Below are 484,366 nucleotides of genomic sequence, written 5' to 3'. Positions count from 1 at the left end.
TGGCGATGCCTGTCAAGAATTGGGTCTCTGAATTGCAGTTGCTGGAGAAGAGTTGGGGTACTTATGAGTATCGGCTTCGTGAAAAAGACTGATGAGGCAATGACATTGTGGGCGGAGCCAAGGCTGCAAGAAAAATTACAGGCACTCAGTTCATCCAATCAACGTACAAAGATCCCATGAGTAGGACTGCCGGTGCATCAAGCATAAAAGGGACGTTCAGGTAGGCCAACGTCCATTTGTCTTACTTCTCATAGAGGTAAAATGCTGAATGTAACGTATGCTTTCATTTGTTTGTATCTGATATCACAGGACCCAGTTTTTACTTATGTATTTGATACAACAATGAAACTTTGCTAATCTTGCTCCCCTTTAAAAATGAAAGAATTTGACCTCTTTGGCTCTTCTGTTTTTCATGAATCTATCAAATTGGAGAAGGGGGGATTCCTTCTATTTCTCGTTTTTGAAAAGTCTACTTAATGAGTCTGCTTAGTGAGATTGTTTAAATGTTGCATTATCAGTTGTGTATAGTTTGAAGCACAGTTCTCAAAAAATGAATTTTGGGTAAAGTTTGTCTAATGTATATGATTTTTGCAAATATTTCTCTTATATAGTGCTTTTTTTATAATCTTTTGAGCAGGATAATAACTTTGCAAACTGAGATTATTTTTTAATATATCTGATTGTATATAGAAAAACATACTTTTATATTAGGCAAATATGAAAACATGAATGTATATTTTCCATCTTATCCTAATTAACAATTATAATTGTCTCTATAAATCGGAATGAAAGCATAGTACATGTTACATACAATTCGAGTATATTTTATAGAAGTATGGATGTTTGTGTCTTGGCAGGTTGGGAGAATTTATGGAATCTTGTTTTAGCTCTTAAATTAGACAGGGTCAGGACTTGCTTAGAACTTGGTGGAAATCTCCAGAGAATGTCAATCCTGTAGGATAAACTGTGATTTAAAAAGAAGAAGAAGAAGAAGAAGCAATGGCAACCATTTCTATACTTTTGCCAAGAAAGCTACATCAGTCTCTCCGTGAAATTTTCACAAGTTGAGTTTAAATAGAAATAAATTCTAGTTTATGAGTATTTGTAAATATAATAAAGTATAAGTGGTATAAGTAGCTTTCCTGAAAAAACAAATCCAGTTTTCATCTGCCACTGTGAATGGAAAACTATATAGACTTCAGTGGAAATTTTTGTAAAAGATGGAAATTCTGATGGAAATCTCAATGTTCCCATGATTAAAAGTAGCTTGGTGACTGACATTATGAACTGTATTCTATTTAGAGATTATATGAGCAATATAATGCTGTAAAATGTTTTGGTATAAGATTATTTAAGGACATTCCCATGCTGTTTTCTGAATCTCATTCATGCCATATATTGTGCAAAACTGAGCAACTGACCTGAGCTAAGATGAGAATTTGACAGGTGGTAAATTCCTCTTAATAAAAAGCTTGCAAACCATTCCATGTATTTTAGTGATCCCATTTCCCCCATTCTAAGTCATTGCTGGTGGTTGGTATGAATATTATGCATAACTAACAATATGTTTCCTCTTATTAATAGTATGGCATTAAATTGTTCCATGCAGCTGTTATTAGATAAAATTAAAATCTCTTTCGAAACAACAAATGATGCATTACAAGAAACATTGTAATGCTATGCAGTAGCATTATGCATTTTTTCACATTTTCTGTTCTATAGCTTAGTTAAAATGATACAATTATAAGAATAAAAATGCCTCAGGAAACACACATGAAAGACAGCACATGCTAAAACAGGGAGCTATGAAGAGATCTTAGATGTCACATGAGAGCCATGTAAACAGAATATATTATGAGAAAAAATATGTGAAACCAAAATGTTATAAAAGCAGTTACTTGAAAGCCTAAAGGAAATGTTCTCCATATTTACCCTTTGGCATCCTGGGTATTAGCCTACTCACTTCTATTAATACAATTCCAGATGGTCATAACATATATTGGCCAAGCATCTGCTCTTGACTATCCTGTGGCAAACAAGATACACAAACAAGGCAGTTAATGTAATGGTTTTATTCAGAAATCACAGATGCCACTTATGAGAATGGCTCTGTGTAAGTTGCACTCTTCTGTATGTTCCCCATTCCTCTTCTTTGTCTTCAGATGTGTGATTGATATTTCTGCAGGGGTGAAATGCTCCCGGTTCGGACCAGTTCGGCTGAACCAGTAGTGATGGCGGCTGGTGGTTCAGAGAACCAGTAGTGATGGCGGCACAAGGCTCCGCCCACCCGTTCAGTCATCATTATTTCCTGGTTTTAACCAGGAAGTAACCTGGTTTTTACCCTTGTGCATGCGCAGAGGGTCAGCGCGCACACTTGATGTGCGTGGCATGTGCACATGTGATGTGCATGGCGTGTGCACACGTGATGTGCATGGCGTGTGCACTTCCAAACCAGTTGGGAAGGTAAGTAGATTTCACCTCTGTATTTCTGGTTTTATTTTTTAATAAAACACAGCTCCGCTTTATGTCCAATCCCTGTGAAACTGGTTTGTGGTCATAATGGGAATCAAGAACAAAGAAGTTAACCTTAACAGAGTGAGTGAGATGTGGCTTGTTCTGTCTTCTTTCACCTGAGAGGAAAATGAAAAGAGAATCGAAATGGCAGATATGGACAGGCATTTTTGTATATGGGGAAAATGCGCCACTGTTTACTGTGCTCTCTTGGCTGGAGTTTAACTAAGCTTCTTACCACTAAACTAAACTTCAATAAGTGTTAAGATTACCATTTTTAGTCACTTAAATTTTCCATGCTTTTATTATAAATGAAACGTTAGACTGAATATACAAGTAACTTTTCAAGCCAAATAGAACTTAGAATTAGTGAGATGAAGTTTTAAAGAAAAAAATTGAAATCCAGTGTTGTAATGAAAGATTTGTCAAAAACCTACAGGATAGTAATTGACAGTGAACAAACAATCAACTTATTTAATTCTACTCTTTTGAAACCATTTTAAAAGTGCATTTAATTCACTGCACTCATTACAAATAAAAGACAGCACTCTTTCAAGCTTAAAATATTACTTGCACAATCATGATGCATTACTGGAAGAGGTGAAAAAAATGGAAGAAGAAAAAGAGCCTTCACAATAATTTCTCTTTAAGATCTGAAATCTCACATGCTACATTAGAGAGATGACGTAGAGTTGGAAGGTCCTGCATTTTGATCCATAGCAGTGGTCCATATACTTAAGCCTTGATATAATGGATATTTTTTCCATTAAAAAGGATGAAGAAATGTTTGGAGATGCTTAAGGGTTTTTAAAAATTAACATATTGTTTATGTCTGTAAATGTATTAAACCAATTTCTCCAAACATTTCCATGTATATTTCCGACTTAATTTTACAAAAGAATTGCTCATATGTCATTATTTGATCTGTATGCTCCTTCTTTTCTAGTCAATCTCTCTCTTCTTTTTTTTACAGCTGTCTAGAAAGAAATGTATTTTTATGCTTTTAGATGAATTGATTTTTCTATATTAAAAGATTCAGGAAGGATAAATAATTCTCAGAGACATAATGGTGCCTTTTTATGAAACTGTTTTTATATCACAATGTTCATTCACATGTTAAAAATGTTGGATATAAGGATGGATTCTGTCAAGGATTCTGCACGTACCTTCCTCCCTCTCTACCAGTTAAACTATAAAGAGACAGAATTGCTCTAATTATTTTTTTTTTTTACATCCCTGGGTATGCTACCTATTCTATTAACTCCAGATTTATAGTATTAAAACTAAAAACATTCATAAAATATTCATTAAAATAATAAGGAATTAGTAAAAAAAATCTATTATAGTTAGAAGACTATTTTAGTGTTTTCACCATTTTTCTAAAAGACATTAAGGGCCTCAATCATCTTGAATGGGACTTGCAAAAAGGACATGGAAACCTACTGGCAACCAATGCATCTCTTGTAGAATAGTGTTACTCTGTTGAAGTACCTCATGTTGGTCAGCAAGCAGGCTCCCATATTCTGTGTCAGCTTCCAAGTCAACTCGAAGAGCAGCACCATGTGACTCAATTACAGTGTCATAGCTGACAAATTGCAAGATCCACCATTTATGCCACCGGTTATGTCGTGCACCAAGAAAGGCAGAATGAAGCTCTTCTGGCTGTGCTCCTACCTGCTATTCCAGCAGCAGATGAAAGTCCAGGAGAGCCCTCTGATTGAACAACAGTGCCTTCAGAAGAAATGCTACCTCATCAAGAGCTACATATATAATTCCAGTTTGCTGGGATTCAGCAATATAGGCAGTTTTCAACTTATGATCACAACCGAGCCCAAAATTTCTGTTGCTAAGTGAGACAGCCGTTAAGTGAGTTTTGCCCCATTTTACAACCTTCCTTGCCATAGTTGTTAAGTGAATTACTGTGGTTTTTAAATTAATAACATGGTTGTTAAGTGAATCTGGCTTCTCCACTGACTTTGCTTGTCAGAAGGTTGCAGACGCTGTTCACATGACCCCAGGACACTGCAACTGTCATAAATAGGATTTAGTTGCCAAGTGTCTGAATTCTGATCATGCAACCATGGGGATGCTGCAATGGTTGTAAATGTGAAAATCAGTCGTAAGTTATTTTTTTAAGAGCTGTTGTTACTTCAAACAGTCACTAAATGAACTATTGTAATTTGAGGACTACTTGTATTCTGTTTCACTCTATCCTAGTCCCTCACAGTCTCCAGTCTGTGTGACTAGCCTGGAGTTATTTATTTTTATTACTTTATTTACAAGGGTTATAAGCCATTCCAGTTCAAACTGACTCTAAGTCAGTGTTTCTCAACCTTGGTAGCTTGAAGTTCACCCATCTTCAAGCTACCAAGGTTGAGAAACACTGCTCTAAGTGGATTGTGATTTAAAGTTGGATACCATTAGCATATTGAATTAGTTGGGACTGTACATATAGAAAGGAATGAAACCATTGTAGGAACCTATATCATCCAATCCCCTCTCAAAAGGATACCATAATCAATGAATGCAGCTAAAAGTTCTATTGAGATAAGAAGTGTGCTAGCTCTAGCATGTCCCATCATGTCATCCACCTGAGTGACCAGCATATTTCCCATCCCACGCCCAGGCTGAAAAGGAACCAGATAATCTGCCACATGCAGTATCCTTTCTAGTTGAAGTTTACACGTTGTAACTTGAGGTACCTATACTACTGCCTCCAACAGCTCTTTGTACTTAATGGGGGCCTGCAGGTCTTGGAATCTTAAGGTAATTCAGTCTAAAACGAACATGGGAGCCCAAAGAATAAGAAAACTTTACATTTTATTTTTCTCTACAAAAGTAGAAGTTACAATGTATTATGATGTGATATTTCTATTAATGTACTTTTCCTGAGAAATTACTTTCTGTATATTATAAAAATGCATTATGACTCACAGGTAGAATCTGGCCAGAATAGAATCTTTTAAAATATTCTAGAAATCAAAATCGCAAACATGTTTGCAAAATTATTTGGCAACAAAATTGTTTTCAGAGTTATTTCTTAAAGCCAAAATAAATAATATATTTTGGTTTTGAATATTTCCTACATTTATTTATTAAAATTCTGCTTCCAACTTAATGTTCTTGAACTGAACCTTCTACTGGTTAGCAATCAAAGTGATGCAAGGTATTAAAATAATGAACAAATAACATGTCAGTTGTTTTATTTTAATAGTGCGAATTTCCTAAGAATTCTAGTTTTAAAAATCAAGAGGAGCTTTGTAATATCTAACTGGGAACAGAGGAGCAGTGGAAATGGAATTTCCTGAACTAATATTCACCCTTGGGAAGGAGTGAGTCAATGGACAATTGCTAGGAAGAGCCTTTTCTTCCATTATCCGGTATGGAATTATTTAGAATGAGAAATGTTATCAGTGACATAAAATACAGCAATAACAGCACCTGATAATAAAATCAGGCCAAATAAGACAATGGCTATTAAAATATTTATTATGTTCTGCAATGTGTGGGCAATTTTTTAATAAAAAATTCTCATACTAAAAAGACTTGGTGTGCATGTCTGACATGCTAAAGTATGAAATCTAAAACCAAAGACATAAAACTTCTTTTTGTGTCTCCTGCCCACTAGCAAATCTTTTAGCAGTAAAACTTTTAGTAGTAAAACTGTGTCCATATGAAATAAAGCTAGTCCTTGAATAAAGACAAGTACGATCAAACAGTAAGTGAGCAGAGCACCAGGGCCACGGATGGCGTTGGTTCGTGTGCCCAGCCAATTCTGATTCCACGGCCGGCCTTACTGTTTGAAGGCTGAATGAAGCCTTCAACTGAGCGAAGAAGCACAGTGGGGCCAGTCCCTTCACAGCCATGTCCAGCCCACCAGAGTTCGCCATGCCGGGGCAAGAATGAAACCCTGTCCCGCAGAGCCCATTGCTGCTTGAGCGGGGACGACGATGACAAGGAGAACAGTGATGTTTTGCGCCAGCCAGCTGGCCAGGCAGGGAGCAGGTCAGGTGGGGCTGTCTGGTTGGGGAGGGGGGAATCATGGTGGCTCCTGCCACCCCCACTGCTGCCAGCAGCTTGGATGCCTCGACTGAAGCATGGATTACTCACTCTCTCTCTCTCTTTCTCTCTGTCTCTCTCTCTCTCTCTCTCTCACACACACACACATACACACAGTTTGGAGGTTGGAGAGCTCTTTTGCTCTTGCTCTCTCTCTTTCTCTCGCCGCATGGCAGTTGCAGCGCTTCAGTGCCTGGCTGGTGGGGCACTCAGGTAAGCCAGTGTAGGGTGTGGGGGGGCAGCTCTGCGCCCCCCACCTTACTTTATCGGCCATCCCCCATCACCTTGCTTTGTGGCCGCCGCACCAGTGCATTGCTCAGCCTCCTCCTAGGTCCGTGATGGCGAACCTATGGCACGTGTGCCCAAAGTGATATGTGGAGCCATGTTGCCTGGCATGTGCGGCGTCACCCGTTCCTCTTCCGGGTTTCTGGCGTGCATGTGCGTGTGATGATCAGCTGGCCTTTGTGTGTGTGGCAGTGCCAGAAACCGGAAGAGCTGGTCTGTGAACCAGAAATGGGGCTTCCTCGAACTTTAGAATTGGGAGTGTCCAGAAAGAAGAAGGACCAAAGGGAATTCTCCCTTCTGCAGCATCATCGGTCTCCGGGCAGAGCCTCCCTTGACTTCACCCAGTGGAGGAGAGAGTTTCACGCAGAGAAGAAGCCCAAGTTGGTTATTCAAGCCCCCTCCCACTTTCTCCACTTCTCTCTCTCTGCAGAACTGTCTCTCCTCCTTCAAGTGAAGTCCCAAAGCACTCTGCCCAGAGATTGATGATGCTGAAGCAGGGAGAATTCGCATTGGTGCTGACCCTCGTTCTGGCCATTTCCATCTCAAAAGTCCGAGATAAATACTTCGTCCCCCTAATGCAGAACTACAGATTCCTTCTCTGGGTCTGGAAGCATCTAGTCAGACACATATGCGCATGAGCTGATTGGCGCATTTGCATGCGTGGCAGTAACCAGAAGACTGGTTGGTAACCAGATGGCCAGTGCACATGCATACACAGGAAACCAAAAGTACCATATCTAGTGCACGCATGCCCCCTGGGCAGCTCCTCTTGCTGGTCGTGGCACTGACGAGTGCACACAAAGTGCTCCCTTTTTGGCACTTGGTGCTGTTTGCACACATGCTCCCTTTTCGGCACTCAGTGCCAAAAAGGTTCACCATTATTGTGCTAGGTTATAGTAGCGAGCAAGGAGAAGTGGCAAAGAATGAAGAACAAAGCGAGGCAGTAGGGGCAATGGAGGACGAAGCAAGGCAGGGGGTGTGGAGCTGCCCCACCCACCCCACCCCGGCTTACCTGAGGGCCCTTCGGTCAGGCCACCCATGCCAAACCCACCCCCCCACCCCCACTCCCAGGGCAACCACATCCCTTCACTAACCTGCTTTCCAGCTCCATTCTCCATCGCCATGTGCAGGGCAACTAAAGTAGTCTGTGAGACTATAGTAAAAAATTAGTTCAGTCTTTCCAACTTCTCACAAAAAAAAAAAAAATATCTTGTGGGGTTGAAAGGTCTGAACTATTCTTTTTACCGTAGTCCCATAAACTACTTTAGTTGCCCTGCATATGGTGACAGAGAACTAGGCCTGTGAACGTGGACGCATGACAGGATGGCATGGCCCGGGCTGAAGTGACACAGGCTGGACCATTACAGTTTCCAGGTTGGCCATGCGGGCCAGATCTGGCCTCAGCGCGGGCTGGATGCGGCCTGTGGGCCTTGAGTTTGACACCATTGTTCTAGTGGCTTGCCTGTCAGTGTTGGTGTGGATGGTCTTAGAGTTTCTTTGATTGGGCTGTTTACTGTTGGCTTCTTTGGCAGAACGCATCCACGAACACCAACTAGCAATCAGAAGACATGATGAAAATTCTTTAATTTCACAAGATATAGACAGATTTAACCATAGTTTCAATTGGGAGAATGTGACCATCCTAGACCAAGCCAAATCCAAAAAATGCCAGTGAATTTTTAGAAGCCTGGCACTCTGACAAATCAGCCACCAATAGACTCATAAACATTAACAACATGTATAAATTATGCAAAAGATGCTATCACCCAACCCAGAAAGGAAGAAAAATTTCCAAGCACCTCTCCAGCAGCAATCAGCACCCAGATCAGCATAGATTAACTCCAAGGTCAACATCAATCCAACAATCAAGTAAACAATACCTCAATCAAGAAACTGCCAAAGAAGCAGTTGGAAATATATTGTATCTTGAATCTCACCATCTGTCCAGTGTGGAAGAGAAATGCAGCCTGGTCCCAAGAGTCCTTTGTCCCTTTGGAGCATATTAGCTGGAAAAAAGCAGATCGCCATCTCTTGACTGCAGTTGTTACCGTGTTTCAGATGTATTTAAACGACATTGTTTTTTTAGATATTTAAAAAGAACTCTGCCATAATTGTACAATAGATCTTCCATGAACAAAAACATGCGCCCTAAATAGTGCAGTTAGTACTATAAAACTGATATGTAGGTAGTCCTTGACTTATGACACAGCTGAGCCCAATATTTCTGTTGCTAAGCAAAACAGTTGTTAAATGAATTTTGCCCCATTTTATGACCTTTATTACCACAGTACGTAAGTGAATCACTGCAGTTGTTAAGTTACTGACACGGTTGTTAAGGGAACCTCACTTCCCCATTGACTTTGCTTGTCAAAAGGTCGCAAAAGGTGATCCCATGACCCAATGACACTGCAGCTGTCATAAATACATGCACACTTCACATGACCACAGGAACGCTGCAACACTTGTAAAGTGTGAAAATGGTCATAAGTCATTTTACACATGACCATTGTAATTTCGAATAGTCACTAAACAAATGGTTGCAGGGCAAGAATGATCTGTATTGATTTGTAACTCAAAGCTAAAAGAATCAAGGACTCTGAGCCAGTCTAAAAACTACTCAGCTCTCTCTTGATTCCGGTAGTATCACTGTGTATTTGCAACCATAATAAAATCAGATTCTTTAAAAATGGTCTGGATTTCCTCTCCCACCACCCCTCCTGATTCCTGAGGCTCAAGTAAAAAGGTAGCTTATTATCTTTTTCCTAGGAGAGTTTTGTTTTTCTTTTTCATGTTGCATACAACCAGACATACCCAACATGAAGCAAAAGGCTAGGTTATACCAGATTTATTTTATTTTTCTTTTGTAGGGAACAGAGGTGAATTGGTTTTTGTTACCATATGACCTGCAGCAGTTTGGGTGGGGTCTTGAGTTTTGTTCCTTGCTTTCAGCACTATAAGGTCAGCAGGTTTGAAAGCAGTCATAAATCAAATCTGAGGGTTTGGGGAGTGGAAGTGGTGGCAGTGTCAGTTTCCTCTACAGAGCAGAAAAACAGTTTGGCCGTAACTGGTACGGTGGGAATATGGTTAGTGTCCACTTAGGACTCTGATTAGAACACATGAACAGGAAATGGCACAAACTGGCTGATTTAAGGATACCTTGGTATAAAGGAATCCTCCTGTTGGTCTGAGCTGAACATAATCAAGCTGTGATGGCTCTGAAATTTTTCACAGCTGATTGGAAAACATGTAGGTGACCTGGCTGTTTCCCAATTTAATGGATCTCAAGAGAAAAGATAATGTTTTCCTATCATCTTACATCCCTTTGAAGCCTTTAAAAAAAATGATTGATATTCTTATCTGATGCAAATTTCCTCACACAGATCTATACATAACAGGTTTGGAATTTCATATTATAAAGTAGAAGACAGCAATATTTTATAAATTTTATAGGTTAGGTATATTTTTTTTTATTATATTCAGTGTCTTCATTAAAATTCTGTTAAATTAGTACCACACAGATCATTTGTATATTTTTTTCTCTTGCATGTAATTTAATCATTATCAATTCCGATTAAGTAATGCTCACCAGTCAGTTATGGTTATCCAACATGCCCATTTGCCATAATATGTAGCCTAACTATTTGCCTTTTTTCATTACTTTTTGACATAATAGTTTGAACTCTGACTAATTCAGCCAACAATTCATTTTTAAAAATTAAACAGAAGACATTGCTGCTTTGCATAGAATTCATGACCTGGTCTTTGGATTACTCCTTAGCAAATTGTTCAGAATTGCATGCTATCAATATAATCCTACTCATTTATTCAGAAAGACTGCTTACCGTTACATAAGGGGACTAAGCAGAGAAGATGGTCAATTGGAATCAATAAGACTGGTATTATATAATATACAGCAACTTAACTCTTCAGTTTAATATTTATTTTCAATAACTTGATTTCATTAATAAATGAATATGACCTATCTAAAAATAATTTCTAGCCTCATTCTTTGAGGGTGTCAATGAATGTGTCCTCTTGGTGTCATTCTATATTAGACTGCTAATATCAAAATTCCGTTATCTTAGAAAAATCATTTTAAAATAATGATGTTAGCAATGGTCCTTAGAACTGTTGCATCCATATGCTTATGAAACTGAAAAGATACATGTAAACATAAGACTTGAGAAAGAAAATAAGTTGCAGGACAGATGGTTTTGAAAATTTTGATGAGTTTAAGGATTAACCAGGCCATAAGAAATTATATCACTGCAATTTGTTAGTGTTAGGTTGTTATTTATTATCACTGAATTGTGTTCTCTTTTAGCTATTAAATGCCAAATGCTTAAATATGTAGAAACCAAGTTGTCCTTCTCCAGCTGGTCCCATTTCAAGTGCCAGATGCATTATTTTCAGACTTGCCAAAGGATATTAATGTGCCACATTATATTTCTCATGTTGTCAGTGAGTTTTGATTAAGTCTTATTATGGGGTTATTAATCTGCTTGTCTGAAACTAATCTCTATGTTCCATATTAGAATTGTGATCTTGGCAGTCTGGCATATGGCGGCAAGAGCATATCACTCCTAAACCTTTCTCTCTGTAAGGCTTTATAGTTGTGGTTTTTCTCCTAACACAATTGCTGAAGATTAGATGCATGCCACTGAATGCGACTTAACATGCTACTGTGCTCAAACAGTAGCATGGACCACGCACCAACGCAACTTGAGACTCTGCCAACCAAGAGTTACTTAGAGTCCTACAATTATCATCCCCGTCTAGTGCATTTGTTTATTGCATAGAACATTTTGCATCAGTGAAAAAGACCTACAGACATTTTTCTTTATTACTAATATTCTTGATGGTGCTTAAAATGAAAACATCCAAAACAAATAAAGAATCAATACTGGCTGCCTAAAAAACTCTTCTTATCTCCAGATGAATTTTGAGCAAGATAGTCTGAATGCATCTCAGAGGCAAATCTCAAAACAATGGGTTTCCACCGGAAGTATCTGATATTGTCCAAATGTCTAAGCAGTGTTGCACTGTCACAAGCTCTGCTCCCTTTGTATCTCCATATGATATCATGACAAACAAAAGACTCGTGTTTGTATTATGATGGTGTACAGGTAGTCCTCGACTTGCAACTATTAGTGACCATTTAAAGTTAGAATCATGGTGAAAAAAGTGACTTATGACCATTTTTCACACTTATGACTGTTACAGCATCCCCATAGTCACGTGATCAAAATTTGGATGCTTGGCAACTGGTTCATATTTGTGATGGTTGCAGTGTCCCCGGTCATATGAGCACCTTTTGCGACCTTCTGACAAGCACAGTCAATGGGGAAGCCAGATTTATTTAACAACTGTGTTACTAACTGCAGTTATTCACATAATAACTGTGGCAAGAAGGGTCGCACAATGGGGCAGAACGTATTTAACAACTGTTTCGCTGGCAACAGAAATTTTGGGCTTAATTGTGGTTGTAAGTCGAGGACTACCTGTAGTCCTTGTTTCATCATCCCTTTCCTTCCACCTCTGGATACCCATACTCATGTTAGTCCTACTAGAAATGATGAGCCTGATATTTGTACTTCTATTGGAATATTGAGACACTGTTCTGCCCCAGCTACAGACCCCAAAGAACACAGCACACACAAAGTCTGTACAAACCTTAGTTTACTAAATTAAATCAGTCTTTTTCAAACAAAGGCTGTTAATTAGCTTTCTTAACAGCCTACAAGAATCTAAAGAATAAATAATCGTAATCTTATTATGGTTGGCAGAAAGCCCAGAAGCAATTTGCAGAGAACTAAGATCAAGACACAAAAGAGAGTGAACAAAGTTGTTCCCTGCAAATTGCTTCAGTCGTCCTTCCTTAAATAGGCTAAGGGAGTGGCCAATTAGCCCCAAGCTTTACTCTCGAGGAGACCTCCTCCTGAGGAGACACTCCTGCCTTTTGGCAGCTCTGCGCGCCTGTGCATCGAGAAGAGGCTCTTCCTCTTCCTCCTCTTCACTTATGGGAGCTTCTGGAGGTTCTGAAGGCCCTGGCTGAGTCCCCGCCTCTGGCACCACATCTTCTCCAGCCTCCTCATTGTCCAACTCAAGTGCCAGCTGCACAGGCTGCTGGCGCAGCACCACACCAGCCTCCTCGCTGTTGGAATCAGCTACTAGCTGCACAGGCCACTAACGGGCCACAACAAACACTGTGGGTATTTCCTCACTGTATGACTCAGGGGTGGGTTCTACTTACCTTTACTACTGGTTTGCAACAGAGCCGCGCACACTTGCTTGCTTCACTCGCGTATGCGCAGAAGCTTATGTGCATGTGCAGATGATGTTGGGGTCAGTGGGCGGAGTCTCCCGCCGGTTTTACTACCGGTTCTATAGAACTGGTGCAAACCGGGGGCAACCCACCACTGGTATGACTGCCATTCTCCAGTTCCTTGAATCCATTTTGAAGCCTCCATGAGACCTTCACTCAAGTCACAAATAACCAGGCTGAAATTATCCTAGTTTGAGCACATTACATGAGGATGTATCTCTCTGGAAAAGACTGTAATGCTGGGAAAGGTGAAAGGAAACAGAAGAAGAGGACAACCAGCAGCAAGGTGGACAGATTCTGTTGCAATGGCAATGAGTGCACTGCTGAGAGGTTAGGGACAGATCTCCATAGAGAAAAATCTATTTGTGTGGTATCTAAGAGTCAGAAGTGTCTTGATGGAACATAATCATTTGACTCTCTTCATTGTTGCAAATTCTTGGAATGCAGAGAATCAGGAGTAGAATTAGTGCCCTCCAGTTGGCCAAAAAGAAAGCACAAAAATTCATTCAGTCAAAGACCAATTTCAAATATTTCATCCCTTCACTCCTTACTCCATAAAATTAAATAAAATAGTATGGAATGACATGATACGGCATGAAATAAAATGAAATGAAAAAAAACTACATGAAATGCTAGGGCTCCTCCCCGTTCACATATCTGGAACAGACTGCGTGCCTTCTGAACCACTGCTATAAAGGAATAGCTGAAAAGCTACCACCAATCTATAATTCCTCCACTGCACTTCAAAGCAGATTGCTAGGATGAATTATGGGCCATCATTTTTGCAAAAAGTGGTTTCTTTTCTATGGTTGTAAGGATGGTTGTCTGTTCTCACAGTGGTTGGAGTAGAAGACATAAGGAGATGCATCTCAAATTATGTTTGAAGAAGGAATAGATTCTATAGATATTAGTGGAAGACATGCAGTTCTATAGCAACAAAAATTCCCTTGTCTTCACTGCATCTCACAAAAATATTAGCATGCACTTGGAACCCAAGAAGTGTGACAGGCTAAAAAGTCCCTATTAGTGTCATTGACCGACAAACCAAAATTTTGAAAAAACATTTTGTTGAAATAATAACGTAACAGAATGAGTGACTGGCCCTGAATAACATAATGAGATTCCATACCTACAGGGGATTTTATTCTTCCCACCATACCTTACCACATTGTTTTAAAAACTTGGTAACTTCAAGATGTATGGAATTCAACTCCCAGAATTTTATGAGTTGAAATCCACACAACTTAAAGTTTTAAAAACATTGCCTTAGTCGGTGACACTACAGATGTCAAGCAAATACCAACTTAAATGAAAGAATAATTTTAGACAGAACTAAAAGGAGAAAAGGATGCCAGGGCACTGCTCTGATTTCAGTAAATATTTCTGTGGCTATTTAACCCATTTTAGGCCTAGGTTTTCCAAACTGGAGTCTGAATTAGTTCTAAAATCTCTTCAAACAGCAAAGGTAGGATTATGGATGTTTTACCTAAGAATCTTGCAGAGAAAAAAGAAGCCTGAATTATCAAACAAATATGTGGGGCCAACGCTCTAATTTATGAGCAAACATCTGCTCTTTCCCAACTGTTGTCAAAAGCACTTTTGATGGTAGACTTCTCTTGTCATTAACACAAAAATAACCGTCCAGCTCATCTTTAAAATCAGAGGCTGGGAATTAAAAATTGGGGTATTTTTAAAAGACTTGTATTGCTCCTCCCTAGCCACAAGTGACTTTGGTTGCATTTTGTTGCAACCATTTTGATCTCTGTCATTTTTCTGTGGTTCCCTTTACTTGTGGGTTGCAGTGATTTTTACATCTCTTAAATAGCGTTGCAATTAAAGAACATACTGACTGCTTCATGTTGTTGTTAGATACACAAGATTTTCTTCTTTAGTGTGGAAGGCAGGAACTTGCTGCTTTTCCACGACTCCAACATTTTGACAGGTTCCATCTCACAGGGTTGTTGCCATGATAAAAATAAGAGAACGTATCCTTGCTGTCCTTGTGGAATCCTGTTCTTCCACAGTTTGGATGATATCTACCCTAATTTTTATTACTGGATTGTAAATCAAAGCACTCCCATTTTTTGAGGTTTTGGGGTTCTTCTTAACTTTCCCCTTGCTTCTTTTATCTCTGCCTCTTTGAATTTGATTTCTACTATTGTAATTTTGTTGCATATGTTTATAATCTGTACTATAGCCCACCCTGGAAGTTCTTAAAAGCTAATGGAGGAACATAAAACTTTTAAATATATAATATTTATACAGTTGTCTGAAAGAAGCAACCATATAAAGGAAGGAATTTAAGAGAGAGAGTGACCACAGTGACATGAAACACATACATTCCACTGAAATGTGGGGGGTTTTTTGCTCATGGAGCTGCAACTGAGAAGAACGGCCGAGAGAGGGAAAAAGAAGTTGGTGAACATAACTGTGCGGTCAGGATTTCTTTTTCTCATTGGTGAGATATGTCTGGACTACCCAGAAGCAACATGTGGCTTTAAAGTTAAAAAAAACCCTTGGTAAAATCTTTCAAAGCTTAATAATATCAGAGTCTGACAGACTGCCAATTTCGCATGTCAGAGAGCAAGCCTGAAGAGTAATTTAAATCTTATTTTCAACGTTAAAACGTTTAATTATAACTTAAAGAACTAGATGCATTTTTAGCCAGAGTTAGAAAGTCTGTTGTATTTTGGTTTTTCTGCCCTATAACCTTAGGGTAATACCTCATAAACCTTCAGTTTATGCATAGCTATTTTGGAAGTAAAACCATCATTTTGTTTTTATAGCTAGGAAATTTCTAGGCATGTTAACAAATGAATTAACGGTGCTTAAGATTTATGGTATTAAAGTTTGAATGGTTTAAATAGCTCTTTTGTCCCAGCATGCTGTTAATCTTTACATATAAGGCATAAACCAAAGTCTCTTGTGGTTGATTAGATCCTATTTGGTGTCCAAATGGTCTTTATAGAGCTTATGGCATCTTTTCAAATGAAGAACCCCTCCTTCTTCAGGCTAGCATTTCTCTCTCTCTCCCACCCCCTGGATTTACAAACAAGTGTAAGAACTGCAGCTGTAAGAACAGTTGCTCAGATTGCCTTCACAAACAGCCCTATGTTTTTCTTACTAAGCTTTACAAAATATCAGAATAACAAAATGACAGAGTTGGAAGGGACTTTGGAGGTCTTCTAGTCCAGGGGTATCAAACTCAGGTTGTCACGGCAGCATCACGTGATATATCGGGACTTCCCCTCTTCACTAAATCGGGTATATTTGTGGCCAGCACATGACGCATCCAGCCCGTGGGCCGGGAGTTTGACAGCCCTGTTCTAGTCCAACCCTCTCCTTAACCCTGACAGGAACACTATACCATTTCAGACAAATGGCTTCCAATCTCTTCTTAAAAACCGCCAGTGATATTTGATTTCATGATTTCAGAATATATACATAAGTATTGAAGAGCAGTAAGTGAGAGTTTTACATTTATAATTACTTCCACCATTTTTACTTACAACTAAATATTTTTAGTGTAACTATTGTATTTTATATTCTAGAAAAATATACATAATTCATTCTTTCAGTTTCATATAGCTATTACCACAGCAGTCCTGGGCTGCTGTAAGTTCAGGTGAAGTGAATACCCCCATTTAACAAATACATTGTGCCGCCGGTACATTTGCTCACTATCTTGATGCTCTGTTACTGTTACATTAATATAACATCTCCAAGTTTAAGAGAGCCATCAATGACCTCTATTCATGCTATTCCAATATTTCAAGCATCTAGCCAATCTTATATTGAAAAGTTAAGCAGGGTCAACCTGGTTAGTATGTGGATTTGAGAACATTCCAAAATTCTCAGGATTTATTTATTTATGTAGAAATTTTATATGGCTGTCCAAACATTCTCAGTGACTCTGAAAAAGTTTACAAAAAATTAGGACTGCTAAAGCAACATTTACATATAAACCATTTCGGTACTATTGTCAAGAAAATAACAATGTCTATAATGTCACTAGATTTTGCATTATCCTATATAATACAGGTAATCATTGACTTACGACCACAATTGAGCCCAAAATTTCTGTTGTTAAGTGAAACATTTGTTAAGTGAGTTTTTCCCCATCTTACAAGCTTTCTTGCCGTAGTTGTTAAGTGAATCACTGCAGTTGATAAGCTAGTAACATGGTTATTAAGTGAATTTGGCTTCCCCAATGAGTTTGCTTGTTAGAAGGTTGCAAAAGATGATCACATGACCTTAGGATACTGCAACGGTCATAAATATGAACCAGTTGCCAAGCATGTGAATTTTGCGCACAATGATCGTGGGGATCCTGGAAAGGTCATAACTGTAAAAAACGGTAAAAAACAGTCACATTTTTCAGTTCTGTTGTAACTTTGAACAGTCACTAAATGAACTGTTGTAAGTCGAGAACTACCTGTATGAATCAGTAAACATGGCACTGCAACCCTGCATGCTCTTACTTGGTAGTAGAGGCAATCCTTAATTTACAATCATTTATTTAGTGACTTTTGAAGTTACAACAGCACTGAAAAAAGTGAATTCCAATTGGTCCTTGCACTTACGAGTGTTGCAGCATCCCCACAGTCACATGATCAGAATTTGGGTACTTGGCAACCCACATCTATTTACAATGATTGTGATGTTTTCAGGTCATATGATCACCATTTTACTTCGCAGTTGGCTCCTGACAAGCAAAATTGGCGGATGTGGGATTTGCTTAAGATTGGATTGATTCACTTAACAACGGTGGCAAAAAAGCTCATAAAAATCAGGTGTGACTCATACAGAAACAGCTTTGCTTAGGAAATTGTTGTCCCAACTGTGATCGTAAGTCAAGGGCTACCTGTAATTTATTTTTACGTGATAATGTGAAGAACTGGGCTGTGTTTTTCTCTCCAGATGAGATCATTTCCTGTGTCTTCATACACCCTCTTGGAATGCAATAAGATGTTCCAATTTAATCGTGAGCATTTTTAGAGCATGGATATGTTTAAAAAGTTATAATTACCTATTTTCATGTGCTCAGCCTACTTCCCCATGATCTGGCCTTCAAGAACTTTAAGCCAAGAGACAGACCTCAGTGAAATTATGAGATAATGCGGGTCTCTCCAATTAGAAGCATATATGTCAAGCAGAAATTTCCAAGACCCTTCCTGCATCTTTTCCCCAAGGCCCTAATCACAGCAATTAGGTATTTTTGTTAGTCTCTTGAGGAAGCTGGAAATGAAACAGTTAGTTTGTCTTTGGTTTAATTGAATTTGTATCTCTTATTTTTTCAAACCTGCCCATTTTCATTTCCTGAACCGTAAGTACATAAAACTCATTTGATTTCTACACGCAGAAAACCACTTAGGGAGCATTAAAACCACTTCAGCCCCTCTTTGGAAAACCAAAGGCCGGATGTAACATCTGAACTGAAGCTGGAGTTGGACACATACAGTATGTTCGGAGTGGCAGAGGAAACTTCAGATTTCTACAAGTTTGGCTTGTTATTGCGCCTAATCTCCAAAATTGTGTTTTTATTCTTTATTATATTGTGAGTCACCCAATGTTTGCATGAAGTCAGACTGCATCTAAAGCGAACTGGATAAAAACAAATAAACCAATAATTTCCACAAGAGAACCATTTACAGGCAGTCTTCAACTTATAAAAGTTCATTTAGTGATTGTTTGAAGTTACAACGGCATTGAAAAAAGTGACTTATGACCATTTTTCACACTTACGACCTTTGGAGCATTCCCCATGGTCACATGATCAAAATTCAGACGCTTGGGAACTGCCTCACATTTATGACCGTTGCAGTGTTCAAGGGTCATGTGATCCTCTTTTGCGACCTTCTGACAAGCAAAGTCAATGGGGAAGCCAGATTCACTTAACAACCGTGTTACTAAATTAACAGCTGTGGTGATTCACTTAACAACTGCGGCAAGAAAGGTTGTAAAATGGGCCAAAATTCACTTAAGAAATGTCTCATTTAGCAAAAAAATTTTGGGCTCAATTGTGATCATAAGCCAAGGACTACCTATACACATTTTCAGTAAGTTCATCTGACCAGTTCTGGGGAACCGGTAGCAGAAATGTTGAGAAGTTCGGAGAACTGATAGTAAAAATTCTGACTGGCCCCATCCCCATCTATTCTCTGCTTCCCAAGTCCCAGCTGATCGGGAAGAAATGGGGATTTTGCAGTATCCTTTCTCTGGAGTGGGGTGGGGATGGAGATTTTACAGTATCCTTCCCCTGCAGTGGGGTGGGAATGGAGATTTTACAGTATCCTTCCCCTGTCACGCCCACCAAGCCACGCCCACCAAGCCACGCCCACAGAACCGGTAGTAAAAAAAATTGAAACCCACCACTGGTTCACAAGTACATTGCACTTGTCTATATAAATAAGATAAAAATAAACAAGTGGTCTTATAGGAGAAGCAGCTAAAATGTGAAAATTCCGTTCCAAAGAGTTTGACTTCTCATGACAAATCTACCAATTTTCTAGGAACAATACAAAAGTGGATTGCCATTGTTCTGTGAGGTTCCCCCCCCCCACTCAGCTGCCTGATCGAAAAGACACAATTTCCTGCCCAAGAAATAACCATGTCCAACTCTGCTTAACTTTAAACTTTTTGACTTTTACTGAAGTCAGCTGGGCGATGCCACCTACATTAAGAAGTAAATTCTGCTTAGCTGACTACAGCTCAATTTTTTTCCTAGGAGAAATAAATGCTTCTCCATTGCTGTAACTTTTTGAAGGCCAATTAATCCATTTTAATTTAGAAACATTTATAACAGTAGCTATGTGGAAAAAGTCTAAAGATTAGTGTGCACATGTCTCTTGCAGTAAAATGTCTTCAGTTAATCTGCTATGGTTTATTTGGCAAACACCAGCCCTTTTGAGGACTGGTAGATTGTGAACATTTCTGCACTGGAAATTTCCAGAATTACCCAGTTACTAATACTGTATTAGAGCACTAATTAATAGTGAGTTTCTATCACCACAGAGATAGTTGGATGAAACTATATCTCATTGAGATGAAACAAAACAAAAAAGGAGTTGGAAGGAAGAATTAGTGCTAACAGGAATAGAACAACAGATTAATATGACTTAAAAAATAATAATTGAAACTTGTTCCAGGGACCATTTAGAAGCAATTAAAGATTCAGCCTGGAAGAACCAGATTTTAGTTAACTATATTCTTAATTATATTTATATAGTTCAGTGTGTCTACCTGCTCTAACATATGCCAGTGAAACATGGACACTAACCTCGCAATTGATACAAAAGCTAGGAGTGGTGCAAAGAGCCATGGAAAGATACATGCTCAACATTATAAGACAAGATAGAAAGACCCGCACATGGATTAGAGAACAAACAAAAGTATACTATATCATTAAGAGAGTGAAATGGAAATGGGCTGGTCACATAGCAAGAAGAACTGATAGCAGGTGGACCAAGGGTGTGATAGAATGGATCCCACTTGATTAAAAGCGTCCATGAAAGAGACCTAAAACAAGATGGATCAACGACATCAGCAGATATTGTGAGCCCAATTCACAAAAGAAAGCTCAGGACCATATTGGTTGAAAACATGTGGAAGAGGCCTTCAACCTGCAGTGGATAGACAATGGGAGGAGGAGGAGGAGAAGGAAGAGGAGGAGGAGCAGGAGAAAGAGGAGGAGAAAGAGGACCAGGAGCAGGAGCAGGAGGAGGAGGAGGAGACGGAGACGGAGATGGAGACGGAGACGGGGAAGGAGAAGGAGGAGAAGAAGAAATTATATTTTGCTGTGAGACATAAAGGAACAACTTAATCAGCAACAAAGTAGAAATAAGAATTACAAACTGTATAAAATTGAATAAGAATTTTCAAAGCAATATTAGATTAGTACTTCATATAAAGGTAATCTTACAGCAATTTAGCACTTTGAAATCATTATAAAAATCAAACTAATAAGCAACCACTAGCAAAAATAGCCAATATAATAAGAATTCTGCTCCCACATAGAGGTGATCCAGAAGAATACAATGACTGATATCAACCTCACTGAAAAAAGAGACGTTGGAGACAGATTTGATATCAACCCTGCCAGGTCCAGTAATAGCTTCTTGAGGACAGAACATACCACCACTTCCTTTAGTGCTGGTGGCACAACGTCCTCATTCAAAGATGAATTAATTACCTTAATGATTGAGCTTAATTGTACAAAACACCCACCAGGTGTTCTTAACTACTCAGGATGATCTTATATATTGCTGGTAGTTTAACATTCCTGAAGATCCTGTCAATTTCCTTGGGATTCATAGGCTAAAATTTCTAGATAATCAAGTAAGTCTCTCCTTTGTTAGAGTGAGTTCCTCCCATAAGATTTGCCTAGCCAGTCCAACTCTGAAAGAATCCAAAGGACGCTTCCATGAAATGCCTGGAATTTAATTTATAACATTTAAGCTATTCCTCCTGTTTCTCAGTCCTCATTTGGATGCCGTAAGGATGGAAAAATAAATACATTTTGCTGCTCTTATCACTACCATGGACATGTATATGGACATGTATACGTGTACAATTTGACTATTTAGGACGCTTTTTCCAATTGTACTGCTGGCAACTCTACTGCCATTTCTCAGGCTCTGAGTTTGTCTTTAGAAACATGCTTCTCCCTTAGGGAAAATATAATATTCTGTCTTTTTAATATTTCCTAGAATATTTCATTTTCCTAGGAGAGGGGTGGCTGTTAACTTCCTACACCAGACCAGAGAGTGAATTCGAGATGACAGGGGCCATGGTGGTGCAGTGGTTAGAATACAGTATTGCAGGCTAATTCTGCCCACTACCAGGAGTTCGATCCTTACTGGCTCAAGGTTGACTCCTGAGTCAACCTTGAGGCCTTTCATCCTTCCAAAGTCGGTAAAATGAGAAACCAGATTGTTTGGGGCAATATGCTGACTCTGTAAACTACTTAGAGAGGGCTGTAAAGCACTAAGGGGCAGTATATAAGTATTGTTGCTATGTTTTGTATGAAATTATATTAACTATCCCTGAACTACAGTCCCCATGGGAATTGGAGGCAATTTATATGGTCTGTAGCTTTATGGTGAGCTATTTTGAGGCAACCAAAATGAAATGGAAAACAAAAGTATATTTCCACAGTTCGTATATCCCAATATGAACTGTGCACCTCCCAACTGCCTTTCAGCTGATGAGGTACAAAGTGTTCTCAATAGGAAGGTATTGCTGTTGGTCCTAGCTTTAAATCTTCCTCTTTGTTCATATTGAGAAAGAGTGAATGTACAGTCCATGAAATACACTTACAAGCAAGCATGCAGAGAAAATTCCAATTCTGCCACTGTGTACTGTTCTGCTATGTTGAGTTCCCCTCCTCTGCTGGTATTTAAAATTGAAATTCTGATTATGGAAATAAAAGCAGGTTTCAGAAAAATTCTCATCAAGACGGAATAACTTATCTTTTGAATATGGTAAATGGGGCAGCAAAATGAGTATGTTGATATTACTATATCAAAATCACAATCAGATTTCTTGCTAATACTTAGCAACAGGCATTCTAGACAGGATTGTCTGCACAGTTTGGTAAAAAAAATTGAGATAGTGTCTGTATGGTATGATTGAAGCTTTCTCTGTTTTTTTTAAGTGCAATGCAAAAGGAGAAGATGATGCATTGTTGGATATAGAATCTCCTGCCTATTTTCAGGGTTTTATTTAATCAATTTCACTGACGGAAGTGTATTAAATCCACATATTGCTTGGCAAGGCAAACTATGTAGATCTTAGCAATATTTTATTCCAATTCTATATTAAGCCATAAACATTTTTGGGCTGTTGGATGTCCTTTCCTCTTTATATGATTTTTTTTCTCAGAACTATTTTTATACAATAAGTGAGTACAAATACATACACAGAGAGGGGGAGGGAGGGAGAGAGAGAGGCATGCCTAGCACAGTCAGAGAAGGAAGTGTTAAAATCCTTCTTATAATTTCATGAGTAGATCTCCAGCAGCTTGGTTTTGTAACTATAGCACGCTCAACCAGAGTGTCACGTCTCCATCATAAGATGCAATCCCCATTGGCTTAATGCCAGCTAAATAAAGAACAAATCCTTTCTGCAAATGGCAGTCTTAGATCAGCACTTAAATGAGAGTGAGCTAAATGCCAGTTTAAAATGTGAGAAAATACGTATGATATCACGTATTTGGTTTGAGGTTCTCCCCACCCCACCTCTGTCTCCCATGGGACCTGTGAGCAGGAGAAAACAGATCATTACAATTCAGCTGTCACGGAAGGATTCCAGAGTGTCTTATCTAGTCTGCTGGACACTTGAGAGGATCAGAATGCTGAAAATAGCAATCCAAAAACAGCATATTTAATGGTCCAAAACGGCTACACAAATGGTTTCCCAACAAATTGAATGCAATCCATTAGCAACAATTCTGGCTAGCTAGATTTGGATAGGTTTCTGTTTTGCAATGGAATAGAAATAAAAAGTGCACTGGGCTGTGGATCCTAAGTGCAGTGGAAACTTAGTTTAAGGACAAGAGCCTTCTGCCAATACAATTTTTAATAGCAGCCATTCTTATTCTTCCACATGTGTCTTCAAATTAAGTTGGTGTTTTCCCTGATGTGCCAAAAGAATGTTAACTCTTAGTTAGCCTGTTTGAAAAACAACCAGGGCTACTGTAGGAGACCTATTTCCTTATTTGAAGAGAGTAATGAACAGTATTACAGCTCACTTTGTCCTCAGCTGATGGAATTGGTGTACTTCAGTATCTGCCTAGGGAAAACTGCATTTCAGACTCGAGTGATATTTTGGAATTTATCCATTATGACTCATTCAGGGCAAGAAGAGGGAAACTGATATTTTCATGAATGGAATAAAGACTGTTCTCAGTCTCACTCCATCTCTTCTCTCCTACTAATTCCATAGATATGCTATGAGTTTGTGTGTGTAATTGAATGTGTCTGACACATACAGTTAGCAAATCTGCAGTGATTTCTTTAGGTTTTTCAATTATTTTCAGCTATAAATTGCCAAGCCAAGGATTTTCAGGGCTATTACATTTTTTTCTCCCAGAATTCAAGGTTTCTAAAATAATAATATTAAAAAAAATGATTTCTATACTAGTGGCATCATGATGGCTAGCAATTTATCTTAGAGTTGGATTAGACTGTGCCATTTACTACTATTCTATGAATTTAGAAAAAGTAAAATAAAAGCAAAACAGTTAAATAGCAGAACATACAAGGAAAAAGCAAAGAAGATCAATCAACAGACACCTCTAAATGGCATGGGAGAACTCTAAAAAGAGCCTCACCTGGTGCTGAAAGATATTGAATTCTATAACAGGTAGGAAGAGAATGTCTAAGTCTGGATGTCACCATCAAGAGGGTCCTTCCCCTGGTCACCACATTACTGGGATTCCAGAGAATATCCCTTGGAGAAGAAGTAAACAAGCAGACAGACAGGATGGTTTTTAAAGTAAGTTAAGGGAGATCAATGACTGATACATGCTTTTAAAGCTGCTCAGCAGTCAACTAGCAGTTACTGTAGTTTAATTAAGGCCGCTGTGATTAGGGTTACTGTTGAGTATTGAATGACAGATTTGAACGGACCAATCAGGGATGAGAGCGGGAAACTCAGAGTAACGTCAGTGGATGAAGCCGCAGACAGCTCCTAGTTATAAAAGGAGCTGCCGTGGCTAGGATTCCCCATTGCAATTATGGAGCTAATAAAGAGTGTTAGGTTCCACTGCGTGTCCTGTCCATTCTTGCACCCACAACTTAACACTGGCAACGAAGGTGGGATTCTAGGACAAAGAACGAAGCACTAAACCTCCACAAGCAATCATGAGCCACCCAGATCAATGGCCACGAGCATCGGTCAGATCATCGGCTACCACTATGCCTTCAATCAGCCCACCCGCACCATTCAACCCGGCTGGAGACGACTGGGAATCCTACATGGAAAGATTCCACATATACATGGAAGGAAATGACCTATTAAGCCTGTCGGAGCAGAGAAAGGGAGCAATATTCCTTACACACTGTGGAGCCACTGTGTTCAAAATGGCAAAAGCACTCGCAGCCCCTACCGAGCTGAGAACGATGTCCTGGACAGATCTACAGAGCATCCTCAAGGCACACTACGCTCCCCAAGCCTCATCCCTGGTAAGGAGACATGAATTCTACCGGAGGGACCAGAGGGAAGGCGAACCCATCAGTGAATTCATCGCGACCCTGAGGAAGATCGCTGCAGCCTGCAACTTCTTAAATCTAGAAGAAGCTATGAGGGACCGGCTAGTGTTGGGACTAAAAGACCTCACGTTGCAAAGCAGGCTACTGCCAAGCCTCAAATAACATTCAAAGAGGCGTTGGAAGAAGCCTCAGCATCAGAAGCATCCCAGAAATCTGCAGCAGCCATGAAAAAGGTGAACAAGGGGCCACAAGGAAAAGAGGAATCCACAATCCACTACGAGGATGTGGAAATGGAATCAGAGGAAGAAGAGGAAGATGATGTCCATCACCTACAAGCAGAGCAGAGGGGCAAGCCATGAGGAAAAGGGAAGCTAGAATTCTGATGCGCAGGCTGCGAGGGAAATCACCCCAGGGCAGAGTGCAGATTCTGCGATGCTATATGCCAAAGATGTGACCGGAGAGGACATATAGCAAGAGCCTGCAGAGTGTCTCAACCAGCAGCCCAAAGAAGCTGCCCGAACTGCCCACCAAGCTCACTGCCACCCAACCGATCATTCAAGCCAAGAGGAAAAAAGCAACCGTTTGGAAGAAGTCGCAGAAGCGAGGACTCTGGATTGGAGCGAGGTGAGACCCACCAAATGTTAATAGTGGGTCATGCGAGCGTGGGAAAATCCAACAAGATGGCGGTAATCGTACTCATAGAGGGGAGTCCCTGCAAAATGGAGGTTGATTCGGGTTCCTGGACAACGATCCAGCAGCTGGTTCCAGGCATCAAACCCAGCACACTCAAGCAACAAAGGCTGACCCTTGTAGACTACCAAGGGAACCGAATCCCAGTAGTTGGCATGGGAAGATTCAACGTTGCCTACAAAACCTTCAAGGCAAAGTTAACCCTCACCATCATGGACCAGGACAGACCTAGTGTATTGGGTCTGGAGTGGTTCGAGCCGTTAGGACTGGTGGTAACAGGCATCGACCACATCAATGACTGCGGCTGGGAAGAAGAACTGATGACAGAATTCGCGGAAGTATTCAACGGCGAATTAGGCAAGTACACGGGGTCCCCAATATCCTTTAATCTAGACCCCCAAGTTGCCCCTGTCTGGATTAAATCCAGGAGGGTCCCTTTTGCTCTAAGGACCAAAATAGATGAGCAATTAGACAAGCTAGTTGCTCAAGGAGTATTGGAGCCTACCGACCATGCGAAGTGGGAGAGACCCATTATCACCCCAGTTAAACCAGATGGGTCGGTGCGCATCTGTGGTGACTACAAAAGTACAGTAAATAAGGCCCTACAACAGAGCACTTACCCAGTGCCAGTGGTGTAACATCTGCTCCACTCGTTAGGCCGCGGGAAGATATTCGCAAAACTAGATCTGGCACAGGCATATCAGCAGCTTCCTGTAGATGATGCCACAGCCGAAGCCCAAACAATCGTAATGCACAGGGGTGCCTTCAAGTGCAAGCAATTACAATTTGGAGTCAGTGTAACCCCAGGATTGTTCCAAAGCCTGATGGAACGATTGTTACAAGGGATTGAGGGAGTTGTCCCATATTTCGACAACGTACTCATCTTGGCAAGGAATTTAGACCAGCTAAAGCAACGCCTAAGAGAAGTGCTATCTAGATTCTGAGAGGTGGGGCTTAAAGTGAAAAAGAATAAATGCAACTTGGCAGAAAAGCAAGTAGAATTCCTGGGGTACTTAATTGATGAATCAGGAATATGACCCACTCCTGGAAAGCTGAGGGCAATCAAAGAGGCACCCACACCAAAAAATAAAACGGAGCTGCAAGCTTTCTTAGGATTACTGAACTTTTATAATATCATAGAAAGCTACAACTGCTGAACTGCTCCACCGGCTACTGGATAAGACAACAGAATGGAAGTGGGGGAAGAAGGAAGGAACGGCATTCAAAGAAATTAAAAAATTACTAACATCAGGCAGAGTATTAGTCCAGTACAGCGGAACGCTGCTTATCCGTTTGACTTGCGACACATCGCCGTTCGGCATCAGAGCTGTACTGAGCCATTGCATGCCAAACGGAAGAGAGGCCCCCATAACATTTTACTCCAGAATGTTGTCCAAGCCGGAGAGGAACTACAGCCAACTAGATAAAGAGGCACTGGCTGCGGTAGCCGGAATAAAAAGATTCCATGAGTATTTGTACAGCCGGAGATTCAAACTCATCACTGACCATAAACCATTACTGAGCATCATCGCCGGAGACAAACCCACACCCCCCCCACCAAGAATGATTCACTGGGTAGAGTTCTTAACAGCCTATGACTACCAGCTGAAATACAAGCCTGGCAAAACAATTGACCATGCTGACGTCCTCAGCAGATGCCCGCTTCTGGAGATAGAAGAAGATCCAGCTCCAGTATCAACCACACTGCTCATTGAGACTATGGAAAGTGCTCAAATCTCTGCTGCAGACATCACAAGAGCCACCGCGAAAGACAAAACCCTGGTGCACGTTTTGAATTGGGTCTGGAAGGGCTGGCCGGAAGTGAATGTGGACAAGGAATTTCAACCATTTAAATCCAGACAAATCGAACTGTCGGGACTCAAGGGGTGCATTTTGTGGGGAGACAGAGTCATAATTCCTGGGGTGTTGAGACAGGACATTCTAAACTTATTACACGAGGGGCACCCAGGAATAGTGAAAATGAAAGCATTGGCAAGAAGCTATGTGTGGTGGCCTGGAATGGATAAGGAGATAGAGACATGGGTGGCAACATGCACACCCTGCCAAGAATCACGACCGGCACCACACACTGCACCCACACACAGTTGGGAGAATCCGGGGACACCCTGGTCAAGGATACATATAGACTTTGCGGGGCCATGCCAGGGCAACATGTTCCTAATAATAGTGGACGCATTCTCCAAATGGTTGGAGGTGTGTCTAATGCCATCAACAACCACGGAGACCGTCATCTGAGTGTTGAGAAGACTGTTTGCAACACATGGACTGCCGGATTTGTTAGTATCTGACAATGGGCCCCAGTTCACAGCTAATACATTCGAAATGTTCCTGGCCAACCAAGGAATCCGGCATGCATTATCCGCGCCGGGAAAGCCATCCACGAACGAACTTGTTAAAAGGATGGTGAGAACGACCAAAGAGACGTTGGCACGACTGGGGCCAGGGGACATGCAGGCCAAAATATACAAACTGCTCACTATCCAACACATCACACCGAGCACATCCACACACAGAAGCCCGGCGGAATTACTAATGGGGAGAAAGTTACGATCCCCATTGGACAAACTGCACCCACAGTACAGCACGGAAAAGCCTACCGATTCCATGAGCAAGGTCCGACAATTCCAAGTGGGCAACAAAATTTACACGAAGAACTTCAACGGTAACCCACTCTGGATACCCGGAGAAATAATCCAGGTCACAGGACTACTATTTTACAGACTACAGACAGAGGATGGCAGGCAGTGGAAGCGACACATCGACCAAATACGAGGTCGGGTGACCAGGAACGAACAAGCCCACCAGAATACACCCAGGAACAAAGGAAGGAAAAATGCACAGAAAGAAACCAGAACCTACCACAGGCACAAACACAAGACAGCACAGGAAAAGACTCAAACCCGAGAAGAGGCAGTGGACACTTACCTGAAGTCCAGGAGGAGGAATCGAACATCAACTACGACCCACCATGTCGTCCAGGGAAGGAAGGAAGTAACACCCAGGAAAATAATTCCACACCAGCGAGCGAGTTCAAGAGAGTTCCAGAGGAAGAGCCAGCAGAGCCACGGAACTTGACCTCTCACTCCGAGAACGCCAGGACAATTGATCTGCGCAGGTCAAGTCATGCATCACAATGACCCACCTACTTATGGGACTATGTAGCCTAGAGATTTCAGGATTGGTTATGCTGAACTAGAGGGGAGGAGTGTTGAGTATTGAATGACAGATTTGAACGGACCAATCAGGGATGAGAGCAGGAAACTCAGAGTAACGTCAGTGGCTGAAGCCGCAGACAGCTCCTAGTTATAAAAGGAGCTGCCGTGGCTAGGATTCCCCATTGCGATTACGGAGCTAATAAAGAGTGTTAGGTTCTACTGCATGTCCTGTCCATTCTTGCGCCCATGACTTAACAGTTACTAGATATCTCAAAAGGAGGACATATCCTTCATCCAAAAGGCATAGTCTTAAAATCAAATATTCCCTAGCTTTTTTAATGTTTTGCTTTTAAAAAAAAACCCTTTGAACTGTGTTCACGATAGTCATTTGTAAACTTGTAAGTTGCTTCTTTCTGTGGACAACCACAGCAGCCTAGATTTACCTTATCTGACTTATTTCCTGATTGCAGCAATTGGCTTCAATCCAGCTCCCTCAAATCTATGATCACTGTAGATCACTTAACTCATTGTAGATTTCTATAGTGCAATGAGAAAAGTGCGTTGTCAATTATATATTATCACTAGAGTATGTTTTTGAAAATAAAGATTGGTTGGCAAAAAAAATTGCAATTGAAAAATAAGCTGTTCTGATGCTGGAAAAAGTTACCTTGTATATATCTAGGCCTAAAGGGTTTTTTCTTTCTTCATTTTTTGCTGTAATTTTTGTGACAGATGCCAAGAAAATTAAGCATTTGTCCTCCTTCCCAATTGCCCATGTCCTCTTTTATTTGTTCAGATATCTAGTAACCCTAACTGTGATACATTCCTTGTACCCTGACTAGCTGCTGAATTTGGCAGACGCTCTTAAACATCTTAAAGCAGTTCCACACAGTCCCGATACTCCAAATATGAAGAGCATATGAAGTATAACTAGATTGTAAAAGCAGTAAAGAGATTCCTAGTGAGGAAGAGAATGTCCCATTAGTTTTCACTGATGAGGCATTAGTTGGTCATCATAAATTATTAACAAGCCATCAAAGTAATATACTTTAATATTAATAAATACAATATACTCAGAGGAGCAATGAAAGCAGATAGGAGGCCATCTTGACCTAAAAAATGATATGCTTGAATGAAGGATAAAATTGCACAACCAAACATTGGAAAAGATTTGTATATAAGTATACAAATATTCCAATATGTATATTTTGGGTCTTTTCTTTTGACTCCATATATAATGTTTTTTTTTTTAATTATGGATGTAGATTTGTTCTCTAAGTGGTAAATAGATTGACAGTATTCACATATTTCGTCTTCAAGGAATTATTCCCTATGTTTCTACTTATATGGGAAAGATTTTCTATGCTGCAGACTCAGACAGTGAAGAACTAGAAACAGTAAGGAGAATGGATGACCTAGAACCGTGATGGTGAACCTATGGCACGCGTGCCACAGGTGGCACACGGAGCCATATCTGTGGGCACCTGAGCATTGCCCTAGCTCAGCTCCAGTGTGCTGATTTTCATGAAATCAGTGCTCCTGGCCAGCTGATTTTCGGGCCTTCTGGGCACACTGGAAGTTGGGAAATGGGCTGTTTCCGGCCTCTGGAGGGCCTCCGGGGGGGAGACGCCATTTTTGCCCTCCCCAGGCTCCTAGAAAGCCTCTGGAGCCTGGGGGGAGTGAAAAACGGGCCTTCCAATCCCACCGAAAGTCAGAAATGGGCTATTTCCGGCCTCTGGAGGGCTTCTGGGGGCGTGGGGAAGTCCATTTTTGCCCTGGCCTCTGGAGTTGGGGGGGGTCGCGGATGCATGCATGGGGGGGCGGAGTGCATTGAATTATGGGTGTGGGCATGCACATGTGCCCCCCCACACTCCTCCTGGTTTTGGCACACCACGGCAAAAAGGTTAGCCATCACTGACCTAGAAGCTGTAGCTTAGAAGAGTTACCAAAATATCAGCTATAAAATATAGTGCAAAGTAGAATTACTAGTTTATAGAAATTGAGGAAGGGAAGGCAAAATGATTTCCTGTCATTCTTAAGCTAAAAGTGGCAATGGAAATGCTGTACTTATTCAATCTCACTTTAGCCTCTGAAGAACTGTTTCATGTACATATGAGGAAGGAAAGATTCTGGCTGGCCACTCTAGAAAAATGATATGCTAGTGCCAAATTTATAGGGGCGGGGTTGGGAACAATTGCTGCAGCCCACCCTCTCCCTTTGATCCTTCGGTGGACTTGTGGGTTCCAAAGAGGTACCAAAACATTGATTTGACTTGACTGTTTACAAACAAGTAAGTCGAGTCCCAAGCAAACATTAGTCTGATGTATTAGCTCAGGATTATCCTTTTTATTTTTATGTTCTTTTCAAAGTTTTTATCTTTCAAGCTTTTCTTGCTCCCTATGGCTGATGAATAAAGTGGAGATTTTTTTTTCCTACTGCTGCTAGCAGTTGTAGTCTTCTTTCAGTTGGAATGGGATATAGAAATGTTAATAGCTCTCATCATATTTTGGTATTGAACAGCCACAGTTACCTTCTTCTACACAGCCATGTTGTGTACAGGAAGTGGGAAGAAGGCCCCATAAAAGACAGAAGGGAAATGCTCAGGGTTGTCCCGCACTCTAAACATTGAACACATGTTCCTGCTGTTGCACTTCTGTTGCCATCCGTAGTTCCTGGCCTGAAGTAAGTTCACAGGAGCAATTTCTTGTAGTAATAGTGAAGGATCCAAATTTTTGGAACCTCTTATTGAGACTGCCCTTTTTGCAGCAGGCATCTTACATCAAATATGTTAAGTTGTTGGAAAAGTATAATTAGGCTCTCAATGAAATGTAACTGAATATACATCAACAATGCCGTCAACTCCCTCTTTTTTTTTTCATAAAAAAGTTTTTTTTATTTTATAAACAAACAAACAAACAATACATAATCAATCATTCAATATATCTTCTGAATACATCTTTTAAGTCTTCTTTTTGCTCCTCCAATATTTATCATATCTTAATATTGTAAACAAACAAACAAATAATGCATAATCAATCATTCAATATATCTTCTGAATACATCTTTTAAATCTTTTTACTCCTCCAATATTTATCATATCTTAATATTGTCATTCCCTTTATTATAACATTTCCCCCATTTTTCTTACTTCTCTATTAATACCTTAATCTATCTTTTAATTATATTAAAAATTAGACAACCATTTTATCCCCACACAATCTTCAACCCCCCCTCCCCAGCCCCACCCCTGACTTCCCAGAGCAAAAACAGGGAATAGCATTAAACTAAACATAAACTAAAATATACTAACTTGCTACAAGATTCAAAACTCCCTCACTCTCTTTAACTCCTCTTTTAAAAATTGTTCATCAGCCTCCCCTTTTAAAATTCTAATTTAAACATTTTAAAACTTTCTTTAAAGCATATCTTTTTAAGAAAAAGAAAAAAAAAGAAAATATTATTTTGCATTCATTCAATTTTAAATAACCATTTTAGTACTTCATTAAGTTCTTTTTTTTCTCAGAAAAAATACTTCAATAAAATATTCTTCAGAATATAACCTTAAAGATACTATTAATCCATTAAGTTTAGTTATTTCTAACTCTTAAATTCATTCTTCAAAATATCAATTTCAAAACTTTCAGAAAACTATCCATTAACTTTAAAGTTAACCATTTTAATACCACAGTCATTTTTTAAAAAAAGCTATCCATTTTTAGTTTAACATTTTTACTTAAACTTAAAAAAAAATACTAATTTCAATAGACTTTTCAAATTTATTATTAAGATCCTCCCCAAAAGAAATTAATCTTCAATTCTTCCTTTCTTTCTATATTTTTTCCAATCCTTCTTCTTCAGTAATACTTTCTCCTTCAGCATTGCTCCTCCCCCTGCTTTTATTTTCGAAAATTTTTGAATGTAGATTTGAAACTGATGCATCTTTGAAAATCGCTCTCTCCTAAAAGTTATCTCCTTCATTTTGAAACCTCCATTTCGACTCTTCCTGCTTATAAAATCAGTCACTTCCTTCCTTAAAGATTGATTCTGTCTATAAAACCAAGAATTGTCACGATAAAGTTTATCAGTCTGCAGGAAATAGTCTATTTGCTGCTTTTCAGTTAACTGCATAGAAGCCTCTGCCAAAACCTCTGTTTTCAATGTGCTAACTTCCATCGTGTTCCTGACAGCCTCTTTTCCCTGCTCCAAAGACAAATTAATTTGATTTTCTTCCTCTTTTCCAGCCAGCAAATCATTGTTGTTCTCCAGATTATAATTTTGAATAGTCCTTTCAATTGATTCCAGTATAGCAGAGGTATAGAAATTTAAAAGTTCTTGTAAAACCTCTACAGTCACAACTTGTGAATTTGCTGGCTCATATAGTAATGATCCTCCATCCTTGATGTCAGCCATATTTCAATTCCCAGTTTAAGTTTATTCAGCTATCAGGTCAATGAATCCAATAATTTTCCACACAATTTAGAAGTATAAAGTAGTTGAGGTCAATACCATAGTCTTTTTCATTTCACTAGCACTTTAAATATTTTTCTTGCCGCGTAATCCGGTAGTTTTTACAATGTTGCAGCTTTAACGATCACTTTCACTTGTAAGTTTCATTTTAACGCCCTTAAGCACCATCTTTTTTCTTTCTTTTAAACGGAGTTAAAGTTTAATACTTGCATTTTCTGTTCTCCTGATTTGCTCTGCCAGCATCCAGATTCAAATTTCCTCATAGTCCTTAAAATTGCACTGCTGGTGTGGTCGCGACCCCTTGTTCTGCATAGAGCAGAATCGTCCTGGATCCGGAGCACTGAAGGGCTTTCAGGGAGCTCTCACCCTGCAAACCCCAGGCTTAAAAAAAAAGCCTGGAGGTCTAGGGGAGCTCTACCCAGACCCTTCTGCTCTTCTCTCCCCCTTTTTCCCTGGGGGAGAGTTTCAAGCTGCTAGAACAGCTGATTTTCACTGTTCTAGCAGCAAATGGAATCACGGGGCTGGAGCTCCTAAAGGAACGTCCATTCGGGGAACGCGGAGCCACCAAAAGTCTCGCCGTCAACTCCCTCTTTTAAACATTTTCAATATTATTTTTTACTATGTTTTTATGGTTTTATTGTAAACTGTCCAGAGTTGCTAAGGTGAGATGAGCAATGTAGAAATTTAATATAAATGAATGAATTAATGAATGAATGAATGAGAAAGAAAGAAAGAAAGAAAGAAAAAAAGAAAGAAAAAAAGAAAGAAAAAAAAGTAAGTCTTAAATTTGCCTTTAGGCAACAGATTTTCTTTGATTACTCTCATGCCTATTTCCTTTACAAGCCCGAAAACTAGCGAGCAGAGCATTTGCTATGATTTTCATCTTGCTGTTAGGTGAATGCCTTCCACTCATAGAAACAAGCAGAATGGATGAGGAAGAACAGTAGGTCAGGGAAAGGGGCAACATAGTGACGGACTCCAAGTTTTCAAAGGCAAGTGCACTAATTTTGGTGAAGATTTAGCAATCCAAATTGAAGAGAAATGTACAGCACAGTCTAAAATACAATAAAACACTTTCCAGCTATTAAACCAGATGCTGCCAACGTAAAAAGGATTAGATTTGCTTCCTCTGTACACCCATTAGCTCAAATTTGTCTCTTTTTGATGAAAAGAATGGCAGCTCCTAGCCTTTTAAAAAACATCGTACTAATGGTTTGTCACTATGTCATTCCACATCTCATTTCATGATGAAAGTCTAACAAAAAAATAATAATCAGTATACCAGTTCACTTTTTGCATTTTTTTTTTAACTTGGTGTATTACTTTTTGGCAAGTAAACATTTCTCAAAGGGCTTGTACTTAATATTAAACATCTCTATCCCTATCTCTATCTAACATTCTATCTCTATCTCTAAGGTCTCAGCTAAGAACTAATTCCTAGTTCTATATCTAGTCTGTGCTTTTGTCAAAAGGTTTGTGGTCTTTTAAACCAGTGTATTCTGGAATATCTCCAGATCCTAAACAGTTTTGTGATGTTAATTACTTTCAAAAGCTATTAGTTTTTCAGACATTTTGGTTCAACTCCAAATGGTGTCTCTAGTTAAGTTATTGTGTGTTCTGTTTTATATCAGTTAATTGGTATTGTCCTTGTCTCATGTCATGGAACTCCAGGTGTGTGTTTGCCTTGACTGCATTCTGTTCAGGGTTACACAAACTTTTGAAAGGCTCAGAATCTTCTGTGCAAGGATCATGGGACGTGCTAGATTCATCTGGTCCATCTTGATCCAGAGGAAGACATGTTAAAGTTTTTAGTAATAGTAAGGCTTGAGGCAATGTGTAGTATATAATAGACTGTTCACTTGTACCTGAAAGAATATATATGACAATCTGGCATTTCATAACATTTCCCTAGATATCAGTGAAGTTCTTATAGGATTAGTAGTTTGCTATAACATTTGCCTGTTTATATTTTAATATTACAATTTTTTGTCAATTTCAGATTGGATCTGCAACATGGAACAAGGTTTTCAACCCCAAAGAGCCCCAAATGCCTCAAACTTGACTATATAAAACTTAGACTTGGTAACAAACACTGGCTCAAAATGTCCACAAATTCTGGCATAGGTTTAGTGGAGATACAACCAGGGGTAGGCTGCTGGGGGTTCGCAGGGGTTCGGGAGAACCTCTAGCTAAGATTCTGTGCCACTTGGAAAACCCCCAAATCCCACTCCTGGCTGGCCCGGCCCACCCCACCCCACCCCTTCCAGGAGTCCCCACTTGGTCCATTTTGGATGCAGGTAAGTGCAGGGCGCACACAGAGACTAAGGGGGACGAAAAATGGGCCTATTGAAAGTTTGGGAAGGCCATTTCTGGGCCCATTTCCAGCCTCCAGAGGGCCTCCAGAGCCTGTGGAGGCTGTTTTTGTCCTCCCAGAGGCTCGAGGAAAGCCTCCGGAGCCCAGGGAGGGCAAAAATGCCACCCCCCCTGCCGTGGTGCAGGAGGTTGAGTAGGCCATGCCCATCATGGCCACGTCCACCCAGCAACCAGGCAGAGAACCCCTTGCTAAAAATTTTGAAGCCCACCCCTGGATACAACGTGTGAGATCTTGTAGTTGGAAATTGAGCTAATCAATGGAACTACTTACTTCCAGAAGTTCTGGGTGCTCCAACACCGGAAGTTTTAAAGAAGGGATTGGACAACCATTTGTCTGAAATGGTAGGGGGATTCCTGTCTGATCAGGGGGTTGGACTAAAAGACCTCCAAGGTCCCTTCCAACTTTGTTATTCTCTGCTCTGCTCTGTCCTATTCCTCTCCTAAACCTACAAACCTCTTTCTAAAGGTTGCCATTTTGTAAAGTATGGGATCACAGTGTGACCGTAATGCATGGAATAAAATTACATTTGGAAGTGGCACCAACCTAGTGGTTTACCCTGGTAAATCCACATTTTTATACATGCCATATTTAAAGAATAAACTTCAGAAATCACCTAAGGAAATCATGGTTTAATTAATTCTATCTTTTACCTGAGAACATCATTATGTATTAGTAATGGGTGGAAACTTAACAAAGAGAGATTCAACCCAGAACTAGGGAGAAATTTCCTATCAGTGAAATTTCTAACCCTGTCAGAATCCTATATATTTATGTATGTATTTGCTTGTTTATTCGATTTGTGTAGCCATCCATCTTACGCAGCATATTCCTGGGTGGCTTATAAGCAATAGTAAAACAATAAAAGCAGTAAAACAACATAAAAGCCAATAAAGAATCTCCCAATGCCCCCAAACACAATACATCTCTGGACATTCAGAAAAAAACAAATAGAGCTTTAGGGTCCCAGCCTCATAGTATCCCAAAGCTTTTAGGGAAAACCAGGTTTTCTCAAATTTTTGGAAGGCTAAGAGAGTAAAGTCCTGCTGAATCTCGAGAAGAAGGATGGTGCAAAGGGAAGGGGCCATTACTGAGAAATTGCTGTCTAATAAGTAATAAGCATGCTTTGCAGCTCTTATTGCCACAAGATTAGTTCTAATAAAGGGTCTTACTTATACTCAGACAATTTTACTCTTTGTTTTTCACCAGTGGTACTCTAGGCATCTCTTATATCATTTCATCTCCTTCAGCATTTTGGTAAACTAAGGAGTTCTGTGGTATCATCATCACCATCACCAATTAATATTTTCTAACATGCATTTTAGCCCTTTTTTGTTCATAGTTAAATTTACACTTCCCAACATGTCTTTATCAATCCCATTCCATAACATTAGGCCACTTGAGCTACTAGTTTTTCTCCCTTTCTCTAACTTCCTAAACACACAACATAACTATTTTTCTTTTTTTCATTAATTTAATGCATGATCTTTATACATATCCCACTTACAGTATAATCCAGTTCTCAGTCTTCCATATATTATGGGAGATACCAAACATGAACATCGAACAAATATTAAAATATTTTGGGATCTTTAAATATGTGTTGCGATATATTACACAGATTACAGCACACTACTTGGTAGGTTTACTCTGAGACAAATTCATTGAGTATTCATCCAAAGAAACTATGCATCAGATTGAAGCCTCGTCAGGACAGAATGAGCCTATCCAGACACTCTTCATCCTACCTTCCATTTCATTTCTGTCTAGGAATTTTTTTCCCAGCCAGATAGTGTGAAGTAGAACCACAAAACAATGGGATGAGGTAACTGTTTCCAGGGAGAAAGATCTGTAATGAGCTAGTGCCACATCTGGCAAAGGAAACCTACTCCAACCTCTTATTTTGACAGCTATGGCAGCAAAATAAATTGCTTTTCCACATGGAGGAATATTATATCTATAGCTGTATAGAACTTCTGATGATGTCTCCATTCATAGGAAATGGAATTAACCCACAGAGGTCCTTTCCTTTATCCCATTCATTTGTGGGTTTTTTTAATCTTTAGAGGGTAGGGAACCTTCACTCCATTCATTTACATGGAGTGAGGAAAAAGAAGTTGCAATATGAAAAGAAAAGCAGAGGTACATTTGGTTTTATGTCTGTGACAGCTACTGTAAAGTGTAAAACCTGAGGCTTCTTCAAGCTTGGATGTGTCTCTCTATCTTCAGCAAAGTCTAAATAGTAATATGATAAAAGAGAGAATGAGTACATATCCTGGAGAATAATATGCTTCAATTTAATCTAGTTTTAATTAAAACCATTCTTTCCTGACCCCACTTCCCTTTTGTTCTTAATCCATCCTTTGGTATGAAAAAAGTTGTGCAGCCTGTTTTAGAGACAGATAGCCAATCTACCCTTTGTGGTCCTTAGTCCTCCTCCCATAAAGCTTAAGGCCTTTTGGATCTTTGGGGGAACTAAAATTCGGAAAATCTTAAAGGAAAAAAAAGGGTGATTTGTTCCCTTTTAGGAGAGATGAGGAGCAAGCTAGATGCTTCTAAAAGTTCTACAATCTTTGGGGCTTTCATTTTGCCTCTTAACTCCTTCAAAAGCAGGGAAAAAAAGGGGGGGGGGAATTGGAAAAGATGAAGCCACTATGGTGATGTTTTAAAGCTTCTTGGACTTGGCTCCTGAGCCGCTCCTAGGAAGGGCAGAAGGAAAAAAAAGAGGAAATGCTGCACCCTGAATAAGAAAATCTGTCCAGCCTTTCCAAATACAGGATTCTTAGTGGCTGATGGAGCCTCCCTATTGTAATAATTGACCCAATTATTTAGCATCTGAGAGACACAAGTGACATGGGAAATATTATTGCTTGTGTGCAGTGTATGTGTCTTTATTAGTCAGCCATGGAAAATAAGATGATCCCTGAAGTCTGTTCCAGAGGCATTCGTAATAATTCTTCCAACTACATGGAATGTATTAGCATTCTCCAAATGGATGTATAGGACCTGCACTTTTCTTTTGGCTGACTGAAATTCTGGAAATTGTAGTTCAACATATCTAGAAGGCTTCAAACAATTAGGAACTGTTGCAAGATTCTTCATTATTAAATGCAAAGTGAGTTACCGGTAACCACATACATTTAAATTAAATCTTTTCAGATCTTAACATTCTGCATATTTCACTTGAAGCAGTGAAATTTACTTAATGACTCTAGCCCTTTTTTCTTAGTTTGGTCTTTTTGTTTCAGAAGATCATTTTTATTTTCATTGGCTTTTTCTGATTCAGTAGACCTAATATTTTTCATTATAGAAAACACTGTATTTTACTTGCTGTGAAACAAGTAAATACTACAAATGGCCTTATTAAACTCAAGACATGAACCTCGACTGAGGTGCCTTTCAAGAATGAACAGCCTAATACAGCCATGGATGGAACTGGTTGTAGGACCCAACCAGATAAATGAGAAAATGTCTGCTAACTTGCCTCCTCACAAGATGGCAAGAGGACTGTGACTTTTCTCTCCCCTTGTTGTCTGACTGTTCACAGTGAAACAAATTATAGTGCTAGTAAACCTCAAGTAAGAGCCAGCAGCATTATGTAATCCATCTGTCAACTGCAATTTGGGTCATCAAATAGAGCAAAGAAATGCATTGAAGGCAACTGTAAAAATGCTTGAAATATTGTTATGTTTTTATACAGAAGACATGCGAGCCACTATTTTGAGATGTATGAGACATGGAATGCTAAATGTGCCATGCTAATGGGAATGATACTGGGAAAGAGAAAAAGATAGGGAAGAAGAGGACATAACTTGTATGCTTCTAAACTGAAAGAGCCTTGAGCTTGCAAACAACTTCAACTTAGCTTAATGTCTGAAGTTATTCATAACTGAAGGATGATTTTGCTGAGAGTATTCCAGCCTGTACCCATAATTCTCAACTCTCGATTTAGTTTTGGAAGGAAAATTCTCTTTATTAGAATTGATGTAATGGCTGTACAGATTCTCAGTCATCCAGGTCATAGTTGTCTCGAAGGTGCTTTTTCAAAAAGGACTGTTTTTTTCCTTGAGGAAGAAAAACAAAACATTTGCTTCTCATTCAAGAAGCTTCATCAGTTCTGATGGTGGGGGGATGGAAGGATAGGTTCTGATAGGATGTGGGGGGGGGGAATGGAAGGATTATATTTCTTTGCAGTCATCTGCATTATTCCCCCCCAAGCTTCTTGAATGAGAAGCAAAATGTTTTCTTCGTCTTCCTCAAGGAAAAAAAAACACTCCAGTTGCCTTTGGAAAAAGCACCTTTGAGAATTGATGCAATGTTGATTGTATAAAACCATAGTTTGGCAAAAAAATATTTGATGAAAAATGAAAACTATCTGTAAAATGCCTTTAATGTCTTATATTCTTTTGAGATGCATTTCCATCTGCATTCAAAAGGCTAGTGTGTGTTGTGACATTTAGAATATCAAGAGATATATATTAAGCAGTATATTTTCTCTTGCCATTAACATATTTCATATCCAGAAATAATTTCTGGGCATTTCTCTTGCACAGGTACAGTATATGTGGCACCTCGTTCAATAGTAGTAACTGTGAGAGGGATCTTGGGAGTCCTAGCGGACAATCATTTAAATATGAGCCAGCAGTGTGCAGCAGCTGCCAAAAAAGCCAACACAGTTCTAGGCTGCATAAACAGAGGGATAGAATCAAGATCACATGAAATGTTAATACCACTTTATAATGCTTGTTAAGGCCACACTTGGAATACTGTATTCAGTTTTGGTCGCCATGATGTAAAAAAGATGTTGAGACTCTGGAAAGAGTGCAGAAAAGAGCAACGAAGATGATTAGGGGATTGGAGGCTAAAACATATAAAGAACAGGAGTTGGGTAAGGATGACATGATAGCACTGTTCCAATATCTATGGGGCTGCCACAAAGAAGAGGGAGTCAAGCTATTCTCCAAAGCACCTGAGGGCAGGACAAGAAGCATTGGATAGAAACTAATCAAGGAGGGAAGCAACCTAGAACGAAGGAGAAATTTCCTGACAGTTAGAACAATTAATCAGTGGAACAACTTGCCTCCAGAAGTTGTAAATGCTCCAACAGTGGATGTTTTTAAGAAGAGATTGGATAACCATAGGGTTTCCTGCCTAAGCAGGGGGTTGGACTAGAAGACTTCCAAGGTCCCTTCCAACTTTGTTATTCTATTCTGTTCTGTTCTGTTCTGTTCTGTTCTGTTCTAGTCTAGTCTAGTCTAGTCTAGTCTAGTCTAGTCTAGTCTAGTCTAGTCTAGTCTAGTCTAGTCTTACTTTTGTAGCTTTAAGAAAGAATCTACCAAGATAACACTCAAACACTTTTAATGTTAAAGTATGCATTTTAGTACTATTGTGATATGGATACATGTTTCCATAATTGAAAGTATGTGAACGCAACATCCTGGCCCTCTGTAGCAAAGAAAATATATTGAAGCACTGTTATATACCAAATTTACACTTACACAAGCCTTATTTAGAAATTAATTTTATTTATTTATTCCCATTCTATTAAGATGGAAAGCTCCATTTCTTAACTGGATCTTATATAATAATACTTTTTTAAAATGTGCAAATTGCAAAGGATGCAGATCAGAAACATTGTTCTCTTCAGAACGAGTTTTCCTCTTTATTTTAATAAAGATATTTTCACAGCTCAAATGTATCTTTTTTTTTTTTTTGTATCTCAAAGCTTGAGTGCATTTTATTGGAAGTAATGGGGAAATTGCCCAGCATGAAAACATTCTATTCTGGATCAGTTAATGTGGTATGAAAAGTCCCAGGAAAATAGAGAAAGTTTGTTAAATTAAAGAGAGAAAATATTTTGTGTATCTGCACTTGTGTGTAAATTTTGCAGCTTTGCGTGAAGTAACCAGTGAAAAGAAAAATTAGCTCTAAAACCCATTTTGAATAGATTTTCTTTTAATGATTTGGGAATGAAAGCAGGAATGGGTTGATGAAATTTGCAGATGATGCAACATTTGGAGACATTGTTAATTCAGAAATGGATTAGAATTCATGCAGGAGGAACCAAATGACTGAATCTTTTGGAGTTATTTTTAAAAAAGATAGTACTAACCATATGCTATACATCTGGAGACAAAGAATAATGTATGTGTATGGGAGAGAGGGTTAACTTAAAAAATGTTATTATTTTTTCCCAATAGCGTTGATCAAATATAGTTAAGAATACCTGCATGTGCTTGGAAGTAAACTAAATAAAATACTGTTTCCAGGTTTTGTAGGACTACTTGTGAGAAAAGATGCTTTCAGTGGGCCTTCCCCCCACCCCAAAGATTCTTTCTTCCTCATCGCTTTCCTTGCTGCTATTCATTTGATTCTCCCTCTGAGCCCAATCAATGGTGCATTCCAAACAGCTGCTGTTTCTCCTTGTTCACCTACTCCAAGGAATTCACTGAACAGACATCATCATTTATAAAGAGAAGAAGAGCAAATCCAGGGGGCTCCAGTTTGGCCACTGAGCTTACAATGGGGATAGGTTTTGACCTCACAGTGCCAACTTCTGATAATTCTGCAGCAGGAAAATCTGTGGGACATAAACAGGAGGAATATACATTATAAAAACTGATGCATAATTATTAAGGCAATGGTCAGGATTGGTTTTATATATTTTTGGAATTGCTAGGGTGAGGGAAAAAAATCTGATCTTTGTGTCAGGACAAAAAAGTTTGCAGACAGCATAAATCATTCAAAAGCCATTAGGTAATTTGAAGGGAAACACTCCTTTTTACATACCACAGATAACTAATCTCTATTTTTTAAGTGATACCTACCCAGGACCTCAGCTTGTTAGAGGTATTTCTTTCATTTCAGCATTTACTTCTTGAAGATGTAAACAAGTAGAAAGATGAGATTTAGGCAGTTTAATCTCAAAATGATAGATGTTGTTGATGCATCACATTGCTACATCATAGGTGATACTTACCTATTGAAATTCCAATTAGATTCCAATAGCAGTTAGCTTTATTTTTGTAAAATAAACGATGACATGGTGTATATCCTGTGTTGTTTTTCATCTGAGGTTGTATTTACCTACTTTTAAGAACTGCTAAGGCCAGATGATTTTTTTTATGTCCTGATATGTAAAACCACAGAACTCAAAGAGGGTGTTCTTTCTTTTTCACATGACTATATATTTTTTAATTTTTGTAACTTTGATTAGTAATTATTTGTCTTCAATGTTATTAATATTTACTATTGACATTTTTACCAATAATGGATGTTTCCTGTTAACTATGTTGTAAATCGCCATAAGTCTATATTGACTTGGCAGTAAATTTGGCAGTATAATAAATATATTTTTTCTCACCCAGAGATACTTTCAAGATTTCCCCAAATATTCATTTTCATATTTCCTATTAGTATATTTCATATACTTCTTGGGCACTTGATAATATATTTCTTTTCTCTCCACTCCAAGCAGTTTCTATATTTACTTTCTTTAAATCCATTTTCCACTCAGTCTATTGGAAATTTCTAATACTTTTTCACTCAGACTTGTATTTTCTCCTGATGCAATCATTCTATTTTCACTTCTTCTACATCATGGGTGTCAAACTTGCGGCATCAGGTTGCCGTCATGTGATGTTTCGCTATATTTTTTTCCCTTCGTGGAGCTGGGGTGGCCGTGGCCTGCGTGTGACACATCTGGCCCACGGGCCACCAGTTTGACACCCCTGTTCTACATTTTTTAAAGAAATCCTTTGTTTTCCCTTCAACATTTCTGACACCATTTAATAATATTCTGTCCTGCATTCAGAATCCCTTATCATCTTCGTATCCTTCACTAATTCTCTCAGTCTTTTATCAATATAAACAATATAATCAAGCATGTTTAGACTTCCTTTCCTTGTGTATCCATGGATAGCCTTACGTTCACACCATCTATTTAAAATTATAGGCCATTTTCCTAAACACATGTTCACCATTCATTCTTTCATCACCTTCATTCAATTTTGTTACAATGTTCCTTTTATCTAGATTCACAGACACATAATGTATCCACTTTTCTTTCTTTCATTTCTCTACCTAATTGATGTTCTTTACATTTACTTTTTTTTTTAATATTTCAAGCTGCTTATGCTATTTATCTTCTATTCTTTTTACATTCAAGTTTCAATCTTACATATGCCATATAGATATTGACTATCACACAAAATTGCTTTGGCCAATAAATACTTTGCATAATATCTTTCAGGATGCAGAAAAATAGTTTTACTCTTAGCTGTACCTGTGCTATGAATATGCAACATTCCTTGCCCAAAGTAAGTACAATACTGCTGACTGGTTTTGTCACCTTTTAATCAATATGTTGCAAGTTGTAAACAATTATCATGCTATTCTAAGACAGAATCTCTGGACACTAATTTGCAAATCACCCTACTGTAGCACATATTCAATCAAAATGGAGATACATGATATTTACTGATATGTAAGATGTTAAATAGTCCTGTTGCTAGGTAATGGATTGTTTTCTCATTACAGCAATGAATATGAATGCTGATTCTGTGTATTAATATAGCAGTTTGTGTCATGCTGAGTGACAGCAACAATAGCATTATCTCTCCCCCCCCTTTTATTTTTCACTAAGATGATTCATGAAAAGCTAATTTAATTTCTGTAGTTTTGTTCAGCAGGAGTCCAACAACATGCAATGCTGTTAATGGTCATGTAATAAGGACTTTAACTCATTTTGAAAATTCTGCAATTCTGTATTAAGATAGGGGTTTTATTAGTCTTCTGACTAAATTCAGGCCCTGGCTTGGTCAGGTGGACTAGGAGGATTGCAATGGCCAATACAACCCTTATTTTGTTGTTGAAGGTGGGATTGTTGAGGCCAAGAAAATTCAGATTACTGGGAGCAGAATTTACCCATATTGGTATTTTTCAGCCCTTCAAGTCAGAAATCATACTTTTTATTATAATAGATATATACCACATATATAATACAATGAAATTAAAGTACATTTTAATGATGTATATATTTAAAATCCCATGTACTATCTTATGTATGCATAAATGTAAAAGTACATAAAATATACATGCATAAAACATTCACTTTTAAAAGACAACGCTTCCCATATTAGTCCACTAAACTGAACTTTTACTGTATTCACATTCAGGCAGTGTCTATCTGACAGGACTGAGTTCATTCAAAACACACAGATTTTCTAGAGGCTTATAATCGGTCAGACCCCTTACTCAGGGAGATCCAGGGAGCCATGCCTGCATATCTCTACTACCCAGAATCCACTGTAGCAGCCTGTCTCTACTAAATGCTTAAGCTGTTGGGTTCAGAGGGCATTGCTCAGATAGATAAAAGGCAGGCAACTGATCTGAAAAGGTAAAAGAATGTTTCCTTTCCCAACTAAATTTAGCCTTACAAGAAGAAGCTGGCTTTGCGATGGGGTGGGTGGGTTAGCTCACCCTTTTGCAGGAGGTGGGGAAAGAAAAGGTCAGTGACAGATTATTTCAGCATTGGAAGAATATCTTAAGTCTTTCTATTAGTGCATTGTTTAATATAATACAGTAATAAAAAAGTATCAGTGGCTAATAGATGTAATTGTGATTATCAAGAATAGTTTTGGTTGCTACATTTTAAAAAATGATATTACACTAAGAAAAAAATACAGGAACGAGCAATAGTCATAAAGAGACCACAGCAATTTTTGAAGTTGAGGTAACAATATTTCGGCTTTTAAGTTTAGAAAAGCCACAATAAAGGTATAGGAAATTATGTAAAATGCCTATCCATTTTTCTTTCAAAATGTTAACATGGAAGATTCAGAATAAATAAGACAGAGTCTTGTGATCTCACCACATAATTTAAGTGAGGTATTTGTTACTAGAAGACATTCCTGGAAAGGATTTGCACAACCCTGAAAAGGGGATTAAAAATTTTCACAAGGAGTAAAGCTAACAACAGTCTTTAGTCAGAAATTCACCACCACCTCTGAATGTCATTGATTAGGGAACATCTGCAAAGATATCTGTACTTCCCTTGTAAGCCTATCTTTGTGGAAAATTAAATGCTGGACCAGAGCCCTTTGTTCTGGTCTAATACAGCTCTGTTCCTGTTCTTTTAACAGTTGCTGTTTCCCTCTCCCTGATGTTGGCTTCCTGAAACCTGGTTGTCCTCAAAAGATATTTTCCCAAATTACAAAGTTCTAGAGCCTAAGCCACAGACAAACTAATTAAAACAGTCTGGAGTCCATCCTAAACCATGAAAATATCAGCAAGTTTCTAAAGAAGCCTCACTTTAATGCCTTTGAAATTACAAATCCCATAAATCCTACCCATAAGGCCTTTGGGAGGAACCATGTTGGAAAAAGCTTTATTAACTAAGAACAACCAGTTAGTTCACAATACAAAAATATCTTGAACATCAGGGCTGGGCACCAGCTTATTCTCTGCATTGATATTTATAACATTTCTCTTTTTTTTCACAGTTTGAGCAATTTTTTTTATTTAACTCAATTTCCTATTTGCCCAGTTAATATGTACATCCTTAATCACAACAGCACTATGGCTGCTACACATAGTAAGCTGATTGTTTAAAGTGGCTAACTTTGTGATAGAGAATCCATTTCAAGAAACTCAATTTATTGAAAGTTTAATAGCATAAATTAAATTGAACTGCAGGAGTCAGAACTGGAACTTTAAAAACAGATGACTTTCCAGGAGAAACTGACTCAAAGTGATCATATTGCCAAAAGATTACAAATGGTTATAAGCCAGATGAATAAATCCCTTCATATTAAGAGCTGAAAGTATACTGCTCAAAAAAATAAAGGGAACACAAGCAGAAGATATCCAAGATCTGAATGAATGAAATAGCCTTATTAAATACTTTGTTCTTTACATACAGTAGTTTATACACTGCTCAAACAACTAAAGGGAACACAAAACTACTGTATGTAAAGAACAAAGTATTTAATAAGGCTATTTCATTCATTCAGATCTCAGATGTCTTCTGCTTGTGTTCCCCTTATTTTTTTGAGCAGTGTACAACTGAAGTTAGTTATGAAATAGTAAACAATAGGAGTTAATGAAAATATTATATATACCTTTTTTGCGATTGTAACCCCCAGAATGAATTCTGATATATAATTTTTAGATTTTGTTATAGAGCTCTGCTGTATCATTAGGTACCCATTATAATAGAATAATTCTAATTACACTAGTAAACAAATCTATTATTACTATACATTTCATTATAACTATACATGGTTTTCACCAACTGCATAACTCAAACTCTTTTAGCATGATGTTATGTGCTTGTGATTGGGATCCCACTGAGAAGACTTTCAGCTAATTATTGCTCACTCCAAGCAAGTGCACACTGTAGGTGAAGAATTCCCACTCACTTTCTGTTTCCAATTTTCCACCTGCTCCATGTCCTTCAGTTACCAGTCCTGTATGAGGTACAGGTCTTACCTCTTTCTTCATGAAAAACAGGTTTAAGGTTTTAGGACTCTCCTCCCCAAGTCCATGCACTTGTCCACAAGGAACTGATTGTCTAGCAGCTTGCACAACATTCCTTACAGTAGAAAATAGTTGAATGGGAAGATTGATTTTTGAAATTAGTAAGAAATGCATGAAAAAGCTTTAAATCCCTTCTGTTCCCCATTGTGCGAGATCAGTTATCAGTGAATTAAAAATCTGAAGGCCGAATTCTAGTGAACTCTATTTTTTTCCAAGTGAGGCATGGAAGCATACACTGTGAAGTTTGAATGCACACACACACACACACACACACACACAAAAGCACTTACAACTTTGCTTCAACCTGGATTGTACAAATGCTAGCTAAGGTCCATACATTTGTCCCTTTAGAATAGATTTCATGTTATATATATGGATAATTTTATAGCTGCTGTAGAATAGTTGAATATGTCATATATCTAAGTGATTTATATAAATTACCTAAATATGTCTATTTAATAACTGTCCTCATATATTAGTGCCATTTTTCAAGAATTAAATTCCACAATTCTGTTATGAATATCAAGATAGTGCTTAATGCATATCTGTATTCTATTAACAAGCATTCTTAGGAAGCAACTGGTAAGCAAAATTATGTATAGAGTTGTATACATGAAATATTCATGCAACAACACTTCAATAATAAAGACCAGCAACACTTGATTCATTCTGATATTAATGTACTTATAATGCATCTTTATCATAATCCCATTGCAGGAGGGTGCTTCTTTGTTTACATTCTTGCTCTGTTGAACTGTAATCTGCTTTACAAATGGGAAACACAGCCTGCTTTGTTCATGGAAAAGGCCTGTAGGGGGAAAAGTATAGTCCTCAGTTAACGGCAATAATTAGGACCACAACTTCCATTATTAGGTGATGTGGTCATAAAGCAGACATCACATTACATCTTAGTGACAACAATCCTAGGAGCCCTATTATTATTCTTAAAAATTATGGATCATTAAGAGAGGACCTCATGACTGTTACTTGCAATTTCCTTGATCAAGAAACTAGCTGGAAGTTTCAAGTCCCCAGTGGCTCTTAGGCAGCTGGGGCATGGGTGAGTACAGTGGGGAAAAGTTAGTGTGATGGGCTAGAAGGGCTCTGTGTGGCACTGCCCAAGTGCCTGTGGGCTAGAGGGATGCTGCTGCGTGTGCGAGTGTGCATACATGCTGGAGAGAGGGTGTTGAGAAAAAGAGAAAGAGTGACTTGCAATCTTCCCTGCCAGCTTCCTTGTTAACTTTGCTTGTGGGAAACTGGCAGGGCTGTAACCATCTTGACCAAGAAAGTTGCCCAGACAAGATCAGCTAGGTGACAAAAGCAAAGAGCCTTGGTATTTCTGATTTTATTACTAGCCCTACTGAACTTTCCTATACATGATGGGGGGGGAGGGGGGGTTGGACATAGGGAAACATTTTTTTCTGAAATATTTACAACCTTGGCCCTGACCAAAAGCAGTGAAGCACAACTTGCTTTCATTCTGTGGTTTCTTGAGAACATGAAGAGCAGATTTGATTGTAATTTTAGTAATTTCACATTTTAGGAGGAGGCAAGAGCATTAGATATGTTAACTGCTTTGAGTTATTTATAAATAATAATAAAGGTTGAATATTAATATAAATAAATAAAACAAAACTGTAGACTGCATGTGTGGACACAAAAGGCAGAATGTAAGTGTATTCATTCGGGGAAAATATTCTAATGCTCAGAAAATTTGCCAATCAGGGACAAGACTAAGCTTAAATTTTTCTCAACTACTAGTACTTTGTTCTTAATAGGGAATTTTCTCCATACAGACAAACATCTAATCATCGAAGTTACCCTTTGTGGCCAGTAGTATACTCCCAAAAGTACAGGCATCATCATTCATTGGCTGTTTAAGAAAGCTGATCCCAGTGACTGGGCTTGCAGCTGGGTACAGTGCTAGCTATGAGAGTAATTATGGAGATCTTCCTGTACTCCTGGATGAAAGTAATACCACCTTTGGAATTTAAAAAATGAGCCAGAGTGCTCATTTCATCTTGACGTGCTCAACTGTATGAGAACAGTTTCATTGACTTAAAAGGAGTACTATGACTTTAAATGCTTGTCCAGTCAGGAAGCTAAATGAGCTGTTTTCTCCATGTTGGCCTTTCTTAACATGTCAGAAAGATCAAGTATCAAAATAAGTACTTAGTTCTGATTTGTCTTCTAAGATATTAACATCCCCATATTGTGCATGCTAAAAAAGAGGGAAAGCACACATTATTAGTGACAATCTACTGTTCTGCCAGGCTAATTTTATTATGATCAACAATTCAGCCAAATATTTGCACAAAAGAAGCCTATTTTTTATGTTGACATTTTTTTTTACTGTGAAATAAAAAGAACTGTAAAATACAGAAGATATTTACTTTTCAAAAATGTTAATCCTTCTGGTTTATGATACTGTTGATTTTTTTTTTAAATATTCAGCTAAATGTCCGATCATTACTTTTGTAAATGGATAGCTGATATGTTCATGGTTCACATCCTCTTAATACAGTGCAAAGTCTTCCAGCAACAATTTCAAGTATATTTAACATTGTTTTACTAAAACGGAGATTATATAGCTTTTCTATGGACAGTTTTACGGAAATAGTACAACTATATAAAAAAGATAAGCCTTTTTAAAAGTATAGTCTCATGGTGAAAATAAAATCTGAAAACAGATTTCCTTATTTTAAGATGATTGTATCTCTGTTTGGTAGCATAGCTTTGCAAGTCAGCCTTTTCTTTAGAAAAAATACAGATTTTAAGTGATGTAATACTTAAGATACAGTAAAATTGGTTTTTTTTTTTATGTTTCATTCTGTCTAGCTTTTTGCTTTTATTCCAAGTTCTTTCTGCTCTATTTCTTATTCCTCCTGGATGTACCTAAGAAGACAAATTTATCTGAGAAATAGGGGGGAAAGGTACACTTTTTTTCTTCCTTTGCATGATGTGTATAACGCTGGTGTCAGAAAAGCACGAATTCAGAATCATAGCTTCAGAAATAAAAGTAGCATTCTAACCAAATTAATATTTCACCATTTAGTCAAGTTGTTAACCTGGAGTGTTCTTGTTTACATATATTTATAGGTAATATAAGAATACAGCCAAACGCTACCTACGTGAGATTATGTAGGTTTTAAAAAACACTTTACATCACTTGACATACTTATCTTTTTGTCAACTGCATGAGCAAATGCCGCAATAGTTGGGCTTTTGATTATCTTATTAGATACAATAACAAACTGTACAGAAAAAAGGGTGAATGTAAATTTCAGTGGGAGGGTCCCCAAAACCAGCACTAAATAATTTGAGGTTTTTAAAATGGCTCAGCACTGGCCATTTATAGGATCTGTGATACTGAATGAAATTTGTGTGGGGCTCATTTGTTGCAACTGAGGCATTCTTGCTTCCAGAGACTTTTCTGTGGGAGATCCCACTGACTGATTCCTTTTCCTCATCATCTGTCCAATGCCCATCATAGGGAATCGGCCTCTACTTTTCACACAATTAGGGCTCCCCAAAGGATTGGAGACATTCAGCTGTGTTGGAGAGACTGATTCCTCTTTGAAAGAGCTGCTCTTCTCATCATAGGTAAATGAAAGTTGAGTGGGATGCCCTGGACTTTTAGTGGGACTGGGAGAAGTGCCCCCAGGCTGGAAGAGGGGAGACAATGTTCTTTCACTGGAACTTCTTCGACCAAAATTTACTGGTGAGCTAAGCATTTGATACTGATGAGATGGAGAGACTTGGTCTATCTGATCCTCTCGATCACCAGTTTCAAAAGAATGCACAATGTTCAGAATCAAAGGAGAATCCAAATTCTGACTGCCAGGACTTGAGGGCTCTTGTTGAGGTGAATCTTGTCGTTTCCCGAGTCTTGGGGTTCTTGGAACTGGTTGCTGAATTTCAAGGTATTCCAGAGAGTAGGAGGTGACACAGCCCACCTTGCCTGTTGCTGCTTCATAGAAAGGATTCAAATTACTAGGAGAATCTATGATATAATGCAGAAAACGTCAAATGAAAAACAACTACAGGAGATCAGTTTTTTTTAAAAAAAAAACCCTCCCCTCACAGGATGCAAGATTTAATTAAGTGAGAACTTGCTTAATAAGGGTGAGAAAAAAAGCTTTATGGAAGGACTTGTCGCTGGGCAAAACCCAATTCCTAATGAAAATATACTATCATAACAAATATGTAATTTATAATGTGGCACTACTCCTTTGTGCATACTTCTGACTCCCCAGTGACAAGTGTGTAACTATTCTGGGACTGAGGACACATGAACTTGAATGAAGTACAGGTAAGTTACCCTTCAAATAGTAAAGCCCTATTAATCTAGGAAATGCTACAACCAACAAAGGTAACTTTCGCATACCTTTTTCAGGCAGTCCTCCATGACTTGCTCTTCGATCACTTAACAGAGACTTTTTGTTTTGCATCTGCGTTGTAAGGCAGGAGGAAGGCTCTTTGTATGTTGGTGGACTTTTCTCAAATTTCTTCAGAAATGGATGAGAAAGCTCATCCTTTGCTTCTTGTTCCTTGTTTTTTTTGTCCTTCAAATTTAAAGCACACATAAAATTGGCTTGCTAGAGGCACTTCAGAAGGTTTAAAAACTTTTTAAAAGCTTTATCTAGAATTTGAAAAGTCGCAGATCAATGGAAATAAATATATCATGTCTGCAATTTTCTTGATCACATCAAAATGATTTTATGAACCTTTCAAAGCCTCAATTAGAAAGAACATTTTTCATATGCAGGCATTGACTATATTTATTTTAAAACATTTCAAAATTATTTAAACATTTCTAAGTGGCCCACAACAAACAAGAGTGGCAAAATTTACAAAAACAATAATAAAACAGTGAAATTGTAACTAATTAGAACAGCAAGTAAATATACTGTATATTCAGTAAGTATATTCAGTACTTACTGAAGATTCTCTTAAAATTGTCTTTTAGATATATTTTTTAATTTTTTTGTCCATTATTTTGGGCATTTAACTTTTACTGTTCTAATGGTATTAGATGCACAGTCTTTCATATTCATGTGAAAATTATAGAAATTGAATAGTTTTTTTAAAATAAATATATATACACTGTGATTTTAGAAATTTTTATTTGAATATGCATTTTGGGAAAAAATTTTCTTGGTTTTGCTCGTGAATTGTCCTTAGTAAATCAAAATTATAAACAGAAACAATTTTTATGAACCTCTTTCAGATTTTCTCCTTTTTTCAAGTTTGCCAAGAAAATATGTTCACCACATTTCTAAGTGATCTCAGCCAGTTTCCAGCTCATTCAGAAATCTACTAAACCAGATTAGAGAGGTGGCTTTGCAATCTGTTGGGAAAACTCAAGTCCACTCCAGATCTAAGTAGATTGTTCTACTATTTAATAGCTTTAATCATTAGGAAATTCTGCCTATATTTAGCCTTTTCATATCAATAATTTGGTCCCTACCTTATCTTTAGTTTCAACATAGAGTCATCACCTCTTGCATGTGATACTCTTTTAAGTATTTGTAGATTGCTATTATGTCTTATCTTGGGGTTTTTTTTAAACATCTGAAATGCACATGCACAAGCAAAATATTTTGAATGGAAATGGCTGTCTAAATAGTTTGGTGCCAAATCCAGACTGTTAAAAAGCAGACAATACTGCTCTGAATTGGTTGAACCAGTGCAGCTGCTACTGCAATGGAATCACATGTTCACATTATTAAGGAGTTGCTACTTTCTAGAAAAACTTATTTTCAAATAATTTTGGAAAGCTGCCATGCAGAGAACAGGTTTCAAAAATAATATTGAAAGTAGTAAATAGATCATCAACAGTATTATTAACAGTATTTTACAATGCACTTTTCAGTAGCATTGCTTAGAGAGGGCTGTAAAGCAGTATGAAACGGTATTGCTATTGTGTATTTATAATCTTTATCTAATTCATCCTCATGATCACTTTGTGATGGGGTCGATTCCTTTCGCATGTGGGAAAAGAAAGATGATGGCTCACTCAGGAAGTCCTTTAAGTTCTCCAGTGAGAACTACTAAAAAGGATTTTCCTCTGCATTTTTTGATTTCATGGCAAGGTACTGCAGAACACTACATGGTGTCTGCCTCCATCTCCATGGTAATACACAGATGCACTTTCAAGCGTCTCTTATGTTCAGAATAGCTGTTCACAAATCACAACAGGATGTCCATAAATGCAAGTTAAAAGGACGTTTTGTGTGTAATGGTTGAAGAATGCTGAAATGTGTTTCTTTTCAGAATAAATGGAAGAACCTTAGGACCCTAAAAGCCACTTGTTAGTGTGCACTAATAACAAAATTGGCACTGAAGCAGGATATGACATATAATGAAAACTTTATTTCAGGTACAAGGATTCAATCCTTTTATGAGCAAAATACTTTTTTACTTTGTTATGTTGTTCTATTAATTGCGATTTTTTTAAAAATACCTAGGCTGTGCTGTTATTTTAGTTTTGTTTTATGGCAAGGACAATTATGTGCAGAAAAAGGTAAAGCAACAATGTCTAATTGCCTGGGTATTTAAAAGAATTTTGGCAACTTCACAATATTATTAGGTCTATTGCAGCAATCTGAAATTATTCTATCTGCAAGTGGTGTGAGCTGCATTTTAATGGTAATAGCCAGATTAAGGTAGGGGAGAGAGCTAGGAAAAATGGGGCAGATTCTACTAACTTCTCCTCAGGAAGAATGAAGCAGAAAGAGAACTGCGCTTCTGGATTGTTGCCAGAGAGAAACTATGTTAGTTCCTAATCTATACAGAAGCTTAGACTAACTTTTAAGTAGTATATCATAATTTTAAACATATATTTTATCAATGAGTGGATACTTACACATTATTTCCCATTGTTTTTTCCATCAATTGTCACTTTATTGTCCTCTCAACATTGTGTGTCACTGAATTGCTATTGGGACTATTTTGGAATAAATGTCCTCCCTCCCATCAATTATCCCCTTTTAAAACATTTTATGCCCTGTAAATCTTGATAATATCCACTATTTTACATACACTAGAAGAAAAAAGTGTCTAGAGATATAGTGGATATAGATGATTCGTAGTACATGACAGGATATTTTTGGGAGCAAAACATTTTATAAATCTGATGCATTCAGCTTCTAAGGCTATCAATTCAAATCAACTCTTAGAAAATCACTAAACATTTGGGAATGGATTTAATTTTGTATTCTTTGTTATATCAAAAGTCTATTGGTTTATAGTAATAACCAGTGGGAAGTCCAAATACTGTCTGCCTCCAAATGACTAAAATAAAAGGTTTACCTCATAGGAATCCTTATTTGATTTGTATTTTTCCAACCGACACAATTGGTTAGTGCACATATTATCAGAAGCTTCAGTTTTCTAGAAAGATGGAAAAAGAAGACAAATTTGAATTGTAAATTAGGATATAACTTTAGGAAAAATATACTTAAACATTTAATCTGTATTACTTTTATTCTACGCAACACTTTGTTAAATTAGCCCAACAAATATTGGCTTTTTTAAATTTAGAAATTGCTACAAATCAATAACTAAATATATTAATTACTAAATATATTAATTACTAATTACTGACTATATATTTACTGTGTTTTCCGGAAAATAAGACCGGGTCTTATTTTCTTTTGACCCCGAAAAACTGGCTAGCTCTTCTTTTCGGGGTGTATGTGTGTCTTATTTTTTCCCCCATGTACCGGTATGAGGTGAGGAGGCGGGGCGAGTGGCCCCTCGTGCCGGCTTCCTGAAGGGTCGCAGCAGGCCATCCCACCATTTGCGAAACAGCTAATTCGCTAGTGCCACTCAGGCCGCCACCTCCAGAAAGCGTGGCCACTTTTACAACCGATTGCGGCTGCAAAAGAAGCTGGAGGCCAAGCGATGCACCCCACACACCTCGCGCCCTCCTTACCTAACAGTGACAGTCACAGCAGACAATTCTGTCCACAGAACAGCTGCCTCGTGGGTGCCGTCCTGGCTGCTGCCTCCAGTAAGCATGGCCACGTTTGCCATCGATTGCAGCTGCGAAAGCAGCAGGAGGCCAAGCAATGTGCCCCATGCACTTCGCGGTGGCTTTCCGGAGAGTACTGTAGCAGCAGTTATCCAAAATTGTTTAATCGTTATTTTGTCCCGACCCATGTGGCCCAGTACAGTGTTAAAAGTTAACGTTCAGAAATGTTACCGTAGCTGCGGAGGTCTCCTTGTGCAACGTTCTGCCGCCACAGCTTTGGAGCAAATCTCTGCCTTCTCTGCACAGGATTTCAAGACTGAAGGCTCCAAATCCATGGACGGAGCATTTTTGGATGTGCATCTATGCAGGGCTCCTCTTTGAAAGAATGATCTGTAGGTGTGTGTGTGTGGGGGGGAGATTTTCCTGCACATTGTCCTTTCCTCCATAGCTACGGTAATATTTCAGAAATGTTAACTTTTAACACCATACCGGGCCATGTGGGTCTTGATGAAATAATGATAAAAAAATTGCGGATAGCTGCTGCTACAGTACCCTTTGGAAGGCCAGTGCGAGGTGCATGGGGCGCATCTCTTGCTGCAGAAGTGGCTGCTTTTGGGAGAAAAGACAAGGATCAGCTTTGCCTCGCCCCTTGCCCTCAGCCTCCCTTTGGCTCTCCAAGGGTCTCTCCCAGAACCAAGCTCCGATGGAGCTCAACCAGAAAGTGGCCCGCAGACATTCAAGAGCAAAGTTGAGGCTGAGAGGAGCCAGGGCAGGGGAAAAGTCCAGTGGGAGGGGAGTAACAAAAACTGCAGGCAATGCTATTTGAAAGGGTTTCCTCTCTGGTGTCTCTCTCTCTCTCTCTCTCTCTCTCTGTCTCTCACACACAAACATTTGTTGAGAAACAGTGGAGGGCAGGCAACTGGGTAAGGGAACTGACCCTCCCCCACCTCTAGCTTGGTGCCTGCTCAGGGTGGTGCCCTGAGGCCTGGCATCTGTGTGGGCAGCCCCCACCTGGCCAATGTGACAAATGTGCTCCCTTGTAGTACCTCCTCTTCCACGTGAAGCAGTTGGCTACAAAAGTGGCCACACTTGCTGGAGGCGGCTGCCTGAGCGGCACCCAAAAATCAGCTGTTTCGTGGACAGAATTGCCAGCTGTGACTGTCACCGTTAGGTAAGGAGGGCGTGTGGGGTGCGTCGCTTGGCCTCCTGCTTCTTTTGCGGCCACGATTGGATGCAAAAGCAGCCAGACTTACTGGAGGCAGTGGTCGGAGTGGCTCAGCTAATCCGCAGGCCCCAATTAAGGGGCCGAGCAGCCTTGAGATGACCGGGTAAGGGAAGGGCTGCCTCCTGTGCTGGCCACGCCCACCCACTTCAATGGGGCTTAATTTTGGGTAGGGCTTATATTAAGCCTACCCCCCCAATTGGTCTAGGCCTTACTTTTTGAATAGATCCTATTTTCAGGGAAACAGGGTACTATATAGTAACTATAATATTAAATATATTACTATATAATAATATATATTCCTATATAGTAAATATATTATAATATGAGTTAACACATAACATTTATTCCTTTCCCATTCCTATAAACTAGACAATGCAATTAAACTGGAAAGCAAGTACAGTATAGCACTTCAAAAACTTAGTTCAGACAATTTCTTTGATATTTAAATAAAAAAGCCTCAAAATCATTTCAATATGATTAACGGGAACTATCCAAAGGGCAGAGAGGTTATAATAAATTTCCTTATTAATGGTCACATTTTTCACATTTCACAAAAAGAATCATCATGTGAACCCAAAGGACAGGTTAATGATGAAATGCACAAATTAATATTTATTTAACTTCAAAGAAACAATGGTGGAAATTTATACTTTGAAGTGAAAGGAAAAAATAAGTCAATTCAAAGGCCAAGAAATTGGCAGTATTTCTCCAACTAAATAACTAGATGAATTTTTTAGTCATTTTTGGTAGACTATAAAGGTGTCCCCCATTATTACAAAAAAAAATCCCTACAAAATCTGAATGACTTGTATTTTGCTTTTAAAAAGAACTTGGCTCATGTACTTAATAGAATGTAATATATATTATTATATAGGAGAAAATCTTTGTCATTGCTAAGCAATGACATCTACTTAAGAGCACATAATCACATACTACTAAGATATCTGCTGTAACACAGAGACATGTCATTTAGGAATAAAATATTGATACTGCTATTGATTCATTGCAATGGAAATGTATTCAAATGTAAGATATACAATGGGTTGATTTTTTTGTAGCACAATAGCCCTGAAAGATAAGTACTATTCATTCTAACCAGGGTGGATAAAAATCAATGATTTTTTTAAAAAAATCGGATTTTTTTTATTTAAATCGGATTTTTTTATTTAAATCAGATTTTTTTGATTTTTATTGAATTTATTTTAATAAAAAACTTTTGGGGTAAAAATCTATCGTAAGATAGTTTTCTATTTAAGATACATAAATAATTTAGTTTATTCAGCATGAAGTGGAGCTTAGTTATGTAGCACAAGGCTGTATATTGGGCAACACTGGGACTATCGGTGAGTCAACAGTGGGTCAAAGGAGTAGCAGAGATGACAGTTGCTCTTTAAAAATTATGATTTAAAGTCTTTTACTAGTGATTTAAATCATGATTTAAATCAACTCAATTTAAATCAAATCCACCCTGATTCTAACACTAAAATAAAATGAAGAGTTATAACAGAAATAAAAGCAAATGACAGTGGGAATTTGTACCCATGGCAGGTTTTATTTAACTATTTGTTTTTTATCAATGATAATAGTAATAATAAACCCAAGGATTAAAATGGCACATTGACTGACAAATAAACATGAAAAGAGAAGCAGAAAAAGGAGAAGAATTGGGCTGAAATATCCTGGAATAGATCAAGCCAGAAAACATTTGTGATAGATGTGATATAGTAATATGCTGCAAAATGCTGCAAGGAAAATTCCAGCTACTGCAATTGCAACACAGTAAATCAAATATTTGTCATACTATGGAATTTCCCCAATAATCACGCAGAAAGGGAATGTAAAGAATGGAACAGATACCTGTATTGGTGATACTGGAGGACAAATAAAAAAGTTTTGTTGCATGAGGTCAGAGGTGAGAATTGTTTTGTTTAAATGGATTAGACTATGGACAGTAAGGGCAAGCATCAGTCATGAACTGATCTATGATTATTATTTTACTTTCTTTTATTGGTTCTATTTTTATTTTATTAAAAAAAATTAAAATGCAAAACTCCAAAAATTAAAAAACAAATGAAGAAAAGACCCAAAACAAACAAACAAACAAGACATTTAAAAAGTGCATTAAAAATACATATATTATCCCCCTAGATGAATACTGTCTAATATATTACTACAATATTAGTTTCCTGTCCCTTTGTGAAATTGGGTCATAACATTTTTAAACTACCAAATCTATTTGCAAATTATTAACAGAAATTATGGACATGACGTTGAGGACTAACTGTAAAAATCTATACAATACATACCTATGTGGGTATAAAAAGCACTAAACTCAGATTTGACTCCAAATAAATCACACCCCAGGACTGGATTTTCAAAAAGAAGTTTATTCTGATTTACTTTTAATTCAGATATTTGCATAATGTTTGAAAAATATGAATATTCTTTTCTAATATAGATTTACTCACATCTTCCAAAGCCACCTAAGTCATTTCTAGATAAATCAATAATTACATTAAAATAAACATAATTTCAAAAGAAACACATTTAGGATTGTGCAAAATTTGTTTTTAAGAAAATTTATTAAAATTATGGACAGCAATACCTAACTTTTACATAATTAAATTATTTTCAGTTTCAAAGTCACAAAAAGCATTGTATACTGAGAAAAAGTATCTATGTTTCTCACAATCTAATAAATTATTGATTAATTCATTGTGCTGCTCACTCATTATTGCCTGGCTGGGTTAAATAGTTTGAAAATGTACATGGGATAAGCAGATAGAATCAAAGTGGGTCTATTTCAATTAAAGTTTACCAGTTTACCCTGGTAGACTACAGCGTCACTATTCCCTGTAACTTGAAAAAAACAAACTAGCCCTTGCTAAGGTAAATTTATTTGTTATAATAAAGAACAATGAAATGTTGGCAGAGTGGGACAGACCAATGGAAAAAGGCTTTTACAGTATGTACAGAGAAAGCGGCTTTGAAAGTAGTTTTTGCCCAAGGATATTCTTAATTATTCAAAGCAGCTCTGCTTCTTTCCCCCCTCCCCCCAGATATTCCATTCCCTAATTTTCCTTCCAAGAGATGTTCAGCAATCTATGATCAATGAATGACTGTTCCCTTAAAGTTCTACATATTTTCATTTCATTTCATTTCATTTATTAGATTTCTATACCGCCCTACTCCCGAAGGACTCAGGGCGGTGCACAGCCAAACAATAAAAACACATACAATACAAAATTTAAAAAATAGAATAAAATCAAATTAAATAATTTTGGCCCCGACAAATTTAAAACCCCAAACTTTTAAAACCAATTTAAAATTGAATATATAAATACTAAAAGATGTTTAAAATTTTAAAAATCTTTTATAAAAGAGGGGGAAAATTAGGCCAGGCCGGCCTGGTGAAATAGTAAGGTCTTTAAGGCGCGGCGGAAGGTGCGCAGATCCGGGATCCTCCGTATCTCTGGGGGGAGCTCGTTCCAGATAGTAGGTGCCCCCACAGAGAAGGCTCTCCCCCTGGGGGCCGCCAGTCGGCATTGTTTGGCTGACGGCACCCGGAGGAGCCCCTCTCTATGGGAGCGTACCGGCCTGTGGGAGGCTATTGGTGGTAGTAGGCGGTCCCGCAAGTACCCGGGTCCTAAGCCATGGAGCGCTTTAAAGGTGGTAACCAAAACCTTGAAGCGCACTCGGAAGACCACCGGGAGCCAGTGCAGCTCGCACAGGAGAGGTGTTACATGGGAACGCCATGTCGCTCCCATTACCACCCGCGCGGGTGGTTCGTGTTTTTTTCCCCTATTTTTGCAAAGTTGACGGATTTCCCCATGCACACTGTACTTATTTCTTAGTATCTCCATTTTTGGTTACTGTTATTCTATTCAACTTTGTTAGGGTCAACAATTATCTAAAATTATACTTACTTTTACGCCTGCTGAATAGCGTTCTAGCTTCTTATTAAGAAGGATGTAGATGGCAAGCATGTGGCAAGCTCTGTTTGAAAGGATAGTGTTGATCACATCACTATTCTTATAGCCAAGCTTTTCTGTCATGTACAGCAGCACGCTCTGACTTATGTCTTGTAGATGAATTCTGCAAAAAAGATTAATTATAACTTATAATCAGTCATTTAATGGCTATTTGAAATTATGGTGGATCTACCAAAAGCTACTTATGACCTCGTCCTGGCCTGGTATGGCCACTGCAGTCCCCATGTTCATTCATCCACAGGGACATTGCAGTGCTCCCACCTATCTTTCTCTCTCCCTCTTCCATTGCTTTCTGCTGGCCTTATCCCCCTGAACATGGCCCTGAGATAAAGCAATCTGTTCCAGCACTCTGGAAGGCCTTAGAGTTTTTCAAAAGAGGAGGAGGGTATTTGGCCTGGTGGGATGGGAATCAGATCTAAGGTTTGGGGAAACCTATTGGCAGTAGGGAAAGGCTTGTGAAGATCCAAGGGGCAGGAAGGAGAAGGTAGGCCTGTGCCTGTGCTAGGTCTCCACGGGCCTCCCCCACTCCTAAGGTACCCCATACTCCATTTAACAACCTGAACATTTGTTTAACAATTCACTGGGAAGAACAAGGATGATGGGATTGTTAAGTGGAATGTTTCTCTTAACAGCAGTTGTGAAATGCAACTGTAATGGGCAGGGCTCATTATGGTTGTATCTCAAGGACTACCTGTTGGTTATCTACAGGGTTCTCAGGAGAAAGATGGCAATCCTAAAGGCATCCTTGAAAATCACCATGTTATTTTAATATGATAAAAAGATTTAATCGAGCTGATAATTGTGTTCAGGCTATGTTGAAAAGAGCAAGCTACAAATTGTTAATATGTTTTTAAAGAAAAATGTTGTATACTTGAAATGTATCTGTATGGTAGACATTCACAACCCAGTTTGGGTAGGGTAATCCACATTTTAAAAGAATCATTATTTACTTAGTGGGGAAATGGACCATTAATCATGTAGTTCTCCTCATTTTCAAAGAAACATTGATTAACTGACTGACTGATGTTGGAACTATTAATCGTGTATATAATTTCCACTTCTATTGTAGAATTTTGAGTGTACGTGTTTCTGTGCTTTCTAAAGCCAATGGGCACAACCTTGGTCTCTACCTCAAGAAACACTTAAATAATAAAGAATAGTTCCCTGCATGACAGGGAATGGAACAATTGATTAAACGGTCTTCTAAAATCTGGTATCTTCTAGGTATTGACTGACATTCCCTGAACTCCTAGTTAGCATTACTGTCTGTCTAGGAATTCTAGAATTGCTAGTCTAGAGAGTACCCTTTGTGAAAGAATAGAACAGAGCTTCGTCTATACAGATAGTTGTAAACCAGGGGTGTCAGACTCAAGGCCTGGGGCCTTTGCCAGTGAAAACAGAGCTCGGGAAGCCCACATGTGGCCTTCCCAAGCTCCGTTTTCACTGGAAGATGCAGTGGCCTTCCCAAGATCCGTTTTCACTAGAAGATGCAGCAGGCCTTCGCAACTGAAAATGGAGCTCGGGAGCCCATTTTCACTGGCAGAGCACTCAGGCCACCACAGGTGCCCCCGATATGAGTGGTGTCGAGCTGACCACACCCAGCCTGGCCATGCCCAGCCCAGCCCCCCAAAGTCAAACACAACCCTGTTGTGGCCCTCAATGAAATCGAATTTAACACCCCTGTTGTAAACTAATGCAATAAAACTCTTAAAACAGAGCCGTTCAAATATTGTCATAACTGTATTCAATTAAGAAGTTTTAAATTCATTCAGACCACCATTCAGTGCCGGGCTCTTAAAAGTGTCCAGTTTCTGTTTCAGATTATTTCTGCAACATGATTCTCAATTGATAGTAGACAAGTCGCATGTGACTTCTATATAAATATTTTCAAAGCAACCCAACTAAGATGAATCATTTTTTTCAAGCTTTAATATGAATAACAATTCAGTAGCAAGAAATTAAGAATTTCTAAATTCTCCTATTAAAATTAAGCAAATTAAAAGTGCTTGACTTTGGCTGAATCAAGGGCTAAATGTTTAAATTCAGATTACAAAAGATTTCTTATTTTATTACTACTGCTTTATACAGATTTTGATTATACAGATATAGATGAAAAATGTCCATTGTCATTGCAACATTCCAACTTATGTCTGCATTTTATTTTGTCTCAAAAATAAAGGCAATTGTTTTTTTTGAAACATACAACTAAAGATCAGTAATTATTTATTTAAGTGTGCTTATGATAACATCTTATAAAAAGCTACATGGAATTTGTTCATCAAAAAAATAAATGCCATTGTATTTTCCCTGTACTGGTTTAAATTATTACCAAAACTAATAAAATTCTCCAAGTGGTAATTTACATTGGATTGATGCTTTGTTTTCAGTGGCTATAAAAATAAAAGATAACTGAAAACACAAGCAAGTATAATTGAATATAAGTTAAAACTGATAGCATCTACCTAGACTCAGATCAAAAGCCTGGTTAATTAAGGAAAAACATTCCAACATGTTTCTCTCTGGCAGGGGTTTCCAAAGCCTGCAAAGAACCACTGTTCTCTTTTTCATAATCTCACCAAATCTGTTCTTGATGCTGGCCAAATTAAAAACAAAGTTGCGGTTATAAGGGTCAATGTAATTGTCACATAGCCTGATGCCAAGCTATATATGGTTGACAGTACTTTAAATTATATACAGAATCAGATTCACAGATATTAACAAGAGAGGCCACTTGCTCACTATAACTAAGCACTGTCAACCTTCTGGATGAGGCACCTGAATTAACAAAAACTCCAAACATTTTTCAAATCTTCACATAAAGAAAGTTATATTAGTCCAAAGAGGAGCCAACCACCCCATTTGCTTAATGACTGTGGTAAAATCAGGTCAGTCATGTAATGATCCACTTAACTGACTCGACTCACAACCACGATTCCGGGCTCAATTACAATCGTAAATTGAGGACTACCTGTACATATTACAGCACTTCCCCCGCCCACCCCCTTCAAAGGAATACTGAAAATTGGAAATTATCCCTTGTAGAATTCAAAGAACTTTATTTTATAAAAGCAAGTTGTCATTATTGCTTCTTTTAAATGTGCAGAATAAATCTTTATTAAAAGTGGCATGTTTTACAAATTCAACAATCTTCCCCAGATCCTAAGGTTCTACAGAGTGAAAAATATCAGCAAAAGTAGCACATTTAATATTACGTATCAAAGAAATGGACCAAAGACTGTTTCAATCTTCCTGAAAATTGATTCTTGATTTGTTCAGATTTGGGATCAAACTATACAGGCTATATTAAACAAATATTTGCATTTTTAAAAATGCAAACAGCTAAAAATTACAGAAAACAGGAAGATTATTCATTTCCTCCCTGCTTGTTAGTGTCATGAAAATTAAGTTTTCTGTCCTACTATCTGTATTAGAAGAAGTGAAAATTTATACTTGCATGCTCAAGCAGTACCCTTGGTTATTGATTTCTGAAGAAAAGAGTGTGTTTTTACATTTGTGAAGTTATTACAATGTATTATAAGTATTAGCTGGCTGGCTACTACTGGAATTAGAGTTTTAGATTACAATACTACATATTTTTATGGAGCTAAGCATTTCCCTATTTAACTATACTTCTGAGTAAGCCTTTATATAACTGTAATATTGGTCTAATAGCCCTTTCTTTCTTATAGTCAGTAAATTGACAGTTTTACAGTATAACTTATCCAGCTCACAGATTCTAACTGCAATTATGAAACGCCCTTCCATCAGAGATTACCTGGCACGTACACTGACTCATCAGTTTCAATTTAAAATCTAGTTAGAAAAACTTTTAGATTTTACTACGCCCTGGGTTGTGTTTCAGGATTTTATTTTGATTCGTGTTATTGTTTCCATGGCTGCTACTGTATTCTATGCTTGATTTGGATAAAAAAAGCTTAAATAAATTCTTTTTACAAATACCATTGAATCATAATTCTCAGAACCAATTCCCACGTATGACTTCATAAAATGTAACTTTGATGTCAAATTATGCTCTGCCCATTCAATGCCCTGCCTGAAACACTGCAATTTTTCTAACTGGAAAATCCTAACAACCAAATGTGTGGATCACATTTGGGATATTGATGTGACATTTAAAATGCATATATGATCCATCTGTGTAACATTCTAAGCAAGTTTATAACTTTTTCCACTTTCAAGAGAGAAGAGTTTTTGCTTAAAAATGTGTGATATACAGATCTGATAACAGAACAGCAATGCTTGGATAATGATTTATCTCATTTTCTGCCATGCAAATCAATCATTTTTTTTCTTGCAGTTCATTTACTGTAGTATATTTCGTTCATTCTTGCTGCCTAGCAGCAACTAGGCAGCAGAACATAAATGTAATGTTTGTATCCATCATATAAAAGCTAAACTAGATGTTTAGAAAGGTACCAGCCTCCCTGCTGTATTAATATCCACCCATGTGTTACATAACCGTCATTACCATAGTAACTAGCATTTCACAACTATTAAGGGTTTTTATCCTAAGAAAACCCTCTTTATTTAGGTTGGGAAGGCTCAACTTCCACAGCAAAGCTGTGAAAAAGCAATGTGGCAAACCTAAGGATCCATCAGTGCTTTTGGAACTAATCTGAGCAATCCTAAATCAGAACCCAGAATGGTCATCGTTGCACCATACTCTGTCCTCCTCCTAAGGAACCCGTGAAGACTGAGCAGAATGAAACCCAAAAGTAGGAAGCAGCCAAGCAGTCAGGTTGAAGGAAAGTGAAGAAACTGAGAAGTCTCCAGGTCAAATCTCCCTGAAGTTATCAACCCAGAAGATTGTCTAACCAAGGAATTATGCTCTCTGCATTTAAATTTTTTTTCCTCTTAAATGCGGAGATAATAGTAGGAGAGCATTTTGATTACTCGAGCAACTTAGCTGAAAAATGTATTATTTTGTAACTTTGTTCTTTACCACTATGATTTTTTTCCCAAAGAATTTTCAAGCTTGTAAATACCAAAGGAATTAAGAAGTGAGCGCAGAGGAATGTGAAGAAAGAGAAATTAAGAAAGAAACATAACCTCCAATCCAGCTTTCTGATCAGAGGCACCTCAATGTCTTTGATGGGATTTTATCATGTTGGCAGAATACCCAGCATATTCTGCCTTTTGTGTATTACCTGTTTGGATAAGTAACATTATTCAGTGCTTTCCCATTTTCACTAAGCCAACGATTTGCTAATGCTTGTTGGATGTTTGGTCTCTTTGCAGGATCTGGTTCTAGCAGAATTTTTAAGAAGTTTACAGCTGCTGCAAAGACATTGAAAAAAAAGGGAGGGGGAGGAAGTGTTATTTTCTTTGTAACTATATTTATTCTTTTGAAGCCAAATAAGGTATTAAGGTATTTTAGAATAACAATATTTCTTTCAAAATCTGATATACAATAATTACATTTACACATTGCTTTTATACATTAAGCTAAGGAAGTCTCTTACTGGTATACAGTAATGAAAAAGATAACTTCAGTAGTTAAGAAAATAATACCTCCCCAAATAAGATAGATAATTCAATCTTTATAAACAGTTGTAGTTTAAATAATCATTTTGACCAGCTTTGAATTATAAATTCCAATGGCTATATTCCAGACTGCATGACACAATGATTACTTTTATTCAAGTTTTCTTGAATACTTCAAAGTAGCTAAATTTACATCCAATTTTAATTCATGGTTTATAAAAGATAGCACTAGATTGACTCAATACATCAAGGCAAAACCAAACCAATAACTTTACTGCTTAGTGTAACATTCAAGTCTTGCATCTTAGTGTAGTTAATAAATATTGCTATGGCAGAATTTGGACTGATTGCCCTATCAGTGGCTAATTATCCACTTTTTATGCTAAGGTTTAAAAATACAAACTTAAACCTGAAATACTAAATTCTATATTTTAACAAATAATAAGAATATTGTAAGAATATAATTATGATTGACAATGACAGTCCTTTTGACTTAATTACATTAATGTTGTTAGAGATATTTTATTTAAATATAGTGTTACTTAGTCACATGGGAAGGGTCTTCTAGACAAAGAAAAGGAACTTACAATCAAAAAACTTATTGTTTAGCATCAGAAGGACAAATATATGCTTTCAACTATTCAGTGATAGCAGCATTGATTAATGTAGATCAACCATGATGATTGCAATGAATTATGGTTTAATAATAATTTAAATGAATAGTCAGCAATAAATTAATGAGGCATGCACTTGGCATTTCTACTTCATGTAACTTTCACCAGAAAGTTCCACTTTCACCAGTGGAATCACCACTTGCAATTGTGTGAGTGGCCCACTTGGTCCATTATCCGATGACTAGAGAAAACATCTGAATTCTGTGCTAAAATAATACTGGTAAATGCTTGGAAAACATTCTAACAGTATTCTGCTCTTAAAAATACCAACCCAACTAAAAGGAACAGAACTGTATCTATTTCTGCATTTCACATGTCTGAATAAGATGCAGAATTCGTGTTTTCTATCTGTGTAACAAGAAGACATCAAATTTGTCTTAAAGGATATCATTCACAAGCAGATTGTCACCCATCCTCTCACAACTGTACAAAGGGATTTGCTTAATCACTATCCTAGCAAACAACCATGTCAAAGGTTTTCCACATGAAATCAGGAAAAGGAAGTATATGTTCATGTTCCACAATAGGTCAAAGACAAGGAAGAGAAAGGATGCTGTCCAATAAATCAGGATTAGATACTATCTGGCCAATATTACATCTGTTTTGAACATCCTGCAGCAATCGTTATTTCTGCTGACCTGGATATTATACAGTCTATGTCACATATGATACACAAGAATATTTGCATTAAGAATTTGTTGTTGGCATGTGTTTTCAAATGACAAATAAAACCGCTTTCGAAAAGTGACTAGTTATCTGAAATTGTTTATTTTACACTAAAGATAAGCAACCCACAACTCATGGACAGCATGAAGCTCCTCAGTTTCCATATGGTCCCTTGAATACTTTAAAATCATACTGGTGACATTTGGTACATGAGATTCCTAGCTGTTTTTAGTTGTTCCAACCATCTCACAAATAAGGTCCCATGGACATTACATTGTAATCATTGAAAGGACAACTTTAAATTAACATTGATGTGTGCTGTTATACAATTGTTTTTGTGCTTTTGAGTTCAGTACTGATTCCTGGCAATTGCTTAAACAGGTTCCTGCAGTTTTCATAGCAAATTTCAGAAATTTTTTGCCACTGCCTACTTCCTAGGGTTGAGAGAGAATAACTAGCCCACGGGCAACAACCTGGGTTTTCTTACTAGAAAGGACTAGAACTCATAAATCTCCTAGTTTCTTGCCTGATGCTGTAACCATCACACCAAACTGGCTCTCAATGTTATGCAGCATGCCATAATTTGCTGTCTCTGGAAAACACATAGTTAATATTGTCAGAACTACACTATACAGACAGAATCACAACACTTTAAGTAGCATAACACTGAAATAACTTAAATTGCTACACTAATATTTACAATTTGTTAACTCATCAAAACTGCCTACTCTTTTAATGCTAGACCTTTTTTTTTAATTTGGGAGGGTTATGAATTTTTATATTAAGGGTCACCTTGAACAGCGAGATAGACAGCAAATAAATTTGATAATAATATTAGTTACTTTTCACAATAATGATATTGTTTTTATAAAAATTAACAAATAACTCCCTCCAAATACTGCCCAAGAAAAAGTAAAAGTCTCTATTTACTTCTTTTGGCCCCAGAAAACATCTAGTACACAACCATTTGAAACATTGGGTTAGCTGATTTACCTCAATTCCACACAGGAACAAAACAAGATAAAACTACTATGAAAATATAACAAAGTATAAATGATTCATTAAATAAACAGGTATGCAATTATATAGCTCCAAATTGCCCGTAATTGCCACTTCATACAAGAATTCACAAACAAAATCTTTCCTTTTCTTTAGATGTAATCTTCTAACCTGATACTTAAAATAAATTTGCGATGGGAAAGGCAGCATTTTGTATCTAAAGCCAACAAAGGAATTGTCCAGGATTTCAGCAGGATGTGGCTAACACTTTCAGTATGTTGGGGTTTTGAATATAAGATTACCATGAACTGGAAGTATGAATATAAACCAGCCAGTACTACTGACTGTCTTTGGGAAATCTTTTGCACAAAATATCAAATGCATTAATTGTATGGAATATCAAGAAAATTGTTGAAAAGAAACAGTGACAGTTTGAAGGGGGAGTCTTTGTTCTCCTTAGTTAAATATACAACTATTTAAATATTTAGTAATGTGGAAACCGAATTTAATCACAGATATATTACTTCTATTTATTATCTTTAAATGTATGTGAAAACTAAAAAAAATAATTCTACAAGGCTTGGTGTACCACAGAAAAAGATTAAATAATATTTTCATACCTCTGTGGTGCTTTGGAATAAATTATTTTTAGATATAAAGCTGGAACAAGTCCCACTGAGATCAATAGAATTTACTCTTGGGCAGCCTATTCTACGGAAGAGCAGTAAAGTTCTTAAATGTACTAATAAAAAATAATACCTGAAGTGCTGGAACAAATTCTTTAGCAATTTCATTAACAATTTGTGCAAACTCTTGTCCACAAGAAGTTAATACTGCAGTGCCCACCTTTAATTATGAGCCTACAGGTAGTTCTGGTTCAGCAGCCATTCAAAATTACAATGGTGCTGAATGAGAAGTCTTATGACTTGTAGGTCCTTGTAGTTGCAACTATCACAGCATTCATGTGATCATGATTTCAATGCTTGGCAACTGGCTTGCAATTATGATATCACAGCATTCCACAGTTACATGATCAACGTTTGTGACATTGTGCCATGTGGGATTCACCTAAAAATGGCAATAGGGATTACCATTGTAAATCAGCATAATCATGTGGACATGTGCTTTCTGACCACATAGCGATGGAGTTTCCAACCCCAAGTACTGTTATTAACTAAGGGCCACCTACAATAGAAGCTAAAAAAATTCAGCAACACTTAAATACATTTACCTGTGGAAAGCTGAGTAGGATATGGATTCATTTCTTTGTCAATCATCTTCTGGTACAAAGCTCTCAGACTGAATGGCTCAACAGTAAATGGCAGTGTCCCAGTCAACATTGCATACATATTCACACCACTGCAAAAGAAGAGTGGTGGTGGTGGGGGAAAAGGGGTAAGCAAAAAGTTCTACTGGAAATGAAACAAAAGATGCAAAGAGATTATGTTTAATGGTAAACAGCTATAATTTATGGAACATAAAATAACATATTAGGACATTCTTGGTGTATTTAATCCACAACAATCTCCCCTGCCTCCTAAGATCCTATTATTTGGAAAGCAACCCCTGACCCTGAAAACATACAGATGTAAAGTAGATGTTCAGTCCCTGATATATCATCTCTTCCAACATGAATTATAAGAGGGCTATTTTAGGGCTTAGCCTACAGCATGTATGTGTTTTCCATATCAAAATGGTGGGAAACAGTGCTGGCTCTTGGCGACTGTGGCTGGAGCTCAAGGGCCACAGCAAGGGGACAGAGGAGTCCCTTGGAGCTTCAGTTTATCCAATTCTGACTTAAGAGATGGAGTGCAGTACTATAGGTTTAGAAGACAGAACAAAACAGCAAAACTATGCCAATGCTAGCAAATAAAATCAGTTATCCATTTTCAAAGTGGAATATTTTGTAAAAATATTCCATTTTAAATAAACTTATTAATTTTTGCTAGCGTAAACACGATGTGGAGAGAGAATATGCTGGTTTTAAACTATATTAACTCACATGGACCAAACATCTATTTTGGGACCATATTTCTTCCTTGCAAGAAGCTCTGGTGCTGCATAAGCAGGACTGCCGCATTGGGTGCTGAATGGATCAGTGTAGCCCAGGATACTTGCACAATTGCTCAAGCCAAAGTCTGTGAGGAAAAAACAAAGAATACACATTTAAATGCTGCATTAGAAAGGCTGTAGTCTCTAAACAGTTATTGTTTATTACCTTCTTATTATTTTATTTTTCTTTTTATAAATCTTGTTTTAGTTAAAGCAGAAACTTTCCTCAACTGGCACTCTTAAGACATAATGGATCACAATTACCATCATTCCTAACTAGCATGGCTTTTGTAGTCGACCATATCTATAAAGCACCTGGTTGGGTGTAAAGGTAGGTTACAGAATTGTAATCTGAATGCTGCTTTCTTAAATTATACAAAAAAAATGGAAATAATCTTCCAAAAGCATAAGCATAATTTCCTGGGGTATAATTCTGGTTTTCTTGCTTCTGTGAAGCACTTTATTCTGCTAAAACCTATCTATACCTTATAGTTCCCTAAGGGCATTTGATTTTAATATCAGCAAGTTTTTTTACATACTGATCCACCTTGGAAAATGAAAAAGAGTGAAGTATACCACTGGGTGTGAATAGCTTAATATTCTTAAATGGAACCTGATAGGAATTGTGTCCACATGCAGTTAAAACACTCAGCTGCAAGATATAACAAACACAACAGAGCTAAATATAAAAAAGGCACAATTAACCTCAAACAAGCAGCACTAATAGAACCCTAGACAGGCAGTGCTTTTCTTCTACTTTAAATTGTGATTTACTTAAATATACTCAAGTAACCTACGCTTTTTAATTAAAATGTTTATAACTTATGATTTCAAATCAAAACCTTTCCATTAAAAGAATATCAATATTAATATTTCCTTTGAAAATAACTCTCATCCTCATTTTAAGATTGATCCTTTGTTAACAAAGGGTATTAATAGACTTTGCTCTTGGATACATAACAATCTGCTGCATTTGAGGCTGTCAGAACTGTATAAAACCAAGGAAATTTCTATGGTATGTTCTTATGTTCTATGGCAGGGGTGTCAAACTCAAGGCCTGGGGGCCACATCCGGCCCACAGGGTGCTTAGACCTGGCCAGTGGGTCACCCTGGCAACAGCAAAGGACCAGCCCGCAGTGCCTCTGCCAGAAAAAATGGAGCCTGGGAGGGCCGCATGCAGCCCTCCTGAGCTCTGTTTTCACTGACAGAGGGTTGCAGGAGGTCCCAAAAATGGACTTGGGAGCCCGTTTTTGCTGGGAATGTGCTCAGGCCACCACCTGCGCCCTGGACATGAGTGATGTTGAGTTGGCCATGCCCACCCTGGCTACGCCCACCCCAGCCCCCAAATATAACCCTGATGCAGCCTTCAATGAAATAGTTTGATACCCCTGTTCTATGGCATGCTGGCTAGAGAATTCTGGGACTTGAAGTCCAGACATTTGAAAGTTGCCAAGGCTGGGAAACACTGTTCTACAGCATCTTCTTACACAGTCTACAGTGAGAAAATGTTTAGGAACTAAAGCAAATGCAAAATAGTTATATTCTAGTTTTGTTTTATATATATTGTTTGGCAGTGACTGCATACAGAAGCCAGCTTTATATGTTCTGGAGTAATCAAACAGCCCATTATAAGAACAAAAGCTACCAGATGTTAATACAAGTTTAAAATACTTTTGCTGTCACCTAGGCTTTAAACTAAGTTGTTGATTGGCTGATGGTAATATGTATTTTTCAATACACTGGTGAATGCTATTTCTTACATACAGGTGTTATATAGGTCTTTCCCAAAGTGGTGCCTTTCCCCAAAGCTATTTTGCCAAATTGTCACCTCATAAGTGCCCTTAAGCCATATGAGACAAAGCTTTGTTTCACAGATTTTCTGGCCCACTTAAGAGGTAGTAATGCCTGTTTTTAACTCACTTTATTCACATTCACTGCTGTGACAAAATGAATTGACTCAGCAGAATTAAATCCCTAAGCAGATGCTTTTATAGGGGGGATATTTTCCTTTTAATGCCCACAACATTGATGGGAGTTTTACACAGATAGTAATAAAAGATGACTCATTTATGATTTCTGCAGAATGTGTCTGATCAATGCAAACACTGCATTTTTAAAGACAGAGGTACAATCAAGAAACCTTTGAGTTTTCTCAAGGTACTTGTTATTTTAATTTTGCAGACAAATGTATTGATTGAACACTAAAGTTTGCTTCATACTGTGTGAACAAAGATCCCATTTGATTGCAGCATCAAAAAGATCTTAAACTTTAAGTCACTTAAAATAGGAATCCAAATGTCAAAGGAAGATGTTTATTCTACTTCTCCAACCATTCAGCATGCTTTAGACGAAAGGCTTCACAAAATATATATATTTAAATTTACTATATTTTCTGTGTGTTTGTAAAGAAACACCTGAATTACATATATAATCAAATTGTAAAAGTTCAATATTTTTAAAAGCCAAGTATTTTGTTAATTTATGACAAAAATGCTGATTAGTGTCTGAAGACTACAATTACTATAAGACTTTCATACCAATAAGTTTGATATTGTTGTCTTCATCTAGCAAAAGATTTTCTATCTTCAGATCTCTGCAATATACAAAGATATTAAATGAGATTTCAAACAACTGAACTTTCAATATTCAAAATTTCATTAACAATTGTGATTATCTTTTTGTACAAATTGGTATAATTCTTGTTTTTATATAAATATGAAGTAAAAATATATTTGGCTATATTCTCATAAAAATGAATACATAGATCTGTTATTTTGAAGTTGATGCAAACAGGCATTATGCCAATGCCATAAAAGCAAATAAGTGTAAGTTTGTTAAAAAAGAATGCAGTAAGTTTAATCATTCCTATAAAAATTTATAAAGAACAAGCTAGTTCAGCTTTAACATACATCTTCAAAATATCAATTATGAATAAAATATTCTGTTATTCTATTAAGAGCGATCAATGTGAGACCCAAGGGTCCATGCAGTTCTGCAATCATTTTTTCTATATCTTCTAAGGCTCACTGGGGCTCCATCCCCACGTTAGAGGCATATTCCATTAATTTACATTGCTACCTCTTTACTGTGTTTTCCATCAAAATGCTAGAAAAAGATGGCCAATACCTGCTTTTATTTAAATACATGAACTGCCATAATGTAAATGAAAAAAGTGTGAATGAAAAGGTTCAGGAGAAAAGCTAACTTTGGATTTATTTTTTAAAAAAGTCAGTCTTCAAGACTTCTGACAATGAATCCAATTCTAGCAGGTTGTATTACTGTTTGACTATTTCTAGGGACTTTATGTTTAGAACACAGTCTATGTATTCAATATGCTTCATTACAAATTTTACATTTAACACAACTGTCATTGGATGGGATAATTACTTGGATTAGAATAGACAGGAAGTGAAAATGTCCTTTTTCTTAGAACAGAATACGATAAGTTTTAGGTAAACTGAAAAATGCCTTTTGAAGCTGTCTGAATAGAGAGAAAAGCACAAGTGCCAGCAGGATCTTTTTCTCCAAGGCAAATAGCAAATACCAAAGAGGAATTATCTCAGGATGGCAGGAGAGGAAAGAGATCATTCTCTTTGTTTGTCATAATGAAATAAAATAAAGGAAGTGTTTCTTAGTCTAAATATATTCCTAATATGGTAATATGTTTTAATAACTACCTTTCAACAGTCAAAGTACTTTATTATAGTAAAGTACTTAGCAGAGTCAACTGGATGGAACAATTCCAGTAACTCAAGAGTTCCTAATAAAAATTTACATCAAATTATGACACATATTTATTACTGAAAATGATAAAGCCAAAGAAACGCTACTGAAGGAAAACCTTATTAAATACGCACTAGGAACCAGATACTGCAAGCCATGTTAATACCAACTATTGCCTTTAATCACAATAGAAACTGTGCAATGTACTGTATCATATATCACATCCAGAATATATACACCTAAGCATTAATTACATTTATATATATAATATCATGCATACCTCAGGAAATATGTTGAACTACATAACATGGTAAAACCTGAATGAAAACAAACTAATCAAGTATAAGACAAATGTACTGGAAAGATTATTGGGGAACCTTTTAACATTCTTGGTACAAAATCAAAGGTAGTAGGATAATCTTTCTAATAAAAATATTTCAGAAAAAATGAAAATAATGTATGATAGATTCACATTACAACCTAAATACATCAGGCTCATTGCAGCAGTTACTACTGATTATATGCACGTTATAGAAACATGGTTTATAATCCACTGTTTTTGCAGACTATTAAATGTCATTCTATACTATAAAGAGTATCTTATCAATTGAGGCATCTGATAAAGAATCTAGAAAGTAGAAGTTAAGCTGCTAGTTTAAAAATGATTTGATTATGTGTGATCAAACTAATATCAGATTTCAGCAACCACATCAGTAAGTTTTCTCATTATCTTTCCATAACCTGGTGCTCCAGGTCTTCCAATGATGCTACTCATCACCACTTTAACTGAATCCCTCCATCTTGCTATTGGTTGTCCTCTTCTTTACTTTTCTTCCACTTTTCCTAGCATTAGAGCCTTCTTCCAGAGAGCTAGATCTTATTATATAATATGCCAATATGAGAATTTCATCCAGATCATTTGAGCCTTGAGTGAGAACTATGGGTTCATTTGTTTGATGATCCATTTGTGCATTTCTTGGCTATCCACAATATTCTCAAGAAACTTAAACATCAAAGTTCAAAAGCACCAATACTCTATTTATCCCACATCTTCAAAGTCACAAGGAGATGATTTTATGTTCAGGGATCCCAATATTCTAAACACATTCCACAGCTTAACCTGATTGACACTATCGTTGTTATTATTTTTTACAATCAATGACTTTTTCTTGCCATTCTTTGGCTTTCCCAATTATCCAGCATATATCAGCAGTAGCTCATGTTTCTTGCTTTTTATAAAGCCACCTTGAACACTCCATTTCTATATAGGGAATCATCTGCATTGGATGACTCTAAGAATTATTCACTTGTATGTGGAATTACATACAATATCTTTTATTGTACGATAGCAAGTTCTTTCTTTAGTCTCCGTGGTTAGGGATTCTGACTTGTCAGAAGTCAACTGTGAAAGGCCAGAAATGATGACCATGAGATACTGTGATAATTGTAAATGTGCTGTTGTAATGTCAAATGGTTGCTGAACAAATGGTCAGCAAATTAGGATGTACTTACAATGTTACTGCCAGAGATCATTTCATGAACAGTACTAAATTTTGACTCCCATATCCAACGCAATAAGCAAGACTGTTCTCTATTATATATTGTCCTATTTCTCAAAATCTGCTAGTTTTCTGAATAATTAAGTTTGAGAAGATAATATGCACCCAGATCCTCAATTAAAGAAACAGTGGAAAACAGATACATAGGAAGCAGTCTTTGCTATTGGAACATTATTAAATTCCTTTCCTTGATGTTTTGACAGTAATTACACTGAGTATCTGTAGTTTTAAAATTACTTTAAAAGTTGTTGAGAATATCCTGGTTTTTACAATACAAAGGTTTGCTGAAATACCTTCTGAAAAGAGGTTTCAAGATTGTTTTCTTCTACCAGAGAAAAAGAAAATATATTCTCTCAAACTTGAATGTGCATTTTTTATTAGCATTCAATCACATTCCAAAGCATACTTTATAGGTAGAGTCTCTGTCATAAAAGTATGCACAACAAACATTAAGTAGAGATTCTCATAATCTGAGTGTTTCATGAAATATTTCATGAAGTCAAGGTCTACATGCTTCCCAATACATACAAATTGATAGGATTTTCAATGTAATCTTGCAAACTAGCAGTTAGGTTTCAAAACATCCCTATGACACCAAGTTGCTTCAGAAAATTGGGGTTAATTTATATACAATTCCATTTGTGTGCTTAATCTAACCACTGCTGATTCAAGCAAACATCTTGTGACCCTAAAGTGTGATTGAAGCTCCCATCATCAGTCACTATTTACCTTGCTTACCTATGACAATACCAGACTGAAATTAAGACTCACCTGAGTAACAATGCCCTTCCCTACTATAGTGCTTGAAAAAAACATAGCCTCAAAACCCACCTGACGGGTTATCTCTGCTGGAATTCTAAGTCTCCATCATTCCACAGAAAGGGTAATTCATATTAGTCTGTTTTGCATTCAACACTAAATTAGAATTTAATGTTACATGCTATCTAACAGAAACATGGTGAATATACTATATCATAAATAACTTTCATTATTGCTTACTCTGATGAATAATTCAACTCACTGCACCATAGCTCTGAAATATTCATCCTTACACTTCTACTTCCAGAAGACTGTTGGACTGAGGGGAAGTTGGCTATTAGGCAGATACAACTTTCCACTAGTACCTTGTAGATTGAGATTTCATTGTAGAGACCTTGGTAAAAATGGGAGCTTTTTTCTACTCACAGGCACAACATAGTGGGAAAGAACCAACCTAGAACTAAGGAGAAATTTCCTGACAGAACAATTAATCAGTGGAATGACTTGCCTCCAGAAGTTGTGATTGCTCCAACACTGGAGATTTTTAAGAAGGGATTGGGCAACTATTTGAAATGTTATAGGATTTCCTGTTTGAGAAGGGGGTTGGACTAGAAGATCTCCAAGTTCCCTTCCAACTCTGTTATTTTGTTAAGAGAAAGAAAAAAAATGAAATCTGCAAATCTTATTAGAATTATTTTTCCCATTTCTAGAATTACATTTTTTAAAAAACAAACAAACCCTCAAATGAGTGCAAGGCATAAACCAGATAAACCAGATTAAAAAGATCAAGAATAAAAGTCACTGTGACAAAAGAATTTTTTTTTAAATTTATACAATATTGTATTTTTCGTTATAAATTCTTATCTCATTGAGTTTTACCAGAGTCACTAGTAATAGGTTAAAAAATAGCTATGCTGAGTTGGAATTCTGAGAGTTGCAATGCCGATTCGTATGAAGGACATCAGTGGAAGACTAATAACTGATGAGGAAAAAATCTTTTTACCCTGGATATGGATGGAAATAGGTATGTATTATTCCAAAAATATGAAGCAGGCAATGTTCACCTTACCTGTGAACAACTCCTGCCCGATGTAGATGCTCAACTGCTAATATAAGCTGTCTGATGTATTTGCATGCTTCATGCTCTTCCAACCTTTTTTTCTCATAGATTTTGTGCATTAAGTTGCCTCCTGGGCATAGTTCCATGACAAGGTAGTAACTATTTTCAGTTTCCAAGATATCCAGCAGTTGAGCAATGTTAGGATGACGAATCATTTGTTGGATCTGGCCTTCCCGTCTCAAATTCTTGGTCACATAGGTGTCCTTTTTCGCTCTTTTTTTATCAATAACTTTCACTGCCACCTAGTAAGAAATGAAAAATTGATATTGTTTTTTTAAAATATTTTAAATTATGGCATTTTCTTAATTCACAATAGAAAAATATACTTGAAAATGTAATAGTTAAATTTAGTTTTAAATTCTAGTGTTCATCCCATCCTCACATTATAAAATTAAACCTCTATGACAAAAGTACAAGTTTCTAAATGAGTCATTTTGTGTATTTCTAAACACAATCTCCATTTTCTTTTTTTTGTCTTGGAAAGTATCCATAGAGTTGTATCCAAATATTACACGAGGGACTTTGTTTATATAAACTTATAGTAATAATTGGTTTCATCAAAAACAAATCCATTTATGGAAAATATGTTTGCATATGTAAAAATGTATACCATAAATGGCCATAATTCATGTAGAAGTTAGAAATGATATTAGTAGATAAATATGTCTGGAAATCAGCTAATAATTTATATTGTAATAAATGATAATTGAAACAGGCAAGCACCTGCCACATAACATTCCAGACTTAACAAGTGTAGGTAAGAACGGTAAAAAAGTGGACAGTGGATGTTGCACTCCCAGGAGACAGAAGAGAAGAGAAAGAATTGGAGAAAATAAGAAACTAATGAGTTGCAAATAGAAAGACTAACACAAAAATACTGCTTAGATCTGTATATAGTGCTTATTTCACCAATACATTATAACATCCTAGATCTCCTGGGAAGAACTTGATGCATATGAAGGTCAACACCAGCTAAAGGCAGCTGTGACTTCACAATTTTGTCAACAGATAAGAACAATCAGCATTGAGAAAGTCATTACCAGCAGCTTTACTTCTAGTGATACCTTTACCTCCATCAAACAACATCTGCCTATCTTAGGTCATGGGGAAGGATTCAACAGAAGGATAAAAATTTCAAATCCAGTCCAAACATATGGTATTTTTTGGAGTAGAAGACGCACCGGAGTATAAGGCGCAGCTTAGTTTTTGGGGAGGCAAATAGGAAAAAAAAAATCTGCCTATCAGGTAGTCATCTGGCCAGCGTCCTTAGTCTGGTCAGCTTCAGCACATTAGTTTGATGGTTTTTATCCCCTGCTTGGGAATAAAAAACAGCTTCTAAAGCAAAACCGATCTTTGGAGAGAGAAGCAATGAGAAAAGCAGGCAAACCACAGAGATCGCTTCACTCGCTAGCACCTCATTAGGGCTGGAAAAAAATTTCACAGCTGAGAGTCGGAGGGAGCAGGCAAAGCATGGAAAATCGCTTCACTGAAAAAAAGCTTAGCACGGAGATCGCTTCACTCGCTAGTGTTGCTACCACTTGTTAGGGCTGAAAAAAAGCTTCGAAAAAGCTACATTCAGAGTATAAGACGTGCCCAAATTTTCAGCCTCTTTTAAGAGGGAAAAAAGTGTGTTTTATACTCCGAAAAATACTGTAGTCTTGAATGTGCAACCAATCATTATAATTACAATTGTTCCATAATTATAATATATATGAGAGCCTGTTTGGTGTAATGGTTAAGGCATCAGGCTAGAAACTGGGAGACCGTGAGTTCTAGTCTCACCTTAAGCACAAAGCCAGCTAGGTGACCCTGGGCTAGTCACTTTCTCTCAAACCAAGAAAGGAGGCAATGGCAAATCACTTTTGAAAAGCCTTGGTAAGAAAGCTGCAGGGAGTAATCAAAGCAGTCTTCAGGAACTGGTACGATTGAATGAAGCAGAAAATATGTATATTGTTATATGTATATTTACCGTAAGCAAGAGCATACTGCGATTCTCACTGCTACTCTTTGGACAATTGCACTATCTGAAGCCTCTTCAAAGCTCATATTACCTTATTGCAGAGCTGCAATAAACTAATATAGCATTGCTAAGACCTCTATCATTATGGCCAGCTTGAATAAGCATGGCACAATTGACATACCAGGTTATTCAGCATAAGGGCACTTCTAGCTGCAGTCATCAGTTAAGTATCCAGGTTCGAAGCAGAATAAGAAGCACTCCAAACTTTCTCGGAATAAACTAACTCTCTTAGAACTGTCTGAGGCAGGGAAGTGATAAAGCAACCAGATAGGGGAAAGAATTTAATTTATCTTTAACTTCAATAGCAATAATCTTATTTACATAAATGTAACCTGGCATGAGGCCCATTATTATCTTTGTATAAATTGCTTCTACCGGTGACTAGCATTCTGATTACTTCCTTTCTAAGAAAGAACTTGCCAAAATAATGAAAGTAATAAAATTAATCTACATCAGAAAATAATTCTTGTAAACTACTTCTGGGATAAAATATGAGTTGCTAATGTCAGTGCAGTTTGACCTCATCTTCCAACCAGTGTCCTAGGGGTTTGGAATGAATGATACATTTCTGCAGATCAAGAGTGAAAAGTTGTGCATGGATTAGACTGGGGGTGGGGAAGGAACATTACTGAGAAAGGCAACAAGCTGATCTTCTGCCAAGACCTAAAGAACAGAGCAATACTGCAACTAGCTTCACTTTTAATGAAAAGATCAAAGTAATGCTCCATGGGGGAGATGGCAGTTGTAAAAATGTGATAATAAAAATAAATTTGTTAAAAATAGAAGTTGTTTAGCAATGTAATTGTGCAAAATGCTAGTAGATTACTCTATATTGATTCCACAAGGTAATTTTTATGATTTTACAAACATTTTGAAGGAAATCAGAATTTCTACGCATGTATTTAAACAGAAGATGGATTCAGGTAACTAATGAGATAGCTATTTAAGCATGCAGTAGCTCTATTACAGAAAAGAGTTTGAAGCTGTTTCACATGGTTAATTATCATGTAAATCCATCCTGCCTTAACCAAGTAACTGGCCTTGCATATGCTTTTGAAGTTGAGCATCATACATTTAAGGAGATTATTCTTAAGGATTCATCTGCTGAAAGCAAATTGATTTATGCATACTGGAAAGCTGTTCCTTGTTGGCAGAAGGTGGAAGTAGAGTTGTAGGAAGAACCAGAGAGAATACATTGTCTTCCAGTCACAGGAAACACCACAGGAAGAAAAACAAATATTATTTGAAAAGATTTGTGAACCATTTCATCCCCAAACTTAATAGTCTCTACTTTATTAAATGATTTAGATGTAATTTTATTTTTTTAAAAATTACCCTCTCTAACTTAGTGTCATCCAGACCTAAAATTCTAAAAACTAAGGTCTCCTAAGCAATTGGAGGTTGGGAAGATGTTTTATAGATGGTAGACAGATATAGTCTCTTATAGCTAAATCCTATCAAACAGCAGATCACCTTATTTGCATTAAACAAAGTTGTTAAAAATTAAAAAAAACATTTTAAATAAAAGATGGTTGTTGCAATATTTGCTAGGAAAAGTGTTTAAATCACATTCAACAATTTATTTTAACCAAAAACATGGCATGTTGTGCACTGAAAATTGTAGTCTTGGAAAATTCTGGTTTTTGTTTCATTTTTCACAACTAGTTCAGCTACATATTACATATGTAAATTGTAATATGTAGCTGAACTAGTTGTGAAAAATGAAACAAAAACCAGAATTTTCCAAGACTACAATTTTCAGTGCACAACATGCCATGTTTTTGGTTAAAATGTTCAGGTAATCAAGATTTCAAGTTATATGCTGTAAATAGTTTATTTTTTAAAAAAATCATAATTTTAGTTTGCTTATGAATATAATAGAAATTGATTGATTTTTGTCTACTGTTCTTTTACAGGATTGTCTTTCATTAAGGATCTTTGTTTCTTTCAATTAAATACATCGCTTTCCCATCAATTTTCCCTTTACTTTAAACAAGGACAATCCTTTGAACTAAAAAGGCTACAAAATAATATTATTAAGTATCTCAGTTGTAATGAAAGTCAAAGCAAATGTGTTTTAATATGGTTAGGTCAGAAAATGGCGCTTTAATGGTTTTCTAGATGTCCAATTTAATATCTTTAATGGAGTAGAACTCTCAAACATGCAGTTGTGTCTTAGTAATATATTTTGACCATAACTATCAACTGATATGTATAATAATTGTTCTTTCTTCAGTATCAAAAGATAGAAATTAAAAGTACCATTTTTGTTAGAAAGGAGGAATGCATACAGCTAATTAATTTTCCTCACCATTTGTTATGAAGTTCAAGTGGATAGGGAAAAGCAATCCTGAAGTGAAATAGCTTGTCTAATTTAGTACTTGTTCCTTATGCTCAGAACTGCCTTTTCCTTATATTCATCATGACTAAATTATTTTCAGTTCCATTAAAACATTCAAGTCATGGTATTTGCAAAATAGCTTGCTGGTAGGAAACAAAACACTGGTTTCTATAATTACACTGAGAAAAGGGTTTTAAAAAGCAGGCACATGTTCCCTGCAAATTACCCTGACATACAAATTATTGAATGCAGATCATTTTATTTAAAAAAATTGTATGTCTAAAAGTTTATTTAAAACTGTTCCTGAAAAAGTCTTGATAACCTTGTTAAAATATATTTAATACACATGAATAAAACAAGTAACCCTTTCAGTGGTGAAATCCTCTGCGGATTGCCACCGGTTTGCTGCCCTCACATGCATGATGCATGGTGAACACCAAAAAGCATGCTGCGAAGGGCGCGCCAAAAGCACGCTGTGCGCACATTTGCAGCGCATACCAAAGGCGTGCTTTGCGCAGAAAAAAGAGGCTTGGGAGGTAAGTAGAACAGCGAGGGGGGAGAACAGCTATGCCGCATGATTTAGCTTCACTAGAAAGCGGGATTCCTGCTTTCTAGCGAATATAAACCGCATGGCACAGCTGATCGTCGGAAATACCTGTTCAGACAAACTGGTAGCTTTTCTTTTACTACCGGTTTGCCCAAACTGGTGTGAACCAGTGGCATTTCACACCTGAACCCTTTTTACAAATATTACAACATGTTATATCCCAGGACAGAGAGTTTGAAGCTGGAGAATTACAGAACACCTGCTTGTCATTGTGACAGCAGCAGTGAGCACAGTATTGCAACCCTGGACTGAAATTCAAACATGGATAATATTTATGGAGGAAATGTTTTAATGTCACTCTAAGTATGGAATAGCATGAAACATAAAAAGAATCTCTCCATAGTCTGAAGAAAGCTAGTGAGTTTTCCAGAAACATTTTTTCTGATTGGTGCCAAAACATTTATTAATGCTGGGCTCCATATCTGTACATTTAATCACTGGAATTATCACAAATAATGCAACGAATGGAAGCGAACTATACTCCATAGGATAAAAGCAGATGGAGTGAACATGGTCCGGGTTTGGAAGATAGTTATTGTTTTCCTACTTGTTGAAAGTAACTTTAAAAAAGCAACATAAACTATTATTCATATCACTATCTGATTCATCCTTGGAGTGCTTCAACACTGGCTAGATTAGACAAGGCTAGTGAAGTATGACTGACAGAGAGCTAAATGGAAATGCAGATAGTCCTTGAGTTATGACCAGTGACTGTTCAAATTATGATGATCCTGAATGAATTGGGGTTACGACTAGTTCTCAGAGTTCTAGCCATCCCAGCACTCCCATGGTCGCATGATCACAATCTGGACAATTGACAATTGGTTTTATTTATTTATACATTTTATTTATTAAATGTATATGTTGCTTATCTCCCCAATAAGGCGGCTTTGGGCTTACCCTTATGACTGATTCAGTGTCCCAAGATCATGTGATTACCACTTGAAACCTTCCCTACCAGTTGCCCCAAGTCAATGGGGAATCTGGCAAGGAAAGTTGCTGGAGTTAAGTATTACCCACCTGCTCATCCTCCCCCAGCTCCTCTATGCCTGTGCTACATAGATCACTTTTGCATCCTCATGTACCCTCCCCAACTCTAGCTGCACCTCCCTCACATCGTTTGTATCCTTGTGTCTCTTCCTAAGCTTTGCTGCCCCCTTTTGCACCTTCATGCACCCTTGCTGTGTCTCCATCACACCCCTATACTCCCTCCCCAAATCTCATTGTGCCTTTCACAACCTCCTTGTAATGGATGGGTGGATGACCTTGGGAGATAAGGGGAAGAAATGCTGCCTAAGAAACAATCAGACAAGAGAGGCAGGAGCTCACAACAGATTAAGTTAGAGAAGAAACTTAGAAAGGACTTGCCTTAATTTTTCAGACAGTTAAAAGTGTTGGCAGGTATGTGGACCTTCAAGATATTGTAGACTTACCATAAAGAAGAATTAGTTCATTTAGTCATATTTCCTGTCTGGTTTATCCAGGAAGGCTGACACTCACTGAGCCTCACTGAGTTATTGGCTATGTTATAACTTTGCTACAAAACAGTTCTCCGAAATCAAGCTGTCTGCAGAGCTGTGAAGGAAGTACATCCAAAGTCATGAGTGTATGTAGAGAAGATATTTGATGCACAACACATAGAGGCCAAGTATGTTGCTTCTGGCCAGATACCTGATCAGCTCAGCTATAGGTCATCCCCTTCCTCATTTTATAAATTTAGGAAAAAAGACAATGTTGAGAGATCAAAAAGATATGCAATACAAATGTATTTTCCTTATTTACCTCGTCATTCCCCTCCTGAACTGAAAGTAATTCAAAAATATGAAAGCGGAAAAGGGGAGACAAATGTTTATGTCAAAGAAACATATTTTTCTTCCCCTTTATTGTATTTTCTCTCAGCTTCCAAAGGAAAAAAAATGCATGATTCTCTGTTTGCATAGTCTCCCATTTCCATTCAGACACATTTCTAGGAATGTCATGGAATCTTCCCTTCATATATCTCCTTGAAGGTGAGGAAGTTGGGAAAAAAGAGTTGGCAAGTAGATGAACTAACATTTTAGGGTCATCGGATGACCTACATAGCATAAGCATAAGCATATTAAACAATTCTAAATTCCTCAATGTATCTTTTGTCCACATGAGCTATAAAAGGAAGATAAAAAGGTTCTCCTCCTCCCCTGACATAGTACAGTTTACTCAATATAAATATTTTATGAGGATTATTAGCAATAGTTCATGATTGATTAGTAAATAACTGAACCTGTTGGCTAGCATAATACCACTACCTTTCAAAGAACTTTTGCCATAAACAAAATCTTGTGGAAGTCATGCTATTAAAAAGACATTTATATACAAAACATGGCCAGATACATAACCTTACACATCATAAAACTGTTAAAAAATCAACTACGTACAAGAAATCAGATGTCATTTTTATGTAAGATCTTGCCTGGCATCTATTTAATCTAACTTTGCAAGTTATTGCAAATAAATATTGGCCCTCTATGGGGAGAAAAAGTCTACAAGGAGAAAGAGAGAAATTATGGTGGGCCACCAATGTGCAATGCCTAAAACACTTTGAAAACTGTAAACTTAAAAGTATATTTTCTGCCAGGTGTTTATCAAGTCAACCTGATGCAGAACGCAAGAAAAGATTAGAAAAGAAATATAAATTTTGTAGAATTTAGTCAGTGTAAAGTAGCAATCAATGGGTCCCTTAGAAAAAAATATTTTTCTTGTTCAAGATTTGCAATATAGAAAGCCATTAAGTGTGGTAGGGATAGAACATTTTAAAATATACTTGGTCCATACAACTCTTCCAGGAAAACAGATGATTATTTAACAAAGATGGTACGGGACTTATCCGAAGTATTAAATCTTTTAAAAAATTTTGGTATGCACTACCTTATGCTCTGCTAACAAAGCTTAATTCTTATTCTTTTTTGTATATCTACCGTATAGGATTTGCTCTTGAAATATTACATCTTCCAAAAATTTAACAAAAAGTTATTTTAAAAAATATGTTATTTCACAGATATTCCACTCCCTCCCACCCCGCATTTACTAAAAGGTTCTATCTTTCTCATGTACAACATTCAAGTTTTCAGCCAATCATGTTTCATTACTGGGAAGAGTAATAAAAATTAGCAACTGATGAATAGGCCTCTGTATATTGTTTCCCATTCAACATCAATGTGACAGAAACTACTAAACACAGTGTGAAAGGGCAGGCAGGGTAGAAAAATATTTATGTACTTATTTTTCAGAATTATACCTTCCTACGTACTCTGGTTACATGTAGAGTTAAGAAGCAGGGAAATGTTTTAAATTCACCAAAGTTTTGTAAGAACTCTGTTTATGATGAGAACTATAGAACTGCTGGATAAATTGAACCTAAAATTAAGAATGCTCTGCTTCAGTAGAAACCTCCTCCTTAAAAAAAAGTGGAACAAGAGTGCTACTGTTTCAAATGCAGAATGCTTGGGCATGCAGATGTTGCTCTTTAAGTCGTTACTGCAAAATCTGAAAACTAGGGGTGTATTATTTTTCTTACCCCAAGTAGCTATAATAGCAATAGCACTTAAGACTTATATACCGCTTCATAGTGCTTTTACAGCCCTCTCTAAACAAGCTTTGGGTTAATAAGTAACTTTTCATTTTAATGAATTTAAAAGAAAGAAAAAATACGTAGATTACGAGTTAGACATTGATTTTCAATTTAAGTGAAGAAACATATTTGAGCCCATCTGAATTAAAGAATGGATTTCTGACTGATATGAAAATAAGCACCACTTTCCTCATCTGAAGGAACAAATTTACTTAGTGATCAGTGCCCATCAGCATTAAGCAGGGTCTGGAGCAAATGTTCCAACTTTTTTTTTTTTAATGGTATGTAAAAACTGCATTTTAAAGTACATGGCAAACACAATCACATTGATTCAAAAGTAGTTCTGTACAGGAAGCTACAAAAATGTGGGAGAAATAAAGAAGGAAAGGTGCAATATGATCTTTTACAGAATTACTCGTTCAAACTAGGAAATTTCTATTTAAGACTTAGACTTAGACTAATTTTGTCACTTTGAATGAACACTCATCAGCATACATTAAAATGAAATTTCGTTGCATAGAGCTCTCAGAGGGTCACCACCTCCAACATACACTACATAAACATAACACAAGAAAAAAATACAAAATTATGCATATACCCACATATATTATATGACACAGAGTATTTGTTTGGTTCTGGACTAGAAGGATATAGAAATCAGGTTTCTATATCTTGTTCTGTCAGGGTTATGTAGATTTAACAGCTGTAAGCTGATGTAAGGTGGTAAGCGGAGGCAACTGAAGTCTGATGCAATGGGAATGAGGCAGCAGGGTTACTGCCACTTTAAGAAGCTGGGTAAGAAGCTGCCTATATAAGGGAAGCCATTAGAGGGAGTTTCTCCTCCTCGTGTTCTCTCTTCATGTATTTCATTGCTCTCCTTGTGTCAGTAACTGTATGATACGTATAAGTCTGTATATATTTAGTTGTATATAAACCACTGTTATTTATCTAAAGACTCTGTGTGCTGTGTGTGTTTTGCTCCTGGGTTTATCTCATAATACTAGTTACCCTGCCTAAACTCTGACATGTTCAACAAATTATAGCTTAGCACAAACAACGTTTTTTTAGGCATAATTATCCTCAGTAAGTTTAGGACAGTGTACTGATTGAGCAAGAGAAAAATGTTACATGAAATAGGGCTACCAGATTTCCATTTATATGCAGCATTCATGTCAATGGTGGGTTTCTACTGGTTTGGGCAAGCCTGTAGCGGCGATGGTGAGCTGACAGCGAACTGTTTTGCTCCGACCATCAACTGCGCTATACCTACCTATATTTGTTTATAGCCCAGCTGATAGGCGCTGTAGAGCGGATTGCCGCGGTGCCTCCACTGTCCTGAAATGCAACACGCTTGCATGGAGCGTGCACGCGAAGTGAACCAGTTGTAATACCGGTTGAAATCCACCACTGATTCATATCTATATACTTCTAAAACTCTTGTGTGCGCTTAATTATTTGTTACCTTCAATTGGGCAAAACGATGCATCATACACAGGGCAATAATTTTTGAATCAATATATCTCATATGGGCTAATTCACGGAATGCATCCAAAATCCATTACTTTGTGCAACTGAAATTTGGCAAAGTTGTGCCCACTTTAGTGCTGAACTGTGGTCATTTGACTGCCATTCCCAATATTCCCTGCCAGTTTCCTGCAAGAAAAAAAAATCAATAGGGAAGCCTGCAGGAAGTAAAAAATTGTTCCTACTTCAGCTGCTTTTTTGCCCGCCTGTGATTATTGTGTGTCTGTGTGTGTCTCTGTGAAGTATTGTGTGTCTCTGTGAAGTATCTCTGAAATAATGATCCAACCCCAGCACGAGTTGTCTAGTATATAAATAAATCTTCTCCATTTCTGCACTATTTTCTTCTCTCATTTGTTGTTTTGCAAACTATAGTTCTTTTAACCATTAGAGGGTTTATTAAGAAAATAGTGAAATATCTGGAGTCTCATATTGACTTGAAGCATTTTATAGTATAGTCATTAGTTCTGAATGGGGACCTAACTGGAAATTTTGATTCAATTTATGCTGGCTAATGAAAAGATTATCAGTAATATGGTAACCTATTGCAGCAGTCCTACCTTTCTGGAGGAGGGGAGGGGAGAGGGAATGGTTCTGTGCGTGTGTGCATAGCTCGTCAGGTGGGCACGTCCACAGCTCTCAAAAATGGAGTTTCGCATGCAAGTGTGTATGCACGCCCACTGCTTGTACAACTGGATTTGCATGCATGCCTGCTGCTCACATATGCGGAGCTGCAGCCCAAGGGTTGGGGACCACTGATCTATTGCAACTTTAATTTAGTTACACGTATATTGTCATAGAAACATGCCACACATTAAGTAAAACATATTATAAATACTTCTGAAATGACAAATGGAGAAAAATGTAGTAGCAGATGTGATAAATATTACATTTTGGAAATCTTTTTACCATGGCAACTTCAAGCAAATAAGAAAAGTATGTTCATTTTCCTGTATATGTATTCTTACATTTCTTATAATCCTTATGTAAATTGTTGTTAATCCTATACTTAATCCTATTCTTGGAGATCCATACAATTAAGTAAAATAATTTATAGGAATGAAATATATGAAGTCCACTGAAATAAATACATAGATGATAATTCTACATCTGCAAAAATTTGAAACTGTATTATTGTTTGTATACCACATATATAAATAACCAAAATATAAAGCAAGACATTTGAAAAAATAAACTTGTTATGGTAGTATGCAGTTTTTAAAGTCTATGGAAGATAATCAGCCACTGACTAATTCAAAAAGATGTACTACTCAGCTGTTTTAGAAAGCTGTTACTTCTTTCATTATGAATTTGTGGAAGATTAACAAGAATTTACAGCATTCAGCACTGCTTGCTCTTCCTACATAAGCCTCCCCTGCATTTTCAAGATTCTAAAATACAGAGCATAGCAGCTGTTTGTATTTAAAAAATAATATTAAAAGATTTCTATAAAAAGATCCTTCTAATATTAGTTATTCTGTCTTTATAGCATAACCTGGTTATCTTTAGCAGTTACAAGTAGTGTACTTCAAAATCTGATTTCATACCAGAGCAAATAATTGATTTTTAAAAAAATTGCAGTAGCATAAATGAAATGTATCTTTCAATAGCTGAAATCAAAGAATCCAAAGTGTTTAATCTTTAATCTAATTTTAAATTTAATTTAATTTAATCATTCTTTAATCTCAGGATCCAACCCTACAAATAGTAAGCAATTCTAGTCACTTTGTCATGTAATAATGGGATTTTTTCATTCAACTGCTAGATTAAATGGTACACAAATTTTATAAATACCAATGTAAAAAAAAAAATCAAACTAAAAGCTGGGACTGCAGCCCTGCTTTTCTTGACGTGCATTATATATGCAACTAATATAAAAAAGAGGAGGGCTTTGATTATATATTCATAGCCACCATCTCAGTTTTTTAAATACTCCTGGGAAGGATTTTTTTTTAAACGAACATCACTTTAAAATAGCAATATCTGTTAAAGAAACTTTTCACATTGGTCAAAGGAAGCAATTATATATCTGACAAAATTAAAGAAATATGAAATTTATTTTTTAAAAAACTAGTCATAGAGTTAGAAAAAAAATTAAAAACTAGATTTTAGTTAATTTTTAAATTTATAATTACTAAATTGAAATGCCATTAATCTTATTTGTAAGAACGATTACTTCAAAGATAAATGAAGCATTTGGTATACTTTGGGGACAAATTAAAAAGTGAAAAGAATTGAGGAAAGTACAATCTGAATTTCACAGTCACATTAATTTATGATTAGCCATTAATCCAAAACATACAATCCAAAACAAAGATGCTGAACTCTCATTGAGAAATGCCATCCATTCTACTTTGGATTATCTAATAATTTTGAAAAGGCCAATTGGATCTGATTTGACTTTTCTCAGATTCTAAAGTAGGATTAACACCTACATTTTATTATTTTCAGCCCATTGAATATGGGGGGAAACTATGAAGTAATTGGAACCCATTTATCTGTCTTTCAGGATAACTCTCTACAAACATAACATAACTGGACTAAACTTTGTTGGAGAATTCACAAAAGAAAATGGGCTACATCCAGACAAGGGCTGTAAAGAAGGGGAAATTCCAGGAAAAAAAAAATTCCCCAATGAATCCCTATGAGACAGGCAGCTTGGAATATTGCCAACTGTTCCATTCTGAGCCCCCCTTTCTCCTCCTCTCCAGTCGAGTATCTAGATTGGCCTATTGAAAGAGGGGAGGGGAAGAATTATCAACACTATAAAATTTATAAGAATTCTCTGGCTTGTTATTCTTTCCAATCCAGTGTAACATTGGAAAAAAATTGTACAAAGGGTCTTTGGACTCAACAATCTGTCAGCAGGATACCTCTCTAAAAACAAGAGAACAGGACTAAATTTGGCCTAGGAGAAGACAGCAAAAGAAATATGAATTGACCCATCAAGCTGGAAGCTATACAGAAAAAAATCCAGGAACAAAAAATTCCGCAGTGACTCCTTATAGGAGAGACAGGGGGGCAGCAGCTGGAGCACTGGCGACAATTCGATTCCAAGCCCTGCTCCATCTTGGTCATGGACCTCCATGAGAAATGCTTGCAACCCATTCTGACCTTCTCAGAGCACACAAACAGAAGGGCAATGCTGATGGGGAATAGAAGAATAGAATGATATAAATGCAAGATGAGGAAAAAAGAAATACTGTATTTTTCGGACTATAAGACTCTCCGAAGTATAAGATGCACCTAGTTTTTGGGGAGGAAAACAAGGAGAAAAAAATCTGTCTCTGCCTCCCAGCAATTTATCTCCTTGTAGAAAACAGCCTGGTCAGCTTCAGCACAGCCTGATTTAGCACAAGCAGCTGATTGGTGGTTGGATCAGCCTCCCGGAATATCTCCTATCAGCTGTTCTAGGCTGAGGGGATCACTACCGCCCATTGCCACCCATCACTGGTGCTGCCTATCGCCACCTCCATGCACCCCATTTTCGGCCTCTGTGTGCCCCATTTTTGGCCTCTGCGCATCCTGTTTTCGGCCTCTGCATGTCCCGTTTTTGGCCCGTTCCAGGCCGCAGGGATTGCTGCCGCCGCTGCCTATCCCTGCCATCTGGAACGGGCCAAAAGCAGGACACACGGAGGCCAAAAATGGGGCATGTAGAAGTGGCGACAATCCCTGCAGCCTGGAACAGCTGATAGGCAGTATTCTGGGAGGCCAATCCAACTGCCAATCAGCTGCTTGTGCTAAATCAGGCTATGCTGAAGCTGACCAGGCTGTTCGCTGTTTGCTGCAAGGAGGTAAATTGCTGGGAGGCAGAGGCCGAAGGGTGGGGCCAGCGGGTAGGTGGGGCTTCAGCAACATTCGCTGTATAAGACTCACAGATATTTCCACCCACTTTTTTTGGGGGGGATGCATCTTATACACTGAAAAATACTGTATATGCATATTACATATTATTGCAATAGAACATATAGATTCTTACCACAGCAACTGCTGAACCTAGAATTGTGGAAAAAACCCAAAAGTCATTCTCTGCATACTTTTCCCAATCTGTAGGCAGCTATATAATAACAATTCAAAGATTTGGTTCCATTCACTGTGTCTCTGTACTGGCAAAAAATAAAATGTCTTATCAGTTGCATTAACAGGAAAAGATTCATGATAGAGGGGTTGTCTCGTGAAAAGTTTACAAACCTAGTCGCCGAATCTCTTTGATGCTGTCCAGATTTTTGCAGCCCAGTTCTGATCACCCTAACATCATTTCTTTTGCCCTGTTACAAATATGAACAGGTCCCTGAAAAATTCAGAAAAAAATGAAGAGTGGTGCTGAATTGGACAGCTTATCCGGGTCCCAACATATACTGTACATGCTTAGTTTGGATGCTTTTATAAGTGAAAGATGATATAATTAGGATTACCAGATCAGGCTGCACAAATCTGAACCACCACTGAGTGGCATACTTTCCACAATGATGACACCAAATTCTAACATAGCATTCTACAGTATTTCCATATCATGCTCTAAAGATTTTTCCTAACAATTAATTGGAACATCTTTTAAATTAATTTTTTAAACTGATAAAAAGTCACGGGTAACACTATCGCACAAGTGTTAAACATTTATAATAACAATGAACTTTAATAATTTTCAATTGTATCTTTATTCTTTTCTAATGCCCAAGACATTGCTTTCATTTGTTTAATTTACTTTTCACAATTTTCTTAATAACAAGTATTATGATCTAATATTTGTAAGCAGAAAACCAACATTGGTGAATGAATAAGAGATTTATCTAATCTGCAGTATACACAAAATTAGGTGAAACAGCTAATACCTCTGAAGACAATAGATAAAATCAAAATGATCTTGCAATAGCAGTTGATAGAAACCAAGCATAAGCTAGCAGAATGATGTGAAAATACAAATAGACAGTTTCAAAACAAGTATTGTTATCAAATAATGTATAGAAATCATTCCACTTTATCCTGTTTCTATTTCAGTTTAGTTTATTGCATCACAGAGCAGTACAGAGTGCTCTATGAACATGAATGTGTGTGTTGTATTTCTAATTTAGTAAGTTGATAAAAAGCTTTAAGACAGAATTAAAATACATATATAAAATCAATCAATCAATCTTTATTGATTAACCCTTGGGCCATATTAAAGTGCAGCGCTCCAAAAACAATTATTACAAAATTTTGGTAGAAACAATTTAAAATGAAATTGGAATAGGAATAAAACACAATTTTAAAATGAAATTAGAGTATATAAAACCTAACATCTATAAGATTCAGAATGCATCCTATATTTAAATATAATGTAAGCACTAAAATTATATTAAAAATGCTAACATCTAAAATTACAATAAAGTGGTAATATCTAAAATATAAATAATATAGTTACACAGAGTGCATTATAGAAGATTAGTCCATTGGGGTCCAATGGATCTTCCATACTGCTGCACAAGACTTAGCTATATGAACAGTACAAAAAGTAGTTCATTTATGAGGCATCTGGGCATAGGCTAACTGAGTGACCAGAATATCTACTAATTAAAGGTAGGAATCTGCCTAATATTTTCCCTATAACTGTTTGCCACTCTGTATTCTCTGTCCCTTGCTTCAGGGTTTGTTTTGCCTAATCTGATTCCACTTAAGAACTGAAGGAGAGTAGTCTAGATTTAAAAGATTAGATTCAAAAGCCTTGACCAAAATGGACTAAAAAATGTCCTTAAAAATTAATGATAGAAATTAAGCTTCAAAGGTTAATAGGATCTAGACATACTCTTGACTCAACTTTTATCATATCTATCTCCAGTCGTAGATGTGCATTTGAGATCCAGAGAAATATCTGGAGAGCTACTCTGATTAATTTAGATTGTATTCTCTTCCAAGGAGGTGAAACAAGAAGCAGGAAGGCCAACCAGAGTCCCATAGAGAAACTGGACTAGTAACTTAGTCCAAAAACGCTTAAATGCAGCTGGAACATAATATCCTCCCTTGGATCAGAAAGTTTGAGGATTGCATTGGAAGGTCTTCGTCTAGTAACAGCAACATATACACAGTGGGCCTTCCTTGATCCAGTGGCATGCATGACTAGCCTAAATACTTAAAGCTAGTCACTTGTTCTATTTCATTGTCATTAATGCTCCAGAGAAGAAGCTTTGCCCTTTTGGCAAAAGCCATAATTTTGGTTTTCTGATTTATCATTGTTGCAGTATTAGACCAAAGTTCTGAGTTCTTTTAAGACATATTGGTATTCTGAAAAGAATTACAGAGTAATTCTTTGCTGCAATTCCCTAGTTTGACAGGATGGAAGTTGTTTAGATATCTCGCCATACTGTAGATATAAAATTTGAAAAGCGGGGAGTTAAGAGAGATGAATGTGCTTAGCCCATAGTACATAAAAGAGAAAATATGATGAACACTCTTTAAATACTTCAAAGAAGCTCATGTAAAAGAGCAAGACTACCTTGCTATGATACCTGAGTAACAGATATGGAATAATATATAAGTTACACGAAGTCAAAATTCCAACAGAACATTAAGAAAAAAACCTTCCTCACTTTAAGATCAATCAATAATATGCTTTCCTTCACTGGATCTATTCAAGGAGCTATCTGCTGGAGATCCTTTACTTTCAATTCTTGTACTGAACAGGGAACTGAATGCCGAAATGATCCCTTCCATTTCTAAAATCTTATGCATAGTTAGTTTAGAATAAGCTCCATTGAGCAGTGTGGTGTTTTTAGAAAGTATAGGCTCAAATTTCTTTAGAGCAATTGTAAGAAATATAGTATCCACCAACTATCTATCTACGGTATGTTAAATAGAAAATTAAATCAGATTCTGCACATTTACTGCGGTACATGTGACTTAGATAATTTCTGCACTAATATTGTCTTCTAGAATCATCAAACTATTGTTGTGCCAAAATATATGTAGACAGACTTTTTATTACTTCAGGAATATATCAGAGCTATACCACCTTGATTTAAGGTTTCAATGTTCTAGACTACTACTTTAGAGCTTAAAACTAATTACTCAATGTAGTAGGCATAGGCAGATGCAGCATAATCAAAGTATCTGGGCCCCACAAATTACTAATGGATTTCAAAGCAATATCTAAAGCATTATGGTAAGCTGATTGGATGTGAGGAGGCCTTGCCCTCTTTTTCCAGACATAGACAAGACGTATGTAAATCCATATGAACAATGAAATGTTAGATAGGTACTTGAATTAAAAAAAATAAAGTCCTCTTCAAATTAACCTGACAGGAGTTATTTGCTATTGTCTTTTTTTCAACTTCCCTGTTAGCCTAATTCCAGAACTGTACGCGAGATCAGGAAGTTGAAAATCATGCAGAATAAGGCAATGATAATGCACTTACAGAGTATTGCCAAGAAAACTACACTGAATAAGGTGTAACAATTATTTAGTATTGTAATTAGTTATTACTTTTCCAACATTAGGTAACAGAAATAACTTACAAAATGTTTTGCAGTTTCTTTCACCAAGTCACTTATCTCAGTTGTCTTGAATAGTCCTACAGTATTATATGAAGAGTTTCTTCAGTAATCTCATTTACATAGTAATCTGTATATTTAACAAGCTCAAAAAGTTACAAGACTACAAGTGAGTTTCCAATAGCAAAAAAATGAACAGTTTCAGATTATTAAATATTATATTTTTATTATCTTGAATTTCAGATTTAAGGTGACTATTCCGGTGACCTAGAACATGAAGAGTGTATTCAGATGAATGTCTCCTTTACCCTGTCAATCAAAATACACTATGAAACTATTCTAACTCCCCCCACCCCCCATACATAAAAATTAAAAGAATGGGAAACCTTCGGAGCAATTACAAATGAGCATTTTTGCCCTGCCACAAGATTATGAGTATGGGGCAGAAAGGCAGCAAAATAAAAGCTTCTCTGGGACCACTCCTAATTAATTCTATTGCAATAAACTAGATTCCTCAAACTAGATATTCTGGAAACACATTGAATAATAATCCAATCAACAAGAATAGAGTAGGAGTTATGCATGTTGTCATCCAATAAATTCCAAAGAAACAAGTTGAGGAAGGCTGTAATAGCCCATCACAACTTAGATTAGTCCATGTTTTTTTTTACCACTAAACATCAGTAAATTCATTAAGTCTTAGTATTATGTACACAGGCCTAGAGTGTCTTGTATGGTTTTGGGCGCTTCCAGACAAGGTTTTTTTCTTAATTTAGACTGCTACATTTGCCAGCTTTTGGGGAAGGGTGGGCAGGAGATGATTGGAGAAGGATCAGAAGACCTATTCTTTGGGACCAGTGGAAGCTATCTGGAGGCATCCTTTGTCTTCTTACCGTTCCCTAATATTGACATACTCAGCCCCTCTTTCTATTCTTAACTTCATTTAAAATCTTTCAGATGATGTTTACATATAAGGCTTTGATTTGCAAGCACCCAGCGTCAAACAGAGAACTCCTAAGTGTTCATGGGGAAATTTAAGGGCTTCAACAGAGAAGGTTTCTAGCTCTGCCAATTAAAATATATTGTAGACTTTTTAAAAAGTCATTTTTAATTAATCCCAAAAAAGAAAAATAACCAACCAGCAGAGAAAGACAGGAGGGTTACAAACAAAAGATTATGACATCTGGGCCTTCTGTAAAATATTGGGAACAATGAAAGGATTGTGTGAAAACATAGCCTTCCACTTGTAACCCATTCCTGTTCTCACGGCTTCCTCTGACCTTTTTTTTCCCCCTCAAGGGGGCTTCCCACGGAATTGCATCTCCAATACTACAAATCAACGACCATTGTGCAGCAACAACTCTTCTTTGTTAACTGGGGATAAGAAGATCAGGAAGGAATGGCAAAAGACACAAGGGTTTGAAGCTAGAAAATACATCGTGTGAGCCATAACTGCATAAGTGGCGATCGCCCCGAAGCCTTGTTAAGAAGCAACGGGCAAAATAGCTGGCTGCAAAGTATCTTTCGACTGGAAGCGCCAGGCGCCCTTCGTCTGGAAGCACCTCAACAATTGTGAAGTAAAAGCAGGGATGTCAGGGGGAGAGAGAAAGCTGCGAACAGCGGCCCTTGCAGGCGGATTAGGAATGAGGATTGGGCAGCGGCGTCGGGATGGGAAGAGACGGCTGAAAGCAACTACCTACAGGGCTCGGAAAACGGGCCTTTTCACGGGTTACTTTGAAGGGCAAAAAAAGACACAACTTAGTCCATGGAAAAGGCGGTGCTACAAAACGCTCGGAGCCGGGTGATAGCTAACCCCGTCCGGCCCAGTTCTCTCCCAAAATGGGAGGAGTGGAAGCGGCCGCGCTAGAGGCTCATAATGTCTGCTAATAAAAGACTGCCTGGGGTTCTTTGGCGGGAAATTGCCCCGGCGAAGAAGAATGGAAAGCTTTGCAGGAAGAAGCTACCTTTTCTCCGGTCACAACATGCAACCCTTCCCGCACTTTGGCGAAGGAGCCTTCTCCTAACTTCCGACCGATCAGGTAGTTGCCGACCCGCTTGGTGTGCTGGAATTCTCGGATGCGCTCCCGGGAGGCCGAAGCGTTGACCCAGGCGGCCAGGAAAGTCCCCTCCGGACTGAGGGGAGGCGTCGTGGGTTCGTCGTCGCTGAAGCTCGCCGCCGTGGGCTCGCTCAAAAGCCCGTCGCCAGCAGCTGCCGGCATCCTGCTCTTGCTGCAATCGCGGCGTCCCGGATCCAAAGCTCGGGCTGCGTCTCTCCCCTTGGCCCGTTCCCGCAACTTGCACGATCGCTAAGCCGCAGCGGCCCCGGCGAACTCCTCTGCAAAGCCGCCTCTCTCTGCTGCTGCTTCTGCTGCTGCTGCTGCTTGAAGTCTGCAGCACCCGCTTGCCAATGTGATCCGCACCCGGGAGTCCACGTGGGGAGTTGCCGGCGGCTGAATGACGGACTGAAGCGCTTTGCTTCTTGTCAATGAAATAATGGCACGGCGAAAAAGAAAAAAGCAAGGAACCCGCTTCCAGTCTTGGCTTTGCCGAGATGCCCGGCAAATGCGACGACCACGAAGCTCCAGGCTCGGCTAGGGCGACTAGCACAACTACAACGCTAAGGCTTCTCCTGCTCACGTTGAAGAGGGAACCCGAGCCAGCTCCCGCAGATCAATTGTCTCCAGCCTCCTTGGAAGCCAGTTGGCTGCCGTTTCCTCATTGGATCTGTCGATCACTTGTCCCCTCCCTCTTGTACCGTGCCTGCCTTACTGCCTCGCTCTCTCCCGGTGCCGCTGCTTGGGGCTCCTTTCCCCTCCAGCTGGGGAGGAGGGAGGGGGAATGGGGACCAAAGACTTCATTCAAGCTGAATTTGCCGTAATGTAACCCGATCGCTCGGTTAGGGACAGATGCAATAAAAGAAATAATTGCATTCGACAAGGATCGAGATCTTGAAGTTCGGGTGACTCCTCCCCGTTATTCCCTGCAAACCCCCCCCCCGTTTTATTTAGTGCAATTTGTCTCCAGTACTAAAGCCACATCACGAGGAAATTCGTTTCTAGAGAACGTTAACACGAGCTACCTTAAATGCACGAAGATGCTGCACGTTTCTATAATTAGGACACTCGAGCCATATCCTAGCCTCTTTGCATGTCTTTTTCCCGAGCAAAGCGTTTATTTTTCTCAAGATCTTTTATTCTTACCCTGACAATGTTGTTACCCTGTTTTTTTTAATGACACCTTTTGTGCTCAAAAGCACTTCACTTTGTTTTCACTGTTTTCTGGTGAAATGAGCTGCTGAGCTCAAATCGTGACAGCTGTGCCAGTAGAAGTATAATGCTTCTTGCCTCCTTTTTCTTTAGATAAAAGATTTGAAGCTGAAATGGCAGTTTCCCCAGGAGCTGAAAGAAAAGCTCCACCTTTTCTTGTACATTATTTTAATTTGGAGCACTTGTCTCCATTATCAACATCTTATTTTATCTTAAACCTAGCTTAAACTGTAGCATTCTACAGTACTCTGTTCATCATACTTCTATACAAATAAAAATGGAGGATATGAATAAATGTGAAACTGTCAGAACAATTTAATACCAGACAAAATAAAAGAGAACATCTGTGGATCCAACAAATCTGCCTCTAGTTGAGTGATCCCAAAGATTGAATCAAAAACATTACAGTTGCCACACAGACATTGCTCAAAATACTTTCACATATGGCAACTCCTTTAAAGAGGGCTTGTAAACATTTTTTCTGCATGAGCCAAACCAGAAAAAGGAGGGGCTTCTTGGAGTTAGCAAGTGGAATCTGTAGAAATATGAAAAGGCTACCATATAGTTTTTGATAAAGTAAGTACAATGAGGTATTAAATCAGCTTAAAAGAAAAGAGTGATTAACTATATTTCAATGGGAGTCCATTCTAAGTATGGAACCATTCAAGATTGTTCAGTATTGACTTTGGTGTATAATGTATAATAACAATATTTTTCTTCATGTCCAATTCTGGACAAGTTCCTGCACTATTCAGAAATGGTTTGCCATTGCCACCTTCCTAGAGCTGAGAAAAAGCCAGTAGCCCAAAGTCACCCAGCTGACTTTGTGCCTAAGGCAGAACTAGAGATCACAAGGCTCCTGGTTACTAAACTGATGCCTTAACCACTACATTACACATAACGCTGGCTCTCATATTTCATGATAATTTCAAAGTCAACAAAATTATAGAGCTTTTAAATATTTAAAGTAAGTTCACACCAAAGTATTGATCTGACAGCAACAATATTTCTATATGAGCATATGAAAAGTGTGAAATATCAAACTCAAATGCACTTCAAAGAGTGGTGTGTGGTATTTTTATTGTGGATAGTCTAATATATACAATTAAGCATATAGGAAAAGCTTACAGATATAAGAATGGCAGTTCAAATGCATCTAGGACATTCACCCAGCAAGACAGTACTGTTGTCCTTTTTACTTTTGTTCCCTAAAATAGGTATTTAATGTTGCTATAAAGATTAACCACTTTTGATGTCTCATTCTTCATATAAGTGTTTGATCCCTTTTAAAAAAAATTAAATTGGTTACCATTTATGCATTTCATAGTTTTCACAATACATTCTTTAAAGAAATACTTATACTGTAAAAATAAGTCCTAAATTTTATAATGAAGTTTAGCAATTCCAGGTTTTCATATTGTAATATAAGGGGAAAAATCCATTTTCTATATACTACATGCTTTTCATAACTGCATTATATGTTCTCTAAGACACCTTTTTTCTGATGACCTGAAATTTTGGTTAACTTTTCCTCTACTTCTGCCAGTTTTATAATTTTTGGAAATGCAGTGACTAAAACATTTAACTTCTTTAAGATTCCTTGGGTGGATGGTGATTCAATCACTTAATTTATTTTCCCTTCCTAATTATCTTGGTTTTCTGATTTTCCTTCTGAAAAAGACAGTTAAGAAAACAGTTCTGTTTTACGTCTAAATCGATGAAGACCCTAGAAAAAAATACATTAGTTAATTTCTCTGGAGTTTCCTTAGTCTTTTTTAATATCTTATCAAACTTCACACCAGCAATAAAACCCATCCCTGCAGACACTTTATTCAGCAACAGGCCTAACTAGGCAGAAGATTCAAAGACACAATGATGTCAGAAAATTATAAGAGTACAATAGAAAAGAATAGACAACAGCTGCTGAACTATGTTTATGTAGCAAGGTTGTTGGTTTTTTGAGCCTGAGAACTACTCTTCCTTGCCCGATTTCTTTTTTGCACCACCTCTTTTTCCATTTTCCTGTTCCCTCTGTCATTACGCTCCTCCCACTCCCACCTTCTAGGAGGGCTGCTTAAGAACATTAGGCCCATTTGTCAATTTCAATTTTTGTGCGGGGACTAGACCTACTGAGATCTACAAATTCAGCCTTTATGTTGTACATCTTAGTCCCACTGATCCAACAAGACCCTTGCAGATTTATTGTTTGGAATATATAGTTTTGTTTGTTGCTGACTGAAATTTTCTCATTTTAAAATAGTATTTTTCCAAAGTTTGTGGGTTTTTAAAAAACTTATCTGGGCAAGACTTCCTGTTTTTAAGAAAATGTAAATCTATGATTAGAATGAAAATTATTAACACTGAAATATTTCTATTTATTTAAAATTTATTGAGGTAGTAAGGTGGCATTGAATTGGACTCAATTCCTGACAACTGGCAATTATAGATAATTAGTGCTGCTCAGTCTGATTAGCATCCAGTTTCAAAAACTCCATGATATGCTAATTTATGGCATGGAATCAATTTCTTTAAATTCATTCTACCAAAGAGAATATACCTTGGTTGGAGTCTGATGCTTTCATATGTTTGATTTCATTTTACTCTTGAATATTGAGGAAAAACTATCACTATGTTCTGTTGAATGCCAAGGAAGATTCAAACTTCAAAATATTTGATAATATCATCAAGATTTTGCATAAGAAATTTATTGCTAACACATGATTTACAATTTGACTTGGAAAATGTTATTAATTCTAGTTGAATGAATATGGGTTTTGACCTCAGGCTCATTAATCTAGAATATAGAATTGCAGGGTTTGAGGGAAGCTGAAGATGTCCTTTATCTAGCTACCGGTACTTTCATTGCCAGGAAACACTAATGCAGAGGATATAATTGGCTCAGTACAGAAGGTGTAACTGATCTGGACTGAAGTTATACTATTTTTCTACCGAAAAAGCCATTATCCTACAGCTGAAATTTTCTTCATTCTTTTTGTGCCAGTAGTCATTTGGTACAAGTGAGATGTCATTCTGCTTGAGCGAAATACACTGAAATTATATTTGATCAAAGTTAATGGTTGGTGCAAATGCAGAAAGAAGAAAGGCTACATATTAGGGCAAATGATATTTACTGTGCTTTGACATTAATGAATTATTTCTTCTATATATATTCTAGAAGTAGCAGCTGAGACATTAGTTTCAAAAATCTGGCATTTCCCACCATCTCAGGTAGATTTTTTGGAAATTCCAAAGGAACAGAGTGTCAAGGAATTAAGAAGGCATGATTAAAGATGGTAAGTTTTCTATGTAGAATGGGAAGATCAAGAAATAACTTAAAAGAATTTTAGTTCAATCAGAAAAAGGTGGAATAGTTTTGATCTTTGCAATTCAAAACCTGCCAAAGGTTTCTAAGAAAAAAAGGCTACTTGTTAAAATAAAACCAGAGTATTTCAGCAAAATACAAAATACAAAGAAATCTACCAAATAAATATCATTCAGTGCTTGTTCTGAAAATACATATCCATCCACTGAAGAATATACCCCTTGAGCTTAATGGGCTTTACTCCCTAATAATTGGAAGTTTGATCGATGAAGTCCATGTTCTTTAAGCTCCAGAGCAGAGATACAGATGTTACATTATGTTATATCACAGCCTCCTTTCTCTATCATGTATCTGTATGTATCTGTATACATACAGATACATACAGATGTATACCAATATGAATATGTATAAAAAAGGTTTAATGGTTCCCCTGTCCAGTTGTGACTGACTCAAGGGGGCAGTGCTCATCTCTGATTCTCAGCCTAAGGACTCTGCATACTCTGAGAGATGCTTCCATCATCATGTAGCTAGCATGAAAGTACGGAATAAAGTAACCTTTCCTGGATCTCAAACTTGGGCTTTCAGCTTTCCAGCTGACAAACTCAGCATCTTAACTGCTGACCGATCGCACTGTCCATAGATACAGATGTTACATTATGTTGTAATCTCATGTACAGGTGTTTACATGCATCCCAGCCTGCTTTCTCTATTATGTATATGTATATTCTTGTAATCACTGACCACTAGCATTTGGATAGCTCCTCAAGCTAATGCACTGTATATTGTCATTTAAAGTATAAAGTTCCATGTGTTCAGTTCCAAGTCAGAACCTCATAGACCAACATCTATTAACATCTGAGAAATCTTGACAAGGATGAAACCAGTCACTTGATGCTTTCCCAGTATTTAAAATCCTAATGATTAGATATTTCTCACTGAGGCTTTTATTTTACAATATTATGTTTTTTTACAACAAATTAAGATAAGCAGAGTTCTTCTCTTATTTAATTTGTAATTTCCGACATTTCTTTTTTTCTAATTGGGAAATAATCCAAAATTGTACAATTCCCATCCCCCCTTCACTTAAAACTTCTGAAAAAAAAGGGAAGTGTATATATAAACCCTATCAAATATATAAATAAATAATGCTCTTAGAAGTGCAATTGCCTAGCTGTGTTTTTCACAGATTTATGTTGCAATAATTAAGATGTAGAAGGTACAGTAAATTTTGAGTAAATTAAAACATTTAACATGAAAGCCATCTTTTTCTAAGAAATTGATATCCTAAAATAGGAAACATTACTTTTTTCTGACTTCAATATAGGACGACACTTGCAAATGAGATTTAGCAATAATTGTGTGACAATTCACACAATTAACTTGCCTCAAATTGGGTCTCTGTGCTGTTTTTGTCACTAATGAAGACATGAGAGAAGTCTCCTGTTGAAGAACTGAGTTATGAAGAATATGTTTTAAAAGACTGCTACATGTACACAGAAATTAACATACTTTTGAGTATTTTACTGGAGCTAAATAAATAAAATTATATATAAAAATAATATATGGAACCCAATGCAAATGAACACAAATTCATTTAACTGTAATATAAATGTCTCCATTTAGTATATTTCATTTATGTAATAAATAAGCAGAAACATGCAAGAATCACATTTACTTAGTAGAAAGGGCCTCAGAAATAGAGCATTTGTTACTAGGGTAAAATTATGAGTAGTAAATAGAGAGAACCAGACCATTAATTTTCATGCTAAGAATCTGTAAAATCCAGGAAAGACCTCATTCTGACCTCACAGATAAATTAGGGTTTAGCTACAGGGCATTGGCTTCCTTATATTTTCTCTGCTCATTTGCACTCCTATTCCTTGTTACGCTTCCTTCATAATAGATGTAGATTAAATTGGACAAGCTTTGAGTCAAAAAGTTTGCATTCAGAACACAACATTTGAGAAAAAGTTAATGAATCCTAAAATAAAATGTATCACATATTTATGAATATCCATGACAAAATTACTTTTGATAGACAGGTTCATTCTATCTTAAAATTACATCTACTGCTGTAATTTTTCAAAATGTGGTAACCAAGATCATATCCATACAGGAAGCTAATGTTGGTGACAATATAAGCACAAGTCCTAGTTATTTGCAGAACTGCCTGTCTTCACCTGTCTCTGCATATCGCTCTGACAGTGTGGGCATGCTCCAGGTACCAATGTATTTGACAGTGTTGTATTGTATTGTGTTGTGTTGTGTTGTGGGATATAGAAACCTTCTCTGTTGCAATGCCTGCTATATGGAGTAGCATCCCCCAAGAGATCCTGGCTCTCTTGGCCTTTGAGCCAAAAGGTTAAGTGAACTCTGTTGACTGATTTTTTTCCCAGTTCTAGTTTTTTTGATTAAATGTCAGAAGCATATGTTATATTGGTTGTTCTGGATATTTATTTTATTTATTTTATATTTTATTGTTTTTAACCTTCATGTTTCCTGACTAAGTTTACTGCAAGTGAAATAAACAACTATATAAGTTGTATAATTAAATACTGTTTTTAAGTAAAAAATGAGAAAACTCTAAAGTAATAACTCTATTTTGCTCCAGTAGCTGTAAACAGCATAAAGTTTGTTTTCACAATAAGTGGCCCATAAACTATGTTGAATAACAATGATTGAATGATCAGCCAAATCATAGCTGAAGGTGACTTGAATCCAGATCTCTCTAATCATACTCTATTTTTTATTACATTTTCATCTTTGCATGTTTTATTCTGTTTTCTGATGGTGTCTAGCATGGTCTCCATGCTCTGGAAAATAATTTATAGTTTATAGTTTACTTTATTGTCATTGCACATGGTACAACAAAATTAAATGCAGTCTTCAGTGTACATTATAACTATAAAAATAAAAACACAAACATACATCCTTTACCTTCTATATAATTGAAATTGAAAACCTGATATTGCACTATACAATAGAATTCAATATGGTTATTGCCCTGGGATAGAAGCAGTTTTTCAGCCTATTTGTCCTTGTTTTTATTGACCTGTATCATCTGCCAGATGGTAATAGTTCAAAAAAAGAGTGACCAGGATGAGATGGATCTTTAGGAATGTTTTGAACTTTCTTAAGGCAGCGGGTAAAGCTCTTCAAGATGTCTTCCCCTGGAAGTTCAGCTTGTGACAACATTGATGGACTTCCAGATTAATATAAAGATAAACTTCTATGGTCATCTGGAGTTTTGCAGCCCAGATCTGATATCCCTTCTAATACTGAAAATCAATGGCTGAATCAGCTATTATTAACTATGCCAAACTCTCACTGGCATATAGGAATAAATAACAGCCATGATCAGCAAAGCTTGCTCACCTGGAGAGTAGAAAAATAGCAACTACTTTTTTTCAAAGTGCTCGTCAAATCCCAATGGCTTGCTCTGAGGAGTCCTTCCTCAGAGGGAAGCATTGTGAGCATGGTGTCCATGGAGACCATCTGTGCTGTGGCAGCACCAGCAGTCTCCATGGACACTTCGCCCACAGTGTCTTGCTCTGAGAAGGAGCCCCTTTGAACAAGACACAAAGTATAAAGCTGGTAGAGGTAGCAGCTGCTTTCACACCTGAAGTGGGACATGTCTTGGGCTCCACTAAATATACTCAATTTTTGCACTGAAAGTCATTTCCACTGCCAGCCCTGCTGTTTTCAGAATGTTTTAGCTTCATAGATCACACTTTACTTTCAGTGTGGCCACTTACACTACCAAAACTGTGGAATGCATTATAAAAAACACAAAGGACAAAGGAGGCAAATTGGCATTATTATTATTTTTTTAAAATTTGATTTATATGCCGCCCTTCTCCAGAGACTCAGGGCGGCTTACAATGCGTTAAGCAATAGCCTTCATACTTTTGTATATTTATACAAAGTCAGCTTATTGCCCCCACAAACTGGGTCCTCATTTTACCTACCTTAGAAAGGATGGAAGGCTGAGTCAACCTTGAGCCTGGTGAGATTCGAATTTACAGTAATTGCAGACAGCTGGTGTTAATCACAATGCTTTTAATCTGCTGAGCCACCAGGCCCTTCACTTTGGGACTTGTAGGTGAGCAAGATCAGTCCTAGTTACTGTAGTATTTGGTTAGGAGACTACCAGAGAATCTTAGGACTGTAAACAGAATTGAGTTATACACCCACCTATCCACACATCCAAAAGAAGGCAACTGCCAACTGCTTCAATGCTATTTGCTAAGCAAGCTGCCTGGATATCTCCATATGGTCACCAAAACCCTAGCTGAACTTTACTCTTAATTTATTCTTAAGTACGGATGAAAACTTTATAAATAATGAACAATGTTTTTACATGGCAGTGCAGTAGATCATGCTGCAAAATGGAAGGTTTTATCTAGGTATCCATCTGTTTCTTCTACTGTATCTGATATCCAAATGGTCTTAAAAGACAGCTTTGAGGCTCCCACTCTCCCTTCTTGCAGTTCCTGATATTTGAACTGGGTATAGCTGACATAAACTTTAAAGAAAGGGCATTTTTCAGTAAAGGACTATTTTCTGTAAAGGAAAACACATGGCCATCCTAACCACACATATATCTGTCACTGGGGATAACAATTCAAGCATATAATGAAGAGAGCTCTAGTCTGTGGAAAGCTGTGCCATATTAAATCTGTTTGCTTTTAAGTTACTTTAGCTTCCTTTGTTCTTTTAAGGGCAACATATGATCATTGTTATCCTCTGGAATTTTACCAGAGGATAACAATGGTATTATTATATCTGGTAATTTTTCATGACATTTTTTTTTTATTTATATATAGTATATATTGATTTACAATCTTCTGAAATTTCAACAGGCATTTTATATATTCAACTACTCATCTTTTATACTCTTAATACACATTTTAAACCATATATTTTCCTTTGTTCTAGTTCAATTACAGTTCTTGGTTTACCTTCATCTTATCTGTTTAATAAAGATAAAGGTTTCCCCAATCCAGGGGTGTCTGACTTTAGGGGATGGCTGAGGGAGCCAGCATTGTCTGAAGACATTTCTGTGGTCATGTGATTATCATGGCTATATGTCAAAGGCACACTGAACACTGCTACTTTCCCACTGAAGTGGTACCTATTCATCTATTCAGATTTGCATGTTTTCAAACTCCTAGGTGTGGCAGGACTTGAAGCAAGTAACAGGAGCTCAACCCGTTGCGCAGTGCTGGGGTCTTAACCCAGCTGTCAACTTAAATGCTGAGTCATTGCACCCACATAACTTTTAATACATGTTATTAAATTTACATACTATGGTTTACAAAGCAGTAAGGTTGCAAAATGTTTAAAACAGAGCCGAGTATGATCTTCTGGCTAATTTTTATTATTAGGTTATTTCTCTGAAGCAGAAATTTCAGAATTTCTTTTTTATTTGTTGCTTGAAAAATACATGATACTGGGAATTAAATTTATGTAATGTTCAAGATTCTTCTCCCTCCTCCTCCTCCTCCTCTCTCTCCTCCTTATCCTTTTTAAATTGCCATTTTTGAGATTTATATCAATGTTTCAAAGTTTGTATATATTTCATTTGTTTGTGGAGATAATACCTTTTTAAAGAAGGGGGTAAGTGTTCTAATGTAAAATTTTCTCACAACCTGATTGACACATTCACACACTCTGCAAGAGAAATGTGTTTGTTAGTGGTTGTGCTGGTATCATCACATACCTCAAATGCCTGTATGTTAAGCCAAACAAAGAGCCGTGCAGATTGCTGCTTCTGCACAGTTACTTAGCAACCATACAGTGAGTACTGAAAACAAAATATTGCCATACAATGCTTAACATGTTGAAGCTGAAATAAAACTGATAGTATGTTTGGTGAAATATATTACGTATAAATGATTTTAAAGTGTTGATCAGAAACAAAGAAACAAAATACTATGAGTGTTTTGATGTTATTTCCCCCTCCTGATGGGACTGTACCTACAAATCCTGCTATAAAAAAACTTATCAGACAGACTTATTCATATGACTCACATGCATGTTACTCCTGTCTCCAGGTTGCAAGTTAACTAATGTAGATACTGTTTTTATTGAGTTTGTGCTATCAAGCCAGTGTTGACTCTTAGAATCACATAGATTTTCTCCATGATGATTGTTTCACAACCTGATGCTTGAGGTACATCCTTTGTCATAGCCCTTTCCTTGTTCATAGATCTGGAATTAGCCAAAGAATCTATGACAACATTGATCCATAGTGCACCCAACTTTTTTTTTTTATTAAATTTATATCCCGCCCTTCTCCCCGAAGGGACTCAGGGCGATGAACAGCCGAGAATTAAAATAACATACAATATAAAAGTTAAAATAATTAAAAATAAATTAAATTAAACGGCCGCCCCAATTTAAAACCCCTAGCAATACAATTAAAAAACTAACCCATAAAACCTATTCAGACCAGGCCGGCTTGCTGAAATAAAAACGTCTTCAGGGCCTTACGGAAAGTGCGGAGATCCGGAATCAGCCTTATTCCGGGAGGTAGCTCGTTCCAGAGGGCGGGTGCTCCCACAGAGAAGGCTCTCCCCCTTAACCACATACACAAAGATTGAAAGACCCAGAATTATGGATTTTATAAACCTCTGTGTAATCACATACTTTCAATTAGATGGACAAACCTATCAACAAATTAAAAGTATATCTGTGATATACTTTATTAATTTTTAATAAGCGGTGATCTATGGGACCACCGTTTTCAGGTTTCATAGCGGAGGTCATTAGGCAAAGTCTTGAAGTGATAGCACTTCCACAAGTACAACCCAATATATGGATCTGGTATATATGGATCTACCAGATCTTCATCATAATAAAAAAGGACAATTAGACCACACACACAAAAACATCAACAACATCTTCACAGGAATCCAATTTACCAGGGAGAAGTAAACTACAACACACTACATTTCCTGGACATCCTGATCAGCGGAGACTGTGATAGCAAACTAGAAACACAAGTGTACTGAAAAACCACCCACATCAATCAAGTGCTCCACTACTGAAGCAATATCCTAACCTATCACAAAAGAAGCTGTATAAGAACTCTTATTTACAGAAGTGCAAACACACTGTAGCAGCCCTGAACAACAGAGAAAGGAAATAGAGTATGTATACAATATCTTCCAACAAAATTCATATCCATGCAATTTTATTAAAAAGTGGCTGACCACTCAATCCAATATAGTACAACAAGCAGAAGCTGTAAAAAGGGTAATACTGCCATACATCAAAAACTTCTCAGAAACCACCAACAGAAAACCACATCAAATCAGCGTAGCACACAAACCAACTTAAGCAGTGATGATGTTACCCAGTTTGGTTAATGAAACATCTGCAAGGAAACAACTGAGCTCAGAGAGCACCAAGGACTCTTCATCTCAATCCTGAACTACAAATATTATCCTTCAAGGTCATCCTCTTCTTTTTCCTTTCACCCTTCCTAGCATTATGGATTTCTCCAGAGAGACTATAATATATAGGATAATTTGAGTCTGGTCATTGGTACTTTAAAATGAGAACACTACATAGATTAGTTTGATGATCCGTTTTGTTTATTTTCTTATCTATCCAAGATATTCTAAAGAGTCTTCTTCAGTACTAATGTTCAAAAGCATCAAAGTTCTTTCTATTCTGCTTTTTCAAAGTCCAACTTTTGCTTCCATAGAGTGTCACAAGGAAAAGCATTGTCTGCACAATTCTGATATTTGTAAGCATCATGGCATTTGAATATCTTCTCCAAGGTCTTCACTGCTACTTTGCAAAGTGCAGGTCTGCAGCATATTTCTTGACTGCTGATTCCTTTCCTGGTAATAGTTGGTTCTAAAAGGTAGAAATTATCTACGTATCACTTTAGTGTCTCCATTGTCAATTCCACTATTGGTTGCTGTACCTGTCATCATTACTTTTATCTTTTTAATATTTAATCCATTGCCTTTTCCAATGGATTATGAAATAATGCCCTTGCTGTGATCATTAAAGAGTTTTTATTTCTCCATCTAGATTATTAGGAAGACTAAGCACACTTATGAAATAATTTGGAAATTGTGCTTCAGAGTATGTGAGAGCATATACGTAACACCTATCTGTAACTCTTAAAAGTAGTTGTACATTTTCTGGAATCATATAACAGCATACAATCCTGGAAAAGGTATGGAACCTCTAAAGGGGTAAAACATCTTTTGGAAACTAAACCCAAACTGTTACACAGCCATAATCTTTAATTATTGGACATATAAAAAACTATTCTGTAGACACTTAAAGATTTAGTATGAACAATTTAAAAAGCAGATCATAAATTTATGGAAATCAAAGTTTGTCCATCAGAAGCCCCTCTTTCCAATAAATTATCAGCAACCGCCCTCCAGTGCATTTTTTTATTACTAGTCACAAATTTGCAAATTAATTGCTTTTCCTTATTCTAGGCTCTTCAGAAAAACTAATTTTGGTTAGTGTCTACTCAGACCAATTCCAAACTTTATTAGAAATCTCTTAATTGCCATTTGTTTGTCTGTTCACTTTATAACCTTGCAGAATTATTTAAGAAATACCAGAACTAAATGTTGCTTTTTAATAATAAAAAAGAGACAATATAATTGAATGGAAGTTCACTTCATCAGTATAAATGGCAAAGTAACATGTTCCATTTTATTTGGAAATCTTTTATATTCTTTGATTTCCAGAAGTTAAGGAACAAAACATGTTTACATTCCTCATTGTCTCCTAAATATTATTTTGACTATAAGGATATGGTGACAAAAAGTACTGAAGTATATTAACAAGAAATACATTTTTATATACCTTCCCCAAAGTTGAAATCTAACTGTTGTTTGAAAATAGATTTTACCGCCTAGTAAAGAAGTTGGCTTTGGCCTGTGAAAATAAAGGGGCAAAAATTCTTCGCTGTTTTTAAGCCGGGGTGTCAAATGTGCATCGTCACGACGTCGTCATATAATGTATCACGACTTCCCCCCCTTTGCTAAACTGGGCATGAGCATAGACAGCGCATGATGCATCCGGCTTGCAGGCCGCGAGTTTGACACCCCTGTTTTAAGAAGATTACTCCAGATTATTCCAATTTCATTTTAAACTGTATTTTATCCAATTCCATTTTAAATTGCTTTTATCAAATTTTAGTAATAATTTGTTTTTGGAACTTTGCACTTTGATATAGCCCAAGGGCTAATCAATAAATAAAGACTTAGAAGATTACTGATACTTTTCCACTTGTGCAATAATATTTTGTCCTGAGTGATGCGAAGTTCAGTTTATGTTGATTATCTGTTGTGAATGTGAAGCAGAGGAACAGATGCTCCAGACAGCATTATGTTTGAATAGATACATCTAGCCAGGGATTTGTATTAGATTTTTTCTTTCATTTTGTTTATGTGACATATTGTCTCTATTCCTCTGTAAAAATTATGAATGTGGTTTTGTATCCATTTTTAATCAACTTGAATATGTACAAGGATATTATTTAATCTGAATCCTAAACAATTTACAGGAGATTTTGTGGCAGACCATCACCATCTTGTGGTCCTTCTGGAGCACTGCATATTTATATTAAAAATTAAACTGAGATTTTTGAATTTTATATTTTTTTGTTCTAATAACGTTTGTTTATTTTTTGTTGACTTGCTCTATTTCCAAAGGGCTAAATCCTCCAACTATAAATCTCTAAGCTATACAGACAAGTTGCATTTATAAGAAAAATTATTATTTATAAGAAAAATTATTTCTCTCCCCCCTTCTTTTTTCTTCCTTTTAATTTCCAGAAAGTCAGCACAGTATAAAAACAGCCTTGTCTCTCTCACATACTGAATTTAGAAGGAAAACACCAGGAGAATTGGTAAATAGGTGGTGACATTCAGAACTATCAATCTGTGTATTCCAAAACAGGGTATAGGGCCCAGGATGGCAGAGGATGTTTAAGATCTCCAGAATTCTATTCTAGAAACTCAGTTACTATACTATACCCCCTTCCTTGGATAAGTTGTCATACATACTTCTTGGAGACAAATGGCTTGTAAGGAAAGCAGATTTTTGTATTCTGAAGAAGAAACAGCTCATTTGGAGTTCCCCTAAAACCGGAGCCATGGGCTATTTAGAGTAAAAGTACATTTATGTATTCTGACCATAGAATAAAGAGGCATAGATGATACTTGGCATCTAGAATTTGAGGGCAATAATTTTGGCCCCCAGGGTTTAATATTTAACTGTTTCCTACATTTTCTGAAAAAGTGTCAGAATTTATGATTAATTTTGGATGCATGACTAATTTTTATTATACTCTTCAGAGCCAGTTCTTCCATTAGGCCTTGCAGATATGATTTTTTCTACCGATTCTTTTAACTGGGAGCTGAAGTCAATTATTTTTGGCAGGAAAAAGATAACCTCCTGGTCTATGTTGTACTTTGTGACTGCCTATATCACCTACAAAACAGGATCAGGTTTCAAAACCCGTCGCTACTGGTTCACTCATGGGTGTGCGTGCATTTGCGCGCACATGCAGAAGCATCCAGGTGGGTGAGTGGAGCCTCTTGCCACTGCTGCTACCGGTTTGCCCGATCCGGGGTGAACCGGTAGCAACCCACCACTGCTACAAAAGTTTTAGAAGTAACTCAGTATTTCTTTAAGAACTTTTCCTCAGCTGTTTGTATGAAAAAAAGTATATAAATGCATAAAATCAAGACCAACACGTATGTTCAGCTGTTTTACTCTAATTATGGTGCCTGGCTCAAACTATTTAATTAACCCTTAACTTTTGGAGAGAAGAAGCACATGCAACAAAAGCAAATCATGTTTATTTTCCATGGTTATAATTTATTCTTAGTCTGAATATGCAAATATCTAGAAACTCTGAGGAAAAAATAAGAGAATCCAATCTAAGATGGTCAAAGTTCCTCAAAGATGAGTCTCTTCTTAGGCAGAATCTATATTTCACAGGTTTTTTTTTTTAAAAAAATTGTCTTATTAAAAATGTTTGCTTTAACTTTGCTTGCATTGTGTTTTTATACATAATGGAAAAGTAAAACAAATAATAATATCAGGACAATTCACAGGAAACAATGTGAAAAATAAGCCTTGTATTTAAAAACATACAGTATCATGAATTTGATCCTTCCAATTCTGCCCTGAGATGAATAGTCAGTTGTGGAATTTGTCAGTCCTGGACTGCTCTACAAGGATACATGTTGTCCCACATGCTCCATTCTTTCACCCACATCCTACAGATCATTACTATACAAAGAGATTCCAATGAGTCAATCTGTAGTTAAGTGCCATCTACTGGTACACTAATAACACCATCACAAGAAATTGTCAAATTTATGTCATTTTTTTTAATAAAATCATTTCAACAATATATAGTGACAAAACATCAGAATCAGCTGTTGTATTACCTGCAGTACTATTCTAATCACCTTCTTTATAGATGCAATTTAAATATGATCTAGTTCAGGAAAAATGATTGCATTTCAACTAGAATAAAATGTTTTTGTACTGTTTTTGTACTACTCATCTAGTCTATATGCTTGCAGAAATATCCCGCATCAGCTTTTGACAGTGGAAGGTATATTGAGATAAAGTGAAAAATAAAGATTAAATGAGGTAACTAGTTAGGGAAGAAAAGAAATTACTACCGGTACATATCTAAATATGCAAGTTTAGAGCAGGTATGGCAAGATAGTACTAATACGAAGTGTGTAGTACATCTAGAACAGGGATCCTCAAACTATGGCCCGCGGGCTGGATATGACCCACCGACACAATCTATCTGGCCCGTGCAGTGGTGGGATTAAGCCAGGGGTGAAATCTAAAATTTTTCCCTACCGGTTCTGTGGGCGTGGCTTGGTGGGGGGGTGTCCTATGACTCAGTGGGCTGGCCAACGCAGTGTCACTCACAGCCACGCCCCCTCAGTCACAAGACCCCCTCCCACCAAGCCACGCCCACAGAACCCGGCAGGAAAACTTTTTAAATTTCTATTCTGCCAGCATGTCCTTACCTTTCTCCTGCGGCTCTGCCCACCGATTCCAGGCAATGGGGAATGCACCATTCCCCGACTCCGGCCTTGCCGCGGAGCCGCTGCCTGCTCACCCTTCGCCACACAGCTCTGTCCACGAACCCCATTCCCCGGAACCCTACTGCTCACCTTTCTTCCGCCGCTGGCTGTCAGGGAAGGCAAGCGCCTGAACGTTACCAGAGTCACTCACTCTTCTTCTTGAATGAGCCGCTCTGGTCCATGCGCCGGCTGCGCAAGCGCACACCCAACCTTCCATTGATGAGTGAATTAAATAAACGGTGTGTGCTTGTGCAGCCGGCGCATGGACCAGAGCGGCTCATTCAAGAAAGAGAGTGAGTGACTCCGGTAACTTTCGGGTGCTTGCCTTCCCTGACAGCCAGCCATGGGAGAAAGGTGAGCAGTAGGATACACTGCGTGGCGAAGGGCGAGCAGCAGCGGCTCCATGGCAAGGCTGGAGTCGGGGAATGGTGCATTCCCCGACTCCAGGGAATGGGGTAGGTGGGCAGAGTGTCCAGCTGCCATTGCTACCGGTTCTCCGAACCACCGGCCATCATCGCTACCTACTCGCCTGAGCCGGCCCGAACTGGGAGCATTTCACCCCTGGATTAAGCCCTACCCCTCGCCTCCCAGCCATTCCTTTCATGGCTGGCTTTACCCACAACCCTCATTTCTCCTCCTCCAGCCTATATTTACCTTGCAGAATGCAGCTGCACTTCTGTGAACTTCTGCTCATCGCTGCCCATGCACTTCTGCTCACCACTACTTGCAAAGGTAAGGTCAAAGGGTGCAGGCCGGCGGATGGGGGGGCGAGCTGGCAGAGGGATTATACTGGCCAGTGGACTGATGGTGGACTGATGCACAGGGTTAGAGCTTTGAGCTCTTCCTGGGGTTTTTGCAGAAGCTGCCCCAGTCTTAAGTGGGAAGGGAGGAGAGTGTGTGAGAGCGTGCACTGAACTCTTCCAGGAGTTTTAGAGAAGCTGCCCCAGTCTTAAGTGGGGAGAGAGGAGAGCCAGGGGTGAAATGCTATTGGTTCGGGGTGGTTCGCCCAAACCGATAGCATTTCACTACCCGTTCGTTAGTGAAAATGCGACTAATTTGCCCAAACCGGTACTAAAAAAATGTTTTAAAAAGTAAAAAAAAGTTCCAACGATCACGTGGCACAGCTGATCCTCGGAACTTTTTAAAAACTTTTTTAAAGCATTATTTTACTACCGCTTTGAGGAATAGGTAGTAAAAAAATGCTGAAAAAAAGTTTTAAAAAGGTTCTGACAATCAGCTGTGCCATATGATGGTGGAAACTTTTTTTTTACTTTTTAAAGCATTTTTAAACTACCTATTGTCTGAACCTGTATTTTTGTGTAAAGTGTGATAGTTTGTTTTTGAGCTCTCTGTGACTCTGTGAGGTTCTTGCTTGTTGCAGGGGCCAGCTGCTTTTGCATTGTGTGTGAGTCAGTTGTGTAGCTTTTGTGTTATTTTTGTGTAAAGGGTGATAGTTGGTTTTCCCAGTCACATGACCATGCCACGCCCATCCAGTCACATGACCACCAAGCCATGCCCATCCAGACACATGACCACCAAGCCACGCCCACAGAACCAGTAGGGAAAATTATTGTGAAATCTGAAAGATTGCTGATCATCAGACATATGATTTTGTGTGTTTCCTTAATGGAAGCAACACAGAAATTTCTGAAAAAAACACGTAATCCTATTAAAAAAATACTTGGTTCTATTTTAGTCTTATGGATACAAAGTCTTCCTGTTAACTTTGGCCATTGTAATCTTTTTTCAAAACAGAAAAGCTCAGTAATGCTTTATAATCAAAACAACAACGTTTGCCTTTTGTTATATTTCTTGTTTGCTGACTATTGCTATTATTGCTGTTATTCTGTGCCATTGCCAAATACTTCATTATAACTCCAGTTTATAATCCATTTAAAATATAATAAAGAGTCAGCAAGAGAAATTAGCTTCTGAAAGGTGATGACTGATTTAGCCAAGTCTGTCTATAGATGGCTTTGCTATTGAGGTAATAATTTGTTGCTTTGAATGACAATCATCTTAGATTTCTTAGGCTTAAAAGATTTGATGTCCTGTGAAGTCACAGATCAGTTTCACCCATCTTGCTAACTCATAAACCATATACAATCACAGTGACCAGACTTGAAAAATTAATAAAATCAAAATTAAGCAAGCCAACACAAACAAGCTGAGAATAATGCATGAAATATATCTTTATTTGAATATGCATGAATTGGTCTCCAGACTGGAACTTTATATTCTAACACTAAACATTTATTTCAGAGAAAACTCTTTTGATTCTGTGCAAATTATTTTAAAATAAAGATGCTAAGAATCACGATTAAAACTATTTGAAATATTTTTATTTTATTACCTTGAAGTACACATTATCATTGGAAATGTATTTGCAATGCACATCTGACATATTATGAAATATATGATAATTATTGTAGTGATCGTATTTTTATACTGAAAATAGCTGCATTTTGAAAGAATAGGAAGAACCCCATTTATCCACTCCTAAATGTTTTATTCTGCTGAAATGCAGCGCTCTGAATAAAGTACTTATCTTATTCTATGAAATAATTTATAGAATAAAAGGCAACAAAATTAAAATATGTTGTCAGCCATAGTCTATCTTAGAATTAATTCCGTTTTGAAAACAATAAACTCTCTTAGTCCATACTTCATATTATTTCTTGGCATTACAGATGGAATGAAGTACTTACTAAATGAAGTCATTTAATATTTGTAAACTGTAATTGTTCTGACCCAAATTCCTTGTGTTATTTTGCATATGTTATTCTAGGCTTTTAATCCATTGTACTGTTGGAAGAAATGTCCATCTGGGTTCAGTTCCAAGTGGGAAAAAAGACTGGATTCATGGAAGTTGCTTTGAATGAAGGTTAATTGATGAACAGGATCACATGGCTTGAGATCCTGGGCAGAAAAGAGAAGAGATGCTGAGAGCGCCTGGGTTTTATGCCCTCTGTTGGGCTTTGAATTTGAGCGTGTGTTCTGATTGGTTGTCAGACTCCCATGGGGCCATGCAGGGGTAACTTTGTAGGTTGTCTTTTGAGTTCCTGGCTTGGTTGACTCTTGCTGGGTGATGATGTAATGGAAAGGCTTTGGGCAATTCCTACCATGGCTCTGCCTGAAGGAGGTAGATCTTTGTTATGTAGAATAGACTGGCTCAGGCCTTAATGGCCCATTGACAAAGATGGGGAGCTGAGTTTCTGCCTCCCTTTTAGGGGAAATATTCTGCCCTTTTAATATTTCCTAAAATATCTCATTTTCCTAGGAGAGGGGTGGGTGCTAACTTCCTACAGTACTATGCTAAACATTAATTGTTCAATTCATTTTAATAGCAGAACTTCTGACCTGTTTAAAGCATAAAATTTTCTGCTTAGTCATGCCTGAACTGAGGATATCCCAATGATCCCAGAAACACTGCACTTTAAAAAAAGTGAGCACAATTGAAAATCACAACTCTTTGGCAAAAAGCAGTCCCAGAGCTCCAGCACAGTACAAAGTCCAGCTCCAGCTTGGCTCACAAGTGAAGCACAAAGCTGCAGCTGACTCAGCCCAGTCCCAGTTGCAGTTGCCCTCATCAGCCTACACTCCCAGGCCCCTGCAGCTCTGAGTTCTGCTGTTCTCTGAGCCCCCTGCCGCCTTGAGCTACCTTCATTGTCTTCTTGCTTCTGCTGCTGAGGCGGCATGCTTAGTTTGGCTCTTCATGAGGCAGCTGCTGACCATGTGAGACTACCTTTTCTAGGTCTCCAAAGACATTTTTTAAATAAACAACTATATAAACAACTAGCTGCAAACTTCCCCAGATGAGGTGAAAGACAAAAAGGCTGCTCATGCTACAGTGAGAGCTGAGAAACTTGGGAGTGCCATAAGACCAGAATAAGATTTTCAATTCAAAGAGCTGAGCAAAGTGGATTATTCCCAGAGGGTAGCAGAATACACCTAAATAGACTATGACTGTAGCTCTGCAGATGACGTTGGGGTGATGGATGACAGTGCCCCATAGGAGTTATAGCAGATCCCATGCATTCAGGGAAATAATGCATCCTGAAGAGCAAGCTACCTAATAATATAGAGACTTATCCAGCATCTAACAGATCACGCAAAGATCTCAACTCAAGAGAGCCTGGATAGCTCAACAGACTAAAAGCCTGTTATTAACATTCAGCTGTCTGCAATTATTGCAAGTTCGAATTTCCCTAGGCTCAAGGTTGACTCAGCCTTCCAGCCTTTCTAAGGTAGGTAAATTGAGGACCCAGTTTGTGGGGGCAATAAGCTGACTTTGTATAAAATATACGAAAGTATGAAGGCTATTGCTTAAAGCATTGTAAGCCGCCCTGAGTCTCCGGAGAAGGGCGGCATATAGATCTAATTAAAAAAAAAAGGGAAAGGATCACACAAACACAATTGATTTAATTAGAAAAGTACTGAAAATAACTTGTGACATCTGGATTTATAAAATTACATGATAATTAGATGACAGAAATTAGATAGTTTCTTTAAAATTATTGAAGGCATGAAACTACCTCTCACTCCCAACACATCAAACACAGCCTCTAGATAAAATAGTTGTGTCATAAAATCTACCAGTGAAGAAAAGTTTGAGGCAGCATTTGGAAAGTCATTGAACTCCAACTGGAACAGATTGGAGACTTGCTGCAACACACTTATACTGCAGGAGTCTGGTCTTATGAAGAGACTGAGAAAATTTCCAGAAATAGCAGGAATGATTTCTTCAATTTATGGGACTCAAATTGTATTTAAACCGATCACTTCTGAGGAAGTGGACTCTGTCTTCTGTTGTGAGCTCTGCCACTTGTGTTCTGAGCCCATGTCCCTTCTGGTCAATGTGGCTGTTAATCAATGCTTTTAGAAAAAAATATTTTTTTCTGTATTCGGGCCAGGTCTGATTCAATGTTCTTATTTGATTTCTTTCTTTGGAAGGAGGAAATGATGAGATTGATCAAAGAATATGAAAGGTCTTCCTTTGTTTCAAAGGATAACTCAAATGCAACTAAGGCTTCTACAGTTTGTATTTGTATTTACTAGTTTGTCAAACATGTACAAGACAGCAAGTATAAATATAAAAATGGATATGAATGAAAGAAATGAATACAAATAAATGGGGACAGTATGACAGGGATGGTAGGCACACTGGTGCACTTATGCACGCACCCTTATGGACCTCTTAGGAATGGGGTGAGGTCCACGGTAGACAGTTTAAGGTTGAAGCTGTGAGGGTTAGAGGATATAACAATGGACTCAGGTAGAGCATTCCAGACGTTGACCACTCTGTTGCTGAAGTCGTATTTTCTGCAATTGAGTTTGGAGTGGTTTACCTTGAGTTTGTACCAATTGTTTGCTCAAGTATTATTGAGGTTGAAGCTAAAGAAGTTGTTGACAGGTAAGACATTATAGAAGATAATTTTGTGTACTGTACTTAGATCATACTGCAGACTATGTAGTTCCAAACTGTCCAAGCCCAAAATTTCAAGTCTGATGGCATAGGGAATTCTTTTGTGAGTAGAGGAGTGCTCTTCTTGTGAAGTACCTCTGGACCCGCTCAATCATATTAATGTCCGATATACAGTATGGATTCCAGGCAGATGAGCTGTATTCGAGAATTGGTCTGGCAAAGGTTTTGTATGCCCTAGTTAGCAATACAACGTTAGCGGAGAAGAAGCTTCACAAAATTAGGTTAATAACTCTTAATGCCTTTTTGGCAATGTTGTTACAGTGGGCTCTGGGGCTTAGATCATTTGAGATGAGTACTCCTAGGTCCTTGACAGAGTGAGGGTTGTCTACGAGATTGTTTCCATCCAACTTGTATTTAGTGTTCTGATTTTTATTGCCAATGTATAGGACAGAGCATTTATTAGTCGAGATTTGGAGTTGCCAATTCCGTGACCATTCGGATACATTTTGTTTGTTAATCAGAGACAGGATGTGAGAGGGATTTTCAAGCAAATTGCCCCTTGTTCTTATTTTCCACTCACCAAAGGGAATAGTAATCTGAGAGAGAACTTTACTTGGTTCTCTCTATGGTTCAAATTCCTCTGATTAAAAATAAACTGACAGATTGGTGCAGGGCAGGATTTTGCTATCTCTGACAGCTAAGTACAATGGCCATTTCAGGTAAAGACCCCAGCAGCTGGATGGAAGTGACCAGTCTTGAGGTAGATTATTGGGGACCCAGAAGGTCACCAACCTTTAACTTCTTAGTGCAACCTAGAATATCTAGTGTTTATGGGAGATTTTCTTCCATTCTTCCAGATAAAAACTACTTTAGTAGTTTTTAGTACAATGCTTAGTACATTGTAAGCCGCCCTGAGTCTCCGGAGAAGGGCGGCATATAAATCAAATTTAAAAAAAACAACAAAAACCTTTCAAGCCAGAACAGCTGAAACTAGCTTCATCTTGCCTCAGTTGTACCCCAGCTACAAGATGGAGGACATTCCTTAGGAAAAGGCTAATGGAGTTTCTTTGTGCTGGGACAAAGGATTGTGTGGAGAAACCATTAGAATTTCTTTAAACCATGGAATTCAGTTCTATACCCACACAGCATTTTACTTTTTAAGAAATGAGGATATTTAAGACTGTATCTTATATTAGAATAATAATAAACTGAAGAATCTATATCTGTAGATCTTATGCTTGTGTTGTTTTTATGAACAAAAGTACAGAGCCTGCTGCCTGAGACAAAATGAAAGACAAAAAGGAATACTGTATAATGGTTAAATCCTTTTAAAACAAGATGATTTGATACTATAATTCTATCTGGAAACATCTCAATTTTCTTTAGAAAAAAAAATGAGGAAGAAATAATGGTAGACGGAGACTATTACATAGACTCCTTGTAAAATTTAAAAAATAAGGAAGGACAGGAGCATAATGAAAGCAAAGTTAGAAATGTGCTTCAGCTACTAGATAATTATCTGATTTTCTTGGCTACACACGACAAAGAGAAACATTTTGTTTTATTAGATAAGGCAACAGTCCCTTTAAGAGAGCAGCTTTATCTTATCCTCTGTATTATATAAAATTGTGAGGAGTTGCTCAAAAGGAAAAAGAAAAATGACTGGGAATATTTAAACAGGAGGCCTAGTTGCTTTTATTTGCTCTTTTCAACTAATCTTTCTGAGGTGTAAATGTGCTGGAATTTGATATGAAGCTAAGCAAGTATTAATTGACTTGTTTAATTAGGAGTAAGGTCTCTTTTCACTTATAGATTTGTATTCCCTGATGTACGAAGGAATTGCTCATTGAAATCTTTCCCATGTGCAATCCCACTTGTTTGATACATCATTTGGGTTTCAGGATTGGCACAAAATTCTGTATAGTGGTTTTGGGCAGGAAGAACCAAACCACCTCCCTTGATTGTTCTGATTGCTTTTAGTGTAATTGACCCAGGCATCCTTTTGGATAGTGTTGGAAGAAAAATCCAATTCCAGTTCCAAGCCAGGAATAAAATGGAAGCTGATTAGAAACAAAGGTTCCCTTTATTTGATGAAGCAGAACTAGCCTGTGGTTTTGGGACAATTGACAAAATGGATTCTGCTTGGGGCAGGGAGACTGGTGCTGGTTTCTGCCTCCCTTACAGGGAAAAAAAATTCCTTAAGATTTTTTCCCATTTCTCCCTTAGGGGAAATATTCTACCCTGCCTTTTTAATATTCCTCAAAATATTTCATTCTCTAGGAGGATGGGTGGGTGGTGACTTTCTACACTAGCCTAGGACAATTTGGCCTTGGAACCACTATTTTGTGATCCTTCCAATCTTCTCCTTAGGGTTTGCTGGTGTAAATTATCTCGAGTCCCATGCTGGACAGTATTTCCATGAAACTTTGGAGTACTTCAGAGCAGTATGCCATCAATATACAGATAATTCTAGCCTATTTCATTTACAATCTTAACTCTAAAAAGCAATCACTATTCTTGAATGATATTTGTGTTTCATAATGGTCTGGGTTCTACTTACCTTTAGTACCGGTTTGCAATAGGAGCGCATGCGCGCTTCTGTACATGCGCAGATCGTCAATTATAATATCTGGGTGGGTGGGCGGAGCCTCCTGCCACTTTTACTACTGGTTCTAAAGAACCGGACAGAACTGGGAGCAACCCCCACTGGTCTGGGTAAAACATCAAAGAAAAATAAATTCAAACAAGGCTAAATTGCTGCTAATTTGGTGCTCTTTGAGCCTTAACCACCACTAGATATTAATGCTGGCTATAGTAAGGAATCTAGTTGCAACTGTTGAACAAACTGTTTTGTTTTCGCAATTTTTTCTCTGCCTTACATATGTACTGACTTGACAACCGCAGTGTCCTCTATTTGTAGCTACTCTTGAAACTGGACCCAAAGGAAAAAAATCACAGAATAAAACAAAAAATCATTTACTTTGGAAATAATGATTATTTGATTAGTCCAATGCATTTCTACTATATTAGAAACTTTTTGTTTTATTTGGATTACATTAATATTGTACCAAAAAGACTAATGTAGCCTGAAACACATTGGACCAAAGACTTTTTATACCAGCGAGTGAATTTTCCTTTCCTTTGTCTTCTGCATGTTATCCTTTCTACATGATATCTATAGTGAAAGATCTGTAATGATTGTAACTCATTTTTCATTCACAGTTTAAGGTGTTGATATTTATGTTTAAATGTCTAAATTGATCTATTTAAAGGACTACTTCTCCTGTTACCAACCTGTCTGGATATTAGAAAATGCAGGACAGGATCTGAAAATGTTCTGCTTTCAAGGACTCATTTATTATTGAACAATGTTTTCTCTTACATCAATTCCAAAAATATATGATACACTCCCTTGTGAGTTATGATTTGGTTCCTTTCTAATGTTAAAAGGTTTATAAAGTATTATTTTTAGCTATAAATCTGTCTTTTAAGGACAGATTTTATACTGTAATTTGGTTTGTTTATATCTTTTGCATTTTGTACTAATAAACTGTACAGCAACTTAATTTTCCAATTTGAACTTAAGGGCTATATATAATCAAATATATCTTTGGACAAAGTTTCTTAATAATTCATAATTGCCACCTGGATGATACTTCCATCATGTACAGATAGTTCTTAATTTACTACCACAATTGAGCCTAACATTTTTGTTGCTAAGTGAAACAATTGCTAAATGAATTTTCCCCATTTTGTGACCTTTCTTGCCACAAGTGTTAAGTGAATCACTGCAATTGTTAGTAAAAATTAAGTGAATCTGGCTTCTCCATTGACTGCCCTTGTCAGGTCACAAAAGTTGATCACACGAGGACACTGCAACCATCATAAATATGAGTCAGTTGCCACGCATCTTAATTTTGATTATGAGGATTCTGCAACTGTTGTGTGAAAAATGGTCATCAGTCACCATTTTTTAATGCTGCTGTAACTTGAAATGGCCACTAAATGAACTATTGTAAATTGAGGACTACCTGTATTCCACTTGACTAGACCAATCCGAAAAATTACACATCCGCTGAATCACAGCCTCTAACCCGAGGTGTTTCCATCTAGAGAGCCCAGAAAGGAGGAAAAGGCAAATCTTGTTTTGTGTGCTAGTACAGGTAGTCCTCAACTTACAGCCACAACTGAGGCCAAAATTTTTGTTGCTAAGTGAGAAACTTAAGTGAATTTCACACCATTTTACAAGTTTTCTTGACACAGAAGTGAATCACTGCAGTTAAATTAGTAACAAGGTTGTTAAGTGAATCTGGATTCCTCATTAACTTTGCTTGTCAGAAAGTTGCAAAAGCTGATCACATGACCCTGGGACCCTGCAACCATAATAAATGTGAGACAGTTGCCAAGCATCCGAATGTAAGTCACGTAACCATCAGGATGCTGCAATGGTCTTAAGTGTGAAAAATGGTCATAAAAGTCACTTTTTTCAGTGCCGTTGTAACTTTGCATGGTCACTAAGCAAACTTTTGTAAATCGAGGACTACCTGTACTACTAAGAACCTTCTACCTGGAAACACCTCCGGTTAGAGGCTGTGATTCAGCGGATGTGTAATTTTTTGGATTGGTAGATCCAGAAAGCCTCACTCCTGAAGCACCTTAATCCCTACCAGCAATGGGTCCATTTCCAACCGTCCCACAGGATTACAACATTCGTTCTGACGTTTTTAAATTGTAAGAATGGAAAAAGTAACGAATTTTTAAAAATCGCCCTTTTGATTTTAACCGGCGTGTATTATTTAAGTGCTGATTGATATTCGCATTTTATCGTTCACGTAATGACAAGTCATCAAAATGTTCATTAATCAAGGGCAAGGATACCCTTAAGAAAGTCTTCGGGAAGTAGTCCGCCAAAGCCGAGAAGGGGAAAAAAAAAGAAAGCTCAATCGCATGCGTTTCCTTGCGCGCGTGCGCACTCGTAGGCACTTGTGTGTCTATGGTTTTTGTCCTGCGGTCTCCTTCCTCCGATGGGTGGCGCGAGGCTTGGGAGGCCCTTGCTATCCCAGGGTGCTGTTCGCGGCGTGCACTTTGCCGTTCCGCTGGAGAGAGAGAAGGAGAGATAGAGAGGGACGGTCTGTGCGAAAACTTCGCCAACGAGTCGCTGCAGGCTGCCGCCAAAACGGACATGTTAGCGCCGAGGCCCTGAAGGCGGGACGCTGCTGAAAACGACGTTCGGCCATCACCTTTCAGCTCCTCGCGCGCGGTAGCGTAGGCCGCCGACCGACAAACATGGAGGCAGTGAACGCCTTCAACCAGGAGGTGAGAATGGAGTCCGGCGGGCGAACGCGGGGCAGCCAGGCCCGGCAGGGCTCGGCCTCTTGGATGGGAGGAGGTGGTTGTTGGCACGGCCCCTGACTGGAACTATGAGGAGGTGTTAGTGGTTGGGACGGGCTTGAGTGGAAGAATTACCCGGGCTTTTGGGTTTTCCCCCCCTCTCTTGAGCCCGGCATGTGTGAGGCCAAGCTGCATCGGGTGACACGAGACCTCCGAGGCCTACCTCTGAGGGCTCCCCCTTGCCTGTGAAGCTCATTCCCTCTGCCCTATGGAACCTGTTCGCCCTCAGAGAAATGACCTAGTTTGCCGTGGTCCAAATTGTGGAGGAAACTTTGCCGAGCTGCTTAAGGTCAGCTGTATAGGCGGGGGGGGGGGGGAGAGACCGAAAGAAAGGGAGTAGAAGTTCGTCGCTGCGCGCCTATCTGCGTGCTAGGTCAGACTCCTCCTGTCGGTGGAGTGGGCATTCCCATTGTGTGTATGTGCGCCAGTTTGAGGAGAGAGATGGGGTGGAGCGAAGAGGAAGTGTTTGGCCTTTTTCCTGTACAGATGTAATGAAGAGCTCGGCGTGAAACCAGGAAAAAAAGATTCGTTTACCATCTAGTATTCGATCTTTCAAAACGTTGATTAGATGCTTGAGCCAGTCTTGAAGTCTCACCCATTTTTGTATTATGGAAACGGGAGATGAATAACACAAACAGCAGTGCTCAAATTAGTGAGGAGATTGAGGGAAGGTGAATTAGACACTCTGGAACATTTTAACAGCAAGGTTTTGAATATGAAGAGGCAGTTGCAATTAATACAGGTAATCCTCGATTTACGACTACAATTGAGCCCAAAATGTATGTTGCTGAGTGAATTTTGCCCCATTTTACGACTTCTCTTGCCACATTTGTTAAGCGAACCACTGCAGTTGTTAAGTTAGTAGCACAGTTGTTAAATTAATCTGGCTTCCCCATTGACTTTGCTTGTCAGAAGGTCGCAAAATGTGATGCCATGACTCTGGGACACGGCAATCGTCATAAATATGAACCAGTTGCCAATTATTTCAATTTTGATCATGTGACCATGGGGGTACTGCAGTGGTCATAAGTGTGAAAAATGGTTATAAGTCACTTTTTTCATTGCTGCTGTAACTTTGAATGATAACTAAAGAAACTGTTGTAAGTTGAAGATTACCTGTATTGAGCAAATAAGTTATTTTATAGACAGTATTATAGAATTTCAAACAGTGTCATACATTTCTTTGAATCTTTGCATGGGTTTTTGCAGTAATTCACAAACTAACATTTATTTATTTATTTATTTATTTATTTGTCATATTTCTATGCTGCCCACTCTCCGAGGACTCTGGGCGGCTTACACCAAAGACAGTATATTAAATAGCATGTTGCCCCCAACAATCTGGGTCCTCATTTTATCCACCTCAGAAGGATGGAAGGCTGAGTCAATCTTGAGCTGGTGAGATTTGATCCGCTGATCTGCTGAACTAGCAGTCAGCTGCAGTACTGCCTTCTAACCACTGCACCATCTCGGCTCTTCATAAAAGTAGTACTAAAACTGTATGAACTGCAGAGGATGTGTATGGGTTTTGTTTAGCTACATACCTGAATATAGGTTTTCTTTAACAGAAAGTACAATGGAAGTTTCATGCTTTAACTCATTGAACAGAAAGCTCTATAAAATTAATTCACAGCAATTATTGTAAATTGAGCTAATGGATCACTATAGATAGTCCTTGATTTACTGTCATAATTGAGATCAGAATTTCTGTTATTAAGCAAGATGGTTGTTAAGTGAATCACACCCAATTTTATGACCTTTTCTGCCACAATTGTTAAGTGAATCATTGTGGCTGTTAAGTGAATCTTGTGCCTTAAGCAAATCCAACTTGTTGACTGTGCTTATTGGAAAAAAACAAAGTTGCAAATGGTGATCATATGACCTTGGGATGCTGCAAACATTGTAAATGCATTCTGGTTGCCATGTGGCAAAATTTTGATCATGTGGCACTGGGCATGCTGCAAGGGTTGTAAGTCACTTTACAACCTGTAAGGACCAGTTGTAAGTCACTTTTTTGTAACTTTGAATGGTTACTAAATCACTACCTGTATATCCCATCTGGTTAAATATAGATATAAGTAATTTGTAGCTACATATGACAAAACTGCATTTAAAGCACTATTAGTTACAAAAGTGGTGGACTTTTTGGTTTTGCATCCATAAAGAATTAATCTTTAAATTAAATGAATAACAGATATCTATATACAATTGTCTAGAGTTCAAATGCTTCTTATATGCTTTTCAGAGTTCCTACACTTGAATGGCAGATTCAGAATGCTACTCTTTTTTTGGGGTCGGATAAAGATGCTATAAAGCAGTCTTTCTCAACCTTGGCAGTTTTAGGACGTTGACTGGGAAATTCTGGAGTTGAAGTCCATACATCTTAAAAACTGCCAATGTTGAGAAGATAAAGTGCTGCCTTACTTTGAGTCATTAAATGTAATTCAGCTACAGTATGTCACAAAAGTGAGTACACCCCCTCACATTTTGTAAATATTTAAGTATATTTTTTCATGTGACACCACTGAAAAAATGACACTTGGCTACAATGTAAAGTAGTGAGTATAAAGCTTGTATAACAGTGTAAATGTGCTGTCCCCTCAAAATAACTTAACACACAGCCATTAATGTCTAAACTGCTGGCAACAAAAGGAGTAAATAATTGGAAGGGATATTGTCATTTCAAAATGGATACCATTGACTATTGCATACAGTAGTTGCTTACCTTAGAGATAACATTTAATTTTAATAAGATTTCTAGCAAGAAAATGGAAAGTTGCCTAATGATCCATAATGAGTAAATATGATTTTGCACACTTAGATAGGGTTAGGTTTGAGACACGATGAAATAGTCATAGCATTCAGCATTGTTTCTGTATAGCAGTTGCATATATATGTATCCTAAGAAGGATGGGAAGAAGCTGCACTGCTCTTATTCCCATACTAGTTCAATAGCTGGAGATTGAAGTATATCTGTGTGTGCTTTGAGATTTCCCTTTTCTCTCAATGGAGGAACAGCCTAACCCTCGAGTTGTGGGTGCTTCAGTACTATACGTTTTCAATGGGAAGAATATTCCTATGCTGGGCAGGGGTTTGGACTAGACTTCTAAGATTTTGCTGTTCCTGTGATTCTATTTCTTTCCTGCACATTTCTAGAAATACATAAGGAATACATATTCTGCATGTCCCTAGTGTTACAAGGCAGTTCAAAGTGATACAAGCCCCTTGTTTTTAATTTGGGTAAAGTCCTAAACTTTTTAATTCTTAAATGTTCGATATATAGCAAATATAAATTTTATTGTCTACAGAAGGGTAGTTCTGTTCATTCCTGCTGTTTCAATAACAGTACAAACAGTAATTAAATAATTTTAATTTTTTTTTGAAAATGGAAACATTTTTCTTAAAGTCATTGTGTTAAAATTATTTTTAAGAATGTTAATTTTCAAAGTGAATGAGTGTTGCTCTCGGATACATTGAGTTAAAGGTGTATTATATCTGCCCAAAGTCGTTTATCAGTAAAATGAATGACATAAATATTTAATAAATGAATAAAATACATAATTGAATATTTTCTTCTTAAGCAATTCTAGATTTATTATTTAAAACATTTTAAGAGAAATAGCTGTCCAACTATGTTTTATCTATAAATTAAATGTAAAATATTAAAATTATAGCACTAATTAACAAAGTCAAAACAGTCACTGTGATAAAATCATTTGAAGTTGAAACATCCCAAACTTGAAACACTCCATTTCAAGAATATTACTCTGTAGTTTAAAACAGCTTTTCCACTTCAGAATATGTTGGCCTAGCTGTTGTGGAAATATTTTGAACTGAAAACGCATTCACTCAAAATATAAGTCTTGAGACTTTCTTAAAAATGGATGGTGTGGCATGATGAACATTAGGTAAGATGTACCGTAAGTGTGAGAGCTTTATTGAAGGAACCTTCTGTCTTGTTTTGACAATTAAAGAGCCGTCAAAGGTCACAGAGAAAGTCCTCTGATCCAGATATTAAAATATGGATAAGTTGATATAAATTAAGACACTACTTCAAGTAATTCACAAGGATTTACAGTGTACCTTCCAACTTACAGTATAAATTTTAGTTTCAGTACAAAAAGGGTTATATGTCGTTCTGCCTCTAGTTATCTGCACGATAAAATCACTCAGATTCGGGAAGGCTTGGTCTCTCACTGGGTAGGTACAGATGGGATGATGGAGGCTAGTCTTGAGAATGTCATTTGGGAAGAGTTCGATCCTGTCGCTCGTGAGGATGTGGACAGGATACTGGGACGGCTGAATGCGACCACATGTTTATTGGACCCGTGTCCCTCCTGGTTGATGCTGGCCTCCCGGGAGGTTACGCGAGGCTGGCTCCAGGGGATTATTAATGCTTCTTTGAGTGAGGGTGTCTTGTGGTCCGCCTTGAAAGAGGCGGTGGTGAGGCCCCTCCTCAAGAAGTCCTCTCTGGATCCGGCTGTTTTGGCTAACTATCGTCCGGTCTCTAACCTTCGCTTTGTGGTGAAGGTTGTTGAGAGTGTGGTGGCACGACAGCTTCCTCAGTACCTGGATGAAGCTGTCTATCTAGATCTGCTCCAGTCCAGCTTCAGGCCTGGGCACAGCATGGAAACGGCATTGGTCGCGTTGGTGGATGATCTCTGGAAGGCTCAGGATAGGGGTTGTTCCTCTATCCTAGTCCTGTTAGATCTCTCAGCGGCTTTTGATACCATCGACCATGGTATCATGCTGCACCGGTTAGAGGGGTTGGGGGTGGGGGGCACCATCCTACGGTGGTTCTCCTATCTCTGGCCGGTTGCAGTCGGTGTTGGCAGGGGGGCAGTGGTCGACCCCGAGGCACCTTGTTTGTGGGGTGCCGCAGGGGTTGGTCCTCTCACCCCTTCTGTTCAACATTTATGTGAAGCCGCTGGGTGAGATCATCTGTGGTTTTGGGGTGGAGTTCCATCAGTACGCTGATGATACTCAGCTGTACATCTCCACCCCAGGCCATCCCAATGATGCCCTTGAAGTGATGTCCCGGTGCCTGGAGGACGTGCGGGTCTGGATGGGGAGAAACAGGCTTCGACTCAACCCTTCCAAGACCGAGTGGCTGTGGCTGCCGGCGTCCCAATATAGCCAGATGGTGCCATCGCTGGCTATTGGGGGCGAGTTACTGGCCCCCTCGGAGAGGGCTCGCAACTTGGGCGTCCTCCTGGATGCACAGCTGTCTTTAGAAGAGCATATGACGGCCGTGGCCAGGGGGGCTTTTCATCAGGTTCGCCTGATTCGCCAGTTGCGTCCTTTTCTGGATCGGGACTCCTTACGCACAGTCACTCAGGCTCTCGTCACTTCCCGCCTGGACTACTGTAATGCTCTCTACATGGGGCTCCCCTTGAGGAGCACCCGGAGGCTCCAACTGGTGCAGAATGCGGCCTCGTGGGGGATTATGGGAGTGATGGGCCGCTCCCATGTGACACCCCTCCTGCGCGAGCTGCATTGGCTCCCGGTGGTCTTCTGGGTGCGCTTCAAGGTGTTGGTTACCTCCTTTAAAGTGCTCCATGGCACAGGGCCTCCTCAGGGTGCCGTCAGCCAGGCAATGTCGGCTAGCGACCCCCAGGGGGAGGGCCTTCTCTGTGGCAGCACCTGCCCTCTGGAACGACCTGCCCCCGGAGATACGTAGGATACCAGATCTCCGTGCTTTTCGCCGTGCCCTCAAAACTTTTCTATTTCACCAAGCTGGGCTGGCGTAACCCTCCCCCTCTTAGATATTTTAATTGTAACGGATTTTAGTTGGGATGTTTTAAATGTGGGCCAAAATTTGTTTAATTCTTTTAATAATTTTAAATTTTGTATTGGATGTTTTTTATTCTTGGCTGTTCACCGCCCTGAGTCCAGCAGGAGAAGGGCAGTATAAAAATTTAATTAATTAATAAATAAATAAATAAATAAATAAATTAATTAATTAATTAATTAATTTTTTACTTTCTGTTCTGAGACATGAACTAAAAATAAAAGAGAAACATGGAAAAGAAAAAAAAACCCAACAATTTTGTCTAATATGTAAATTCTTATGGTCCTCACAAAATGTATTAGCTTTTTCTTTATAGGTAAAAAAAGCATAAATATAGTACAGTGTAGTGCAAAGAAAAAGTTGCAAGGCTTGATTGCAGGAATGAAAGTATAGAGGAAGGAAATCCCAAATACTTTATATCATTTGGTGGCAAGCACTGTTCTTAATGGTTCTCTATTCTTGAGATGTATGATACATACAACTCATTCAAGGACATTGCCTGTAGACTTGGAAAGGTAACTTGTGTGAATATGGTATGATTTTAGAAGATCAGAACGTAGTACAAGTAGTCCTCAATTTAAGAATCAGTTCTGTTTCTGAAATCTGTCCTTAGGTCTAATTTGTATGCAACCTGGAACAGTTTTAGTATATAATATTGTGTAATGAACCATTGTGTACTTAACTTGAATCATTGCGTATTTAACTCAATTTTTTTATAATAGGCTCTGTTCTCAATCATGGGTTGTTCTTAAACCAGGGCACTCTTAACCTGGAGATTTGTTGTACAAGGAAAGACAGTTTCTATTATCATTTTCTAGTAATTATCAATGTAAGAAGCTTTTGTTTGCAATATTGACAGTTTTTTTCTCCATTTTATAGAGTGATATATATACAATATGTTGCATAAATTGTAGAGGTAACCATTTGGGAGAGTTACTGCGTACCTTCAGGCAAATATGTGTTACCAGTCTTCCTTGCTCAGTACAAGCTTATGTGGGAAAGATAATATTTTAATATTAAATGTTAAAATCTAAAGTAAAATTAGGGAATGAAGCAAATTCTAAAGCATAAAGTTCATATTCTCTCCTCCCTCCGAATTATGCACAATATTTTACCTGCAGTGGCTGGCAACTATTGTCAATGAGATCAATTGTGCCATTAGAACATACCGAGACCAAAATAATTTTCTTCACTAAGAGCAGTCCTCTTATGAATAACCCTATGGACTTTTGGAACTCTGGGTTTCTGATCTCACAATATGGGGATGTCATAGTCAATCCTGTTGATACAACAATATTATATTGAAGAAGGTTCACCAAATCAGTACCATATAAGGCATCTGGGGCCATCACTCTCTATCTCTTAGCATACAGAATATTATCCAAACAACTCTTATACCTGATTTTCAGAGACTCATTATCAAGATAACAAACTGTTGGCAAACTAATCAAAACTATAACTCTTAAAATAGCTATGTAATGCTCAGAATTATAAGACTAAAAAGACCTGCACATGGATTAGAAAAACAAAATTATACAATATGATTAAGAGAGCAAAAGAATTGAAATGGGCTGGTCACATAGCAAGAAGAACTGATGGCAGATGGATCAAGGCAGTCATAGAATGGATCCCACTTGATAAAAAATGTCCATGAAAGAGAGCTAAAGCAAGATGGATCTACGTCAACAAGTATCGCGGGTCTAATTGGCAAAAGAAAGCTCAGGACCATATTGGTTGGAAACATGTGGCAGAGGCCTTCATCCTGCAGAGGATAGACAATGGCTAAAATGATGATGATGAGATATATGTGGATAAAAAATGGAATATATAAGATGCCCAATCCAAGTAAATTCTACTTTTCTGTTGCTTAGTGGCAGCAAACTATTTGGAGAGTCTTTAGGAAAATACTGATCAAAACCAAGGAAAAACAGTCCATTTGAGCCAGTTCCACCAGATGTAAAGACAGACAACCAAAACTATCTACTTGTAGGTGTGGAACTTTTGAAACAGTGGTTACACAGAAGCACCCTTTTTTTTGCGGGGCACAAGGGAAGCACAAAGCTTCCGGTTCTGGCAAAAAATGGCCCATAATGAACAATGAGTTTGCTTAACCATTGTGTTTGCTTAATGAGTCCCAGAGAGCAGGTTGTAAAATTGGATGCAGTCACGTAATGACCTGCTCAGGACTATCACCATTTATGACCATAATTGCAGGCTCAGTTATTGTTAAGTGAGGACTAAAGTAATGCCATAGGGAACAGGCTTTGTTTACTCACCCAAAGCCTCTTGATTGTGTTAGAATTTTTAAATGTTCCAACTTATTGTCAAAGAACCAGTCCCACAAAAAGATTCCCAATATGTAGTCATCTTTTGTTATTCAAATAAAATGACTCCAATCTTCTCTCTGAATGTGTAATACTTGTAAGTTCGACATGATCATATTGCTGCTGTCTTTGGACTGGCTAGCATTCAGGATCTTTGGTGTGCTTAGTCTTTACCCAGGCCACTAAAGGCTTTAGACATTCAAATTTCTGGGCTTACATTTTTAATACACCATCCCCTCCCCTTTTAAAAAAAAAATTGATTTATATGCCGCCCTTCTCTGGAGACTCAGGGCGGCTTACAATGTGCTCAGCAATAGCCTTCATCCTTTTGTATATTTATACAAAGTCAGCTTATTGCCCCCACAACTGGGTCCTCAATTTACCTACCTTAGAAAGGATGGAAGGCTGAGTCAACCTTGAGCCTTGGCGAGATTCGAACCTGCAGTAATTACAGGCAGCTGGTCTTAATAACCAGCTTAATAACAGGGTGCCTTAGACCACTGTACTACCAAGGCCCTTAGAGCTATAAGCACCAAGAGTGCTTATAGAGATCATAAAGTAGCTCCTTTGATGGTCTTCCACATTTGGAGAGTTAATATCCATTCCTATGGAGAAGATAATCTGCTATTCTTATTCCTCAACAGAAGTGTGACAACCATTCAGCAATTTGGTACCTATTGCATCTGTGCTTCCCACAAATCAGGAAAACAGTCAGCTCTTCCTTTCATAATATCTGTGTCTGGGAATTATTTTGTATACCATATCAGGTTTGGTTCTCCTCCCAAATGCTAGGAAACTAAAGAAAGTAAAAAAGTGATGATCTGCCAAAAAGCGTTGAATTTATTTGACAGGTCATTCTGTTAATTTACAAATCCAGACCTTCGTGAATGGGCATGGGCATGGACATGGCTAAGGATTGTCCATAGGTTGTGCAATGGATGATACTGCCTTTTTAGCAGCAGGGAGCTGAGCCAAAGTTCCACTGAATTTATACTTGGTAGAGTCCTTTGAGTTTGGATGTCCAGCTACCTTCTTTTTCCATTAATGAGTTCTTCGTACTATTAGTGAGTGTCTGAGCAGGGCTGACCCACAGCCAGTATTTTGCTGTGAATGCTATTGGACTATGGATATCTCTGATAGTGACTTTCAATTTTTTTCTGATTAAGGGCTGCTGCTTTCACATACTTCATTTCAAATCTAACCAAGGTGTTATGTAGCATTTTAAATTTGTTTTACCCATATTTTTGTTTGGTGCTATTTATTAGACCTCTACTACAGGGGTTCCCCAATCCCTGGTCCATGGATTGGCATCGGGCTGCACAAACAAGCGAAGCCCCATCTGCAGGATGCAGGCAGCACACGAAACCACGCCCCCTCTGGTCTGCGGAAAAACCTCTCTCCATGGAACTGGTCCCTGGTGCCCAAAAGGTTGGGAGCCACTGTTCTACTGTTTCAGTTTCTTTCTCCCTTAGTATTCTGTAAGCTCAAAATTCTAGATAGTAAAAGTGATAAGGGAAACATTCCCATTCATCCTAGTCACATGTGATACCAGCCTTCAATATTGGGATGCCTACTGCATGGCTATGTGATCCATAGATGCTGGGCATTTCGGTATGTTTGAATGTTCACTATGTCATTAGCACAATATTGTCCCGATGGACAACAGCACAACCTGAATATATATCAGTTGCCAAAGAATTTTGGTTTATATTGAGGGAGTCCTCCTTATAGAGCCTCATCTCCTATCCCTCTCAGCAGAGCATATTGGAAGTTGAATGACAGATTGGTTGAGCTAATGTAATGGTATGTGGGAATGACCTTGGGAAGTAGGAGGAAGATCCTCAGTTTATGCAACAGTCTGATTAGAGGCAACTCAGTCCGCGGGGGGGGGGGGGGGAGAAGCATGGGAAGTGTTTCAGAAGGGACCTTCCCTAGTTTTCTGGAGACTCGAGGAGGGGAGAAATGCAAAATTAGTGCAAGTTACATTAACATCTTCCAGTGTACAAGTATAGATTGTGTTGCCAAGGAGGTCAGCAGTTTATCTTGTGGTTTTCTATGGAGGAATCATAGCCTCAGATGCACTGAAGTTCCTATCAGGGTGGATAAAAATCAATGATTTTTTTTAAAAAATCAAAAAAAATTCAGATTTTTAAAATTTAAATCGGATTTTTTTGATTTAAATTGGATTTTTTTGATTTAAATCGGATTTTTTTAAATAAAATGCTTTTTGAGGAAAATATATTACCATCCAAAGGTTATTCCATCATGAAATAAAGATTAGTTTTTTAATTATGTAGAATAAGGCTGTATATGTTTAATTTGTTTGGTAAATAAATTCCATTAATCCATTCACAATGTCATGCTCTTCCAAAGGTTTTTGTAAGATTATTGGGCAGTTTCTCTGCCTACAAGATATTATCACAGATGCTTGGTTTACTTTTGCAGTTCTCAAAACTGAATTTGACTCAGCAGAGATCACATGCCTCTTCTTCACAGCAAAAATGTTATAACATGAACAGAGTTGAGAAAAAGACCTTAATCCTATTGTTCTACAAACCTATGAATACAGAATCAACCCCTTCAGTGCTAAGTTTCACGAAGTTCCGTGAATAGAATAGAAACAATATTTTTCTGATTGTTTGGAGTGGAATAGATCTGCACAAGAAGAAAGTGAAACTAAGTGTGAGGAGAAAGGGGCAAGCAGACAAGCAGTACAAAATGAAAGTGAAACTTTCTGAGCACAATACTGCACAGCCATAGACAGTCAAGTCTTTGGATCTTTTTGTGTGTATGACTTGAGGTTTACCACATTCTTTCCTTGGAGGAAAAAACCTATAATGGCAGCAGGCTGTAAAAGAGACCCAGTTTGGCAATATTTTAATGAAGTTCCTTTACCTATCGGTAAGGCAGGCATGCGTGCAAACTGCAAACACTGCAACAAAGAAATGCAAGGCCTGGTGGCCCGAATGAGGCAACATCATGAGAAGTGCTGTGATGAAGATGACCAAAGAAACACATTTGAACAGGCAGGATCTTCAGGTTGGTAAACATTTTTATTGAATCATATTTCTAAAGACTGCCTTGAACTGTCATGGTTGAGCAAAATTATATTTCTTATTATTACTGCATGTTACTGTCATTTAGTACAGTTATGAAGAAAAGCAAATATTCCTTTTGGGGCAGTGCTGTGTACAATAAGCAGAAATTGTATAAACAATAAAATAACAACATTGACTTTTTTGTTTAGGGGAATTCATGGATTCTGGAAACTATCCACCTTCAAGATCACCATCCTCCTGTTCTACAGTTTCAGAGTTATCCATCCAGGATAGTGCTTCATTAGCATCATCATCATCAGACACCCACAGCCACTTATTACTATCACCTAAAAGAAAGAAAAAACCCTTCCCTCCTGGAACCACCATAGATAAGTTTGTGATAAAAACTAGCAGATTAGAAAAAGAGTTAATTGATGAAAAAATTGCCCAGTTTGTTTATGCAATGAACTCTTCTTTCCGTCTGACTGAGAACCCACATTTCATTAATATGGTTCAGTCACTGAGACCAGGATACAGTCCACCCAGCAGAGCAGATGTTGCAGGGAAACTGCTGGATAAAGTGTATGACAGAGAAATGGAGCAATGTGCAACAGCTCTGGAGGGTAGAATTGTTAACCTAAGTATTGATGGGTGGAGTAATGATCCTATTGTATGTGCCTGTATAACAACAGAAGAAGGGAAAGTCTTCCTTGCACAAACGATATGTCAGGAAATGCACACACAGCAGAATACTTACAAGAAGTGGCAGTAAAAGCTATAATAACATGTGAACAAAAATTCAAATGTCTAGTACGCAGTTTGGTCACAGACAATTCTGCAAATGTATCCAAGATGAGAAGAAATTTAGAAGAGCAGGAAGGGAATACAAAGCTAATAACATATGGTTGCAGTGCTCATTTGCTGCACCTCTTATTCAAAGACTTAAGTGTTCCAGAAATAAAGACTAATGTTGTTGAAATTGCTAAATACTTCCGTAACAATCATTTTGCTGCAGCAGTTCTGAAAAGGATGGGTGGAACCAAGCTAACGCTCCCACAAGATGTTAGATGGAACTCTGTGGTGGACTGTTTTGAGCAGTATATCAAGAACTGGCCTATTCTGATGACAGTTTGTGAAGAAAATCGAGATAAAATAGATGACATGTCACGGCCAAAATCCTCAACATTGGGTTTAAGAGAAATGTTGAACATATGCTGAGATCCTGAAACCCATCTCTGAAGCTTTAAACAAAATACAGAAAAATAGCTGTTTTATTGTTGATGCTGTTGAAATTTGGAAGGAACTGAGTGAACATTTAAAAACAGAACTACACATGGACAGAATTAAATTACAAGCATTAAAAAAATGAATGGGACAAGTACTGTCTCCAGCTCATTTTTTGGCAAATATTGTCAATATCCAGTATCAGGGTCAAAACTTAAGTGCTGAGGAAGAGGAGTTAGCTATGACATGGGTATCCAGCAATCATCCATCTGTAATGCCAACTATAATAAACTTCAAAGCTAAGGGGGAACTATTCAAGAAATATATGTTTGCTGAAGACATTTTTAAAGAAAGTCACACCAGTGAACTGGTGGAAGTCACTTAAGCACTTGGATTTAGAGACTGTTCAAGTAATGATTTCACTTTTAACAGCAGTAGCTTCTTCTGCAGGCGTTGAAAGAATATTCTCTTCCTTTGGACTCATTCATTCTAAATTGAGAAATCGTTTGGGACCCGATAAAGCAGGAAAGCTTGTTTTTCTTTTCCAGATTATGAACAAAGAAGAAGATGAAGATGACGAGTGAGCTACAGAGGACAGTATTTAAGTTTTTCATGTGTAGGCTGGGCTGACAGTCTAAGTTTCTTAAAATATATATATTTTGTTTAGCCAAATTAGTTAACAAACATGGATGTTTGTTTAAGCAAATAACATATGCTGTAATGTTATTGTTTCAGTTGAATAAATCTATTTAAATTGTTATTATTAGGGTAATAATTATTTTTCTCCTTCCTAAGTACAACAGAAAAGTTGTCCAAATATGAATGATTAACCTATTAAACTGGGGATAAAAAAACTAATATGAAAAGTTGTTATTCTAAAAATCTTCATCTACTTGCATATTAAAGTTATACTAGCAAGAATTAGTCTTTATGTAGAAAACTATGATTTAAATCAAGCCTTACTGACTAGTGATTTAAATCATGATTTAAATCAATTTGATTTAAATCAAATCCACCCTGGTTCCTATAGTCCAAAGTTCCACTCTAGGCCTTTCTGTTGCTCTCCTTCCTGATTTGTATTCTGCCCAAGACTTAAATGAAGAGGGCAGAAGTCACCAGGATGATTTGTAGCTCAAGATTTTGGGACTCAGTATTGGTTCAATTGCCCACAAATCTCTGTTGCACCTCCTCAGAAGTCCAGCTTCATCCAGAATTGAAGTGGTTACAGTTGCGATTTGCAGGTTAAATATCAGGCCTTACAAATACTGTGCTACAATCAAACCCAAGGGTGTCAAACTCGCAGTAGCACATTGCAGTCACATGATGTTTCATGACATTTTCCCCCTTCGCGGAGCTGGGGTGGGCATAGCTGCGCGTGACGCATCTGGCTCATGGGTCGGATGACACCCCTGACCTAGCCTATTCTGTTTGACACCCCTACCTAGCCTATTCTGCTGAACATCAGTAGTCCAAATATATTAAATCACCAATTGTACCTTTGCTGCTAGCAAAGAAGGAAGAAAATCTGGTCCGTCACAGCTTCAATTTTTCACATATAGATCATCTCTGGTTTATATAAGTCTTAGGTCAATTTTATAGATTTTTTTCCCATAAGCCATGGAAAACGTGTAAAATATAGCTAGCTTCTTGTGCATGCACAAGCATAACAAACATACACGGTGCATATGATAATCTGATTTGTGCAACAATTAGAATGGAATGGATGTGTAAACTGGGGGCTGCCTGTATAGGCCTTTTCCAAGCAGGACAGTCTAACACAATAAAGATGCCATTGCTGATATGAGACCTTCCAGATTCCCAGGGACCGTCCACCTTCATGTGTTCATACATTGAGAGTACTGTGTGTAGCTATCTTTCTGAAGTCACATCTTGTTCATAGGTTTCCTTTATGTGACTTTCAACTGGTTTTAAAACCTCCATTGTACTATTGTTTTGAACTCATCCACGAATTGTACACCAAATGTCTTATTTGGAAATTGCCTACATAAACTGTCCAGCCTCTATGGTATTACATATGAATCTCAAGGTAAATTTAATATATGACTGAACACAGGATTCAACTACAATTCTAAAGGAATAACAGGACACATATACCATCAGAAGAGCTATCTTAGAAGGATGAGGACTAAGCTTTCCTTTCAGTAAGTTTTTCTCCACCATCTGGTAACTCTCCAGTGACCACCAGCTTGAATAGAAACTTACTGTACCCTTTTCACTCACCCTTCACTGAATTTATTCAGAATGGCAACATAATCTTTGGTCTCTCCCTATATTAAATACTACAAGCTCAATTTGCCCATGTTTTCCCGAAAATAAGACCCTGTCTTGTATTGTTTTGAACCCTGAAATAAGCGCTTGGCTTTATTGCCATGCACTCAAAAGCCCAATTGGGCTTCTTATCAGGGGATCTTTTATTTTGGGAGAAACAGGGTAGTAAAATTGAACAATCTGAATAGTTTAGTGAGCTGGTTTAGTAGATGCAGTTTTTAGAAGTAGAAAAGAAGACGACAATCTTCATTTGGCACCCTTATGACTACAGCAAATTGGATGGGAAGGAATGAGAAGAAGGTCAAGGGCTCAGAAGTAGTTCTGATAGTTTTAGTTAATGAAGACATCTTGCTATATAGATGAATGTTAGCGATTTTGTCTTCACAATATAGAATCACAAAGTGTAAGTGGCTATGTGGAGGCACTTTGATAGAAAATACAATAAAATACCATAACACAACTTACGAATTATTCTTGAAATAAGAAACTGCAACCATACTCTTCAAAAAAAATATTTTTAAGTATATTTTTATGATATAATTATTCTAGTTTTTTTGAACAAAATTGTTTGGTCTTTTGGTTCTGTTACCATCTCATAGAATGACGTGTTACATGAATAACATTTTTTTTAAAAAATTGGCCCTGTCTATTAAACTCACCAAACAAATAAAGTATCTTGGCATTGCTTATGAAAATTTGAACACTTAATTGTATTTCATACCTATCTGTAATGCAAGATAGGAGGAACTTGCAACGTTTTGAATTTAAACATTTATTTCGGGATTTAAGTGAGTTGTTCCGTTATTATTAGAAATAGTATGATACTATTCTGACTATCCTAGAAATGTTTGAAACATCTGTTTTAGTTCAAAACAGATATTCAGTACTATACTTGGGTGTGGCCATTTTGAGTTCAGGATATTTTAGCAGTGGAGAACATTGGAGAGAGAGCTTTAACTGGAAACTGAAAGTTTTGATTTTTTTTTTGTACATTCCTAATTTTCACACAGCTGACAGTCTATGCTCTGAACTGTCATCAGAATATAGGATAGAGAGTAAAGGTGTTAAGTTACTGTTGGGTCCTGATAAAGCATTAAGAAGAATAATGGGAAGAATAGTTTTCACCATGGAACCATTGTCCTAAGGGACCAGCATGCTTCCCTTGCTGTATGTATTCAAGGATAGACATTGTAAGTGAAGTTTTACTCCACTGTGCTGATTCTAGCATTTCTGTTCTCTGATTTTAAGAAATATTTTCCATATTGGTTTTGTTAAGGACTTTTGGAAACACTTCCTCCCCAAAGAAAGATTTCAGATTTCCCATTCTCTTTTCCAAAAGTTTAGGTCTGGTCAAATAGTCTGTATTAGCCAACCACTTTCATTAGTATTACTTTACTTTGTTTTATAAGTGTCCCTTTTTGCAGTGGTAGGATTCAAGTAATTTAACAACCGGTTCTCTGCCCTAATTATTTTTTCCAACAACCAGTTTGCCAAACTGCTCAGAAAGTTAACAACCAGTTCTCCCGAAGTGGTGAGAACTGGCTGAATTTCACCACTGCCTTTTTGTAAAGAATATGAATGCAATATAAAAATATCACAAAACAAATATTATGTGGTAGAATAAAAAATCTTTCATAAAGATTTTCCTTCTGGAGGGAAATATAAAAAAATCCAATACCATATTGACATCATTCTTTTAAAGAATGATTACATCAATGACATCTGTGTGACTATACCTTATTTACTTGGGCAATTCAGGTACTGTATTTTTTTGCACTATAAGACGATCCAGACTATAAGAAGCACCTAGCTTTTGGGGAGGAAAACAAGGGGGGGAAAATATGCCTCTGCCTTCCAGCAATTTGCCTCCTTACAGCAAACAGCCTGATCAGCTTCAGTACAGCTTGCTTTAGCACAAGCAGCTGATTGGCAGTTGAACTGGCCTCCTGGAATAACGCCAATCAGCTGTTCCAGGCTACGGGGATCGCCGCTGCACACCCCATTTTTGGCCTTTGTGTGTCCCATTTTTGGCATGTTCCAGGCGGTGGTGACCACCACCAATCACCGCAATTCGGTGATGGCGATTGATGGCAGTGGCAATCCCCGCTGCCTGGAACGGGCCGAAAACAGGACGTGCCTGGAACGGGCTGAAAACAGAAAACAACCAAAGGGTGGGGGCCAGAGGGTGGGTGCGGCTTTGGCAACATTTGCTCTATAAGGCGCACAGAAATTTCCACCCACTTTTTTTGGGGGGGGAAATGCGCCTTATAGCGCGAAAAATACGGTAGCTACTTTGGGAGGTGGGTGGGATAGTAAAAAAAGTCATTCCTGAAATGTTCTGCTCCAAGCCTGGGTTTCTCGTGGGCGCTGAAAGTACCAGCCTTCAACCTGGCTGTTTCTCTGTGTCTGGCTTTCCGGATGGGTCCCCAAAGCACTGTGCTGCAGAAGACGCTCCCCAGCAAGAGGGGGATGGAGAGAAAAAGCAGCTGCTGATTACATGAAGCGTTCTCGTCGAGTCCGTTCAAAGCCAGTTCTTACGTCGCCTAATGGGAGTCCCCCCCCTGTGTGAGCAATGCTGCAATCCGCCTGGAACTGGGCACACCATCACTTGCTACTGTTCTGTGGAAGTGTGGTATTGGCTACTGGCTGACCCTATGGGTCAGACTTCCAGATTACTATTTAGGCCAGTGCTTATGGCAGGACGACTTCCACAGTCCTTGGGCCAGCAATATTAACACCAAAATTATGAAGATAGGTATTCCCCCTATTGAAGCCTTTATGCTTGGCCCAGATGCAGCCAAATCACTGATATTCCAGCGATTGGATGATATTGAAAGACAACAGAATCTGGCATTTGGTGCAGGAGTATGTTCTCCGTTTTCTCTCGGTATTACTCCCCAAACGCACCCCCAAATAAAGGTTGGCCTTTTTAAAGGCACGTTTTAATGTGATCCCCTTGAATGTCCTAGAAAGCAGGTGCTCGGGGTGTGTGAAATCCACCCACTGTTCATGTGATGGCCGATCTCCGGAATCGTTGGCTCACATCGTATTTATATGCCCCCGTTATCGGGAGGTAAGGTCAGAACTTATTTCTCCCATTTGCCAAAGATTTCCTGGAACATCTGAAAATCTTAGCCTTCGCTTCTTACTCCAAGATACTGATTCTAAGATTACATTAAAGGTAGCAAATTTTTTTGCTGCAGTATTGGTATGTAAGAGTCGGGGGAAGGGACAGGCTGGACCCATTGACTGAGGTCAGCCTCACTGATCGTCAGCGGTTGAGCTAGCTGGTGATTGTATAAAGTGCCGATATGTGGATTTTATGCAAATTGCAATATAGTATTTTCTACCTATGTATAATTTTAATCGACCACAGTCCATATAGATTGGAGCTAAAAAATTTTATAACACATGAACTATGAGCTTGACGGAGTGGTTTTCTACCACTGATCTTGTTGTCGTTTTGCACTTCAGTCTGGTCGTGTGCCAGCTACGTGCCTTTGATGTTTTGGTTATTTGGTCTATGATCGCAATAAAGTATGCTATACTACATGAAGCGTTGTTCTCCGGCGACCTGTTTTCTCTCCCCTGCTCTCTTGTTGGGGGAGCGTCTTTCATAGCACAGTGCTTTGGGTCCTGTAAGTGTAAGTCCCATCTGGAAAGCCAGGCAGAGAGAAACAGGTTGAATCCTGTTTCTCTCTGGCGCAGCGCTTTCTGGACTTACCAGGACCCAAAGCTCAGTGCTGCAAAAAAACTTTCTCTCTCCCCCAGCAAGAGAGAGGGGAGAGAAAACAGGTCGCCAGAGAACACATGGAGGGCTCCATCATGTGCTCTCCAGGTCAGCCGCTGCTGCTTCTGCCCCTGCTGCTCTTGCCTGGGAGAAAAAGTGTTTTGGAGCACTGCTCCAAAAAGTGTTTAGTCGGACTCCTGTAAGTGCTATCCGGAAAGCCTGTGCTGCCTGAAGCTCCCGTTTCGGCTGCCTGCTGCAGCCTGGAGCTCCCATTTCGGGGGCCCCGCCTGCCGCGGCCTGAAGCTCCTTTTGTTAATGTTGCTGCTGCCGCCAGGCACCTTGTCTTGAGCCTCCTGGTCTCACTCTCCTAGACTTTGAAGGAGGAAGGGAAGGGAGGGAGGGAGAGGGAGAGAGAGAGAAAAGAGAGAAAGAAGGAAAGAGGAAGGGAAAGAGAGAAAAGGAAAGAAAGAAATAAGAGTCAGAAAGAAAAAGAAAGGGAGAGACAAGAAAGAAAGACAAAGAAAGAGAAAGAAGGAAAGGGAGAGAGAAAAGAAAGAAAAAGACAAAGAAAAAGAAAGAGGGAGAGACAAGAAAGAGAAAGAGACAAAGAAAGAAGAAAGGAAGGAAGGGAGAGAGAGAGAGAAAAAGAAGAGGAAGGAAGGACCACAAACCCTGGCACTAGACGTGGCTTCAGAAGATGCTTTGAAACAGGACAGCAATCTAGGACTGGAAGGGACCTTAGAGGCCATCTAGTCCAACCCCCTGTTCCAGCAGGAAACCTTATATTGTCTGGATTATTTTGGTGCCTCTAACAGAGAGGAAAATTGCCAGAAAGGAGAAGAAGTTTACTAGGACAAGGCTGCCATTCAGAAAGGGGCAGAGATGGTCCTTGATTTATGACCACAATTGAGCCCAAAATTTTGATTGCTAAGCAAGAGCATTGTTAAGTGAGTTTCACCACATTTTACTCAATCCATGACCTCTCCTGGCTCTCACAGTCATGTGCAAGCTAGGGAAGAACATCTGAAGGCGTGTGTAATGTTCTAAATGTACAGAAGCTATAGTTAAATGTGTGGCAGAAAGTGGAGTCTGGGTGTGTTTTTCCAAATGTGAGGTTGAATATGTATAGTTTTAGAAGAGTTGTGTGTTTGTGTGTGTGTGTACATACATATACAGTATATATAGTAGATAATGTATCTTTTTGTGTGCCTATACATTTGTACACATATGGCATATATACATAGGATTAAATAGTATATTTTAGATGTTCAGTAGTAGTAAATAAATAGACAGGAAAATTGTATCTTGTTGAGGCCTTTGAGGCGAGGAGAGGCCAGGCACCCTAACCCTTGACGTGAGTGACATCAAGGGTTAGGGTTGTGACACTACGCCCACCCAGTCACATAACTACCAAGCCACGCCCACCCACATGACCACCCAGTCACATGACCACGAAGCCATGCCCACCAAACAAGCCACGCCCACAGAACCGGTATTAAAAAAATTTGAAACCCACCATTGGAAAATTAAAAAAACAAATTGAAGGTTTGATTTTGGTTGTTCAAGCTATTTGAAATAATGCAATCAAGTCTGGCATTGAAAAATTACCAAATGATTTGAGGTGCAGATTGTGCAAAGAATCAGAAGAAACAGTAGATCATATATTAAGCTAGTGCAAGAATATCACAGAAACTGGTTATAAATAATATAACACAGTTGCCAAAATGATGCACTGGAGCATTTATAAAAAATTGACATGTTTGTTTTGTTTGTTTGTTTTGTTAAATTTATATACCGCCCTACTCCCGAAGGACTCAGGGCGGTGAACAGGCACAGAATAAAATACATAAATACAAAAGTTAGAAACATAATTAAAACCAAATTAAATAATTTAGCCCAAGACAATTAAAAATCCCAATAATTTAAAGCAAATTAAAATTCCAATTTAACAATTTAAAAGAAAGGGGAGAAAACTAGGCCAGGCCGGCTTGCTGGAATAGGAGGGTCTTAAGAGCACGGCGGAAAGTGTGCAGATCCGGGATCCTCCGTATCTCCGGGGGGAGCTCATTCCAGATAGTGGGTGCCCCCACAGAGAAGGCCCTTCCCCTGGGGGCCGCCAGTCAACACTGCTTGGCTGACGGCACCCGGAGGAGCCCCTCTCTATGAGAGCATACCGGCCGGTGGGAGGCTGTTTGTGGTAGTAGGCGGTCCCGTAAATAACCAGGTCCTAAGCCATGGAGCGCTCTAAAGGTGGTAACCAAAACCTTGAAGCGCACCTGGAAGACCACCGGGAGCCAGTGCAGCTCGCGCAGGAGAGGTATCACACAGGAGCGCCATGTTGCTCCCATAACCACCCACGTGGCCGCACTCTGCGCCAGTTGGAGTCTCCGGGTGCTCCTCAAGGGGAGCCCCATGTAGAGAGCGTTACAATAGTCCAGGCGGGAGGTGATGAGGGCATGAGTGACTGTGTGTAGGGAGTCCCGATCCAGAAAGGGACACAACTGGCGAATCAGGCGAACCTGATGAAAAATCCTCCCGGTCATGGCTGTCAAGTGCTCTTCTAAAGACAGCCTTCAATCCAGGAGGACGCCCAACTTGCGAGCCCTCTCCTTGGGGGCCAGCGATTCGCCCCCAATAGTCAGTGATGGCGTCAACTGGCTATATTGGGACGTTGGAAACCACAGCCACTCGGTCTTGGATGGGTTGAGCCTGAGCCTGAGCCTCCCCATCCAGATCCGCACGGCCTCCAGACACTGGGACATCAAGGGCATCGTTGGGGTGGTCCGGGGTGGTGATGTACAGCTGGGTGTCATCAGCGTACTGGTGGTACTTCACCCCGAAACCACAGATGATCTCGCCCAGCGGCTTTACATAAATGTTGAACAGAAGGGGCAAGAGGACCGACCCTTGTGGCACCCCACATATGAGGGGCCTCGGGGTCGACCTCTGCCCCCCTGCCAACACAGACTGCAACCGGTCGGAAAGAAAGGAGGAGAACCACCGTAGTACAGTGCCCCCCATCCCTAACTCTCCCAACCGATGCAGCATGATACCATGGTCGATGGTATCAAAAGCTGCTGAGAGATCTAATAGGATCAGGACAGAGGAGCAACCCCTGTCCCGAGCCCTCCAGAGATCATCCACCAACGCGACCAATGCCATTTCCGTGCTGTACCCAGGCCTGAAGCCTGACTGGAATGGATCCAGATACATGTGCCAGTAATGAAAAATTGGTGGAAAAATAAAGTTGAAAAAGTAGTTGAAAATGACCAGGTTAAAATATTTCTGAATACAAAAAGTTTTGGCTTATAACATATCGGATTTAACTGTGATTGAAAAGAAGAATAATTGGATAATTTAATTATTGATAATTGATGTGGCAATACCAGCGAATAGTAGAATATAAGAAAAAGTTGGAGAAGATCACAAAATATCAAGATCTGAAAATGGAACTTGAAAGATTATGGCATAAACCAGCCACTGTAGTCCCAGTGGTTATCTGCTTACTGGGTGCCATACCAAAAATATCTTGGATGACACGTAGACAATTTGCACATTGGCAAAATTTACATCTGTCAATTACAAAAGTCTATACTGCTTGCATCACTTATATGCTAATCTGATACATTACGACATCTTAGCTTCTTGAGAAGAAGTTGATGCATATCAAAGTCAATACCAGCTAAAGAACTGGCAGCTGTGATTTCATAATGTGAATATGTATATTTCATAGTGTATATCATAATCATAGTATTACCAGACCCTTTATCTTGTATGCATAAAAGCATACAGAACCTCAGGAAGCTAGAACCTGAAATTTTCATAGAGCTATAGTGTATGTTTTATACAGTGTGAGTTATGGGTAGTAGATTTTTATTTATTTTTATTTTATTTTGAATTTGTATACCGCCCTTCTCCCTGAGGACTCAGGGCGGTGAACAGCCAAGTAAAAACATCAAATACAAATATTAAAATACAGTTAAAATATACATATATAAATTTGGCCCCATTGATTAAAAACAATAAACAAAACACTTAAAAACACTTAAAAAAATTAGGCCAGCCCGGCTTGCTGGAAAAGGAAGGTTTTAAGGGCACGGCGGAAGGCACCGAGGTCTTGGATTCTCCTTATCTCTGGAGGCAATTGATTCCAGAGGGTAGGTGCCCCCACAGAGAAGGCCCTCCCCCTGGGGGTCAGCAGCCTGCACTGTTTGGCTGATGGCACCCCGAGGAGGCCCTCTCTGTGGGAGCGCACGGGTCGATGGGAGGTCGTCGGTGGCAGCAGGCGGTCTCGAAGATAGCTAGGCCCTATGCCATGGAGCGCTTTAAAGGTGATAACCAACACCTTGAAGCGCACCCGGAAGACCACTGGGAGCCAGTGCAGCTCGCGCAGGAGCGGTGTTACATGGGAGCGCCAGGCTGCTCCCGTCACTACCCACGCTGCTGCATTCTGGACCAGTTGGAGCCTCCGGGTGCTCCTCAAGGGGAGCCCCATGTAGAGAGCGTTGCAGTAGTCAAGGCGATAGGTGACGAGGGCATGAGTGACTGTGCACAGGGAATCCTGATCAAGAAAGGGCCGCAACTGGCGGATCAGGCGTACCTGACAAAAGGTCCCCCTGGTTACAGCCGTCAGATGTTCCTCCAAGGACAGCTGCCTATCCAGGAGGACTCCCAGATTGCGAGCCCTCTCTGTGGGGGCCAACGACTCGCCCCCAATAGTCAGTGATGGAGTCAACTGACTATCGGGATGCCGGGAGCCGCAGCCACTCAGTCTTGGAAGGGTTGAGCCTGAGCCTGTTCCTCCCCATCCAGATCCGCACAGCCTCCAGGCACTGGGACATCACTTCAAGGGCATCGTTGGGGTGGCCTGGGGTGGAGATGTACAGCTGGGTGTCATCAGCGTACTGGTGGTATCTCACCCCAAAGCCACGGATGATCTCGCCCAGCGGCTTCACATAAATGTTGAACAGGAGGGGCGAGAGGACCGACCCCTGAGGCACTCCACATATAAGAGGCCTTGAGGTCAACCTCTGCCCCCCTGCCAACACGAACTGCGACCGGTCGGAGAGAAAGGAGGAGAACCACCGTAATACGGTGCCCCCCATCCCCAACTCTTCCAACCGGTGCAGCATGATACCATGGTCGATGGTATCAAAAGCCGCTGAGAGGTCTAACAGGACCAGAACAGAGGAACAACCCCTGTCCCGAGCCCTCCAGAGATCATCAACCAACGCGACCAATGCCGTTTCCGTGCTGTGTCCAGGCCTGAAACCCGACTGGAACGGATCTAGATAGGATGTTTCCTCCAAGAATTGTGGAAACTGTCGCGCGACCACACTCTCAACAACCTTTGCCAGGAAGCGAAGGTTGGAGACAGGACGATAGTTGGCCAATATTGCCGGATCCAGGGACGGCTTCTTGAGGAGAGGGCTCACCACCGCTTCTTTCAAGGCGGCGGGGAAGTGACCCTCACTCAACGAAGCGTTGATAACACCCTGGAGCCAGCCTCGTGTAACCTCCCGGGAGGCCAGTACCAACCAGGAGGGACACGGGTCCAGTAAACATGTGGCCGCACTAAGTCTCCCCAAAATCCTGTCCACATCATCCGGAGTCACAGCATCAAACTCCTCCCAGGTAACATTCTCAAGACTATTCCTCGTCACCCTGCCCTGATCTACCCAGTCAGAGTCCAAATCCCCCCGGATCTGAGCGATTTTGTCATACAGGTATTGTCCGAAATCCTCCGCCCTGCCTTCCAAGGGATCCTCCCGCGCTCCCGGATGGAGCAGGGAGCGGGTTACCCTGAACAGGGCAGCCGGACGATTCCCTGATGACGCAATAGAGGCGGAAAAGTAGTTAAACTTTGCCGTCTTTATCGCCACTAGGTAGGTCTTAATATGCGACCTTACCAGTGTTCGGTCAGATTCAGCGAGACTGGCCCTCCAACCGCTCTCTAGGCGTCTTTTCCGGCGTTTCATCTCCCTCAGCTCCTCGGTGAACCAAGGAGCCGCGAGGGATCGACACCGGGTCAGAGGCCGCAAAGGCACGACTCGATCCAAGGCCCCACCAGCCGCCCGATCCCAGGCAGCTACCAGGTCCTCGGCCGAGTCGTGTGCCAGATCTTCAGGAATTGGCCCAAGCTCCGTCTGGAACCTATCAGGATCCATCAGGCACCTGGGGCGGATCCATCTAATTGGGTCCGCCTCCCTGCGGCGGGGTGTAGTGGTTCGAAGGTCCAGACGAAGGAGTGAATGATCTGACCATGACAAGGGTTTCATATCTATATCCCCTATAATAAGACCACTCAACCACTGGCCAGAGACAAAAATCAGGTCCAGCGTGTGTCCTCCCCCGTGAGTGGGGCCATGAACTAACTGGGTCAGGTCCATGGCCGTCATGGAAGCCATGAACTCCTGAGCCATCTCTGACGTTCCACCAACGGATGGCAGATTGAAATCACCCATGACCATAAGCCTGGGTGTATCAACTGCCACCGTGGCTATCACGAGTAGCTCGGGCAGGGCCGTTGCCACGCGGCAGGGAGCCAGGTACGTAAGCAGCAAGCCCATCTGAACCCCATGACCCCATCTCACAAAGAGGGACTCACATCCGGCAATCTGTGGCACAGTGGTCTCCCTTGGACCCAGACCTTCGTTAATAATAACCGCCACCCCCCCGCCCCTCCCCTGGGCCCTCGGCTGATGGAATGCTCTGAAGCCTGGTGGACACATCTCAACCAGAGGGACCCCTCCCTCCGGGCCCAACCAGGTCTCCGTAATACCCGCCAGGTCCGCTCCCCCCTCTTGAATAAGATCGTAAATGAGGGGGGCCTTATTTACCACGGACCTGGCGTTGCACAGCATCAGCCGGAGGCCCAGGTCCTGAGTATCTGAGCCACCTAGTATCTGAGGGGAGCCTTGAGGACCGGGGCGTGCAATCGCTCTCAAGTAGCGAGTGCGCACCCCCGGCACAAGATAAGGTCCTCTGCTCCCGCCATATCTGCCCCTCCCATCCAAAATTTTGACCCTACACTTGGAAGTTCTGAGGAACTATAGGATGGGATAGGTGAATCTCAGCAAATGGAGATGCTGTTGATGTGGATACCTTGTGGGTTTCAGTTATCACCCTATGTGGGATTGCACCTCTCCTGAAAGAGGAAATCCAGACATAATTTACAATGTGGTAAAATTTGTTTTTGGACTTAGTTTGGTAGTACATAAATTGTATCAGTATGATATATAGGCTGATGCATGGATATTTTAAATTTTATCATATCTTTCATGTTATTTTGCTGTTTATTTTGTTATATTTGTAATTTTTCTTTTTATGTGCTTGTCTTGGGCTGTACTTTTCTACCGGTTTTCCTCTATCTTGACAGTTCAACGTTAGTATATGCTAAATGCTCTTAAATTTTTTCTCTGGATCTTATTTTTTAATTTTTTTTTTTAATTACCGTATTTTTCGAAGTATAAGACACAGCTTAGTTTTGGGGGAGGAAAATAGAAAAAAAATTCTGCCTGCCAGGTATTCATCTGGTTAGCGTCCTTAGTCTGGTTAGCTTCAGCACATTAGTTTGCTGGTTTTGAGAGTGTGCGTGCCCTTTTTATCCCCTACTTGGGGATAAAAAACAGCTTCTAAAGCACAGCTGATCTTTGGAGAGAGAAGCAATAAGAAAAGCAAGCCGGAAGATCGCTTCACTGTCATTAGGGCTGAAAAACAGCTTCTCCTGTGTCCAAGCAATGGGCGTTAACCTTGTCTTATTGGCCAGAGACTGAGTTGAATTTGTTTAACCACGCCTCATCTTCCTAGTTGGGCCCCAGTTTCTTAATTCAGTCGACCTAAAGAGACTTATTTTTTTGCTAATCCATTGCTTAGACTTTGCTTGGCTTTCTTGGACTTTTTTCTAAAGTGGCGGTGTTTCGGTGGCGTACCAGCCTAGTGCCGCTCAGCTGAGCCGCTTATCAAGATCGTGGCGGCTCCTTTCCCCGGTGAATTGGCACGCCACGTGTAGTCATCAGACCGAGGCTTCAGTCTATGTGAGTTGGTAGCCGGGAGAGTGCTATAGAGCTGTGGTGTTGGCTCTGCATACACAGGGACAGAGAATTTTGATCATGGTGCCAGTTCACATGTCTCTCCCTAGCTGAGACTGCGGAGAAGTGCTTTGGGTCTGTGGTGTTGGCTTGGCGCCATTTTGCCTCACTCCGTCGCTGCAATTAGTTGCGCTTTCAAGCCGTTTTGTCGGCTTGGCACAGCGAGGAAAGCTACAGCTTATCCCTTTGGATCCTTTTCTATTTGGTGTGGGGTAGGTTTTATTGCAGCAGTGGAAGGGCACAGGTGGGTGGTGTACCATTTTAAGTCCCATACCAGATCCGCATACAGTCCTTCAAAATGGTGGACCGCAGATGCTCTCATTCTAGTGAATGCGTCATTCTCCCCTGGGCACTTGGGCTCTCGGGCTCCAGCCACCAAATGAGGAAGGCCAGCTTCCAAGGGCCCTGCCACCTGATCCAAAGCCTCGGCTCCGAGGTCCATTTCATCGGCCTCAGAAAAGGATGCCAGGAGGCGGCAACGGGCCTTGGAAAAACACTTTGACAAGGCCCAAAAGCTGGTGGAGGTCAGCAGGGAGTATCCCACTCCAGGCAGCAGTGGAGGGCCTGGCTCTGCCTTACAAGGAGAAGTCTTGCTCCAAGATCATCAAACAGATCAGTTTGATTTATCCCCTAACGTGGCAATGGGCAAGGAGGTACCTTATGCCCCCACACAATCCAGTGAATTTATATCTGGTGCCATCACCTTAGAACCGGGACCGGCCTCTCTCCATAGGTCTCCCCGCCTTTCAGCCACCTTCACTTCTACCGTGGCGGGGCTCCACCCGGAGGAGGGCCAGTGGGCTACCATGACACAGAATATGTGTGATATGATTGCACACACCATTTCAAGCAGAATTGATGCAGTCCTCTATAAAAGAGGTTTATTGGGCCCATCACAGTTGTCCGAGCCCTGCCAACATGCGTTTCAGCCATCAAGCCCACTGGATAGAGAATATGTCCAGGATCCTCAATCTCCTTTACCCTCATAACATAGCAACTTGTTGTTTATGGGCGAGGAGGACATGGCAGACTACAATCTTTCTGAAGGGGAGGGCTTCATGCTGGGCTGTTCCGCCATGACTTATTTAAAACCCTATTGTTTAAGGCAAAAACAACAGCCAACATGGGGTCACTTATTGGGCACTCGGAGGACTCCATGGACCCTCAAGATCCCAATGCCCTTCTTTTCACTGAACCTGTCTGTGAGCAGAACATCCATCACCCAAGATGTTTCCTGATGTCATACAGAGACTCTGGACTCAGCCTGGAGCAATTTCTGCCCCTATCGGGATGGATAAGAAAATATACACAGTGGAACAAAATCTTGAATAACTCCAAATTCCAACCGTAGACGCTCCTCTGGTTACCCTTGCCACTTCCACCATCTTCCCATCAGATTCGGCGGAAGGGTTGAAAACCGAGGACAGAAGGGCTGAGCTTTCTGCTCGTAAGACCCACCAGGCGGCAGCCTGGGCAATTCGACCTGCCACGGCGGCGGCCTTCTTCAGAAGGATGTCGTTAATATGGCTTTGCCAAATGCAGTCTCATGTTTCATCTGTGGACACTCGGATGCAGCAAGACATTAATAAACTGATAGCTGCAGCTGAATACTCAGCCGACACAATTCTCAATTCTGCAAAATTTGCCTTAAGAGCCCTAGCATCCAGTGTCACTACCAGACGCCTTTTGTGGCTGAGACATTGGCAAGCCGATATGAAAACTAAATGGAGGCTAGCGTTGGCCCCCTTTAAGGGAGGCAACCTCTTTGGTGAAGTAAGTGTTAGACCCTATGTTAGTGGAAGGTGGAGACAAGCGGAAATCTCTTCCCCATGTCTACAAATGATCAAACAGACGTCTACCTTTCCCTATCGCAGACAGTCAGATGTCTGATACCGGATTCCAGGCCCCGGCCTACCAAAGAACCTATGTCCAAGGTATAGATCGACCACTGGACAGACAGTCCTTTCGTGATCACACCACAAGACCACAAGCCAAATGCCCCTTTCAGGGGGCCGGCTACCGACTCTATCGTCGGACTAAGTGACTGCTCCGACTCGGGTCCCATCGGCGGCCGTCTGGAACGGTTCGCCAGCAGGTGACAGAGTATGACCACGGACGCCTGGGCACTGTAAACAGTGACATTAGGTCTTACCCTGGAATTCTGCTCCGAACCTCCACAGCGGTTCATTCAATGTTCGGTGTCACGTGACGCCACCAAGAGATCTCTGATGGAAGTCAAAATCTGGCATCTTCTGGCAATCCAGGCCATAGAGTCGGTTCCATCTGAACATCAGGGGTTCGGCTTCTATTCGATCCTTTTCTTGGTTCAAAAGAAATTGGGAGGAAACAGGGCCATCCTGGATTTGAAGATTACACATACAATACAAATGCTTCAAAATGCAATCTCTGCATTCCATCCTGAGTTGCATCAGACAGGGAGATCTCTCAACATCGATAGATCTCAAAGAGGCCTATCTCCACATCCTGATCAGACCATCTCACAGAAGGTTCCTCAGATTTTGCTACGCAGGGACCCGTTATCAATACAGGGCCCTGCCCTTCTGGCTCTCATCAGCCCTAAGGACCTTCACCAAATTGTTGGGTGAAGTGGCAGCCCACCTACGGACCAGGTCCATCAGAATACAATTTTATTTAGACAATATATTGATCCAGGTGACGTCTCTACTACTAGCATGACGGGATCTCCAGTTCACAATCCAAACACTCCAATAGCATGGATTTACAGTGAACCTGGAGAAAAGCCATTGCTTCCATCCACCAACTTGATCCATTTGGGAGCAAAGGATCGACACGTTGACCTGTTAGGTCTTTCTATGTCCAGAGCGTTTGGCCAGCATACGCTCAACAATCAGACGAATCAAGGCCCTTAGGCAAGTTTCTTTGGCGCTTTTTCCCCAATTGTTGGGGAAAATGATCTTCTGTTTAGCAATTGTTCCTTCGGCGAGATTACATTCCCACCCTCTTCAATGGTTCCTGCTCCCAAGTCAAAGGGCTGGTTGTTCCAACTCCAAATTGCAGATCACGGTTCCCCAGCGGGTGATCGGATCCCTAGAAGGGTGGAGGTTGCCCGCTATGGAGAGGGACTGCCTCTTCAGGGAGCCATCTTGTCTAGTTCTGACCACGGATGCCAGTCTTTTCAGCTGGGGTGCCCATCTGCAATCCCAGGTAACCCAGGGCAGGTGGACATCAGCAGACCTCTTACACGACATCAATTGGCTGGAATTGAAAGCAGCACACTTAGGTCTCCGGCATTTTCAACAACCGCTGTCCGGTCACCATGTATTGCTGATGACGGGCAATGTCACAACCAAGGCGCACGTGAACCGCCAGGGGTGCACATGATCCAGGGTCCTGATGCGCAAAGCGGCGGAGCTGAGTTGATGAGCAGAGAAACATCTGTTATCCCTGCAGGCAGAACACATCTCCGGAGTTTCCAACACCCAAGTGGACTGGCTAAGCAGGACCACCATCAATCAAGCCGAATGGCAACTACATCCAGACCTATTCCTCCAGCTGTCAGCCAGGTTCGGCCAACCATCTGTCGACCTCACAGCACGGCTGAAAAAGCAGCAATGAGAAAAACAGGCAAAGCATGGAAGATCGCTAGCGCCTCGTTAGGGCTGAAAAAAGCTTCGAAAAAGCTACATAAGACGCGCTCAAATTTTCAGCCTCTTTTAGGGGGGAAAGTGTGTCTTATACTCCGAAAAATGCGGTAATTATCCTTTGTATTATATTGTATTGTTTGTACTGTATCTGGGATATTCTAAGGGTAGCACGAAAGAAATTTTCTGTTTTTAGCTTTTTTTCTTTCTAACTCAAAATTCATTTGAGCTCATTAATGAAAGGAAATTTTTAAATAAGAAACAGTATATGGCACTAGTATATCTTTGAGGATGGTACAAGGTCATTTTAGCCCATTCTGAAACTGTTCTATTATATGTAGTTACTTTTAGGAGGAACTAGTGATTCTAAATATCTTGTCCATTTAACACATGAAATGAAATTCTTAAGTGCTATCTGCATACATTTGGTTCTATCTGCTTCTCTGCTTCTTTATTTTTAGTAGGTGCAAGGGAGTTGTGGCAATTCTTAGGTTTCCTTATTTTCTGTCATTTTATCTGCTGCTATTGAGGAGGAACTTGAAAATCAACACTCCTTTGCAGTTTTGCTCTATTTTCTTGACCATTTACCATATTTTTCAGAGTATAAGACACACCCTTTCCCCCCCAAAAAGAGGGTGAAAATCTGGGTGCGTCTTATACTCCGAATGTAGCCCCCGCCCAGCCTCCCAAACAGAGATTTCAGAGGCTGAAAGAAGCCTCTGAAAGAAGCTTTAGAAAGAAAGCCTCAGAAAGGCTTTTATCTAAAATAATATGGCAAGCAACAAAAGAAGAATCAGTAAAGGTTCTAACCAAACTATGCTAACAAATCTGGAGAATGACACAATAACCAACAGATGGGAAGAGGTTAATCTACATACCAATATCAAAGAAAGGGATTGAACAGAGTACAGATAGTCCTTCAGAATAAAAGCTTCTGAAAGAAGCTTCAGGAAAAAAAAGCCTTTTTTTCCCCTGAAGCTCTGTTTCAGAGGCGTTCAGAGGCAGAAAAAAAAGCAAGGCACAGAGCTCACAACTAGCGAACCTGTTGCTAAAATTCACCACTGGGAACAGCTGATTGGAGGTATTCTGGGAGGCCGATCCACCCACCAATCAGCTTTTTTCTTATTTTCCTTCCCAAAAGCTAAGATGCGTCTTATACTCCAGTGCATCTTATGCTCTGAAAAATACGGTAATTGATTTTGCATATTTCTAAAATAGAACATGCTTTTATCCTAATGAGTTAAATATTTATTTATAATGAAGTGGCAATATATAGTATTACAAAGCAATAAACTTTTCATAATAGTAGAGAACAGTCTATCAAGATATTAAGATTCCAAATCAGAATAAATGGTTTCATAAGTGTAATTTTATAATTTTAGAATGATTACATAGGGGAGTAAATAACATATTTCTTTATCTAGAAATATTGCATTTTTAATTTTGTTACATTTCTTATTTTTTTAAAGCTCTTCTCATTGATGGAGATGAAGCCTCCAATTTCTCGTGCAAAGATGATTCTCATCACTAAAGCTGCCATTAAAGCTATTAAGGTAACTTAATAAAGAATATTTCTTTTATGATAGTCAAAATTGGCCTATCATAGCAAAATACAAGATTTATAGTGTTTTATTATGTTCTTTTACAAGTGAAGCAAGAGTTCGTTCATTTTCATTATTTTGCAAACCTTGAATATTTGGATTCATCTTTTTAATATGTATTCTTCATGGTATGTGTAAAGCTCTTTTAAAAATTTAATTTAAAAGACTTGTTAAATTTGAACTGATGTTTAAAGAGTTCCATAATTCTTAAAAGGTTCCATCTTGCTTTTAATTATAATTGTAGTGCTCTGCAATTTATACCTGTAAAAATAAAATAGTATTTTTCTATATTTTTATGGAATGAAATAAAACACTAAATAAAACACATTTAATTTTTCCTTTCAGCTTTACAAACATGTAGTCCAAATTGTAGAGAAGTTTATTAAAAAGGTAAGTGGAATTACGTAACTCAAAGTAAGTTGTAAAGACTCAGCAGTTTTCTCCATATTAACATTTTGTCACATATAACATCTGAAAAAGGATATTGAACAGATCATGGAATTATTTTACTTCCTAGATTTTGTGGAGGCTGGCAGTGTAAAGTGAGGTTAAACCTGTTCCCTTAACAATTCTGATCAGGTTTGAAATAGAATAGTTTAGTCTTCATCCTGTCAGCATTCTGTTTGGGTGGATGGAAAAACTGCTCAAATAAATGCCTGTATTCCACCAATGGGAACATTCTGCTCACCTCCAGTCCTACTTACCACATAGGATTGTGTGTAACCTTTGCAATAGGGGAGGCCTTAAGAAGAACTCATCCCCACCCCATCTGTCTCTTGTGTCTTTAGGTGTGCTTTTAGGGGTTTTTAACAATGTTTTAATGTCAGTTTGCTTTAATATTTTAATACTTTATCTATTTTTCACTTGTTTCTATCATTTGTGAACTGCCTAGAAGTCACCTTGTAGGGGAGATGGCAACATAGAAATTTAATAAATAAAATAGACTCTATTCATATCAAGGAAAATAATAGAGAAGAGGACAAGATATTTGAATAAGAAGTAGAGTGTGAAAATACTTAAAATTAAACTGAAAAGTTTAAGAGAGGGACAACTGGTCATGTGTGACTTTTGTATTTTGTTTAAAATTCCATCACTGGTGATCCTATAGTCTCCAAGTTAGAAACTCAGATACAGAATCATAGGCCATTGCAAAGAAGCAGTGATGTTGGTTTCCCAGAAAGTAGGTGCATCAAAGCAACTCATTGTCCATGGAGAAATGAGACTGCAGGTAGTGAAAAACAAAAGAGGAAACTATAGTTCTGAGAATGTGAGCCAGGTACTAGAAAGGAGAAAGTACTGAAAAGATGGAAACATGATCTTGGGCATCATTCTGAAACCCTTAAATATGCTAGAAGCGCATGCATAAGAAAGGAATATTTGTTGGTCAAACCTGAAATTGTTATCCAGGTTATCCAACAGACTTATTTTATGACCACTTAGTAATTAATGTTAATATATTCAGTTGTGCATTTAGAAATGGTGATATGTTTTCTTTCTTTAGTGTAAACCTGAATATAAAGTTCCTGGACTGTATGTTATTGACTCCATTGTTCGCCAATCTCGTCATCAATTTGGAACAGACAAGGATGTTTTTGGGCCAAGATTCTGTAAGAATATAACTGCCACATTCCAGTATTTATATCTCTGTCCATCAGAAGATAAGGTATAGTTGTTGTTTTTAGCTTTGTTTGAAATTAATTTATAACCTGTACATGAGCATTTGTCTAGAATAGAGACTCAACGATTGTTAAATAGGACTCTGGTTTTGAATAAGGCCTTTAAATTGAATGTTGTTCTTACTTTGCTTTCAATTTCGTGAGGCACTTTTTCCTTACCACTTTAAGATTGGAAGAACTTTTCAATGGGCTTGCAAAATGATTTTTGAATTGCATGGACATACGTATATAAGCATCTGCTTACATTCTGAATCAGCTTTACTCTTTGGATTCAGATTGCTGCATAATCCTATTTTGTAATGTAGATAGTCCTGTAATTTGGATTTTATTGTATTTGAAATAATATTACCATAAGACTTGATACGATCAGTGATTTAGAACAGGGATTTTCAAATGTTCTCAGCCTATGTAATTTGTAAGTTAAAAAAAAATCTGGAACCCTTGATCAAGAAGCAAATTCCAGTGATAGTAAACTGGCTGTACCTGAGTGAACATTTGGGGTGGGTGGGTGTAGATTCCTTTATCTGTCATGTAACTCAGAATTCTGCTGTATATAATTTTTAAAAATCTGATTTCTAAATACTCTGTTGTAAAATAGATATTGCCAAGTTTAGAATAATGTATTCCAAATAAGGCTTTGAGACATTTTGGAGTTTGAGTTGATTTTTATGTGATGTTGTCTCTGTTCCTAGTTACTCATGCTTTTAGATAGTTTGCCCTCTCCTGATCTTTTTTTCACATGTAAAGGCTAGATGATTAGATTGCACTTTTCCTCTTCCATCTCCAATGGGAGACTGATATTGTATTGCAGCTCAATGCATTTACTCCTTTCTCAGAATAAAAGATACTCAGACTGGAATATCCTACGTTGATTTGAATAATGGGAAGAAAGTGCATAAACTCAAAACATGTTCCCTGTTTCATAGTACATGAAAGTTAAGTGTGCAGGAGAGTATTTTCTGAGTAGTGCTTAAAAAAGATTAAACTTTTTTTTTTAAAAAAAAAGAATACTGACATAATTTCTTGTTGAACAGAGTAAGATAGTTCGTGTCCTCAACCTATGGCAGAAAAATGGTGTGTTTAAAATAGAAATAATTCAGCCACTTCTGGACATGGCAGCAGGAGCTAGCAGTGCAACCTCGGTGACAGAAGATGCTACCAATAATGAAGGTAGGAATTAGGACCACCCTGTTTAGATCCAAAAAATCTCAGTTTCAGTCCTTGACATATCCAAAAAGTTGCCTGGAATCCTGGAGAACTCTTAATATATAGCTTAGGAGAACCAGTGGTCTGACTCAATAGAAGGCAGTTTCCTAAGTTTGAATATTGATAGCTTTATTTGAAGTCTTATTTTGTTATAATCTATGTAGAATGAACTGAAATAGGACCACCAATTAAATACTCCTTTCTCCATCATAGTGGAGTCAGCATCCAGAAATGGGTTGTCTCGTCTATTGGCCAATGAGACTGGGTCTGTCAAAGCTGTGAGGACACTCCCCCTACCAACTGTCCAGCTTTTGTCTCAGTCTGGTCATAGACAGTCGTGGTTTTATTAGCTCACCCATTTCTGGATAGCTGCTTCCATTTTAATTAGGATTTTGTTTAGAGAATTTCTTTATTTTTTCTTGAATTTAGTCCCTTTGTGTTTTGTGCTTGAACTGACAGCCGGCTCCCAGCCTAGGCTGGTTGAGCGGGCTTTTCCAGCGAGAAGGGCTGTTAGCCCGATACCGCTGAGGGCCAGAAGTTTATTCTTGGCAGGGCAGTGAGCGAAGTCCACCTTGCTGCCACTGACTCTTGGGCTGCGCTGGACTAGAAGATCGCCCGTTTCCACTTGGGCGCTTCAGTGGGTCTGGCTGTCAGCCGAGGACCTGTCAAGCGGCTGAGGCAACAGCTGAACTGTGAGTCCAGCTCCGGGCGGCTGCCCCATTAGCCCAGCCTCTGCCTTCGGGCATTTGAGGCTCCGGAGTCCCTGTCTGGTATCCGGACAAACTCCACTGACAGCGCGAAGCATTTTGCTGCGTTTTACTTGCAGCGGAGCTGTTGGAGCCGACCTGCGACTTTAAAATGGTGGAGGAAGCCGCAGCGGCCGCTGTGAGTGCTGGGATCAGCATGTCCGCCCCGAATCCAGCTTTCTTGGCCCCGACAGATCAGATTCAGCGGACACCTCTGGGCAGCGAGCCACGCCCAAGAAAGCTAAAGACAAGACCCCCAAACATCATGGAGCCTCCCAGAAGTCCTCTAAGGCTTCGGAGGCTGATGCAGCGAGATGGCACAAAGCGATCGATAGGCAGATCGAGAAAGCCTTGAGGAGGGCAGATGGACAACAGACCATCCTTCAGGGGGCCCTGGATAGGGATAACCATTCCCGCCTTTTCGCAACACAGCCGTTGGAGCTGCTGGACGATTTTGACAGCCGGCAAGAAATGCAGTGGTCGCCAGATGGCGCTAGCAAGCATAGGGCGCCTAGTTTGCCCGGCAACAAGGAACCTTTGCTAATTTTAGCCCCTCAGGCTCCCGAGGGAACTTCTGCCTGGCAACAAGCTGTCAGACAGGGACCTGCTCAAGGGGATGCTTCCTGTACTCCGCTGGCTGCTGGCTTTAGAGCAGAACAGCTGTCCCCAAGTATGGGAGACATAATTGCTGCTGCAATTTCTAAGGGAATAGCAGCTGGTCTTCAGCAGGGGCATAGAGCTGTCTCCCTGCATGTCTCGCTCTTACAGAATGTGGAGGCTGAAGGACTTGCACACATCCAGGGCTCTTATTCTCCTAGCCATTCTCATCATTCCTCAGTGTCTGGGGAGGAGACAGGCAGAGACCTAGACTTTTCAGAGGATGAGGGATTACTACCTGAGCAACCAGCATTTTCAGGACTTTTCAAGCCTGCAATGTTTAAATTGTTGCTGTTTAAGTCCAGAAAGTCTACTAATATGGTTCTGGCCCCGGCTTCTCTGGAGCCTGCCCTGGGTCCTTCTGACATGACAGGCTCTTTATTTTCTGAGCCGGTTAGTGAGGCCAAGGTGGTGCCATCTCCTCGCCTTTTCCTGGACGTTGTTAAACGCCAGTGGTCTGCACCAGTGACTGGGCCTAACCCTGGTTCGCTGGATAAGAGGCTGTATAATGTTGGCCCAGAGTTATCGCAGGCACTGATGCTGCCTTCAATTGATGCACCTGTAGCCGCTTTGGCGGCGCAAACTGTTCTCCCAGAGATGCTCGAGGAAGCTCTCAAGCCTGAGGATAGAAAATCTGAACAGATCCTTAAGAAAACTCATCAGGCGGCTGCTTGGGTTATCCGGGCTGCCACCTCAGCTTCCTTCTTTAATCGGGTATCCCTCATATGGCTGAAGCAACTGCAAGATAGGATCTTGGTGGGGGATTCCAGAGCACACCAGGAACAAGTTGAACAAGTTGCAAGCGGCTCTGGTGTACTCGGCGGATGCTATGCTGAACGCTGCAAGGTTTGCATCAAAGGCAATCGCCTCCAACGCAACATCCAGGAGGCTACTTTGGCTGCGCCAATGGCAAGCAGATGCCAAGAACAAGTGGCGCTTGGCCTCAGCTCCTCTTTCTGGGGAGAGGCTTTTCAGCGACTCCTTGGAGCCGCTGTTGGTGGAGACCCGGGATAAACGTAAGGTCCTTCCTTCCTTATCCAGGCGGGCTGATTCCCGTCCAGCCCCTTACTTCCGACGGCAGGGTTTCCAGGGGGCTGACGGGGGCTTTGGTCTCCCTCGCCAACAACGCCCCTTCCCTGCGGCAGGAACAACAGCCAGACAGGGCGGGGAGGTATAGGCCATTCCCTTCTAAACAGCCCTTTCGAAAGGGAGGGAGCCATCGTTTCAGACACCAACGCTAATTCTACTGGGAGGGGGGATGACTGGCCTTGTTTGCCAGGCAATGGGAGAGCATTACTACGGATGCATGGGTTCTGGAAACGGTCTGGTTGGGCCTGTCCTTAGAGTTCCTCTCCGCACCCCCAAGGTTTTTCATTCGCTGTCCTGTATCAGGAAACAGCGTCAAGCGTGGGCTCATGGAGACTGCTTTTCAACATCTCTTGGATATCCAAGCAATCCAACCGGTTCCGGAGTTGTAACACGGGGGGGTGGTGGTTACTCCATCCTCTTTATTATTCCAAAGGCCTCGGGGGGGGGCGGTATAGGGCAATTCTGGACTTGAAAAGACTGAACCGCTGTATTGTATACAGACGGTTTAAGATGCATTCACTTCAGTCCATTTTGGACGGCGTCAGGGAGGGCGACTTCCTCACTTCTATTGACCTTACTGAAGCGTACCTTCATGTCCCTATTTCTCAGGATCATAGACAGTTTCTTAGATTTTGTTATAAGAACCGGCATTATCAATATAGGGCCTTGCCCTTTGGCCTGTCATCAGTGCCCAGGGCCTTTACCAAATTGCTAGCGCCCCTGGCAGCATATCTCCAGGCTATTCCCATGCGCGTCCAGTGCTACCTGAACAATACCTTATCCAGTCCTCTGAAGAACAGGCTTATGTAGATATAGGACTTACCATCCGGGTCCTTCAGGAGCACGGATTTTCCATCAACGTTAGCAAAAGCCATTTAACACCGGCTACCCGGTTGCTGCATTTGGGGGTGGAAATAGACACCAGGGAGTGCAGGGTGTATCTTTCCCAGGAATGACAGGCTACTATTAAAGATCTAGTGGGTCGAATCCAGCAGGAGCGGCTCATTCCTCTGTCAACGCTTTCTAAACTCCTGGGCAAGATGCTTTCCTGTATTTCCATAGTGCCCTGGGCCCGTTTGCACGCCAGGGCTCTACAGTGGTTCCTTCTCCCTTATCAGCGGGCAGGTAGGAGCACTTTGTTGTCTAAGGTTAAGGTTACCCAGGTGGTGTTGGGTTCCCTGAAATGGTGGGAGTCCGAGGCTCTTGCTCGAGGTTGCCTATTTAAAGAAGTGGACTCCCTAGTTCTGACAACCGATGCCAGCCTGTTCGGCTGGGGGGCTCACTTTCAGGCTAGGGTGGCCCAGGGCCAGTGGTCGCAGGCTGACCTAGCCCATAGCATTAACTGGCTGGAGCTAAGGTCTGTGCACCTGGCTTTACAGCACTTCCAGGCCTTCATGCCAGGTAGACACGTGCTGGTTCGGACGGACAATGTTGCCACTAAGGTGCATATTAACAGGCAGGGGGGTATCCTGTCCCGGGCCCTTATGCAGGAGGCTGAGTGGCTCTGCCTTTGGGCTGAGCGGCTCCATGTGACCCTGAAGGCCGAGCATATTGCGGAGGCTGCCAATGTACTCAGGCAGGGCCACCATTGATCACGCAGAATGGCGCCTGCAACCGGATTTATTTCAGGAGCTGATGGAGCGATTCGGGAGACCTGCTGCAGATCTCTTCACCACCCTAGACAATGCCCAGCTGCCGAGATACTTTACAAGGTTTGTGGTTCCGGGGACGGAAGGGGTCGACGCACTCCCCAGTGCTTGGGCACGGGAGTTCCTATATGCTTTTCCCCCTCTTCCTCTCCTCTCGAAGGTGGTTCGAAAGATTTTGAAGGAACAGGTGGAGGTGTTGCTCCTGGCCCCTTACTGGCCCCGCCGGCCATGGTTTGCAGACTTGGTCGCTCTTTCGGTGGCCCAGCCTTGGAGGTTACCGATGGACAGAGCGTCCCTCAGCCAGGGGGCATTGGTGGACCCGACCCTCAGTGGCTCCAGTTGACCGCCTGGTGCTTGAGCAGCAGTTGCTTAGCCGAGACAATTACCCCTCCGAGGTCATAGCCACCTTCCAGGCGCCCTTCCACGAACAGGATTTACGATGCCACTTGGAAGGCCTTTTGTTCCTGGTGTTCTCAAGCAGGCTTGGACCCAACCGAGGTGTCTGTACCCCAGGTGCTGGCCTTTCTTCAGAAGGGGCTTAACATGGGTCTTTCGCCCAACACCATCCGCCGCCAGGTGGCTGCTTTGTCGTTGGTCCTTGCCTGCGGGGGGCTGGAGTCCCTGTCTCAACATCCCAGGGTTCGCCACTTTATCAGGGGTGCTTTGAATCTGCGGCCTCCGGTGGTTCACCGTTTTCCCACTTGGGACCTCTCCAGGGTGCTTCAAGCATTGACTAGGGCCCCATTTGAGCCACTGCGTGAGGCCACGCTCCGTTTCCTGTCTTACAAGGTGGCCTTCTTGGTGGCTGTAACATCGGCACTGCGGATTTCAGAGTTGGCAGCGCTTTCCATCAGACAGGACCTTTGTGTGTTCCACCCTAACCGGGTGGTCTTACATTTAGACCCTTCCTTCCTCCCAAAGATAAATATGTGGTTTCATAGGGCCCAAGAGTTAGTCCTGTCTGATTTTTGTCCTAATCCCAGGCATTCTCTGGAACGGGAGTGGCACACGCTGGATGTTAGACGGGCACTCTGGATTTATGTTAAATGCACTTCCTCCTTTAGGAGGACGGAGTCGCTCCTTGTTTCCTTCCAACCTGCCACCTTAGGGACTAAGGTGACTTCTTCTACCCTGGGCCGCTGGATTCGGGCGTGTATCGCCAGACCTTATGAGGCTCAGGCCCTTCCTTTGCCCAAGAATATTACAGCACACTCCACGAGGAGCGCGGCCACAAGTGCGGCGTGGGCAACACAGGCCTCTGTGGCAGTGGTTTGTCGTGCAGCTACCTGGTCATCGCCGTCGCCCTTCATCAGGCACTATAAAATAGACAGCTATGCCTTGGCTGAGGCGGCGTTTCGTAGGCGGGTCCTACAGAGTATGCATATTGATGTTGGGGCCTCAGGCCAGGCTGCAGCCCACCCGTAGGGGCACTACTGCTTTGGTATGTCCCATTTCTGGATGCTGCCTCCACTATGGCGGAGAAGGAGCGTTGATCCTACCTGATACGATCCTTCTTGTTGAATGGAGGCAGCATCCAGCCCCTCCCTAGCTTAGGGCCGACCCTCGGTTCCCCTAGGGATAGCAGCTGAGCTGACCACACAAGTCTGTCACTTCATCGTCACCAAAAGCTGGACAGTTGGTAGGGGGAGTGTCCTCACAGCTTTGACAGACCCACTCTCATTGGCCAATAGATGAGAGAACCCATTTCTGAATGCTGCCTCTACTCAACGAGAAGGATCGTATCAGGTAGGACCAACACTCCTTTTATAAAGGAATGCATATTTTATTCTGATGATGTGAGTGAATATATCAAAGAGCAGGAGTGCTTTGAAGAGCATTCCAGTATGCTTGTGTTTTTTAAGACCTATTCAGATTGGTTTTTTATATTCTTTTTCTTTGATTTACTTGCATATTATTAACTCCTATTTATTCTAAATAAATTTGCCTGAAAATAAGTTATTGGAATTAAATTGCTCTGATGGATATGGAAGATATTTTCTTGATGGAAATTATTTTGGTTTAAATATTATGCCTAGGAGAATTTTATAAAAATGTGGGTGAAGCTGTGTGTCACAATAAATTATTCAAGCAACAATTTTGTGGTTTTTTAAAATAACAAACAGCTACTAAGTAGAAGGAAGGATATATAATCTAGTAGTTTCAATCATAATTGTTCCACCTAACCTATCATTGGCTACATTTTTTTAAAAAAAACAATCATGACATCATATTCTTTTTCTTTGATTTATTCAATATTATTAACTCCTGTGTTCTAAATAAATTTGCCTGAAAATAAGTTATTAGAATGCCATCTACCATGATTAGTCTTGTGTTATGATGTGAGCCTTATACATTATATGATCTTTAAGTAGAATACAGATTTTACAGAATACAGAATACAATACAGACTGTATTGGGAGAATGCAGAACCTCTTCATGATTGTGAGACATAGATAGAGGACATAATCAATCCAATTTAAAGAACCCTGCTGCAGGAGGTCAAAACTACTTTTGGATCATACTGTAGAGGATCTAGAATTTGATCACTTAGTTTAGAATAATAAATTGAAATATAAAGTGGTTTATATATGGGAGCACTTCAACATCTTAAATTGTATTTAAGATTTAAATATTTAAATATATTCTATAGGTTCACCACAATCTGCTACAATTCCATCTGAATCACCACAGGTTGGTGCTAATTCAGTACCTGCTGTGCCACAGCTGCCCAGTTCTGATGCATTTGCTGCAGTTGCTCAGTTGTTTCAAACAACACAAGGACAGCAGGTAAGCAAATGATTTTTTTTTAAAAAAATACTTTCTTAAGAAAATATTATTTAAGGCAAACTATGTCTTCAGTTATATATTTTTAAAACTATCATGGAAACTTGTGAATTACATTGATAAAAAGTGAAATCTGGTTTTCTACTGTAATGCATATCAGCATAAGAGTAAAAAAATGTTTAGCCAAGCAGTTAGTCTATGCTTGCTCTCTGAGGAGAATATCAAATGTCCTAGCACATGTAGGAAACTGTATTTTTCACTTTCCCAATAGTAGTCCATCCCAATAGCAGTCCACTGCCATTGCATTCCTCTAAAACCAATCATGGTATGTTGCAGTGTTTCCATGGCAAAATGGTATTATGCCTATTCTAACTTTTACACCATGTTGTAGTGTGCAAGGTAGATGCATAGTCACAAGATCAACTATCTTTTACTATAGTAAGTAAAATTATGACTAGTAGTAAAATGTAATTGAAATACATTTCATTTTATTCAATTTTTTTTGGCTTACTCAATATTCATAGATCTCAGGAATTCAACCAATAAACAATTTAAGAAATTAAATAAGTGACAATATATAGTGCATACTGAAAAAGCTTTAATTCATTTTCAAATAAAAGTGTAGATTCAAAGCCAGGTCTTAAATGATATCGAAATAAAAGCAAGGGTAGTACCTTCTAGATCTCCTTACATTCCATAATTTGGGGTAGCCAAAGAGCCCCTCTCTGGTTTTTACATAAGAGACTGTTCCCAGTAATGAGAAGCAAAGGGGAGCTGTTTTAGGAGATTAATTCTCAGGCAGGAGAGAATACTGTATTAGTTCAGTTCACATTGGAAATGCTCCAAATTTTGTAGTGCCTAAACAATGTCTCTGCTATCCCTATCCTTAAATTATATTAACAGTTGCAATTTTAATCTGATAGCTCCAACAGATTCTCCAGACTTTTCAGCAACCTCCCAAACCTCAGTCTCCAGTAATAGATAATAATGTAATGGCTCAGGTTCAAGCTATCACAGCTCAGCTGCAGACCACGACAACACAGCCATCAGAACAAAAGCATGATTTCCAAATACCAGAACAAAAAACATCTTTTGATAAGGTAGTATTTTTCTTCTACTTGAAAAGGAATTACCCAAATATTTTGTTTCAGGGGAAATCCATGACAAACTGTAGTTTAGTGCTGTGAGAACAAGCCTGAAGGCATCTCCTTGCATTCCCTTCTTTCATATGCATGCAAAAATACCATCTTCCATTTCTGTCTAATGTTGGCATATTTATGGAGCCTTATAGGTTTTTAGTTTGTCCTGGCTATATGGAAAATTGTTGCTCTCTCTGAAACAATAATACAGTCCTGTGATTCACTTTTTAAAAGTGAGTCTTATAAGTTACCTGCTTGTTGCATTAATTCCAGGTGTGCATATAGCAGTCCTGATGCAGATTAGCAGTTGATACTGACTCTAATATTTGAGATGATACAAACCATGATTTAACTCTGTTTTGTACTTTATCTGACCTTTGGCCTAGATAAGATTGCTCTTCTTAAAATTGTTGAAATGTCTGGAAAAAGTAGGAGAGAGAATTTTAATTCAGAACTGCTAGTTCTGGCAGGTTTAATGGCTAGGTTAGATTTTAAACAATTAGTACTACTTAATTGGATTTCCAATTTCAACTAAACTATTTCAGCTTTGCTGTTCTATGTATTAATCATTTTTTTAAGGTTAAGGAGGAGGCAAGGGGACAAGACTGTGGTACAACTGGGTTTTATGGGGCCAACCCCATAAAACCCCATATAGTTTGAGGATAGAGACTGCTTTCTTAATTGTACATCTGGAAAATACTTAACAAAAACTTACATCATCAGTAACATGTTTTGTTTATTGTTCTATTCTTATGGAAGAAAATAGAGTTGGCTCAATGTAATATGTTTCAGAAGCTGTTGGATCGCTTTGACTATGATGATGAACCAGAAGCAGTAGAAGATACAAAAAAAGAAGAGGTCACACCTTCTCCTTCACTCTCTCAACCAACATTGTATGTTTTGTTTTGTTTTGTTTTCGTTTGTTTTGTTTTGACAACCATAAGCCGAGGAGATATAGGAGATAATATAGAAATTTAAAGTTCATAGGTGATTTGCATAACTATTTGGAATTTTTATTAGTACTTTATATAATTTATATACTTTATATAATATTTTAGTATCTAAGTATTAGTTTGTTGAAAAATTATTCAGTTCCAGTTGACTATTTATACTCTTAACTGAAATGCAAATTCACAATCTTAATTTTGACCCCAAAAAATGACAGATGGAGAAGAGCAAAATGGAAATCATACTTAAAAAGGAGAGGGGAATATGCAGTTAATTGAAAACTGTTCTCGTGGGAAGGGAACATTGATGGTGTTTTAAACAACTATACAAAATACTGTATTATTGATATCCTGTTGAATTTTTTTTATATTTTAGTGGATTTCCAGGTGAAGGCTTACAACAACCAGTTTATCCTCAGCTTCCAAATATAGATCAGTTTCAGCAGAGAATGCTGGGAATGCAACAGGATGCAATGCTTCACCAGGTAATGGAAACATTTCCATTAGATTAATTCTTATTTTTTCAAAATTGAGAGCGTTTGATTTCTAGGAAATGCTATTCAGATTCTTCTACTGCTTACCTATGCATTCTTCTTGTGCAAGGTCCCCCTCCCTCCAAATGGACAGATGCCTAGCTATGGACTTTTGCCTACACCACAGTTTACTCCTATAGGTCAACAAGTTATACAGTCTTCACCTCAGGTGCAGCAGCCTTTTCAGTCTTCTTTTCCAACACAAAGTGAATCACATTTACAGAAAGCACATCAGCAGGTAAAAAGCTATTTATACCCAATATTTTAGGCTTAATGCTATATATTGTTTCAAGAAAATGCTACTGTACTGCTTTACCAGATTCCCTTACAGCATATTTCATTTACTAATTTAAATTACATGCATTGATTTTTCAAATGAGATTTTTGGTGCAAGTTACATATTTTAGATTTTAAAGTTGAGGAATTAAATAAACAGTATTCAATGCTAGAGATTTGAAATTGCAGAAGAATGTAATAAAGAGGATGACCTTCCCTCTGACAAACAAACTGCTTGCAAGTTCTGAAGATCTAGAATGGGAAGCCCATTCCTTTAAATCGGTATGTTTTTCGATTATAGATCAATAGATCTTTAATGAAATCTGTACCAGTAAACTAAGATGGAAGAGAAATAGTAAGCAATTTTATTCTGGTTATAAAGTACTTAGGTAAAAAATCAGAATAAATACATTTGTCCAGCATTGGTTGATAGAAGTGAGAATAGAAATCCCTTTGCGCCAATGTCATTTTCAGTGCATTGAATATAAAATTCCATCTTGCACAATTGGTCAGGCAACATTTTTATAATTACAGAGAAAAAAAAAAACATTCCAAAAGAAAGAAAAACAAAAAATAAAAAAATAAAATCTACTTCCCCTTTTGGGAAGTAGATTTTATTTTTTTATTTTTTGTTTTTCTTTCTTTTTCTTTGTTTAGCTTGTTATTGTTTATTGGTGTCTTATGTATTTTTTATTTTTGTATATTTTTTTTGTAAAATTGTGAAGTAAAATAAAATAAATTGAAAAACTTGTTACAAAGATCACTTAGAAATAAAATTATAATTATTTCAGGTATAATTAGACAAATATGTTCAAATTATATTGCATAAGGACCATCAATGTTAAGCTTATATTTTATTCAGGTACCGGTATTAAGAGTATTTATGAGAAAATATTTGATAACTTTTTACTAATTTTTATTTGCTATTCATAATCCTATGCATTCTTACTAAGAAATAAATTCCAAGGAGCTCAATGGAATTTACTCACCATGTATTAACTCTACTACTAACATCTGCATTTAAAAGACAAAGGGCACTCTTTTGAAGACAGCAAAGTCCACATTTTGGACAGAGAAAGGGGGGAGGTCAAAGAAGCCATCTATGTCAAAGCCAAACAGCCCTCTCTCAATGGGGGGGGGGGGGGAGAGGGATATGACATCCTCTATCTCCAGTCCACAACAAAGTCCTTTCAACAGTTCCAAGAAGGCTCCACATCTATTTGCACTACTCAGGTGACCTTGAGGACATCGCCAGGTGACCTCAATGACTCTTTAAAAGAATGCAAATGAAAAGAAAGCTGTCTGCAAGGAGTATCAATCCTTCCATTTCCCACCATTCAGTCAGAGCTGAAGAAGCTTCTTGGATGAGAAGCGAAGTGTCTTCAAAGAAAAATCATAAAGCCCAGTTGCTTCTTGAAAAGCGCCTTTGGGACAATCATTACTTGGATGGCCGAGAATCTCCATAGACATTCTACTACAAAAACATATTTAATATAAATCATATGTAGCTTTGTGACTCTGTAACATGATTATATTTTAGGTTTGGTGTGTGTGTGTGTGTGTGTGTGTGTGTGTGTGTGTGTGTGTACACATACACACACATACGTACGTACACAACATAATTAGAGGAACAGAGATGAAAATTCTGTAATCAAACAGTAACTCTAGTTTCAAAGTTGCTATAGATCAGAAAAGAGTACCACTGATCATAAATCCTTGCTGATTGTTTAAGGAACTGGAAGTGGATCAACATCCAACTCAAGAAGGAAAAAGACATGAGAACCGAAAGTCGAGATCTAGATCAGCATCAAGGTAGGAGTGCTTTACAATTAATAGTATTTTAAATAAGTGAATGGACATAACTGATATACTGTAGAAGGCTAGGCTTTAGTTTTTATAACCCAGGTTTAAATGGAAAGAATAATTTTTAAGTAATTTGTAAAAACAGTTGTGGAAAGTAGTACTAAAACCGCAAATGCACAGGACAGCATTAAGCATATAAAACCATGAAATGTATGACTAACAATAAAAAGGCATAGAAGTTGTTACAGGAAATAACCCCTAAAATTTTAATTTTATTGCTTGAAGGTCATCTTTTTTCTTTTTTAAAAAATGACTAATTCATAAAGCAAAAATCCATTGTTGTCAATTAGATATAGATTTCATCTTCCAGTGTTGCATGATTTTTAAGTAATCAGCATGCCTGGTAATTCTATCCCTTCCCCAAACAATTCCTGTTAGTTTGACAGTTTATAAAAAAGGTATAGCTAAGAAAAACCTAGGTATCCTTAACATACAATAATTGATTTGGAGTCAGACCATGATTAAGATAAAGCCATACCATAAGAGTTAGTATTCCATCTTTTGAGATATATCTCCAACAGCAGGATTATAATGAACATTTTCTAAACTGTCAGCTTATAGGAAGTAAAACGTTTTGTAGCACAAATCTCATTTTAAAATAATAGAAAAGTGTTTTAAGCTTCATAAGTGTATTAGGACAGGACATTCAAATTACTTATTAAAAGTTACATAAATAAGTAGGATCAATTTCATAAAGTTTCTTCAGCTAAAAAGAGTTATTGGCTTAGGATTCACAAATAATTTCTCTAAAACTTTTGGAGCCTCAAAAAGCAGAAATGATATCTAGATCACATATAACAAATAATAGGAGCTTAAGATAAATATCTTAACATCTACATAAAGCTGTTGGGAGACACCATCATTTTGGGTACAATAGCATCAGTTCATGTCTGCCCAAGGCAAGTTGGGCAGTGTGAAATTTGAAGGGTCTGAGAGAAAAAAAATAGGATGAGACTGAATTAAAGAAAGATGGAGAATGACTGTTGATCCAAAAGCCACCTGAGTCCATGACAATCTCAAATTCTTGATATATTTGTGATCTCACAGAAATAACTGATATTGTGCCTATAGATTTTTTTGGTTCCTATCTTTTTCTACTTAGTTAAGATTTATCTACATTTAGCAGGAGATCCTAATCCTTTAATATTCCAAATTACAAAGAGCATTGCCATTGATGTTATTAATATAGAAAACCATGAGTAACAAAAAAGGTGCATGTTATATTCATCCATACCATACATAGATTGTATCCAAAAGTAAGGAAAAAATAATACATGTATCTTTATTTAATGACCACAATTGTGATAAAATCTCAGTTGTTGAATGAAGTGGTAGTTAAGTAAGGCATCATGTGACAATTTCACACAATGACAAAGATCCTAGCACTCCTGGTTGCAGTCATTAAATGAGCTCATAAATTATTAAGCAAATGCCCGGAAGTAAAATCCTTCTGTGCCTGTGAGCACCTTGCAGCTCTCTGTAGGCACAGAGAGACAAGAAGAGAGAGTTTAGCTCTGTGCTTGGTTGGATTTCAGCTTCTGAAATCCTTCATCAGAAAGCTCTTTTAGAGTTGAGAGAGTCCTTTTGGCAGGCTGCAGCAGCTTGCAACTTTCCCTGCCAGCTTTCCCTTTGACTATCTGGGGTAGCAGTCAAAGAAGATTGCAGAGGATGAGCACATGATTGCGGGGTGCTTGACAACCAGTTGTAATTGGGAAGTACTCAGATTGCAATCATATGACTGTGGATATGTTGCACCCTTGCCTTTAACAATAGTTAAGAGAGGACTACCAATAGTAACATGATAAAAATAAAATTTCTAAATCCCTAATCAGCAGTTGTTGAACATTATAGACTTTCTCTGCTACCCCTTACACAAATTAATAAATGAGTCATGGTGATTATTAATATTCTTACTGTCACATGAACAATACAGAAGAAAAAGGAAAATGTAATGAAAGGTTTATTCTCTAATAAATGCCTATTAAAGAAGAGGGGAAAAGATTAAAGTGAGGAAAGGTTAAAAAAACCCACAAAGATAGCTGTTAAAGAATTTTCAATTTATACACTTTATTATTTGATAATTTCAGCTGTCTTGAAGTCTGATGGAGAATTACCAATACTCTTGAACAGTAATTTTGAGTTATTTGTCCAATATTTTTTCTGCATTGTTGGATATCCTTAACAGAACCAGGGAAAAACGTTTTTATTCATCTATACATGTAGAATAGCCCATTTTTGAAATGTCATTTCCTTTTGGCATATTTAAAGCAAATTCACAGTGAATGACTGAGATCAGCTGTACAAACGGAAAAGATAGGAATGAAACCTCTCAGTATCTAGATTACTGCATGCATTTCTTTTTTTATACTAGATCGCCCAAGAGAAGAAGATCACGATCTGGTTCTCGAACTCGAAGATCACGGCATCGTCGTTCTCGTTCTCGATCCCGGGACAAGCGCCGTCATTCTCCTAGATCAAGGTCCCAGGAAAGACGTGAGAGGGAGAGAGAGAGAGAACGCAGAGTAAAAGGCCTTCCTCCAATCAAACCAGAAACAGTTAGTGGTGAGTATTTAAAAAAAAATTATTAAGGATTTTGATTATAATAGAAAAAGCAAATACAAACTAAACTTGGGGAGAGAGGGTGGTGCAAAGAAAGAAAAAGAACAGAAAAAGTGATACTTGAAGAAGTGATTTCCAGTCTTTATCCCAAGTATAAACGAACTTAGTAAATTTTCACCCTCTATAAGATTACAAATAAATATCTCTTCTTTCCATAACTTGTCCCTTATCTATATGCAAATCCATAAATTGTCAACTTTTGAGTCCCATAGATCTGTCTATAAAGATTTAACAGAGCTTTATAGAAAAATACCTTACCTTTGGTCAAACAAATCAATTTTATATTTCTCCTTTTTTACTTCTAACAATCTTTTAATTTCTTCAAATGTTGAAGGATTTAATCGCTCTTCAACTTTTCTGTCTCCAATACCAAAGGATTCTTCAAGGCTTTAGCATCCTGTTTTGTAAATCACATTAAAAAATCATTATTGAGGTCATTCTCTTGGTTTATATTTCTATGTTAATTTTCAAAGCTTTATGTAACTTTTATACATTCACTAGAAAGTGCTAATCTTGGCCATTCTTTTGGCTGCTTTCCCTTCTCTTGTGACCTACAATTTTTTTAAAAAAATTATCCAATATTTCTGGTTCTAATGTTTCTACATCAGGCAGATTTGTTTGACATCTCTCATTTAGTATTTAATATGTTTTGGATATAGCCTGTCTATAGAAGCAGACATCATTACTAACATTGTAGCTGTTAATTTTTGACTCCATTCTTCAAAAATTTCCTGAAGTATTTTAAGTGTAACAATGTTTTGTGTGATTTTGTAAATCCCAATACTAACTAAAAACAAAATGCAAGTTTTCACTTTTCTTTTTCTGCACGAAATCATAGTCTCCACTCAATGTTATCACTTAGGATAGACAGAATAATTGTCTTCCTGTGAATGGCTATAAAATTGTCTTACAGTACAAGTCTGAATATTTCATATTTATTTGAACCATTAATTTGTTTATAACTTTCTTGAATCAAAAGTTTATTTAGCCTTTTGCCACTTATTTCTAACTCATTAAATTCTTAAATTTATCATTAATTTTTTTTAATAAACTTAAATTCAACAGGTTGCTTTTCAGACTTGTTCTGAAGACATTTGATAGCCTTAAAGTAGCAAATAAATAATTTCTGAAATTGAGAGTGAAGTTAGTGAACCTAATGTCCTTTAAAAGATTCTGCCAGAGCTGCAAAAATAATGGCTGTTCCCTTTATCTCCTGGTGCTCAAACCCATGGGACATTGTTCTCCTGCGGTCCCCTCATGAGGAACAACTGACCAGAGCATAGGTGGATAGAGATATTCCTCAACTAAACAAACAGTTGCAGAAGCCCTGCAGTCACATGATCAAAATTTGGGCACCTGGCAGACTGCCTGCATTTTACATCCACAGGGGCGCTTCAGCTCCCTTTGCTTGTACATCTCCCCTCCCTCCCCACTTTGCCTTTTTAGCTGTTCTTCACCCAGCCCCAAAATTATGCAGCTTACTCAGCTGCCTTCTGTCCCAATTCCCTGCACCAACATTTTGCCTTTTGCACCCAGCCACCATGCTCAAAGCAGAAGTGCCTTGCAACCCTTAATGGACTTTTGTTGATCAGGCCTGAAACAATGAGGCTTTAAGAATTTGTTTATAGATAAGAGATGGACATGGGAAGAATAGATTATTTTTAGTATTTTAAAAGAAAAGATTAAGAAGGATAAGCTATTAAAATTATTTGTACTTATGGTAATGAAGAGGGAAGTAATTTCATTTTTTTTATGTTATTCTTTTTGATTCTGTTTCTGTTTATCTTTTTATTATTTTACTTTGTATTTTTACCTAATTATAACTTTTAACAAAATTGCTATAACAGTTTTTTGATTTGTATACATTTGAAATAATGTTCATTTTAATATTTAAGTCCATTCAAATATATTTCTCTCTTAGTTTGCAGTACAACTCTTTGGGTAGGACAACTGGACAAACGAACAACACAGCAAGATGTTGGAGGTCTCCTGGAAGAGTTTGGTCTAATTGAATCTATAAATGTGAGTGTCAGTCTCAAAAAACAAAAAACAAAAAATCAAACAAACAAAAAAACCAACCAGCAATAAAAAGCAACTTGCCATTTCATTTGAAACTTTAGACTTTTCTGTGACATATGACTATTACTAGTACATTAATAAAAGCAAAAATATAAAAAACAAGTAACATTCAGTTTTATAGCTTCTAGAATATAATTTCCTTGACTTTTGCCTTTAGTTATAGTTTAATTTAGTTATTTATTTATTATTTCGTGCCCTTGAGTCAATTTAGATTCCTGGCAACTACCTGGGTAGGTTTCTACAATTTTCTTGGCAAGATTTTCAAAGTGCCATTGCCTTTTTCCTAGTATTTACAGAAAGTGGCTGGCCCACTAAGGAAGGACTAGAACTCATGGTTATTTGATTTTTAGCCTGATGTTTTAACCACTACAGCAAACCAAACTGGCCCCATTATTAATAATAATATTAGGTACACTTTAAAATCACAATACATTTTAAATGACATATATTATTCTTGTAAAGTAATTTAATATTTCTTCGTTGAAAATAGATGATCCCCCCAAGAGGATGTGCTTATATTGTAATGGTACAGAGACAAGATGCAAACCGTGCCCTGCAGAAACTGAGTCGTGGTAACTTTAAAGTCAATCAGAAATCTATAAAGGTATGTTTACATTTTTCCTATCCTAAAAAGAATATTTTGATTGACTGATTTTTGTACAAGAACAGTAATTCAGTGCCTATAAGATTATATCATAGAAGGTGAATATCCCCTATAAGTGTTGAGGTAAATTAACATAATTGGGCTCCCTTGTGTTTCTGCATATTTATATTGCTGTAAGATTGAAGAGTAGGAAAAGATACTCTGGTTATCTGTAGTTTAATGTTGGTTGTAGGGTTAATTCAACTACTTTAGCTTTTCAGATTGTGTATGACCCCACTTCAAACAATTTTGATTGGCATTTGATAATTTAAAAACAATATGTGGCAGTTATTCCTATTTCACTTCTTTCTCCCCCTTTAGTTTGAAGATAAGAGCCACACTATATATTTTTTTTAGATATTACTATAAATCACTAAAAAAATTAAAAGGAAAAGACTTCATGGTAAAGTCAGCTGAACCACTATAATCAGCAAGGGATATGAAATAAATATATGTGATTTCTGTATAGCTTTAATTGTGATTGAACCAGTTCATTACCTACCTGATTTTATGATTATATTGAACTGAATGAATATAATTTATTATCTTAATAGTAAAACTTGCTGTCTGACAAGTGTGCTCTTTTTCCTTCAGATTGCTTGGGCTTTAAATAAAGGAATTAAGCCAGACTATAAGCAGTATTGGGATGTAGAATTAGGTGTTACCTACATACCATGGGGTAAAGTTAAACCTGAAGATTTGGAAAGCTTTTGTGAAGGAGGAATGCTGGACAATGATACACTTAGTCCTGGTAAGAAAATAAACTTATGTTTAAATAGAAGTTTTAATTAAAATCTTAAAATAAAATAAAATAAAATAAAATATTTTAATCAATTAAAAAAACAGTTTCAGCTATTCAGGGGTTGAATTAGATGTTACATACAAAAAGTAGCTTTTAAGGAAAAAATGAAATTTTGAGTAAAACCACTTAGCATGGATATGAGGCTTGGAAGTAGTTATGTATTCTAAATGTCTGAAATCCTTCAAGAGAAGAAAATCAGTTTACACTGTACACAGTCTTAAGTTTACACTTTAAGGATTTGGATATATTAGAATAGGTTCAGAAAAAGCACAATAAAGATAATTGGAAATTAGAAGTTAAATCTTATGAAAAGATGTGGAAGGAGGGATAATGTACCCCTTTTCAATACTTCAGAGAAGAAGTCAAAACCTATTCATGTTATGTTGCCAGTAACTAAGTGATGGATTCAAACTACAAGAAGGAAGCATCTGACTGAACGTTAGGAGAAAATATTTCTATTAGAAAGAGCAGAGTGGAAGTTGAATGAGAGGAGAGGAGAGTTTCTTTTCATTAAGTGTATTCAGATAAGAGAGTTAACCATGTGCCAGGGATGCTGGAGTTCTATAAGTAAACAGAGAATTAGACTTGACAGTTTAAATAACCCTTTCAACTGTATGAGATTGCGATACATAGCAATACTGCTTTTGGTTATAGTTGTCTAAGCTGATGAAAATAAATACAGACCCTGTCAAAACATAAGAGTATTATAATATGAAAGAGGCTTGGTCATAATGAGTTTTGCAAATTCATTTTCAATTAAAATGCAACGAAGCTGAAATATCATTTGTAAAACCTTTATATATTTATTTGTATTGAAATATCAAATTTACAAACTGCCCATCTCACTCACAGAGTGACTCTGGACCCAATTATAAAGTTTAAACATTAATATTAATATGGAAGTTATACAATCAAATTATACCATTCTGTAAAGAATGCAAAAAGCTTGGTTGCAGATGTGGCCTCTTGATGCCTTTTTTTAAAACGAAAGAGAGTTAGTTTGCTTGTTACTTACCTTGAAAACAACATTAGGTGTCCATTAGGCCAACTAAAGGAGTTGAGAGCAGGGATATTTTAAAAGAATTTCCTTTTAAGATTTCAAATACTGGAACAAGTTCTTCAAGAAGTCTGGACAGAAAGTGTAAAATTACCTTCTTAAATTATGCCTGCTAAAATAGCAGCCAAAAAAGTTGCAAGTGAAAGCTAGTTTCAATATTGTACCCAATTGGCTACATTTTTCACCAACTGAAATTTCTCTTTGTGTAGCCAAATCATGCACAATTTGTGATGTATCTAAGGCATGGATTTGGCCCTTTTAGATACAGTTAAATCCAGTATACAGCAAACATAGTTTTGTAAACAAATTCACTATAATTGAATATTTCAAGATATAGTTGATGAGCAAGAAGCAATCCCAAATTACACAGCAATCCCAAATTTCAGGGTATATATCTTACTTTTCAAGTGCTGTATTATGAATTAATGCAAGTTTGGCATATGCTAGACATTAGAATAGAATTAGATTAGAATAGAATAGAATAGAATAGAATAGAATAGAATAGAATAGAATAGAATAGAATAGAATAGAATAGAATAGAATAGAATAGAATAACAGAGTTGGAAGGGACCTTGGAGGTCTTCTAGTCCAGCCCCCTTGCTCAAGCAGGAGAACCTATACAATCTCAGACAAGTGACTGTCCAGTCTCTTCTTAAAAACCTCCAGTGATGGAGTGCCCACAATTTCTGAAGGCAAGCTGTTTCACTGGTTAATTGTCCTTAATGTTAGGAAGCTTCTCCTTAATTCCAGGTTGCTTCTTTCTTTGATCAGTTTCCAACCATTATATCTTGTCCTGCTCTCTGGTGCTTTGGAGAATAATTTGACCCCCTCTTCTTTGTGGCAGTCCCTCAAACAATGATAAAACAATTCTCATTAAATTTTATACCTATTTTTGGACTGTGTCTATTCTGAATGCTGAATACTGACTTCTGGAGGACAATACAAATTCAGACAATAATAAGCATGATCTAAATAGAATGCATAAAGCTAAAATTTACAATATAGCTAAAAAAATAGATAACATTCATTTAAGAGAGCCATATGATTATAAACTAAATTTAATATACTGAGGACATTTTATACGTGAGTCTGTGTATATTAAATTCTTCAATATTTACATATAATTTTAGTTCATAGTGGTGATGTATACATATTTTTTTTTTTGCTAAATTGACATGTTAATATGACTTTGAAAAACTGCTGACATATATACATACAGTTGCGTTAGCGGGAAACAAATAGGAAGGAAAATCAAAGTGTCTGAGTAAAATAGTACAGTATGCCTTATTGAAGTGCTCTGATGAAGTCCTTATGGCTGTCTAGAGTTTGGATTCAATTTGGAAGACATTTGGATGATCCAGGAATGTGAATACTGCACCTGCCTGAACTCATTGAAGTAGCTGCATGTGTTTCCAAGAATTTATAAGTGCAGCATAGATTCACCATAGTATACTCAATTCTAGAAACAGTTGCAGTTGCTTAAAAGAGTTTCTAATTAGTGCTGTGTTCATACTTCATGCAGCACCACTTTAAATAATATCTGCAAAATTCAGAGCTCTAGTTCATATATTTAAAAAAATGAAGCTACCTTGACAGCATATACATACACATTTGAGAAGGAAAATATTTTGAGTTTCTGTTTATTTCATCCTTCATCTGTTGCACAGAAAAACTTAAATATTGTGAAATGGGCTTAAATAGATTTAGGATATAGAGATACTTTTTCCACTAATGGAAGTGAAATCTGTATTTGTTTCTTCTGTCTATACTTCAGGATATTATTAATCTAGTTTTATAAAGAAACAATTTCATGAAAAAAACTGGAAAGTTTTCTATGCTGGATTACTATAAAAATGTGTGTTGCCTAGACCATAATTCTGAACATATAGGGATTAGAAAGCAGTGTAAAGGGACTGAGTTGAAGATGAAGTATTTAAAAGAAAGCTACATTTTTTATGAAGAAACTTGCCTTCATCCATTTGTATAAAAAATAAAAACATGTATGAATTTTGTATACAATGTGTTTAGGCAATCTTGTGTGCACAAGAAATTAAACATATTTAAAGCAATTTAAAGATAAGTTTAAATAAATGAATAAGTTGAGATCAAATATTTTTACATTCTTTTTAATCTTTTATAGAATGGAAAGGAATTCCAAAAAAATCAGAAAACCAGTTAGCCCAGAATGGAGGGGCTGGAAGTGGTGATACTGCACATAATGAACAAACATCACCTGTAGCTAAAGCTTTGCCAGTTCAAATGCCTCTACCGATACCTACACCAATAACAGTACCACCTCCACAGGCAAGTTCAACACTTCTCTTGTCTCTTTCTCTGTCTCTCTTTCCCTCTCCCTCCCTCCCCCTCTCTCCCCTTTTTAGTTCTCTTCATACTTCAATTGGATACTTGCATAACTTCATATAAATTTTATTATTCCTAAATAAGCAATTCAATACTTTGCTTTGATATGTATGTAATATGGGTTCAATTGCTGAAAATTGTATTTGAAATTCTCCCAAATGTTGAGATTTTCAACTTAAAGGACATGCAAACATCCTATAATAATCAGGTCACGATAACTTCATTGTGTACAAAATCAGCATGAGAGTTAAATTAATAGAAAACAGAAGATATGTTTGAGGCCCAGTTCGCAGATTCATTAAATTGGATTTAATTGTGAATGAGAACCTGAAAAATAATATTAAGTGTGTCCTTCGATTGAAATTACGTTTATTACATAGCATTTTTAAAAAGGGATACATAAATTGAGGATTTTCCCCCATTAAATTGTGGAGAAGATAATAAGTAGTCTTTCTGTTGAGTGGAAAGAATATACAGTATTAACTTACAAAGTATAGGACACCCCCCCTCACTTTTCTTACCCAAAATGTAGAAATCAATATTTTAAACATTAAATAGAAGACATTTATTTTGCAGAGTAAGACATTCGATTACCGGTACCAGTATTTATTTTTTTGTTTTCTGATATTTTTATGGGCTCAGACATTACCGCTCCCTGTCACATCTGGGCACTGGTTACATGCTCTCCGCAGCATCAGCTGGCGTCAGTTACATAAGGCTCATGATTGGAGGGAACCTGTTAGCTTGTCTCTGCAATCAGAAATTTTGCTCATGAGGCTAGTTTTCAGAGATAAGATATCAGCAGTTTTGCAACCATGGTTCTCCTCTCGGCCTCCCATATATAAAACGTCCCTCCATTTTTAGGTAAATATTTTTAAGAAAAAGTATCGTTTTATACACGGAAAAATATGGTAATCATAAACAAGGTTAAGAGCTAAAATTATTTTAACAATAATTTAAAAAATGAATATATTTTTATCAAAATATTCAAATATTCCTATAATTATGCAATAGCTTCAAGTGTATTTACATATCTAGATGTGTATATCAGATGCTAAATTCATAGCAGAAGGAAGTGATATCAAATCATAAGCCAGAAAAAAATTCAACTATCATATTTATGTAGTTTTTCTGTTTTATGGAAAAAAAGCATGATGACCTAGAGGGTGGCTCAGTGGCTAAGATGCTGAGCTTGTCAATCTAATGTTCGACATCTCAGTGATTCGAATTCCTAGTGCCGTGTAATCGGGTGAGCTCCCATTACTAGTCCTAGCTTCTGCCAACCTAGCAGTTCGAAAGCACGTAAAAAAAATGCAAGTAGAAAAATAGGGACCACCTTTGGTGGGAAGATAACAGTGTTCTGTGTGCCTTTGGCGTTTAGTCATGCCAGCCACATGACCACAGAGACTTCTTCGGACAGCGCTGGCTCTTTGGCTTTGAAACGGAGATGAGCACCATCCCCTAGAACAACTAGCACATATATGTGAGGGGAACCTTTACCTTTACTTTAATCACAGTTTAAATGAAAAGAGTGTTATCCTAGCATATTATCTCTAATGACCATCTCCACTTTTAATTTCTTTATTAAGATGTTGTATGGTACAGTTAGTCCTTGACGTATAACCACATTTAAGCCCAAATTTCCATTGCTAAGTAAGAGTTAAATGAGCTTTTCCCCATTTTACAAACTTTTTTGCCATAGTTGTTAAGGGAATCATTGCAGTTGTTAAGTGAATCATATGGAAATTTGCCTTCCCCCATTGACTTATTTGTCAGAAGCAGGCTGGGAAGGTTACAAATAGTGATCACATGACTGTTGCCAAGTGTCCGAATTTTGATCATATGACCATGGGAATGATGCAATGGTCGTAAGTGGGAAAACTGGTAATAAATCTCTTATTTTCAGTGTCATAACTACGAGCGGCTACTAAACGAACGGTTGTAAGTCAAGGACTGCCTGTAAATGAGTGTATGCAACATACTGTTGAACATCAAGTGAAGCATTGCCCCAAATTTAAAATACCTTGTAAACAATTTACAAAATAGAAAATAAAACTATAAAAATATTAAAAAATCTAATAGTTTTAATCTTAGAATTTGTCTACTTGTGTAGCAAAAATTGAACGAATAAAATATATACACATTTACTTTTAACCATTTGTTTTATAGAGATGATGCAGCATTTAAAATATTTTACTACTTGTAATTACTAATTTTCTCTATCCAATTACACTTAAAATTTTGAATATGAAGAATTATGCTAATCAGGAATATATTATTATTGGTTCCATTAAAGTATAAATTATTTCAATTCAAGTTACATATGACAATATCATGAGTGATAATGTTACATCATTTTATTGATGTTAACAAGAAAGAATTGATGGTAAAAGAGATTAGCTATCACAGACAACTAGTGATTATACAACTCGGCAAACAAACAAAAAAATATTAACAATTAAAGATCCTTTCCCATTATGATATTCTCCAGCAATTCTGGACTTAATAAACATTATACTAGTCTTGCTGATTTTGTATAATAAACCTTGTATTGATTATATTTTCAAATTTTGTAATGGTAGAAACATATAGTCCAACATGATGAATCCCAAAATGGGAAAAAAATTGATACAGAAGAAAAGTGCAAAGCAGTTCAAAGAAATCTTATAGAACTTCACTGAGAGATAGAACTATAACCTAAACATTCTTAGTAGCTTTTTGTGCTGGACTCTATAGGTACACTGATTGCACTGCATCATCTAAAAAGCACATTTTTGGAAAACATCCTAAAACAACATTTCAAACAGCACTTACAAATGTGTCATTGTATGAGCTACTAGGTCGTTTAAATGTACATTGTTAATTAAAGAAATAATAGATGTTATGCCAAAGGAAAAAGAATTGATAAATAAGGAACCTCTGAATACTTGCTTTTGTCACTACTGTTTCTATATGAACTGTATCTTGATTTAAAAATAGCATTTATCAATGGTTTATTTTATTTGTGATTCGGAATTTAAATTTCTAACTATTAAGGACTTGAGGTGAGGGTCTAATAAAAACGAACTTTACCACTTTTCTGTTTCTGACATCATTGTAAAGTTACCTGTAAAGATGAGAAACTCTGCAATAAAATGGAAATAATTTTATCCAATTGCAGGTGCCACCACATCAACCAGGTCCTCCAATGGTTGGTACCCTTCAGCCTCCTACATTTACTCCTCCATTAGGAATTCCACCTCCTGGATTTGGTCCTGGAGTTCCTCCTCCACCACCACCACCATTTATGCGACCAGGCTTCAATCCAATGCATTTACCACCAGGTATATTAATTGTTCTTAGAACGTTTGTAGGCATATGAATTATGTGTTAAATCATGCCAGCCACATGACCATGGAGATGTTTTCGGACAGTCCTGGCTCTTCGGCTTTGAAACAGAGATGAGCACCGCCCCCTAGAGTCGGGAATGATTAGCACATATGTACGAGGGGAACCTTTACCTTACTCTAGAAAGTATGGCTTTCTGTTCATAGATAAATTGAATGGATGGCTGTTCTAAAAGTGATACTTCATTATTTCTGTCTTCATAGGTTTTCTTCCTCCTGGACCACCGCCTCCCATTAATCCATCGGTTTCAGTTCCTCCAGTTTCTGTCCCTCCTTCTGGAGGAGTAAATATCCCAAATTGTAAGTGAGAGTTGTTTGGTGTTAAAGATAATTCAAATAGAAGTGTATGCTATTTAAAACGTTATTAATGTCATTTTTAGCTACTGTGGCCACTATAAATGAAGACACTACAAAAGACTCTTCTATAGGGAACCCTATTCCAACAGTAGTTACTGGAGCTAGAGGAAATGGTGAAAATGCAGAAGGCTCCAAAGGATATCCAAATGCTCCACCACCTGTAACTTCTGCTAGTATATCAGCTTCTGTATCCCAACCAGTCCCACTTCTTGGTAAGTTCAGCTTTCAGGTGTTGGCAGTGCCACATTTCTGTATTCATTCCAGACGGATAACTCCTACCAAGCAAAATATAATCTGGACTGCTGGAATGTTAAGCCTTTAATTTTTGAATTCTGATTATTAATAATGAAGAACAATACTCATCCTGAAAAGCTTGAATTGATAAATTGATTTTGATAGAGAATGATATAATATACATTTTAGTAAAATGAACACTTCAAATATTTTGACTCCAACTAAGATTTGGAATTTGAATGTTAATTTACCAGAGCTTTCCCCTCTGAACTTCAATACATTTTCAAATATAAAAGATGAAAACAGAAAAAAACTGTTCCTCTTTGTATTTCTCAAATACACACACTTCCATAACCCAAATGCTGTCTTTTTAGTCTTTTACCTGAAGAACTTTAATAATCTATTTGTGATAGATTAAATATAAATAGATAGACAGACAAACAGCCCTTCTCTTTGTTTCTGTCTTTTGGGAGTTTAGTTGATATTTTAGAAAATATGTTTAGTTCCCCCCCTCCCCCAATTTAAATCTCATTGTGAGGAGAAGAATTTAGCTGTGACAACTCTCAAACAACAGCTGTCTTATATTTTTACTCTTTTACTTCTCTGCTATTCTAATGTTCTGCCATTTTTTGTCTAGGTTTCATATCCTTTCATAATCCAAAGGAAAGAAAAATACATTAGAAATAGTTCCTTTTGATCAAATATACTTAAATATTATGAGGCCTTATTTATCACACAATACCTATCAGTTGTGTCAAGATTTGTTTTAAAACCACTGATTTATTACTTTCACAATTGCTTCAGGAAACCTATACTGGAATTACTTCCAATTTATTTTTTTAAACAATTGGCATTCCACAATACATTTTTATTAAAGTTCAGATTGTCCATTAATTCAAAACAAAATATGTTCTGAATAAGTTCTTAATAAGTTTATAGCAGTCTGCACAACAAAAACTTCAAGCTGCCGCCAGCTCCATTGCTACTACCACTTTGTTGGGCACAGAACAGCTGATCAGCACATCATATATTCCTTTGACATATAATCTTTTGCTTCCAGTGGATTGCATCCAATGTTTCATTCCATTGTTAGTAGAACATTCAAATGGCTAATACCAGAACCTTTGCATCCAGTCAATTGTTCATGTTCATTCATTCATTCATTTATTCATTCACCATATCACACCTGTGGTTTACAAAGCCATGGTCCAATATAGTTGCTAGTCCTTTTTCTTAATCCTATCTTTTCCTGCTTCCTATCATGTATCAGTTTTGACACCAAGATTGTGCTTCCTGAAAATATAGTTCTATATTTTTTTTAAATATAGAACTATAAAATTACCTTTAAGGCCAAGTAAGGAATATAAATCGCAATAATTTGTAGTATTATAAAAAGATTCACTCCATATGTATGTGTGTAAAATTAGTATACATAAATTAATACATTACAAAATCATGAATTATGGAGAATACTTTCTGATCCTGGCTTACCCTTTCTGATCTGTGCTTTTTATTCTTATTTATGTAATGGAAAGAAGTAGCTAAGTGAGGAGTCCATGGTAAAAGAATTTGACAAGTTTATAAAGTATGAATTACACCACTGTGGACAAGGTTTTAAATATTTTGGCATTTGATTACATTTGTTAACATTTATGAGCAGAAAACTGATATAGGTAGTCCTCAATGTATGAGCATAGCTGGACCAAAATTTCTATTTTTAAAGAAGGTACCGTATTTTTCAGAGTGTAAGATACTGCTTTTTCCTCCCCAAGAAAGAGAGTGAAAATCTGGGTGCATCTTACACTCTGAATGTAGCCCCGCCCAGCCTCGCAAATGGAGATTTCAGAGGCTGAAAGAAGCCTCTGAAAGAAGCTTCAGAAAAAAAGCCTCTGAAAGGCTTTTATATAAAATAATACGGCAAGAAACAAAAGAAGAATCAGTAAAGGTTCTAACCAAACTATGCTAACAAATCTGGAGAATGTCACAATAACCAACAGATTGGAAGAGGTTAATCTACATACCAATATCAACGAAAGATTGAATAGAGTACAGATAGTCCTTCAGAATAAAAGCCTCTGAAAGAAGCTTCAGAAAAAAAGCCTTTTTTCCCCCTGAAGCTCTGTTTCGGAGGCTTTCAGAGGCTGAAAAAAAAGGCACAGAGCTCACAACTAACTAATCTGTTGCTAAAATTCACCTCTGGAAACAGTTGATTGGGGGTATTCCGGGAGGCCGATCCACCCACCAATCAGCTTTTTTCTTATTTTCCTCCCCAAAAACTAAGGTGCGTCTTATACTCCGGTGCGTCTTATACTCCAAAAAATACAGTAGTTGTGCATCTGATTTTTTTGACTTTTTTTGTCATGGTTGTTAAGTAAATCATTACAGTTGTTAAGTGAATCAAATGGTTTTTAAGTTGTAGATACAGCTATTGTAAATAGATCCCAGTTGCCAAGCAGCCAAATTTTGATCACATGGCTGTGGGGATGCTGCTATGGTTGTAAGTGCAAGGACTTGTAACTTTTTCAGTGCCATTGTAACTTTGAATGCTTGCTAAACAAATAGTTGCAAGTCGAGGACTACTTACAATCCACATTTGGTGCTTGGGTTTATAAAAAGTTGAAGGAAATGGGAAGCTATTGTCAAATTAATCTTTGGTACTGGCTTATTTTGTTACTTGCATAGTTATAGGGGAGTGAGGATATTTAATGTGCAGTTGAAGATAAAGTTTAATTTCATATCAAAATTAGAAAGTATAAATACTTTTGTAGATGTAAGGCTTAAACTTATTTTTTTCTGGCAACTACAGCTTGAGGATAAGCCAATCAATTATATTTAAAATTTTGAAACTGTCAATTTGGGATCATGAATGGCACCAAGGTTTTCTTGATCCACCTAAGAGCTGAAGAGTAAAATAGTAGATTCAGGGTCTCTGAACTATATGAATCCAAGGAACTAGGTGACGAGGTGCTAATGTAAAGGCTTGTTGCCAATGTATTACCTAATCTCAATTTCAGTTAAGTGCTTATTGTGTTAAGGCACTGTGTAAGTTCTGCAGTAGATTGGAAAAGAAAGGAGGATGGAGGCTGGTTTCAGCACCCTCAAACATTTCTTTTCAAATCAGTACATGTATTTTACTACCTTAATATAGCAAACATATTTGCAGTCCCTCAGTGGCTGCACCAAAATTTAGGATCTTTTTGGTGTGGGGGATGGGGGCAGAGAAAGGAAGCCTATAAATTTCCCCCTTGATTCAGTATGAATTTGACTGTAGTTTAAAATTGCCTCCATAAAGAACAATTTATTAATGTTGATTGGATAGTATTTTCCTTATCCAGAAGACAATTTGTTATTTGGTAAATTAGAGTTTTTAAATTTTTATTATTCCACTTAACTTTAATCAATGAAATTGCTTTAAGCACTGAATCATTTAATTCAGATTATCTAATCTTTGGATTGAGTTAAATTTGATATAATGAAACTTATTTCCAACTGAAACTAGTTTATATACTGCAGCTATGTTTCTAAATTTAATAATTTACATCAATATTCTGGTTCTAAGAAGCAGATAATAATTTCCTGGATCAGCAAACTATTGTTGCAGATGGACATAATGTACACTTTACGTAATCTATATGTGTATTGAATTAACATGTATTTCAAAATCCACGCAGAGATATTCATGAGTTTCTTTTAATGACAGCTGCATTACATTCATAATGTTTTAATCTCTAAAACAGCACTGCATACTCTAGTCTTTTACATAGAGATTACTTCCAGGTTTCTTGAACAGTTCAGGGTCTAACAAATAAAAAAATATAGAAATGATATGGAGAAGCAGTGTCCGTCAAAACAAGGTAAAATTGCTGAACAGAGTTCCTTAAAAAAAAAAAATCTAAGGTAAGTTGTAATGGTTCTCCAAAAAAATAACAAGTCATAGTCAGATGCTATGGAAAAGTCTATAAAATCATGTTTAAAAGGCATTTTAGGTGTGTTGTTTAGTATCAAATTGGTATTGAAAAGTATGGGAGGGAAAATCAGCATAGAAAACCTCATGGAAGAACTTGTCACAAATGATCTGGAAGGAAGAGGGCATACGTGAAGGTAATATTCAATATTGTTTTGAAACATCAGTGCAAACACAAGCCAGTGGGTGTGTAATAGTTCCAAGTGTTGGAGTAAACTGGGGAGAGCCAAATTCAAGTTTACCCTCAACCATATAAACTCACTGGAAGACTTTGGTCCAATCATACTCCTTAGCCCAAAATACCTCACGTGGTGGGAAAAATTAAAGGAGAGAGCGCTGTGTATGCTATTTTGCCCTCCTGAAGGAAGGCGAGATATAACTGTAACATATAAATCAATAAATCTGTAATATGAACATGTTACCTAGAAGGTATACTGCTTTCTGGATGTGTCAGAAAAAGGAATCTAAAAACTACTGTAGCTTAACAGATAATTTCAAAAAAGTTGTGTTATATCCCATATACCGTTTTCAATGGAGATACTCATATGATAGACTGAGAACATTGCATCACTTGTACCCTCTAATGTTGTGACAGTAATAATGCAGTACTGTATATCTGCTTAAAAGAAATGTGCTTATTCCAGCGTAAGTGGATATAAGCTGTAGTCCAATGTCCTGATACCCTTTTAAAAATGAAATAAAGTTGTATGAATGCATGTTCTCTAGAAATATTGATGGCTATGTAGAATTGCCACCAGCATAGTTGTAATTTTGTGTCTTAATATGCTACATTTTTTATAAAACTATGAATTTTGCTGCCTGCATAAATTATGTAAATTAATGGCATTGATTATGTTCTATTTTGATCTATTTTGATGAAGAAAAAAGCCAATATAAGTATTAGGAATTTTTTTTTGAAATGAAAACTAAATTTCTCTATTCCAAGTGAATACTAATGTCATTTACATGAACACACTATGTTTAACATTTAAATCTGCAAAGCTAACAAAACCATTCTGGTTTATAAAACTCCTCTTAAGAAATATGAGAAAGTTTTCTAGAGGAACTAACCTAGTTGAACCAGGTTGTAATATTTGGTAGAATATTTGGGTTCATGGATGCTAAATAATCCCATAATAATGAAGCACTCCATAAACTGGTTCAAGATTCAATATCAAGTGAAGGGAAATAGTTTTTGTAGCTGAGTATCTTCATGTCTGGTGACTACATTCTGATTTCTGCAAATGTTACTTAGTGTTGCTATCATTTTAGTAATTTGTGGAATAAGTAAATTTCAGGAAAGATTCTTTCATCACTATCTCAGTTACTTAGACTCATATACAGAACATATCTCTCTCTGTCCCATGAGTCTAAAGGTTGGTTCTACTTTCAGTTCTTAGTGGTTTAGTCATGGATACAAAGGATTCCCCATCATATTTTAGCAAAACTGTATTCAGCATTCAATACACATTACTTTAAAAAATGCATTGGTTTTTTATCTTTCTGTAAAAAACATAACACATGCAATACCTGCTACTACTCTGGTAAGGGAAAGGTAATTTTGCTGTTATATGAAACAAAGTCACAATGGGCATATGTATATCGTCTGCATGTCTTGGAGAAGATTAACAAGGCTGAGATAGAAAATGGATGTAAACCTAGTCAAAGCAAATTATTTTTATTTTACTTAAGTCATTTTAACATATTCATTAATTAACAAAGTAATATATAATTATTAACCATGTATTGTAAGAAGAGTAACATGATCTAATCATTGTATTGCCATTGAATAAACATCTTGACTGAAATGTGACTGATAAATAGAAACTGAAAAATAAGTATTTTTTTCCTTTGATAAATCTGATGCTAGATTTAAAATTGCCATATTTAATCCCTTCTAGTGAATAATACCAACACATTTAGTACATGAAACATTAACGAGCAGTGGGTTACTATAGTTTTATTTATAATTTTTCAGATCAGTATCCTTAACTCTACAGACTTAAGAGTTCAGAAAAGAACTTTGTGTCCTTGGAAAAATAACATTCTACTATCTATACCTATTTGCAATAATCAGAGTGAAAAGCAGGTTGAAATTGTTATGCTATTAAAATGTTTATGAAGAACAATTGACTTGTTATAATTAAGAGTATAACTTCAGAAGTGAGATGTTTTGACATGTTCTGAAATCATCTGAAATCAAGTGCTCCCTCACAAACAATTTGAAATTACACAGAATAATTAGATATTTCTATTACATGCTCTGTAGTTTTCAAAGGTTGAAATGCTAACTTCACATTTTAAAGTTGTATCTAGTTGAACATGAACTTACATATGCTGAACATCAACATAAGAATGCTGTTATGAAACATTGTTAAAGCACAAAGGAGGAATACTTAAAATTCAGAAAATACATTTCATCAACTCAGTTTAATAGGGTTGAATGAATATCCACTCTCTTTTTAAATAAATGTAAGTAAGAAATAAGTACCTATATTTGTAGATAACTGTTTGTGCCTAGTTTGAATTATGTTGCTGGGAATAGTATAGCTCTATTTCTACTTTAGTGCCTTAAAATGACTTAAAGGTACAGAAAAGGGTCCCCTTCCTGTTCATAGTGGAGGCATCATTTAAGGCATTCTGGGTTGAAAAGATTAGCCGCTGATATCACTGATGGGAGGCACCCATGGGGGCTCTTTTCATGTCCCCTTCAAGGAGCTGGATGGGAGCTCACTCCACCACGCAGCAGCACTCAGGTCACTAACTTCCAACCCAGCGTCCTAACCATGCGAGCCACTGCTCTCTGTATGAAAAGGATTATTGTCCTAGTATACTTTGAGTAAATCATATTACTTTTGGTTGGGAACATAGCAAGTATGTTCATGAACATTCCTAGAGTAAATTGAGATGGAATTTTTTAAATACCAAAATTTGCTTGAATATATTTAAAAAGTGAATTAGAATCTCAAAATCTAATAGCATTAACAAACAAAAAGCTAAGACAATGAAGACATTTCATATGTATTCTCATACAGTCTAATGACCCCTGGTGGTATATATGGGATGAAAAACCATATGCAAACAAATGCAGCAATTTTATGACGATGCTATGGAGAGTCTGCTATTAACATACGCTGATGGTAAATGTAGCTGCATAGTATTTATAATATACCTAATTGTTTCTTTTGCACTTGCACCACATGGATACATTTCTTTTTCATGTTCAACAAGACAGACAGTACATGGTTTTAACTAGGGTTTTCCTAGTTATATTTAGTATATCATCTCTAACAAAGTAATTTACAGTTCTGTAGTTATATCGGCTAGGTCATGGAATCAAATATCTCCTTGGAAGGGAAATCGGCCATTTTTCTTTGTATTTTTGCTTTATTGTCAAATAGTTCTTACTGTTAGAAAATAGCTCAATTTCATTTGGAGTCCATTTTCATGTAATTGAAATTCATTAGCTATGTTCCATGGAGCATTGTCAACCATTTTCTATTCCGAAAGCTTTGCTTCTGGAAAATTGCTAGGTACAATGGCTGTATCAGTAGAGTTAGTTTTCCTTCAGTGGTCACAATTTGGACTGGAAAGATTATTGAGCAAAATGGTCACAACTATGCTTGTGATTTTTACACAGGACTGTAATGGTAAACATATGACATAAAAATGAGGTGAAAGTGATAAATTCAGCCATTGCTCACCATTTTTCAGCACCATCATAACTGCAAATGGTTGCTGAAGCAATTGATAAGGACTACCTTCAGAGTTCAGAGAAGAACTTTAACAATAGACCTTTTAGATTCCCAGATGTCAGTCCTTTGATGGTCAGGAAGCAGACTTCACATGAACTACTGGAACTCTATTGTTGCAAGGTATAATAATAGGATCTTGAAGGCATGACAGTCTCTCCATCTTCTGCTAAAGGGAATCATGACAGGGCAAGCTTGAGGTTTTTTCCTCATTTTTCCTTTTTAGGTTAAGCTAGGTTTACATAACTACCTTCATAGTCTTTCTTCAAGGTAATATTCTTCTACAAGAGAATATTCTGGCTCTGGAATGGAATATTTTATATATGCCTAGTCTTGATGAAAGGTTTGCATGTATAATCATCCTTAACTGTATGATTATATATAAGATAACCATTTAGGCTATCAAATCCAACTCCCTGCTCAGTTCAGAAATCCAGATCATTCCCTATATATAGGTAATAGATTCCATTGTGTGAAAGGTGTTTGTATATTTCTGGGGTGGCATTATGGAAATTATAGGAAAACAGGCTTGTGTACTTTCAAATATGCAATTATATTCATGATTCTTAAGACTAAATGTTCTTAGTTTCTCATCATGGGATTTAGCTTCTAAGTCCCTGATAATTTTCATTATTATTTTTTACATTTGTCTCAGTTTCTCTAAAACCTTAAAAGTTTTCTGCCTGAAACTGGATACGATGTGGACTACATCTTGGCCATTGCGGAATAAAATAGAAGTGTTATTTTATATTATAAAATGTATTGGTTGCCTGTAATTGCCTTTCTTTTCAACCACCTCACCACTGACTCGGTTTGCAATCTGTTACTAATCCACATTATTTTTCTGCTTGTCAGAACCTTGCTTTACTCTCCTCTATTCAGCCCCAGTCTCTTAATTTCCATCAGCTTCTAAGTAATAAGACCATGTGGGAAATATCATCAGAAGAAGTTTGTAATACTATCAAAGTTTCTAAAGAAGTGTCAGAACAGTGACAAAGCTGGGAATGTCCATAATGCTGTTATTCCATTGTATCTATATGCAGCTCAGGTCCTGGAGGATGTATTTATCTTCTTAGGAGCCCATTAAATAGCATCTGAGTATGATTATAATGATGATGAATGCATAACTTAATACTTTTGCCTCCTATTTTTTCCACAACAACTCATTGAATATTTTAGTGTCTTATGTTCCCATAACAAAAAGCAACCCAAGACAATTCCTGCTGCATGATGCATGACCTGCCAGGAAGTTCCTTGGAATATAGCAGACTGCTACTTCATTTTTTTAAAAAAAGACTGCCTTTAATTTTTAAGGAAATTTGCCTTTTAAAAATGTCACAGTATTTCCTTTTCTTGCAGTATTTGTTTTCTGTTTGTTTTGTCAGGGTTAAACAGGATTCAAAACTCTGAGTCACAGGTATCTTCTATATCTCTCAGTTCTGCCAGTTTCACCATGTAGCATTCCCTTTTGTTTCTTCTTAAAGCTTCATCCTTTTATCTCAATTGAATATGGCCTTTCTCTCCTTTGTTCACTGCATTGACCTTTCCTTCATAGACCTCTGTAAATTTGCACTTGCTGTTAACACATGGCAATTCATTTTCAGTCGGATCACAAACATGCTACAAGCACTGCAGGTCATCACTACAGATTCCTTCTTTATCTTTACATTTGTTTCTTAAGGTTATACTATAGGAGGCTTTTATTTATTGTTTCTTTCTCAGGTAAGCCAAGGATACACCCCATTTTGAATATGGTGTCCATTGCAATCCCACATTTAATTTCCATTTACTGGAGGTTTTTAAGAAGAGACTGGACAGCCATTTGTCTGAAATGGTATATGATCTGCTTGAGCAGGGGCTTGGTCCCTTAAACTCTGTTATTCTATTCTGTTATTTCAAAAAGTATTTGTGGAAATTACAACAGGTTCAAAGGAAGACATCAAGAATGTTAGGCGACTAGAAATCAAATTCTTGAGCAGATATTTAAGGAGTTCTGTATATTTAGCCTGAGATAAACACAACTGGGGAATATGATAACACTCTTCAAATACCTGAAAAGGTGTCATTTGGAAGAAGATGAAGAATTTTTTAAAATTTCAGAATGTAAAATACTGAATAATAAATGTAAGCCATTGGAAGGGAGATTATAATTGAAAATTGGTGAAGGAAACAAATTATCATGGGTAATAAAATATTGGGAAATTATGGTTGGTTAGCACTAGCGGCTGCTGTTGTCACATGATCTATTTTCAATGTTCAGTGATCATTTGTCAGTCTCTCAATCCCTCATTCTTTCCCATGCCCAGTAGTGATCACTTACTTGCCTGATGGAAATGGGAGGCAGGGAGGCAGATTTCTGGTTCTCCCTGCCAGATTTCACCTAGGAAATTCAAAGGAAGCTGGCAGGAAGTTGAATATTTTTTCCTGCTCCTTGCTTTTTTGCCTGCCCTCAGTCATTCTGTTTCTCTGGGTAAGGAAATGCCTCTGAAACAATTACTCTGGGGCATGGCTTGTCTAGTAATCTTTTAATTTCATGACTACTTTTCTTCCTCCTAATTATAGTTATACCTTTATCTTTATTTGAAAGAAAAGTATGGAAAATATGTCAAACAAAATCTAAACATAATCCTAATTCTAAATAATACAAATATAGTAATATATATTTAAAAATATAGTTTATGTTGCAATTTAATCCCAGCTGAATTTCTTGATCCTTGAATTCAGTTGTTTCAACAGTTATTTAGAGGTCTTAAATTGTGCGTGTTACTTGATACATGGACCTCTTTAATACTAAACATTGATTTTGTTTCCTAGTGATTATTTTTGTGAAGTGAAATGTCTTCAAATAATGTGTAAATTGCATCTGGGATCTAGAATCTGTTGCAGCCACGTGGATCATGTTTTGAATATAATAATAGAAATATGTCTTTCCATATACGTTGTTCCATATACGTTGTACATGGTTGTCTCATGTACAACCATGAGACAAAAAGCTGCAGGAAGATACTAACAGTCATCTCTCTGCCCTCCAAGCTGATCAGGTTCTTTGATACACTGTTCTAGCAGTGATAGCGTTTTTGGCTGAGCTAGGCTATTTTGCCAAACCCTAGAGTCATGAAAACAGGCAGCATATAAATCTCTCCCTCCCCTCTGCCCCCCAAAACTCCCAATTATGAATTATATAATGGGCATTGCCTGTCAGTATATGATGAAACTTGTTTTGCACACTGGGCAACTACTGAATGGGAAGTGGTGAGGCATTGTAAAAAATTGCTTAACCTGCTTCAGAAAACTAGATTCTTTTCCCATGTGCACTTGAGGCTGCTTAGCAAATATAGATACAACCCTCAGCCCACCCCATTGGTATATTGTAGGGGAAGGAGAATTCTGTTTCTTTTAAGCAAGAAAGTCTTGGGTTTAAAGTATTTCTAAAAACCAGACTGGAGTCTTGTGTTCAGGACATTAGGTATTTATAAGGGTTTAGAATTATAGCTATGCTTACTGATGTATGGAAAGACAATGCTGAAACAGATATACTAAGTACATATTAAATAAAAGTTGTAATTATTATCAACCAAGTGTACATAGAATTAAGGACCAGCCTTAAGTCAATAATATATTAGATTGCTGAAAATAATGCCCCATCGATTGAAAAATGCACACACTTTAATTCTTTGTGTTTTGACTCGTGTCAGCTTTACAAAGGAATGGGAATTAGTTGTGAAATGTAATAGGATGTTTGAAATGCAATTTCAGTTCATACTTGGACTTTATGTTCTGCTCTGGTTATAAGATTTGGTATAGAGTTGAAAATTATATTCTTTTAATTATTGAATTCCTATTTAAATGTTTCTTACAGATGAAGATGGGTCTGAAATACTTGTATGGCATAACATATTACAGTTTTGTTAAACCTTTAAAGAAAAAAACTTCCAAAAATTATTCTGGGTACTATAAGCCCGATTTTATCAGCAAAGCATTTAATGCAAAATCTTTAAACCTTTAAACCTTTTGGATTGATGCAGGGTAGTTCTTAACTGGAAGACAGAAAGCTTGTATCAATGCAAGTTTTTGAGATGATTGCAGAATTGTAATTTGTTGTATATTAGATATTGAAGGTTAGAATAGGCCTATTAAAATAAAAGGCATTTAAATGGGGCATGTTGATTAAATGGTAGTGATCCACAGATAATCTATTTAATTTTCTGTCCATTAAAAAAAACTGAATGAATTTCATGTGCAACCTTCTCCAGTAGCTTATTTTGCATAATTGATATTGAGCTGAACTTTCAGAAAAATGGTATACAAGGGGTTTGAATTATGTACTCTTTCATAGTGTTTCAGTTTTGGTAGACCATGCTTTTTGAAAAAAATTGAAGGCAGGTCTCTATTCACTAAATTTTAAGTGTATTGATAAAACTATTAATAAAAGCCTGTTTAAATGTTGCGTGCTTCAATGTTTATAAACATATTTAATGTTACAAAAATTGAAGCCTGAAAAAAGAGCACATCTTCTAATCTTTTGAGAGATTAAATGTGAACAAGAAGTATCTTGTAATTAATTACATGTTTTTTGGCTTACTAGGTACTCAAGGAGTTACATCTAGTCCAGTGATTGGGCTTCAGACACCTTCTACTGGCCTTTTAGGTGCCCGACCCGGTTTGATACCACTTCAGAGACCTCCAGGAATGCCACCACCTCATCTGCAACGGTTTCCAATGATGCCACCTCGGCATATGCCTCCTCATATGATGCACAGAGGTCCGCCTCCAGGGCCAGGTGGTTTTGGAATGCCTCCACCTCATGGGATGAAGGGCCCTTTCCCACCCCCAGGCCACTTTGCAAGGCCCAGTGGAATGCCTGGAGGTGGTCCAGGAGGATCTGAGGATAATAGAGATGGAAGGCAGTTCAGGAATGACAGGCCACCATTTACTCCACATAGAGACCAAGAAAGGTTTGGAAGGAGGTCTTTTGGGAATCGGATAGAAAATGAACGTGAACGCTATGGCAACCGTAATGATGACAGAGAGCATGAACGCCTTGGTAATCGTGAAAGGAGAGAATGGGGAAGAAGAAGCCCCGAACGTGATAGACACAGAGACTTGGAGGAAAGAAATCGGCGTTTCAGTGGACACAGAGAGAGAGATTCTAGAGATAGGGAACCCCATAGAGAAAAAGATGAAAATCGAGGAAAGGAGAAACCCGAGTTAACAGACAGAGTAGATGGGGTCAAAAACTATGAATCTCAGAGCAGTAAAGTAGAAAACACAGACTCTGTTTCAGAACTTAATAAAGAGTCTGAACCTATTGGTGTGAAACCAACTGAAGAAGTAGCATCTGAGTCTACCTCATCTCTTGAAAAACCTGAAAAACCTACTGGCTCAGTTGTGGAGGCTCCTCGCTAGAGACTGGAATTTGTCAAACATTGGAGTGTAGAGCTTTAGAATTGTACAGTATGCTGTATATTTGCTTTTGCTATATCACAATTCCCCCATAGTTTATGGGGACATGTAAGCAATTTGATTGCTTCCCTTCTATTTAAAATAGCTACACAATAACATGAAAAGAAATAAACCATTACCCATTTTCTGCTGTAACTTTTTTAAAGTTTTCACTTTAAAAAGTTTACAAATCAGACTTAGAAGTGCTTTCTATTTTTTTTTAATTTAAGTGAAGGTAAAATGGTGAAAGCTCCTAAAAATAGGGATGTGTTTTTAATAAACTCTATTTTCATAACAATCCTTAACGTGTGCTATTCTTCCTATGCTGCACTGAAGTGGTAAAGAATTGTTCAACATCTTAAAAGTTTGAACTAATGCTGTACTGGAGTCTAAATTAGACTGTTTAAATCTGTTAAAACTGTTTGTATAATAGTTCACAGAAGCTAAATATGTGATAGTTACATTGATTATAAATTTATGCATTTTAATTAACTACATTAGATAAAAATTAATAGCTTTTAAATGTTTTAAGAAATCTGGTGTTTGCAGTGAAGTCACTTTTTTTCCTGGCCATCCAATTAATGCCGTGGTAAATGTTGCCCTATAAATAAGTTCCTGGACTTATGCCAGCTCCTGTGGAAAAACTTTTTTGGTGATTTAATACATTAGTATGTTTGGGCTTGTTCACCTCCTCCAAATTACCACTGTATTTTAATGTGTCTTGGAATAGAGTATATGAAAGCAGACTACTAAGGTTTTTAAAAGGACTTTTGCATACTTTTGCCAAGTAACCAAGCTATTTAAGCTGGCTGTGTCATCGTAACTTTGTAGTAAGTGAAAGAAACGAGTATTAACTCCATTAGCAAATGCCAGCAAGCCTTAAGAGTAATATACATTTTATTCCTTGGTTTATTCTATACAGTGATACTCTTATCCAAAATTGCAGCAAACAGCAAATACCGATGCCATGAAATTTTTCTGTTTTGATTTGGTGTGTCTTTCAGATAGCTTGTTATGCTCACTTAAGCGGAAGTATAGATTCTTCCCCTCCCTCCACTTAATTTTTGGAAGATGACTTGAGGCAAAATTATTCTTTGCAATAGAATAAAAAATAACTTTATATATTCTTGTGAAATTAATTTGTAATTTGTTTTGAACTGTTTCCATACCATTTATCAGCATACCAAAATTGATTCTAAAATTCATTTAGTAAGCAGTCCCTAATTCAGTGAAGATCATCATGTATGTATGAATAGAAATGATCAATACTTGCTTGAAAAAAAAGTTCAGTGATATAAAATTTCCATGCGGCGCACTCACAAAGCTCTCAACTTGTTGGCCCGCATTTTGTTCTAGATATTAAAACTCTTAATGGATTATAGTCCCTGCTAGTTACCAGGTGGTGAAACAGACTTGTGTGGACAAAGCATATATATAGCCAAGTACAGTGTAGACAGCTTTTAAGACAAGGCCATTAATTTGCTCCAACACAGGTAACCACTACTAACAATTCTGATTTCTCTGCCTTTAACATTAAAAAAAAAAAAAAAAAAAAAATAGAACCAGATTCACTAATCTGTTTTTATTTTCAGCATGGTCTTCTATAACAATGCTCTGTGAAATTCCATCTTTATATGATAGGATTAGCAGTATAAAACCATTACTAAATTTAGGGTTTGTTTTGTTTTAATGCCATACAGGATTTTGCAGATTTGTTACCAGAGTTTGTTATCAAACCCTTTAAGGTCTCACTTTCCATAGTGAAGTGGCAGGACTTCTGTTCAGCAAACTGCCTTTATAAAGGTAATGTAATATAGTTATGTAGACTTCATAGATTACTTAAATGAAAATATTTTTGTTGGTTTCTTGTAAAATTTAACATTTTAAACCACATCCCACAGGAAGCAGCAACAGTTCTTATATAGAAAGTTTGGATAAATATTTGGGAGTATGTGGTCTCCAGTGATCAGGCTGTCATTTAAGATTTATTTTGACCAGTCTTGATTTATTAAATAAAACCTAGAATGAGAATTCGCTGGATTTTTAAAGAAAAGGATTATCAAACTAGCATTACAGCGATTTCAGATGTCCAAAGCATTTCCCTTAGAATGTTTTTTTAAAAAACTGCACACTCAACATCCATATAATACCAATACTCTGCATTTGTGTTTTACAGCACTTTAATAACAGATAAAAAGGTAAGGGAAAAACAAGACTTGCCAGCTTAAATTCCATTTAATACAACCATAATATTCTTTTTTAAACCATAACAAAGCCCATTAACGGGCAATTCTACAAACACATTTATATTCCACATACTGTACTGCTTCTTCTATTCATTGTCACTCATAGAAGTACTTTATGCTTTAGCTAGGCCAACTACTCCACAAGCTAGACGAGGACCAGCATTTCCAGTTTTCAAGCTCTCTTCATTTCCTCCTCTACCCAGGTCATCCTCCTTTTCATGAACCTAAAAGGTACAAATCAACACATTCAAGTCAAGGCCATTAGTTAATAAAATTGGAATTTTATTCTCAATTTTCAGGGTTGTTTTTTAAAAAAACATGTCCCTTTGTTGAATTATATATGCCTGCAAGAAATTATATATTCTACCATATCTTAATATGAAGAAGAAAGCATCTACTAGTTTAACAGTAAGTTAAAATTAGTTAAGATACTGGCAATCCTTTGCTGCAACAAGAACATAAAATGCTTACGGGATATGGAGCAATCTTGTTCCAGAGCAAGCAGGCCTCATGAGAAATATGAGCCATCATAGTATGAAAATTTACACTTAAGTTCTAGATAAATGCAATTAAGGAATCAAAAAAGGATTACTGCCTTCAGTGTTGTGTTGTTATTCCTATATGCTCATAATACAGCTACCAAATCTGGATAGTTTCCTCTTCATGTGTGTGAATTGCATCTCATAGCATTCTTTGTTACTGGCCAGCCTGATTTGGGCCACTGGCCTTATGAATGTTCAATATTCCTAGTGTACAGGAACATCTTTCTATGACGATTAATCTGAAAATTTAAGCATATGCAGAACTGTATCTTAATATTATGGACCTCTACTGGATATTTCTCCATCTATAATTCATACCAAGGCATCAGGAAATCTGGGCTTAAGGATGCTATAAGCCCAGGTTTGGTCAATGGGTTCCATATCAACGGTTTCACACTGAGTCCCTGCTGATTACCACCTGAAAATTCTGGGTTTACTAATTTAAAAAAAAAAATGCTTACAAAGGTCACTCAACTTATAAAGGTTGAGTGAAAGCCAGAATAAAAAATAATTCCCCGACTTACCACCAAAGAACGTCCAATAATTGAATGTGGTCCTGAGAGAGAAATACACTGGTCCTCCATTGACACCTCTGCAACACCTGACTCATTTGCAATTACATTTCCAAGATCACCAACATGCCTGGAATAGAGTTGTTTCACAGAGTTAACAATAAAACCTGACCAACAATGTCTCTCATACACAATTTTCTACAGTATTACCTTCATACGGCTGTTTTCAAGCTGTACATGAAAGTCATGTTGATCAGTTTTTAGAAATTTAGATTAGAAATACTATAGCCAGCTAATAATGCTCTTAACAATATGTCAATATTTAGGTATTAAAACATTTAAAATTTGCTGTAAACAGAATCTTCCACAAATGCAATATCCAGTTACACTTAAAAGCCCGTAACATTAGTCTTAAGGCTTCACTTGTAGAAATAATCTAAATACACTTCAATGCCAAATACAATGCTAGTTCTTTAAAGTTTTCCTATTGCAGCCATTGCCTTTTTTACACTTATCATGAACAAAATACTGGATCTCCTTTTGTGTAATTCTTAAAGCAGCAGCTGTTAATGACATAGGAAGAGAATTTATAACTATACAAGTTTCCAGAATGTCCTGAAGAGTTCTGCTGGGGTCTATTTGTAATATAAAGCTACAAATACAAATTGATATTTTCATTATAATTCATGTGTATACAAGTACTGATGCCTTTAATTGTATGGCTGTATTTTGCTTGTTCAAGTAGTAACTGTATTTTTATTTTTGGCAATGCTGAATAAACTGTATGAAGCACAAATCTCTTGCTACGTCTTCAGACTAGTATATAGAAATACAGAAATATTCCCCTAAATATTCTAGCTTGGTGCCTCTGAACAAGATACTAAGGAAAGAACCCGTTCATTTAATAAAATCTGGTGAAAAATCAATTGATTTACTTATCAAAATTATACTCCATCCCCAAAATGACTACAGGTAGTCCTTGACTTCAGTATTGTTCAAAGTTACAGCAGCATTGAAAAAAGTAACCTATGGCTGTTTTTCACACAACCACTGTAGCATCCCCATACTCATATGATTAAAATTCAGATGCTTGGCAATTGACTCATATGATGGCTGCAGTGTCCCCGAGTCATTGGGATCATCTTATAAGTCAATGGAAATGCTTAATAACCGTGTTAGTAACTTTACAATTGCAGTGATTCACTTAGCAGCTATGGCAAGAAAGGTCATAAAATAGGGCAATTGTTTTGCTTGGCAACAGAATTTTTAGGCTCAATTGTGATTATAAATTGAGGATTACCTGTATTTTTAATCTTTATAAACCTCTTAGAGAGCACATCAGTTGCCATTTCTTAAGGACACAATATTTAGGGCTGAGATTTAAAACAAATGTTTCAAAGCAGGGGTCACCAACCCCTGGACTGTGGACCGGCATGCCAGAAACTGGATTGCACAAACAAGCAAAGTCCCACCCGCAGGATGCAGGCAGCACACGAAACCACGGCCCCTGTGGTCCGTGGAAAAACCCCTCTTCATGAAACCGGTCCCTGCTGCCCAAAAGGTTGGGGGCACTGTTTTAGAGAGAAAAAGGTGGCCAAGTCAAAAGCTGGAGAACAAAATAATATAGGAAACTTTATGTTACTGAAGGAAGCAGGTGTCCCCATGAAGTACAAAAAGCAAGCAGCTAAAAAAGGTGCTAAGAATAAATGAAATTAATAATTGAAGAGATAATGAATGATTGAAGAGACAGACAAAACAAGCTAGTCATAGGGCCATTGTACAAAACTGGAGGTTCAGAGACTTAATTTATATCTTGCATGAGCAGGCACAGATAAAAATTTCTGAGATTGTGAGCTGAGTCACTGGGCACATGCACGCCTGAAGCAACCATTTGTGGAACAGTTTGTGTGAGCAGCAACTTTAATGCCTCCAAGAAAGATGCTTGTTTTACACTAATGAGCTTTGCAAATTATGTCTTTCAAATATTGTGAATAGATATGTTATTAAGTTAGTATCTGTGATTATTCACACACTGGGAAATTTTTTGGAAAACTTCAAACAGAACACATATATCTAACCTGAAGTTAAAGAATTAGAAAGGTGGTCTTGGTTTGCAAAGTGCAAACCCACTCTACCAGAAGTTACCCTTTAAATCACACATAGGAGAAAACATTTTTATACATACCTTATTTCATCCTGTGGCCCACCGTGAGTTTTCCCCTCAGGATTGAAGTGAGGACCTGCACTGGTACATCCTGTAACGTACAAAATAATATGCAAGTCAACAAAGATAGCTTTAAAAATAAAACCTAATAGAAAAACTCTATTATCTTATAGGTATTTAAGATGGTTCGATCTATATATTCTATATAACATACACAAACTACAAGCATTCTTATTTGTTAGGATATACAAAAAATCTACCATTTGAATTTGAACATTTGAAAAATTGTCATCATTGTTTGAATGATTTGAAAAGCATTCAACACTTATCAGTAGATGAATTTCATTTCTTTCATTTAGAAGTTAAATGAAAAATAATCAGGCATTTATTTATCATTTATCCATAATTTTAGGATGACAATCTGTATTCGTGGTTATCAGAAAAATGTTAACACAAAAATGTTACCAGTTGTGTTATCTCCAAATTCATGGATGTGGAAACCATGTTTCCCTGGAGTCAATCCTTCAATTTTTCCTTTAACAATTACTTTTCCATCATCCTGAAATATTAAAAAAATGCACAATAATGTTCAAGCAGTAATTTCACAAAAGAGTCTTAAATATGCAGAATTAAAATTGTTCCTCATATAGAAAGTAATTTAATAGGAATTTAGAAAAAAATGACCCTATTTGAATCAGAATCCAAATTAAGAAACAGACCAAATCAAAGAATACATTGAGAATTGCATGATGAATGCACACATATCTATAACCCCAAACTGAATGCTGTTATGCCATATAGCAGGATTAGCTATTTCAATATGTGTACCATATACTTTTTTTTTTGCTTTAATTTGTATGCCGCCCTTCTCCGGAGACTCAGGGCGGCTTACAATGCATTAAGCAATAGCCTTCATACTTTTGTATATTTATACAAAGTCATCTTATTGCCTCCACAATCTGGGTCCTCATTTCACCTACCTTTGAAAGGATGGAAGGCTGAGTCAACCTTGAGCCTGGTGAGATTTGAACTTGCAGTAATTGCAAGCAGCAGATGTTAATAACAGTGCTTAAGTCCACTGTACTATAGGCTCTTCCTTGATTTTTACTTGATTTTAATGTGCACATTTTCAATGCCACAACCAACAGAGGTATATGATATTAACAAGCATATGCATATATTTGTTAATATCTATAGTATAAAACTCCTGTTTCAATTTTTCCCAATCTTGGCAAGCAACCTTTGTAGTAATTTTATTACAAAAATAAAGCTAATACAAACTAAAAATAGAAAAGAAAAAAAATAGAAAAGAAAAATAATAAAGAATATTTTTTTATAAAGAATTGACTTCCTCTTTATTATAAACAACTTTGGTAAATTATCACATTCTCTTAAAATACAAATGATCTCTTCTTGCCAAATCCCATCTCTTATCTATAAACAAATCCTTAAAATCTCGTTCAGTCCTGATCAGCAAAAGTCTATTATAGATTACCAGAGATAACAAACTTTATATCACTTCCTTTTATCAATCTTGATCTTTAATCTCTTGAATTAGAGAGAGTTTTACCCATTCATAAAATGGTGGGTTTCAACAGTCAGGCTAAACCACAGTCAACCATTTCTCTCTACTGTCCCAGTTTTTCTTGATTACTTTTATTTTTTTTGCGGAGGGAGGGCGGGGGTGGCATTTCCAAACAAAAAACACCAGGCTGTAATTGCCTACTCTTTCAAGAGTAGCTTTTTAGGAATAACATATTCTTACAAAAAGCTTTGCAGGTTACTACTCTGTAATTAATAAGAGTATTTTGAAATATCAGATGGATGAGGAATTTGGCAAAAGCCTGAGTTCCTGAGGCATGTCAAAGTCTGAAGCCATGAGATAACAACATATGCTAAAAAAGAGATTAATCCCTTGAAAAGGCTTGAATCTTTGGCAGTTCTGAACCTCCTTCTACAAACAGCTTTCAATTTTAACTACCCTATGGAGGGTAAAACTCCCACCTAGTTTGATGGCAACCAAGAATGTAAAGTTCTAAGAACTTCATTAAGGAGAGCCCTGTTTTACTAATCTCTTCTTCTGGGACTTTTTTTTAAAGGGGTTGGACCCTTAGATTTTAGTGGTTGGCCAAAAATGGCAAGTATGTCATAGAGTATAAATGCCTCCATTTCCAAAGACTTCATCTATGTAGTCCAGGGGTGTCAATGTAGTCCAGGCTACACCCACCCCAGCTACACGAAGGGAAAAAACATCACAAAACGAGTTTGACACCCGTGATGTAGTCCAACACTAATGTAGTCTGTTACACTATTCCCAAAATCTAGGCCAAATTCCAAAGAAAGGTACTTTAACTGTTTAATAAATGTGCAAAATTCACAATCATGGGGTAAGTTTATTTCACAGATTCTTTTAGAAATTACCTGAAAGTTTGTAACTGTTCTTTCATTGTTTAGATAACCATTAATGCAAGTATTTCATCAGTGGCAACAGTAGTTACTTATTCAGAGATCCCCCCCCCCCAAAGTTAACATATTGCAGCATTAAAAACATGAGATGTTGACCTAATGCAAAATAAGTATTGCATCACTAACACCCAACTATGAGAAACTAATAATTATATCAGTTGAGAGCTACTTTAGTATGATTAAGCCATCAGGCTAGAAACCAGAGGAAGAGAATTCTTAGGTGCAAAGTCAGCTGGGTGACCTTGGGCCAGTCACTTTCTGCCAGCTCTAGGAAGGAGGCAATGACAAACCACTTTTGACAAATCTTGCTAAGGCAACTGCAGGAACTTGTCCAAACAGTTTGAGAATCAGGCCCAATTAAACTAAAAGAAAAAAAAAAAGGTAACTGATATCAACTAGAAATCATATTTTATTTTAATACATGTGCCAAAATGATTTTCAAAACTGTTTATAATGAAGGCACAAGCTTGTATGTTTTTTAAACCAAGGAGAGTATTTTAATGGGACAAAGCATGGTTCTTTTTAAAAATAACTTTAGTTTTCTATAAACAAATACTTTTCAATTTCAAAGGATTAAATGATCAATATAAACAAATACACAAAAATATTACTGGAAAATATACATGACTGTCACAATGTTAAATGTAAAGTTTCTATTGAATGCTTACTTCTGAACAAATACATTTCTTAAAATCAAACAATGCATTGAAAAAAATCCTCTATTGTGTGAATTTTCAACTGCCACCACTACAAGTGTTTGAAACTATTCTGCAAACAAGTTAAATTCTACAGCTGATCAGAATTGATTCAAATATTTCAAAGCATCCCTTTTGCCACACTTTAAGAGCTGTTAATTATGTATGTGGTCTACTGTTGCCAGCAGTATATCACATACATAATTAGAGTACATACAAAGTTGATGCAATCTATTAAATAAGTAAACAACCCATGTATGAAATGTATAAAAGATAAATACTATATCTAGTATTTCCTAAATAGCATACAAAAAAGATCATCTATCGTAACTCTAATCCACGGTTTCATCTCCATTTCAGTTTCCCATGGCAGATGTATACTGAGCACCCACATAACCTTTATATTGTGTTCATTAAGATTTTATTTATGAATAGGCACAGAGGTTGCAAAACCTGTTTGTCCAGTGAGGAGAATTCAAAACTCATACTCTTGTCTTTCCCAGCTTCAAAAGCAGGCATTAAAGTCCTCTTCTAAAACTATGACTCAGCAATTATTCTTTATGGAGCAGATTAAATAAATCTGGAGCATGTGCATCTTTTATTACAGAATGGACAACAGAGATGCTCTCTGAGGATCCTGAGAAAGTTTTGGGGAAGTTACCCTCACTGGAAACTAAAAGATAGAAAAATCATAACCTCAAACAAATAGGATGTTAGTTTCATTGGTCCAAATGTTATTCTGCACAAAGGCAATGAAAAGGGAGATTAAAAAATGCATGATAGAACTAAAAATCTGAGCAAGAATTAAAAACTATTTTATCTTCCCTAGCAACAGCTATTTTTTTTAAAAAAAAAAATCCCAAACTCGAGTTTGCAGTTTCTGTTATCTGGTATTTGGTATTTCATAACTACTACTCCTCTTCTACAACCTTAATCGATCCAAATCTAAAGAGATCAAGGGCAAATCAGGATAAAGTAGCAATAGTAGAAGTTTAGCCTCCAACCACAGTTGTGCAACTAAATCCAGATTTAGTTAACCTGATTCTGCAACCTTTCGCAATTAGGAAAGAAATCAAATGGACTTCTCCCAAAAGAACGGGACCCAGGGTGCACGAGGTCTCCACTTGCAATATTAACCCGGTTATCTGGGACATCCTCTTCGGTTCAGCATCTCAGCCCGGGAATAGCCTACAAAAAAAACCGATCAGGGACTTCCAAGCCGCAGCTTCCAACGTGGGTACTGCGTAGCCTTCCAATTTACGCTTCCTACAGCGAAAGGGAAAAAAATTCTCTGTCTTAAGAATAACCCGGGAGCCAAGCCTTACTTTTTGCTCAAAGTAAACGACGCCGCTGACGTTGGCCTTGCAGTTGGGGTCGCGAAGCAGAATGCAAACCGCTTTCCGCGACGCCATATCTTTCGCCATGTCTTCGACTGCAGCAGCTTCGCCCGCACTGCAAACACCTCTCCCCGAGCGCTTGCGCGACGCCCCCTTTCATCAGCGTTTTATAGCCTCCGGGCTTTCTCTTCCTACCAATCACGAAGCTTCGTTGAGCTTCTAAGACCTGCCTTCGCGGGACGACGAGGCCAATCTGTGAGTCGAAATTTAAGTGTTTTTTTTTTTTTCTTACGCAACCAGAGAGAAAAATTAAAGGAACCGGGCCGCCTTTGCTGAGCTAGAAGCGTGAGGTCACGTTTTGTTCGCAGGCTTCTAGTGGACGCTCAAACATAAATGCCCGGTCCCTTAAGAGCAATGAAGAGGCGCGGACATCAACTCCCAGAATTCCTCAGCCGGCTCTGTGAGAATGCTGATAACAACCAGTTCTGCTGGCTGAGGAACTCGGGGAGTTGAAGTCCGCGCCTCTTCAAGCTGCCAAGGTTGAGAAACACTGCCTTAGAGAATGCATTTTATTACCATTTTCAAATAGTTTATGAATAACGTAGAGAGTAAAAATAATGCAGAGAGACAGTTTGTGTAGTGGTTAAGGCATCAGAGACCATGAGTTCTAGTCTGGCTTTAGGTACAAAGCTGGCTGGATAACCTTGGGGCAGTCATTTTCTCTCAACCCTAGGGGCAAATAACACGGCTTTTGTTATTTGTTAACTAACATAGTTACTTTGAATTTTAATCTGATTTATATTCTTTCTTTAAAGTGATGTTCAAAATTTATTAGCTTTTAACATTCTTAAACTGATAAACAAGCTGATAAACAAACTAGCTCCTGATAAGAAAAGTTTGTTAGTACAAATTGGGGTCTGGCTTATCTCTTTTTGAACCCTAAACAACCTTTCTCCTTACAATTTATTCCCCTTCAGACCTCATTTTAATAAACATGTATGCTATTATCCTGTCCAATCAACTTTCCTCTTTCAAATTTCTTTGTTATGTTAACTATAAAAGGGATGTAAGCTAAAGATCGGGATTCCCTCTTTGAATGGAGAATCTCTTTTGCCTGAATATTCTGATAAATTGTAATAAAGTGATCTTCCTGTCTCGGTTTGTCTCATTGGAAAATATGCACACCGAGGCACAAGCCTGAAAAAGCCATATTTGACCATCAAAAGAAACCAATGGCAAATCTGAAAATCCTTGTCCAGAAAACTGCAGGGATTTGTCCAGGCAGTCTCCAAGAATGTTGGACTCCATTGAAGGGAAGAAAAAAAATGTAAGGCTTGTCTCTCTTATTGTCATTCATTTATTGTGCAGGTAATCTTAGTACAGGTAGTCCTCGACTTACAACAGTTCATTTAGTGACCGTTTGATGTTACAATGGCACTGAAAAAAGTGACATATGGCCATTTTTCCTGCTTATGACCATTTCAGCATCCCCAGGGTCACATGATTTACATTTGGATGCTTGACAACTGACTCAGTATTGCAGTATTCTGGAGTCAAGTGATCTCCTTTTTTGCAAACCATCAATGGGGAAACAGATTCATTTATCAACCATGATTACTAATTTAAGAACTGCAATGGTTCACCTCATAAAATGGGGCAAAAACCCCAAAAAATATTTTGGGTGATAGGTAACTGTTCATTTAACCATCCACTGCATGTTTTGTTTTTTAGATTTTGTCTCCAGGACTGTTATTACTGCTGGTGACAGTTGGACTAATGTTTCAAAATATTGGGTCATAAATACATACTGTACTGGTAGTCCTTAACTTATGAATGATTGTGGAATCCTTGGTGCTCTCTGAGCTTACTTGTTTTCTTGCAAATATCTCATTATCCTAACTAGGTAACATCATCATAGTTAGGGTAATGAACACCATAGTTAGGGTAATGAAACGTTTGCAAAAAAAACAAGTAAGCTCAGAGAGCACCAAGGACCCCTCATTTCAACCCTGAGTTACAAATATTCTCCTTTATTGGTTATGACTGATTGCTTAGTGATTTTTTGAAGCTATGATGAACAATCCAAAAGCTTCTTATGACCTGATTTCATAGTTATGATGGCTACCTCCCACTGTAAAGTGAACTCATTGTGGGTGTTTGGCAAATGGTTTACCTTCATGGCCATGTGCAGCATTCTGTGGTAATATCACTGCAATTTCAGACAATTTTTGCTGGTTTTTGGCAAAAAAATGCCTATTTTGTAAAATGAATTTGCTTAGCAACTGCTGCATTCACTTAATGTCTGGTGTGTTTGCTTAACAACTGCTGCATTTGCTTAATGACTGCCACCAAAAATGTCGTAAAAGTGGGGGAGATCACATGGGGACCACTTAATGACCACAATGTAAGTGTAATTCTGGGCTCAGTTACGGTCATTAATCAAGAACTATCTGTAAAAGCATTTTCTGTCAGTTATTTTTTTTTATATCTTTGTTTAAAGACCAACATGGCTGCCTCATACAATACTATATGATTAATCTTTTCTTTACTGTACCATACTACACTACATTATAATAATCCTAGATGGCTCATAACAAAATCAATAAAACAAGATAAAAACTTCATACCTTGGCATACATTTTAGTAATCATATGCCCTTTCTCCTGGGCAAAGGCCAATCTACACAGGTTTTTGTTTGTTGTTTTAATGTACATTATGAAACAGCTCTTCAACATTCTTCAAAGCTATTTACTTATCCTAGAGCATTTGGAAGTCAAGAATTACTTGTTCATTGGTATGAGCTTTCTTTTTCTTCAAGTCTTCTAATCTCATCTTTTCTAATTGTCTTGGCTTAATTTTACCCTGAAATCTTCATTTTCATTTGAAATCATCCATGCTAGGAATAATCCATATTGAATGCCATCTTCCCTATTGACTGTATATCTTTATTTATTTATTTATTTTATTAGATTTTTATACCGCCCTTCTCCCACTGGACTCAGGGCGGTGAACAGCCAAGACTAAAAACATCGCATACAAAATTTAAAAATTTTTTAAAAAAAGAATTAAACAAATTTTGGCCCAATAAATTTAAAACACCCCAACTAAAATCAATTAACAATTAAAAATATCTAAGGGGGGGGGGGGGTTTAAGCCAGAGCGGCTTGATGAAATAAAAAAGTTTTAAGGGCACAGCGAAAAGCACGGAGATCTGGGATCCTACATATCTCCGGGGGCAGGTCGTTCCAGAGGGCAGGTGCTGCCACAGAGAAGGCCCTCCCCCTGGGGGTCGCCAGCCAACATTGTCTGGCCAACGGCACCCTGAGAAGTCCCTCTCTGTGGGAGCATACTGGCCGGTGGGAGGCTATCGGTGGCAGAAGGCGGTCCCGTAAGTACCCAGGCCCTAAGCCATGGAGCGCTTTAAAGGTGGTAACCAACACCTTGAAGCGCGCCCGGAAGACCACCGGGAGCCAATGCAGATCATGCAGGAGGGGTGTCACATAATCCCCCGCGCGGCCTCATTCTGCACCAGTTGGAGCCTCCGGGTGCTCCTCAAGGGGAGCCCCATGTAGAGAGCATTACAGTAGTCCAGGTGGGAGATGACGAGTGCCTGAGTGACCGTGCATAAGGAGTCCCGATCCAGAAAGGGACGCAACTGGTGAATCAGGCGAACCAGATAAAAAGCCCCCCTGGCCACGGCCATCATATGCTCTTCTAAAGACAGCTGTGCATCCAGGAGGATGCCCAAGTTGTGAGCCCTCTCCGTGTGGGCCAGTGACTCACCCCCAATAGCCAGCGATGCCATCAGTTGGCTATATCGGGACGCCGGCAGCCGCAGCCACTCGGTTGAGTCGGAGCCTGTTTCTCCCCATCCAGACCCGCACGGCCTCTAGGCACCGGGACATCACTTCAAGGGCATCATTGGGATGGCCTGGGGTGGAGATGTACAGCTGAGTATCATCAGCGTACTGATGGAACTCCACCCCAAAACCACAGATCATCTCGCCCAGCGGCTTCACATAAATGTTGAACAGGAGGGGTGAGAGGACCAACCCCTGCGGCACCCCACAAACAAGGCGCCTCGGGGTCGACCTCTGCCCCCCTGCCAACACCAACTGCGACCGGTCAGAGAGATAGGAGGAGAACCACTGTAAAACAGTGCCCCACACCCACAACCCCTCCAACCAGCGCAGCATGATACCATGGTCGATGGTATCAAAAGCCGCTGAGAGATCTAACAGGACAAGGATAGAGGAACAACCCCTATCCTGAGCCCTCCAGAGATCATCCACCAATGCGACCAATGCCGTTTCCATGCTGTGCCCAGGCCTGAAGCCGGACTGGAGCGGATCCAGATAGACAGCTTCATCCAGGTACTGCGGAAGCTGTTACGCCACCACACTCTCAACAACCTTCGCCACAAAGCGAAGGTTGGAGACTGGACGGTAGTTAGCCAAAACAGTCGGATCCAGAGAGGGCTTCTTGAGGAGGGGCCTCACCACCGCCTCTTTCAAGGTGGAAGGCAAGACACCCTCACTCAAAGAAGCGTTAATAATCCCCTGGAGCCAGCCTCGTGTAACCTCCCGGGAGGCCAACATCAACCAGGAGGGACACGGGTCCAATAAACATGTGGTCGCATTCATCCATCCCAGAATCCTGTCCACGTCCTCGGGAGCCACGGGTCAAACTCTTCCCAGATAACATTCTCAAGACCTGCCTCTATCATCCCGCCTGAATCTACCCAGTCAGAGACCAAGCCTTCCCGAATCTGAGCGATTTTATCGTGCAGATACTGGACAAAATCCTCAGCCCGACCCTGCAAGGGATCCTCCCACACTCCCAGATGAAGAAGGGAGTGGGTCACCCTAAACAGGGCGGCTGGGCGATTATCTGCAGATACGATAAGAGCGGAAAAATAATTACATTTTGCTGCTTTTATCACCATTAGGTAGGTCTTAATGTGAGACCTCACCAGTGTTCGATCAGATTCGGAACGGCTGGCCCTCCAACCGCTCTCTAGGTGTCTTTTCCGGCGCTTCATCTCCCTCAGCTCCTCGGAGAACCAAGGAACCAAGTAAACTCGGCGACGGGTCAGAGGCCGCAAAGGCACGACTTGGTCCAAACCACCAGCAGCCGCCCTGTTCCAGGCGGCCACCAGCTCTTCAGCCGAGCCGTGAGTCAGAGCCTTAGGAAATGGCCCAAGCTCCGTCTGGAACCTATCAGGATTCATCAGGCGCCTGGGGCAGAACCACCTAGTCTGTTCTGTCTCCCTGCGGCGGGGTGTGGCGGTAAGAAAGTCAAGCCTAAGAAGGGAATGATCTGACCATGACAAGGGCTCAATCGCTATATCCCCTATCTCAAGATCATTCATCCACTGACCAGAGACAAAAATCAAGTCCAGAGTGTGTCCTCCCATGTGAGTAGGACCATGAATTACTTGGGTCAGGTCCATGGCCGTCATGGAAGCCATGAACTCCCAGGCTGCCTCAGACGCTTCGCCGACAGATGGCAAGTTGAAGTCTCCCATGACCATAAGCCTGGGGGTCTCCACCGCCACCTCGGCAATCACATTGAGCAGCTCAGGCAGGGCCGTCGACATGTGGCAGGGAGCCAGGTACGTAATCAGCAAGCCCACCTGCCTCCCATGTCCCCACTTCACAAGGAAGGACTCACAACCGGCTATCTGAGGTACAGTGGCCTCCCTCAGAACAAGTCCTTCCTTTACAAGAACCACCACCCCCCTGCCCCTCCTCTGGGACCTCAGCTGATGGAATGCCTAGAAACCCAGTGGGCACATTTCAACAAGGGGAAACCCCCCTCCTGGCCCAACCAGGTCTCCGTAATACCCACCAGGTCCGCACCTCCCTCCTGAACCAGATCACAAATAAGGGGAGCTTTATTTACCATGGACCTGGCATTGCACAACATCAACTGAAGGCCCGGGGCCTGAGGACCTGCACAACCCAGGGAACAAGAAGAGCATTGGGGGCTGGGGCATGCCACCGCTCGCAAACAGTGGGGGCGCACCCCCACAACAGGATAGGGTCCCCTGCTCCCGCCATATCTGCCCCTCCCACCCACAGTACTGATGGAAAAACCCTCATTGGTACAAACTCTAGCCCCCTCTTCGTCCCCCAATCCCACACCCTCTAAGCCGTGCCCCCCTGCCCGACCAGACTCCCCCCCATGGGTTTACCCCCAAACCCGTCAAACAACCCTCCCCCTCCCAGACCCCCTCAAAATACGAAATAGAAATTTAGCTAAAAAATCCCACAACATCCTCCTCGCTGCATGCCACCTCTCTGGGTTCCAAAACCCTTCATCGAGGTAGGCCCTCGATAGCATAAAGGGCCAAATCTGCGAGAGAGGGGAATCTTGCAGACCAAGAAGTTCAGTCCTAGAGTACATCTGAGGGACTGTAATGATGGAAGGATAAGCTGGCATAGTCCGGGAAAACCCCAAAAGAGGAAACTTCATCAGCTGATGACAAAGTCCAGGGAGAAACGTATCAAGTGATGAAATAAAAAGCCCTCCCCCATTGCCCTCTGACTGCAATGGGGGGGATCCGTAGGTCAAGGACCACGTGGACCGCTCTCTCACACCAGCCATGTTGGGAGCACTAATTTCCCAGTTCTTCCGCCGGCAGGCAAGTTCCGTCAGTTTGGTACATCGTCCCTGGTACTTCCTGAAGGGGGCAAAGCGGAGCACCCAAAGGGCAATAAGGACAGTTCCATATCAAAAGACATGTCCAGATGGAACAGACAATAAAAGACCGGGCTCTCACAACCCAACCAACCACATCCCCAGGTAAACCCCTGGGGAGGGGAGGGGGGAGGAGCCTTGGGGAAACCCCCTGTCTGCCATGTTGACTCCACTGTCTGGCGGCCCCAACTCCTCAAACCACCAGAGGGCCACACTCAGCATCGATGGTATTAGCACGGTCCAGGGACGAAGAGGAAACCAGGGGCACTCGGAACGGGGCCCAGTGGGAGTCCATTGAGTCCAGCAGCCTCCATAGCGACACAACGATGGAATGGCAGCGGTGCAACGAGGGAATGGCAGCTGCAGCAACCTCGGCCACCTCAGAGGCACCCACCAGCACAACGAAGACCTGGGGCAGCCCCCCCGCCATTTGGCCACCAAGGCCACATCTTCCTCGGTGCAGCCCAAACTGCCGGCATTTTCCCGGCTCCCCCGACCGCGCCATGTGAATATTGACTTCCTATCTTTTTCTGTCAAAACCATAATACATGAGAAATTTCTACTATTTCTGTCCCCTTCTCTGTCTCGCTTTCTCTCCCCCTCCCCCCCAGGATAGCCATATAATCCCATTAGAAAAAGAAAAAAAACACCGTTGATTAGTATCTTTATTAGGAGCAGTCAAAATCCCATAAAAAGAAGTATTTGTTTATTATGGATATTCATGAAAGCAGTAAACCAGAAAAGGAACAGAAAATCTATTTCTTCTTTATCATGACATACTCTCGCCTCCATCTATTTAGAAAACAGTAAAAGACCAACATAACTATATGAAGCAAAACCAAAGCTAAAGCAAGATTGCAAAAGAACTGCCATGATAACTTCTAGATTTTCTTATTTTAACCTTGGCAGATTATTATTGTTTAGGAAGGACAAAAAAGGCAGTGATCTTTCACAGAGACTTTGGAACACAGGATGCTAAATTATGGGAGGTGGCAATATTTGGGTGGTGGTGGTTGAACTGGCTGATATGTTGTTACTTATAGATGTTTATATTTTTATGCTATGATTTTAATATTTTAGAGATATAAGTCAGCTAAAATCTTTTAAGATTTGTGCAAAACTAAATAAAAACGTTTAATATACATCTAATGCATATTTCTTATTCTATCAAGAACTTCAAAATTTTCCATTTATCTCTCTGTCAGCCTTTTAAGGTGTCGAGATAAGGAAACAGACTCCATGAACTATATTTCATTAAGATAAGACTATATGAACTGAAACTTGAAAATCTTATTGTATTTTCTCTTCCCACTCTCTTATATGCTTTTTCCTTTCCCATGGGTCAAGGCATGCTTCAAAATTTTTGTTTTGTAACAGCTGTTGAACATTTTTTCTAAGACCATCTCCTTGCTCCATACATGCTCCCAAGAAAGTCAACTTGTGTGTTTAGCATTTACAAATATGCATTATATAAGCTATAGTAGTTGGAAAAGAGACAGTTTGTAGCCCTTTTTTTCTGGCATGCTAAAGTAAAGAATAGATTTATATTAGAAGGATGACTTTTAAAAGTGGCTAAATCAGTTAGTATTGGAATTATGCTTCAGCTCATTTGGCAGAGAATGAATAAGAGCATGAAAGTCAATAAGAAAGTTAAAGTGAAAAAAAAATAGGAGCTGAAAAGAGACTATTTCAATAAGTCAATGTTTCAAGATATATCTCCAAATCAATTATAGGAAGAAAGATAAAGGATTATACATGGCCTTTAAAAGCAAGAGTAGAAGACACTGAATTGACTATAGGAAAGGAGGGCAAATAGGGTAAAAAGAGTACCTACTAATTTTCTTGTATCTGTGAGAAAGATTACAGTGAAAAACTGCAGCCAAAAAAACAACAACTCTGAAGTTAGGCAAGTTAGAATTAATTAGAATTAGAATGATGAGTCATGTGAGCTATCATAGATCTGAAAAGACTGGACTGAAGCTGATTGCTGGAGTCAGAAAATAAATTCAATGATGTCAATCTAGGCCAGTGATGGCTAACCTTTTTGCCGTTGCATGCCAAAAGTGGGGGGAGCGTAGGGGGTCATGTGCGTGCATGCCTACACCCATAATTCAATGTGCCCTGTCCCTCCCCATGCATGTGCACGCGATCCCCCTGCGCTCTCCCCACTTCTGGCATGTGATGACACGGTGCGCCCGGTAGACCCATTTTTCATCCTCCCCAGCCTCCAAAGATTTTGTAGGAGCCTGGGGAGGGTGAAAATGGCCTCCTCCCCCCGAGGCCGGAAACAGCCCGTTTCTTAACTTCCGGTGGGCCTGGAAGGCCCTGAAAATCAGTTGGCTGGTGCATGTATGCACGCTGGAACTGAGCTAGGGCAATGCTCGCGTTCCCACAGATATGGCTCTGCGTGTCACCTGTGGCACGCGTGCCATAGGTTCACCATTACAGATCTAGGCTGTTAAGTTTACAGATGAGGGAAAGACAGAAGCAGACAATTTGTAAGATTGTAATACACAAAAGTATAAATGAATATTATTGTGAAAACAGTCCAAAACATTTTTTTAAAAAAGACACTAAAACATAAGACAATATTTTATTTTAAGGCTATACCTGCTGGACAGAGGACATGAGGGGGAAAAAAAAATAAGATATGGCCTTCTTTTGCCAGACATCTGGTAACCCTGCTTTCACCTGAGGAGAGATGAAGAAGGAAGGAAGGAAGGAGAAAAGAAAAACAAAAACAAAGAAAAGAAAGCAGCCTCATTTTAAGCTGCTTTAACTCTGATGTCTATCTTTAAGAGAGTTAACAGGACCTCTTTTGGGGGTTTAAAGAACACAATGGTTTTTAAATAACCTGTCTCAACATGTCTTGAGAATATATCTCAATTGCCTTAATTATTTCCGTTCTTTAGATCTAGCTGCCATTTCAAACTTCCTCTCCTCTACTGCTGATTTTAATTTTATGCTCCATATGTTTTGTCATATAAACGAAATGTTGGTAAAAACTGCATAAGCTTATGCTTTCAGGAAAAAACTAATTTTGATTTAATTAAAATGGCTAAGATGTCATCTTATTAAAGTCATATTTACACTCAGTCATATTAAAATTATAATTTAGTAACACCCAAGGCTTGGCCAGGGAGCTATTTAGGGCCCTGAGTCACAAGATGTTTACCTCGTCTTGGGTAAATAGGGTGAATCTCCACTTTGTAATCATCAAAATATCTTTTTGATGATGCCAAAGTGCATGCAACTTTTAGCCAAAAGGAAGTAGAGAATATGAAAAGTTGATATTTGATTAAAATGTTAGTATGGATTGATTTTAAGTGATATTTTTCCCTTGTGGAAAGGACTTGTTGAATTTGCATGAGATCAATTAGGACTGGAATCTATTAATTACTATACTTCTTTGATTCAGTATAAGATCAATTATCTGTAAATAAGTCATTCCCGATTATATTACCATCAGTACTAGTTCTTTGTTATTGCAACAAAGCCAGTTGATCTCTGTGGATTTCTTTCCATGGCTTTAGACTAAAGCAACTACTATATACTTCTATATTTGAGAAGTGGGCGAAAAAAATAACACATTAAAAGACTAATATCAAATACAGTAAGGCAACAACCAGCTCAATACAGAATACACTAAGCATACCCTCAGAAATATATAGGTAGATTTCCAATTGTGTTAAGAATAATCTTCTTGTTGTGCCATATCCGTCATTGGCAATCATGTTGGCAATCCTATTTTTGTCAACAGCCGTATAAAAAAGTGCTGCTGAGTTTTGTCCAAACCAGTTCCTAAGGTTTTGAAGCCATGATGTTCTTGTTCTGCCTGGACCTCGTTTGCCTTCAATCTTTCCTTAGAGGATTAAGTGAAGGATACCATATTTTTCTGGGTGTTGCATCACATGTCCAAAATATTCTAACTTTCGCTTTTTAATGGCTTTGATTATTTCCCTTTGCTTTCCCAGGCGGCTTATTACCTCCTTGATTTTGTTAACTCAGCTTATACGTAACAGTCATCTGTAAATCCACATTTCAAATGCTTCTAGTTTCTTCAAGTGGTTTTCTGTCAGAGACCAACTCTCTACTCCATAGAGCAAGATAGAAAAGATGTAACATCTGACAAGCCTGATTTTCAGTCTTAGGCTTATGTCGTGACTGCAGAAGATCTTTTTCATTTTCGAGCTTTCTCTATCCTTGTCTTTACTTCACTGATCATGTCCTAGCTTTCATGTAAATTAAAACCGAGGTACGTGATCCTTTCAACTTTTTCTAATGGTATTCCTTCCGAATTTATCAGCGTGTTAAGAATACCACACAAAAATAATTCTGGCATAATTAAGCATTAAGAAAGAATATAAAGCTAAATATACATTATTTAAGTATACAATAGATCAACAGGCAGACTTCAAGCTTTTGACAACTGTTTCAGTGGAATGATTCCAATGGAATGATGAACAATGAATAACCTGAAGGGGAGTGTCAAACACAATGTATTTATTCAGTATTTACATGCATCTGGATTGCTCTGGTAAATAACTAAGTACCATTGGCAATAAGGGTAGGTTAACACACTGTGCTAACTGTCGTTTGTTATACCAGTAGTTATTGAAAAAGAACAACTGTCAAGATTCACACAAATATACCATATAATATGCCAACATCAATTCAACCACATTCTGACTTACTATGTTTTGTGAATCAGGGCTAAAGGTAAGCTTAACTGTTACATTGCTTCTTTACCTGTCTATCTCTGCTTAACAGATTCTGCTTAATCTGTTTCAGACTAGAGATTGCCAATAACTTTTAGTTCATTTATAAAATATAGAAGGCATTCTAAGCAGTAGAAGTTATATTGGCTGTGAGGAAAAAAAAATCAAAATTAATTATCTTTATTAGACCAACTGAAATTATAAAAATTGCTGATAAGGTTTCTGTTTCAAGACTTTTCATTAGGAAAGTTGGTTTGGGGAGCAAAAGGAAAGGAGCAAAATTTGGAGCAATGTCTGCAACAGCTTCCTGATACACTGGAAAACCAGTGTATATTGTCATATTGTCATATAAAGTAATGCCAGAAGGATTAAAACAACTTGCTTTTCCCACAGCCTATACCAAGCCAGGAGTCCAATGAATCAAAATGTGTTTATTCAGGAAAAATTTTCAATTTTGTGTGGCAGTACGCAGCTTTGTTTCCCTTTTTATAGGTTTCTGAAATTTAGAAATTTAGCCAATCATTATCAGTGGAATGGAATTATTACAAACAATTGTTTCCTTATCTTAGAAAGCCTCCTTATTTATTGCTAAACCAATATCTCTATCTAGAGCCAAAACATCTATGTTTTATGCATGTTTTCTTTACATAAATATGTTACCTGTATCCATTTGTTTCAAATTGCAAGAACCAGCATTTTCTTTTTATAAAATGGCTACTACCTATACTATCTTTAAACCAGGGGTGAAATGCTCCCGGTTCGGACCGGATCACCCGATCTGGTAGCAATGGCAGTGGGTGGTTCGGAGAACTGGTAGCAAAAATCCCTGCACCCCTGCATGCCCAGCTGAGCCGCGCGATCATCAGAGACTGTTTTTTTTTACTTTTAAAAGCATTTTTTCTACAACCTCTTCAGCCAAAAAAAAATGCTTTTAAAAGTAAAAAATAAAAGCCTCTGATGATTGCATGGCTCAGCTGGGATCGTCAGAGGCTTTTAAAAGCATTTTTTCTATAACCTCTTTGGCCGAAGAGGCTGTAGAAAAAAAAAATGCCTTTAATAGCCTCTGGTGATCCCAGCTGAGTTGCCTGATCGTCAGAGACTTCTAAAAGCATTTTTTCCTGCAACCTCTTAAGGTTGTAGGAAAAATGCTTTTAAAAGTTAAAAAAAAAAAAAGTTGGCCATGCCCACCCAGTCACATTACCCCCACCACCAAGCCACACCCACAGAACCGGTAGTAACAAATTTTAGATTTCACCCCTGTTTTAAGCATATAAGAAAAATATTTCAACAGTTTACCACATAGATTACTATATTAATTGCCAGCTGAAACCATGGATTACCTTCTTAGAGCTCGCTGGGGAGAAAATCCTTTTTTTGTTTTTTTTGTTTTTTTGTTTTGTTTTTGTTTTGCTTTAATTTATATGCCGCCCTTCTCCGAAGACTCAGGGTGACTTACAATGCGTTAAGCAATAGCCTTCATACTTTTGTATATTTATACAAAGTCAGCTTATTGCCCCACAATCTGGATCCTCATTTCACCTACCTTTGAAAGGATGGAAGGCTGAGTCAACCTTGAGCCTGGTGAGATTTGAACTTGCAGTAATTGCAAGCAGCAGATGTTAATAACAGTGCTTTAGTCCACTGTACTACAGGCTCTTTTTGTAAATCTCTATTGTAAATATAGGACTACATTCACTTTGTTCGTTACCTTAAGTTGATCTTAGTATTCATTTTAGTAATAATCTTGATACAGGTTTTTGTTATAGATTTCAATTCAGTAGGTGCTCTTGTTAAAATATATGCTAAGAATATGCAAGGCGCTCAAAGAATATTAAGTAATTATTCTAAGTAGCCAAACTGTTTTTTAAAAAGGATTGGCTTAGATGTCAATTAATATAAAAAAAACAATTATATTTGACTTATTAAGAATTACATAAAATAGGAGAGCCTCAGTTATAGCTGTGCAGACTCTTCAGAAGCGGGAAAACATGGGAGAACTGATTTCCCCCTTTGTCTCTTAAACTCATTTAACAAAAGCAGTCCAGGTGAGAAATAGGGGCAGTATGTGAAGACCTGTGCTGTAGCTGTCTTTTTGTCATTTGCCCTAATGGTCAAAACTACACAAGTTCAAAGAGATGGTGCAATTCCCAACAGTTTTTAACCTTTTATTTTGTTTTGGCTATTTATCTAGCTACCAAAAAAGGGATGATACATTTGCATAAATTAATAACTTTCTAAGCACAAATTTAATTGTTAAAACTAATTTATCTCACTGCTGCTGTTTCTGCATTTTTTTGCCTACTTCACCCACCAATCCCAGCACAGCTGTAATTGAGAATGGGAGGAAATGGAGGACCTTTTAAAATATTTTATTTGGGCGGGGCAACAGTAATCCAGATTACCACTAGAGGGAAGCAAAGGTTTGCCAAATATTGCTTCCATCCAGAAGTCTCAGGGATTTTTTGGAGCCCAGGTGTGATAAATCTGATCTTGATAAAAGGTTCCTCTAAACTAATCTGAGGCTTTAATCCTATGGTCACTTAACTGAATCAGCAAGGGACACATGTTGAAAGATGGCTGGACTGTAGAGGCATGTATAGTAGCTTGCATTCCAGTTTTCCTCCCATTACTTAGCTGAAAAATCAATCCTTATGAAAAAACAGACTGATTGCACTTTAGCTGGCCTAAGGATAAAATTGAAAGACCAGTCTGAGTTTTCTGTATTCATCAATGAGTTTCCTTTCCAAGTCAGCTGATGTTTTTCTGCTGAAAAAGGCAAAGTTCATTACAGACAAGCATTCTGCCAAGAACAAACTCAAATGTGGAAAGCAGCTATTAAAAAATTGAAATTGAATAAAGTTCCAAGATGATGGTGGTATTTCTCAAATTTACTAGAAATCTTTCCAAGAAATCCTTTAGGAATTTTCTTGACTAAAATATCATTTTATTTAAGAATAATTATTTTCCAATTTGGAAAAATAAATAAACAGATATTTCTAGATGGAAAAAAAATTAAATCTGTGTTGAGTAGGGAGAATCACAGCTTTCAAAATGAATATCCTACCATGAGTACTTTAATTTTCAAATCACTTCAATATTTGAGAATAAGGCATTAGATGTTTGGCACAGACAAATAATGAATTCAATACGGTTTAGCAAAAGCCAAAGATTAAATTTAAACAATTGTAGGACTCAAGAGAACAAGATTATTTCATGGTCCAAATTTTAAATTGTTGTTATCATGCCAGTTGTTTAACATGGATTTCAGAATGGATTATATATCTCCTAAACATAGTGGATTTTTACTAGAAAATGGATATAGAATGTATCACATGATATGTTTCTAATGATGTATTAGATTTTATTTTTATAACATTGTTTTTCCATCCATATATTGGCATGCCTGATTTTATTGTGCTAATTATTTTTTCTGTTGTTTAAAATATAAATAATAAAAATTGAAAAAATACATTGTTGAAATTAAGCAGTTTTTTGTTTTAAGTCAGGAATTAAGTATGTGAGCATAGTTTGTCATTTATAAATGAAAAAGGAGTATTGTTGTTGAAGTCAAATCAGAATGATTGTTACATTAGGATTTATAGACAACAACCTACATCACTGGAGGGCCATAATCTGCATAAAATCTCACTATAACCAGTCATTTAAGACACTAGAAGACAAGAACTTACAAATGTTTTCTGTTCCCTTGGACAACATCACTTTACATTTAACACTGAAAATATACAACTGCAGTTATTAGGAAAATGAAAAATTAAGTGAAGAAAACCCCAGTAGGTGGTGCTCGTTGTCAATGCCAAAGTTTGATGTCTTTGGGGACAAACACTTCTTGATTAAAGAGCCTTTCTGTCTTTGTAATATGGATACTGTTAACCTACAGAAATAAATGAATCTAATAAATTGCACATATCAAAGCTGTGCATTTGAAAATGTAGGCCTGGAGCATTAAATCACTCCCTCAATTTCCAGTGTTCATGTTTTAGTGTATGTGGTTGCTTCTGTGGTGAAAACAGCTGTGCCTACAAAGAGGCAGCGGAAGGATTCCAAATTTTACTGAATTTATTAAAGAAAATTAATGATGGATCGAAAGTCAAAAACAGTCCTATGGAGATAGTTCATTTTTGTGGTTACAAGGGGAGAGTAGAAATTCATGAAGTAGACAATAGAGGAGAGAAAGACATTATAGTATAACTTTTGCGGATATTGAACAATTTGTTATTTATATATCTTGCCTTTCCCCCAGGTGCTCAAGACAGGGTTTCTCTTGCATTTTTTCTCCACAGAACAACCCTGTGGCCATCAAACTGAAAGAGATTCAGTGGCCTGAGGTCATCCAGGTGCTCCCAGTTCTAGTCCAACACCTTAATCATGACACTATTTTGACATATTTGATTTAATGTATTTGCAACCTATCTTTCAAACTTCTTCCTTCATAATTCTACTGACTCTACTTGGAAGGAAATGCAATCTGAAACATTATAAATAGGGACTCCTGAAAATACATTGACTAAAACTGCTAATTTTGACAAACGCATGGAGAAATGCCATGATCTCAACCTGTGAAAACACCGAGTTCTGGAAAAACACTATATAATCCAACAGTATAGTCAAAAAAGTCAAGGTGATGGCATGATGGTGTGTTTGGAGCTCCATGACACCCATAAAAAACAAGCAGAGCTTTGGTCATTCTTTTATGGCTGCCGCTTTGATTTTCTTGGCCATACCTTTTGGACACGCCTGATACGATCTTTTACAGATAGCCCTTAACGTACAACAGTTCATTTAGTGACTGTTTGAAGTTACAACGGCACTGAAAAAAGGGACTTATGACCATTTGTCACACTTACAACTTTTGTAGCATCCCCATGGTCACGCAATCAAAATTAAGACACTTGGGAACTGACTCACATTTATGATGGTTTTAGTGTTGCGGGGTCATGTGATCACCTTTTGCAACCTTCTGACAAGCAAAGTCAATGAGAAAACTAGATTCACTTAACAACCAACTTACTAATTTAACAACTGCAGTGATTCACTTAACAACTGAGGTCATGAAATGGAACAAAATTCACTTAACACATGTCTCACTTAGCAACAAAAATTTGGGGCTCAATTGGGTTGTAAAAGTGAGGTATTCTCTGCAACATAAAACATACATTATGAAAAAATATGCTACTTTCCTTCTGTCAGCACAGTCAAAACAACTGTACTGATTCCTGCAAAATGAAAAAAGCTTTACTGCTACTTTTCTCCATACAAATAATTCCCATGAACTACTGTAAACAAATAGTACTTCCCTCCAGTCACCAGCCAGCATCCATCACAGCTATTTCTTTTCCCAGATTTGCTCTCAATAGTTTATTTCCTGGATTCTCTCCATCACCATTCCTTATACATTAACTTATTCCCAGGCTTCTGACAAGATAGTGAAGAGGAGGACAGACCTCCACTATATCATTTGAAGAAGAGTATTAACACTCTGAAATAGTGTAAGCAGAGACCTGCTTTTCTTCCCTGTAGTGTCCTGTAAATGTTGAGGAATGTGGAATTAGGCTTTTGCTGCTTATTTGCCACCTTCAATCACTCTCCCTTTTCTTAAGCCTGGTAAATTAAAAGACTGGGTGCGTTGCTGAGTGGCTAGTCACTTTCAGTTATTTTCTCTCTACTACCTTGCTGCTCTGCTTGCACAATCATCTGGGGATCTGTCTGCATCCTCCTTGGGGCTATTTCTGTCCTTTTGTATTATTTCACCTTGGAAGATGTCCAAATGGAGCATGGCATACAGCAGAAGCCCAGATAACGTCTTAGTCAGGTGCACAGCATTTGTGCTGAGCTGCACCATTGGGACATGTATTCCCTGCTGGCTCTGTGACACTGCTGACAGCTGTCAGAGCAGAAGACCTTTCCTCTAACTGTTGACATGCTGACTAATCAAAAGAAGGCGATACAGCAGTGATACAGAAAAGATGCAAGAGAGGCCAAATAAGGATTGGCAAAGAGGATGGCAAATTTTGGGCAAACAGCACTGTTGCAATATTTTCAGGATCAGACTCAATAAAGATAATAGGAGTTAAAGCTTTAAATATATTTCTTTTTAATTATGATAGGCATTCTATATTCACTGAATATTCAAGGTAGAAGCGACGAGAATGGTGAGGGTGGCTCCTTATATATACAAGGGGTGGAGCTAGGAATGGGAGTGGTAAGTTATGAATACATTAAAGTCCAAAGAATAAGTTAACCTCTGATGTTCCATATATACATTATTTACACATTGGAGAATAAGGCATTTACATCTGACAAATCCCCCTCTAAATGCCGGTTCGTTACACAACACCAATTACATTCTGATTCAGGACAATATAATACATATAATTTAGAAGTTAAATATTTGTGTTGTTTAGAAGGTAAGGGTTTTGTTAATATGTCAGCTAATTGTTCAGAAGTATCGCAATGTATTGCTTTAATGAATCCGTCTTGAGACAGTTGTCTCACATGCTTAAACTTTATATCAATATGCCTGGACCTTTGTCCAATTGCATCGGATCTGGATATTTCAATGGCCGCTTTATTGTCTTCATGCATAATAAATGGTAAGGTGGGTTTCTTCCAAACATCAGTGATCAGATCATTGAACCATACAAGGTTATTTGCAGCTTTGGACAAACAAACATATTCCGCTTCTGTAGTAGAAGTGGCTACTAGTTCTTGTTTACCAGTATACCAGTAAACTGGACAATCATTCAATAGAAAAACATAACCAGAAGTACTCTTTCTGCATGATGTATCACCAGCCCAATCTGCATCAGCATAACAAGTAATTTTTGGTTCTCTGTCATTATTGGGTTCCAACATTAAACAAAAATCTAATGTACCCTTCAGATATCTTAGAATTCTTTTGACAGCTTCCCAATGATACAAGGTTGGTTTACTAACATATCTTGACAATAGATTGAGAGGTAATGCAATATCTGGCCTAGTCCAATTAGATATATAAAGGAGTGAACCTATAACTGATCTGTAAAATGTGTTGTCTTTAAACTCAGGGGAAGATTCATCAGTGTTTCTAAGAAAATCAGTTTGCATAGGGGTGTCACAGGTTTTAGCATTATTTAAGTTACATTTGTTTAGGAGTTCGATGATTTTATCTTTCTGTGTAAGTTTGAATCCCCTTTTAGTTTTGTTAATTTGCACACCAAGGTATTTATTCACTTTACCCAGAGATTTCAGTGAGAAGTGTTCATTTAACTTATTTACAAAGATTTCCCTGCTCTCTTTATGCTTTCCAATGTATAAAATATCGTCCACGTAAATTAATACAAATTCAATATGATCATTACTCTTTTTTACAAAGAAACAGTTATCAGCAGTGGTGGCGTTGAAATCCATGGTCTTAAGTACTTTTACCAAGCAATCGTACCATCTTTTGCCGGATTGCTTTAATCCGTACAGACTCTTATTTAATAACCAAATTTCGTTCTTATTAGTGTATTGACTGTGTGGTGCTCTTACATATATTTCCTTATCTAATTTTGCATGTAAGTATGCGGTCTGTATGTCATATTGGAATACGTCCAGATTGAGTGCAGATGCTACTACAAGGGCTGTTTTGACACTCTCTGTTCTCACTGTGGGTGAATATGTATCAGTATAGTCTTCTGGATATTTTTGTGCATAGCCTTGTGCAACTAGTCTAGCCTTGTATAAGGTATTGCCTCCTTCTAAGTTCTTAATTTTATAAATCCACCTGGTACCTATAATTGTTTTATCCTTAGGTTCGATCGCAGGTGTGAATACATTTAATCCTTGTAAACTTTCCATCTCTTTTTCCATAGCTAGTTCCCATTTTTCTCTTTCTTCATGTGGAAGTTTCAATACTTCTTCATATGTATTAGGTGTTATTTGTTCTCCATTCATATGCATTATGTAATCTTTGTATTTATTTGGTATTTGGTTTCTATTGTTTCTAATAGTTCTTTCAGGCTTGCTATGGTTATCATGCAAATATCTAGCTTCCTTTTTTGTTAATGTGTCTGTCTTTATTTTATGCTGACTATTAGTCCAAGTTTTGGTTTTGTTCTTACTTTTGTTAATATTTTGATTTTCTGTTGTTCCTTCCTCGCAAGATATCGTATCTTTACATTTATTAGGAAATATTTCATTAAGGTGCAATTTTGACCAATTGGCCTGTTCATGGAACACAGCTGTTCTGGATACTATAAATTTGTTATTACTATCAATAAATCTGTACCCTTTGGTTCCAGTTTCGTATCCCATGAATCTTAATCTCCTGGATACGTTTTCTCCCTTTCTCCTCAATTGTTTAGGTATGTGTACGTCTGCGGTGACTCCAAATATGTGCATGTGTGATAATTTGGGTTTTCTATTGTACATCACCTCATATGGTGTCTTATTCACAATACTGGACCAGGTTCTATTTTGAGTGTAATTCGAATAATGTAATGCCTCTGACCAAAATTGTTTGCCTAAACCAGCATCCTCTAATGTGCACCTAATCATGGTTTGTAGTGTGGAATTTTTCCTCTCTGCAACTCCATTTTGAAATGCAGAAAAAGGATTGGACGTGAAATGTAACATTCCTCTATCCTTTAACCATTGGGAGAATTCTTTAGACATGAACTCACATCCCCTATCTGTCATAATTTGCTTTATTCTGATATTATGTTGTGTTTCTATACGTTTGTAGAATTCCTTAAATTTCTGAAATGTTTCATCCTTGTGCTTTAATGTGTAAACAAAACCATATCGGCTGTAGTCATCCACTATTGTTAGGAAGTAACGTTTTCTATAGGTAATTGAGGGACTTAATGGACCAACTAAGTCCATATGTACCAAATCAAAAATATTGTTAGTTGATCTGTTAGATTTTTTTGGTCTGGGACTGGTTTTTAGTTTGGTGGACTTACATACTGAGCATTCCAAATAATTTTCACAATTTTTTATTTTGACACCTTCTGCGTGTTCAGTCATTTTTTGTACTACAGGAAAGCTTGCATGTCCTAACTTCCTGTGTAAGATGTGAGCACACTCATCATGAATTGGTTTACCTATTTTTGGTTTCTTTTCCTTGTATGTATTTTTGTGATCATGAGTTATTCTACACTCATCATTGTCACTGTTACTGACATTTTCATCATCTGCTTCAATACAATCTTCCATATTTGAATCAATGTTATGTAAACATCTTTCTTTAGTTATCAGATAGGGTAGACCTCCTTTTATCATTACAGTACCTACATTTGTTTTGTTCTTTTCTATAGTTGCTTTCCCTTTTGAGAAAACTATATTGATATCAGATTCTCTGCTTAATTTTATGGCACTTAGTATGTTGTGAGGTATTTCTGGGATTAATAATACCCCCTCTATTTTCCCTAGACCAGGCAAGGTCACATTTCCTTTGCCTAGTACTTGAACCTTATCTTGATTAGCTACCTTTATCACAAACTTATCTTCTATAAATGAAGATAATATACTTTTGTTGTTGGTGGTGTGATTTGTTGCACCAGAATCAATAAGCCAATTGTTATTCTCATCCTGCTGTGTTCTGGTGCTGTCTTGTTTATTTAGCCCATTCAGTGACCCAGATTTCCTCTCTTTTGAATTTTCTCTACCCCCTCTACCTTCTTTGTAATTTGGTGGGCTTCTATATTTGTGTCTATCTGTGGAAGATTGTCTGTAATTATATTTGCTCCTATATTCTGGTCTATGTCTCTCTCTTGAGACTTTGGGGCAGTCTCTTCTACTATGTTCCCTGGATCCACAATTGTAGCATCTAAAGGCCTCATTATGTTTATCTTGAAAGACTACTTTCCTAAAAGGTTTGTGGTCTGTTTGGTTACTGGATCGATTTTTTCTTGAATTGTCTTCTGCTATCAATTTGTTAGATAGACTTTCTATGGATAAATATCCCAAATTAATGGTATCTAAGTGTGACATAAAGCTATCCCATGATGGATCAAGTGAATTGATAATAACACTTTTCATTGTTTGATCTGAAATCACTTCCCCCCTCAATTGTAGCTCAGCTCTTATTTTGTTTAGATTTATCAAATGCTCACTTATAGAAACCCCTGGTTTTACTCTAGAGGAAAAGAAATCCTTAGACATTCTTGTGGTTGTAGCTACGCTATCGCTGTGAAATAGATTAAACATGCATTGAATTATTTCTGATACAGTTAGGTTTGGTTTGATGCTATGATACATTGCAGGAGACACGCTAGATATTATTATGAAAAATGCTCTATGATGTAAACAATCTATTTTTAAAGTCCAAGGTCTTCTTGGAGGGCTAGTTATAAAGAATAGTAAATTTTCTTTCATGAAAATAACCTGAAGCTGTTGATACCACTCTTGTAAATTAATGCCATCAATTCTAAGTTTTGGGAAGTCACTGGGTAAGTTACCTACATTATTCTGTCCATTACTTACAACCTGGGGCAGTCCGTGATCTCTCAAGTGCAGGAAATTACAGAACGGCATTGGGATGCTTGCAATGAGTCTGCGCGGTTCTCTGGCCAGTTCAAGTCCTTCTGGGTCGTCTACGTAGTTTCGCACATGCGCGTTGCTCATTTCTTCTTTGGTGGCGTTGTGGAAGGTTCTCTCCCTTTCAGCTCTCTCGATCCGCTCCTCCTCAGATGAGTCGGTCTCTGGCTCGGTTTTTGGGGTTCTGGTGGTGGTGACGGTTCTTTTCTTCTTTTTGTGTGCGTTGGTATTCGATTTTGTCTGTGGTGTAGGGCGAAATCGGCATGGCTCTCTGGGCTCGGGCGTCGTCGCTTTCGAAGTCAGGATGGGAGCGTGCAGGTCTTGAGTCGCCGGTTTGATTTCTTGCTTCTTCGTAGATGTCTTGGTAATTTTCAGTCTTGGCCCAAAAGCAGCAAAAAGCGTTTTCATTGCTGATTTTACTTGAGATTTTGTTAAATCGTCTTCACTTTCTGATTTTGGATCATCTGAAGAGTTTGAGACTTCTTTCTCACTTTCTTCGTCTGATAGTGTTTTTCGCGCCAGAAATTTTGAACTGAGCGTTTTGATTGGCTCTGCTCCATTCTCTTTTGAAGTTCGTTGAAACCAAGATGGCTGCCATTCAAAATTTCGCGCGGGATCACATCTTTTCTTTTTAACAACTATTTTCTCAGTAGTCATCTCACTTACGATTTTTTGATCTTTGGGTTTTTCTTTAATGACGTTTTTCTCTCTCGCTGCTCCGCTGTTCTTCAGCATCTCCTGGAGGTCCGCGATGAGACTTTCATCATTCTTTTGGCTTTTTAGTATCTTTAATATCTCTGACCTGAGTTCGTTATTTTCTATTTCGATTTCTTTCTGGTCATTATTTTCACTCATTAGTTCTTCTTCTTCAGTGGTGTATTCTTCGGATTCTCTCGAAATCGCATTGGTGGATTCGTTGATCATCTCTTGATCAGTTTCTATTTCTTTGCTGTAGGCCCTGGTGTTGGGCCTATCTTTCTTGGACATTTTTAATTACTTATTGAGTCAATTAACCATCCTCTGCTACCAGCTTGTTGCAATATTTTCAGGATCAGACTCAATAAAGATAATAGGAGTTAAAGCTTTAAATATATTTCTTTTTAATTATGATAGGCATTCTATATTCACTGAATATTCAAGGTAGAAGCGACGAGAATGGTGAGGGTGGCTCCTTATATATACAAGGGGTGGAGCTAGGAATGGGAGTGGTAAGTTATGAATACATTAAAGTCCAAAGAATAAGTTAACCTCTGATGTTCCATATATACATTATTTACACATTGGAGAATAAGGCATTTACATCTGACAAGCACTTTCATTTGACTGCTGATTTAACGCTTTGTATCTGTCATGATGACTATAGGACACATATTCAAAAGAAATACACTGCTCAAAAAAAAATAAAGGGAACACAAGCAGAAGACATCCGAGATCTGAATGAATGAAATAGCCTTATTAAATACTTTGTTCATTACATACAGTAGTTTTGTGTTCCTTTTAGTTGTTTGAGCAGTGTATAAACTACAGTATGTAAAGAACAAAGTATTTAATAAGGCTATTTCATTCATTCAGATCTCAGATGTCTTCTGCTTGTGTTCCCTTTATTTTTTTGAGCAGTATATTTTAAAGAATTATTCTGTTGTGGAAAATTTGCATGTCTAAGGCTAATGAAAAAGCTATTTGGATTATATGAATTATATGTTTATATGTTTTAGTAATTAGATATTTATACCCAGAGATCTTTTTTATTGTATTCATCATATGAATAAATTCAGTCTTGACTATTATGGTTACAGTCCTATGCAGGATTTTCTTCTGAATACACAGAATTGAATTGCATGTTACTTAAAACTCTAATGGACCAATAAAATTTACTATAAAATCATTTGATGTACAGTAGTTATCTATCTATGGATTTGTTAAGAAAACAGTCTCAGTAGTGATTGATGTTTTAGAGATAGTAGCAGATAAATTGGATTCAGGTTTTTATTCTTGCAAAACCTGAAATGTCTTTGATTGATAGAACTGGCAAGGTGAAATATTGCTATCTAAACCTACCTCTTTTTATTTGCTTCAAGATGGCATTGATATACAGAAAAGATAAGTTTGCATCATAAAGCAATGTCAGCCATCTTGCATTTATTGACCGATTTGTGGATGTCACTGATAAAGTTTCTGGAATATGTTCTTAAAAGATTTTTGTTTCCCACAACTTTTTATACATTGGATTATTATATTGGTAATATAATAATTGGTATCTTCATCCAAAAATATCTCTGAATCTATCAAATAATATAGCATCCCTTTACCAAGTTGCTCACTTTATCTTAATTTTCAGTCTATCCTTGGACTTTTAACTTTTATTGGACCAGTAGTTCTCAAACATTTTGATTTCAGCACTTTATTATATTCTTAAAAATGATTGCGGATCCCAAGGAACTTTGGTTTATATGGGTTATATCTATCGATATTCACTGTATTAGAAATGTAAATACTGAGTGGTTTAAAAATATTTATTTATTTGACTTTGTAGACCCAGTGCAAAGATCTTGGAGTCTCAGGCCAGGGGTGGGTTCTACTTACCTTTACTACTGGTTTGCAACAGGGCTGTGGGCATGCACTCACTTCACTCACGGGCGCTTCTGCGCATGTGCAGAAGCATTTTGGTGATGTCAGGGTTGGTGGGCGGGGCCTCCTGCTGGTTTTACTACCGGTTCTATAGAACCGGTGCGAACCGGGGGCAACCCACCATTGTCTCAGGCCATACTTTGAGCACCACTATATTAGGACAGGTACGAGACAATGGTGTGGAGGACAGTAACTATAAGCTCTTTTATATTCTGTAGTGGTAGTAGCAGGGATGGGTTCTACTTACCTTTGCTACCAGTTTGCAATGGGGCTGCGCGCACACTCGCACTTTGCTCGTGCATGTGTACACTCTTCTGGGCATGTGCAGAAGCTTCTGCACATGCACAAAAGCATTTTGGTGATGGTGGGGCCGGTTTTACTACTGGTTCTATAGAACTGGTGCGAACCGGGGGCAACCCACCACTGGGTAGTAGTAACTAGTACTAGTAGTAGTAGTAGAAGATCTTGAAGATATATTATATAATACTATTACTTTTTGAAATTGTGCAGCAATACAGTTGATATTAAGAATATGCTATTAATCTAATTTGTTTTGTTCAGGATCAAAATATGTATACGTTATTCTAAAAAGTTGGATTTTATAATATTGTAGAAAATATTTGGAATTATATTTCTATTAAATATCTCAAAATATGATGAATTAATATGTCTAAATGCATGATAGACTGCATTGGATGTGTATTTTAGGCTAAAATTATCTTTCTGCCTTAGGGATAAAATTAATGTAATTAAAATGCATATCCTTAGACTGATATATATCTTAAAAGGGATTCTAATGTTAATTCCTTTTAGATACCTTACAGATACATAATCCATTGAGATTTTTTTTTGGAGGAGGATTTTGCAGGAGAAAATTTGTCAGTTGTCTCTGATTAAAACCAAGTTACTTATGAAGAGAGTGGTTTTCAACTATCAGATTTTGCTCTTTATCATTGGGCTGTTACTTTAATGTTAATATTCATTTGGAATGAAGTTGATTTGATTGTTATCCCCTCTGGGCTCATTTAAAGAGCTAATATGCAACTTCTTTGAAATCTTGGTAAGTCAGTTTGCAGAAGCAAAGATTGACTTTCTCAGCCTTGAAAGCTGCTGTTCAGGTTTAGTCAAGCAGTTAAATTTGGTCCTAGATGCATATGACAAATAGACATTCTGGAGTAATCCTAAACTGAAGATCGGGAAAAACTTTTCATTATAAATCATGAGCTCAGCAAGAAATTAACATCTAAATCATTGGATGTTGGCAGTTAATACAATTAAAGTCAATAGTTGTTACAAAAATATAGTCTGGATGTTTTAGTCATTCCAGAGACAACTGCAATGCTTAGATGTTTATTAGATCTGTATTTGAATTAAAATCAACAGTTCAATTTTATATGAAACTAAAAATGTGTTGAAGGTTAATACTGATTCTCTCTCTCTCTCTCTCTGTATGTGAATGTACACACACACATACACACACACTATCCATCCCATCCCATCCCATCCCATCCCATCCCATCCCATCCATGCATCCATCCATGCATCTATCTATCTATCTATCTATCTATCTATCTATCTATCTATCTATCTATCTATCTATCTATCTATCTATCATCGAATAGGAACTGGAATATCCAGTTTTGGAAAAAGATCAGTGGATCCAGGTTTTAAGAAGTGTTGGATATACTTGTTATGGCTTGCATGAAATCTCCTAAAATTTTGTTTTGTGTTCATTGGACTTTCCTCCAAAATATTTTAAAAGGATAAATATCAGATTTTTGTGTTGATATTGTAATACATTTGAGGGCTCTATGATTCATATGATTTGGTCATGTTCCTTCTTGGTTTCATATCATTAATTCGATAATACAATCTTGATTAAAATCACAGTAGTTATATACTACTATTATATTACACAATGTTTAGTTTGATATCTGATTAAGAACTCTGGCCCTATGGAGCTTAAGGCTTAATTAAGAGAATCATATTGTATTAATAGAAATAAAACCGCCCTCTAGATCTTGAAAGTACATTCAAGAGATGTGCTGTTTGTCTGTTTTTGAAATGCCTCTGTCTTTTACAAATAGAAGACGGAACAGAATGTCTATATATAGTCTAGATTTAATAATATATAAAGCTAGCTATATATTAATACTATATGGATCTTTTTTTTCCTTTTTAAGTTTTAATTCCTCATATGTGTGTAATTATTGCTGCTGTATCATTTTTATTAAATTTTACTAATAAAACAAACCACAAATTAAAAACAAAACCACAAAACATCTTTTGAATTCCTGGGTGTACTGAAAAATAATTAATCACTGATGCCTGAGTAACTCTGGATTCATCACAGAAGGGTTTGTCTTTCCCAGATTGATAAATTCTGGTTCCATTTTGTGAATGGAAGTTGCTGTAGAATTCTAATCCTACCATTTTTCTGTGTGTTTTTCGGTTTACTGTAAGAGAAGGATTCTCCTAAGGATTCAATACAATTTTCTTCCTATTAAAGAAATAATGTCACCAACAAATAGCAAGCCATGACCTGGAAAGCAGAATCTCCTCAGGAAACCATAGTGTCTGGAAGCTGATATGTTTTATATCACTCTGTAAAGCATTTACAATTACCAGCCAATTTTATTTATTTATTTCTTGATTTTCACCAAAAAGAGTAAAATTCTTTTATTGCAAATGGAGTAATACCTTGCAATGTTAATTTGAAAGATGATATTCATAGTAAGCAGGAATTAAAAAAAAAACCCATAAAGATAGTTTGGAATGCAGCCTCTGGAATATTGCCAGTTCCAATGACTTTGGCTTGTTCCTAGAGCTACGTAATTTCAGATTTTTCAAGTTCTTGTCAACAGTGATCATAACTTTTGAAACAAGCAATTAGTTGTTTTCATTAAATCCTCTCCCTAACACAATTTCACTCAAACACGTATTGCCATCTCTATGCTACAGCATTTCAGCATATCAGAAGTGCTACAGCAACAAGCCTAAACAAGGAAAATGTTGGTGCTCGTTCATGCTACACTTTTCTCTGAATGGAACGGTTGTTTTTCCATTTTCCTGTCGTTTACTCTCTGAGGTAAGGCTGTCCTGGGCATGTCTAAGCTTGAAATGGCGGTTCACTTGGTTGACAGCCATGCACCAGAAGAACAAATGATATACCAGTGTTGATGATTCACAGTTAATGCAGGCAGGATTCCTGAACTGATGCACACAGTAGCAAGTCTAAGCCTTTCTCTGCAAATAGCTCAAAATATGTTCACCTGGGTTTGCTGCTGTTCAACAGACCTCAGATCAACTCTAGAGCTGCCCATGGCTCTCAGATGAACTGTGACAGTTACATCCAGTCAGGGTTCTTCTGAAATTTGGTATTCCCAGTCGAGTCCTTTTTCTGCATGTATAAATGAAAAACAGCCTTGTTCGTGCAGCTGTCTTCCAATAGCAACAGAGGTAGAAATATGTCTCTGTTGCTGCAGTTCAAAAAAGCTTTTTTTCCCAAATGCTTTTACATTTTTCCATCTGTATCTTCTTTGTATGTGTGTGGATGTATAGACTTTAAACAGGCATAATTGGTTCAAAGAATCTTCCCAGAATCTGATTCCTGTAATCAATTTTTCAGAAGAATGGATATCAAAAGGGGAAAAAAAACCCACTTCTGGAGAAAATGGGAGACATATATTAAAAACATCCACACCCGCCCACCCACAAAAGTAGATTGTCAGTGGCTGGTTTTACATGTTGGGCTAAGCAATAATATGACTTTTTTTGATTCTGGCTTAGCTTCATATATAATTTAATTAATGGCACTCAGTGGCTCCTACATAATTTCCTACCCAATTTGCATGAGGGGGTGACCACAAGGGAGGTAATAAAAATCAAGATAGTAGCCACATGTAAAAAAATAAAAGTGGAGATTAAACCACATTGTTAAACATGGTTCAACAGAAATGAGTGAAGTTTTCAGGCATAATAGCCTGAAGCAATTAAATTTCTTGATTACTTACAGAAGATCGGGGCCATCTGTTTTCTGGAAGGATGTATTCCATAGGACAGGCACTGCACAGAGAAGACATGATCCCTGACTCCAACAACATCAAATTGGCTGATGGAAGTGACCTAAAGCATTCCCTCCCTGTTAGATCTAATAGACCACGCAGAAACATTGGCAGAGAGGTGGCCCTAGTCATGTATGACTTTATGGGGTGATGAGCATAACTTTGAGTTGTATTCAAATACCCACCAGAAGCGGGTGAATGTTTCTATAGCTTATCTCAATAAAATACAGGTAGTCCTCATATAGTGACCACATTTGGAACTGGCAGCTCCCAGCCCTGAGCACATTAGGCAAACAGCTGGTCCTAGTGCATTCTTTTTGATGTGTGGGCCTGCTTACTCTCTCTTCCTCTCTCTTCCTCGGTTCTGTGAGGGTGAGGGGAATGAAAAGAAAAACAGATCAGGCACAAGTCTATGTATACTAACTGACTGTAATGGCAAACACATGACAGTAAGAGAGAGAGAGATGCTGTGAAGGTCATAAATGTACATCTTGATTGCAAAAAGTTATTTTTTCAGCAGTGATGTAACTTCGACAATCGGTGAAGAAAGCAAATTCTGTCTGCAGTCTTTAGCCTTACAAGGAGTTTATTTCTTAGTCTAGAGTTAGATGTCTTCTAAGGTTGTGATATCAGTAATGAGAAATTATTATAATAATTATTTATTAAATGCCCTAAATTGTCTGAATTTCTGTATTTTGGACCAGCTGCAACTTCCTAATGCTCTTTAAAGACAGCCCCATATAGAGCATGTTAGAAAACTCCAAACAGGAAGCAATTATGGCACGAACCACTACAAGCAGAGCAATAGGCACGGTTGGTGTGTGACAAACTTTTAGAAAGATATCCCTGCCCTCTAGCCATGGCTACCACCTGCTTTTTGAACAACAGCCAGACATCCAGGAGGACCTCCAAATTGTAGACCAACTCAAACTAAAAAATTGTGCCTCCAGGCAAAATGAAATGGGAAAATCTCCAGATGTGTGGGCTTTAAAAACAACAGGAACCTGGTCTTGTGTCAGTGTGAAAATCAGAGTGACATGTGAAGGGTACAATTTACTGTTTTATTGCTCAATCTTATACATCGGAATCTTCTCAGACTAATGATTTACACCTGGGTAAAACATAAGGTTCAATGGCATTCGGGGGAGGGGGGTGTTGGACTTTGCCCCCTTGTAGCTATGTAGATTCTAAACTAATTCCCTGCTTGACGTTTCCTTGTGGTTCTGCCAGTCTCTCTCCCACATCTTGCTAGGATTGAGCCAAAGCCTGTCCTCTTCCATCCAAGCTCCCACAACCTGCAGGCACTGGAAAAAACCCTTGGCCATATCATATGGTTGGCCCAAGACAGATATGTCCAACTGAGTATCATCAGTGTATCAGTGATAGTGCATCCTGTCTTGAGGAATGATTTCACCTAGTAGCTACATGTGGATATTAAACAGGAGCAGGGAGAGTAGAGACCTGAAGTACTCCACAAAGCAGGGGCTTGATGCTCAATCTTCCCACTCTCCCCTCAACACCAACTGGAACTAGCCCCAGAGAAAGAAGAACTATTTCAATGCCACATCTCATACTTTCAATCTCCTGATACCATGACTGATGTCATTGAAAGTTGCTGAGACATCAAGAAGGGTCAGGATAGACGTACCGTGTTTCCCTGAAAATAAGATCCTGTCTTATATTTTTATGAACCCTGAAATAAGCGCTTGGCCTTATTGCCATGCGCTCAAAAGCCCGATTGGGCTTATTATCAGGAGATGTCTTATTTTGGGAGAAACAGGGTACTATCCCCATTTCAAGCCTGCTAAAAGTCATCAATAAAAGTGATCAATGCCATTTTAGTGCTATGACCAGCCACTGATGGCATTAAATTCTTTAAAGTACTAATGAATGTATATGAATGTATTCTTATTGTTGATAAATGAGAGTTGTAATTAAAATATGATCCATTGTAGATAAACAATTGAATAATATACATTAATGCAAAACATGCTAATTTCATATATGTCCTATGCAATGGGATCTAAGATATAACAGACTAGAAAGGAATCTTGGGCTTATGATTAGTTGTGACTCATATTGGCTGTAAAACTTTATTCACCAAGCTATCATCAATATACAAATCAGAATTAGCATTCCTGGAACATTGTTTCTCCATTATAATGGACCAACATACACTTTCAAGGGGGTCTAAATGGTCTAAACCATTTATTGTTCTGGATAATTAACTTTTAAAAATATACTGTTCGTGGAGTACTTGAAATTGCAGTTCCAGAGGAAAAGTTCAAGAATAGACCACACTGTTTTGAACATCTATAGTAGAAATAGTTTGATGATAAAAGGCAAATTCCCTATTGGAGGATTTCAGGAAATGAATCACTTAATAGTACTGATTCTAACTGCAACCATACTTTGAATACTGTGGAGTGCTGATTACTGCACATCAAAAAGGAAGAGAAATTACCAGGGGTGCAAAAGAGAGATACCTAATGTCTTGTCAATCTCAAGAGAGAGGTCTTGGTGAAATCATATTAGTAATTTTTGTTGTATTATGACATCTAGCATTTGGGGATAAAAACCTTGCTATCCCCAGGTTTGAAAAACCAAAGACCACTAGTTACTAATGTGCTTCCTGCCAGGGATAAACTACAGCAGTTCCAATCTGGCAAAGAACAGAAATAAACATTGCTGCTTTTTCTATTGGTGAAGCCAGAGTTTAACTGTAGGTGGTGTCCTTGATAAAAAGATGTTTTTGAGACAACTTGCCCGACAAAGAATTCTGGAGAACTCATAACCTTTTTATTTTTTGGGGGTGGTGGTGGTGGTATTTTGGGCCTGAACAAAAATATCACTCTACAAAGGTTTGGGGATTACTATAGTGCCTGTGTTATATCTCACTTTATCAATTGCTTCTGATTAAATTGTCAGAGAGGTAGCTGTGTTAGTATTTTGCAGCATAAACAAGGGAAAAAGACAGTACTAGGCAAACTAGGCTATTGCATACATGTTTTAGAACATTTCATTTTATCAATTGCACTTGCAGGACCGTCTTCCATACATCTCATTAGGTGACTTTGAACTACACAAGCTTAAGCAACCATACATTTTGTAGGCTCAAAGTGTTTTAAGTTTCTTGCTTTTGCTTCATAAATTAACTTCAATCTTCTGCTATAAAATGTAAAATGAGACATTGAGGAACTTAGCCTTCTATAAAGATGGCCACATTTTGATATCATCAAACAAAAAGAGGATATCTAGATGGTTAGTAAAGTTACAAGATGTTTGCAGAATCTCTTAGTTTAGAGGAAGGTTGGTTGCAATTCTGTGTGGGTTGTATTACAAGTAAGCTGCCATCTCTTGAATTAATAGCATCCATCCATCCAATACTTCCAGCAATCAGTCAGTCAGTCAGTCAATCAATCAGAATAGAGCTGGAAGGGACCTTGGAGGTCTTGGAGTCCAATCCTTTGCTCAAGTAGGAGATCTTATACCATTTCAGACAAATGACTATCCAGTCTCTTCTTAAAAACCTCCAGTGATGAAGCACCCACAACTTCTGAAGGGAAGCTGTTCCACTGGTTAATTGTCCTCACTGTTAGGAAGTTTCTCCTTAGTTTCAGGTTGCTTTTCTCCCTGATTAGCTTCCATCTTTTGTTTCTTGTCCTGCCCTCTGGTGCTTTGGGAAAAAAGTTGTCTCCCCCCCTCCTCTTTGTGGCAACCTCCCAAAGAGGAGGGGATACCCACAATACCAATACCCACGAGTTAGAGTTTGCGCTCCAGCGACGCTTTCGTCTGTTCGAAGAAAAATGGGATAAAAAAACCCTGTCCCTCTTGTCTTCGTAATAAATAGCCAATCGCTAAAAATCCACTTCGGGGCGCGCATAATTTAATCGTAAATCTTCCTTCTGATTGGACCATTCGCTACTGGATTGGCTCAGGAGGGAAAAGCACTACTTTTGTTTCAGGTAGGTTTCTTTCCCCGCTCTCGGACCGCCTCCCTCGGCTCGGCAAAAGGCTCGAAGGCTTAAACAAAACCCGTTTCCCCCCTTCCTGACTGGCTTTCCGCGTGCGGCTCCTATTGTCACGCCGCATTCTAACTCCAAAGGCCCCGCTGTTCATCGCCGGCTTGGCTCATTGGGCCGCGTCGATTTGATTGGCCGGCCGCGCGACCAATAGCCGTCGGTTTCCAAGGAGTCTTCTCGCCCCGCCCTTCGCAGCGCTTGCCGTAACAATATGGCAGCAGTTGCTATTGGCAGAATGGCATCGTGAGAACCGCGGCGGCGGCGGCGGCTCTGCAGTTGGAGAAAAGCCACCGTGTGCCTGCCCTTCTCGAAGATCTCTGGTTGCTGCGGCACTCCTGTAGGCTGCAGCGCCCGATCGGTGCCTCTTTGGCGGGCAAGAAAGCCATGCTTGGTAGGTACATCGCTATGTAATTGACGGACTTGACTGGCCGAATGAATGAATGAATGGATGGATGGATGGATGGATGGATGGATGGATGGATGGATGGATGGATGGATGGATGGATGGATGGAAGCTCCGGGAAGAGAGAGAGAGAAGGAGACGCAGAGAGAGGACCCCCCCCCGTCCTTCTCCATCAGATTCCCCGTCTCTCCTTTCCCCACTTCCCTAGCGCAGATGCGAGTGAGGCTGGCCTGCGCCGTGTATTGTACGCATTTCTCAACCGAGCACTCTGAATGGATGTCCGTCGGAAAGGAAAACGCTCCTGAGGAGTGCGGGGCCAAGGAAAGGTGCTGGATGGTCCGGAAAAAAAGAGAGGATCGTGTGCGAGTTTATCTGGCGAGCCTACCACAGACGCCCGTTTTATCCTATCGGTGCAATCTGAGCCTCTGTGGTTCATGGCAGTTCTGCGGGAGCGATGTCCTCCGTGCTTCAACGTAAGCCTTCCGTGCTCTCAGATCTGAGCCTATATACAGCCTTGCCGGCCAGCGGGGGTTAAGAAAGCGAGATAAAGCTGCCGGGCTGAAGCGCGATGTGGCTGCTCGGCACAACTGCGAGAAAAATATTCGCATAATAGTGGCGTTGTGGGGGTTGGGGAACGGAGCCCGAGAGGAAGAAAATCGGAAGGGCATAATTGCACAGATGGATCCGAAGGAGCCTTAGTTGTAAGCGCCTTCCCCGTCGTCTTTATTTGCATTTCAAATGCTCGGAGATCAAAGCCAAGAAACTACTCGCTGGAGGTAGCCGATGCTGAATAACCTGGGACATTCCAGTGAATAAATCCCATTGAAATCGGTGGGTTTATTTCTCAGTAGATGGGCAAGATCACAGCGTTTAGGATTGGCTCATTGGCTTGCTTGTATGTGGCGGTTTCTGGGTTTTGGGGTAGGAGGCTCTTGAAGAATTTCACTATTGAATTTGGGACAGCACACTGGGATACCTGTATTAGGGGTTGGACTGGAAGACCTCCAAGGTCCCTTCCAGTTCTATTCTGATTGATTGATTGCTGTTGAAATCTCTTGTCTGCTTTGAAAGGGAGTAGGTCAGTGGGTTTGGGTCAGAGACCTCTTTGGGTATGTATTAGTGGATGGATTGTGGATCTTGTTGCTCTCCTCAAAGAAATGTGGATGTCAAATGGCTGAGCATTTCTGTTTATGTTGGCAAATTCCAGAGGTTTCTTGCAGTGTCCTAATAAATTATGTAGCCATGCATGTGATCATCTTTGATAGTCAGTTTAGACAACAGTAGGGTTCCTTGGGATGCTCTGTGTAAATTCAGCTTACTACACGAATGAGTTGCATCTCATTTTTGGAGCCATAAGTATTACTGACCTACCTCACAACTCATGTTTCTTTCTTTTACAAAACCTATTGCTGTGTTTGTTTCTTTACTTCAGTTCTATAACACTGTATCAATGAATCCATTCTATAAATAGCTCTAGATGAATGTCATGGGCAGTAATAAGATTTAAAAATTAGCATAAACTGGCCTCTATCTCACTTGAAAGATACTTTTTAACACAAAGGCACAGAGATAATACTAATGCTTTTGTAGATGCCTAGCCACTTTGTATGTTCTTAATATATTGTTTAAAATGCAGTTGTACAATCTGCAGAAGTATATTTTAACTTCTGCTTGGTATATACTGTGGTGTCCAGCCTATTTTCAGATGAAGTTTTCAGTGTTTAAGGAACATATTAGTTGCAGATGGTCTAGTGCCTAGTATGTTTAGCTATGGATATGGGGGTGGTGATGGGTGGGGGGGAAAGGTAGGGGAACAAAGAGCAGGAAATATATCCATTGCCACTTTCCCCCTTTCCCTGTTGCACATCATGCTAACCCTTTAATCATAGTTTGTTGAAAAAGCCATTGTCTGGGTTCACAAAGTAACAAGATTTACAGATAATAGTAGGTAAGCTAATATGACAACCCAAGATTGTGGACATCATATTATAGTTTACAGGAGTGTCTGAATTGAACAATAAAATATTGTCTAGTGTTGCAAATTCTCACAATGTATAATCAGACCATTTTAATATTTATGTTCTATAAATCTGTGTTTGCAGAATAATGTGAAAGGCTAATCTTTCAGACTTAGTTGAGATGCAGGAATGGCATTGCAATCTATGCGCTACTAAAACCCTAGTGTTTGTAACTTTTAATTGGGGAAAATTGTGCAAAAATATGGCAACAATTTTTGAACCAAATGGACTAACTTAAAGAATGTGTCCCAAATTTGGAACCCATGACTCCTATAAAATTGACATTTGGCAAATTTTGTAAACCATTTTATGACAAAACCAGAAACTATTAAAATGTTATGACATAATACAAAATGTCATAAAACATTTCCTGTGGCCAGCTCTTGATGTTTGACTGTGCTACTTTCAAGGCAGATACATCTCTGAACATCTCCCTGAATTTTTAAGAACTTTTCCATCATATTAGAAGCTCTACCATTGATGAAAGCATTGAGGAATCTGGTAAGAAAATATCTCTGAAACAATGACCCAATGGGTCAAGAGTTATGTAGTGTTTTCTAAAGTCTAATTGCCTTAGCTGCCAAATTACTGTGTTTGATATTTTCACTGCATGACCTTGTTACCCATTTCTACTATAAAAGTCTCTAAATAAAGTCTAGTTGCCTCAGTTGGCAAATAATATACAAATTACTATTTTTGGTATTTCTATTGCATGACTTTGCTACCTGTTTCCCCCATTAAAAGTCTTTAGATAAAGGGCAACTTGGATGAATGAGTTTTGGATTATCGTTACACCGGAGCATGGTTATACAGTATTCAAAAAAGAGAAACTCTCTTGGCAGAGTATCAGATTAGAAATTCACTGCTTCTTGTGTTCCACTTTATCTAAGCCCCAAAGCTGACTGACACTGTTATCAATATAACAATATGGGGGAAGAGATAGCCTACAGTGCAGGGAACAAGTGTTGTTCATGAACAGTATGTAATATTTACCGTAAAACAGCCAATGCGGGCTCTCTTTCCAGAATATTTTAGATAAACAAGACAGCTTTCCTCTTATGTAACATATAAGACTGAATTGTCAGATGGTATTTATTTATCAGACATTGTAAGATATAGTGAGAGCCTATTTGTGGAAGTAGAGCTTTAGTGTCTCTGATTTTGGCTGGGTGCAGAGACATCTGCAGCATAGAAAAGTGGGGGAAATATGAGACATGGATCAGTTATCATGATGGAAGTGCTTGGTTGGGTCCTTTATACAATGATGTTATGATGTATGTTTCATCATTTTGACATCAAAGTGATTGGTTATGGACATTGCTGGCTTGGCTCAGACTGGGCTAAATGGTAAAAGGTTTCAGTTTGGCTTATCTTGGTATGTAAACTCAGGCACTTTTGTTTGTAATAAATGTTTTATGACTCCTTAAAATGTGTGAATATATATTTTTCAATATCAAGAACTTCCACACCCTTTTGGACAAGTTTAGATATCAGAAACTTTTTGTATGATCTGAAGTAAAAAAAATGGTGAATGGTACCATTTTACATTCCTGTCACAGCTTAACCAACTTTTGTAGTTTGTCAAGCCTGAGCTCAAAATTGTGAATATATCATATGGAGATTTTTATCCAGGGTTTTTCATGAGCTATGTGCTCTTGTTTTCATAGTTCCAAAAATCACAACTATTTTGGATTCAGTCAACATAAAAAGTTACATGCTTAATTAAAGCTCTGTGCAGGACAGGGCTTAAGAGTAAAATGATAGCACACACTCATTAACCAAGCTTTTTAGTGTTGTGCAAACATATCACAATTGATAACATGAAAGGTAAGGTTATATCTCCGCACAAACCATTAATGAATGTTTCTGTTGTTATTTTAAGCATAGAGAACTCAAAAATTCTGCTTTCTTCCCTTTATGAAAGTAAGATACATAAGAATGAAAATGTGACAACTATCCCACAGAAGGGTTCTTTGCATTAGCGCTTTGAGAAGGGACTTCTTTTGTGCTAATTGGGCAAAATATGTTTAAGAGCAAAACAGAATACAGAACTTTGGATCATTTTATTTAATGTATGTATTAACAAAATTCACATACTATGCTAAATCATAGTTGTTTAATCATTATTTGTTTAATAAAACATAATTAGTTGTGTTTGCACAACATACTTAGCTATACACCACTGATGGACAATGTGGAGCTCCAGGCTTTATATGGTGATCAAGCTTCCTGATCACATAGTTGTGGAGATTTTTTTCAGAGAAATTTAGCATATTCAAGATAGGGAACTTGTCACCTTCCATTTATTGCTTAGCTACTATTCACAGCAAGTGAATGCAACTCAACAACATCTGGAGGCCACATTCCCAACCCTCCTTCAGCAGTATCCAAAAAGCTCAGTCCAAAAAGATAAAAGCAGGGGCAGCTAATTCTTAGTCCACAAAAATTGAGAATGGAAATGTTAACATTCTCTGGAATAAAAAAAATCCTCTTGCTTTTGAGATGTATTTGTGGAGTACTTGCAACTCACCAGAGATTGAGTGGTCCTCCTTACAAACTTTTGTGTTAGACATGCACACTCTTCTTCTTGCAAAACCTGTTTAGGAATCTGTTATCCCCCTCCTTGTTCTCCCCTTCTGTAATTTGCAATTGTTGCCTAATAGAGTTGCCGAAAACTCTAATCAGTTTGAGCCGAAGATGCTTTTTAAAACTACAGTATGTGTGTCCGTGCACACACTACTGTAGGTATAGGTGGTTTTGAAGATACGCCTAAATTACTGTAAGTTACATGGTAATGAAGAATATAATGTTTTGAATTTTAGTTAAGAATTACTGCCACTGTGCAACATTTCTGAATTTGCTTTAAAGCTGCATCAATGGAAGTGATACTGAAGCTACCTCGGCAGAATGACTAAAGTTTAGTAACAGAAGTCAAAGTTCTTGTCTCCATAGCAACTGTTGCTGGAGCCTCTTTAGATGCGGATAACATTTTGCTTTTAAAAAAGGCTTAGCTTTTCATGCTTTATCACGTCAACTCCTCCTCCCTGACCAAATCTTGCTGTCATTCCTCCTACTCTTCTCTCCTTTCTTCTCTTTTCTTCATCCTTGAGAACCCCCTGCTGCTTTTTGTGCTGCCTCCTACTTCCAACAGCTCAGAGATGCATCACTACTTACATAATAATTGTCTGTTGTCTTCTGTGGGCTTTGTTTTGCAACTGTTGTATGATTCCAGCAGGGTCTACAAATAACATACCATGATAATTTATAGACAGGATCTTAGCTAGAGATGAACCACGACATTTTTCTTCTTGATTGAATAGACTCACATTTATGCTGTTGAGAATGTACCCTTTTCTCTTATGGAGGGCTATATTTGCTTTTTTAATGATTATGTACTATATTCAAACTTAATTTGACAAGCATAAATTCTAGAATAGATATTTTTGCCTTAAGAACAAACTTGAAATTCTAGCAAAATTGCTCTCCCAAAATGAGCCTCAAGGGATCTCCATGAAACTATCTCATATATGAATAACTAGGCCATCATATCTACTGATGAATATAGATTTATTTCCAGGTAAATAATTCCATTGAACTATCTCGGGTTAAGAATATATTCGTGTAAAACTGTACTGCAAAATATGTTTTCTGACTGACAGTTCTCAAATTCAACAGCAAATTAATTCCAGTTTGAATGTTTGGAATGACATGTTAGAATTTCCTCAGTACAGTTTGAAGAGATAAAATCCTATAAGAAGATGTTGGCTTCTTGAATTGACTTTCATAGGTCAGTCAAAGTTGTGGTAACTTTAAAAAAGCCCTAATATGTTTCAGAGGAAAGATTTCCTAATCTGTATGTAGCATGTAGGTCTTTGATAATAGTGTTCTACAGAGCCCTACTTAGTGCAGTGAGATACATTGAGGTAAGTGTATAAGATTGTAGTTAGTCTTGAAATATTTTTTTCATGAGTTTTTCAGCTTCAGCTATCTCCCTTAGTTGAATCATTTCCATATTTTTGATAAATTCAAAATTGGGATGTATTTTTGTTAGTTGGGAACTTTATTCTGTGAAATTCTGGAATATTCTAGATTAGAGATGCTGCTGTACATATTTTCCTGATATTTTCCTATCAAATGCATAAGTTACATTTGATTCAGAGGACTTATTTCTGAGATTTGCATTTTTAAACATTCCTGTCATTAATGTGTTCACAATGATATTTTGAAATTAGTTATTAAAATAAAAGAACACACTTAAACTGCAATAGATTCTATGACGTGTAATTTTTTTAGACAAACTAAATTTATTATCATAAAAGTTCACAATGTTATTGTTATTCCCTCCCCTTTTAAAATTAAATATTTTTGCCTCAATTTGGTATCATCCAAATGTATTGCACTTCAACTGCCATAATTACCCAGCCACCATCCTGATCAAGGGTGGGTTTTACTTACCTTTACTACCGGTTTGCAGCGGGGCCTTTCCTTATCAATATCTCCATTTATTTTTCTTGTGGTAATTAGGTATATAAATAGGCTGTTTGTGTGAATCTATTCTTCTGGCTCTGGATTTTAACCACAATGGATATATTATGGGTAGGATCTTTAATGACATTGTTTAAAACTTTATGAGATTCCCAAATGGTTCTTATAATCACTAGAGTTACTTAGAACTACTACTAGAACTGGATAGGCTATATAACTTTGATTTCAGTAGGGACATGCAATGTGATACATTTTCAAACATTTTTTTTAAAAAAACAACAACATTGCTCACAAGAAAGGATTTTTCTTACTTCATTAGCTATGTATGTCTTTGCTGGATATTCAAGATTAGTGCAGTTATCAGCGATTCTGTAAAGCCTGAAGGCTGCTTAAGATCATAGACAGAATTCCTTAAAAGTGTAAGCTTTGATGGAAAAGTATTACTGTACATTATCATTCAGGGGATCTGAATATATGTTTTTCTTTTCCTGTTTGTAGGTTTCAACTCAATCTGTCCTTCATTTGTATGCCCTATCCACAAATCCTTATCATAACCGGTTAAAGAATTGTCAAGCAGAGGGGAAAAAATCCTTCACATAGAAAAAATATTTCTTTCCCTCTCCCCCAGAAATGGGTTAGTTAGTGTGTATCCAGCAAAAGCATTAATAGAGATGCACATAGATGATATACTTCAGTGTCTCCAGTGGGGTATCTTAATAGTAAATGAAATCTTAGCAACTTGATGCCTCAAAGGCTATTTTTAATGCAAGTATGACCTCATGATACTTTGGAGAAAATGCCATCAAGAAAATGTATTACCTGAAAAAAAAAATCACTAAAATCTATGGAGTAGAACTTGGCAGATGAATGAACTTTAATTGCCAGGAAGTATCTCCCATGTATTATCCAGGATTTTAAATGCTGCTCTTATGTCATTCAGCAGGCACTTTGCCACACATTTTGAGCTACGTAACTATGAGGGGATATTGGAAACCTTGTAAGCCAGTTAGAGTAGCGGAACAGAGTATTTGCATTTCAGTATTAATATGTTGAAATTTAATTTATTTAAATTTCATTTAATTTATTAAATATCATTAAAATAATGCTTTTTGTAATGTTCAAAAGTCATTGCCTTAATACTCTGGGAAAATCACCATACATATAGAGTCAAGAAATGGCAAAAAACGTAACAGACAAGAGAAGGTAATAACATTCTTGTTTCCTTTTATAGTAGAGAGGTAGCTTCTCTTAATCAGGCACTTGTAGATGTTTTGAGACTTCATTTCCCAGAATTCTTAGTGATCTCAAGCATATTTTCCCCTACATATGAAACAATAATAAATATTTCGGTGCTGCTAGCAAATAACCTTGATTTTTGTACTGTGTCTGTCACAAAACATGACAGTAAAGCCACAAGAGACTGCAGGAAAATGCATAGGGTGAGTTACTCACAGAAAGCACAATCCTATCTTACCGTGCAACTCTCTCAGCAAGCAAGCAAGCAAGCAAGCAAGCAAGCAATGCACTAGCCCTCTGTGGAGATTGCTGGACACCCCTGCCAGGGAGAACAATATTGTTCTTTTTTTTGGGGGGGGGGAGATATATGATTAGGCAGTGTTGGAATGATGTGTGTGTGTGTGTGTTTGTGTGTGTGTGTGTGTGTGTGTTATATGTAAAACAAATAATCTGTAGAAGAGTTTTTGTTAGGCTGATTAATAGAGACAGGCTTCCTTTTTATGAGTCCCTCTCTCTTTAGTAGGGCTATAAAATCTATCAAGCCAGCAGCAGAATAATGGCTTGGGGTTGTAATGGAGCTGATTTCCTGCTTTATCATGGAAACCAGACATAGGAATAAGATGCTTACTACAGATTATTCTAACCTTCTAATGTAGTCCTAAAGGCTGGAGGGAATGGGAAAGAATCTTTGTTGATATTAGTACAAAATTGAGATTCAAACTCTTGATGATATATTGCAGATGTTTGTATAATCAATATCTGACATAGAAATGTCTTTAATCATGGAATTAGAAAACTTCAATTAGGCCGCTGAATCCACCTTTGTGCTTAATGTAAGAATCCAAATAAAACTTGTTGTGATAAATGATTGAAGATGTCCTAATCAACATACCAACATTCCAAGATACATGAATACTTAAACATATTTAAACATTTTGTGTTTTATATTGTTTTACTGCCATCATGTTACTTTGCTCATAAAATTTGTCAATGAGGGACTGTAAAATCTCTGGTAGTTTCAAATTATTCTCTTACTAAAATTTTGAGATAGATACAGACATAGAACTTTTCAGTTTTTTAAGACATCATTTTGACACAACTGGTGCCTCACTAACTGTGGTATAGCTTCAACTGAAGAATGGCACACCCTTTCGGTGGGATGGTCATCCTTTTTCACCCAGAATGCAACTTTGGGAGAGATACATGGGAGCGGTAAAGGAGGAAGGGGATACCTGCCTAGTCACACAGATCTGCTGAATCAACATTGGCTGATGATGTCGCATCCAGATGACCCTCCATTAACTGGTTGCATAGCAAACTCTCTAGATTGCTGTGTTACCAACTTTCCAATTGCACAGTGGCTCCCCTGCTTGATCTATTCAGTCACGTTGGGGCTGGCTGGTGTTTGATATGCTTGCGCTAATTGAGATTTCAACCTAAAATCCCAGGGAAAGTAATCTTATGTGGCTCCTGCTTATGGCCACTAAGACAACCATAGGTTTGTTCCACTTAATTTCATGTCTGACACATAGTGGGTGAGAGGAATAAATAAGTTTTGGTCTATGTTTTGCAGCAGCTGAGATGATACATACAGAATATATACTACTAAAACTCTTGTATCTGTAACATTTAACTGGACAAAACTGTGCACTATAGGGCAAAACTTTTTCAACTAAGGTACCTAATATGGGTTTACTTACAGAACGCACCCATTGCTGAATCTGATAAGGAATTGCCCCTCCTCCAGCAAATTAACAGGCATTTCTGCTGGTCACTCAAGGAGGAGAGGGTAGAGTTGGAGCCCCCAGGGCTCTCCTGAGGGTTGTGAGGGAGGGGGAAATGGCACAAGCCTATATAATATTTGGAAAGAAGAATGACTCAATGGGTCACAGGTTGTTTTGTAAGGATTATTCCATGTCATGGATTGCTTTCAGATGACCTCTGGCCCAGATAACTACTGGATCCAGTTTCATTTCCAGGGGGTGCTTGGGAAGTTTCCCAGTAACTTGGAGGATGGTTCAGCAGGGAGTCTGGCAAATTTCTGGAACACGGAGGCAATGAAAGAAAGGATTGCCCCTAAATGGTGTCTTCCTGTGTTCTGATCTCTGGGAGCTCCAAGAGATGAAGCAGATATTTGGAGTAATGCTGATGGAAAATGGGCAGCAAATCTGGATATGGGTAAAAGCCCAAATTTGAGTCTGTAATATAGCAATAATGGCAATAAAGTAGAATTATTTTTCTACCTTTATTTCCCCTGAAGAGTATTGTATGCTGTTCTTTTTTAAAGTTGCCCAGACTATATTTAGGAAGGCTGCTGTGAGAGGTTAACAGAGCACTTTGCAGATAAAATCCCCCCTGTATTCACTCAGAATTGAAAGCTGAATCCAAAGAGGTTTGGGTAATATTTGACAGTGTAATTTGTGAATAATTTAATGTGTTGATCCTGAGGAAGTGGACAGATTCCTTGAAGAATTGAGTTCTGTTACCTGCCCTATCCTGATAATACAGCAGTCAAGAAGAGAATGAGAGGCTGGATTGGGGTACCCTGTGTCATTGTGGTGGTGGTGGAGAAGGTGAAGTGTGGACCTCCTTAAGGAGGGAATTGTACACTTTGGACCTAGTATATTAGACAACTAATGCCTAATCTCCAACCTTCCATTTTGGGGGAAAAAATGATGGAATAGATGGAGATATTATTGAATGGATGGAGACATTATTTCTGGTGCATGCAGGGCAATTGAGAAGGCCATACACTCTCAATATGTGCTTTACTAATTATAGAAAGGGCTTTGATTGAGTTCACCATGTAAAGCTGTGGAATGTGCTTAGAAAAAAATGGGAATCCCAGAATATCTCATTATCCACATGTGAAACCATTACACAGGCCTGGTAGCCACTGTCTGGATGGAAAAGGGTGAAAAAGACCAAATCAGCAAAGGAGTGAGGCAAGATTGTATGCTCTCCCCTTATTTATTCAACCTGTATTCTGAATATATATTGAGGGAATCTGGATTGGAAGAAGATGATCAGGTTTTAAAATGGAGGAAGGAATGTCAATAATTGCACTATGCTAATGACATGACTGTGATAGTTAAAAATGTAAACGACCTGCAAATTCTAGTAATGGAAGTCAATGAGCAATGAAAATAGAACTAAGATTGAATATAAAGAAGACAAAACTACTGGCAACAGATACAACTACTGTTGGAACTGATATATTGGAGAGCTTCTGCCCTTTAGGATCAACTGTTAACAGTAAAGGAATCAGCTGTCAAGTAATACACCACAAACTAGTATTTGAAAAAATGTCAGTGAAGGTCTTGGAAAAAAATATTCAAATGCCATGACATGTCTATATTCACAAATATCAGAATGGCTTTTGTTGTGATGGCCTATAGAAGCAAAGATAGAAAAGTATTTGCACTTTTGTGTTAGAGAAGTCAAAAACAAAGAAACAAATGGAATGTAGAACAAATTGTTCAAAGTTCTTCCTTGAGGCATGAATGCCCAAGCTCAAATTTTTGCACACATTATACAACTGAGAAGCCTATGTTTGAAAAGGTATAAAAAAAGAAAAGAGGAGAACCATCAGCAAGATATGGAAAAACCTATGGAAGACCTGAATGACCCGGCTGGAGAGAGATCATTATGTAGAAGATCTATTATTGAGGTTGCTAAGAGTCAACACTCCTTGATGGCACATAACCAACCAACCAACCAATCAATCACGATCAAATATGGTTCAATTGTTTTTTTAAAGTTTAGAACTGTTTAGAGATAAATCCATGATCCATGTTAACAATTTAGAGCATTTCTCTAGAAATAAATTATCTTTCCAGAATTGATGTTTCAGTTTTAGTAGAATTTTGAATGTGCATTGTTAGGAAAGAGTGAAACTTTATAGAAATATTTGTTATTTATATCGCCAATATAAGATAAAGGATTTAGGTAAGTATTCATGATTACTGCCTTTCTTACAATACATGATAAACAATATAAAATGTGAATAGATGGAGATTTTTTAAAGAAACAATGTAATATTTGTACTCTGGGTTGAATGAATAAATTTGCAAACATTCATAAAATGATTGAATACATCCAGATTTTTTTTCTCAAACTTATTTTTTATCCTTAGAGTCTCAATGCCACAATTGATGTTTTTTTGTAAGTTGAGAGAAAAAAAAGATTAAATTGAAATAGGATGTAAGCTTAATTAAAAGGTCATTGCTTGCTTATTTAGATAACTTGATTTTAATATATTCTTGGGAGAAATAACCTTCAGCCACCAGAAAGAAGCATGTGGAAGCCAACTCTTCAGCTTTCTTTCCCTCCACCCCAAACTCCCTCTAAAAATGTTATAAAAAGTATTAGGAGCACTTCCTGAATGTTGGAGTTGTGCCAGAAGGGGCTGAAAGGATCCTGAAAAATCAGGCAGAGGCATGCTCCACGCAGGAGTGCACCAGGATTTTTGCAAAATAGATGCCAATGGATGCAATCCAGTTAACTTCTAAGATTATGTTAGTCATCAGCATAACTCTAGCTGTGCAATTCAGTCCCAAACATCAGAAAATGTTCAAAGAAATAATCATTATAAACATACTATCCTAAATGTGGGGAAAGGGAGCTACTTGGAGAGAAGTAAAAGCTTGGGAGGACAAATAGCAAGAGAAAAAGAAGCTGAATACAAGATGAAGACTGTACTATCTTGATTTTGTTTATTTTTGCAGCCAACTCAGCGGACCAGCTCACTTCATATTTCTGTATGAAGCCTAGAAAGCATTTGGAAGCCACTGATGTTTAATTGGTATGATATATGAATCAGAAAGCGCTATTGATTCAAGGCCTCTTATAGATGTCTATCTTATGAATATTTAGATAGTTGCTGTGAGGAGAGAAGGCTGGATTCAATGGCCTGTAGTCTTGAGAGAGTAAGGCAGGTTACTTCAGTGTAAAAAGAAGATATGATCTTACCATCAGTTTTAATTTATACTCTATGTAGTATCATATGTCTGTCTGTCTACCGTGTTTCCCTGAAAATAAGACCCTATCTTAAATTTTTTCCTGAAATAAGTGCTTGGCCTTATTTTTGGGGAGGTCTTATTATTTTGGGGCATGTGGAGTAAGATAGGGGTCCTCTTGCCATCTCATCTGATTTCCAGCTCTGCATTTAAATATTTTCGGGGAGAGGCTTATTTTAGTGCATGCGCTCAAAAGCCTGATTGGGCTTATTATCAGGGGATGTCTTGTTTTTGGGGAAACAGGGTAAGCACTTGAAGAATGGGTTCACCAAAGGAAAATCTCTTTTGTACAATATGTGTGTAAAAATGTATTTGATATTAAATATGAAAGAAGGCTTTTACACTGTTATATGTATAGTTTTGGGGGTTTACATTTTTTTTTGTTCTAATCATGACATCCTTCAATAGAAGATTTTGTAGTAATCCTACTTCTAAAAAAGCCATATGGATTTATTTCCTAAGGACTATAATATGAAAAAGGTGTGAATAATTTATTGAGCTGTTACCTGCAAAGGCTGGCTTAAATTAAGGGCGAATCAGCCAAAATAATTGTTAAAATGTATGCATCAGCTAGAGACTAGGGTGAATAACTATTTGCATAAGTTTATCAGATTTGCTGATGGCAAGTTAGTATATATGAATCTGAAAGTAAAGGAAGACATATGAATTGATTTGGTTTTTCCCATTAATTAGATGAAATCCTTTATGCTTGGTAATATCCAGTCAGATTGCAAAGAATACATGCATTTGGTAGGTTTTAATGAAGGTTTCTTTTAAATGATAATTAAATACAAGGAAAGAGGTTCCATTAAATGTAAATTAAGCTTCAAATTATTTCTCCAAAAGTCCTTTTGAGTTCTTTTTATTCCTCAATGTACAATAAATGGCATTTTCAAGCGTCTGATTAAAAACAAAAATCTACGAAGAATGTATTTTATAGTGAGAGAGAATGATCTCTGGAGGCTGTTATCACCTCTCACAATGGTGACTTCTAGTTTGAATACAGCTATGCTCATTTGTCTAATGAGCAGTGGCCATGGTCATTTGTCAAAGAGGAAGAAATGTCTTTCATCGAGATATTAATTTTTGGCTCAGTTTGAAATTTGAATTGATTCCCCTCTCCCGTAAGTTATATTAACAATTTGAATTACTTTTGTGACTCTGTAAACTATGCCTTGAAACTGAGTAGCTCTTGTAATGATTGCCTAATGATTCCATCTACAAAATGTATATGTGTGTGCATGCGCCTTTAAATAATGCCCAGTCCTTAGATTTTCTATTTGTGCTTGCAATTCCTATTTGCAATTCTTAGTGTATATATGGGAACTAAAGGTTCAGAAAAGACATGTGCAAGACCACTAGCTGGAGCCCAAGGATAATTTTTCTGAACCCAATGTATCTTATAAGTCCCCTTCCACATTCAGACTAGGTTAGAAATGTGCTTTGTTTGATTTTGGCTTAGAATGCTTTATGAACTTGTCTATTAAGGCTTTTAAACTATGATCTATAGTGGTGTGGTATGTTGTGCAAACTGAGACAATTCTAGTTTATTTTACTTAATTCAGTAATTTTGGTTGTGTAAGCCATGCTGCAGCTTAGTGCATTGAATCCATCTAGTGGCTAAAATCTCAATTTGTATCCATGGTTTCCTGGGTCATAAATGATTTTTTAATCTATTTTAATTCTGAAATTACATTTGCGGCATAACTTGTTCTAGAGTTTTTCTGTCATGCCTTTACACACTTACCCAATGTTCTTTGGATTCTATTTTGGTAAACAAAAATTGCAACAACTCTATATTTTTTTTCATTGAGCATATCAAAAACCCAAATCTGGTACAATCGCAGTTTAGAAATCAACTAGATCACATGTTTTTTCAGGGTTTTTATTTATTTTTTTTAAATCTTCACATCAATATATCTTTCCAAGACATATTCAGAATAGCCGTTTTTAGCAGCTCTTGTAGCTCTAAAGATTGCATTGCTGCTATTTGCTGCTGAACTGTTTTAAAAAACACTACAACTTTCACTTTTTAAAATAATAGATGCATTATCTTCTGATAAACTCAATGCACCTAGTTTATTATCCCTCATTTTTCATGAATAAGCAATCTACAATAAATAAATAGCAATAAAATCTGCAATTTGGCTTAATTGTCTCCTTTCTATAGAAATGTGCTTACTGACTAGATCCCATAACTGTTTTGGGGCTACTGAAGAAAATATACCCTTTCTCCTTTGTTCCTGTCTTCACAAGTAACCTTGTATTGTCAGATCCCAAAATAGACATTTTCTCTGGCATATGAACTAGAATAATTCAGAAATGTTATGATGGAAATTACATTAAAACATATTATGTGGCATTTTAAGATGGTGCAGAGTGATTTTCAAAAAGAAAATAAGATACACACTCCATTTTTAATATTAGTGCCAGTATTTTGAATAATTAACAGTTAAAAATATTATTTTAACTCCAGAGGTGGAAAGCTAATATATTGGAAGCTATATGAAATATAGATGTTAACATAAAGAAACTGAAAATAATTGTCATACTGAAAGTACTGTAGTGAAAAAAGTGGAAATAGCAGAAGCTATATAAACTAACAGTTTTTGGGCTCAATATTAATTATATACTGTTGAATAGTTGTTTAATTTGAGAACTGAGAGATTTATCATATTAAGACATATAAATAAATTCATAGCTAAGTGTGTTTTGAACAAAGAAATGTTGTATCCAAATCCAGCACTAGTAAATCACTTATGATGATATGTTTGAAGACTGACTTCTATGGGCCTTTGGTAAAGAAACTGCAGAGTAAGTTACTCACAATTCGTTCTATACAAATGCTTAATAAGGAGTCTTGGTATTATGATGAGGACAACGTTGATACATTTGTGATTCAAAATGCTGATTTGGAATTGTAATTCATTACACCATTTTTACATGATTACTGCATTCCACAAATAGAATACATACCTTTATGGCTTAGTCTGAATAAATAGCTAATAAAATTTTAATGGATTTATAGATTGCAATCTGACATGATAAAATATTTTATTTTGTTGAAAACTACAATCAAATATGTATTGGTACATTTCTATCTGTTGTTTTTTAAAAATATTTCTCATTTTTAAAATATTTCTCTTGCTTTATTATATAGAAAGAAAAACAAAAATAAAAAGGGAAAAGCAATCCCAAAACAATTTAAGGGAAAAGAGAAAGAAGAAAACAGAAGGGGAAAAATATATAGAAATGTAGGTTCTGCTTATAACAAACATCACTGTTTTAAAACCATTATAAACTCTTGACTGCATAGAATAAAATCAATCAATCTTTCCATTTTGTTCCAAACAGACAGAACATATCTCATAAATCTGAGACTATAAATTCAGATGCAGCCATTCCATCATAACAAAATGATTTTTTCTTTGCTATGCCAAGTCAATAAATGAATATATTTTTACATATTCCAAATGTAAGGTGTATAGTATATTTAGAATCACATACATATTTTAAGCCTTTTTTCTTTACCAATGAGTAAAAAAAAAAAAAAAGAACCAACTTGTTACAAAGGTATCACATAATAGTTTATCAATTGGTTTAAATTCCATAATGAAACATGTTAAATTAAAAGACTAAGAGTTTATTCTTCTTATAAAATGTTCTTAATATCAACATTCTTAAGTTCCTTTAAAGCTATTAACAAAGGAAACACATTTAGAAAGACACTGATGGCTTTAGTCCTGAATGGTAGGAAATACGTAAAAAGAATATATGTAAAAAGAAGTGTGTTTTTTTTTTTTACAGCTGTCTGTAAGAAGCAATGAAGTTTTATTTCACCTTTTGTGATTTTGGCTAAACTAGGTGAGGATTCTATTTTTGAAGAGCACCAAGTTGGAGAAGGTTTTTATACCATAGTGATGTATGCAGTGTTTTTAAAGTATCATGCCAGCAAAGAGTTGCTGGACTTTAAAAGTATTGTGGTTGGTCAATGACATGGATGCAAAGCCTGCATGCATGCATACACACAATACACATTTTAAAAGGCCAAAATACTGACCTATCACCTTATTGTACAACATTCTGATGGTCTCATCCAATATTTTTCAATATCTTTCCAGTGGGAAACCAAAATTTGAGGAAATGTTGCCATTTTCTGGCTGTTTTATTTATTACATTTTTAAAAATGGAAGTAATTTTTATTTAAGTTTAGAATTCTGCTAATGCAATGAAATGGAGGCACACTGCCAATTCTTGGTTTATGTGTCAATCCTCAAAAACTGACTGATGGTGATGATTTGAAAAAAAAATTTTTTTTTGATGCAAACAGTCTTTTTATTGTTTGTTTTAATTTTAAATTCTGAATCCATCTGTGAGATTAGTTCTAATTCTGTGTAAGCAGGAAATAATTCTCTTTAAGTACTCACAGTATGAGTACTTCATTTGGAGCAGTGTCCTCTTGAAACGCCTTTGTCCTGTCAGAAGGGGCCATCTAGCTCTCTTTACTTTAGTTTCCAGAAAATGAAGATTTCCATAATTGAGCTGGGCCATGAAGTAGCTTTAAAATAGTCTTCTTTACTTACCTTTTGACCCCAACAGGGACTCCACAAATACTTAGTTGCCCTTGTTGGCTGTGGAGTGTTAAGCTTCTGCATTATCTTTTGCTCCCAAAGGAAGAAATGCTTGGCTAAAGTGCTGATTCCCTGTCAAAATAAACGGCTCCATTTTAATGCTTTGTACCCTACAAATAAAGGGTAAGATTAATTGCACTTAGGTTGTCATAATTTAGGAAGAATGCCTTCTTCATAGTTACACTACACACATGATTTGACCTGTGGCTCTGAAATCTGATGTGTATTCAAATGATCTATTCTTTCCTGCTCCTTTTTTCTATTCAGTGTGATAACCTTGTCAATGTAGGAGCCTGAAAGTCTCGTTCTGTAGTTGTCGCCCCAGGAATATTTCCTGTTCCCCCATTGAACTGAAAAGCAGAAGAAAACTGAAGGTCATGGGTGTGTGTGTGGGGGAGAATGTAAGCAATGAATGAACCTCCTTTTTTATTCTCTCCCTGTATTTCTCAAACAACAAAATATTGTTCTATTTACTTCATGTAATAGGATGAAATCCTGGATATCGTTCTGCTAGCATTGATTCCCCAAATCTGGTATCTTCAAAATCTTTAGAACCAAACTCCCATGAACACAAATTGAGACTCTAGAAGGGATTTAGTCTTGTTAAGCCATGGATAGCTTCAACAAACTAAAATTAAGAAAATTATGGCTGATTTATAAATCAAATCCATTTGAATTTCTACACACACACACACACACACACACACACACACACAAATAAACATATATACAGATATCCAATGAAAGTTATTCAAACAAAAGAGGATATATTTTTAAGAAAATAAGTATATTACCAGTTTAGAGTTGGAAAAGCAATTTAAACATTTTACACAAAATTTATTTTAGTGCAGTTTTAAGAAATTCTTTAAAAGTCTAATATTTAAGGTAACAGATGGCACATTTAGTTTGGTTAGACTCCATAGAGAACTCTTTCTGAAAACAGAAAGTTATCATTGCTGAAAACCAGAAATGTGCTGATTTTCAAATGTGCTGATAGTTAAGCTGCATACTAAATTTGAGATAGAATATTAGCTCTAGGGAGAATTTAAAAAAAAAAAGGTTTATTGGCCGTATGGAAGCTGCTGAGCTAAGATTAAGGTCTAAGTGATTGGAACTGGTTGTACTGACAGAGATGACACTGGGCACCGGAAATATAAACCAGTGATTCTCTAGGAAAGATGGCATCTATTCTTAAGCACTGTAAATTATTTATCATGGCAACATGGTACTGTATGTAGAGCTTTATTAAGCTAGTTTTAGTGGAATGCAATTCATAAAATATTTTTACCTTTTTCATTACTTCAATATGATTGTCTTTAATGGGTTACTTTTACATGCAGTTTGCAAACACATTTTTTTTCTCCTGTTTTGCCAATTTCCTTTGTCAAATTAGGATGCCTAAAATTTATTTTAATACTGTATTCATTAGGTGTAAGTAAAAATACTATGTGTATATGAGGCTGTGTACAGAAAAACTCTTACCTTGCATTTTAGCTAGCATGAAAATTTATGCAGTAATTAATACAAACCTCCAGTAGAACCAGACAAGCATTAAATAGATTGATAAACTGAAGTCCTTGGCCAAAAAAAATCTTCTAAAGTAGAAAACAAAACTAACATAAGAGAATCATCCATAGATGGTGTTTCCAATAAAAGATTTGGACTCTGCCTTTAGTGGAAGTAGTATAAAATAAGAGAAGGGGTTCAAAGTATAGTATTAAAATATTAGTGGGTTTGCATTGGGAAGAATAAGTTTAAGGATTAGAGGCTAAAAGATGATCTGCTGAGTGAAGTATATTCTGATTGTGGGAGATGGAGGAAAATAATCTTAGATGATGTATATTCTAAGGAATTGTGTTCTAAGCTGTGAGGGGTGACAAGGTCATCTACAAGGTCATAGCTGCTGTACAAAAAATGTATCTTGAGAGCTGTTGATTGCCCAGCATGTTTGAATGACTACTTTCTGCCGAACAAGCAGAGACTATAAAAGATAGCAGGAGGAGTTAACAAGAATATATCGGGTGAGTTGGGGAGATGTGGGAGTCCCTAACAATTTTTCCTCTAAATCAAGAATTTCCTAACCTAAGAGCCTAAGAAGGACATAAATACATGTGTTTCTAATGGTACTGCTCTAAGAAACAAAAGTGAGGATAAATGATGAAGAATCCATAATCTGCAGTGCTTGTGGTACGTTAAAAAACAAAAACAAAATGTGTTTGCAGATATTAGTAGCATAGCTAAGCTCATATCAGTGCTTAAGGAAAGAGGCAAAGATTTGGAGAATTATGGATTCCTTAAAGCAGAGAGGATGCAACTATACTCTATGAGAAGACCAAGAAAAGAAGCATTGCCGTTCTTGACTCATTACTGCGTGTAACTGAAAGAAATACGTGCTGACTATACTCATAAGGTTTGCAAGGTGCTGATTGTCAGGAGTAAGGATCAGATATGGAAAGATGAACAACAGTTGAGAATTATCAAACCTCCTGAAAATAATTACTTGCTGCTAATACATATATGGACAAATGAAATGGCAAAGATCAATCTTTGAAGATCTAGGAAGGAAGCATGATATCCTAGGGCCTCAGCAGGTTTTTAAAAATCTATTTCTCTGGTTGATGAAAGAAGAATACTGAAATGAATTACAGGTTATGTAGTTTGTGTCATTGGAAGAAGTGCACTTTTGGGGGCAAGAACAAAATTATCTAGATTCTAAATAAACTGGAGGCATGAGATGCATTCTTCATGAAAAGGCTGGTAAAAATGTGTTTGGCCCAAACATAGGATGATTATTAAAGCTTTGAACTGAATTCTGTAAAGTTGGTAGCTGTACTTGTGAAAGATAGCTTGTAATTACCAACTGAATATGAGGCAACAGATGTTCCTGCAAAGAAAGAATATGCAGTTTTAGACTGCATCAACAGAAGTGTACCTTCCAAATCATAGCATCTAGTTGCTGCACTTCATTTTGCTTTGGTAAGATTCTATTTTTGTGTCCAGTTCTGGGCATTGCATTTAAAAAGGCTTCAGAGAAATTACAATAGAGAAGAGCAGTGAGGATGATCAAGAGTCTAGAAAAGTCCTATCAGTGAGGAGCTGTTGATATTTAGCCTGGAGAAAAGATAACTAAGGGAAGAAATTATAGCAATATTTAAATACCTGAAAGTATATCACATTGAAGAAGGTCAACCTCTATTATCTATCCTTACAAAATATAGAATGCAGAATAATAGACTTAAATTACAGGAAGACAGATTCTATTTGAATTTTAGAAAGAAAAAAAGGCAACTTCCTAATAGTTCATAGTGAAATCAATTACAGAGAAAGTGGTAGGTTTCTCTTCACTGGATATATTCAAGAAGAGACAGACTTGTTAGGATTAAGTCCAAGATGACAGAAATCTAGTTCAGGTCAATCCTTTATTTCCTTACACCTAATCGACAGAATCTTGCCAAACTAAAGCTATAACCTTCTAATCTGATGTATCCTGAGATATTCTAGGGTGTGGCTATTCTAAACCTCTTCCCCTTCTCTCCCATCTAGTTTGGGACTGCACAGTGTCTTAATCTGAGGCTCTCTCTGAGAAAGCTCTGTGTTGCCAGAACTCTTCCCCCACTGCTCCTCCAGGTGCACATTCCATCACAAGACTAGACATTTAATTTGGATTTGTGTAATGAGTGGGGGATGGGGAGCTGGACTCTCTGGCATAAATGGCCCTTTCCAAGTTTATAATTCTATTAGTACTTACAGAAGCCAGGTCAAAGCACAAGGAATCCTTAGAATAAGTACAGTATATTGCCTTCTGAAATACTCTATAAAGATACAGTTTTGAAAAATCGCTTAAAAAGAAGTAAGATATATTCTTTTTGCCTTATTCCAATAAAATATTTAGCTGTAGCGTAGTCTTTTGAACACTTTTCAGAATCAGTTCCACATCCAATATCCTCATGTCAGATGTAAACACTTGCAGAAAGTAAGTTAAAGCACATTAAAAAAAATGTACAGCATGCACTGTATATTGCTTCCACCCACCTCACCTGCCAGACTGTGCCTCCACCGCAGAGATAATTTTCTAGATGAAGTATGGGATGGCTTGTCTTTTATTAAAGAAGAGTCAATTGAAAGTACCATCACTTTCTACATGGATCAAATACACACAGTATGGAAATAGCTACGTATGTCTGCCAGCTCTTGAAAATCCGAAAATTGTAACTAGTTTTTGTTTGATACGACAGATAGGGCATTCATAAAGCTGCTATCTTTATGAGTGCTCATCATCTCAAATACTAATTTTAGTTGCATATAATTTAAGCAAATCAGTGATTATTTTAGCTTACTAATCATTACCCATCACCAGCTTCACTTTGTTTTACCCAGAATTTAGAGCATGCTTTTCACATCTACTAAGCCAAAACATAGTTGCTTTAGCTTTGGCCTACCCTATCAAGTAGGACCATCCATTGAGATATGTAAATAATAGTTTAAAAACTATTTTTAACTAATAACCAATTTTGTTGTATATATGATGTACAATCACAATAAAGGCTATTATTATTTTTGCTTAAACTTGTATAAATGCAGTCAGGGTGGCTTATACAATAAATTGCAGTTAAGCCATCACATTATTTATGTTATAGAGAAAGTAAGAAACTGCTGTTTCTTATGTTTCCTACATTTTTAATATTGCAGTTGAAGAGAGAATTGAGGAGTGGCCTCCTTTCTAGTAGACCAGAAACATTTCTCTCTGTCTTGCGGAGTTTTGGTATCTGCTCCAACAATACCCTACTCACCACTGCATTGTTTTTTTTTTCCCATTGAGCTACACCACGCACACTCTATGGGTGATTTTGCTGCTGTTATGAACATTTTCGGTCCTGTCTGGCTGTCTCTCTTCCTTCTTCCTTGCCTGGAAGCTGTTTCTAACAGAACCCATTCCAGAGCTTTCCAATTTCACTTCCTTCAGAAAGATTGGCTACAGTTTCCAGAATTGTGAGCCAGTACAGTATGGCCAACAGCAGCTGTAATCTAACATTTTTGAATTTCTGAATCCACAGCTGGATTGTACAACGCTTTGGTGTACAATCACATGTTCAGTGTAGGACTTTCTCTCCCTCTTTATTGCTCTCTGAATGTCCTCTGTCCTGTTTTAGCTCAGAAGTAGAATGCTTGCTTTCCTGAAATCCTACACCTAGTTCTACAAGTTGCTCTCCTAATCCATTGCTAGTGGGAATGCTGTTTATGTCAGTGTGCTTGTGCAATGTGTGTGGGAAGGCTCTGCAGACCGGTTCCATCATGCTGTCACTGCCCCTCACTGTTCAGTGGAATATAATAATTGAACGTGATTATGATTAGTCATTGCAGTGCTCCGTGGGAAGTTGCTCCTGCTGCTGCTTTGTTGGCGTTTTCACTCATAGCAACAATTGAAGTTTTAATTGTGTCACTAGGAGAGCATGTAATTAGAATTTGTTATTTTAGTTAAGGTTAGTGTATTGATAACTATTTCATCCAAGCCTAATGTCTTGGATTAGTGATTTGAAGTTAATTTTCATTTCCAACCTCCTTTGTAAAATACCTTTTACACATGATTTTCCTACCTTTTATAAATGGAATTCTTTTTTCTTTGCACTATTAGGATTTGTGGCGGTGTCTTTTGTTTTAAGAGAATGAATGAAGATAAAAAAAAAATCTTCCATGTTTGAAAAGAAATGACAGTATCATAAGAATAAGGTATGCTATTGCATAGCTTCCAGTCTATTTAATGGTCTCTATGTAGGCGAACTTCTCAATACATCATAATCTTTGAGGATTTTTTCTCTCAGTTACTTGGAAATGAACTGCTCATGGAAGTCTTTATACAATGGCTACACATATGTTTGTTTCAAGCTAGTCTCAGAACTATTTTGAGAATCCTATAGTAATTCTTTAATAGTATGGGTTGGTAGAGTTTGGCTCTTTTTGGATCTAATTTTAAACAACATATTACATTTTGCTTCTTGTATTTTAAGCCAAATACATTAAAATGATTTTTTTTTTTCATTTTGAAGTTCAGCATTGCTATTATCTTTCCAAAGTTTGGGTGATCTTAAAAAGAAACATCATTGTGGAAGTATAGTTAATAAAATCCTGTGATTATTATTTTTATAGCCAGCTGCCTTCACAGTATCTTGCCTATCCAATGGTCATTGGTAAATGGAGGTCATTGGTAAAAAGTGTATTGGGAATGCATTGCATTTCAACATCTTCTGCAACCTATCAAAGTTAGCGATTTTAAAGATCAGTGGATGCCAAATTCTGTGTGTGATGTCACTACTCATATGATAGCACTTGTGTTGGTATAAACAACTAAAACAAAAAAAGTAGTTGTGAAATTGATCCGACTTTTAATTAAAATTCTTTCATTAGGAAGAGGGTAAATGCAACCCTAAATATTGCACATGTTTCTATGTTCAAGTCAGAACTGGCTGGTCTGACTATACAATTACGCTACAAAAAAGGAATGTAACTGCAAGGATGAATTCACTCTCAGCATTGAACTGTAGCTTCCTTTTCCTGCCTCCAGTTCTGTTCTTGGCACCTCCCTTGAATTATGTCTTGTGCTTGCTAGCCATCTGCTTCCTCCTGCCCTACATGCCATTCTGATGGAACTGGAAAGGTGTGTTTAAATATTATTAAAATCAAGACTGGATGACTAGTTCCTGATGTTTGAACCAGTCAGTTCAAACTCTGTTTGCTTTGCTGTTCAATAGTATTTTTTTAAAAAAGGTCTTAGCATTCTTTTTTAAAGAAAACTTCTGTAGAGTGTGCATGTTTATGGCTTTGCTCATGCATAAGATTCTATTCTATTCTATTCTATTCTATTCTATTCTATTCTATTCTATTCTATTCTATTCTATTCTATTCTATTCTATTCTATTCTACTGTACTCTACTCTACTCTACCCTCCCCTCCCCTCCCCTCCCCTAACTTTTTACAGAAAAAAATGATAGAAGTAACTTGCTGTTAATATTACTATCCCAAAGTCATATTAATCAATCTATAAATATGAAAAATGCATACATAGGGCAACTTTAACAGAACAACTGATTGAGTTTTTAGTCTGGACAGAATTTATCATTAAAACAGGAGTTTTAAACACTGGCAACACATGAAAGAAATGCAGTTTAGAATCAGAATCTGATTTATCAAACTTCAGTGAATTATATTCCAAATTAAATCTGTATTGTAAGTGTGTCGGTGGTAGAATTGATATAGAACATGGTAGTGAGCAATCAGATGCACTCTATAGTACACTAGGGAGATGACTTTCAAGTTTTTAGAACTGTACAAAGTGAAGTCCCTTTATATGTTTCATGACCTTGCACAAGACTTCACATATTTATTACATATAGCTTTGGGTGCTTGCTTGTTAGGAGCACTGATTTTGAATTGTATGCCCTGGGCATACTATATGAAGGGCTTGGGAATTGCTTAATAGTGAAGGTAGTGAATTTTATTGTAAACCAGAGTGTTTTAAAGAAATGTTAATAGGAATGTATGTACTGATAGGGCTGTTAATGTGGCGGCAGTTCTAAACAGACATCCTAGGGAGTAACTATAATTGAATGTAGTAGGATTTATAAGATAACATTATATGCCTTGACTACAAATGCTTTTAAAAAGAAATCATGAGGCAGCTATTTATTCAACATATCTTAAAATATTATCTTTGTATAATGCTATGTAGCTTGTTGACTTTTGCTACTAAATTAGCTTTTAAAGGCAAGTGAAGTCAAAATTGGTTGCCTGGCAACCTGTTCCAGTTTAAAACTATTGGTGAATGGCTCAATAAGTAACCAGCAGTATCATGTGACATTGGTATGAGGATCTATGGACCCCCAAAATTGATGCTGCTTGTTAATTTTTAATATTCCACAAAATTATTGTTGATGGCTAACCAGATTATAATGTTTTGTGAGCCGGAATATTTGAAGATAAATTTTTGAAAGATTAACTTTTCATTTCATCAGAACACATTATTCAAAACAGAAGGGATGCATTTTCCAATAGTGATGGATAGTACGAATGGGTTTCACAAATGGATCTATGGTGTTATGGTTTCTGCAGTAACAAGTAGAATCAGTTGTATGAATCCTGGTTCATACAATCTGGTACATTGTAGTCATGTGTTACAAATCATCACGGTATTGCTCACACAACAACCAAAATGAAAGCTACTTCATGGCATTGATTGATATGTGAATCAGGACCCAAGCAACCAAATTTCTGTAAATGACAATTCTGCTTCTTCACTGGATTGAATGTGTATTCCCGCTGATTTGGAGAATAGCCATAGATCTCTTCTTACATGTGTGTGCACACCTGCACATTCTGTGCATATTCTACATTCATGTTTCACTTGGGATGTGCGTAGAAGTAGTCATTTTCTGTCTCTCCAGTGGAACTATTGTGAGTCTTTGTGGTTGTATCTAGAACTTTAAGTCAGAAATAATATATGATCTTTCCAAATTAAAAAATGAATGGTATAAGTGAAAACAGTAGTCAATGTTAATTGACTTTTAAAAAGCATGCGGTGTGATAGTCTGTGATAATATCTTCAGTTGATGGTCAGAGAAGGAAGAGGAAGTTTTCCAATCTCACCAACTGATAATTAATAAAATTTATATTGTTTAAAGAAAAACAAAGGAAAATGGAAACATACTGTATATATTTTGATTATCTGAAAGGTACTGTGGTCTCTTATATCCAGTTTTGAGCTCACAAGTGGAAACAAACATAACTGGCAGGTACGTAACTTATCACAGTAGCCTTGTTGATAGAAAATTATATTGCTGCTTTTGCCTATTACCTGGGAATGTCAGGTAATCCACCTTTTGTGGATTAGCATTACTGCTCCTGGTAACATTTCTTCTTAAAACAGAGTTTGTGATTTGGCTCACAGCAGGACTCACCAGGAATGACATTACATCTCTTAGGTGATAAGCTTCTTTCTCTCCAGGCCACTATTGTTGAAAGGCCTTCCTCTTGTCTACTGAAAACATCCTGCTGGATATATGAAAAGACGTGTTTGACCATAATAATGGTTCATGCAAAGATTCCTAAGCATTTTCATAATGTCTAATTTGCAAAGATTGTGTGCTCTGATGAAAAGAAGTATATTCATTCTTACTCATTCTTGTGTCCCATCAAATCCTGTAGAGCTCCCAACGGTTAACTGGTTTGCACACATAAACATCCATGGAAGGTAACATGAAAACCTTTATGGTAAATAAAAATAAAAATAAAAATAAAATCAAACTATAGTAAGTACACATCAGCAATGCATACATATCTTGAGGTTAGATGGCACAGTCAGTTTACAAGTGCTCTGTGAAAGTTTTGAGCATCTTCCTGAACCAGATAAAAAAGAAAGAGCAAGCCTAACTGAGAGTCCAGGTGCTGCTACATTGACTGTCCATATTAACTGATTATGCTTCTGATCCCTAAACTGATATTTCTGACAAAGGATTGTGAAACGGCACATGGGGAGTGGGGGGGACAGCATGTCTGTGCCCTTTCCTCTCTTTTAACAGGGGCTATAGGTTGTCAAAGGAAGTGGTTTTAGGAAGATTTGTAATGGGGGTGATACTGTACAGCATGGCTTGACATGCAGAGGCCCTGTTCCAGTGTTATAAAAATCCTTTGAAAAGCATTAGGACGCTAAGCCACATGGCCCAACTTAGGAAATTTCTCTTGCCTTCATTGGTGTGGGTTGGGGAATATTTCCAATGCTGAAAGCATTTTCTTTTTTTACAAAATGACATCCCCTGCAAAACAGTGCATTTGCTATGGCAAAAAGCACCTTCTCTCTAGTTTCCATGGTAAATACTCCCCCGTAATTGAGTCATAGACATAGGAGGTTCTATAAAAGAAACAAATGTCTCGAGCCCACCTAGGAAGGTTGCCTGTGTTAATAGTGTACGTACTTTTCACAACAAATACCACTGATAGAACCAAAACACATAAAGGCAAAACTGTTTAACACCTCTGTTGTGTACCTCCTTAGTTCTTAAGGATGATCAAAATGATTCATATCATCTGGACTTTTAAAAATGTTTAATTCTACCAGTTTTTGTAAGAAAATAATTAAGCCAGTTTAAGCAAGAGATTAGCAGGGGTCGGGTGCTTGGTATGCTGCAGATCAGTGGGAGGGAAAATAACAGGATTTGGTGTAACATTGTTACACCAAAAGAGAGCCATTATGACGTATTCGGAATTTTCCATTGCTTTCTTATTTTGTATAGAAGATAATTCCTTTTCAGCAGGGTGCTGAGGAACTCTGGCTAAATTGAAATACCAGCACTACAGATACTAATAAAATATACTGACTTGTTTCAATCCATACACACAAAGGTTTTAAGGGTTTTATTGATAGTCCTAGCCCTTAATGTGAATTTCCCAGTTTCCCACTCGCACCTAAGGCAAAGTACTGTTGAGTCCAGCAATGCTCAATTTTGGCAAGGATAAAAGGTAAAGATTCCCCTCGTACATATGTGCTAATTGTTCCTGACTCTAGGGGGTGGTGCTCATCTCTGTTTCAAAGCCAAAGAGCCAGCGCTGTTCGAAGACGTCTCCGTGGTCATGTGGCCAGCATGACTAAATACCAAAGGCATGCAGAACGCTGTTATCTTCCCACCAAAGGTGGTCCCTATTTTTCTACTTGCATTTTTATATGCTTTCGAACTGCTAGGTTGGCAGAAGCTGGGACAAGTAACGGGAGCTCACCCCGTTATGCGGCACTTGGGATTCAAACTGCTGAACTGCTGACCTTTTGCTCAACAAGCTCAGCATCTTAGCCACTGAGCCACCGTGTCCCTTAGGCAAGGATACTGAATTCAAAAGCAAAGGCAAGGGAAGAGTCCATAATCCAGGTCAAATCCACAATCCAAGGTATGAGCCCAAAATCCATGAGCAAGCCTAAAATGCAAATGCAGCACAGTCCAGAGCCCAAGAAAACCAAGTCACAAAGACAAAACATGCACACAGCAGGAGAATGGGTAGTTTTGTCCAATAATCCCCTGCTCCACTTGTCCAACTAAATAGGTGCTCACTGGTGTTTCCCTGCGAGTAGCCTCGCCAATCTCCATTGAGACTGCCTCTCTTTCACCCTAAGCATCTGCAGATCAAGTGGAGGAAGCAATTCTTCCTCATCCCCACTGGCCACTTACAGCTGTGCACCTTCTCCACCCTGAACTTCCAGAAGGGCCTCTGAGCTCTCCCAATGCAGTTGTGCCTCTCCTTTTTCTTCTCCAGCCGGGCATTCATTAGGTCGCCCCTTGAGAGACCCCTCTGCTGTGCCCTGCCTCTATATTCCTAGCTTGGAGCCCTCAGCAACTTCCCGGTGCTTCTCCGTACCTCCCCCTCCCCAAGTCTACAGAGTCGACTCTTCCTCATCTTCTGAGCTGGCATCTGGGGAAGCCATCACATATACTGCCTTATCACTTCTTACACTGGAGTGACTACTAAAGTTTTTCTGGAGGAAAAACTCATTCTAATTTCTTCTCCTACAAATATAAGAACTGTACCATTTTTGATTACCTCCCCCTCCCCAAGTAAAGTAAGTAAGAGTAAAATTCTATGGGATTTGTTGTGGAAGCATTTATCTTTTCTTACAATTCCATGTAGGACATACAGAAATGAGATTAAAGCTTTTTGTGAACTATTGTACCCACAATTCCACCCAGAATAGGGTTACCAGATGTCTGATATGTCTGGTAAGCATGGCCTTAAAATCAAAATCGTCCAGCTTTTTGAGTGCCTTGATTTAAAAAAAAATATTTTCACAACAGTAGTTGTTCAAACTTTCATCTAGTGCGTCTTTGTAAATTGTATATTTCTTTTCTCTCATCTGCCAACCGACAGACTTAACAGATTTATGTGAATTAATGTATTTCCTGATTCCAGCAATCAGCTTCAGTCCAGCCCCTTCAAATCTATTACCACTGTAGTCTGTAGATCACATCACTCATGAAAAGTTGAAAAGCACACCATTGTGGATTCTGCATTACCACTAGTATATGTGCTTGAAAATAAAGATTTGTTAGGAAAAATACTATGAGTGAAAAACCAGTCTTTCTGATGCTGAAAAAATAATTTTGTATACATGTAGTAGGCCTAAGTACTTTTTTCATAGTTTTTTTTCTTCCGTGATTTATCTTGCAGATGCCAAGAAAGCTAAACATTTGATGCGTCCTCCCCTCTCCCTCCATTTCCTATTTTCTACTATGTCCCCCTTTAGCTGTTCAGATATTGGGTAAGTCTAACCCAGAAGAACTTAAAGCCAATTGAAGTGAATTACATTCCAGTCAGAATGTTGTATACAGAGAAAATTGCCACATGGTCTAACGCCATCTAGAAATTTCAGATGATGAGGTTTTATTAGTACTCCTCCTCTCTTTTCAATTAATGGAGAATTTGCAAGTTTGCATCTTGAAAGAATGGGTATTGCTTTCAGTTTTATGCAACAGCATAAAAGTATGAGAACAGGTTACAAGTTACAGCAAATCTTAAAAGTTGTACAATATTGGCTTACGAAACAGAAGGGTGGGAAGATTTCTCTATCAAGTTCAGATATTATTGTTGAGCAAATAGTTCAGTTATCTTGTCACTAGGTGTATTTGTTAGCAGGAAAGAATAAGATCTTCCTGTGTATCGTGCTTTAATTATATTTCAGATTACCACCTTTCTTACTCATTAACAATTAATTTAAAAATGAAATACTTTAAAAATGAAAAGAAAGATGGCTTTCAGAAATGCTCAGAAATTTTTCTTGTTTCAGTGGCCATTAAAAATTGCAGTATGACAAATTGCAAAATTAAAAAGTGGGACAATTGAAAACAATTGGATGGAAGGTTGAGGTACTTTCTTTGATGTTAATCTGAGCTCTGCATGCTAGTCAGAAAGCAACAAGAGTTTTACTGTTTTCCAAGTACTTTCTAAGGTTATGATTATGCTGAATTTGAGATGCTTGTAAAGAGAGAGATACATCTCTTAAACATACTTCAACAGCAGAGGTGATTATCATCTTTTTATTATGCCTGAAGGAAGGTAGAATATGGTCACTTATGATGAGCACTTTAATAGACTCCTGTCTATTTTGGCAATCTAGAAAGCTAGTTTACTAGTCAAGAGAAAAGATCATAAGACCTATTGAAACTGATTCAGAAATGTTTCAGGTCCATAGCTATAGTCTCCTACTCTTTCATTGCAGATAAGAAAAAGTTATCAGTTTCGTAAACCTGTCAGGAGGTACATCATCTAGAGCAGCGGTCCCCTACCTTTGTGACTTAGTGGTCTGGGTAGGGGTCAGGGGTGAAATCTACTTACCTTCCCAACTGGTTCGGAAGTGCATGCACCGCAAAATCAATGGGGCAACCTGGATTCACTTAACCACTGCATAACTTGCTTAATAGTTGTGGTGATTTGCTTAACAACTGTGACAAAAAAGTCATATAATTGGGCATGATTCAGTTAATGACAGCATTGCTTTGTGATGGAGATTCTGTTCTCAATTGTAGTCATAAGTCAAGGGTTACCTATATTCCTATTTTAAAAAAAATACTAAAACAATATATTCTTATAAAAATAATAAACCCAGTTCATTTATTGTTAAGCAATTACTGTTAAGAAGATCTGAAGAAACAAGACAGCACAATATGTGTTACCTTTGGAATAGAATCTTATTTTCGTTGTGAGCGTGACCTCCACATATAGACAGACATATTAAAAAAATGTTGAGAGATTGATGGTATATGGTTTTTTACTCTCTAGGGAGAATGTCTGACTTGTGGTGAGTGAGTGGGATTTCAAGCTCGGCTGACCAAGACGTTGTTAATAAAAACTGCCAGTAAGGAATGCCATATTGCAGCAATTAATCATCTGTCTCTAATATTTTCCACTTGCACTTGAATAAGTGACCCATACTAGAAAGTAAAGGTTGGTAGCTCTCTTCATAAGTGCCAAAAGTACCAAAAGACACTTTATTCAGCTATGGAATTATTATTTAGTAGACTGTTTTCAATTTGCCATGATGTGGGTGTCTTTTATCTTAATACTTTTGTACTTTAAAATTGTTATTATTTTCTTGTTGCAAACATTAGTATATGTTATAATTGGCAATTACATAAATGTCTGTTGCTTTTTGGAATGATATTCCTCTTAATCTAGGTCATTGTTTCTCAACCTTGGCAATCTTAAAATGTATGGACTTCCGAATTGGCTGGGGAATTCTGGGAATTGAAGTCCACACAACTTAAAGTTGCCAAGGTTGAGAAACACTGATCTAAATCCTACTCACATGAAAATCTCTGTGCTATTCAGTTGATTTATATAACACAGCCAAATGAATTTTCTGAGAATCTTTTACAATCTATGACTACAAAGGAAGACCAGTTTCCAGAAATGTCTGGTTTTCCTTTGGAATGGTTATATCTATTTATATAGCTTATCAAGTGCAATCTATGTACCATTAGATGATTCTGAGCCAACATTTTACATTTATTACATCATTGATTACTTTGATATTTGGAATCTTAACACTTTTTTCTAAGAAAATTTTTTAGGGGAAATAAGCTTTGGAACAAAATGAGCAAATCGTCAGGAGGCCACAGTTACTCTAATATGACATACTTATTTACTATTTGAATTTCCGTTAATTTTTTTTTTATTGGAAAGTTTTTCAACAGAAAAACAGTACAAATTTAAGACTAATAAATGAAAAGTAAAAAAGTGAACACATAGAAAAACAAATAGAAAAGAAAAAAAGGAAAGGAAAAGAAAAAGAAAAATTTAGTCGCTTCTGATCTTCTTGACAGTAGTTACAGATACATTTATATTTTACCTTCTCTCTAAGTTTACATCATACTTTTCTTCTAATTTCCAAACATATAAATCCCAAGTTTATTTTTTCCTCTTTCAGCAAAAACTCCACAAGAGGTTTCCAGTCACCAGTAAAAGTAGCCTTGATCTTTCTGTAATCAAACAAGTTCATTTTGTCTTCTCTGCTAGTTCAGTCATTTTTACCATCCAATCCTACAATGTGTATTTCAGAGTCTTTCCATTTTTGTACATATAATAGTCTTATAGTTGTAATCATATACAAAAATAATATTTCATGTCTCTTTTCTAATTGTCCATTAAACTCACCAAGAAGGTTCTGGTTTCAGCTGAATGTTGATTTTGATATGTATGTATGTATGTGTGTGTGTATGTATGTACTGTATATATGTATATATGTATATATTTGAACTTGAAAATTTCTTTTCAACCAACTTTCCCGGGAAGATCTGTATGTTTATTTAATTAATTCCACATAATGCCAAAAGTACTTTTGCCTTGCCAAAATCTTTATCTTTCAAATTTAATACTGTCCCCTTTATCTTGATTATATTCTTTGCTGTTTTGAAATATTTAAAAGTTTATTTTCCTCTTCATTTCACTTTCTATAACTCAGAAAAAAGACTAACTCACCGAGAAGTTGTCTTTCTCCTGTTGTTTTCAAGGAGCTCTTCTCAACTGTAAATTGTTTATATCCCAAAGTGATTAAGAAAATGTGGATTGGTCATATTTAGTGTCATTCAAGCGAGTTGTTTCTCCCATGACCCTCCAGCTACTCTACCTATAAGAAGACCACACGATTTCTATCCTGCATTATCCACTTGAGGAGCAGCTATCCAGTGTGCAGATGGGCAAGCTCTTGTTCTCTCCTTTATCCAGAAAGACTTTTGCCAGACAGTAATCACCGCTAGCCAGTGTTTATTTTGTGTGCCATTTCTGCTTCTTCAGAGAAATCTAGTATGCAAGAGAATTTCACCTGGAAGCAAATCATTTGAATTTATTTAGAAAATTTATATTAACAAAGAGTTTACTTAATACATCTTTTGCTGAAAAGATTAGTAGGAAAGAGTAACTAATGAACCATCATAATAAAATTATTAGGAAAGCTGAGAATTGCTATTCATATGGATCAGTCTATAGGGCTAGGTTGCGGGTCTCAAAAGGTAAATTTATGCTCATTTTTTCATACTGTACAAGTAATCTAGTCCCCACTTTTTTAGAGCAGCATATAGGTCAACATGTTTTGCATGTGAACAAGTCGTACAGCAAACATACCAAATATGTGAATCACTTCTTGTAGTACTACTGTCTAAAACATTTTGAGGTTGTATAAGTGCATACATAATTGCATACATAAGTGCATGCAATTACTGCAAGTTCAATTCTCACCAGGCTCAAGGTTGACTCAGCCTTCCATCCTTTCTAAAGTGGGTAAAATGAGGACCCGGTTTGTGGGGGCAATAAGCTGACTTTGTACAAAATATACAAAAGTATGAAGGCTATTGCTTAATGCATTGTAAGCCGCCCTGAGTCTCTGGAGAAGGGCGGCATATAAAAATAAATAAAAATAAAAAAATAAAATAAAATACATAATATTCCTGTGTATGTGTATATTTGTGTGTTTTCATTAGGTCACAAGTGACATGAATAATTATAGGATATAACCTGTTGAACTGCCACTCTGCAAACCTGTGGAATTTAGTATTTAAAACAAGTTAAGGCATAATACCATTTGCTTCTGTAGGAAGATTGGAGTCTATGTGTCTGTGTCCTAGTGAGATAGGTTGAAGATGCTTAATTTAGTTAAAGATGCATTTTTTAGGGTTTTTTTTTACTTTACATGCTTGTGCATGCCATTTGATTGTTCCTGCTTGACTCCTCCCAGCAAGAGTATCTTAAAAACAACAACAGGAAGTCAAGTCCCTATGTCTTTAGTGTACATTCACCATGCATTCTGAACAATTTGGATTTTGACATCAGTACTTTGTTCTTTGATTCCAGTTCTTGACATATTTGAGAACAAGAAGTCAAGAGTTCTTGCTTTACATGCAATACTTAAACCAGAGAGAAGTGTTTTTATTAAAAAATTTCCTCCTGTCAGAAGAATGTATTACACTAGCGGGGAAGGATATCCATTTTCTTTTTCTACTAGTGGCTTCTCATATCCTCCTCTAAGTTTTGAAGTGATTGGTTGAATGCCCTATGTCATCTTATTTTATTTAGTACAGTTCTTTAGCAGGATTCAGCCTATGTAAATATCTCATGGCAAACTCATGTTCATTTCTTCTTGATAGCTAACAGACAAATAAATATGGCTTCCACAGCAATTCAGAAATAACATTTTGTCTAAAGTTGGTGCATAAGCTACTGTGTATGACTTTTAACCTTGGTTGAAGATTTCTCTTCATTGAACATCCAGATATGTTGGATTACAACTGCTGGAAATGGTGGAGCTTAATATTTGGAGAACTTGTATTTCTTTTTCAAATGATTCTCAGGCAGGTGAGTTCACCTATTGTATATGTATTTTCATGTCCTTTAGACTCTTTGCAGTGCTGATGAATTAAATACAGGGTGACCAAAACTAAATCTGCAAGTTGGTACATGCTGTGTACTGATGGCTTTGTGCAATTCTATTCTCAGATTTAAAGCTGCAAAGTGACACAATGGATTTCCTGTTTCCTTGGCTCATATATATCGTACTGTAATGCTTTCCTTTGCTCTTTGTTTATATAGATCCAGGCTAAAAGAAAGGTATTTGAAAATTAAGGTACTTGTTAGGACTGGATAAGCCTTTGTCTGGCTTCTCAAATGCATTATATTGGAAGATCTTCTCCTTTGAAGTATGTGGTAAGAATAGGTTGAGAGATAAATTGAATCCTTCAATACAATATACAATTGTATGAGTCATGAGAACTTTGGAAAGGATCAGCCAGTTAAAGAGTGGAGATTTAAAGTGAAAAATAGTGCTCCAATTAAGGTTTGAGGAGAGTGGTAGTGGAGGAAAGCATATCTGAACAAGAAAGGATTTTGATGTGCATGAAGGCTAATTATAGGGTACTTGTTTTATTAGCTCAGTGCCCAAAATTTTGTAAGAACTCTTAATGGGACATACACTTCCTTACCACGGAGTTCTTAAATGATGTACAGTCTGGGTTGAAATTACAAGCTTTTATGTAGGGGCCTGGAAAGTTGTCAAAATTATGTTGATTTTCTGTTTCAACACAATGCTCTTCAAAAATTTTCCCATTCTTCATGTTTTAATTACTGAACAAATCTGTGCTTCAGTAGATAGTTTAAGGCAGTGTGCAAAACTTGGGAATATGCAAATTAAAAGAACTTTGAGAAGTTGGTTGATAGATGGATTTTGGTCTTGAATTCAGTGATTGGATTCATTGGGTTGATATTGATATATAATTTAAACAATAAATTGCGAAACATTTCAGTTATTAATTTTTACTGATCAGGGAGTTACATTTAATGGTCTAAATGGCCCCTTCTAACTCAGAGATTAAAATTATTGTGGTCAACTCATTAAGTATTAGAACACTTAGATTTGTAATATACCAGATTACTTGAAACAGAGGAAAAACATAGTCCAAATAATGGAAATATGATCTGACCTGACCTGACCTGACCTGACCTGACCTAACCTAACCTAACCTAACCTAACCTAGCCTAGCCTAGCCTAGCCTAGCCTAGCCTAGCCTAGCCTAGCCTAGCCTAGCCTAGCCTAGCCTAGCCTAGCCTAGCCTAGCCTAGCCTAGCCTAACCTAACCTAACCTAACCTAACCTAACATGTCATTTTTATATTGTTTTCCCAAGGCATATTCCTTTAATAATACTTCTCTATTTAGGAGATGGAGAGAGCCAATTTGGTATAGTGGTTAAGGCATCAGGCTAAAAACTGGAAGTAGCTGAGTTTACTCCTGCCTTAGGCACAAAATCAGCTTGGTATCCTTGGGCCAGTCATACTCTCTCAGCCCTAGGAAAAAGGCCATGGCAAACAATTTACAAAATCTTGCCAAGAAAACTGCAGGGACTTCTCTGGCAGTTTCCCAGAGTCAAGATTGATTTGAAGGCACTTAAAAAAAAACAACACATACACACACATAAACCAGCTTACTCTATTTGTTCTTGATAACTGCTTCTTCCTTCCTTTTCAAGCAAAACAGAATGTGTTTTGACTTTTTGTTGACTGATAATCCACATTCCTCTTGTAATTTAAAACATTCTTTCTCTCTTAGGTAGATGTAGGCCTAGATCTAAAGCAGTGAGAAATGTATCTGTTGCATTAGAAACCAGTGTTTTCATATGATTTGGACTGTAATAGATAACAAGCTGCCCTCCAGATGTTTTGACTACAACTTTCATAATTCCTGACTATGCTGCAACTAATGAGAGTTATAATCCAAAGATCTGGAGGACATTAGATAATTTAACTCTTATTTAGGGACTCAATTCATATGCTTTAAGTTCTTTTGTGAATGGGGCTTCTACCCAAATACTGTCTAGTCTAGCACCTTAATTAACTACTTCGTTACATGACTATCATTCTCATATGAGTATGTATGTGCATGTGTGTATGTATCTATGTATGTATCTAATATCTCCCTCTCATGATTAGCAGGAAGCCATATTTGTTGGACAGAACTTTTTAGATCTATTTACAACTATTAAAGAGATAGTGTGCCCCCTTGGGATAAGGGCAGAGGTGGGCGTCATATATTGTAACAACCGATTCGCCCAGAACCGAAAATGTGAGCGAGTGCGCATGTGTGCAGCATCAAAACCCTGGTGATTATATAGGACATGATAGCACAGGGCAGGTGGGTGGCCCAGCCGCTGGTCGGAACTACCGGTTCGCCTGAACCAGTCCGAACTGGCAGCAGCCCACCACTGGATAAGGTGTTGTTAATTGTAGATATGCAATTGTATGTTTTTTCAATATACCGATATTTCAGACTTTACAGAGTGATCTTTTTTTATGTATAAAAAATTGAACAATAGTATGATTTCTATACTGAAGTATGAAAATGCAATACACACATACACAGAGAGAGAGTGTATGTATGTGTGTGTCTATATCTCCATATATATCTCCATATATATGGATATAAAAACTAAAATTCTAAAACCCACTTATGCATCCCTCTCCCTCCCACTCTTTCACCTGGGGTCTAGTAAAAGCAAAATGTAGGTAAGAAGAATCACAAAATATTATCTGATTCTGTGATCTTCAGTTGCTTAATCCATAATTAGATCTGTACAACGATTGACCATGAAGGGGCTATTCTTTTAAAAGCATTCATCCAGAAAGAACAGTTTATGTGTATTTTCTTACAATTCTGCTTAAAGCCAGGGCTGCTAAAATGGTAAAGATTCAGAGGGGCAAATGGAACATTATTCTCTCAGTTGGGCAGATGGCTGTGACTTTTGTAACAATGGTATTAATAACCTCAGTAGGCTGCACAGGGAACAAAATGTGAAGTGATTGAGTTTATTTTGGTTATGTTTATAGTGAAGAAACAACCACATATTTTACTCAAAGTGGAAAAAGTTGTTGGTACCTTGAATATGTGACAAATAGAAAGTCGTGTACATAATGATTTAAAAACTGATGAAAGACAATAATTTTTAAACTGGTGAGAAACTGAAAAGTAGGTTTATTGGATTATGAAACAATTAGATGTTTCCATAGTTCAATTTATGTAGATTAATAACCACAGCTTTATGGAGCTAAATTAATGTACTGTAGAAAAATCATAGATTTTAGGGGGACTGTGTTACAGGATTATCATATATTTTACTATCAATTGCTGTAAACACTAATAATAATAGGCTCAAGTCAGGACCAAAAATATTGAAATGTGAAGAGTATCTCCAGATGTAAAGACATTAAACTATTATCTCTTCTTTTTCTGAGTAATATAAACAAATGAATATTATTGTTTTATAACTGTACTGCCTTTATAAAGAGACCCGTGCCATAAAGGGAAAAAAAGAAATGTTTTCATATTAGAAGCTGAAGCTGATCTCTACCCCTGATGTGTATCTATGTGTGTCATTTAATTTACAGCTTTCAATTTGGACATCATCTTTGGGAGCAGCTTCCCTCATGAAATATGTATTGCCCTAAAGATGTGCTGGCTTTTAAAAATATGATGTGCTAAATTGTTGCTGCTGGGTCCTCTTCAGTGTGTGACTTGGAATGCTGAACTTCAAGACTGCACACATCAAGGTCACTGAACTGCTTTTCTCATGGAGGAAAGGTATTTTTTTTTTATTATGTAGCATTGTAAATCCTTTGTTTTAAACTTAATGCATCAGATCCAAATTTGAATAGTCTCATTGGTTTGGTCCGACTAGTTTTTCCCCAATAATTACCTTGGGTTTATTTTGGTTAAATATGCATTCAACCCATTCAATGATGAACAATTTGCATGTTCATTTCAGGATTTTAAGATATTCAATAAGTGATGCAAACATGAAAGCAAATTTGCGGATGCAAAACTAAGCACATTCTTGTTATCTTACCATATACCTATTTTGAGGATGGACAGTACTTTAGTGTCAGAGCATATCCCGTACATCCAGAAATCCCAGATTCTGTGTCTAGCATCTCTAAGTAGAATGGGAGGAAATCTGAAACCTTGGGAAAATCTGCCTGTCAATGTAGAAAGTTTTCCTTCAACTGATTGGCTAGGGAAGTGCCAAATTGTTGCCCAATATAGTAAAAAAAGGTGCAAGGTTAAGAAGGTAATATTGTACCAGTCTGTATAACAAATTGATCTAAAATAGTTTAATATATTCTTATTACATTCTTTTATCATATATATACATACACACATATACACACACATATATTTTACAACTTGCTACACATCCTATATTTCAGAGTGCACGATTTATGAATCAGGACGACATTTGACCAAAAATTATATATCCAAGTTTCTTGTGCTAGAATGGCTTTAATGCTTAAGAAAATTACATGAATATCTTCTCAAGGTTCCTTGCAAAAATGAATCAAGTCATGGTTAATTTGATACGGAACAATCCCCCAGTGTCTTTCGTTATGTTGCTAAACAATCTGAGCTGTAGACAATTCTTTTCAGTTTCCCAAGGTTCTTATCTAACAGTCCCTAAGGATGACACATATCCCATGCTGCAAACCTGTGTAAATAAAAAATGGCTTTATTTCTACACAGCCATCACTCTGAAATTATGGAGCCATGATGTCAAGTGAGCTCATCAGATTGCATTACTTCTAATGGAGAAACTGCAATTGGTAAGTCAACATTCTAAGCATAGTATCATTTCTTATCACTGTTATCATGATTGTAATTTATTAAATGTTTCTTGCTCATATCACTAAGCTTCATGCTTCTAACTTCTAATTATGCTTGAGCTACAGTCTTTTGGAATGCTAGAATTCTGCATTTTCTCTTAAAAGAAAGGTGCTATATGAAGATAGTGCACAATGTTGCATAATTCTTGCAAAATAAACAAAACCCCTCCACATATATAACACATTACAATAATTAATTGCAGTGGATAGTGAGAATGTAACTTGTAAAAAAGAAAAAAGAGGCAAATGCTATACAACAAATAATTAGAAAAAGAAATGAAAATAAAATTGCTAGCCTAACCCTGATATAAATCTATATTATGATTGCACTTGAAATATTAAGTCTATTTTTTGACAATCTACCTTTAAAAAGATATTATAGAGCTGAAAAAAATGCAGACTGGAATGAATCAAATGACTGGGGAACTAGTTCCCTTACAAGGAAGTATAGGAACTGGGGCTTTTATATTTGGAATAAGAGTAATTAAAGGAAGGCATGATAAAGGCATATAAAGTCATGCATGGTAAGAAAAATGCAGCTAGGGAGAATATTTTTTCTCAGAATGTTAGAACGCACAATCATTTATTATCATTAAATGCAGATAGTTTCAAGACACATAAAGCAAGTATTTTTTTAAACAATGCATACTTAAACTATTTAATTTACTGGATTTACATGGTGATGACTGACAAATTTTGTGCTTTGTCAGAAAAGTTTTAAAAGACTAGTTGAATTTATAAACGATGGAGCTATCAGTGGTTACTAGCTTGATGGCTATGGACTACCTCTGGAAACAGTGCATGTTAAGTGGCTGCTGCGGGGAGCAACAATGAACAAGATCTGTTGCTCTTCCATCCATATTTATGGGCTTCTCAAATGCATCTGGTTGACCAAGAAGAGATATATTATGTTGGACAAGGTGATTCTGCTCTGATCCAACAAGAGGTCCCCCTACATTCTCAATGTGCAAATTATTTTGAAGAATTTTATACCAGAAGAGGTTCAAATAATATGTTATGTTTTTTTTTGTTCTGATTGAATTTCTGTGTATTTAACTTTAACATTTTTTTCCTGCTTAGATACAAATAAAAATTCATGCGCCTTAACTTGCAGAGAAACTATGCTGATACATAGTCCCCAAAAGCTAAATTAGATGTATTGTAGAGCAGGCATTTGTACTGGATACAAATTCATATTGGCTAGTATAGCTCAAAATGAGTGATTAGAGTTGAAGAAGCTCTCTCCCTCCTTCCTCCTTTTCTTTCTCTTTTCTTCTCTTTCTGTCTCTCTTTTCCTTCCCTCCCTCTTTCCTTCCTGCCTTCCTTCCTTCCTTCCTTCCTTCCTTCCTTCCTTCCTCCCTCCCTCCCTCCCTCCCTCCCTCCTTCCTTCCTTCCCCTCCTCCCTTCCTCCCCCCTCCCTGCCTCCCTCCCTCCTTCCTTCCTTCCTTCCTTCCTTCCTTCCTTCCTTCCTGCTGGAAACCATACTTGAGATGTTTCTGAAGCTGAAGCATTGACAGGTATCTGTTTTTCTAGCCAAAGATGCAAATTCTTTTTTAAAATAGTTGAAGCTGATAGAATAAAAGGTAAAGTTAATTCCCAGTGATAAATTTTAAGTATTATATATTTGCCTAATTATTGATGAAAACATTTCCTTCTAGAATTACCTTTATGGCTAAAGATGAAGGAAGGAAAGACTGCCACTGTTTTATGTGGCTGTGTTTGCACAAGTCAAGAAATAATGCTAAAACTACATTCTGAAAGATGGGATTTCCTGTCTCAGATTAAATTCTTAACAAGAATAAATTCTCTGGAGTGGCGTCCTATTATTCTGGGCTCTGCTAGAAGTGCTGCAAATATTTCTGCTTTGTCTGGCTTTTAATCTATGATTTATTATTGTTTTTGACTTGTAGTGACCAGTGGGGGAAGTGATTTTAAGGGTTAGATGTGTAATTAATCTCAATGCATGTTACTGTACAAATAAGTGAGACTGTTCATTTCTCTCAATAACATTTTGCAAATACCTTTAAGTGACTCCTAGGCATTCCTATAATGAAGACAGCAGAGCCTAAAACTTTGCTGTACAATATTCCAGGTTCCTTTTCTCTTCAAGAAAGAATGATTTTTTTTAAAATGTAAAAAATAAATAAATCAGGTGGAGCAGGGAACTGGCACTCACAGTGAGAGACATGTGTGTGATACCTAAAACTGGAACAAGCTTTAAAGAAATGGGGCTCCTCTAGTCTTAGGAAAACAAAACAATTGTATTTTTTGACAGTACAATTAATATGCCAACATTCATAAAAATAGATGCAGTGATTTTCTAATATGCCCTTTGAATGTAAACACTTCAAACAACGTGAAAAAATTAATTCTCTCTGTGTGTGTGTGTGTGTATTTTATGCAGCCATGTCTTTAGCTCACAGCCATTTTATAAGTGGGTATTTCCCCCTTATTACAAAATTTAATTCTAAGAGAATGTCTAAAACAGATTCTTAACTCATTACCCCTACTTTAAAATAATTCTGATCAGATTATGTGGTGCCAGCAAAAATTCTATGTTACTACATTATTATTATTTTAACTGGATTTTAGTAACAGCAATGTACTTTCTATCCTACCTTTCAATGATGCAATCAGAGCAGCCAACATTATTGACAAATTATTTTTGGAACAGAACATTTGTAAAGGATAATGTAATACTGTCTTTTGTTAGAGATGGGTGAGAATGCTTATCTCTGTGCTCAGAGGGCAGCTAGTAAACCCAAACTGGCTATATATGAAGATATCTTCAATAGAGACCCTAACAACATAATTTTGAGTGTTGCTTGGCAGAAGTTCAACTGCATTTAATCCCAGATAAATAGTATGGGTTTGGAGTCTAACATTAACATATTTAAGTTCTTCTGCAATTTGTTCCTAGCATGGAAAATGATTTTTATTTTATGCATTTTCAGAAGCAGTTGTACATATTATCATTGTATAATGATAATTTATTGTAAATTTCAGTCACTCTTGATTTAAGTATCTACTTTATGTATTATCATTGTTTTTTATTTACAAACATAGAAACATAAAACAAACATAAAACACAAAAAGAAGAATCTAAATCAGGAACAATAAAGTAAATGGAATAAAGCAATTGGCAGCAGTTCAGGAAGAAGCCATTATGCGAGCAGTCCATTAAAGCTAAAAGCAATATATCCTCTTCAAAAGCCTGGCAAAATAAAAACTTCTTTGCTTTATGTGTAAAGTTGGATGTTGGAGAGAGACTTGATTTATTAAGTCCCTCAGAAAAATGAAGGTATTGGAGAAAGCCTTCAGAAAAAAAGTCTTCTGTTGTTCATCTGTAATCTAAATAAATTAATCTTGTTGCAACTTCAGAATGGAACTTTCCTAGACTGGAGCTCACTTAATAGTTGTAGTTCCAGAGTTGGTAAATGATCTTATTTTGTTGGATGTTTGATTGTCTTGTCTTCCTAACTTTGCTTCCTTCAGATCGGTTGCACTTCAGCTTCTTTAATAATAAGAGCTGAAGTCTAGGTCAGCTGGACGGTATCAGGTTATAGAAAGCTGATGTGAAAGATTATTTGCATAGAACATTTTTTTCCTGTTAAAAAAAGTCCATTTTTATGTTAAAAAAAGTCCTTCATCTTATTCATGCATGCTTTCATTTTTCCTATGTACCCATGGTTTTTTTTTAATCCTGTGCTTTTGACATTGTCTTTAAAAGCATGTTTTATGGTTTAAAAATGCTAATGTAAATTAATGAAGATTGTGAGCAACTGAAGTTTGGCTGCATAGAATTCACACCCATTTGAGCTTGGAATACCATCTGGTACAAGCTGAAAGTCTGACAACATTGGAAATACAGGATAATTAAAAAAAACAAATGTTGACATAAATTCATGCGCGGGCGCACACACTCACAAAATACTGAGAAGTGATACAATAATTAATAATTCTGTGCATTTCCCTAGTTTCTTTTACTTGTTTGTATTACAGATATAATAAAGGGTTTTCCCCACTTCCATTATGTCTGATTCTCAGAGCCTGCTGGGACAAGTCCCTTCAGTTTTCTTGGCAAGGTTTTTCAGAAGTGGTTTGCCATTGACTCCTTCCTAGGGCTGAGAGAAAGAGACTGGCCTAAAGTCAATCCAGCTGGCTTTGTGCCTAAGGCGGGACTAGAACTCATGGTCTTCTGGTTTCTAGTCTGATGTTTTAATCACTACACCACCAAACTGGTTCTCATGATAAAAGTAACGCAGCTCTAATACAAGATAAAGATAGTCCTCAACTTACGACCACAACTGAGCCCAAAATTTCTGTTGCCAAGTGAAACATTTGTTTCACTTTATGACTGTTCTTGCCACAGTTGTTAAGTGAATCCCTGCAGTTGTTAAATTAGTAATGTGGTTGTTAAGTGAATCTGGCTTTCCCATTGACTTTGCTTGTCAGAAGGTCACAAGGTAATCACATGATCTTGGGACACTGCAACCTTCATAAATATTTAATTGCCAAGCGTCTGAATTTTGATCATGTGATCATGGGGATGCTGTAACAGTTGTGTGAAAAATAGTCATAAGTCACTTTTCTCAGTGCTGTTGTAACTTTGAATAGTCACTAAATGAACTATTATAAGTCAAGGACTATCTGTAGTTGTAGTCCTTCTTTTGCATGCTGCCTTGAATGACTTTCCAGTCTATGAGAATTTTGGCAATAATACTTGAAAGACGGGACCTCTAGAACTGGCATTTCTTGTAACAAGAATTCATTCCTCATTTCTTAGAGATAACAAGATTGTAAAGTTAGGTTTTTTTTAAAGGCAAGACATTTTTTTAAAAATGCAAACGTCAGTGCAAACATCACTTTTTGAGCCATAAGCATAAACCTGATTTTCTTTCATTTTCATAAGTTAGAAATGGAAAACATGGTTCCTGTAGGCAAAGGAAAGGCTTTTGGAGCACTTGCAGTAATTGAGGAGGTGGAGAATACTTGAACACTTTCTAAAATGAGGAGTGAATACATTGCATCTGCTTTGTGTAGGAGTGCATCTCTGAATTCTATCTGGCAGCTGTAGTATCCAGCTAAAATACTGTTCTCTAACTCCTACGCTGCCAATATTCTTCCTACACCATCTTTCTTTGGATAAAATCCCTCCTGTGAGAATAGTAGAGCTAGATACCTTAGGGACTCAGTCTGCAGGTTGTTGCTGGTAAAATACCACTCTGTGAACAAAATCCTATAGGTCAGTCTTGCTGAAGATAATTCTGTCGGTTTTTGCTTCACGCTTTATCTTCTGTGGTGCATTCATAAATAAAATCAAAATGACATCAACTTTTAACAGGCAGATGTTAGATATCTGAAGGAATTTAAGTCCGACTTTTTTTTTTAAGCTTTTTAATAATACCCTACTGAGAAAGAATCTCTGGATCATGTTTTGTAATCTTAGCCAAACAAGAGTGAGCAGAATAAGAAAGAATTTCAGTTTGAGCAAATGCAAATTTGATGGTGAAGGAATCCTTTTGGCACTAAGGGACAGGTGAGTAGATTTCTATGGTCTAGACCTTGGCTTGAAGAGTAGCAGGAGATACTGGAATTTATATCACAGGATGGAAGATATTTTTTCCTTGTTTCTTCTAACCAGAAAATTCTGTCAGGAGACTTACTCCCTGCTTCTCTAAAGGCCTGCATCTTCCTCTCTCCAGTTAGCAGTCTTAATGGCATAGTGACGAGATAAAAACCTTGATTTCTGACTTGAGTTGTCTTTTCTCAGAAAATAAATAAAAGTCCTATCTACTGTATTAATCTACGACTAGATCAGTGGTGGGTTGCTACCGGTTCGCACTGCATCGGGTGAATCAGTAGCAGCAGTGGGAGGCTCCGCCCACCTGCCCGGACGCTTCTGCGCATGTGCAGAAGCGCCACGCACGCACGAGCGAACTGGTAGCAACGGGATTTGGAACCCGCCTCTGAACTAGATCATAACTGGAAGATATTGACAACCAGGGGATATTATTATTAGTTTAGGTAATCATTGCCAGTAGGACAGCGAAAGCTGTAATATCTTCAGGGTGTAAATTGAGAACATGAGAAGGACTAGTTATTTTTGATCAGACTCCTATCTGGTCAAAATTCAGTTTTGTCAGTTTTGACAATGCAGAATCACATCATTGGGGAAAATAACATCCCTTAGCCAATGATATTGGATGTAATTCACAATAAAGCTGGGTAAGGCTTCTTTGTAAGAGAGGCTTTATAATATATGGGTCAATGTACAATCCCTTTTTTCAAATTATTTTAACAGTCACATCCTTTTGCAGCCCTTCTTGGCTGCTTCAGAAACTTTTTTGACAGTTTCTACACTTTTTGTGAAGGATTTGTCCATGGCCAATACAAAGCCTTCATAATTAGTAGTCATTGCTTACCTTCTATTGCATTGATAATTGATATAATTATATTTAAGAAATAAAAAATTAAATCATTAAATGTTATTTTAATTCATTTTCAAGTGCAGATAGGTTTCTTTTCTGCAAGATCTTTAGTGAGACCTTACCCTATTCTATATGTGAATGTTATCTTTGTCAGAATAGAATCACCTACTTTAGTAGATCTCTCCCTATCTAAATAAACTACTTTATAAAAAATGCATTGGTATGTACATTTAATAACTAAAAAGGATATATTCACAATTGGTTGCCAAATAAAAGCTTTCTGTACAGAAATCCTTATTAGTTAGAGAGCAAAATAAATCACAGTGCAAAGATGTAACATAGTTTGAATTAAAAAGGAGTATCTGAAAGTCAAAATCAGACTGTAGAATTTTGCAACATGGGTAGAAGGATGGACAGAGCTGCCAAGCAAGAAGAAGTCACAGTGGTCTCCATAGGTGCTTGCCAATTTCATCAGAAGACCAGGAGTGGTATTAGCTCCACACGCGTTTCACTTTTGACCATGTGTGTGGCATTTCCATGTATGTAGAAAAGGAGCAGGGCTTGCATAGCAATGCTGCTGATAGCAGTCCAAACCTTCCCTCTGGATGCCAGATGATATTTTTAAGGATTAGTTTTCACAGAAGGATGGAGCTCAAGGATCTCGAGAGAGAGCTTTTAACATGCATTTTAAAAACATATGCTTTTATTAATATGACACGTGTCTTTTTGAATGACATTATGGTCCAAAATTCTGAAAGACTTTTGATCACAAAATCCCAAATCTCTTTTTATAAATGTAACTTAGGGACTCAACATATTTACATACCCCAAGAACTACCTCCTGCAAGGTCAGAAGTTAACAGCTTGAAACTCAACTAGTTAATTATCATAAGGAAGGACAGATGGAAATTGCTCTCCTACCCCAAAAAGGAAACTTCACCTCCTGCACAGCAGGAGGAAAAGGTGTTAGAATTTGCACCTTAATTAAACTATAAATAGATCTTGCATTTGTTATATAGCAGTCACTAAATTTTTCTCCTGTCAGTTTTATTATTTACAGTAAATCTGCTTATCAAAGATTTGCATCCTGAGATGTACGCTCGAGCCTCCTTCCAGTTCTAATGTTTGCCAAGAAAAGGCTGACAATACCTTTAAATATAGCATCACAAATGACTCCATTCTTGCTGAGATCAGTGTTTCTCCCCAAGGTCTCTTGCTGCCATTTGGCTCACCTGTTGATTGCAGCAAGTGCAAAGAAAATGTCAGCATTAATAAAGACATTCTAGGACTTTAAATGCTTAAAATACTTTAGGGGGGCATAATCCCATCTTCTGTTCCCTTGAATTTATGGAAAAATTTAATGATTATTTTTAGCTCCATTATATTTTTTTCCATTAAAGCCACAAGATATACTGTATGTTGAAGGTGGAGTCCTTGCTGCTCTCTGAGCTTGGTTATTTTCTTGTAGCTGTTTCAATACCTGGCCAGGTAACATAATCAGTACTTGCATGTATAACCTGCAAGAAAACCAAACTCAAAGAGCAGCAAGGACCCTGAGCTTCAAATGCTCTCTGCTATTGATATTTTGAAGGTGTTGGGCAAGAGTATTATTTTGATCCCTGTTCCCATGTCAAACATACATTTTGGACCAAAGACAGATAAATCGTTGGTTTCTGAAGTCATGGGTAATTAGGGATATTATCACTTTAGGTCAGCTTATTATCCTCCAAAGTTTTAAACCATTTGAATAATTGAAAGAAGATTGGGGTTTGTCTAAAATTGTAAAATTTTAACCCTTTGCCTAATTTTAGCCCAAATTTGGACTTTAACAGCATCTAAGGCTCCCAAATTATTATGTATTGGAGTATGCATTAGATTCTAAGTCTACAGTATTTTTATAAAGTAATGTATTACTATGGTGAATATTAGATACTTGGAAAAAAAATATCTGGCATAAATTACCATACCATATTAAGAAATCAATGGCTAAGAAATTAATATTAAATATGGTTCTTATAATCTTAGCTCAACAAAAGATTATTGTTCCTGTTATAAAATAGAAGTGTAAAATGGATGAGACATATATTTATATGATTGATTTTGTCCTGTTATTGCTGTGCTTTGATTTCATAGCCATAAGCTTGTCAGCATGCTGTATTAACAATCTGTATAGTTTACAGATACGAATGTATTTTTAATGAATATAGTAAAAAATGGAAATTTACTATATGAAGACTTATGGATGTATCAAGCATGGAAGATAGAAAACATTATTCTTTCACTGGCTGCTAACATTTACTGCAAGGCAAGAGAAATTGAAGGAAGGGAATGCATCGATTCGTAACTTTAACATGCTCTATGCCTTTAATAACCTCCTTTTGTTGGTATTATGCCAGTGTCAGAAGAAAGAATTCCCTGTGGGACAGGACATTTTATGGTGATACAGTTTTCTTCCAGATAAATAATTGATGGGTATTTAGTTATGAGGAATGGTGATGTCTGTTTCAATAATAGAAATTAAAAATACTTTATTTTAACAAGAAAATAAGTAAAATTATATGGAGAAAATTGGGATAAGAATATGAAGAGAAAAACCAAGAATTGATATTACAAAAGTGATTGTTGCTAAAAGTAATATTTCAAAAGCAGGAAAAAAAATAAAGAAGGGGAACAAAAGTGCATTTATCATGTTTTTCTTAGAAAAATTAGCTGAACTCTGCCTTGTTTATCAGTATTTTAGTAGTAATTTATCAAATCAAAAATATAAAATGCAAAATTTCCAATAATCTTTGTATTTCAGTCAACTGTAGGTTCAAAAAACGTGAATTTGTGGGATTCAATCATTCCTCAGATGAAGCCACTCAGTGAAACATGGGAATCTTTATAATTGGCATTATATCTTTGGAAAATATAGCTGATGTGAAAGTGCTAGGTTTATATAACATACTCTGTATGTATGGCGTTTGCAATTCATAGCACATTTCTTAATCAAGCTAATGATTAATATTTCATAACTGGAAATAGTTCTTGAAAGCCACTATATTTATTAATAAACCTTTATTAATTTTGTTAATGTGCTCATTGGACAACAGGGGGTTATAAAAATTGATTTTATATCCAAGATGCTTCTGTATCTACAAAATCTACGGAAAAGAAAAATCTGTTTTCTCTTTCTCCTTTTTATACAGTTATGAGTTTTTAGGAATTTGAATATTGTTCTAAGAAATGGGATGGTGCAATAGGGATTACCGGTAGGTAACTATAAACAGGCAGGTGCAAAAGTTATCCTCAGAGGAAGACAAAGAGTATTTCACAGGTTTTAGATCTATGATGTTAAAGGTACATAAGTCAGAAAATATGCTTGCGCAATGGCTGTGAATGGCGTTGCTCAAGCACTTTAGGTAAATATAGATAATCCTTGATTTACAACCATTTGCTTAGCAACTGTTCAAAGTTACAATAGTGCTGAAAAAAGTGAATTAAGATTGGTCTTTGCACTTATGACCATTGCAGAATCCCTGGGGTCATGTGTTCAAAATTCAGACACTTGGCAATCAGCATGTATTTATAATGGTTGCAGTGTCCTGGGATCAAATGATTGGCATTTGCGACCTCTTCAACTGGCTTCCAACAAACAAAGTTAGTGTAGGAAACTGGATTCATGTAACAACTATGGATATTTGCTTAACAACAGTGGCAAAATAGGTCATAAAATTGGGTATAACTCACCGAATGATTGCCTCACTTAGCAACAGAAGTTCTGATCCTAATTGTGGTTGTTAAATTGACTTCCTGTATAGTTTTAATCAATTGCAGTAATGGGATATGGTTGGTACAACTAAAGAAAGATGTGTAGATCTTTGATACCTGATGCATGGAGGTGGATTAGGTTAGTTAAAATCAGATTTAAACCCAAGTGACTTGGAGTCAAGAGTTTCTCAAGCAATTCCATTTTGCATAAAAATTTTGCATAAAATTTTTTCAGGAACAAATAATGTACCAAATGTGTAGACTAATTTTTAGATTTGTCCCAGAGATCCATTAACTCTTGCTTAGTGTTGGAAACCTGTGTTATGCAATCCCCGAAACAAGTACTACTCTCTTCGGTTTTAAAATTAGAGAGTAGAAAAGACTCAGTACATGAAGGGGGGAAAAAGCAATAGATGAAAGAATTTGGGGAATAGAAAATTTCACTGCTAAAATAAATAGGACACAGAATAGTTTGTCTGGCTACAAACATGTAAGTACAGTTGATATGGTTAGCAGATGGTATTGCATTGAAACAAAAAATCACATATATGTTGAAGAACTGTAGGTCAGTGATAAACAAGAGTTTGCAAGATGTGTGGCAACTGATACATAAATCTATGCTTGTAAAGCAGTCAGATAAACTGTCAATTGACTAGGGTCACAAAGTCAGACTGATCATGATTCCTTTTGCTTCATGGTTGATTGATAACAGAACGCAATAACAGAATTGGAAGGAACGTTGGAGGTAGTTTTCACTTTGTTTATCAAGATTGCAACCAGGGAATCTTAAAAGGCAAGTTTCTCGTTTGTTTAGTGCCAGTATGCTGGCTGGGGAATTCTGGGAGTTGGTCCACACATCTTAAACTTGCCAAGATTGGAAAATGCTGATTTTGTGCTTCAAGAAACTTGCTGTTGAGATTGCTTTTTACGTAAACCTGGATTATGTTTTTGCAAGACCATCTAATGTTATACAGTACGTCATCGGCCCTTTTTGCTGACTGAAACAGAATTGGAGCACTATAGTTGCAGAAGCAAAGAACAGGTTTTCTTCTTAGTGCTCTATCTGAAAACTGAAGCTTTCTTTCATATGAGTAAATAGTTGCATTCACAGTTTGGGATCAGAACTGAATAGGTAGTCCTCCACTTACAACAGTTGATTTAGTGACTGTTCAAAGTTACAACAGCATTGAAAAAAGTGACTTATGATCATTTTTCAGATTTGCACCACTGTACCATTCCCATGATCATGTGATCAAAATTCGATGCTTAGCAACTGACTCATATTTATGACGGTTGCAGTATCCTGAGGTCATATGATCACATTTTGCAACCTTTTGACAAGCAAGATTCACTTACCCACTGTGTTACTAACTTAACTGCAGAGATTCAATTAATAACTAGGGCAAGAAAGGTCGTAAAATGGGGCAAAACTCACTTAGCAATAGAAATTTTGGGCTCAATTGTGGTTGTAAGTCGAGGACTACCTCTATTTGATTCCGATTATTTGGACTTCATGCAAAATCTTGCTTCTTTGCTTCTTATACAGCCACCATTTGATTCTGTTCCTTAGAGGGTTGATGATGGAGAATCAAAACAAAATGAAACAAAAGGTCAGGATTTGCAGTGGCATATTAGATAACTTAAATTTCCTTCAGCTCCTATTCTCTTGTTGCTAGACAAACTAGTTGTTCTTTCTAATGGGAAAATCCTGTAATATCACTGAAAGCAAATGGGAATGAATGGCAGGCCATTAAATGACATCAGTTCTCTGGGTGTATCTTATTTCAGTTTGCTATGGCATGTTTACAATAAATGATCTGGCTCTCAAAAAGCCTTAAATGAATGAAATACTTTGTGCATGATGTTGCCCTTTCTGCATCTAGAATATCGGCATATAAATCATTAATTTTCTGAAATGTTTTATATATTATTAAAATGTATTTTTAAAAATTGTGATCAGACATTTTTGATCCTGCTACCGTATTTTCCGGCGTATAAGACGACTTTTTAACACATGAAAATCTTCTCAAAAGTCGGGGGTCGTCTTATACGCCGGGTGTAGTTCTCCTGTAACCAGGCAGACCAGCCCGAAAGGCTCTGACGAGCCTTAAATGGCTCTGGCGATCCCAGCTCTGGCGATCCCAGCTCTGACAATCCCAGCTGAGTTCCCTGCAACTCAGCTGGGATGGCCAGAAACCACGTAAAAGGGAAAAAGTTTTTTCCCCTTTTACTCTGAGGATCCCAGCTCTGACGATCCCAGCTGAGTTCCCTGCAACTCAGCTGGGATGGCCAGAAACCACGTAAAAGGGAAAAAGTTTTTTCCCCTTTTACTCTGAGGATCCCAGCTCTGACGATCCCAGCTGAGTTCCCTGCAACTCAGCTGGGATGGCCAGAAACCACGTAAAAGGGAAAAAGTTTTTTCCCTTTTACTCTGAGGATCCCAGCTCTGACGATCCCAGCTGAGTTCCCTGCAACTCAGCTGGGATCGCCAGAAACCACGTAAAAGGGAAAAAGTTTTTTCCCTTTTACTCTGAGGATCCCAGCTCTGACGATCCCAGCTGAGTTCCCTGCAACTCAGCTGGGATGGCCAGAAACCACGTAAAAGGGAAAAAGTTTTCCCCCTCCAGCTTGCTTACCTCAGCTGCTAATCGCAACGCTTGCCTTGCTTTGCTTGCTTGAATCTATTCAGGCAAGCAAGCAACTCCCTGCCTGCAATCAAGCAAGGAGTTAGTTGTGGACTTCAACTCCCAGAATTCCTCAGCCAGCAAAGCAAAGCTGGCTGAGGAATTCTGGGAGTTGAAGTCTACAAGTCTTAAAGTTGCCAAGGTTGGAGACCCCTGTTCTATTGGGTAAGTTTTTTTCCCCTTTGGGAGCTTTAAAAAAAATAGTCAATTGGGGTTTTTTTAGTTGTTCTTTTTTAGACCTAGCCATTTAGGAAGCCTTTTAGGAAGTTTTAAATTTAGCTTTCATATAAAAATAAAAATAAAATAAAATAAAATAATATTTGTGCAGCTTTCTGAGATTTAGTGTGTTTCTGTAGTGTTTCACTCCAACTACACAAACACACAAAATCTCACAAAGCTGTATGTGGAATTTTGTGTGTGTAAAGTGTGAAAGTTGGTTTTTTGGACTTTTTGTGGCTGTGTGAGGTTCCTGCTTGTTGCAGGGGCCATTTTGGGTCTAGCACAGCTGCTTTTACATTGTGGGTGAGCCAGTTGTGTTGTGTTGTGTGTGTTTAGAGTGTGAAAGTTTTTTTGGGGGGCTTTTTGTGGCTGTGTGAGGTTCCTGCTTGTTACAGGGGCCATTTTGGGTCTAGCACAGCTGCTTTTACATTGTAGGTGAGCCAGTTGATGTTTTTTAATTTTTATTTGGTGTGCATTGGAAGAGGGGCAGTCTTATATGGCAAGTATAGCCCAAACCCTATATTTTAACAGGAAAAGTTGGGGGTCGTCTTATATGCCCAGTCGTCTTATACGCTGGAAAATACGGTAATTAAATGAAAGAAATACATTGCCAGGAATTATCTCATTATTTGAAAGATTACTTGTCCTTGTTTGTAGAGAATTATGGATAGGCAAGGACATCCAAACATATATTTAACTGAATAGGCAATCGATCATGATCATATATTGATTAGGTTGATGCATATCTCCTAAAATGATGTAACTGTATCATACCATGGGCATTCTTTTAGATGTTTGCTTCCAAAATAGTTTAATGTGGAAGAACTTGTATTTTTGTAGAAGTTGGGGAATTATTTTTTTTTACCTTGGCATAATGTGCTAATTATCAATGCTATCAATTTATCTGGTGAATCCATTAAACAGCACCAATATTCAGATTGGTTGCTAAGGTGCAATGCTGAACATTTACTGTATGTGTTTTCCCCCTCCAAAAATAATGTATAAAAATTGGGATGGGGTTCTAGAGGCATATGCAAGTACAGATACTAGGTGTAGTAACAGAGGGCATAAGAAGACAATCTTGATTAACTTAAAAGCCATGTAGGCAGGAAACTACTGGAAGGATAGTCTGGATATATTTGGAAGCACCAGATTGAAAAATACCAAGATACTGTAGATCATTGAGATTGCAATCTTTTATCTTACTGAGTTTGGAACAAGTGTACAAAAGATTAGGCTGTTAGTAACATATAGTGTTCCTCACTTCTGCTAATCGTGGAAAGTTCACTTATAGTGAACTACTAATGGAAGTACCTATAACCCTTACAGATACTTCCATATGACATGATATGACATTATAGAAATATACATATGAATGACAGAACCATGTAGTATATAAAATTACCTTCCACAAAGGACTGATTGATTGCCTACAATCTGTTGGCAATGGCTGTCGAGATGTATCTGAGAGGATGCGTATAAAACATGTTTTCATGCAACATGTGCTATTATATGAATACAGTAGCTTTCTGTATGAGTAGCTTTCTGCAAGGCCTTTAACACCTTTTATTACTAAACCTTGAGCCCTGGACCTGTGGGTGAGCCCATATCATAGATATGTTGATTGCCTTGGTTGGTTTTTATCTTGGCTGTTGTATATGTTATTTTTTATTTTGTTATGTTGTTTTTACCTGGTTTTTATTCATTGTTAGCCTCCCAGAATCATCTATTTGAGACAGGGACTGTATAAATCAAGTAAGCAAACCAATTAAACATCCAGAATCACACAAGTGAAATGAGTGAAGTAGAAATTTGATAGAATGAAATAAAATAAAATAAACAAGCGGATTATGCATTGGGGCCATTTTTTTAAAAAAATTGATTTATATGCCGCCCTTCTCTGAAGACTCAGGGCGGCTTACAATGCGTTAAGCAATAGCCTTCATACTTTTGTATATTTTATACAAAGTCAGCTTATTGCCCCCACAATCTGGGTCCTCATTTTACCTACCTTAGAAAGGATGGAAGGCTGAGTCAACCTTGAGCCTGGTGAGATTTGAACTTGCAGTAATTGCAGGCAGCTGATGTTATTTATTTATTTATTTACTTAATTTTTTTCCCCAAATAACTCAAGGTAGCAAACATATCCAACACACTGTTCTCCTATTTTCTCCACAAAAACAACCCTGTGAGGTGAATTGGACTGAAAGAAACTGACTGGCAAAGGGCACCCAGCTGGCTTTCAGTGCTAAGGCAGGATTTGAACTTTTGTCTCTTGCCTGGTGCCTTAACTACTAGACCAAACTGGCTCTGGGCAGGCACTGACAATTAATTTAATTCACTCAGACACGTTTTTATACCTCTGTAACAGTATAGTGTAATATATAAAACGTGTGTCAAGCTACATAGCATGTATATTGAAAGCTGGCAGCTGACTCATATTCTTCTTGAAATATTAGTTAAATAAAAAGGTTTTATTTGTAACAAGATGAAAACAAAATCAAGATGAGAGAAAGATGTGAGGTATTAGCAGTCTCAAGATCTGCTGGGAATGTCAATAGTGTTGGAAAGTAAATTTGAAGCCTTGGGTAGTTTTCCTCTCTGTGATAAACAGACACAAATATAGAAATGTATAGCTTAATACTGAGATATTGATAAAAGACAATGCACATTCAAAGAATTATTCTTTATCAGCTGGAATACAGTGGCAAATCTCATTTTGAAGTACAGACTACTCTATCTTTATGACATTTATAATCAAAATAGGAATTGATTTGTTATTAAGAATTCCTTTTTTATATTTGGGAAAAAACAGCTACCTACATTACATTAGCCCTCTCCAGTTTAGAAGCATCCAAGATACGTTGGATCATAACTTCCAGAATTCTCGTTTAGCATGGTCAATCAGGAAAGTTAGACTGTACATCCTGTACATTTCACTATTAGAGCTGTGCAAGTCCTTCAGAAAAGTTCTTTAGAATATGTAAGAGAGCACAAGATGCAGCTCTTTTTAAATCGATTAACAAGTGAATTTTTTTCCAAACTTTGTGTGGCTGTACTTTGAATGTGTCTACATGCATAGCTACTTCTTTCAAAACAGGATAATATCTGTTTAATCATTTTAATGTTTTTTTTTACAATATTTGTTAATATGGATTAGATTTTGATTATTAAAGAGAAGGATGAAAGGAATTTAGACTAACTGGAAAGGAGGATTATATATTTATATTGTTAGATATTTCTGTTAATTTTTACTGGACCTTTGTTGATTAATAAGGAGAAGTGAAGATTTAGAGAAGAGTTATTAGAAAAATGGGCTGGGATGTATATTTTTTGTATTTTTTTATTAGGTTCTTGCTTTTATTTTAATATCAATCGTAATTAAATTATTGAAAGCAGAGTAACATGGAGACAACTGGAACAATTTTTCAAAGTTATTGCACCTCCATGAAAAAAGATATGATTGCTTTAATGATTAAAAAACAAAAAGGTACATTGAATGCACTCCTGCAAGTTCCAAAGCAGCCATTTTGAAGGATTTGCACAGCCTTAATGATTACCTTTCAGTGGTAATTACAGACTATCTGTTATTTCACAAGATGTCTTTCACAAGACAGTGCCTGAGAAACTGAGTTTTGGTTGCTACATTTCTGAAGTGCTTGAAGTTGGGGAATATGGGCTTGTTTGTCTGGATTTTTGCTTATTTGTTCTAAAGGCAGTTTGTTGGTCATTCATTGTTTTCAGTCAGGCACCAGTCCTTTTTAATCTCTGGTGGATATTATTCTGCTGTGTCAGTGTAGAATTCCTTTGTCCAGAAAAGTTTTCTTTGTTCATTTGAATTAAAGTTAATAAATATTTAGACATATCGGTTAGATCTGTGTTAGTCCAGAGATGTCCAAGTTGTTTCATAAAACAAGGATGCCAACATGCACAGAAACACTATATCTGCTTTATATTTAATTGTTTTTGAACTAAGGTATAGATATGTGCTTCCTAACCTACCAAATTTACTCTTAAATGATATTTGAATGCATTAGCATACTTAAAGAAATAAAGTGGTTTTTCAGCAGTGCTCATCTTCCTAGAGTTTTACTTATAATTAAAAATTATCTTGGAAGAACTGTTTGAACATTCAGCAAAATGCACTGGCCTGCATGGTTTTGTGCAGATCTCGGTGTGCACATGTATCACTGCTCCTGCGGGAGCTGCATTGGTTGTCAATTTGCTTCCGGGTACAATTAAAGGTGCTGGTTGTCACCTTTAAATCCCTTCATGGCTTGGAACCATCTGAGGGGCCATCTCTTGCTGGTCACATCTACCTGACCCACTAGAGTGGGGAGGCAGGGAATGTTGTGGGTCCCATCCCCTAGAGAGATGCATCTGGCGGGATCCAGAAGAAGAGCCCTTCTCTGTGGTGGCTTCCTCTCTTTGTAACATCATTCCCCCAGAGATTAGTATGGCCCCCCCACTCTAACAGTCTTCTGGAAGGCGCTGAAGACCTGGTTCTGTCAGTGGGCCTGGGGAACCCAGAGTGGGATGGAGCCCATTAAATTACTGATGTGATATTTTGTCGCCAGGGTGAGGGGGCTATTATATTATTTTATTATATTATTTTCTTTTATTAGTTTTATTTTTTATATATATGGTGTTTTTATACCCCGTAAGCCGCTTTGAGTCACTATGTGCGAATAGGCAATATGTAAATCTAATCAACAAACAAACAAACAAACAAACAAACATTTTCTCAGTGGTTTCAGGTCAATTCAAATATTCAAATCTTTTATGAATCCAATGTATAATTTCACACTGAGTTAGAGGAAAGAATGGTAAGTATAAGAAGGAGTGAAGTGGTTGGGAAGAGAAGCAAAGGAGCTAACAAGAGGAGAGAACTTTAGATTTCAGCTACTTTTTAAAAGATGTCTAAAAAGAAGATATACAACCATATGAATGTAAATAATAATAGAGACATACTTGCCTTCCCACCTGTGTACACGTCTCCCAGAGGGATGGCTGACAAGCAAAAGATTCCAACTACTGCAGAGCCACTTTGCTAAAACGGGACTAAGTATCCTGCTGGTAGAAAATTCCATAACATTAAAAATGTTTTAAAATTACAAATACCTAAATGGACAGCAACTTAATAATTATGATTATAAGACCAATTTTTATTATTTTTATTCAGACAACAGTATTGACAATCCATTTTGCTGTCTAGTTTAAATGTTCTGATGTGGAAAATAATATGACTTGCTTGTACTGGAAATGTTAGAGAAATAAAAAGAGGAAACTAAAGGTGAACTTCAATATGAATACCTTTAAGTAGAAAAGCAACTAAAGATCTCTTTAATTACAACCTAGATTGTAGCTTTGCACAAAACTATGTTTATCTCTAGAAGGTGTTAATTTAGAGCAAGCTTTTGAATAGAATTGTATATGTGCACTTAAGAATTACCTCATGCTCTGAACTCCTGCAACCTTTGAACTGTCTTGAGCTGTGAGACGTGTTGCACAAGCAATTAATATGGACAATTTGGGGCTGCTATTTCTCCAGAGTCTTGGATTTCCTATAAAATTTGAAGTACACATATTAAGAACTTGCTCATTTAATTTGATAATTACTTCATGCTGGTGTGCTGTGTAGACATGACAGAGCTGGTTCTTGATTTAGAGGCAATTTGTTCAGGTCACCAAGGGCAGCATTCTTTGCATACTTAAACTTGTAACTTTGGGTCATTCTCTCCCCCTTTTCCCAAAATGAGAATGTGGTTGATTTAAATGCTTGCTCTTTTTGCTGTTGTAAAGCATACCTGAACAATGTTTCAAAGACCAACTGCAATCCCTACTCTGCTTATTTGTGATCACCTGGGGAATAATAGATACTGAATGTTGTGTGCCTGCTTCTTCTCTGCAGAGAGATCTGTGGGACTGAAGAATAAAGTCAGAGATGGGGAATGTAAAGAACTGTTCCAATTGCTTGGAAGAATTTCAACACCGAAGTGTTAACCGTATCTGCTGACAATGAAGGATAATTTTTAGCTTGTTCTGGTAAAAGAGGAGCACAAGGCTTTTTACAGAGCACCAATGTGCATTGTTCTAAAGGAGATGATGCTTTTTCTTCAACAATTTTGTAGATAGGGAACTTGAAGAAAGTAATTTAGTGAATTCTTTGACCATTGGGTATGTAGGAGCTCCAACAACAGGCACATGCTTTCCCATGTTAAATCTTCAGGATAATAAGGAATATTTGAAGGTCTGTTCCAGTTTATAAGGAGGTTTCTCCAGCAATTTGAAAGATAACATTTTCTTTTTGCCTGTTAACCTTGTGTCTTTTTCACAATTTCCGTCTGGTATGTTCTGTGTTTCTTCTAAGATCGATCCTTCAGCTTCATGAATCTGGGCAGGCAGCCATAAGGTGAGTAACTTTTCTTGGATTAAGGGATACATTTGCTCTTGGGTGGTTTCCTGAGGATTATACTCAAAAGTAGATGAAGCCAAAATAAAACAGGCAAGGCCAAAAGGGCTGGAGTGAACAAAAGAGCCAGCTGTTGATTGTTCATCAATTAATATATGCAATAATAGAATAGTCTGCTTCTAGCCTTGACCTTCCAGAAGTAGAAGTGAAAACTTTACCTAAACAACATTTGTTCATATGTAAACTTGTACCAATGTTCCTCCTTTTTAAAGACAAAAACATCTGTTCTTTAATAATAGTATTATTAATAATGTAATAATTTTTATTTATGACTAAAGGAACTGAACACTATATATTTAAAATGAAATAAACTGGTCCAATACTCTTACAATAATCAATGGGGGCGTTTGAAAAAAATACAAGATTTAAAAATAAACTAATCAAATGTTCAGTATTTCTTATCCAGAGGTTTAATATTATCCTCAATATTTTTTCATTTGTCAACCTTTTTTCTAACTTCAGCCTTCAATCTTTTCTGACTATTAAAACTGCTTTCAAGCAGTTTGCCCCTAACACTTGAAGTAGTGATTTGCTGCCAAAACCCAATATGAAATTAAATTATGGTAATTTGGGTGAGGGCTGCAAAGAAGTGAACCAATACCTTGGGAGGATGCCTCTGGCAAACAGATTGCCCATACATATTTATCTCTATGGTTGTGCCCAGCATGAGTAATAGATTCTTCAGGCCCTGGCACCATACTCTTCAGGACAACACATAAAATACTATCTGTGTAAGAAGGATTTCATATAAAAATTTTAATAATTCTTAAGGCATATGGTTAACTTTTTTTTGCAGATGTTTGCTTTTAGTTATTTATGTTGCAATATTTTCAGGATCAGACTCAATAAAGATAATAGGAGTTAGAGCTTTAAATATATTTCTTTTTAATTATGATAGGCATTCTATATTCACTGAATATTCAAGGTAGAAGCAACGAGAATGGTGAGGGTGGCTCCTTATATATACAAGGGGTGGAGCTAGGAATGGGAGTGGTAAGTTATGAATACATTAAAATCCAAAGAATAAGTTAACCTCTGATGTTCCATATATACATTATTTACACATTGGAGAATAAGGCATTTACATCTGACAAATCCCCCTCTAAATGCCGGTTCGTTACACAACACCAATTACATTCTGATTCAGGACAATATAATACATATAATTTAGAAGTTAAATATTTGTGTTGTTTAGAAGGTAAGGGTTTTGTTAATATGTCAGCTAATTGTTCAGAAGTATCGCAATGTATTGCTTTAATGAATCCGTCTTGAGACAGTTGTCTCACATGCTTAAACTTTATATCAATATGCCTGGACCTTTGTCCAATTGCATCGGATCTGGATATTTCAATGGCCGCTTTATTGTCTTCATGCATAATAAATGGTAAAGTGGGTTTCTTCCAAACATCAGTGATCAGATCATTGAACCATACAAGGTTATTTGCAGCCTTGGACAAACAAACATATTCCGCTTCTGTAGTAGAAGTGGCTACTAGTTCTTGTTTACCAGTATACCAGTAAACTGGACAATCATTCAATAGAAAAACATAACCAGAAGTACTCTTTCTGCATGATGTATCACCAGCCCAATCTGCATCAGCATAACAAGTAATTTTTGGTTCTCTGTCATTATTGGGTTCCAACATTAAACAAAAATCTAATGTACCCTTCAGATATCTTAGAATTCTTTTGACAGCTTCCCAATGATACAAGGTTGGTTTACTAACATATCTTGACAATAGATTGAGAGGTAATGCAATATCTGGCCTAGTCCAATTAGATATATAAAGGAGTGAACCTATAACTGATCTGTAAAATGTGTTGTCTTTAAACTCAGGGGAAGATTCATCAGTGTTTCTAAGAAAATCAGTTTGCATAGGGGTGTCACAGGTTTTGGCATTATTTAAGTTACATTTGTTTAGGAGTTCGATGATTTTATCTTTCTGTGTAAGTTTGAATCCCCTTTTAGTTTTGTTAATTTGCACACCAAGGTATTTATTCACTTTACCCAGAGATTTCAGTGAGAAGTGTTCATTTAACTTATTTACAAAGATTTCCCTGCTCTCTTTATGCTTTCCAATGTATAAAATATCGTCCACGTAAATTAATACAAATTCAATATGATCATTACTCTTTTTTACAAAGAAACAATTATCAGCAGTGGTGGCGTTGAAATCCATGGTCTTAAGTACTTTTACCAAGCAATCGTACCATCTTTTGCCGGATTGCTTTAATCCGTACAGACTCTTATTTAATAACCAAATTTCGTTCTTATTAGTGTATTGACTGTGTGGTGCTCTTACATATATTTCCTTATCTAATTTTGCATGTAAGTATGCGGTCTGTATGTCATATTGGAATACGTCCAGATTGAGTGCAGATGCTACTACAAGGGCTGTTTTGACACTCTCTGTTCTCACTGTGGGTGAATATGTATCAGTATAGTCTTCTGGATATTTTTGTGCATAGCCTTGTGCAACTAGTCTAGCCTTGTATAAGGTATTGCCTCCTTCTAAGTTCTTAATTTTATAAATCCACCTGGTACCTATAATTGTTTTATCCTTAGGTGCGATCGCAGGTGTGAATACATTTAATCCTTGTAAACTTTCCATCTCTTTTTCCATAGCTAGTTCCCATTTTTCTCTTTCTTCATGTGGAAGTTTCAATACTTCTTCATATGTATTAGGTGTTATTTGTTCTCCATTCATATGCATTATGTAATCTTTGTATTTATTTGGTATTTGGTTTCTATTGTTTCTAATAGTTCTTTCAGGCTTGCTATGGTTATCATGCAAATATCTAGCTTCCTTTTTTGTTAATGTGTCTGTCTTTATTTTATGCTGACTATTAGTCCAAGTTTTGGTTTTGTTCTTACTTTTGTTAATATTTTGATTTTCTGTTGTTCCTTCCTCGCAAGATATCGTATCTTTACATTTATTAGGAAATATTTCATTAAGGTGCAATTTTGACCAATTGGCCTGTTCATGGAACACAGCTGTTCTGGATACTATAAATTTGTTATTACTATCAATAAATCTGTACCCTTTGGTTCCAGTTTCGTATCCCATGAATCTTAATCTCCTGGATACGTTTTCTCCCTTTCTCCTCAATTGTTTAGGTATGTGTACGTCTGCAGTGACTCCAAATATGTGCATGTGTGATAATTTGGGTTTTCTATTGTACATCACCTCATATGGTGTCTTATTCACAATACTGGACCAGGTTCTATTTTGAGTGTAATTCGAATAATGTAATGCCTCTGACCAAAATTGTTTGCCTAAACCAGCATCCTCTAATGTGCACCTAATCATGGTTTGTAGTGTGGAATTTTTCCTCTCTGCAACTCCATTTTGAAATGCAGAAAAAGGATTGGACGTGAAATGTAACATTCCTCTATCCTTTAACCATTGGGAGAATTCTTTAGACATGAACTCACATCCCCTATCTGTCATAATTTGCTTTATTCTGATATTATGTTGTGTTTCTATACGTTTGTAGAATTCCTTAAATTTCTGAAATGTTTCATCCTTGTGCTTTAATGTGTAAACAAAACCATATCGGCTGTAGTCATCCACTATTGTTAGGAAGTAACGTTTTCTATAGGTAATTGAGGGACTTAATGGACCAACTAAGTCCATATGTACCAAATCAAAAATATTGTTAGTTGATCTGTTAGATTTTTTTGGTCTGGGACTGGTTTTTAGTTTGGTGGATTTACATACTGAGCATTCCAAATAATTTTCACAATTTTTTATTTTGACACCTTCTGCGTGTTCAGTCATTTTTTGTACTACAGGAAAGCTTGCATGTCCTAACTTCCTGTGTAAGATGTGAGCACACTCATCATGAATTGGTTTACCTATTTTTGGTTTCTTTTCCTTGTATGTATTTTTGTGATCATGAGTTATTCTACACTCATCATTGTCACTGTTACTGACATTTTCATCATCTGCTTCAATACAATCTTCCATATTTGAATCAATGTTATGTAAACATCTTTCTTTAGTTATCAGATAGGGTAGACCTCCTTTTATCATTACAGTACCTACATTTGTTTTGTTCTTTTCTATAGTTGCTTTCCCTTTTGAGAAAACTATATTGATATCAGATTCTCTGCTTAATTTTATGGCACTTAGTATGTTGTGAGGTATTTCTGGGATTAATAATACCCCCTCTATTTTCCCTAGACCAGGCAAGGTCACATTTCCTTTGCCTAGTACTTGAACCTTTTCTTGATTAGCTACCTTTATCACAAACTTATCTTCTATAAATGAAGATAATATACTTTTGTTGTTGGTGGTGTGATTTGTTGCACCAGAATCAATAAGCCAATTGTTATTCTCATCCTGCTGTGTTCTGGTGCTGTCTTGTTTATTTAGCCCATTCAGTGACCCAGATTTCCTCTCTTTTGAATTTTCTCTACCCCCTCTACCTTCTTTGTAATTTGGTGGACTTCTATATTTGTGTCTATCTGTGGAAGATTGTCTGTAATTATATTTGCTCCTATATTCTGGCCTATGTCTCTCTCTTGAGACTTTGGGACAGTCTCTTCTACTATGTTCCCTGGATCCACAATTGTAGCATCTAAAGGCCTCATTATGTTTATCTTGAAAGACTACTTTCCTAAAAGGTTTGTGGTCTGTTTGGTTACTGGATCGATTTTTTCTTGAATTGTCTTCTGCTATCAATTTGTTAGATAGACTTTCTATGGATAAATATCCCAAATTAATGGTATCTAAGTGTGACATAAAGCTATCCCATGATGGATCAAGTGAATTGATAATAACACTTTTCATTGTTTGATCTGAAATCACTTCCCCCCTCAATTGTAGCTCAGCTCTTATTTTGTTTAGATTTATCAAATGCTCACTTATAGAAACCCCTGGTTTTACTCTAGAGGAAAAGAAATCCTTAGACATTCTTGTGGTTGTAGCTACGCTATCGCTGTGAAATAGATTAAACATGCATTGAATTATTTCTGATACAGTTAGGTTTGGTTTGATGCTATGATACATTGCAGGAGACACGCTAGATATTATTATGAAAAATGCTCTATGATGTAAACAATCTATTTTTAAAGTCCAAGGTCTTCTTGGAGGGCTAGTTATAAAGAATAGTAAATTTTCTTTCATGAAAATAACCTGAAGCTGTTGATACCACTCTTGTAAATTAATGCCATCAATTCTAAGTTTTGGGAAGTCACTGGGTAAGTTACCTACATTATTCTGTCCATTACTTACAACCTGGGGCAGTCCGTGATCTCTCAAGTGCAGGAAATTACAGAACGGCATTGGGATGCTTGCAATGAGTCTGCGCGGTTCTCTGGCCAGTTCAAGTCCTTCTGGGTCGTCTACGTAGTTTCGCACATGCGCGTTGCTCATTTCTTCTTTGGTGGCGTCGTGGAAGGTTCTCTCCCTTTCAGCTCTCTCGATCCGCTCCTCCTCAGATGAGTCGGTCTCTGGCTCGGTTTTTGGGGTTCTGGTGGTGGCGACGGTTCTTTTCTTCTTTTTGTGTGCGTTGGTATTCGATCTTGTCTGTGGTGTAGGGCGAAATCGGCATGGCTCTCTGGGCTCGGGCGTCGTCGCTTTCGAAGTCAGGATGGGAGCGTGCAGGTCTTGAGTCGCCGGTTTGATTTCTTGCTTCTTCGTAGATGTCTTGGTAATTTTCAGTCTTGGCCCAAAAGCAGCAAAAAGTGTTTTCATTGCTGATTTTACTTGAGATTTTGTTAAATCGTCTTCACTTTCTGATTTTGGATCATCTGAAGAGTTTGAGACTTCTTTCTCACTTTCTTCGTCTGATAGTGTTTTTCGCGCCAGAAATTTTGAACTGAGCGTTTTGATTGGCTCTGCTCCATTCTCTTTTGAAGTTCGTTGAAACCAAGATGGCTGCCATTCAAAATTTCGCGCGGGATCACATCTTTTCTTTTTAACAACTATTTTCTCAGTAGTCATCTCACTTACGGTTTTTTGATCTTTGGGTTTTTCTTTAATGACGTTTTTCTCTCTCGCTGCTCCGCTGTTCTTCAGCATCTCCTGGAGGTCCGCGATGAGACTTTCATCATTCTTTTGGCTTTTTAGTACCTTTAATATCTCTGACCTGAGTTCGTTATTTTCTATTTCGATTTCTTTCTGGTCATTATTTTCACTCATTAGTTCTTCTTCTTCAGTGGTGTATTCTTCGGATTCTCTCGAAATCGCATTGGTGGATTCGTTGATCATCTCTTGATCAGTTTCTATTTCTTTGCTGTAGGCCCTGGTGTTGGGCCTATCTTTCTTGGACATTTTTAATTACTTATTGAGTCAATTAACCATCCTCTGCTACCAGATTGTTGCAATATTTTCAGGATCAGACTCAATAAAGATAATAGGAGTTAGAGCTTTAAATATATTTCTTTTTAATTATGATAGGCATTCTATATTCACTGAATATTCAAGGTAGAAGCAACGAGAATGGTGAGGGTGGCTCCTTATATATACAAGGGGTGGAGCTAGGAATGGGAGTGGTAAGTTATGAATACATTAAAATCCAAAGAATAAGTTAACCTCTGATGTTCCATATATACATTATTTACACATTGGAGAATAAGGCATTTACATCTGACAATTTATTTGGGCTTTATATCATTTCTTGAGATAAAGCTGATTTTATGTTACTTTTCTGTGAAATAGGTAGGAAATTAAGCTTTAAAACAATCTATACTTGTCCCACTTTTCTCAGAAAATAAAGAATTGGGTGATTTCTTTGTAACAGATTAAACCTACACTGAAAATCTTGAATTCCTTGGTATACCACTCAGAGAAACAAAGGGAAAACACCTCTTGGCCATGCCTCTGCAATTTACTGAAAGTACATCTCAAGCATTCATAATTTTCTAATCAGTGAGATGAAGTTGGTGGTCGGGAGCAGTTAGTGCAATTACTGAGGAAAATAAAGTACATTTTGAACAAGAGGAATGTATTCTCTCATGCACGAAACAAATACATTAGCCCTTCTAATTGTGAACGGGAGGCATTTAGACCTTGTCTTCTTTTCCCTCAGCTACTTGTATCTGAGCTTCAGCACAGTCATACTCTTCTGCCTGATTGGGAACCCTTCTTCCGTTCCCCCCACTAGTAGGAATCTGATTCTCAGTCGTAGTATCTTAAGATATGTTGCAATTCAGAGATAATTATTTATCAAAATAAATGTTAAATAGAACATATCTGATGGCATTTTTCATTGTAGATCAGTCCATCTTGTAATAAAGTTCTATACATCAACAAATGTTTTGTAGATAATTGTTATACCATTCATCTGTTGCAATCTGTATATGTACCTTCCTCTATTTCTTTCACTGTAACATTTAATTGGAGAGGCAAGGCTTTATAATTAAGAAAAGTAATCTGAAGCCAACGGCACTTATGGTAATTTGGCATGTCCAGAGTCATGCCAAAATAATGAAACATGCATTGTACTGTCTTAGGGCTAGCTCCAGCGTTTCATGCTTGAGTTGTGAAGTTACACAGAAGTACATAAGGGGAAGAATTTATATTATGACATTGTGGCTCATTTTTATAATTTTCATCATGAATTCCTTCATCTGAAGCATGCATCCAAGCACACCTGAAAGTTCTGTTTATATTCAGGCTCTGGTCCTACACGTACTAGGAAACAAGCTGTATGAATGCAAGTCATATTTCTGAATAAAGATACCCAAAGTTGTTTGTCTATCTTGTCTGTTGATAGTATTGCCAAGCCTATCCCACATATTCCTTATAAACTTCACTATTGTCTCACTCAAGTTTAACAACTCATTATAAATTGACCAAGAGCTGATAAAATAAGGTCCTATATTCATAATAAATTCAATTCACGTATGAAGTTTAGATTTAAATTAGTTACGCTATATGCCTAATTATATGGTTATGAATCTGAAAACAGCATTTCTGCATATCTTAATTGGTTGTGAACATAAGGGAAGGTTTTTTTCAGGTGCCCCTGATGTAGCCTGTTCCTGCCATATTTCTTGACTGGTATCATTTGAAAGATGGTCTTCAGGGAATACAAGAGGTTGCTAATGTTCCCTAAGCTACTGGTAGAACTTAATAATCAAGCCGCAGGCAGTTGGCTTCTGAATCTGGGCAGGAATGTTGGAGACCCAACTTATTTGGTCAAGTGGACAGAAATAAATGCATTAGAAGAATAGGAAAAATTTGGGAAAAGGCCAAAGGAGAGCACAGACCTTCAGAAACAGTTGCAAGGTCAAAGCCACTAGATTTATTTGTCTGTTTGTTTCTGTTCATTCAACCAATTTATTAAATGTGTACGCCCTTCCAAACAACATAACTTGAATTGTATCCTAAAGTTGATTGGCAGCCTGTGCAGCTCAAGAAGCAATGGTGTTTCATGGGTGTACTGCAATGGATCTGTACTGTAAAAACTCATGCTTTTGCATTCTATATCACTTCAGTGTAGATATAATTCTTCATCCAGGAAATAAAATCACACTATGTGGTAGGGTATTGGGTAACATGCACATCAGAGTTTTCTAAAATTCAGTGTGGGGTTGGCCTGTTCTAGATTGAGATATTAGGTTAAAAGGGAAAGAAATTTAATACTGTCCCACCCCACTTCTTCATCATTCTACCTTTCTTTAGCATCTAAAATAGCAAAACCCTCTTCATTTCAAATAAATCCCCACAAAACACAACCTCCCCCCCCCCATTACCTTCCTCAATGATCTGTATCAGGATTGGCTTCCAGGTAAAAGAAAAATCAGAGCTGTTCGTTCTACTGTATATTTTCTGATCTTGAGGTGTTCAAGTGTTCACTTGAATCCCCTCAAGGTTGTGAGAGTACCATATTAAAATCAGAACAAGAAGTCTCATTAGATTCAAAGGGCTATTTGTTTTTGATTCCTAAAGCATCATCACACCTGATAGCTTGTGAGGAATGCAAGTCAAAAGGTTTTTGCATTTATCTAGGCTGACTTAACATTATATTTCCTGAGGCAAAAGACTACATGGTACTCTTTTCAAATCCCATCTATCAGAGACAAATATCGTCCACATTATGTGAGTTAAGGGAGTAGCTTAGGGGAACAGGAAGGCTGCAAAACATACTTTTCTCTGTCTTCCACCATTAGCCTCTTCCTGCTTCTTAACATCTTCTGCCTCCGGCAGCTGCCCCATTCTGCCTAATTGTAGGGCTGGCCCTGATATTTATAGCTTTATAATACTAGTTACAGTGCATGAATTACATGTACCGTGAACCAAAAATCGTTTATGTTGTTTGAAATAAAATCTTCACATGGTGACAATTTAATTTTTATGTTCTGGGCTTAGAATTGCAAATCTTTAGTATGAGCAGATCTTATCTCATTAATCATCATTATGGAACTAGTCCTCTTTCGTTAGAACATATTTCCATATTTTTATTTGCATTTTTGAAGGCAGGTCTTTGATCTGTATTGCTGCTTAATTTCTAAAATAGAATGGGTTTCCCTATTCCTTTCTTAGAAAGAAATTCTGTCTCTATTTTAATAGAATGGTTTATTCCATGGTGCAAAGGATATGGACATCTTGGTAGCCCCTGGGAACAACTGGAATAGCCCTAGCTAGAAGTATATTAGGACTATTTTCAGATAGTAAGCAATGAGTAAAATGGGATAGTTTCATACAATTTATAAAGAAGAGAGTCGTGATTGAAAATATGAACTGTTGGTGATATTTTTGGTTCTTCTGATTTTTGAGCTATTAAATTTGAAAGTACTTTGTATGATAATGTAATTACAATGAATTGTGTGCAAAGATGTATTAACAGCTAGCACTGAATTGATCCAAGGGAGCTTTTTGCTCTCTCAGTTTTGTGGCACATTAGTTGCTGATGAAGCCCTAGCAACTATTCAAGCATTCAAGTGCTCAATACCAGTTCAAGTTCCCAAACCACATAGATGACACTGCAGTAGTCAGATCTGATTTAACACCAACATTTATAACCAAGATTATGATTGCTTTCCTTAGACAAGATCAGAGTTATGAAGAAACAAAAAAACTTCTATGCCTGAAGGCAAGAAGGCAAGGAAGCTCTGTAAAACAACTTCATTTTTCATTATATCAAAAATACTTTTAATGACAAAACTGGATTAAAGTGACAAATTGTGCTCATTATAATGATTAAACAGCAAAGGCAGATGTGCCACTGCTGGGTTTTTGCCATGATCCTGAGAGTCCATTTACTTGTTGCCAAGGAACTGAATGCACACAGCATGGTGCTTTTTTATCATTTTAAAAGCCCAGCTGAGTGATTCTCAATAGAGATTTTAGCTGACAAATTAAAAAGAAATATGTAAAACAGCAGTGAATGAGAATCTGACTTTTTAAAAAAAATCTTTTACAAATCCCAAACATTGAGTTTGGGACGGGATGGATTAGTTTCATTTTATTGTGCTGTTGTATTTACTTAACTACTTAACTGATCCGTATATATGGATTAAACTACAGTTGTTTTCTAGACAGCCAACTTGAAGTCTGCTACATGTAACCAAGTTTAAGTAAAAGGAACAAGAAAGCAGGGGACAAAACCTCCTTTTAACAGATTGTCTAACAACATTGTTTAGATTACAGCTAATGATTTCATTCTCATTAATGAGGACCAATGTACCCCCAATTTCTTTTTTTGGTGAAGCGAGGCAGTCAAGAACCAACTGGTGGTATTCAAAGAGAAATCATCTTAAGAGTCACAAATTTTGTTTTCAACACCTGAAATATTTCTCCAACAAAAGATTTAAAAGAGAGACTTGATTATAGTGATTAATGTTCCTGCAGCTTTTAAAGTGTTTCTGAAGCAATTTATTTTCATTTTTTTAAAGGAAATAGTAGATTAAAGGATGAAAAAAAATGATAATATGGCATTCCAATTAACAATTAGGAGTTTCTAATGTTCTTGTAATGACCATATTCAATGAGCAATCCTGAAAATACAGACTCCTGCGGCTACCTAAATCATCTCTAGCAGTAGTCCCTTAATTTAATATATATTCTCCTTATCTTATCTACAATCAAAAATAGTGGCACAGCAATTACTGAATTGTATATATAATCCATCCATCCTTTCATATATTTATAAGTTTGAAATATAGAGCCGAGGTGGCGCAGTGGTTAGAGTGCAGTACTACAGCTACTTCAGCTGACTGCTAGTTCAGCAGATCAAATCTCACTGGCTCAAGGTTGACTCAGCCTTCCATCCTTCCGAGGTGGGTAAAATGAGGACCCAGATTGTTGGGGGCAATATGCTGTTTAGTATACTGTCTTTGGTGTAAGCCGCCCAGAGTCCTCGGAGAGTGGGCGGCATAGAAATATGAATAATAAAATAAATAAATAAATAAAATATCTAAAATGGGTAGTCATATGAGGAAGCAGAATGGAAGATAGTCACCATGCTTGAAATACTACTTTAGGATATATTTTGACGGTTGTGCGATGATCTGCTTTCAAAGGGGAAATGGTAATTTAAGGTGTGTATAGATGTGCATGGAGCACATGATGACAACATCTTTAAACATTGCTTCTTCAAGGAGCTGCTGACAGCTCTAGATGTATGGAATTGTTTTTGACATAATTTCAAAATAGGGGCCCAGTATTACCATAATTACTGTATATTAAAGGGAATTGTTAGTGATAATGAAATTAAAAGAAATGTGCATTATTAAAATGGATCAGCTATTATTGATTTTACCCCATTAGGTAATTTTCAAAGTTCATCAAACCTCTAAATTTGTCACTCTTCTGAGGAGGAAAAAAAATGAAGAAATCCAAAATTTAGTTCAGCCTAATTTGGGGGGAAACAGTCTTGAGAAAGGGAAGGGAAGGTTTGCATTCTTTGAATATTTTCTTAACATCTAAAGAGCCATTGCAGCTGGATATGATCTACTGGGGCACAAGGCTTTGGCACCAGAATGAGCACTGGATTTGGGCTGAAGACCATTTAACACAGACAGACAAGTTAGACATATTTTATATCCTGAGATGATTCTGAATAGGGGATTTCTGCCTGAACCTTCTGTCTCTCCCTCTCCTATTTTTACAATTATTAAATGCTCAAATAGCTTTATACAATCTTGAAGGACATCAGTTCCTGTCTGTAGGCATGAAGTTTTATAAATACAAAATGGAAAAAGAATGAAGTGGAATTGGATTTTAAGCAGCAACTTTTGTGGTTGATAGTTGTGTCCCATTTGATTTTGCTATATCAAGTCTTCAGGCAAAAGGGTAGAAAACTGAGGTATATAATCTTTGGCAGCCATCTCTTTGGATCATAGATTTAGAAGCTGTAATTTAGACCATAAATTCCCACTCCTGTTCAGTGGAGAAATACCAATTAAAACAGGGGTCTCCAACCTAGACCACTTTGCTGGCTGAGGAATTCTGGAAGTTGAAGGCCACAAGTCTTCAAGTGGCCTAGGTTGGAGACCCCTGAATTAAAGCATCTCTAACAAATTATCTAGTCTCTACTTGAACACATCTAATGAAAAGTAGCCCAATTAATTGCTGGACAATTAGTTTCACTGTTCAGCTGGTCTTACTGTTGGGGATTTCCCCTCCAACTTTCAGCTGGAATCTGCCTTCCCATAGCTTGAATTCCTGCACTCTGGAATGATGACAGGTATGTCAAGACTTTTTTCTGTGTGACTCTGCTTCAAGTATTTCAAGAATGCTATCATATCCCTTTCAATCTTCTCTCATGGTGAACCATTCCTAGTACCTTCAATCTCTCTTCATAGGCTTAGTTTCTAATCCTTTGATAATACTTGCTGCTCTTCTCTGAGCCTATTGAGGTGACACTGATCTTTCTTAAAGTGTTGTGCCCAGGATAGAACACTCAAGGTCTGTTTGATCAAGCTCCAAATAAAGTAGAAACTATATTTCCCACAATGTTTGAAATCATATTACTAACTAGCCATGGTGGTGCAGTGGTTAGAATGCAGTATTGAAGGCTAATTCTGCTGAATACCAGCAGTTCGATTCTCACCATTTCAAGGTTGACTCAGCCTTCCATCCTTCCGAGGCTAGTAAAAAGAGGACCCAGATAGTTGGGGGCAATATTCTGACTCTATAAAACCATTAGAGATGACTTTAAAGCACTATGAAGCCGTATATAAATCTAAGTGCTATTGCTAAATGCTATTATACTCAGTCTGCAATCAACTACTCTTCCAAGGTCATTTTCACAAGTAATGTTTTCAAGCCATATCTCTCAATTTATGCTCCTGAATTTATCTTAGTTCTTTAATTTACCAAGTTTTGCTTTTGGTTGTGGAGGTTGCCGTTGTACAGATAGCTTACAATGATTACTGTGCTGGCAGGAAATTATGAGCATGGAGGAACTAAGGCAGTTTGTACTGATTCCATGGTACCAACAGGGTATCTATGGCATTTTTCAGAAACACACCAGCAAATAAATTCAGTTCAAAAGTTCCCAGCATGAACGGTTTAAACATGAGGAAGAAAAATACACCCTTTTATTTGGAATTTAATTTCTCTCTTTTATGGTATTAATTATACCATCCAACATTGTGTCATCAGCAACTTTAACAAGTATTTTGTTTCTTCATCAAAGTCATTAAAAAAGGTTGAATTGAAGAAACCAGGATTGAATCATGTAGCACATCTCTTAGGACTTCACTGGGTTTATAGTTCTGCACCCGGAAAGCCATTGGTTATCTGTTTCTTAGAGTTGTGCACTCTTGGTTAATGTAAGAATCCAAGTTTTCTTTCCTGTATCATAATAGATTTTTCTCTTTTGTAAGGCAGGGAATGAACCCAACTCCAATTTGAATGAATGTGTTTGCATTGTTTCTGTAAAACAATTCTTTCGTCTGTTTCCATTCTCCATTCTGCTCACTTTCCTTTAGTTCTCATTCTAAAGTCTCCACATTCTGATATATTAGAAACAAGAGACCATGTAAAACAGTGGGCAAAGTTTCAAGATAGTAGAATATAAAATTGTTATGCTCCTCTTTTTTCCTCTACCTCTTTTATATTTTACCTCTTCCCTCCTCTGCAGAGATCTCTTTGCAAGCTGTTAGCTTCTAACTATAAAGATTATTTCAGGTGGGTTGGGGTCTTAATTCCTCCACCCCCCCCAATACTGCTGGTTTCTAGAGATATGGTGCAGTATTTTGTTGCAGATCTAAAAACTGTTAGAAATTTGAATCCAACATTGTTTAATTCCCAGAAGCAATATGTGTTTTGCTGACATATTGTATGAGCAGCGGTCACCAACTGGTGGTCTGCGAGAAAAATTATTTGGATTTTTTAATATTGCACTAAATCAGGGGTCCTCAAACTATGGACCCTGGGCTGGATATGTGCAATAAACGTTTGTGCTGCTGCAGAGAGTCTCCCCCTTCAGGGTGTTTTTGTGTGGGTTGGAGGGGGGCAGGAATTCTGACTTGGGTTCTGCTTCAGCCTCTTGGTGCGGGGCTTTGGGCGAAGGCTGGAGGGATGTGCCACTGGTGGCAAGAAACCAGAGGGCCTTGTTCCAGTTGGATTGTATCCTGGCCTGGAACTGGCTGACCATCTCAGCCTGCTGAGCCTCCGGGTGCTGGTACCTGGCCTTGCACTCCTGCAGGTCTTCCCTCTGCTTGGAAAGCCTAAGCTCGTAGTCCTGAGTGAGGTGCTTCTCCTGAGCCTCCTTCTCAGACAGGTCCAATTTGAACTTAGCCAGCTGTTTTGCCAAATCTTTCTCATGGTGGCTGCTTAGCTCCAACAACTGCTTCCTGCCGTGGTCCTAAGGAGCCCAGGAGGGGAGGCGAGGAGTGGCTGGCAGGGGAGGGGTGAGTAGAGGCCGGCGAGGCGCCCCTCAACATGAGTTGTATCGAGTTGAGCATGCCCACCCAGTCACATGACCACCTAGCCATGCCCACCCAGCCGGTCGTTAGGCACATCATATTAGTGGTCCCTGGGATTTAAAATTATGAATTTAGTGGTCCCTGAGGTCCGAAAGGTTAGGGACCCCTGGTTTAGAGGATTATACTGGAATGGAAAGACAGTGAGTTCTACAAAACAAAGTGAGCAGAACTATTCCTGCTTATGCTTAATTTTGAAGGTTGCGGGATCTTTGATGTCTGGGGAGGCAAGGGAAAAGCTTTTCTGCTTATCCACTTGGATTCTGAAAAACAGCCATGACTCTGTTATCTCTTTACTTTTGCAAGTTTCCAGTTGTGTTAAAAAATTTAAGTATACCTTCAGCTATTTTTGAAATCTTTCAGCTAACAGAGCCAGTTTGATATAGAGGTTAAGGCAGCAGGTTAGAAACTGAGAAGCTGTGAGTTCAAGTTTTGCTCTGGGCATAAAGCCATTTGGGTGACCTTGGGCCAGTCACTTTCTCTCTGCCTTAGGAAGCAGGCAATGGCAAACCACTTCTGGAATCAAGCAAAAAACAAACGAACACCTGTAGGGATTCATCTGGACAGTCACCAAGGGCCAACCCTGACTTAAAAGGGCACACACAAAAGTCATAACACTTGAGAATATTCCCTTATCAGTTCTAAAGCAGCTAAAAACTCTTTGTTTCTCTCCCTTTTATAATATGATTTTATATGGTGTAGTTAACTCTTTAAAGAAAAAAATATTTCATTGTTTCTCATAAAACTACTCCTGTGCCTCTTACAGGGCTTTTTCTACAATGGGTTAACTCATGATGCAGACATTAATTAACAGGTGCTTCAGGGTGTGGCAACTCAGTGCATCTTCCCAGTGCTCTGCTTCATTTGCATCTATTACAAGTAAATGTCATAATCCCACTTTGTTTTTCACCCTGCCTATCCAGTAGTGATACTGCTTTCTTCAGCATAGCATGGGCAATTTAACTATTGAATAAGCCCTCCTGTTTTTTACACCGGAGACACAGTTCCAAAGTCTAGGATAGTTGCCTAATTTTGAAGAGCATGTTGCCTCCTGTTTTATGGGAGCTTGAAAGGATTTTCTTCAATTTAGCTGACGTAAATTTGGGTAAGAGATCCGCATGGAAACGAACAATGCTTCATTTTAATGCAATGTGTGGAGTTTGGTATGTACATAAAGAATATTATTTCATTTTCCTCAATAGTATGAAACTGGGGGAACAGGATGTGGTTGGTTTTATGGGAAGTGATTGGAGGAACCTCCCAGCATGAAAGAAAAGTGTAACAAAAGTGGCATTGAAACTTTTAAAAATGGGCAAAAAGAAAAAAGATTTGCTGTTTCAGCTGGAGAAAACTAGGAAGCTTCAAAGCACATTTTAGAAGCAGAATTGATTAAAATTGTGATCTATTTTTCCCATAATGGTGTCCCTTTCTTGTTTCATCTATGTGTGACCCTCAATATTTAGAAGTATAGAGGGTTAGACTTCAGATTCTCCTAAGGCTGAACTACAAGTTGTAGATCTGGAGCGCCACAGTTGTAAAGAACACACACAGAGTGATACGAACAAGCCCATGACCAAGGGCAGGTAATGACGGTGAGAACTAGTTTTGTTGCTTCCAAGCCAAGCAGGGAAAAAATGTAGTGGCAGCATGACAGTCAAGCTGCATAGAGGTAGGACTAGCCAGGATAAAGGGCTATTCCAGGATTTCCCAGAAAACTTTCTCAAACCTGTGGCTGCTGCTTAAAGACTAAAGAATAATGGAAGGGAGTAGGAATGGCTTTGTCTCTTACTGTTGCTTACTGCTCTTTTATGAAGAAGGGAGAATAGAGTTTTGAATGGACTGCATTGCTATCCCCAAAGTCTCCCTGAAAATAAAAATCCAAATTACATACCTGTTATTGGAAGCAATATATTAAGGAGAGTTGTTTTGAGACTGTCTTTTAGCCAAATGTGTCTGTCATGAAATCTGAAGTAGGACATGTTGATAGCCATTTGTTGAAGATTGCAAACATGTGAAATGTGCATTTTTATCAAAAATGTATTTCAGCAGACAATCTTCTGCCTCTTCATTCTAAAACAATGTGAATGTTTCTTCTGGACTTTCTCAACTTAACTGGTTATTTAAGAGGATGATCCAGAGTCTGGAAATGCCTGTTTTCAAAATGCAGTGGGCGTGAGTTGACAAGCCACTGTTGTGCCTTCAAGGGCTATTGGCTAAAGTGTCAGTCAGACTCTCTGAATTTTCCTGAGCTGGTATGCATCATTTGTGATTTTGGAATATGCTTAGACTGTAATATGTCATCTCCATGAGTCACCTCCTTCAGTCAGACTGAATTTTAAGCATGTCTACTTCATTTACAGCTGATTCTTACTACAAAGGAATTAATTAAAACATAGTTGAAATGCATGACTAAAGAAAAAGTGATTTTTTTGCACAAGAAATTTTAGGATCCTTGCTAAATAATATCAAATTCTGTTTATTGTCTATTATTGATACAATACAATACAATACAATACAATACAATACAATACAATACAATACAATACAATACAATACAACAATACAATACAATACAATACAATACAATACAATAATACATTGAACTTGTATTTCTCCATGCATCTGTTTAATTTTTGTGTATTATTCCGTAAGTTGAATTTTTCCATTTTCCTTTGTCATCTAAGTTATTAAAATAATTCAAATAAAAGGAAATCTGTGTAGATATCTTGAGCAGAACATAAATGTAATTCCTGTATAAACATGCAGTAATTAAATAAAATAATGCAGTATTGTGAATTATGTCAGAGTGCACATGAAGAGAGGCTGACAGCAAAATGGTGTGCCCCACTTAATGTCTTTTAACTCTGCAAAACTATTTAAAACAAAGTTTCAGTAATTTATTTCTAGCTTGCTGCAGTTGAAGAAAATGCTTCTCCTTTAGAATTACGTACATATATAATTAGTTGCATTTGATATCTATGTCTGCTAGATATTGCTTTTGATTGAGAATAGAATGCTGACTCAGTGTAATTTTTAGCAACTTCATTTCGGAATCATTAATAATACTTTCCAGCTGTGTGATTGTCTAAACCATCCTTTCCCAACATGGTACCCTTTAGAAGCATTGGGAACACTGCTGTAAATATTGGAAGTGGTCTTGTGGTCCAGAACGGAGATGTGCATTATAAGGTTTTGCTGCCTTTAGTATGATTTGTACCAGTCAGTTATCTATTATAATTAAACTTGGAAGACTCTTTTATTTACAGTTGGCTTTCAAGAGTCAGGGTTAAGCATGTATAAGAATTGCAAAGCATCTGCTATGCTTTATCTCCTTTAATGGAATATATTGCACATTCCATATATTTAATTTGTAATAGAAATTTAAGTAGGGATTTATCCACTTTAATTTCTTCAGTGCCAAGATGCCAAGGTACTCATAGTGTCCCTTTTCTCTTCCTTAAAAAATACATCTTCATGAGTTCTGTGAGGTGCACATTGTAATGTTAATTTTGCTAATGGTATTCCTCCCAGTAATTGCAGGTCTCTTTGCCCATTCCCTAAAGGCACATGGATCTGATAGGCCAAGTGGTAGCCTGCATTCAACTAATGTATATGAGAGGGAGAAAATATGATGATTAAAGACTTCTACCTGTGACCGCTTAAGAACATGAGAATGATTAGAAAGAGAGAGAGAGAGTTGTAGGGTACTGTGAAAATGAGTTAATCTTCTAATGTTCATTTTTCAGAACTATCAAATTGCTTTGATTACATTTAATTAAAAATTGAACATGATGCAGAACTGTGCCTTTATAAACATGTGTGCATCCATTTTTGGATGAATGGAAGATTTAAACATTGCTGTTTAAAGGCTGCCCAAGATACAACTTGGTTTTTAATCCAATGAAGTAATATGGCTACTGTGTTAAAATTCTGTATCCACACTAGGAAATAAGTGATGTTCAGGAATGTGTGACACTTTCTTGAAGGCTTAATAATACCTACCATTTAATTTTAGCATTGTTTTGTTTTTTTGTTTATTTTAATTTTTTAATTTAATACTGTAAGTACAATAGTAAAAGCCAATAAAAATTAAATTAAAGAAAGAAAGAATAAAAAGTCAAAAAAAAAAAAAAAGGAAGAAACATTGCTACCATAACTTACAGCTTCAACATTACATATGGACTAGTGTTTCGGCTTCTCCAAAAGTAGTTCTGCTAATGACTACAAATATGACATGAGTGGGGAACCTGTGACCCTGCAGATTTTGCTGGACTATTATTACTATGGGTAACAGTAAAGAATGCTGGGAATTGTAATTGATCAACGATTGGAGAACCTTGAATTGCTTCATATCTTCCTTTTCCTTTTTTTCTTTCCCTTTTCTTCCCACCCATCTCATGCACCATATCCTGCGAGGTTTACAAACAGCAATTAAAAAAACAAAAAACAAAACATAAAACTCACAAAAATTTCTGGTGCCTCAAAAACCATACTCCTCTACAAACCAATATTCAACTTTGCTGATCTCTAGCTTTGCTTTACCCTACTGCTTCTGGGAATTGGCATTCAGGTCTTTCCAGAAAGCTAGAAGAACAGGGGAAAGGGAATTGGTTAGATTTGTACTCTGCTGCAATCAACAAGACTCTTGGCAGTTAACGTGCAATTATTCGTCCATGATAAAAGATTTTTTTCCTATGTTTTTCATTAAAAGCAAATAATCACACAATATTCAGATAGTCCATCAGGTAGACCAGGCAGGAAACATGACCAGATCAGCTAATGCTACTTTAATGTTGATATAATTTACTTGGACTTCAGTAAGGCATTTGACACAGTAGACCATAACCTACTACTTGATAAAATAGAAAAATGTGGGCTAGACAGCATCACCACCAGATGGATTCATAACTGGCTGATCAACCGCACTCAACGTGTAATCCTCAATGGAACCGTGTCTACATGGAGGGAGGTATGCAATGGGGTACCCCAGGGCTCTGTTTTAGGCCTAATACTCTTCAACATATTCAGCAATTATTTGGATGAGGGGATAGATGGAGAATTCATCAAATTTGCTGACGACACCGAGCTAGCAGGAATAGCCAACACTCTGGAAGATAGGCTTAAGATATAGAAGGATCTTGACAGACTTGAACATCTATCTAACAAAATGAAATTCAATGGTGAAAAAAGTAAGGTTTTACATTTAGGCAAGAAAACCAAAATGCACAGGTACAGTATATGTGGTGCCTTGCTCAATAGTGGTGACTGTGAGAGGGATCTTGGAGTCCTAGTGGACAATCACTTAAATATGAGCCAGCAGTGTGCTGCAGCTGCCAAAAAAGCCAACACAGTTCTAGGCTGCATAAACAGTGGGATAGAATCAAGATCACATGAAGTGTTAATACCATTTTATAATGCCTTGGTAAGGCCACATTTGGAATACTGCATCCAATTTTGGTTGCCACGATGTAAAAAAGATGTTGAGACTTTAGAAAGAGTGCAGAGAAGAGCAACAAAGATTATTAGGGGACTTGAGGATAAAACATATAAAGAATGGTTGCTGGAACTGGGCATGTCTAGTCTTATGAAAAGAAGGACTAGGGTTGACATTATAGCAGTGTTCCAATATCTCAGGGGTTGCCACAAAGAAGTGGGAGTCAAACTATTCTTCAAAGCACCTGAGGGTAGAACAAGAAGCAATGGGTGGAAACTAATCAAGAAGAGAAGCAACTTAAAACTAAGGAGAAATTTCCTGACAGAATAATTAATCAATGGAACAACTTGCCTCCAGAACAGTGGTGGGTTTCAACCGGTGTTACCACCGGTTCATTTGGCACACACGCTTTGCGCGTGCTTTGCTGAGGCACGGCAATCCACTCTGCTGCACCTATCAGCTGGGCTAAAAATGAACGAATATAGGTAGGTATAGCGCAGGGGTGGATGGGAGGGCCCAACTGACTGTCGGAGAGAACCGGTTCGCTCTCACCTCACCCTCTCTGCTACCGGCTCGCCTGAACCGAGGACAACCAGTAGCAACCCACCACTGCTCCAGAAGTTGTAAATGTTCCAACACTGGAAGTTTTAAAGAAGAGATTAGATAACCATTTGTCTGAAGTGGTGTAGGGTTTCCTGCCTAAGCAGGGGGTTGGACTAGAAGACCTCCAAGGTCCCTTCCAACTCTGTTATTCTGTTCTGTTAATGTAACACTATATTAACAGAAGCTTTGTGAGTCTGAAAGTACAGTACTCCTGCCATCTCCTTTACAGCCTGAGAAACCAGGGAAGGTCTGTTCTGAACCTCTTGCTAAATCCTGTATGCAGCTATGGCTATGCTGTCCCTTATCTCACCATTCCCTTGGCAACTTCTCTTGCCCTGCTCCTAAGGTTTTTCTCACAAAGCTTTACAAATATATTTGTAAATATATTCTGAACCAATTGTAACTTCCAAATGATCTAAGGGAGTCATACTGTAGTCATAGTAAGTGATGAGGACATGAGTTACTGTCCCAAAGTCCTCTTTTTCCAGACAGGGATTCAGTTGGCACATCAGGTGGAGCTGGACCAATGGCCCTCTTGCTCCTGATCTCTACTTGCCCATCTAGGAGTAATATAAGCCCTTCCCCAACAATTCTATGTAAATGTTAAAAAGCAAAAGGGAAATGACCAAACCATGTGACATCCCACAAATGAGCAGCTGCTTGGTTGATCTTCCCTCTTGCTACCCTCCCCACTGAATGGAAATTTATTCTGAGGAAGGAGTAGAACAACTGTAATTATGATCCCTTTCTTGTTAGCAGTCCAAAAGAATACCATGGTTGATGGTATCTAAACCTGGGGAGAAATCTGAAAGGACCCATATGGATGCATTGTCCCCATCCAAGTCACAACAAAAGTTTTCACAATGATGATCAGTGCCATCTTCACCCCTTATCCAGACTTCCTTGGCTAAAAAGAGTATATAATCACTTGATTTCTTTAAACTGCTGTGTAATTGTACACTGTTTATAACTTTTCAAAAAAAGAGAAGATTCAAAATTGGGCATTTGTTGTCAAATACTGATAGATCTAGAAGCGGGTGATCTACAACCACTTTCAAGATTTCAAGAATATTACTACCTCCAAAGTGAGGAATGGACCACCTCCTAGATCCAAGTTGTCATGCTTTCCTCTGAAGGAGCCAGGAGGGCCAAGGACCAAGCACATGGATGGCCAGGGACAAACAACAGTTTACCATTCTTATCCACCAACATAATTTACAGGCCATAAGGAGTCCCAGACAATCTGGAATGAAATTGCAAAATCTAATCTCTAGATTTTGTCCTCGAAAAAACAAAAATTTAGTGAATTTGAGTGTTCAGCAAAGTCCTGTGATAACTGGACACAACAACCAGATGGAGATCTAACTGTTGCCTTTTCTCAGAAAGGAAATTGGCCATCTTAAACAGGGCTGCTGGATGACACTGTCAATTCAGCAATACATTTGGGAGGCATTGTTTGACTTTAGAAGTGAAACATTCTGTAAAAGCTAAATTCAAATTGCAGTTATTAAAAAGGACGCATGTAGAATTTCCCTTCAGGGTGTGTTAAAAACAAGATTGTATATTGGTACAATGTAAATTGATGCAGTGGGATTTAATTTCTTTTATTTAAAAGAAGTTAAAGTTTAAAATCCTGATGATTGCAAGTTAGAAACAAAAATAATTTCTGCAGCTCTCTCTACTATCTAATAGTTGACTGGAGTTTTGCAGTCTACATTTGGTGGCCCTAGTAGATGGGAGGAAGTTTGGATGTTACAGAATGGACTCATGTCTTTTTCCACTGACTACCTTTACTGAGAAGCATAACAGGTTTTTAAAGGATACATTTTCTTTAAATATAAAGAAAATGTATCCTTTAACATTCTTAAGATTCTACCTAAAGATTTATTGTGCAGATGAATAGGGCAACAAGCAAATTATTCCTGTGTCACATCTTAGATATTAGATCTGTGTGGTAAAGGCAATATATCTGAGTAAAAATGGCATTTTGATAATGGCCATCAAAAGCTTTTCAATTTTCTGGCAGAAAAATTCAGATTTATATAATTCCTTTTTCCAAAATGATGCTTGTCTTGGTAAATTTCTCATGGTCTTCCAAGTGTTAAAAAGAGCATAAATTGAAAAGGGTGTGGCAGGAAGGCATTCTTTATTCCACAGTTGGTTGGCAGAGACATTGTGACACCTAATCCAGTTGTGAGTCAGGATCTGCCTTTGCCTGCTCTTTGTATGGACTTTCCTGATCGACCTGTTGCTTCACCATGTGTCAAAGACGCACAGGTGTAGCTTCTCACTTGTGGACCAGGCTTCCCTCTCTATATCTGTTGCATTATAGCTGTCAACTTCTTTGGCAACCCAGCACTCCTGGAGAGCAAAGGCCTAAGAAGGCTGACCTGGCCTTTTATTCAGCTCACTGTGTTTCTTCAGTGATTGTCTAAAGCTGCAGTTGTTTCCAATCTTCTTTGCCTCTGCTGTGAGGTGATGTTTGTAGGTATTTAGATTTCAGGGAACTGAAGGAGACTCCCAGCCTGCTTTCCTCTGTATGACCAAATGGGTGAAAAAAAGAAAAGCCTTTATTCTAGAGAAAAGGAGGGAGGAGGGGGAGGAGAGGAAACTTTACAAATACACCCAAATGACCCATTCCCACTTAGCATGGAACTTAACAAGTTACACCCACTTTCTGAGCCAGAAACGGAATGAAAGATTCATGCTTCCTCATTTTTGTTGCTAGAATTGGCTGCTTTCTGAAATGAGAACAGAGAATATGTCTCTGCCACTGAGGAAAGAGGTAAGCAGCTACCAGGAGATATTCTCCTATTGGGTGTGCTTATAGCCCTATGCAAAAAAGTGGGATTGGGGAAAAATGTGTACAAGTGGTTGCTGTGATAATTGGTATGCTATTTACAGAGTATTCCTTGTGTTTTCACATGTCTGATTTTCTTCCATGCTAGAAGCTGAAAGGTGTCCTTTTCTGTTTATTTTGTAGAAATAGGCCTTAGAGAATTCTCATTTTTCCCTATCTTTTCATCATTTATCTATAGACCTGAAATGTGAAACTTTTTCAAAAAGGAAATTTGATGCAGTGGGAGGGAGTGATTGAGTAAACATATTCCCAGAGAGGCAGGGAAGACAGTAAGTTTCATATTACATATTAAAGATGCGCCTTTTCCCTGAGCTGCTTGCCTGGATAATTATAGGTTATCACCTGAGTTACCTTTAAAGCTTACGTTGTACAAGTTTCCAGTTTCAGTCAAGATTCTGCTGTGAGTACTGAACCTTTGAAAATTGGGAATATGATTCTGCAATATTTATACCGGTACTTGCTTTCTGCACCTTTATGCCTTCAGGAACCTTAGCTTATTCCAATTCAGCAAGGCCCGCAGGATGATTCCAACGTTATTTTTCATGGCATCCGAAAGGATTCTTCCCAGGGAATGCTGCATTTTAGTTACAAGAAGGGCTTGGATTTTTCCCATTTAGATTTGCAAAGTATTCCAAAGCACAGCTGTTTAAAATCATTTTGTGCAATTATGGCAGCTTTTTCTTTACAAACTTTTAACATTAATTTGAAATGTTTCCTTTCAAGTTGAAGTTTCTTTCCTTTAGGAGATAATGAAATGTGAGTAGCCAAGGTTTTTGATTTGTGTTTCTTTTAATTCCTATTTTTTTTAGTCAACCTTGCTATCTTCACTCTTCATTTTTCTAGTCCCCCCCCCAATGTTTTTATTTGTAACTGTTCAGATCATTGGAGGCTTGGTAGGATATAAATTTAATTATTAATAATAGTTGGATCATGTTCGGTTTAAGGAAAGAAATTACTTGGACACTGCAATAAAGTGTATTGTACAAAGAATGGTTTGTAAGTTGATATCAGTATCAAAATGCAATAAACCTGAGTTAAGATAGAATGGTGTAAGCCAGTCTTCTCCAATCTGGTGCTGCTGGCTGAAAATGAAAAAAAAAAGTTCTTACCCAACGTATTCAGATAGCAACGGGTTGCGGTGTTAAAGCTCTTGCTTGTTTCTGACTCAGATTGCCTGATATTATAGCAATAGATAGGCTGCATTTTGAACTTCATGACTGGCCCAACATTTTGTCACTTGGACTGATATCTCAAGGCTACACAAACAAAATACATTTTCTTTAGCTTTATTAAGACACTGGTACTGCTTTGCTTGGGTCGTTTCATTATGTTTTCTAAAAATCCAGTGATCAGAACTATTATTAATTTTGGAAGTGTCACTTTCAAAATTGATTTAAATGATCAAATGAATTCAACATAAAAAGCCTCTCTGAACCAGGCTTTTGTGAATATGTCAATTTTGACCTTAAAAGCAATCATGATTTCATTTTGAAATATTTTGAAAATTTCTGACATAGTTGCATTCTTAGTGTACAGCAGTGGTGAAATCCCCCCGGTTCTATCCGGCTTGCCGAACTGGTAGCGCTGGTGGCGGGAGGCTCCGCCCACTTGCCGGGATGTCATTGCGTCCCGGTTTTTAACCATCTGTGCATGCGCAGAAGAGGGGTGTGTGCACATAGCGCTCCTGCGCTCCTGCGCAGGAGCACCCCCAAACTGTTAGCGAAGGTAAGTGGATTTCACCACTGGTGTACAGTATTTATTCTTAAAAAGAACATTCTTTACAAATAGCATTGTTTCTTGATTTGTTATTTCTTCCGTGATTAAAGCAAATTTTTTATATTGGTGCCCATCAGTTCCAGGAGGCTTGGGCAGGAAGTTGACAGATTCATACTTTTCTAGCTTTAATCTGCAGAGGGTATAAATGACACCAAAATGCAGGTGAAACTGGGCAATCAAGAGTCCACCTTTTTTACATATATGTAATGAATGTTAAAAAATTCACAGACTGTCAACTGTCTGGTCCTACCTACTATTTTGTGTCATTGACTCCCTCTGTGGATGTCCCTGCTTAGATTACATTTTTTTCCTTATGTTTTCAGTGCATGAATGCTGCTGATTTTACGAAGTGCCTTAATATAAGGCTGATACAAAATGTTGACTACTATTTAAATATGCAGTTTAATTTTAAAATATTAAAAATAAAAACATTCCAGTAGATGTCAGTGTTCGGTATTCCTTTCCCCTTCCCCTTTCCCTTCCCCTTCCCCTCCCCTTCCCCTTCCCCTTTCTTCATTGCACTAGAGTACAGCAAATTATAATCTGTGCAACTCTTATGTAGTATGTTGAGCCAGAACAAAAGTTGAGTTGCTAAATCCAAACAACAAGATTGGATATCTGAGCAAACCAATACTCTTCTTTCTTTGCATTGCAAATTTGTAGTTAATTTTCCCTGGTCTTATTCATATTATTATCTCTTCCTGGAGAAACTGCACATACTTGATTGTTTGAAGCAATCTGAGGCACACCTAATAATGTTCAAGAAAAAAATGTACTACATTGACTTTTGTGACCCTAATGAACTTGGAGATTTATTATGGAAAAATGTCATGGACCAGAGCCATCTTTATCAGATATGATTCATGAATTCTCTTGCAAATATGAAATCAATTCATTTTTAGGATACCACATTGTGTGTTTGCTGTAACAGAAGTAACATCATCTTTCTTCATTATGCAAGAAAGTATAAATAATAAGTATGGTCTCAAGAACTGTTTAGTCTTTCTTTCTTCAACTTTTTCTCCATATGTGGTTGTGATTGAAATTGCCAGTATTTCCAGTCGTAGGATATCTGGAGGAGGTCAGCTTGTGGAAAATTAATTTACCTTCACCCTTTTCTCTTCTCTTTGGCTTTATTATGAAAACTGACAGGGCAAGTAAACCAATACAGATAGCAATAAAGTTGCATAGATCAAATATCTGTTTATCAACTATTGCAACTTTCTACCAGTTATTTGCTTTTAATCAGAATAAGTTTTTTTAAAATCACTGCTATATTCAGGATCTTTAGATTAATATTTAAAACAGTGAATATGCAGGGGCGGACATTGGTTTAACCATGTTTTCTTCGGAATGTCTTTCTGGGTATTTGTGCATGAATGATTCCAGCATGTTTCAGTGATTTTTATGGAACAATAATCCATCGCTGGATGAGAGAAATAAATTATTAATAGAGCTGAATGTTTCAGCATGGGGCTTTTAAGGGAGGTCAGGAGACAGAATGCTCAGTTCAAGATTAACACAGCCAGGCTACAATGCTCCAGGAGCAGCGAGGAGGAAAATCGGTAGAGAACAAGTTTAGGAATCCTGAAAGCATTTATACTTTAGAAACAGATGGTAGAGAAGACTGCATCTTGATTCCATCTGATTTCAAAAGCATCTTGCCTTTAAATGGTTGTGTGGTTATAACCTACTCCAGTTTTAATAATATAAACAAAAGTGACGCTTTCATTCCTTTAATTCAGCAGGTATAATCCTTTGAGTGTTGGTTTAAACATTGTCATGAGTCTATTAAGAAGCCAGAACACAAAACACTTCTAACAAATTCAAGCCTCAAGAAGAACACTTTATAAAGAATACATTATAAAAATGCTTTGGAGAAATTTGGACTTGTTTTCCTCTTCTTTTAGAGAGTGAACTTTTTATTCAGCAATATTGAGAAAGCTTGACATATTTGAGCCAAGTCCTGCAATTTCGACAAAGCTAACTAACATAGCCCTTGTTTAGGCATATAACATTAGAAAAATAATTTAGCTGGTTTTTTTCAGCAGAGAGGTAACAAATGCAATCATATTAATTCCTGTCAATATAAACAGAGTGACTGTAATGTTGACAGAGTCTACTAAGAGTTAAAAGTATGAAGCTTGGTGAAATAAATCATAGTCAGAATCACAGATGTTTGCAGAGGAAGGGACCTGAACTCAGCACCATAGTAGCAAAAGTTTCTCTGGTTAAGCCAGAACTCTGAAGAATCCTGGTTTACATATGTTTGATGAACCTCATTTGTTGTTTTTTTTTCTGCCAGTAAAAGCAGCTGAAAAACTTGGAAGAATAGAATAGAATAGAATAGAATAGAATAGAATAGAATAGAATAGAATAGAATAGAACAGAACAGAACAGAACAGAACAGAACAGAACAGAACAGAATCTTATATGCATGAGCAAAGCCATAAACATGCACACTTTACAGAACTGGAAGGGACCGTGGAGGTCTCCTTGTCCAACCCCTTGCTCAGGCAGGAAACCCTATACCATTTCAGACAAGTGGTTGTCCTGTCTCTTCTTAAAAATTTCCAGTGTTGGAGCATCCACAACTTCTGCAGGCAAGTTGTTCCACTGATTAATTGCTATAACTGTCAGGAAATTTCTTCTTGCCTCTCTCCTTGATTAGTTTCCATCCATTGCTTCTTGTCTTGCTCTCAGGTGCTTTGGAAAATAGCTTGACTCCCTCTTCTTTGTGGCAACCTATGAGTTATCGGAAGACTGCTATCATGTCACCCCAGTCCTTCTTTTCTAGACATACCCAATTCCAGCAACCGTTCTTCGTATGTTTTAGCCTCCAGTCCCCTAATCATCTTTGTTGCTCTCATTTTCCTTGGTTTGCTTTGTCTTGATGTAAGCACACATTACTTGCAATTCTTGGTTTGTAAAAAGTGCTCATATTGGGATTGCAGTTTCTTTGCAATCACTAATCTTTCAAGTGGCAGTCTCCATCATGTAATTTCATGCATCCTCTCAAGAACCAACCTGGGAAATGTCATTCAAAACCAGAGAGTTCTTGTGAGTTCGATGTAATTTCATGTGCAATGATTATAAAAGTTTTAATATATTTAATTTTGTGAATTAATTTGACAGTCAATAATTGAGAATAGTCACTGTCAATAAAATGGGCATAACTCCCTTTGTTGCCTATATTTTGTATAAGTCCATCTCTGTCTTCCCTAACCTTCTGCCAGAATAAAATTCTGTCCGTCCATCCATCCATCCATTTTCAGTTTATAAAAAAATCTGATTCTGCCAATAGAAAGCAACAATAAATGCTAAGCTAAGCATAACAAATAGAAAAATAGAATTCTAGGAATTCTTTGTAAGAAGCAAACATATGTTTCTGGATATGGTTTGGTGCAAATATACAACATGAGTTTGTTAAAATAAATCTTTATTTCAGTATATCATGAAGAAATGGATGAAATAATATTGATACTCACTGATAGACCATTATTTTTAGAAGGTTTTATCTATTTTTCCATAGATTGTGATTTAGTTTGGTAGATCTTATACAAGAAATCTCACATTAAAGTTTGTGGAATTCTTTCCTTTTTTATAATCAGAGTCTGAATAATTCCTGAACAGCAATTTGCTCATGGGCTATGTAGTGATACCAACATATACTAATTTCACTCCTCAGAAAACCTATTAGGAAACAGTTGCATTATTTATCACAACTGAATAGTGGAATGCAAAAGAACAGTTCCTACAGCATGTTAAGAATAGCCTTTAGATATCTAAGAGAGATGGCATTTTTAAAAAAAAATTTGATTTATATGCCGCCCTTCTCCAGAGACTCAGGGCGGCTTACAATGCGTTAAGCAATGCATTAAGCAATAGCCTTCATACTTTTGTATATTTATACAAAGTCATCTTATTGCCCCCACAAACTGGGTCCTCATTTTACCTACCTTAGAAAGGATGGAAGGCTGAGTCAACCTTGAGCCTTGGAGAGATTAGAACCAGCAGTAATTGCAGGCAGCTGTGTTAATAACAGGGTGCTTAGACCACTGTACTATCAAGGCTCTTGATCTGTTATGATCTGTTTAAATAATATAACAAAGGTTACCTAGTATAGATGATGAAAGTAAAATGTTTTTATAATAGGTTAAAAAAAACAAAGCTAAACTGGAAAGGATTATCTAACTATGGGAGAAAATGCACCTTCAAATAATATTGTTGCATAACACAGAAGAAAGAATATATTTTATCACATGTGTATTATTTGAAGTGTATTCTCTCCCAGTATTAAGCAAATTTACCAAAATAGTTTGGGACTGACTTGTATCATCTAATACTATAGTTTACATTAACTTGAGATTTGTTAGTATACACAGTGGTGTAAACCAGCACTATCTCAATCAAATTCATTTTGCATCCTTCATTGTTCCAGATACTCCTTGACACTACAAACTGGAATATTGATAGTTGGAGTATCACCAAATCTCTCCTTTTCTGGGTGGCTTTTTAACTGTCTTGCCTGATTAACATATATTGGGAACTCAATATTTCCTAACTATCTTTTAAACCTTTAGCTAGTTTAACAAAGATATTCCCAGCTGATACCAATTTTCATAGGACCATTTCTACATGCATGGAGGTTAGAATATTAGCCATGAAGGGGTTCTGATAGGTCATCTTTGATTAGGTTTGCCTAAGAAGGTAATGCCCAATTTTCTGCAGCTAAAATCTGCAAACCAAGAGCCATTCATATGTGTCTGTTCTCATTTTCTCTTTCTGAAAAAAATGGAAACCAATATTTTGATTGAAATGAGCATTCTTGCATACTCTGGATTTCTTATAATTGAGAAAATACATTTAAGGACATTTAACTCATGTATTTTTTAAAGTAGCATTAATTTTATTCTAAGTTTATATTATTTAGGGAAAGGCTATAAGTCTTCTATATTTACTAGTTTATGTACCCCCCTCTTGCAAGTCATGAGTTTATAACAATAATCTTCACTAACAGTCTGTTTCTAGATTATCCACTTAATATTAGCACCACTGACAAAATCACCATAAGTCAATTGAAAAAGGCAGTTTTACAGCTAACATCCTGCGGCATTACTTTTACTATTATTAAACAACATCTGGCTACCCCAGATGTTTTTAGGAAGAACTCAAGAGGTGGACAAACAATACCAAATCCAGTTCAAATATCTCGCTGATTGGGTGACCAACCCTAATAATGCTATGGAAAAAGAAATATGCTGTTAAACCAATTGCAAAAGGACGCCTTCATTATCTGAAAATTTTGAATTTATCAGACCTGAACATCCTAATTTTACTCCAAAAGCCACACCTTGCTTGGAACGCTCTATATTCTTAGTCATTACCTTAATAATTCTTAGTCCTTGGTTAGGACTTCAATTACTAAGTTTTTAAAATCTTAGACTGAATCTAAGTGTTGATTACTACTACTATTACTACAACAACTACTAATGATAATACTGAGAATAAAAAATGGAATTGTTTTATTTTATTTATTTTATTTTTTGAACTCTGCAAACTATGTCTTTATGGACAGACTGTGATCTACTTTCCAGCAGGTGATCCTCCATTTGAAGGTGCCTTTATTTGAAGGGGTGTTCAATTCAAACTTGATTTTTTTCTTATAAAAAGGCAAACTCTAGTCTAATCGTATCAGCATCAGTATCTGGATAAAAAAGCTGGTAAATGGAAGATATGCTAGCTGCACTTTCCCATCATAGTGAAATGTTCTGTATTTCTTGCTAAATTATAGTAATTATTTCTAAATCTGCACCTGCATCTATATATAAAAAATAACATATGCTGACCTTAGGCAACCTGGCATTCTGCTTTGTTCTCTTACGTATTTTTTTTTCTTTTTTTCTGGGTGGTGATCATCCCTTAGTAACTGCTCTGGTTTACAGTGAGAGTGGGTTTTGTGTGTATTGTAATTTGCTCTGTTTAGCTGGGAAGCAAGAGATGAAAAAGTCAGACAGTGAGGAAACATTACAATGACATCTCATTATACTTTTAAAAACTCTAGGTGTGGTTTAAGAGAAATAAGGCTCAGACCAAGCAGATTGTTTTAGTCTGCTTTCGTAGATTATTTCTCATCTCCATAATGTCTGCACCACTAGTCCCAAGGGCCAAGAAGATCTAAGCAAGTCATGAATGGCATCATGGATGAATACCTGCATCTTTCCCAGCTAACTAGGGCTATTAACATTTAAATTGAGAATGATGGGGGAGGGGGGGGGGAAAGGCAGTCTAGACAGAATAAACAAATTCACTTCATAAAAGTATAACACAAAAGGCAGGAGATGAAATAGAACTAGAGAAGTCTAAGAATTAAGCCATGTATTTCAGCCATGGATCAAAACAGTTATTATTTTTTAAAAATATATTTATTTTAGGGAGAGTGCACACAAAATCACTTAGTTGTAACCAAAATAAAGGTTGATACTTTTATAGCAGCCTAGATACTAAGAGCTATCTAATTTTTAAATAGTTTTTGTAACATATTATCTAGGACAGTGATGGCTAACCTTTTCCGGACTGAGTTCCCAAAGCGTGAGTTCCCAAATGCAATGCACACGCGACCCCGTGCATGCCCCCCACCCCCCTGGCCCCCGCTCATGACTCTCGCCCTGCCATGCATATGTGCACGACCCCCCGCATGAGCCCCGCACATGTGCGTTCCCTCAACCCTATATGCATGTGTATGCGCCCCCCATGTGCACACCCCTGCGCATGTGCGGCAGAGACCTGAAGACCAGTTGGTTGGTGGGAGGCGTGCGTGCATGCACAGCAGAGCTGAGCTGGGTCAATGGCTCGCGTGCCCACAGAGAGGGCACTCTGTGCCACCTCTGGCATGCATGCCATAGGTTCACCATCACGGATCTAGGACCTGAGGTTTAAAATTAATAGTTCTATACTGTATACAGTGATAATCTCCCTCTCTCACTCCCCCCCTCTCATTAAAATTGTGTTTTAAATAAATGCCTATTTCATATGGATGCAAGTCAGAAGGAACACTTACAAAACAAAGACAGCTGGAAAATTACCTGGTTAGCTCTTGGTTTAAAATAGTTTGGTGCCAATTAAACTGTTCAACTATCCAAACCTTGCATCACATTGGCATTTTTTCTATTGTAGAATTCACATAGAATTAGTTATCCTAATTTAAAACACCCTTACATTGTCTAAAGGAGATGCTCAGTGCAAAAAATGATTTTGGATCTTTTTTAGTTGCTTCAAATGCACTTCACAGCATGCCTTTAGGTATGGCTTATATGGTGTGCTAAAAAAAGTTCCTTAGCATCAGTAACTGGTTAACATTCCTTTCTTCATTCTTGTTTAAAATTTGAAAAATAATCTTAGGCGTGCTACAGACTGATAATAAAATATCTTGAATTCGTGTAGATAGGTTAAGTGTATCAGATTTCATCAGCCTGTGTCTGATTGCCTTTCCCTCTTTCTCCTCCTTCAAGTAGAAAACTTTTGTATAATTACATATATTGATGAAGTTGCACTGTGACAAAGTGATCATTATGTTTGCCTGGCCTTCTATCATGATTGCATTTTATGGTAATAATATCTATCTATATCATCTATCTTATCATCTATCTAAACATTTATAAGCTATCTGCCCTCCAAGAAAAAATAAGAAGGAGTCAAATACTTAATACAAATGTTTTAAACAAATGAACTTGGAAGTTCACTTGGAAGGAGAGTGGAGAAAATCAATATTAGCGTAGGGTGATAGTGTGATATTCCACCAATATTAATTAAGCTCTCTACAAGCCAGCATACAAATAATTCAAAATATCCTTTAAAAATAATTATGAAATTGATTATTTTTAAAAGAAGCTTTAAGGAAGCCTTAAAGAAGGAAAAATAGTATAAGTCCTCTTATCATTCTGCATATTTAGGTATAATATGTAAGTAGATTCAGATATAGCAATATATATCTGAATGCGTGAGAGTGATTTACTTTGATGTAGAATGTAAATGTGCTCTAATGTGCAACTTGCCATATACTGTATATTAGCTTTCTACAAATTGGCCACCTTTCAATGTGTTTGGATTAAAATCTCTAAATTCTGAGGATTGACCCATTGATTTCACTGAACAAATCTGTTGGTGTGTGTGTGTGTGTCAAGACGCTTGTGTGACTGTTTGTTTTTTCCATTGAAGATAAAAAATGAAGGTGTTAAAATATGGCATGTGAAAGTTTGTGCAAACTGCTAGCTTTGTGGAATCATAGTCTTGGATTATTGGACCTGAAAGGATAGTTAACATCAGACTAATTACTGGGTAATGAATTGGCGTTCAGAATGCAGATGAGGCTGGAGATGAGTTGTAGGTATCTGTACCTGGCTCACTCTATGAGTGAGGCTATGGTGAGGCTATGATGTAAATTCTTTATGTATTAATATTTTGATTATATTTATATCCTGATTTCTTGTAAGATGTTCATACCTCTGTTTGATTTTTCATGTCAATTTTGTTGTGAGGGCAGGTATTTGGTTATTACCTTATCAAAGTAAAAGCCGCTTGAGGTAGGCCATGTTAGGACATCCAAGAAATATTAGAACTTCATTGGTATGGGCTATAGTAGCAGAATTGTGAAAGCCTGACAGAATTTCTCCTTTCCTCCTCCTCATATCAAGGAGAGTCAAGGTGAGACAATCTTGACTTACTTTCTCATGCTTTCCTATTTCCAGGATTAAGTTATTTTCGGTAACCTAATGGTTGCTGCATATTTTCTTTCTCTGGGCTGCAATACACCATCTCATTCTGTTCTTCAGTTATTCTGGATGGGCATTGAACTAATGAGAGACCAGTTCCACTTCAGTAATAAAATTATTCCAAATCTGTTTTGTTGTTTATTTACTGACATTTGTTTATAGCTGGTAGACTACTAGGAAACTTATTTTGAAAATGCCCAGATCAGACACCCAGATTTGGCGGGTGGAGGCTAGAGCCAGGATAGAATCTGGGAGGTTTCTAGATTATGAGAATTTTCCTGAAAAATACATAATTAGCTAGATGCTTTTTGACTCAATTAAGATTGTGGGTGTTAATTTATTTAAGCAGTCCTGAGAGAAAACGTTTAGCTAAAACACTGCAGAGAGATGACTTGTTCAGTCGGAGCTTGAACTGCTCTTGCTCTCTCCTCCTCTCAGCCATCCTCTCCATCATAAAAAGGAATCAAAATTGGTAGACCAGGATTTTCCTTTTTTTAATGGCTTATTTTAAATTTTATTTTTAAATCTTAGTTGAAAAAGATAGAATGACCATTAATTTGGTGGAAGTGTTTTACCTCTAAATTTGGTAGTGGTCTACAAAAGAAGCAGTTGGAGATATGTGTGATCCGCAGGTCACTTGTTGCTTTCCTCTGTCTTGCTTGAAGAACTAATTCATACAAATAAGTGTAACAGTCATTCCATTTATTGAAGCAGACTAGTAGAACTTCATATTTGTTCTTAATCCTCTCTGTTCATAGCCACAAGAAACAAAAATATTTTGGATTATTACAATTAAAACATTATGATTATAATTTTAATAACACTGGTAATTAATACACCGTAATTAATAATGATAGAATATCCAGCTTTCCCCCTCTTTTTTGTATCCAATGCACTTTTTTTTTTCTTTTTACAATCCTGTAATCCCTTAATTCAGGATAGAATCAGGGTTACTGGGTGGAGCTGAGCATTTACTGGCTGGAAGCCTTTCTTGATACCTACATGGAGTTTGCAGTAGATATTTTTTCTTTGTGCTGTAGAAGAGAAACATGTGCCAGTACCTAGATTTGAACTCTCAACATTCTGAGTAGGAGGAGAGCATCTTCATCACTAGGCTACCATGCCACACTTTGGTATCTAAACAATGGAATGTTAACAACTTAAAGTATATTATATAAATATCATTGTACTGAAATAACAATGTATCAAGAATTATATTTACACAATAAAAAGAACACACCCCTCCCCCACAATTATTGCCATTATTGACAACTGTAGATCCAGTGGCATCTTTTAATTACAACACTCTTAATTGTACCCTACTGTGTTAGCACATCAAAGACCACTGATGGTCATTCTCCTATCTAAAGTAACAGATATGAACCAGTGATGAGAAAAATATCTCTAGTGCTTTTCCCTTCATCCTGCAGAGCTCCATCCTTGTGTCTGCTTTGTGTTTTATTCCCATTGCCTATTCTGACTAGGGATTCTGTGAATTGGAAATCAAAATGTCCAGAAGTCATCAGGTTGAAGAAGGCTGCCTAATGACCTTAGAGCATATTGTAATGCTATTCCAAACTCCTCCTTTTGTAGATTATTAATTCCTATTTCTCATTTGCTAATTTATTGTTGTTTGGAGGATGTGACATGTCAGTTACATATAAATACAAGGTCTTTGGGGAGGGATAATTAACTTTCTATTTATAGTTTTGTGTAGGATTGATCTTCATACTGGGATGAATCATTTATTTGACAGTTTTATCTGCAGCTTTGTTTGCGAATGTTCCATGAATAGACAAATATGCCTGAGAAGATAGCTGCTTTCTGAAGAAAGAAAGGAAGGAAGGAAGGAAGGAAGGAAGGAAGGAAGGAAGGAAGGAAGGAAGGAAAGAAAGAGAGAAAGAAATCTTTCCACTTATTCTTTCAGAACATCTACTTGTTGCTGCATATTCACTGAGTGAAAATCCCATCAATATATTTATGGAGTGGGAAGTTATAACGACTCCTGTGATAAGTTTCTCCTTTGGACATGGACATTAAATCAGATTTATATCAGCTATAGTTTGCAAAATGTATTTTTGCTGTGTAGGTACTTTGATTCTCTTTGCATATTGTAAACTCAAGCTTCTCAACCATATCTTCCAACCACAGGATTATTTCTGCAATATAATATGCTACATGAATTTCTTCAGAAATAAGCATAGTAGCATCACACTTACATTTTGAAATCCATTATCAACATAAAAGTAATCTCAAATAGCACTTTTTTTGCCTGGTGATAATCTGAACTCGGGTCCAATGATGATGATAAGGATAATACATTGCATGAATGGATTGCAAGATGATTGCACTTTTGAAATATCTGAATATCACTTTTCCATGCTCTGAATCATGAGCAAAACCCAAACAAGCCAATTAAATAAATAAATAAAAAAAATTCAGGGGACCCAACAGTTTTAGAGTTATAAGGAGAGACAAGTGAGATCAAGGACGAGGAAAGAGAGCAGGGACATTCCTATATTACCAGTAATTAAGAGAAAGGGGCAAAAAGAAACAAAGGGAGAAACTACTTACCCAGTGCTATATAATTGCTGTTGTTTGCCAGCTTAACAATAAAATAAAATTAGAAGGCAAAGTGAGCACTCATGCTGTGGTAATATAGCTGGGAGCTTGTATCTTAGAAATGGTAAAATAAAAATAGTTTCAAACTCATTTCTTAAAGCCATTTACAGTGGCTAGGGATGTATTTTACAGATGCAAGTAATACTGTGTGTACTTAGTTGGTATAATCCACGGTATAAGCATTCAGCGGGTAAGTAACCCTTTCACTCAAGGACTTGTTTGATTGGCTGAAAAGAAATACTAGCAAACCATCCAAATCTGCCTTTGGATTCTGGATGTCATAGCTCCTTTCTCATGCTCAAGAGGATAGGGAAGAACAGGGAAGATCTTGGAGAACAAAATCTATAAGCAGTGGCCCAACAGGACTAGGCTGGAAGGTTTGACCTCCATTAACAAAATTCTTGTGGGCCCAGCTCTGACTGGAACTCCTCAGAGCATCCTCCAAATCATCAACCCCAGGTGAGATGTCCGAGAGCTAAAATATATCAGGAATGTGAAATTGGACAGTTTTTGTGCTCCTGGAATACACTGACATTCTGAGCTGAATGAATGCAGTCCAGCATGATTAGAACAGAGATTTGAAATCTGGACCTAAAGTTTACCATCTGGATGTGAGTCAGAGATGGGTTCATCTTTGATGTGCTTCACTAAATAGCTGCCTGAAATACTGCTGACCTTGATATATTTACTTTGCCTTGACTTAATGCCATTTTGGATTTGGAATTTTAGGTTGATTAGCTCAGTTCAAATATTGGGCTGTTTTTGGATTAAGCTTTAGCATAATTGCCTACCTATTGTAGTTTGTAAATTTGTTTGACCTCCCAGTTTAGTTGTCTGTTTATGAGAGGTTAGATAGGAAAAGGAACATAGTAATCTCACTTTCTATGTGCAGTGCTCTCTAGTTTCTGAGTAACTGGCTAAGGAAGAAAAAGGGCTTTTGTGGCTAACCCTTCACTCCATATTAATAAAGACTGCCTTATAAATGGATAGATTAAAAGGCCTCTATTGTATTGTAAACTGATGCACTAGAAAGAAATTACTGTGCATGCTTCTAAAAAGGAGTCTCTGTTCTTAGGGTTGGCCTGGGGCAAATCTAAGCACAGCACCTGAGCACAGGTGTCCTCCAGCTAAGTGAAATGGTCAAATGCCATATAAACATATTAATCTTTCCTAGGAACTCAGCTGTTTGGTCTAATTGGAATGTTTCTCCAGTGGGTTTACTCTGTTCCTCATGGAAACAATTTTTTCTTATCCCTTTTTGAGGTTGAGAAACCAGAAGTGCTTAGCTTTGAGTGATCTTTCTTGTTAATAACTGTTATAGTTCAAATTTAGCATTTCTCTAAGAGCCCTTTAATTAGCTGAGATGAAGAGATACGCTTTGGCTTGTGAACTAGACCTTTTGTATCCCAGAGTGATGAGTTCATAAAAGTTTAGATTTTGAGCATGGGCTTTTTTTCAGGCATAGTTAATTGATTGATAAATACTGATTGCAATTGAGTAATAGTTGTCTCTGGATATGAGCATTTAGAGGCAGATGTCAACTGCAGCTTCCAAGTAGTCTTCAAAAAGTAGCTCCACCTAAAGTACATGACAGTAGTTGACTTTAGAGGTGGTAATAGAATATGAAGTGGTGAGATTACAGTGCCTTGAACTAGCATGACCCAATAATTATTGTCGCTGCATTTAGAGATGGCCCAAATAATCACAGAAAGTGCTGTTCAACAAAATACTGTAATTTAAAGCTGTGATCTTAGGTCTCCACATAAGACATGATGCACAAATTGAGGTTAGTGAGACTTAGTATAGAGTTGAAATATAGCTAGTTTCAGACACAAACATTTTAGCAAATGAAGGTAAATATATGTGTCTCAGGATAATGTTGCAGGATCTAATCTGAATCGGTCACTGGTATCAAAAGTTTGTTCTTCCAAGCTTTCGGGCTGGAGCCCATCGTCAGGGAACTTCTCTCTCTCTCCAGAATATGCACATATTCTGAAGAGAGTGAAGTTCCCTGATGATGGGCTCCAGCACAAGTCCAAAAACTTTGAGGAATAAACCTCTGGTCCTAGTGATAGACTCAGATTGGATCCTGCAACAAACCCTTTAATTTGGTTGTGTCCTGGTGATTTCCTTCTTTCTCACATGTTCCCCCTTTTTGGCAAATCATATCCTGTCATTTACACTTGAAACTTTTAAGTAAATTACAAACTTCCTTGTAAATTAGTATTTCATTTAGGAAAAAAGAGTCACATGAAGGACAGAAGGAGACCTAAGCCCATCCCTCTGTCACATAATGGCAAACTTTGATTTGTGGAATCATTGCATCCTGAGGGTTTGTCTTAGAGGAGCATGTGGAACAAATCTGTGCAATAATCTGGGAAAATAGTTACAGTATTCTGTTCCCAAATAATTTGGTTCAAAGTACGGTAACATATACCAAATATTTTCTGTTATCAATCCACATGTATATATCTATGAAATATATGAATAATAATGTAAAGTGAATACCCAAATCTAGGCGAACAACTTGCAAAGTGTGTGAATCTAGCTTTGAAGATTGTTGGCAACTGGCATGCTAATGAAACTATTTAAATGGGAATGATCTGCCTATTTGTTAGACTTTAAGGAACAGGTGGTGTTTTCAGTGTACTAGGTAACAAAGATATCAAAATATCACACCTTCTCTTAATTTTTGGATAATTCTTTTTTAATGGGAACATTTTTTTTTACAAACGTAAATGTTGCCGTTAAAGTAAAAATGTATGGGAAAATCTGGTCATATGTATGTCTCATTCAGTTTCACCCTATACTGTTAGTCATTTTATAAATTGTGCAATGAATTTCAGTGAAGCCAGTCAAACCTGTTTCTCCAAGTGCTGCCCTTTAAATTCAACTTGCAGGTTCTGAAATTCACATGAATGTAAAAAGCTTTTCAATGGGTTTCTTTCTTTTCTTATTGAGGGGGCTGTGCGAGAGTTGCTTCATATAGCGATTTTTGGAAATAGCAAAGAAGGGCCATCTAATTAGAATCTTCATTTCTTCACTTCACATCTTTGCGTTTTACTCCTATTTAAACCAAGAGATGCCATTTTAGGTTTGCATTTGTGTTAGACTATCTTTTAATGATAATTTCTATAAGTCAACCCTCCCCCCCCCATCTTTAGAATACAACAGAAAGGTTGTATTATGTACTGTAACATGGCTTTTATAACGTCAGCACATAAATGATAAGTGTAAATGATGAAAATGGGACTTTATACCCATTCTGGCTAAACTTTTGTTTTGCTTCTCTCTTTTTTCTTCCCCACCAGGATTTTGGCATATATTCACAGGCTCCTACAAGACAATAATGAAGCCTTTGAGTGGCAGGTGATGACATACATGCAGCTCCAGTAACTGCTCATTTTGTTAAAAATCTAAATTCCACATTTTTCCCTAAGAGAGTAGGGCAGTGCTTCAGGACTTGCTGGGTGAGGTATGTAGGTTCTATGCATTTTTGTATGAGAGCTTTCTATCAGGAATGAAATTTTTGAAATCAGAACATATCTAATCATTATACCTGTTGACTTCCCATCCACTCACTACTGATAGCACACACACCCCTTTCCCCTCCAGGTTTGAATTGCTTACCAGCCAACTTTAGAATGCATTTTGTCCTTTAATGGATAAATAGTGGATTATAAATGGCCACAGACCATTAAAACTGAAACATTTGCTGCTGTGGCATGCTAATAAAGATTAGTGTAGTCTGTTACAATTAAGCAAAATAAAAACACAAAGTTAATATGGCTTCTGAAGATTTTTCATTTTATACAAAATAAGATTTGCTAGAAGATAAATTGAAAAAAAACACACACAGACACACCCTGTCACTACTCCCTTCACTTCACTTTGCCAGCCCATTTTTTGGAGCAGAAAGGGCCGTGAACACACTTCGAAAGAAAACATGGGGTTGCAGTCACTGACCTTTTCCATTTGGTAAGAGTACATAGAGGGTCCTATGCCAGAGCTCCAGAAATGGTAGATGCTTTGCTTTTCAGCAGGCTAACTATCAAAGGAAAGAAGGGGCTACAGATATTAGACCAGGGCCCTGGAGTCTTCAAAGACGGTATCCGCTAGCATTATTAGCCTTGGAAATCACCTTGTTTTTCTCTGTTAAAAGTAGTTGAGACAGACTTGGCTTTCAAATAATTAACCTGCTGCTGTCATATATAGTTTGAGCCAAGAATACATTTAGTTTAGGGGACAAAAGTTTTGTAGTGTTGAACCTTTCTTCCCATTTTCACAGTCTTAAAACTTAGCTTGCAGCAGAAAGTACAGATCTGATGGTAATAGCCTCCCACCAGAATCTAATTTAAGTTTGCAATCTGTTGTCTTGTAAGGTACTTCACATTTAATGGTGATGGTGTAAATTCAGGAGAGCTAGAACTTTGGAGATTTTAATTTAGTTTGTAATTTCAAGTAAAGTTAATAAAGAAAAAAAACCAATAACGAAATACTTAGTAATACAATTTGTTAGGAAGCAGGAGCTGGGAAAACCAATAGATTTCATTTATAATTAATATACTGTATTAATGTATTGTTCTGTAAAGATTTGCCACATAAATAGCTGAGATGTCTTAGCAATAAAATCAAGAGCTGTAATCTAGAAAGTACCCAGTTCATTTTTATTAGTTTAATTATTACTATTAATTGATGTTGATTAGATTTACGTTCCATTTTCCCTTGAGGACTTCAGAGTTATAAACTGAACAATCCTATGGGAGAGGGAGAGATTTAGAACCACCCAGGAAGCTTCATCCTTAAACAGGAAATATTTGAAAGGATATATAGTATCTTCAAGAGGAGGCATCTTTGGTTTGTAGGAACAAACATAAGAAGTTGGTCTAGTATTTTCGCTTTATTTTTTTAATCGATTTATTTCACAGTATTGAAAGTCATACACCTGTAATGTGTTATAACAACTACCAAAACAAGATCAATATTCCTTATTACAGAAGAGTGGTCAAAGCTGAGAAAGGGTGGACTGTGTTAGTTTCCTAGTAAATTAATTGCAGAATTGAGATTCAAAAAGCAAATAATTATTCTTTTTTCCTTTATGAGTTTTGAATGTGAAAGCTCCAGGGAACTGTGCAGGCCAAAACACCATCCTTTTTTTTTTTTTTAAATTACAAAGGCCATTTTGTTTTAAGAGCCTAGTATGCTAAACAAATTTTACTTCAATATTTATTTTAGGTACTACATTTATTTATTTATTTATTTATTTACTTACTTACTTACTTACTTACTTACTTACTTACTTACTTACTTACTTACTTACTTACTTACTTACCCAACAGACATATCACAGCAATAAGCCTTCTTTCATTGAAACGTTTCACCTTGGAAATGTATTGGCCTAAGAAAGATTTTGAAATTTGGGGCGGGGTGGATGGGGGTGCAGCACCGCTTATTTTGCTTTTTCAATTGTTTTACCTCAGATACATAGCCAGGATGTAGCCTCACTAGTATTTTACCTCATTCTAAATAATTGAACAGTGCAAAAACTGTAGTAGGATTAACATTTTCTTTGTCCTCGTAACCTTTGTGTACTGATGAGAAAATCTTTAAAAATTAAAGAATGTGTTTTGCTATTTGAACAGCATCCATGGCACATTACAGGCTCTGAGTCTATATCAGCTCTAATGTATTAGAGATGCTTAGGTCAGAGTACTGTCCTATTATCATATGATATTGGTGGGTAAAGTGTTTTCATTACTTCCTCTGTTTGTATTCCCAAACATAGCAGTACACAGGGAACCATTATCTAAGATTCTTTGTGGTAGCAAATATATTTCTACTTGCATTAATGCGCTTTTCTCTTAGCTGCTTTTATTTTTTATTCAGCATAGATTACCCTAAGATTACTTTGTGGGGTGGGGGAATACAGAACCTTTTTACATTTTGTACATTTATGTCCATTATTTATGTTTTATGTATTGTTCATGGTAGGTCTTAACTGAACAGCACATTGTCTCCAGTTGCCTTTCTGAGAGCAAGTTTTGACATGTCTAGGGATGGAGTTTCTGTATTCAATCAGTCTAGAATGAGTAACTTCTAAAACGTCTTCATGCTTTTTCTCACACAGTGATCTCATATTCTTGAGAGTGATCTGTCACAGAACAAATTTTTACAGCTTTAAAAAACCAAGGTGAAATATGGTTGCTACTGAAAAACAATGTCTGGCAGTTCTCAAATTTTATCTTTATGTTTCTTCCCTAATTCAATATAGAAAATGAGTGAAGACTAATCCTCTAAACATACTAACCTTGGGATAATTGAACACTCTGGAATTTCTGAAAATGTGACCTAGGATTGTCTCAGAACTAGTAATTGCAGCTAAGAGAGACACACTCACACACATCCTTTGATACAAATTAGCGATCATAAATCTTTAAAACTAAACTTTTGTGCTTCTGTTTAGGATTGTTAAATAGCAAGGCATATATTCTTTGTTTTTTAAACTTTGGAAGTTAGGAAAGGGAATAACATTTTCAAGAAAACATTTAAAAGTATGAAACGTGAAGGAACTATTCTCTGCATCATTCATAAACTTTGTCAGAAAGAAGAACATGGGGCAGCTTTTCTCAGAAGTTTGCCATACTGACTGTAATTCATACATTTGGAGGATACTAGATTGGGAAAACCTGGCATATAATTTTATCAGGACTGGTGGAAAACATTTTACTGCTTAAAGAGAAGATGGTGCTTCTCAACTAACTGCAAACAATTTCAACTAAATGAATCAACAACTAGTTATCAGTCTGTGCCAAAAGGAGAAATATAAAAATGAGAAATCAGTCAAGCAGCGTAGACTAGTATGTAAACCAGCGTCTGCATTTCCTGTGTCGGATGAGGAGAGCACATCTTTCTCCTTCCGTCCTGGCCACTTTTTACAGAGGCACGATCGAGAGCGTTTTAACAAACTGCATCACTGTTTGATTTGGTGGTTGCAATGCCTCAGAGAGAAAGTCCATTCAGAGAGTGGTAAGGATAGCCGAGAAGATTATAGCTCAGTTCCTGTCATTCAGGGTACTGCTTATAAGCGCTATGTGCTTAGAACTCAAAGCATTTTAGAGACCCTACACACCCACTTCATGGTCTGTTCCTGTTGCTCTCTTCTGGGAGGAGATTTCGAAGTATTTCTAGCAGGACTACCCAATTCTTTAACAGCTTTGTTTCTCACGCCATCTGTCTGGTAAACTTGCAAGATTCATTTTTCTCACCATGTACATGTATACATCCAAACTAGACTGTGTTATTTCTCTGTGTCATATAATATATGTGGGTATATGCATATTTATTTATTTATTTAGTCATGTTTATGTAGTGTACATTGGAAGTGACCCTTTGAGAGCTGTATGCAACAAAATTTCATTTTAATGTATAGTGATAAGTGTACATTCAAAGTGACAATAAAGTTCTAAGTTTGGGTGACCTACTGGGTTACACAATTATCCAACTTGATCTTAGAAAGTTTGATAGGCCGAGCAACAGGACTAGTAATAGAGACAGGAGAGAGGCCGGACTACTGATTCTGTCAAGCATGGAGTGAGTAGAGAAAGGTGGGAAGAAGCAAATTGTGCTCACACACACTACTAAAATCTACTGCCTGAGGCCAAGGTCTCATTCAATATGATTAGTTTTGTCTTGTGACAGGGTGAGTTATCTAACAGACTTTGGACGGTGTAATGCCTCACTTTTTTAGGTAGGATATATAGTCAAATTTTACTGCTTGAAAGATGCTTGTAGCTTGTACATAATATTTGGGTTGCTTCTAGTAAAGCTATTCTTTTTTATTATTTCAGATTTCCCCAACAATTGTGTTTATACCATGCTTTTAAATGTAAAAAAATGGACCCAATATAAGCCTTAATTATGTTCAACCAAGCTAAATTTTGCAGCTTTTATTTATGGTACAAATTAAATAACTGTTGATCACCTGCTAAGATATAATGTAAAAATGTCACATGTAACTCTAAACTTGTTTGAAATAAATAGGAATAATAAGAAGGTATATCATATGGGATCATACTAACATGCAAAAGGAGATTAAGTAATACTGTAGGAAAATACATTATCCAAATGATTAATAATTACAATCACTTTGGTCAAAGTAATAATTACTTCCCAGGAAGAAAAGAAGAGCTTATAATTATATCTATGTAGACGAATATATGTAAGTTACCTATTTGCTAGTGATACACAAGGACATATTCCAGGCTTTAAAAAAAAGGAAAAAGTAACATTTTAAAGTTTATAGAGCATAGATCAAGCACCATTGTATATTCAGTTTCTAACAATTACATTTTGCATTCTTGCAGGTATTAAAACAATGGGAAATGCAGAGAGCCAAAGTGTAGAACATCAATTTTATGGTGAGAAACATGCTAGTTTGAGCCGAAAGCATACATCACGTTCTCTCCGCCTTTCAAACAAAGCAGTACGCCGGACTAGACATGCATCCTCAGGAAAAATTATTCACAGAAACTCAGAAGTAAGCACAAGATCTAGCAGTACTCCCAGCATCCCTCAATCATTAGCAGACAATTGTCTGGAATCTTTTACTCAAGAATCCAGTTTAGGGAATTTTGGAAACCCAATCTGGGGGGACAGAATGGATATGGGCTTGAGGCCAGTTTCTTACCACACTGATTCTTCTGTCACTCCAAGCATGGATAGCAGTTCAGCCCTTATGGCAGCCTCGGTACAAAGCATGCCAGATTCAGAAGGTGGAAGACTCTACAGAGATGAGTCAACATATTTGACTGAAGTAGGTGGTAGGCAACATTCTTATTCAACAAACGGGACCACATTTTTGGAGCCTATGACTTTCAAGAAAAAACGTTCAAAGTCTGCAGATATCTGGCGGGAGGACAGTTTGGAATTTTCTCTGTCTGATCTTAGTCAAGAACATTTGACAAGCAATGAAGAGATCCTAGGATCTCCTGAAGAAAAGGATGGCGAGGAGACTCCAGGGAGAGAACCTAGTAATAGTCGTCAACCATTGGTCACATGCCAGCGTGCCAATTCCATGAATGACTTGTATTCTCCTAAAAGTTCAACTGTTACAATAAATGGTGGACCACGTAACATGCTAGGAGGGTATTGCCGGAATATAGGGTCTCATATCCCAGATATGGAAAACCACAAAATATCACCAAACACAGTGGATAATGTGTCTTCTTATAGTACTTACAACACACTTCCATGTCGGAAATCTCATTGCCTTTCTGAAGGAATCACTCACATCAAAATGAACCACAGCAACAGTATGCATGGCAGACGAGCAAAAACAACTCAGGTAAGAAGCCCATATATTCTTTCAACATAGATACCGGTAAATACCAGGTTGGCTGATAACACTTTTACTTAGATAACTTCAGGTAAGTTATGTTTAGTTTCAGATCTTTTATAGGTAATAAAAGGGCAATATAGGTATTGACAGAACTGAAGCAATTCCTGTGTTTAAAAGAGAACTTTGTTTTCCAATACTTCTTATCTTACATTAAAACTTTTCTGAGAATAAGACTCTCAAAACATTCCTGATGGTAATTGAACTTAAGCTGAATAGTAGAGAACAGCAATTCCCAAACTAGAATTTTTCAGATACGCTGCAATTAAGCCCCAAATTTCTCAGCTGGGTTGGCCAAAGGTATGTCACAATAAATGTAGAAGGCATTTATGTTGGCTAATTTAAGGAAGTACATTTTCACTCCATGAAAAATTTATGAATGGTGAAAAAAATAACCTGCTTAATTATCAGTATATACATAGTCCATAATGTTTGTATTTTACTACTAATGTTGGAAGAAGAAAATTTTCCTCTTCTACTGAAAAAGAATTTATTATACAGTAGTTGTTCATGGAGTGAAATAGTGTTGCTACCCATGCTTCCTGTTGTGTTTTTTAAACATTTGTTTAAAAATAAATATGCTTGTTAGGGAATGAAACAATATAGAAATCACACTTATCAAAGCTGATTATTACAAAAATCAAACAAATCTTGTTTTTTTTATCAGATGTATTATATGATTGCCTGATAAGATTTCCAGCAGCCACTTCCTGATGAACTTCTATTTCTCCTTGCAAACTATTAAGCTTTCAGACAACTTACTTTTAAACTAAGAATACACATCTGTGTTTGATTAATGGAAGCACTCTGAGAATTCATTCTTATTCTAGACATGAAATATGAATTAATAGTCAAATGTAAAAGAAAAAGTTTTTTGAAGCTTTTGTAAGCAATATTGATTGGCGAACCTAGAGAAGAAGAGAAACATAGACCTATCTTGCATTTTTAATAATTTTTATTAATTCCTTTTACCTTGACAGGTTAACATTTTTAGAAATAGTCATTTCAAATATGCATTTGTGTTGTAGGTTTTGCTTTGGATTAACATTTTTCAATGTTCTGGGCTGAAATGGTATTTGAACCAAGGGCTTTAAAAAAGTGAAAAAATGATATCCCATGCAATTGGAATGTTTTCAGAAAATATCCTTTGCAGAGTACAAATTTAAGAAATAACTGCTATGATAATCTTAGTATAATGTTTTTCAGTAATATCTTTCCTTCAACATTTGATGAGCTGATAGTACCCTGGTGGAGTTATCATACAAGCTTGGTCAAAAAGGAAAGATATGAAGTTAAAGGAATTAACAATGAGATGAGGGCAGGTGGGACTTTGTAGTGTGAGGGAAGCCAACAAACTTAGGAAATGGAGCTCCAGAATCAAACATGGAAGAAAGCAAACCACTTTTGTGTTGTTGCCAGGAGAATAGTATAGGCACGGCTATAACATTACACAAGTTTAGGTGCCAAAGGGATTCAGGAGTTGTTCAGGAGTCAGTGTTGTTCTCCTCTGCTCCTCATTATTATTATTTACATGTATTATGTATAAATTTGTTACAGTCCACAGCCGTAGACTCTGGGTAGCTTACAACTAAATATGCAAATAATAGAATGCATTAAAAACACACAACCCATTGGGACCAAGACTAAAACAATCAAACAATAACAATAACAAACCAAACCAAACCAAACCAAGATCCTCACCAACATAACAACCCAGTCCTGAGACCAAAGCTAGGTCTTAAGTGCTTTCCATAACACTAGGAGAGAGGGGTCTATCTGTATCTCTGGGAGAACACTGTTCCAGAGGGTTGGGTTTGTGACAGACCCATAAGGCATGCTTCCTTCCCATAAGATGACATCATTGATTAAAAGAGTCCTGGAGCATCCCCACTCTGCTGGAATGTGCCAGATGAGCAGGAACAGTTGGTGATACTTACTGGGGAAGAACATTAAAATTTCATGAGCAGATTTAAAAATGATTCGGAATAGGGAAGGAAGTGAGACAAGGATGTGTTTTATGCTACATGTCTTTAATTTACACAAGAAATATGAGTGGTAGAATCTGGAGAGATGTTTCCTGGAATCAAAATTAGACACCAAACCACCAACAACCGAGATCTGCAAATGTTGCCACTTTGTTAACTGAAAGCTTAGAAAGCTAGGAAATTCTCATTATTAAAGTAAAAACAAAGAGGAAAAATCTTGTTTAGCATTAAATATTAAGATAATGTTGATATTAACCACCATAAACTATGGCTTCTATTTTGTTTGAAGTAAAGCCATTTATTTAGTCATGTTGTTCCTGTGGGCTTTGCCATTAGTGAATTCCTTAATCTTTTAGTGTGGAAATTTATTGCTGAACCGGGCATGAAGTCTAGCACTGAGTGAACTTACAATTTATAGGAAACAAGTGAAAGTGTAGAATTTTTTTATCCTGAACAATAGAACAATCTCGGAAAGTCAGTAGAAGATTATATAATGCTGGAGAGGAAGATAATCACAGCTTAGACAAGATCATGAAGGATAAGAATACTATTACAACAGAATTCAATATAATTAAAGCAAAGTTTTAATTCCAGTGATTATATGGTTGTAAAAGCTATATATTGAGAAAACTAGACAAAAGTGATATTTCAGTTATTCCAGTATGTAGGTAATTTGCTAAGAGTAATAAGAGTACCATGCCTAAAAGAAGAATCAATCTGAAGCAAAATAAATGCAATTGTTTCTTGAGACAACTATTAATAAGCAGAAATTCCCATACTTTGCTACGCATTTGGAAAACTATCTACGTTTGGCATAGGAGAGGGAAAGGGAAGACTGTGGATATATAGAATCATAGAGATTACTGAAATATTCTTAGAAGGGCCATGGATTATTATTGGAGACAAATTGAGATGACTTTTGCCCATCAGTTATCAAGTCATCTGCCTCGGCTTGGTAGTACCAAACTAACCATATGTGACAGGGAATATAGACTGCATCTTATGACCCAGAAAAGGAGAAATTCTGTATTATAAAGATAAAATGGTGGTAGGATAGTGGGGTAAGAAATTTCTGGATTCGCGCCCAGATTCCTTTGGCAAGGCACCTCTCCTAAGTGCTACTCAGTTTAAGAGTTTTAAACATCCTGCAATGTGCTTGGAATCTGCAAAGAGAATGCATTAGATAGAGAAGCCCACTGAGTAATGAAAATAAGTCTAAACAAACAGAGAATTTGGACAGGAGGGAGGGAACACATGTCTCCATTGACACTGAGGCAGCTGGAGGTGGGTTTCTGGATTTGTTGCCTGTGCTTCATCTAAGAAGATGTGCTGTTTCTATATATAACTATGACATTTTGAAACAGATGCTGCTGTTTTCACAGCAGAAGTTCTATAGCTAAAAAAAAAATCATACCAACCTTTCTTTTCTTTTTGAGGTTATTTATCCAGGACAGATCAAAGGTCTGGTTAAAGACTGGAAACGAGCCAAGAAGTCCTTATAGATATCCACCTTGGTGTCTGCTTGGCTATCTTCCCCTTGGACTAATTTTTAAAAATACTTTTTACTTAAAAATAGAAAGGAACATACTGCAAAACATGGTGCCAGCTTTTAACACTTTAAAAAATCTGAATTGCCTTAAATCCACATATGCCCCATGGGCATTTTTAAAAATAATAATAATAATAATGAATGACTGCAGCCTAGTGTTTTCTGTAGAGGTATATCTGTTTGGTCAGAAAAAAATAAGCTGGAGGATAGAGCGGAGCACACCATTGAGTCTGGAGCAAAATCCTTCCTTTATGGCCATGGGCATGGCATTATAATGTAGATGAGGACAAGTGGCTTGTGTTACAATATCATGATGCTGCTTGCATCACTCTGGCTCCCTTTGTTCTCCTCCTGTTGTCATTGCTGCTTAGAGAGGGTCAGGGAGCTGCATCTTTAGCAGTTTACCTTCTGATAAATTTATCTTTTATGACAGGCCAGACTCAGTCAACGGAGTTTCCTCATAGCAACCATTTTGTTGGCATTGAAAGAACAATCTCAGAACTCCAAAAGCTTATTTCTGAAATAAATGCTTTTTACTACTATCACAAACGATGTCCAACACAGAACATAAAAATTAAAAAAAAAAAAGCTTGTCTTGAAGCATATCTAATACAGTCTTTTTTAAACAACACAGAATAACATCTGAGTTTCATTTTGAATCTTGTAATGTTATCCATTGGGAATAATATGAAACAGTTCAAAGCAGATTTGTTTCTCTGCATTGACTAAAATTATATATGTAAAAATGAAGTCTAATTTCAGTAGGTACTTATTCTGTGATGTGCTTTCAGTAGATCTTTATTTCTAGGCTTGTCTTTCACTTCTGGGCTATTCTAATATGCTGTTCTGCTGATACTTTGCAGTTTATTCTAGAAAAAAGAAAACAGAGCTACAAATCTGAATGCACTGACATTTCCCTTTGCTCTAAGCTACAGAAAGGTAATAAATAAAGGAATTATCATAGTTTTCCTCAGAATGATTAGATCTACATGTTATTTTCATATTTTCTTCAGATGTGGAGGAAACTGATCCATCATATACCGAATCTGTGAGGTAGATGATCCATGAGTCAAACTTGCTTCTAAAATAGAAATTCAGCTGAAATGCTGCAAATAACCTTTACAAATTATACAAACCTAGTTCCTAATTTCACTGAAAGTATATACAGACATATGAAAAATCCTTGTGGCTAAAAAAAAAAAGTATTTCGTTTTCTTTATTTAATTTAGAGGTTAAACATGAGTATAAATTTTGAGAACTGAAGTGCTTTTTGAGTGCTCTGAATGTGAATGGATGCAAGTGATTAACATCTAAAATATTGGGGTAAGGGTAACTACAAAGCACTTAAGAATTCAGCCTAACTGACAAAGATCCCCTGGAGAGTGGGAGGAAATATTACTTAGATTTTGCAGTTTATGTTGGCATAAAAGCTCTGAAGGAAGCCAGCTTTTCGGTAGCATTCTTTTCTTTAACATAATGTTCCTTTCGGATAGCCAGTTTCTAAGCTTCTTTCTGATCCTTTCCTTTTCAAACAAAACTCTTATTATTCCAGAGTAATCTCTAGCCCTTTTGCCATCCTTTCATACCACTTGAGAACTGCTGCCTATGCAAACTACCCCAGCTAGGACTAACCTTCAAGATGAGAGAGAAAGATTGGTTGACCTCAGTTGCCTTCCTTTCTTTTCTGAAAGACTCAGATTGGGTCCAGAACCATTTCTTCTCATTAAAAAGGAAAGGAAAGCTAGAGGATTGTAGTGATAGAATGGAGTTAGTTATTTTTCATTTTTAGCAGCCATTACTAAGCTTGTTGGGTGTGTGTGTGCGTACACAAAAACATGTTATATGTACCTCCTGAAAAAGATATATTTAGTAGATGATTGCATTCTTCTTTTTAACAATTACCATACATTGATTTTCAGCTAGTATTGCTGTTCTGCAATCAATTGCCCATTGTCGATGCTCATGAATTGTCCTTATGCAATAACTGCTTATAATAGGAGCAGATATTTAAGTTGTTGTTGTGATTGCAAGGTAAATAGCTATATTTCAAAATAAAATTTTAAATTGTTACTGAGAGTAGGAGCAAATTGTCACATTGCATAAATGAATGTTAAAAATGTTTTAAGTACATACTGTTCACATTTCTGAATGAGATATCCACAGTCTTGGTTTTTCAGCTGTGTAGCTGTGAAAAGGGCAAAATGTAAATTGGATTGGTGAGATAGCCATCAGTTATTGACAAATCTGCTTTTAACTTGGTAGACCCAACTCAAATTTTATTAAAAATAATAAAGATTAGAAGACTATAATATGAAATGTCCCTTGATGGGTTTTTGAACCTTCCTAACTAAAGATATAATCTACATTGAAAGGGGATTTGTTTGTGCTTCTAGTGACTTGCCTGCATAAGAGATGTTGTACACTAATCCCTCTGGTTTTCAATAATGGTAATTAATATTGCTTAACGCACTGTAAACCGCCCTGAATCTCCGGAGAAGGGCGGCATATAAATCAAAAAAAAAAAATGTATTTAGCAGCACTAATTATAGCTTGAACATTGAGATATAAATATTAGAGCATAAAGCCACATTGGGATTCGGATGGAATTCCAAGTGTACTTGGTGAAAGTTAGATCCATTGAAATAATTTATTTCCAAATTAGGGTTAACTGAATGAGGTTGAAAGATTATATTTTAAACATACTTATTAGACATTAAAGCGTGAACAGTTCTTTCTTTCTTTCTTTCTTTCTTTCTTTCTTTCTTTCTTTCTTTCTTTCTTTCTTTCTTTCTTTCTTTTTTTATTTATTTATTTATTTATTTATTTATTTATTTATTTATTTATTTATTTATTTATTTATTTGATTGATTGATTGATTGATTTGTATGCTTGCCCATCATGTGAAACATATCTCTGGTCAGTTAATAGCAATAACAACATAACAATAAAACAATCCAACAGCAAACATGGCATTCACTCACTCAAAGACATCTATCCAGCTACACAGTCTCCTGAGATCCAACCTTGTTATCCTAATGCCTAATGGAAAAGCCAATTCTTAACAACTTTCTGAAAAGCTAAGAGTGTGGGAGACTGCCAAACACAAGGGGGAGGGTATTCCACAGGATAGGGACTGCCATAGAAAAAGCATCCTTCCCAAGCCCCATTAGATGGCAACGTTTGAGGGAAGGGACCTGGAGCATGCCTACTTTATCTGATATAGTGAGATAAGCATATACCCTCAGAAGAGAGGTGGTCCTGCAGATAACCTGTTCCTATGCCATGGGGCTTTAAAGATTATGACTGACACTTTGAATTATACCCAGAAAGAAACTCAGAGCCAGGGCATCTCACACAGCAATAATATAATATGGGTAAACAGAGAAGCACTCAGTGTGCTACAAGCTGTTGTATTCTAGAGCAGCTGTAATTCCCAGATGGTCTTTGAGGCTAACCTCATGTGGAATATGTTGCAATAGTCCAACTGGAAAGTGACCAAAGTACAAGTGACTGCAAGGCTTCCCTGTTGAGGAATGAGAATAATTGGCATATAAGACATACTGTATCCGTGCAAAGGTCCCCTAGCAATGCCTGTCAGTTGCACCATCTCTGTTGCTGAGCCCTCCAAAGGTCATCCATAAGCATTAACAATGATGTTTCTGTATTATGTCCTGTGTTGTAATGGAATGTGTGGATGACTTTGGGGGTCGAGAGAAAGAGATGCTGCAAATATATCAGCAAAGGTGTTTACTGCTGGATAAATGAAGGAGGAGACATGGCTTGATGAGCTAAATCTACTTGATTGTATGGCTACATTAATAGCAATTTGCAAGTCGGATAGTACAAAACATCCCACTTCTACTTTTAACTGTTTGATCCATTAGGGTGAGTCTTTTCTAAGTTTCTTTCTCTGATTATTAAGTCACTGGGGGCTCCTACCTTTCTTGTCTGATTAAAGCCTATACAGCATCTCCTCCCGTCTTTCCCCAAGGTCATTCTCACATTTCATTATGCTAGGAAACAATCAGACAAAAGAAGTAGGAGCCCCAATGGATTATCAACTAAAGGAAGAAAATTGGGAAGAATCTGCCCATAGCAATAAAAATATAGCCAGGACCATATATTGTGTTTAGGATTTCTGGGACAAGTTTTGAAGAAGTCAAGATTGAAATTTAGGATTTTTATTATATTATATGAAAAGTAACTGGAGCATAATAAAATATGGGATTGATTTGAATTTGGTGACTTTCTTTAAATTCAATATTTGAAAGGACAGACTCAAAATGTTGTCAAGATAATAGCTTTCCTCTTTGCAAGCATAGAAAACAAGACCTACCTTTCCAAGTATTCCAGAATGGTTTTCTGCATAGCACAAAGATGAAAAATTAATCCTTCTTGTGTCTGGAGCTCTTAAATAGGATAGACCAAATTTCTGTAATCCTTTTTGTTTGGTTCGTTTGAATAACTGATTACATTATATTGCTTTAAAAACTACAGATCATATATCAATATCAGTATCAATAGTCAGAACAATATAAATCATAAAATGAGATTAATAATTACAGTAGTTTCTATCCAGCAAATTAAAAATGTTATGTTAATAGAAACCTAATACAATATAATTAGATGTAATACAAGTTCATATAGAGAGTTCCTCTCCAGAAATGGTTTCAGGTTGAAGTAAATTCTGTGTTTGATTTACTTGTGAACCATAAAGTTATTCTGGATAGTAAGGCATTCCCTCAGGTTCATTAGCCATTCTTCTGAGAAAGAATTTTGTGTACTTTTAAATAGCTATAAACCTTAATTGTTACATTACAAAAATTAAATTTTACCAAATTCCTTATTTGGTAAAAAATAAAAATACATAATTGTAGGCATATAAAAGAGAATTTTTTTAAAAAAGCTGAAAAGCAAATTCAACAAATCATTTTCCAACATTATTTAGTATTCCAACATTGCGACCAAGTTGGAAAAATCCTCAATTCTGTTCATTATATTTCAAATAATTGTTCTCATATTTAGAGAACTGCCCTTTTTAGTGATCTGACTGGATTATTACACCAGTGCTAAAACATATTACATCAGTTTTCTCTAATATTCAGTGTAAATATTTTTCTCCCATTGAAATTCCCATTGTTGCATATTAATTATTGTATGTAAATTCTTCATATAACCATATCTTTGCTTTGTTAGAATTTATAGACAAAGTAGAGAGCTTCGAAATTTATGTTACAAGGTTTTAAAATAAAGTCTCAACTTCCATAAACCTTATGCTGTGCTGTTGCTGACTTTTCAGGATAGAGACTATGGAAACTGAAGTGCAATATATCTAGAAAAAAGATAGCTTTTTAAAAAAAAATCAAGATACCTCAAATGGGCTAATTTAGAGAGAGTATGTCCAAAATTCACAATCCACAACTCCCCTGGAATTGAAATTTGGCAAATTTTATAAAAATTGTCATAAAACCAGTGGTGGATTGCTCCTGGCTCGCCCCGGTTTGCACGAACCGGTAGTGGCGGTGGCGAGAGGCTCTGCCCACCTGCCCAGATGTCATCAAAAATGCTCTGTGCATGCACAGAAGCTTCTGCACATGTATAGAAGTGCCACACATTCACAAAATGAGCGCATGCACCTGCGTACTACTGATAACGAACCGGTAGCGCCAGGATTTGAAACCCACTACCTCATGAAAGAATACAAAATGTCATAAAACATTTCCTATGGTGATGTTTGTGCTACACAGATCAACATGGACTATTTTTAAGGCAGATACATCTTTGAATGTATCCCCACATTTCTAGTGAAGCCAGCACATTAGAAGTTCTGTCACTGCTGAAGGCAATTGAAGAATCTGGTAAGGAAATGTCTTTGAAATGATGATCCAGCAAGGCATGGGTTGCCTAGTGGCTATTATAAACCATATATTTATCACTCTCTGCCATTTAATTTTTCTACGGCATCTAACATAGAGCTAAGATACAGCAATATAAAATATTAAATATTACAACAGTAATACTATTTTCCTTCATTAACTTAACATGAAATTCTACTGTATTGTGCAAATTGCTCAGTGTACTGTTTTTGCATATGTTCCTCAACTGAACTGAAAGTTCAAGGACTTATTTAAAAATATCTTTCCTCTGGCAATAAATATTATGTCAGAATGAATGTAAATTATGGCTAAAGTTAAAATGATGTGTAAATCATATATTGGCCAGGTAGGTAGTATACAAATTTACTAGGCATCAGTGTTTCCATTTTTTTTAAAAAAGAAATTTCCTGTGAAGATTCAGGAGGAATCTGCACTTTCACTTATGGCTAACATAGAATAAATGTTAAAACTTTTCATCTGGGGAATATAAAAATAGCATTGTTGCTGCTCTTCTGAAACAAATGGCAGGTTGCCTTTTTTTCTCTCGCACCAAAGAACTAAAGAGAAAAAGAGAGGATTCAAAGAACTGAGGAGAAAAAAGGAAGTGAAGAGAGGAGAGTTAGAAATTACTGCCCATGAACACCATTTAGTGGTATTAACAAACCTGAAAGCCTTTTCTGTTATCTTAATAGTAGAATATTTTGAAATGATTGGAGTTTGAAAATGGATGTTTCATCATGTTTTCTATTTCTAATGCTCAGGTGTGAGTGCCACTGCAAATGTAACAAAAATCAGTAGGTGGTAATCAGGGGTGAAATGCTCCTGGATCGGACCAGATCACCCGGTCCGGTAGTGATCTTGGCCAGTGGTTCGGTGATCTGGTAGCAATGGCGGAGCAAAGCTCCGCCCACCCACCCAGGTGTCATTATTTCCTGGTTTTAACCAGAAAGTAATGTGATTTTTACCTTCTGTGCATGCGCAGAAGGTTTTGCGCATGCGCAGATCTGCACGTGCATGTGATGTGCGCACGAGCGAAGCGCGCGCGGGGTGCATGTGTTTCCGAACTGGTAAGGAAAGTAAGTAGATTTCACCTCTGGTGGTAATGGTTTAAAGGCTGGAGACATACAATAAACCAAGGGGACTTCCACACATAGGATAATGAGACTACTAGCTATTGTCCGTGATATCTCAGTAGATGGTAGAACTATCTGAGGTTGGCTGATCCCCTCCCTACAAAACTAATCAGGAGTGGCTCTCATTAGCACATGGATAGAAGTTTACCAAGAAATCTAAAAGCTATAGCTTCAAAACAGAAATATGTTGATAGAAAGCTATAGCATCCCACTTCCATGTCTGCAAAAAAGCTTTTCAAGGGCTTATCCTTGCAATCGCCATAATTGAAGCTCAGTTTGAGAATCTTGAGTCATCACTGAAGCTCAGTTTAAGCTCACTTTAAGAATCTCAGTTTTTATATGGAGGAACCTGCATATTCAGACCATTATGTTCTGGATGCTAATAGCAGAAACAAAATATGAGTGCTAGTACTGTTATTTTTCATGTGCTGTCCATTTTCTTGCAAGCAGGATGATTGACAGGGCTTCGAAACTCAGAAGCTGGAAACTGGAAATTCAGAATAAGAATGATAGATGTCAGAGAACAAACCGGAGGAACAAACCACAATTACCATAAAAAAGACCAGAAATTTTATAGGCACAAAGAGCATGGGAAGATGTTGCCTGAGTGGAGTTCCACTGGGAAGCACTCTTATATTTCTTCCTTCTCAGAAGAAACTAGTGGCCAGTTTAAGAGCAGCTAATCCCAAAGGCTTTTTTTAACCAAGAGCTGTCAGCCTGGGCAGTGCTTCCATATTACTGGGATAGTCAAAAGAACTTTGATTTTAAAGGCTTGATATTGTTATATAAAATAAATGATTTCAACCAGTACAATAAACATTTGTGATTCTTCCTCCTACCCTGGCACCTCACCATTGCATATGCTGTATATAGTCCAAATATAATGGCTTTAGATAATTACAATGATTTGGTTTGCTCTTTGTATTGAATGTACACATTTTAATTTTGCGCACACAATTGAAGTTTTTGAGTTAAGGAAATCTCTTGATTATATATTATACATTTCAAGGACATCTTGTGAAAATTTACAAAGAATTGCTACAACTGATGAGAAACTATGTTCAATTAGATGAGTGTTGTTTGGAAGAGTTAACATTTGCAGTTAAGTATATTTTTCAATCTTTTTTTTCCTGAATGATTTTTCTTTACATTTTTCTATGACTGGTTTGACATCTGGTGCATCATAACTAATTTCTGTCTCAATTCCTTTATGAAATTGTTCAGACAAGCTGCTTGTATGCAACTAGTTTGCTTCTTCAGCATTTTTCTTGTTCTATCTTGCATACTTTGAAAATATATTTAAAGGTAAATGCAAATAATCCTCATATTTTGCTGAAAGGCAAGACTGTTTGCTCCAACTTAAAAGGAAGTTTTTATTTTTGTAAACATCATAAAATATGAAAAATATCTCTTCTAGCATGTTCTTGCAGTTAAGATAGCTTTCATATAGACCACCTTAACAGTTTCTTAGGGAAACAGGAAAATAACTAGTCCCATTAACATATTTCACTGAGATGAACTTGGACTTTTGTCATCAAACATTTAATCAAAAACAGCTGCAACCATTCATAACACTGTAGTAATCGTTCCATGTGGTGCACATGTTTGCAAAGCTTGTGTGTCATATTCATATTTTACATTTTAAGATACATGCATAGACTCAGAAAAAGTATGAAGTACACAATGGTCTGAATAGCTTCTTCATAGCTTGATAACATTGATTAGCTATTATTAACCATAGAGACAACTAGAAAATCCACTCTTGAGTTATGTGTTCAGTTATAACATGACTGTTACGTGGAAGTGCCCCTAGGATCTCCAAAATCTCCATAGGATTTCATATCTAAATCTATAACTCTGTATAAAACAACCAATCCCATCCTGAATGCCCTTTGTATGTATTTGGAAAATTACACCAATGCATCAAGAGGACACCCAGTTGAGGAAGGCTAGCATAAAACATTACTTCTTTAATATTTGAAACAACTTTCTGTATCTGCTATAATTTCTCTTATTTGTGTTCAAGAATGATTTCTGTCCATCACGTGATTTTAAAAAATGCCATTCAATATTTATACTGTAAGCTTGATGGGGCATAATAGCACAGCTCTCGCTATACCATAATGAAGATTTAATTGTCATGAATGCCCTAAGATAAAACAGATATTGCCAATAGTAATCAAACTGTTGAAACTCTATTGGCCAATTACTACTATTATAATTTTCATTATTTTCATCAAATACTTTCATTCAAATCTGAGCTCTATCTGGATTCAGTTCATCTTCCTCAATCTCATTGTTCCATTGTGTAAAATAACTGTAGCTGCTTCTCAGAATGTGATAAAATAATGTTTACTACTGGTAAAGCTTAGGAATGGAACATCTGCCAGCATCATAGGGGCCAAAGGTGATATAGTGATCACCCAATTCTATAGACTTAAAAAAACTAGGTGTGAAATCCAGCAGATTCTGACAAATTCTGGAGAACTGGTAGTAGAATTCTTGAGTAGTTCAGAGAACCGGTAACAGAAATTTTGACTAGTTCAGAGAACTGGCAAATGCCACTTCTGGCTGGCTCCAGAGTGGGGTGGTAATGAAGATTTTGCAGTATCCTTACCCCAGGAGGAGAGGGAATGGAGATTTTGCAGTATCCTTCCCCTGGAGTGGGTGGGAATGGAGATTTTGCAGTATCCTTCCCCTACCACACCCACCAAGCCACACCATGCCCACCAGCCACGACCATAGAACTGGTAGTAAAAAAAATGGATTTCACCACTGGTTAAAACGCGAGCTTACATGGAACTATAATATGTAGCAATTTAAGTATTTAACAAGTTTCCCTGGAGCAAGCCAGGTCTTACTCTGTCAGTATTTTTCTGCTGAAATATCTGTAAAATTCCTGCATTAATATATAGGATTATGAGTGTGGCTTCTGGGAGGAGGTTATCAGTTTTGCCTGTGGCAATATTGCTGAAATTTTACCGAGAAGCAGTAATGACTCAGTGTATCACCTGGATCAGTTTTTGACAAAGAGGGCAAAAAACTCATAATATGAATTCTGCTTATAATTGCCCCCCCCCTGTTTTGGCTGAGCACCAGAAGCCTCAAGGAGAACTGAACTATGTCTATAGTCTTTTAGGGGCTGCCCAGTGATGCAAGAAGTCTTGGAAAGATGGGGACAAAAAATACTTTAGGAAAACACCAATTTGAGGATTATTGCTGCTTTTCCTTGATTCTTGGATCCAGAGGAAGAGCTGGCAGTTATGGGAAAGAACTAAAGGATAGGCATTTGAGAATAGGGTGGAAAAGCACTTCACCAAAAACTTCCATATAGTGATATACAGAATAATCAGATACCAACATTTTAGTTAGAACTGATAAAAAATTATTGCCAATTTGTGGGTTTTGAAGCTTGCAGGGGATTTTGTGGGGTGGGAGATGAGAGAGAGTATTTGCATAAAATCTATATAGACCCAGATGCTTATATTTTGTATTAAAGCCTCTTCTGACTGTCATGCCATATCTTAGCTTTCCAAAAGGTATTTCCAAACTAAAGTTTATGCAGACAAAATATGATATAATCCATTTACTCACAATGGAATTGGAAGTTTTCATGGTTGAAAACCAGTCTAGAGCTTAGTACTGTATGCTGGAATAATGTAAATAACAAGTTTGAAATTGTAAGTAGTGAGGTCTGGTAATTATAAAGAAGCATAATAAAGCTTTCAGTTCAATGGAACTGCCAGATTCAGGACAGATCATCTTGGAGAACGTCTATGTGGTCATTCAGAGTCAACATTCATTGATGGCATTTATTCCAAGTGATGCACTTGGAAGGAAAACACTAATTTGATTTCAAGGGGAAGAAAAATCACTTGATGGGAAGTTTGCTACTTTTGGCTGACTGGATAAGTATGTCCAATCTGGCCAATATTTAATTAACCTTTCTTTTCTTATTAATGATTCTTACATAGACTGTATATAAGAATCATTTCAATATGAAATATTTTTATTTCTGAGTTAACATTTCAAGTAAACCTGTGATTGAATTGTAGCTGTACCTGTTGTGCTCCCTTGGCAGGGAGGGGGATGCTATGCTGGCTTGTTCTTGGTTTTGGGGGGGGTTGTGCTTCATTGACACTGTTCCAGTTTCCAGCGTGCGCATGCGCACCGGCCAGCTGGTCTTCATGCATGCATGCACGCCAGAAACCGGAAGACCAGATGGCGCACATGCCGGGTGGCTGCTCTTCCAGTTTCCGGCACGCAAGTGCGTGCACGTGCACACTCCCATTTCAGCACTCAGTATTGAAAAGGTTCGCCAACACTGATCTAGAACCTTCATTCATTTTGTAAATACTTTTTTTAAACATTCTGTTTTTGCTACTGTTAAAGAAATGACTTGAGCAAGATAATCTTGCATTAACTTTCTATTTTAAAAATTCCTCTAGCACCTGTTAAATTTCACACAGGGTAGTAGAGATGGTATATTTATGGGGGTATGTTTGTTTAAAGGTCATGGTTTGAAATTCCTTCCCCAAAATTGTAAAATACCTGTAACTTTTCCAAATTTGGCAAAGATTGAAATATGTGAGTTTAGTAAACATGTGCTTCCTTCCTGTATTTTTGATATTTACTACCAGTGAAGTAATGTACATCAGAGCAAAAATAAACTGTAGTAGCTAACATTGTCATTAAACACTTTATGACATAATACAAAATGTCATAAAACATTTCCTGTGCTGACATTTGTGCTATGCAGATCAACATGGACGAATTTAAGACAGGTACATCTCTAAATGTATCCCAGCTTTTCCGGTGAAGTTAGTACCTTAGAAGTTCTATCGTGGTTGAAAGCATTGAGAAATCTGGTAAGGAAATGTCTCATCTGAAATGATGATCCAAGGTATCAGAGGTTGTCTAGTAGCTAATTCTGGCTTGTCTTAAATAGGTTTTAAAGAAGAGATTGGACAACCAGTTGTCTGAAATGGTATAGGGTTTTCTGCCTGAGCAGGGGGTTGGACTAGAAGATCTCCAAAGCCCCTTCCAACTCTGTTATTCTGTTATTCTTGTTTGCTTGGAATAAAGAACAAGCCACAGTTTCCTATTTATGCTTAATACTAACGAAATCTTGACTACAGCTGTCCAAATTTGTTAGCTAAACCCACTGGTAATGGAAGCCAAATAGAATCAATCAATCACACATTAATGGTTCTGGTTTGCTGTATTCTGCCTTACTGTTGAAGTGTTACATGTGAACATAGTATAATTTATATGTGTTTTTCATAACTATTCTTCTGCCTTACAGGCTGTCTGCTTTTATTTGAGACCTGCATCTTCTGCAGAATACATAGAATGAAGGAAAGTTAATGATCTGTAGCTTAGATAATTTTTTAATGCCAGCAGTCTAGAAAACCATTGAAAAACAATACCGTCTAAAAATCTTTACTGCTTATTTACTGATTAGTACATTTACATTACCTGTTTCTTCTTAACTGGAATTCAAAGTGGCATATATGGAATTTCCATATGAAATCTCATCTGGTGACTGTTCAGACTCAGACCCATATTTGTTTGGCTAGGTTAGCAACACATTAAGGCATATTTTTGAATATACCATATGCCAATAGTGAGCATAATTCTTGGGTGCTTAATGTTATGAGCAGTACTGTCACTGTCCAAGGTGGAGATGTTAGAACAAAAAATTCCAAGACTTGTAGCTGTACAGAAAATGGTTAACAGGGGAGAAAAAGCTCTGGGAGAACTTGCAAAAGAAGCTATTACCATATATAGCTATCTAATTGCTGTAGAATATTCTGATAAAGGAAGAAAGGCAAATTCTGCACGGTAAAACTGAGGATAATTATTTATATAGAACATTTATATAACCACTTATCTTATACCCCTAATAAAGAATTAAAACAACATAAAAACCATATTAAAACCATTAAAACCACAAAAACACCAGCAGTTCAGTGTATTATGAGCTGACTGCAGTCTGAACGTGAGCACCCCTTTATAACAGAGTTTTGGTGTACAGAATTCATCTAAATTCTTTTCTATGGCCCACTGATATGACTTATTTCTTGATGTATATGTGATTCATGCATTTCCTTTGACATCAGCCAGTCTGCATTGCTTCTTGCTAAGATGGTACATACAAAAGATCAGAATTGTGATAGTCAAATATTTGGTATCTGTCAAAAGGATGCCAGTCGGTGGGTTCCTCCCGGTTCGGCCCAGTTCCCCCGAGCCGGTAGCGGTGACGATATGATGTCACCGAACCGGTTCTGCCCCCCGCCCCCATCCCCCTGCATTATTCTTACCTTTTATTTGGCCCCACCCCCAATCTATTGCTGCCTCCTGAGTCCCAGCTGATTGGCTAGAGGGGAAAAAACTGTTTAAACTCTTGCCTGGGGGCTTCAAAGGGCCACCCTACAGCTGATCAGTGTTAAAAGAAAACAAATGGATAGACCAATGCCTGCAAAAACAAATGAGTAGACTGGTGCCTGCAAAAATAAATGGGTAGACCAGTGCCTCCAAAAACAAATGCGTAGACCAGTGCCTGCAAAAATAAATGGGTAGACCAGTGCCTCCAAAAACAAATGAGTAGACCGGTACAGCTCTGCAAGCAGTTAAAAGCCTGGTAGACCAGTATCTCTGCTAAATCCTAAAGAATTGTCACATGACCATCAAGCTACGCCCACAGAACCTGTAGTAAAAAATGTTAGAACCCACCCCTGATGCTATATGGCTTTTCTGTGCCATGCCACACACACAAATTCCAGAATGTTATTTCTTAAATGCAGGTCAATCCCATGCAGAAGAAGACATATCACGCAGTGTAATTTTCCTGCTTTAAAAACACCAACAATAACAAATCAAACAAATATACAGTGAAATCTCTGTGGAACATCATAATATAGCTTATAAAGAACTCTAAATTTAAGCTTACTTAAAAAACCACTCCCATTTGTTGGATGGAGTGATTTATTGGTCATAACAGCTGAGGCTGGGGGAGAATAAGTCACCTGCTTGATAACTGCTTGATACATATATTTTAAAGGATAATGCTTTACGTGACCTTCTAATGAACCCCTTTCAATTCAGTGTAATTAATCATAACATATTGAAATGCCAGTTGAAATATGTAATTGTTTTCTTAGTTTTAATATAGTGTTTAAGCAATGTTATAGAGTACAGCATGACATCAAAGTTACTCGGTGCCTGAAGCTCTAATACACTTTTTTGAGAGCCATTTTTTAAAAATGAGGCAACTCATGAAAATGAATAGAAAGAGAAGCAGTGATTGACAGCTTGCTTGAAGCATGTGAGTTGGAATAAGATGCAGCTGAAACAGCATTTGATGTAGTGTTATCTACATCTGTTATTCAAACTGTGAAGGTATGAGTAAATTATGGCTTCACAGCTGAGGAGCAGGTTATAGATTCACATTTTTTAAGCATCTGTGTCCATTAATCAATGCCACATTTTTAAATGGGTCAAGTACATTTTCTGTAATTTACCCAAATCTCTAGACTAGTAGTTCCAACCTTTTCCTTTGGGTAGATTGCTACATTATCACTAAAACTTTGTTAAGGATTATTGAATAAACCGGAGACTAGCAACATAACGGCGTGGATATCCTGGCACAAGTAGTTTCCATTAGATGCAAAAATTAAATAATATTTATTATTGATACTGAGCAATCTTGTGAGATTTTGGCTATTTAAAAAAATAATAATAATCTGAATTTATTATGATAGCTGCACTGGAGACAGTCTGCCATAACTGTGTACTACAAGCTATACATCGCAAATTTGGAAACACTGTGTTAGACCACTTTTCACACACATCACCCCGGCCTCTGTTTTGCCTTTAGATGCCTTCCGGCAGGCATCTGAAAATGAAAACAGAGACCGGGGTGATGTGTGTGAATGGCGGCAAATGGCCGCAGAAGAAGTGCCTGCAGAAGAAGGCGAGGCAGATGTCGGGGTGTGCGAGACCTGGTAAGTAGGGCAGCTCCACCCACCATCCCCACCCTAGCTTATTTTTTATCTGTGTAACTCCCCCCACCCATTGCACCCCAGAGTGGGTGGGGTCTTAATTAGGGCTAATTTTGTGGGTGGGGCTTAATTTGATCGCATGTGCATAAAAATGTGATAGGGCTTCTTTTCAAGGTGGGTTGTCTTTTTGGAGAAACACGGTAGAAAAAAATAGGTAGTTCTTCAATGCCACACCTTTTGCAGTTTTAGGCCACACTGCCCAACTATCTCTTAAACTGAACGCCCTGATTGCTAGCCATATGCTCGCTTACTCACTCACTCGTTCAATCAATCAAACAATCCAATCAATCAGTCTGTCAACTCGCTAAGATCCCTGGCCTGCTGACATAATCAGGATTGCTTTCTCTATTATATACAAATGACAGTAATCTGAGATTTTTCAGCATCACCCTTCCCCCTGCTAATTATTTGTTTGGAGATATTTCTCATTCTACTTTTTCAGTACAAAAACTTGTTTCTAATACGGTATGATCCAATACTAAATTATGTTTTGAATTCTGGAGGGAGAAACTAAGAACTGATGCAAACATGATTTTCAAAATTGTAAGGTAACACAATTCATTTTGAATTGCCATTTCTATTATAAAATTAAATTTAAAATGTGTCTAGTTTATATTTTAAATATTTATAGCCTAACTCTAGTTGCCTATTCTCTCATTAATATTCTGGATTATTAGAAAAATGACCAAAAAAATCAACACCTGAAAAACTGTTTATCAAAATAAGAAGAGAAATGTTATTTAAGTATCTATACCAGTGATGGTGAACCTATGGCACGTGTGCCAGAAGTGGCATGCAGAGCCATCTTTCCGGGCATGCCAGCTGTCGCCTGTTGCTCTTCCGGGTTCCGGCGTGCACATGCATGCTGGCCAGCTGGTCTTCGTGCACGCGGGAGCACCGAAAACTGAAAAAGCAGCTCCCTGGCATGGATCCATGCACTGGGAAGTTGAGCTTCTGGTTTCCAGCGCGCACATGCGCACTGGCCAGCTGGTGTTCACGTGTACATGCGCTCGCTGGAACCCGGAAGCTCAGCTTCCTGGTGCACGCATACATGCTGGGGAATGGCTCTTCTGGTTTCTGGTGCTCCCGTGCATGTGCGCCGGGGAGCTGCTCTTCTGGTTTGCGGCGATGCCCTGCATGCACTCTCCCGTTTTGGCACTGAGTGCCGAAAAGGTTCGCCAACACTGATCTATACTTTGTTAAACCACAAATGTTTAAATCATCCCAGTAAAGGTCATTTAGTGATAGAATCATAAATTAATTACTTATAAAGTTGACCCATTTTTCCTTATAACTAACCACAAGAAATATATAATCCTCAGAGAGATTCTCATTTTTAATCAAGTTTGACAGTTTGGCCTGAGCTCCAGGGTTTGTGTTGCTCTAAAGCTGACATAAACCCCACATTGAAATAAAGCTGATAGTATATTCATGGCTAATCACCAGCCACTTGTCCAGTCCCAGAACTGGAATCCTCTGATCCTGATACCACAAAATAGTTACAATAAATTCACCACCTCCTATTTGCCTCTTAAAAAACTTTTGTTATCATTTCAACCTGTATCTGAAAGTGAACAATAATTTAAAATAATTTGTTTCCAGGAACTGAGAAATTGTTTTTATACAACTGTAATTTTTGATGTTCGGTGACCAGAATTGAACAAAACAAAGCTCCAATTCTCCAAGTTCCTGTTTCTGTTTATATGGATGGAAAAGTATGACAATGCAGCAGTTTGCATTTCCAGATTTAGTCCCTAACAGTCTATTTGAAGGTCATTCAGGCTGTCTGGGAACAGCTGATTGCTCTAATTTCACTGAATGTAACACAGTCCCACAGTTATCCACGGTTACTTATGGAAATCTGCCCTGAAAGTTCATGTTGCTGTTTCTGTGCCTCTTTGTGAGAATCATTTGTATGATATCTCAAGGGTCTGAGTTATTTTATTTATATCAGATTTCCAAAATGTTTTCAGGATATGCAAAGGGAATATTTATTCTTAAATGTATTCCTAATCAGCCAGACACGATTCACAATTTTACAGGCATTCAGAAATGTCTTGGTTGCAATTTATGTGTTTATTCCTCACCACTTCAAATGGAATTCTGCCTAAGGATCAGTTCAAGCACTTGGTTTATTCACAGCATTCAGTCATATTGGGAAGAAATTAACTTTGATCCTCTAGCTGGGGAATTTGTCTCTTTATTTTTGAATTCAAGCACCCCATTATTATGGTTATGTTGTAAGAATATATAATTCACCAACAAAATTAGCCATAGGAAAATGTATACTGCAGCTTTTTTACATGCGTTTATTTTGGAGAAAAATAATCACATGACAAACTGAAGAGATATAACATATGAACTTTAATATATAAGAATGCGTTTAAATAGTGTATCGGACATTACCATGTAGACATCCTTACTATGTAAAGGTTGATTTCAATCCCACCTCAAAAAAAGGTCTTAAATTTTTGTGTTCTTATGAGGATGATTTCTAATTTAAAGAAGATTAGCAATATGTTACAGTTGTTGAATATTAATAAAATCCAAAATTTATTTCAAAATAAAATATTTTATCAGTTTTATATTCTAGTAATTTGTATTCATGAGATAAAGAACAAACATGTCCAATGCAAAGTTCCTTAAGAAATGTTTAAAACGCTACACTTCTGGTTTAAGTTTATATCTGTGGATTGCTTTCTAAAGGTGGAGATTAGCATGGATGGAGATTTAAGGCAGAGAAAGAATACTTCTCTGCTGAATCATTCTAAGAAGTTCATTCATATATACACTCATATGTGTATGTGTAAATCACTATCATTATTATAATCCCAAATAAGCCCATTGCAGGATGAAAACCTATTAATTGAAAGTTGTAGACCATAATTTACCTCTCTGGCCCAATCAAGGTTGGTAGATAGCCTTTTTTACTTCTCAGGCTAAAGCTGGGAGAAACTAACTGGCTGAAAGTCACTCAGCTGGCTTCTACACATAAGGGAGAACTACAACCTTTATTCCAGACCTTAACCACTAAATACAGATGTCTATATGTGTATAGTGGGTATATTGGTTTGGTTAATACATGCACATTAAGGCAAACTATAATAGTTTTTGAATTTGCTGCATGAAACAGGAGGTCGAAAATAGATTACTGTACCAGAGGGCCTGTTATTTAAGCAATATAACCATAAAAGCTGTATCAGATACCCAAAACCCGAAGGCAATCTTTGTCAATAGCAGTGATTGATGGCATGAACCATCAAGTCCCTCTGGCAGAAAGATTCAGTCCACTTGAGCCAATTCCAGACTAAAAAAAATCTGTCTCATTATTTGTTTTATTGTCCTTTATAGTTATCTCTGCGGGGGAAGATAAGATCTCTAAACAAGTTATTTGTACAGTATTTTGTCATATTATCATACAGTATTGTCATATATATTCTAAAAGACATGATTTTCTTGTTATCATTTGTGTTACCCAGAATGTATAGATTCTTTTGCGGCTGTGACCTTAAATATATAGACCAACTGATGAGCCTTAATCACAATTAACTGTAAAGAATATTCTGCATTTAGAATTTAGATGCCTGCTTGGCTAAGGACCTTAAATCTTTAATGTATGTTATAAATTCTTCCTTACATTCTTTCATTTCCTATTTATAGTAATATTGAATCTTGTATTTGATTGTATTGCATTTATTATAATAACTTTCTTTTCTACAGCACTTTTACCTGATGACATAGGAAGAAGCACTAATATATTTAAATAAATATGAAATATGATTTTGGAGTACTTAAATTTGATGAATTTGTCTATCCTTTAAAATGTTTTTTAATTGTTTTAATGTTTTAATTTAGTACACAATTATTACTATTATTAAGGTAATGCCACCTATTGTAATTGTGAGTTTCATCAGCAACTGCAAGAAAACAGCCATAAAATTCAGCATCAGTAAGGACTAGAAGAGGTTTCATTTTCATTTTCTGTATTTATATTACCATTTCAAATCAATTTAAAATGCTGAATGAATAATTTAAAACTTAAGGCCAAGTGGTTAAATCTCTCCCTCTGAAATCTACAACAGTTAAAAATGTTAAACTTTTAAAATGCTCTTGTTTCCAATAAATGTATTAAAGTATTTTATTTGTTAATTTATTTTATAAAAAAGTTTTAAAAAAATAATTAGCAAGTAAGATAAATATATTTTACACAGAACTATAAATGGTATGCTCCAGTTGTGGATTCCTCTTACCTTTGCTACCAGTTTGCAACCGGGAGCATTCTCGCTCGCATGCGGCACTTCTGCATATGCGCAGAGCGTTCGTGATGATGTCCGGGCAGGTGGGTGGAGCCTCCCACTCCCGCCACTACCGGTTCGCCTGAACTGGGGCGAACTGGTAGAAACCCACCACTGGTATGCTCTCTGATTTTTGAATGAAGGTTCCTGTACTAGGTGGTCATAATGAGTGCTAAGTTAGATGAAACTTCTCTATGTAGACAACAAAGAATAGAATTTAACTGCAAAAATAAAGCTTTTTAATAACGACTGAGTTGGAGCACTTTTTCATGCTGCTTTTATTTATATTTTTAAATAGGATGTTAATACAGGAGATGGAAGTGAATTTGCTGACAGTGGAATTGAGGGTGCAACAACAGACACAGACCTCCTTTCTAGACGTTCAAATGCCACAAACTCCAGCTACTCACCAACAACCAGCCGAGCCTTTGCTGGTAGTGACAGTGGCAGTTCTTCAACTGGAGATGGGGCCCGTCAAGGAGTCTATGAAAACTTTCGGCGAGAGTTGGAGTTGAGCAGCACCAATGACAATTTGGATGAGGCTGGCTCTACCCTGAGTGATGAACAGAGCAGTGGGACTTTGAGTTCTCCAGGACAGTCAGATATTCTTCTTACAGCTGGGCAGGGAACAGTAAGGAAGGCTGGAGCTCTTGCAGTGAAAAACTTCCTTGTCCATAAAAAGAACAAGAAGGTGGAGTTAGCTACACGGAGGAAATGGAAACAGTATTGGGTTTCCCTGAAAGGTACAGTGAATATGTTTTGTTTACCTGCACATTACAAAAAATATAGAAGCACCTAAAAATTATATAGTATTAATGAAGGCTTGCTTGGAAATTTAAGAATGTGTGTGTGTTTGTGAGAAACGTGTGTTTCATGCTATTTGTAAACAGATATCAAACCTATGTATACCTTTTGCAGGCTCATTTTGTGAAGTGATCAATATTCTTCTCTGAACATACCTATGTGTTGAAAGGTTATATGCTCTTAACATGTCTGTTTTGAAGCTCTTCCCACCTTGCTTGGTGAGACGACAATTCCACTAGGATTGCAACTGAAGTGTAGAGGGCTTGGAGGGAGGCTTGGTCAAAGGCAGTATGACTAATTTGCCAAGCACCATTAAGTATAATAAATGCAAAAAAGAGTCTTTTGTTGGGTTTTTCTTCCTTTCTTAATATGTTTGGAAATAACATACCATGTTAGTACAGGTAGTCCTCAATTTATGACCAGAATTAACGCCAGAATTACAGTTGTAAGTCATTGCAGTTGTAAGTTAAGGCATCACATGGCCAGACCAATTTTTTTCAACATTTTTTGTGGCAGTTGTTAAGCATGTGCCATGGTTGTTAAGCAAATCCACTTTCTCCAATGAGTATCTTTTGTTGGAAAACTGAAAATAAACGCCACCAGTAAAATAGGCTGCAAATTGCAGTACAGTAACCATGCGCTGCTGCAAATGGCCATAAAAGTGAGGCAGTTGCTAAGTGCCCCAAATGCAATCATGTGACTGTGTGCATGAGTGTGCATGAGTGTGCATGAGTGTGTGAGCATTGCTATAATTTCAAAAACAGGTCATAAGTAACTTTAGGGAAAGGTCTGTCATAACTTTGAATATCATTTAGAGACTAATCATAAGTCTGCCAGTAGAAATTAATGTAAATGTAGACAATTAAGTACCAATGATTCTAATGATGGCCTCAATTGCTTTGTTTTCACTCTATAAACACTGTTTCAAAACCACGAACACTTTAAATTCATTTATCAGTTAAAGCAAGTGTTACAAGCTGATATTTCATAGTGGTTATTTCCATCAAAAGTTTTAAAATATCTTTATCTATGGATTAAAGTATAATTTTGTATTGGAAAAAACTCCTTTACTTTAGCAGAAACAGTGTCATATAGTGACAAATGATAAATAGTGTGAATTAACATTACATCTCAATCCAAAGTATATTTATTTGGAAATAATCTACTTATAATAAACCTGTGGTGATTGTTTCTGAATAAATATGCTAGACTTGATTTTCCCCCCTGATTTTCCTTGTGATTACAGTTGTTTTTTCCCCAGATTGCTGAATAAAACTGATTCTTACTGTTTTTCTCATATTTTAAGTAAGTGTAGTATATCTTGTTCCACTGCTTTTCCTTCCCAAGGGCACCTTTTCAACTGTATCTTAAGATGAAACAGATAATAGAAACCACAAGAGCCTGAAAGAAACAGAATACAATCCACAGTTTTAAACCACGTGATTCTTATTATTTCCCTTAGAAAACTGAATAAACTCTAGGAGAAGCTCATATCAGAATAAGTCATCTTGGCCTAAATGAGAGGATTCCCATATGGTATTTGTAATGCTGCCTATACAAGAATTAGGTGGTGGTTGTGGAGAGAGTATCAGAATGGAATATGGCTCAAGGCAGATCAAGGAATAAGGGACATGGCAGCTAATTTCTCTATGGAATTATTCTAAAAGATCAACATTGAAATATAGTTAATAGCTAGATCCAAGAGATAGGTCCTGTGGATCGTGTGATTCTGTTATTTTATAGCAAGGACTGCCTAAAGCTTATAGAGGCTGAATGTATGTACAGATAGTCCTTGACTTACAATCACAATTCAGCCCAAAATTTATGTTACTAAGCAAGACAATTGTTGAGTGAGTTTTGTCCCATTCTTGCCACAGTTGTTAAGTTAGTAACATGGTGGTTAAGTGAATTTGTTTTCTCTATTGACTTTGCTTGCTAGAAGGTTTCAAAGTGTGATCACATGTCCCTGGGATTCTGCAACAGTCATAACAGTGCAAAACAGTCATAAGACACTTTTTCAGTGCCATTGTAACTTTGAACTGTTGTATGTCGAGGACTATCTGTAATAGCTTTGCTTGCATTACAGCTGAGTCCAGAAAAAATGATCAGCTGTGGCTAGTTAAGGATTGGAGAGAGAGCAGTAATTTGTTTAACCCAAGCAGTGTGCAGGAAGAATGTGATAGTGTGACACAAATAAACACAGCCATCTGGAGAGAAAAAGGGGAAAAGATGATTAGAAAAGAGTTATTACTTTAAAGTGTGACTCAGACTGGATTACTGAGGTTTAGTAAAAGTTAGTATTTAAGCTTTGAAATTAACAACTGCTGTGTCTTGCTGACAATTGATTTCTGAAGTCTTGGGTTAACCTGGTAACTATAACTTGAAAGTAGAAAATATATATTAAATTGAAAAATTCATCTGAAAATAATATAAACTTTAACTGCATCCTTCCAAGCTATATGAGTTTAGCCTAACCGAAAAATTGGATTTTTAAAAAACTTGAAACTGATCATTAGCTAAAATATTATGTTAGTTTTTATTCCCTTTCAGTGAAGCTAAATCAGGCCACAACTTTTTTTTCCAGAAAATTCTCATTGTTTACTTTAAGTCATCTTGGAAGATATCATGTTTCAGTGGTGTGTATCTTCTTTTGCACACCTAATTACCCCCCAAATGATTTTGTTTTATGAATCAGTGATTATATCTGCTGGTTCTCTCATTATTTGGTTTCATTTATAGAAAGGCAGGGATGGATAAAAACAAAAAAGTTGTTTAAGTTATGAAAATACATCCCATTTCCCCTTGCTAACTCTGACCAAATGGGCTCTAGTCCCAAAAAATTAATGACAATCAAGAGGTGTATTAAAGAGATATAGTAATCATTCAGTATCATGCACACATGTTTTTCATCTATTTTCATTCTATCCAATCTGCCAGTATAATGGAGATTTTTAAATTAGGATAACAAAGCTGACTCAGATTCCTTTCCCCATATGAAGTGGCTTTACCTTTGCTTAGTAGTGGCATCCCCTTTTATGCATTTCTTTGCAATTAGATACTCCTTTGAGGACCAGAACTGTATCAGCTTAATTTATTTCCAAAGAAAAAAGAACTCATGAGAAATCTTAAATAATTGCTTCATGGAAGACTTTTGTTCTTTATATTTCTCATCTTTGAGGATTTCATCAACTCCATCCAACATGACTTTCTCAGTATTCCACTTCCTTTTCACCTATTTCCTTATTCTTCTTTTATATACTTGCTTTGCAGTTAAATCCTCATTCATTCAATCTGTATGACCAAGCCAATGTGCTTATTTCATACTGGTTACTCACTTCTATACAATCCACAATACTTTCATCTAATAAAGTGGACAAAGGTGCACTGTTAGCAAAGCCATCTTTTACTTCTCACAGACAGTCATTTCTCAACACATTGCTATCTTTCTATTAAATCTTATTTTTTTTAAAAAAATTCTATCTTAATAAACCTGCCATAGAATTTTATGTGTGTCTTGAAATTTTTCACTCCATTTTCCCTATTAGACAAAAACTATATTAATTTTCAGACCAATACTCCTGGTTGCATATAACATTTTCTGCAAATTATTTGGATCCTGAGCCAACAACACAGCATTATCTGTATACAAAAATGCAATACAGTCATAGCATTCTTTTATTCATAAATTTTTTAAGTGATCAAGGAAGTCCTGCACATGACAATTGATTAAACTCAAACTCACAAAGGTTTCTTTAAGCAAATGTCTCAGGTTTTTGAGATGTACAGAACAATTTATTGCTTGCAAGATTATCTTTAGATTAGAATTTAAGCTTGCATAAAGTATTAGGATGCTCTGTGTAAAATTGGGCTTTGGTTGAACATTTTCCTACACCCAAAATATGCCACAATTGACTATGACTATTGTCTTTACTATTCTGAGGGAATGCTAAATATGGTCCAGATATTGAAACTGGTAATATAGATTCTATATTGTACTTCAAGCATCCCTATATTACTAAGTGTTATATGAAATATTATATTACAATGTACTCTGAAAAATCTGCAATACTGATCATTATATTGCCAGACTGGCATTAGCTCTGAACAGAAGGCGGGGAATCAAGATATTAGTGATTGTTAAGTTTGTTAAAAATTCAAGTTTTTAGGAGAAACACTCTCAGTCCACAGAAGGTGCAGCATGCTTGGTGAACATGGAATACTAATTGTTGAATGAATAGGAATGGCAAATACTGTATATATTTGTATAATGTATGAAATGGAACATACTGAAGGACATGGCTAAGTGAATGAAATAGTAGATACACACAATCCACAGCAGAACATGCTTGCTTGCTTATTTATTTATTAGTACTTGTACAGGCTCTTATTTCTATTGTTTCATCATTCTGAATGCTGGCATTGCATAATTCTGAAATGTTATATTCTGCTAACCGTATTATTATCTTGCCAGATACATAGATTGCTAATAAGTTGCTGTTTTTCTCAAGGTTGTACTTTATTCTTCTATGAAAGTGATGGCAGATCTGGGATAGACCACAACAGCATCCCAAAACATGCAGTCTGGGTGGAAAACAGCATAGTGCAAGCAGTACCTGAACATCCAAAGAAAGATTATGTTTTTTGCCTCAGCAATTCTCTTGGAGATGCATTTCTCTTTCAGGTTAGTTTTACCCATCCATGTTGCTGCTTCTGCTGTTGATTTCCTTCTTGATCATATCCTTCAGAGAAATCCCTGAATGATACTCCAACATTTCAAGAGGGCCTGCTTAATTATTTATAACTGTATAAATTATAATCAATAATGATATTTAGTAGTTTTCCTTTATTCACCACCCAGAGTTTTATTACGTAAATAAGTGGTGTAGATAGATAGCATAGATAAATGTGGGCTCTTTTTATAAACTGAGCTCATCCAAAATACATAGTGACATGACATAACCAAATGCTGGGGAACTTTATGCAATTTAGAGCTAATAGGAATTTGTTTCTTTGTTTTTTTTGCAAGACTAGTCTACATCATATCATTCCTTGGCGATGCTGTAATATATTTGGGGCTCATGTCCTCCAAAATAATAATAATAGTAATGTTGGATCACAAAGAGAAGTGTAGAAAGCACTTATTTAATACCTACATTTAATATATGGGGAAACATAACATTAGAACTCATAAAATATTTTACTGCAGTTCTATAAACACTATTTGAGATATTGGCTATGACTGCCCTGAACTCTGCTTTCAAGTATGCATATATCTTTTCCACCAAAGAAAACATTGCCTAAAGACATCATAAAATATTTTTTCCTGTAAAGATTTATTTGCTTTAGGTGGAGAGATAGTCTTCTATTAAAGAATAGGTGTAAGATTGTTTTGCCATCCAGTGAGCAATTTCAGTTTGTGCATCTGCCAAGAATCTCTGGATATTGCTGAAGATTCTGAAATATTGAGGTGGGGTACTAATTCATGTGGGTTTCAGCCAGTGGTGGGCTGCAACCAGTTTAACAACTGGTTTGGTGAGTGCACGCTTTGTGCGCAGTGTTTAAAATACAGCAATTTGAAGCTCAGCTGTTTACCTTCTAAGGCAGCCCCACTAAGTAGAACAGCGGAGGCGCGGAAATTAGCTGAGCCAGAAAAAAGGAAATAGAGGACAGGATAGGGCGGGTGCAGATGGGCGGGACCAGCTGATAGACAGAACTACCAGTTTGCCTGACCTGGTCCGAACCAGCAGCAGCCCACCTGGTTTCAGCCTATTAGATTTTTACATAACCTGCCTGAATTGAGAAGCACCCTAGAAGTGACATTCTTCATTTTCTGCATATCTATCCTTGTGCTCCTGGATGTCTTGGCAGTTTTCAGCTCTGCTGGCCAAGATGTCCTTCTGAGCTGGCTCCACAGGTTGGTGATTGCATGAGCCATTTTATAATAGTTCTCGTCCTATCTCCAGGATCAGTTCCAGTCATGAGGGTGAGGGAGAGATTGCTCCCAAGGACCCTCCTTTGGGATGCTTCAGGTTCTGTTTTCTTTCTCTTCTTTTTCACTATCTGCATTAAATCACTGTATGAGGTCCTCTGCTGATTTGGGGTTTGGTATCATCAGTATGCTGATGACACCAAATTATATCTTTTGACTCTGGGCCAACCAAGTGATACTGTCAAGATTCTGTTCCAGTGACTAAAGACTACGATGGGATGGAACCATCTCTGATTCACTCCTATCAAACTGAGTGGTTGTGAGTGTTTGGCCTACCCAGATGTAGGGATATTTCATCTCTAACCTTGCAGTTCACTATTTATTTATTTATTTTATTTATTTTATTAAAATTTTATACCGCCCTTCTCCTGCTGGACTCAGGGCGGTGCACAGCCTACAATAAAAACATCCCAATACAAAATTTTAAATTTTAAAAGAATTAAACAAATTTTGGCCCAAGATTTAAAACCTCCCGACTAAAATCCATTTACAATTAAAAATATCTAAGGGGGGGTGGGTTTACGCCAGCCCAGCTTGATGAAATAGAAAAGTTTTGAGGGCCCGGCGAAAAGCACAGAGATCTGGTATCCTACGTATCTCCGGGGGCAGGTCATTCCAGAGGGCAAGTGCTGCCACAGAGAAGGCCCTCCTCCTGGGAGGGGTCGCCAGCTGACATTGCCTGGCTGATGGCACCCTGAGGAGTCCCTCTCTGTGGGAGCGAACTGGCCAGTGGGGGGCTATCGGCGGCAGAAGGCGGTCCCGTAAGTACCCAGGCCCTATGCCACGAACCGCTTTAAAGGTGGTAACCAACACCTTGAAGCGCATCCGGAAGATCACCGGAAGCCTATGCAGCTCGCGCAGGAGGGGTGTCACATGGGAGCGCCCCATCGCTCCCATAATCCCCTGCGTGGCCGCATTCTGCACCAGTTGGAGCCTCCGGGTGCTCCTCAAGGGGAGCTCCATATAGAAAACATTGCAGTAATCCAGGCGGGAAGTGATGAGTGCCTGAGTGACTGTGTGTAAGGAGTCCCGATCTAGAAAGGGACGCAACTGGCGAATCAGGCAAACCTGATGAAAAGCCCCCCTGGCCACGGCTGTCATGTTCTCTTCTAAAGACAGCCGTGCATCCAGGAGGATGCCCAAGTAGCGAACCCTCTCCATGGGGGCCAGTAACTCACCCCCAATAGCCAGCGATGGCACCAGCTGGCTATATCGGGACACCGGAAGCCACAGCCACTCGGTCTTGGAAGGGTTGAGTCGAAGCCTGTTTCTCCCCATCCAGACCTGCACAGCCTCTAGGCACCGGGACATCACTTCAAGGGCATCGTTGGGATGGCCTGGGGTGGAGATGTACAGCTGAGTATCGTCAGCGTACTGATGGAACTGCATCCCAAAACCATGGATGATCTCGCCCAGCGGCTTCACATAAATGGATGGGATGCCATTTGAGAGTTTACCTGAACTCAGAGCTCTTGCTCAATGAATAGGCGGCAGCTGTAGCCAGGTAGAACTTTGCAAGGCTTCATTTGGCATGCCAGTTGCACCCTTTCCTAGATAAAGGGAGCCTTTAGTCAGTTATGACTTACTTACTACTACAATGTGTTCTATATGGGGCTGTCCCTGAAGATCATCCAGAAGTTTTAACAGATCCGTAAAGTAGCAATGAGGGCAATGATGAGCATGTCTTGGGATGTTCATGTAACCCTTTGCTTTGCAAGCTGCACTAGTTACCAGCTAGGTTGCAGGTATGATTCAAGGTGTGATTCAAGGTACTTTGTCATTACCCTATGGGGCATAGGGCATGGTTACTTGAGAGACTGCCTACCTTCTGTAATATCTGTCTGGCTGCTTCAATCTGGCAGAGTTGATGTCCTCAAGGTTCCTTTGATTAACTTATACCATCTATCAGGACCCCAGAAGTGGTCTCATCTGTAATAGCTCCTGCCCTCTGGAATGAGATTTGAATGGCCCGCACCCTACTAAATTTTAAGGGGACCCAGGAGGCGGGTGGTGAGGAATGAGCTGGGGGCGGCTCTTACAGTTCAGCAACCTGGCCCGTCTGACGGTTGTGGGGGGAGGGGGGAGGGGGAGGGAAAGAAGAGGCTCGGTGGAGAGAGGGTCTTCCAATCCCTGTGATGGTTGGGAGAGGCAGGGGGTGTGAGAAGAGGGGATATGGAGAGCGCCGCCGCTGTGTCCAAATGGTGGTGCGCTCCTGCCCCCTTGGCTCCCCCTGCTCCCCCAGGGGTGTAGGAGTGCGGAGCCCTGGACTCCGGCTGGTGTACTTGAATGCCAGGTCCGTGATGAAGAAGGCCCTCCTCGTGCAAGATCTTATTGAAGACCTGGCCTGCATCACGGAGACCGGGTTAGGGCCGGAGGGAGGTGTCCCTCTCTCCGATTTATGTCCCCCAGGCTTCCGTGTGCTTCACCAGCCGCGACTCCAGGGTAGGGGCGAGGGGGTGGCGGTAGTTATTAGGGAGAGTCTCAGCCCCAGGGAGGTCACTGTTCCTCAGATAGGCGGGTGTGAATCGCTCCTTTTGAAGTGGGACCCTGGAGTTCAGTCGGGTCTGTTGGTTACATACCTATCTCCCAGCTGCGTAGCCTCAGCCCTGCCCGCACTACTAGATGTCTTGGCCGAGTTGGCGGTTGAACACCCCAGCCTTTTGGTTGTGGGAGATTTCAACTTGCCATGGGTCGGGGAGACATCTGAGCTAGTGCGGGAGTTCATGACCTCCATGACACACACGGGGGGAAACACGCTGGACCTGGTTTTTGTCTCTGGTCAGTGGCTGAGTGGTCTCGAGATAGGGGATATAGCGATCGAGCCCTTGTCATGGTCAGATCACTCCCTCCTTCGCTTTGACCTTCGAACCGCCACACCCCGCTGCAGGGAGGCGGAACCGATGAGGTGGTTCCACCCCAGGCGCCTGATGGAAGCGGATAGGTTCCAGACGGAGCTTGGGCCATTTCCTGAGGCTCTGGCACACGGCTCGACTGAAGACCTAGTGGCTGTCTGGGATAGGGCGGCCGCTGGAGCTTTGGACCGGGTCGTGCCTTCGCGGCCTCTGACCTGGCGTCGATCTCACCTGGCTCCCTGGTTCACCGAGGAGCTGAGGGAGATGAAACGCCGGAAAAGACGCCTGGAGAGCAGTTGGAGGGCCAGCCGTTCTGAATCTGACCGAACACTGGTAAGGTCTCATATTAAGACCTACCTGGTGGCAATAAAAGCGGCAAAATGTAACTATTTTTCCGCTCTTATTGCGTCATCAGATAATCGCCCGGCCGCCCTGTTTAGGGTGACCCGCTCCCTGCTCCACCAGGAAGCGCGGAAGGACCCCTTGGAGGGTAGAGCCGAGGACTTTGTACAATATTTGTATGACAAAATCGCTCAGATTCGGGAAAATTTGGACTCTGACTGGGTAGATTCGGGAGGGAGGATGGAGGCAAGTCTTGAGAATATTATCTGGGAAGAGTTTGATTCTGTGACTCTGGAAAACGTGGACAAGATACTGGGCAGACTAAGCGCGGCCACATGTTTATTGGACCCGTGTCCCTCCTGGCTGGTGCTGGCCTCTCGGGAGGTTACACGAGGCTGGCTCCAGGGGATTATAAATGCTTCCTTGAGAGAGGGTGTCTTCCCTGCTGCCTTGAAGGAGGCAGTGGTGAGGCCTCTCCTCAAGAAGCCTTCTCTGGACCCAGCAGTGTTGGCTAATTACCGTCCAGTCTCCAACCTTCGCTTCATTGCGAAGGTTGTTGAGAGTGTGGTAGCGCGACAGCTTCCTCAGTACTTTGATGAATCGGCTTATCTAGATCCGTTCCAGTCGGGCTTCAGGCCTGGATACAGCACGGAAACGGCATTGGTCGCATTGGTAGATGATCTCTGGAGGGCCTGGGACAGGGGTTGCTCCTCTATCCTGGTCCTATTAGACCTCTCAGCAGCTTTTGATACCATCGACCATGGTATCATGCTGCACCAGTTGGAAGAGTTAGGGGTGGGAGGCACCGTGTTGCGGTGGTTCTCCTCCTTTCTATCTGATCGGTCGCAGTCTGTGTTGACAGGGGGGCAGAGGTCGACCCCGAGGCCCCTTGTATGTGGGGTGCCACAGGGGTCGGTTCTCTCACCCCTTCTGTTCAACATTTATGTGAAGCCGCTGGGTGAGATCATCCGTGGTTTTGGGGTGAAGTATCATCAGTATGCTGATGATACTCAGCTATACATATCCACCCCGGACCACCCCAATGACGCCCTTAAAGTGATGTCCCAGTGCCTGGAGGCTGTACGGATCTGGATGGGGAGGAACAGACTCAGGCTCAACCCATCCAAGACCGAGTGGCTGTGGTTTCCGACGTCCCGATATAGTCAATTGGTGCCATCACTGACTATTGGGGATGAGTCATTGCCCCCCACGGAGAGGGTTCGCAACTTAGGCGTCCTCTTGGACTCACGGCTGTCTTTAGAAGAACACTTGACGGCTGTGGCCGGGAGGTCTTTTTATCAGGTTCGCCTGATTCGCCAGTTGCGTCCCTTTCTGGATCGGGACTCGTTAAAAACGGTCACTCATGCCCTTGTCACTTCACGCCTGGACTACTGTAATGCTCTCTACATGGGGCTCCCCTTGAAGAGCACCCGGAGGCTCCAGCTGGTCCAGAATGCGGCCGCGCGGGTAGTTATGGGAGCAGCATGGCGCTCCCATGTGGCTCCCCTCCTGCACGAGCTGCACTGGCTCCCTGTGGTCTTCCGGGTGCGCTTCAAGGTCTTAGTTACCACCTTTAGAGCGCTCCATGGCTTAGGACCGGGGTACTTACGAGACCACCTTCTGCCACCAATAGCCTCTCACCGCCCAGTACGCTCCCATAGAGAGGGGCTTCTCAGGGTGCCGTCAGCCAAACAATGTCGACTGGCAGCCCCCAGGGGCAGAGCATTTTCTGTGAGGGCACCCACCATCTGGAACGAGCTCCCCCCAGAGATACAGAAGATTCCGGATCTGCGCACTTTCCGCCGTGCCCTCAAAACATTCCTGTTTCAGCAGGCCGGCCTGGCCTAACTTTCCCTTTATATTGCTTTTTGATTTATTTTAAACTGGGATGTCTTGAATTATCTAGGACCAGAATGTTTAGTATATTTTAATTGGTTTTTTTATTATTAACGTTTGTATTACATGTATTTTTATCGTTCGCTGTTCACCGCCCTGAGTCCCTTAGGAATAGGTCGGTATATAAATTTAATAAATAATAATAATAATAATAATGACGCCATGGACCTAACTCAGGTTGTACAGGGCCAAACTCATAAAGGACGACACACACTCGACCTGATTTTTCTCTCTGGACAGTGGATAAATGATTGGGGTAAGGGGGACTTATCCATCTACCCCCTGTCATGGATCGATCATTCCCTCCTCAGGCTGGACTTTCTCTCCACCAGACCCTGCTGCTGGGAGGCGGAACCAGTGAGATGGTTCTGCCCCAGGCGCCTGATGGACCTTGAAAGGTTCCTGATGGAGCTTGGGTCATTTCCCGCTTCCTTAACCCATGATTCGTCCGAGGCCCTGGTGGCGGCCTGGGAACAGGCTGTGGTGGGGGCCTTGGATCGAATCGCGCCTTTGCGGCCTCTGACCCAATGCAGATCCCGGGTGGCTCCATGGTTTACCGCAGAACTTAGGGAAATGAAGCATCAGAAAAGATGCCTGGAGGACGGTTGGAGATCCTCCCAGTTGGAATCTGACTGAACACAGTTAAGAACCCATATTAGGTCTTATCTTGCGGCGATGGAAGCGGTGAAACGCCATTATTTCACCGCTCTCATTGCATCTGCAGAAAACCGCCCAGCAGCCCTGTTTAGAGTGACCCACTCTCTTTTCAATCATGGAGCAAGGGAGGACCCCTTGCAGGGCAGAGCTGAGGATTTTGTACAGTTTCTGCAAGATAAAATTGCTCAGATCCGGACTGGGTTGGACTCTGACTGGGCAGAGTCTATCGAGGAGACAAGGGCTCGTCTTGAAGGTAACATCTGGGTTGGGTTTGAGCCTGTTTCGATGGATGAAGTGGACAGGATTGTGGGTCGGCTCCATGCCTCCACGTGTTTATTGGACCCTTGTCCCTCCTGGCTTGTTTCTGCAGCCAGAGAGGTGACTGGAGGCTGGATCCAGGCTGATGTCAATGCTTCTTTAAAGGAAGGGGTCTTCCCCGCCGCACTTAAAGAGGCGGTGGTTCGACCCTTCCTTAAGAAGCCTACCCTGGATCCAGATTCCCTTAACAACTATCGTCCAGTCTCCAACCTTCACTTTTTAGCGAAGGTTGTCGAGTCCGTGGTGGCACAGCAACTCCCTCAATTCCTGAAGGAAACGGACTACCTTGACCCGTACCAATCAGATTTCAGGTGTGGTCACAGCACGTAAACGGCATTGGTCGCCCTGGTGAATGATTTCTGGTGGGCCCGGGATGGGAGCTGTTCCTCGATCCTGGTCCTACTTGACCTCTCAACGGCTTTTGATACCATCAACCATGGTATCCTGCTGCAGCGACACGCGGGGTTGGGGATAGGAGGCACTGTTTTACGGTGGTTCTCCTCCTACCTCTCGGGTCGCTCGCAATTTGTATGGGCGGGGGGACAGAGATCCTCTCTGAGGCCCCTCATATCTGGGGTGCCTCAGGGGTCGGTTCTCTCCCCCCTGCTCTTTAACATCTATATGAAGCCGCTGGGTGAGATCATTTGTGGTTTTGGGGTGAGGTATCATCAATATGCTGATGATACTCAGCTTTATATCTCCACCCCAGACCACCCTGGGGATGCCCTTTCCGTGATGTCCTGCTGCCTGGAAGCGGTGCGGGTCTGGATGGGAAGAAACAGACTCAGACTCAACCCATCCAAGACCGAGTGGCTGTGGATGCCGGCATCTCGGGATCTAGTGGTTCCGTCACTCGTGATAGGAGGGGAGGTACTTACTCCCTCTGAAAGGGTTCGCAATCTGGGTGTCCTCCTGGATTCATGGCTGTCTTTAGAAGATCACTTGACAGCCATAATCAGGGGGGCTTTCGCACATGCCTGGTGCACCAGTTGCGCCCTTTCCTAAACCGGGATGCCCTCGCCACGGTCACTCATGCCCTTGTTACTTCTTGGTTGGATTACTGTAACGCCCTCTACATGGGGCTGCCCTTGGGATGCACCCAGAGGCTTCAGCTAGTCCGAAATGTGGCCGCGCGGGTTGTTACGGGAGCTTCTCGTTACTCCCGTGTAACACCTCTCATGCGCGAGCTGCACTGGCTGCCGGTGGTCCTCCGGGTTCATTTCAAGGTGCTGGTGCTCACCTATAAAGCCCTACATGGCTTAGGCCCAGGGTACTTGCAGGATCATCTTCTGCCATCCTCCCATTGTCCTGTGTGCTCTCACCGAGTGGGCACTCCTCAGGGTGCCATCAGTAGCTTATAATGTCGGCTGGCGGCCCCCAGGGGGAGAGTGTTCTCTGTGGGAGTGCTGACCCTCTGGAACTGAAGACATGGCTTTTTCATCAAATGGACTGACCCGTTGGGCGGGGGGTTTACATTGTAATAATTTTAATTAATTTTAATTGGATTTTAATTTATATTTAATTCATATTGTTGAATTTTTATCTTGTAAGCTGCCCTGAGTCCTTTGGGAGAAGGGCGGCATATAAATTGCAATTAAATAAATAAATAAAACAAATACTGATTCCTTGAAGGGCCTTGGAAGCCTGGTTGTTCACCCAGGCAAGGATGGGTAAAGTTCTCTTTGGATTGCGTGGTTTTATTTTCTGTTTCTGTCTGCTTTTTACCATCTTTACTTTTCTTTTACTGATATTGTCGGTCATGTGACATAAATATTTAACAGATTACAGTAATGATTATTGTTGTTGTTATGATATTGCTAGGGAAGATTAGTAGTGAAGGTCAAAGTATCCTTCAGTGAGTTTACCTTTTTTGTTTCAGTGAGTTTGCCTCATGTACCAGTCTTATTTCTAGTAAGTCTCTAAAGCAGTGGTGAAATTCTGCCGGTTTTGTCTGGCTTGTGTGAGCCGGTAGTGCTGGCGGCGCATGGATCGGTGAACTGGTAGCGACGGCAGCCCAGACATCGTTACTTCCTGGTTTTAACCCTCTGCGCATGCGCAAAGTCTTCTGCGCATGCACAGAGGGTCAAAAATAGGACGTGATGATGGACATGGCATGCACACTTCCGAACCGGTAGGGAAGGTAAGTAGATTTCACCCCTGCTCTAAAGATACAAAATGTTTTCAGAAAGAAGCTTAGAAAACAATGGGCCAGATAGTTGTTAAATACACAGGGGCCCTCCTAGAGCTAAGCCAATTAAAATGTTTTGTTTTAATTATAAAGTGATTTCTGTCAATGATGTATCTATTAGGCCTTCCTTCCTTCCCTCCCTTCCTCCTAAGATTTAGGAAAGAAATTATGGATAGGAAGAAATATATAAATATAATGTATTATGATAGAATTAATCTGCATATTATTATACATCCCCAACTTTGATTTGTTGTGCAAAAATTTATAAAAATATGCATAATTTAAATGTAATAATCTACCTTTACCCACATAATTCATGAATATTTACAACAGCATACTGTATAAATGGAATCAAGTAGCTTATAAAGTTAATTTAAAGGTCTTATTCATGAGATGTTATTGTTTATAATTTCAGACATATAAGATCCTTGGCCATTTTCATCTCATTCAGGACTTCAATATATAGCAGAAACTGCTGATGAAATGCAAAACAAAACTGTAAAAATATTGCACAGGCAAAGAATAGATGTTATTGTGGGCTCAGAGATAACTTCGAAGAAGGCACCTAATAGTAGTTAAGAAAAGACAGGAGGAGGTGAGGAAGAATCTCAAGCTTGTCCTTCCTTGACTCTCTTAAGCATAAGAAGGAAGGAGAAAGAAACACTGTCAAGATTCTGTTGTTATACTACACAACAATAGCACTGATCTTGTATAATTCTTCTGGTGTCTACTTCCTGACCTACCTCAAAGCACTGACACAATTTTTGCTGCCTTGCTTTCAAATATGTCATATACTCCTGCTGATCTCCTCTCCAGACAGGCAGCTACCATGGATACCTGTGCGGATCCATTAAATTTGAAAGACATCTGGTGTTAATCAGATGCCTGTGACATCTTAAAATGGCATGCTCATGTTTCAGGTACATACATTTCTTTATAAGGTTTTACATTTCTTTTGGAGGCAGAACAATAGAAAACCAAACTCTGCTTAGTTGTAATAGCTCAGTCCTCCTACTTCACTTAATTCTGAGACAACTTAAATAATAGTTACATTCCCTCTCTGTCATTGACCAGTCAAAACACTGACATAACCGATAACTGAATTCTTTGATGCAGTAAAGCATTATAATTTAAACTTCATTTACAGTTGTCTATATCTAATGCCAGCCAGAATTGTTCTGGCTTTTTCCAGCTAATGAAACTTGTTACGTGCTCCTTCCATAGTTATCCCATGTCACTTCACTTAAAACAGCTATTATTGTTATTATAGTAGGTTACACAGTCAGCCAGATGTTTAGACTGAATTTACATTTTTATCCACCTATTGAGTCTTTCCCAAAAACATAGTTTATCATATTGTTGTTATAATTTCCCCATTATTTAGTTTGTTTGCTGAAGGTTAGTACGTATATTAGACATGAATAAAGAAGCCAGGAAACAGGCTGTGTTTCTAGAAATAGAGATGTTATTCAGTGAAACATTTTTAAAAATATAAAACAGGTGAAAGAAAAGTAATGAAAAGGTTAACAAATATTAGTAAGTAGTTAACAGATTTCTAGGTAGGACTTTGAATCTCAGATATTTGTAATATTCTGTGTATAGATCTTAAAAATGGATCCAGGAGTAGACCCTCTATTCCCTTTTTTTACACACATGATCTAATTGCAAGTTTTCTCATGCATCTTCCAGTTACGTCTGCACCCAAATTAATTATACTTAAGGGTTACAAGAATTTACTCTTAACTGAAGATTTTAAAAGAGGATTCAGATCTCATACATCTTTTCATTTTTTTGGTAAATGACAGTGATATAATGCTGGAAAACAGAAGAAATGCATTAACTAAGCAATTGTTTCTCCATTTTAACTGCAATTTATTTATTTGTTTGTTTTATTTGCTGCCCACCTCACCTTGTGGGATTTATATAATAGATATACAGTATTCTGAGGAAAAAAAACCAAGCTCGTTAGCTAGAAGTGGTTGTTTAGTCCTGAGTTATATTTTAAGGGCATTTAAAATAAAATTTTGTTCATTTTTCAACCTTCCCAAGAAATAAAACAGGTAAATCGTTTTATCTCTGTGTCAGGGATATAAGCATTTCTTTTCATAAATCTATTTTCTATTGTGCTTCTATTGCTTTCTTCTTCTTTTATTGCTAACTATCGTGGTAGCAATTGTGGAGGTAAATGCATATAAACTCATCTAGATCTAATAAAACTCTTCATGTCACTTATTCTTTGATATGGGTTATTCTGTCAATTAAGTTGTTTCATGTTTAATTACAAAGCTGATAGAGATAATGTAGAATAATTATTATGATCAGTTATTAAGTTGCTAAATGATACTAATATTAATGGAACTAGTTTTTATTATTAAAAGCAAATACTTATGCTATAAATATTTACATGCTGCTTCTAAAATGCTAGTCTAAATCACTGAATATTCCTTTGAGGATGTTCTAGGGAGCTTTCTTTAACACAATAATTCTTTAGTTTTAACGACACATTCTGCAGTTGTTAGTTTTGGTTCTAATGCTAAATAGAAGGTGATAAAACAACATATTCATGAATATCTACAAAGTTTATTGAAGCAGAATCTTTTAAAACAGCTTATATTAAACAAGATGCTTCTGGTCTCTCTATTTTATAGACTTCTAGCCAAACAGAATTAGAGAATTGGATCACAGCAGTTCATTCTGCTTGCGCAACAGCAGTAGCACGACAACACCACAAAGAAGATACTGTGAAACTGTTGAAAACTGAAATTAAAAAACTGGAGCAGAAGATTGATATGGATGAGAAGATGAAGAAAATGGGAGAAATGCATTTCCTCAGCTTGTCTTCAGTTAGAGACTCTAAGAAAAAGAAAACGATTCTTGATCAGGTAGTTTTACTTTAATGTATTCAATATGCAACTCTAAAATAAATTCAGGCGACCTAAAGTGCTTCTTATGCAAAACTAAAAAGTTGTTAGACTTGTCTTTTCTACTATGTTTCCCAAAATGTGTATGTCAGAATTTTGTAAATGAGAAACAATCTGGTTTCTGCTTTGAAACACAAATTTCCAACATGAAAGGGATCACTTTCAAACTGACTTTGCTAAGGATTAAAATCATATGTAAATTCATAGAGCACAATCTCTTTTTGAGTTCATCTAGGGATGCTAATTAATATGTATGTTTAAAATTGCAGTGTATGCCACATTGAACTCCTGAAGGAAACTCAACAAAAATAAATAAACAACAAAACTTGTATTCAGTAAACATATTTGACCTGTTCTGAGTTATCTAGGACTATTCAATGTGTACAGAATATTATCCAGGGGAAAACTGTATCATACAGATAGTCCTCATTTAACACTTATTGGGATCAAATTCCATCATTAAGTGATATGGGCATAAGTTGGGGGGGGGAATCACATGACAGTGCTACTTAGTTATGGCGGTTTTGGCAGCCCTGATTGTTGTTAAATTGAGGTCATTAAATTAGAACCTCATGTTACCATGACATGCAACTTTCTGCCAGCTTTCTAATTGACTTTGTCAAAAGTGCCAGGGGATTGCATGACTCTGCTGTTATATGAAGACCAATTGCAAGTTCTACTTGTTTAGCACCATCATAAATTTGAATGGTTGTTGAATGACTGGACATTAAATGAGGAACACCTGCGTAATGGGGATTTCCAGCCAATTGGAAATATTTTCCATTAGCAAGGTGAAGAACACAAATGATGATACAATTGGTGAAATTTAAAACTCCGCAGAGTATTTTATTTATTTTACATAAATAAACATTGGCTTTAAACTGATGATGTCAATAGTCTAGAGAGTCTTTTTCTATTGAAGTGGTGCCTTCATATCCTTATGATACTTCATAAAAACAGTTTCTAAGTGATTTTGAATCTTTGAGTGAAGAATCTGGCCACAATAAAGAAGAAATTGAAACTGGACATCTGTGGAAAGCATGATGAACTTAAGACACTTCTGTTTTTTAAAATTGTAATCTTATTAATATCCAAGTAACAGCTGTCTCAGGATCTCTATCTCTTTTCCTTTTTTCAAAATAAATGTATTTACTTTGTTCTCATTTAGAACATCAAATTCTTCCTTCTTCATGCAAAATGTGATCTGTATAAGATTGTATAAGATAAGATATATTTTTTCTCCTTAATTTATTTTGTCTTCTTGTAGATCTTTGTTTGGGAACAAAACTTAGAACAGTTCCAAATGGACCTCTTTCGATATCGTTGTTACTTAGCTAGTCTTCAAGGAGGGGAACTGCCAAACCCAAAAACACTACTTGCATTTGCAAGTCGTCCAACTAAAGATGCAATGGGTCGTTTTGGAATCTTTTCGGTGTCCTCCTTTCATGCACTGGTGAGTTTAACTTGAAGGTTATTTTTTGTTAAACTAGGTATCACCTGGTATAGAGTGAATGCTGTTGCTATGCAACATCTGGTCTCTGCTCCTGTAGCCATAAAAAGCCAAATGTATTCTTTGTGACAAATGTTTCTCTTTCTCTTCCAAATTCCTGACTAACATAGCTTTACCTTAATAGCTGCTTTTCTTCTGTGTTATAAATTTATAATTCCAAGACTGCATGGACAGAGGTTGGGGAAATGGGGAGGAAAGGGAAAACAGTAGAAAAAAATTCTGCTCCTGTTTCTGGAAGCTTAATAAATCTAAATATCATCAATCAATGGAAAAACTTCTCCCATTGTAGAAAAGAAAAGAACCATTAAGACCAACAGTATAAGTAGCAGCATCAGTACAACTCACATATAAAAAATAATTGACCTGTTGAACTAAGTGGCCTTCTGTTGTCTCCAATTCGTTTTAAAAAGACTATTTATCTAGGACTTGTAATGTTCTCTATTAAAAAGGACTTAAGTAGCTTACAGTCCTTATTATAGTAATTTGGTTAAAATAAAAATTAGAAACAAATAAAAATTCAAAGGCACAATACTTAATAGCAACAACACAACCGTGGTAATCAACAGTACCATACCCATCGCAATCAGAAATTTCCTAGTACCATTCTTCAGAGGCAATTCAACTATCAAAAGCCTTCCAAGAGCACCAGATCTTAATTGCCTTCTGGAATAATATCAGGAATGGCTGGCTTCTTTCTGGGTGATGTTCCACAGGAAAGAGGCCACCACAAAGAAGGGACACCTTTTGGATCTTTGTTGACCCTTCTTTGTGGTGGCCTGTCTACTGTGGAACATCACAGAAAGAAGCCAGCCATTTGTGATATTATTCCAGAAAGCAATTAAGATCTGGTGTTCCTGGAAGTGGAATCAGTCTATTTAGTGAGATGCAGTTGGGAGGAGTTTAGTTGGGAGGGTCTTTGGTTGGGAGCCACAATAACTCTTTCCAACTGCATCTCACTGGATGGACTGATTCCACTTGGACAAGGCAATCTTCAAATTGTATAACTTAATCCTCCAATTTAAGATGATAAGCATTTCTTTGATGCTGCTACAGTATTTGCATTGCCTTTAATACTCTTAAGAGAATATTGAAAATTTAAACTTTTTTTTAAAACCGATCCAGTGCTATTATGTGCAATTGCTCTTTTCACAGGAGCAGTGTATGTGAAACCCAATTTTGAGCAAGTATTGAGCACATCTATCTCATCCTAAATAATCGTTTGTGTATACATATGTGAACATATGTATTTCTTGGCATTATTGTGAATCTCTTAGTTAAGGAATTTTTTTTGGGCTGATAGGTGGCAGCTCGCACAGGTGAATCTGGTGTCAGAAGACGAACACAGGTAATGTCAAGATCAGCAAGCAAACGAAGAAGCCGGTTTTCTTCTCTTTGGGGCTTGGACACTGCTTCAAAGAAAAAGCAAGGGAGGCCAAGCATTAATCAGGTAGCCCAGGTGGTTTAATAATTGAAAGCTTTGAAGATGGTCCTTTTGTTATTACATTCTGTTCTTTTCTGTTGGGACACAGGTCAGATATGAACTATAATATTACACAAAAGTAACATACATTACAAAATACATTATTGTATTTATTGTCTTTCAACCTCCTCCACAAATTTTTAAACTTTGACTATATGTCTGTTTTCTGTGTCACCAAGATTTATTAGATGGAAATTTGTTGCCCATGATCTACTTGATGCAGGCTATTTCCCATTCCTGGGTCATGTAATTTTGAAGCTATGATGGTTTCTTTGCATTTCTTTTCTACAGGAAAAAAAGTATGATTAATTATTAATCAAGTCTCGAGGTTTATTAAAAATAAGCTATATTCCTGGCACTCAATTCAACTTTCTTAATTTTATATTCAAGCACAAAATGTAACAGATTTTCCCATCAGAGAGAGTTGGGGTGGGGGGAGGCTTCAAATCTAAATTTGCAATGGGAAACAAGTTGGAATCTGGGCTTTTGAACCGCAAAATAGCAAGTCTATATCCTAGCTTTTCTAAGAAGGGACATGCCATCTTGTAGATACTTTTTCAGACTTCATATTCCATGTGCTGAAGAGCCTGGGTGGGATTAAGTGTATATATGAGTTGTCCCCAATATAATTTCATCAATTTACAGATCTAGCATTTTAACACAACCGAAAAATAATCTGTTGCAAGTATTGATAAATATTTTAACTTAGTGTCCACACAAAGTGTTTTGGAACCAGAATTGGCTTAAAGACACTCCTTTATAATATAGTGAATATTTGGTTACAATTTATAAATGCTGCCTATTAGCATCCCTCACTTCTGGCTTGAAAAATGTTGTTCTGATTCTTGCTTGTAACTCTCATTTTTTTCCAAATGGTTGCAGTTTAGAATGAGTACATTTTGTACTTTGTTTGAAAAGACCAGGTAACCAGTATAATTTAGCTATTTTTGTACTTAGAAACTAATTTTATCCAAGTATAATTGATATGCAAATTTTCCTCCTGAGCCCTACTTCGTTTCTTCTATCAACATGAAACGTTTCCAGATTTAGCAAGTATTTGCATCATCTTACTGTATTTAAAATAGCACAATTTCTTTGTCTTTTGAAGGTTTTTGGTGAAGGAACTGATTCTGTAAAGAAATCTTTAGAAGGAATATTTGATGACACTGTGCAAGAAAGTAAGGTAAAAAAAAAGAATATAATTAATTTACATAAAAGGAGTTCAATTAGCTTGTGACCCAGAACCCAGTACAGTGAAGCAGAGTGAAATAATATGAAATGAAAATCTGAAGTGAAGGGAAAGTGAAGAAGAAGCAAAGCTTGAAGCATGATGACAGCTCAGTTCGAAGTCTGTTTGCTAGAGATATGAAAGTTTCTGAATATTCACTGGCATTTGAATGAGCAGTTGGTGGACACAGAACTAGTCAGATTTTTTTTTATTTTAAAAATAATAGATAGAAATTTCTTACCATGAAAAATATTTAGACAAGAACTTGCTGTTATGAGAAGCCTATAGATTTCCATGCTTATTAGGCAGATATTAGCTGAAGTAGAATTGAATTCTGCTTTCAAATCTATGGTGACACCTCCTTTTACAAATATGAAACTAAATATTTCTCTCAGATTATATAAGGATATAAAGACTCGGGTATTTACCCTGCTAGATCAGATCTCACTTCAGATTTAACAAGCATTTACAGTAAGTAGCATAGGGGAACTTTATGCCCCGTTCAGACTTTTACTGAGTGTGTCGATAGAAAATGGACTGGTTTTGCAGTCATATTCCCACTCCTCTCCTGCATTCACATGTTCGGGAAGGACCCTGAAGGGAAGCTGAATGGGTGTACACTTAAACAAGAATACAGCTCTCCACTTGACTCAAGCCTCAGTCATAGTGGGAATTGTATTTGCATTCAAAAGAGTACAAGTCCACTTACTCTTCATAGTGTATGGCCTGAATATTATGGAAACTGACTTAAAACAGACAAGACTGAACATGTGCTTACGTTCTCACCTCACCTCACGTTCTCCATGTGTTCGGGTGAACATCTGTTTTCGAGACAAAGTATTTGCTGATCAGCTTTCTCCTCTCTGGATAAATATATACCTTCATTTTATAAGGTTGATCTTATTTTTGGTTGAACTGACTTTTGTTGTTAAATATTTTTCTTCACCATGGTATATACCTTCATTTATCCAACATGCTTTGGTACTTTTCTATACCTTTTCTAAACTGTGAAGAGCTTTTATACCCCACTATTTTTATCTTACAAAAAACCCTCGGCTTCACGGCTACCAGAAAGAATCAATTTTTGTAATATTTTTCTGAAGAATTCATAAGAAAAAAGTCAAATATCTTATTACAGTCACCAGGGCTATATTCCTTATTAATGATATGTATGCAAAGCCAAATGCAGAGATTTTCATCAATAGCAAGTATAATTCTTCTTCACATATTACTTTGCTGCCTGGACACTTTTGATTTCCACTGGTGTTCCTTCATGTTAAGAGCCCTCATTCCATTTTCTTTTCCTGCTGCCCACAACAGAACATTCATTAACTTTCTATCTGTGCCATTACATGTGACAATGTCTGTTTGTGCCACCAGTAATATACTTTTCTTGAGTAGGAATGGGCAATACTGATTTTTTTCAATGCTAACATTAAACATACTTGAACATATAATAACATATTTCAGAAAATATCAGGTCATAGGATATGCTGTCATAAAGTCTAAACATGAATGGAGTATTTCCATTTCATATTGACAAACCTTCATAGAGACCTCAGCTAATTTACTTTTCTATATAGTTGATCAGTATGTATAGTTTAGTGAGACTTCTGTTTTGGTAAATACAGTTCTGTTTTGCCTTTTTCGTATTGTATGTACATAACTGAAACAGTGTTTTAAAACATTATTATTAGGGCCAGGGGACTTATTTTTAATTGAGCAAATGGGATTTAACCATTGAACCCAGATTGAACCATTTAAAACTAATGGGAATTCTATACATCTATCACTTGATAGAAATGGTAACCTCAGGGTCTATTTTAAACTTACAAAAGCAGCAAGCATTTGAAATGAATGCTGCAGTTTGCTACAGGGCATAATTCTAAATCAGCCAATTCCATAGTGAATTTACCACCTGAATTTATTTCTACTGTATTAATACAAGAAAACGTTAGCTTTAACTTCAGGGGCACAACTCCAATATATGCAAGAAATTTAGGAGAAACAAACTTCCCGTTGGGAATCTAATGCACGTATGGAATTGTTAAGAAAACTGACAACTGGGGGTTTTACTATTCAGAATCAGGTGACTAATTCCCTGTATGTAATAAAAAAAATGCATTAGATTTTATAATTTAATTTGATAGAAAATAACTCTACCTTAATAAGCTTGTTCTTAGTAGAAAACCTGAGTTCCACTTAATCAGAAATATTTTCATGGCATTTTTCAGAGAGAAAAAGAAGTAACCCTCACTACTGTCCATCCTCATAATCCCGACTCTGACATCTGGGTTCATGAGTATTTTACACCATCTTGGTATTGCCTGCCAAATAACCAGTCAGCTTTGACTGTCATCCACCCAGGAGACACGGCAAGAGATGTCTTGGAAATGATTTGCAAGGTAAAGTAATAAATTATACATAAATAAATAAAATAGTGTGTGTGTCTGTATGTGTGTGAAACGGGGGTGGGTGGGTGGGTGGAGAGACTTTATGGAATTGGTATTCAATTGGTAATTCAAATATTGAATTATTTGAAATGATAAGTATTTGAAATGATAAGTAATTATTGATAGGTGGCTCCAATTTCAAAGCATTTCCACTAAAGCCAACAGTTCTGTGATTTTTTTCCCTTATATGCAAATAAATTACACAAAAAAGTAAAGGTGCATTTTCCATACTTGAGTGATCTATTTTTAATAATCTTGGATGCAAAGTGCACACTTGAAGATTTTGAGTTTGAAAATCATACTGAAATCTGCTTTCCTTCCAGATGTATTATTGGAGGATGGGAGTAGGAGAAATGCTTCAGTTTTAATTCATTGTACTATATTATCTTTTCAACTAGGTTTAATGCAATTAAATTCAATGTCAGTATAATCTGAATTTAAATGATTTAGTGGAGAACATTTCTACAGGCCGTAAATACTGGAGAAAATAGATGCTCTGATATACTTGCATTTCACAGCTTCCTGTAGCTTACCTTTTTGCATGCAGGGAATTACCCCTCTTTAAATAAAATGATGAAACCTTGATTGTGTCAGACATTCATACTAATAAGGTCTGCAGGTAGTTCTTGGTTAACAACCACTTGTTCAGCAACTTTCTGAAGTTAAGACAGTGCAGAACAAGTGGTGGTTTTGACTAATTCTCAAATTTCAGCTATCCCAGCACCCTTGTGGCGCTTGAAAACTGGCTCACACAATGTTTGCACCACTCCACTGTTACATGTGTCCCATTTGTAACCTTCCCTGCCAGTTTCCCAAAACAAAGTCAATAGGGAGGATGGCAGGTAAGGTTGCAAGTTGCTCAGGTAAATCTCCCCCACTTCTGCATCCTCCCTCAGCCCCTCTTTGCTCATGCACCCTCCCTGGCCACCTGTGCACTTCTATGCACCTTCCTTGAACCTCATTATGCTTGCACTGGACCTCCCCTGCCTGCGGCACCCCCTCCCACATCTGACATTAGCACTTGAAGCTCTGCCACACTCATGCCATGTTTCTCCCTCACCTTTCCCACCAGTTGTGCACCCTCTCACTCCTTCTTCCACCTGGCAGCAGGTGGGACTTGCAACTTCTTGTTAGCTTTCCCACTGACTTTGATTGTTGGAAGCAAGCAGGAAGTTACAAGAAGGTGCTTGCTCAATGATCCATAATCCTTGCTCAATGACGACAATGGGGACTACAGGGATTATTCATTCATGTAGATACTAAATAATGTTATATTTGAAAACGATGAACAAAAATCTCCATAATCCATTAGTGGCTCTGTTCATACAAAACAAAACAGGATTCAGAAATCTAGTTCAGTTCCTGGCTTTTCATGCAATAGCAATAAGAGGTCTCTGATTAGATATAATAGTTTGGAAACAACATAAACATAAACATAAACTCTTTCTAATAAATTCTGAGATACTGCAACTGCCCCTGTTGTTGGAAGGAGTCAAACATGCCATCAGATAATTTATAGCTATACAAGCTAATAATAATTTCAGGCTATCATTTTCTGTCAGTATATTCACTGTGTGAACTATACCTGTGCACATATGTCAACATTTTTTTCATCAGGCTTTGAAATGTCAGTTTCTCTAAGCAGCAAGTATCTTTCAACTCTCCTCTTGTTCCAAGATGGTATTGACAGAAAAAATATTCAATATGATATGTATATGTATATTCCATATAATATGTGTATTGTTGTGGTTAACCCGGGAATCTATATGTCAAAAATTTTTCTGGATTCTTAGGTGAGACCCATTAGTTATTTGATATATACAGATGTGGATATAGCTCTTGACAGGCAGGTTTTTAATTGTTCAACTTTCTCAATACTGTTCCTTCACATTAACAATTTATTTTCTAGCTTTAGGTTATTTCTATTTGTGGAATTCAAGATTTATGTAATGGAATACTCACCATTTGTAAATTGTTAACATAGATAGATAGATGATAGATAGATAGATAGATAGATAGATAGATAGATAGATAGATAGATAGATAGATAGATAGATAGATAATTCTGGAAGTAAATTTTCAGAGAGAGAGAGAGAATTTGCTGTATTGCGACAAATTGAACTAATAATTTGTTTTCCAAATTAATCTTTACACTTGAGAAAAGAATAATTAGAAACGATGCACATTGTAATTTACAAAGTATAGGAGGAATGGATGTGCAGTTATAATTTAGAAATAATCATCATTGTTATCCATGGTGTTCATCCCCTAATAACATAAACTAACCAAGTAAACTGAAACACTAAAACAATGTACTTGAAATTTTGTATTTTCTATATTTAAATTACATCTTAAGGGAGATTTGCATATATTGAATGAAAAAGTATTAATTTAGTTATATCATATATCATTTAGCAAATAAATTTCTATAGATTGATATTCTTGAAGAAAAATATTTCCTTAACACTTTTATTATTTATCAAAATAAAGTGATATTTTTAAAATGATACACAATAGAAAACATTAACAGTGATTTTAGCAATGATTTTATTTTTAGAACTTTTGTATAAATAATTATACACTTAATTTCATATTGATGGTAATTTTTATAGATAGCATAGGTAGAACATGAGAAGTTTTTTCTGTTCTTTAGTTTACAATATGTGAAACCTAAGCATATACTTTTTTGAGACCAATGCTACATTGTTTTAAATGAATTCACTTTAACTAAACTGATTTGTGATTCACGCTATGTGTCTGTCTCTTTCTTTCTGAATTATCTACATATGAAAATGCTGATGGTTCTGTCTGCCCTGTAACATTTACTAATGAATCTTTCTCTTCTATCTCTTGCATTCAGCTCATTCTTTTTCCTTTAATTCTCTGAACCACATCATTTCACATCAGTTTGCCATCTGCCATCTGAGAATCAGTCGAGTTCTGGTATAGTAAACATTTCACGCTCTACAGTTCATATAGCTTCTTCATGCTCTAGATGTTGTAAAGTCTCCCTATATTGTAATTTTCACTTGGTTCATGAGAACTAAAGATGAAAATTCTAGCCTTTGTTAAATGTTCAGGACTGTAATTACTGCTCGCCATAAATATGCTTTGATTTTGATGTTATCTACTATTCATTCATCTATTAAAAGGAGACCCAATATCTCGATTTAACACCATGTAGTTTTTTAAAAAAAGAAGTGAACTCCACTCCTATCATTTCCAAGCAGGCGTGGAATGATTACTGTCTAAAATTGCACCTACTACTATTCAGTACAGGGAATACATAACTAAATGGATCTGTTATTCTGATCTGATTTTTATGTCATAGTGTAGCTTGTTTGGACATGGCTTATTCTCTTGTGAGAACCCAGCTAATTGTGGTATTCTATAGATGAAGATCAAACAAATCATGAGCTTAGCTTGATGTGTGAATTCAATCATTGGAAAGCAGTTTAATCCTATTCAAGTAACCACTAATAAGAAACTTATTGTTTCAAGATAAAAAAGACTATTCTATAGTATCAGTCCTAAAATTTGAAGTCCTAGGGAAAAGAAATATCTTAACTTTCCATATGTCTCCCTCATACAAAATAAACTATAACCCTCCCCCCCATAAGAAGTTGTCCAGATACTGCCTTTCATCAGCATACGTTAAAGTTATTCGTATTTAGTATGATGCTCCTAAGTCATTAATTTCTCTGTTCACTTTAGATGAATTTTCCTGCCATGTTTTTTTGGTTTCTGCACTTAGAAGTTGAATGAGGTGCAGAATGTACCTAAGCTTTCCGTGGATCAGTAACTTCCAAAACGCTATTGGAAGGTCTTCGGTTCCATTCATGTGGTTTTATTTCTTTGTTCTTATGCTGGCCTCTGAAGTTCTGTTTTAATGTGTTTGAGAAGTATGCAAGCTTCTCAAACAATTTCTTCATCAATACATTTTGCATCTAATGTGCTTTCATATTCCGTTAAGCTTGAACATATTATGTTTAGCTGAAAATATGTCTACTTCCCTTACATCAAGATAATTTAATTTTAAATGCCAGCTTTTAAGATATAATAAAAGAGAAGATGGATTTTTATTTGAGCCAATCTTCTTTTGAGGAGGGTGGGTGGGTGGAGATCTGCATGTGTGAAGATTGTAAGCAATGAGCACTTATGGGCAAGATAATATCTTTTGTGTTGGTATAAATGTAATAAGACCCACTGGAACTCATGCCATAGGATACTGTTAATTAGAAAACACTGCAGGAAAAACGCTGTGTTAATCTATGGTAGCATAGAAGTAGGAGTCTAATACATCTCTAACAAAATACTAAAAGCATACGCTTTCATGAGTTGCAGCCTTTTATTAAAACTTGTTAGAAAAAATGCTACCAAACTCCCGTTGTTGTTGTTTACTGTTAATTTGTGTGATTCAGAATAGAATTTGTACAGGTTTACCTAATGTGAATAATTGTTGTCTTTAGGAGTGTAGGTGAATAGCAATCCTAATTTGCCCAGCTTTTTTCTCCATGACACTATCATTTTCTTTGTGCCCAGTCAAGAAAACAAAAACAAAAAAGTGTGTGTGTAAGTTGTCAAACATCCTTTTAATGCCAAGATATTGTAGATGCAGTCTTGTAGCTTCTGTAATGTTATTTTTAATCTCAGCAAGAACAGGGCAGTGCTACTCTTTAATTCCAGAAATAATATAAGATTGCCTTTCCCCCCCCCCCCCCCCCCCGCCAGCATGGAATCTCCTATTGTATTTTTTTTAACTTTACTTTATTGATTAGCCCTTGGGCCATATCAAAGTGCAGAGTTCCAGACACAAATTATTACTAAAATCTGATAAAAACAATTTAAAATGGAATTGGATAAAATACAATTTAAAATGAAATTGAAATAGAATACGATTTAAAATGAAATTGGAATAAAATACAGTTTAAAATGATAGCTTTGATTAGCCTATAGGCCATATCAAAGCACAAAGTGCAAACACATATCACCAATAAAATCTTATACAAACAATTTAAAATAAGAGTAGGGTAAAATACAATAGTTATAGGATAAGATACAATATAATTTAATACATAAATATATAAAATAGAATACAATGACCTAAAATTATATTTCGGTATCATCCTTACAATCTACCCAATCAGTCCCACGTATGCAGATCTCAATCGAACCATTTTGTTTAAGTACTGTGCTGTGTTAAATGTTATTTTCAGGTTCTGGCCACACATAAAAGTAATTTTTTTTGGTATGGGGATCCCAATGGGTCATTCGTTTGGTATATGAACCAAAGTACCTGTCTCTCACCCCCTTATACAAGCAACAGTCAAATAGGATGTGAGCCAGGCCTTCTACCTATTGCATTATTATATGTGGTTGCTGTCTGGGAAAGGGCAGGAACATAGGTGTCTTCAGTTGAATCACAGTGGGCAATTCTTTAAAGAAAGGATTCATATTTTTTCATTTGAAGGAAAGAACGTTTGAGGCAGGGGTGAAATCCAAAATTCTTCCCTACTGGTTCTGTGGGCGTGGCTTGGTGGGTGTGCAGTGGAAAGATATTCCAAATCTCCATTCCCACCCCACTCTGGGGCCAGCCAGAAGTTGTATTTGCCAGTTCTCTGAACTACTCAAAATTTCCTCTACCAGTTCTCTGAACTGCTCAAAATTTCTGCTACCGGTTCTCCAGAACTTGTCAGAACCTGATGGATTTCACCCCTGGTTTGAGGGCATTCAAGAGTAAGAAAGAGAAATATGCAAGTTAGTGGTACGATAATAAGGATATTGGCTAATAAAACTGGCTAACAACATTATAGCAGATTTAGGCTCATAATGTTTTTGAAGAGAAGGAAATACTCTTGCTTGATTTAGTTTTGTAATTCTTTTAGCCCATTAAGACTTTGGAATGGCATCTATGGTCATCATTGATCAACTTTATTTTTAGTCTATTTTAATCAATAATGGGAAATTAAATTATTATTATTATTATTATTATTATTATTATTATTATTATTATTTATTGAATTTGTATACCGCCCTACTCCTGAAGGACTCAGGGCGGTGAACAGCCAGATAAAATACATATAATACAAATGTTAAAAAGCATTAAAATACAATTAAATAATTTGGCCCGGAAAACGAAATTTAAAACATTGGAAATACCATAACGTATGGCTAATTATAACTGATTAATTTTAATTTATATAAATTGTTTTAGATGAGAAAAGATTGTAGGAAATCATCAATCATTGTTTCAGAACAATGTTTTCACAATAAATGGAATTTATGTTACTAATGTTCCCCTTTATACTCAGAATTATAATATATTTTATGACCTAAAGACAATGGATACATTCAGTAACAAACTAGGGTGTACTATATGTAACCATGAGGTTTTTATTGGAAAATAAGAGAAAGAAACTTGTTAATTTTAACATTATGTTTAGTACATTTATTTCCACCCCGATCTGATGTTTGGAGATGTTTCCATTCAGAATAATGTTTTGCCTTTTCAAATTAGGAAGTCAAATGTGACCAGTTCTCTTTTGAGCATCAATAAAGTATTTTTCTTGGGTTGTTTAGACAATAATTTTAAACTTTTCCTTTTAAGTAGAGCAGACTTTTCCCTCCATTAAAAGATGCATTTCACTAAACGAAATGATTATTGATATGGCTATTTATTTTCTTTTTTCTTTCAGGCACATCAGTTGGATTACTCAGCTCACTATATCCGTCTCAAATTCTTCGTAAGAAACCAAATAGAATGTTACATACCAAAGCCAGAAGAAGATATTTATGAATTGGTAATGTTAAACTTATATAAATGCCTTATAATTATTTTAAATAGAACTTAGAAAAAAAAAGGAGATTGCTATTACCATATCTTGTCTCTTTGGTAGTTCTGATATTAAGAACTCTAAATATAGACCAAGATAAATTGAGCTTGCATGTAGTGGAACAAAGGAGTATGTTTACTTTTAGTATTTTGTCACATCCTTCAGAGAGTTCATAGAAGTAAATAGGCTGAGTGTTTATGGCTGAGGTAAGATTACTAGTGAGCATGGGATTTGAATTCAAGTCCCTTTGCATTTAATAATGAGATCGAAGCTCTTCAGATATATTGGGACTATAATATCCAGAATTCCCAGGTAAGGCAACCCCTCTGTTTTTCTAGGAATTTGGAGAATTGTAGTTTTAATACATGATGCTAGATTAGGAAATACTCTTTTAGGACATGCTGACATTACTGTCACTCTTATTCACTAATATCTTAGTTTATATTGAGAAAGGGAAGGAAAATGGCTCTATGAAAAGAAGGAGGAAAATAAATATTGTGGAAGAAAGAACTAAATTTAGACATTAAAGGTGAAGAAAAAATATAACTTCAAAATATTATTAAATTTACATTTTATAATCTTACAGTGTTCTGAAGTAATGTGACTGGGAAAGGCATATATACTGATCTCTAGAGGAAATGGTTGAGATTATGTGATAAAGAAGGAATATTGTGTAAATTTGCTTTATCAACGGAAAACTACATGGTACATGTCTACAAGATTATCAGGAGTTAAGCTCCACATAACCCAATTAGAACTTTACCATACTGTGATTTTTTTCATCTCTATCTTCTCTCTACATTCAAAAGGGATGCTGCATGAAAAATGACAAGGAGCAGTATAATTCTATGTAACTAACTCTTTTTAAAAATATATTGTCTTTTCAGTTATATAAAGAAATTGAAATCTGTGAGAAAATTACACAGCAAATTCATCTTGAAAAATCTGACACATTGGATAATTATGGTGAGTTTGGGATTATGTATATTTGTATACATTTGTATATCAAGTTTTCGCTTACACATGTATCATAAAATACTTTAATATTCACAACATCAGCTTTCTTTTATCTACTTCTATCTAATAGCATTCCAGAGGTGTTGATTGCAAGTCATGACATTCTATCCAATAATGGGGGTTTGGAATTATGAAGCTGAAATCTTTAAAACCAATCTAGTCTGTAGCCACATCTGAGGATGATCATTTTAGGTGGCTAACGTTGATACTACTGGCCATCTTTCCATTTTTAAAATACAGAAAGGGACCCTGTTGAAAAATAAGCCACTTCTCAGAGGAGAAAGAAAGTAACTTTTCATACTGAAACTAGGAGATAAAACTGTGCATTGCTGAATATGAAAACATTAATCTTCAATGCTGAAACTTCCAGGAAATGTTACATTTCATATTTAGCGTTGTTATTTGATACATACATATAACATCTTTTCAAAACTACCCTGTTGGTTTGGATGCAGTATATCTCTGAGTTTTTCTACTACTATTATTAAATAATCTAATAATCTATTATTATTAAAAAATAATAGTCTTTGAATTTAACAATAAATCCAGACACAATCCTGTATTATTATATTGTGTTTCCAGTCTATTTCAGTGATCAAACTCTTCCCATCTGTAGCATTTATCTGGAGTTCTGTGAGTTCTTAATATTTAGCATTTTAAAATCCCTAAATGGCTTATTATACAGCTGCAGGAAAAAACATTGAGATCTGGTATAACCCAGCAATGCTGAATTCAAGGCTTATATGATGAATATGTATTGGCTAAATTTTGACATTGGTTTGTACAGTAACATGTTAATATATGCTTCCATGTAGAATACATAGAGTATATACATAACTGCTTCAGTGACTCCATCCAGCCACATCATTCTCTGATGTCCCATTCTTCTTTTGCCCTCAATCGTTCCCAGTATTAGGCTCTTCTCCAGTGAACCCCTCCTTCTCATTGTGGCCAAAGTATTTCAGTTTCATCTTCAAGATCTGGCCTTCTAAAGAGTAGTCAGGGTTGATCTCCTCTAAGACTGACAGTTTCTCACTTAGGAAATTTGATGAAGCAGTAAGCACAAAACTTATTGTATACCCTTAAAGTGCATCATACAATATGGTGGTCACCATACATTGGTAAATCTCTATGTATTGAATACACTATTAAATTACAAATACAGTATGTAAATGCTTCTTTCAAATGTAATAATATATATTTATTAAGCTTGTTAAGCTCCTGGAAATCAAATGCACCTATTTGTTTTATTTTCCACTACTATTTGGAAGAAAAATACTCCTATTATTTGGCATTTATCACCAATTTCAGTAACACAGAATTGGGGTTCATGGCGATAAAAACACAGCGCTTTTAGATTGCGTGAAGCCTGCAAGTTCTAGGTTGCCCATCTCTATTTGAAAGGAATATTACAAAAAAAACCAACAACAACAACACTAAGTACTTTTCTATTGAAAGGAAGGCTGCTACTACTGCATATACTGTACTACCCTACCAGGAGCCTTGGTAGTACAGTGGTCTAAAGCACCCTGTTATTAAGACCAGCTGCCTGCAATTACTGCAGGTTCGAATCTCGCCAGGCTCAAGGTTGACTCAGCCTTCCATCCTTTCTAAGGTAGGTAAATTGAGGACCCAGTTGTGGGGGCAATAAGCTGACTTTGTATAAATATACAAAAAAGGATGAAGGCTATTGCTTAGCACATTGTAAGCTGCCCTGAGTCTCCGGAGAAGGGCGGCATATAAATCAAATTTTTATATATATATATATATATATATATATATATATATATATATATATATATATAGACACACACACATACATATACACACACAATAGGTATATGCATTTATGTTTATTAAATTTATGTTTTTCATAAAATCATAAAACGCCACTGAGTTGACCCCATGGTCTTCCAAATTAAAGTATTCCCAATAGATTGCTGTTCAACCAATTAGTGAAAGTTACCTAACAGTCTCTCTTAATTAATTACAATTAATTATACTGTCGAACTTTCAGGAGTTTTAAAAACTTTTCAAAAAACCTTTTCATAAATTTTTTTCAGTCTGACTTAACTTAAATTTACTATTCATGTTGCGCAGTCTAATTCATGAAGGTCTTGATTTTTGTTGGTATGATATATTTTCAAGTATTAGAAAAGAGTGTTATATTTCATTTTACACGGTATTCTCAAGGCTAAACTTACTCAGCTCCTTAAGTATGTCTCTATGAGATCTCATATTAAGTGCCGTCATCCTTGTGTTCTCTGAGCCTGAACCAGTTGTTCTGAATCTGTCCTAAATTGTAGTGCCTGAAGTGGACATAGCACTTAAGATGGCAGCTGATCAAAGCAGAGTGAAATGGAATAAATACTTTCTATGATGCATCCAAAAATTGCCTTTGCTTCCTTTGCAGCTTCATCACTAGAATTATATCAACTATTATTCCAATATCTTTTCACAAGTATAATCATATAGCAGGGTATGCTCCATTCCTAAATGTCATGTGGCAGCTCTAAGGAGCATTTTCAAATGCTAAGAAGAACATTTTTTCACTAGTTGACCTTTCTTTGGAAGTTCCTTAAGAAAAAGATATTATCAATTTATTAAAGCTTTCTTTTGGGCCGTTAACCATTTATCCTTTCAGTTATTTTCAAGATGGTATTCTTTGCAGCTGGCAAATGGTTTTCAGAGTTAGGGTTATTTATTTATTTATTTATTGGTTCGATTTATATGCCACCCTTCTCCGGAGACTCAGGGCGGCTTACAATGCGTTAAGCAATAGCCTTCATACTTTTGTATATACCTGCTTAGTAGGGCTTTTGCCCCCCCCCCAAGCGGTGTTCTTTTTTATACAAAGTCAGCTTATTTCCCCCACAATCCGGGTCCTCATTTTACCTACCTCGGAAGGATGGAAGGCTGAGTCAACCTTGACCTCTAGCTGTGTTTTTTCCTCAATATCATGTGGTTCTGAGGAATCCCATTTGTCTTTGCACAAAGTCAGTTCCAAAACATTCTTTACTTTCTCATGGCTTGATGCATATTTAGGCATACATTATTTTATTCATTTATTTATTAAACAAATGTATATAGCTGCCCAGTTCACATATAGCTGACTCCAGGTGGCTTACATCAACGTTTAGAAAATTTACTTTCATTGTACAATCTTAATTTAAAAAATTGAAATTCTGTTTGCATCATGTTTTCTTGAAGGGAAACATTTCATCTTCTACATAGTCTGTCTGAAAGAATAATTTCATTTATCAATCCCAGGAAAGCCCATCCTGCACATGAACCATTACTGTAGCTTTGAAAGTAATGATGCTATCAATGACATCTTTAATAAAGGCAATTAAGCTTTCAGCACACTTTTATAAAGCAGCAGATGGTCAATGACCATCAGGCCTAATCCTATTACTGTAGAATAATACAGATAATAGTTCTAGCCAATTCCTTCCTTTCTCTTCAAGGTCAATGTCCTTGCATTGTATACTGTAAATGATTCCTGATTTCTCGTCTTCAGTCTTTTGGTTTGCTTAAGATGTTTTAGAGGAATTTAGTTGGCTGTGTGCTACAGTGATGCCATGTAGTTGTAGTCTGTTGGTTATTTCTGAAATCCTTTTAATTTATGAGTATGTTATCCTTTTCATAGATTGTCCTGGTTGTGCTGAAGCAAATTCTGTGCACTATGCACTTTTTGATAAAGTTGTGTCAATATCTATTTTGTTGGTAAATGTTTTATAGGTCTATTTTTTGTTTCTGGCATACTGGATTGCTGCACTGCAGTGTGTTTGTACTCATTTGAAAGATGTTCTTTGATAGTTTCTCTTATGGGAGTTGGGTTGTTGTTTTGGTAGCGGAGCACTCGGTTGCTTTATGTTGTTTTCTGATAGTCCTGAGTTTCTAATTTGCCATCATTTCCTGTTCTGATGAGAATATCCAGGAAGGTAGTATGTTCTTTTTTGTCTTCTCTTGTGAATGTTATTTCTTTAAAGATATTATTAATTGTTTCACATGCCTGCTGTAGTTGTTCCTTTTTTGTCAGGTATGGGTCCATTATGTGACAATACATAATGGACCCATACTTTGAATTATATGTTAAGCTCCTAGATATTGCACCACAGTCTCTGCTATGAATCCTAAGACTGATGATCCCATAGGCGATCCACTTTAATATCTGTTTTTTCCATTTTATAATATTCCACTATAAATATTTTATATCTGAATCTCCAAACTAGCATCCAATCTACTAAAGCTGTTTCTCTCTTATACATACTGCTGATTTTCCCAATGACTGCCAGATTTTAAAGCTGAATTTTAAAAACCAATTTGCATGCAGTAGTATACGTAGATGACTGCAATTGAGTACACATGCTATTTAACATACCCAATTTTTCAGAGTTTCCCCAAAACGTATGTACTTTGTATATGTGCAAAATCTGAAGAATAGAACCATAACATTTGACTCTAAGCAAAGAATAGTAATGCTGGGAGAAGTGTTAAAATTTGGAGAAATGGTTGTATAACATGTCATTTATTCTATTATTACTTGAATAAGGTGGACTTTTTTCCTTTTTTTGGGAGGAATCAGCAAAGAAAAACAGTTTGCTTACAGAGAACCAAATGCTTCCTTTTAAATACTATTGCTTAAAATATTAACAAATATTCTTATTTTGTTTTATTATTTTAACAGGTTTTTCTCTATCCTCAATAGAAGAAGAAGGGGTTCGTCGTCTCCACATCAACAGTGTCAAAGAAACAGGTCTGGCTTTTAAAAAAGGTAAGATGCTAGAACATGTTCTTCTCTAAAATGTCTTCAGCCTTCAAGGATTTTCCCCTCTCTATTATTTAAGAGTATACCATCTCTTGTACTGTGTAAAAATAATTTGTGAATAGATATAAGAAGCTGCGATTCTTCAAAATTATATATCTATCCATCATCTTTTAGATATTATATATAATAATGGGTTAGTGTACACTTTCTTTTTGCTATTGAAAATTCATGATCGTAAATTTACTGTATCTTTAGACAACTTTCTAATTTAACAAAGCTGCTCTAACTGTAAAAATTCAAGAATTTAAGTATCCTAGAGTGCTCAAGAGAGTGTGGGTAAGTGTAGTATGTTCCCCTTTAGTTGTTTGTCTAATGACTGTATAAGGGCAGGAATATCTTAAAAATTAGTGAAAAGGGAATTTTAAATGTTAATAGCAATATACCATTTTTATGGAAAAAATAAATTTCAAAAAGTCCATCCTAAAGACATTTGCAAAAGGAACTATCTAGCCTGTATTCTAAAGGAATCTACCCTTGAAAACCTTGATACTTTTGTTTTCTGGGAAGATTATATATTCAATTGGATCCATACTTAATTATGTGTAGAGTTAGACCCACTGCAATTACATTTAATTTGGCATGACTAAATTGTTCCAGATCTTGTGGTCTGTTCTAACTGTCCTGGCATAGCTGCAGTACCAGATGGAATGGACATTTTGTTTATATGTTAGCATTGCAGCATCAAGTGAAGTTTGTGTGTGAATAAGTCTAAGAATTTTCTAGAACTTAGGTAATATAGAAGAAGGGTGGAATATTTCTCATTGGCAGATATATATATTCAGCAAAAGAGAGAAAACTATTAAAGAATTAAGCCTGGTAGAACCTGATGTTCCTATAACTTGATTCCTGCTGGCTTTTGACTAATTGTTAAAGAATCTCCAACACTTTGAAACATCTAAAAAAATAAAATAATCTTGTAGGGACTGGAAAAGAGGTTTCATCCTGAAAATCTAAGTCACAGCTCAGAGATCCTAAGCTTGGGAGGGCATTGAAGGTTATTGAAGGCTCCTTCAAATCAGCTATGATTCATTGAATTCTTACTCTATGTACATGAGGGTGCTGTGTTTCTGGCCAAACACTACAATATACAATCTTACAAATTTTCTATCTAGACTTATGCAATTTAACATTCCTGGAGTGATGAACAAATTGTGTATGAGAGTGGGCAACTTTATTAAATTGTGACAACAACAACATGAATAAATCTTTGAAATAGACTGGCTCCCAAAGGAGTAGGCCAGGCTGTATACTCTCCCCTCATTTATTTACTCTATATGAATACTTATTCATCAAAGTCATCTTGAAAATGGCATGGTTCAGACCATTCTCATGCATCTTCCCACCAAAGTGGTACCTATTTATCTTCTTGCATATAACATGCTTTCAAACTGCTAAGTGGGCAGAAGCTGAGGCAAGTGATGGGAGCTCACCCCACCACTCAGTGCTAGAACTCGAATCTCCTGAGACAGACCATCTCTAGCATCATTAAGTCACAGAGCCACCATAATTTCAAAGCATTTGTGTAGGAATAGAATAGCTGAAGTGACATCTTTACAATTTGTGCTTGGAACTTGGCTGTCATATATGCCATGGTTTACTGTGACTCAGATACTGTTGGACTAGATTAATACAGTAGAATGCATTGTGAATAGTGTCTGGAACTGTTTCATTGATGATCAATAAAATGCTTCTTATCTCAAAATACAGAATGTACAGGAAATGAAAGGATTTGTTCTTTGGTATCTACATCTTAAGGAAATTAAAAATCCTAACATTAGGTACAGGGCACCCCTTGTTGAGCTTTAATATGTTCCTTTTCAGGTCTGAAAGCAGGTGATGAAATTGTTGAAATTAATAAGAAGGCTGCTGAAAACCTGAACTCAGCCATGCTAAGAGATGTTCTTGTTCAGCCTTCTCTGTGCCTTATTGTACAGACTTATCCTGAGAGAGAGGCAGGCCAGAATCGAATACACTTACCACCTCGGCGGATGGATGGTTCTTTTGACTTGACTGACAGTCCATTAAAATCTGTATACAGCACCCAAGGTATTCATATTTATTGGCATGAGATTAGCTTACACTATGATCTCTTTCTACTCAAGCATGCTGTATGTAACCACTTAAGAATACAAAGTGCTCTAGACCTTTATGTAAGCAAATTCCAGGTTATGCTTGTTGTTTCACCATGTAAAAGTGCTAGATATCAGTATTATTTAATAGTTCAAAATGAGGTAGTTACAGTTGGAAGTAACTACAGTGATTAATCATATATGAAATTAGTCATTTCAGGATAATCAATCGTAGTGCTGGATTAAAAAGAGCAGTGACTTTCTGTTTACATGCTGGACTACAGAATGTTAAGAACAGACTCCAATTTTTAAATTCTTTTCTTTCTGTGTATAGAAATTCACAATTGGATGGCGAAGAGTATAACAAAAAATACCTGTGGGGAATTTTTCTGCGTACTTGTCAGAAACAGTTTAGCGCAATTAAAGAACTTGTAGAGTGTAAATATAAACTATATGAACTGGCTAAAAAAGTAATTTAATTATACAAAAATAAATTGTAAAAACGTGGAGTATGTCTGTAAAAGATGTGGAAAATGAAATAGAACTAGCTATATTTATAAAATAAAATTTAAAAATATAGGTGGATAACTGTACATCTATCTCCCTGCTAGGTGGCAGCACCTAGCCAATCTTGAAAAACTAAGCAGGTTTCAACTATTTTGTACTTAGGACACAGAAGACAGCAAAGGCAATCCAACATATGGAAGTCAATATATGGAAATCAGTAGGAGTTCAATATATGGAATTCCATATGTATGAAAGTCAGTAGGAGTCAATCTTGACTTGAGGACATTTTACCTTTTATGCAATTATTTTTATTCTATATCATAGGCATGTTCTAAAGAAACCTTAAAAAAATATAGTAAAGAAACCTAGGAAACTACAGCTTGGTCTTCTGTCTCACATATAGGACAAAAACATTCTTACATCAAAATATATTTGGCCACAAGATGTCAGTACTGACCTATATGGAAGGAATTATTTGTTACACTAAGTACACTTGACAATAATAAAACAAAGCTAAAAGGGGGTTATTTATAATGCAATGAAAATAGGCCTTCAAATGCACTGTATGCACATTTTATACAATTTAGAAGATAAGTCCCTTTGTATTCACAGAATATAGACTGTATGAGTCTTTTACTTGTGTTCATTAGAAGAATATTAAATGTTCTTTAGAACACAGTTTTAAAGTTCTATAGTTTCTGCACAATGTATGTCTACTCAGAAAATCATTAAAGGAAGAAAGGACCAGGAATTTGATTTACCACATAAAATATGATGCACTTTAACTGCAGAAAATTATTTACAGAGTATAGAATGTTTCTTCATGCCTTCACTGAATGTAATCCCTAAAATGGAAAAATATAGTAAAAGTAATAATATCATACTTGTTAATACTACACTTGGGTATTTATATGCCTTGTATGTTTGCAAGTAATCAGGGCCATCCAGAAATAAGGATTGATATATGTGTGTGTGTATATAACTTTGAGTGTGCATGTATTGTACATGCATGCATGCATGCATGCATGCATGCATTCATTGAGTCATTCATTCCAGGAGTCACCCATTATACAGATCATAGCGATAAGAATATGCAACTGTATTTGATATTATTTTGGGAGGCAATATCTGGTTTAATCTCAAGGATAGCCACAGGCTGTGGTTCCTACTCTGCTAACATTCTGTGTTTCTTCGTTGTTTTTCCTGAGTAACAATCATGTTCAGTTAGAAAAGGCAAGGAGATGTTCAAAAAATCAGGTCATCCAGATTGCATCAATATAACAACTAAGATGAGGTGATTTAAATCTCCAAATTTTGAATTTGCAAACTGATGAAAAAAGCAAAGGAGGGTGAAAAAAAAGAAAAGAAAATAGAACAGGAATAGTGTTTAGCTCTTAGCAACAACTGAATTTTTGAGCTAATACTGGACCGGGAGAGGAAAATTTAATTTGGTCCCAAATAACCCCAACATCTAAATATCATGTCGGAGCCTCACTCCAAAAGGCAGCAGGCCTCCTAAACATATTGTAAAAGTAGGTAGGAAAGATAAGCTAAATTAAATACTAATATTAATTGTTTTATTTTAATTAGATGGCTAGTTACCAGTGTGTAGCATCATTTGTGTTTAACAAGAAAGTTTTATTGAGGGGCAAAAAGATTTAAAGCTACAAAAGACCTATGGAGATTATCAGTCATCCAGGTCATGGTTGTCCCAAAGGTGCTTTTTCAAGAGGCAACTGGACTTTCTGGTTTTTCTTTGAAGACATTTCCTTTCCTTTCCTTTCCTTTCCTTTCCTTTCCTTTCCTTTCCTTTCCTTTCCTTTCCTTTCCTTTCCTTTCCTTTCCTTTCCTTTCCTTTCCTTTCATCCAAGAACCTGGTTCATTATACTAATAATATTTAATATAAAGAATCTTCTCTGAAATTCTATAGCCCACATCTGATAACCCAAACACAATCTACTTTATTCATCTTTTAATGCCACAGACAATATTTTTATTTTATGAAAAGACAAACTATTGAGGCTTGCATCTACTGTATAATTAATATTACAAGGTAAACATTAAGAGTCCTATATTTGCCATATTCATTTGCCAATATTTTACCTAATTTTTCATGAATGTCAGTTCTTCTCACCCAGTCCTCATACCTTTAATGTAATCCAAAGATCATTTATTTTTTAACGGCCAAGCAGGAAAGTTCATAGTCTGAAGTCAATGCTACATCTTCTATAGCATGAACAGATAAATAAAAATGAACCATAAGTACAAAATAAATACAACAAAATAGGACAAGTGCTTCACTACAGTTGGTAGAAATGGTATGAACAGCTTGTATTTTTAAATAATAGCATTAATCATTGTTAGTGGATAATTGAAGTAAAGAATTTATGTTTCTAAGAATGGAAGGCACTACTGATGGTTCTTTATAACTCAATATTAAAAATAGCTCTCTTTGGGGGAATAATGTCTCTATTGCAGGAAGCAGATTATTGTATGGTATATTTTTTGTGTAACAGGAAAGAAAGTGCAGATAGTTATACAAAGTTCATTAGCATCAGCTAAGAAATTAATATTGACTTAAAGTCACTTCTCCATATCAAATGAAGTTATTACAGTCTCATATATATATGACATATCACAGGTATATGACATTGTTTTAGCTATTTCTATAGATGCTTTAAACAACTTTTTTTTTTTTTAGAAAGGAATCCATTGTTAGTTGAAAGCTGAGTATTTAGATATCTCAGGATTGGAATACTATAAACAGATGAAATGGAATATACAACAGAGTAAAAATGCATCCCTGCTCAGATCTACTTATATAATCTTACTCTGATCTAGGATCCAGTAAAAGAAACACATTTTTGAGAGTCTTGCCAACATTAGAGAAGAGAATAGGAGACTTTTATTTTCTTTTTATTTCTTTTTGTTTTGTTTTGTTTATAAACTGTTTTTTGTATTAGTACTGAAATGTTACCCATCCTGTTATTTCATCCTTGTTTTGCATCCTGGCAGGACCTTTGCTCAGCAATGATCAAGACAACTGTATTGAGGTATCTCTAGAAGAGACAGAAGTGAACATCTTGGAATCCTCTGATGAGAGTGATAAAACAAGCAAGGTGTGAAACTTTCATTTTCACATTGTAAATAGCAAAATCTCTGCTGTCTCAAACTTGTAATGCCGATTTCACAAGAATGTGATTAGAGAATTGCTTCCAGGAGAATATTGTTCTTTTTTTTCCCTGCTTACAACTAATATGAAATAAAACCAATTAGTGCCTTGATTATAGCTCATTATCACCTGCTAAATCCAAATGTTTCCGTTAATAAACGCAAGAGCTTTGGAGTCCTAATAACTACCATGAGTTTCAAATATTGATATTGCCCCTTTTTAGCGTGTTACTGCTTCTTTGAATGGCACAATTTTACACACATGTATGCAGGCCACCATTTTTAATATATGGTGTGTGTGTGTGTGTGTGTGTGTGTGTGTGTGTGTGTAAAGTTGTACCACAGTTTTCATGGAAAGAACCTAATTGGAAAGTTATTTCAGGGGCATCTACCTTTGACTGAAGCAGAAGACAACAATTGTATTAAAGTGACTGAACAAATGGATTTCTAATTGCTGATCATTAGCATATGAGCTTTCCCATTTAATTTTCTTATCTGATAGCTTAGTGCGAAGTTTGTTATCTTGAAGTTCTTCTAAAGGTACATGTATGTGAAATATAATTTAGAAAGACAGGCACCCTGCATCATACGTGAAAGGTAATTTTCATCTGATGAATCCAATTTTACATGGGAGGGATAGGCTTATGCAAAAAACACCTACTTCATCTAATCTTCAATATGTTCAGTGACAGGAGAAGGTTCAGTCTGAAGGACAACTATATAGGCATTTACATGTGCTTGGCTACAGCTAGTTCAATTGCTTCCAGAGCATCTACTCTTATTTATGCAAATTAGAATATGGTCCTTGAGCTGTCCAATGTATGGACCTTTAGAGAGAGGTGAAATCAGGCATAGGGCGTGCTCTCTGCTGACTTCATGTCCTTGAAATAATGTCTCAGTGTAGCTGATCTGGTAATAAGAACCAAATGAGTTAAGGAAAAAGAAGGTCTTAGCTCCCTGAATCTTTTTTGATTTTTTTTTTTTTTGTATATATTTTTTGTCACATCTTACTTACAATTGTTTTTAGAGTTGGAGTAGTGTAGCAATACTGTTATTGCATTGATGGCACAAATACCATCATTTGGGTTAATTCTGTAATGGTATTTATGATACAAGTGCCACATTTGGTGTTTGATTTTTATTAGGAATATTATTAATATTAAATTTTCATCAAGACTAAAGCTTATTCTATTTAAATGCAGTTTAAATAAAATAAACACTGATTTAATTTAATTTTAATTTGACACTTTTTGGCCACTGGTCTTTTCCTTTGGGACATAGTTGTGCTTGTTTTGAGAACACAACCCTCAATCTATACAATCCTGATACTTGGAAATGATACAATGCCCAAGTAACTTTATGCAATATTCATCCCTTAGATAAACATCCTTCTTTTGAAGGAAATGCCTTGTCTCGTATATGTATGCTGCCATATGGGAAGAACATGTTAATGCATATTATTATGAGGCAGGAAAATGTATTTGCTGATATTCCAAAGCATGAACAAATGGCAACAAAGATAAATCCATTGGTATGTGTAAATCATCCCTGTGAGAGAGATGGAATATCTGCTTGAGAACACAGTAATGTAATGAATTTACCCTGTGAGAGTTGGCTCTGATCTATGAAGTAATGCACTAATAGTGTTGCCATTGTATCATAGTGGAAAGGAAGGAAAACGCACTTGGCCTCTGACTTCCTTACACTTTGACATATAAGCCTGTAGCCTTTTTTCTGGTAGCTAGTTTTAGATAGTGGAAATGAGCTAGCAGAATGCAAACTCAAGTTTGAAGCAGCTGCAGCACTCATTCCAGCTGCTAAAGCTCAAATGCTTTGTCTTGCAAAAGACAGTGAGTTTGTCCTTGGTTTTATGGAAAACCAATTATAGGTAAGTAATGCTGAATGTTTAAGTTCAAAAGAGAAGAAGAAGAGAAATATTAATTTTTCTTAAAGCATGCTTGTGTGGTATTAGTGTGAGCTTGGGCAGTATAACATTGTTTCTTTGATATTATTTACTTCTAAAGTGATTTATTAATTGGGACAATTTCTAAATGATCTAGTGCTCTTATGCTTTTAAAAAAAATATTTCACAGGACTGTTTGGAGTGTTTCTCAAGTAGCTAGTTTCTTTTCTATTTAATTTTTTGTATGTAAGGGTTCATTTCAAGCTCTATAAATAGCAAATTAGGGAAAAAATTCAAAACTTTAGTAAATGATTTATGACCAGCTTACTTAAAGTAGTTGGGTCATTAATAATCACTTGGTTTAATTATACCACCCATTGTATTTGTAATTGTAATCTCAGGGAGAACGATACATTTAGAAATAGAAAATTAATTCAAGATTTAGCAGCAGAGAAACACTTTGTATAAATGAAGAATCCTTTTTAGTGTGTTCTCATAGGTTGAAATGCATATTTTGTTCTTAAATGGAGGATATAGAATGTTAAATTATTTCTGGATTTTATTAAATCTGTTATAGGAAAATGGGTTATATGGGCTATTCTACAATATCTACTTTGGACTTGATGTTAAATGTATACTTTAACAGTTCCTACATGATAGAACTATATAATTTAACTTAATTCCTGGTTATTATTCTATCTTAATGTGCTCTTACATAATTTAAGAGTCTAAAGCAGGATTTCCCAAAGTGGTTAATATCAATCTCCAAAGGTTTTGCTGTTGTTACTATTATTATTGTTTGTAATACTATTAGTTAAAGTAGTATTTATTAAATTATTTTCATATATTAAATGTTTGAGGATTGATAAACAATCTAAGACTCCATGGAGGGATTAATAGCTGAAGAGTTAGATTTTCTCTGATTTATGCTCAAAATGTCAGCTTATTACTCCTGCCATCATGTCCGATGAAGTAGCTCTAGAGAGTAAGGAACTTGCTTAACCTTGAGGGAAATACACTGGAACTGTTCCCTAGCCAAAAGAAGCTGGAACATTTGTAAAGTCCAGAACAAATGATGCCTCCCTAACCTGCTGAAGTATAAGAAAGAAGAGGTACAGCACAATCAGAATTGCAAGATTCTGTTATAACAACTAATTTCTAAACAACTAAAATAGCTTTCTTGTGAATTCTTGGTCTGGTTTACCTAGTGCAGCTGACACTTATGGATAGCACCAGAATTTGGAAAGGCTATTCATTTGGTTAAAATGTTTTACTTCATTTCTAATTCTGCTTTTTAGTATAAATTATTCTAGGTTGCACAGATTACTAAAGAGTAATATTTTCCTGAAATATATTCAGACAGCTGAAATTAAAACAATTGAGAAATTTTACATTGAATTGTTTTATATCAGGTAAGAGAACAATTTTGATTATGGCATTGGAAAAAGAAAGAGGCATTTCTAATTCAGTCCATTGTGTACCTCGTTTGGCAACCAACTTTTCTGGTGCTTTTGAGTCAGTGTTGACTCCTGGTGACTACCTGAATTGCTTTCTGCGGGTTTTTTTTACACAAGATTTTTCACAAGTGTGCCATTGCCTATTTTAAAGGGCTGAAAGACAGTGGGTGGACCAAAGTCACTCAGTTGGGATTATTCCATAGGCAGGATTAGAATCACAGCCTCATGGTTTTTAACATGATGCCTTAGTCACTACATCAGACTGACTCTCTGCAATTGACTATGCACACTATCAATACAAATGCTGTACTTTTAAAGACAAATATAAGTAGAAAAATAATATTTTCTTTGGCATGTAATCTTTTGCAAGGAAGTAATATTTGTCAAAATGGTGGCATATAAAAATATGCTTCTTTGTTTTGTGGAAACAAGAGATTGTGGGTCAAGGAAAACATAAACAATAGGTTGTGTGCAGTAGGAACAGGTTTCTTTAAAATGAGAGTAGTGAAGCAAAAAGGTATAGCATCATGAATGAATGTGTGGAAAATGAATAAGAATTGAATGCAGATGTGAGTGACCAGTATGAAATATGAAGAAGTATATTATTTGGTCATTTACGATATAAGGTGAAGGAATTACCTCCTCCCGGGAGATTACACGAGGCTGGCTCCAGGGAATTATAAGTGCTTCTCTGAGTGAGGGCGCCTTTCCTGCCGCCTTGAAAGAGGCGGTAGTGAGGCCCCTCCTCAAGAAGCCTTCCCTGGACCCGGCTGAATTAGCTAACTACCGTCCAGTCTCCAACCTTCGTTTTGTGGCGAAGGTTGTTGAGAGCGTGGTGGCACGACAGCTTCCCCGGCACCTGGATGAAGCTATCTATCTGGACCCATGCCAGTCGGGCTTCAGGCAGGGGTACAGCACTGAAACGGCATTGGTTGCGTTGGTGGATAATCTCTGGAGGGCTCGGGACAGGGGCTGCTCCTCTGTCCTAGTCCTATTAGATCTCTCAGCGGTTTTTGATACCATCGACCATGGTATCATACTGCAGCAGTTGAGAGGGTTAGGAATAGGGGGCACCGTTCTGTGGTGGTTCTCCTCCTTCCTCTCCGACCGCTCGCAGTTTGTGTTGACGGGGGCAGAAGTCGACCTCGAGGCACCTCGCATGGAGAGTGCCGCAAGGGTCGGTCCTCTCGCCCCTTCTGTTCAACATTTATGTGAAGCCGCTGGGTGAGATCATCTGTGCTTTTGGGGTGAAGTGTCATCTGTACGCTGATGATATTCAGCTGTACATCTCCACCCCTGACCACCCCAATGATGCCCTTGAAGTGATGTCTCGCTGCCTGGAGGCTGTGCGGGTCTGGATGGGGAGAAACAGGCTCAGACTCAACCCTTCCAAGACTGAGTGGCTGTGGCTCCCGGCGTCCCGATATAGTCAGCAGGTGCCATCGCTGACCATTGGGGGTGAATCCCTGCCCCCCACAGAGAGGGCTCACAATCTGGGTGTCCTCCTGGATGCACGGCTGTCTTTAGAAGAGCATATGACGGCCGTGGCCAGGGGGGGCCTTTTATCAGGTTCGCCTGATTCGCCAGTTGCAGCTCTTTCTGGACCGGGACGCCTTGCGCACGGTCACTCACGCCCTTGTCACCTCCCGGCTGGACTATTGTAATGCTCTCTACATGGGGCTCTCCTTGAAGAGCACTCGGAGGCTCCAGCTGGTCCAGAATGTGGCCGCGCGGGTGGTTATGGGCGCAACCCGTTGCACCCACGTGACACCCCTCCTGCGCGAGCTGCACTGGCTCCCAGTGGTCTTCCGGGTGCGATTCAAGGTGCTGGTCACCACCTTTAAAGCGCTCCATGGCATAGGACCCGGGTACCTTCGAGACCGACTTCTGCCACCAATAGCCTCCCACCGGCCAGTTCACTCCCACAGAGAGGGCCTCCTCAGGGTGCCATCGGCCAAGTTATGTCGGCTGGCGACACCCAGGGGGAGGGCCTTCTCTGTGGGTGCCCCAGCCCTGTGGAATGAACTGCCCCCGGAAATATGTAAGATCTCCGACCTCCGGGTATTTCGTTGCGCACTAAAGACCCTGTTGTTCCGCCAGGCTGGGCTATCAACATAACAATTTTAAATTGGGTTTTAAATTTCTGGGGTTTTAAAATTTAGCTGAATTTATTTAATAATTTTAAACTATTTTAACTGATGTTGTTTTGTGTTTTTAATAGGCTGTACACCACCCTGAGTCCTTCGGGAGAAGGGCGATATAGAAATAAAATTATTATTATTATTATTATTAATTAGGATAAAATTATAAAACAAATATATGAAGGAGTGGGAAGAGTGAATGTGGATTGAAAGGAAGGAAAATACTGAAAAAATGGTAGTTGGATGGTTCTGAAGAGTTTATCAAAAAGGCAAATGTGAGAAGTTTGAGGAACAAATTGCAATGTGTAGACATTCTGGAACCAAGTATAGAAAGTACAGAGATGTATAATGAATGGTGTTTACATAAAGAAATTTAATTACTTTCCTTTTGCCTGCTACTTTTTATTTCTTTTGCTTACTAGTACTTTTAAATGTTTTACATAACTTCTTATTCCTATGGAACAGCATGATGGATATGGATATTCTGGAATCAATTGCTGATTTAGATTTTTTAAGTTTTCGTACAATATGTCACAGTTTGTTTAATTTGCATTTCTTGGAACATCTTTTAAGATGGCTAATTCAAAAGAATTATAATTATGGCATTATGAATTCTGGAAATAATCATTTGTTTTAATTTTATAGAGTACAGAACAGGTTGCTGCTTTTTGTCGCAGTCTTCATGAGATGAATCCATCTGACCCTAATGTGACCCTTCAGGAATCTACTGGACCTCAGCAATCCACTACAAGACAGCTAACTGATGCTGACAAACTGCGCAAAGTTATTTGTGAACTGCTTAAAACAGAATGCACATATGTCAAGGTAATATGCTGTTATGTGTTAATTTTCATGTCAAGAAGTATAGACAAGAGTCACAAACATGACCCATTCTAGCAGAGTTAACCCATAATGCTCATGCGTATCATCTCTGCTCTTCTCTTCCTCTATCCTGTCATGCCAACTTTAGCTTAAGCAGAAGTAAAATAACATCAACTCTTTAAACATCATATCTTCAAAGAAAAAAGACTGAGTGCTTTGCTATATCTCTTTCCTGTTCTCTCTTTATTCTGCTGCCACCAGCTCTTCGAAAAAGCCCTTTGGAGTTCAACAGGAGTGCCTCTTTGTTACCAGTAGAAAAATCAAAGCTGCTCACTGTTTCCTCTCTTTCTTTCGAATAAGGGTTTTCTGTCCTTTACTCTGCTAATAGAGGATCTAAAGTTTGATGCATTCAGTATAGTCGTGCTTATAATAACCAGTTCATGAGGGTTTATTGGAGTACAGTTAGCAACTGCAGAAGAAAGGGGAGTAAGTTGCGGATCTCAAAAATAAAATAAAAAGTTAAATACTACAGATACTCCTAATTTAAAAACAAATTGGGACTGGAATTTCTGTTGCTAAGTGACATGGTCATAAAGTATGATTTCCTATGACCATGCCACTTAGAAATGGCAGTTCCAATACTTCTTGTTAAATGAATCCTATGCCATTATTAAACGCGACATCATGTGTCACCATCTGCAACCTCCACTGACCTTTTTGTGGGAAACTGTCAGTGAAGGCTGCAAATGGCAATCACATGACTGTGGGATGCTGTAATGTCATACTTGAGAGCTGGTTCCCCAGCACCCAGATCACCACCACGTGACTGTGGAAACACTGCGATCGCAACTACATGGACCAGTCGTAAATACTATCCATTCAGTGCTGTTGTAAGGTTGAATGGTTGCTGAATAAGTGGTCATTAAGCAAGGACCACCTGTGTTTCTTAATGCATATCAGGAATGCATATTTCTGATGACCAATCTTTCCTTGTGACTAGACAAGTCCTTAAAAGTAAGTTCAAAGTCCTGTTTATTAGAAAGAGAGAAATCCATTTTGCCTTAAAAAAAAAAAAAAGTAAACACAAAGCTTCTAACTACCTAAACTAAAGTTACCATGTGGTAAGATGGGAGGGGAATAAATCTTATAAATAAATATACTGTTCTCCTTTTAAAAAGCAGTATAACCGGAAAAGTACTGAGGTTAGGTCTTGCTTATATCATGTTTATTAAGTGGAGACAATTTTAAGACATCAAATATAAATCTTGGTAAAATTAATATAATATTATTTGACTTTCTAAATCTACTTTAATGTTTTCCCAAAATGTTCCTTACTGTGATAAATGCAAAACATTAAATGCTTCAGCCTTCCCCAACTAGACATCTACCAAGATGGCTGGAGATTCTGGGAGTTGCAGTTCCATAGTATTTAGTTTTACATTGGTAAAGGCTGATTTAAGGCTTTCAAGTCGTCTTTTCAATAGCAATGGTTTTCCTTTTCCCCTTTGATGATTCATTATACTTTTAGGTTACTATTTGTCATATTATTTTTTGAGTTATATAGATGCTTATTTGGGCCTTTATATCAGGCAACATTGAGTTAGGAATTGGATGCAGCAGGGAAAAGAACCTATGCATTCCATATGAAGTAGATTAATGCTCCAATAAAGAAAATACAATAATTATTCCATGCCAAATCAAAGCAATATGTTTTATCTAATACAGAATTTATTTGACAGTAGCCAGTAGATGCTTCAAGAAAGTTCCAAATCCAGCATTAATGATGGATATTAAATGACTGAAAATCCTGCAAAGGTATTTGGAATTTGAAGTTTTTAAATTTCTCATTGAAAACTGCTAAAAGTATAAACTTTCATTTTCAGGATTTAAATTGTCTAATGGAGAGATACCTGAAACCACTACAAAAAGAAACTTTCCTTACTCAGGAAGAGGTATAGTATCTTTTGTCTTTTGGTCAAAATAAAAAAGATACAGTATATTTCATGTATATATATAAGAGCCAATTTTCCTGAAATTCTTCAGTGATTTTTTTAAAAACAATGGCTAACAAAGCCAAACTTGGTTAACATAGCACCTACATTTTGTTATTGTTTTTATGAAAAATATGATTTTTATATTTTATTCCTTACTAGCTTGATGTTCTTTTTGGGAATCTGACTGAAATGGTGGCATTTCAAGTAGAGTTTTTGAAAACACTTGAAGATGGAGTAAGATTGGTGCCAGATCTGGAAAAACTTGAAAAAGTTGACCAGTTTAAAGTAAGCCTTTAATTGCAATTCTCTTATTAATAATCAGAAATCCTGCCACAGTAGTCATATGAATATGTTTTCACAATTTTTAATTTGTTTTTGCAAATCATTTGCTAAGATACAACTTTGATGAGAATGAAATCTTAAAAATAAAGTACATTAGTACTGCAAGCTGCAACAAAGAATAATTGCAACTCTTGTAAAGGCATACATAATTGTATATTTAATTCCATGTCAATTTTTGATTAGGAAGAGTTAGCAACAGAAACATTGTTGCCTGAAGTCTTAGTTCAGCAACCCTAACATATCATTGCCTACAAAAATAATTGAGGTAACGTTTCTGAATTATAATTGTAGCTTTAATGCTCACTGAAGCAGGAGGAAAGTAGTTAAAGTGCCTGCTGAAAGAGTGGCGGTGAAAGCTATTAGCCTCTGACACTTCTTTTTTCTTTATCAGGAATTATCTATAATTTAAAATGAAGGAAAGGTAACTAAACAAAGTAGTAAAAAACAGGGCTGAAAGAACATCGGAGGCATTAAAAATGGCATTAAGTATTACTGTAGGCAGTAATTTACAATAGGGCAATGGTGCATGTTCCATAATTCACTGTGATTGTGATTTCAGTGCAATTCAATTCATTTAGCTTTTAAAATGTTCATCTGATCTCAATAAGGTGACATGTTTGAATGATATTTGATCCACAGGTATGGGTTTCTTGTAGGACTATGCATTAAATAAATAATAAGACCAGCCTAGCTGCAGTCATCTCTTTCTTTGTGTAAGATTTTTCGTCTAAGAGCTGATGTCTGTCACAATGCAGCTACCCAGAAAAGCTCCCACTTTCCATGTAGAAGTAGGGGAGAATTCTACAGTGGAATAAGTTCTTTTTTCCTAAATGGAAAATTCTCCCATGTATGGGAATGAGCATGACCAAAAATTTCATATCAATATTCTTTTAAAGATTAATTTAATAAAGAGGAACTTCCTAGTGACCCAATTCTATGCAATATTGTCTGCTTTTAGCAAGAATGTATAAGGGTGAAAGTTTGTTCTCCAAGCTTGTGGATTGGTTTCCGAATGTTTTGTTACTAGGCTAGGTTTGGAACATTTGGAAACCAACCCACAAGCTCAGAGTATGAACCTTTACCCTCGTCCTATACCCGAGCTACAGATACTTGCCACTATTTCAAACTGAATGTATATCTTGGTGTTTAATTTGTATTTAATATTTCAAGTGATCTTTCCCACCCTCTGTCTCTTAGAAGTTATAAACAAAAAACATTGCTGTAGTAAATATTAAGTCAAAAGTTGTCAATTATTAGTTGGGGAATATTTAATTTCATTTATGATGTTAAGGTCAGCAGCCTGTTCCCCCCCAAATCTATTTCAACGTTCTGATTTATATATTCTTGATCCTAGAAAGTGTTGTTTTCCTTGGGTGGGTCCTTTCTGTATTATGCTGACCGTTTCAAGCTGTATAGTGCCTTCTGCGCAAGCCACACAAAGGTTCCGAAAGTCCTAGTGAAAGGTAAGAGTGGGATACACACAACTTTCTCTGTCCCATATAGTGTAATGTTTCTCAAAATTCAGAATTGTCTCAGAGTGTGAAGATCAAGTTGATGTTGGAACTTCAGCAGACAATTGGAAAGGGGAATTCTACTTTTCTGGAGAAAAAATGAGGCATCCTTTTGTCAATAATTCTTTATTGCAAGCTTTAAGTGTAGTAGGAAGCCGTACTTCATGGTACCTTCAAATTTTACACTTCTCTAATCATATTACAGATTCATATAAGTAAGATTACATTCGGTGAGGTTGGTTGAAAAATACTTTGAAATGGAAGACATTTAAGCTCCATGTTTTTTCAGCAATATGAAATGTGAGAGCCTGATTTCTTTTATGTTGAAAAATATAAAGAAAAAAGTAAGCGTAACATAAATTTCTTCTTTTCTTCCTATTCCGTCCAGTATGATTATTTAACTACTAGTTGAACTCTTGGTATTATCCATACACAAGTAGTAGATCAAAGTTAAGCTACATCATTTTGACTACTTTATGTATTGAATGACCAGTCTTCAGTCTAATATGCCAGAAAGGATCATTCACATTTTAAAGATGAAAGCTGGAATAAGTATTATCTATGATTTGTATCTTCTATGAGCATATCACAATACAATATCATCTTGAACATTTTTATTTCAATAAGAACAATTACTCAAAATGCAGAAAGTAGTGACTCATTTTGACTCTGGCTTACATGTATAAGCTAAGTCCTGACTTGTATATGAAATGAACTTGAATTTAAGGACTTCCCAAGATGAAAAGTCACACAATGTCACACATAAAGTGAACACGGAGAGCATTTTAGTCCAATGTGTTTTCAGTCCCAGTGGATGGATCTGTCAATTCCTATCATGAGTTTTATTTTGTTTGTATTTTGTATTTTGTTTGTTTGCATTTGTCAATATTTACCACATTAAAAAATAAAATTGATGTGCCTACTGCTGCTACTGCTTCTCACAATTGTTTGATGGAATTTTAATATTGTATTATTTTTCCAACATACTGTAGACTGGCAAATAATTTTTATTTTTGTGAACCCCATAAGAGCTTCTTGGGATACCCCAAGGATCTAAGAATCTTATTTTTAAAAAAGACTTCTCAATGCTATTTTGAGAACCTCTTAGAAAAGTGAACAGCTAAATAATATGGTAGAAATATTCTGTAGTAGAGCTAGTTAAAACATTATTTCTTGATATATCTTTTTTTATTTTCAAAATATAGCTAAGACAGACACAGCATTTAAAGCGTTCTTAGATGCCCAGAATCCCAGAAGACAACATTCATCAACATTAGAGTCTTACCTCATCAAACCAATCCAGAGGATATTGAAGTACCCTCTTCTGCTGAAAGAACTATTTACTCTCACTGATGCTGATAGTGAAGAACATTATCACCTTGATGGTAAACTATTCTTCTAACTTTTCTTTTGTTGGTACTTTTGGTTTTGCCATTGTTTCTGATAAAGTTTCTTAAGATATTAGAAAGTTACCAATGTCTGTAAGAGATATTAATGTATCTGAAAGTATATAAAGAATGGAGCATCAGTGACTGTGATAAAGACGATGGGCAACGATTAAGAAATGTTCATAGTATGTTTTCATACTTAAATAAGTTTGCAAAAACCTCAATTGCATATTTTTAGGGATCTTGCTTGAAAAGTGTTCAAGTTTGGTTAATTGTATCACATATTTAGATGTGTATTACATTGCTTCAATACATGCAGAACATTCAGTTTTGTATGTGTCAATGATGGTCAAAGTGTAAGTTAACAAGGACAATGCAGTGTGATAACACAAATTTGGTATGACCATAAGTGTGAGAACAGGATGAAAATAAAATTTTTCCAAGGCTATTGTAACTTTGAACCATTGTTAAAACCTGTAGTCCTTAGATTTTATGAGACTGTAGTTAAAAATGCAGCTTGTTCAATTTAACTGCTGCTCCTTTGCTTACTAGGTGAGAGTAGACTTCTCCATTTAGTTGATGATCAGAACACTAAAAATGACTGAGGCAATAATGCAAAAGAAAATAAAGTTCCTCCTAACCAATATAGCATAATATAATATCATCAACGTAGGACCATACTGAAATATTAAAATTATGATAGATTTTTTAAAGACTATGACAGAAAAGAGTTTTCCATGTTTACTAATATAATCAGGTCAACCCTGCTCTAATCTTTTTATATCTTTGCTTGTCTTCTAGTGGCCATAAAAACAATGAACAAGGTTGCTAGCCATATCAATGAAATGCAGAAAATCCATGAAGAATATGGAGCTGTGTTTGATCAGCTCATTGCAGAACAAACAGGAGATAAGAAAGAGGTACCCAGCTATGAAAATCCTCTCTCAAAGTGATGTAAATAATGATGTTTAACCTTTGTTAGATTGTATCAGATATATTGCCACCTGGATGTTGTAAGGAGATGGGCTCATATATTATAAGGAAAGAGAAAATAATTGGAAAGAATTCTTAGTTACCTATAAGCGAGTCACTTGAATGAAATCTCAGTATTAATATTTTGACGAAGAATCTCAGTCATCCAGGTACTTAGACTGAGGAAGTTAAATGGTTGAGCAGTGAAACAAAATTAACAAAAATCAGTTGCCATGATTTTTGGCATCCAGTTGCCATGACTCAATTTTCAGAAAACTCTACCTGGGTGACTGAGAATCTTCATTGACATATTGCCATGCACTTTTGGGAAGAAACCCTGAATTTGATGCATTCCAACAACCCTCTGCCTAGCCAGGTTGCTCAGAAAGAGCAACAAAACATCTCAACAAAAATAAATCCAGTTGCCATAACTCAATTTTCAGACTCAGTACTTTTTGCATTTATTACTGCATGTATAATCTCATCTCTTCAATCATGATAGGCATACTTAAGTAAGTCACATTGGTGAAAATCTGCTTCAGTGTGTTACACATAGTGTAACAAAACATTACACAGTGAAATAACTGGGTTTGAGGTTTAGTTTCCTTTTGTTAGACATTCTATAAGGAAATGATATGATTAATAGCAAGAATTTTTAAGACACATTTGAAACAACTTTAATACCTACAGTATAATGTAGCTGGAAAATTATTTGGACAATAGTTTTAAGATTAAAAGGTACACAATAAGATGCTGATACTACCGTATTTTTAGGAGTATAAGACACACTTTTTTCCCTCCTAAAAGAGGCTAAAAATTTGGGTGCATCTTATACTCCGAATTTAGCTTTTTCAAAGCTTTTTTTCAGCCCTAACGAGATGCTAGCACTTTGCCTGCTCCCTCCCGACTCTCAGGTGTGAAGTTTTTTTTCAGCCCTAATGAGGTGCTAGTGAGTGAAGCGATCTCCGTGGTTTGCCTGCTTTTCTCATTGCTTCTCTCTCCAAAGATCAGTTGTGCTTTAGAAGCTGTTTTTTATCTCCAAGCAGGGGATAAAAACCAGCAAACTAATGTGCTGAAGTTGACCAGACTAAGGACGCTAGCTAGATAAATACCTCGTAGGCAAATTTCCCCACCCCCCCTATTTTCCTCCCCAAAAACTAAGCTGTGTCTTATACTCCGGTGCATCTTATACTCGGAAAAATATGGTAATTTGCTTTTTACTTTTGCTTGAAGAAACAAAGCAAGACAAAAAGCAAGACTTCCTTCCTTTTAATTTCTTTTTTTTCCTTTTTTCCTTGTTCCTTTTTCATGTTTTATTTAGATAAATATTTGGATAATTTAGATAAAACATTAAAAAGGAAACAAAAAGAAAAGAAAAAGGCAGAAAATTGATTAAAAGGAAAAGGGTGAAAGTGAAAACTTTGGGAGTATGTCTATATGTCAGCTCCTGGCCCATTCTGGCCCTCTCACAAAGCAAAGCAGGGCTGGTTCTGTTTACTTCTTTATTGGGAACGCAGCCATGACAGCTGTTTCATGTTCTGGAATGTATGAACTTGCACCTGGTTGCAACACCTGGGAGCTGCTCTGTTCTTTCTTGAGCCTGTGTGGCTAAAGTCAGAGAATCCCAGGAAAAGGAAGCTCAAATTTATTTTCAAATATTTTTTTTATTTTTACTATATAAAGAAAGAGCAACAATTTCAATGTCTATATAAACAGTGTGTTGTCTGGTTACAGTTAATTTGAGCAATAGTAATAATAATGTTCATTAGTAATGATCATATAATAAGTATTTTCTCCACATAATATTAATAATTGTTAATACTAAATCATATTGATAATAAACATACCATAATAAACCCTCATGGTAAAATTAATCTTTTGCTTATAATTTTAATTATTCTAACGTGATTCTGTTATTTAACCATAGATAAAACAAATCCTATGTTTCAAAATATTCCATATCTTTCTTCTCTTTAATTTCAAGTGTTAATCTATCCATTTCTGCACATTGTAGTATTTTTTTTTTACTATCTTCTCAACTGTGGCGATCTCCACACCTTTCCAATGTTATGCAAATACACTTCTGGCCGCTGTTAACACATGTAATATTAAATACATAGCCCCTTTATTATATTTCACATTTATTTTCAATGACTTTATTAAATGCCTTTTAAAAACTCTCATTTTCTTTTGCATGGGCATGTGACTGGCAGGTGGCAGATCTTTCTATGGGAGATTTGCTATTGCATACCACGGTCATCTGGCTTAATCCTCCTGCGTCACTTGGAAAGTGGAAGAAGGAACCTGAACTGGCAGCATTCGGTATGTGCTTCTTTTGAGAGAAAAAGCAAATGAGTGTTTCATATAAAAATTAAATAAAATATGCATGTATAGTTTCCAATGACACTACTGAAGGTGTTTCTAGAAGGGCGTGCTGGGGGGGGATTGTCAAGATGGCAATCACAACTGTTTAATTTCCCCACCCCTCTGTTTTATGTGGGTCACATCAGACAACCCTGCTTTTGGCATAAAATGGACTATTTGAGGCAGATTGTCTGTTATGACATTGGATTTCAAAGCGTAAAAATGATTCCTAGATTCATAGGAAAGCTTGATTAAATATGCAAAAATGTTGGAAAATAAATGAGTAAGATTTGACTTTGCAGTCAAGTATTTTAGGTCACCCCTCCCCCCATGGCATACTTTAGAAGCTTGACTGGAAATGATGAGTACCAAAATACATTAGATTTGAGGGAATTGTTTTAAGCTGTTGGTATTCTTGTTTTTAAAGATGTTTTAAGAAGTAACAATTTAGGGCTTTGTAGTCTGTTTTTATACTTAGCATGCATCTATTTAAACTTTACAAGCTTAATAATATTGCAAAGCTCAGTAAGTCAGGAAATATAAAAAAAGCTGTGAAATGTAAAATAGATGGCTGTAGGCAGTAGCTCTTATTTTTCCTTCCATCTTCAGAGTTCATCCTTCAGGGAGACTTGCTAAAATGCTGCTTGTATGTACAGTAAATGTTGATTTTGGTTCTTTCCATGAATAATGCTTTCCATCAGAGAAATTCCCTGCAAATAATCTAGGAGGACATGATAATTTATGTAATTTATGCACTATGAAATTTTTAACTTTTTCTTCACAATTTTGAAAAATTATTAAATGAAAGTTTTACATTTTAGAACATTTTTAATTGTTCATAGGGACCATTTACAGGTATGAATAGTAAATGATACTTATTAAAGTGCTTATTCTAGAGCAGGGGTATCAAACTCGATTTCATTGAGGGCCACATCAGGATTATATTTGATCTTGGGGGACCAGGGTGGGCATGGCCAGGGTGGGAATGACAAGCTCGATATCACTTGTGTCAGGTGCACCTGTGGTGGCCTGAGCGTTCTGCCAGCAAAAACGGGCTCCCGAGCTCTGTTTTCAGCTGTGACAGTTTCCTGCAATCCTCTGCCAGCAAAAATGGAGCTCAGGAGGGCCACTGGCCATTTTCGTTGGCAGAGGCACTGCGGGCTGGTCCTTTGCTGTTTCCAGGGTGGCCCTGCAGGCCAGATCTAAGCACCCCATGGGCAGGATCTGGCCCCTGGGCCTTGAATTTGACAGCCCTGTTCTAGAGTAATCCTCTTAAGAGAATTAACTGACTCTGTTGGGAAGATCCTCAAATCCCAGTAAATGTTTAAATGTACGATTACAATTTATAACCCTTTATCAACGAAGTAAGTGCCATTGACTGTTAAAAACATTGAGTATTATTTTTTTGTCCAGAATAGATATTACTTCAGTTCATCTGGCTATCATGTATTTAGAAAATTATGCTCTTTCTTTTTGACATATGAGGAAGACTACTATATTTCTGTATGGGCCTTAATTTTTGGGGTGTAGAGGAAGAAACTTTGAACATTTTCCACAAAATTAGTAGCAGATGTTTTTTTTCTGGTTGTGCATTGATAAACTGTTAATTTCCTATGTTTGCGTTTTTTGCCCCTGTAGTGTTCAAAACTGCTGTGGTACTAGTATATAAAGAAGGAGTGAAACAGAAGAAAAAATTGGTAAGTTTCTGAACTGTAAATAATAATAAGCAACATAAAGGTAAAATATCCTATTAGATTGGGATAATTAGACAGGTCATTCTAGCAATAATTATTGTAAACTATTTTTAGTTGTAAACTGAATGCTTTCAAACAGCAGTCAAAGCTTTCCCTTTTTAATAGAGTGATTTATTATTGCTATCAGTTTTTTCAAAAGCAAATACCTTGGATATACGTATTCTGTTTAATTCTTTGTAACTAATTTCCTAATATATGCTCATACAGATCTCCTTTATCTTCTTTTTCATTGTGTCTTTTACTTTCTTACTCATCATTTGTTTTATTGTTTTTACCAATAAATAAATAAACAAACCATGCAGATTAGGCAAATTTTGATTGAAATATCCTGTGCTTGAGATAGAATTGCATTTAATAGAGTTGGAAAGAGCTGTTAGGGCCATTCTATATGATAATCCAAATTTTAAAAATAGTAAAAATCCATTATATCAGATTATTTATCATCAGATAATCAGATGATTATCTGGTGAATGGTAACTAATCACTTCTTTGGGCAATTGATACCTTCCTAACATCTAACCAGAATTTGGTGTTTTGTAAATTAAATATATTATTCTTGCCCTGCCATTTGTGGTGATGTAGAATAGAGCTTTACATTTTTAGGGTGAATCTTTTAGATTGTTAAACTATGCCCCACTCACCCACTCTCCTCGGTCTTTTCATAATGTTCTTAGAGAAATTAGACAAAAGTGAAATAAAGTAAAATTGTATCTTCCTATAATTATGAAAGTATAATTCTGCTGATGTAGAAACTGCACTTGCCTTTTTTGCAGCTGTAACACCCTACCAATATAAAATACAGAAAACTTTTAATTGTTTGCTATGTCAGATATAATCATAAAACTTTGACGCATCATTATCTGTTCTCTACAAAAATGATTCACAAGGCAATACTCATGAGATGAAACAGAGATCTTCTATTATACTCCTGTGACATTTGATCTTAATCTTTTTCTGCTTGAGACAGAAATCTCAACCTGTTTCTGCCTGAGACAGAAAAACTATTCAGCAAGATAATGGTTGATCTGATAATAAAATTAAGGGAATAATGGAATGACAATATATGAGGACCCAGATTGTTGGGGGCAATATGCTGACTCTGTAAACCACTTAGAAAGGGCTGTAAAAGTACTGTGAAGCGGTATATAAGTCTAAATGCTATTCCTATATAAAGTTACTTTTTCAGATGGGAAATTATCATGAGGGGATGAAACAATGAAGCCCTTAGGGAAAACTCCTATAAACATTCTTAATTCCATCACTTTTCATCACTGTGTATTGATCAAGACTGAAGGCTTTTGTAGATATTTTAAACATTTGCTATGAAACAAACCAGTTTTCATACTGTTAATATAATATCATTAATAATAAAAATTGTTTTTCCCTTCATAGGGTGGATCCCATAGGGCTTCCATTTATGAAGACTCAGACCCATTTCGTTTCCGTCACATGATTCCCTTGGAGGCTTTGCAGGTCCGAGCATTGGCAAGTGCAGGTAGGGTTAAATGGGTTTGTTTATGATTTTTTTAAAAAAAAATCTGGTTATTGTAAAACATCTCTTTTGAAGAAATACATCACGGTAGTTACCAAACTACAAGTATGGTAAGTATACAAGCTAGCAGAAAAAGCCAATTTATCAAAAATAAGAATTACAAAACAAACAAAAAATAGCAGAAAAAATAGCAGGATGTCCCATTTAGATTATATTTGATAACGTTTTTAACTGTCCAAATGGCCCTTTTATTTGGTAAATATGAGTGTTACTTTGAATTCTTGTTGTTTTCCCATTTCCTGAATTTCAGAACAGGAACCTCATGAGAGCAGGAATTGGATAGCTCAGTTGCTTTCTGGCTTTCTTCTTTTAAAGAGAGTTAAACCCTTAGTGATTGAACATTTAACTTTAAAATAATTCTGATAGTCAACAAAACTACTTAAAGCAGTAGGAGCCCATCATTATTTTAGTGTTTGAACTAATGCTTGCTAAACATGGCTGCTTGTCTCACTTTTTTTGTATTTACATTGTTTATCAGTCTCCATAGCATCATTATTTCTAATTGGCCAGAAAATCTCTTTATCCATCTCTCACAGCCCTTATCTCCTCTAGAATTCCCCTCAATCACTGTTTCCCAGCCTCCTTTCCCCATGAAGCAAAATGGGCCATTAACAGGGTTAACATAGCTTTTCCAATGACTCTTGTTCATGCAGATAATCTTTAAAAATGTAAAGAAAGTTGAATCTCACCTGTCAGACTATCTTTCTAACGTGAAAATAGATTTGAATTGTCTTTAATGCTTTTGTAAATTTTTTGGGTCATGTGTCTCTCCTGGTGCATGTGTGTGCATTAGCTGACACAAATTCTGTTTTCCGATATAAAATCTGTAGCCACAAAGTATAACTAGAGCGATTTGCAGATGCTTTCAATTCCTAATATTTATTCCTAATATGAGCTGCTGATGTGCACTGTCTGTGGTGTGCCTGTAGGAGTTTTTAGATTCACCACTGAGAGTTTTAATTGTGATAAGAGCTGGATCAAGCAAGGGAACAGCAAGATACCTTAATTAAGTCACTGAAAGTTTTCATGACCTATGAAATAGTTGTTCGTTTTCATGTTGTACCATGAGTGACATTGTAGGTATATGGACAATATTGTTTTTGTAAATACAATAGCACTTACATTCATATCAATATGTGACAGGGTAGTTACTCTTTAGATCACTTTTATTGCTTTAAATTTTGAAATTTGCACTCTGTGGTTTCTCTTTAACAACTAAACATCCCATTCAATGCAGCCAATGGAAAGTGGTTCAAATGTGTTTTGTACAGGTCTTTTTGTACATGTCTAGAATTCATTATTGTAGAGTTTCAATAGATAATGTAAAGATTGCCTATTCTAGCTTATATAAACTTTGTTGACTTTACTTTTTAGATTTTCATTTTCTGGCTTTTAAAAAAATAGCATCAGTAATGGTATATTCACCCACAGCATAGGAGCAAAATTGTATTGACAAAATAAAATGGTATTTGCTTAAGAAGATCCCTTGAAATTGTTTACATTTGATTATTAACAAAATGGTTTGAATGGGAGTCATATACAGTCCACTCTGAAATGAATGGAGGGTATCTATGCAGTGCTGCAACTGGCTGCAGCTGTTTATGATGCTACAGAGGCATCCTTGTGGAAGGAATATTGTTTTCTTGGGAATGTCTGACTGTGATGGTCTTTAGAATCATTCATCACGTAAGAAAAGTCAGGATAAGAAAAAATTATACCACCTTGTAGTACCAGTCTTGGACATTGCTAATGAGAAGATGCTTGATGTCATGGGATTGCAACCATGTTAAGAAGCTTTTACGTTTTGGTCATTCCATGTATTCAGCATGTCATGGAAATAATCCGTCATTTCACAGCATCATTTCTGGGGCTATAATTCTTGAACCACTTAATATTATGTATTTCATTCACTAAGCTAATCATCACACTAATCTTCAAATTTCGGATGTGGTTGTTTTTGAAATGCTTTCAGTAAATAACAAGTCAAGATGTTTTTAAAATGTTTTTTTTCTCTTTGTCTAGATGCAGAGACCAGTTCTGTCTGTGAGATAGTTCATGTGAAATCTGAGTCTGAAGGCAGGCCAGAGAGGTCATTCCATCTTTGTTGTAGGTAAGGAGTGATAGTTTGCAAAATTATATTGCCATTTACATTAAATAAATAAAAGTCAATATTTTGCTGACAGACAAGCATGTAACTGGTGTGTGTTCTTTCTTTCTTTTTTTCAGTTCCCCAGAACACAGGAAAGATTTTCTAAAAGCTGTGCATTCAATTTTACGAGATAAACACAGAAGACAACTTCTTAAAACCGAAAGTTTGCCCTCATCACAGCACTATGTCCCATTTGGAGGGAAACGGCTGAGTGCACTGAAAGGTGCAAGGCCAATTATGAACAGGACAGGTACTCATGGTTAAAGTTTGTTAAAGCACTCCAGAGAAGGGGGGAAAAGGAGTTTAAGAGCAACAAAGAATGATCCTACTCACTATTGGTTCTGCCCCTCTCCCCCATACACACACTCATACTTTGGTCTCTCACATTATGTACCTGCAACAGATTAGTCTTGAGAGAATTTACAAAACAAAACAAAGCAAAGCAAAGCACCATACACACACAAAATGCTTTTCCTCATTAATATTTTTATCCCATTTATTGTAGCTTCAGAAATGTGTAATAAGATCGTATTTAATTAATAATTAACTGCCATAGTGGCAGACTTCTGTAACACAACTGTCATTTGACACTTGAATGTTGAGGTGTGAAAGGAAGCTGAATTCACAAAACCCCACATCACATTAAATATCAACTCTCTGTATTTTGCCCCATGACTGCTACTTTGGCTTCTCTTCAAAAAGTCTGACATGTAGTGCTATTGAAACACTACTGAATTGTCTTATCTATTAGCATATCTTAAAATAATGAAGTAAGAAGTAATAACGGACCACTGAGCCACATGTTTCAGCCCCAATGGTCCAGATTTTAAAATTAAATCTAAGACATTTCTATTTACTGAAGGAAGAAAAAGTACTACCTTCTTTTCCATTATCATCTAATGTTAACTACAGGATATTTTAAAATTTACAAGGCAAGATATAACCTTGTATACAACTTAATTTCTCTGCCTGGATGATTTAGGTATGAACATTTTCAATGATTATTGATAGCATCATCATTTTATTTCAGGCATTGGTCAGAAATATATATTTATATGTGTGTGTCTGTACACAGACACACATGGACACGTACAGCACAAATAGATTTTAACACATTCAAAGCATTTGTTATTTATTTTGTATTTTATAGTAAATACAACATAAATATATAAATTTATATTTTGTGTTTCTAAACTGCTCATCCCCCTTGAGGAAATTTATTAGCCTTTCTTTATGTTTATCAGTTCCCCAAGTCATATCTTGTCAGATTTTACATGTTTCATTGTGATTAATTATCAGCTAGGGTTAAGGGGGGGCTCAGTGGTTAAAGATGCTGAGCTTGTCAGCTGGAAACGCGAGTACTGTGCAGCGGGGTGAGCTTGCCCCATCTCCTACCCACCAAGCAGTTCAAAAGCATTCAAATGTGAGTAGATAAATAGGTAGCAATTCCGTGCCCCTTTGGTGTAGAGTCATGCTGGCTTCCTTGGCCAAGAAATGGAGATGAGCACCATCCCCTAGAGTTGGACATGACAGGGCAAACCTTTACCTTTATTGTGAAAGGAAGAATGTTAATTTTAAAAAATATTCAAATTTCTCTTTATAAAAGCATCTGGGATTTTATTTTTGTGTGTGCACAGTGTCCGCCCCAAGCAAGTCACTCGGGAGGAGAAGGCGACGCCTAGCTCGAAACAGATTTACCATTGATTCAGATGCCGTCTTTGCCAGCAGCCCTGAGAAAGAGACCCATCAGACATCCGGCAATAAGGACACTGACCTCTGGGTAGAAGAGCAGTTTGATCTTGGTCAGTATGAAGAACAAGAGGACATAAAAGAAACAGATATTCTCAGTGATGAGGAGGACTGTTGTGAGCCTTTGAAGAACACCATGGTTGAAAAAGAACTCCAGGAGCAATTGCAGTCAACCTCTATTACAAACAACCAGTCATACCGGGGAACCAAAACACGGTATACTATGGGCACGCACGCATCCAGAATGGCTCAGTTAAAGAAGCAAGCTGCTCTGTCTGGAATTAATGGTAGCATGGAAAGCAACAGTGAAGAAGTCATTTGGGTTCGCCGTCAAGACTTTGTACCATCAAGAAAATTAAACACGGAACTTTAGAGCCAATACTTTCTTGTTAGATGCTAGGTGTAGGTGAGCCCCAAATTTACCCCCTATACATTGTGGAGAGCCATCCCTTAGAATGCAAACTTGCACATATAGTAATGGCAGCTAAACTCGTTGAAACTACAGCCTCTCCTCCTATTTTCTCCTTTAAAGTAGTATAAAAAGGAGAAGTGAAGCAAAATTTGGAAATAGAATGAGCTTGAGTCCTTCTCTATATAGTACCAAGGGCTTTATTTATTAAAAACAAATCAGGGGCTGCATAATATAATAGGCTGCATAGATATTGCTAAAAAACACAATGCTGTGGGTGTTTTTCTTAAAATATATGCGTGCAGCAAATTAGCTTAAGTGATAGCACAACAGCAAATGAATTTTATATGTGATAAGTAAAATCATAGGTTCATTTTTAAAAAGTTGCAGCAAACAAGGAACAATTGTCCATGGCTGCAGCAGATTTCACTATTCACCCTTATCCAGCAAGGGCAATCTATTCTGTACATGGAATTTCCTTCTTTCTGAGGTACCACAAGTGGGAATGGTGTTGAATGGAGGGAATAAACTTGCATTCAGCATTCAAGGACATACATACAAGGGATGATCTGCACTGCACATGCACTGCTAACCAGATGTTTGACATCACCACTGCTGAGTAGTCCAGTCGCTTATTTGCAGGAACTAGAACCAGCCTTCCCTTTCTTTTCTCCTTTAACAAGTTATAGCCTTTATAGTGCCAAACATCTCTAGTAGCTGAGGTAGCTGCATGCAGTAGCATTCACAAAGCTTCCTGTTGCGAAGTGAAAAATATCTGGATTTGGTGATGCCATGTGTATTTTAGGGATGTGTGAGGGAAAATCTGGAATTTATGTTGTGCTGAGTTCTTTTTGGTCTGTGATTAGTTTAATGTCAATGTTGGAATTTCTAGTTTTACATAAAAATTATAACAATGCAGAACTTTTTTTTCAACTTTAGAGATCACAATTCAACACTTGAAAATAGTTTTCTGTATGATACCTAAATTGCAAAGGCACAAATGAATGGGGATTTGATAGTGTTAAACTATAACCTTAAATGCAATGACTGAGGAGTAAGACTGACTTTCAAGTAGACATGTAGAGGGCTATGGTGTTTGGTTCCAAGTTTGGGCTGTAAAACAAACCTTTCAAAGAGGGTTTGAAGATGTATAGTCTGAACTGCAAACTTTTATGGACAAACTCTCATTTCTGTAAAATATTGTGGGCAGCTCCACATATTTGAGACTGGAATTAAGTTAGCAATGTCAAATAGCTGAACATCCAAGGAGGTTAACTTAATCCCTGCTGTGATTTTGTTGCAGTTGGTAGGATTTCACCTTGGGTGAGTTTGATCCTCCCTGCCTGATCAAGTTAGGCTCAGGAAAAATTAAATATTTTATGGCCAGAAAAGCTGACCTCATCTTATCCATGTGAGATTAGTGTACATTATTACTTGATTCCCTCTCCACACTATTAGATAATACGAACAATATACTAAACAGGCAACTTTCAATTACATTTAAAATTTCCTACTTAAACATCTATAACAGGGTACAGATACAACTTATAATCAAAGATTTCCAAATAATTTTTAAAGCACTTTTTTCTTTTTAAATATTTATATGGCTTCCCCGTCTTTGTTTTGCTCTGCAAAAATGGGAGGATTTTGAGGGGTTTTGTTTTTCAAGTGGGATTCTTTTCGGACCTACTGTTGTTTGACACATTAGTAGGTATATTGAAAATCTAAAATTTTGTAGTAGCTTTAGGAAATACATTTTGTATAATTAGCTATGGCTATGTTTGGTGACATGAACGGGAAATATTACCCAGTACCATCTGCTGTCTTATGTCCCAACCAGTATTGAAGTGTCACCTGTTTGATTCTCAGTGCACTATATTCAGTATTTTGATAGTTTTATTCTCTCAACTTTTGCTATTTTTTAACCGTTTTATTAAAAAGCTTTCTAAGCCCTGTGTATCTCATCATATTAAAATTAAATCAGTTGTGTACCAACTTATTAGACATTACAATGCTTTTGCTGTCCCCAGTGGAATACAATAAGCCTGTGAAATGCTGGATGTCCTGTGCTTGGAGGGTGCCATTGTTCTTGTACATAATATAATGACCTGCCAATGTCAAAAGTTCTTATATATTTCTTTTATAAGCTGAAAGAAGGTCTATTTTTATGTTTTTAGGCATATGAATGGAACGTTGTAAATGCCTGTCAAATAAAATAATGCTGAAAAATATTGGGGGAACATGTTATTTTTATTTTATTTCAGTATAAAGCATTTTGGTTATATTGGCTGGAGATTTGCAGAGTTAATACCAGAGTTATCTGGAGTACTATAGGTTGGAATGATCTTTTAGTAGACACAAGGACAACAGATACAACCCAAGCAAACTTAGCATCTTTCTATATCTTAAATTAAGAATAATTAAGCCAAAATCACCCAGATTGAATTTCTATATACTAGAGCACCTGCGGAATTCATAAATGGCATTCATGGATCTCTGAAGTACCAGGTGAGTAAAGGATAGGATAGACTCTACAGTAATTCATAAATAGATTGATTAGTAAGCACACTGAAAACAATGCTTAATTGTTTACCAATACTTATTCAATACAAATTTGTTAAAAATAAGTCTTATCAGAGTAATCTTTCCTTTAAAAAAAAATAGGTAATTTAGTAAAACATTTCACATATGATATTCAATTTATTAAATTAAGTAAAAAGATATAATTAGCTTGAAAATCACAGACAAAGAGGATATATCAGTGGGCTGAAATATTGATGTCACCACAAATGCTTATCTTGGACCATCTACTTTTCAATATATATGTGGAGATTCTCAGTCATCGAGGTCATAGTTGTCCCAAAGGTGCTTTTTCAAGAGGCAACTGGGCTTTCTGGTTTTTCTTTGAAGATGTTTCACTTCTCATTGAAGAAGCTTCTCAGAGCTGAAGAAACTTCTTGGGTGAGAAGCAAAATGTCTTCAGAGAAAAACCAGAAAGTCCAGTTGCCTCTTGAAAAAGCACTTTTAGGTTTTCAATATATAGCTTGCATGAAGATGCTTCCTAAATATGCAGATGACACAAAATTATACAAATTAGCTAATGCCATAGAGTAGATTTTTTCTTCTTCTGTAAATCATGACCCTGTAAGAAGTCATAACAAATTGGAATTACAATTTTTTAGTTGAGAGGGTTGAATTGTTGCTAGAACTTGCTCCTGTTCTTCCTATGGACTCTGGGATGCCCTCCTGTGTTTGATCAGTATCTGGACAGAATAAAAGAGGCCCCAGATTCTGTTCTTGAAAGCTTCAGTGTGGTCTTGCAGAAATTTAGCCTTGGCTGCCCATGGCTAGATCACTTGTAGGGGGGGAAAGGCCTAGGCTGTGGTCCTAGCCTGGGGCACATTGTAAATTCATCTAGATTTGGAACACTATTGCAGGTTGCTCCAGAGGTGGAGTTAAGACTGCTCATGAAGGTAAGCAAATGTTGATTGTACTATGGGGTAAGAGTGGCTATTTCAAAGGTAAGGCCTGAACTTCAGAGACCATGTGAGGATGAATGCATTCATAACTTCACTGAGGGGTATTTTTTGAATCTGATGTTTTATCTGGTTCTGTTCTGTGAGGTTGGATTGTATAATTGTTTGGCATTGTTTCAGTTATTTTTTTGCCCGTTGTTGCTTTGTTAAATGGAGGGAGTCACAACACCACAGAGATTAAGAATCTCTGCAGTAGAAGACAGAAATAAAGTTCAAAATAAATGATAGATTAGAGATGTAAATAGAAGGACATATAATGAAATTCAAACAGGTGAAGCTCTTGAAACGGGAAACAAAGATGAAACACAAAAGTACAGTATATTATGGGGAACAGCTGTCTTAATGTAATTGAGAAAAAAGATCTTGGTAGTTAATTGCAATTTGAACAGCAGTGTGATGTAACCATAAGAAATGCAAATACCTATTTAGATTCATGGGTAGAATTATAGTTTCCAAATCATGAGGATTACTATTGAATTCGAAGTGTCCCACTTTACCATTCAGAGCAATTAGAACAGGTGCAGTAGTACAATTGGGATGATCAGTGGATTGAAAATGAGAGTTTTCTGCAGGTGATATATTTAACTCCTCCTCTTTCCAGATTTTGCTAGTGAAGTCACTGGAAAGTTGATCTTGAGGAATATAATGTTGATTGCAACAGGGTGCTTCCCACATGAATGAGAGTCATGCAGGTTCATAGGGAAGAAAGATATAAGTGACATTACATATGATCTTACATATTTTACACATTATGTTGTCCAATCCTAATTATTTTTCCCTCTCTTTAGGGTGATTTTCAGAATTTATTTAGGATATATCTTCTCTGGCAGGTTCACAAAAATAACAGAATAAAATGAAGGCCATCCAGGTGCCATCCTAGTGGAATTTGCTCTACTACTTTGGGTGTGTGGGTATGGGATGGAGGTTAATCAAAACAGTGATTCTGCAGAACATATAAAGATACAGGTAGAAATACTCTCTTTGATGATTGTCCCTGGTTATTGTTATATAGTATCTAATAATATGTTATTATATCTGATCTACTTTGAATGCACTAAAATACATGCATCTATTATCTGAGCTGACATAGTAAATAAAATATTAATTCTAACTAGTATGTTTTGTATTTATGTTACCCAAATGAAGGAATTTACAATATGACAATGAGTCAATAATACTGAATACGCAGAGCCTTTCAATCATTATCATTGCAATGAAGTCTATATTAAAAATAAACAATGTAGGAATGAGCAGATGACATTGTACAGCTGAAGAACTAGCCACATCATATTGAACAAGATAGCACATTGGTTAGGTTTACAGAAGAACCATCCCATAGCTTCCATTTTTCATTAATTACATTTTACTCTTTCTAAATAAAAATACATAATCTTATATTTTAAATAGCCTAGATTTAAATGCAATTTAGGGTTTGCAAAATTTATTTATTTATTCAATGTTTAGGCTGCCCGTCTTGTGGTTTCCAATGATTGCTGGGTTTACATAACACTAAGCCAAAATGATGTGGGAAGTTAAGGCTTTCTATTACAATGGTTCATAAGTCATATTTATTTAGTTTGTTTAATGAACCCATCTGGGGTTAAGTAAACCATGGCTTAATATACTAACTAAGATAGGAGTAGAACTATTGTGTAATTAAACGTATCTTGAAAAAGCAGAGCTACTCTAAATTATGAAAGAAAATTTCAGAAGCATGCATGGAGCCTTCAGTCTACATTTATGAAGCCCTGAGCTTAATTTAAAAGCACTGTGGAATGAATCAATATTTTACATACAATTGCTTCTCCCTTCCTTACAATGTATTACTCTTTTTGAAACAAACAAACCACTAACTCAGTTTGTCAAGTATAGCTAGATGAGTTATTAATATAGGTAGAAAAGATGACCAAAAATGAAATGGATTACTAAGGAAATAGGAAACATTAAAACCATTAAAACATTAACACTGATTTGTAGTATCAGTGTTAAAATAGAGAGATTCTGGTATTTTTTTTAATGCAAGCGATTAAAAATGAAATATAACCATAATTTTTCCAAATAGAATACTGCATGAGGTCATTTCTCTCTCTCTCCCTCCCTGTGTGTGTGTGTGTAGAGTAGATACTTGACAGGATCACTTCAAGAATGGCTTTGAAGACACTAGTGAAACCAGTTTGAGTGCATTCTTAAATTTACATTTTATTTCACAACATACTCAGGTGTGATAAACAAAGGGTTGACAAAGCATTCTATATTTTTGAGGCATTCTAACCATATGTGTAAGACTGAGAAATATTTGTTGGATTGCACATAAATGAATTTTAGGTGTGGCCGTGCAACAGGTTTTTATTAGCATCATACTACTTGTGTCATCCAGTTGCATTAATATAGGGATAAAATATACCTGTATATTGGGAGTATTATTCTTATACTCCACACATTCAGACATAATTAATAAAATAAGAATATATTTTAATTGGTTGAAACAATATACAGATATGAATATATGAAGTACATCTAGTGCATATTATGCCCGTATAGTAGAAACTATAGTTCAGTAGCTGAATTTCTCTGAATTCTCCAATTTCTTGATATGCAATAATTTATGTTAGAAAAGTTGCTTCAATGACACTTTATCTTTTCCCACCAGAAGATGGCATTCCTCTCTCAGAAATAAATGTGCAGTTCTACTTATTTATAAAAAGAGGAAGACGATTTGGATTTTGATTAAAATTAAACTCTTATTTTAGATTATGGATTTTCTAGTAGAGTGGAACCAAATACTGGATAATTATTCCTTCACATATGTTAACTTTTATATAATTCAATCAGGAAAACCAATTTCAGAGGATGAATTTAGAGGTGCTTTCTGCTTGAGGAAGATTATTTTTTAATTAATTCTTCAATTACACTTTAGAGTACTTTCTGGTATTTCAACCTCCAATCACAAAATGATCAAGCTGTTCTGATGCAACAATATTCATGGAAAGTAGTGGACACTTTAAGAACAAAAAATGAATTTTTGAGTCAATCTAATACAGAATTGCCTTCTTTGATTTGAAGTTGCTGTCCAGAATCTTAGCTAAAAATCTCTCATACCACTTTTTAAAAATGTAGTTATGAGGGACATAGGGATGTGGTGGCTCAGTGGCTAAGATGCTGAGCTTGTCGATTGAAAGGTCGGAAGTTCAGCGGTTCGAATCCCTAGTGCTGCTGCATAACGGGATGAGCTCCCATTACTTGTCCCAGCTTCTGCCAACCTAGCAGTTCGAAAGCACATAAAAAATGCAAGTAGAAAATAGGGACCATCTTTGATGGGAAGGTAACAGTGTTTCCTGCACCTTTGGCATTTAGTCATGCCGGCCACATGGTCATGGAGATGTCTTCGGACAGCACTGGCTCTTCAGCTTTGAAACATTCCCCCCTAGAGTCGGGAACAACTAGCACATATGTGTGAGGGAAACCTTTACCTTATGAGGGACATGAACAGTGATTTTTTTCCATGGAAAAAACTCTGCCAGTACTTAAAGAGTGGTACCTCGGAACTTGTTAATTGATTCCAGGAGGCATGACAAGTACCCAAAATGCTGAGTACCAAACAAAATTTTCCTCTAAGGAATAATGTTAAGTAAATGTAATGCATCCCAAACCAAGGACAATGCACATTTTAAGGCAAAAAGATAGGGTTGTATATCGTTATTTTACATGAGAAATAAAAATTAATATTTAGTTTAAATAAAACAAACTTTACTTTACTTTTTAAAAAGCGGAAAGATATACAAAATGATCACAGAAGCTAAGATTAGCCCACAAGGAATGTTTACAGGGCAAGAGCTACTGCATGACTCACACGTGATTCTGTTTCAGCTGGAAATGGTAGTGAATCAGGCAACTGACACTGACAAGTTCTAGCTTGCGTGTCCAGTATCAAACAAATGACGAGTACTGGGACAACATTTTCTTGTCAAAATGCATTGTGTGCCAAATTTGACGAGTTTCAAAGCAGTCAAGTACCAAGGTATGACTCTAAGATGGTATTTGGAAACACAGTAAAAGAAAGCAAGTTTTTTTTTAAATCCTTGTTACTTTTTCATTATCTTCACTTAGGACTATCATAGCTGTGTCATTTAGTACAAGACAGTAACTATGAAATTAGGAAATTCATACATTGGTTTGAAATTAAATAATTGATTTAAAAAATGTGGTGACATCAAAAAAGAGATTTGTTAGATAGCAATTCCTAACTGGAACCTAGAGTACATATCAAGAACATAACTAATTATGTTTCTGACCATCAAAATAATGTTAGTAATCTTGAACATACAGGGATCAAACCAAACCTTTTTTTGTTAACCATACACTTCTATTTTGAATGTTTTAAAAATGAATTGTCCATTTTGCAAAACAGAGAAATCTGAATTTATATAGCTCCTAGTCCAATAGTGTTCAACTTAATTGGTTCAGCTGGAATAGTGACCGATGAATGCTAATTTCATCCCGACACTTATAGCTTCCAGAAAACAGGATGCAACATGCCCCTACCTAGGGATCGGATAGGGAAAAAGAATATAAATATTTGTTAAAGAGCATTATAAGTTCAATTTTTCCTTTTTTTACAGTATGTTTTGCAAAAAGAACAATTCGTTTTTGCCTTAGGAACAAAGCCAGCTAGGAGACTTTGGGCCAGTCATTCTGTCTCAGCTTTAAGAGGAAGGCAAAGCAAACCCCCTTCTGAGAACCTTGCCAAGAAAACTTTAATCTAGATAGTTGTCAGGAGTTGGTCAGTCGGTCAATCAGTCAGTCAGTCAGTCTGTCTGTCTGTCTCTCTCCCTCCCTCCCTCCCTCTCTCTCTAACCCTCCCTCCCTCTCTATCCCCCTCCCTCGCCCTCCCCCGCTCTCTCTCACACACAAAGAGGTTAGATTTCCATTCAGAGAGAGCACTTAAATCTTCAAAGGGAAAAGCAAATGCCAGTTCTTATTTGTTTCAGAGAAACAGTTTAAGAAAGTGTCCCCTAAGACATCATATCCAAGTAATTGACTTTCTCCTCCTAGGATGTCCTTGGGGTTATAAAACCATTCCTTATTTACCTTCTATGAGCAAATGTTTGCAGGTTCTGCAAAAAAGACAAATGCATAGAAATTCTGCAAAGGCCAAAAAGATGTGTTATTAATAATATCAAAGCATACAAAATTGAATTAATAGAGCAAAAGTGTTTATTGCACTTTAATATACTTCATTATTATGCTTGTCACAGAGTCAGTCAGCTGTTTAGACTGGATTTGACATTTTTATACACTTATTAAGTCCTTCCCAAGGACTTGGGATAGGCAGATGTTTGATGGTGTTAAAGGTATTATTGCAGAATGTAAAACTGTTCGAAGTAAAACTGCCTTTTGTTATTGACTAATGGTGATTTTGTCAATGGCAATGGTGTTTTAGTGGTTGTGCGGATATTTTGGGATTGCACACAAGACACTTATTACTGTTGGTTTTATCTTTGCTTTCTTTTGCTAAGTAGTAGAAGTGGTTCTACTTCTATTTGCAGGTCTTTGTATTTTATGATTTTCTCCAGTTTTTTCTTCTCTTCTCCAGGTACCGCCACATCCAGTATCCAGACTACTTTGTCTTTTGTATCAACAGTTATTACATCTGGGATGTTTTATGGCAGGTGCTTATCTGTCTGAATTCTAAAGTTGCAGAGCACTTTGGCTTCTTCATATTTTACTGCTATTTCACTACTATTTCTATTTTGTGGTGTAACCAGTTATTGATTGCTCGCATTATCCAACTTATATAGCCATCCATATAATTCTAATTACTGAGTAGTGCACAGAAGATTAAACAATTAAACACAAAACAATAAAACCAGTTAAAAAATCCCCAATCATCGTAATCATAGATATGATGTGATGCCTGGATCCAAAATATTTCATACAGATCAAAACAAACTAATTCACAAATAGAGCTGGTTCTTGGCCCAAATGCCTGAAGCAGTGGTGGGTTCCTCCCAGTTCGGCCTGGTTCCGCCGAGCCAGTAGCGGTGATGATATGATGTCACCGAACCGGTTCTGCCCCCCGCCCCCCGCCCCCCGCATTATTCTTACCTTTTATTTGACCCCACCCCCAATCTATTGCTGCCTCCTGAGTCCCAGCTGATGGCTAGAGGGAAAAAAACTGTTTAAACTCTTGCCGCGGGGCTTCAAAGGGCTGCCCTACAGTTGATCAGTGTTAAAAGAAAACAAATGAGTAGACCGGTGCCTGCAAAAATAAATGGGTAGACCAATGCCTGCAAAAATACATGAGTAGATCAGTGCCTGCAAAAATAAATGGGTAGACCAATGCCTGCAAAAATAAATGGATAAATCGGTACAGCTCTGCAAGCAGTTAAAAGCCTGGTAACCAGTACTTCTGCTAAATCCTAAATAATTGTCACATGACCATCAAGCCATGCCCACAAAATAAGCCACACCCACAGAACTGGTAGTAAAAATTTTTAGAACCCACCCCTGGCCTGAAGGTACATGTGTCTGAAGGAACATGTTGCCGTGATGTTAAAAATATGTTGAGACTCTAGAAAGAGTGCAGAGAAGAGCAACAAAAATGGTTAGGGGACTCAAGGATAAAACATATAAAGAACAGTTGCTGGAACTGGATATGTCTAGTCTTATGAAAAGAAGGACTAGGGGTGACATGATAATAGTGTTCCAATATCTCAGGGGTTGCCACAAAGAAGAGGGAGTCAAACTATTCTCCAAAGCACCTGAAGATAGAACAAGAAGCAATGGGTGGAAACTAATCAAGGAGAAAAGCAACTTAGAACTAAGGAGAAATGAGAGGGCAGGAATGATGTCGCGGCAACACGATGCATCTCCATGGGGGTCAATGGGATCGCGCTGAAATTTGAACTTCAAGAAGGTTCTGATGGACCTAAATCACCTTGGAGGGGTGATGAAGAGAGCACGCTCCATTGATCTCAGGGAGTTCGCAAGCTCCCTGATCGATCCAAAGGAGTCTCTCAATCCGGCAGGAAGAAAAGGGCAGCCATTGCGTGCCTGACCAAAGCTGTGGCAGCCACCGATGAAGAAAGCACGAAAGACTGAGGAACAGTGTGAATGATCTGAGTGAGAGATTTCTAACTTCTGACTTCTATTGAGAAACGAGCTCCCTGGAAATTAATCTGGGTGAAAGTGGGAACCTAAAAGGAGGAGGTGGAATTGTTTTCCTCCCACCTCCCAAGAAAAATGGTGAGCAAGCTTGAGAGCCATTTTTAAAACTGGAAGAAAGATAAGAGAACTTTTTAAAAGAGTGAAAGAACTTGGAAACTAGGAAGCCGGACTGGAAACCTCAAATATAATATTGATGAACTTGGAAACTTTTGGGGATCATAGAAGGGCCTGGTGGCTCAGCAGACTAAAAGCATTGTGATTAACACCAGCTGTCTGAAATTACTGTAAGTTCGAATCTCATCAGGCTTAAGGTTGACTCAGCCTTCCATCCTTTCTAAGGTAGGTTAAATGAGGACCCAGTTTGTGGGGGCAATAAGATGACTTTGTTTAAATATACAAAAGTATGAAGGCTATTGCTTAACGCATTGTAAGCCGCCCTGAGTCTCCAGAGAAGGGCGGCATATAAATCAAATTTAAAAAAAAAACACATTTGGATCTAGAGAACCTTTTTTGAAAAAACTTGGACAGGATAATATAATATAAAATAAAAGGAAGAAAAGGGAGAGAAACAAAGCAACAGTGACACCTATAGGCAGAGGGAAATGTTGAGAGGTGCAAGTGAGAAAGGAAGAAAACGTAACTTTGAGAGGTTGAAGAAGATAAAGACTGGCTGTTATAACAAAGAACACCTGCATCAATAAACTGTTTATGTTAGATAGCTGAGACAGAGCGTGAAACACTGAGACTTTTTAAAATAGTGTAGCTCTTGGAACTCAAGTGGAAGCTAAACAGATAAAGCAAACAGAAGCTGAGAACAGCAAAATATTTTCCTTCTCTTTTATTTTTTGCTCTGTGAACTCTCCCTCAGAAGATATAAGACAGTTGGTGGTTGAATTTTTGGGCTTGGTGGGACTATGTGGATTATAAATTTAACAAGAGAAGAAGAGAATACTTTTTGAAGAACAAAGGGGTCAACAGTTTAACAACTCTTGGATTACAATTAACAGTGTTACTTCTTTTTGGGGGATTATAATTATACTCCTCTGGGATTACAATAAAAAAAAACCCAGTGACATTATTTGCCGTGTGACTGGGCGAGTTTGAAAATAAGAAGGAAGAAGGAAAAAGGGATACAGTAATATTGAATGTTTTGATTCCTGAATAGCTTTGTAAAAAGGAAAAGCATTTGACAATATGAACTGGCAGTTTATACTAGCAAAATTAAAAGATATGGATTTTGGGGAGAGATTTATTAACATGATTAAGGCAATATATTATAAACAAACAGCAAAGGTGATGGTAAATGGAGATATGACAGAGAAGGTTAACATTAAAAAAGGTACAAGACAAGGATGCCCCTTGTTTCCTCTATTATTCATATTGACACTGGAAGTATTAAACAGAAACATTAGACAAGATGCAGAGATAAAAGGTATGGAAATAAAAAAGGAAAAATATAAACTACAGGCATTTGATTTAGTCTTCATTTGGAAGATCCACAAGAAATAGGGCCTAAATTAATTTTAAAAAATAGGGGAATATGGCGAAGTGGCAGGATTGAAAATAAATAAAGAGAAAACTAAGATATTAATTAAAAATCTTACAGACATGCAGAAAAAAGAGTTAATGACGAGAATAGATATTCAGATTACTAGGAAAGTAAAATACTTAGGGATTCATCTGACAGCAAGATGTGTAACTATTAAGGAAGATAATTGCTATAAACTGATGTAACAAATTAAAGTAGATTTGGAGAAATGGAAAAATCTGCAATTATCATTAATAGGAAGAATAGCTACAATAAAAATGAATATATTACTGAGATTACTATATCTATTTCAAACAATTCTGATAAAATTGGGGAAAAAATACTTTGAGGAACTCAATAAAGTAATATTAAGATATATCTGGCAAGGGGAAAAAGCAAGAATAAACTTTAAAATGCTGCAGGATTCAAGGAATAGAGGAGGCTTTGGGCTACTGAATTGGGAATTATATTACCAGGCTGTGGTACTTATATGGGTGAAAGAATGGATTGTATTGAGGCATACAAGACTATTGACTTTGGAGGGGCACGATTTGCAATTGGGTTGGCATGCCTTCTTGTGGTATGGGAAAAATAAAATACATGGTTATTTTCAAAGACATTATTCTTAGTATGGGGAAAAATTAGAGAACAACATTATTTGAGGATACCAGTTTGGCTTTCAACAATGGAAGCACTGATTCACCCAAATGTTATTAACATGGAATATATTGTTAGGTACAAAGACATTTTGAATGAAAAGAGGGAACTCAAAACTAAACAAGAGTTGAGTGATCAAGGGATTGATATGACATGGTACTCACAAGTGCAGATACATTCTAGATATGAGAAAGATGTTAAACTATATGGATTTTATAAAGAACTAACAGAATTAGACAAGATATTAACAGGGACAGAAGAAAAATTGATAAAGAAAACGTACAGCTACTTATTGGGCATTAAACTGGAAGACGAACAAGTGAAGGAGACAATGATAGTATGGGCAAAAAACTTTGGTTTTTTACAATAGAGTTAGACAAATGGCAGAAAATGTGGGACAGGAACTATAAATTAAAATGTCAACTGCATACAAAGAAAATTTGTATAAGATGTTTATAGATGGCATTTTGTGCCAGCATTTTGGCAAAGATGTTTAAAGATAAGTCGGCTAAATGCTGGAAGTGCCACCAGATACCTGGGTCATATTATCATATGTGGTGGACATGCTCAAAGGCAAAAAAATATTGGACAAAAATACATACATGGCTGGAAAAAAATGATAAAGCAGCATATTGATTTAAAGTCAGAAACATTCTTGTTGGGGATTTTACCCGAAAAATATAGTAAGGGGAATGCATATCTAATTATTCATATACTAACTGCAGCTAGAATTGTATTTGCACAAAATTGGAAAAGTGAAGAGATCCCCACAGATGAGAATGTGATCAAGAAAATATTAGAATGTGCAGAAACGAATAGACTAATGCTAGCAATTAAGGAAAAAGAACAAACTGAATATTATATGACCTGGGACTTATTTTATTAATAATTAGTTAACAAAAATGGAAGTTAGAAACAGGGAAACAAAAGAAAAAGATTAGTGAAATAAGAAGATATGTTAAGAGAGAGAAGCAAATATTATGATTATTATATTTAATATTATTTTAATATTATAGGATCAATGTTAATGTAATGAATATTGTTGTAAATCTTGATTATTATTTTATGAAGATATCTGTACCCAGACAACATACTGTTTAATTGAAAATGGAATTATTATATTAAATTTTGTTTTTTAAAAAAGGAACTAAGGGGAAATTTCCTGACAGCTAGAACAATTGATCAGTGGAACAACTTGCCTCCAGAAGTTGTAAATGCTCCAACACTGGAAGTTTTTAAGAAGAGATTAGATAACCATTTGTCTGAAGTGGTGTAGGGTTTCCTGCCTAAGCAGGGGATTGGACTAGAAGACATCCAAGGTCCCTTCGAACACCTCTCCTCTCCTCTCCTCTCCTCTCCTCTCCTCTCCTCTCCTCTCCCCTCCCCTCCCCTCCCCTCCCCTCCCCTCCCCTCCCCTCCCCTCCCCTCCCCTCCCCTCCCCTTCCCTTCCCTTCCCTTCCCTTCCATTCCATTCCATTCCATTCCATTCCATTCTATTCTATTCTATTCTATTCTATTCTATTCTATTCTATTCTATTCTATTCTACATTAAGGTCTTCAATGCCTTACAAAAAGCCAGAGGGTTAGGTCAATCCTGATCTCTGGGAGGATGGTGTTCCACAGGGCAGGCAATGTGACAGAAAACACAACTCCTAGGTCCCATGAAATAATATTTTCTAATGGGAGGGACCTGAAGCATGTCAAGGATACTATATCAGGGTATAGTATATACCATATATAACAAGGCAGATGGTCTTGCAAATATTCTGGCCTATTAGGGTTTCCTGGTCCAGGAATCAGCACAATTGGCATTCAAGATGAACCAGTATTAAGGCACTCATAGCCATAGTTGCCATTGCTCTTTTAGGAAATGATGTAAGTTCAGACTCTCAAGTTGACTGGCTTGAGCAGTACTACCTCATTCAGGGACAAAATGGGAAATCACTGGATCTTGGTGGCTTTAACACCCACAGCTACTCCATTTTATGAGGATGGAACTGAGACCTGTTCCTCCCCATCCAGATCTTCAAAGCCTGCAGACACCAGAACTTTGATAGCATCATTTGATTGGCTCTGGACACTGGTTTATAATTGGATATCATTAGCATATTGACCTTGTCCCATGTTGATAGGTTACCTTGCTCAGTGGTTTCATATAGATTTTTTTAAAGAAATGAGAGTAGAGCCCCAATGAACCTTGCAACAGTGGTCTCTAGCTCACCAACCAAGTATAACTGGCTCTGGGTGGAGGAGATTACCATAACATCATGATTCCAACTCCCAACCCCTTGAACTGATCCAGAAGGATGTAATAATTGATGGTACTGAAGATCACTGACAACTCAAGGAGAGCTAGGATAGGTTCATTACCCCCATCCCATGCCTGCCAAAGGTCATCCATAAATGCAACAAATGCTGATTCAATACTGAAACCCAGTCTGAAAACCAAATGAAAATGGGCCAAATTTTATTTATTTATTTAATTTCACACTCCTTAACCAGCCATCTCCATTAAATAATCTGCTTCCTCCAGAATTTCCTGGTGCTGTAAACCACCACTTTTTCAAAAAGGAAAGATGAAAACTGGACAAAACCTTTCCAGGATCCAGTGTTGGTTTCTTAAGGAATGCAGTGAAAAGTACCTATTTCAAAACATGTGGCATATTCAAGGGTTAAAGAAGCTATTGGAAATAGATGGATGTATTTTTAATGCCCTCTTAAGGGGCATTTCTCAGTTGCTATTTCTACTTGTTTAAGTTAAACATATATACCCAATTCTATATTATTCTATTGTTCACACGATGGTTATTTTTTAATTTTCAGTTATGTATAATGGTAACCTTTCCTCTTGCTTTTTATTGAAATAATTCAGTAGACTATTCTAAACAGTCTCTGAAATAAACAAACTAAGAAGGCGGCTAAATATAACAGAAAGCTTTGCATTAATTGTGGCTATCAGCTCTGCAAAGTGCTAGTATTTCTAAGACAACTGAGCCAAGGTTAAATGCACTTTCAACTTTTAGGGTGACTGTACATTTTATCTGTCTAGTTTCAACAAGATTATCCATGTGATTTAATAAAAAAGATTGCTGGATCAGCTTTTATAAGGAGAATAGCTGTCATTTCATGGTTAGCTTCAGAAGGAGTAAAAGTAAATTAACAGTAAGAGATGGGCTTTATTTATTCTAGGGAAAGCGGAATGAAAGAACAATTTTGAAATACAAAAAGACAGGTGGCTAATGCATAATCCATTGGAAGAACATCAACCGTCCATTGGTAAGCAAAGAACAAGTTACATGTTTATTTCTTAAACTAAATGGATTACAAAATGTTGCCTTTTAGAAATACCAGTTGCAGAGAGCAGTACCCTAATGACAGGAAATCGATGCATTTGTGCCATCTTTGCTTTTTTTCAAAAACATGGTTACTGCAAATAACGCTTGACATAGACATTTGATTCCCCCCTCTCCCCACCGGAGTATGGCTTTTGTATTTGGATATGTTGTCTCATATTTTACAAAAATGGCATGTCAGTGCATTCTTGCTGCTTATGGTTATTTTTCTAGATCTACATTTCACAGCAGTATAGGCACATAAATTCTCCAAGAATGCTGGATTCCCAATCTCTCCCACCTTTGCATCCTTTCTCCTCTTCTTGCAAACAATATATATTTGTACCTTTAAAAATCTGTTAATAAAGAGAGGACCACCGTTCACTGATAAAATTGCAGTTTTGCATGTAAATGGTTCTCTACCTTGTATTTTCATTTAAAAGTTACCGATCAAAGCTGCCATATAAGGTCTGCTATAAGGTCATCAAAATTTGCTGCCAGTTAGAGGGTATTTACTGCGCTAGGCTAAATGGTGAGCAATTTAATTTACAGTCAAAGCTCAGGTTTCTGGACTTCGGTGCTCAGATTTTTCTCACAATGGATCAAATTCTATTGTGATTTACATTGCACTGCATAATGATATCAACATGCAAATATCATTGAACCAAATTTGTGTCATTTACATTGCTGCACTGACACAGTTAGATTTACTAGCTTTTGGAGAATATGATATCTCATTCCATGTTTGTTAACAGATGTACTTTATAGATTTGGTATTACCAGATATTATAGACACATTTTTGTGACATTAAGCCTTTCCAGTGAAAAGGGTCTTCCATAAATCGTCACTGTTCAGAACTAAGAGAGTAGCCCCATTTCCAAAATTTGAAAATCTCCAACTTCAACAACCACCTCACAGGCTCTGCCTATTTGTGTTGTTAGATCTTTCTCTTTGCATGGACAGCATCAGATTAAAACCCAAATGTGAGACACAAGCCCAAAGAATGGATTTTGCTTTGATCTTCATGGGATGCAAATATCTGGTTGCAGTTACCAGCAAATTAATCTACTGTATCTCTTTGCTGCTACCTGTGGCCATCCAGATTTTTGGAACCCAAATATAGTAGGCTAGTGCTATCTATATGCATGTTTCCCAAAGAAAACAACATTTGGTACAACAGAATTAAAGATGTATTTTTTTTCTGGTTGGACATAAAATTAGTTTGGTCATCCAATCAAGGTAAATGGACATCCTCTTTTCTTTTCTTTTTTATAACATATTGTTCTATAACAGTCTGACTCTGAACAATGTGTGCAAAATAAAATTACATTTCTTATATTGTCTGACATTTCTGAAAATCTCAGAATTTATACTTGAAACGAGTGTTTAATGTGGTAGTGGTTAATGTGTTGGTGGTAGACAAATCAAATCAAGTACTATAAGTAAATAAAGGTAAAGATTTTTCCTGTCCAGTCACATCCGACTCTAGGGGCAGTGCTCATCTCCGTTTCTTAGCTGAGGGAGCCAGGGTTCTCTGAAGAAATTTCCATAGCCATGTGGCCAGCACAACTATACACCAAGGAGCATGGAACGCTGCTTCTTTCCCACAAAGTGGTATCTATTTATCTACCCGCATTTGCATGCTTTCGAATTGCTAAGTGTGTAGGAGCTAGGGCAAGTAATGGGAGGTCGCCCCATCACATGGCAATTGGGTCTCAAACGTGAGCTGTCAGCTTTCCAGTTGATAAGCTCAGCGTTTTAAACCGCTGAGCCACCACGCTCCCTACTATAAGTAAATACACAATGCTTTCCTTCTGAATTCCTCTCAAGGGTTTAGTATTGCAGTAATGAAGATAAATGAAAATACTGGAGTAAGTGCTTTTTGTGTTATTCTACAAGGGGTTTATCACAATAAATACTGTGTGTGTGTGTGTGTGTGTGTGTGTGTGTGTGCATGTGCGTGTAGCATATTTAGTCTGGGTCTTATGCTAATGTACAGTATACAGAAACTTCAAAATAGTACACAGAAGGTTCACAGGAATTTAGTACTTTTGCTCATTTTCAGAGATAAACACAGTTTTTACAAAAAAAAGTTATACATCTATTTATTTCCCCAGGTGGATCTTTTAAGAGTTCTTGTCCCCAGAGAATAAGTAGATAAAGATGTCATTTTTCTTCCTATTAAAATCAAAGTTCATTCTCCTAAAGAGCTGCTTCTATTACAAGTCATCACTACCTCTTGACTTGATCAGTTCTTGATTGCGTAAAGCTTAGATTGGATAAGAGAGAAAGCAAGTTGTATTTGAACCAGGAGAAACAAAAGAGGCACATCTTGACATAGAAACATCTGCAGGGTGGCTCAAAAAATTTAAGATGGTGGCCACAGTCAGACAATTAAAGCTGTTGCCTTTAAAGCAGGTTTCCATTATAAAAAAAGGGGCAGAGCTTTGATCTTAGGGTTGTGTCTGCAAACATATTTTGGCTTATTTGCCCACTACAGATGTCCTGGCCTTTAATAAATAAAATTAATTTAGAATTTCTTAAACATATAAGGGAAATAGCTAATGGTCAAAGAATAAAATAAAGACTCATAATTAAGTGAATAAAAACTGAGAATGGCAAATATATCCCAAGATACTGACTTCAATTACTTAAAAGGTAAAGGTTCCCCCGCACATGGGTGCTAGTCATTTCTGGCTCTAGGGGTGGTGCTCATCTCCATTTGTAAGCCAGAGAGCCAGCACTGTCCAAAAACGTTTCTGTGGTCATGTGGCCGGCATGACTAAACACCGAATGCGCACGAAGCGCTGTTACCTTCCCATCAAAGATGGTCCCTATTTTTCTACTTGCATTTTTTATGTGCTTTCAAACTGCTAGGTTGGCAGAAGCTGGGACAAGTAACAGGAGCTTACTCCGTTACGCAGCACTAGGGATTCAAACCGCTGAACTGCCAACCTTTCAATCGACAAGCTCAGCGTCTTAGTCACAGAGCAGGCCATACTATCAAAGGTATTTGTTTGGATGCTTGCCATTTTATTCTTCAGTTCTGGTCTATGATTCAGATAAACAGCATCTGTATCTTCCTGCAGAATCAACTACTGTCACTTTTAAAAAATCATAAACTAAAACCAGAAAATTACTCTGGATTTTGGTTGTGTTTAAGGTGTCTTCATAGCAATCCACAGATGTTTGTATTGGAAACACAGCAGTGGATTTGCCATCGGTGCATTTTAAAGGCAACCTGCTATCCATTTTTTAAACTTATCTGAATGGAAAGTATTAAAATTACTGCAGTTGTTTCACTTTCTGACACAATGGGATGAAAATGGCAGAGGTGATAGGCCCTTTAGAGGATATTAGCTGTCAAGGTTCAGCTGGATGCCTTGATGATTTTTCACACAATCTATTTTTCTCTAATTCTTTTAAGGCATAAGTAGCAGAAATAAGAAAAGGTAGCAAAGCAGCACCTAGCACACAGCTTAAAATGTATTGAACAATCCTGGGAAGAATCCAACTCCATCTTAAACATAAACACTTTTAAAATCATTTTTAAAATTAGCATCTGATTACTTTTCTGGGTACCAAGAAAAGGTACTTTTCTTGCTCTTTTCTGTAGAGAATTTCAAAGAATAACTTGTCTTTTACGGAAGGAGGAGTTTTGTGCGGTGACCAAAGGATTGTCATTGTCAGTGAGAAGCTTGGCCCCTCCCAAGGATGACTCTCTCAGGCAGTCACAAACAACATTTCAGTTCTGGGTTGCAAGCAGAGGCAGCTGAAGCAGGCTTGCACAGTGAAATGCAATGCCATTTGTTCATGTGTTTATATGTCATATGTTCATATCATGGTGACTATGATATAAAAAGATGTTGAGACTCTAGAAAGAGTGCAGAGAAGCACAACAAAGATGGTTAGTGAACTGGAGGCTAAAACACACAAAGTATGGTGGCAGAAATTGGGTATGTCTAGTTTAATGAAAAAAAGGGCTGGGGTGATATGATAGCAGTGTTTCAATATTTAAAGTGTGGCCACAAAAAAGAGGGGGTCAAATTATTCTCCAAAGCACCTGAATGCAGGACAAGAAGCAATGGATGAAAACTAATCAAGGAAAGAATCAACCTAAAACTAAGGAGAAATTTCCTGACAGATAAAACAATTAATCAGTGGAATGATTTACCTCCAGAAATTGTGGGTGCTCCAACACTGGAGGTTTTTAAGGAGAAATTGGACACCATTTGTCTGAAATGGTATAGGGTTTCCTGCTTGAGCAGAGGTTTGGACTAGAACACCTCCAAGGTCTTTTCCAATCCTGTTATTGTGTTATTCTGCTACAGAAACAAGTAGACCACAAAGAAAAAGGCTGGCATGGAACAGGTGGCTTTCACAGATTGCCATCTTTGTATTCTTAAAAACATATAAGCCAGCATTTGAAAATATTAGCATGATGCACATTTATTTACTCATTGAAAGATTTAAACTCGGTCCAATCATGCAGAATTTAAAAAATAAAGTTTAACTTAAAACTACAGACTGGATGATTAGCCCTGAGCCCATATTCAGAGTGGTAAGAGCAGCTTGTCTACTTGTCTAGGCAGGATCAGCACATTAAGCATATCATTTCATTAATACAAGAGCAAAGTTGAAGCTTGTGGCTGGCTGAAGAAGTGGATGAAAGCCAAAGCAACACTAGCTTTGTCACACACACACCCAAAAAACTCAGATAGGCAGAGCTTAAGAAGGAAAGAAAACACATTTCTTGGCTACTCAGATCACTAAGCCCAACAAAACCATCATTCCACCTCACTCCTCCAGGTTTTCCATATACAGAAGTGCAATTGTAACATTATAGATTGTCTGCAACCAGAAGTAGCAGAAAAGATTTTGAGATGCTTTGAAAAACTATGAACCCTGTTAAAGTCCCTCCCTTGATTTATTGTTTTAATTGGGGTAAATCAAATTCTTTTATATTTTATACAAATAAGTCAATATGCAGAAAAACCCAGCTTATATTTAGCTTCATCTAGCAAAATTCTAAGAGGTTTGAGGATATTAAATCATATATACTGTAACATTAAATTCAGCTCACAATATTACGAACTCATCACTTCTCTAGAAAATGTTTTTTCTTTAAGGTAGCATCTGATGCTGATAGTCCTTATCTCTCTCTTCCCTTTTCCTCCTACAAAGCCAGGGCAGATGCTCCTGCTGCTTTGTTCACCTCCATTTCTGAAACTGTCTTGCAACAAGTTGTCACAAGTGAAGGAGATTCTGTTCCTTCTGTCTTGGGCATCTGCCTATGGAAGTCTTTGTTTCCTAGCAGCAAGAATAGGATGTGGTAGCCATAGCAACATGAAAATGACTGGTTTACAAATAAAAGAAATCATAATCAGATTACAAAATGAAGAGCACAAGTATTATAGCAGAATTAAAACCTGATCTTAAGAAAGAATGCTTCTGTTGCTCTTCTTTGATTCTTTTGGAAAAGAATCCCAGAATAAAGTTGTCAAGAAAAAAGGCCTCTCCTTGACTTCTCTCTCCAGTCAAACCTCTCTTGTTGAAGGAATCTATCACAGGACTTTTGAAAATATTATCAATCTATATCAGCGGTGGAATTCAAAATTTTTTACTACCAGTTCTGTGGGTATGGCTTGGTGGCCGTGGCAGGGGAAGGATACTGCAAAATCTCCATTCCCACCCCACTCCAGGGGGAAGGATATTGCAAAATCTCCACTCTCACCCCACTCTGGGGCCAGCCAGAGGTAGTATTTGCCAGTTCTCCGAACTACTCAAAATTTCTGCTACCGGTTCTCCAGAACCTGTCAGAACCTGCTGAATAGCACCCCTGATCTATATATAAAAAGAGACAATGGCCTTTATGATCAGAGAAGGAAACAGACTGGAAGGTAGTGAAATTGCCATCAGATGGGAAGAACATGGTTTAAATAGTTTAAAATTCATGCACAAAAAACGATCTATCTAGCTATTGCATTTTGTACAAACTGCCTTGCCTGAATCCCTTTCAAAGCCCATTCCTATAAAGGACCTTATAGAAATATAGGAGACCAAGATACATACTACCATAATTAGATTGATAATTGGAACTGATCAAGATCACTGTTGCCAATATTGGATAGGTAGGTGAATTGAAGGCTATTAAAATAAAGTTTGACAGCACATGATCTCCGTTTCCTATATCATATCTATATTGCATTTTAGTGTGGCCCTTATTTTGAAATTAACTCTTCATTTGAAAGTGTTTCTGTAGTTTATGTTTCATGTAATTTGTTAGCATTCTTTAGTTCTACAAAAAATAATTGGGGTATTCTTACTATTTTTATTATTATGATTGGTTGTAATGTTTATGGTTGGTCACCCAGTCAACCAGATGTTCAAAATGGATTTGGTATTTTTTTTAATGCACCTATTGAGTCCTTCCCAAGGAACTGGGACAGGCAGAAGTTGAATTTTCATGGATATTAAAGGAATCGTCGTGGGATGTGAGCTATTCCGAGTAAAGCTGTCTTTTACAATTGACTGATGATGATTTATCAATGTTGATAGTATTCAGGTAGTGCTCCAAGTGCTTATTACTATTGGTACTACCATTGCTTTCTTTTACCAAGTGAATCACATAGTTGTGAAGCAAATTTGGCTTCTCCCATTGAATTTGCTTGTCAAAAGCTGACTAAACAGTTGCAAATGATATTACTTGACCCTGGAATTCTGCAACCATTGTAAATACATGCCAGGTGCCAAGTTAATTTTGATCCCATGTCTGGAAGTTGCAATGGTCATAAATGTGAGGACCAGTTGTAGATCACTTTTTTTCAGTGTTGTTGTAACTTTGAATGGTAATTAAATGAATGGTTGTATGTCAAGGATCACCTATGTTTATTCCAGCCATTCCTTCTACATGCTTTAGTTGCTACCCACACAGATTTGAGCTATCCAATCTGGCTCTGAAATATAGATTTCAAATAATACCTTTAGTATTCATATTAATTAATGGATGCTAAATCTCTAATTAATAACGAGTAAGTAGAGATTTATGAGAAAATATAATTTCAGCAAATTGAAGACTTAGAAGGTTTGAGGATATAAAGAAATATAATGTAATCAAATTATAATATAATTTCTTTATCCAGGAAATATTATTTTGGACCTCAGGCCAAAGTAACTCTAAGTCTAAATGCACTGTATAATCAGATGTAGCAATAGCAATAGCACTTAGATTTATATAAATATATAAATATAAAGCACTTTTAATTGCCATTACTTAATCATTTTATTTCATTAATAGCACCAGCCCATAAGATCTAACATGTTTTTGTTACAGTCACTCTCTTTGGAACAGCATAGTATTTAATTCTTGACAAGAAAATAAATTCTTTCTTCAGTAAAATTACAATATGCTATTAGTTAATATGGCTACCAAATGCTATGCACAAAAACTCAAACAGTAATCTTTCAAAAAATGTTTTACCTTAGGCTAACAAAGCGGTTTCAAATATGCACAGAATACTTCAATTCCCTTGTAAAGTATTTCAAGAGCTCTTTAGCCAGTGACAATTGTCTGAAAGACAGAAAATATTTAATAAACAATACTATATTTACATTGTTCAAATCTACATATTTTCTTCTGCTTAAATATTATACAGATATAAAAAAATAGAAATAAATTTAATCTAAGGACAAGAAAAACAACACTCACAAAGTGTTGGAGAACTGTCTAACTCTTTTGGGAAAAGTCAAGGAAAAACACTACTGAAGATTTGTGTTTTTGGACAGATTGCACAGAACATATCAGTCATCCATCTAGATTGTGTCTATGTGCCAATTTGTATGCTAGGTTAGTTGTTTCTAGAGAGTACACTAAGGAGCCTAAGCAGTTACAACAACAAGAAACAACAACAACAACTCCATGTGTGATTTCCTCCCCACTCCTTTTGAAATCTATACTTATACTTCAACACCAAATTTAGGACTCTTCATCAATTCCATTTTTCAAAAATGAAAACAGTGGTTAAAATGCATAGCATATAAACAATAAAGGGAAAAAAAGAAAATATAAATTAAATAGTTCCATTGCAGCATAAAAATAAATCAAAATATTTTGGAAACTCAGTATATGTGAGGCTGGAAAAATGATAAAGCAGGCATCTAACAAGATTCTCGATAGCAATATTTGGTCACCTTAATACAAAAAATAGGGTTGAGACTATGGAAAGAATGCAGAGAAAAGCAACAAAAATGATTAGAGGGCTGGACGCTAAAACATAAAGAACAATTACAGGAATTGGGTATGTCCAGTTTAATGAAAAGAAGGACTAGAGGGACATGATAACACTGTTCCAATATTTGAATGACTCCTACAAAGATGAGGGGGTCAAACTATTTTCCAAAGCACCAATATATAAGACAAGAAACAAAGGTTGGAAACTGAGCAGAGAGGCAACCTAGAACTAAGGAGAAATTTCCTAACAGTGACAATTAACGAATGGAACCGCTTGACTTCAGAGGTTGAGGGAGCTTCATCACTGGAGGCTTTTAAGAAGAGACTGGACAGCCATTTGTCTGAAATGGTATAGAGGCTCCTGCTTGTGCAGGGTGTTGGACTAGCAGACCTCCAAGGTCCCTTGCAACTCTGTTATTCTTAAGCACATCCACAATAATAATGTCTGGGAGCAGATAGGTGTTGCATCAATAACAGAGAAAATGTGGGAAAATCACCTACAGTGGTATGGCCACAATCTATAAAGAGCACCCCATACCATTGCCAGCACTGCCTGCCACTTTTACACGATGACAAATGCCTGCATGGAAGACCAAAGCAAAGATGGCATGTGAAAATCATTCAGTTCGACCTGGTTGCTGTGTCTGATTGTGTAAAATTGTGTTCATTGATCTAAAAAATGGACCCTGCCTCTTTGGGAAAATGCCTCTGTTGTCGATGTTTGTTGTGGGCTGGTTTTCATTCAGAATGAAATAGAATGTCAGGGGCTCATTCAAAATAAATGATATTTTTATATCCGTAGTGCCCAAAATCCAGTAATGAAAATTATTTTTCACAGGAGTTGCACTTGATAGTATGAAAAGAAATCTATAACTGGATAGAAACATGGTACTGGTTACGCAGTGAACTCTACACAGTTTCAATTAGCATGTTTGAGGAATGCATCCTTAATTTTATTATGGAAGGACATGATCAAAAGAACAAAATGTTTCACAGCAGTTTTTTTTTTTTTTAAAAAATAATGAGCTGTCTTTTAAACTCCTTGGAAAGCAATTTACAAATGCAGTCTTATTATAGCAGGAGGTGACTGTTATTTCCAGTAAAATGACAGAAGTCCCACTGAGTACTCAATGCCTTTAGCCAAACTGCACAGCCCATGAGCCTCCAAAGCAAAGCAATCTATTTTTTCCTGCACATTTAAGAAAACAACAATCAGTGGATTATCAAGTACCAATGAAGCCATTACATATGGCTGGAGGCCTCTGTTCAGCTACTGGAATAGGTGTTTCTATAAACTTTTGTTTCTCGTTTTTCTATTCTTAAACTTGTGAGCTTAAAAATGAAACTTGTAATATATTCTCTACATACTGCAGATACTTGCATATACAAATTTGTATGAACTTTTCATGAATATGTATATTTTGTTCTCTATCCTTTTAATTAATGTATTTTTGAGCATATAGGTATTTTTGTAAAATAAATTAAATTAAAAACAGCATCACAACATTTGCAGAAGTAGAATTTCAAACTGGAGCTGAAGTCAGGCTGGAGTGTGATTCTGTCCTCTCTGCATTATAGGATTTATTTAGTAGGGTTGTATATCTGTATTACTGTTGGGTCTCTAACTTGATTGTCCCCTCTCTCCCCATTCCTTGAACTAAACAATTTATCTTCATATTTGAAGAAGAAACAATGAAAGAATAAAGTAAGAGGGCTAAGGCTAGATTGAAATTTATGTTTGCATCTCATCTTACCAATGGAGAGTCAAGGACCATTTAGCTTTCCCAATAATATTAATTAATTGTCTCAGTTGAAATGCATTAAAATAATATGTCAGATTCTTAAATATTTTTGCTTTACTGAAGGGTTTATCTTATTCTTGGTGGTTTTAAAAATTAATTATGAATGAATGAAAATACTACTTTTTATTTAAACAATTAGAGGACATTGATACTAGGAGTTTTTAAAAAAAATGTTTTAGGAAGAATAGAGTTTAAATAATTGCTATTCTTAATAATAAAAAAAGTGATGTTACCAAGTTTTTAATTCCACTTTAATTTTTTCATAATGCAGATTTTTAATTATGTTGCCAATTCTACATAAGAATTAATTACAGATATTTAAATTTACCAGGGTTAATAAGCAAACTAATATTGTATTGAAGTTGCTCTGGTAATGATATAATATTATTTTTTTAAAAAAAAAACAGATTATTTTTCAGTATTTACTTCTAATCTTATAGTTTATTGAATCTATCCAATTTATCCATTTGGTGACATCTGATTCTAGCATTTTGGGGAAGAGAAAATAGCTTCTCCCAATCTACTTTATTCACACTGTGAATAATTTTGTACACCTCAATCATGTCTTTTTTCATTTGCTTCTTTCTAAACTAAAAAGCTTCAAATGATTCAGTATTGTTTCTAAGAGAAGCTGATGAGTCTCCTGTCACCTTAGTTTCCATCATATGAAACTTCTCTAACTCTCCATATAGGGGTGAAATGCTACCGGTTCGGACTGGTAGTGGAGATTGAGGCTAGTTCGCCGTACCAGTAGCAATTGCTGGCTGCCCACGCCCCCAAACCGGGCCACAGCCCGCAGTCCTGCCATGGTTCCCTGCTTTCCATGCAGCCTTCCTGTGACCAGCTTGTGAAGGCAAGCAAGTGGAAGGCCACGTGGAAGGCAGGCAAGCTTCGCAGGGCTGTGGGGAAGGGAGCTAGCAGCTTACTCCCTTTCCAGCGTGCCTGCCTTCCATGCTGCCAAACTCATTGTTCAGAGCATCAGCGATCTAAGGAAACATCTTCCAACTCTTCAAAATCGACTTTAAGAGCACTGAGAAGCCGACAGGAAAAGTAGCGGCAGCGGGGGCAACGGGGTGTGTGTGTGTGTGTCCATCCATGGCCCTCCTCTCCCAGGTGACAGCCAGAGCTTCTCCGCCTCCTCTTTTCCTCAGAGGAGCAGGGACACACACACACACACACAAACACACACGCCCCTGTTGCCCCCCCACGACTACTTTTGCTGTTGGCTTAAAGTCAGTCTTGAAGAGCTGGAAGATATTTCCTTACTCCGCCAAACTCATTGTTGGGAGTGTCTTCTTACACCTTCTCCTCCCCATTCTCCCCCCCCCATTTTCCATTTCTGTGCCTGGATTCTGCTAATTACACCTTCTCCTCCCCATTCCCCCCCTTCCTTTTTCCATTTCTCTGCCTGGATTCTGCTAATTACACTTCTCTTCCTCATTTCCCCCCCCTTCATTTTTCCATTTCTGTGCCTGGATTCTGCTTCTGCAAGAGAAGGCTCCAATGTTCACTTGGGTGGTGGAGGGAAAGCGTTGGGGGCTTCAGAAGGGCAGAATGAGCTTCAAAATGTGCAGCTCCTGGCTCTAACGGTGAGTGACATCAAGTTGGCCATGCCCACCCAGTCACCTGACCATCAAGCCACGCTCATCAAGCCACACCCACAGAACCGGTAGCAAACATTTTTACATTTCACCCCTGCTCCATATCCTTTTTGAGGTCCAGCAACGAGAACTACACACAATAATCCAGATATGTTCACAGCATTGATTGATGACACTGATTATGCTTTGTGCCATTGGCATTCCTATTTTCTTTTCTTTTTTTTAATATAATTTTTATTAATATATTCTATACACCAATACACAAATAAAATATACAATCCTGCCACCATAGTATAATATGATTACATTGTCCATAAGTATAAAGTCATTCCTTTATACATACATATTTGCCATCATATATATACATCATCATATATCTATTTTATCCCACCTTTTCTGGACCCAATCGTACCCTACTTTCGAACTGTTATAAAATTCTGAATCTTTTTTACCATTGATCAATCTAGTTAATCTATCTGATTCTGCACACTCATTAATTTTATATATTATTTTCAAATCTATCGGTAAGTATTGATTTTTCCACTCCTGCGCATACGCTAATCTTGCTGCAGTGATAATGTGAATCAACAAGAACCATATATCTGATTTAACATTCAAAGGTTTTGCCCGCAATAGGAAAATCTCAGATCTTAATTCCAAATTAATCTGTGTAATTTCCAAAATCCATTGCCGTATTTTTTTCCAATATTTAACCGCCTGCGGGCAGGTCCACCATTGGTGAAAATAGGTTCCATTACTGTAACCGCACTTCCAACAGCAGGCAGATGTCCCGGGAAACATTTTAGCTAATCTCGCTGGGGGGAGATGCTACCGGTAGACCATTTTATATATGTTTTCTTTATATGAGGAGGCCATGGTTAATTTCATGTTTTTCAGCCAAATCTGTTCCCATTGCTGGAAGTCAAGGGGATATCCAAAATTTCGCCCCCATGCTATCATACAATCCTTCACTACATCCTGTCCTATCTGCAGAGACAATAAATATGCATAACATTTAGATAATATCCATTTCCCTCCTTCTAATAAGATCTTATCCAATTCTTGTCTTTTACGGTAGATTCCTTCACTATATAAATCTTTTTTATACCTGGAGTGCACTTGAGAATAAGACCACCAGTCTATCTTATATCCTTGAAGAGTTAATAATTCTCGTGACTTCGGATTACCCTGAACATCCAAGAAACCTTCATACGTCAAGGTTTTCTCCCCTTTATACAATGTTGGGCAAATCTGAACTTCCTGTGCCAAAATCCAACATGGAACTTTTGAATATACTCTTCTTCTAACCTTTTCCCAAGTGTACCCAAGCGTCCTACGTAAATAGTGATTCTTATTTTCAATACCCTTTCTAATATGCTATTGGCCTTTTTCAGTGGCTGCACAGTTTCATTGAACTTTTTTCTTCATCAATCAACTAGCTCTGATCCCACTAGTTAGTATGAATAGTTAGGAATCTTGGCAAAAATGTTCATAATTTCATATTCGCTCATGGTGAATGACACTCTCCTAATATGCAGAGTTCCCAGAGTTCTTTGCAGTCTGTTATTGCTTTTACCATGCTGAACAATTTTGTGTATCACCAAATTTGGCTATTCCACCAGTGGTGACCAATTCCAGATAATTTATAAATATGTTAAAATAACACTAGTGTTAGGACAGAAGATGAAATGAAGATGAAAGATGAAAGGAAACAACTACAAATTTACATGTTAGGCAGCAGCAAATTGAGATGGATTGAGACTGGATACTTTCAATCCAAATATAACACTATTTGTTACTCAAGTCTTGAAAAAGAAGAAATGGTGTTATTTTTATAGTTAGGAAGTGTAACAAGAATAGTACTTGGCTACACTGTAATCAATGACCAAATAATGTTGATTAAAAGGTAAAGTTCCCCTCGCACATCTGTGCTAGATGTTCCTGACTCTAGGGAGCGGCGCTCATCTCTATTTCAAAGCCAAAGAGCAAGCGCTGTCTGAAGACATCTCCGTGGTCATGTGGCCGGCATGACTAAATGCCAAAGGTGCACGGAATGCTGTTACCTTCCCACCAAAGGTGGACCCTATTTTTCTACTTGCATTTGTTTTACGTCCTTTCAAACTGCTAGGTTGGCAGAAACTGGGACAAGTAATCAATCCGCTGAACTGCCAAACTTTTGATCGACAAGCTCAATGTCTTAGCCACTGAGCCACTGCGTCCCTGTAGCCACTGTGTCCCTAATATTGATGATGATGATATAATTATAATAATTATAATAATTATTATAATATTGATTAGATCACGACAATTTCATAATATGATTATTCAAATTATGCTTCAACAACTGTAATGTAGAAGAGGAGGTTGATAATTTTTATGATCAAAGTTCAATTCAAAATTGACAGAATGTGGAAGCAAAATGTGTTGCTTGTGATTGGTGACTGGAATTCCAAAGTTGGAAACCTGAAAGAGGAAAATAATTCCTTCAGAGACATCCATACTTCCTGTTTTTGTCTTTGTGTATTTAGGAAGATTATGTATCTATTTCACCACTGTTTATTAATACATAAGAGAACCTAATACTAAATGTCACACACACAGACATATACCCCCCAAATGCATTCAAATTCTACCTCCCAAAACAATGTTTAACCCAGTTGTTTTCAACCTTGACAAATGCATTAAAAACATCAAAGATAATCAAAGCTAATGCAGGTTTAGTGTGTTAATATAGTGAATTATATGCAATATCCTTCAGATTTAATTATCTATGTTCCTTTTATGGACAAATCCCAGATAATTAGGAAAAATATAGTTACTAATAAGTGTAATTATATACTTGTGGCTGCATACGCAGAATAAATGTTGTAAATATGTTTTTATGTTGATTGGAAAATGAAATTAGTTTGTTGCGAAGGCCTGTGTATAGCAGAAGAGATTTCTGAGTTTGATTTCCTTTTCCCTTTCTACGTTCCCTCAGAAAATGTGGATTTGCACCCATAAGTATTTTGAGATTTTCTCACTACTTTCCACCAAACAATCCAAATTTAAGGAAACTCCGTACTCTTTATTTTGTAAAAGAACAAAAATGGAAAACAATATTAATATAAAGACTCCTGTATATAAATTTGGATGAGTGACCTCATGTTTATTGGACCCATGTCCCTCCTGGTTGGTGCTGGCTACCTGGGAGGTTACACGAGGCTGGCTCCAGAGGATTATAAATGCTTCCTTGAGTGAGGGTTTCTTGTCTCCTGCCTTGAAAGAGGCGATGGTGAGGCCCCTCCTCAAGAAGCCCTCTCTGGACCCAGCTGTTTTGGCAAACTATCGTCCAGTTTCCAACCTTCGCTTCTTGGCGAAGGTTGTTGAGAGTGTGGTTGCGCAACAGCTCCCGCAGTACCTGAATGAAACCGTCTATCTAGATCCGTTCCAGTCCGGCTTCAGGCCCGGGTACAGCATGGAAACGGCATTGGTCGTGTTGGTTGATAATCTCTGGAGGGCTCGGGACAGAGGTTGCTCCTCTGTTCTGGTCCTATTAGACCTCTCAGTGGCTTTTGATACCATTGACCATGGTATCATGCTGCGCCGGTTGGAAGGGTTGGGAGTGGGAGGCACTGTCTTACGGTGGTTCTCCTCCTATCTCTTTGACCGGTCGCAGTCTGTGTTGGCTGGAGGGCAGAGATCGACCTCAAGGCACTTGGTTTGTGGGGTGCCACAAGGGTTGGTCCTCTCGCCTCTCCTGTTCAACATTTATGTGAAGCCGCTGGGCGAGACCATCCATGGTTTTGGGGTGCAGTGCCATCTGTACACTGATGACACCCAGCTGTACATCTCCACCCCAGACCACCCCAACGATGCCCTTGAAGTGATGTCCCGGTGCCAGGAGGCCGTGCGGGTCTGGATGGGGAGGAACAGGCTCCGACTCAACCCCTCCAAGACTGAGTGGCTGTGGCTGCCGGCGTCCCGATATAGTTAGCTGGTGCCATCGCTGACTATTGGGGGCGAGACATTGGCCCCCACGGAGAGGGCGCGTAACTTGGGTGTCCTCCTGGACGCACGGCTGTCTTTAGAAGAGCATATGACGGCCGTGGCCAGGGGGGCTTTCTATCAGGTTTGCCTGATACGCCAGTTGCGCCCCTTTCTGGATCGGGACTCCTTATGCATGGTCACTCATGCCCTCATTACTTCCCGCCTGGACTACTGCAACACTCTCTACATGGAGCTCCCCTTGAGGAGCACTCGGAGGCTCCAACTGGTGCAGAATGCGGCTGCGCGGGTACTTATGGGGGCGACATGGCGCTCCCACGTGACACCTCTCCTGCGTGAGCTGCATTGGCTTCCAGTGGTCTTCCGAGTGCGCTTCAAGGTGTTGGTTCTCATCTTCAAAGTGCTCCATGGCTTAGGACCCGGTTACTTATGAGACCACCTTCTGCCTCCGATAACCTCCCACCGGCCAACACGCTCCCACAGAGAGGGCCTCCTCAGGGTGCTGTCTGTCATGCAATGTCGGCTGGCGACCCCCCAGGGAAGAGCCTTTTCTGTGGGGGCACCTGCCTTCTGGAATGAGCTATCCCCAGGGATACGACTGATCCCGGACCTCCGGACCTTCCGCCGGGCCCTGAAGATTTTTTTATTTCAGCAAGCCGGGCTGGGTTAAAAATCTTTTAATTGGGGAATTTTATGGGCAAGGGGTTTTAAATTGGAGAAGCCAAAGATAATTTAATTTTGTTTTAATGTATTTTAATATTTGTATTGTGTGTTTTTATTTTGGCTGTTCACCGCCCCGAGTCCTTCGGGAGAGGGGGCGGTATAAAAATTTAATAAATAAATAAAATAAATTTACTATGACTAAATCAGAGCAAAACTGTCGCGTTGTTTTTGAGAAGTGAATGTAATTCTGAGAATATACTACAATGTTATTATAATGCAATATAGTTATGTTGTACTAAATATTAGCATTTAATATCAGTTTTGGAATCATTCAGTGTTGCCTATAATGATAGCATTTGAAAATCAAACCACAAGTTTGATACAATAGCCCTGTAGTATTCATAATGTACAATTATATTACTAACAACCAAATCCTATATGTTTTGGAAATAAGAGAAAATACTAATATTTCTCTTAGTTGACTAAACAATGGTAGAATTGCAAAAATTCCATGAGAACAATATGAATTGCTTAACTCCCATACCAAAATCAAGATACTTTTCACTGTTCTCATTCCAGGACAGCCCAACTTTTTTCATGACTTAATACAGGTAGTCCCCAAGTTACGACCACAATTGAGCGCAGAATTTATCTTGCTAAGTGAGAATTTGTTAAGTATGTTTTGGCCCATTTTATGACTTTTCTTGCTAAATTGTTAAGTGAATCACTGTGGTTGTTAAATTTAACATGGTAGTAACATGGTTGTTAAGTGAATAGGGCTTCGCTATTGACTTTGCTTGTCAGAAGGTCACAAAAGATCATCACATGACCCCAGGACACTGCAACCATCATAAATGTGAACCAGTTGTCATGCATCCAAATGTAAATCACATGACCATGAGATGCTGTAACACACAGTCGTAAGTGTGAAAAATGGTCATAAGTCACTTTTTTCAGTATTGTTGTAACTTCAAATGGTCACTAAAAGAACTGTTGTAAGTCAAGGACTACCTATCACTACCTATAAGCTGTGATACACTAATAGGCCTTGAGCTGTTCATAACCAAGCCGTGGAAGCGGTGGGCGAGTGCACGGGCATCCCCACTTGTGTGAGCTGTGGGTGACTATGTGTGCTCCATTTGTGCGAGTGGCGTGTGTGCATGCCCACCACACATGCAAATGAAGCCATGAATGTATGCTTGCTTTCTTGCCATGCACACAGAACCATCCCCCCTCTCCCCCATGGTCCAGAAAGGTGGAAGGGTTGGGGAACTCTGACTTAATAGCATCTCTTATTGGAAATTATATTTTTCCTGGTTTTGCTGCTGCTGTTTTCTCACAGCTTAGCAAGAAGTTTTACTTCCACATAAGGTTTTCACTTTTCATTATTTGTCTTTTATAAAAGAGGGAGAGAAGAAAGGAAAATTAAAAAGCAAATGTAATTAATGCTAGGAAAAAGCCAGCATGGTTATCACAAATTGGAACAGCTGTTAAAAACAGCTGTTTTTTAAGAAATAAATTGTTCTAAATACTTAAATTATTGCTAGGGATGAAAAAGATGAATAGCAGTTGTTCTGAAATGTCTGGATAGAAATGGAAGAAATTGAAATCGGAGAGTTTTGCAGAAGCAAATTGGGTTAGAATAGACTTTTACAGGCTGCAGCTCACTAATAGTGTCAGATGACAATTCTCATAAACTCTTACCAATACAGCAAGTGGCCATGTTTATTTGAGCTTCTACCCTCTGGATATTTCAGTATAAGAAGCATTTTCTTCCCGGTGATCCTAGCCTGTGGATAATTAAGATGTTTTCTGTGCTTAAAGCACAGAGGAATTCTTAGGTATCTCTGTCTCACCCCCAATTCAACCAGCGATTCTAGTATTTTGAATCAAACAAGGAGAGGCAATATAGATTCCATTGTGGATGCTGTATTTGGGGCTCAGAACTGTCTCCACTAATTTTTCACCTCTATTCCTACCAGCAATCGCTATATAAGACGAAGAATTGTCTCACAGAAAATGCAACAGGAAAAAAATAGGAATTCAATCAACATCACTCCGGTGGTAACCAGAATATCTCTAGGAACATTCGGAGGTGAAATGCTTTAATAATACTCTCCCTATATTGTAATCCCAGCACCAAATCTCTCAAATAGATGAAGATCTAATGATTTTCTACCCAGCTAGGGAAACCTATATTTCCCTAGCTGGCTGTTCACCGCCCTGAGTCCTTTGGGAGTAGGGCGGTATACAAATTCAATAAAATAATAATAATAATAATAATAATAATAATAATAATAATAATAATAACAAAAAAATAACAAAAAAACATTTTGACTCTACAAAAAACCACCTTACTCGGAACAGCTTACATCCTCCGACGATACCTTAACAGTTCCTAGGTCCTTGGTTAGGACTCGAGTTGCTGAGCTATTAACCAGCCTCAAAGGCTGTGAATCTCACTAAAGATTAACCAAATAATAATAGTAATAATAATAATAGTAATAATAATAATAATAATAATAATAATAATAATAATAATAATAATAATAATAATGTGTTCTGACCCAGCCTTAGCAGAAGCAAGAAACAGACTCCTTGTCACGAAAAAAACCCTCTTTATTTACCTCTTGGGAATTAATGGCATTCACCTACCTAAAAGTCCAAGCAAGAATCCTGCAATGAGTTAAATGCAGCAACGGGCCTTATCAGTTCCTTGTGATAATTGCAAGGCTGTGAGCTCTCAGCCGAAAGGCTGCAAATTAAGTTCTGGCAAACCGTCTTTGATGCTCGAAACACAATGAGCAAAATCTTCAGAAGTACAAACTGTTGTCTCCTACGACAACCACTCCCTTTTCCTTCTATTTATTACCCAGCCAGGGAGGGGCCATTCAGCATCCATGTGTGCTTTGCTTCCTGAGTTGACTCCTTGTCCTCCATTGTTCACCTCTCTTAACTGCTCTTCACATATGTGCATCTGGAACAGGCCCCAGCTGTTCTTCCTCCTCACTCATCTCAGCCTCCAAAGGCTGCCTCTCTGATGGCTGGGAAATGTCAGACAGTCCTGGTTCTATCTCTGTGTCCAACACAGAGCATCCATCAGAGCCTTCCCCAGACTCTAGACCTGGCCCACGTTCCTCCCTAGCCTACTCATCGTCCGAGTCTGCTGCCAGCTGTGCTGGCAGCTGGCAGGCCACAACACTATATTTTTTTAGATTTTTATTTACACATGTGGATTAATTAAGCAGTTTTCAAGTTTAAGCTTTTTTATGCAATATGGGTATTCAATATACAGTGAAGATATATTTTAAAAAGTAAAATACAGATTTTTCAGAGAAAAAAATTACAAATTGTTTGAAAAATTGTGAGTTTATGAAATCTGGTGTTATAAATATACATCATAATTTAGGTTGGAAAAATTAAGTGTCTTTTTTTTTTCTGCAAGGCATTCGAGCAATGCTCCCAAAAGTTGATGAGTTCAAGTAGTTGTCAAAAATTTTTTTTCAAGAGATTAATGATCATGAAACTCCATTTTTTTTCCTGGTTTAATTTATGGTTGGCTATGAGATAGAAGAATGTAGTGCGATACCAATTTCTTCTCCATCCATGTCATTGACCAAATCAGGGTTGCTCATCTTGTGAGGTGGAGACAAAAATTAAATTTGACTTGATTTCATTTGCAAATAATTCTAATGAAATGAATTTTACTTAACATGATTATTATTCAGATTTATTGTTTTCAGAAATTTAATTAAATGTTTTATTCAATAACATTCCCTTTCTTTCCCATTAAAAATTACATTTTGGCTACATTTTTTGAAGATTTACAAGTGTCACAGCCAGGCCTTTTAAGGGTCTCAGGTTGGGAGCATCTGGCTTAAGAGATGCTTAATTCCCTTCTTAAGGCTACTAAGCAGGTTGCATAAATGAGTTGGAAACAGAAAGATCCAAACCATACATGGTTTTAACAATTGTATACTACATCAGCTTCTCTTTTTATTAGAGAAACTTGCAACAATTTAAACACTATGAAGCCAATATATCAAAACCATCTGTTTAGTTATGTCTTTTTCTTCTCTTTTTTAAAAAATAAGGTCTAAAAGTTGTTGCCTTTGGGGAACAAATGGGGGGGACAAGTGACCAGGATCAAATTGTTGATGCAAATTTCGAAGAGCTGATTTTCGTTCAGGTTTTTTTCCCTTCTAAGCTTGAGTGTGTGTGCATTTTTTTGATCCTGTTTGGAGGAGGCTGGCATGAAATTTAGGTTAGAATTTATTAGAAGGAAAATGTTATCCAATTACAGTTTCCCATTATGTAGGCATCAGGCTCAGAGCAGGAAGGAGAGAGAAACTTAACAGGAAGACCATATTTCAGAATCTGCCTGATGCATAATCTGACCATTGCCCATCCAGAATAAATACGGAGAGAGAAAAAATCACTGTATGACAATTTTCAAACATTAATAGAAAAGCCAACAAAATTTTATGTTTAGAAATGATAAAGAAACTGATTCAAAACCTTTCGCAAATGCCTTTCTTAAATATTGTTCGATGTAGCAGAGGAAAATAACATATATAGCTGTAGCTTGTTTTTCTCTTACTAAGATTCAATTTGTAAATCTTCTCTGCTGTGTGCAAAGGAAAACTTTACCTATCAGAGAGAACCGGGCCAGATTAAAATCTGGCTACCAGGACATTCCTCAGCATTAGCCCTGGAAGCCAAAGCTCTCTATATTACAAAATAAATGAATTGTAACACAGGAAAATAGCTTATAACCTCTCTTCACTTTCTTATATATATATATATTTTAAATTGTCCCAGCACAAAACTGGAGGGGGTCATTTTCGAGAATGCTGCTTGTTACCTAAACATAGCAGTGCTCGATGGTAATCTTGGGTTTGTAGATGATAAACATGGAAAGAATGTTTAACTCTTTCTCTTCCTGATAGAATCCTGATAAAAATGGTCTCTTTGAAGTCGCATTTTAAGGGAAACTTCTGCTGGTGCCAATGGGGGTTATTTTTCTTCAGTCCATGTTATGGAGAGTAAGGATTCAGTGACTTCCATGTTGAAGTATTTCTCAGGCTTCCTTATAGTTGTTATTAGTAAAATATAAATCTCTAATAAAGGAGATTAATTGTAGCTCAGGGTTGACATGAGGGGTCTTTGGTGCTCTCTAAGCTTGCTTATTTTCTTGCAGACATTTCATGAAAATATTTACAGACCCCTCACATCCTGGACATGAATTGTTTCAACTCTTACCCTCAAAACAACGCTATAGAGCACCACACACCAAGACAACTAGATACAAGAACAGTTTGTTCCCCGAATGCCATCACTCTGCTAAACAAATAATTCCCTCAACACTGTCAAACTATTCACTAAGGCTGCATTACTATTACTATTAGCTTCTCACTGTTCCTATCACCCATCTCCTCCCACTATGACTGCATGACTGTAACTTTGTTGCTAGTATCCTTATGAATTATATTGATATTGATTGTTTCCTGACTGCTTATTTGTACCCAATGACTATCATTAGGTGTTGTACCTTATGATTCTTGATGAATGTATCTTGTCCTTTTATGTACACTGAAGCATATACACCAAAGACAAATTCCTTGTGTGTCCAATCACACTTGACCAATAAAGAATTCTATTCTACTCTATTACCCAAACTAGGTAACATCATCAGTGCTAGTTTAGCACTGATGATATTACCTAATTTGGGTAATGAAACTTCTGCAAGAAAACAAGCAAATTCAGAGTGCACCAAGGACCCCTCATATAAATCTCTCCCATTATTTACAAAGCTGTTTATGTGCCTTTACTCCCAATGTACTGCTACTCCTCAACTCTAGACTGCTAGGTTTGGAAAGCACAAGCTATAGACATTGACAGAGAAGAAGAGATGTGATTTGGTATCATATCTGACTGATCCCATGGATTCTTTGATGCCATGCCAAGTGGATAGAATTGCCACCTTAGCTGTATCAAGATCCTAAGGAATATTAATTAAACTGTTCTATTTTATGTACATGAAGTGTGTATGTGGAACTGTTGTCTGCAGTAACTATTGTAATAGTAACTGATTAATAATATAATGACTAGATTGGCAATATGAATGTTGACAATGATTCTTTTCAAAAGGAAAAGATACAGATGCTACATATTGGGTTTGCAGTCTGTCTATTTTACAATAAGCTACTATTCCATAATAAAAAAGAGTCAGTGCTTGAGTATTCACTTCACAATGTCTTTGTACTGCTATCACCTAGTAATTAATACTTCTAAGATGTAGTAAAACAACAACAAAAACTATTATGGGAAAAGACTACATGATGGACCTCCTGAGGTGCTGATAGGCAAAGAAGTTAATTGTTTGGCAGCCTTAATAAATGAGATCACCGTATTTTTTTAAAAAAATGTATTTGGCTTCTTTCAAGTGGAAACAGAATGAACTTTAACTATATACTTTGGTTAATTTTTCAGCATTCCCAAACCATTTTAAACTAATAATTAAGTACTAAGATCTTTGAATATTGTGTAGTCTGAATCTGCAAGAAAAATTAATGTATGTAATTCACACCAACCTTATCCTGATTATTAGATAATTTGCCATGAAAGTTTACTCAGTTATCTATAGTTATTGCTTGTTTCCCCATAACTGACCTATTCTAATTTGTTGAGGTCATATTTTCCCCAAAACTCATAAAACATATTAATATTCTTTGTTCATTTAATCTGGAAAGGAGACTAATAGTATGCTAGATCTGTATCTGATCAGTTTATTCTGCATGTTACGGAAAACTAGAAATTGTACAACATGGACTATTATTGTATACTTTCCAGAAATAGATCTATTTGTCCATTAATCCTATCCTAAAATATAACATGTGGCCTTCTTTGTAGTTGATGGACTGACCTAGGTTATAAATCTGTATTCCCCACAACAAAACCATGAAAAATGCGAAAGCAACAGCTATATTATTGTAAAATGGGTATTGAACAGCACATAAGTAACTAAGACAAAGGCTGAAGTAATAACAGCCCTAAATAGCATCCTATCTGAAGCTGGGCAAAAGCTCCCCCTAGGACCACAGTTTCCACTATTGGAGGCAGGAACTATGGGACAAGGAGGACCACAAGTAATGAAGCTGCTCCTGCTCCTGGATGACTATACCCAGAGTCAATGTAAGAGATGGAATCAAGCCATATGGTTTATGTAAAAGCAGTAGCTCTCTCTTGCTAGGATTTCATTTCAGTCTAGTTTTTTTCCGTCATTTAGATTCTCACAGCCTCCAGACTCAAATTAAAACTTCCATCACACTTCTGCTTCAGAGAAGCATCATTACTATCTTAGGCACACTTAACAAAATAGCATATTTGTGATCCAAATAAATATATGTGGAACAAGCAATAATTCAGATTTAATATCATTCTAAAAACAATAGTAATTGGGATATGCAGCAATATTCCAAGTTATAAAATAGAAACTTTTCTTTGGTTCTTATAATTGCAATCAATTTAGAAGAAATAGTTTACTTGTTAGCGGGACACAAAGAATGCACTTAAATTGAAGTTGGATTATTCTACAACAGAATCAAACAGATGTGCATACAAGTGGGGAAAATGCAGATTTTCCGACTGTGTTGTGCATTTTATATGGAGGATTGGATAAGAGGTGTCTCTACTAGAATGTTATCATCTATTTTAAGACCCAGAGGAACTTGTGTTTCACAAATATTATAACCATGAGATTGTCAATTTGATATGCAATTTGATATCCTCACTTAACACAGGCAATTGGGATTGGAATTTCTGTTGCTGATCAAAAAGTGTGGTGTCACTTTGGCACTTCTGGTTGCTGTCACATTATCATTAAGCAAGGACATCACATGGATGCAATTTGCTATCTGCTGTCAGTTTCCCTGTTGACTTTGCTTATAGGAAGCTAGCAAAGAAGATTGCAAATGGCGATCATGTCAATGCAAGGATGCTGAACAATTGCAAGTCTGAGGACTGGTCATAAATTCCACTTGTTCAGCATCATCTAAGTTTAGATGATGGCTATATGAAAGTTGGGTTTAGGGCAGGAAAGACACAATGTTTAAACCAGATCATTTATACAGACAGTAACCAGAATAAAGGAAAATAAAAAGCAATGCAGGATTTGTGGTTCAGAAAACACAAAGTCACATAAAATGAAGGAGAATTATGGACCTACAGTACATGGCCCTATTTTCTCCCTGCAGGGAAAAGAGCATTGGACATCTTTTTAAGATAGCCCTCCCATTACTGATTGAAGATGTGCCTGGCTAGTGAATGTAGTTGCCAGTGTATTCTTTGTACTGATTATATTAATGCATTCCAAGGAATCAGGAAGGATCTGTAATTTGAGCTGGAGTTGAACTGCCTTTTAAACCCTCCCAAAACATTATGGGAGAAGCCCAAGTGACATTGTTCCAAGAGAATACCAGCATGGCACTTTTGTCTGAGGAAATTCAATGAATTGTGTTGGTTTTCCTCTAATTTCACTGTTCTACCACAAAAGCATTAGATAGATTCATCCAAGTAAAAAGATATTACTTGGATGAATCTTGTTTCTGAGATTCTTATTACAGCAGATTAAAACCTGAGGCCATGAGTTCATGAGGTTGCAACACATCACCCCAAGGAAGATATACCAGTTCTTCTGGAAGTTTGCGACAGGAAACTATTCCAACTTCCTAATTGCTTGGGGCAGAAGAGAAATGTTTCTTTAAAGAACATTCTGTTGAAATATCAGATGTCCTTGTTAATAAGGAATCCAGGACAGGGTTTGCAACATTACTAATGCTGCATTTATTTCACATTCTTAGACATTTAGAAGAAAACCACATACAAGTACAGTATAACAATAATCCAGATTTTTCTTTTAGTTCTGTAAAGTGAAGAATTGAAAGTCAGTTTACATAGAGAAAATTTCAAAATGACTCATTTTCTGTGTTTATTAATGTTTATGTTTTTGAAATGTTTGCACGTTTGAACTTTTTAAGTGCCCCATTCTTACCTCACTACATAAAACTAAAATTATTTATTTGCATGACACCTCCTTTCTGTCTCATAAAACCACTTTGTTTAGATATGCAGACCCCTGACGGTTTCTTTTAATGTAGTGACTTCACTGTCTGAAGTCATCTATTGTTATAGATTAATTGACTGTAAATTGATGTAAAAGCATAAATATTGTATCCATATTTAAGCTTCTACAAATGGCCTTCTGTTAAATCTCAGGAGCAGAGATTGTGATACAACTCCTGCCATTGAATCATGGAAAATGTGTAATAGAAAGCAATAATAACCAGAATCCTCTTGCCTCAAAATAGTAAGCTTCCCTAAATATCAAGATTTTTTTAAAAAAACTCTAAAGCACACTAAGAAATGAATTTTTTATCTTTGAAGAAGTAAGCTTATGAAATTGGATGAATAATTTTCATACGGCATTAATAATACCATCAATATGTGATGTTTGTATTAAAAAGGCATACTACAAGAATTAATTTGGAGTTATTTTTTTCTCCTAAGTCAGTGATGGCAAACCTTTTCGGCACCGAGTGCCCAAACCGGAACATGCATGCATGTGCGTGCATACCGGAGCACCAGAAACCCAAAGATCAGCTGGCTGGCATGTACATGCCTGTTTTTCAGCCATTTGGGGGGCATTTTCGAGGCGTTTTTCAGGCCCAAAAAAGGTCAGCTGGTCTTCACAGGTGCTGAAGCACTGGAAAATGGCCAGAAAACAGCCAGAAAAATGGCCAAAACCAGCCAAAAAAACAGGCCATTTTCCAGGCCATTTTCTGACAATTTTCCGGTACTTCAGCACCCGTGAAGACCAGCTGGCCGGCGTGCCAGAAACCAGAAAAGCAGCTGGCGACAGTGCATGTGCCCACAGAGAGGGCTTTGTGTGCCACCTCTGGCAGGCATGCCATAGGTTCGCCATCACGGTCCTAAGTGTTCCAATAACATATCACAGAAATTAATAAAATTTTACAGTATTGTTTACTCGTACAAATTGAATAAAAATAGTACTGCTGCTAAAAAAAGCATACTTAAAGAGAAATGGATTTTAATATTGTCAGCATTGAAGTGCAGGACTGAAATGCTCTAGCAAAAGAGACTAACAACTGTTCATAAACATAAGCATAAAGTTATATTTTTCTTTCCACTGTTTCAGAATTCAAAGTTTATTAAGTTTTATTTCAGTTGCAAAGTTTAGCAACAACTTTAAATTATATATTTTTTGTTTTGTTTATTTGCTCTTTATAACTATAACACTCATTTAAATTTTCATTTAGACAAATGGAACTATTTTAGCATGTTAAAGCTTAAGCTTTTTCTGCAATATGAATATTCAGTAAAGAGTGAAGATTTTTTTTTTTTATAATTGGAGAACATTTTTACTAAAGCCTGGCACTTAAAACAAATAATCCAGGCTGAATAGATTATATCAGAGGGTTCAACGGAATGGTAAAATATGCATCCTGATGGTGCGTTGCAAACTTCGCCCTTTCTGTACATCCACGCAACATTACAATGCATATACAAAATGGGCAGAGTCTGTACTGCAAGTCATCATATGTTTTTCATCATTTATTCACCCCTCTCCCAGCAGACTCCCATGACTAAGATCTAAGATGGACATCAAAATCATTTACCTCATCACTGTCGAGATCATCGTATTTTAATTAACACAATTATCATATAACAGCAATTAGTGATTTCTCTACAAATTACTTGAAATGTATAATGCACATGTTTTGCAGTAAAAGGCATACGGCTAAGTCTCTTGCCATAGAAAGAATTATTACCTAGTTGGGCATTCTGTTTTCTATAAGAACCAAGTGGATGCCCAACTAGGTAATGATTCGTTCTTTGGCAAATGACTTCGGTGTATGCCTTTTATTGCAAAACGTATGTGCATTATACAACATTTCAAGTAATGTGTAGCCCTTATTGGAGCCCTGGTGGTGTAGTGGTTAGAATGCACTATTGTAGACTGACTCTGCTCACTGCCAGGAGTTCAATCCTGATCAGCTCAAGGTTGACTCAGCCTTCCATCCTTCTGAGGTTGGTAAAATGAGAACCTAGATTGCTGGGGGCAATATGCTAGCACTGTAAACGGCTCAGAGAGTGCTGTAAAGCTCTATGAAATGGTATATAAGTTTAAGTGTTATTGCTATTGTTGAAACCCACACGCAGCATGTATGGGTTGTTGCTCTCTCTTTATATTCACTAACTACAAGTAATCTTTGAGTTACAAATGGAATGGAGCCTGCCCATTCCATTCGTAATCTGAGGATTCGTGGGAGTGAATCTTGTACCTTGAACGCGATCACTCCCTCTTTTTGCCCAAGCATTTGCTAATCGAATGCGCAGTTCATTAAGTGCACATGAGGTATTTCAGGGTGGGGAAGGTCATGGGGGGCCTAGTGATGGAACAGGCCATCTGCTTAAGACCACCCAAGGCCTCCCTGAACCATTGTAATACTCCAAGATCCCCACAAATGCTTCCTCCCAACCTGCCACGCGAGGTCACTTACTGTGTGAAGATCTAGCAAGCTGCCTACTCTCCAGCCTCTCAGCCATGCACGCCCCTCCACAACTCCATTTTGGTGTGCACAGGCCTTGCCTGGGACTTTACAGATCAAAACAGAGCTTCAGAGGGGTGCCCTCCACCGCTACCCCTCCGAAGTTCCGTTTTTGCCGGCAAAGTGTAGAGGGGAGGGGAATAGGCAGGGCGAATGTGCAGAGCCTCTGCAGTTGTTTATAAAGGCGAACAACTGCCTTGGTGCTGCAACATTCATAGTTTCGGGGCTTATTCATAAACACTAGGGGGCGCTTATCACGTAATTTTGAACATTCGTTAAGGGAATGCTCATAACCCAAGGGATTACCTGTACTTTATTATGGGATAGATATCACATATTGAGATGAGTTAATCTTTGACCAAGGTAGGAAACCCCAGAGAAGACAGAAGATATAGAACTACTAAATCAATAGGCAGCAAAATTAATCTGAATTGAGTTAATTTATCATTCACAGTAAGTGAGTAAATCTTTGGTCATTAGTGAATTGGATATAAATGCTTTCTTTTCCTTTTTTCCAGTGTCAAAACTCTCCACAGCCTTTAATAACTGCTGTGTTTGAAATCTATGAATCCACAAAAATACTGTAGTTTGAATTCAAAACGTACTTGCCATATCAGGCTCTCTGAACAGAAGACACTGGAAACCTTCACATTCTGTTCTCACATGCTGAAGTTTTCATTTGATGTTATTGCAATGCTTGATTTCCTAATTTGGTACTTCAGCCCATTTTGTTATTGATGGCAACTCTCTGAGCACAACAATTTGCACATCCTGGCAAACAGAACTTGGTCAATATAGTTTTCATTATCTATTTGTGTTTTGCAATAGTAAACAGTAGCAGTTTCATTTTATAAAAACAGTATTGCCTTTGGATGAGAAAAGTTGAATGAGTCATTATATCCAACTTCCTGTCAATACAAGATTGGTCTTTAATATTTTGTCAACTTAAGCTTCAGAAAATTAATCCTTTACACCATATAATATTCTCATCCATAATTGCTTCCTTTACTAGCTTACTTATTTCCTAAACAAATAAACATCCAACACAATGATTTTCCACATAAATTATTTATCATCATGGGAAGCTTCATTCTGATGTACCATAAATGAATATGTCCTGCCTTATATGGGAAAAATCTTTGAAGAAAAATAGCACATTCTTGATAAAGCTAGGTATGATGGTTTTGTTTTTAATGTTTTTTTAAAACCAAGCTCTATATAAAGATGAGAGAATTTTTGCAGTTTCCCCATTAATGAAATGAATCTTGATATTATTGGCTTGAAGAGTTTAATTTCTGAATTCACCCAGAAGCATCAAATTTGTAGATGTGACACTGAAAGCAACTGGAGTTGAGCAAGATTTAGGTATTGTTTAGAGCAGGAACCAATGGTGGGATTCAGCCGGTTCTGTCTGGATTGCGCAAACCAGTAGCGGCGACTGTGGGAGGCTCTGCCCACCCGCCCAGATGTAATGCGCGACTACTGTGCATGTGTAGAGGGCCGTGCACATGCGCAGAGGTGGTGCGTCTAAGCAAAGCGAGCTTGTGCACACTCACATTTGCGAACTGGTAGGGAAGAAGTGAATCCCACCTCTGCCAGGAACCTCAAAATTGCAGCCTGTTCCACTGGAATAATCAAATATTATTGCACCTGGGTATATGGCCTGCCTTATTATGGCTTTATGATGGAAGGCACAGGTCTAGATCTGGGCTGGTCAAGCTAAAGGGTGACTGCACTTGTATCACCGTAGTGATTCCTGCTAAGTCTCTTGGTCTTTTTTCTCCCTGACAGCAGGCACTACAGCAGATGGCCTGCCTCTTCATTGACCCAGCAGCTCTGCCACAGTAGCAACATTTCATAAGCTGTACATTTTCCTTTCCTTTTTTATTTGAGGAATTAGATCTGATAGACAGAGTGCCTGAAGAACTATGGATGGAGGTTTGCAACATTGTACAAGAGGTAGCAACTAAAACCATTCCAAAGAAAAATAAATGCAAGAAAGCAAAATGGCTGTCTGAGGAAGCTTTACAAATAGCCGAGGAAAGAAGGGAAGCAAAAGGCAAGGGAGAAAGATATACTGAATTGAATGCAGAAATCCAGAGAATAGCTAGAAGAGATATGAATGCCTTCTTAAATGAACAGTGTAAAGAAATAGAAGAAAACAACAGAATTGGGAGGACCAGAGATCTCTTCAAGAAAATTGGAGGTGGCTGGATGGAATCAGTGAAGCAGTCGGAGTGAGCTCAAATGGACTCGGGGGATAGTAGAGGACAGGAATGCCTGGAGGCATGTTGTCCTTGGGGTCACAATGGGTCAGACATGGCTTCGTGACTAACAACAACAACAACATTTTCCTTCCATGAATATGATACTTCTTCTAGAGTTTGGTAATATATGATGTTATAATACACACATTTCTTGCCTCATAATAGCTCCAATATCTTTAATGTTTTGCTGTCTGAAAATGTGTCAGGCTGAGGATTCAGCTGACATCCATGAGAACTTAAAAAATCTCAACACTTCTGTGAAATAGCACTTTATGACTTGCCTTTGGCATGTAGATGTTATCCCTTTTTATTGTATTATCTAAACTAGCTGTGTGATTCACCAAGTATTTATTTTCTTTTGTGGGGGGACTTCTATCAATCATGATTTCTTGAGAAGTTAAAAAAAAAGCTCTTAAACAAGCAAGTATAGAGTTATTTGAACTTAGGCCAGACTAGGCACAGCCCAAGCCTGTAGCATGATGAAATACTGGGCTTCCAGCATCATCATTGGTGGAATGAGGGAGGGACGAAAACCTCAGTTGATGTGGAAATTCTGTAGGATACATTTTAAAACTAGACTCAAACACAAAGGCCCTAGCCTACTTTCAAAAGACTTTTGTAAATATCAATTAAAATATCTGAACACCTGATGCTTTCCAGCAGTTTAGCATATCGGAAGGGGAGACAGAAAGAAAATATGGAACCCACTTATTGTAGATTGTGGTCCTACTTGTAGATTTGAATTCTGCTCACTGTCAGTATGCAGCTACCTGATAGACTATCTCTGGAAACTCGTGGTCCTCAACAAGAAAATAAACAGAAAGATACTCAACCACATTGTTTTCTGCTTCAAGCAGCCAATATCATGACATAACATTGATTCAGGCTTAATGTTCCTCTTCATCTCTCCATGGAATGATTTGTACTAAGAAGCCATTGCCTCATATCTTAATTCTACACTGAAGTTCAAGAGAAGGAGGAGGAGGATTATTAAAATGTTGAGCAGAATCTTTGTCTTTTTGTCCTCCTGAGTGGATGGGTGGGCTGCTGAGTATCCCTAAGCACTTCTGGAATCCACATGTACAGTAATGGACAAGCACCAGTGGTGGGTTGCCCCCGGTTCGCACCGGTTCTATAGAACCGGTAGTAAAACCAGCGGGAGGCTCCGCCCACCGACCCCGATGTCATCAAAATACTTCTGCGCATGCACAGAAGCTTCTGCACATGCGTAGAAGAGCGTGCACGTGGCCCTGTTGCGAACCGGTAGTAAAGGTAAGTAGAACCCACCCCTGACAAGCACTTTCAGGATTAGTTACAATTCCTCTGATCACAGTTCAGCCTTCTCTCCCTGACTGCATCTCAGTAAAAGTCCCTTTAATGAGTTGTGCAGGAGAGGGGTTCCAACCAGCCGCCGCTGAGCAGCACTTCCTAATACAGGTAGGCCTCAATTTATGACCACAACTGAGCCCAAAATCTCCGTTGCTAAATGAAACATTTCTTAAGTGAGTTTTGCCTCATTTTACAATCTTTCTTGCCACAATTGTTGTGAATCACAGCACTACAATTACAGTGAGTGGTTAAAATAGTAACATGGTTGTTAAGTGAATCTGTCTTTCTTGTCAGAAGGTTACAAAGTGATCACATGATCCCAGAACATGCAACCATCATAAGCATAAGTCATTTGCCAAGTGTCTGAATTTTGATCACGTGACCAGGTTGATGCTGCAACAGTTGTAAGTATGAAAACAGTCATAAGTCACTTTTTTCAGTGCTGTTATAACTTTAAATGATCACTAAATGAACTGTTTGTTATAAGTCGAGGACTACCTGTGCTAGTTTCTTACCTGAAAGAGAGAAGGATTTTATGGAGAGGGCAACAGTAGAGAGAGACTTAGTTTAGATCTGCAGAATTACCACCTTTCCATGCCAAGCATTCAATTATTTATTTAATAAAATTGAAATGTGATTTCTAATCACAGATTGAGTGACTTTCTTTCTTATAGGACATGGAATGAATAGGACTAATGAAAACTACTTGTGGTTCATTCTTGAAGCAGAAGGTATTCAAATTTTTGGTGAAAGAAATATATTTTCAATATCATTTAAGCATATGATAGCCTATCAACATGTTTCTCTATACTGCAGAATTTTAAATACACACATGTGTACCATGAGCAATATTTAATTTAATTAACTCCTAAGTAATTTATGTGTAGAATAATAAGAATTTATCTGTGTCACAGACTTGAACATTTCAAACAGGGCTACATTTTAGTGCTTTATCTTACTTAGGACAGATTTAGAAAAGAATAGAGCTGTTTGGGGAATAGAAATTTGATTTCAGTCAAGATGGAGTGATAATAGAGAAATTCCAGATAAAATATTTTCAGATTTACATGCATTGACTTGATAATAAATCAATATATTAGGGATGAAACCAGAGACAGAAAACAGCAGATTTAGGAGTGGAACCAACTATAGTTAGAGTTACTCATTTAACTCTATCATAGCTATCATAGAATTTCAATCATGATGAATGATCAGATTTTTAAATTAATAAACTCATGTAGTACAGTGAGTCTACTCATTTATACATGAAATCCTTGGACTATGATCATTTGTTCTACAACTGTTCAAAATTATGATATATTGAATGAAGAAGAGTTATGACCGGTCTGTGAAGTTGGGACTGTCACATTGTCCCTGCCAACTCAGTTATGGTGGTCACAATGTCCTTCACTTAGGCAATTGCCATTTGTGACTTCTCTGCTGGCTTCCCATAAGAAAAGTTAGTGGGAAATCTGGCATGAGGTCACAAACCACTTTTTTTCTCGCTTGCCTGTAGCATCCATAGAACTTCCCATGCTCCATATCATCTTCCTGTGGCATCTGTGTACCTGTCAACATGCCATAGTGCTTGATTGTGGCACTCCTCCACCTGCCCTTGGTCAGCACCCACATACTCACACATGTCCCATTGTACCTGTCAGTAGTAGCCACGTACATGCTCACACTCCATAGCACCTGCCTGTG

General features: G+C 37.4%; 5 protein-coding genes and 2 long non-coding RNA genes across 35 annotated transcripts; 4 read left to right on the top strand and 3 right to left on the bottom strand.

The window, feature by feature from the left end:
• Positions 1–49,881: 49,881 nt before the first annotated feature.
• HUNK (hormonally up-regulated Neu-associated kinase) lies at positions 49,882–98,372 on the bottom strand. 3 transcript variants are annotated; one of them, XM_034432342.3, is made up of 10 exons: positions 97,411–98,372; positions 77,836–78,128; positions 73,263–73,318; positions 70,676–70,811; positions 69,905–70,032; positions 65,998–66,127; positions 60,764–60,932; positions 54,949–55,029; positions 52,022–52,199; positions 49,882–51,637 (listed from the first exon to the last, which is right to left on the bottom strand). In XM_034432342.3, the coding sequence occupies exons 1-10, from the start codon at positions 97,663–97,665 to the stop codon at positions 50,973–50,975; spliced, it is 2,091 nt and encodes a 696-aa protein (XP_034288233.1). In that variant the 5' UTR covers positions 97,666–98,372; the 3' UTR covers positions 49,882–50,972. The 3 variants fall into 3 exon arrangements, with proteins under 3 accessions (XP_034288233.1, XP_034288283.1, XP_034288354.1); XM_034432392.3 differs by having other exon boundaries at positions 49,882–51,604; positions 97,411–98,172; XM_034432463.3 differs by having other exon boundaries at positions 49,882–51,601; positions 97,411–98,172.
• Positions 98,373–124,112: 25,740 nt separating this feature from the next.
• On the top strand, positions 124,113–199,063 carry SCAF4 (SR-related CTD associated factor 4). 11 transcript variants are annotated; one of them, XM_060686387.2, is made up of 21 exons: positions 124,620–124,882; positions 134,338–134,500; positions 156,536–156,619; positions 157,013–157,057; positions 158,169–158,330; positions 159,378–159,513; positions 166,341–166,477; positions 167,398–167,574; positions 168,409–168,506; positions 168,937–169,045; positions 169,164–169,331; positions 171,102–171,181; positions 173,604–173,794; positions 175,773–175,873; positions 176,421–176,534; positions 177,168–177,324; positions 180,573–180,736; positions 183,954–184,116; positions 184,384–184,479; positions 184,560–184,748; positions 197,072–199,063. In XM_060686387.2, exons 2-21 carry the CDS (start codon positions 134,372–134,374, stop codon positions 197,890–197,892), a joined length of 3,321 nt encoding a protein of 1,106 aa, XP_060542370.1. In that variant the 5' UTR covers positions 124,620–124,882; positions 134,338–134,371; the 3' UTR covers positions 197,893–199,063. The 11 variants fall into 11 exon arrangements, with proteins under 11 accessions (XP_087751207.1, XP_034287790.1, XP_087751209.1 ...); XM_060686386.2 differs by having other exon boundaries at positions 168,406–168,506; XM_087895081.1 differs by lacking the exon at positions 134,338–134,500 and having other exon boundaries at positions 124,113–124,882.
• Positions 199,064–200,090: 1,027 nt separating this feature from the next.
• SOD1 (superoxide dismutase 1) lies at positions 200,091–208,043 on the bottom strand. Its single transcript, XM_034432215.3, has 5 exons — positions 207,879–208,043; positions 203,858–203,951; positions 203,414–203,483; positions 201,241–201,358; positions 200,091–200,398 (listed from the first exon to the last, which is right to left on the bottom strand). The coding sequence occupies exons 1-5, from the start codon at positions 207,975–207,977 to the stop codon at positions 200,288–200,290; spliced, it is 492 nt and encodes a 163-aa protein (XP_034288106.1). The 5' UTR covers positions 207,978–208,043; the 3' UTR covers positions 200,091–200,287.
• Positions 208,044–209,079: 1,036 nt separating this feature from the next.
• On the top strand, positions 209,080–238,513 carry LOC148113363 (uncharacterized). The gene is made up of 2 exons (XR_015734470.1): positions 209,080–209,217; positions 236,475–238,513. It is a non-coding gene; the product is annotated as an uncharacterized LOC148113363 (long non-coding RNA).
• Positions 238,514–240,301: 1,788 nt separating this feature from the next.
• Positions 240,302–437,163, top strand: TIAM1 (TIAM Rac1 associated GEF 1). 17 transcript variants are annotated; one of them, XM_087895073.1, is made up of 31 exons: positions 240,754–240,936; positions 243,381–243,467; positions 279,287–279,479; positions 280,416–280,495; positions 300,010–300,051; positions 340,376–340,539; positions 345,428–346,407; positions 369,658–370,102; positions 374,672–374,844; positions 387,054–387,287; positions 388,594–388,779; positions 390,137–390,283; positions 391,425–391,499; positions 393,779–393,949; positions 400,693–400,797; positions 401,718–401,796; positions 406,538–406,624; positions 408,500–408,724; positions 412,270–412,373; positions 418,572–418,751; positions 420,632–420,700; positions 420,902–421,027; positions 422,439–422,547; positions 423,801–423,980; positions 424,785–424,903; positions 427,169–427,277; positions 428,958–429,016; positions 430,466–430,568; positions 432,648–432,735; positions 432,852–433,024; positions 434,412–437,163. In XM_087895073.1, exons 7-31 carry the CDS (start codon positions 345,439–345,441, stop codon positions 434,894–434,896), a joined length of 4,800 nt encoding a protein of 1,599 aa, XP_087751199.1. In that variant the 5' UTR covers positions 240,754–240,936; positions 243,381–243,467; positions 279,287–279,479; positions 280,416–280,495; positions 300,010–300,051; positions 340,376–340,539; positions 345,428–345,438; the 3' UTR covers positions 434,897–437,163. The 17 variants fall into 17 exon arrangements, with proteins under 17 accessions (XP_087751203.1, XP_087751196.1, XP_087751193.1 ...); XM_087895072.1 differs by having other exon boundaries at positions 299,551–300,051; XM_087895071.1 differs by lacking the exon at positions 243,381–243,467 and having other exon boundaries at positions 240,735–240,936; positions 299,551–300,051.
• On the bottom strand, positions 331,521–350,263 carry LOC117674015 (uncharacterized). Its single transcript, XR_004593648.3, has 3 exons — positions 349,862–350,263; positions 335,018–335,190; positions 331,521–331,657 (listed from the first exon to the last, which is right to left on the bottom strand). It is a non-coding gene; the product is annotated as an uncharacterized LOC117674015 (long non-coding RNA).
• On the top strand, positions 378,271–384,076 carry LOC148113362 (uncharacterized). The gene is made up of 2 exons (XM_087895637.1): positions 378,271–380,109; positions 384,039–384,076. Exons 1-2 carry the CDS (start codon positions 378,288–378,290, stop codon positions 384,074–384,076), a joined length of 1,860 nt encoding a protein of 619 aa, XP_087751763.1. The 5' UTR covers positions 378,271–378,287.
• Positions 437,164–484,366: the final 47,203 nt, after the last annotated feature.

Source organism: Pantherophis guttatus, chromosome 5, assembly GCF_059756535.1.
Source record: "Pantherophis guttatus breed Tessera chromosome 5, ASM5975653v1, whole genome shotgun sequence".
Taxonomy (NCBI): domain Eukaryota; kingdom Metazoa; phylum Chordata; class Lepidosauria; order Squamata; family Colubridae; genus Pantherophis; species Pantherophis guttatus.
The sequence above is the reverse complement of the archived record's forward strand: the minus strand, read 5'-3'. Positions and strand labels throughout refer to the sequence as shown.

Coding starts and splice junctions, on each gene's coding strand:
- SCAF4 (XM_060686386.2), top strand. CDS start 134,372: ATGGATTGGCATCGGGCTGCACAAACAAGCGAAGCCCCATCTGCAGGA. Junction 159,514..166,340: donor AGATGCTACCAATAATGAAG/GTAGGAATTAGG, acceptor TATATTCTATAG/GTTCACCACAATCTGCTACA. Junction 166,478..167,397: donor AAACAACACAAGGACAGCAG/GTAAGCAAATGA, acceptor TTAATCTGATAG/CTCCAACAGATTCTCCAGAC.
- SOD1 (XM_034432215.3), bottom strand. CDS start 207,977: ATGGCGAAAGATATGGCGTCGCGGAAAGCGGTTTGCATTCTGCTTCGC. Junction 203,952..207,878: donor TCGTTTACTTTGAGCAAAAA/GTAAGGCTTGGC, acceptor TTAATATTTCAG/GATGATGGAAAAGTAATTGT. Junction 200,399..201,240: donor TTATTGGACGTTCTTTGGTG/GTAAGTCGGGGA, acceptor TGTACCTTTTAG/GTTCATGAAAAGGAGGATGA.
- LOC148113362 (XM_087895637.1), top strand. CDS start 378,288: ATGGTTGGGAGAGGCAGGGGGTGTGAGAAGAGGGGATATGGAGAGCGC. Junction 380,110..384,038: donor TTTTGATACCATCGACCATG/GTATCATGCTGC, acceptor TGATATTGCTAG/GGAAGATTAGTAGTGAAGGT.
- HUNK (XM_034432342.3), bottom strand. CDS start 97,665: ATGCCGGCAGCTGCTGGCGACGGGCTTTTGAGCGAGCCCACGGCGGCG. Junction 70,812..73,262: donor CAACAATATCAAACTTATTG/GTATGAAAGTCT, acceptor TTTTCCTCACAG/ACTTTGGCTTGAGCAATTGT. Junction 70,033..70,675: donor AAAATAGATGTTTGGTCCAT/GTGAGTTAATAT, acceptor CTTCTTTTGCAG/TGGTGTGAATATGTATGCAA.
- TIAM1 (XM_087895065.1), top strand. CDS start 316,040: ATGTTGCCTCCTGTTTTATGGGAGCTTGAAAGGATTTTCTTCAATTTA. Junction 400,798..401,717: donor AAGAAGATATTTATGAATTG/GTAATGTTAAAC, acceptor TTGTCTTTTCAG/TTATATAAAGAAATTGAAAT. Junction 424,904..427,168: donor AAACAGGAGATAAGAAAGAG/GTACCCAGCTAT, acceptor TGTGACTGGCAG/GTGGCAGATCTTTCTATGGG.